We start from the raw sequence: 444,387 nt of genomic DNA, 5'->3' as shown, positions 1-444,387 counted from the left end.
TCTGGTTTCCTGCAATGAGAAGGATGGAAAGCTCACGTGGGTTCATGTATCACAGTTGAAATTGTTTCTTAAGTAATCTTTGATGATTTCCTTTTAGACGTACTTCAAGAAGTCTGGATCATTCGATCCCCCCCAAGCCATATGATGCCAGACGTTGCATGGTGGATGTTTGGACTAAGCTTTATTGTCATTTGTGGTAGGGGATGAGGTTTTGGTCGTTGCTCTTATAATTTGTGCAAGTGTTTTTTAGGACAACCCCATGGCACCAGCAGCAAAGAAGAAGATTCTTGGATCATTTATTAAGGCTTCTTAGTTGTAGTCATGATTTATATATTAATAATTTTAGGAATAGTTAGTATAGAAAGTTTTGAAAGAAATTTTGAACGACATTTTCCCCAACAGGCACAAACAGTCACTTGGAGAAATAGTAAAGATGTATTTAAATACAGTCAGATGGGTCGCAAATTGGCTGGAGGGCCGCACATAGAGCAGTGGTGGACAGGTGTTTTTCGACCTGGAGGGATGTGAGCAGTGGGGTCCCCAGGGCTCGGTCCTCGGGCCCGCGCTGTTCAACATCTTCATCAGCAATTTGGACGAGGGGGTGGAAAGCAGCTTGTTCAAGTTTGCAGATGACACTAAGATGTGGGGGGATGCGGGCATGCTAGAAGGGAGGGACAGGCTACAACTAGATCTGGACAGGTTACAGGGGTGGGCGGATGAGAACAGGATGGGTTCAACACTGACAAGTGCAAGGTGCTGCACCTGGGGAGGAGGAACCAGCAGCAGACCTACAGGCCGGGGAGCTCCCTTCTCGTCAGTGCAAAGGCAGAAAAGGATCTTGGGGTCATTATAGACTCCAAGATGAACATGGGCCGACAGTGTGGGGATGCAGTCAGGAAGGCCAACTGCACCTTGTCATGCATCCACAGATGCATCTCGAGCAGGTCTAAGGAGGTGATCCTCCCCCTCTACATGACACTGGTCAGGCCACAGTTGGAGTGCCATGTCCAGTTCTGGGTGTTGCACTTCAGGAGGGCTGTGGACAGCATGGAGCGGGTCCAGAGGAGGCCACCCGCATGATCCGGGGGCAGCAGGGCAGGCCCTACGAGGAGAGGCTACGGGACCTGAACCTGTTCAGCCTTCACAAGAGAAGGCTGAGAGGAGATCTGGTGGCCGCCAACAAACTGGCCAAGGGGGACCAGCAGGCAATGGGGGAATCCCTGTTCCCTCAAGCACTACCGGGAGTAATGAGAAATAACAGCCATAAGTTGACCGAGAGTAGGTTCAGGCTAGATATCAGGAGGCGCTACTTCACAGTCAGGGCGGCTAGGAGCTGGAACCAACTTCCAAGGGAAGTGGTGCTGGCTCCTACCCTGGGGATCTTCAAAAGGGCTGCACAGACACCTTGCCAGGGTCGTTTGACCCCAGCACTCTTTCCTGCCCAGGGCAGGGGGCAGGACTTGATGATCTGCTCAGGTCCCTTCCAAGCCTACGTACTATGAAACTATAAAGCACTGGAATACATTCATGTTCGAAATTTTACATGCTGTGTAAAACGGTGGGAAGACACGGAGCCTGCACTCTTTTTTGCTGATAATAAAGTTGATGCAATTGGGAAAGTCGTTGTGAGAGCGCATGCTGACGACTTGTATAAGCCGGGATGGGGTTGATGTAGGGTATAAAGGAGTGGCCACGCTTAACCCCAGAGTGGTGAATAGCACTAAGCTGCCGTGGTGGGGTTTTGTTCCAGACCCTACAAGAAATGAAGGAGAGGAGAAAATAGTGGACCCTGGGGACTTTCTAATTGTAGGATTGTATCAGCGTAATTGCTCTAACCTACCCTTTAATTTGTCCGATGAATCCAATTTGCCGTATAGAAATGCATATGATTGTTGTTGGCCTGTAAGAGAACAGAAGTTCGTCTTTCTGCAGAGCAACCCTACAGGTCCCAGTCCCACTTCTGGTACGGTTCCAACCTGTGCAGGTGTATGTAGCACCCTTGGGAACTACATTGAATATCTAGGCTAGCCGGCCTGAAAATGACTTGACCAAGATTAAGCCTGAACGTAAGCCGCACAGCGTTCCCTTATTCAATGCATGGCTCAGAGCTCTCCAACAGGAACCAGATCGCGTTCATCGTAGACGCGATCTGCCGGACACCATTTTGGGAGGTGCGGGAGCAGGTTCAGGAATTTTAAGCTCCGTTGATTTAGACGCGTTGATGAATAAAGCCAGCGCTGTTGCAACACTACACTCTAAAACCCCCCGGGGACGGGAACAGCACCTTGCTGAAAGCACACAAACCGGTTTGGATACTACTGAGTTGCAATGGCACACATGGAGACATTTAAATCGTACATTTTGGGCTCAGTATGCCACCATGAGGCAAAGAGTCAATAAAGCAGCCAGAGAGAGCCCTATGGTGTTCAGAATAGCAATTATTAGCAATCATGATGACTGAAAGAGAAATGGATTGGATACGTGCTAAAGAGATGGCTGTCATAGCTCCTTTATTGACAAAACATAATGTGTTCCTTCCGTATATACTGCAGTGGTATAAGCCTTTAACACTGCAGATATTTGTCACATCCCTAACCGGTCTTTTGTGCATACAAGCGATTCGAGCACTATCCCACTACGCCCTGGCGTGTTGTGGCCATTCACAGCCCTCCCAACCATTCAAGGGCAGCATATTTGGGTTCCAGGACTAATTGGCAAATACCTAAATGATCAAGGTAATATTGTAGACCATGGGATGTGTGAGAAATGGATTGCACAGCAGCGGATATGCCCTACGCTACCGTCTTTAGAAGAACCCTGCTCACTTCAAGGTGAAGGGCTATCCACGTGCTACTGGGATGGGTTAGAAAATAGTACCACTAAAGCATATTATGATGGAAACGACTGTGCATGTGTAATAGGGTTTGAAAAACTTATTTGGCAAGGGAAAAATATCTCACTTCCTCCTGTGCAACACTGTGTATGTAGTTCACACTCCTTCCCTCACCTACTATTTCACAAGGCACGTGATTGAGACCATGAATCTTGAGCACATCAATAATAGGTTAAATTTGAACTTTTCTTTGGGAATCAGTTGGCCAACACTTTATACTCTATTGTGCGGAAATGAAGAGATAACTCATTTCACAATTGCCACTTGCATGCACGGGCAAGCATGTAGTATAGCCACACTGTGCCAGGGGAGGGACATTTTTAAAATGTCTGAGTAAGCAAGGCAGCTGTTCGTGCATCATTGGTATGATATTTCTACGGGCTGGGTTCTGCCTGGAACAGCAATTATAAGTATCCTGTTGCACCCTGTGATTATATTGTTTGTATTGCTCGGGATAGCGTTCATTATAACGAGTTATATGCGCTGTTGGATGAAGTCTTTACATCCTAAACTCTTTGTTCGGGATTAAATATCTGGCCCTTAAACAGATATAAGTACAGCCCATTCTTCACTATGGTTTAAAGGGCCAAGCGGGGGATATGTCGTGTATAATTGAATAAAGTTTTCTTTTTTACTATGGTTAATCCTAGCAATATGTAACGCAAGGCCAGAACATGTTAGCTTAGAGAGCTTGGCATTGGAATAGGTTATGTTTAGATTATGGATTAATAGTATTATATTGATGGGACTATGTTTAGTAGAGATATATGTATTATGTGTAATCATTTACATATGTAAGCTCTTTATATAAGCTCTTTATATAAGTATATTAATGATAGTAGTATGATTGAGTTAAGGAATTAAAAGTTTGTGTGGGATGTCGATTGTGCCTGGGAAAGCGGGCTGAGTTACCAGACAGCGAGCTGGTTAACGGCTGGCTGAAGAACTAGCCTGTGGCCAGGTGCCCAGGAGATAAGAGACAGCAAGATGAAGGAGGAATTCTGCATATCCTGCAGTTTAGCCTAACCGACATTTCAAGACTGGAAGACTGACTTTTACAACAGGAGTGACCGCGAGCAGAGAGAACTTGGAAGATTGATGAGGAACAGCTGGCTGAGGACTGAGAATGGAAAGATACCTCGACTTCGAACAAAGACTTGAAATCCCTGTACAAGTGGGATCCAGCCGTGCTGAGATGGGAATCCGCGCTCTGCGATCTTCCCGGGTGCTCAGGCGTGGCTGTTCCCCCCGCTCCCATCACCCTCAATGCGCCCGGGCTGGCCACCCAGTGCTGACCTTGAGCAAGCAAGCTGGTAACTGTAACATCTGTACGGAGTGTGTGTGTCTGTGTGCGTGGCTGTGTGAATGGTGTGTTTAATGTACGTCTTATTATGTTTTTGCTTTATGTAATCCATCCACGCGGCATTTTGCCTTATCCCCCTTCATAAGGTCTGGCTCGTGATTTGAGCAATTGGCCGTTTGATAGCATTTCCTTGCAGGAGGACTCTACCGTTGGTGTGTCTGTCTTCACCCTGGATTCAGAGGCTCTTCGCTGGCAGCATTGACAGCACTCCTCCAGCAACTTGAGCTGTCCCCTGGACATGGGCTACGTCTCAGCTCTGTGCAGCGTGGTGGGGATCACGACTGCTCGATAAACCATGAGCTTGGTTTGGGATCTGATGTCGCAATCTTCGAAGACCTGGTTCTTCAAGCGTCCAAAGGCTGCATGTGCATGTTTGAGATGCTGTTGGATTTCTTGGTTGCTGTTGGGCTCTTGGTTGCGAGAGACGGCTTCCAAGGTACAGGGAACACTCAGCAGTCTCCAGAGTCCCACCGAGGATCTGGATTACCAGAGCTGGGGACGGTTCACTGTTGGTGGAGGACCTTAGTCTTTTGAACGTCCATTTTTTAGTTATCCTCAGTAAAGATGTGGATGATTGCCTGACGGTCTGAGCACACACTACGGCATCATCAGCATACTGGAGCTTGATGATGGAGGTAGGGTGGTCTTGGTTTTGGCTTGGAGTCGGGTGAGGTTAAACAGCTTACCATCCATTTGGTAGTTCAGCCCCCCTCTGGTTGGAAACTTGGTGGCGGTCAGCAGGGATCCAGGTTTTCTGTTTGCTGCGGAAAAATGCAGATTTTCTCATTTAAAGGTTGTGTCCCGTGAGCCAGTTTTCCACCCACTTGACTGCGAACAAATCCATGTCACAGCTACTCAGTTTGCTAGTAAGAACTGGGTGCGACACCGCGCCGAAAGCCTTTTTAAAGTCCAATTCAGTAACATCTACCTCTACTCCTGCATCTACGCACTTTGTGACCTGGGCATAAATAAAGACCAAGTTAGTCAGGCAGGATCTGCCTGCTATAAACCCATGCTGGTTGTCCCTTAACATTGCGATACCCGCTGGCCCCCCACAAATGTGATCCTTTATGATTTTTTCTAAGGTCTTGCCAAGAATAGAGGTGAGGCTAATTGGCCTATAATTCCCTGGGTCCTCCTTCCTCCCCTGTTTGAAAATAGGGACCACACTGGCCCTTTTCCAGTCCTCCAGGACCTGTCCTGAGCCCCACGAGTGCTCAAACAGCTGCGCCAGTGGTTTCACTATGACACCTGCCAATTCCTTTAGTACTCTTGGGTGAAGATCATTGGGGGCCACCAACTGGAATACGTCCAGCCCCTCCAAGCACCCCTTGACTAGGTCAGCGCTGACCATTGGTGGGTTAGTATCTCTCTCACGCCAGACTAAAGTCTCGTTGGCAAGCGTGTTTGTACCCGTGTCCAGGAACACAGAAAAGAAATCGTTTAAGAGCTCCTGCCTGTTACGAGCTGCCCTAGTCCATCCGTAGCGGCCCTAGGTTACCCTAGGGCACCTTCTTCCTGCTCCCTCTGTACTTTTTGTTACCCTTCATCTTAGCTGCCAACTTAGTTCTGTTTCTGCTTTGGCCTTCCTCTCTGCTTCCCTGCAAGCATGAGCCAACCCTTTTACTCGAACGGCTTGGACTCAGGTTCCATGGGGCAGACTCACACTCCCCGGGGGAGCAGCTTGGGGGGGTTTCCTCTGGAGCAGGGGGCACGGGGCTGGGAGATGCGCCCGGTGCTGTGGAGCCACGGGCAGGGCCAGGTCTGCAAGCGGCAGGTCAGAGCCGTGGCAGGGGCGAGAGGGGATGGGATCTGGCTTGGGGAGATGGAGGGGAAAGAGGATGGGGCGTAGGCGGAAAGGGGCCTGGTGGGCGTGGGTGTGGGTGTGTGTCTCGGACGCCTGGTTTCTCCATAGCTGCGGAAGAGGAGGGGGTGGGGGTTAGAGCAGTGGGGCTGGGAGCCCGGATGCCTGGGATCTGTGCCCTCGAGCCAGCCAGGATGCCCTTGGCCCTATCCACTCAGCTGATGTTTGTCCAGCCTCTCCCCAGGCTCCGGCCCCGCGTCACCAGGCACTGCCTGGCTCCCGCGACCCTGTGTGGGGCCCAAGGCCAAGGGCACCTGCCTGCTTCTGCCCACCCCCAGATCCAGCTGTGCCAGGGGCTCTCCAGATTCCCCAGGCCAAGTCTGGGGGTGGGGCCCATTGCTGGGGGGGCGGGGGGGGAGGACGGGCTGTTCCTGCTCCTATATAAGCAACTCCTAAACCCGCTGGGCTTTTCTTCCAGCCACGATGGCAACAGGTACCTGGAGCCTCCAGCTGCTGCTCGTGGGGCTGCTCCTGGCAGGGTCCCCAGCTCTGGGGGGTGTCCCCATGCCCGGGGGGCCCATGAACATCCCCGTGACTGACGCCGAGGTCCAGGAAGCCGCACGTGTGGCCGTGGGGGCTTTCAACCGGGACAGCGACAGCCCTTACATCTTCCAAGCAGAGAAGGTCATCAGTGCCCAGAGCCAGGTGAGGGGCGGCGGGGCAGGGCGAGGGGTCTGGCCAGCACCTGGAGCCCCCTGATTCCAGCCTGGGGGGTCTGTACAGTGTCCGGTATCCCCAGATCCCGGTCTGGGGGTCTGTCCAGCACCCAGCACCCCCCAATTCCAGCCTAGGGGTCTGTACAGTGTCCGGTGTCCCCAGATCCCGGTCTGGGGGTCTGTCCAGCACCCAGCACCCCCCAATCCCAGCCTGGGGGTCTGTACAGTGTCCGGTGTCCCCAGATCCCAGTCTGGGGGTCTGTCCAGCACCCAGCACCCCCCAATCCCACCCTGGGGGGACTATACAGCACCTGGTGCCACCAGATCCCAGCCTGAGGGGTTTGTACAGCGCCCGGCGCCCCCAATCCCACCCTGGGGGGTCCGTGCAGCGCCCGGTGGCCCAGTCCAGGCTGGGGGCTCTGACCCTCCCCCCCCCCCCCCCAAATATCCGGCAGGTGGTCTCCGGCATCAAGTACTACCTGACAGTGGAGCTGGAGAAGACCCAGTGCCTGAAAGGGGCAGGGGGACACTCCCAGACCTGTGCCCTGCCCCCCACCAGCCAGCAGCAGGTGAGGGGGGCAGATCCAGCCAGGGGGCAGGAGGATTTGGGGGGGCATGGCGTTTTCCAGGGAGGCCCCAGGTGTCCGGGTGGGGCGGGTAACTCTAGGGGTGACCCTGGCGGGGTGGGGGGCGGCAGTGGGGCAGGCTGTAATGCACCTAACAGCAGTGCAGGGGGAGGGGTGAAGTGGGGAGCCAGGCTGGGGGTGGGGGGGACTGTAATGCACCTAATAGCTGCCTGCCTCATATCCTGGAGCCTTTCCAGCTGGCAGGGCATGGAGGGTGGGTTCCCGGCTGTAATACACCTAATAGCAGCCCCTTCCCAATAGCCTGACAGGGGTCTCCAGTTGGCAGGGGGTGAGTCTAGGCTTGTGGGTGGGGACAGGAGGAGAGAGTAGAAGTGCACCTAGTGGCCATAATGCCTCTAATAGCAGCCCCCTTGTGTTCCCAGCCAGGGAGGGGGGTGGCCATAATGTACCTTGTAGCAGCACCCTTCACTTCTTGGTGGGGAAATCTGGCTACTGGGAATGAGGAAGGAGGGTGAAGGGAAGGTGCCCTGGCTGGGCAGGGGTGGGAGTTGTAAAGCACTTAATAGCAGCCCCCTTCACATCATGGGGGAACGCCAGTTGGCTGGATTGCAGGGAGAGGGAAGGGGTGGCCATAACGCACCTACTAGCAGCCCCTTTGCATCCTGGCGGGGTAGGGAAGGGGTCCTTCAGGCGGGGGTGGGGTACTCATTAGCCGCCACGGGCCCGATCCTGGGTGACACGATTCTCTCTCTGGCCTGCAGAAGCTGATGTGCAAGTTCCAGGTCTGGTCCCGCCCGTGGCTCCACGACACCCGCGTCCTGTCTCAGAGCTGCGTCCCAGCCCAGGCCTAAGCCCTGACCACCGGCCTCCCAGCTCCGAGCTGGCCTCAATAAAAGCCTCCTCGCAGCCTCTGCCTGGCTCTTTCCTCCCTTCCCAGTGTCCCCCAGTTGCTCCAGTCACCCCAGTGCCTGGGAGATGTGTGTGTGGGGGGGGAGGATGCCCGGGGGCCCAGAGGTGATCATCGGGGCAGGGGCCACTGCCTCTGAGTTGCAGATGGGGGGGTGTCCCCCAAGGGGGCAGGGCCATGCTGATTAAACAGGGAAGTCTGTGGCAGGGGGCAGTGGTGTGGGTGTCTAGGGTGAGGGGCCCGGCCATGTTCATTGGCAGGTATGATTCCCACCAGGAGGCGGGGCTCCCTGTGACCACACCCCCAGCTGCTCTGCTGATAGGTTGGCAACTTTATTTAAGCTCCCAGGAGGCTGGAGAGCTGGTTTTGTCCCTGGGTCCTGACCCCTGGCCCCCCAGATCCTCCTCCTGCTACTGGCAGCACAGCTGGCGCAGGGTCCTGGTGGTGGCAGCCACGAGTCTTGCTGTCCCGCTCCGCCGTCCCGTGCCAGGTCCCCTGTGCCCCTTGCTTTCCATGTGGCTTGAGGTACCCTATTTACCCAGCCCCACGCACCCCCTCTTGCCACCCTGCCCTGAGATACTGTATTTACCTGCCTCTCTCGTGCCCCTCACTTTCCATGTGCCTGATACTGTATTTACCCACACACTACATGCCCCTCACTTTCCACCCAGCTCTCAGGTATCTTATATCAAATCATACACTCATAGCAAATGCAGGTTGGAAGGGACCTCAGGAGGTCACATCTAGTCCAACCCCTTGCTCAGAGCAGGACCAGCCCCAAGGCTTTGTTTAGCCGGGTCTTAAAAACCTCCAAGGATGGAAATTGCACCACCATGGACGACTGCTGCTTCCTGAGTTGGGGGGGGGCACTTGCCCCCCAGCAGCCAGTCAGCAGCCAGGCGGGGGGCCCCCCCCAGCGGATCATGCCAGCCGAGGGCAGGGGGTGTTCCTGGTCTGTCCTCCTTCACCAGTGGAGCATGTTCCTCTCTCTCTGCTGCCAGGGCTGCACATTTGTTCTCCGGTCGAACCGGTGGAGGTGAAGGTCTCTGCTTGCTGCCAGAGAGCACAAACCTCCAGCTTCCGCCCTCCTGGGAGTCCCGTCCTCTCCCTTCTCTATGCTGCTCCCCAGTAATGCCAACGCTCATCATGACAAAATCATGAGACTCTGGATTTCCAAGTCAAATGAACTCTGACTCATGATCTCCTGATAGAGAGACCAGATCTCAGGAATTTTTCCGTGCCCCATCTGGGGTCACCGGGGCCACATGGTGCCTGGTGACATGGGGTCAGAGCCTGGGGAGAGGCCCAGACATACACCAGCTGAGCAGGAGGCAGGGACAGGGGTGACCCCAGGCACAGTCCCCGTCCCTCCCCCATGAGAGAGGAGACATCTTCATCCCTGCTGGGCTCCTACGAGAACCAATAGGGTCAAGGGCACCCTGACTGGCTCTAGGGGACAGATCCCAGGCATCTGGGGTCACTGATCTCCCTGCTCTAACCCCAACCCCCTCCCCTCCCCGAGCTATGGAGAACCCAGGCATCTGGGACACACACCAAACACCCAGGCGCCCTTTCCACCTATATCCCATCCTCCCTTCCCTCCATCGCCCTAAGCTTGACCTCGTCCCCTCTCTCTCCCCACCCCAACTCTGACCTTCCACTTACAGTTCTGGACCCTCCTGTGGCTCCATGACACCTGGTGCTGCCAGCCCCGTGACCCCTGACCCCTGGCCTAGAGGAACCATCCCCCCCATGGCTGCTCCCCCCGGGAATGTGGGTCCTACCCAGGGAACTGTAGACCAAGGGCACAAGCCAGCTCCCCCCATGCTCTGTCTCCAGTGGTGTCCCCCAGGGATCAGTGCTTGGGCCCGTGCTCCTTAACATCTTTATCCATGACCTGGATGAGGGAGTGGGAAACGCAATAATTAAGTTTGTGGATGACACCAAGCTGTGGGGAAATGTGGGCACATCACAGGTGTTACCAAATTTGCCCATTCCTTTGGGGTGTGCTCATTTATTAGGGATAGTTTCTAGGGTCTTGGTGATTCTGTCAATGTGCTGCTTGTGTTACTATACGGAGCTGTATCTCTCCCGTCTGCAAGCCCTCAGACCCAATGGAACTATCTTGCAGGACTCAATCTCAATGGGACTGGGTTCCTCCAGTCACCAAATCAGTCATACACACAAACACACACAAATTAACATGACACACCTGACCTGGCTGGGCTGATCAGCATGGACAGGCTGACACCCTCATATGCCAAGAATCAGTTCATAAGAGCAACAATAAGCTGCAGTCAGACACAAGCACACAGGTGACCAGAATCCCTCTGAATCCGGCTGGGTGTCCAGCTGACACCCTCATGGGCCAGCATTCAGTTCATAAGGCCACGTCTGAGTCAAACTGGGTCAATCAGCCTGTACAAGCTGATCCCCTTATGTGTTTCAAACTCAGCACGTCCCAATCTTTGGCCTCTTGATGAGCAGACCCCACAATAATTTGGGCTTCACAGGGATCTTTAGCATAGGTAAAAGAAGCGTTGCTGCAGAGCACAGGAGGAAAGAGAAGCAGAGAAGGAAAAATATACCCAATTACTACCAGTTTGACTATAAAAGTTATTTATTGCTCAGCATATGAAATATATGAGAGTACTAATAGTAATAGACATGGAAAAGAAAAACAAACACAAACAATGACAATACTACCCTGGTTTCACTAAGTATTTGGGGAAACTTATCTCAAGCTTAACTAATACAGTTCAGGTTCAGAAGTTTATGCCTAGAGAGAAGAGAAAGAGCAAGCGCTGGGATCTCACCAGTCCAAGGTACTCAGGCTGCAGAGCTGACGTCAACATCTTAAGGGATAGCCAGCACGGGTTTGTTGCGGGGAGGTCTTGCTTGACCAATCTCATTTCCTTCTACGACCAGGTGACCTAGGGCAGTTGGTTCACTCTTGTCACCCTTATCTTGAGGGTCTTAGGTGTGTCTCTCACTGCATCTTAATCACTTTTGTTTGGGGCGGGGGTGAGTCAGACAGACTGCATCCTGTGCCAGGGTTGCCTAAGAACACACAGCTGGGACGTAACACAGGGCAGGGCAAGTATCCAGGATGACCTTGACAGGCTGGTCCTACGGGCAGAATGCAGTTGGATGAAGTTCAATGGGGACAAGTGCTGGGTCCTTCATCTGGGTAGGATCAACCTTCACCATAACCATGCGATGGGTGGCGGGCACTGCATCTGAAAGGGCCCTGGGGGTGACAATCGACCAAAGGGCAAATATGAGCTGCGGTGTAACGAAGTCGTCAACAGGGCAAATAGATCTCTGGCGTGCATCAGCCAATGTGTTGCCAATACATCCAGGGATGTTCTCCTCCCTCTCTACTCGTCCTTGGTGAGGCCACAGCTGGAGTAGCATGTCCACTGTCCGGTTCTGGGCATCGCACTTCAGGAAGGATGTGGACAAGTTCAGAGAAGGGCCACCCGCATGATCAAGGGCCTGGGGGATAGGCCCTATGGGGAGAGACTCCGGGACCTGTCTCTGTTCAGTCTGAGTAAGAGAAGGCTGAGAGGGGACTTGATAGCCACCTACAAGTACATTGGGGCGAGCACCGAGATAGTTTCATAGTAGGTAGGGTCGGAAGGGATCTGAGCAGATCATCAAGTCCATGGGCAGGAAAGGATGCTGGAGGCAAATGACCCCGGGTAGGTGATTGTCTAGCCTCCTTTTGAAGACCCCCAGGGTAGGGGCGAGCACCACTCCCCTTGGAAGTTGGTTCCAGCGCCTAGCTGCCCTGACAGTGAAGTAGTGCCTCCTGATGTCTAGCCTGAACCTACTCTCAGTCAGCTTATGGCTGTTATTCCTTGTTACCTCCGGTAGTGCTCGGGGGAACAGGGATTCCCCCAGTGCCTGCTGGTCCCCTTGGCAAGTTTGTAGATGGCCACCAGGTCCCCTCTCAGCCTTCTCTTGTGGAGGCTGAACAGGTTGAGGTCCCGTAGCCTCTCCTCGTAGGGCCTGCCCTGCTGCCCCTGATCATGCATCTGTCCGCATTGAACCCCATCCTGTTCTCATCCGCCCACCCCTGTAACCCGTCCAGATCTAGTTGTAGGCTGTCCCTCCCTTCTAGCGCGCTCACCTCTCCTCACATCTTAGTGTCATCTGTGAATTTGCACAGGGTGCTTTTCACCCCCTCGTCCAAGTCGCTGATGAAGATGTTGAACAGTGTGGGCCTGAGGACCGAGCCCTGGGGGACCCCACTGCCCACATCCCTCCAGGTCGAAAAAGACCAGTCCACCACCACTCTCTGGGTGCAACTCTCCAGCCAATCTGCCACCCATCTGACTGTAGACATCGACACCACAGGTGCCTAATTTTTTAATGAGGATGGGGTGAGAGACAGTGTCGAAGGCCTTCCTGAAGTCCAGAAAGACTACGTCCACCGCGACACCTGCATCCAAGGATTTTGTGACCTGATCGTAGAAGGCCACTGGGGGGTCTGCTGCATACACCCAGTGGCAGGGAGGGGCCATCCCCAGGGAGGACTACACCTCGGGTGCTCGGGGCTGCAGGGGGGCGGTCAGGAAGGCCCAGGCGGAGATGGGACTGGGACTAGCGACCCAGATCAAGGACAACAAGAAGTCCTTTTTTAAATACATAGGGGGTAAAAAGGAGGTACCGGGTAACGTGGGGCCTCTGTGAGGCACGCTAGGAAATCTGGTCATGGCACCAGACAACAAAGCTAACCTATTTAATGATTTCTTTGCCTCCATTTTCCTGAGCAGGGACCAGCACCACCCTCCCCCCCCACTGGGACCCCCGTAGGCCCCAGGGGAGGTGCAGCCAGGCCCAGGGGCAGAGAGGACCTAGTCAGGGAACTCCTGGAGGGGCTGGACGTGTTCAAATCAGCAGGTCCCGGCAATCTCCACCCCAGGGTGCTGAGGGAATTAGCAGAGGTCATTGCGGGACCCCTGGCACGGCTCTACGAGCACTCGTGGTGCTCTGGCGAGGTGCCAGAGGACTGGAAAAGGGCCAACGTGGTTCCCATTTTCATAAAAGGGAGGAGGGAGGACCCAGGAGATTATAGACCTGTTAGTCTTACCTTGATCCTGGGTGAGGTTTTTGAGAGAATTATCCTAGCACATGTCTGTGAGGGGCAGCAGGGGAGGTCATGCTCAGGGGCAACCAACATAGGTTCATTAGGGGCAGGTCCTGCCAGACCGACCTGGTGGTCTATGACCAGGTCACAAAATCTTTGGATGCAGGTGTCACGGTGGACGTAGTCTTTCTGGACTTCAGGAAGGCCGTCGACACTGTCTCACCCCAGTCTCATTAGAAAACTAGGGGACTGAGGTGTCAACACCTACACAGTCAGATGGGTCGCTAACGGGCTGAAGGGCTGCACCCAGAGTGGCGGTGGACGGGTCCTATTTGACCTGGAGGGATGTGGGCAGTGGGGTCCCCAGGGCTCAGTCCCCGGCCCTGCACTGTTCAACATCTTCATCAGTGACTTGGACGAAGGGTAAAAAGCACCCTGTTCAAATTCGCAGACAACGCTAAGATGTGGGGGGAAGTGGGCATGCTAGAAGGGAGGAATAGGCTGCAATCAGACCTGGACAGGTTCCAGGGGTGGGCGGATGAGAACAGGATGGGTTTCAACACTGGTAAGTGCAGGGTGCTGCACCTGGGGAGGAAGAACCAGCAGCATCCCCACAGGCTGGGGATCTCCCTTCTCGCCAGTGCAGAGGCAGAACAGGATCCTGGAGTCATTATTGATGTCAAAATAAACATGAGCCGACAGTGTGGGGACGTGATCAGGAAGGCCAACCGCACCTTGTCGTGCATCCACAGATGCATCTCAAGCAGGTCCAAGGAGGTGATCTTCCCACTCTATGCGGCACTGGTCAGGCCGCAGCTGGAGTACTGCGTCCAGTTCTGGGCGCCGCACTTCAGGAGGGCTGTGGTCAGCATGGAGAGGATCCAGAGGAGGCTACCCACTTGATCCGGGGGCAGCAGGGCAGGCCCTACGAGGAGAGGCGACGGGACCTGAACCTGTTCAGCCTCCACAAGAGAAGGCTGAGGGGGGATCTGGTGGCCGTCTATAAACTGGCCAAGGGGGACCAGCAGGCATTGGGGGAGTCCCTGTTCCCCCGAGCACTCCCAGGAGCGACTAGAAATAACAGTCACAAGCTGGCAGAGGGGAGATTCAGACTAGACATCAGGAGACGCTACTTCACTGTCAGGGTGGCGAGCATCTGGAACCAACTTCCAAGAGAAGTGGTGCTGGCTCCTACCCTGGGGTCTTTAGGAGGAGGCTGGATGAACACCTCGCCGGGGTCGTTTGACCCCAGTACTCTTTCCTGCCATGGCAGGGGGGTCGGACTTGATCTGCTCAGGTCCCTTCCGACCCGACCAGCTATGAAACTATGAAACTATGACCTGCCTCTAATGAACCCGTGCTGGTTGCCCCTAAGCATACACTCCCGTGCTGGCCCCTTGCAGATGGGCTCCTGGATAATTTTCTCAAAGAGCTTCCCCAGGACCAAGGTAAGACTAACGGGCCTATAGTTTCCTTGGTCCTCTTTCCTCCAGTTTTTGAAAATGGGAACCACATTGGCCCTTTTCCAGTCCTCTGGCACCTCGCCAGAGCACCACGAGTGCTCGTAAAGCCGTGCCAGGGGTCCCGCAATGACCTCTGCTAATTCCCTCAGCACTCTGGGGTGGAGACTGTCAGGACCAGCTGATTTGAACACGTCCAGCCCCTCCAGAAGTTCCCTGACTAGGTCCTCTCTGCCCCTGGGCCTGGCTGTGCCTCCCCTGGGTCCATTCGGATTCCCAGTGGGGGGATGTCCCTGTCTCTGCTCAGAAAAATGGAAGAAAAGCTGTTAAAGGGATTAGCTTTGTCACCTGCTGCTACCACCAGATTACCAAGCGTGTGCTGCAGAGGCCCCACGTTACCCGGTACCTTCTTTTTGCCCCCTATGTATTTAAAAAAGGACTTCTTGTCCTTGATCCGGGTCGCTAGTCCCAGTCCCATCTCTGCCTTGGCTTTCCTGACAGCCCCACTACAATCTTGAGCAATGGAGATGTAGTCCTCCTTGGTGATGGCCCCTCCCTTGCATTGGGTGTGCGCCTCCTTTTTGGCTATGAGATGTTCCTGGATGCTTTGGTGAGCCATGGGGGCTTCTGAGCACTCTTGCCCCCTTTGATCCGCGTGGGGATTGTCACTCTTTGGGCTTGGAGGATTGTCTCCTTCAGGGGCGATCTAGGGGAGCGACTCTCCAGAAAGGCACCCCTCGGGAGGACGAGGTCCAATGAGCACAAACTGGTTGAGGAAAAATGTAGGTTGGACATAAGGAAAAACTTCTTTTCCGTCCAGGTAACTAGAATCTGGCGCGTGCTCCCAGCAGAGGTGGTGCGGTCGCCATCCCTGGAGGTGTTCAAGAGGAGGCTGGACAAGCACCTCGTGGAGCTGGTCTGAGCTCAATGATCTCCTGCCCACGGCAGGGGCCTGCCATGACCACCTTGCAGGTCTCTTCCGGTCCTGTTCCAGGATTCTGTGCCAAGATGAAGCTGTGCCAGGCACTGTCCAGCACTCCCATGCCAGGGAGGAGCTGTACAGACCCTCAGGCCCAGACTGGGCTGTGCTGGGCACCTGACACTGTCTGACGCCCAGGGTGGGGCCCATTGCCTGGGGTGGGGCTGTTCCTGCCCCTATATCAGCAGCTCCTAAACCTGCTGAGGCACTTTTCTCCCAGCCATGATGGCGACAGGTACCTGGAGCCTTTGGCTGCTGCTCCTGGGGTGTGCCGGGATCCTGATGGGGCTCCCAGCACTGGGGACCACCATACCCGGGGGACTCCAGCCCATTTCTGTGACCGATCCCGAGGTCCAGGCAGCCACACGTGTGGCTGTGAGGGCTTTCAACCAGAACAGCAACAAGCCCTACCTCTTCCAGGCAAGGAAGATCTTGAAAGTCGAGAGCCAGGTAAGGGGAAGTGGGGCAGGGTGAGGGATCTGGCTATTGCCCCCCGCACCACCAACCCTGGGGGTGCTGATCTCACCCGTGCCATTGCAGGTTGTGTCGGGCATGATGTACCACCTGACGGTGGAGCTGCAGAAGACCCAGTGCCAGAGGGGGTCAGGTCAAGACCCCCAGGCCTGTGCCCCGGCCCCCGCCAACCAGCAGGAGGTGAGAGGGGGAAGATGGGTTTGGGGATGTGGGCAACTGGGTGGGTTGGTCATAAGGGGTGACCCAAGCTGGGGCAGGACAGGAGCCCCCCACCCCATGTTACATCTAGTAGCAGCCTCACACTTGCATCCTGCCTGGTGTTTGGAGGCTGGGGGAAGGGCTGTATTGCACCTAATAGCAGCACCCCTCACATCCTGGGTAGGGTTGGGTGCAGAGGAAGGGCTTGAGAAGTTGACCCTAACGGCCCTTATAGCAGCCCTCTTCATGTTCCCAGCTGGGGAGGTTGGAGTGGGGTAGGGGAAGGGGTCCTCATTCTGGCAGAGGAGTTGACTATAATGGACCTAATAGCAGCCCCCCACCTTGCATCCTGGCCAGTGCTGGGGGAGCAGGGGTGTTGCGTGGCCGTAAAGCACTTATTAGCCACCTTCACTCCCTTCATATCCCAGGAGGACTGCAGCTGGCAGGGTTGGGGGGCAGAGGAAAGGGTCCAGGGTCCATAATGCCTGAACCAGCTGCCCCCCATCACAACCTAGGGGGACTCCAGCAGGCAGGGTTGGGGGAAGGGGTGGCTGTAATGCACCTGACAGCTGTCTTGTTCACATCTGGAGGGGGTGGGGGGCAGGAAAAGGCTCTTGTGGCAGAGGGGAAGGGGGAGATGGAGGCTTCATCAGCTCTCTGGAGTGAATCCAGCCTCTTTGGGGTGGGCCCCGATCCTGGGTGACATGATTCTCTCTCTCCTGCCTGTAGGGGCTGATCTGCAAGTTCCAGGTCTGGTCCCGCCCGTGGCTCAATGACACCCGGGTCACGTCTCAGAGCTGCGTCCCAGCCCAGGCCTGAGGCCCGGGCCGCAGGCCCACACCTCCAGCTCTGAGCTGGCCTCAATAAAAGCCTCCTTGCAACCTCTGCCTGGTTCCTTCCTCCCCTCCCAGTGCCCCCCAGTTGTTCCAGTGCCCCCAGTGCTGGGGAGATGCTGAGCATGGGGAGGATGCCTGGGGGCCCAGAGGTGGTGGGCGTGGCAGGATGATTTGCAGATGGGGGCCTTTTCCTTTAAGGGGCGGAGTTTTCCTCCTTGGTGGGTGGGGCTCTCAGTGGGAGAGGGATTCCTTAACTAGGCATGGAGGTGGGGCCTAGTGGGATGGGCGTGGCTATAGCATGTCAGGAGGGGCCATGGAGTAGGAGGCGGGGCTACTGGAGGAGTGGGTGGGACTCCTTGTCAGTGGGCGGGGCTCCCTGTGACCCCGCCCCCAGTGCTCTGATGGTAGGGTGGACTCTTTATTTCAGCTCCCATGGGGGCTGGGACTGGTTTTGCCCTTGGCCTTGATCTCCACCTCCCGCTTGTGACCTGCGACCCTGTGCTCTGGTCGGTGGGGTGGATCCTGGTTGGTGGGGAGGATCCTGGTCGGTGGGGAGGATCCTGTCTCTTCCCACCAAGCCTTCTTGTTGGTCGAAGAAGCCAAGCCCGGCTGGCGACACCACCTGCGCAGGCCGGTGTTGATGTGCTGGCTGCGCTTGCTCCTGCCGGGGCCCTTTCCCTGGACTGGGAGGATTGGTGAGAACGCGACCTGAGCCCCAGACCCCCTCGCCCTGGCACCCAGAGCCCTGGAGTCACTCTTGATGCCCGGGCTCAGGGTCTCCCTTGGTAGTATCGTGGGTGCCCACATGGGTGAGCAGTACAGGGTAGTGGTCAGAGGGCCGGATGAGCCTCGGTAATCCCTCCGTGACATCACAGATCTGGGCTCCAGGCAAGCAGCTGGCCTCCCGAGACAACAGGGCAAGTCGGCAGATGACGCCCTGTCCCCCGCAGAAGGGAGTCTGCAACCACCTTCTTGGTGCTGGTCTCGATCCTTTCCACCTTGGCGAGGCCTGGCCTGTCCTCCACGAGTGCAGCACCCTCCTCCCTCTCTGCTGCCAGGGCTGCACACTGTTCTCCGGGAGAACCGGTGGAGGTGAAGGTCTCGGCTTGCTGCCAAAGTTCACGAGGCTCCAGCTTCCGCCCTCCTGGGAGTCCCATCCTCTCCCTTCTCTACGCTGCTCCCCAGTAATGCCAGCGCTCATCATGACAAAATCATGAGACTCCTGATTTCCAAGTCAAATGAACTCTGACTCTCGATCTCCTGATACAGAGATCAAATCTCGGGATTTTTTCTTCTGGTGCATGCAGAGAGCACCTGGCTGGTAAGTCTGTGGAAGGGAAGGGGCAGGGGAGAGGTGGGGGGGCAGATCGAGGCCCCCACAGTGAGGAAGGTGAGCGTGGCAGGGGCTGGGGTGAATGGGGCTGGGGTGGGCGGCTGTCTGGCTGTGCATCGGTGTCTCTGTGTGTCTGCCCCTCACTGCCAAGCCAGAGCCCCCCCAGCCCTGCTGCTGCCCCTTACTCCTGCCCCACAGCACCCCGCATCCTGCCAGCGTGTGCAGGATGCCCCCCCAAGCTCCAAACCCCACACACCTCCACAGCCCCCCCCACATCTTCACAAATAGCATCTCATGACTTACATGCCAAATCTCCTGATATTTAAGAGTTTGTCTCAAGATGTTTGACACGGTGGGGTTGGCCATGCTGCCTCCCCCAGTTCTCTGGTCCCGGAGATCTCCTGCAGCATCGAATCGGTGAGCTCCCCATAGCAGAGGATGCATTGGCGCTCTCCCACCTCTTCCGAGGAGGCACCGCTCACCCGCAGGCGCCCCCGGCCTGGCTGTCACCGGAAGGAACCTGCAAGCCGTGGTCCCCAAGCACCAAACCCGGGCCTAGCTGGCAGCGTGGGTGGTGAGCTGTGCTGCCTGGACAGACGCTGCCCAGGTGCAAGCAGGTGCCCCCATGCACCTGTTTTCCATCCACTCAGATACCGTATTTACCAGCCAACCTTGCGCCCCTCGCTTTCCTCCCAGCCCTGAGATACCATATTACTGCCTCCTAGGTGCCCCAGGCTTTCCACCCAGCCCTCAGATACGGCATTTATCTGCCTGCCACACATCCCTTTTTCCACCCTGGCCTGAAATACCATATTTATCCACCTAACATGCCCCTCACTTTCCACCCAGCCCTGAGATACCATATATACCTGCTTAGCACTTGTCCCTTGCCTTCCTCTAAGCCCTGAGATCCCATATTTACTTGCCTCCCACTTGCCCCACTTTCAAACAAGCTGTGAGATAACACATGGACTAACCTACCTGCATCACTTGCTTTCCATCCAGCCCTAAAATGCCATATATATCCACCTACCACATGTCCCTCTCTTTCCACCCAGCCCCGAGATCCTGTATTTATCCACCTACCATTGACCCCTTGGTTTCCACCCAGGCCTGAGATGCAGTTTTAACCCATCTATCATTTGCCCCTTGCTTTCTAATCAGCCCTGAGATACCACCTTTATCTGCTTACCACGTGCCTCTCATTTTCCACCCAGGCCTGAGATACCATATTTATCCACCTACCACACGCACACCCCACATGAAATCTGCTCGGTGTTGGGAGTAGGGAGAATGAAGGCTGCGGGGTGGGGGCAGGGGGAGCGGGGGGAAGATGTTTCCCTTTTAACCAAACAGTTCCCTGGCTAGGACCACATTCCCGGGGGTGGGGAGCAGCCGTCAGGGGTCCCAGGGCTGGCAGCACCAGGTGCCATGGAGCCACAGGTGGGTCCGGGATTGCAAGAGGAAGCTCAGAGTTTGGGGCAGAGGGAATGGTGTCCAGCCTGGGGAGACGGAGGGAAGGGAGGACGGGGTGGAGGTGGAATGGGGGCCTGGTGGGTGTGTGTCCCGGATGCCTGGGTTCCCCATAGCTCTGGAAGGGGCGGGGATGGGGGTTTGAGAAGGGAGATCTGGGAGCCCGGACACCTGGGATCTGTCCCCTAGAGCCAGCCAGGGTGCCCTTGGCTCTATTGGATCCCGAAGGTGCCAGGCAGGGGTGGAGACGTCTCCTCCCTTACGGAGGGAGATCTGCCTGGGGTCACCTCTGTCCCTGCCTCCTGCTCAGCTGATGTTTGTTCGGGCCTCTCCCCAGGCTCTGGCCCTGCGTCACCAAGCACTGCCCAGCCCCAGCTACGCTGATGGGGCACGAGCCCAAGGACACCAGCCAGCTTCCCCCATGCCAAGATCAAGCCGTGCCAGGCACCGTCTAGAGCTCCCATGCCAGCATCAGGGGGTGCTAGGAGCTGTACAGACCCCCAGGCTGGGATTGGGCCATGCTGGGCACCTGACACTGGCTGATGCCCAGGGTGGGGCTGTTCTTGCCCCTATATCAGCACTCCTAAACCGCTGGGGCACTTTTTTCACAGCTACGATGGCGACAGGTACCCGGAGCCTTTGCCTGCTTCTCGTGGGGCTGATCTTGGCGGGGCTCCCAGCACCGGGGGTCACCGTGCCCGGGGGAATCCAGAACATCCCTGTGACCGATCCCGAGGTCCGGGCAGCCACAATCGTGGCCGTGGGGGCTTTCAACCAGGACAGTGACAGCCCCTTTGTCTTCCGGGCAGAGAAGGTCATCAGTGCCCAGAGCCAGGTGAGGGGCAGCGGGGCAGGGTGAGGGGTCTGGCCAGTGCCTGGATCCCAGCCTGGGGGGGCTGATCTCACTCGTGCCATTGCAGGTTGTTGAGGGCTTCATGTACTACCTGACGGTGGAGCTGGAGAAGACCCTGTGCCGGAAGGGGGAAGCTCAGGACCCCCAGGCCTGTCCCCTGGCCCCTGCCGACCAGCAGCAGGTGAGGGGGGCATGGGGGGTGTTTGGGGGACCCAGGCACCTGGGTGGGGGGTGGTAGCTGGGGGAGTGACCGAAGCGGGGCAGGGCGGGAGCCCCTGCCACACATACCATGATGCATCTAATAGCAGCCTCACACTGGGGTCTTGGCTGGCGTTTGGAGGCTGGGGGGAAAAGCTGTAATGCACCTAGCAGCAGCACCCCTCACATTCTGGGTAGGGTTGGGTGCAGAGGAAGGGCTTGAGGAGTTGGCCATAATGGCCCTTACAGCAGCCCCCTTCACGTTCCTAGCTGGTGGAGTTAGGGTGGGGTAGGGGAAGGGGTCCTGATTCCTGGAGGGCGAGTTGACCATAATACACCTAATAGCAGTCCCCCACCTTGAATCCTGGACGGTACTGGGGGAGCAGGAGAAGCGGGGTCAGGTGGCTGTAAAGCACCTATTAGCCACCCTCCCTTCCCTCATATCCTGGGGGACTTCAGCTGGCAGGGTTGGGGGCCCAAAGGAAGGGGTCTAGGGTGACCATAATGCATGTACTAGCTGCCCCCCTCACAACCTGGGGGGACTCCAGGTGGCAGGGTTGGGGGAAAGGGGTGTGGGGTGGCCATAATGTACCTAATAGCAGCCCCACTTACATCCTAAGGGGACTCCAGCTGGCAGGGTTGGTGGGATGGGTGACTGTAATTGCACCTAATAGCTGCCCCATTAACGTTTGGGGGGGGGCGCGGAAAAGGGTCCTGCAGCAGAGGGGGAGGGGGAGATGAAGGCTTCATCAGCTGTCTCAGGGGTGAATCCAGCCTCTTTGGGGTCCTCGGTGACACGATTCTCACTCTCCGTCTTGTAGGGGCTGATCTGCAAGTTCCAGGTCTGGTCCCGCCCGTGGCTCTCTGACACCCAGGTCATGTCTCAGAGCTGTGTCCCAGCCCAGGCCTGAGCCCCAGACCACACCTGCCCCTGCCCAGCTCTGAACAGGTCTCAATAAAAGCCTCCTTGGAGCCTCTGCCTGGTTCTTTCCTTCCTTCCCAGTGCCCCCCCATTGCTCCAGTATGCCCTATGCTGGGGAGATGGTGCGCAGGGGAAGATGCCTGGGGTCCAGAAGTGGTGGGTGGGCAGGGGCTGCTGCCTGTGATTTCCAGGGGGTGGGGGCTTTCCTCCATGGTGGGCGGAGCTCTCAGTGGGAGGGCGGGTCCCTTATCTAGGCATGGAGATTGGGCCTAGTGGGAAGGGCATGGCTATTGATTGACAGGAGGGACCATGGAGCAGGAGGCGGGGCTAGTGGAGGAGTGGGTGGGTCTCCTTGCCAGTGGGCAGGGCTCCCTGTGACCCCACCCCACAGTGCTCTGCTGATAGGCTAGACACTTTATCTAAGCTCCCAGGGGTGCTGGGAGCTGGTTTTGCCCCCCAGCCTTGATCTTGACCCCCAGCTTGTGACCTGTGACCCCAGCTCCATGCCTGCACTCTGGTTTGTGCCCCCTGACCCCCAGCTCCACCTTAGGATGCAGGTTCGGGACTCCTGACCTCCAGTGGAGCCCTTGGACCTCCCACCCCTGATCCTAGTTTGGAGCCTTGTGCCTGGGTCCCAACCTCGGACCTCAGCTTGACCCCTGGGTGTTGTCCTGCTCCCAAGGGAGGGGTCACTGGCCCTGCCCCCCCTTCTACTACAGACCTTAGAGCCTCCGCCCTGGTCTGAGCCCCCCGAGGTCGGTGCAAGCAGCATCAGGGGCTCCTGCCGCCACCAGCTGAGGGCCTAAGGATCAGCCATGCACCCTCTTCCTCCCTCCGGCTGCCCGCACCGGACTGGGGCCAGAGATTTCTCCCTCTCACCAGGCTATACTCAGGGCTGGATTAACTCATTAACAGGCCCTCGGGAAACAAACTTATGGGCCCCTACATAATACTGTATATTTGTATTCCTTTTTTTCACTCAATAATGTGTAAAATAAACACAACTGAGCCCTTTCTTCATTTAGGGCCCTAGGCATGTGCCTAGTGCGCCTATGCATTAATCTGGCCCTGGCTGTACTCTTTCAGGGCTCTCATCGAGGTCAGGGGAGTGGGGGTGGCCAGGCTGAGAAATGTGCCCGTTGCCTGGGAGGGAAGACTGGCTCCTGGCCTGTGGGTCAGAGGGGCTGGGGTCTGGCTGGGACGGGCAAGGCCGCGGGTACCTGCTTCCCTGCGCCCCTTGTTTTCCGCCTGGCCCTGAAATACCATATTTACCCACCTACTGCATGCCCTTCATTTCCCACCCAGCCCCCAGATACTGTATTTACCTGCCTACCTGAACCCCCGCTACCCCACCCACCCAGTGAATCGGCACCACGTCGAGAGAAGGGAGAATGAAGATTGTGGTGGGGGGAGATGTTTCTTTTTTAAGTGGTTAAACGGTTTGGACTCAGATTTCTGGGGTAGGACCCACAGTCCTGGGGGGAGACACTGGCGGCAGTTCCTCTGGGGCAGGGGTCGGGGTTATGGGGCTGGCAGTGCTGGGAGATGAGCCGGGTGTTGTGGAGCCATGGTCGAGTCCAGATCTGGAAGTCGCAGGTCAGGGTCTAGTGGGAGGCAAGAGAGACTGGGTTAGGCTTGGAGAGACAGAGCGAGGGAGAGAGGATGGGACGTGGGGGGAAAGGGGGCCTAGTAGGTATGTGTGTGTGTGTACAAGAGTGTGTGTGGGTGGGCACACACATCCCCAATGCCTGGAAGTGCACATGTGTCCTCCAGATGCCTGGGTTCTCTGTGGGTGGGTGTGTCCCGGACACCTGGGTTCCGTGTGAACACGTGTGCACATGTCGCAGAAGCCTAGTTTCTGTGTGCGTGTGTGTGTGCCCCAGATGCTCGGGCTCTGTGTGGGCGGATGGGTGTGTCCTGGACACCTGGGCTGTGTGTGTGTGTGGGTGTGCATGCGTGTCCACACAGGGGCAGCAGGATCTGGTCCAGTTCTCTCTAGATCCCAGTCAGTTCTCTCTGGATGGTGCTGGGATCTTCCTGGGGGGGTGCCTGTGTCCATCCCCACCCCAGCAGGGGTCTCTGCTCACCTGCCTCTCAGAGGGGGGGGCCAGGGGGCACTGGCTGAGCTCCACATCTCTGGTGCCCGCGTCATTCTTCAGGCACTGGGTTGGCACCAGCTCCATGGTCAGGTCGTACTTGTAGCCGGCCTCTGCCTGGGTGGTGGGAAGTAGTGGGGAGATCATAGCGGACAGCAGAGACTGCCTCCCCACCGCGAGCTGGGGGAGGGCGGTGGGGCTTCATGACCCCCAGACCCACCTCCTCCTGGCCCTGCGTCTCTGGCCTGGGCCCCCGGGTGCCTGGGTTCTTTTCCCCGTGGAAGTCCCTCACTCCAGCTCCATGCCTCAGTTCCCCCTTCGGAGTAGTGGGGAAAGGGCCTTCGGGCTAGGAACTGCATCCAGGTGGGGGAGGCTTTGGGGTGCCCCCCACAGCCCCTTTCTACCATCCCTGAGCCTGGGATGGGGAGGGGCTGGTCCTCCAGAGCAGACAAGATCCACGACTGGCCTGCGTAGATCCTCTCAGGGGAGGGGGCAATGCCCACCAGAGCTGTAGAAGGCTATAGTGGGGGGGCATTACCCAGGTGGGCTTAGGGCTGAGAACAGACACACTTGGGGCAGGGATGGCAGGGAAGGGGTTAAGGGGAGCCAGAGATTGCCACCATGAGCATCAATGGAGATTCCCCTCCACTTCAAGCCCCCCAGCATCCATGGGGCTACCCCCCAGCCAGCAGCCTGCGTGGCCCCCCAGGGGCAGGGTGAGGGGCGTGGCCACAGCCCAGGTGGGTGGGACTAGCTGGATATGAATGGAGGGTGTAATTCATACCCTGCCCCCCATACTGGGAGCAACTGGGGCCACTGGGGCCGGCTGCTGCCTTCTTCCAGGCCCCAGGTCCTGCGTCTGCTGGGCCCCCAGCCCCAGGGGGTGTCACTCCCGGGGGATTCACGGCTTGGGCACACCCCAGCCCCCGAGGCCGGCTGGGTGGAGGGTGGAGCCTGGCCGTGGGGACGCTGAGGCACGGGGGAGGCGGGACCCGAACCCCGCCGGGCTGCTCTGCTGGGTCAGGCCCCGGGAATGCGGCTGGGGCAGGCGGGGCAGTGCCGCCTCCACCCAGCCTCGGGGCCCTGCCTCAGTTTCCCTGCTCCTCCCTGTCCCTTCCTCCCCGCTCTCGGGCTCTCCGCCCTCCATCTCCCCTTCCTGCCCCGTCCTGGGGCTCCCCCTCCTCCCCCCTGACTCACGTGGCCCCTCTGCGGTCCCGGGTTTCCCCGCCCGGGGCTGGGTCTCACCTGCCGCCGAGCCCGCAGCACCCGCAGCGCCCGCCAGAGCCGCACGTCGTTGCTGGCGCGGTTGTAGGCGGCCACGGCGAAGTGGGCGGCCGCCGGCACCCCGGAGTCGGAGTCGGGCTCGGCCACGGCCACGGCCACGGCCAGCAGCAGCTGCAGCGCCGAGCACCTCATGGCCGGGACTGGCTGACAGCGTCTGGCTCCACCCCCAGCCCTGGCCACGCCCCCAGATGGATGACCACCGCCCCCGGAGGGGCATCCCTCTCGGGATTGGCCACGCCCCTTGTGAAGCCACGCCCACATGAGTTGACCGCGGCCCGCCCTGCATACCCGAGTAGAAGCCCGGGATTCCAGGCTTCTGGCTCCGCCCCCAAAGGGTTGGCCACTCCCACCCCGAGGATTCCAGGCTCCTGGCCCCACCTCTACCGGAGCCTTGCCCCCCGTGGCCACGCCCACCCTGGCGCAGGGCCCGAGGTGAGGGCAGCCCCGCCCACCCCCAGCTGGCTCCTCCTACATTGGGACGCTAACCCCCCAGGACCCTGGGCTCTCTAGAAGGGCACAGCCCTGACACGTCGCGCTGCTCCCGTCCCCTTGGCGCTGGGGGTTTGGACTCTGGACCCCTCCATGGCCACGTCAGCGCCCGGGGACTTTGCCCTCAGTCCCTGGCCCCCGAGGGATGGAGCCTTGCCGTGACCGGGAGACAGGGCTGGGGCGGGACGGGGGACCCAGCAGTCCGGGCATCCAAGCCCATCTTCTTACCTGGGCACAGCACCCAGGAGTCGGGGCCCGGCTAACTCCAACTGCTACTCCACACCCCTCGTCTGTGGGCCAGGGAACCCAGGAGTCCGGCCGCGGGTTCTCTTCAGCCCCAGCCCAGAGACGCCAGGCGCCAGGGCTGCCCCCAGCCTCCAGCACCCCCTCTAAGCAACAGCCTCTGCCCCCAGGTCCAGCCACAGAACCCAGGCGACCGGCCTCCTCCCGCCCGGGCCAGGCAAGACAACTCAGGCGGCGCTGGGGGGTCTCAGGCGTTTATTTACCGCCCCACAGCCGTCATGCCCCCATGCCCTGCAGGGCACCCACGGCTGGGCCCTCACTTCCCCCAGTGGGGCCGTGGGCCTGGGAGGTCATGGGGCCCAGACAGTGCCCCTACAGGGAGCAGAGCATCATGGGAAGAGTTGGGGTGGGCAGTGGGGGGGATGGAGGTCTGGGTGGGAAGATGGAGGGATGGGTGCGGTAGGGGATGGATGGAGGGATGCAGTTAGACATGGATGGATGGGGCAGGGACACGAGGGCTGAACCAGCGGATGGACGGATGGATACAAGGGGGAAAAGCTGGGAGGAAGAGTGCATGGCCCGAGGGGGGACGGAGGGAGCGACACAGAGGGTGCAGACAGACGGACGGACGGACGCAGCAACGAGAGATGGACGAGGGAGCGAGTGGGTGAAGGAGGCAGGTCGGTGCAGGAGGGAGGGCTGGCTGGGCGCAGCAAGGACAGAGGAGGGGACGGCAGGATGGACACACTGTGCCCATGGGGTGGGAAGATCTGTGTGCTTCTAGGATGGGGCGGACAGCAGATGGACGGACAGACGCGCCATGCCGAAGTGGGGGTCGAGCTCTGGGCGCTGACTGGGGCAGGCTGCCGGGGATGGGCAGGTGGTTGCAGGGCGCTCGGCAGGACGGGCGGGGGGGTCCGGTCTGTCTCCTCCACCCGGGCAGGGCAGGGTGGGGCCAGGGCTGTCCCGGCCTCCTGGGTCCCTCAGCAGGGCTCGGCGGGTGGGCGCAGTGTCACGCTGTGAAGGTTGGCCACCAGGCTCTCCCAGCCGCGGCGCAGGGACCGCCTCACCTGCTGGGGGATGAAGGGGGGGTCAATGCCTGCCGCCCCAATCCTGGGGCTGGGCAGGGCCTTTGCCCCCTCCAGGGGGTGCTGGCTTCAGCCCTTTCTCGATGAGGTGTTATACTTGGCCCGTCCCCACCCAGAGCTGGCTGCATTGAGGCTCCCAAGGGCATGAGGGCCTGAGCCCTTTAGAGGGTCCCAATCTGGCCCTGATCCTGGGGGGCAGTGGCTGGGGCAGGTACCTTTCTCCTCCTGTGTGGAAGGGGGGGCCAATCTCAGACCTCTCCTCTAGGCAGTGTTATACTTGGCCGTTCCCTACACCACAGCTGGCTGCATTGGTGGTGGGGGGGGAGGATAGGACGGGGGAGGGAGCCGAGCCCTCTAGAGGGTCCCAGTCCAGCCCTGATCTTGGAAAACTTGTGGGGGGGGCAGTCCTCCAGGGCGGGGGTGCGGGGTGCCAGTCTCAGGCCTTTCCTCTAGGCAGTGTTATACTGTTCTCCACCCCAGAGCTGCCTGCATCAGGGCTTCTGGTGTGTGGGGGGGAAGGGGTTTGGGGCTGGGGTCCTGAGCCCTCTAGGGGGTCCCAATCCAGCCCCAATCCTGGGAGGCACTGGCTAGGACAGGCATTTTTCCCCTTTGGGTGGGGAGGTGCCAGTCTTTAGCCTCTCCTCTAGGCAGTGTTACACTTGGCCGTTCCCCACCCCAGAGCTGGCCACTTCGCAGCTCTTATTAAACCCCATGGACTTTAGCTTGGATCTGGCCTGGTTTGGATTGCACTGACCCTGCCCTGAGCTGGGGGGATGCAACCAGCCCCTCTGTTGCATCCCCCCACCCTCATCCATCTGGGGAAACTGAGGCATGGTAGGAAACCTTGTAACCAGGCCAGGTGGGGCAGGGGGGATCTGCCTGGCAGCTGGTATGGGGGGGCAAGGGAATATGGGGGACCCCTAGACCCCCCTCCAATGCTCCTACCTTCTTGCACTGAGCCAGCCGGCTCTGGGCTCCCTCAAGCAGCATCTCCCCGTCGTCAGGGTCTTCCAGTCTCCCATACGTTGCGGGGCGGGGGGGGCCACGCAGAGAGCAGGCACGGCGGAAGCTGAGCTGGGAGGCCATGGCTGGGGGGACAGCCCCGATCCCGGGCCTGATCCTGAGCCTGCCCTGGGGCTGTGGGGTTTATAGCCACGGCTTCCCTTCTGCTAGCAGGCGATGGAGGGTGGGGCACCCATGGGTGCTGCCTCCCCACTGGGGATTGCCCAAGGAAAGTCCCTGCCCCCTCATCCAGTAGGTACAAGTCCTCCTCGTTTGTATGGAGGCTCCGCCCCCTGCAGCTTCCCAGTCCATGGGGTCAAAGGGCGCAGCTGGCATGTACACCCTTGTTCTCCCCAGCCTCCGTGGAGGTCAAAGGTCAGAGCTGGCCTGGACCAGAGGGTAAATGGGAGTGGAGGTTGCATCAGAACTCCCCTGTGCCTCAGTTTCCCCAAGGGGCAATTGTCAGAGACTCCTATGGGAGTTGGGGCAGCTGGCCTGCCCCCTCGGTGCCTCAGTTTCCCCAGAGGGCAGCTGTCAGGGACCCCTGTGGGAGGGGGTAAAGGGTGCGGGGGGCAGCCTGTCCCATCTCTCGGCTTTCAGCCCTCCCTGCCCCCTGCCTCAGTTTCCCCAATTGGTGAGTGCCAGGGACCCCTGTGAGAAGAGGCTAAGGGGGCTGGGGCGGGGGGTGAGCGTGCCCCTTCCCCCTGGTTTTCAACTCTCCCCCTCTGCGTGCCTCAGTTTCTCCAGAAAGCAGCTGTCAGGGACCCACATGGGAGAGATAGGGAGGCTGAGATGGGGGGGAATGGACCCGCCTCCCCTGCCCACCCATAACCCCTTATGTGCCAAGCTTGGGTTGGGTGGTGCATGCTGGGGGAGGGTGAAACAGGCCGGATGCTCTGAGTCACACGCATGTGGCGCAGCTGCGGGGTTCCAGGGTCCCGAGTGCCCGGCACCAGTTAGTCACAGGCCGGTTGGGAAACAGGCTGGTTCCTGCAGCAGCCAGGGGCAGGGCCCAGCCAGTGACCCCAGTGACTCAGGGTCCTGTGACTCCAGTGCCCCCAGTCCTGTGACCCTGCTGCAATCCCAGACCCCGCTGCAAGGGGGAGGTGCCACCCAGTCACCCCCAGGCCCATGTGGCCCACCGCCCAGTGGCTGGGGGCAGTGCAGGGGCCAAGGGAGCACAGCCCCCCCCCATACCCCTCAATGTCCCAGGACCCCTCATGGCATCTGCACCCCCCCCCCCCCCCGTGCCCCGCATCAACATTAGGAAGACATTTTTCACAGGAAGGGTGGCCAGGATGTGGACCGGCCTCCCGAGAGAGGTGGTGCTTTCACCTAGCTTGGAGGTCTTCAAGAGGAGGCTGGATAGTCACCTGGCTGGGGACATCTGACCTCGGTCCTCTTTCCTGCCAGGGGCAGGGGGTCGGACACGATGATCCATTTGGTCCCTTTCCACTCTGCAGTCTATGAATCTATGAAACTGCCCCCTGGACCCCCTCATCTGCCCCAGCCAGACCCTCCCATTTGCCCCTGGGCCCTTTACCTGCCCCCCCCCCTCACCTTCCCCACTTGCCCCGCCCCCTCCCACGTGCCCCCGTAGGGGGTGGGGCCGCTAGGCAACATTCTATTATGGTCATGTGGCCCACGCCGCTGTCTGAATGAATGAGTCACCCGGTCCCACCCACCACCCCCGCCGGCCAATGGCGGCAGGAGGTGTCTCCCCCGCCTCCTGGAGCCAGCCAATGGGCACCCTCCGCTGAAGGCCCCGCCCGGGGAGGTTACGCAACAGCTCTGGGCGGGGCAAGGAGAGGGAGGAGGCTGGTTGGGTTCTCATGGACAGCGGCGCCGGCCAATGGTAGAAGGCAGGCGGCGGGTAGCAGCCAATGGCAGGCGGCGGAGGGCGGGGCGGCGGGCGGAGGGGCTCCAGGCTTGAACTGGTGAGGGATGGGCGGCTGGCCAATGGGTGGGCGCGGGAGGCGGGGCTCCGAGGTGCCGGCCAATGGGGAGCGAGGGGGCGTGGCTACAGGGCAGGTGGGGCCCCGGGCTAGGAAGCGGCGCTGGAGCGCGGCGGAGCGGGCTGGTGAGTGCGGCCGGCGCCACAGGCTGGGGAAGGGGGCGTGGTCGGCCGGCAGGCTGGGTGCGTGATGTCACCCAGACCGGTTGCGTGACGTCATATGGCCCGGGGTTTGGTGGGGGCTGTTCCCCTCCCATCCCATCTGAGGGCTGGGCTCTACAGCCCTGTATGGAATGGGCGGGGAGGGGAGGGGAGGGGCCGGGCTATATGATGTAATATGGACCAGATGGGGGCTGCATGATGTCAGATGGACCGGGTGCAGGAGGGGCTGGGCTTCATGGAGTCATGTGGACCAAGGCTGGGGGCCTCCCCAATGGCCGGGCTCTACAGCCCTGTATGGACCGGGCAGGGGCTGTCCTGCTCCCCTTGCCCCCACCAGAGCTGGTCTGAGTGGACTGGGGAGGGGAGGGTGGGGCTACGTGACATCATATGGGCTGGGCTCTATAGGCCTGTATGGACTGGAGCAAGCGCCCTCCCCCTGGCGAGGGCCAGGCAGTGCTGGGCTGTACAGAGTGTGGCTGGGAGCTTCCTTCTTTGCCCAGGCCAGGCCATATAACTCTGTATGGACTTGGGCTGGGGTGTTCCCTCCCCAGAGGGCGGGGCTCTACAGCACAGTATAGACAGGGGCAGTTGGCTTCACCGCCCCCCCCCCCAAAGGGATATACAGGGCGTGTTGGGGAGAGGGCCAGACTGTATGGACGGGGGCTGGGGGTTCTCCCCACCATTGAGCTGGATAGGACTGTATGAGCTCAAACTGTGGGGCTTCCTGCTGGGCTATATAGGGTCTCATGGACCTGGCCTATAAGAGGCAGGTTCTATCGCACCATGTAGACCTCCCCATCCCTCCAGATTGGGTTGTGTGGGCCTGGGCAGGGCTGCACGATGTCATATGGACCAGGGCTGGGCGTTTGGTGCAGGGCTGTACAGACTGGGGCTTTCCCCTGGGTTGGGCTGTGTTGGGCCTTATGGACTGGGGTGGCATGTTTGGTATAGGGTTCTATGGATAGGGCTGTATTGGGTTGTATGGACTGGGGCAAGTGGCTCCCTCTGGACAGGCGGCTTCCCTTTTGGGCCATACAATGCTGTATGGACCAAGCCTGGGGGCTCCCCGCAAAGGAGACTGGTTTGTATCTTCTCCCTATTCCATTACAGACCAGTCAGTATTTCCCAGTACAGACTGCTCCCCCCCACTCATGTTAGTAATTAACCCTTCAGTGTTCCCCCTGCTGGAATACAAGGTGGTGTTACAGATCCTCTCCCCTGCCCCCGCAATAGGGACTGGTCTATAATGTTCTGATATGGACCAGACTGAGGTTCTCTTCCCCCTTCATAGGGACTGGTGTCGATGCGCTGGTCCAGAGCTGCTCTGACCCTCCAGTCCGTCAAGCCCCAGTGGTCCCAGTTGCCTGCAACAGGCCAGGCGCTATCCTTCAATATGGACCAGTGTCTACCTCTAGCTGTTCATGGGTCTGTGTCTTAGGAGTGTGGACTGGACTGCAATGGGAGGGTGCAGACTGGGACGTGTGGACATTAGGTGAGTATATGGGACTAGTCCATACTGAATGTGTAGCAAAAAGGGATCCAATTGGCTGCTGGGAAAGGGGGCATGGCTTGAATGTGGGGGTCTCCCTGCCATTGGCTGGGAGCCGCAGGGGCCTCTCAGCACAGGTCCGAGATAACGATCTCCTCACTTAACAACTTGTCCTCGCTGGTAATTATTCAGCTGGCTCCGGCCCAGCCGCGTGATGGGAACCAGGCCTGGCTCCTTTCAGGGCGCTGGCGCCAAGCCAGGCCTCCCAGTCTCCCCTTCCCTGCCTTCTTCCTCTGGCCAGGGAGAAACTGGGGCTTACTGGGTTGTGCCCTGGCATTGTACTGGGCCAGTTTGCTGCTTCTGGGCCTGCCGTGGGGCAGAGGCTGGTGACTGGTGAGGACTGGGAAGGGGGCTCTGGATTCTGCCTCTCATACTGGGGTGGACTGGGATTAGGGCTCTGATCTGTACTAGCATGGACTGGGAATAGGGCTCTGATTCCTGCACCTTGTACTGGTGCAGACTGGAAGTAGGGCTCTGGTTTCTGACCCTTGTACTGGGGCGGACTGGGACTGGGGCTCTGATCTGTACTCGGGTAGACTGGGGATAGAGCTGTGATTCCTGACCCTCATACTAGGGTGGACTGGGAACAGGGCTCTGATTTGTACTGGTGTGGACTGAGACTAGGGCTCTGATCCCTGACCCTTGTACTGGGGTAGACTGGTTCTGAGGCTTTGGTTTCTGACCCTCGTACTGGGGTGTACTGGGATTAGGGCTCTGATCTCTAGTGGTCTGGACTGGGAGCAGGGTTCTGATTCCTGCCCCATGGACTGAGACTAGGACTCTGGTTTCTGACCCTCAAACTGGCTTGAACTGGGAATAGGGCCCTGATTTTCCAGTGTTCAAACTGGGAAGGGATACTGGTATACCTCTGACTCACAGCCCCAGGCAACCCCCCACCCTGCCCCGTCTGTAACACCCCCAGCCCCCAAACACATCCACACAGGACCCAGGTATCCGGGACACACCACGTGCATCTGGGACACACGTGAGTATAACAGATGCGCCCACCTCCTGGAAAGGGCGTGTTGGCAGCTGAGTATAATGCCCCTGGAGGGGTTGCTTTGAAGCCCTGGTGCTTCCTGGGAAATATAGTCTTTCCCCCTTCAGCTCCCAAGTCCAAAATGACAGAATAGACTACACTCCCCATCATGCATCTGTGCCAGGGGCTTAACCCTCCCCAGACAAGAGGGCTGATCCCAGTGCATTGTAGGACCTGCTCTCTAGTGCACCTCCCACCCCCTTCGCCCCTGAGCTTCAGAGTCAGTGGCTGGACTCTATCTCCCATCCTGCACCTTGGTATGACACCATCCTAGATGGCTGACCCCAGTGCATTGTGGGAAAGGTAGTCCAGCCAGTGGCCAAAGCAAGGTGGGAGAGCCAGGGAGCCCTGGACTACAATTGCCAAGGGGGGGAGGGGGGCGCTGGGACCCCGGACACCTGGGTTCCCTCCAGCTCTGGGAGGAGAGCTGTGCTGGGCTGTGAGAGCAGGGGACCCGGGACACCTGGGTATGGCTTTTAGGAGGGGAGTAGGTGTGAGGGGTTAAAGCAGTGGGGCTGGGAGCCCACTCTTGGGTCCCCTCCCAGCCCTAGGAAGGGATTAGGTGCTGGTTGGGAGCCCGGACCCCTGGGTCCTCTCTAGGTGTGGGAGGCGAGCGGGGGTGAGGGGTTGGAGCAGGGGAGGGGCTGGGTGCTCGGACACCTGGGTTCGCGCTCCAGGTAGTGTTGCTACCTGGTAATTATTAATTAATTTTCAATTTAGGACTCATTACCCAAGTCAATTAAGCGGGGCGGGTTAATGATTGTGGGACTTAGCTTCCAAAGGCTGGGGTGAGCGCTTGCCGCAGGGATTCGATTTAGCTGCTATCTTTCAGGGCGCTGCGATAGGGGAAGGTGCCTTTGTGAGGGCTGGGTGCCCGGACGCCTGGGGTGCCGCCAGCTCTGGGAGGGGAGTGGAGGCTGGGAGTGTCCAGACAGCTGGTTCTATCCTGAACCTTCCTTTCCCCATGCCTCAGTTTCCCTCCCCACAGGGCAGGGGAGGTGACCCCAGCCTCCCCTCGAGGCTGCTTGCGTGGCTGTCAGGATCTCTTGTCCGCACGCATGTGCAGGTCCTGGACGCCAGGGTTCGTGGTGCGGCTGGGCTGTGGATGCTGTCACCACGATAACTGCTCATCATGCCACCCTGAGTGCTCTATGTGGGGGGGTGGGGAGGGACTCTGAGCTTTCCCCCCCCCCCCCAGTCATGCCCCCTCTTTCTCCTGCCCTGTATGGTGTGGGGGTCCTGGGGCCGGGGAGCTAGTTTTCCCCCTGGGAGCTGCACTGGAGGGTCACAGCCACCAACCTCCCCATGTTAAAACTCGCATGCATGTGCTGGCAACACGCGTCTCCCGGGTTCCCAGGTCCGCTTGCGAGGGGCGAAGCTCTGCTCCCTGCCCCCTGCGGAGGGGAGATAAGAGCTGGGAGCCCGGACGCCTGGGTACTGTGCAGCTCTGGGCGAGGGTGGGGTGGGGTGAGAGCAGAGGGGTTGGGAGCCGGGACGCCTGGGTTCTCCAGCACAGTGAAGCTGACACTGGCTTGCAAAGAAGAAACTCCCTGCCAGTCCCTCTTTCCTTCCCCGTCCTGATCTGGTGAGACCGTTCCTTGTATTCACGTTTCCTGAATGGTCAGGCTTCCTGTCTGTCCTGTTTTTCCTGCCCCCCACCCTCAGTATCAGTATTGCCCAGTCTCTGGCCCGCTCAGTCCTCTGGCTGCTTCATCATCCTATCATCTTACCCCCTGTAATTCAATTCGGATGGGGGGTGGAGCTCGTACTTGGGGAAATTGAGGCACACTGAGGTTGTGTGACTGACCCAGCCCTCTGCCCCCAGCCCCTTTCCCCGGCCTAATCGCTCTTGGGTCTCAGCCAGCCCAGGGATCCTGGCAAAGCTAAATATAGCACAGAGCATCTGCCTCCCAAATTAGCCGTCCTGACCCCTCCGTCACCTCCCGCTCCCCCCACCTGCTGGCCCTTGTGGGGCTCTGGGCTATTTCGGATTCTCGGGCCCTGCAATTTTGCTTGCAAAGGGCTCTGTGGAGCCAGCTGGGCAGGAGCAGCAAGAGATCCCTATGGCGGGGGAGGGGACAGTTGCTGGGACTGGGGATGTTACTGTATTGTCTGGCATACGGCTGCTTGAAACTGCAGGGGGCGTTTATATGCCAGAAATATGGTAAAGCTGTGCCCCTGCCCCATTGGCCGTGCTGATTTTGGCCCCCTGCCCTGTGCTGTCTTCCTCATCGGCTGCTCTGTTCTTTGTTCCCTTCCCTGTGGGTAAGATCTGAACCCGGAGCCAACACCTCCCCTCTCCTACCTCTGCTCCACGCTGCTGGCTTGGCCTCTACCACTCCTGACAGAACCTCAGCCCTCTGGGCTTGCAATCCAGTGCTGTGGGGGACTAGAAGAACTGGTGTGACTGGTTTGGGGTGCACTCAGGGTAGGGAAAACTGCTCTTAACCCCTCGAGGCCTTCACTGAAGGTTTCTCCCAGCTCGATGAGGAGATCCCACTACTACCACCAGTTTCCAGTGCTCCCAGTAAGACTTCTCTTAACCCCATTTTGCTAGGAGGAGTTGTACTGGATCCTCGCTGTTGCCTTGCAGTTCTGGATGTCTCTTTCAACACTTAGGGATGGTTTGCCTGCTACTGTATTCTCTGATGCACAATATGTACCCTCCTCCTTACCCACAAGAGTTGGATGCTTATTAAGTGGGGAAGCTGATTCTCTGCCTAGGATACAAGCTCCCTACTTTGATTCCAGCTTGCAGCAGCTGTGGCACTGGTATTCAGGCAGCTGAGGAAGTCTGCTCACTTTAACGGCTCATCGCTCTTTTCTCCGGAGGCAGTAACAACAGTCTCTTTGCTCAAGGGTCTGGATGTTCCGCTAATCAAGCTAATCTTTCTTAGGGCAGTTCTGCTGCCAGTTAACTGCCTGGTCTCTCTCCTCCTGAGTTTGTCTTGGAGACTTGTTAGTTCTCTTTCAAATCATGGATCCAGCCCTGGACACCTGTCTTCAGCAGCAGCTAGGGTTTCAGCTTTTGGCTGAGCCTTTGTGCAAAGCTTGAAATGGTAGCTTTTGCACAGGCAGGAAAAAGAGACTGAGTTGAGCTGAAGATTTGGCTTTTTGGCCTGTTCCATTTGGTTTCAAAAGGGGGAAAAATTGTTTGTTTGTTTTTTTTGAATGGCAGAGTGCAAAGCAGGGAAGTTATGGGGCACATAGTGCGAGAGATACAGTATTTCATTGGCTAGTTGTGGGGATTTAGAGGCCCCATGCCTCTTTGCTAAGGAGTCGTCCAGGCTAGGACGGCCTGTTTGGCTATATTGGTGTTTAGAGCTCCTACCCCAGTGCCAGGCAGCAGAGCATTGTGGGACATGTCGCTGGAGGGCATTAACAATTGAAAGTTGTTCCAACAAGCATGTGGGGAAAGAGAGACTTGAGGCAGCAACTGTTCCAAGATAGAGCTGGTTTAAGGTTTCCTTTCCTGCGTCTTCAATGCTGATGCCTGGCAAACAGCTGGAGAAAGGCGCTTGGTGAATGTTGCCCCCCATTCCTGCTCAGCCCTTCAGTTTAAACAAGGGAGAATCGTTAAAGTCTTGCCCTGTGTTGGCCTTGATTAGTTAAAAAGGAACTGCAGTTATAGCTGCTTCTTGTCCACCCCGAACTCAGTGCCATAATGGGGGGGGGAGCGGCAATCTTCCTGGCTCATCGGCTGCTCTGCTCTTGGCTCCCTCCCTGGCCCACTGGCCACTCTGGTTGTGGTGCCTGGGCCCGCGCTCCCTGGTCCCATCGGCTGCTCTGCTCTCAGCTCTCTCCCCTGGCCTATTGGTTGCCCTGCCCTGTGCCCCCTGCCCCATCGGTCACTCTTCTCTCTATTCCCTGCCCTGCTCCCCCCTTCCCCATTGGCTGCTCTGCTTTGACCCCCTGCCCCGTGCCCCCATACTAAACTCCCCCCACCCCATCTATTTAAACAAATCTCCTGATTTTCTGTGCCGCTCTTGGGATTCTTATTGAACCTCCAGGGAGAGATTTAGCTCCGATGGCTGAAATCCTTGTCTGGAAGCGTCACACTTTAATCTGTGCCCGGCAGGAAGGGACACGCGTGTCAGGACAGGCTCTCAATTAGTGGAAACATGTGAAGTGTGAGAGAGGAGGTATGGGCTGCACGGAGTTGGGAAACTTGGCCAGCGCAGGCTTTGCGTTCCATGAAGGCTAATGCTGTTGAGCCAGGACACCGCGGGGAAGCTCTGATTTCTCACTGGAGCAGGGGATAGCCCATTTCTCTAAGGGTGGGGGGTGGGATTTGAACCCGCGCTTTCCTGGCCTGGACAAGGTCCCCTGGCTGCACCCAGGGCCTATTCAAGGGGGTCCTGTGCTGGGCTGTGCAGCCAGCTCTGGGTTGAAGGTCTGGGCAACGGCTAAGTATAACACCCTGTGCTGTGAGTGGGAGTTGGAGCAGGTTGGGAAAAGCCTGGACTAGGGCAGACGGGCCTGATCCTGCCTGAGGCAGGGGGCTGGGCTGTTTTGCCCCCGCCCCCCAAGGCAGCTTGCCTAGCTGCTCTGATTTCTTCTGCAAAATTCCTTCACGGCCCTTTTTTTTTTTTTTTTTGTGGCTGGAATCAGTCATGCGTGAAGCTGGGAGCTCTGATTCAGAGGGAACGCGGTGGCTTTAGCCCGGCACCAGGGAGCAAAGGTCCCCACAGTCTTACTTTGCTTTCCGACGGAAGAAAGAAGGAGAATTCGGGGCAAGTTTCCAGCCAGTCTACCCTACTGGGAGCCAGAATCTGCTCCGTGAGTCTTTCCTCCTTGATGATCTAACGTGGCGTGGGCTGGAAATTAGCCCTGTGCTCCCCCTGAGTGCCACAGATCCCTGCTCCCTGCCCCATTGGCTGCTCTGCTCTCGGCTTGTAGCCCTGCGTTCCTTCACCCCATCGGCTGCTCTGCTTTCGGCCCCCTTCCCCATCCATTGCTCTGCTTTCAGTGTCCAGCCCTGTGCCCCCTGCCCCATTGGCTGCTTTGCTCTCTGCTCCCTGCCCCATCACCTGCTCTGCTTTCTGCTCTCCCTGCCCCATCTAGTGCTCTGCTTTTGGTGCCCATCCCTGTGCCCCCCGCCCCATCAGTTGCTTTGCTCTCTGCCCCTGGCCCTGCACCCCTCGTGCCCCATTGGGCACTCTGCTCTCAGCCTGCGGCCCTGCATATCCCCTGCCCCATCAGCTGCACTGCTTTCAGCGCCTGGCCCTGTGCCCCCAGCCCCATCAGCTGCCCTGCTTTCAGTTCCCAACCCTGCGCTCCCCCTGTCCCATCAGCCGTTCTGCCTTCAGCTTCCTTTCCTTCCCCTCCAGAACTGGCTCCAGGGGAGGCCTGGCCAGAGAATCCCTGCCACCGCGATTAATTCCCCCCAGTCCAGAAGCAGAAAATGCAGCTTCAGAAGAAATTCCAGCTGCAGAATAGACACTTGTCTCATCCTCTCTTCTATGCATGCCTTATTTGTTTTCTCCCCCTTGATTTTTGTTTTTTTGGTCTTCTCCCCCACTAAAATCCCCTGGATTCTTGGCATACCCAGCTCGCTGAACCAGCATTTGCAGATGCTGTGCATTCTTTGGATCAGCCCCGCCTGGCCTTGGTTACTCCCTGCTATCTCCTTTTTCCCCCATCTGGGCTTTGATAACAAGCAGCTCCAGTCCCAGGCAGCGAAAGCAAACACCTCTGCTTACATTTTTCTTTTTCCCCTTCCCTCTCTGCAAGGTTAAATGTGAGACCTGCTGATGAGGATTTGTCTCTGCTTCATATACCGTATTTCCTGGAAAACCACACGCTTCCCCTAAATAAGATCTGTGCTTTGCTTATTTTTCGCTTTTGGAAGGCAGACTGTTGATCAGGTCTTGGCAAAAGGGGGCCAGTAGCGTCTTTTACCATGGCATAAGGGACTGGCTTGTGGACGCATGTATCCTTTAACCCTCCTTAAAGAGGCTATTGCTGTTGGTTTGCACAGGGCTGAGTTAAATCACTGTTGCTTTTAGCTTTGAATGAAACAGGGGTAAAACTGTGGTGGGTTCAGCTGTGCTGGGATCACGGTGAGTGTCCATATACAATGGCTTCTCCCAGTATAACTCCGTCCCTATGCAGTTGATACAGCCGTCCCCTCCGAAGGCCACAGCTGCCCTGTTCCAGCTGTGTTGCATTCTTCTCTCCACCCCTGCTCCATCTCCCGCAGCTTCAGATGCGTCCCTTGCCGGCTGCTTTATGAACCTGGGATCCTTTGCTTTGCAAAGAAGGGTGGATGCTTTTGAACTGGAGAAGCCAGAGGGTGAAGATTACGATGGAGAGCAAATTAAGGAGCTGCCTGCAGCCACGCAGAGGGAGAGGGAAGGGAACTGAAGCGCTTTTGAGGGCTGGCGAGGCGGCAAAGGAGAAATCCAACTGAACAGTGCTGTCCTAGGGTCTCTGTGCAGGGCGGCGGGGTGCAGCGGGTGGCTCTGGAGAGCTCCGGATCGGCGAGCTTCAGGGCTCTGGTGCTCACGGAGGCCGAGAGCAGAGCTGGGCTTAATCCGTTGTCGGTGCCTGAGGGCAAGGGGGTCAGCTCTGGTGTGGACGGGACTGCGCCGCCAGAAGGCATCTCCCTGTGGCTGGCTGCCAGGAGCCATCTCGTGCCAGCAAAGCTGTATCCGCTGCTCTTCCCAGCTGGGGGGGGGCACGCTCTGGTGCTAGGCGCTGTATGTACCGGAGGGCAGGAGAACCGTCTGGGCTGGTGAATCCAGGTCGGGGTCCCCGTTCCCGGGGCACTGCCCGCAGCACTGGAGACCGTGGGGTGCCCTGGTCCAAGAGCCGCGCCTTGGAGCTGCCTCCAGCCCTCAGCCCCGAGCGCCCGCCGCCTGTTCCCCTTTGCCTACAACCCGCCCGATTGTAGATCGCTGCGGGCAGGAGGCTGGGTGTCACCGGGCCCGGGATGGGGGCTCCCTCATGGCAGACGCTGCCCTGGGCTCCCCCCTGCCCTGGATCCTAGGCTTAGATGGAGGCCCTGTGGATGGGATGGGGTTGTCTAGGCCAGGTTTCCGAAACGGCTTATCTGAGCGTGTAGGTTATGGCGGGGGGCGTCCCGGACCCCGGGGCTCAGTGTGTGGTCACCAACAATCGCGTGTCCCTACCCCGGGGGGGCCGGGGGGATCGTGCTGGTCCCATGGGGGAATGGCCTTTGCCCTCTGTGAAACCGTTCCCTGGTGTGACGTGGCAGGTGCCGCTCTGGCGTGTACGCACTCAAGTCTTTGCACGTGCGAGTCTTTGCTGCGGTGATGTAGGGGCCCGGGGACTTGGCCTGTCCCTGCCTGCGGCCCCCCAGACAAAATGGCAGCGAGGACAACGTGTTTAACTTAAATGAGGCCTGAGGGGGAGCAAGGGCGCCGTGGGGTCAGGCTTTCTGTCTACACAGCGGATGGCGGGGTCATAAACCCCTTAGGGAGGGCACATCGCCCTGGGAGTACTGCCCCGCAGGCCTGAGTGGGCTGGGTAGGCCTCGTCACCATGGCGACACCATGGGTCCCCCCCAGGGAAGGCAGGAGGCTCCATTGAAGCCTACAAGACCTCCAGGGGAATTAAACCCGGGGCAGCAAAGGGCACAGGGTGCCCCCCACCCCCCGCCGGGACGCGAGTTCAAGCCCTGTTCCCGACTGGGCCGCACCGGGGGGGTTGGTCACACTGGCGGCCACGTTGGCTCCAGAGTTGGCGTCTCTCAGCCATGCGAAGGCCCCGGTGGGAGTCTTTTGACTTCAGAGACCTCAAGACCCTCGCCGCCGCCCTGGATTCGCACCCCAGCTCCTTTCCCCGCAGCCGGGGGCTGCTCTGGGCTTGCCATGCCCAGCACGCGTCTCCGGCGCCCCTGCCGCTGGCCGTCTTCCCGTGGCATTGTCCCTCGCTCTATTTTCCCCCTTTCACTCGGCTTCTTTTTTTTCCCTTTTTCTAGGCAAGAAGCCATCCCCTGCTCGGGAGCCCAGGTCTTGCTCGGAGGCTGCCCCGTGTCTTTCCACCCAATGCAGTAGAAAAGGAGCCCTGCCGGCCTCAACGTAGGTGCCCTTGATTTTCCACTCTCTCCCAACCTGCGGGCCACGGCTGCCCGCGTCTCTGCTGTTACACTGCCGTGGGGAGCGGACGAGGGGTGCTTGTCGGGAGAGAGGGGGACCTAGATCCGTATATCTCTATGTAATGTGTATGCTTTTCTTGTGGGAAGAGATTTCTGCAGCATAACGCGCAGAGGGAACCCAGGCGCCCGGGATGCAGGCACGCGCAGAGCCCGGGTCTCCGGGGTACGCACCCCGTGCGGAGCCCAGCACCCGGGACACGTGCACACGCACAGCATGGCACCCCACCCATGGGACCCAGGTGTCCAGGGTACACACCCTACACACGCACCCCACACACAGAGCCCAGACGTCCGGGACACATGCATGCACAGAGCCCAGGCGTCTGGAGTACACACCTGACGCACACACCCCCACACACAGCCCAGGCGTCTGGGACACATGCATGCACAGAGCCCAGGCATCTGGGGTACGCACCCTACACACGCACCCCACACACAGAGCCCAGGCATCTGGGACACATGCACACACAGAGCCGAGGCGTCTGGGGTACACACCTGACACACGCACCCCCCACACACAGCCCAGGCGTCCAGGACACATGCACACACAGGGCCCAGGCATCTGGGGTACACACCTGACACACACACTCCCACACACAGCCCAGGCGTCTGGGACACATGCATGCACAGAGCCCAGGCATCTGGGGTACGCACCCTACACACGCACCCCACACACAGAGCCCAGGCATCTGGGACACGTGCACACAGAGCCCAGGTGTCTGGAACAAACACCCGACACACGCATCCCACACACAGAGCCCAGGCGTCTGGGACACATGCATGCACAGAGCCCAGGCGTCTGGGGTACACACCTGACACACACACCCCACATGCAGAGCCCAGGCATCCGGGACACATGCACACACAGAACTCAGGTGCCAGTGTGTAGATTGCTTGTGTCCCAGATGCCTGGGTTGTGTGTGGTGGGGTGTGTGCACACCTGACATCCATCCGTAGCATAGACTGGGAATTAACTCATTAGTGAGCTGTCTAGTTTCAGTTTCTGAACAAGCTTATACAAGTGTGTAGAGTGCGGGTGGGTGTGTGTGTCCCAGATGTCTGTGGTGTGTGTGTGTGAGATCCATCCTAGCATGGGCTTGGAACCAGCCATAAGCAAATTGTCTAGTTCAGGTTTCCCAAAAAGCTTATATGTGTGTCTGCCCCGGATGCCTAGGGTGTGTGTGTGTGCATGTCTGTCCATCCATCTGTCCCCTGGGGGCGGGTGTATGTCCATCCCCTAGATACCTGGGTGTGTGTGCGTGTGTCTGTCTGTCCCCCAGGTGTTTGGGCTGTATGTGTCTGAGATCCATCCTAGCATGGACTGGGGGCCAACCATTACTGAGTTGTTTAGTTTGGGTGTCCACAAAACTGTGTGTGTGTGTGTGCACTAACCATCACATGCCTCCACCCCTCTGTACAGCCCTGTCTTGAAGGGCTTCCTGCAGGGTTTGGGCATGGCACGAACCTTTGTCCATTGGCCCAGATGGTTTGGTGCCTAGAGCTGCAGAGTCCTGCTGTCCGGGCCTGTCCTTGTTGGTGCAGTCCCCATTCCACTGGCACTTCCTCTCCCAGCTGATCTGGGGGCCTGAGTTGTTTTGGGTTTTTTTTCTCCCCTGCCCCCATGTGCTCCAATCGCAACCTGTACCCAGACGGAGACATGATGGGGCGTTTGGAAGGTGGCAGGACACCTGGGTTCACCATCCCTGCCCTTGGGCAGAAGCAGGGAAGGGAAGGAGTCCCTTCTCTCACTCAGGAGCTGTCAGTTTTTAATGTTTCCAGGCCAAAAAAAACACCCTCCTCTCTGGCACACACAGAAATTTACCCACTGGCTGGGTGGGTACTGTGCTGTGTCTGGTACCACAATCCCTCTGGGTCTTGGTTAGGGAGTAGACCACATGTACAGACACAGGCAAGGGTGTGTGAGTGCTGTATGCTTATCAGTATTTGTGTGTGTTTGCATGCACATGTGTGGGACTCTCACATCCTGGTTTATGTCTTTGTGTGTGCACACGTGTATGATGCTAACATACCCAGGTGTGCGTCTGTGTGTACATGCACATAGGTGTGGTGCTCACATGCCCTGGTCTGGGTCTCTGTGTGCACACACACGAGGGTATGTGAGTGCCCCACACTTGTGCATGCACACACAGACCCAGACTAGGGCATGTTAGTGCCACACTTGTGGTGCTCCCTGTAACACCTGCTCCCCCCCACATCTGGCCAGGGTGTGTTAGCCCACCACAAGGGGGTGCGTGTGGCACTAACACACAAAGGGTCATAAGACAGCCTCAAAGCCGTCATGTATGTAATCTGGGTCGTGTGTGTGTGTGTGCATGCACGTGTGCATATGTGGCACTAACCTACCCTGGCACATGCCCAGCAGGGGGCACTGTGCTTACAGGCTTAGTGCTGCTCTGGGGGCGGGCACTAGAGGGTGCTGTGTTATGGGGGGCAGAACAGGGGGTATTTCTGCCCCCCAGTGGGTGAAGGGAGGGTGCCCCCCAGCACCCCCTGCCCCACTCCTTGCAGCACAGCACCCCCAAGTGGGGCCAGCACTGACTTCTCGCCAGGGCCAGATCCCCCATCCATGCACTGTCCCAGCTTGACCCTGTTTAGTTTTGGCGCTGACAAGAAGAGACTGTGCAAGACGACGGATTTAATTTTGCCTTGCAAATTAATGTGTGGATTTAATTAGCTTCCTCGCCCGGGGCCCTGGCAGCTGGAAGGTGCCAGGCTTGTTGCCACAAGCCTGATCCTGCATAGAGTCTTTGGGCAGAAGTCCAGGAGATGGAGGTGGGCCCAGCTCTCACCACCCACAGGGGGCTGGAGAGGTCCAGGGCAGTGACTGGTGCTGAGGGAGACAGCCGTTCGGGCTCCCAGCCCCACTCCCTCCCCAGAATAGGGAGAGAACCCAGGTGTCTGGGCTCCCAGTCCCTGTTCTGCCCTCGCCCCCTTTAGCCCCACTCCCCTCCCAGAGCTGGAGGGAACCCAGGCATCTGGACTTCTAGCCCTGCACCCCCAGATTTCCCTCCCTTCCCAGTGTGCCCCCCTTTCTCTCAGTCCCCACTCCCTTCCCAGAACTGGAGAGACCCCAGGCATCCAGGCTTCCAGCCTCCCCCTGATCTCACCACCCAGCTTTTCCTCCTCTCGCCGAGCAGGGAGTGAACCCAGGCATCCTGCTTCCACCCCCTTGGCCCCGCTCCCCTCCCAGAGCTGGCAGTGCAGTCCAATGGTTAGATCCCCCACATCTCACTCCAAGTCCATGTGGCCCCCTTAGGATGGGGTGGTGGGGACAGACCTGAGCTGTCTAGCACCTGACACCTTATGAGGGGCTTAACTCCTTCACCATGAAGACTCAATGTTGGGGTGGGGCTTTAAGGGGGACCCCTTTCATGGGGGCATGGGGGGGGGGGGGGCAGATCGGAGCCATGGGGGGCACATAGGCCCCGAGCCCTTGTGCTTATAGTCCAGTTCTCACTGCCTCCCAGCTAGGCTAAGCCACCCTCTCTCCACACCTCTGGCCACTGGAAGAACAGGGCCTTTGTTAGGGCTGAATGGGGCTCTGTTCCCTCTCTCTCTCCCCCTCCCAGAGCTGTCGGAGGAGCAAATGCCTGGGTTGTGGGTGGGCATCCGGGCCTGTCCCCAAGCTGGATACAGTCCCACCCCTGCTTCCAGCTGGATCAAGCCCCCCACCCCTCCTGGATGGATATAGGGGGGCCCCCATGCCCCTCCACTGCCAGACACAGGCCCCCCAATCCTTCCTCCAACCCCCCTGGTTGGATGTGGGCATTTTGCCTCTCATGCTGGATGCCTGGGCTCTCTCCAGGTTGGGGAGGAGAGTGGGGGCCAGGGGATTAGAGCAGGGGGGCTGGGAGCCCAGGCACCTGGGTTCTTTTCAACTCTGGGAGGGGATTGAGGGCTGGGGTGGGGGTTAGAGCCGGCGTGGCTGGGAACCTGGACACCTGGGTTGTCTCCAGCTCAGGGCATGGAGTGGGGACCAAGGCATGAGAGCAGGGGGTTCTGGGAGCTGCGCCCCCCCACCCCTAGGCTGGGGCTCTGGCAGTGCCCACCTTTGTCCAGCAGAGGGCAGCAGCAGAGCGGCTTGGAGGGAGCGTCTTTATTCAGAGCTCCCAAGCACTTCTTTTTTCAGTGAAAACCAGTCCCGAACCCTGTTGGCTCCTGGCTGAGGCCTTAGATGTACCTAATAAATGCCCCAGAGCTCAGCTGCCCTCCTGCCCCCCTCCTCACAAAGGGTGGAGGGGGAGGATATGTCAAGTGGGGAAACTGAGGCTCAATGGAAGTGGCTTTGCTGAGTCACATGAGGCGTCTGCAGGTGAAGGGGTTAGATGGGCACTAACTTTGTAGCTGGTTGACTCTCTTTATAGCTGGATGGCCATTTTTGTGGCATGGCAATTACTTTGCATGTGTGGCCGGTCTCCGTTTACTGCGCGGTTCACCAGTGAACTGTGGGATGTCTGTTATGTGTGGCGGGGGGGGCGCAGGGCTCCTTGGTAGTTGCCTGTAGATTTTATTTGCCCTATACAGACAGAGACCGCTTTTACCATGTTTCTTGCATATAATATGCACTCTTAATTGCCAGCAGCTGGGTTTGGTGAGGCAAATACATGTGGTATATGAGGCAGTACATGGTAGCTTTGTTGTTTGTCAGCTATTTGCAATAGAATAAGTTTATTTTGGGGGAGGAAAAAGATTTAGATTTTGGTTTGGCCAAAAAAATGGTGTTTTTGATCTTAAAGGAGACATTTAATTCATGCTCTTCAGGTGTGTGGGGTGGGGGGTGGCTTTGAAGATAGATGCCTGAGTACTTGGCCCTCTATTTCTCTACTTGAAGAGAGGGGAGTTTTGACTCGAAATGTCTCCGACGCTGAAAACAATCCTGTTAGCCTCCCTGATGCTGTTGACAGGACCCCTCTAAGATCCCCTGACATGCAGTGCACTGTTAGCTTCCCAATTTGGGCTGGACCCTGGGGGTTTTATGTTGTATTTACCAGGTCTGCTGAAAAAAAAAAAGAAAGAAACAGTGTTTTAACCACTGGCAGAGGTCTTAAGTCTTGTGCGTGATGATTTGTATGGGGATGACGGCATGGCTGGGATAGCTGTAGAGGAGCTGAATCATTTTTATTTTTTTTTTAATTAATATAATCAGTGCCTTGATGGAATATGGAACCCCCCGTCACCTGCCTCCTACACCGTTTCAGCCAAAAATACTGTTTTTTGGTTTGTTTTTTTTTAAATCTGCTGCCAAAGTTAATGTGATGATGGTTTGAATTTCCACAGCAGGAAGCAAGGTAGATCCACCTTGTAGATGAACCCAAATATCTGTGTATATGTATATGGTGGTGGGTGTAGCTATATATCTGTGTACCGATTTATATACATATATGTGTGCTTATTGTGTGTGTGTGTGTGTGTGTGTATACTCATACATGTATGCAGTGTGTGTACATACTTTACACGTGTATATATAGATATGTATACGCATGCTCTACAAATGTATAGTGTGTGCTTACACATCTACATACTTTATACAGATATGTATATACACACTGTGCACACATATACACACATACTGCGCATACATAGATATATTTAGATATGTATATACACACACATTTATATGTAAGCAGATATGTCTACATTCTCACACTATACACACATGCACATATCTATGTTTAAATATATGTGTATATAGTGTGTGTATATAGACATATCTAGCTATATAAATGTGTATGTATATATTTATATATAACTAGATATGTGTATACACTCACTATACACATTAGATATATATACACATGCTATACACACATTTATATACACACATCCATCTATATGTGTGTGTACATATAACATATATGTATATACACACTGCGTTTTTATATATAGATGCATACACACACACGGATGCATGTATATGTACACATGCGTGCACTATATGCATATAGATGTGTGTGTATCTGTACACAGACACTAAACACACATTTATATACAGGGGTATGTGTGTGTACACACATCCACACATAAGCATATTTGTGTGTGTGTGTGTATACACACATAACTAAATACATGCATGTATTTATATATATATATGTGTGTATGTATGTATAGATATATGCACAGTTTTTTGTGAGCTGAAGATTTGTTTCATTACACATGAAGGAGGAGGAACCTGAATTGTTTTCCCTTTATTGTAAAGATGTTTTGGGGGTTGGAATACCATTATGGAGGGAGGGGAGTATTTCTCCTGCTCGCTCTGGCCTTACTAACACAGAGGACAAGACATTTAACACAGGGAAATAAAAATACATAAATATGCAGAGAAGTGAATGCACACAAATGGATACAGAGAGACGGATGCCAAGAAATCGATATCAAGGAAGTACAGTAATGCAGAGAAATTGATGAACCGGCCGTGCTAAAAGGACCCCTTGTGTATTTCTATTATAGGACTGAAGATGGCTAGAGAAGGGCGAGGTGAGCGGGGTGTGACGAGTCTTCGCAGAGAGCAGTAGGAAAGAAGAGGCGAGAGAGAGAACCAAAGGCAGGTGATAGAGAGAGAGAGAGACAGAAAGCAGTGATCTAAATGCAGCCAGCCGCGCTAGGACAATGCCAGCCTTCAGCATTAGACGCAGGTAACTGTGAGCTCAGGGCTGAAGAGGAAGAAAGTCCCTCTGGGCTGAGTCCCTGATGGTGTTTGGAGGGGAATGTTTTAAGGGTTTAAGGATCTAATCCTGGTGTTGGGGAACTGGATTAGGTGTCAGCCCCCCTAAATTGAGCAGGGCTATTCTCTGATGGAGACCCCAGTGGGAAGGGCGAGGCCTTGTCAGGGTGGGATGTAACTTGCTGGGGGCCGAGCTTTGCAGCTGCAACTTAGCTCCGTGCCCTCCCTGAGTGCCACCCTGATCCCCTTCCTCTGCCCTATCGGCTGCTCTGCCACCAGCCTCCTGCCAGCAGATTTCTCCTCCATGAATTCATCGAGTCCTTGGTGACCCTGGCTCTGTTCTCTGCCCCCAACTCCTCCCGTGGCAGCAAATCCCACACATTGCATAAAAAAAACCTTTTTCTTGCTCGTTTTAAATTTGTCACCTGCTCATCTCTGCTGGTGCCCCCTGGTTCTAGTATCCTAGGACTGGGGGAATAGCAGTTCCCTGCTCATTTGGTCCACACCCTTGGTCAGGATGTTATAAACCTCTATCTTATGCCCCCCAGCCTTGTCTGTTCCAAACTAAGAGTCCCGGCCTTTTTTTTTCAGTCTCTCCTGGTCTGGCTACAGCTCCCTGAGATCACTTGGCTTGCCATTCTCTGGGCCTCTTCTATTGTACTACAGGGACCAGACCAGGGAATGTTGATCTCCACATCCCTGAATACTAGGAGCGGCACCGAGGCTGGAAACGGGCCAAGGGCTTTTCCCAGGATAAAGACTTGTATCCTGGGATCCTACAAGCTCATTGTCCCACTTGCAGTACCTAGGGAGTATCTGAATTAACGCCTTGTCCCTGATGGGGCAGTCGAGGCTTGTTGTAATGAGTTGTCAGTCAAGCTGCATGTGTAAAGGATTGTCCCTTGGATAGGAGTCAAAACCCAGGACACATCAGCCCTGGATTATAGATTCATAGATTCATAGATGTTAGGGTCGGAAGGGACCTCAATAGATCATCAAGTCTGACCCCCTGCATAAGCAGGAAAGAGTGCTGGGTCTAGATGACCCCAGCTAGATACTCGTCTAACCTCCTCTTGAAGACCCCCAGGGTAGGGGAGAGCACCACCTCCCTTGGGAGCCCGTTCCAGACCCTGGCCACTCGAACTGTGAAGAAGTTCTTCCTAATGTCCAGTCTAAATCTGCTCTCTGCTAGCTTGTGGCCATTGTTTCTTGTAACCCCCGGGGGCGCCTTGGTGAATAAATCCTCACCAATTTCCTTCTGTGCCCCCGTGATGAACTTATAGGCAGCTACAAGGCCGCCTCTCAACCTTCTCTTGCGGAGGCTGAAAAGCTCCAGTTTCTCTAGTCTCTCCTCGTAGGGCTTGGTCTGCAGGCCCTTGACCATACGAGTTGCCCTTCGCTGTACCCTCTCCAGGTTATCCGCATCCTTCTTGAAGTGTGGCACCCAGAATTGCACGCAGTACTCCAACTGCGGTCTGACCAACGCCCTATAGAGGGGAAGTATCGCCTCCCTGGACCTATTTGTCATGCATCTGCTGATGCACGATAAAGTGCCATTGGCTTTTCTGATGGCTTCGTCACACTGCCGGCTCATGTTCATCTTGGAGTCCACTAGGACTCCAAGATCCCTTTCCACCTCTGTGCCACCCAGCAGGTCATTCCCCAGGCTGTAGGTGTGCTGGACATTTTTCCTCCCTAGGTGCAGCACTTTGCATTTCTCCTTGTTGAACTGCATCCTGTTGTTTTCTGCCCACTTGTCCAACCTATCCAGGTCTGCCTGCAGCTGTTCCCTGCCCTCCGGCGTGTCCACTTCTCCCCATAGGTTTGTGTCATCTGCAAACTTGGACAGAGTACATTTCACTCCCTCGTCCAAGTCACTGATGAAGACATTAAAGAGTATCGGTCCAAGGACCGAGCCCTGCGGGACCCCACTGCCCACACCCTTCCAGGTCGAGACCGACCCAGCCACTACGACTCTCTGGGTGCGACCCTCTAGCCAATTCGCCACCCACCGGACTGTGCAGTCATCCACATCACAGCCTCTTAACTTGTTCACCAGTATGGGGTGGGATACCGTATCGAAGGCCTTCCTGAAGTCTAAGTATACGACATCCACCCCTCCTCCTGTGTCCAGGCGTTTCGTAACCTGGTCATAGAAAGAGACTAGATTGGTCAGACACGATCTACCTGCCACAAACCCGTGCTGGTTTCCCCTCAGCATAATTTGCCCTGCCGGGCTCTCACAAATGTGAGCCTTGATAATTTTTTCAAAGACTTTACCAAGGATGGAGGTGAGACTGACCGGCCTATAGTTGCCCGGGTCCTCCTTCCTCCCCTTTTTGAAAATGGGGACTACGTTAGCCCTTTTCCAGTCCTCCGGGACTCGGCCCGTGCGCCACGAGCATTCGAATATTCCCGCCAGTGGCTCTGCAATGATGTTGGCCAGTGCCTTCAGCACCCTCGGATGGAGCCCATCCGGGCCTGACAACTTAAAGGCATCCAGTTCTTCCAAGTGACTCTGCACCACCTCAGGGTCTACGCATGGAAGTCTGGCGCCTTGCTGCTGCCTCTCTACAACCCCAGTGAGAGACTTGTGCCCCTCGCTTAGGAACACTGAGGCAAAGAACTCGTTGAGGAGTTCAGCCTTGTCCCCCCTATCTGTCACCAATTGTTTCTGCCCATTTAGCAGGGGTCCTATTCCTCCCTGGGCCTTCCTTTTACTCCCAATATATCTAAAAAACAATTTCTTGTTGTCCTTTACTTGGGTTGCCATCCTCAGCTCCATGGTAGCTTTGGCCCGCCTAACTGCCTCCCTACAAGCACGAGCAGAGGAGGTATATTCATCTTTAGTGATCTCACCCTGTTTCCACTTTTTATGTGCTCCCCTTTTGGCCCTTAGGCTGCCCTGGATTTCTCTGGTCAGCCATGGAAGCCTCCTGGCCCCTTTCCCTCTTTTGCCTCGCTCGGGGATCGTCTTGCTTTGTGCCCGAAGGATCGTTTCCTTTAGGCACAGCCACCCTTCTTGGGCTCCCATCCCATCAAAACTCCTACTCTGCAGTGCTTCCTTGACTAATTGCCTGAGTGCATTGAGATCAGCTTTCCTAAAGTCTAGCACTTTCACCCTACTAGTTACCTTACCCACTCGCCGTCTTATGTTGAATTCTATTACAAGGTGATCACTGTCTCCCAGATAGCTACCGATCTGGAGGTCCCCTATCATGTCATCTCCCGTTGCCAATACCAGATCCAGTATGGCATTCCCCCTAGTGGGACCATGCACCTCCTGTGTCAGGTGGAGGTCCTGTACACAAGTTAGAAACCTGCGTGAGTGATGGGACCTTGCTGTCTGCGTCTCCCAGCAGATGTCCTGGTAGTTTAGGTCCCCCATGACTACCGCCTCTTTAGCTTAAACCCAGTCCTCCTTAGTCCCACTGGAACGAGCAGGAAATGGGTTTAAAAGGAACCAGAGACGTCCTGAGCGTGCATTCATTAGCACAGGAGGTGGGAGAGGCAGAGAGCGAGGGGGGTTCTAACGAGGTGGGGGTGGGGTTTGATTCCGCTGAGGTTGAGAACATCCTCTTGGAGATGCGGAGACATGAGCTGCACACAGTGCTTGGCAGCTGGCTACGTGCAGCTACAACTGGACTATTTCAGTTGGGAGCACAGGAGGGGGGAGAGCAGGGGTGTTTCAGCTGAGTCAGCTGCTAGGCTGCAGGCAATCGATCTCTTAGATCTCTCCTCCCCCTCTCCTAGATCTCGCCTCCCCCGGATGGGAATAAGTGCTGGCCCTCTGAATCCACCCCAGGCTTGACTGTGCTCTAAATGGAGTTCAGCCTCATAACATCCTCTGCCTCTCAGGTGCAGTGGCATGGATTCGGGGGCAGGGTGTGCATATGAAAAGCAAGCCCAGGCTAGGCTCATACCCAAGTGAGAATCATGGGGAATAAAGCTGGGAGGGGAGCTCAAAGGGTCTTATCCAGTCCAGCCCCCTGCCTGAGGCAGGATCCGCCCTGTCTAAACCATCCTAGGGAAATCCATTGTCCAAGCTCTTCCTGGAAGGAGCCTGGGCCCTGATACTGCACCAGCTGTCACACCCTGACCTGCCGCAGAGAAAGCCAGGGGATCCCAGCAGCTGCCAGTGCCCTGGTTCAAGAAAAGTTTTGTCTGCTCAGGCCTGATCCAGGGGGAAAAGTAGCTGAGGCCAGCCTAGGGGGTTTTGGCACTTGACATACTAAGGTGGGCTCTGAGAGGTGTGTCTAGGGGCAGCACTCAGCTCCTGTCTCAGTCCTTGAGGCTCTTACTGGGAGAGCAGAAGTAGCTGATGGCTGGGGGGAGGATGCCTGGGGTGGGTGTGGCTGTGGCTGTGGCTGTGTATCCCAGATTTCCCCCCTCCCTACATTTTGGACATGTGTTCTAGGTGCCTGGTACATGTTCCCAGATGCCCGAGTCCTCTGTGTGTGTGTGAGTGTGTGCACGCACATGTGTGTGTGTCCCAGACCCCTGAGTTCTGTGCATGTGTCCCAGATGCCTGGCTTCTGAGCATGTGTGTGTGTGTCCCTGTCCCCTAGATTCTTGGAGCTGTTTGTATATGTGTGTGCACACACATGCATGTATGTATATTTATTGAATCGGGACTCGTGGTAGAGGTGATATCTTTGATTAGAGCAACTAGATTATTGCAAAAAAAAAATCTTTAATTGGAAGCTTTCAGACGCAAACACCCTTCATTAAGCATAGGAGAAAAGATTGTACAAGTTCTCCTGGGTCGAAATGAAAGCTTGTATTTCATAGGAGAGTTGAAGGGGTGGTAAAATCTCCTGTTTGGAGCAGCTCGTTAGGCAGATTAGGCTCAGAGAAAAGTTGGAATAGTCTGTTTACCTCACAGTTGTTTGGTAGTAAGCAGGATGTAGTCATGTTTCCTTCTGGCTATGATGTTTCATATTTCACAGAGGAGTGAAAAGATGGGGTGCTCTTCTGGGCAGGCATTTCTTATGTGGTAAAGTGTCTCTGAGCTCTGTGATGAGGCTCTGTGATGATGGAAATTACCTCGAACAAAGGCAGGAGCAGGATTTCAGGTGGTCAGACTTGCTTCCTCCTTGTAAAATTATGAAGATTTCATTTTAAAAATTGGCTCAAATGTTATCTTCTGTGCATTCGGTATCCAGGTTGTAGCCATATTGGTCTAGAGGCAACATCAATCAAGACTCATGGTACAGGGGATTTCTTTTATTAGACCAACTAGATTAATAAAAGACTAATGAAAGAGATCCCCTCTACCACGAGTTCTGATTCCTTTTACCTCTAGACCAATATGGCTACAACCTGGATACCTGTGTGTTTATTGAGCCGTGTCGGTCTAAGGACACAGGCAGACACGGTTCTTTGGGTGAATCCGATATCTTTTATTAGACCAACTTAAATAGTTGGAAACATTTTTTAAGCAAGCTTTCTGGTTCATACCCTTGTATGCAGCCCAGCCCAGCCTCTGGCTTCTTTACTTTTCAGTCCATCCAGGTAGAGCACACACCAACTGCTGAAACTTCCTCAGCCTGACGAAGGGTTTTTGAACCCGAAAGCTTGCTTAAAATTTTTTTCCCCCAATTATTTAAGTTGGGCTAATAAAAGATATCAGATTCACTCAAATAACCTTGTCTGCCTGTATATTTATTGAACACCTGGGCTGTTTGTATGTGGAAGTCTGTGTGTGTGTGTGTGTCCCAGGCATCTGGGCTCTGTGCGTGTCTGCATCCTGGATGCCTGGCACTTCTGTGTGTGCGTGTGATTGGACATGTGGGCTGTGGTTGCGTGTGCGCCCGTGCCTTGGATGCCTGGGCTCTGTGTGTGTCCGTATCCTGGATGCCTGGCTTCTGTGCGCTCCTGCGCGTGTGTCCCGGTGACCTGGCTTCTCTGCATGTGTCCCAGATGCCTGGGTTCTGCGTGTGCGTCCCCGCTTGTAAGAAAACCTTTGTGGATTTTTTTCCCCCCCGCCCAAAGGGCCTTGCCATCAGCTTGCCTCCCTGCCCCCTTCCTCTCCTAGTGGGGATCTGCAAATCATTAGCCCTGGGGAAGTTTCTCGTGTTGTTCCTGGCTGCTTTGATCAGCCCTGATTACCTGGGGCGGGGGAGCAGGAGGCGGATCCTGCCCCGACCTACCAGCTCCGGTGCCTGTGAGCTGCCAGGCGTCTTTGGGGCTGGTGGCAGCGGGATCTCTGGGCAGAGGTAAGAGGCACCGGCCTGTGCTAGGCCCCCTCTAAGGCCTGCCAGCCGGACTTCCCATCATGGATGAGTCCCTGTGTGTGCTCTGAGTGTCTTGCATGTTCTTCTGCAGCCGTGGCGTGATTCTGGGGCAGGGGGGGACCCGTGTAGAGAAACTCCTGTGTCTGGCATCCTAGATCTGGATTCTCAAGGCTTTTGCTGGCTTCCCAACTGAAGCCAATATTCCCTTCCCCTCCAGGTTGGCTGGGATGTGTTTGCTGGGCAGAAACTGGCCCAGCGTGGGTCAGATTAGGCCTTTGGAGCTTCACTAAGGCTGGAAAGTAGCCGCGAGCATCACTACTAGTTACTGCTCTTCTGAATGAAGAATCAGTTCAAAGCCAGCTTGCTGTGTCTCAGTTTCCCTCAGCTGTTCAAAGCCCCCCCTTGATTCCCTGGGGAGATCTATTCATCTGAGCAGAGTCTGATTAGATTGGGGCAAGGCAAGGGGGTATTTATTTCTGTCCCGTGCCAGGTCCTTCTCTGTGCGGAGGTCTGTACTCTCACCTCTCCACCAGTTGGATACACGGCTGCCCATCACCGCTGGAAGAGGAAATAGGCAGCAGAGAAGCAGAGGCTGTAGCAAGGAGGTGGTGGGAGTAGCCCTGGGTATGGTTCCCCCACCTCTCCATCTGGGATCAGCCCCCACTCCTCTCCCACGTGCCCCCAATCAGGCCCTGCCTCAATTTCCCTATGTGCAGGGGCAGGGCTGATTGTGAAACACACTCCCTAGACTAGAGCCTGCTTGGCTCCCCTGGTGTTTGTCCTGCCCTGGTGAGTAACCTCCTCTTCACCCCAGCTGGGAGATAAGGGTGGATTTTCCTCTGCTTGATGGGCTGGGGTTGTTTCCAAGTAGGTGCAAAACATTTGCCTTTCCAGCTGATGACCCCATTCTCCCTTTCCTGGGGCAAAATCCAGCTGGGGGAGGGAGAGGGCTGGTTGCCTGGGATCCACAGGGGCTTTGTGGAGCTTGAAGTCTGAAAACATCAGAGATCTGGTCAAGCCAGCATACATAGCCGGTGAAAGCCTACATGTGTACACACATTGAGTGGAGTGCTAGAGAAACTGTGGCATATCTGACCTTGGAAACTTCTGAGGGCAGGTTGGATGGACACATGGCTAGGATGGTCTAGTCAGGGCCGACCCTGCCTTGAGCAGGGGGCAGGAGTAGATGACTGTGAGGTCCCTTCCAGCCCTGATTTCCTGTGCTCATATGCCGTCAACAGAAAGATGTGGGCATAAGTTGGCCGGCCCTTTTAAGAAATTGAAGTCCAGCTCCCCTGGGAAGGAGCAGGAGGCAGCAGCCAGCTGGGACATGGTGGCAGAAGCTATAGGACATGTATCGCATTTTCAGGCATGCCACCCCCCCCCCCCAACCCCAGCTGCTGAAAATTGCAGCGCGCATTATACACAAGAAATGCAGTAAGAGCCATTTCTGCTCCTTCCAGACTTGCTGGGAGCAGGCCGCTACTCAGGCTGGATGATGATGACGACTACCAGCTGCTTATTGCAAAGATCTTATTTCTTTGCCCCCCTCTGCCTTTTGCCTTTGAAAAACAAGGTGGTTCTTCTATCTGGGGTGCGTTTTATACAAGGAAATATGGTATGCACGTGTGTACGTATTTCCCCCCACACCAGCTTCACTACCTCGACCGTGGCCGTGACCATGCTAATTGCTGCAGCCCACTCGCAGAGGATGAGCTCATGTTCTACCTCCTTCCCTAGCTGCCCCTGTCACTGCAGCATCGTGACGGGCGCTGGCAGGAGTGACTAATCCCTGCGCTCTGGCCTGCCGAGCCAGCTCCCCTTCCACCCTTCCAGCATCAGGCGCAGACAGGAAGACTTGCCTGCCTCTGTTCATCGATCCAGAGCTAACTGTACCCGAGCCCTGGCCTGTTTCCGATGGACCCGTAGTGGGAAATTGCACCGTTTCGAGTCCATTTCCTCTTGGCGGGGAGGCTCTGAGTGGATCCAGGAGACTGTTGGGTCCAGCCTAGGCCAGAGACCAGGGCTGTAGTGAACTATTGCAGGCAGAAATAACAGCCTGTGGGGGTATTGCCTTTTCCCCTCTCTGTCCTGATTTGAGTGCAAAAGGGAAATGTCCAGGTCTGAGCCTTTCTAGATGCTCCCCCTGGCTGCAGCATTTCAGCAAGGCCCACGTGTTCCACACGGGGAAAAATAATAATAGTAGTAGTAGTAATAGTAGTAGCAACAAAAATAAGAACAAAACAACGACGATGATGATGATAACACAACAATCAAATAATAATGATTATCATAATCATCGCGATCACTATTATGTTGCTGTTGTCATCATCATCATGGTCATTATTATTTTATTATTGTTGCTGTTATCATGTTCATTGTTATTTTATCATCATCATCATTATTGGTACTATTTTATTGTTGTGTAGTTATCATCAGCATTGTCATTTTATTATTGTCATCATCATCATCAGAGTTATAGAGAATGAAGAGCTCATCTAGTCCAACCTAGGATCAAACCTGCAACGCTGGTATTATTAGAACCAGACTCTAACCAACTAGTAATGACCATTATCATAACAGTGAGGTTGAAAACAGCAATAATAAAATACAGATGATGATAGATAGTAAAATGATAATGATCGTAATGCTGATAACAACAATAATGAAATAATAATGCTGCTAAGAGCAACACAACAATAAATACCAATGGTAATAATGCTCATGACAACAACGGTATGAATGATTATGATGATAAAACATTGATAATGATGATAACATGATGATGATGGTGATAACACAACAACAATAAAATCATAATGATGCTGAGAATGATAATTATAATGATAAAATGATGATGATAACCATACTGATGATAAAAATCATGATGATAATAAAATAAGGCTGATAATGATGGCAACAATAATAAAATAATAATAATCATGATTATGATGATAACCACAACAGCAGCCTAATAATGACGACGATGATGATGATAATAATAACCCCTGAGATTTGGACTCTGGCGTCCTCGGGCATTACTGTAATTATTGGTGTACCACACGCCTCCCCACAATGCATGCACACGTAAGATGTGCACTTTGTTCTGGGAAGCCCTAGAGAAGGAGGGTGAAAGGGACCTCCAGAGGTCAGGGTGCTCTCCCTGCTGTGGGAATGGTGGGGGGAGTGGGTGGGGGTTGGAGCAGGGGGCCTGGGAGCCCAGATGCCGGCTCTGGGAAGGGAGTGGGGGCTGGGGGGGTTGGAGAAAGGGGGGCACACCGGTCTCCACTAGGTGGCGCCGGGCCTCGGCTACCGCAAAGCTGTGGCAGAGATGGAGAGATGATGAATTGTTTTGAAGGAAGCTTTATTCTTTTTTCCCCTCCTTCCCTTTCTCCTCTGCCCCCGCTGGCCCTGCGCGGTCGTGCCGGCTGCTGGTGGCGTTGGAGGAGAATCATGATTCCTGGCAGGGGGGAGGGAAGAAACCCAAGCTGGGCACAAAGCAGCTTAAAAATAGACTTTGCGGCCGCTGCGGCTTTTCCTTTGGGGTTTCTTTCCCTTTCTTAGAGCTTCTGTAGCTCCTGGTTCCGGCTGCTCCCTGCAGGGGCGAGGCCTGGTCTTGCCTCTCCTGTGCCCAGGCATCCCGGGCCCTGCTGGCTGCTGGGGTCAGGGAGGAATAATTCCCCCCCCTCCAGCTGCAGGTGTATGGGATGCTTTTTCTGCCTTCCTCATCAGCACGGGTGCTGGCCCCTGTATCCCCAGCCCTGATGCCCCCACAGAGCCAGCTGCATCTGTTCTGCTGAGCCGCTGACATGTCCCACCCCAGAGCCAGCTACATGGCAGCCCCATATCCCTAGTCTCCCACGCCCCACCCCAGAGGCAGCCGCATCTCTGTTCTACTTAGAGGTGGCTGCATCCCACAGCCCAGCCTTGTCCCCACCACCCCACGCCAGAGGTGGCTGCATCTGTTATACTTGGCTGCTGGCACAGCCCACTCCAGAGCCAACTACAGACCTGTATCCTCAGCCCTGATGTCCCACCCCAGAGCTGGCTGCATCTCAGTGAGGGGTCCCGTACCCCTGGCCTTGATGGCTCCCCCAGTGCCAGCTGCAGCTGACAGCTAGGACCCTCTATAACAGCCACCATGTCCCTCCCACCCCCCAGTGCTGGCTACATCCTAGCAAGCAGTCCTATATCCCAATCTGTGACCTGCTCCCAGAGGCAGCTGCATCTCAAACTGGAGGGAAGGGTGGGGGAGTTTCACCTGCCTCTGCATCAAGGGGACCCAGGCCTCTGTTTGGGGTATCGGGGGGGGGGGGGCTTTGACCCCATGTCTTGGGCATCAGGCCTGCAGGGGGTGGGGTTAGAAAGACCCTGGTCTGGGCTAGAGCAGGCAGCTGGCATGGATGAGATCCAGCCACCCAGCCAGGCTGTGATTTGTCATCCCCCTTCATTCCCCCCTGCTGAAGCCAAGGCAGGGGTCTCAGGGGAGAGGGGCGTGTTGTCTGTGAGCATATACAGTAGGAAGACTGTATGGGCTGTGACCTCTCACCCCCCTACAGCCTTTTGGAGGACATCTCCAACCTTTTTCCCCATCGGCCCCCTGGGTTGTAAGAAGGGAGAGCTCAAACCCCTCCCTTTCAGGGACCAGTTGGATCCTGGAGGAGACCGGAGATGGGCTCTTGAGTTGACTGTATCTCGCCTTCACCTCCCCTATCAACTCTACCGTATATTCTCACATACCACGTGCTGCTCTCCCATGGGACCCCTACCTTGGTTTTGGCAAGGGGGATTGAAGGGAAAAAGATCTCACCTTTAAGACTCTGGAGCCCAATTTCCAGTTGCTAGTTTCTCTTGGGGGGGGGGGGGGTGAGGGAAAGGCTCATCCGGTCGATGAATCAACACGTATTATATGTGGGTAAGTACGGTATTCCTGCCTTCGCCTAACCTCCACCAGAAACCAGTCTGATTAAACCCGGGGGTGGGGGGTGCCGAGTGGGGAAGGAGGCTAATTTATGTGAATGCTGTAAAACCAGGAGGTTTTATCACCAGGGTTACTGGCTGTGTCCACGCTGGGGCTCCCCAGGCAATTTGCCTGGGTAATTGGGGCAGAGACTGGGGGGGGGGTGCAGCTGGAGGGGGAGGTCCCCAGTTGTAGATTCACAGAGGCCAAGGACAGGGTCGAGCTGGCTCCTGTCCAGGAGCTGGTAGGCCCTAACTTTTTGCCCAGTTAACTCCATGCGGGGTCTGGGGCTTCCGGGCCCCCGAAGGCACTCAGAGCCGCGGGGCTGAGTCCATCCCCCATCGCCCGCGGCAGGTCTGGGGAGGGCGCCATGGAAGCAGGATCTTGCCTCCTGCCAGGTCTGGGGAATAGACCCCGGGGGTCCCAGCTCCCCCCCCACTCTAACTCATGCCACTTCCCCTCCCAGAGCCAGGGAAGGAACCCAAGCGTCCCGGCTTCCTGGCCCTACCCCATTAGGCCCTGCTCCCGTTCCCCAGCTGGAGGTCGATCCCAGGCGTCCGGCCTTCCAGGTCTGACCTCCCCGAAGCAGGGTAGAACACAGGAGTCCTGGCTTCTTGCCTGCTTCGCCGGCTCGCCGGAAACGGGGGAGAACCCAGGTGTCTGGACTCCCACCCCTCCGATCCTTCTCCCCTCCCAGACCTGGAAAGGACCCAGGCATCTGGGCCTCCAGCCCCTCTGCCAAACACCCCCCCCCGTGCCCCACTCCCTTCCCTGAGCTGGGGAGAGAACCCAGGTGTCGGGGCTCCCAGCCCTCCTTTCTCACCCATCATCCGCCCCAGCCCGAAACCCCCCTGTTGACACAGTGCCCGACCGGGAAACCACGGGCCTGTTTGCTCAGGGCAAATATGCGTCGGCTGTTTTGTTGTTGGGATCAAGTCTGTTCTCGTTATCAGGAGCAAGCCCAGCCTTGGGGCTGGGGGCAGAGGGGGAAGGGGTGGGGGGTCCTAGGGAGAGGATGGGTCTTCACTTGGGTCTTGGGTCAGAGCAGGAAGGCTGGGAGCCCAGACACCTGGGTTCCCTCCAGCTTTAGGAGAGGAGCGGGGCCTGGGGGTGAGAGCAGGGGTGCTCCGTCCGGACACCTGGGTCCTCTCCCCCACTCTAGGAGGGGAGCGGGGGCAGGCCAGTTAATATTCACAGTTATTAATAGGGTGGGAAAGATGAGGAAGATGATGATGATAGTATCATGAGTATGACCCCTGTCATTGCTACAGTGATTATTGGCAGGAGTTAGAATAATGCCTGTCTCCTGATGGTCATTATGATGATTATCATTAACACTAATAATACCCCTGTGGCAGTAATGACAGTGCATTTGTTCTTACTTAATGAATAATTTGGCCTGTGGCGATTAGTCATAGCATATTAATCATTATAGGAATGGAGTGTTTTAATGAACATATCATAGATGAACACAGCCTCAATAGTTGTGTTAATAAATAGAATACTACGTATTCCTAATTCTAGCAGAATAGCAGTAGCAATTATAATGATGAAATATGCATCTACTAATGAAATATTTAGTATATAATCATTATAACATGTTAATAGATGGATTAATATTAGTCTGGTAAAATATTCATTAGCCAGTAATGAATAATTTAGCATATTGTAGTTGTAACATGTTAATGAATAGAGTAATATGGAGACTATTTAGTAGTATATAATGAATCAGTGAGTATAGAATTGGTATTATATATTGATAAATATTTAAATATGCTGTGATGATATATTATTATATCATGAATTTAGTATGTGATAAACATGCTAATTCATATGAGCATATACTAATGATGAAATATTTATTGTTAGAAAATCATAAGCTATGGAATAAACTTGTTAACTGGTATATTAATAACTGATGGCAAAATATTATATAGGGAATCATTTAGTATATAATAAGCATGTTAATATATGAATATACTGATGATGTAACATTCATTATTATATAGAGAATAATTTAGAATGGAATAAACGTTAATTTATTAATAAACTGATGAGGACATATTCTTTATTATATAGGGTATCATTTAGTATGTAATGGTTATAACCTGTTAATAGATATTCTGATATAATTATGAATGTGAAATACTCAGTATTGTATAATGAATTACATAGTACATCATAAGCACTTATAACACATTATTATTATTATTATTATTATTATTATTATTATTATTATTATTATTATTACATGGATCTATGTGACCATTATAAAAATACAATTATAATATTATGATTGGAGGACATACAGCAACATAATCATGCTATTAATATCACAGCATCAATACGCAAATTCTGATCTAGCCTTGTTTTACTTATGGGACTATAATGTAATAAGAGCCATAGCAGCTGGTACTATCCTTGTTATCATAGAACAATGTAATTCTGTACTAACATCTACCACAGACTAATCCCATTACCACGACATAATTATAATATTAGGATTTAATAAATAAAGTGATGCCGTTGGTCATATTTGATGTTGATATGACTGTAAAATCACTTCCTCATATCGTATCATATCATTTAATTTCATATCATATCAATGCAAAACATTATTACTACTGTTATTGTTGTCACTATTATTGTTGCTGTTTGTTGTTTTGTTGTCATTGTTCTGATTTAATTATATTATTATCATATTATAATACGATCTCTGGAGGTGCCTTCCAGCCCTACTTCTCTATGATTTCTATGATAACGAAGCACTGTAATTAGAACATGGTAATGCCATAGCTGTGCACTGTAATCTCTGTGTCTGTATAGTTCACCACTATGAATACAGCATAGCCGTCTAATTATAGCAATAGATTAATACCATCATCATTACATTGTATGTCGTTATAATGTTATTGGATAGTTGTAATGAGCAGGGCAATCAGCTGTACGGTTAGGCTATGAAACCATGGTGAGAATCGAACCTCTGTGGCAGCCTGTTAAAATGCATTATAATGCTCTAATTAGACTATTATAATGTATTTGTATTAGCAGTAAGGGCTGGCCGGGGGGCTTGCAAAGTCCCAGCTTCCCCCCACCCCAATCTACCCCAACTTGTTTGCTTATTGAGCAATCACTGGCAAAGTACACGCGAGGTTATTTGTCCCCCCCTCACCTCCGCCTTCCTTGGGCAGGGAGGGGGGCACCAGGATGGAGGGGGCACTGGGAGCAGCCAGACACTGGATACAGACACCAGGGCTCAAGCACACTGGGTGTCTCCTTGCCTCAGGCATCTCATGGTAGGTGCCCCCCAGGGTGGGAGTGGCTGTCTGGGGGGCACCCTGGGTGGTCACAGGGGCACAGGGCCCTGGCAGCTGTGGGCACAGGAGACAGCTAGAAGTGGGGAACGTAGGTGAGGAAGATGGAGGAGCCCAGACCCCTGGTTTCTCTCTAGCTATGGGAAGGCAGTGGGGGCTGGGGGCTGAGAACAGAGGGATACTGGGAGTCCGGACGCCTCCAGCTCTGGGATGATGGTTGGGATTGGGGGGTTTAGAACAGGTTGGGATGGGGTGGCTGGGAGCCCGAACACCTGGGTTCTCTGGGAGGGGAGTGGGAGTCCCCATCCCAGTTACATACAGCTCCTGGTGTGCTGGGGAGACTACTGTTTAATCCACAAGCTGGCGAAAAGCTATGGGGCTCTGGCTCTGGCAGCCTCTGGAAAATTCACTCATTTTTCTCAGTAAAAGTCTCCTTGGGGTCCAATCCCCTCCTGCCATAGCATATAATGGTTAGAGCAGGGGGCGCTGGCCTTATGGATGTCTCTCTCTCCCCCCAGATGTTACAGCTGTGCTGGGTGCGGAGGGGCCGGGCCCTCCTGGGCCGCCGGCGCCTCTGGCTGCTCCGTGCTGCCCGGCACCGCTCTCAGCACGTTGACTACAAGCCCATCCGCAAGGTCATGGTGGCCAATAGAGGTAAGGCTCTGCTCCTTTATCCTAAGCCCTACTCCTTTCTGCTAAGCTGCACCCCTCCCAGCAAAGGGGTCAGGCTGGCAGCATACTTAGGCAGCATTGCCCCAGCTTCTCCAACCCCACTCCAAACCCTCCCCACCCTCCCTGTACATCCTCCTGGACAGACCCCAGCCCTCCCTTGGTTCAGCCTGTCTAGAACTCCTGGCTCCCCTGCTAAGCCTGGATTTACCCCTGCCCCTTCCTACAACCTCCCCAGCATGAAAGCAGCCCCTCTTCTCCAGCCCAGGCCCTCCCAAAACTCCCTGCAGCAGGGGAGATGCAAGGCTAGAACCCAGGCATCAGGCCTTCAATCCCACCTGCTGCTCTAACCCCACAGCCCCACTCCTCTCCCACAGCAGGCGAGAACCCAGGCATCCGGGATCGCTGCTCCCCTGCTCTAAGCCCTTAGCCCCCACTCCCCTCCCAGAGAGAACCCAGGTGTCTGGGCTCTCAGCCCCACTCGCTCTAACCCCAGCCTCCGCTACTCACTTCCTGTCCTCTCCCCTCTGAGCTCACAAAAGAACCCAGGTGTCCAGGCTCCCAGCCCCTCCTTGCTCTAACGACCCCCCAGCCTCCCCCAGAGCAGGAGAGAACCCAGGTATCTGGGCACCTGCGATACCAGCTGCCTCTCACAGGGGAGATCGCCATCCGCGTGTTCCGGGCATGCACAGAGCTGGGCATCCGCACGGTGGCCGTGTACTCGGAGCAGGATACGGGGCAAATGCACCGACAGAAGGCGGACGAGGCGTATCTCATCGGGCGGGGGCTGCCACCCGTGCAGGCCTATCTCCACATCCCTGACATCATCCAGGTGGCCAAGGTAGGGACCCAGGCGTCCGGGTTCCCAGCCCCCCCTGCTCTCATGCCCCAGAGCCCATGTCCCTGCCAGAACTGGAGAGAACCCAGGCATCTGGGCTCCCGTCCCCATTTCTCTAACACCCCCCCCCCCCCCCCCCCCCCCCAGCCTTTACTCCCTTCCCAGAGTGGAAAGAAAACCCAGACGTCTGGCTTCCAGCCTCTCTGGTGTCCATTTGCCTTCTGTAGCTGGGAGAGAATCCAGGTGTCCCAGCTTCCAGACCCCTCTGCTCTAATCCCCCAGCCCCCACTGTCCTCCCAGAGCTGTAGAGAACCCAGGCATCCCAGTTCCCAGCCCCCCTGCTCTAGCCCCTGAGCCCCCGCTCTAGCTGGGAGCCCTGATGCCTGGTTTCTCTCCAGTTCTGGGAGGAGAGAAGGGCTCATGTGTTAGAGCAGGGGTCAGCAACACCTGGCACATGTGCCAATCATGACACGCAAGGCCCTTTTGCTCTGCACACCACAGCCAGCCCGGGCTCTAAGCAGCTGCTGCCAGCCACGGAGACCAGGCTGCTCCCAGCAGGCGGCTGGGAGGCTGCAAGCCCTGCTGCAAGCAGACTGGGTTCCATGGGCCGGCTGCAGCCAGGAGGCTGCAAACAGCTGCTCTGGGCTCTGGCATGTTGGCACTCCAGCACCTTCCAAGGTAGACATTGTGGTTTTTTCAGCACTTCAGCCAAAAAACATTGCCTACCCGTGTGTTAGAGCAAGGACTGGGAGCCTGGACCACCTGGGTTCTCTCTCCAGCTCTGAACGGGGAGCGAGGGCTGGGTGATTGGAGCAGCAGAAGGCAGGATTCCTGGATTCTCTCCTTTTGTCTCCCATACAGCTGACTGCCTGAGTTTCCCTCCTCTGTGCCAGGAGCTTGGTGTAACACTTAAAGAGCCAGTATACTGTTTCGCTAACCCTTCCCTTGCCTCCCCCCATGGCAGGAGAATGAGGTGGATGCGGTGCATCCTGGCTATGGGTTCCTCTCAGAGCGCGCAGATTTTGCCCAGGCCTGTGCTGAGGCTGGAGTACGCTTCATTGGGCCGTCCCCTGAGGTTGTGCGCAAGATGGGCGACAAGGTGGAGGCGCGCACTATTGCTATTGCTGCAGGTAAGGCCCCTACCAGGATCAGGGGCACCGGGTTCTGTAAAGATCCCCCCAGGCCGAGACTGGGGGCACTGGGTGCTGTACATACCCACTGGGCTGGGATTGGGAGGGCACCAAACTCTGTACAGACCTCCTATTCTGAGACGGTGGGTGCCAGCTGCTGTACAGACCCCCCAGGATGAGAGTGGAGGTTGTGGGAGTGGTACAGACCCCCCAGGCTGGGATCGAGGGGGTGCTGGGCTCTGTACAGACCCCCCGGCTGAGATTGGGGTGTGCCAGGTGTTGTACAGACCCCCAGGCTGAAGCTGTACAGATCCCCCAGGCTGAGATTGGAGGGTTACGTGTGGTGTACAGGCCCCCCAGGCCGGAATCAGGGCTATCCCAGGTGCGGCACAGATCTATCAGGTGGAGATAGATGGGGTCAGAACCCTGACAAGAGTCAACTAAGTTATTGACCCCTCATTAAGACTCATCCACCCCTTGCTTTTGGAGTCTGCCCCAGTTCAGCTATCTTTCCCTCGTTAAAGATGGTTACCTGGTTAATTAATTCTTGCTTTCCACCCTGCTACTCACATGTCATTACGATTTGTTACCTTGCTTCACCTAATTATATTTCCTTATGGCTCATTATCCAGGTAACCTGGCTACACCTCATTACGGCTCATTATCTAGTTAATGTGGCTATACCTCATTAAGTCTTGCTATTTAGTTAACATGGTTATACCTCATTAAAGCTTGTTAATGGTTAACCTGGTTATACCTCATTGAGGCTTGTTAACCATCTTAACTTGTTATCTATCATTAAGGCTTGTTATGTGGCTAATCTGTTTATACCTTATTAAGGTTTGTTACCTGATTAAAATTTTTATACCTCATTAAGGCTTGTTATGTGGTTAACCTCATTATACCCCATAAAGGTTTGTTACCCAGTTAACCTGGTTATATGCCATTACTGTTTCTTATCAGTTTAACCTAATTACACCTCATTAAGGCACCCTTGAGCTGATTACACCTTATTAAAGCCGTCCCCTTGTTCTTTAAAGGCCTGTGGCAGACTGACAATTCACACCTCATTAAGGCTGGTCGCCCCTGAAGTCACTGGCCTTCTGGGGCCTAAAGGAAACTGAGGCATGGAGAGAAGCTGGGGGTGACATGTCGACATTTCTTCTCTCCCCACCAGGGGTTCCTGTGGTGCCAGGTACGGATGCGCCTATCACATCGCTGACTGAGGCCCATGAGTTCTCCAACAGCTATGGCTTCCCCATCATCTTCAAGGCAGCGTTCGGTGGTGGTGGCCGGGGCATGAGGGTCGTCCGGACCTATGAGGTACATGGGAGCCTGGACGCCTGGGTTCTCTCCAGCTCTGGGAGGAGATGGGAGCTAGGGGTTAGGGTTAGAGCCTGGGGATGAGAGCAGGGGGGGCTGGGAGCCCGGATGCCTGGGTTCTCTCTCCCCGTCACCTCCTACTCCGTCCCCAGGAGCTGGAGGAGAACTACACTCGTGCCTTCTCGGAGGCACTGGCTGCCTTTGGCAATGGGGCGCTCTTTGTGGAGAAGTTCATCGAGAAGCCACGGCACATTGAGGTCCAGATCCTGGGTGAGCCACTCCCACACGACTTGCCCCCCCTCATCTACCTGTAGGGGCAGAGGCTCTGATCTGGGTCTGATTCTTGCTCCTTATTAGGTTGGAGGAGGGGGATGCAGCCTGTCCCATCCATGGGTCCTGATCCGGGCCTGATTATGGGGGGGGGGAGTCCCTGGCTGAGGTGGGGGAGGGGTCTTGCACCCCCATGGGGCCCCAATCTAGGCCTGATTTTGGGGAAGATTCTTTGAGCCCTCCCCCTCACCCCTTGCAGGGGACAATTATGGCAATGTGGTACACCTCTATGAGCGCGACTGCTCCATCCAGCGGCGCCACCAGAAAGTTGTAGAGATCGCGCCAGCGGCTCACCTGGACCCCCAGCTTCGTGCCCGCCTCACCCATGATGCTGTGCGCCTGGCCAAGCAGGTGGGCAGGGGCAGGGGGCTGCGAGGTGGCAGTGAGAGGCACCAGCAGGGCAAGGGGTTGCAGGGCATCAAGGGGGCTGCAGGTTGGGAGCGAGGGGCACCATAGGCTTCAATAGGCTTCCCTGCTCTAGCCCCCCAACCTCAACTTCCCTCCCAGGAGTCCTTGGCTCAGCCCCTCTCGCCCACAGGTGGGATACGAGAACGCTGGCACAGTGGAATTCCTGGTGGACAAACACGGCAAACACTATTTCATCGAGGTCAACTCCCGTCTCCAGGTGGAGCACACAGTCACCGAGGAGATCACCAAGTGCGTACAGCTCCCAGCACCAAGCGAGGGGCTTTGGGGCTGTGGTGGGCAGTCCAGGGATCTGGGTGGGGCTGTGACGCCATCTTTCCACCCACCCCCTGAGACATTGGGATCAAGACTGGCTTGCTGATAGATCTCCCCACAGCTCTGGAGACCTGTAGAAATCACCCAAACAAGCCTGGTTTGAAATGAGCTGGGGTGGAGATCGTCCCAGCAAGGGGTCCCAACGCCCCTTAGAGCAAGCTGCGTCTGTTGTACTCGGCTGCTGACACCTCCCACCCCAGAGCTAGCCGCATTGCAGCCCTATATCCCTCGTCTCCCATGCCCCACCCCAGAGGCAGCCACAACTCTGTTCTACTCAGAGCTGGCTACAACTGTTATACTTGGCTGCCCAGTCCAGAGCCAGCTGCAGCACAGACCTGTATCCCCATATCCAATTCTACCCCCCCCCCCCAAGCCAGTCACATCCTGGCGAGGGGCCCTGTATCCCCAACCCTCACTGGCACCCCCTACTGGGCCTGTATCAGTGCTCTCCCCCACCGCATCAGTTATCTGTCTAGCTGGGGAAGGGATCATTCATCTCCGGCTGTGGTTTCTGAGCCCGGCAACATCAGGCTGTGGCTCCTTTGAAGTCTGAGCTGCAGCTGAATACAGACAGTCCAGCCAGCAGCAGCAAGGCGAGATCCCACCCCCACTCCACAGCCAGCCCCTGGGGAAACCAAGGCTTGGAGGAGTTATGAACCAGGAAGAGCTCAGGCATCCAGACTCCCAGTTCCTGCTGCTCTAATACTTCAGTCTCCACTGTTCTCCCAGAGCTGGAGAGAACCCAGGTGTCTGGGCTCCCAGGAATTCCCGCCCCCATGGGCTTTGAAGGGGAAAGTGACTGCTGGGATGTCCAATGGAGAGGACAGAGGTGCTGGGAACTGAGAGGGGACAGCAAGGCTGACCTGCAGCTGTTGCTTCGATTAACAGCATGCATACACACTAGATCTCATGCATATGCAATAGGCTGCGTGGAACATGCTCTATGCTGCATTGAATGTACATGCTTATGCATTGGATCTCACGTATATGCAATAGGCTTTCAGATTTGCATGCGTGTACAGGAGGTTGGAGGCAGGCGTGCATCGCTTTATGCATATGCAGTAGGTTGTGTGCCAGTGTCATTTGCTTCATGCATATGCATGAAGCTGTGTGGAGATATGCAGATGTGATCTCTCCATTTGCACAATAGTGCATGGGATGTACTCTGTGTGTGTGTGTGTGTGTGTGTGTGTGTGTGTGTGTGTGTGTGTGTATTGCAGCGGGCTGCAGGGAATACAGCTCCTGCATATGCAGTATGCAGATGCCATAGACTGCTTGTATATGCAATAAGCATTATGCAAATACAGGTCCAGCTTGCAGATCTAATAGATGCATGGGATACAAAGGTCCCTGCCTAGAGCTAGCGCGTGTGTATTGCAATGTGACAAGCAAGTATTCTAGGAGAAAGATGCATATGTGAATATTCTAGAGAAGATTTGGATGCAGTATGTTACCTATACAAGGGGCCTGGATAATTATGCTTATTATTGCTATACATGTATGTATGTATGTAGCACATGCTTGCTCTCTGTGTACTTATATATGCACACACTTCTGTAATATGTGTAGATATAGATTATAGATGCATAGATATCGATTGATAGATGTAGATGTGCAGATTACATATAGATTAGGTAGAAAGATTAGATAAAGATAGACATTGTTATATAGATTAGCTATAGCTCTATGCAGATATGTTTATCTAAACCCATCTATACATATTCAGATTAGTATAAATTTATGTAGCTGGATTAGAAAGACACGTGTATAGAGATTCGATATAGATCTATATCCATCTACATAGCTGTCTGTCTATGTAGATAAATTAGATGTATAGATAGATGTATAGATAGTCTATATATATATTATAGCTATATACATCTATATAGAAAGTGATATATAGCTAGATTATATACATATATATAGATAGACTCAATATACATCTGCAGATATATCTAGCTAGACTTAGCTATGTAGATATATAGGTTAGATAGATATGTGGATATATATAGATGGATTCAATATACATTTATAGATAGCTAGATAGATATACCTATGTAGAAATAGATCTAAATATAGATAGATTATACAGCTGTATCTAGATAGGCATAGCTAAGTAGATACATATAGATCATTATAGATATATATAGATATGTTAGATAGGTATGTCATCGGCAGCGGCAATCCCTCATGGTTAAGGATGATCACTCCCATGAGTCAAATAAAGGATTGTAAATGCATCCGTTGATGGCTAAGAAGGCTAATCCTAGGGCCGCAGACTCTCTGGCAAATGTCACAGGTGGTAGTGATAGATAGATAGATAGATAGATAGGTAGATAGATAGATATAGGTCTACAAAGATACATAGATAGATTATAGAAATATATATAGATAGATTCAATATAGATCTATAGATATATCTAGATAGACATAGCTATGTGGATAGACATAGATCTATATAGATAGCGGTAGACTAGATATCTAGCTATAGATACTTTTAAATAGATATAGGTAAATATATAGATATTGATAGATTATATATACATGAAGAGAGATTGGATATAGCTATATATGTCTGGATATAGCTATAGCTATATATAGACATAACTGTGTACCTAGGTATAGATCTATATAGATATATGGTTTATACACATGCACACAACTATGCTTGCATCTGTTGCTGCACTGTGTATTTAAATGCATCACATGAATAGGCAGATGCGGCACCTGCGAACGGGGCCTCCCCCCCTCCAGTTCTGCCTGTCCCAGTCTCCGCAAGTGGGCCAACGTGCTAGCTGGATAGCTCCTTGAATGCAAATGGACCACATGCATAGTGTATCAGCTGCCTCCATATATGGCATTGCATTGCCATATAGAAGTGTACCAGGGGAACTAGATGGGGTCTTTGCAGTACCTGGTGCCCCCTGAGGGGTCTGTACAACACTTGATCCCAGCCTGATGGGTCTGTACAGTGCCCAATTACCCCCAATTCCAGCCTGGGGGAGTGTGTACAGCTCCCAGCGCCTCCTGACCTCATCCTGGGGGGTCTGTACAGCACCCTTGTACCCCCTGATCCCAGCCTGGGGGGGTCTGTACAACTCCGAGTGCCTCCTGACTTCGACCTGGGGTGTCTGTACAGCACCTGGTGTTCCCCAATCCCAGCCTAGGGGGTCTGTATGGTGTCCAGTGCCCCCCAATCCCAGCCTGGGGGGTCTGTACAGCTCCCAAAGCCTCCTGACCTCAGCCTGGTGGGTCTGTGCAGCACCCAGTGCCCCCAGTCCCAGGCTGGGGGGTCTGTACAGGGCCGTGTACCCCCCCAATCCCAGCCTAGGGGGTCTGTGCAGCATTTGGTCCTCCCAGTCCCAGCCTGGGGGATCTGTACGGTGCCCAGCACCCACCGATCTCAGCCTGGGGGTAGGGACCTGGAGGCAGCAGTGAAGGGGGCTCTATGAGACACTGGGGGGGGGGGGGGGGGCTGTGGGGCTGGGAGAGAGCAAGAGGAAGGTGTGGGGGGAGGTTCTGGTGCTCCTGCTTACCCCGCCCCTTCTAGCCCCACCTCCTACTAACCCCACCCGTTTCCCCACAGTGTGGACCTGGTCCACGCCCAGATCCGTGTGGCTGAGGGGCGGAGCCTGCCTGACTTGGGCCTGCGCCAGGAGCTAATTCGCATCAATGGCTGCGCCATACAGTGCCGCGTCACCACCGAGGACCCTGCCCGTGGCTTCCAGCCTGACACCGGCCGTATTGAGGTAGGGGGGTCTGGTGCCCGGTCCTACGGAGCCTGCCTAGCCCTCCCTCTGCCCAGGTGCTGGGCCATATGGACACTGGAAGGGCCTCTTTGGCTGCAGTGGACCATATAGACCCTGTAGGGCCCCCCAGCTGCAACTGTCCATAGAAAACCTGTAGACCCCCCCCCATGGGGCGCTGGGCTATATAGACCCTCAAGGGCAACTGAGTTGTAAAGACCCTGTAGAATCCCCCTCCAGGCACTGGGCTATATAGACCCTTTAGGGTCCCCCTATGAGGTATGGAGCCATATAGAGCCTTTAGCACCCCCCCACTGATCCCATATAGATCCCCCCATGAGGTCATTGGCTGTATAGTCCCTGTAGGCCAAACCATGGAGTACTGGGCTTTATAGACTCTGTAGGGTACCTCTTGCTGCAGTGGTCCATAGAAAACCTGTAGGACTCCCCCATGGGTAACTGGGCTATATAGACCCCATGGCTACACTGGGCCATATAGACCTGTAGGCCCTGACCCGTGAGGCACTGGGCTGTATAGACCCTGTAGGCCCCCCTGCCATGGGGTTCTGGGCCATACGGAGCCTGAACTCCTGGGTTCTTCTCTTGCTATTTACAGGTAAGGGACTCCAGGAGGGTCTGTGCAGTCTGGCATGATGGGCCCTGATCCTGGCCAGACCCGGGCAGTGCCCACCAATTAGGATCCCTGTGCTCTCTAATGGGGAGCAAAGGGGGATTCTGGGGGGAGTGGTTGTCTCCCCTCCTTGCCCCCCCCCCCCTAAAATCTGGTGTTAGGAGGGGAGATGCCCAGGGGTCCATGAAATGAGCTGATGAGGGACCAGAGAGACCTTAGATGTCTGGGCTCCCCACCCTGCCTGCTCTCACACCTGCACCCCAACACCCCTCCCAGAGCTGGAGAGAACTCAGGTGTCTGGGCTCTCAGGAAGCAGTGCGATTCTGGGTGCATGTGCATGGGCAGTCACTGGCTGTGGGTACCTCAGTGTGTCTCCGTCTGTGTGTGCGTGCGCGTGTGCATGCACGTGCGGACACCTGGGTTCTTTGTGTGTGCGTGTGTGCATGTGTGTGTCCCAGACACCTGGGTTCAGAGTGTGTGTGTTTAGACATCTGTGTGTGTATATGTGTGTGTGCACACACACCTGGATGCCTAACTCTGTGTGTGTCTATGTCTATGTCCCGGACACCTGGGTTTGGTGTGTCTGTGTGCATGTCTAGACCTCTGGGTTCTGTATATGTGTGTCCTGGACACCTGGGTCTTGTGTGTGTGTGTGTGTGTGTCTGGGACACCTGGGGGGGGTGACATCTGGTGTGCGTGTGTTGGGGGTGTGGGGGGGGAGTCTAGGACTGCTGGGGGGTGTGTGTGTGTGTGGGGGGGGGGGGTGGTCTAGGACTCCTGGGGGGGTGTGGGACACCCGAGTTCTGCATGTGTGCGTGTCTAACCTGGATGCCTGGGTTCTGTGTGTGTGCATTCGCACGTGTCTGGAGCTTCTCGGGGCTTTTGTGTTTTTCCTTCCTCTCACATGGAGGTGGGGGGGGGGAGCCAGACACAGCCACATGCCCACACACGCCCACACGCTGCCACATGCAAATGTACAGACACACGCCTACACCCTGATTACCACACACACACCTCTCCCCCCTGCACACGCACAGTCTCATGCACCACGGACCCACGCAGCATCCAGACAGACGTGCATAATGACCCCCCCCCCCCATACACATGCATACAAACCCCAGGTGACTGGGACACCCCGCCCCCCCAGCCCCCCTGCTCCACCCCCAGCCCCCACTGCCCTCCCAGAGCAGGGAAGACCCAGGTGTCCAGGGCCTCTGGCAGGTTGGCGCTGACAGTAACTCCCTGTAGAACATGCCCCTCGTTAGGAGCCTACTTTGCCGTTAATTAATTTTGGACTCAATGAGCCATGTGAGGTTCCCTGGGGGAGACCTCCCAGAGCCCAGCCTGCTCCCCATCCCCCCTTCCCAGAGCTGGAGAGAACCCAGGCGTCTGGGCTCCCAGCCCCCCCCAATCTAATCCCCGCCACTGCATCCTCCGCAGCAGGTTGTTTTGACAGCTGGCAGATTGACAGGTGTCAATCATACTCACTGAGATTTCTCTCAGTCTTCTTAACCCCTCAGCAGCTGCCACTCTCTCCCCTGCTGGGAAAAGGTGTTTGGGGGAGCCTAGACACCTGGCTTCTCTCCAGTCATGGCGAAGAATCAGGGCTGGGGGATTAGAGCGGAGGAGTCTAGGAGCCCAGATCTCTAGGAGGGGAGTGGGGGCTGGGGTGTTAGAGCTGGGACACCTGGGTTCTCAGGCTAAGGGGTATTAATGGATGTCAGGCAGATGGGGAGGGGCTAGCCAGGGCCTTGTGTCATCTTGGGGGCCTTAATCAGGGTCTGGGGGGCAGGCCGGGAGGCCAGGGGAGGCTGGACACCTGGGCTCACTGTTCAGCAGCCTCTGGCCTGGGGGGCCCCCAAGGTGGGGGGGGGGCAGAGGGGATGTCAGGATCCCAACAGGACACCTAGGTTCCCCCCCATGTCTCAGCCTGGGGCTTGGGGGGACTTGGGACTGAGGTTGGACACATGGGTTCGGTGTTCCCAGGGGCAGGGGAAATCTGGAGGGAGCTGGCCCTTGGGCCCCAGCTGGACACCTGGGTTTGCTATGTCCCAGGCACCTGACCTGGCACACAGCCCCCTTCAATCCTGGTCTGGGGGGTCATTGATGGAAGGGGGGGGCCTGGCTGGCTCTGCCCCATAACCTCACACCCTCCCTCTTCCCTCACCACCCCCAGGTCTTCCGCAGTGGTGAAGGCATGGGGATCCGCTTGGACAGCGCCTCAGCCTTCCAGGGCGCCGTGATCTCGCCCCACTACGACTCTCTGCTGGTCAAGGTCATCGCCCACGGCAAGGACCACCCCACGGCTGCCTCCAAGCTCAGCCGGGCCTTGGCCGAGTTCCGCATCCGTGGTGTCAAGGTAGGGGGGTCACATCTTATGGGGGGGTCGATTTTGGGCACCCACCGAGCTCTGGTGGCTCCAGAAGGTACTGCAGGGGGTGTTGGGGGCTTTGCCCCCAGTGACGGGGGCTGGTACCTGGCTTCCCCTGGTATCAGGAGATCCTGTGAAGCCTGGGGCAGGCACCAGCTGGTCTGGTCAGGGCAGTGGGGGGGTGCTGGCACTTTTCCCTTGGGTGCCAGCTTGTAGCCCATGACAGACTGCTGGCTTTTCTGTCGGCCCCGATCCTGGTCTGGGGGGTCTGGATAGCGCCTGGTGCCCTCTGATCTTGGCTGGGGAGGTGGGGGGGCTGTACAGTGCCCAGCACCCCCCAATCTCAGCCTGGGGAATCTGTACAGTGCCACCCCTGCCCCCATCTCAGTGATCCCCTGCATGTCAGGCACCCTGTGCCAGTCCAGGTGCCTGGGGCCTGCAGGCTGGGACCCCCACAGCTGGCTGGTCTCTGCCTTGGCTAGAGGCGCCTCATGCATATTCAGGGTAAGGAAGGTGTTAGGGTCTGGTGTCCTTCAGGGAGAGGGCTGAGCGCCGTTTTGGTTCTGTTGCGGCTTATAGGAGGGAGAGAGCCCAGGTGTCCGGGCTCCCAACTCCCCACCTCTTGCTGTCACCCTTGTGCACTCACACCGCTGCCAAAGCTGGGGAGAGCCCAGGCATCCAGGATCCCAGCACCTTCTGCTCAAGCCTCCCTGATCCCAGGTGGCTGGGCTCCCAGCTGCCCCTCCTCTAATTCCTCCTGTCCCTTCTATCTGGGGAGACTGGTTCGTTCTGAGGCTGCTCACACCCTGGCAGGGCTGTTGCGGGGAAGCCAGCAAAGGACACTCTGCCTAGCCTGGCCTTGAGGCCCCTGGGAAGCTGAGCAAGGTCAGGGAGGGGTCAGCATGTGGATGGGAGACATGCACTGATGCCTCAGCGCTAAGGGCACCATGCTGCACAGCCCATGGGTTTGGCCACGTGCAGAGTTGCAGCCGAGAACCCAGGCGTCCAGGCAAAACTCCCCATTCCCAGCACAGTCCTTTGGAGATGTGGCCGGCTCTGGGGAGACGGGGCCCTTTTGCTGGGATGCAGCCACCTCTGGGGTGGGGCTTGGGGGACTGGGGGCTGCCGTGTGGCTGGCTATGGGGGGAACGTGTTGGCAGCTGAGTAGAACAGAGGCAGGGGCAATGGGGCCCCTGGCCAGGATGCGGCTGGCTCTGGGGAGGAGCAGAACAGAACTTCTCTCTGGCAGACGGGCTGGATTGTTTATTTTGGCAATTGATTTTTTTTTAAAAGAAAATCCACAAAAAGAAGAAAATTCCAGCCCAGACCTCGCCCACCCCATCGGGGTCCTGGGCTGCATCTAACTGGCTCCCAGGGCAAAATCCAAAGCCCCATCGAGGGCGCGACTGCATTGGGGATGGGGGGCAGGTCAGTACATCATCGTGGGGCTTGTGATGTCATCACCATGTCAAAGCGAGGGGCGGCTGCATGTCAGAATGGGCAGCGCCGTGCCAGGACAGATGCCCCCCCTTGGGGTGAAGCCAACAGCACTGTATTGGAGCCACTGGTGTCATGTGGGAGCAGAGATCATGGCATCGCATCCACAGGCACTGCACTGGAGTGGGCATCACTGCCTTGGCTCTATTGGCACCTCACTGCCTTGGCTCCGTTGGCACCTCACTGGAGTGGAGATCACTACATCGGATCCACGGACACTGCACTGGAGTGGGAATAACTGCATTGGTTCCACTGGCATCTCACTGGACTGGGGGTCACTGCATCAGATGTGTGCGCCGCACTGGATTGGCTTCACTGCATCAAATCCACTGGCACTACACTGGAAGAGGTATCACTGCATTGAAGCTGTGAACACTGCAATGGAGTCCCTGGCACTGCATCGGAGTGGGCATCACGGCATTGGATCCAATGGCACCACGTGGGCACTGCACTGGAGGGGATATCACGGCACTGGGTGCACTGGCACCACACTAGAGGGGGTATCAGGGCATGGGATCCACTGGATTGGACATCACTGCATTAGATTCACAGTCAGGCCAGGGATCATCACAGCAACTAGAGCGTCCTGGCACCATCGCCGTGGCAACAGAGGCAGCATCATGTCAGGCAACCAACCCAGCTTCTTGCTACCAGGGGCCTGGCACTGGAGGCAGGGAGGGGGTCCATTGTCCATGGCCCCCGCCAACTACACCACGCTCTCCTCCAGCTCCTCAGCACCAGCCAGTCGCAGTGCAGCTTCGCCAGCTCCACCTGCCAGCATCCCATGCACCGATTGGCTGCGGCGGGCCCAGAGGGCACCTAGCCGCTTGGCATAGCCCGAGCAGGCCCCCATGTCCAGTGAACAGCTCCGGCGGGCTGGGGCACGGCCCCCTGCTGCTCCCTTCGTTCCCTTTGCTCCTGGCCTCCCCTTGGCCCGCCTGGTGTGGGCACGGGACCCATGGGCAGCAGCTGGTGGTGGCGCTAGGGGGGCCCCATTGGTTTGGGAGTGGACGTCAGCCAGCTTGGGACTCTGGGCGCCCGCGCAGCCCCGGGCGCGGACTGTGACGGCCACAGCAAAGATGAGCAGCGTGGCCACCAGGACGCCGCCCACTGCCACGGTGAGCGTGCCCCCCAGGACATGGGCACGGAGGGCGTTGCATGGGGCTGCTGCCTCGCCTGTGGCGAAGTGGGTGCATCCCAGGCGATGGGTGGAGGCCAGCGCTGTGGCAGTGTCGGGGGCCACGGCCAGCACGCACAGGTCATAGGCGGCTCCTGGCACCAGGTGCTTGAGGAGGAAGTGACGGCTGCTGCCTGGTAGGATCCTGGGAGGAGAAGGAAGGAGACGAGGGGTGAAGACGGAGCCAGGGAGGGGTCCTGCCCCCCAGGATCGGGCCCGTATTGGGCCCTCCTGGTGAGGACAGGTCCGTGCCCCACCCCCAGCCCTATGTCAGCCAGTGCCCCCTGGATCGGGCCTGGATCCAGGCTCCCTGGCGAGTCTGGACCCCAAGGTGATCCCCGCACAGGAGCAGGGCCCCCACCGAGGCAGCTCTATCCACAATGCCTGTATGGCACCGTCATGCTTGCATGCCTTCTGGCCCCTTCCCCCATGCTCCAATGGTTACCCACAATGCACTGCCTGCCAGTCAGGTATACCCATAATTCCATGCCTTCTGCCCACAGGCTAGCACCCCATGCACTGTGGGTAACTTGTACGAGGGGCATGCCCATATTCCCCTGCCCTCTGGCCCTGTATACCAGTGGTTACCCACAAAGCACGGTGCCCCAGCTAACCTCGTGTTGGGGGCCAGCTGGCCCACATACAGATGTACCCAGAATTCCTTGGGTTTGGCCCACAGGAACCAGCAATTTCCCCACAATGCTGGTCTGCCCATATATTGGCATACCCATAATTCCCTGCCCAGCCTCCACTACAGAATACCCACAATCCCTTGTGCTCCAGCAGCCTCTATATATGGGTGTACTCATCATTGGGTGTGCATCCTCCACTGCAGACAGCCAGAGCACAAGGCATTGTGGGGAATGCCCATATACAAACATACCCATCACTCTATGTTCACCTTCCACCGTGGACTACCCACAATGCCTTGCACTCCTATCATCCCCATCCCCATCCTTCCATGACGTGTCCACCACAAACTACCCACAATGCCTTGGGCTCTGGCTGTGTCCATATACAGACATACCCATCCTTCCATGTCCACCCCACACTGCAGACTACCCACAATGCCTTGCACTGTCGCCGTACCCACCCTCTGTCGCAGATTACCCACAGTACCTTACGCTCCTGCTGTGTCCATATAGGGCCATACATGCCATTGCATGCCCAGGCTACCCACAATGCCTTGTGATCTGGCTGTGTCTATATACGGACATACCCATCATTCTGATCCCGCCCTCCACCCCAGATTACCCATAATGCCTTGCACTCCAGTGATGTCCAAATAGGGACATACACATCCTTCCATACCCAGACTACTCACAGTGTCTTGCTCCCACCACGTGGCGCCCCCTACCTGTAGACCAGGACCTCGTCATCGGTGCAGTTGTACTGCAGCTGGTAGACCCAAGCGGTGGGTGCCATCTTGTTGGCCTCCCACTGCACCAGGGCCGAGTGGGCCGTCACCTCTGCCACCTCCACGGCCTGGCCCGGCTCCTTCTCCTCCTCCTCCTCCTCCTCCCCGGTGGTGTTGCCAGTTGCTTTGGCCGCCATGTCGGAGGGCCCTGGCAGCCCCACGGCTGCCCCACCCCCATCGCCGTGGGGCAGCGGCAGCACACGGAGCTCCACACGGGCCGTGGCCTCGCCAGCCGCGTTGACTGCAATGCAGGTGTAGGCACCAGCGTCCCCCAGGGTGGCGGCTGCCAGCTCCAGCGTCCCGTTGGGGTAAGCCACGGCCCGCGAGGAGTTGGCCACCATGCGCTCACCCGGCGCCACCCAGTGCACCACCGGCTCAGGGTCCCCCAGTGCCCGGCACCGCAGGGCAGCGCGCTGCCCCTCCAGCACCCGCAGGTGCCGTGTGTGGCGAGCCACGAGGGGCGGCTCGCACACAAAGTCCTCCTCCGGCACGGCCCAGAAGTAGCGCCCGGCCACGGCCGGCGGTGCTGCGCACGTCTCCAGCTCGCCGGCATCCCGGCCCAGGCGTCGCAGCCACAGCAGCTCACAGTTGCAGCGCAGAGGGTTGCCCCCAAAGCTGAGCGCCAGGGCGGCGGGCGTCACAGCCAGTGCCGGCTCAGGGGCGAGTGTGGCCAGGCGGTTGGAGGTGAGGTCCAGGCGCGCCAGGCGGGCCAGCTCCGAGAAGACGCCTGGCTCCACGGTCCCGATGAGGTTGTGCTCCAGCTGCAGCGTGTGCAGGTTGGCCATGCCGCGGATGCCTGCCCACGGCGCCTCCCGCAGGTTGTTGTAGCTCAGATCCAAGTCCTCCAGGCTCAGCTGGAAGTCGGCAAAGGCTGCGGGCGCCACGGCCACCAGCTGGTTGTTGTTCACGCTGAGGTGCTGCAGGTTGAGGAGGCCACGCAGGGCGGCCGGGCCAATCTCGGCCAGCCGGTTGCCATCCAGGTGCAGTGCCCGCAGGCTCTCCAGGTCGCCAAAGGCCAGCGGGCGCAGGGTCTCCAGCCCGTTGCGAGCCAGCGTCAGGTCCACGAGGCCGGACATGTTGGCAAAGTCGGGCGGCCCCACGGCACGGATGAAGTTGTCAGCCAGGCGCAGCTCCACTGTGCGCCGGTCCACGTCCAGGGGCACGGCCAGGAGTCCGCGGCGGGCACACAGGGTGCTCAGCGACTCGGACAGGTTGTGGCAGACGCAGGGCACTGGACATGGGGCTGCTGCCCGCAGCAGCGCGCCTGCTGCCAGCGCCAGGCCCAGCACAGCCGCCACCGCGGCTCGCCGGCCTGCGGGGGCGAAAAGTGGGGGTCAGGGCTGGTGTCACAGGCTCCGCCCCATGCATTGTGGCCCCGCCTTGCTAGCCCAAGCCATACTTCCTGTGCTACAGGCTCCACCCCTCCTGTGTATCTGGCTCCGCCTCTTTGCAATGTGAATTGTAGCTCCACCTTGCTAATCTAAGCCCCGCCCCTGGCCACAGGCCCCGCCTCTGCTGTTTATCTAGCTCCACCTCTATGCTGTGTGCAACACCCCACGCCCTGCCCCATGCACTGTAGCCCCGCCTTTTCTTAGCTAATTCCTGTCACAGGCTCCACCCACTCGGTATCTAGCCCCGCCTCCCTGCAGTGTGCAAGCCACCCCCAGACCTCCTGGTCTAAGCCCCACCCCTGCCTTCCAGGCTCCGCCCAGACATTGTAGCCCCACCTTACTCAGCCACGCCCATTTCGGTGGCTGGCCCCGCCTTTTCTCACTTGGCACCTCTCACACACCTATGCGCCATAAGCCACACCCCTTCCTCGCTGGCCCCGCCTTAACGTTAAGGCCTCTTCTCCTGTCCAGTGTAGCCGCGCCCACGACCGCTAGCCACGCCTCCTCCTTTGCGGGCCCGGCCCGGTGTCCTTCCTTGCGTTCTAGCCACGCCCCTTCGCTGCAGGCCCCACCCTCTGCATGGCGGCTCCGCCCACAAGCCAAGCCACGCCCCCGCCCCTAGCCGCGCCCTCTCCTGGCAGTCGGGGGGGGGGGGACTGGGCTCTCTCCAGCTGGGGGGTCCCGGCTCCCCCCCCCCCGCATCTCCGCGATCCGATCAGGATCCTGAACGTTTCAGGCGCGGGCGGCGGGGGGGGAGCCCGGACGCCTGGCTCCCCTCCAGCCCAGGGGGCAGTGGGGGTCGGACCCCTCGCTTCCTTCTGTTTTGGGGGGTCTGGGGGCCCGGACGCCTGGGTTCACCCCCCCCCCGATGCAGTCCCGCCCGGCCCTTACCTGGCTCGGCGTCCAGGGGGGGCCGCATCCCCCCGGCCCGGCCCGGCCCGGCCCCCCCCCGGGGCTCAGGCCCGAGCCCCCCCCGCCGCCGCCCCCCCACCAGCCGCCGGGGGGCGGCGGCGCTGGGCCCGGCCCGGGGGGGGCATGGGGGGCGCCTCGGAGCCGGGTTGTCTCCGCAGCCGGCCGCACGCCCGCGGTCCTTCAATGCAGTGGCGGAGCGGGGGGGAGGAGATGAGCAGCCCCCTCCCCCCCGCGGGCTGCCCGGACGCCGGGGTCTCCCCCCGGGCGCCCCGGTTCCCCGCCCGGCTCCTCGGGCGCCGCGGTGCTATCCGCGGGCCGGGCCCATCCGGAGCCCCCCGACCTTCCCGGACGCCTGGGGTCTCCCCCCGGGCCGGGCCGGGCCGGCGCCGCCGGCGGGGAGGGGAGAGCGGACCCAGGCGTCCGAGTAGGAGGCCAGCAGCCGCCTCCCGCGATCCCGAGCCGGGGAGGGGACCCGGGCGTCCGAGGCTGGCTCCTCCCCCCACCCGGGCCCTGCCGGAGCGATGCGCCAGCGGGAGGATGGGAGGGGCCGGGCGGCTGCGCCCCGCCCCGCCCCGCCCCGCCGGGGGGGCTGCGGGTCGGGAGGAGGGGGGGGGCACCGGCAGTTCAAGAGTGATGGCTGCCCATGGGGCAGGGGGCTGCAGGGGAGGGAGTGGGGGGCACCGGCTGGGCTGGGAGGTCTCGCCCAGCTCCCCCCAATAACCCACCAACTCCTCCTAGCCAGATGTTGAGCTGCTGTTGGCGGGGTTTAGGAGCCCCTGTGGGCATGGGCACGCAGGCGCCCCCTGCTGCATCACTGCAGTTGCAGGCATGGGGCTAGAGCCGGTTGCCTGGGTCCTTGCAGTGCTGGGAGGAGCGTGGGGGGGGTGAGAGCAGGGGGCAGGGATCCTGGACACCTGCCTTCCCCCCCCCCCCACCTGCCCCGTGTAGGTGGGAGCGGTCACCTGGGTTTCTTGTTCCCTTGTGTCTGCATCTCAGATGGACCCTGTGGGGATGAGCATCAGGTGCCCAGCCAATGGGGAGAGGGCTGTGGATGGGACCCAGGTGTCCTGGCCCCCCCCCCCCCCCCCCCCCCCATCTGAGCCAGCCTCTGCCTGCCGGGGGCTTCCCAGCCTCTGATCTGTGCTGACACATCTGCCAGCGCCCAAGCCACGGCACGCAGGGGAGCGGGGCTCAGGCTCCCAGCCCCACTCTCGCCCCAGAGCTGGAGGGAACCCAGGGTGTCTGGGCACCCACTGACCAGCCTGCCATGACTCGGAGCGCTCATTTCATCTGTCATAGATTTGTTTCATGGATGGACACACACACACACACACACACACACACAGAGAGAGAGAGAGAGAGAGAGAGAGAGAGAGAGAGAGAGAGAGAGAATCTGGGGGTCTTTCTCCTACCCCCCTCCCCAGAGATCCAGTTGGTGCCTTTGCCTGGGTGAACTCTGACCCCTGGGGCAGCTGCCTGCTGACATCGCGGGGGGGTAGGGGTGGGCAGGGGCAATTTCCGAGGGGGAGGGGGTTGTGTGAGAGAGCTGGACTCCTGGGTTCTGTGCGTGTCAGATACCTGGGTAGTGTGTGCATACTTGTGTCCCAGGTGACTGGAGTCTGTGTGTGTGCGTGTGTCCTGGACAGCAGGGTTTGGTGTGTTCGTGTCCCGGACACTCGGGTTCCGTGTGCGAGTGTCCCAGGTGCCGGACACTGCCTGACGCTGTCTCTCCCCCACAGACCAACATCCCCTTCCTGCAGAATGTTCTGAGCAACGGGCAGTTTCTGCGGGGCACGGTGGACACGCAGTTCATCGACGAGCACCCCGAGCTCTTCAACCTGCGCCCGGGCCAGAACCGAGCCCAGAAGCTGCTGCACTACCTGGGTGTGGCCCACCGGGGGCACTAATACAAGGCTATATGGCCCAGGGGGATATGGCTGTTAGGGAGGTTGATATAGGGGTATAAGGCCCAATGGGGACTGATATAGATGTATGTGGCCTGGTGGGGGGAGCAACTTGCGCTGATATGGGGGGGATATGGCCTTCAGGGGGGCTGATATAGGCGCATAAGGCCCAATGGGGGCTGGTATAGATGTATATGGCCTGGTGTGGGGGGTGACCTGGGCTGAAATGTGGGGTATGGCCCTCAGGGGGGCTGATATAGGAATACAAGGTCTGACAGGGTATAGGGTCTTGAGCGGGATGATATAGGGTATATGGCCTGAGCGAAGGGGCAAGGGCTGGTGTAGGAGGGTCTAGCCCAGTGGGGTGCTGATACAGGGGGGTTGTGGCCCTGGGGGGGAAGTCCTGGGCTGATCCGGGAGCATACAGCATGGGAGGGCTGATATAGGGGGATATTGTCTGGGGGGGCACTGCTATAGGGATATATGGCTGGTGGGGTTGATATAGGGGGATATGGCCTGGGGAAGTAGCTGCACTGATACAGGGGATACGGCCTCAGGGACTGGGCTGATATGGGGGGATCCACTCTGGTGGGGGCTGGGTGTGGGAGGATATGGCCCAGTGTGGGAGGGCTGGTATAGGAGTATAGGGCCTGGGAGGGGAGCTAAAACACGAGGATACAGCCCTGGTGGGGACTGATATAGGGGTACAGGACTCAGATGCGGTGGTGGGGCTGATATAGGGGCCTACAGGCTGGGGGAGGGGAACTGGGCTGATATAGGAGGATATGGCCCGGGGGGCTGATCTAGGGGAATATAGCCATGGGGGGGGGTGATATAGGGGTATGTGTCCCAGGGGGGTACAGCCCTGGGGGGAGGTCTCATAAGGCCTGTGGGGGGGGGGTGCCAGTCCAATATGGGTCCCTAAGGCCCTGGGGGAGGGTCCCAGGCTCCTGACTCCATCCCCTCCGCAGGTCACGTGATGGTGAACGGCCCGACCACGCCCCTGCCCGTCAAAGCCCGGCCCTCGCCCGTGGACCCCATGGAGCCCACCGTGCCCATGGGTGAGTGAGTCCCTGCAGTTGCCCGGATGCTTGGGGTCTCTCTGGCTGTGGGAGGGGGCTGGGGGGTGAGAGTGGGAGGGCTGGGAGCCTGGACCCCTGGGTTCTCTGGGAGGGGAGTGGGGCTGAGGGGTTAGAGCAGGGGGGCTTGGGGCCTGGACCCCTGGGTTCTTCCCAGCACTGGGAGGGGAGTGAGTGGAGCTGGGCTGTTAGAGCACGGGTGGCTGCGAGCCTGGACTCCTGGGTTGTCTCTGGGTCCAGGAGTGGGGCAGGAGCCGGGAGGGTCCGAACGCCAGGTCCCCGGCTCCCGCTGACCTGTCCTTGCCTGCAGGGCCGCCCCCCTCGGGGCTGCGGGACGTGCTGCTGCGCGAGGGCCCTGAGGGCTTTGCACGGGCAGTGCGGGAGCATCGGGGGCTGCTGCTCATGGACACGACCTTCCGTGACGCGCACCAGTCACTGCTGGCCACACGCGTGCGCACCCGCGACCTTAAGCGTGTTGCCCCCTTCGTGGCCCACAGCTTCAGCCGCCTCTTCAGCATCGAGAATTGGGGTGGTGAGTGTGGCCTGCCTCATGCACGCTCTGCGCACAGAGGACCCTGGCATCTGGGGTGCACACACAGAGGTCACAGGCATCTATGTCCCACATGCACATGCACACACATGGGACCTGGGTGTCTGGGGGATGTGCACCTACCCACACACGTGGGACCAGGGTGTATGAGGCGCGCGCGCACGCACACACACACACACACACACACACACACGAGACCCAGGTGTCTGGGATGCACAAGCACGCACCCATACATAGGGCCCAGGCATTCAGGTCATGCACGTGTCCAGGGCATCCCACACACATGGGATCCAGGCATCTGGGGCACATGCATACGTCGTCACATGCATCCAGGCCACCCATACACGCGCACACATACAGATGAATACATGGGGCCCAGGAATCCAGGTCATGCACATGGGACCCAGGTGTCTGGGGCACCACCCACACCCCTGCATGCATGCACACCCACACACACATGTGCATACCAACCAGGACCCAGGCATCTGGGTATAGAGAGACACACACACATGTAAACACGCTCACAGCCCAGGCACTCATGACATGTGAGCACACGGAAGGTGAACACCCTTGCCGTCACCAGGGGGTGCCTGCCCGATCCAGGCCTGACCCAGGGACATAGATTGGGCCTGGACACCTGCATTCTTTCCCTGGTGCTGGGGGGCTCCATGGGTGTTGGTGCTGGGGGGTAGGAGGTGGAGGGGACAGGCAGGCAAGTGGAGGCAGGTGCTGGGAGCTAGGATGCCTGGGTTCCCTCCAGCCCTGGGAGGGCAAGGAGGGCTAGGCGGGGAAAGCAAGCAGCACCAGCCAATGGCATATGGGTGTGGCCAACCTGAGGGGGCGGAGCATGGTGGAGGGGGCAGGGCAGGGCAGGGCTTGGGGGTCCCACTCACCTGTCCATCTGCCCCAGGCGCCACCTTTGATGTGGCCATGCGCTTCCTGTACGAGTGCCCATGGCAGCGGCTGCAGGAGCTGCGGGAGCTGATCCCCAACATCCCCTTCCAGATGCTGCTGCGTGGTGCCAACGCCGTGGGCTACACCAACTACCCTGACAACGCTGTCTTCAGGTGTGGGGGCTGTGGGGCGAGAGCGAGGGGCATTGGCTGGGCTGGGGGAAGGTGCAGGGGGCTGCAGGTTGGGAGTGAGGGGCATTGGCTGGGCTGCGGGGGCAGGGGGGAGGTGCAGGGCCTGTGAGTCAGGAGTGAGGGGCACTGGGAGGCAGTGGGTAGGGACTGAGTTCCCGGTCCGCAGGTTCTGCGAGGCGGCCAAAGAGAATGGCATGGACATCTTCCGCGTCTTTGACTCCCTCAACTACCTGCCCAACATGGTGCTGGGCATGGAGGCGGCCGGGCGCGCAGGTGGTGTCGTGGAAGCCGCCATCTCCTACACGGGTGACGTGGCCGATCCCTCCCGCACCAAGTACACACTGAACTACTACCTGCAGCTGGCTGACCAGCTCGTCAAGGCCGGCACCCACATCCTCTGCATCAAGGTGCCCAGGGCAGGGGCTGTGGTTTCGGCGTGAGGGGCACCAGCTGGGTTGGGGGAGCTCCAGCAGGGCTAGGTGGGGCAGTTCAGGAATGAGGGGCAGTGCTGGGGGCTGTGGTTCAGGAGTGAGGGGAACCACTGGGGGGACTGGTGGGTTGGGAGTGAGGGGCACCACTGGGGCTGTGGGTCAGGAAAAAGGGGCACTGCTGGGGGTTGCGAGTCAGGAGAGCGGGGCACCGCTGGAGCTGCCTGCCAACTCCCCTTGTGCCCCACAGGACATGGCGGGGCTGCTGAAGCCACAGGCCTCGGAGCTGCTGGTAGGGGCACTGCGGGCACGGTTCCCGACGCTGCCGCTGCATGTGCACACCCATGACACATCAGGAGCGGGGGTGGCAGCGCTGCTGGCAGCTGCGAATGCTGGCGCCGACGTGGTGGACGTGGCTGTGGACGCCATGTCGGGGATGACATCGCAGCCCAGCATGGGTGCCATGGTGGCCTGCACCCGTGGCACTGCCCTTGACACAGGTCCGTGGCACAGCGGGGCCAGGGCCCAGACCCCTGGGTTCCCTCCAGCTCTGGCAGGGACAGGGGCTGGGGGGTGGGAGCAGCAGGGCTTGGGAGCCTGGAGCCCCTGACATCTAGGGATTCTGGGATGGGAGCCTGGACACCTGGGTTCTCCCTGAGAGGGGAGGGGGCTCTAGGGGTCCTGGTGCCTGTCACCTGGGTTCTCTCTGGGAAGCAGGGAGTCTGGGAGCTCAGCAGGGGGTTCGTAGCACCCAGACACTTGGGTTCCCAAGGCAGGGATGGAGTCTGGGTCACAGTAGGGGGGCCCAGACATCTGGGTCCTCCTGGGGCAGGAAGAGGCTCTGGAGTGCTCCATGCTGCTCCCCCACCCCCCATGCAGGGCTCCCGCTGGAGCGGGTGTTCGACTACAGCGAGTACTGGGAGGCGGCGCGCGGGCTGTACGCGCCCTTCGACTGCACGGCCACCATGAAGTCGGGCAACGCGGACGTGTACGAGAACGAGATCCCGGGCGGGCAGTACACCAACCTGCACTTCCAGGCCCACAGCATGGGGCTGGGCAACAAGTTCAAGCAGGTCAAGAAGGCCTACGTGGAAGCCAACCAGATCCTGGGCGACCTCATCAAGGTGGGTGGGGTCAGGGATGGGGGCGGGGCAAGATTGGGGGTGGGGACTGGGGGCAGGGCCCAGGGTTTGGAGTCTAGGAGGGGGCGGGGTCTGAGGGTGAGGGGCAGGGCCTGGAGTTTGAAGGGGGCAGGGCCTGAGGGTGGGGGAGGGGCTAGGAGCCTCAGAGGGGGCGAGGCTTGAGCTAGGGCTGGGTCCTCAGCTAGGGCTGTGGGGGGCAGCAGGTCCCGATCTGGGCCCAGGTAGAAGAGCAGGGGGGTGGGAGCCAGACACCTGGGTCCTCGCCCCTCGTCCCAGTGGTCCCCTGGCACCTGGATGCCTGGGTTTTTGGGGGGCCGGGGGTGGGCACAAGCTGGGGCCTGATCCAAGGCCAGGGACCCCTGGGGTGGGTGTGGCCTGCTCTACCCCTGCCCTTACCTGCCCCCGCCCCCGCAGGTGACGCCGTCGTCGAAGATCGTGGGGGACCTGGCGCAGTTCATGGTGCAGAACGGGCTGTCGCGGGCCGACGTGGAGGCGCAGGCCGAGGACCTGTCCTTCCCCCTCTCCGTGGTCGAGTTCCTGCAGGGCCACATTGGCATCCCCCATGGCGGCTTCCCCGAGCCCTTCCGCTCCAAGGTGCCGCCATGGGGGGCTGAGTGGGGGCCCTGGTGGTGGGGCAGAGCCATAGGAGGCCCCTGGCAAGGGGGTGGGGCTATAGGGAGTCCATAGCAACAGAGGTGGGACCTTATGGAGTCCTTGGCAATGGGGGCTCAGCTCCCCTAGCAACAGGGATGTAGGCATGGGGGTCTGTAGCATCAGGGTGGAGACATATGGGGTCCCTGGCAATAGGGGTGGGGCTATATGGGGCCCCTAGCAACAGGGGTGGACCTATTGGGGGTCCTGGCAATGGGGACAGGGTGATAGGAGGCCCTTAGCAACAGGGGGTGGAGCCACAGAATGTCCCTGGGAGAAGAGGTGGGCTATAGGCCTAGGCAATGGGGGTGGGGCCAAACAGCCCCTAGCAACAGGAGAAGGGCAAAAGGTGGTCCCTGGCAACGGGTGGAGCTAGATGGCTTGGTGATGGGGGAGGGGCTGGACAAGGTCCCTAGCAATGGGGCGGGGCGATGAGGGAGCTCTGGCAACAGGGGTAGGGCTTTATGTCATCCAGAGAGTCCCTGGCAACTATTGGGGGGGGGCTAGATGGGGTCCCTAGCAATGGGGGTGGGGCCATATGTAGTCTCTAGCAACAGGACTTTAGGGGTTTCCTGGCAACAGGCAAGCATGCAGAATCCCTCCCTAGCAACCAGGGGGCAGGGCTTGATGGGGAATCCCCCTCCCTAGCAACCAGGGGGCAGGATTTCCCCAGCCCCCCTGATCCCTGCTGTCCTGGCCTGCCCCCCCAGGTGCTGAAGGATCTGCCCCGGGTGGAGGGGCGCCCGGGGGCCTCGCTGGCCCCCCTGGACTTTGAGGCACTGGAGGCAGAGCTGCGGAGTCGCCATGGCGATGACATCACCCCCGAGGACGTGCTGTCTGCCGCCATGTACCCACAGGTCTTTGAGGAGTTCAAGGCCTTCACAGCCAACTTCGGCCCCGTTGAGTGCCTTGACACCCGCCTCTTCCTCGAGGGGCCCAAGATCGCTGAGGAGTTCGAGGTGGGGGCATGGCCGTGGGAGGGGGGGGCGGAGTCTCAAGGGGGTCAGCGCAGGGCCTCTGGGGTGGGGTCTCTTGCAGAGATCTGGTGCAGAGTCTTATGGGGGTGTCAGGGCGGGGTCTCATGGGGATCAGAGGCATGGCTGCAGGTGGAGGCGTAGTCTCGAGGAGATCAGGGCAGGGTCTCTAGCATTGGGGGCAGTGTCTTATGGGAGATTAGGGCAGGGCCTCAGGTGGAGGCGGAGTCTCAGAGGGATCTGGGGGTGGGGCTTCTGGCATTGGGGGTGGCATCTCAGAGGGGGTTGAAGGGCGTAACCTTTAGGATTGGGGTGTGGCCTATGCAATGGGGCGGAGTCTCAAGAGGATCCAGGTGGGTGGGGTGTCCTCCTGGCAGGGTCTCTGACCGGGAGGGACATGGAGAGGGGGCGGGGCCTGGGTCTAACAGACTCCGCCCCTTGCAGGTGGAGCTGGAGCGGGGCAAGACGCTGCACATCAAGGCGCTGGCGCTGGGTGACCTGGCGCGGGGCGGGCAGCGCGAGGTCTTCTTCGAGCTAAACGGGCAGCTGCGCTCCATCCTCGTCAAGGACACGCGGGCCATGAAGGTGCGGGGGCGGGGCCTGGGCTGGGGGTGGGGCTTGGAGACAGAGCCTAGGCCCTGGGGGCAGGGCCTGGGGTTGGAGGTGGAGCCAGGCCTCAGGGCTGCGGATCGTGGGTGAGTCCATTGTTCTGGGCTGAGCGGGGGGCCCAATGTGGGGAGGGAGGTGATTGGGTTGGTCCACTGGACCAAGGCTTAGTTGGGGGGTGACTGGGCTGGAAGGACCCATTGATCCAATGGGGGGGGGAGTCAGGGTGGGTTGGCTCAAGCTTTTGGGGAGCCCGGGGCAGGGGGTGGATACTGGGCTGGAAGAATCCATTGGTCCAATCTGTGGGGTGGTCCAGGCTTTAGTGGGGGAACCCTGAGCTGGAAGAAACCACTAGTTCATCCTGGAGGGGGACATTTGATTTGGTTGGTCAGTTAGTCCAGTCCTTTGGTGGGGGGGTGAGAATTGGGCACCAGGCTGGCAGGAACCATTCATCTAGTGTGGTGTGGGGGGAGTACCAGGGTGAAAGAGTCCATAGATGTAATTCAAGTTGGGGGGGTATAGAGGTGGAAGAAACCATTCTAAGGGGGGGGTGTTTAGGCTGGATGTGTCCATGTGGGGCTGGGCTGGGGGGGACCAGGGTAGATGTGTCCATTAACATAATGCAAGATGCCCGCATCAAGGGGGATGGGCTACTGGAGTGCAAGAAATGGTTGTAATGGGAGGGAGGGAGGGAGGGGGTGCCAGGCTGGATGGGTCCATGGGGGGCTATGGGGGAGAAGGAACAGGATCCTTTGCTTGAGAGAAACCATTTATCACATCTGGTGGGGGGGATCCAGGTAAATGAATCTTCATGGGGGGATGGAGTGTTGGGACACTGAGGTGGAAGAAACCATTTTGATGGGGGGGGTGCTGTAGAGTGGATGGGCTGTTGGCCCAATTCACAGATTCATAGATTCATAGATGTTAGGGTCGGAAGGGACCTCAATAGATCATCGAGTCCGACCCGCTGCATAGGCAGGAAAGAGTGCTGGGTTCAGATGACCCCAGCTAGATGCCCATCTAACCTCCTCTTGAAGACCCCCAGGGTAGAGGAGAGCACCACCTCCCTTGGGAGCCCGTTCCAGACCCTGGCCACTCGAACTGTGAAGAAGTTCTTCCTAATGTCCAGTCTAAATCTGCTCTCTGCTAGCTTGTGGCCATTATTTCTTGTAACCCCCGGGGGCGCCTTGGTGAATAAAACCTCACCAATTCCCTTCTGTGCCCCCATGATGAACTTATAGGCAGCCACAAGGTCGCCTCTCAACCTTCTCTTGCGGAGGCTGAAAAGGTCCAGTTTCTCTAGTCTCTCCTCGTAGGGCTTGGTCTGCAGGCCCTTAACCATACGAGTGGCCCTTCTCTGGACCCTCTCCAGGTTATCCGCATCCTTCTTGAAGTGTGGCGCCCAGAACTGCACGCAGTACTCCAACTGCGGTCTGACCAGCGCCCTATAGAGGGGAAGTATCACCTCCCTGGACCTATTTGTCATGCATCTGCTGATGCACGATAAAGTGCCATTGGCTTTTCTGATGGCTTCGTCACACTGCCGGCTCATGTTCATCTTGGAGTCCACTAGGACTCCAAGATCCCTTTCCACCTCTGTGCCACCCAGCAGGTCATTCCCTAGGCTGTAGGTGTGCTGGACATTTTTCCTCCCTAGGTGCAGCACTTTGCATTTCTCCTTGTTGAACTGCATCCTGTTGTTTTCTGCCCACTTGTCCAGCCTATCCAGGTCTGCCTGCAGCTGTTCCCTGCCCTCCGGCGTGTCCACTTCTCCCCATAGGTTTGTGTCATCTGCAAACTTGGACAGAGTACATTTCACTCCCTCGTCCAAGTCACTGATGAAGACATTAAAGAGTATCGGTCCAAGGACCGAGCCCTGCGGGACCCCACTGCCCACACCCTTCCAGGTCGAGACCGACCCATCTACCACGACTCTCTGGGTGCGACCCTCTAGCCAATTCGCCACCCACCGGACTGTGTAGTCATCCACATCACAGCCTCTTAACTTGTTCACCAGTATGGGGTGGGATACCGTATCGAAGGCCTTCCTGAAGTCTAAGTATACGACATCCACCCCTCCTCCTGTGTCCAGGCGTTTCGTAACCTGGTCATAGAAAGAGACTAGATTGGTCAGACACGATCTACCTGCCACAAACCCGTGCTGGTTTCCCCTCAGCATAATTTGCCCTGCCGGGCTCTCACAAATGTGAGCCTTGATAATTTTTTCAAAGACTTTACCAAGGATGGAGGTGAGACTGACTGGCCTATAGTTGCCCGGGTCCTCCTTCCTCCCCTTTTTGAAAATGGGGACCATGTTAGCCCTTTTCCAGTCCTCCGGGACTTGGCCCGTGCGCCATGAGCGTTGGAATATTCCCGCCAGTGGCTCTGCAATGACGTTGGCCAGTGCCTTCAGCACCCTCGGATGGAGCTCGTCCGGGCCTGCCGACTTAAAGGCATCCAGTTCTTCCAAGTGACTCTGCACCATCTCAGGATCTACGCGTGGCAGTCTGGCGCCTTGCTGCTGCCTCTCTACAACCCCAGTGAGAGACTTGTCGTGCCCCTCGCTTAGGAACACTGAGGCAAAAAACCCGTTGAGGAGTTCAGCCTTGTCCCCCCGTGTCTGTCACAAATTGTTTCTGCCCATTTAGCAGCGGTCCTATTCCTCCCTGGGCCTTCCTTTTACTCCCAATATATCTAAAAACAATTTCTTGTTGTCTTTTACTTGGGTTGCCATCCTCAGCTCCATGGTAGCTTTGGCCCGCCTAACTGCCTCCCTACAAGCACGAGCAGAGGAGGTATATTCATCTTTAGTGATCTCACCCTGTTTCCACTTTTTGTGTGCTCCCCTTTTGGCCCTTAGGCTGCCCTGGATTTCTCTGGTCAGCCATGGAAGCCTCCTGGCCCCTTTCCCTCCTTTGCCTCGCTCGGGGATCGTCTTGCTTTGTGCCTGAAGGATCGTTTCCTTTAGGCACAGCCACCCTTCTTGGGCACCCATCCCTTCAAAACTCCTACTCTGCAGTGCTTCCTTGACTAATCGCCTGAGTGCATTGAGATCAGCTTTCCTAAAGTCTAGCGCTTTCACCCTACTAGTTACCTTACCCACTCGCCGTCTTATGTTGAATTCTATTATTAGGTGATCACTGTCTCCCAAATGGCTACCGATCTGGAGGTCCCCTATCATGTCATCCCCTGTTGCCAGTACCAGATCCAGTATGGCATTCCCCCTAGTGGGACCATGCACCTCCTGTGTCAGGTGGAGGTCCTGTACACAGGTTAGAAACCTGTGTGAGCGATGGGACCTTACTGTCTGCGTCTCCCAGCAGATGTCCGGGTAGTTTAGGTCCCCCATGACTACCGCCTCTTTAGCTTTTATGGTCTCCGAGAGCTGCCTCAGGAGCCCCGCATCTATTTCTTCCCCTTGGTGTGGGGGTCTGTAGCAGACCCCTACCACCAAATCCCTTTCTCCTTGCCCCCCATGTAGCCTAACCCACAATCCTTCTACTTCCTCAACCTCGGATTCTGTCTTGAATTCAAGGTGGTGGAAGGAACCATTGGGACCAGATCCATTTAGCTCATGGGGGGATTTCTTGGGCTGACCCCTCCCCCCTTTGCCTCCCCTAGGAGATGCACTTCCACCCCAAGGCGCTGAAGGACGTGAAGGGGCAGGTCGGGGCACCAATGCCAGGCAAGGTGGTGGACATCAAGGTGGCGCCAGGGCAGGTGGTGGCCAAGGGGCAGCCCCTGTGCGTGCTCAGCGCCATGAAGATGGAGACAGTTGTCAACTGCCCGGTCGCTGGCACCGTCAAGGCTGTGCATGTTCAGCCTGACATGAGCCTCGAGGGCGATGACCTCATCCTGGAGATTGAGTAAGGGGGCGGGGCTTCACCCCCCAACCCCTGCTGACCCTGCCCCCATCCTGGACAGAGACCCCCCCCACCCCGCTCCCTTCATGCATTGCTGTCACTTTAAGGGCAGGCCCCGCCCACTCCTAACCCCTTTGCTGCTGGCTTCTCCCCTCACTCCTGCAACCGCAGAGTCTGTGTGTGTGTGGTGGTTGGGGGGGGGGGGTTCCCTTGCAAGAAATGGGGGCACATCAGAGGGCAGCCCGGCCCCTTGTCATCAAAGCCCCCCCTTTGTACCCCCGCCAGGGGCTGCTGTTACCCCCCACCCATGCCCTGGGGTGGAGACTGACCTGCCTCCACCTGGTGTCCTGGGCTCCCCAGTAACGACAGGCCTTGGTGGGGAGGGGGGGCAGCGGGGGACTCCACCCCACCCATTTCCATGCTGCCTTAGGTGGGGGTTGTCCCCAGCCTGGGAGGGAGGGGGCGGCCAGGCTGGACCTGGGCGGGGGGGGGGGGGCGGGCCCTCATCTATTCCATTGTCTTAATGATTTTAATTGCCAAACCCTAGAGCTTGGTGGGGGAGGTGGTACAGACAGCCCCCGGTGGGGGGCTTGCTGTCTGGGAGCTGCAAGGCCCATGGGTGCCACTGGGGGGGGGGGGGCAGTGGTTGTTGGGGGGGCAGGGGGGGCTGATGGGATGTGACCAAAGCAATCATGATCACTGAATTTTTTTTCTGGGTGGGAGGCAGAGTCTGAGTGTTTACAGGCTGCTTGCCCAGGGTGTGGCGGGGGGCAACAAGACCTCCCCCAGCCTCCCCAGGGCCGGGATCAAAGCTGGAGTCAATGCAGAGTGCTAGGACCCTGGGTCCCTCCCCACACCCCCTCCACAGTAGAGGGCAAGAGGGGGGTGCTGAGGGATCAACAATAAATGTGAACTAACATCTCATGGGGCTGCTGTGTCTGTGCTGCGGGATGGGGGGGTGACAGGCCTGGGCAGAGGGGCTGCCCCTGCCCCACCAGTGGGGGGACGCAATATACTTGGCTCCCACCAGGGGGTGCTAGCCCGTGGCCTGGGGGTGGGGGATGCAATTCCCCCAGCTGCCACCAGGTGATCAGCTGACAATTAGCCCTCCCCTGATTACCAGTGCAGCACCCCCTCCCCCACCAGAGGCTGCCAGCGCCTGGTGGGGGGTCTCCCCCAGCCCCCCGAAGTGCTGCCAGGCCCCTGGTACTCACCAGGGCCCACTACTGAGCTCAGACCCCCCCACAGCAAAGGAGGGGGTGCGCCTGGTCCTTCTGCTGCCACCAGGGGACTGCAAAGTGCTCCAGACCCGGCTGGGCTGGTGCCCCGTCCCACTGCTGTGCTGTGGCTGCGAACGTGGCCCCAGCCCCCAGCCCAGGGTCTGGAAGTCTCCGAGGTCCGGGGGGGGACTCCTGCTGCTGGGCACAGGCCAGTGGAGGCGCTGGGAGTCCATTCCCTTCTCCCACCTGAGCTCTGGGTGCAGCGGGCAGCCCGCAGCAGCAGCCACCTTGTCCCAAGCACAGGCCGGGGGAGGGGGAACAGGCCCCGGGGGCTGCACCTAACGGCAGGAGCCCCCATGTCGCGCACCCAGCTGGGCCAGGGCCAACCCCATGAGAGGGGCTCCAGGATCTACCTGTTGATTGGTGAGCACTGCTCCACTACACTGGACACGTGTGTGTGTGTGTGTGTATACTGGCAAATACATATATATGTCTGGTGTGTATAGGTATATACATGTATATCTGCACACACATATATATGGAAATATATGTATATCTAGATAAATGGTTACATAAATGTGTATTTGTACATGTATATAGTGCATACGTGTGTATTGCTATAGCTGCATATATTTGTATGTTTGTGATATACATGTATTTGTACATTTATGTGGCTGCAGTGTGTGTTTACACACACTATTTTTGTGGCCAGTGTATGAATGCATCTGAATATTTATGCGTATATATGCATATATACGTCTTTGTACATGTATATACACATGAACAGATATACAGACACACACATACGTGTGCATGTGTAGCTGCTTCTATATGAATAGGTGTATCTGTGCATACTTATGTGTTTTTTATATATGTGTGTAGACATATACGTCCACACACACACACACCTATGTACATGTATATGTGCATGTCTGTATATACACACACGGGCGTGTGCATGAGGACCCATGCAGCCAGGGCTCCCCCATGCAGCTGGGCCCCCCTCTGCCTCACGCCGTCCAGGCCAGCACTGCCTGCCCCCCAGCTCCCCCATCCAGGCCTAAGGGCAGCGCTGTTGGGCAGGGCCCCGATCCAGGCTGGATCCAGATGGGCCCAGCGGGGTTGGGGGCAAGATTGCACCTGCGTCAACTCTTCTTGGCTGCCCCAAGATCCATTGCTGGAGGCTCCCAGCCCCGGGACCCAGAGATGCGGCGGGTCTGGTGCCAGGGGGCGCTGCCAGCCCGGACTCCTGGGTTCCACCTTCCCAGTGCCGGCCTCGTGGCTTAGAGCACTGGAGTCCAGCCTCCCCGGATGCCTGGGTCCCTGGCCTGTCCCTGCCTCCCCCAGGCTGAGCTCATGGCCCCACTGTGGGCACAATTCATCGCAGGTAAAATCAAACCTTCCTTCCCACAGCCTGGGGCAAGGGCGGGGTGGGGGCTACTCCCAGAGCAGCTTTAGCCCCCAGCCAGCCCCCCACCACTTCAGCTGCCCCACTCCGTCCCTCCCTCCCTCCCAGAACGGGGAGTGAATGCAGGTGTCTGGGCTTCCCATGGCCGCATCCCCCAACCCCGAGGATGCTGGGAGCCTCGCTTACAGGATAGATGGTGGGGGGCAAGGGGGGGGGGCAGGACCATGCGACAGGAGAATGAGGCAGCGAGGCAGTGGGGTCCATGCTCTCTATTGCTCCGGGTCCCTTGGCCTTGCAGGATGTGGCTACTCGCGGCTCCACAGTGCCTCGAACTGGAAGAGTCCAAGGGTTATGGCCCTGCTCCTGCTGCCTCTTCCCCAGGGTAGGGAAGAGCCCGAGGCAGCCAGACCCCAGCAGCCCATGGGGGAGGGGGTCCACTCACCATATCCAGCAAAGCCCACGCAATGCCTTTCACCCTCTCCACCTGGAAGCCAAGAGGATCCCATGAGCCGGATGCAGCCTACCCCTGCGCTGGGACGATGGAGTCTCCTGGGCTGGTTTGGACAGGCCTGATTCTGCACCCGGAAGGGGTTGGACTGGACAGGACCTCAGGAGCCCCCTGGCAGCCTTCCGAGGGAGGCTTAAAAACCCCAACACATGGAGCAGAAATGGGGACAGGAGGGAGCAACCAGCCCAGCCCAGAGCCTGGGAGACCCCCCCCCCCACCCCAGTACAACACAGGCCTAGACTCCCCGCCCCTCCCCAAGCATCCCTCCCACCTCTCCTTGAGCCCCCATGGCAGAGCTCCCAGCTCCCTGGGCGTCTCCCCCTGCTCCGACAGCGACGTCCCTTCCAGATCTGTGCCACCAACCTGCGCGCTCCTGGCCACGTCATAGCGGACGCAGGTGGCGAAGTGCTGGCAGTTCTGCTCCACCAGGTCGTAGGGGAACGGCTGCCCCAGCTGCCGCCTGGCTCGGGCCATGATTTCCCGCTGGGGGAAGGCCTGCAGCTCCCCATTGTGGAGGTTCCTCACGCGGTACCGGGCTCCAGCCCCCACGACTTCCAGCGGCTCCTTCTGCACCTCCACACCCAGGGGGGTCTCTGCACATCGCCATGGGCAGAAGGAATTGGGCGAGGCCCCTTTAAACACCCCCACCAGCCGAGTCCCCCTGACACTGGAAACCTCCACCTCTCTCCCCTTGCTCTTCCAGGCTGCACCTCACCGTCACCTCCCAGGATCGAGGGTCCGGGCAGCCTCCCCTCCCTGGCTGCAGAAAAGGGGGGCTGGTTGGGGGGGGGGGGGGATTCACCCTCTCCTTCCCCCTGCAGCTTCTCCAGCACCCGGGTCTGCCTGGGAGTGGGGTCCAATCCCCCTACCCAGGACCCCAGCAGCCGCCCCAGCGCTCACTGGCCACGTGGACGACACACTTGGGTCGGGTGAAGCCGAGGAACCTCCAAAAGGGATCCAGGAGCCCGGGCTGGGGAGAGGGAGGAGAGCAGAGCAGGGCTGGAGCCTGGGCACGCACCCATGTGCAGAGAAGCCAGGTGCCCGAGGGACACGCACACACATACACAGAACCCAGGCCTCCGGGACCCCTGCCTTGCCCCCCAAATCCAGGCATCTGGCACCACACACACAGTCCAGTGCCACCCCACGCCCCCGCCCAGAACCCAGGTGTCTGGCTCATGGCGCCTTCGCATCCCCCCCCGAGGTCCCCAGGTCTAGCAGGTGCTACGCCAACCCCTTGCCTGTCCTGCTTCCCACGATGCCACCCGCTGGGCCCAGCCCCCCACCCCCCCACCCCCTCACCTCATCCTCTCCCACGTAGACCCCCCAGTGCTTGTAGCCAGCGCGGTCGAACTCGAGGAGGTCTCCAGGCTGCGGCTCCGGCTGCCCAGACAGAAGCTCAGGAGAGTTGGGGGTGCAAGGCTGGCTCCAGCCACACTGGGGGCTTGGGGCCATCGAATGGGGTCCTAGAGGGGCTTGGGGGGAGCTCAGGGGTCTCATCCAGGCCCACCTGCTGCCCCAGGCAGGATCAGGCCTGTCCAAGACATCAGGAGACCCCCCCCTACCCCCAACAGCGGCAGAACATCTCCAGCCGGAGAGGGCCTCTGGTGCCCCTGCCCACGGCTGGCGAGGGCAGACCCGAAGGAAGCCAGCGCGATCTCCAGGTACTCACCCCCTCCAGAGGCATGGTGCTAGGGGGTGGGGGCTGCTCCGGTGGGTCTCTCCCAGCCCCTGCAGACGCAAGAGCAGCAGATTTCAGTGCTGGTTTCCCGCCGAATCCTCTAACCTCTGTGTGAGGAGCCACTAAGGAGGCCTGGCCTGTCCGAGGTGCGGGGTGAGGAAGGCTTGATCCCAAGGGGTGACGGGACAGTCCACAGGGCTTGACAACCGACCTTCTCCAACCAGAACCAGGGGCCGGCCATGAAGGGAGGTCGTTAGTTTAAACGAGCACCAGGAAGCTCCTTCTCCCCCAGCGTCTAGCGAAAGCACGGGGCTCACGGCCACCAGACACGGAGGCAGCTGAGGGTGCGGCCAGATCCGCCACGGGACCGGACCCCTACTCGGGGGGGGGGGGGCCCTGGCCAGAGCGTCCAGGGCCACGGGTCCGTGGAGAAGCTGCCCACTGAGGTGCCTGGTGTCTGGGTGCCGTGGGACACAGGAGAGGGGGTCGGCGCCGGCGGCGGGGTGGGACTTGGCTGCGGTGTCTGGGGCTGCGGGGGGCAGGGGCAGGGCGCGTCGGGGCATCCAGCTGAATGTGTGCATGTGGACTGCCCCCCTCCCCGGGACAGACACGCAGAACCCAGGCATCCGCATCATGCACGCACGCCCTACACATTCAGGGGACGGACAGACCCCAGGAGTCTGGGGCAGACACACAGCCCCCTCACCCCCCCACAGGTGAGGCCAGGCCCTATGGATTGCCCCTGGAGGGGGTGGCCCTGGGGTCCCCCCCAATAGGTGTCATCTGCAGGGCTGGGGGGTCCATAGCTCCCCCTGTGGGAGCCGTCGTGCCCCGCACACCCACGTGCCGCCACCTGCCGGCTTCCGCGTCCCGCCGTGCATGCGCGGGGCTACCGCAAGCCCCTTAGCAACCGCGCATGCGCAAAACACCCGTCGCCTTTCCGGCTCGGCGCATGCGCAAAGACCACGCAGCCTCTTCAACTAGACGCAAGCGCCAGACCCACAGCGGGAGGAGTGGCGATGCTTTCCTGTAGCGGATGGAGCGTAAGCTGCGCTCCCATTGGCCGGCGCCGCAGCCAATGAGGTGGCAGTGGGCAACCCGGAAGTAGCCCACGTGCGGGGCAGGGGGGAAGCGGCCGCAGCTGCACCAGAGGGGCGGGCAGTAGGCGCCCCCCGAGAGGGGTCAGGCGGGCTGGAGGAGGCGACGGGGAGTAGGGGCAGCACGGGCGCGGACAGTGAGTGGCGCCAGCCGCTGGCTTCAAACCGGACCTTTATTGAGTCAATACAAAACCCCCCGCAGGGGCTGGAGGTCCCCGATCCGCCCCCAGGCTCCCCCCCCGCCCCCACAGCTGGAAGGGGGGTAAGCAGCGCCCCCAGCCCCGGGTCCCCCCCCCCCCCACTTGAGGGGCTGCCTGTCTGCTATGAGCCATGGATCCCAGGGGGTCCCTCCCTATGCCCTGCTCCCCTCCCCCCTCCCTGCCAGGGGGGCTGCGTCTATTCGGGATCCCCCCACCCTCCCCTCAGGGTGCCTCTGCTGTAGGGGATCCCCTATCCCTGATGCCCCTCCCCCCCACCCATAGGGGGCTCTTTCTACAAGGGGTCCTGCCTGGCCCCCACCCACAATGCACAGGGTGGAGAGCCTGAGGGGACCCACTCCATGCCCTCCCTGCCCTGCAAAAGGGGTCTCTGTCTACCACCCCACGGCCCGTTGTTGCCCCCCCACCCCCACTTCTGTCTAGGAGAGTGCCCCTCCTATTCTCACCCCCCCCTTCCCCAGGCCCTGGAGAGAAGCAGCTGCTTCCAGCCACCGTGACCTGTGGCGAGAAGGGGAGGGGGGGATCCCCAAGATGCAAGACTGGGGACACACTCTGGGCTGGGCTGGTGTGAAATGGGGGGAGGGGGGAAGAACAGGGCAACCCAGGCTCTGAGATCTGGGGGTTCAACCCCCCAGGGAACCCCTAAAATGATCAGCCATGGGGAGGGAAGGGGGAAATCCGACTCCATAATTACACGTAAGATCCACTTGCCCCCCTCCCCCCAATGCAGCATCTAAAAGGGACCCCGGGGGGCTACGAGTCGTAGTCTTCGTCTTCCTCGTCCTGGGTGGGGGCAGGGGGCAGGGGCGCTGGCGGCGTCATGGTGGGCAGGGCCGCAGGCACAGCCAGGCCCATGGTCATCCCAGGAGGCGCAGCGGGCGCGAAGGGCAGGTATGGTGCTGGTGAGCTGAGGGGATGGGGACAGAAAAAAGATGGGGGCAGATAGGCCAGTCCTAGGCCCACCCCCAGCCTCCCCCCACACAGAGAAGGGGAGAGAACCCAGGCATCTGGGCATCCAACACCCCAGCCCCCCCCCAGCTGAAGAGACCCCAGGTATCCTGGCTCCCAGCGCCCGCCCCCGCATGCCACGCCTGGAGAGAATCCAGGCTCCGGGTCAGTACCTGGGGAACGTGGCGGGGGGGCGGCTGGGGGGCAGCGTCTGCAACGTCTCCTCCTCAGCGTCGCTCTCGCTGTCCTCCGAGTCCTCCTAGAGGGAGATAGGCAGATCACGGGGAGCCTGCCCCCCACCCCCCGGGCACACATCTGGAGGGGTGGCGCTCCCCAGAGCTGGGTGCTGGGGGCACCGAGGGCCAAGGCAGGGGAGGGGCTCATCCCCAGGGACGCAGCACAGGTGTGAGAGAGGTGTGGGGAACCCAGGTGTCTGGGAGCCCATCCCCCCAGCTCTCACCCCCCTCTCACAGCTGGAGTGAACCCCGGTGTCTGGGCTCTCAGGCTTGCCCCCTGGCTCCCACTGCCCTCATCCCGGTGCCCAGGAGTTTCCCCTGCCTGGCCACCCTCGCCTCACCTCTTGCTCCGAGTCAGTGCCCGACTGCTTAGGGTCCTTGCCCTTGGCCCCTGTCCCGCCGTTCTTCCTCCCGCTGCCCGGCTTCCGGCCCCTGCATAGACCCACCAGGCATCAGAGTCCCTTGCCGAGCCCCCCCCACAGGTTGAATCCCAGTAGGTGCAGTCAAATTGCAGCCACCTCTGGGGTGCAGCATGGCAGGTCTCAGAATTTGGGGCAATGGAGCCCCTGGTAGCCCAGATGAACCCCCCACCCAGGGTATTGGGGCCTAAAAGGAGAGAGCCCCCCTGCAGCACCCCCTACTGCCAGGGCATTGGCACCCAGTCTCCCATCCACAAAGTGATCCCAGCTGATCCTGCTTAGCTTCCAAGGGGTGTCAGGTGCTAGATGGGGAAAGTGTCCCCGAGCAGGGGCAGTGGTGGTCTCCCATCCACACACAGACCCTCTTCAACCCTGCTTAGCTTTCCAGGGGCAACAAGGGCTGGTGGAGCTAAAGCACCCCCTCCTCATTGGCTCCACCCCCACTAGCTCCACCCCTTACACCCAGCACCCCCTTCTGGCCCTGCCCCTCCAGAGCTGGCTCCACCCCTGCAGCCCAGCCTCTCCCACTAGCCCTGCCCCCCCAGACCTGGCTCCACCCCCTCACTACCCAGCACTCCCTGCTGGCCCTGCCCTGCACTGACCCCCACCTGCGGGAGACCCGCTCGCCCTCCATGTGGTTGTCCTCAGCGTCCCCCTGCATGTCGGGCACGGAGGCCACCAGGTCCTTGAGGAAGTCAAACTGCTGCTCCAGCTCGATGCACTGCTTCCTGCAGGGGGAGGGGCAGGGGGTCAGAGGGGGCAGGGCCAAGCCACAACCCACCCCTCCCCCCAACCCATCACATCCCCAAGGTCTCCCACAGCCCCCAGCAGGATACTTCCCCCTGCCAGGGAGATTCACAGCCCCTGCCAGGCCCCTCCAGCCCATGTTGATTGAAAGTGGGGAAACTGAGGCACAGAAGCCAGGTTGGGACTGTCCAGAGGGGACACGGTGAGGCAGGGGGAGAGCTCCCAGACCCCTCCCGCCCCTTGCTCTAATCCCTCAGCACAGCCATTCTCAGCCTTTTTTGTACCAGGACCCATTTCTACACTTCAGCGGCCAGCCCCAACCCGCTCCCCCACGCCCCGGCCCCCAGTGCGTGGGGCAGAGGGCCCAAGTAGCCCCTTGCAGGCTGGAGCTCTGCCCGCCTGCAAGGGAAGAGCCGCGGTGCCCACATTTATCTCCATTAAAGGAGAATTCACTTTCAAGTTTGTTCTTTCGTATGTTCTTGCGACCCACTTCTGGGTCGTAACCCCCAGATTGAGAAACGTTGCCCTGGAACCCACCCCTCCCCGAGCTGGAGGAAACCCAGGGATGCGGGCTCCCAGCCCCCCCGCTTTCACCCCCAGCCCACTCCCCTTCCAGAGCAGGGAGAGAGCCCAGATCCCTCCCACGCCTTGTTCTAATCCCCTAGACCCCAGTCCCCTCCTGGAGCGGGCAGATCACCCAGGTGCCCAGGGGACGGGACCCGGGGCACTCACAGGTGGGACGTGGTCATGGTCTTGGCGTTCCTGGACTGCGTCACTTGACAGGCCTTCCTGAGCAGCGACTCCAGGAACAGCTCCAGTGCCCGGGCTGTGGCAAGGCAGGGGTTAAGGGAGAGACCCCAGGTGTCCGGGCTCCAGCCCCTACTGCCCTCCCCGAGTCCAAGAGAAGCCAGGCATCCGCCCGGTCCCTCAGCCCCCGCTCCCCTCCCAGACCCTGAGAGAACCCAGGCAGGCGTCCAGGCGTTGCCAAGGATACAGATGATGACGGGGACAGCAGCCGCCACCTTCCCGATCTCCTCGTCCGTCTGCATGATCTTCTTGATCCGCGCCTGGGGGTGGGAACAGGTCAAGAGCTGGGGGGGCAGCCTGAGCTAGAGCCCCCCAGGATCAGGCCCAGATCAGGGCTATTTCTCCCCTCCTCCCACTCCCCTCCCAGAGCCGACAGAGGTCCCAGACATCCACGTGCCCGGCATCCCAGCTCTCCACCTTTTCGCATGGCCGAGCTGGGGATCAAACCCAGGCAGCCGGGCTCCTAGACTCCCCTGCTCTGATCCACTGGGCCCCACGCCCCCCCAGCACCGGGGGGCTCCCAGATGCCTCTACGCTACGCCCCCCACGGACCTCCTCTCCCCGTGCCCCCACCCCAGACTCAGCTGCAATCCCCCATGCCTCCTCTGCCCCCTCCCACAGCCGGAGACAACCCAGGTGTCCCGGCTCCCACCCCTCTCCCCCCAGCCCCCCCCCAGAGCCCCAGACAACCCAGGCGTCGGGCGCTGGACCCGGCCCTAGGAAGGAGTCCAGGCTGCCGGGCCCGAGCCTCCACGAGGAACCGGGGTGTCCGGCTGCCAAACCCCCAGTGTCGGGAAGGGACCCGGGCGCCAGGCCCTGGCCCCAGAAAGGGCCCCAGGCAGCTGGGTGCCGGGAAGGGGCCCAGGCATGCGGGCCAGGCCCTCGTCTTCAAAGGAGCCCAGGGGGCCGCGTACCCGCCCGGCCCCACAGATACCCCGGGGCCAGCCCCGGAGGAGGGAAGGGCCCGGGGGAGGCTGCGAGGTCCGAGGTCACAGGCCCTGGGGCGAGGGGGGCGAGGGCGGAAGGTCGGGGTCACAGGGAAGGGGGCCAGAGGGGCGCAGGCTCCGGGGGATGGGCGGGGCGGGGCGGGGCCGGCTAGGGCGGGGTCAGGGGTCACAGGCGGTTGGGGTCAGGGTGGCCGGGGGGGGGGGACGACCCGGAAAGGAACCGAGGCGTCCGGGGGGGGGCCCAGGGAGGGGCCCAGGCGCGACCACCCGGCGCCCGAGGGGCCCCGCCGTCCGGGCTGCAGCCCCCACCCGCCAGGATGGGGAAGGGCCCCAGGCGCCGGGCCAGGCTCACCGGCGGGAACCGCGCGTTGTATTTCTTCTTCTTGCTCGGCATCGCGGCCCGCTGCGCCCCGCGCCCGCCCGGTCCTAGCGCCGCCCGCCGGCCTGGCCCCGCCCCCTACCCCGCGCCCGCCCGGTCCTAGCGCCGCCCGCCCAGCCTGGCCCCGCCCCCTGCCCCGCGCCCTAGCACCGCCCATCCCAGCCTGGCCCCGCCCCCTGCCCCGCGCCCGCCCTGTCCCAACACTGCCTTCCCGGCTCGCCCCGCACCCGGCCTGGGGACGCCCCGCCCCTACCCCCACACCGGGCTCCCCCAGCCGCCAGGGAGGGCCCCGCCCCTAGTCTCGCTGACTCCGCCCCGCGCTGTCCAGGTACCTCCCGCAACCTTCGAGCCGGGCCCCGCCCCCGGAGGCCCCGCCCTTTCATTGCAGCCCCTCCCCTCCCCCTCCTCTCCCGGAAGTCCTCCCCTCCCGAGCAGCTCCTTTCCGCCTCTGTCCAGACGTAACTTCCTGCTTCACCCTCCGTGCACCTCCGTGTCGGCTTCTGCCATTTCCGGTTTCCCCCGTCCGACCCCCCCCGTTGCCTCCCCCCGGGCTCGGCCCCGCCCCCTCCCTCAAGATGGCGGCGGCCGCGGGCCGCTGAGAGGGGCCAGGTGAGGGCGGGGGCTCGTATTAGGGGAGGGGCTGGGGGGGCCTGGCACGGGGGCGGGGCAGCGACTGGGGGAGGGGGCCTGGCACATGGGGCTGGGGGGGCTCCTATGGGGGGGGGGGCTGGGGGCGCGGGGCCGGCTGATCATGGGGCTGGGGGGCACGTCGGGGGCACCTGGTGCTGGGCAGGGCCCCGTACTGGGCGGCCTCAACCTGCCTCCTCTCTCCCCCAGGGCAGCACCAGGCAGCAGCCCCCTGCCCCGGCTCCCTTCTTCTGCCGCAGGTAAGGCGGCCCCCGTGGCAGGGGCAGAACGGGTCCCTCCACGGCTGAGTGCCCTGGGGTGGAGGCAGCTGGGGGGAGCGGGTTGATTGCCCCGGGTGGGGGGGCAGAATCAGAAGCCGTTGGGGGTGGGAGGGCTTCTCCGCAGGGCAGGGGGTAAAAGAGCCCTCACCTTCCCGCTCCCTGAGCCCCAGCCCAGCCCAGCTCTCTGGGGCTACTTGCCGGGCAGAGAGCTGCCGGGCAGAGATGACCCGAGCAGGGTGCGGGGCCCTGCCCCTGCTTCGCTCCCGTGGGCCCCGGACCCAAAGAGGCTGGTGGGGTGCAGCGAGCGGCTGGACGCAGAGCTGCTGCTCCATGGGGGCCCCGAAATCATGGGGCCCAGGGCAGTTGCCTCTGTTCACCTCCCCCTAGGGACAGCCCTGCTGCTAGCCAATTAATAGCTCGGTTAATTGGCTTGTGGATTCCCCCGACCAACGCTAAACGTACAACCGAGGAGCTAGCCCTGTGCTGTAAGTTAATTAACCAGCCCCCTTCCCAATCGCAACTGATTAGCTGCCTGCACCCTAAATTAATTAACCATCCCCCTCCAATTGGAGCTGTTTAGCCTGCCCGCTTGTACTATCCTCGGGCTAATTAAGCAGCCTTCCCCTAACGGTAGCTCCCAAAACAGTCAGGCTCTTCAGTCAGCTTAGCCCACCCGCCTGTGCTGATTAGCTGCTCCTGTGCAAAGTTGAAGAGCCCCTTGATGGAGTGAATTAGCCCCAAACCTAGGGCAATTACTGAAAATAAACCCCTTTGACCAGGTAATTAGCCTGCCTGTCCTATGTGAAGCTGATGAGCCTTTCAACCTGCCAGTTAGCCCACCTGCACCATACCTGAATTAGCTTGCCCTCCCTAATTGAAACTAATTGGCCTGCCTGCCCCCTGCTTAAGGTAATTAGTTTGGCCCCTGCCAAACAAGGGAGCCTCTTCCTCAGAATTAATTAGTCTGCCTGCCTCTTACCTAAGCTAATTAGCCTGACCAGTGCAAAGCTAGAGCCCCTTTCTCAGAGCTAATTACCTTGCCCGCTCCTCACCCTAACAAGCTTGTCACTCCAAACTAATTAGCCCACCTGCCTCCCAGCCTTCCCATAAGGCAGCTGTGACACCTGACCTTTTCCCATACCTCCCCCCTACCTTCCCCCGCATTGGCAGGTGCCTGCTCCAGGACCCAGCAGCTATGTCAGACCAGGATGAGGGCGACGGGGGCCGGGATGGCCCCTTCTCAGCTGAGCAGCTGGCGGCCGAGTCAATGGCAGCCGACATGGACCCGTGGGTGGTGTTTGATGCCCGGCGCACCCCTCGGGCCGAGTTTGAGGCATGGCTGGCCACCTACCCGCCCTCCCGTGTGGCCCGCTATGGCCCACGGCCCGTGGGCTGGATTGCCGTGTATGGTCCCGGCTACAGTCCTGAGGCGGGTGACGTGGTGGGCTTGCAGGAGGCGTGGGAGCGGCTGCAGCTGAGCGGCCGCTCCGTGACCCACACCACAGTGCGGGAGCTGGCCCTCAACCACGGCGTGCTCACGGGCAAGTGGCTCATCCACCTGGACACAGGCTTCAAGGTGGACCACGCCTGGGCTGGTGTGGCCCGGGCCGTGCTGGACGGGCGCTTCACTGTGGCCAAGGTGAGCCCCTGCCACCCTGATGGTGAACGGCGCCACGTGGTGTGTGTCTACACGGATGACTTCACAGATGAGGAGCATGTGCTAGCTGCCGACGCTGCCATCCGGGCTGCTGGCGTCAAGTGCCCGCTGGCCTACAAGCCCGATGTCTACACCTACCTGGGCATCTACCGCGACAACCGCTGGCGCCTCTGCCCTACCATCTACGAGAGCCGCTTCGACCTGGAGTGCGTGCCCCGGCGCTCCCGCGTCCTCAACAAGGTTACCAATGCCGAGGTCACTTAAGCATTGTGGGGGGGCCCGGCCCCCCCCTTTGACTGTTCACCCCCCTGTCCCTGGACTGGAGTAATGGGGTGAGGCTCTGTGTCCCAGCATGCACTGCTCCTGTGGAGGGGGTGGGGGTCTTGTCCCCTTCTGCCTATCTTGGACTATCTGCCTCCCTGGACTGGAGCTGTGGGGCTGAGGTTATTTATCCCAGCATGCACTGCTTCTGTGTGGGGTGTAGGGTCTTGCCCCTCCCTTAGATTGTCTGCCCCCCTCACCTGAAGTGGGAGTGAGGCTACATGTCACAGCATGCACTGCTTGGGGGGGGGGGGGGTTTCTGGCCCTGCCTGGACTGGAGCAGTGTGTCCCACCATGCATTGCTCCTGTGGGGTCTGATTCCCCTGAATTGGAGCTGTGCGGCTGAGGTCCTGTATCCCAGTATTACACTGCTTCCTTAGGTGAGGAGGGGCTAGTAGGCATGCCCCCATGCACAGGCTGGGCTGGGGCTGGGGTGGAGACTACAAGTCCCAGCATGCACTACTTCCCTGGCTCAGGGCCTGCTGGGAAGTGTGGTCCAGGAGCTCTGGCAGCTTAACTCTCTCATGGCCCTGTACTGGAGGGGCTCTGCCCCCCACTTCACCCCACCCACTGTTTTTAAAGTGCCACAGCTCTTTGCCCCCTAGCAGGGGCTCTTTCTCAAGGTGCTGCCCCTTTCATGCAGAGCCCTGCAGTGAGGCTGGTGCAGTGGCCCTTTAAAGCTCCAAGAGGTCACAAAGCTCAATAAAAATGACTCCTTTCCAGCCAATCAGCAGCTCTTGACTCCCTCTGGCTCCTCCTCTTCCCCCCCCCCACCCAAGGCTTTTGCAGACCCCTGGCTCTGGGGTACTAGAGGGGACATCCCAGACTAGGGCCCAAGGGATTTAGGCACCTACATGTCTCCAAGCCTGCCTCTGCCGGGTCATGGCAGCCCGAGGAGGAAGGGATCTGAGTCTCCCCTCCACCTCCTTCCAGACCCGTGTCCTGGCTCCCAGCCTCCCCTGCTCTTGCCCTACCCCAGCATCCACTCCCCTCCCAGGCCCGGGAGAGAACCCAGGCGTCCTGCCTCTACCCCCTCACCCCCGTCCCATCTCGGCCACAGGCCCTTGAAATCCCCTGCCCCAGACTGGTCCCACTAAGCAGAGACAGCCCCCTCCCCCCGGGGTCATCCCCAGTCTGGGCGCAGCAGGGAGACGCCAGCCCAGGATCCGCATTTGACTCGGGTTTATTAGCGGCATAAAAATAAGCTTTAAATCTGTCCCCCCCACCCCTGGTACGGTGGGTCAGGTGAGAATACAGGCCAGGCAGCTCGGCACCCCTGGGGTTAACTCCCCCCTCCCCCCAACTCAGCCATATACAAGTAATGGAAGTCAAAATGGGGGGGCCTAAAGCTAGCCCCCCCCAACAAGGCACAAAGCATTAAAATGCAAAGGGGAGGGGGAGTATTATGGCCCCAAAAACTGCCCCCCCCCAGGGCAAAGGAGACCAGTTGCCCTGCCATGTACAGTGTGGGGTACAATGGCAGGAAGGGGTTAATGCTTGTCTTCTAAGGCAGGTTCCCTCCCCCCATAACCAAAGCAAGCCTCCGATTGGCTGCTCTATGCCCTGCCTTCTAGGGAAGGGCAGCCAATTGCAGTATCATCTGCTCCCCCCCAGGAAGTGGGAGAGTCCACTGCCTCATTAAGGGCGGAGCCACATGGTTCCTCCCCCCTCCAAGAAGAATGAGTCCACCCACTCACCCCCTCTTCAAGCTAATGACCAATGGGCCTGCCCACTCCCTCCCCGCACCGATGAGCCAGTCCATGTTCCAAAACTAGCAGAGCCTCCTGCCATGCAGGGGAGCAAGTGGGCAGACCACTGCTCCCCCCCATCCAGAGAATAGGCCAGCCCACTCTCCTCCCCAGGGAGAGCAATGGGCCAATCCACTCTCCCCCCAAGAAAACAATGGTTCAGTCTGATCTCTCCCCCAGCAACTAGTTCAGTCCACTCTGACCCCCCCACCTGTAACCAGTAGTCCAGTCCACTATGGTTCTCCTCCCCCTGCACACAATAGTGCAGTCCACTTACCCCTTTCCAGCCTCCCCAGCCCCTGGGAGGGTGGGGTAGTTCATTACCCAGAGGTGGGAATTGGGGGGGGGGGGGGTGTGAGAGTCCAAGAGTTCCAGCCCCCAGCAGGGGCAATTGTGCTCTCATCACCCTGTTCTTACCCCATCTGGGGTGGGGGGCAATTCCAGAGTCCAAGGGGGGGCAATTCCAGAATCCAGCCCCCCCACTCAAGGCAACTGAGCTCTCACCCCCATCTGGAGTGGAGGGGGGCAATTCCAGAGTCCAGCCCCCCAGCAGGGGCAATGGAGGCCTCAAGCCCCCATCCTTCAGCTCCCTCTGGGGTGGGGCAGTTCAGCCCCCAGCTCCGCACGTGATGGGAAGTGGGGGCAACTTCAGAGTCCAGGGAAGGGGCAGTGCAGCTCCCAACCCCTCTCTGTTGCCCCCACGTGCGGGTGGGGGGGGCAACAGAGTCCCTCTGCCCCCCGGCCCAGCCTGGAGCCTAGGACGACCCGAGCTGGCTGAGCAGCGCTGACAGGTCCAGGTCGCCCATGGAGGGCAGCATCTCGTCGCCCAGCGCCCCGTTGACAAAGCTGCTGGTGCTTGGGTCCTCGCCGTCCGGCGCCCCCCGCTGGCTGTTCACCAGGCGCGTGATGGACTCGGGGTAGGAGAGCAGCATGGGGGGGCCGGGCTCTGTGGTGCCCCCCCCCGGCTGCCCCTGCAGCAGCTGCCGAAACTCGGCCGTGTTGATGGCCTCCAGGCTGGTGTAGGTCACGTCGTCCACCAGCGCGTCCAGGTCCAGGCCCCCCGGCCCGTCCGCATTGCCCTCGAACTGCAGCTGCAGCAGCGCGTCGGCCAGGTGGGTCTCCGCCTCGCCGGGGGGCCGCGGCGACAGCCCCAGGCTGGAGAACTCCTCCAGGTTCACTGTGCTGAAGGTGTTGACAGGGGGCGGGCCCATGGCTGCCATAGAGGCGGGGGGCAGGGCCTGCAGCGGCGGCGGGCCCCGGGGTACAGCGGCGGCGAAGGGGAAGGCACTGGGGGGCTTCAGTTGGGGCTGGGGCAGCGGGGCTGGGGCTCCGCCCATGCCTGGAAGAACTGGAGGGAGGGAGGGAGGGGGAAGAGGCAGAGTCAAAGCCTGGAGGCGGGGTCAGAGCAGCGCCCCCAGCCCAGGATCAGGCCTCCACCCTTGTGTCCCCCTGACCTCCCCAGCCAGTTTCACAGCTCAGGGCCAACCTCTGAACCAGCCATGGCAGGATCAGGCCCCCCTTTCCCACCCCCCTCAGGATCCGGGCCCCCTGCCGCAGCCCTGAGCTTCAGGGACCCCCCCCACCAAGGATTGGGCCCTCCTGCCCCCCTCCACACCCCAGCCACTGCCCCCAGATCAAGACCCTTCTGCCCCCTCCCCCTACTTTGCCAAGGATTGGGCAGGATCAAGGGCCCCCAAGTGTGCCCCCCACAACCCCCCTTACCACTCGGGCCAGGCTGTGCAGAGCTGGGCTTGGGGGCCCCCATGGCCGGGCGCGCGGGGACGGCGATGCGCCGCGGGTGCCGTGGCTCCTGGCTCACCGCGGCTGGGCGCAGAGAGAAGCAGGTCACTAATTACCCCCAGCCCCTCCCCCCATAGTTGCCAGTCCAGACACCCTCAGCCCCACCCCCACAACCCTGTAGGCCACTCCTCCAATGACCCCTCTCCCTAAGCTCCTCCCCTTCAGACCCCCAGCCCTGGCATTCAGCTACCCCCCCACCTAAGCCCCACCCCAGCCAAGTGCCCCACCCTCAGGGACTCCACCCCTTTCCTCAGCCCCACCCCCTCATCCAGGAGTCCCTCCCCTTTCCCTAAACCCAGCCCCTAGGGACTCCACCCCTTCCCCTAGACCCAGCCCCTGGCAAGGAGCCCCTTCCCTTTCCCCAAGCCCTGCCTCTAGCCAGGAGTTCCTCCCATTTCCCAAGCCCCACCCCCAGCCATGAGCACCTCCCCTTTCCCAAGCCCTGCCCCCAACCAAGTGCCACTCCCCTCCCCCCCCAGCCCCACCCCCAGGCAGAAGCCCCCCACCCGGACTCCTCCCCTTTCTACAGCCTGCTCCAGGGAGAAGCCCCTCCCCTTTCCCCAACCCCACCCACCTGCAAAGGGGGTCTTCTGCACAAAACTCTTGAAGGTGTCGCGGGTTCGCTTCCGCTTCTCCTCGATGCAGTGGAAGTCACCTGGGGCGGGGAGGGCGTTTAGGGGGCCACCCCAGAGCAGACACCCCAGGCCAGGATCGGGCCCGGAGCATAGGCCCCCCGGTGCAGCCAGCTCTGGGCTCTCCACGTAACGCCCCCTTGCCCCACGGTACCTTCCTCGGGCAGGTAGCGGAACTCCATGGGCTCGCTGACCTCGCGGTCGGACGGGCGCCGCAGCTGCATGTGCACCGTGACAGGCTCGCGCAGCGCCTGGTCGGCGTAGGGCGGTGTCTTGAACACGATGGCGACCTGGCGGTGCACGTCGGCCTGCGAGAAGGAGCCACGCGCCTCCCACGTATCCCGGAAGAACCGCACCTCGATGTCCTCTGGAGGGGGAAGGAGTGAGGGCGGGAACCCCCAGGCTCACAGAGCCCCTGCTTCATCCCCACTCCCCTCTCAGCCCCAGGCCTCCGTCCCCCTCCAGAGAACCCAGGGGACCCGGCGCACTGTGCCTGCTCAGCCCACTCCCCTCCCCACACCGGGGGGAGTCCAGGCGTCCGGGGTGACTCACCCTTCTGCACCTTGTCGCAGAGCAGGAAGATCTCCTCGCCCCCCCGGCAGCTCCCCGAGTTACGATTCACCCGGCAGATCTTCAACTCCGCCGTGTTGGGGGCCCCTGGGGGCGGGGCACAGGTCAGGACCCCCCAGCTCTAGCCCCACCCCCTGGTCCAGTAGCCCCACCCTCTGGCCCAATAGCCCCAGCCCAGGAAAGCCTACCCTCCTCCCCTGCCCCAACACCTACACCAGCCCACCCCCATCCTATTTAGCCCCACCCTAACCTTCTAGCCATGCCCACTCCTGCCCCAAGCCCCACCCCCTGGGTCTCAGACCACCCCATCCATCTCTGTCCCAACTAACTCTAGTTCCTCCCCCACCAGCTCCAGCCCCACCCCCAGGCCTCCTAGCCCCGCCCCCCAGGCTCACGGTTGTCGTAGATAGGCTGGGAGACAACGAGGGGCAAGAGCATGAGGTGCCCAGTGCCGGCTGGATCCTGCACCCACACCTGGAAGCAGAGGCGCACGGCGTTCAGGTCGTACTCGCCCTTCTCCTCCAGTGACACTGTGGGGGCAAGGACACATGGGTGAGGCCCTGCCCTCTGTGGATAGGCCCCGCCTCTCAGTTAGGCCCCCCCCACCATGGGCAGACTCATCAGCAGGGATCCTGGTTATCCCACTTTTGTGCGCAGGGTGGGGGCTCCCTGCCCTGCTGTGCCCCCCAGCACCTGGCAGCCAGGGCAGGGCAGAGTGGGGCGGGCGAGCTCGGTCTGCTGCTGCTGGGAGCCCCGCACCGCCATGGCAAGGCACCCCCTGCCCCCCAGCAGCAGCAGGGGGCAGAGCAGAGGGCACCTTGCCGCAGCAGCGCTGAGCTTCCCAGCCCCGCTCTGCCCTGCCGTGCCCAGGGGGGAGGGCAGCAGGCCGGGGAGCCTGAACGCGCAGCTGCCCCCATGCCTCCTCCGGCAGCGTGCGCTACGGTGGGGGGCCGGCCCCACCCCCTACAATAAAACCCTGCGTCCCACTGACACCTGCACACGCAGGGGACTTCCATTTTAATCACAGATTTGGGGGTGGGGGGTGTTAATCAGAGAATCTGCCATTTTTAAACAGAGAAAACCAGGATTCCTGCTCATTAGCGCTGTAGAGGGGCAAGGACACATGGATGAGACAGCCCCCCATGCACATCAACAGGCCACCAGGGACAGATCCCACCCCCGGGGAGCCCCCCCACTCTGCAGTAAAAGGGGTGGGGCCTGGGCTCTATCTCCACCCCCAAGTAAAGCTCAAAGCTTCCTTCCAGTTAAAGGGGTAGGTAGAACCTCTGTTCTAACCCGTTCAAATTAAAGGGGCAGTGCCCAGGCTCAAACCTTTGCTCCCACAAGTTCCAGGGTCAGGACACAGGCTCCGAAGCACCCCCATGCATGCCCAGTGCTCCCCCACTCACCATTGAAGGGGTTGTTGTTGGTGCGGATGCGCTGGGCCACAGCCTCTTCCAGTTCCCGTTTCTTCACGCACTGGATGCCCAGGTTCTGGAAGCTGCAGGGCAGGGAGGGGGTTACTGTGTCGCCGTCACCCTCCCCCCCGCCAGGGGGCCCTAGGGCAGGGCCAGATGCTGGGGTTTCACCTCCGAATTTTCCCAGGAGACCCAAGACCCTCACCTGCCTCAGTTTCCCCAAAGCCTCACCAAAAAATCAGCAGCCAGAAAAGAACCCAGGAGACGGAGCTGCCAACTCCCACTTGCTCAAGCACCATTACTGGACTTTCTTCCCAGAGAACCAGGCGTCCGGGCTGCCCCCCCAGCCCCCACTCCCCTCCCAGAGCTGGGCAGAGAACCCGGGCGTCCGGGCAGACCTGTGGATGTTGCGCTCAGGGGCCAGCTCAGCCTCATAGTAGCCGTCCTTGCAGTCCTTGCCCACCAGCTCGTGGGGGTGCGGCCGGTATGGGGCGTCCTTGGTCACCAGTGAGATGCGGATCTTCCCCGGGCCCGTGTAGTTATTGATCTGCAGGGGAGGGGCAGCCATTGGCAGGAGAGAACCCAGGGGTCTGGGCACTCAGTCCCACTCCCATCATCTCAGGCTGGGATAAGGGATGTGGACGGAGGGGGTTTCACTCGGGTCCGGCCATCAGTAGGTTCCAGAGTCAACGGCCCAAGCTGGACGAGCTCGTCTGGGACGATGAGGGCTCCCTAGTGTCTGTGGCGTGGGGGTACGGCTAAGGCCTGGGGCAGGGCCTACCTTGATGGGGGGTGGGCCTCGGTGATGCTGCAGGGGGTGGGGCTCAGGTTTGGGGGTGGAGCCAGGCCCTGCCCCATAGGGAGGTGGGCCTCGATGCTGCACTTGTGTTCCTGGGGGCGGGGCCATGGTGCGGGGTGGGGGCGGGGCCAGGGCCTACCTTGATGGTGGGGTGGGTCTTGGTGGCGTCGGTGCTGCGCTCCCCAGGGATGCTGCCGGCCGAACGCCCCTCACACTTGTAGCGGAAGCGCATCCCGCGCTGCTTGGGCTGCTCGATGATTTCTACGAAGGGCGTCGAGCTCGGCACCGGCTCTGTGGGACACACCCGGGCTGTCACGGGGGGGCCTGGCCTCACCCCCAGGCTGGGGACCCCATCCCAGCCCTGGCCACCCCGCAGCCCCAATACTGCAGCCTCTGTTCATCTTGGCTGCTGGCACGTCCCACCCCAGAGACAGCCGCATTTTAGCCTCATGTCTCCTGGGCCCACCCCAGAAGCAGCCATGTCCTTTTCTACTCAGCCGCTGACACCCTCCGCCCCAGAGCTGGCCGCACCCCAGTGCCCGGCTTCGTACCCCCAGCTTGTGACCCACCCCAGAGCTGGCTGCATCTGTTCTACTCAGCTGCCAACAGAGCCTGCCCCAGAGCCAGCTGCAGCACAGACTAACCAGGACGATGGCTCCTGCCTTGGGAATTCCTGGCTTCAGGGGCTGGCCCAAGGGTGATAGGAGCAGCCCCTGGCACCCCCAGCATAAGACCTAGGGTGCCCAGAGGGAAGAGACTGCCTAGCCCGAGTGCCCCTGGACCAGGCTAATCCCAGCAGCCTCTGAGCCAGACTCTGGGCTGCAAGTCACCTGGGGAAACCCTGGGAGAGCCACAGCCCTGGAGCAGTGGCAGCCAGGTCTGGGGGGGCATCGGGGCTGGGGATCCAGGTCTCTGCCGCGGCTGGCTCTGGAGGGGCCACCCCCCCTAGCTGAGTAGAATAGATGCAGCCAGCTCTGGGGTGGGGGGCGTTGGTGGCTGAGTAGAACAGATGGAGATGGCTCCAGGTGGGGGAGGTCCAAGTCCATTCCCCTCACGTGGCTCCACGGCCCATGTGGGGGGAGCGGGGATGGCTGGGAGCCCAGACGTCTGGGTTCTCTCCTGCTCTTTGCCCTCGGACTGCTCTCTGTCAATGGACTTACCCATGTGCCAGTCCGGCTGGAGGAGAAGAGGCAGCAGATCTGGAAGGAGACAAAGGCAAGAGGAGGTTAGTGACCTGGGGGTTGCTGGGGGGGTCCCCGCCCCACCTGTGTCCATGTAGGGAACCCACTCCCCTCCGTGTGCAGCCCCACACGGGTGAGACATGGCTGGCTCTGGGGTGCGGCCCCGTCTCCCCAGCACCACCACCCCCAGAGTGGGCCACTCGGCTGCTGACACACCCCACCCCAGAACCAGCCGCATGTCAACCCTGTATCTCCTAGGCCGCCCCCCAGAAGAGCCGCATCTATGTTCTACTCAGCCACTCACATGCCCCACCCCAGAGGCGGCTGCATCTCAGCCAGGGGCCCTCTCTCCCCAGCCCCTAGTGCCCCTTGCCTGGCGCTGAATGTGACTGGCTCTGGGGTGAGCCACTCACCCCACCGGGCTCTTTCGTGAGGGGCAGGGGAAGGCAGCTGCCTCAGACACCTGGTTCCCTTGCCAGGCTGTAGGCACCTCTGCCAGGAGGTGGGGGGGAGGGGGCAGCCAGCCTGAGGGGTGGAGCTGGGGCCTCGCCAGGGAGTCCAAAATCCCCTTCCAGGCAGGGAAAATCCCTCTCCCTTCCCTGCGGCTCCTTCCCGTAACTCACATGGGACAGCACCTGCACCGCAGGGCTGGGGGCCGCGGGTCAGGAGTGTGGGGCACCAAGAGGACCGAGGGGGAGGCAGGGGCTGCGGGGTGAGGAATGGGGGGGCCACTGGCAGGGCTGGAGGGGAGCAGGGGGCTGTGGGGTCGGGAGTGAGGGGCACCGGCAGAGCTGGGGGCTGCAGGTCGGGAGTGAGGGGCACCGACCAGGCTGGGGGTGGGCTGGGGGCTGCAGGTCGGGAGTGAGGGGCACCGACCAGGCTGGGGGTGGGCTGGGGGCTGCAGGTCGGGAGTGAGGGGCACCGACCAGGCTGGGGGTGGGCTGGGGGCTGCAGGTCAGGAGTGAGGAGCAGCGACCAGGCTGGGGGTGGGCTGGGGGCTGCAGGTTGGGAGTGAGGGGCACCGACCAGGCTGGGGGTGGGCTGGGGGCTGCAGGTCGGGAGTGAGGGGCAGCGACAGGGCTGGAGGGGGGCAGGGACAGCTCATTAAGCCTCCGCCCCCGCAGGATCCGGCCAGGACGGGGGGGCCCGAGGCTGGGATTCTTTCCCCCTGACGTCATTGTTTTTGGCTTGAATCGAGCAGCTCAGCCCGGGGGGTGGGGACGGACGGACACAGAGGGCCCACACTGAGCCAGGAGCTGAACAACCCCCCAGGCTCGTACAGGCAGACACACGCGTCCCCGTGTCACACAACACGCAGCAGGTGCCCCCCACCTCACCTGCACACAAACAGGCACAGGGCCTCTCACACACACATGTCCCTGCACAGGATCTGTGGCCCTATACACACATGGTGGGTGTCCCTGCAAACGCGGGTTGCTGTGGCACAAACACACACACGCAGCCCCGCACACGTGATGTGTGTCCCATCATGGACACGCACACACACAGCCCCAGATAGCACGTATGCCTGCACATTAGGGGTGTCCCTGAGCACACACGTGTGTGTGGATCTCATGCAGGGCCACACCTCCCTATATAGAGCATAGATGCTGGTACATGCAATGGGTGCCCTTGCACACCTGTCCCTATATAATGTACAGATACACACACAATGGCTGCCCATGCATGTGTTTCTCTGTATTACACACACACACACACACACACAAAATATGCAGCCATCTAGGACACTGCCTGCCCCCCACCCTCTAGTGTCTGAGACACAGCCCCTGCCAAGATGTCTCTCACACTCACACACACACACACACACACACACACACACACACACACACCCCCCCCCCCCAAGTATCCAGGTCATCCTCCTTCTCTCTGAGAAACCTGGTGTCTGGGACACACCCACACCCACCCTGCACCCTGTGTATAGGCAGACACATATCCCCGTATTGTGTGTACATGCGCAGAAATCAGTGTCCCTGTATTACACACGCACAGAACCCAGGCACCCCACACGCACCCCGCTATGACATACGTGAGTAGACAGGCAGTTGCCATGTTAGTCTCAACTCAGCCTCAAGTCAGGGCAGAGATGCACCTTTAGAGACTCACCACAGTGTGTACAGACACCCCCCCCCCAAAAGAGATACTTCTCCATCTTTATATCCATCTACATCTATTTTTACATCTCTCTCTATTTACTCTTCTCCCCGTCTGTTCCTCCATCTACCTGCAGCTCTCGTTATCCACCTTCATACTCACCCGCAGTTTTCTATCTCTATTTGTCTTTACACCTGTGCTCACCTTCATCTACCTACATGCACATCCATCTATCTTTACATCTGCAAATACCTGTACCTATACCTACCTCTCTATAGCTACCTCTATATATGTCAATACCTGTATCAAAATATACTGACCTCTATTTTTTTGTCTACACTTGTATCTGTCCACATCTGCCTATACCTATCTCTGTTTTTCTTCATATCCATACCTATATCTATCTGTATATCCGTCTATACCTGTACCTACCTACCTGTAGCTATCTTGATATAGCTAGCTTTATATCTGTCTACACCTGGATCTTTCTCTATACAGCTATTTCTATATAGCTATCTTTCTATGTCTATATCTACATATCTATACCCGTTCCTATTTATCTAGATCAGTACAGGTATAGATAGATATATCTCTATCGCTACTTATCTATCTTTATATCCAGGTATACCTGTATCTAGCTATATTTATCTCTTTTTAGCTATCATTATATTTCTCTATACCTATATCTAGCTATCTACACCTACTTTTATTTCTCTCTCTTTATATCCATCCATATTTAGGTATCTTTACACTGGTCTGTACCTGCATCTCTCTATCTACACCTATATTTATCTAGCTTTATACCTGTCTATACCTGATACCCAGATTTAGGTCTAGGTCTCAGTCTCTACTTCTCCCTGTCCCAGTGAGTTTATCAGGGGCCGACTCCCTGCCGCCTACCCAACTTCAGGCTCACGCGGCGAACAACGTCTCTAACCAGCCGGGCCCCGGGTCTCCAGCCAGCTCCTGGAGATCTCCAGGGATGGATCCCCCCCCGCCTCTCTGGCCAGCCTGCTCCAATGCCAGATCCCCTCAGAGCCAGAAGGGTCCTCCTTGTCTCCTGCCTCTGTTTCCCCTGCAGCAGCTGCCAGAGCCCATCCCGTGCTATCCCCGCCTTTGTCTGCTCTTCCCCAGACTCAATCCCCGCAGATCTCTCCCCCTCCGCCCGTCCTGCGTTGCTCTGCGCTGGCCTCTCTCCAATCCACTCCCCTCCTTCTTGAAGTGCGGGGCCCAAAACTGGACCCAGGACTCTGGGTTCATCGTATCACATGAGCATGCGTGCACACGCTGACACGCAACGTCCTGCACACATGTCCCTGCATCATGCACATTATCTACAATATCGTACATACACATGCGTGCCCCTATACTGCACATACCCACACATGCCTGTTTTACATCTACCTGTGCGCAAACATGTGTGTGTGTGTACGCATGATATAGGAACATGTATGGGTAGATATGATATAGGGACCCGTATGGGGGGGGTGTGTGTGCGCACAATATAGGAACACTGGTCCTTATATCACAGACATGCATACATATCATTTTATCGTACATACCCACGTGTCCCCCTGTATCGCATGTAACCATACACACGCGGGATCCTATACTATGCATACACACATGTATACACGTCCCTATATCGTATGCACGTGTGTCTTTATATTGTACGCACCCGCACACGTTCCTATTGTGCGCGCGCACACACGTCCCTATCCTGTATACACGTCTCTATATCGTATGTACACCTGCCCCACAGCGTACATACGTCCATATCTCATATGGACACATACACACGTGTCCCTATAATGTGCACACCCAGGAGTGTACCTGCCCTGAATGCATACACACGTACAGCCCTATGTCGTAGGCATGCACACTTCCGTACACACACAGCCTGGGAGCAGCGCATGACCTCAGCCTGGGAGCAAGGCTCCGACTGCCCGGGGCCAAATCGACCCCAGGGTCCCAGCTGGGCCGGGACGCCTGGGCGGGGAGCGGGGCTTGGGGGCCCCGACGCCTGGGCTCTCCCGCGTCCCCTCCCCGTGACACACGCACACGCCCCTCTCCAGCCACCAGCACAAGAGCGGCTGGTGGCACAACGCACGTCTCCAGGCCGGAAGAGACGGTCGGGCAGAACCGAGCCCGCTCCGCTTCCCGCGCGCGCGGGGGACTCCAGGCCTCCGGCTCTAGGCTCCCTGCCCTGCTCTCAGCCCCGGCCCCCCCAGAGCTGGAGGGAGCCCCGGCCGGCTCCGGCCCTTCCTGGCAGACAATTCCTCTCCCCCCACCCCGGCCCCTTCCTGGCTCCCAAGGGCCCCGCCGCATCCGCATCACCCCAGACTCAGCCGCAACCCAGCAAGCCTGGCCCCAGGGCGGGATCTGCTGGATGGGGGGGGTCACCCCGAGAGCTCCTGGGAATCCCGTCGCCCCCCAGCCCTGCACCCACCCGGCGCAGCCCCACCCCGACCCCCGGGGGCACTCACCGTCCATCGGGGCCGCGGGCGGGTCCTGGCAGGGTGTCACGGGGCCCCGCCGCCCTAGAGGGGGCAGGGACTAAGGGGAGAGGTCCCCAGGCTGGGGGCGGCGCTTAAGCCGAGGGGGCGGGGCTGAGTGTATGGGGGTCCGAACCCCAACTGGGGGCTGGAAGGGGCGGGGCTTCGGTGAGGGCGGGGCTCAAGGAGAGGTGGGTCCTGGCCCCCCGGGGGGGGCGGGGCCGGGCCGGGTGGGGGAGGGGGTCGCTCCCGCCGTGGGATCGGGGCCCGGGTCCGACTGCGTCGTCGCCGCACGCGGAAATGCCCCACCCCATGTGACCGGGCGCTGCTGGGAAAGCCCCGCCCCTCCGAGGCCGCGCCCCCGGGCATGCAAATCTAGCTGAGTGACGTCGCGGGGACCGACCCCCGCTTCCTTCCACGCCCCCTTCCATGCAAACGAGGGCGGTGTCGCCGCGTTCCATCCCCCTCCCTCCACGCCCCCTTTTATGCAAATGACCACAGAGCCGCAGCATTCCATCCTGCCTCCCTCCACGCCTCTTTATGCAAATGAGCTTGGCGTCATCGCGTTCCATCCCCCTCCGTTCCCCGCCAGCAGAGAAAATGTGGCCTCCGCGGCGCGACCGGAAGTGACCCTGCCGCGTCCCGGAAGTAGCCTACGGGGAACCCGGAAGTGGTGCCCGGCCGCTCCCGGAAGTGGAGGCGGGTGGCTCCCGCCGCTCTCCCCCTCCCCCCACAGCGAGAGGCCCAAGATGGCGGAGGTGGTGAGTGGGGGCCGGGGGGCGCGGGGCGGGATCCCGGGGGGGGGGGCAGGACCCCGCTAACGGCCTGTCCCGCCTGCAGGGGGAGGTGTCCGAGGGCTGCCGCCTGCCAGTGTTGCGCCGCAACCAGGAGAACGAGGATGAGTGGCGTGAGTGACGGGGTGGGGCCTGGGGGGACGGGGTGGGGCTAGGGGCACGTCGGGGGACGTCCTGGGGCGAGGGGCGGGGCTTAGAGAGGAGGGGGCGGAGCTACGGGCACCTGTCCCGGGAGAGGCGGGGCCTAGAGAGGAGGGGCGGAGCCAAGGGGGACACATGGGGGGTCCAGGGGGTTGTTGGGGCAGTGACCATAGCAACAGCACCCTCCCATGCAACCTGGGGCTCCCACGGCCCCCCCCCACTCCCGCGGGGCCGGGGGCCGAGGGGTCCAGCGCTGGCAGGGACCAGGGGTCCCTCGTCCCCGTGCCGCCACGTTGGCTCCGCTGTCCCGAGCCTGGCACTGGCCTGACCTGCGTGCGAGCGGCCGGAGCCTGGCAGGGCACGGGGGCCGCGGAGCCGGGGGCCATGTTTCGTCTCCCAGCACCTCATCCTGGGCCCAGCTGCAGCAGAGCGCGCAGGATAACAGTGCAGCTCCCACACCCGCGGGCGGGTCCCTGCCAACAGCCTCTTCCAGATGGAGAGGGGCCGGGGGGGAAGAAACACGCCTGCGGTCGCTGAGTAGGAAGAGCTGGGGCTGGAGCCACGGAGCTCTGCCTCCGCGACTGGTGGTTCTCAGCCTTTTTTGTACCAGGACCCATTTGGAAACATCAGTGGCCGGTCCCGACCCACTGGCCCCCCCTGCCCCTTGTATGAGGTGGGAGAAGTGTGGGGTGGGGGGGGGCCCAAGCGGCCCCTGGCAGGCTGGAAATGTGCCAGCCTGCGAGGGAAAAACCCCGGTTTCCCACGTTTTTCCATTTTTAAAGTTTGTTCACGTACAACCCGTCATCTGTTCTTGCAACCCGCTCTTGCGTCGTGACCCACGGGTTGAGGAACGCTGGCCTGCCGACCACATCTCAGCACTGGGTTTCAGGCCACTCGTCCCCTCCCCGAGCTGGAACGAGCACCCAGGAGTCCTCGGTGCTCTTATCAGGTCCAGGGGTACTGCTGTGCCAAGTAGCCCTTAAACGTCTGATGAAGTGAACTTGGATTCAAAAAAGTTTGTGATTATACACCCACACATCATATTATCACCATCTTCATCATCATTATTATATATTATATATCATCATTATTATATATTATATACACACGCACGTGTATGTATCATTTATATAGTGTATGTGTACACGTGTATTTATATTATATATAAATATATATATATACACACACCTATATTGTATCTACTATGCATGTGTAAGTATATATTTATATGGTATACACACACAGATTTAATGTATCATATGTATAGTTATACACAAATCATTGACATATACATATATAAGCACACCCATCATATAGATTCACACGTACATTCTATATATCGTGCGTGTGTATTTAGTTAGTCAGTCCATAAAGGTGCGTATCTACCCTGCCTGCTAACAGTCTTCACCTTCCTTCAGCTGGGACTAGAACCCAGGCATCCTGGGCTTCCAGCTCTAACCCACTGGAAACCCCCACTCCACTCCCAGGAGTCCTAGCCCCTAATCCCCCATTCACCCCACATCTTTTTCTAGAACTAGAGTTGAATGCAGGTAGCCAGGCTCCCAGCTCCTAACTGCTCCATCACACCAGACTCTACATCTGTCCCAGAGCTGGGCTAGAACCCTGGTATTTTAGCTCCCAGGCCCCCTACTTTAGGCTACTGAATGCCATGCCACTCTCAGCTGGGACGAAACCCAGGAGTCCTGGCTCCAAGTACCTTCATTTATAATAAACTCAACTGCACACACATTATTTAGTATACGACTGTAGGGAAGTCAGGCTGGAAGGGGCCTCACCAGTTATCTGGTCCAGCCCCCGGCTCCGGCTGGTTTAGTCGGGGACAATCCTAATCCAGCCAAGTGCATCCAACATTCTCTTGGTGATCTCTGGAGATGGAGACTCCCCCACCTCTCTGGGCAGCCTGGTCCAATGCTCAACTCCCCTTAGAATCAGAAGGTTCTTCCTCCTCCCCTACCCCAGTTTCCACTGCTGCAGCTTGAGGAAGTTGCTGCTAGTCCCCTTCCTTGTGACCACAGAGAGAGAGCCATCTTCATCCTCTTTCTCATCATCATTTGGGGGTTTGAAGCCTGTGATCAAATCCCCCCTCAGTCTTCTCTTCTGCAGCCTTGATCCCCTGAGTATTTCCAGCCTTTCCTCATCAGTCCCGCTTCCCAGGCTGCTCCTCATCTGTGTTGCTCTGTGCTGGGTTCCTTTCAATCTGTCCACCTTCTTGAAGTGCGGGGCCCAAAACTGGACATAGGACTTCCGGTGATGCCTCCCCAAGGCTGTACAAAGTGGAAGAATCACTGGAGTTGCAAGCAACCTTCTTGTTAATACAACCCGGGAGGCTAATGGCTTTGGCTGCAGCAAAAGCTCACTACTGGCTCCTGCACAGCTTATGATGCATTCAGCTTTGTTGTCCAACTTTAGTCAGTGTGATCTGTTGGAAGAACAGAACAACGGCTCCAGAGGACCGCTGGCTTGGCCTACAGAACTGGGATAAGCCCGAGTTCCTCTGGGAGGAAGGTTGTTTCCCAGTGACGGCTAAACAGAGCATTTTTCCTGTTGCCACAATAGTCCAGGGAACACACAAGAAGCAAGAGGGGTTGGAGGATGCTTCTGACCTGACCATTTGTGTGCCCCAAAGCTGTTTCTGACCCATCTCCTGACTCTCAGTGCAGTCCAGGAAAAATGTAATTGCCAGAACAGAGAAAGCACCTGTTTCTCCCTGGTCCCATCTTGAGCAGAGAAGAAATCAGGCTGGGCCAGATGCTCAGAAGATTGCATCCAGCCCAGCCCCCTGCCCCAGGCAACACCAGCCCTGGCTGAACCATCCTGGTTTGTCCAACACCGTGATTCTCACCCGAGCAGCAGCAGGGTGCTGCAAGACCCTTTCAAGGAAGCTGCACAGTATTAGTACTGGTCTGTGCCCAACAGCTGACACAATTCACCAGAGAAACCCAGAGATCTCCAAGAGGAGCCCAGAGCATCCAGTCCCTCCTGCCCTGCTGAGTTCTTTGCAGCACAACATTTGCACTGATATTTTTCCATAAGAGGTGAGCGAAAGCAAAGACTCAGCCTTGCCTGAGGAGGAGGGTGCGGAGGGGAGCCAGGGGTCTGATGAGGTTGAGACCCACCAGTCTGAACCACCCCTTCAAAAGTTCAAGACCAGATCCTCACACAGCGTTCCCAGCATGGAGCCAGTGATCCTCAAGCACCAGCTTTGCTGGACCGGGCACTGCGCAGACACCCGATGCTCAACTACCAGAATGAGTGCTCTACTCCTGGAACAGTAATGGCTTGAGATCTCGCGGTGGCCAGAGGAAACGCTACGAGATCATGTTGAAGGCAAACCTCCAGATAGTGGGCGCCAGCACCAAGAGCTGGGAGGACCTGGCTGCTGACGGTCTCCAGTGGCATCGCAACCTCCACCGGGGGCAGCCTCTTTTGAGGGAAATTTTCTTGCCTTCTAAGCAGAGGAGAGAGAGCGGAGGAAGGAAAAGGCGGGGAATGCCAGCCTGCAGCCTGCTCTCCCGCAGAAAGGTCTGCAACATCTGCGGACAGATCTGTGGCTCAAGGACTGCACTCTTAAGCCACGTCAAGACCCATCCATGAACCATGGTAGAGCTCATCCTTGAATCGAGGGATGGCCACCAATGACAGCTTGAATTTGCCCCAGGCAAAGCCTTAGAATCGTAAAACACGAGGGCTGGAAGGGGCCTCAGGAGGTCACATCTAGTCCAGCCCCTGCTCAGAGCAGGACCAGCCCCCAAGAGCTTTGCCAATGGTCCTGCCTCTAGAGAACCAGGAAGGCACAGGTTGAACTACTGCTTAGATCCATTTGGAGCGGCACGGTTGGGTCCCTCAGTGCAGGGTCCCTGCTGGCCACCTAGCAGCTGTTGGCTCACATTCCTCACAGCCTTCCCCAAAGACGAAGCAAGGAATGTTGGAACAACTGTTCCAGGCACGTTGATGAGTCTCCCATCAGCCAGACTCCCATCTCCGACAGCCCCCGCCACCAGTACAAGGAAACCCCACATCTGGCTGGGCTAGCCAACGCAGGGAACCTTCATCCTCAGAGTCAGAAACTCTGCAAACTCTGGACGGTGGGATCATTCCTCCTCTGGTCTTCTCCATCTCCATGTAAACCCTGTGGCCATGGCTGGATGAAGCCTCCATGGAACAGCTTCCAGCTTCCCCCTGCCAGGGAGACGCTCATGGCTGTCGGGCCTGAGCAGCAAGAAAGACACTGGAGACACTGAAAAGCTCTGAGCACTCCAGCCGAAGATGGGGGAGCTCTGGGGGGGTCCAGCGCCAGCTGCAGGAAACTGTGCTAGGAGAAGGGACCTCCATCTCCTCTGGGATCCCCTGGCTTTGTTTGTTGTTTGCTGCAATCCCTTTTGATCAAGCTGATTCCATCCACACCAAGTCCCTTCCTTGGGGCAGTGACCTGGGACCATGGTAGCAGTGAAACACTCTGAAAACTATCCAGTCTATGCTGCCAGAGGATGCAGGGGACTGGGCAAGATGGACACATAGGGCCTGGCCCGGTCTGTGGCAGCTCTTCTGACCCAGGCCAGGGCCGGTGTGAAGGTGTATGGCCCAGATGAAGCCACGCTGGCTATGGCTCAGACTGGGCCGATTTACCCAGTGCTGAGGTGTCAACCAGGTCTCAGCTGCCTCTCAGCTCCCTGGAAGCGGGGTGGGGGTTCTCCAGCTCCCAAACTGACCCCAGTCACAGCCACTAACTGGAGCATCTCTGGATCCAGCCCAGTAGTGATCCCATGTAACAGTGACTTGCAGAGACTAAGGGAACAGGGTTGGTGGATGCCTGGGTTCTCGCCGTGGGCTGGGAGGTTAGAGCAGGAGGGTGTGGGGAGCCCGGACACCTGGGTTCTCTCCCCACTCTGGACCTGTGGGACGAAGGGCAGTGGCGCGTCTCTACCCGTCCTGAAGGAGTCTTCATTCCTCCCGCAGCCCTGGCTGAGATCCTCAGCGTGAAGGACATCAGTGGGCGGAAGCTTTTCTACGTGCACTACATTGACTGTGAGTCCAGGGGTGGGGGCAGGGATGGAGACTGGGGCAAGAGCAGCCAAGGCTGGGGACTGCATGGGGGGCTGGGGCAGGGCTTGTCCCTCGGGGGCACTGGCACCAGCTGGGGAAGGGCAGGGGCCCTGATCTGGAAGCACTGATGGGCAGGGGCGGAGATAAGGTGGTGGGGGTTTAATCCAGGACTGATCCTGGGGGTGTTGGCTGCCACCAGAGGTACCCCCTTCCCATCACAGGCAACCCCTAACCCCAGCTTCCTTCCCCCCCCCAAACCCCTCCAGTCAACAAGCGTCTGGACGAATGGGTGACCCACGACCGCCTGGACCTCAAGAAGATCCAGTTCCCCAAGAAGGAGGCCAAGACCCCTACCAAGAATGGGCTCCCCGGCTCCCGGCCCAGCTCCCCGGAGCGCGACGTGGTAAGACCATCCCACGGGACCTGGCCAGCTGTGTGGGAGGGGACAGATCCACTGTGGGGGGTGTCTCCTCCACGCCTCCGCTGCTGTCTGCAGGGTTTCAGCATTTAGAGCCGCCGTTATCATAGGACCAGCCCCACCCCCCAAGGCTTAGCTGGGATAAGAGTCCCCTGTGTCACCTCCCCCCGCCCCGAGTGTTGGTAACCGCCCCCCACCATCTTCCTCCCCACCCAGAGGAAGAGCCTGGATCTGTCTCTACAGCCGGCCTCGGCCCCGGCCAGCGGCAAATCGCTGCCCATTCCGGTGCAGATAACCCTCCGCTTTAACGTGCCCCGGGAGCGGGAGGCCGTCCCAGAGGAGGCCAGCCAGCCGCTCGCATCCAGCTCCTGCGGCCAGCCGGCCCACCGCAACACGGTAACCTCCCCCCGCCCCCGCGGCATGATCCGGGCACCCCCCCGCACGGCTGGGCTGGGGCCCACGGCCACCAGGCTGTAGAGAGAGCCAGGGAGTTCCCTGGGTGAGGGCACATCCCCCTGCCCCCTTTCCACCCCTTCCCAGTTCAGGGCTGTCCTGCAGTGGCACCAGGGGGCAACACACTGGGGTTAGCTGGATTAGAAGGGGTTGCCGAGGTGGTGTGCTGCTGGGGGTGGACTCTCCCTGCACTACGGGATCCGTGAAACACTGGAGGTGCCTGGAAGGATCCCTGCTATCTCCCCCCAGGGGCTCTGAGTGGACTCAGGCATCCCAGCCACCTCCTGCAGCTTTAAGCTCTTCTCTCCTTGTTCTAAGCAGTCACCCTGCTCCTCCCCAGAGCTGGCCACATCATAGCAAGAGGCCCTGTATCCCCAGCCTGACACCCCCAGCAGAGCCAGGCTGCCTCTGTTCTACTCATCTGGTGACACAGCCCACCCCAGAGCCAGCCTCATTCAGTCCCATGTCCCCAGTCTCCCATGCCCCACCTTAGATCCAGCTGCATCCCAGTGAGGGGCCCTGTGTCCTGAGCCCCAGCGCCCCCCAAAGAGCTGGCTGCTTCTGTTCTACTCAGCTACCGACACATCCCACCCCAGGGCCAGTCGCACTGCAGCCCCATATCCCCAACGCCCCCTAGAGCTGGCTGATTCATCCCACCCCAGAGCCAGCCACATCCCAGCAAGGGGCCCTGTATCCCTAGCCCCAGTACACACGCCCCCCACCTCCGAATCAGCTGCAAGAAACCAAGGCATCGCTGCACTCGGATGACAGTGTCTGATATGGGAGTTGGGGGAGTGGCTGGGGGCACTAAAAGTGGGGGTACAGTGACCTTGCAGCCCCCCCACTGACCAATCCCCTTGGCTCTCTTTCAGAAGCGGAAGGTGGAGGTGGTCTCCCCAGCGACCCCTGTCCCTGTGACCACAGAGACCACACAAGCCTCCGTGTTCCCCCAAGTAAGAACAGCTGGGATTGGTCCATGACCGGGGGGGGGGGGGGGGAAGGGAAGGGGGAGAGGACTCGGGACGACTAGATGATCTTGGGGTGCTGCTGAAAGGTCCCGAAGGGGGGGCATGGCCTCAAGTGTGGAGCCCTGCCCGAGTGTGACAGGAGCCTGATCAGAGCTGTGTAATGGACGCAGGAGCAGCACCCCCTGCCCCAGCCCTGATGCCCTCCTTTTACCCCGCCCCCACAATCTCTTCCAGAACGGCTCGGCCAGGAGAGCTGTGGCTGCCCAGCCCGGCCGGAAGCGGAAGTCCAACTGCCTAGGCACGGATGAGGTAGGTGCCCTGGACACCTGGGTTCTCTCCCTGCTCTAGGTGAGAAGTGTGGGGCCAGGGCTTAGAGCAGGGAGGGCTGGAAGCCTGGATGCCGGAGTTCCCTCTACCTCGGAGAGGACTTGGGTCTGGAGGGTTAGAGCAGAGGGCACTGGATGCCTGGTTCTCTCCAGCTGGGGGAGGGGAGCAGGGGCTGGAGGGGTGGAGCAGGGAGCCCGGATGCCTGGGTTCACGCGCTGTCCCAGCCCCTCGCTCCACCTCACTGCAGCCTTCCATGCCTCAGCTTCCCCATTCAAAAAGCAGCATCGTGCCCTCCCTACCCCAAGTCAGTGGGAGTTTGGGGTCTGCCCTGACTCCCCGCTCTCCCCTCCACAACCCCAGGACTCCCAGGACAGCTCGGACGGGATCCCCTCAGCCCCGCGCATGACGGGCAGCCTGGTGTCGGACCGGAGCCACGACGACATCATCACCCGCATGAAGAACATTGAGTGCATCGAGCTGGGCCGGCACCGCCTCAAGCCCTGGTACTTCTCGCCCTACCCCCAGGAGCTGACAGCTCTGCCCGTGCTCTACCTCTGCGAGTTCTGCCTCAAGTATGGCAAGAGCCTCAAGTGCCTTCAGAGGCACCTGGTACGTATGTGCCCCAGCCCAGAGCCAGCCGCAGCTGCTATACCCAAACTGTGCCCACCCCAAAGGCAACTGCAGCCTGCTGTACCCAGCCCAGCACCCCCCAGGGCCAGCTGCATCTGTTACACCCAGTCCAGTGCCCTCCAGAGCTGGCTGCAGTCTGTTATACTCAGCCCTTGGTGTCCCCTGGAGCCAACTGCATCCGTTATACCCAGCCCAGTGCGCTGCTCAGAGCAAGCCGCATCCATTATACCTAGCCCAGTTTCACCCCCCAGAGCCAGCCGCAGTCTGTTATACCCAGCCCCAGACCCCCTCAAAGCAGGTCTTATACTCAGCCCCCAGAACCAGTCACAGCCCGTTATACTCAGGCCCCAGCACCTGCTAGAGCCAGCTGCATCTGTTACACTCAGTCACACTGCACCCAGAGCCAGCTCCATTTGTTACACCCAGCACCCCCAGAGCTGGCTGCAGCCTGTTATACTGAGCATAGACACTCCACAGAGCCAGCCACAGCCTGTTACACACAGCCTCTGATGCTGAGCCCCAAGAACCAGTTGAATCTATTATACACATCCCCGATACCCAGCCCCATCTCCATCCTACTCAGCCATGACACACCCCACCCCAGAGCCAGCTGCATGTTACACTTGGCTAACATGCCCCTTCCCAGAACCAGCTGCAGCTGTCATACTTAGCCCCCACTACTGCACCCCAGAGCCAGCTGCATCTTAGCACTGGCCAAGGGCATCCCATCCCAGAACCAGCCGTATCTCATCTCTTCGTCCTTCACAGACCAAGTGTGACCTGCGGCACCCACCCGGCAACGAGATCTACCGCAAGGGAACCATCTCCTTCTTTGAGATAGACGGGCGGAAAAACAAGGTAAGGGGCAGATCGGGACTGGTAGCCCGGATGCGTGGGTTCTTTCCAGCTCTGGAAGGGGAGTGGGAGTGTTGGGAGCCTGGGTCTTGCCCTCCAACCCCCAACTCCCTGCGTGTCCCTTTCCCAGAGCTACTCCCAGAACCTGTGCCTGCTGGCAAAGTGCTTCCTGGACCACAAGACCCTCTACTACGACACCGACCCCTTCCTCTTCTACGTCATGACCGAGTACGACTGCAAGGGCTTCCACATTGTCGGCTACTTCTCCAAGGTCAGCCCCATGTGCCATCCCACCCCAGAGCCGGCCGTATCCCAGCCCGGGGCCTCGTGTCTCCAGCCCCGACACACCCCTCAGAGTGGCCGCATCTGTTCTACTCAGCTGCTGACACATGCCCCCCAGAGGCAGCTGCACAGTAGCCTTGTATCCCCAGTCTTCGTAATGCCCCACCCCAGAGGCAGCCTCACCTCTGTTATACTTAGCTGCTCACCTGCTCCACTCCAGAGCCAGCCACCTCATATATCCTTGTATCCCCAGCCCTGACACCCCCCAAAGCCAGGTGCCTCCCAGGAGGCCGTGTATCCCCCAGCCCTCTCTGACGGAGCTGCCCCACCCCACAGGAGAAGGAGTCCACGGAGGACTACAACGTGGCCTGCATCCTCACGCTGCCCCCCTACCAGCGCCGTGGCTATGGGAAGCTTCTCATTGAGTTCAGTAAGTTGCCCTGCCCCCCCCTCCCCCCCGACTCTTTCTGCCCATCCCCCTCTCATCCCATTTCCACCCCCCTTCTCTTCCAACAGGTTATGAGCTGTCCAAGGTGGAAGGGAAAACGGGCACCCCTGAAAAGCCACTGTCGGACTTGGGGCTTCTCTCCTACCGCAGCTACTGGTCCCAGACCATCTTGGAGATCCTCATGAACCTGAAGTCCGAAAATGGGGAGAGACCCCAGATCACCATCAAGTGAGTGCTGCTTCCCTGATTGGTGGACTCGGGCCATGCCCCCACCCACAAGCAAGGAATGACACGGCTTTTGATCGGTAGGGGCGAGTTAATGCGTATGATGCACTCCATCATCAGTAGGCACCACTGTTAACACCCACCACACTGCCCTTGGCAGGGATCAGAGTGATTGTTGCGTCTGGTTACCACGGTTCATACTGGGTCATTAGGAGGGGTCAGAGTCAACAGCACAGCACCTTCAGCTTCTCGGCAGGGGTCGGAGTTCACAGCCCATTGCATCCGCTTGTCAGTAGGGGTCAGTATCAACGGCCCAGCACCCTCAGCTTATTGGTAGGGGTCAGTTAGTGGCCCATCACATCAGCTCATCAGGGGTCAGAGTTAACACCCACTGTGTCAGTTTATTGGTAGGAGTCAGAGCCGCTACTCCACCCTAGCCATCAGTAGGGACTGGAGTTAACGCTGTCTGGGGCCCACATTGCACCTGTGACCTGAAATGTGGGTGTCTGGCCCCAGAGCAGGCTGGGAAAATGCCTGTAGCCTGCTAGCACCCCCAGAGAACACCCCCCTCCTCACGGCTCCCCTTCCCCCTCCGCAGCGAGATCAGTGAGATCACCAGCATCAAGAAGGAGGACGTCATCTCCACTCTGCAGTACCTGAACCTCATCAACTACTACAAGGTCCCCAAGGGGTGGGGCTTACCAGGGGCGGGGCCTGCCCAGGGAGGGCAATAGGGGATTTGATGCTAGCTCCATGCTGGTGGGGTAAGGCGCTGAGACGCCTGGGTTCCTTCCCTGCACTGGGCAGGGAGGGGGGGCGGGTGGGAGGCTGGACCCCTGGGTCCTCCCCAGGGGCTGGTGGATCAGCGGGTGTGCGCGCTGGGTCTGGGGTGCAGTTGGGGAGCCGGATGGCTGGGTTTCAGCCTTACTTTCTGCCTTAAAGGGCCAGTACATCCTGACGCTCTCAGAGGACATCGTGGATGGGCACGAGCGTGCCATGCTCAAGCGCATCCTGCGCATCGACTCCAAGTGCTTGCACTTCACCCCCAAGGACTGGAGCAAGCGGGGCAAGTGGTGAGGCCCCGCCCCTCCTGGCAGGGGGAGGGGCTAGGAGACCGCACCTCCATCAGGGGCACAGCTCCCCCCATCACCCATTGTATATAGGACTCTGGCCTGGCCCCCCAGCAGGCCTGCCAACGCACAAGCCCCCTGACATGGGGACCCCACGGTCCAGGTGGCGCCCTGTGATGTTTCCCCCACCCCTTTAAATGTTTTGATAAAAGATCCTGGATTAAAGTCGGACAGAACCGGAAGCTGTGTACAAGGAAGGGGGGCACATAGCAGCAGGCCCCTGCAGCAGTCTGAGTCCCTCCCCCCACAGAAGCGCAGGATTGTGGGAAGGGAACCAGCACGGTGCTGCCCCCTGTTGAGAGAAGGGCCCTGGCCCCTGTGCTGGGAGCTGCAGGGTGCTAGGGGAATGGGAGATATGTGGGGGAAACTGAGGCACGGAAGGGGTGAGGATGAGGGCAGTCATGGGAAGGTGGAGGACCCAGGCATCCCAGCCCCTGCCAGTCAAGTCCTTCATGACTGGAGCGATCTCTCCATTTAGGACTCAGCTGAGTAGGAGGTTTAGGAGCTCTGACGCTTGGGTTCCCTCCAGCTCTGGGAGGGGAGTGACTGGGGAGTTAAGAGCAGGGAGGGACGTGGAGCCCGGCTGCCTGAGTTCTGTGTGGGCCAGTGGGACCGGGCAGGGGGTGGGGTGCTGGCAGGGGGACACCTGGCTTCCTTCCCAGTGGTGGGTCAGAGGGGGGAGGTTCTTAGCCCAGCAGGGGGAAGGAGGCAGGACTCTGCCATTCCAGCCAGGACACTTGGGCCCCTTCTCCCAGGCTCATCTAGGCCTGGAACTCTGGGCTGGGCTGCAGCCTCCCTGCCTCAGTTTCGCCTGCTGCTGGGTGGAAACTGCGACACCTGAGGGGGGAGTGCTGCCAGGCATCAGAAAAACAAAGCCCACCGCCCCAGTACTCACCCCCACACACGACACTGCCGAAACCCCCTCCCACCCCCCCAGTCCCCCTGCCCTTGCTCCAGCAATCACCACACGGACCACACTGGTGCCTCAGAGCTCTGTGTATTACCAGCAAAGACCTGGGGTCTCCAAGACCCCTGCCCCCCCCCCCAAAAAAAAAACCAACCCAGCCCTAAATGGTGCCTCTTCTCCGGGGCCTCTCAGGGCCCCTCCTCATCTGCTACCGGCGCATGGATCTGCAGCGAAAAAGCAGAGTAGTCAACAATCGTCCACCCCCCAGCTGGAAGAGGTGCTGCTATTAGGTGTATTATGGAAAGAAGAGTGCCAATATTAGGTATATTACAATAATACCAGGAAAGGTTGGGGGCGGGGTGGAGACAGCAGTGAAGTGTATTGCGATGTCAGGGGGGAAGGGTAAAACAAGACACAGCCATTAGGTACATTATGGTAACGTGGCTGGGTGGTGGTAAGTCTATTATGGTAACGGGAGCTATAAAGTGCTGCTATTTAGTGTATTATGGTAGTCCCAGTGGGTATGCTATTAATGGTGCTGCTAGTCAATGCATGAGGGTAAGTAAGGCCAGGGCAATGGGGCTGCTATTAGGTATATTATGATAGAGCCTATACTAGTAACAGTAGGCGGAGCCTATCTGCCTGGGGATGGGGTCCATCCCTGCCCAGTGTATTATGGGGATGGGAGCCCAGAGGTCTGGGTCCTTTCCCAGTGCTGGGAGGACCCCAGTGGGGACTGGGCTAGGGGTGTAAATGGGGTGATGGGAGGCAGGGCTTGGCAGCCCAGAGGGGTATTATGGCCCCCTGTACTCACAGCCTGGGCAATGTGGGGCCAGCCCAGTGCCCCCTGCAGGGCGTCGTCGGCGCTGGGCGCCTGCTCCCGGGTCCAGGCCGTCAGTGCCGTGAAGGTCGACTTGACACGCACCCGCCGCTCCTGGGGGCAGGGGGGTGTCATGTGGGGTCCCACATCTGCCCCTCGACCCTCCCGGGCCCTGCTTAGCTTCCAGAGAGGCAGAGTGCCCCGTTCGCGTAGCAGAGTCCGGGTTTGAGTCCTGCACCTAGCAGAGGGGGGGGGGGGGGGTGGTCTCTGCCTTGGGGGATCCTCACCTCATCCTCGGAGCAGGGCTTCTCATCCTCCTTCAGCACCAGCCCCACGTAGCCGGTGGGCACCGGCAGGTCCTGCCCTAGTAGTCTCCGGCCCCGGAAGGACACTGACTTCACTTTGCGGGGGAAGAAAACACTCAGTTTGGAGATGGGGGCCTCGCAACAGGATCAATTGGTACCCAGAGGTCTCCCATCCATGCGCTCACCCTCCCTGACCCTGCTTAGCTTTCAGGGGATCAGGGCCCCCCGAGCAGAGCCCCTCCTGCCAGCTGTCCTCAGTGCTCCATCATCCCCACCGTCTCCCATCCGCACCCTGACCCTCCCCGACCCTGCTTAGCTTCCGGGGCATCTGAGGGCCCCTAGCGCCTGCCCCCGTCCCCCATCCGCGGCCCGCCGGGGCCGCCCCTGCTTAGCTTGGCACGCACGCCGGGCGCCCTGCCGGACGGCGGGGGTGAAGTAGCGGCCCACGGGCGCGGGCCCGTCGTGGCGCAGGGCGCAGGGCAGCAGGTGCAGCGGTTCCCGGGGCGCCCCCTGCAGGGCCCGCAGCTCCAGCCGGATCGGGGCCGCCGCCATGGCGGGGCACGGGGGGCAGAGCCTGGCGGGGAGAGACAGTGAAGGGGGGAGGGGCTGGCACCTTAACCCCGCCTCCTCCCGGGGGCCTCTGCTCAGGCGGGTCCTCATGCCCGGGGGCGTAGGCGAGCACGGGTGCCCGAGCCCAGGGAGGGGCATGCCAGGGTCAGCCCCTACCTCCCACCGGCGCGCGCTCCGGGCCCGCTTCCCGCGCCGCAAAGCACCACGGAAAGCGACAGCAGGACCGCCCCCGCTGCGCGGGGCATGCTGGGAGCTTAGCCATTGGGGAAGAAAGGAGCGACGCCGCGGTGCACGGCGGGAGCTGTAGTTCGCTGGTGCGTACGGGGGGGCCTGCCGTGTGCTGTCCGGTGCATGCTGGGAAATGTAGTCCTTCCCCCTCCCCTGACGGGAGACCTGGCTGCAAGGGGCGCCCCCTCGCGGGGCTTGCCTAGAGGGGCGTGGCCTGCCTGGAGGGGGCGGGGTCTGCACGGAAGGGCGGGGCGCGCACTGCCGGCAGGGGGCGCTGCAGCACAGTCCGGCGCTCCCCAGGGGGCTAGAATCGTCGTAGGCCGTCTTGGCCAATGGGAGCCAGTCCTGGGGGCTGGTCTCAACCAATAGCACTGTGGGGGGACATACTGGGGGGCTTTGCAACGGGCCCATCCATTGAGACGCACGAGAGGGGGCGATCAGGACCCTGTCCCCGCCCCCCCCCCCGGGCCATTTAACCCTTTGCAGCCTGGAGCTCCAGGGCCCAGGCGAGGCCTTGCCCAGCCGGGGGCTCCGTCCAGCCAGGGGGCTGCATGGGGCTGGGGGGGGGGGGATACCCTCCTGCCCTCTGCCCCCACGCCCCTGGCCGGCAGGAATCTTGGGGTCACAGAGAAGGAGCAGACCAGATCTAGCTGCACAAACTAGATCTCACTTGTCAGCCTAGCTCTCCCAGATCCCGGGCTACAGAGCACCGGTTCCCCTGCTAGCGGAGGGTACGGGTCACTTGCTGCCTTGGGGCAGCAAAAGCACAAAGCAGGGCCGGCAGCGAGGGTCTTGGCAAGGGGGACCTGAGCAGAGCGCACCGGGCAGCGCCCGCCAGCCCTCCAACGGCTCCGAGGAGCCAGGGACACCGCCCGCCCGGAGAGGTGAACGGGCGAGGGACCGGAGAGCGGCCCCGTCAGATACATGCCGTGGCGATGGCTCCACGGCCGAGCTGCCAGCCGAGGGCGCCAGGGGCTTGTGGCATCAGGGTGGCCCCTCGTCCTTGCTGGGGGCATCCTGCCCCATGGCATCCGGGCAGGATGGGACGGCGGAGAGCACGGAAAGCTGGGGTCCCTGGCTGCTCGCATGCTGTGATGGTGCAGTGGGGCCTGCCAAGGGAGGGACCGAGGTCCAGGGGGTACCGGGGACTGCCCTTGTGCAGGACCCAGTGGACATAGGCCCGGGTGGCCTTGACCTCATTGCACCATGCACCGGGCCAGCCCCTGCCTGGCACAGAGGAGCTGAGCAGGAGCCAGGCAGATTACAATGATGCGCTCCCTGCCCTGCTGCTGGGGTAGAAATGCCCCTGCTGCTGCCAGGGCCCTGCGCTGCCCAGTGGGGGCAGGAACCCAGAGATCTCCCTGCCCTCACACCTGTGGGATGAATTGGGGGGGGTCTTGGCCCAGCCCCCCACTCCCAACCCTCCACATCTCTGTGATGAGTTGAAGGGTCTCTGCCTAGCCCCCCAGCTCCCTCTCACCTATGCAATGAGGTTGGGGGGGGTCAGCCCAGACCAACCCCCCATATCTCCAATGAATTGAAGGGGGTCTCAGCCCAGCGCCCCCCCAGCCCGCTCTCACCAATGTGCTGAGTGCTGGGGGGCAGCCCAGACCCACCCCACAGCTGTGATGAGTTGAAGGGGGTCTCAGCCCAGCCCCCAACCCCTCCCTCACACCAGTTCGGAGGGGGGACTCAGCCCACCCCTCTACTCCCAACCCCCCACATCTGTGATCAGTTGGGGGGGGGGGTCTCAGCCCAGCCCCCACACCCGTGCGATGAGTTGAAGGGGGTCTCAGCCCAGCCCCCCTTAAATAACGCTCACAGACACCACGTCCTTGCTCTGCACCTTTACTTCCAGCCTTGACACACACCGTCCTGGCTGACCCCCACCCTAGATCAGCCCCCCTCTCCCCCCACCTCCCGCAGGTACTTCCCCAGCAGAGGCAGCGCCCCCCAGTGGTCAGTGCGCAGAGCCACGCACGCTGCCCCTCCGCCGGTGGCCTCCCGCGCCCGGAGCAGCACCCGGTGCCGGGGCGGCAGAGCCAGCCCCACCTCGCAGGCGCCAGAGCCCGGCGCCACCAGGTACCTCGCGAAGACGCTCTCTACCAGGCTGGCCACGGGCTGCTGCAGCTGGGCCCAGCTCACCAGGCTCTCGGCCCCGGGGCCCAGGGCATCCCACAGGGCCTGGAAGAGGTGCCGGCGGGTCGGGAGGTCCCAATCCGGGGGCAACGCCAGCGGCTGGAAGAGGTCGGGGAAGGAGACCTCCAAGGGCGCCAGGCGGCAGCTGTAGGTGAGGCCGCCCGGGGTGCTGTAGAGAGCCGTGACCTCCACCCAGGTGGGGTAGGGGGCCCGGGGCTGGAGCTGCAGGGTGAGGGCAGGCGGCGGGTGCCCAGCGCGGAGACAGGGCACGTGGATGTCCGGCACGGGGCCGTAGCCGCTGCCGGCTTCGAACCGCAGCAGGAGGCACAAGAGTGGCTCCGGGGGGTCCCCAGCGTGCAGCACCCGGTAGCCCAGGCTCAAGGGCAGAGGAGCCGCCGGGGTCGAGATCTCTGCAGCCACCTCGGCCACCCCACGCACTCGGAGCGGCGCACCAGCCGCTGGCAGGGCCTGGCGCTCTAGGCGCAGCGGGACGTGGGGCGCCGGGTGCACCGTGAGGGCGGCGGTAAAGCTTTCGCTCTCGGCCACCAGCGAGGACGAGAGGGTGCGGGCCTGGAGGCGCCCAGCAGGGGCCAGCACGGCCCCCAGCTTCTCGGCCCCCAGCGAGGCCAGCAGGGCACGGTAGAAGCGCGCTCGGTGCTGCACGTCCACGTCCGGGTAGCCCCAGGCGAGCTCCTCCAGGAGTGCGGCCAGGGGCGGCCCGGCACCGCCCGGGCGCTGCAGCAGAGTCCGGCAGACGCCCAGCAGAGCCTGGCCGGGTCGCCAACCCCCCAGGCGGCCAGCCCTAGCCAAGCACGCCAGGCGCTGCACGTAGCTCGCCGCAGCTCCCACTGGCACCCCTGGCGCCCCGGCCACGTGGGACAGCACCCGGAGGTGCCAGGGGAGGTCACGGGGCCGTGGGGGCTGGCCCACGATGAGCTCCTGCAGGGCTCCGGCCAGCGCCGCCGGCCACGCGGGGTCGTCCAGGGCTGCCCGGGTCTCGGCCAGGAGGTTGAGGAAGTGAGGGGCCAGTGCGGGGCAGTGGCCATACAGCCGGGCCAGGGCGGCCGCCAGCTCTGGCCCGTGCCCCGCCTGCGAGCCAAAGTAGCGCACGAAGAGGTAGGCAGAGCGGAAGAACAGCACTGCTGCCTCCCGGGCCCCGCGGCCCCCCACAGACCCCCAGTCTTGGACCCCTGCAGACCCCCTATCCCAGCCCACCCCAGGCCCCCCATCCTGAACCCCTCTGGACCCCAAATCCCAGCCCCCCTCAGATGCTCCCCCTCTCGCTGCCGCCCCCCAGCCCGCCACGACCCCCGCCAGCGCCAGGAGCTGCTCGAACAAGACCCCTACACCCCTGTCGGCCTCGGGCCCTGGGTTCTCCAGGCAGACCAGGCTGAAGAGGTGGCAGCGGGCCAGCACGGTGCCCGGGTCCTGGAAGACGGAGGGCACAAGGCTGGCGGCCAGGCGGGGGGTGAGCAGCACAGGGACACCCTCAGAGCCCAGGGGCCGGTTCTCGGGGAAGCAGAGCAGGCAGTCAAGGTAGAAGAGGCGCAGGGGCGAGGGCAGGGCCGGGTGCCCAGCCAACGCCACCAGGCGCCGCAGGAGAAAGGCCTCGTCCTCGGCCGTGAAGAGGCTGTCGGTGAAAAGGGCTTTGAGCCGCAGGCTGGCGTGCAGCAGCGCCGCATGCGCCGTGCCGAAGAGCCGCACCAGCGGGGCCTTGAAGACGGCTGGGGACTGGGTGCGGATCACGCCCACTGCCTGCGCCAGCTGCCACAGCACGTGGGCCTGCGCCACCGGCGAGAGCAGGGCCGAAGCCTCCAGCAGCGGGGACAGCACCGACCGCAGCTCCTGAGGGGGGAGACAGGGGGAGAGTGGGCAGAAGGGGCTGGGCCAGACTGAGCAGATACTGGGGCCAGACTGGACTGATACTGGGCTATACTGGTGCCAGACTGGGAACATAGTGGGCAGACATTGATGCCAGATTAGTGCCAAACGAAGCAGATGCTGAGTTGTACTAGTGCCGGACTGGGCACGTGCTGGGCAGATATTGGAGCCAGATGGGGCAGATACTGCACTGGACTGGTGCCGGAGTGGGCCAATGCTGGAAACAGCCTCGGCCAATCTGACACTGATACTGGGCCTATGCTGGCGCCAGACTCAGCACAGACTGGGCTATACTGGTCACAGCCTGGGTAGATCCCAGTGCCAGTCTGGGTCGTACTGAGCCATATTAGAGCCAAGCCAAGCCACACTGGGCACAGACTGGATTCCACTAGGTCACCCCCTGCTCCCATCGCCCTCCGGCGCCCCCTCACCTTCGTCTCCCCCGGTGCTGCCAGCAGCTCCAGCCGGTCAGCCTCCCCGGGGCTCACGGCGCTGGCCGCGCTCGCAGCCTCCCATGCCAGCCCCTCGTTGCTGGCCAGCAGGTCGGCCAGGCCCCCGTGGTCGCGGCGGGCAAGGCCCAGCACGGCGTTGCGCAGCGCCAGGCTGTAGAGCAGGGCGTAGGATTGGTGCGCTGGGCTGGCCTCCTGCCGCTGCATGGAGCGCAGCGAGTCCAGGCGCCGCGCCAGCAGCCCCGGGCAGCAGGTCTCCAGCTCCCGCAGGCACTCGAGCGCCGTCAGCCGCAGCCCGTGGGCGCCGGGGCCCTGGCGCTGGTCGTTGAGGTCGGAGGCCAGGTGCAGGAGCAGGGAGGCGTAGTCCCGGGAGGCGCGGGAGCCTGGGCCGAAGGCGTCGGAGCAGAGCAGGACGGTGCCGGCCGCCAGCAGGAGGCGCTGGCGCAGCAGCGGGGGGCCGGCGGGCCGGGGCGGCAGGTGGGCGTAGGTGGCCAGGAGGGAGGCGCCCGCGGCCTCGCCTGAGCCTGGGTCTGGGTACAGCAGGGTGGGGAACTCCAGCAGCAGGGACAGGAGGGAGAGCTGGCGAGGGGGGAAACGATGGGGGGTGAGGGGACCTGGGACGCCTGGCCTCCCCCCACCCCCGGCCCCCACCCCCGCCCAGAGCTGCGGAGAGCCCGGGCGTGCGGGGCACCTTGGTCTGCTCGCTCAGCCGCTCGGCCCCCAGGTCCTGCAGCACCTCGGGCAAGAAGGGCTCGTCGGGGCCGCGGGTGGCCAGGAAAGCGCCGGGGCTGGCCCGGAAGGCGCCCACCAGCTGCGCCCACGTCTCCCCGCTGCGCGCCCCCATGGCGGCCTCGGGCTGCAGAGAGAGCGGCACGGCCCAGCCCAGAGCCGGGCGCGTCAGTTCGACCAGGCCCCCGAGCCAGCCGCAGCCTCTTATCCCCAGCCCACGCCCCGTGACCCCTGCCCCCCCACACTGCCAACCCATGGCCCCCGCCCTCCTTTCCCCCTGCGCCCTGCACTGCTGACCCGTGGCCCCCACCCCACTGCCCCCCGCACTGCCAACCCACGGCCCCCACCCTCCTGCCCCCTGCGCCCCGCACTGGGATTCGGGACCCCCCTCACCCAGTTCCTCCAAGGGGGGAAACTGAGGCAGCTAAAGGGGACGGGGATGGAGCAGGGCAGGGGGAGAGGCCCCAGAGGACTGTGGGTAACGGGGAATGGGGGCAGACAGGGCAAGAGCCGCTAAGGATTGTGGGTAATGGGGGAGAACACGGCCCCAGGGGATTGTGGGGGAATGGGAGACAGAGCAAGAGCCGCAGAGGATTGTGGGCACCAGGGAATGGGGGCGTTGCCGGGGCCGTGGGGATGCCGGGTAAGTGGGACTGGAGGGAGGAGGGGGGCTCAGCAGCGCTCACCGCCTCTTCAGCACTTCCTGCTTCCGCCAACGTCAGCAGGGGGTCCCCGTGACATCACTGCCACCCGCCCCTGCAACGGGGATTACTCCCCCGCGGAGAGGCCCCGCCCCGTGACGTCACTTTATTTTGTTCCCACCCCCCGGCCCCGCAAGCTATCGCCCCGCCCCCGGGGGTCCTTATGACGTCACCTCAAGCACCGGGGAGGGCTGGAGGGATTCTCCGTCAAACGGCCCCGCCCCCGGAGGGAATCCCCTGACGTCACTGCTCCCCATGCCCCTCCCCCCGCCCAGGACAGCCCCGCGGGTGCCCCTCACTCCCGCCCGCAGCCCCCAGGGTCCGTGTTCTCCGCGGCCCCGCGCGCCCCACCCCAGAGGCAGCTGCAGCCGCTCCGTGCCGGGTCCTCTGCACGAGCCGGGCCCCGCCCCGCCCCGCCCCCGCCGTTCCAGCCCTGGTTTCACCCCCGCCGGTGTCGGCCCGGCCGCGTCCCACCCCGCGGGCACCGGGTCTCGTGGCCGGATGAGGCCGACGCCGGAGAACCGGTCCGGGTCGGGGGCGGGGGCGTGGGGCGCGCCCTGGCCGGGCCTTGGGGCCCTTCCCGGCTCCGCCTGACTCACGGCGCCAGCGCGGCCCGGCCCGGCCCGGAGCGGAGGGGACCCGGGTCCTTGCCCCCGATCCCCAGGGACCCGGGCCGGGCCGGGCCGCTGCCCCCAGAGCAGGAGGGGAGGCCGCCACGGCCCGGCCGAGCAGGGAGGGGCGCGCTTGGGCCCCGCAGGGGGGCTGTCGCACTGATCCGAGGCACAAGCGTGTGCCCAGCAGGGAGGGACGTGTCCAGAGCCTGGAGGGGAGCCCCGAGTGCGCTGCCAAGCAGGGACCCCGTGTTCGGGCGTGGGGCGGGAGACCCCTAGCGCGATGCTGAGCAAGGGTCCGGACTCCCAGCTTCATAGACGTTAGGGTCGGAAGGGACCTCCCTAGATCATCGAGTCCGACCCGCTAGGATGCGAGACTCCGACTGCTGTCAAGCAGGGAGGGCCGCGGCCGGCCCGGATGGGAGGCCGCCCCGGGGCCCCCCGTCGCACGCCGCAGCGGGAAGCCCGGTGTCCTGGCTCAACCCCCCTCCCGGCCACGCGAGGCCCGCTCCGCCCGCGCTGCCGCACCCCAGGGCCGGGCGCCTCGCGGGGCGCGTCCCGCACGGGCCGGGGGCGGGGGAAGGAAGTTCGCGGGCCCCGCCCCCAATGAGGGTTCCCGGCCCGACGCTTCCCCCGGGGCAGCCCCACACGGGCCGGGGGGCTGCGGGCCGGGGGTGGGGGGCACCGGCGGGGTGCGGGCCGGGAGGGAGTGAGGGGCGGGCTGTTACCGGAGGGGGAGGCTCCTCGCGTGCGGCTCTGGCTGCAATTACCATTCCTGGGAGCGGGCCCGGCCCCGCCCGACGCGCCACGGGCAGGTGAATCACGCGAGCTCCGCTCCCCAGAAGCAGCTGCATCTCGGCGGCGGGGGAGACCCCAGGCGCCCGGGGTCCGAGCGCCCCTGCGCACCCCCCTCCCCTCCCCTCCCCTCCGCTCTCCTCCCCCCCCCCCCCCGAGATCCCAGGTGCCCCCCCCCGCCGCTCTCACCCCAGCCCCCCACCCAGGCGTCCGTCCCCCCCGCCCCCCCCAAACCGGTCGGGCAGGTCGGAGCCGCGCAACGGGCCACACCGTTATTTCCACAGCCCGGCGCCGCCTCCCGCCCGGGCCAACCGGCTCCCCGCGCCCTGCCCCGGCCTCAAAAGCCCGCGCCCCGCGGAGCCGGCCGGGAGCCCGCGCGCCCGGCAGAGACGGAGCAAACGCACCGGAGCGCAGGCAGCGGACCCGACCGGCTTCCCGCGGGATCCCAGAGAGCCACCGGATCCCCTCCCTGCTCTGCCTGACAAGGGGGCGAAACGGACCCGACCCCGCCAAGGCGCAGCCAGCCGAACTGGATCCCCCTTACCCATCAAGCCTGGAGCAAAAGGGGGCAAAACCCACCCGATCTCCGCTGCTGTCAGATCCCAGCTCTGGGACCCACTGGAAGGGACCAGATCCCAGCTTGGCGACCCAGGGAAGGGACAGTGAGCAGGACGCCCCCCCACCCCATTTGGACAACCGAGGGGGAAGGAACTGACTGGATCCCCGGGCACAGACCGGATCCCGAGCCAGGCTCCAGGCTGGAGCTGGAGTGAAACGAGTCGCGCTCACCTGCTGCCTTCCAGCAGCCCGGGATCCAGATCCCCCCATCCCCAAAGGGCTGTGGACTGGTCTGCGAGGGACTGAATCCCCACCACCAGCCTGAGGGAAAAGGATCAAAAGCAACCAGATCCCAGCTCTGAAACAGCAAATCTGACCCCCTAACCAGATCAACCCCAACTCAATCCCAGGCCAGAAACCCAGCAAATGTAACCAGATCCCCCCACCTGGGAGGAAAAGGGGGTGACAGAGACCAGATCCCAGGCCGGAAGCACAGAGGCACTGACCGGATCCCCCTAGCCTGGTCCAAAAGGGGATCCCCCTCCCACCAGATCAGACATGCCTCGGGCCTTTCTGGTGAAGAAATCCTGCATCTCCACCGGGAAGAGGAACTGGAGTGAGCTCCCGGATGAGGAAAGGGGGGAGATCTACGTGCCCAGTGAGTGGGGAGGTGGGATCCCACCGGCTGGGGGATCCACTGTGGGGGGAGGTGGGTTGGCAGCATCCTCGGGGCCTGCTTTGACCCCGTTACGCTCAGCCAATGGCCAGGCCTCCACCCCAGAGCTGGCTGCAAGGCACAGCAGGGTCCTGCTGGACCAGGCCAGGTTTGTCCAGGCTAGGAAGACATGGGTTCAAACCCTACCCCTGAGAGCTCCCCCTCCCCTGGTCTGGGATGCAGCTGGCTCTGCGGTGGGACGTGTCGGTGGCTGAGTAGAACGGAGGCAGCTGGCATTGCAGGGGACGTGGCCGGGGTGGATTAGAGCAGCAAAATGCCCTCGCCTGCCCAGAGAAGCTATTTTTGGGGGGGGGGGGGAGAGCCCGGACACCTGGGTTTTTTTCTAGCTCTGGGAGCAGAGAAGGGGCTGGGGTGGAGGCAGCAGGGGATATTGGGAGCTCCTCCAACCCCTAGCCCCCTCCCCTCCCCTCCCCTCCCCTCCCAGAGCTCCAGACAACCCAGGCATCCCGGCTCCCAGCCCCGCCCCCTCTAACTGGGCACCCAGCACCCCGTAACACACCGCTCCTGCTCTCGGGCCCCGCCTGGGAGGTGCCAGCCCCCAGAGTCTGTAATTAGTCAGTCGTTAATCACCGGAGTGTCATCAGAGGCGCCAGGCCGGATTCCAGCCTGCTGAGTCCAGGCAGAACTCAGGTGTCCGGGACGCTGGGTGGGCCAGCCCCGGCCTGCTCCCAGCTCTCCCCCCGCCCCCGCATCTTCTCCCCACCAAGCCTGGGGGTGACTGTTACCAGGAGGGGAAACTGAGGCACAAAGGGGAACCCGGCCCTAGGGGAAAGGGCTGGGATGGAAGCCAGGCGTCCTGGCCCCACCTTGTTCTAACCTAGTTTTCACTTCCCTCCCAGGGCGGGGAGAGGACCCAGGTCCTCTTACCCCAGGTCACTTCTTACCCCAGTTGACATCATTTCCATCCCTGAATGGGGACAGAACCCAGGTGTCCGGGCTCCCAACCCCCTGCTCTCACCCACCAGCATCACTCCTGTCCCGGGCATCCCGGGAGTGGGGCCTAGGGGGTGAGCGTGGGGGGCTGGGAGCCCAGACACCTCCATGCTCTGTCTGTGCCTAAACCCCGGGTCCAGGCAGAGGCTGGACCCACACCCAGCTGCTTTGTTTCCACCCCAGCCTGGACCCCGCAAGAGCTGCCACTTCTGTTCTACTTGGCTGCCCACATGGCCCACCCCAGAGCCAGCCACATTTCAGCCCCGTGTCCCAGAGGCACCCATGTCTCTGTTCTACTCAGCTGCTGACACCCCCACCCCAGAGCTGGCTGCATCCCAGTGCCTGGCCCTGTACCCCAGCCCCTGCCCTACCCCAGAGCTGGCTGCATCTGCTCTACTCGGCCACTGGCACAGCCCCCCACCCAAAGAGCCAGCTGCAACACAGACCTGAATCCCCGGCCCCCACGCCCCCAGAGCTACCTGCTTCCCAGCAAGAGGCCCCGTGTCCACAGCGCCCCCCCCATAACAGGCCCCAGGCCCAGATACTGGGGTGACGGACTGGTCAGACTGGTCCCCCCAGGTCTTGGCAGGGCCGGGAATCCTGGAGAACAAGTTCCCAGGGCTCTGTTGACAGCACAGGGCCTGATCTTGGCTTGATCCTGTTTGCTGGAGGGGGGGGGGGCATCTTTCACCCAGCCTTTCCATGGGCCGTGCTCTGCTCAGCCACGGCCTGCTGGCTCCACCCCAGAGTTCGCTGCATTGTGGCTCCTGGCAGGGGGTAGGGGACCCCGATCCTAGCCCTGATGCCCCCCTCTCCCCAATTCTTTCCCTGCAGTCTCACTGGGGGGCTATGCCCTGCATAGGGACCCGGAGCCCTCGGTGGCTGAAGCTCCCTCGTCCCCCCTGGACATGACACTACGGGACGGTGGCTTCGGGGTCCCTCAGCTGCCCGGAGAGATGGGGCCACCCCCCCCGCAGCCCCCCATCTTCCTGCGCCCCAAGATGAAGGTAAGGGCGGCCCTTCCCCCAGCCGTGCTGGTGCCCCTCACTCCACACCTGCAACCCCCTGACTCTGGACTGGCGCACACCTGACTCTGTCCCCCACCCCGGCGCAGGTGATGGGCGACCCCAGCCCGGTGCTCTCGTGCCCCGTCTGCCAGAAGAGCTTTGGGCACCAGCGGATGCTGACGCGCCATCTCAAGTGCCACAGCGAGGTGAAGCGGCACCGGTGCCCGTACTGCGCCAAGGGCTTCAACGACACCTTCGACCTCAAGCGCCACGTCCGCACCCACACCGGTGAGCCACTGCCCCTTTAAGGGAAGCCCCACCCCCTTGATGGAGCCACGCCCCTTTAAGCCAGGACCCCTACATTCATGTACAAGTAGGCCACGCCCCTTTGCCCAGAAGCCACGCCCCTCCGACACGGGGAGAGAACCCCTCAACACTCACCGCCACACTCACTCATACAAGTCGGCCCCCCACTTCGCTGAAAACCAGGCCCCTTGCTCAGAGGCCCCTCCCCTTACCAGAGGCCACGCCCCTCTCCAAGACGCCCCTATAAACTAGATTTCACACCGTGAAGGGAGACCTCCTCCCTGTGGCAGGCCACGCCCCTTCCCAAAGGCCGCGCCCACTCCTGGCCCCGCCCATAGCAGCAGGCTAAACCCCGCCCCCTTTGGTGCCACGTCAGGGGAGGGCTAACCCCCCCCACCCAGGCCTAGATGGGGCATTAACCCCTCCCATGCCGCATTAACCGGAGTTAACCCTGCGTGTGCCAAACGGGGGGTTAACCCTTGAGTGGCCGGGGCCCACTAACCAGCGCCCCCCGCAGGCGTGCGGCCCTACAAGTGCAGCCTGTGCGAGAAGGCCTTCACGCAGCGCTGCTCGCTGGAGTCGCACCTCAAGAAGATCCACGGGGTGCAGCAGCGCTACGCCTACAAGGAGCGCCGGGCCAAGCTGTACGTGTGCGAGGACTGCGGCGCCACGGCCGACAGCCACGAGGCCCACGTGCTGCACCTGCGCCAGCGCCACCCCGACAGCCCCCTGCTGCACAAGGCCACCCGCAAGAACCCAGCCCTCGGCCCCGGGCCTGCCCCCGGCCTGCCCCACGGCGCCCAGGGCCCCTGAGACGGACGCTGGGCCCTGTGGCTGGAGGAGACACGGCGTCCCCTGCTGGCCAGGCTACATTGTGCCCCCCAGCCCCTTATGGGGGGTGGGGTCCCAGGAGCTGGCGCCCCCAAATGGACCATCCAGATGGCGCCCCCTGCTGGACGGCACAGACAGCGCCCCCTGCTGGCTGTATGGGAGATGGTGCCCCCTGCTGGCTAGAGGAGACACGGTGCCCCCTGCTGGCCAGGGTAGATGGCGCCCCTCACCCCACACCCCTGCCACTATATGGGGGGGGTACCAGGAGCTGGTGCTCCCAATGGACTGTTCAGATGGCACCCCCTGCTGGATGCCACAGGTGCTGCCCCCTGCTGGCTGTATGGGAGACGGTGCCCCCTGCTGCTTGCCTGGGGGTCCAGGAGCTGGTACCCTCCGATGGACCCCCCCCCATGGTATCCTCTGCTAGCTAGAGGGCGCCCCCTGCTGGCAGTCTGGGGTCCAGGCGCTGGCGCCCCCTGCTGGGGTTCCCATGGTGCCCCCTGCTGGCAATCTGGGAGACGGCACCCCTTGCTGGGCTGCACAGACCCTGCCCCCCCTGCTGGCAGTCTGGCTGGGGCAGGAGCTGGTGCCCCCTGGTTGGCACCTCAGGTGTTACCCCGCCCCTGAGGACCTGCCCCCACAACTCAGGAAAATGGGGAGGGGGGGGCCCTGTCCGCCCCTCCACACTTCTCAGGGCAATAACACTGGGTGGGGGAGGCTTAGGGGGGTCCTTACCCCCCCCCCCCACCCAGCCCTGCTGGCACCGGTGAGACAGTGCTGGGGAGAGAAGGCCACGTCCTGCTGGGCACCGGGTGCCTGTGGGGGAGGCCCAGCATGGAGGGGGACCAGGACCCCCCTCCCCCCACCCTCGACCTTGTTTACACTGAGCCTGAAAGGTTGTCAGGGTCCTTGTTAATTAACTAATTCATTAATTTTATTATACTGAATTATTATTAGTATTATTATTGCTATTGTTCGAGGCCAGTGAGGCCATTAAAACCAGAGAGTGGAAAGCGAGGGGTGTTTGTCTGGGCCGGGGTGGGGGCGCACCCAGGCGTCCGGCCCTCCTCCGTCGCCCCCGACTCGCCAGCTGCTGCTGGAGGAATCCCATTTCAGGGCAGAGCTGGCTCTCCATGCGGCGAGAGTGGATCCCTCCTGTCTCAGGGTGGATCCCAGGATCCTGTTCCAGGATAGATCCGTCTGCTGCAGGGAGACTGGATCCCCCTTGCTGTGGGGTGGATCCCATTTTAGGGTGATTCCATCTCTCCGTGAGGTGGAAATGGATAGCAAAGTTGGGAGTGGATCCCAGGCCCACACTTCCTGATACCCAGGGATCCCAGTGCCTTCCAGCTCCACCAATAGATCCCCAGGAATCCAGAGGGATCCACAGATCCTGCTCTGGGGCGCTCAGGGCCCCGGGATCCCAGCATCCTTCAGTCCCATCAACAGATCCCAAGGGCTCCACGGCTCCTCCCCCGGGGCATCCAGGGATCCCAGCACCTGCCAACATACCCCAAAAGATCCAAAGGGATCCACTATTCTTGTTCTGGGGTGCTCAGAGTCCAAGGATCCCAGCCTCCTCTAGGAGCACCAGTAGATCCCACGGGATCTAGAGGGATCCCTCCAGTCCCCACTGAGGCTGAGACCTCTCAGCTTGCCCGGAGAAGCCCCTGGCCCCAGTTATGGTAACTCTACCCCGGGGGTGGGCACTTATTGCCCCCCGCATTGCCTGTTATTGTCCCGTGGGGGTCTGCCCCCCCACGCTCCGAATCGCCCCGTTCTCACCCCCAACCAAGGCTGGATCCCAGCATCCCCCTGCCCCGAGAGGGGGGGGGGCGCTGTATTCCCCAGCCCCAATGCCCCCCCAGAGCCCAGGGATGCAGCTGGCTTTGGGCTGGGCAGGCACATGGGGCCTACCCCTGCCGCCTCTGTGCCTCAGTTTCCCTCCCCCCCCCGCGCAGATGAGGGTGATGACGTCCTCCCCCCACGTCAGCCACCCGGATTAGGGCTCCGCTCATCCCGGCCCCGCCGCACCTGGGGTCACTCCCGGAGCCCGGAGCCAGGGGTCGGGCGGGAGAAGCTGGAAAGATTCATCCCGTTCAGCAGCTTCTGGGCCAGCAACGACGCAGGTGAGGGAAGGACCCGGGCGCCCAGCCCCCCACTCCCCTCCCACCACCAACCCCACTTCTAACCCTACAAACCCCACCAGACCTCTCCCAGAGCTTGGACAGACCCAGGTGTCCAGCCCCCCTGCTCTCACCCCCAGCCCCTACTGCCTTTCCTGAGCTGGGGAGAACCCAGGCTTCCAGCCTCCCCTCCAGACCCCACTCCCCTCCCAGGGAGCCCGGGCTCTCTCCAGCGCTGGGAGGGAAGTGGGGGCTGCAGGGTAAGAGCAGAGGGGCCCAGGACTGGGACGCCTGGGCTCTCTCCAGTGCTGGGAGGGGAGGGGAGGGGAGGGGAGAGGAAGGGGTTAGGACAGCCCCAGCCCCACCCCAGAAGCAGCCACATCCGAGACTGGGGGATGAGGTTGGCTTCTCCTGCCTCTCTCTCGGAGGTCTGCCAGGGTGGATTTGAACCCACATCTTCCTGGCCTGGGTAAACCCCCCTGGGGCTGGTTCCAAGGGGGCCCTGCTCTGCTGTGCTGTGCCGTGCCATGCAGCCAGCTCTGGGGTGAGCCCTGGGGAACAGCAGAGTATAACAGGGCTGGAACAGGTCAGACAAGACCTCCCCCCCCCTCAAAGGCCCTTCTAGCCCCACTTCTTTGTGGTCCCAGAGCCAGGATGATCCCAGGTCACCTTCAAGGGCTCAGGCTGTGGTGCAGGAAAGGGAGCCCAGAGCTGCTTAGAGCTAATGGGATTTTTGGGGGGGGGGTAAGGGAAAGCTCCCTAATTGGTTGATGAGATTAAAGGGTGCCCAGTGGGGGATGCTGGGTAAGAAGCTGCAGCTGGGTTCAGGGGTGGCTGCTCATGGGGATAGAAGTCAGGCATCGGGCTCCCAGGCCCCCCAGCCCCTCTCCCTTCCCAGAGCTGGGCAGAGGACCCAGGTGTCCCAGTTTCCCTCCCACCTTCCCGGCCCCATTCCCCTCCTGCAGCAAGAGGGAACGCAGGCATTTGGGCTCCCCTCCCCACCCATCTCACCCCTGCACATCCCGCCCCCAGCCATGTCCCGGGAGCAGATGGAGTCGGTGGTGAAGACAGTGGAGACCCTCCTGGCTGAGGCCGAGCAGCTGCGAGGCCGGTGCCGGCGGCAGAGCGAGGAGCTGGGCCTGGCCGTGGCCGAGCTGCAGCGGGAGAACCGAGAGCTGGCCCGCAAGTACGCCCAGGCCGAGGCCGAAATGGAGGAGATGCGCAAGGCGCTGGCCGAGCTCATAGACATCAAGATGGCCTTTGAGGCCCGGGAGCGCCAAGTCCGGAAGCTCAGCAAGCAGCTGTGAGACCTGCCGGGTGCGGGGCTAGAACCTGCAACCTGCCAGGCAGGGGACTAGAACCCCTGACTAGTGGGCCATGAGGCTGCCCAGAGGTGGGATTAGACACCCCCCCACCTGACCTGCCAGGTGTGGGATTAGAGCCCCTGACTAGGCGGGTGTTAGTCTGCACAGGGGTGAGATTTGAACCCTTGACCAGCTGGGTGCGGGAGTAGAACCCCTAACCTGCTGGGTGTGAGAGTAGACTCCTTGACCCACCGGATGTGGGATTAGAAACCCTGAAGAGCCAGGTGCGCAGCGGCCCAAGGCGGGATTTAAACCCCTCAACTCGCCAGTCATGGGATTAGAACCCCTGACCTGCCAGCTATGGGATCAGAGCTCCCGCCAGGCTAGGTGTGAGATTAGACCCCTTGATTTGATGGGTGTGGGATTAGACCCCCTCACTAGCCCTGTGTTAGGCTAGGCAAGGGTGGGATTTGAACCCTTGACCTGCTGGGTGTGAGATTAAACCCCTGCACGCACGAGATGTGGGATTAGACCCCAGGACTAGCAGGATGCAGTGGCCCAGGGTAGGATTTGAACCCCCAATGGGCTGGTTGCAGGATTAGAACCCCTGATTTGGCTGCTGCCATGCTGGGAGTGGGATTAGACTCCTCCCACCCCTGACTCCCAGGGTGTGAGGCTGTACCAGGGCTGGGTCTAGACCCTCTCCCCACCCCCCAACCAGCCAGAAGTGGGATTACAACCCCCACCCTGCTGGATGTGAGGCTGGCTGGGGCAGGACCTGAACCCCCACCCACCCAAGCTGAGAGCCAAAAATTAGGCTGCCTGGGGCGGGGTTTGAACCCCCAGTCAGCTGGGCTGCGTGGGCCCCATCAGCCTGGCAGGGCTGGAGGTGTGAAAGCCCAGATGCCTGGGTTCCCTCTAGTGCTGGGGAACAGCCACGGTCACTGCAATGGAAACCAGCCACAAAGACGCTCCCGTCCCGCTTGCACCTGATCAGCCAATAAAGAGCAGGAACCAGGGATGTGGCCACGCTCATGTGTGCGTGTGCGCACGTGTCCCAGATACCTGAGTGCTGCATGCGTGTGTGCATGGCCCAGCCCAGAGCTGGGCGTATCTGGGTGTGCGCGTGGCCGTTCCACCCTAGAGCTGAGCCCTGGCCTGAAGCCTGCACCGGGCGCATGTGGCTACGTGTCGCACCCCAGAGCAGAGCACACCTAGGAGCCGGGTGCATGATTCATCCCAGAGCTGGGTGTATCTGGCTACATGTGGCACCCCAGAGCTGGGCACACCTGGGGACATGCGTGTCTGTTCCACCCCACAGCTGGGTACATGGTTCACCCCACAGCTGGGAGCATCTGAGGTCATGTGCGTCTGTTCCACCCCAGAGCTGGGTGCAGCGGGGAGCTGGTGCGTCTGTCCCTTGCTGGCATGGTGGCGGGCACGGGCTCAGCAGAGGACGCGGTGCAGGCGCAGGTCGCCGGTGATGCCCAGCTGGGTGAGGCAGGGCCAGGCCAGGCCGGAGGCATGGAAGGGCCCCAGCGGGACCCCATTGAGCGCCAAGCAGAACTTGCCTGCCGCATCCACCACCAGCAGCAGCTGTGGGCAGAGGGACAGGTTGGGGTTGGGGGGGACGGCCCCCTTCCCCCACATACATGGAGCCCAGGGGTCCGGGACATGCACGGAGCCCCCCGCCCACACCCTGCAGCCAGTCGGTCCTGCCCTCACCTCACCTGGAAGAAGCGGCGGGCGTGGAAGGGGAAGCCGTCCAGCACCTCGTGGGCCTCCCCGGGGCCTTGGCACCACGTCAGGGCCCCAGTGCGGAAGCAGGCGGCCAGCACCAGGCCTGGCTCTGGGGGCGCTGCCCGCAGGCTGAGGCTGAAGCTGCAACCGGGGTGGGGGCAGGGTGAGAGGCAAAACCTCCTCCCGCCCTCACCACCACAACCCCGACCCCAGGTCCTCCAATAGCCTTCCCAGAATGCTCCACCCAGCCTACAAGGGAGCAGACAAGTTCTGCTAGGAAAGCCGGCCTGAGGCTGGAGGCTGTGCGACACCCACCCGATGCCCCCCCGCCCCAGTAGCCAGAGGGGGAGTGGATCACAGCCCCAGCAAGGTGCCCCCTGGGGGCTACACCGAGTATCACCCCCATTCAACACCCCCCCATAGCCATGGGCGGCATCCTAGCCCTTCCTCTCTACCCCCCCTGGCCGCAGGCAGGACTGCCCCACCTCACACCCCCTAGTGGCAGCAGATGGCACTGCAACACCCCCCTTCCCACCCCCTGGCAGCTCAGGGGAACCTGAGATGAAGCGGGGAGATCAGAGCCCCCCCAGAGCTGAGTGGCACCCTCTGGGGGCATGGGGGTAGGGGGCAAAGAGAGACTCACTGCTCTGGCTCCTCAGCCACCGTAGCCCAGACGATCACGGTGCTCCCGGGGGTCAGGCCGTGGGGCAGGGGGTGGGAGTAGGGCATGGCCTGCAGGGGGCAGATGGGATCCATGGCAGACCGGTGTAGCACCCAAGGGAGGGGGTAAGGGTGGGTGGGAGCCAGGGAGCAGGACACCTGGGTTTCCTCCCTGCCCTGGGAGGGGAAGGGTGATGAGGGGTTAAAGCAGAGGGAGTGGGGGCTGGAGCCAGGACTCCTGGGCTCTTTTTCTAGGTTTGGGAGGGGAGTGGGGGGCTGGGGAGTTAGAGGTGGGAGCCCGGACACCCTTCCCTCGCCCCCTCCCACCCACCCTGGGGCCCCCAGCCATTAGGAGAGCTGGGGGGGGGGTCACTCACCAGCTGGGTCTGGACTGGCAGCAGGGGCTGGAGGGAGAAGAGAGAGAACCGTGAGACCCGGGGGCTTTGGGGAGCCAGTGCCTGGACTCGCACGAGGGTCTCGCATGAATCCCTGTGGGGATTCGCACAAGGGTTTCATGAGGATTTGCACCAGCAAGGTGAGGCTCACTCCCGCACCCCAGCTGGTATCTGCTCTTCTTAATGGGGACACCTGGGTGCTCTCCAGCTCTGAGAGGGGAGTGGGGTCTAGTGGTTAAAGCAGGAGGACTGGGAGCCTGGACAGAGACAGGCCTGGACTCACCTGGGCAGTGGGGCAGGTGGCTTGACTGGCATCGAAGGGCTGCGAAGCGAGAGAGAGAAAGGGGGTAAGGGGCCAATTCACCAGCAGGTGCAAGGAGTAATGACTGATCGCTGCAGTGGAGCCTGGATGCCTGGGGTCTCTCCAGCTCTGGGCGCTGTGTGGGGCTGGGGGTTATGGACCCAAGGTTCCCCAGACAGCTGGGCTCTCCACCCTTGCTGGTGGCTGAGCATCATGGGATTGTGGAGGAGAAGGGGGGCAGCTCCTGGCCAGGTCTCACATTGGTGGGCAGGAAGGCGATGGCCTTGATCCACGCGTCCCCGAAGACCCCCAGAGTGTCGATCCGGGCCAGGGGCAGGCGGTAGCGGAAGCACAGCAGGGGCTGGGAGTTCAGGCTCACCTGGAGGGAGAGAGGGGAGCGGGAGCCGGGAGGCCAGGGTCCTCTCCAGCTCGGGGAGGGGAGCGGGGATGCCAGAGGGGTCCCTCACCTGCACATGGTCCTGCTGGAAGCGGAAGAGGAGCAGGACGGCGTCTCCGGGCCGCAGGGCAAGTCGAGGCAGCCGCACGGCTCCCCGCCAGCGCCCGGCCTCCCGCACCGCGCACACCAGCCGAGCTCGGGCCCCGAACCGGAGGCAGAGGCCGACGGCCACGTCCGGCCTGGGCCGCAGGCTGCAGCCGCACTGGAAGCTCACGTGGAACCTGCCGGGAGGCGCCCGGACACCTGGGTTTCCCTCCCCAAGCCCCCTCCGCTGGCCGCCAGCGTCCCACAGGCCTCCCTCCCCCTGCTCCAACCTGGGAACGTGGCTGCTGGAAAAGGTGGGGAATGGACGCCTGGACCCGCCACAGCTCTGGGAGGGGAGTGGGGGGACTGGGAGCCCCGATGCCTGGGGTCCCTCCAGCGTGGGCCTGGGGTGTCGGGGTCCGTGGTTCCCCAGACGGGCTCTCCACCCCTGGGGGTGGCTGAGCACCCTCTGCAGCTCTGCGACGGGAGCGGGGCCTGGGGGTCCTCCCCAGCTTTGCGGGGGGGCTGGGAGCTGGAGCAGCTGCCCAGACCAGCCCCAAGGCGCCAGGAACCGGGAGGGGGGACCCCGGAGCGCGGCGCAGGGCAGAGCGGCTCCCGGGATAACTCCTGCTTCCTGCCCCGGCCCCACCTGCCCCCGCCTTTAACCCCGTCCTTACCGCTTTGCTCCAGCGGCCACCGTGCCCTGCAGCAGCACCACGCGCCGGGCCAGGCCCCCGAAGATGGTCGTGAGGTAGGGCAGGACCTGGAGGGGCGGGGAGAGGCCTCATGGGGCTGGAGCCCCGGACGCCGGGGCTCTCTCCAGCTCGGGGACACCGCACCCGGCCTGCCTCCAGCGCTAGGAGGGACCGGGCGGGTGGGCGGGCGGACGGACTCACCGGGTACCAGACGGGCGGCTGCAGCACGAAGGCTTCGGAGCAGGGCGGCCCCATCCCGCCCCGCCGGGTCCCGGAGCAGCGCCGCGGCCGGGCGGAGCCTCCCGCCTCGGGGTCACGTGCGGGGCCGGGCGGGGAGGGGTGTGTCCCGGAGGCGTGTGTGTGTGTGGCTGACACACCTGGGGTGGGGGTGGGGGGGGTGAGACACCTGCGGCGTGTGCGTGCACCCCGGATGCCTGGGCTGCGCGTGTGTCCGGGACACCCGGGCTGTGCGCGCCGCGCGTGTCCGGGCTCTCGGGGGGTTCTCAGGTCGGGGAGGTGGGGGGCGCTCAGTTTCGGGCTCGGGGTCCTAAAGGCCTGGGAGTTGGCAGCCCTCGGGGCGGGGGCCTGGGGGCACTGGTCGGGACTGGGATCCAGGTCCCCGGCTTCCGCCTGGCTCGGGCTGTTGCAGGGCCGGGGCCGGGCCCGGTGCCCAGCGGAGAACGAGCCAAGTCCCCGGTCTCGGCTCCGCCACAAGCCCCCGCCCGCGCCCCGGGCGCTGAATGCCCCCCGCCCCCCCCCGGGCCAGGCCGGGGCGCCGCGCGCTGCACGGCCCCGCTCCGCACGGGACCTGGAGGAAACCCCGCGCCCAGGCCCCGCAGTCCCCGCACGAGGGCAGTGTTGGTCCACACACGTGCTGCGAGCGCCGCGCGCCTGGCCCGGTGCGGGGAAAGCGGTGGACTCGGGGTCCGGACAGCACCTGGCACCCTCCGAGCTGGGCCTGGGGGTCTGGACAGCGCCCAGCACCCCCTGATCCCAGCCTGGGGGGTTTAAACAGCGCCCAGCACCCCCTGATCCCAGCCTGGGGGGTTTAAACAGCACCCAGCACCCCCTGATCCCAGCCCTGCGGGGTCTGGACAGCGCCCAGCACCCCCTGATCCCAGCCTGGGGGTTTATACAGTACCCAGCACCCCCTGATCCCAGCCCTGCGGGGTCTGGACAGCGCCCAGCACCCCCTGATCCCAGCCTGGGGGTTCATACAGTACCCAGCACCCCCTGATCCCAGCCCTGAGGGGTCTGGACAGCGCCCAGCACCCCCTGATCCCAGCCTGGGGGTTCATACAGTACCCAGCACCCCCTGATCCCAGCCCTGAGGGGTCTGGACAGCGCCCAGCACCCCCTGATCCCAGCCCTGAGGGGTCTGGACAGCGCCCAGCACCCCCTGATCCCAGCTTGGGGGTTCATACAGTACCCAGCACCCCCTGATCCCAGCCCTGCGGGGTCTGGACAGCGCCCAGCACCCCCTGATCCCAGCCTGGGGGTTCATACAGCACCCAGAACTCCCTGATCCCAGCCTGGGGGTTCATACAGCACCCAGCACCCCCTGATCCCAGCCTGGGGGTCTAGACAGCACCCAGCACCCCCTGATCCTAGCCCTGTGGGGTCTGGACAGCGCCATCTGGCCTCTCTGAAAAGCCAGCTGCCCCGCTGACATCCGTCTGCCTTGCCCAGCCTCTGTGCCCCAGTGGGGCGGCCCTTGGCAGGTGGCTCGGATTCCGGAGCTCCTTAATTACCTGAGTAATGTTTCTCATTAAGTCCCGCGGGTCAGTTACAAGGGCTGAACCCTCCCCCCGCCCCCACCTGCCCTTGGACTCTGGTCCCAGGTCCTGCAGCCACGGAGGGGCCACGAGCCGTGAGAGCATCTGGGCCCTGGCACTCGGCTGGAGGAGTGGTCACAGTGCTGTACAAACTGCCCCCCCCCCCAAGATCAGGGGGCTCCAGGCACTGTGCGTACCCCCCAGGCCAACATCAGAGGGCTCTGGGCACTGTATGGACCCCCCCCCCCCAGGCTGAGCTCAGGGGGCCCCAGGCACTATAAAGACAGTTGGGGCCCCACTCTTATCACTAGGTGTCAGTCCTCCATCTCTTGCTCTCTAACCCTTTGCTTTATACCCAGGCTGACTGCATGTTTTCTCTGCTTCCCAGACCCCCAGCCTTCCTCCCCCGCCAGCCCAGACCAGCTCTGACCAGCCTCCAGGGTCCCTGTGATGGGGGCAAAGGTAGGGACATCTCCACCACCCTCCTTCACTCATCTGATCCAGGCTGATCCAATGCACTTTGCATCCAATGCACTCCCTTGCCCTTTCCTCTCCGTGCCTTCACATTCCTTCAGACCCCCCCCCCCTTCCTCTAACTTTCCTCCCCCAGTTAATCCCCGTCAAACAAGAGTAAAACTTTAACCCACCAAGCCGATTAAACCCTTATATAATCCCCCTCCTGGACCCCCATTCCACCCACAACAGGATTGGGGGGTGGGGAGACAGGGAAGCTGGAGAGACCAGGGCCAGCACTGGAGGCCTGGGACTAGCCAGGGGGACATGAGATTGGCCAGAACAGGGTGAAGTTGCCAAGACGGGCATTGAGCTCAGCAAGAGGGAAGGTTTGAAACCAGGGAGAAGAGAATGAAATTGGCCGGAAGGGGGTGAAATAGGGCAGGAGGGGGTGAAAGAGACCAGAAGAGGATTGAGATTAGGGCGGGGAGGGGGTTGAGATAGGGAACGAGTAAGTGGAATTGCCAAGGAGACTGAGACCAGCAAGGGGAGGGAGCTGACACTGGGGAGAAAGGGGTGATCTGGACCAGAGGTGGGTGAAATAGACCAGAAAGGGGTGAAATTAGCAAGCGGAGGCTTGAGATCAGGAAGGGGAGGGTTTGACATTGGCAGGAAGGGGGTGAAACAGACCAGGAGGAGGTCAATAGACCAGCAGAGAATTGAGGTAAGCCAGGTGAGGGTTTGCAACTGGCAAGAAGAGGGCGAAATTAGCAGCAGGGAAGTAGACCGGAGGACAAAAAACAACCCTGAAATTGCCGGCAGGGCTAAAAACAGCCAGGAAGGGGGTTGAAATTGCCAACGTCGGGGCATCTAAGGCTTGACCTCCCACTCAGCCACGGCTTTCCTCCACGGGGCATCCGGGAGCCAGCAGCCAGCCCTCTGTTTTCCAACCACAGGGGGACAAGGCCAAGATCCTCCTCTGTTCCCTGAAGCCGGAGCCCCCGCGGCAAAGCCAGAGAAGCCAGTTTGGAGCCGGGAGGGGGAAGGCTGGGCTCCTTTGGGGTTGTGTAACAAAATCCCAGTGGATCAGGAGTGAGATCTCTGGCGGGAAGAGGAATCTCTGCCGCTTGATCATGACGTTCGCTGAGTTTCTGCAGCAGGTTGGGGGCATGGGGCGCTTCCAGGTGATCCACACGGCTCTGCTCACCTTGCCCATCGTGCTCATGGCAAGTCACAACCTCCTCCAGAACTTCACGGCGGCCGTGCCCAGCCATCGCTGCCGGCTCTGGGCGGGCGGTAGTGACCTCAATGCCAGCCTGGACCTGGTGCCCCTGGACAGGAACGGGCAGCCAGAAAAATGCCGGCGGTATGTGGCTGCGCAGAGACATCTCCTGGACCCCAATGGCACAGAGGGCAATGGCACACGTGTGGACACAGAGACATGTGTGGATGGCTGGACCTATGACCAGAGCGTGTATGCTGCCACCATCGTCACTGAGGTGGGGCCGGGAGCGGGACGGGATGGATGGATGGATGGAGTGGGTAGCTGGACTTGGATGGAGGGATACATGGAAGGAGTGGTTGGGGATGGATGGATAGAGAGATAGGCAGCTAGAGGGGTAGTCGGGGATTCATGGATGGATGGATGAAAGGGACAGCTGGGGACGGGGTGGATGGTTGGAGTGGGTAGCTGGACATGGATGGATGGATGGAAGAGGTGGTTGGGGATAGATGGATGGATGGATAGAGAGAGACAGCTAGAGGGGTAGTTGGGGATGGCTGGCTGGCTGGCTGGGTAAAGGGAGCAGCTGGGGCTGGATGGATGGAGGGAAGGGATATTTGGGGGTGGACAGACAGAGGGGGCGGTTGGGGATACATAGAAAGAGGAATAAAGAGAGGGGATGGATGAATAGTCGGTGTCATAGGTGGTTAAATGGACATCTCTACCTGCACCCCCCCATGTGCCACCAGGCGTTTGTCTGTCCATCCATCCCCATGGTGCCCCGCTGTCCCTCCCCTCCCTCTGTCACATCCATGCCATCATCTCTTCACCAAACCATCTATCCAGGCAGCCTGTACACACCCCAATACCCCTCCATCCATCTAGTGATCCATCCCTCCACCCCATACAGGCTCCACCCATCCCCGTATACTCCCTGCTGCCCCTCTACCAATTTGTCTGTCCAGCCCCCCCAAAACATCCATCCATCCATTGACCACCCATCCAGCCAGCCCTGGAAGCCTCTCCCTCACCCCATCCCACCTCTACCTTGAAGCAGTACAGGGAGCCCCCAAACCAGGATCAGGCCCCGCAAGGGCCACAGTCACCCTAGGGGGCATGGCCCTCATGCAAGGGCAGGATCCTTGTGCAAGGGGCTGACATGTCAGGCTATGCCCCAGCCAATGTCCAGGCATCTTAGGGTCTCCCCTCCCCTGCCCCCTCTGCAGTGGGACCTGGTCTGCGACCTACGGAGTCTCCGGCAGATGGCCCAGTCGATCTACATGGCCGGGGTACTGGTGGGAGCCCTGGTGCTGGGGGGGCTCTCGGACAGGTAAGTCCCACCCCTCCTACCCCACCCATGGGCCACGATCTCAACCTGGGGGGCTGTCCAGCCCCCAGCAACCCCCAATCCCAGCCTGGGGGGTCTGTATACCCCCTGGTGCCCCCCCCAATTCCAGCTTGGGGGGTCTGTACAGTGCCTGGCACCCCCCGATCTTGGCCAGGGGGTGTGTGTCCATTGTCACAGGGCCCCGATCTCACCTCTGCCTGTAACTGATGCTGCCGCCCTGGCCCCAGGTTTGGGCGCAAGCCGCTGCTGGTGTGGTCCTTCCTGCAGATGGCCGTGATGGGCACCTGTGCCGCCTTCGCCCCCAACTTCATCTCCTACTGCGTCTTCCGCTTCCTCAGCGGCATGGCCCTGTCCGGCTTCGGGCTTGGCATTGCCTGCCTGGGTGAGTCTGGATAGCACCCAGTGCCCCCAGTTCCAGCCTGGGGGTCTTGTATAGTGCCCAGCACCCCTGATCCCAGCCTGGGGGGTCTGTGCAGTGCCCGGCACCCCTGATCTCCATCTGGGGGGTTTGTGCAGTACCTGGCACCTCCCAGTCCTAGCCTGGGGGGTCTGTACAGCACCCAGCACCCCTGGTCCCCACTCGGGGGATCTGTACAGAGCCTAGTGACCCCCACTCCCAGCCTGGAGGGTCTTGGCAGGACCCAGTGACCCCCAGTTCCAGCCTCTAGAGTCTGGACAGTGCCTGGTGCTCCCCGGTCTTGGTCTGGGGGCTCTGGACAGCGCCCAGTACCCCTGATCCCAGCCTGGGCATCTGTTCAGCACCCAGTGCCCCCCACAGTTCTGGCCTGGGGGCTCTGTACAGCACCTGGTGCTCCCTGGGACTGGGGCATTCTCCCAGTGGGACCCAAATCTGGAGCTGGTTTGAACTGGGATAGGAGCATTCTTTCAGTGGGGACCCAGATCTTGAACTCATTTGAATTGGGACTGGAGCAGATTCCAGGGGGGGGCCCAGACCCGACAGGCTGGACCTGGGGCCGGGAGAAGGGCACGGTGACACTGACAGGGGTCCTGTTGCCTCCCAGTCGTGGAGTGGATCCCTACCCAGTACCGCACCATCACCATAGCCATCACCGGCTTCGTCTACACCCTGGGACAGATCCTGCTGGCCGGGATTGCCTATGGGATAAGTGACTGGCGCTGGCTCCAGTTTGCCGTCTCCGCCCCCTTCTTCCTCTTCCTCTGCTACTCCTGGTAGGATGCCTGCTTCTCTCCCCTGTCCTGGGAGGGGAGCGGGGGCTGAGGGTTGGAGCAGGGGGCTGGGAGCCCGGATGCCTGGGTTCTTTGGGTGGGGGGGTGCGAGCAGTGGGGCTGGGAGCCCCGACACCAGGGTTCTCTCCCCAGCTGTGCCACTGCCCTCTCAGAGGTAGCCCTCTGCCCTGCCCTGCCTCCATTTCCTCACCTCCCATGACAGACCCCCAGGGTCTCCCCCAAGCCCAGCCCCTGGGGAGAGAACCCAGGCGACCCCGGTCTCTGCCCCCACCCAGGTGGTTTGCCGAGTCGGCCCGCTGGCTGTTGCTGACCAGCAAGGCCGAGAGGGCCATGGGGGTCCTGCGCCACGTGGCCAGAGTCAACGGGAAGCGGGAAGAAGGGGAGAAGATCACGGTGGAGGTACAGAGCCTGGCCCTGGGCTGCCGTAATGCTGCTAAGAATGGGCACTTCATAATAGGGTCCCCCGGGCTCTGATAGGGGGCTACTGTAATGTTGCTTGTAACCAGCATCTCATAAAAGGGCCCCTGGACTTTGCTTGAGCTTACCATAATGCTTCTAATAACAGGTATCTTATAATAGGCCCCTCTGGGCTGTAATGGGGGCTGCCATAATTCTGCTAATAGTGTGCATCTCATAATAGGGCCCCTTGGGTTCCAATAGGGGCTAATGTAATGCTGCAAATAGTGTGCCTCTGGTAACTGAGGCCCCCTGGTCTCAGCTGGGGCTACCATAGTATTACTAATAGCATGCATCTCATAACCAAGCCCCCCTGGTCTCAGCTAGACACTACCGCAATACTGCAAATAACTGGCATCTCATTATTGGTACAAGAAAAATAATTTAGATGCTACCTTAATGCTACTAATACTGTCTCCCTGAAATGGGGGGAGGTTGTGGGGAGGCTGTGGGCACTATTGTAATACAGCTAATAAAGCAAAACCGCCAATGGGGTCCTGATCTTGGCAGGAGGGCACAGCCACATACCTCTAGATATTACCATATTTCTACTAGTAAAGTTGCACTATATGTTGAAGCTCTGATTTTCCTGCTGGGGGGGAATCTGATCAGGTGCTACTGTAGTACTTCTAGTAGTGCTCAGCCCAAAAAGGGGCCTTTATGTTTTGCCTAGAGATGTCTCCCTTACCTGACATTCAAAGTATTTGGGATCATAGCACATCTGAGTCCTTCGGCCATCGCTGAGTCTTCACAACAGGGTGGGAGCGGAGGTGGGGAGGGCCAGATGCCTCTGGATTAACCCTTCTCTTCCCTTGGGGGTGCCAGATCCTGAAATCCAACATGGAGAAGGAGTTGTCCACAGTCAAGTCCTCCTACACCATCTCTGACCTGGTGCGGACACCAGCTGTGCGCCGCATCTTCTGCTGCCTCTCCATCGTGTGGTAAGACCTACTTAATGCCCAAAACCACCACCAAAACCAAGAGACCTCCCTCCCTGTCCAGGCTCTGACCCCTGGTCCATCTATAGAAGCCAACCCTGGGCCTTTTAGCCCAGCAGCAATGACGTAGAGCACCCAGTGCACTGTGGGAAGCAGATACCGTATCTTCTCACATATCACGCACCCCCACATAGAATCATAGATAAGTTGGGCTACAAGGGACTTCTGTGGGTCATCTAACACACCTAAGGCACTGGACTAGATCCCATGAGATTTCTTCCAGTCCAACTTTCCATTGTTCTTACATCCCTTGTTGGCATAAATCATAGGATCGTAGAGAAGTGGGGCTGGAAGGGCGCTCCAGAGGTCATTTCTAGTCCAAACCCCTGCCTGAAGCAGGATCAGCCTTGTCCAAATCATCCCAGACAATCCATTGTCCCACCTCTTAGTAAATGGGGTGTGCTGGACTCCCTAAGGCCCTGTCCAGCCCGCTACTCTTGGAGATTCCCCATCTTGGTCATCTCCTCCCTCTGCTTTAGGTTCTCTACTAGCTTCTCCTACTATGGGCTGGCCATGGACCTGCAGAACTTTGGGGTCAGCATCTACCTGATCCAGGTCATCTTTGGGGCCGTGGACTTCCCGGCCAAAGTGGTGGCGACCATCTCCATGAGCTACATCGGGCGCCGGGTGACGGTCTCGGCCTGCCTCATCCTGGCCGGGCTCGTCATCATCGCCAACATCTTTGTGTCCAGAGGTGGGTCCAGAGCACCTCCCATGACAGAGATGGGAGTGCTGGAGAATGGAGGGGATGTGGGGGCAGGACTAGGTAGAGTCCTAGAATAGGACTTACTCAGCCTCATGGACAATTCAGCACCCAGGCATTCATCCCTCTATACACCCGTCCATCACCACCCACCCACCCACCTACACAACCACCCATCCATGCCCACCAAATCCACACCACAACCTAGCCATCATCCCCACACTTACCTACCCAACAACCTACCTACCCAACCATTCATCTCCATACCCAACCACCTCTCTGTTCATCCACCCACCCAGACCCCTCATCCATCCATTGACCCACCCACTCTCCCCAGATCAGATCCTCCTAGCCATCCATCCATCGATCCATCCCTATACACATACATCCATCTGTCTCCATATACATCTGTCCATCCCTCTGTCTATTCATCCCTATAAACATCCATCCAGCCATCCATCTCCATACATATCCATCCATCCTGCAGGGCAAGTACGATAAAGGGGGTGAGGGATGGGGATCTTGGGAGCTCAGGAAGGATGGTGACAAGGGTTGGGGGGCCAAGGAGGGACCTCACAGCATCCAGGGCAGCCTTAGGCCCTTGGTTCTTCTCTGTTGCCATCCCCCAGACCTACAGACAGTGCGCACAGCATTGGCCGTCATTGGCAAGGGCTGCCTCTCAGCTGCTTTCAACTGCGTGTTCCTGTTCACCACCGAGCTCTACCCCACCCCGATCAGGTAAGAGCATGGCACCCCCCTGATGCTGATGGTGTACAGAGTCTCCCATCCAGACTCTGACCCATTCCCACCCTTCTTGGCTTCCAAGGGATGGCAATAACCCTCTCCTGTCCCTCTTGCTCACATCTCTGTGAACCTAGGCAGACCGGGCTGGGCTTCGGCAGCACCATGGCCCGAGTAGGTGGCATTGTGGCCCCACTTATGACTATGACAGATGAGTACTTCCCCTGGCTGCCCCCAGTGGCCTATGGGGCAGCCCCCGTGGCCTCTGGCCTCATCGCCATGTTCCTCCCAGAGACCCTCAATGTCCCGCTGCCAGACACCATTGAGGAGGTGGAGAACAGGTTGGTCTGGGGCTTGGGGATAGGGGTCACCAATGTGGTGCCCCAATACATTGGATGGATGGCTGGATGGATGGCTGGATGGATGGGGTGTATGGACAGACAGGCAGACCGAGAGAGAAAGAGGGAGGTGTATGGGGATGCAGAGTGGGGCAAACTCCTTTTTCATGTCCCCCTACTGCTGTGTCCCCCCCAAAAGGTCCAGAAAGAAGACAACAATGAAGGAAACCAAGGAGATGATCCCATTGCAGAACCAGGACAAAGTGCTATTCAAAGAGACTTGCTGAGGGCTCCGGCAACCCAGTGCCTTCCTGATCCACCAGCGGTGGGTGGGTTCAAGTGACCTCTTCCCTGAGGTGGCTGCACACCCATTTCACACTTGCCCCTCCAGCCCCTGAGCTAAGAACCTCCCCGGCTGGGGTTATTTTTTTTTTGGCATGCACCCAGTGGCCTTGTGATGATTGTAATGATGATTACGACTCTTCTGTTTCCCACGCAAGGCCTGGGGCAGGGGAAAGGGACCTCTTCAGCCAAGCTCTCAGGAGTGCGCAGACCCCAAAGACGCGTGCAACCCCCCAGCCTGACTATTTTTGCAGCCCTCCAGGGGTATCAGATAACCACACTGCTGTTCTTTAGCGGATGCTGTCCCATTCCTTGGGCGTTGTACCTCCTGCTGCCATGGGGGGTGGGGGGCAGTGAGGGGGGCAGCCTCCTATCAGTGCAGTACACCCCAATGGCCACCAGGGCAACCACTCATGAGCTGCAATATCCCTTGTCACCAACCCAGCCAAAAACACAGGAGGGATGAATTTGACTCTCACAGTTGCGGTCTGGCCTTACCCACCCCCAGATGCAGCCAGTTGGGTGTGGGGGGGGGCGCAGCTGGGACAGCAATAAACAGTCCTGGTTGCAAATGGAAGTGCGTTGGGGTGTTTTGTAACAGCTGCAGGGGTAGGGGGGAAAGCCGCTCTGCCCCACTCTCCATCCCCATACACCTCTCTCTCTCATACGCTCTCTCTCTCTTTTTCTCTCTCTCTCTATTGGTCTACCTCTCTGTCCTTACACCCCATCCATCCATCCCCAGACACCTTCTCTATTTAACTATTCATCCATCCCCAACCAACTTATCCATCCATCCATCCATCCATCCATCCATCCATCCATCCATCCATCCATCCATCCATCCAAGACAATGCAGTGTGTGTGTGTGTGATCTACAGCCTACAAGAGGCCAATACCCTATGCCTAGAGTTTTAGGATCAAAGGAAAGTTGGGCTGGAAGGGATCTTATGGTCACATCTAGTCCAGTCCCCTGCTCAAGGCAGGATGAAGGATCATCCCTGACTAAACCCTCCCAGCCAAATATCCGTCCAACCTGCTCTTGCAGATCTCCAGGGACCACATCTCTGGGCAGCCTGTTCCAATGCTTGACCACCCTCAGAGTCAGAAAGTTCCTCCTCCTCTCCAGCCTCCATTTCCCCTGCTGCAGATGAAGGCTTTTGCTCCTAGTCCTGCTTTTTACAGCCACAGATAAAAGCCTGTCTCTGCCCTCTCTGTCATCACCCTTCAGGGATCTGAAGGCTGTGAGCAAATCCCCCCTCAGTCTTCTCTTCTCCACACACAACCACAATACAGCAGTGGCATCCCCAGCTCCTGATTTATGACTGTCTTCTGCAAAGCAATTAAGTCATTAATGAATTAGTCCATAATGAGACTGATCAGCATCAAGCCTCCCTGGCTGCTTATTTGCCTTGGATATTACGTTTGGGCTTTGTCTGTCACTGAAATGCAGCCACCTCTGGGGTAGAACTCAGCAGCTACAGATGATACACGTGTGCCACTAAATTACAAACACAAATGACCATACAACATGCATCTCCCCACCCCTCCTCCCCCACAACAAAATCCACCTTTCCAAAATTGGGATACATATATTAAGCCAGTGTAGCACATTGGAGTTCCTGGGATGGCTGTGATGCTTCCTGGTGGCGCCCTGACTGTGTCTTGCTCTATGCCTAGGATGCCCTCCCTTCTCGCCTGCCACACCTTGATGGAATAATAATAATAGGGAGGCTGCCTACAGGCCTTCACGTGGCCCCAGTCCAATTGGACCCCCACTTGGGTTCCTTGGCACCCTACTGTTCTCTACTGCTCCCAGGCCCCTTGCCAGGACTCTTAGGTGGACTGTGCCCTGCAGGGTACCTAAAGCCTTAGGGGCTAATTGCATGGCTTCCTTACACCTTACAATCCTTCCTTACACCACGCCCCAAGCCTTGTGGGTGTTATTGTAATGTTGTTCTCTAGTTAGGGATTTGGCCTCCTCGGCCTCCACCCCTTTACTCTAGCTAGGCTTTCTAGCTGAGGCCCATTGTATCAGACCTGGGTTTGAGGCATCAGCTCTGGTTTGGTCCTTTCAGGTACCGGGCCCCCAGTTCCTGTCTGTTGGGTCCCTGGCCCCTGTCTGGTTGCGCCCCCCTTGGGCACTGGGCTCCTGGCCTCTGTCTGGTTGCGCTTCTCTTGAGCACCGAGCCCCTGGTCCCTGTCTGGTTGTGCCCCCCTCAAGCACCGGGCTCCCGGCCCCTGTCTGGTTGTGCCCCCCTGGAGCACCGGGCTCCTGGCCCCTGTCTGGTTGTGCCCCCCTGGAGCACCGGGCTCCTGGCCCCTGTCTGGTTGTGCCTCCCTCGAGCACCGGGCTCCTGGCCCCTGTCTGGTTGCGCTTCTCTTGAGCACTGAGCCCCTGGTCCCTGTCTGGTTGTGCCCCCCTCAAGCACCGGGCTCCTGGCCCCTGTCTGGTTGTGCCCCCCTCAAGCACCGGGCTCCTGGCCCCTGTCTGGTTGTGCCTCCCTCGAGCACCGGGCTCCTGGCCCCTGTCTGGTTGTGCCTCCCTCGAGCACCGGGCTCCTGGCCCCTGTCTGGTTGTGCCCCCCTGGAGCACCGGGCTCCTGGCCCCTGTCTGGTTGTGCCCCCCTGGAGCACCGGGCTCCTGGCCCCTGTCTGGTTGTGCCTCCCTCGAGCACCAGGCTCCTGGCCCCTGTCTGGTTGTGCCTCCCTCGAGCACCGGGCTCCTGGCCCCTGTCTGGTTGCGCTTCTCTTGAGCACCGAGCCCCTGGTCCCTGTCTGGTTGTGCCCCCCTCAAGCACCAGGCTCCTGGCCCCTGTCTGGTTGTCCCTCCCTCGAGCACCGGGCTCCTGGCCCCTGTCTAGCTCTGTGGCCTCACTCTGCCCACTTTGGGCTCAACAGTCATTCCAGCCTTGAGTCAGCCCTTGGCAGGGCTCAAGGTGATTGTGCGTCCCTTGGGCACTAATGGGACCTCCGTACCATATACCGTCCCTACAGTCCCAACCCAAACCACCAGCGTAACTACAACAGAAACATAAGCCCCCAAGCTATAACAGAAACAACAAGAGGGAAAGAAGTCCTCTGCCCCTTTAAGAAGGCAAGTCTTCCCTCACTGCTAGTGCTGGCAGACCTCGCAGCCCCGGGCTGTCCCTGCAAGCTCCCCAAGCTTCACTGGGGCTCCACAGACAAGACAGTCCCTTCAGGAGCCCTGCTACCAGGAGCTCTTCAACATGTGGCTGCCAGGGAGAGACTATCTCACTAGCCCAAGCCTCAGGTATATAGCCTCCCTGGGCCCTGCCCTTTTAGTCAGCAGACTGTCGGGGCTGCCTGCAGGTGCCTGCTACCTGGTCCAATTGCCCTGTGGTCATGGGGACCTGCAGCTGCTGAGCCCAGCCTGCCCTGCAGTGCTCCCCAGCTGGGCTGTTTCTACCTTAAAGGAACAGAGAGCCCCAGACTCTCTGCGACAGTGAGGAAGATGATTTTTCTGCCCAAGATAGAAGCAGCCTACTTGGATTCCAGATACTCCAATCCCATCCATCCATCCATCCATCCATCCATCCATCCATCCATCCATCCATCCATCCATCCATCCATCCATCCTTCTAACTTTCTTGGTATCTAGTCTCATCCTTCCATCCATGTATCTCCTCTTCTTTTCACCCATCCATATACTCAACCCTTTATCTAACTATCCAAATAACTTCCCCAATACATCTATCCATTCACCCATCTTCTCTCTTGCTTGATAAGTACCCTTGAATCCATTCAGCTACACATCTCTCTCTTTCCTGATATTTACTCCCATCTCTTTACACGCACATCTCCCAGTCTCAATCCATCCATGTACGCGGGCCTTTATTTCTCTATTCTAATAGCTACCTCCATCCATCCATCCTTCTTTCTTGATATCTATTTCTAGCCCTCCACCCACACATGTCCCTCCTCTGCTCATCCATCCATATACACAATACTTTATCTAAAGCAGTAATTCCCCCCTTGCACACCCAACTGCTTGCCCGCCTGCCCATCCATCCATCCATCCATCCATCCATCCATCCTGTATATCTCTACGCGGATGTCTCTCTCTCACTGGATATCTATCACTATCCAGGCAGCCTGTGCATTCTGTGGACTGGGTTTGATGATCCAGAAGAGCTCTTTCCATTATGCCCTAATGTTTATCAGCACTTGATGAAGTGAACCCAAATTCACAAAAGCTTGTACTCTATACATCTTATTTAGTTAGTCTATAAAGATGCGTATCTACCCTGCCTTCTGACCGACTTCATGCTAACATGGATAAATTTCCTCTCCCAACGTCCCTAACAGCCATTTCACCATCTTGTTCATTGCAGGTATCAGATCCTCATTCTAGGAAGGTCTTTCCTTGTGTGGCTGTTCTACACCTGGTATGGCAAGCCACCCCAATCTCAGCTGCTGCACCATGAGGCTAAGGAGACCTATAAAATATCATAGAGGGCAAGGCCCTTGGAGGTCACAGCTAGTCCATCCATCCAACTAACCAACCAACCAACCACGCATCCATCCATGATCACAAAGGGGTCATAGCTAATCTATCTGCCTGTCCAACCATCCATCCATCCAACCATCCAGGCAGAATCAGCATCCTTGACAAGGTTTTGCCCAATATACGCAACAACCCTCTTCTACAACCATCAGGCCCAATGAACAAGACACCTCAAACGTCCTTGGACTTGCTCCAGGCCAAGTAATGGGACTGACAGTCCCAACAATGTCCTCTTTCTGCAAGGACAGGAAGGAAGTGGTTCAAATCTGCCTCAGATCCCAGGCAGGGGGCCATGCCCCCACTGCAGAGAAAGGTGAAATGACACCAATCTATATTGATCGGAGCAGGGGGTCTGATTCCTCTCTGATCCCCAAAGTGGTGCTGGGCTGACCCTGATGAAGGAGCACGACCCTCTCACCAGGAGCTGTTGGATTGGGGTCCTAACAGGCTAAACCCAGACCAGTCCCAATCCCCAACTGCCAGGCTAAACATAGCTCCCCCCCCAATCTGGGTCTCTCTCCTGATCCAGTTAATTTTTAGCCTTGTGATGCACCGGAAAACATTCAAGTCTCATCAGAAATGCAGAAGAAACCTTGAACCTCAGCCCTAGGAGGAGCTTTGGACTCTGTCTCCAAGATCTCTCTCTTCAACAATTCTCTTCCTCAACTTAAGCCATCCAAGACGGGATAAAACTTTAACCACTCTTCAGCTTCAGGGCATCCATCACACCAGTGGCTCCACAGAAGCCAGCATTTCTTGGGGATGAGCGTGGAAATGGGTTTCAGCAAAAAAACAACCCTGTGAGGCAACACGAGCTCTTGGCAAAATTCGAACGGTGGTTTCACTTCAGGTGGAAGGTGCCGGTGTCTTTTGCAATCCCAGGGTAGAGCTGATTCCAAGCGGTGATTCGAGGAACCAGCAGCCAAGTGCCAGAAAAGCCCTTCTTAGGAAACCGGGGCCTCAAGGATTCCCCAACAGCTGATTTCTTCCACAAATTGCCCGACTGATGAGCTAATTGCCTTCTTCCAAGTCCGGTCACTGGAATTACGTTGGTTGGATGGCAGAGTTCTGGGCCTGGCTTCCATAACCCAGCGTTTGATCTCGGCACAACGGCTATCGACCTGGAATTGGTACTGATGAGTCGTTGACACAGACTCGCTCTGGCCAATTGTTTCCCAGCTCTCATCCATCTCAGAAAACACCAAAGCTCCCAGGCTTGGCATCATGAGTTTCCCAGAGCTTTTGAACCAGGTGGGAGGCATGGGACGTTTCCAAGTGCTCTACGTCATCTTCTTGAATGTCCCGGTGTTGATGCTGGCTTGTCACGCTGTACTGCAGAACTTCACTGGGGGGTCTACTGACCATCACTGCCAAATTCACAGCAATACCAGCAACGTTTCTCTTGTTAACATGGCCCAAAACCTCAGCAGCCAGGACCTGTTGAGGATTTCCATCCCCGTGGATGAGAACCAGAGACTGGAGAAGTGTCGCCGCTTTGTTACCCCACAGTGGTGGCTCTTACAACCCAACGCCAGCATGTCCAACACAACCGTGGTAGAAACAGAGCCCTGCATTGATGGGTGGGTCTACGACAAGAGTGTTTTCCCCAGCACCATCATCATGGAGGTACGTAAAACCAATTGTCAGCGCAGAGTGGGGAATAGGGTCATGTTGGCCCATGGCAGTGGGAAACGGAGGGGGGAGTTGAAAATAGGCATGTCGGAAGCATCTCTCTCTTTTATGGTGTCTCAAAGCAAGGTTTCTTTCTCCTCTAGGCAAGAATGGGTCTACATTTTCTCTTTCCATCTTCATACACTCTCCATCCATCCATCCATCCATCCATCCATCCATCCATCCATCCATCCATCCATCCATCCATCCATCCATCCATCCATCCACCTCTATCCCTCTTGCTACTCAACTCTATATCTGTCTATTCATCCTGTCACCTCCATAAACCACCCACCACCCATTTCTCTCTCCATCACCATGTGCTTCTCTGTCCGTCCACCCACCCATCTGCATTGACAAAGCTCATTGCCTATCCAGCCGCACAACCATCCCTGTAAGGAGTCTTTTATTCACCCATCCCCGTGCATTCCCCTTTTTCTTTCCATACACATATAAATGTCCTCTTGTCCTCCACAGCCACCCACCCACCTCCATCGCTGGTAGACTAAAAATATTATATCATCCCACATGAATGTTGAGCATACTATCTTATTCATCTTCCCTACCCCAAGCTTAGCCTTCAGTGATGACCCCATATTACCAGCACTCCTATTGCAAGGCACACAGGACAGGGTGCAAAACACACCTCCCTTCCAGCCAACCAGAGCAATCACGGCTGCTTCTGGCAGCATTTGGTGAGCTTCACCATAATACACCCCAGATGGAGCAGCCTGGCCAAGGAGAAAGGCGTTGAGATGAATGCACTGGATCAAGACAAGACTTCACGTGTCAGTTCTCAGCTCAGAGGAATCATAACTCGTGGTAGAGGTGGTCTCTTTTATATCATAAAAAAGATATAAGATTATATAAAATTACTTTAAATGATAAAGGAGTTTGTCTCTACCATGAGTTCTCATTACTTTTGCCTCTAGACCAATACAGCTACAACCTGGATACCTGACAGCTCTCAGCTCGGGCATCCACCACTTGTCAGAGCTGGAAATTTTGGATACACGGACCACAGGCTTGACCCAGTGCGGCCCTTCTGCTATGCGGGGCTTCTGGGCAGATCGCAGCCAGGCATTTGGTCACGCCAGCAGACCTGACCACTTTTCCTTTTGCTGCTGGCTTTGGCGAAGGACCCACTGCTCAGGGCCCTTTGCCTCTGCTGCAGCAGAGCCCGTAGATAACACCCCAAGGCCACCCAGGGCTTGTTAGAAATGCAAAATGAGCAAAGTTAAACAAGTAAACTGTCACTTAGCCCTTGGCTGTCCTCCTGCAGCTCTTCCCAGGCTTCAACTTCTGGGTGCATCTTATCTTTCAGAGGCTTTGAAGAGCCTGGGGGCTCGTGCAAACGAACAAGCAAGTGAACAGAGGAGCAGCCCTGCTCCGAGCCCCTCTTGGTGGCTGCTTAACCCTGGTAATCAATCCCAGGTCCAGGCAGCCTGCTCCCTGCTGCTGCAGCCCCTGGAGGCTGCTTTCAGCATCTTTTATTCTCTCCCCTGGTAGTCCACGTGGCTGGCTCTTCCTCATTCACCACACCTGTGTCAGCTCCCTTGCTGGGAGGCTCAGGTCTGGGGTGGGCATGGGGAAGCGCTCCCAGGGCTTGGGGCTGTTCAGGCTCCCCCACACCCACAGTATAACAGGCCCAGCCCTGTTACACACCTCCCAATTCAGGGTCCAATCCTCCTTTCCTCGAAGTCGATGAGTTCGCCTCCTCGCTCTTCCTCGAGAAAAAGTCGGTGTTGCAGTGCACTCTCCCTGGCTGATGTGCTATAGAAAAATTAAAAATTTGCAAGCTCAGCCTCCACTGCATTAACTTTGGGGTTTCCAACTTTATTTAACCATTGGGATGGTGCGTGATTGGTCACTGTTGTAGATTTGCGCCCAGCCAGATAGTAACAGAAACTTCCTACCCCTCGTTTCACTGCCAGGCATGCTCTCTCAGCTGCAGCGCGTGCCCACTCCCGGGGCTGTCGGTCCTGGCTAACGGAGGCCACCAGATATTCCCCCGTCTCCTCTGGCTGCGACAGCGCTGCCTCCGATGCCCCGTAGAGGGATCGTATATAATATCAATGGTCTGGTGAAGTCTGGCGCGTACCCCACCGCCTGGGTGCAGAGGGCTTTTGTAACTCTTAGAAATGCATGCTCCGTCTCAGGGGTCCAGCTGATCCTGCTTGGGGCCACATCCTGCGTTAGCTCCGACAACGGCGCGGGGATGTCTGAGAACCCGGGCGTCCGGCACCCACAGGAGGTGGCGAGTCCTAAAAAGGACTGCATCGGGTTTTTGTCTGTGGCCTCGGGTACTCCTGCAGGGCTTGAACCTTGCCTGTTAGTGGCTGGATTCGCCCTCCTCCTATGCAGGATCCCAAGTACTGGGTCTCTTTTTCACTTGGGGCGCATTTCCCTGGATTTGCCGCTAGCCCCGCAGACTGCAGCTCCTGGAGCGCAGCGTTAAGGTGCTTTCGACGTTCCTCCCACGACCGTGACTCAACCACCACATCACGGATGTAAGCCGCTGCAGTCCTGATGCAGGGCTAACACCTTGTCCGTGGGCCTCCGAAACACTGCAGCAGCCCCACGCAGCCCAGCGGGCACACGCATGGATTCGTACAACCCCCAAGGGTGGCAAATGCAGTTTTTCCCAGGAGCGCTCTTCACTGGTATTTGCCAGTTCCCTTTGGATAGATCAAGGGTGGATATGTAACACTGCTGCCCCCATTTTCTCTGGTAGGTCTTCCACGCAGGGCATAGGGAAGGCATCAAAGTGGACCACATGATTAACTTTCCGGAAATCAATGCAGCGGCGCACGGTCTGGTCCTTTTTGGGGCCCACGATGATAGGACTGTGCCATTCACTTCGCAATTCCCTAATGACCCCATCGGCCACCGTCTGCTCCGCCGCTGCCCGAACCTCCTGTCATTTTTGTGGGATTCTTCTCCAGCCTTCTTGGACCGCCTGCCCTGGCAGCGTTCGTGTCCCGTGCTCATTTAAGACGGTCTTCCCTGGGCAAGTTGTGAACACCTTTGCGAAGGACCGCACACCCTGCATTAGCTGTTGCTGCTGGAGCATAGTTAAGTGCTGTCCCAGCTTTATGGCCTCTGACCTGCTGTATCTGTCCCAATTTTTCCCCCTGTCCCCAGCTTTCTTAGCAAACCTGCCCTTAACAACCCACAGTGAAAACAAGGGGAACTTTCCCAGCGAGGGAACCAATTTGTAAGCTGTTATGGGTGGCTTCTGGGCAGACGTGTTTGGTGATGCCAACAGAGCTGACCACTTTTACTTGTGCTGCTGGCTTGGGCTAAGGACCATGTGGCCGGCTCTTCCTCATTCACCACACCTGTGTCAGCTCCCTCCCTGGGGGGGTCCCAGGACCTGGGTCCTCAGCTTTTGGCGAGTCCGTCCGGGTCTGGGGTGGGCGTGGGGAAGTGCTCCCAGGGTGTGGGGCTGTTCAGACTCCCCCACCCCCAAAGGAGCAGGGCCCGGCCCTGGTACACCTTTCACCTGGACTCTTGGGTTCCTGCCATCGCAGAACTAGAGCCGAGTTCACGAGAGCTCAGGGCGGCACTGAGCTGTCTACGATTCAAGTTAATATTTTCAAGCCCTGTGGCGCAAATGTTCATATGTTCACCCGCCTCGGTGACATTTCTCAGCCACGGTCCACATGCTTCTCACCTCTGGACTAGAACCATTTTTGTGCTGTTTCTGGCACATTTTCCCTTAAACTTGCATTTATTTTTTACTTCAGCCAACCCAGCCGCGGTCAAACTTTAACAAAGAAAGCAGCTTATATAACCCGCTGGGGAATAAAGACGACCGAAAGGGTCCGACATTGGAATCAAACCTGTTGAAAACTGTCTTTGGATGCATTGAGAGTTAGCAGAAAAGGCGTCCGGGGCTCTTGCTGGGATAAAACACGTGCATAGGAGGGATTTTTGCAAGCCAGGAGAAGCCAAACCAGCTTCCACCAGGCTATAACATGTTTGATGATATATGTAGACCTTAGCGTCAACTCAGCAACTCTTCTCGGGACACTCTAGAAGCCATTGGTGACTCTTTGCCGAGATCTCTGTCGTCCGATCTTTGCAGTCGGAGATCCAACGTGGGATAGAAATGAACAACCTCCACCGCTCTTATTTCCGATAACTCAATATTGATGGTCTACAAGCTGTTGGTTTTCTTGGGGATCAGGTTGGTTCTCTGATCCCATCCCTATCCCACCATCATGGGTTTTTCTGATCTCTTGGATCACGTCGGAGGCATGGGCCGCTTCCAAGTCTTCTACATGGTTTTGCTGGGCATCCCTGTATTCTTCATGCCCAGCCATAACCTTCTCCAGAATTTTACTGCCGGCACCGCGGATCACCACTGCCAAGTTCACATCAGTGCCAATGACAGCCATTTTGTCAACCTCCCCCAAAACCTCAGTGCCCGAGACCTCTTACAGGTCTCCGTCCCAATGGATGCGAACCAGAAGCCAGAGCAGTGCCGCCGCTTCGTGACCACCCAATGGCAGCTCCTGAACGCCAGCCTGACGGCTGCCAACATGACCAAGATAGAAACCGAGCCCTGTATGGATGGCTGGACCTATGACAGGAGCGTTTTCGCCAAAACCATTGTGATGGAGGTACGTGAGGCCAGGAAACGGTGTCATGCAGAAGCACGATGCCACGCTGTGAGAAACGGAGTGGAGGGATTGGACCCAGGCTTGTTGGAAGCACGGCCATTGCATGGATGATTCCAGCAATTCGGGAACTCCCTTACTATGAAGGAGCGAAGTTTTCTCTCTCCATCTTCACGCATGTGCATTGATCCATCCATATTTCAACTCCCATGGTGTCCATCTTTCTGCTTATTCCTCCATCCCCATGCGCTCCCCCTTACCAATCTGTCGGTCTATCCGTCAGCACCTTGGCTTGTCTCTCTCCCTCTGTCCATTTGTGTCTCTGTCTCTCTCTTCCTGCACCCATTCCCTCTATCTGTCCATCCCCGCATGCACCTTCTACCATACCTACCTATCCATCTCTATTCACACTGACACATCTACCTATTAGGTTATACACCCTCCATCCCTCCACACGTCCATCTGTACACTCACTACTCTATCCGCCTGTCCCAAATGCATGTCCCAGAAACAATGCAGCCTTTCTCCAACTATGAGTTTACTTATCCCTCCATCCATCCCTTGAACCCATCTAGATGGGTACCTATCCTGTCCCAAAAATATACAGCGCCCCCCCCACCTATTCATCCACCCGCACAGCTTTCTATACATCTGACCTTCTTCGTGGATTCTCTCCGCCCTGCAGTGGGACCTCGTATGTGACTTCTGGAAGCTAAAGCAGATGGCTCAGTCAATCTACATGGCAGGGGTCCTTGTCGGAGGCATTGTTTTTGGGGGACTCTCGGACAGGTGAGGCTGATGTGGTTATGATTCCCAGGTGGTTCCTGGGCTCTACTCCTCATTCGTCTTCATGTGCAGCCCCCAAAATAATTTAGGGGTGGAAATGTAGACGCTGATGGATATTGGGAGGCAGAGAGAGAATGCCCAGGGCATCTGTGAGGTTCCTAAATCTCCTACTCCCATAGGGACCTTGCCACCAGCTTGCACTGGGATGCGTCTACATGGAAACAGGGCAAAATGCTATCACACGGGCATTTTCTCCGTGACTCAAAGTGGGCATCATCCACCATGTTTTCTGATTCAAAACGGCCAATCCTGGCTATTCCTGCCCACCTGGGGATGGAGAAAGCCAAGATGGCTTTCCTCACATCAGTTCATTTCCACCCAGGTTTGGCCGCCGGTCGCTGCTGATTTGGTGTTACCTGCAGATGGCCTCCATGGGCGCCGCGTCCGCCTTCTCCCCCAGCTTCTCCGCCTACTGCGTCTTCCGTTTTCTGACCGGCATGGCCTTCTCGGGCATCGTGTTGAACTGTGTGTCGCTGTGTGAGTATGACTGACTGCCAGCTTCTCTCCTCCCTGAGACAAGAGGAGTTGGTTACTGGGAGAGGAAGGGAAGGGAAGGGAAGCGGGTCCTTTTCTATGGCTCCCAACTCTCCTAGGTTAAGGCAACGTTCAGCATTTTATCATGACATCCGCTAATTTAGCACAACTGAGCCAATCCTTTATCATGATGACTCTTGTGATACTTCAAAGACGCTCTCCTTTTGTAACAGGAGCGTTGGTGTTGGCTATAGCCAAGGCTGGGGATGGCGACTGAGCTGGGCCAATGCTCCTGCTGGAGGCTCCTGGCTAGAGGGTCTTGCCAATGCCACATTTGGGGTCTGGCATTGAATTTGGGGTCAGAAAAGAATGTTACCCATGGTCAGATTGGTCGGGACTGGGGGGCTGGGGGAGGGTTGCCTTCTTCTGTAGTGGGGGCACAGCCTCTGCCCATGATCTCTTGAGTGTATGTTAACAACTGTTTACAACAGCGGGACATGGGCCAACATCGTTCCTTTGCTTTACTTCTGGCAGGTTCAGGTGTTATGAGCTGTGTTGTGTTAGGCTTGGTGGTAGTTTTACCAGGAGCTAGATCAGGGGCAGGCAATTATTTCGGGCAGAGGGCCGCTTACTGCGTTTTGGCAAGCCATCGAGGGCCGCATGGCAGGCAGCCAGGGGCAGATTAATATTAATTTTCTAAATTTCTTAGGGGCCCTGCAGACCGGACAGAATGGCCTGGCGGGCTGCATCCGGCCCGCAGACCGCATTGTGCCCACCCCTGAGCTAGATGATGGATTTGTAGGGGATGGCTTGGATAGGGATAATCCTGTCTCAGGCAGGGGGGTGGGCTAGCTGTGACCTCTGGAGGTCCCTTCTAGCCCCACTTCTCTACGAGTCCATGGGGTCATCCACACTGTTTCCCCTTACTCAAAACGGCCACCATCTACCATTATTAGGGATGAAGCCAGCAAGACGGGTGCCATTTCCCCCACAGGGTATTGGCATGAAAAAGGGTGGGTTGCCCCTAATAAAGATGGTGGCTACCTCCTGCTCAGGCACTTGGGCACAGGGGAATAGGACCGTAATTAGACCCCTAAGAACCAGTTAGAAGCCTAACAAGTGGAACAGAATCCAGCCCTGAGATCTCCAGCAAAAACCCCCCAACCCTCATATGCAGAAAGATGGGCAGAGAATACCCCAAACAGGGCAACTTGTAAAGCACAGAGGTTTCCCTTGGAAGCCACCCGGAGTGGAGCAAACTCCAAGATGATCCAGACTTTCATGCATCAACTAGAAGACAGAGGGAGAGCAGCCATCTTGTTCCCCGAAGGACCCTTTTATTAGCCTCTCTAAGAAGGGGAGAGCTGCTGGATATTTGTAGCTCATGGGATTTCCACTCTACCGATAAACTCATATCTGTATGCTGTGGGGGAATGTATGGGATCCCACCGCTAACACCAAGCTCACCAGAAACCAGCAGTCCTCCTTCTCCAGATGTTGTCTCCATGGTCGCATGTCTCTCCCCAGGCCTGGAATGGACACCCACCCACATGCGAGCCATTGTGGGCACCTTGAACGGTTACTGCTACACCCTCGGGCAGTTCTTCCTTGCTGGCATGGCTTATGCCCTGCCAGATTGGCGCTGGCTTCAACTCACGGTGTCCTTGCCCTATTTTATCTTCTTCCTCTACTCCTGGTAAGTGGGCACCATCCCCATCCCTTCTGACTGTTGCCTGTGCCTTTGTAACCCCAAGGCTACACTTCTTCAATGCCCTCTGCACAGGGTAGGCCTTGAAAGGCATCTGGAAGCTGCAGCTGGTGCAGAAGGCGATAGCTCGCCTTCTGATAGGTGTAGGTCACCAGGGGCCCACAACTTGAGCCTTTCAGTGTCTGCACTGGCTCCCAGTAGCTTTGTGGATGCTACACGGGATGTTGGTGTCCATCATCTCTAAGGCTCTAAACAGACCTAGAGGGACTTTCACTCTTATGCCCGATCTCCACCCATAAGGTCAGCAGAAAGTAGTTACCATCGGTACGTCAAGTCTTGGCAAAAATGGGTGGGAAGTTGTCCACAGCAGTCACTCCTCATCTGTGGAGCTCTCTCTCTCAGGTCCTACACACTTTAAGATCATATAGGGGAAGGCATTTAGCAAACCAAGCTCAGCTGAGATGGTTAGTGGATTTCCATTGGATGTCCCTGCTCTGGTTCCCCCCTTTGAAGGTTTCTCTTCCCCTGCTGCTCATTTTCCTCTTGCTTTCTTTTATAAAGTTGCTCCATTATCTTACTACGAGCCATCCCAAACCTCTTTTGGGAAAGGTGGCACATAAATTGCACACGTGAATAAATGCAAATAAATCATCCCCCACTCCCTCCCCCCATCCTGTCTTTCTAAATGGGTTGAGGAATGAGGGCCAAGATGACAGAGAACAAACAACATCACATCTTTCCACGTCCTCACATCCCAGCTTCTAGAGCAGTGCCTTCGCTCTGCTTGGATCCATTCACAATAGGAAATAAGGATGAATGGACGGATGGATGGATGAATATGTAGGTACCTGGCTGGACGGATTGATGGATGGATGGATGGATGGATATGTAGGTACCTGGCTGGCTGGATGGATGGATGGATGGATGGATATGTAGGTACCTGGCTGGATGGATATGTAGGTACCTGGCTGGACGGATGGATGGATGGATGGATATGTAGGTACCTGGCTGGACGGATGGATGGATGGATATGTAGGTACCTGGCTGGACAGATGGATGGATGGATGGATGGATGGATGGATATGTAGGTACCTGGATGGATGGATGGATGGATGGATGGATATGTAGGTACCTGGATGGATGGATGGATGGATGGATGGATATGTAGGTACCTGGCTGGATGGACGGATGGATGGATGGATGGATGGATATGTAGGTACCTGGCTGGATGGACGGATGGATGGATGGATATGTAGGTACCTGGCTGGACGGACGGATGGATGGATGGATATGTAGGTACCTGGATGGATGGATGGATGGATGGATATGTAGGTACCTGGCTGGACGGATATGTAGGTACCTGGCTGGACGGATGGATGGATATGTAGGTACCTGGATGGATGGATGGATGGATGGACGATGAGGTAGGTGAAGAACAGGACTTTTCATAGATTCCCCCAGGATGTTACCATGATTCTTTGCACTTTCCAATCCCAGCATTGATTTTGGTCACCACCCCAAATACAAATCATCATGCCAGGAACCAGCAAGGCTGGTGCACATGTGCTCCATGGACGTGTCGATTTACGCTCTCCTAGGTGGTTCACGGAGTCTGCCCGCTGGCTGGTCATAACTGGCAAGCCCAACCGGGCCGTGAAGGAGCTCAAACGAGTGGCCAGGATAAACGGCAAGAAGGAAGAAGGAGATAAACTGAACGTAGAGGTAAAGGGCCTAGATCTCAGAGATGCTGGGCTGCTGGATGGGTGCATGACATAAGCGTAGGGGATTGTGAGGATCTGGTTATGAATTAGTTACTTCTGGAAAGATGTAGTCTCTTTTGGGCTGGTGACTTCTTGCTCTCACCATGGGATTCCCATATATATGCTTTTCACCCACCCACCCTTTTGCCTACCCCTCAGTTACTCTTGGTCCAGTCATATAACCCCTTTTCCATCTCCCTGCTGCATCTCCGGACCTTGGCTACTGTGAACGACCACAGAATTCCCTTCTCTCCTCAGATCTTGAAATCCAATATGCAGAAAGAAATGTCCTCCGTAAAAAACACCCACACCATCGCTGACTTGGCGCGGACACCTGTGGTTCGCCGGATCTCTCTCTGTCTCTGCTTTGTGTGGTGAGTTGGCTCAAGCGGTCCCATGAGACGGGCACTAAAGGACAGAAAGCACATTTGCACTGCTTTAGCTTCCTTTTGGACACGGATGTGACTTTCCCCTGGAGCTGGAGCAGACAGATGGATGTCTGCAGACGGTTATCCCAGGATAGCCGCACACAGCAGGTATCTATTCCAGTATGCTGCTACAAAGAGGCAAGGGAACGGGTGGTAGCCCGTCATCTTGTGCTATCCTAGCATAACCCCAGACACGTGATTCCTGGACCGGTATAACTCACACTGGTAAAGTTTTAGGCTGGATTTTTCCTAGGCTAATTCTACCCCAGATCTGAGTTATACTGCTATGCGCTGTATGCTGCGTGTCCACTTCTTTCCTAGCCTGGAGGAAAATCCTATTGCTCATGAAGTGACAAGGGCTGTAATTTGATGTCGCGCCTCACCCCGGGGCCTGTTAGTGATGCTGGAGCTTTCTAGACAGCACCGCTTTTCCCCTAGGAGAAATATCCCCTGAGCTAGTAGTCGCTGGACCCCACGCCTACCTCAGATCACAGAACAGGACCCAGTAGCCCTGGCTCCTAGCCCTCCCCTTCTTCCACCCAGTAATTCCCACTCCCCTCCCAGAGCTGGGGCTTGAACCCAGGTGTCCCGGCTCTCACCACATCCTACTATAACCCGCTATCTGCCTTTCTCCCCCAGACCTGGGATAGACCCCAGGTGCCCTGGGTCCCTGCTTCTACCTCCCAGATCCCAAGTCTGCTCCCGGAGGGGGGCAGCCCAGGAAGTGAGCAGAGCAAGGGTGCTCAGTCCCCCTCAATTTTCCATCCTTAATTTCACCATGGATGACACAAAATGAGTCTATACCTACCTGTACGCCTGTGCACCTTCCACACCAGGTTCTCCACCAGCTTTGCCTACTACGGCCTGGCCATGGATCTCCAGAACTTCAACGTTGACATCTATGTGATCCAGCTCATCTTCGGAGCTGTGGACATCCCAGCCAAGCTTGTTTCTGTCCTCACCATCACTTTTATTGGGCGCCGGTTCACCCAGGCTGCTGCCCTCATCCTCGCCGGGCTCTCCATCCTGGCCAACATCTTCGTGCCACAAGGTAAGGAGGCAAGCGGCTTGGAGCGTCGGAGGTGGGTCCCGACAGGGATAACTGTGCTCTAGGGCACCAGGGCATCACAGGGTACTATACCACCCGCTGCCAGCGGGGCCTTGGTAGTGGCTGGTGTGTGTCCACCCACCCCCATTGATGCATTGGTGTGAAGCCTGGAGCTGCCCTAGGTAGGAATAGTAATCCCATCCTGCAGTGTTGAGTGGATGGACGAGTATGGGGATGGATGGATGGATGGATGGATGGATGGATGGATGGATGGATATGGGGATCAATGGATGGAGGGAGGGATGAATATGGGGATTGATGGACGGAAGGGGGGAATGGGAGGACGCCAGTGGAAATATATTAGTTTACACCAGCTGGCAACTTTTGTGTTGGAAGACAGGAGAGATTTGCACCTTATAAACTAACTATACCATAGACTTCTCTTCTGGCCACCTACGGATTTATTTCTGCTGGGGATATGGACCGTCCACACCTGACGAGTCCATCACCCTTGTCCATTCTTGAGTCTCAAATACTGTTGATGGAAAAAAGGGGGCAAAACCCATCAAGTCTAACCCAAAACAATGTTTTTCAAAGAACTTCCCTTTCCCTCAAAGGAAAAAAAAGGAGCACTTTTTTCTCTGTCAAACGAAACATTTATTTTGCCCAATTTGGGGCAATTTTAAAGGTTCCATTTTTCAAACGCACACAATTCATTTCTCAATGAAACAGCCCTATGAATGCAAAACTAAAAGGGTTTTCCAGCACATTTAAGGGTTTTTTCCACCCTCTAAATAAATGTTCAGAATTTGGCAAAAAAAACCCCTAAAACAAGTGCTGGCTCATCTAGACCCAGCACTCTTTCCTGCCTATGCAGGGGGTCGGACTCGATGATCTATTGAGGTCCCTTCTGACCCTAACATCTATGAATCTATGAAACAACCCTAATGTGAATTGGCAAAAATGGCACCAAATCTGCACTTTTCAGACCCAAAATGTTCCAACATCTCTGAATAACAAAACCTAGTTAGCTTGAGATAGTCTTCAGGGTGGTTTTTTGCTCTATAGTTTATCTTCATACTCTATTAGCTTGTATTAGAAGTGACCTTATTTACTCACATACCATTCTCATACTTTGTCCTGAAAATTAGCGATTGAAATCTGGAGGGGTGGAGCAGGAGGGAGGTGTCTTAAACAAGAAAAGTGATTCTCAATGGTTTGGTTGAAGGGAGAAATCTCTTTTTTTTTCCTTCTGCCACCCCAGAAATATTGCAGGTCTTATTTGAGTGTGTGTCATATATGAATAAATACAGTAATGGTTTCACAAGTTGTTTCGCTCTCTTCCGTAAGTCACCCTTTTGGGAAGGGTGGCATATATATCTAATAAATAAAGGAAATACATTGTTTCTTGCTGTTTAACGGTTCCCAAACCATCTTCCCCTGCATCCTGCTGCCCAGATCTCCAGACTCTACGCACCATCATGGCCGTCTTTGGCAAGGGCTGTCTTGCCGCCTCCTTCAACTGTGTCTATATCTTCACAGGAGAATTGTACCCCACAGTGATCAGGTAGGTGAGGGGGAGAGATGCTTCAGGTGAGGCTAGGACAGGGGTGGGCGAAATGTGGCCCACGGGCCGAATGCGGCTCGCCAAGCCATTCTATCCAGCCCGCAGGGTCCCTAAAAACTTGAGAAAATGAATATTTATCTGCCCGTGGCTGCCTGCCATGTGGCCCTCAATGGCTTGCCAAAACTCAGTCAGCGACCTCTGCCCAAAATAATTGCCCGCCCCTGGGCTAGGACCTGCAAAGAACCAGAGTCAAGTAGTCTACGAAGTGGATCTATGAGGTCAATACTGGGAAGATCCCAAGATTTCAGGCACCCTAAGTGGCCCTGGTTGATGCATTGTGTTAGGTGCAGCACTGAGACTGGGGCTCCCATTGCATCGGGCACTGCCCAGATCCCAACCAAGATCAAACCAGGGGCTGGACCCCAGCTGAGATCCAGATCCCTAGACACATGACGAAACACAGCCCCTCTTCTCACAGTGTGGACTGAGGGCACCAAGGAAACAAGAGTAGCCAGAGGAGAAGGGAGGTGACCAAGGCCATAGGGTTGATCAGTGACAGAGGAAGGACCCTGGGTTGCCACCTCAGAGCCTAAACCCCCATTAGTCTGCTCCAAGGTTTGGGAGTGTCCCGGGTCCATCTCATCACTGTGGCTTCTGTTAACACCTCCCGACTAGTCCCTTCCCGTCCTACTTCTCTATGATTGTGTGGCCCACAGGCAGACGGGGATGGGCCTTAGTAACACCATGGCACGTATCGGGAGCATCACAGCACCCATGGTGAAGATGCTGAGCGAGTACTTCCCCTCCTTGCCTCTCATCATCTATGGAGCAGCCCCCATCATCTCTGGCATCGCTGCCACTTTCCTGCCGGAGACCCGCAACGTGCCGCTGCCCGAGACGGTCGAGGAAGTGGAAACCAGGTGGGTAGGGCCCATGGCATGTCCAGACAGGATGCGCTTCTCCCCAGAGACAGGTGGGGGGAGAATGAGATGGGTGCATATGGGGTAGATGAAGCCATGGAGGGATGGGTATCGGGGAAGGGTGGATGGATAGTCATATTTGAGAGTGGGTGGGTGGATGGATGGGCAAGCGTAGAGATAAATAGCGGGATGAATGAGTGATAATGTGGAGGGCTACGTGGGCACATATGAGGATGGAAGGAGGAGTGGAAGGAGAGACAGATGGGTGGATGTTGTGGGGATGGAGGGATGTGTGTAGGGATGGACGGACAAACAGAAAGACAGATGAAGTGGTGGGTAGAGCAGAGAGGAGGGTAGGAGGCAAGATGGGGGTTATGGGGGTAGACAGATCATTTCTACGTCCTGTCATCTCTCTCGAGGAAGGAAGAGCTACTACTCCAAGTGCTCTCCAGGCAGATGGGTGGACAGGGAGGTGGCGGCTGGGCTCACACCAGCTCCTCACCTGGTTCCTTCGACTCTAATCTCTATCCACACAAGGTGGGGAGATGTAACCCACCAACTCCTGGCCTCTGTCTCTTTCTCCGTTCCCTTCTTCTTCAAGGGCAAAGCAACTGAGAGAGGAAGAACAGCAGATGAAAACCCTCCTGGCCCCTGCCAAGCCAGACCCAGCCTCAGAAGCTGGCGAGAAGCAGCTGTAGCCACCATAGGGTAAAGGATTTTCCACGAAGTGCCAAGTGACTTAGGATCCTACGTGCTATTTTAATACGCCACAGACAAAAAACCCAGGACCCGCCAATGGAAGATTTGCCCTGGGCTCACCGTGAACACAGGAAGTTCTCTGCAGACACGACCGTGCCACCTCTGAGCCATCCCCCATCATACAGTGTCTTGGTTGGCTGACTTTAAGAGTAGGGATAAAACCCAGGCATCCTGGCTCCCAGCGCCTCAATGCTCAAACCACAAGATCCCAAGTTCCTCCCAGAGCCAGGGGTTGAACCCCGACGTCCTGGCTCCCTGGCCATATTGCTATAGGCACCAAACATCCTTCTTCAGCCAGAGCTGAGGCTAGACCCCAGGAGGCCTGGCTCCCAGCCCCTCTGCTCTAACTCACTGGCCACCACTCTTCTCTGATAGCTGGAGGGAGAACCCAGGAGTCCAGGCCCAGACCATACTGCCCCACTTACTAAACCCCAGGCCCCAGTCTGAACTGGGGATAAAATCCAGGGCTCCTGGCTCCCAGCCCACCACTGCTCTAGCCACTCCACTCCACACCTCTACAGAACCGCAGACCTATCGCCCTGCATCCCTGGTTCGCAACACCAGACCCCATTCCCCTCCCAGCTTGGGGAATGGCACCCAGGTGTCCTGGCTCCAGGCTCCCCATTGCTCCAACCCACCAGCCCCCAATTCCCCTCCCAGAGCTGGAGATAGAGCCCAGGTGTCCTGCTTTAACCCACTGGACCCTGCTTCCTCCCGAAGTGGGGAGAAAACCTAGGCATCCCAAGTCCCGGTCTCCAGTGCTCCAACCCACCAGCCCCAACCCCTTTCCAGAGCTGGGGAGAGAACCCAGGCATCCGGGCTGCCAGATCTGCTCCCCTAAATCCAGTCCAATGCCAAATGACTTCCACAGATGGGTTACCTCTTGGCCCTTTATCTACACTCAATGTTAAGTCCTAGAACCATGGAAGAGACAGGTTAGAAGGGCTCTGGGGAGGTCACCTCTAGTCGAACCCCTGCTGAGGCAGGATCAGCCCTTTCTGAACCACTTTAAATCCATCGTAAGGGAAGACAGTGGATCTTTCCTCTTTCCAGAGAGAGTTAATGGGCTGAGAAGATGCTTTGTGTGTAGGGGGGGACAAATAATTCCTAAGCCCTACCTGGCTTTGGCACCTGGTAGTTGGGTAACAGCATCTATTTATTGTACAAAGGAAATGCTCCAGTGAATAAAGCTGTTTATATGGCCCCTGGGTGTGTTATCTTTGGAGGGACAGAGTCAGAACCATTCCCCGTTGGTTTGAAGCAAAACACAGGCCCCGCATTGGATTACTGACTGAGCCTGCGGGGTGCTGACAATCCACACGACGGACTCGATTGCAAATAGCCCTTTGCCCTGCCCACTGGGTTTCTCATGTATTAATTAACGAGGGATTGACCCTTCCTGGCAAGAGGCAGGAAAAGATGGTTGGAGCTGTGTTACAGAATAACAAAGGCACGAGTTGGGGGGCGGGGGGGGCAATAAAGTGGTGTCAGTTGGGAAGGAAGCCAGGCATCCAGCCTCACCCCCTCTCTGTAGCCCGCCAGCCCCCGCTCCCTTCCCAGAGTGGAAAGAGAGCCCAGGCATCCGGGCCCCCAGCCTGCCCTGCTTGTTTCACTAGACAACCCCTCCCCACCCCCACATTATCTCCTTTCCAGAGCCTTGAATCTGATTCAGTGTTTTGTTACCCACCTGCCTCCACTCCCGTCCTGCAGCTGGGATGGAGCCCAGGAGTCCTGCATCCCAGCCCCCTCCTCGAACCATTAGAGCCCACTTTCCAGAGCCAGGAATGTAACCCAGGCAGCCCGGCACCCAGTTCTAACCCACCGGACCCTGCTCTGCTCCCAGAGCCGTGATACAGCACAACAGCCCCGGTTGCTTGCCTTTCTATTCATACCACTAGACCGCACTCCCCTCCCAGAGCTGGGAGAGCACCCAGGCATCCAGGCCCCCCCCCCTGAACCAAAGACCATAACGCCATGCTGATCCACACCAATGCATGGCTGCTCTTCCGATAAGGCTTTCAGACCTCTACTGGGAACAGATGGGGCCGGGGGGTGTCAGGGGAATGTAGGGGGCAGCGCTTGATGTTCCTATTACCCTTCGCTGGTGGGAGCCAACCAAACCCTGTGACCAGAGACCTCACAGATCTGGTGCTGAGTGACAGACCTTTGGACCCACCAATCAGCAAATCATCAACTACCATAGGCCTCCTGGAGCATGTCTTGACCTCCCCAGCTGGGATCCGGGTGGCTTCAAAGCCATCCCTGGGCCCCACTACTCCACCCCCCCCCACAAAAAAAAAGGGGGCTAGGGACCATTTGAACAGGGTCCCTAGGAATTATAGAGCAGTGGGGCTAGAAATCCAGTCAGATTACCCCCAGCCCAGCCCAGCTCAGCTCAGCCAAGGACTATCCAGCCCACTCTGACCCCATCACATAGTGACCCATGGCCCATGCCCCAGACAGCCACTGCTCTCTGCAGCCTGCCCTGGGTCAAGGCAGCAGGAGGGCATCCTATTCACTTGGTCCACAGCCTTCACGATTTCACAGAACTTCACCCCATAAACTGAATGGGAGCCAGCAGTGAGCTCTTGCTGCAACAAAAGCCAACAGCCTCCTGGATTGTAGTAGCAGGAGCATCATTTGCAAATCCAGGGCAGCGATTCTCCTGCTCCTTTCAGCACTAGGAGGCCTCCCCGGGAGTCCTGTGTCCAGTTTGGAGCCCAGCACTTCAAGAAGGGGGTGGGCAGGTTGGAAAGAGCCCAGCACAGAGCAGCGCAAATGATCGGGCCTGGGAGACAGGGCTGCTGAGGAAAGGCTAAAAGAGCTGAGGTTACTGAGTCTGGAGAAGAGAAGACAGAGAGGGGATCTGATCAGTCTTAAAACTTCTGAAGGGCAAGGACAGAGAGGCTCGAGATGGGCTTTTCTCTGTGGCCGTAAGGGACAGGACTGGGAGCAACGGCCTCAAGCTGCAGTAGGGAAACTGAGGCTGGAGAGGAGGTGCAATGGTCAAGCATTGGAACAGGAGGCATGATGGAGTCTCCATCCCTGGAGATGTTCAAGAGCAGGTTGGACGGACACTTGGCTGGGGTGGTCTGGTCAGGGGCAATCCTGCCTTGACTAGCTAACCTCTTCCAGCCCTGCTTTCCTGTGATCCAACGGATGGATGGACGGACGGGACGGGGTGGATGTGAAGCTTTCAGCCCTACTTTCTTATGATCCTATGATCCACTCCCCCCCTCCCCCTCCCTCTTCACAAACAGAAGACTTGGCCTTTTCGTCCTCGCCTAATCCAGAAGACGATCTAGACTCTTTGATCATCTCAGTTGCTCTTCTCTGGACCATTGCTAACCCCCTACAGCCTTTCTGAGACGCAGCTGTCCACCAGTTGCCTCACTGGTTTCAATTCAAGCCAGAGAGCAGCACTGGAACAGCACCCGCTACCCAGAGAGGTGGTGGGATCTCCATCCTTGGATGCGTTTAAGAGGAGGCTTGATGAAGACTTGTTCAGCAGGGCCGTGAGCAGGGGGTTGGTTCGGATGTGACCTCCAGAAAGCCCTGCCTTTGCTAGGACCCCATGACGAGGATGACTTCAGCAGCCTTGGGGGTGAACCGTGGAGTTGGCAGTCTGGCTCCTCCATATCTCAGATGGCTCCGAACAGTGAGTGATGGACTCAGAGAGGGATCTAATCACACAGACCTTTCAGCTAAGGTAAAATTAGCTGAGGGAGGAACCTGAGAACTTCCCAACTGCCTCTTGGAGCTCTTGGGACAGGGAAACCACAGCAAAACCACCCTCTCTTTAGGTGCCCACCAGGTTCAAAGCCAGCTCAGACCTTCCAATGCTGTTCTCCCGCTCCCCACACTCTTGTTTCCTGTGACCCATTGCCGTGTCCCGTTGCAACACTGCCTCTTACACCAGAAGATCTGGTCCATTGGACCTCATCCATGGAAGATGTCAAGTCAATCTTTAACCAGACAAGCCCATTCAGCCTTCATATAACCCAGGAAGGCTTTGCTGGAGAGGGGAAAAGATACTGAGAATCAGCAGAGAAAGCAACACACCTGCAGTTCATGGAACAGGTCTATCTGGGACCGGGCATATCATAGCAACCAATTGGGATAGGAAGAGGACTGGAATATACTGGTGGCAATGTGCTAAGGCCCCAGTTGACTGCCCATTGGTTTGTCCACGTGAACTGGTAGGAAGTCAGGGGATATCTCCTCAGAAAGTCCACCCCAAGAAGGAAGGTCCCCACGCCTGTGGGCTGCACAGGGAGTGCTGTTGCCATATTTTGGGGGTTGCTGCCATTTGATCCAAGAAGGATGGCTTTTGCTGAGCTTCTTGACCGCCTTGGAGGCATGGGACGCTTCCAAGTCCTGTACGTGGCATCCCTGGCAGTCCCACTGCTCATGCTGGCCAGCCACAACCTTCTCCAGAACTTCACAGCTGGTATCCCCGACCATCGATGCCAGGTCCACTTCCCAGCCAACGAGACCCGGCTGGTCAATGGGAGCCAGGAGGAGGTTTTGCAGGCGTTCATCCCCATGGATGGGCAGCAGAAACTGGACAAGTGCCGGCGGTTTGTGACAGTCCAGTGGCAGCTCTTGGAGGCCAACAGGACTTCTGCCAATGAGACCGAAGTGGCCACTGAGCCCTGCCTGGATGGGTGGAGCTACAGCAAAGAGCTTTTCTCCCATACCATTGTCACTGAGGTGAGTGGGGCCACTGAGGAGCTGGAGCCCAGGGAGGGTTTCCATAGACACCTGGGGCAGTGAGATCTGAGTTCGAGTCCTGGCTCCATTGAAAAGCTATAGGAGCACGTTGCTTCCCCACCACATCCGTTGCCTGTAGAGATTAAGCAGCTTGGACTTCAGGTTGGGGGTGGTCTCTGAAGCAATGGGGGAGGAAGCTGTGCCCTGCCAGACACAGGGGGACTGTGATCTCAGTCCTGGCACTGATTTAGGTCAAGATCTGGGCAGCACCTGGTGCAAGGGGTCCAATTTCAGCCACGTGTCCTCCAATCTCAGCCACAGGGGCCCGTACAGTGCCTGGCACTCCCTGATCCTGGCTTGGGGGTGCGTACAGTGCCCAACATTTCAGGACCCCAATCTCCATTGCTGTCTATCTATGCTGGGGAGGGCAGGGGGCTATCTCCACCCAGCCCCCCGGGTTCTACCTTCTCTCACGAGATCTCTCCTCTCCCGGCAGTGGGACCTGGTGTGCGAGTCCAAGACGCTGAAGCAGATGGCTCAGTCCATTTACATGGCTGGGATCCTGGTGGGCTCGGCCCTGTTCGGGAGCCTGTCAGACAAGTGAGGCCACAATCTGGCAGGGCTGGGAGGGGGGCAGGGGACTGCAGGGCAGGAGTGAGGAGCACCAACAGGGTTGGGGGAGGCAGGGGCTGTGCATCAGGAGGGAGGAGCACCGGCAGGGCTGGGGGGCACAAAGGGTGAGGGGCACTGGCAGGGCTGGGACGGGCAGGGGGCTTCATGGTTAGAGCAACAGAGCTCCGCTCTTATCCTGGGAGAGGCTGGGTAGCAACTGCCAAGATGGGGTCAAGTTACCCCTTAAATAGAAGGGGGAATTTTACCCTGGGGTAAGTTGTCTGACATCTCAGGCACACGTGTCCGCTCCTTATCCCTAGATAACTTCCCGCCCAGTGCCAGATGCCTGCAGTATCACCCAGTGGCCAGGAGCTGTCACAGCACCTGCTGAAGACAGCTCCGCCTGGCAGGGCTGAGATGATCTTGTTCTTGGAGCAGCCATTTTTACTCTGGGAGAAAAAGGCTGAACATCGGTGCAGGTTTCTCCTGGGAAAGCAGCAACTTTCCCGGGAGAACCTGAATGTCTGTAAACAGCCTGGGTGTCCCGCTTAACCCAGGAGAACAGCACCCTGGGATAATGGGTCTGTGTGTCCATGCCCCACCCCATTTGCCCTCTTCCGGCAGGTTTGGGCGCAAGGCGCTGCTCGTCTGGTGCTACCTGCAGATGGCCACGACAGGGACCTGTGCTGCCTTTGCGCCTGGCTTCACTGCTTACTGCACGTTTCGCTTTCTGGCTGGCCTGGCTATGTCTGGCATCACACTCAACTCCGTATCCCTGTGTGAGTTGGAGCCCCCAGCCCCCCCATCTAAGCTCCTAGCCCCAGCTCCCCTCCAAGAGTGGGGAGGGACCCAGGCACCCAGGCTCCCAGCTCCCCTCTCCCTTTCCAGAAGACCCAGGCCTCCTGGTTTCCCCCACCCTTTCTGAACGATCAGACCTGCCCTGCCCTTCCCCCACAGTGGAGAAGGAACCCAAGCGTCCAAGCTCCCAGCCCCCTCGCTCTAACCTGCTAATCCCCTGAGCCAGGAGAAACCCCAGGCACCTGGGCTCCCAGCTCCCCACTGCCCTGCCCCACCAGCTCCCACTCTCCTCCCAGAGTGAGGAGGGGACCCAGGAATCCAGGTTTCCACCCCGTCCCCAGCTTCTGAACCCTCAAACACCACTCCCCTCCCAGGCATCTGGGCTCCCAGCATCCCCTGCTCTATCCCACCAGAACCTGCTCCCCTTCAAAGCCAAGAAAGAACCCAGGCACCCAGGCTGGCAGACACCCCACCCCACCTCACCCCCAGCCCCTGTGCTTTGCCTGCAGGCATGGAGTGGATCCCGACCCACATCCGGGCGGTGGTGGGCACCTTCAATGGATACTGCTACACCACGGGGCAGTTCATCTTGGCCGGCATTGCCTTTGCTATCCCGGACTGGCGCTGGCTCCAGCTCACTGTCTCCCTGCCCTTCTTCATCTTCTTCCTCTACTCCTGGTATGGGCAGTTCTGCTTGGAGACAACCCAGGCACCCGGGGATCCCAGGCCCCACTCTCCTCCCTGGGAACCCACAAGTCCAGACTCCCAACACGCCTTGCTCTCAGACCCTACTTCCCTCCCAGAAAATCCAGGCATCCGGGCGCCCAGCCTCCCCTGCTCTAACCCTCAGCCCCGACTCCCCTCCCACAGCTGGAGAGAACCCAGGTGTCCGGGCTCCCACTGCCTCTGCTCTAACTCCCTAGTTCCCACCTCCCTTCCGGAGCAGGGAGCGAACCCAGGTGTCCAGGTCCCCTTCCTTTAACCCCCTTGGCCCCCAAACACTTCCCAGAATTGTGGATTGGATCCAGGTGGCCTGGTTCCCCAGGCCCAGCAAGGGGGCTGGAAGTCGGGACCCTGGGGTCCCTCCCTGAATTTTCGCCTTGCCAGGCTCTTTGTGGAGTCTGCCCGGTGGCTGGCGACCGCAGGGAAGCCAGAGCGTGCTGTGGACGAGCTCAAGAAGGTGGCAAAGATCAACAGGAGGAAGGAGGAAGGCGACAAACTCAATACCGAGGTGAGGGACCCGCCAGGGCCCAGGGGGGCGGGGAGGGAATGGAAAGGGAAAGGGTTAAAAGGGAAAGCACCAGATCCTGCCAAATAGACCCCGCCCCCCAGATAGGCCCTGCCCCCAAAGGCTTCCACCTATTGGTTCAGGCTCTGGCTTTCCTTGTTGAGGTTCCACCCCACAAAATAGGCCCCGCCTCACAAAGCAGGCTCCACCCACAGCCAGGCCCCACCCACAATGAGGGCCTGCCTCACAAAACAGGCCCCGCCCACACAGGCTTCCACCTATTGGTTCAGACTCTCAGCAAACTCATGCCTTTGGTGTTGAGGCCCCACCCCCCCAAGGTTTCTGCCTATTGGTTCAAGCTCTCAGCATACCCAGGCACTGGCTTTTGATGTTGAGGCCCCACCCCCAAACAGGCTCTGTGGAACAAATAGGCCCCACCCACAAGTAGCCCCTGCCTACAAAACAGGCCTTGGCCACTAGGCTTTCTACAAACATAATGGGTCCCAACACAACCTGCAAGGCCACACCCCCAACACTTCAGGCCCCGCCTCCAACACATCAGGCCCCCACCCCCCAAAGGACACAGAGCAATGAGCCCAGGCTCTCTGCAAATTCTGGCACTGTTGTAGCCCTGCCTGCAAAATTAGCCACACCCCATGTAAAAAACCACACCCACATGCTCAGACCCCACCCCCAAGGGTGTAAAGCTCTCTGCAAAGCCTGGTGCTCACTTTTGCTGTTGTAGCCTTGCTCATGCCATAAGCCCCACCCATGCACCAGGCCACACCCACACTCCCAGTGGCATAGAGAAATGGCTCCAGGCTCTCTGCAAACTCTGATGCTTGCCTTTGCTCTTGAGGCTCCACCCACAACATAGGTGCCACCCCATGCACCAGGCCACAGTCACACCCACCAGGCCCCGCCTCCAGGGAGGTTCAAGCTCTCTGCAAATCCCAGTGGTCACCTCTACTGCCCTCCCTGCTCCCATCCAGGTCCTGAGCTCCCTGCTGCAGAAGGACCTGTCGTCAATCCGCTCCCGTCACACCATGGCTGACCTCATCCGGACACCGGCCATGAGGAAGATCTCCTCGGGGGTCTCCTTTGTCTGGCAAGTCTTCTAGCCGGGAGTTGGGGGTGTTTGAGCTCCCAGCTGGCCCTACTCTAACGCAACAACCCCCCCCTCCACAACCCCCCATCCAAATAACCAAAGACTTCCCATGATGCATCCACAACAGTTTCCTGTGGTGCATTATGGGAAGTTCTGACCAAAGGAGAACGGGTCTGGTGGTGATCACTGGCTTCAAACCCCTGGAGGGCAATGATAGGATGGAGATGGACTTTTTCTGTAGCCACAGGGGATGGGACTGGGAGCAACAGCCGCAAGCCACAGCAGGGGAAACTGAGGCAGGACATGAGAAGGAATGCTCTGACTCTGAGTGGAGTCATGCATTTGAATGGGTGGCCCAGAGACATGGGGGAGTCTCTGTCCCTGGAGGTCTCCAAGAGCAGGTAGGATGGACACGTGCCTGGGATGGTATAGCCAGAGACAATCTTATGTGGGGCAAGGGGCTTGATGTGACCTTGTGAGGTCCTTTCCAGTCCAACTTTCCCAGGATCCTATGAAATGTGGACAATTTCTTGCTACTTCCCATGTAGGTGAAAAGGAGAATTATCACCTCCATGGTCATGGTCCGACCCACTCTAAATGCCATGGTCCCTCCATCCCTAGGTTCTCCACCAGCTTTGCCTACTATGGCTTGGCCATGGATCTCCAGGACTTTGGGGTCAACATCTACCTGACGCAGCTCATCTTCGGAGCCGTTGATTTCCCAGCCAAATTGATCTCTGTGCTCACCATCACCTTCGTTGGCCGGCGTTTCTCCCAGGCCTTTGCCCTCATCCTGGCCGGGCTGTGTATTCTCACCAACATCTTCATCCCTCAAGGTGATCTTGTTGGGGGAGTGAAGAACAAGAGAGTAGATCACACTGACCAGACTCTTGGGAGGTCAGATCTGGCTCAGCCCTCTGCCCCAGCCCCATCTGAGCCAAGCTAGACAGGGGTTGGTCCAATCAACCACCTCCCAAATGAGGACGTTCTTCTGAACCTCCCACCCCCTAACTCGGCCCGTTCCTTCTTCCACCACTTGCAAGTCAAAGGTAGCAATTCTCCTGCCCTGTTTGGAGCTAGAGAGGCCTTGTCTGGAGGCCTGGGTCCAGTTTTGGGCTCTATACATCCACAAAGATGTGAGCAGGTTAGAAAGAGACCAATAGAGACTCACCAGCTTGCCCAGAGGGGAACAGGAGTGAGGAGGCCAGGCTGGGAGGTTCTTCCACCTTTCCATGGGCACCAGGGCCCTTCTAGACACGTCCTTCCTGACCCCTCTGTTTCCCAGCAGAGCTCTCGACCATGCGCATGGTCTTTGCCGTCATTGGAAAGGGGTCACTGGCTGCCTCCTTCAACTGTGCCTACATCTTTTCTGGAGAGCTCTTTCCCACTGTGATCAGGTAGGTCGGAGCCAGTGCCGGGTCTGATGACAAAAGGGCACCTATGGCGGGTTGGTGAGTATGATACTGCCTTGGGGCAGGGGCGGGGCCAGTTGTATGTCAGCTATGTCCTAAAGGAGAAGGATGCAGCTCCCCACCCACCCACTGCTCTGTTCCTCGATCCCCGTAAACACTGCTCCATCCATCCGTCCATCCATCCATCCTGCCTTCACCATTTTATCTATCCAACTGCTCCGTCTATCCATCCAGCCCCCTGCACACCATCCCCATCCAACCAACTCATCCACTCACCCACCACCCCACTCCATCCATCCATCTCCCCACCCAACCATCCCTATACACACCTGTCTCTCAATGGCCTCTGCAGGGTCTGTGTGACCAGCTCCCAGCTGGTGGAAACCTCCCACGGTCTCTGGGACCACATTCCCAGGAGTAGAAACCAGCCATGCTCTCCTGGGGCCACGAGTTGGTGTCAATACCATCAATGGTCATGAAGGGGCCACCGTTGATGCTGTTCCCTTCCCCCCACCCGTAGGCAGACCGGCATGGGGCTGGGTGGCACCATGGCCCGAGTTGGGGGCATTGTGGCCCCGCTGGTCCGGATCACAGGTGAATACTTGCCCTCCCTGCCCTTGGTCATCTACGGTGCCGCCCCCATCGTTTCCGGCATCGCCGCCTGCTTCCTGCCAGAGACGCGCAACATGCCGCTGCCTGAGACGGCGGAGCAGGTGGAGAGACGGTGAGTGATGGCTGTAGCCCTGTGACCCCAAGCCCCCAGGGGACCATTAGAGCTGGGCCCAGAGGTCATCCAAGTCCAAGGTGGCCTTCTCTAACCCACTAGACACCACTACCCTCCCAAGGCTGCGGATAGGCCCCAGGTGTCCAGGTCCCAGCCCCCGCTGATTGAACCCCCAGGCCCCACTCCCCTCCCAGAGCCCCTTCCCCAACCCCTACTCTCTTCCCAGAGCACCCAGGTGCCCGGGCCCGACTGCGCTAACCCCCAGACCACCCCCCTTGAAAACATATTAAAAATGAATATTATTAACAATTAATAAAATTAGATATCAGACTCACCCAAAGAACCTTGTCTGCCTCTGTCCTTAGACCAACATGGCTACAACCTACATTCCTATTAAAAATTAAGACTTTTATCATTCAAAACTGATAACAAATAAGAAATAAAAGTGCTGTAAAATATTTTACAAAGTATAAAAATAGTATAAAGTGGTGTAAAAGCGGTGTAAAATGGCATACAATGGTACTGGGGTTTAGGTTGTAGCCGTGTTGGTCTAAGGACATAGGCAGACAAGGGTCCTTGGGTGAATTTGATATTTTTTATTAGACCAACCCAAACAGTTGGAGAAAAGTACAATGGTACTAAAACTCCTAGTTTACAATTTATAAAAATAAGCCTTTTATCATTCAAAACTGATTTATAATTGAAGATTTCTGAAACATTATAAGAGGATCCTTTTTTAAAGACATCATCCTTTGGGTTTTCTCAAGAAAAATCAACCCCTTCTTCAAATATTTGGGGGAACAGCTTGTGTTGTGTCCAGGGTAACGGTTGTTTGATGAAGAGGTTGGATGACGATGGGTTTGTCTGGGACGGCTTGGACAGGGCCGACCCTGCCTCAGGCAGGGGTTGGACTGGATTGACCTCTGGAGCTCCCTCCCAGCCCAGCTTCCCTAGGATGTCTGTGATTTCAGGCAGCCAAGGATGTAGGGTCATAGGAAAGTCAGGCTGGAAGGGATCTCACGAAGTCTAGTAGACGGGTAGATGACCCATGGAGGTCCCTTCCAGCCCAACTTCTCAGTGACCCTATGATTTATCCCAGCTAAGGATGAGCATCATAGGAAAGTCAGGCTGGAAGAGATCTCATGATGTCTAGTCCAGCCCCCTAGATGGGCTACATGATCCATAGAGATCCCTTCCCGCCCATCTCTTCTACGATCCTATGATATAGGCCAGCCAGGCATGAAGCATCATAGGAAGGTTTGGCTGGAAGGGATCTCACAAGGTCTAGTCCAGGCCCCCAGATGGGCTACATGACTCATGGAGGTCCCATCCAGCCCGACTTCTCTATGATCCTATGATTTCTGCCAACCAGAGATGTAGGGTCATAGGAAAGTCAGGCTGGAGGGGATCTCCCGAGGTCTAGTCCAGCCCCCTAGATGGACTAGATGACCCACAGAGGTCCCTTCCAGCCTGACTTCTCTACGAGACTCTGACAAGAGAGAGACGCTTGCTTTGGGGGGGGGCGGGGGGAGAACATGAGAAGGACCCATGCTGCGGCTTTGATTTTGGGGCATCTGGTTTAAATCAGCCTCTTCTGCTGACAGTGCTGAGGCCTGTTTGTTTTCCTTCAATTAATTAATTAAGATCAAGGAAGGCGACGGAAGAAGAACAGCAAATGAAGGTGCTATTGAATTCCAGCAAGCTGGACCCGGACAGAGAAGCCAGCTAAGGAGAGGAAAGGAAGAGCGATTGTTTTCCATGCAGGGGTTTTATTTCGGCTGGAAATATTTATGGAGCGCGGCCCTGGGAAGACGCAGCAGAGAGTGGCGGGATTGAGTTTCACAGGCTGCCCAGCACGCGGCATTGCTGGGAGCAACGTGAGGAACCAGGTGTCCGCCTCCCAGCCCCCCCTGCTCGAACCCCCCAGCCCCACCCCCTCCCAGTCCTGGGGATACGACCCAGGTGCCCGGGCTCCCAGCGCCAACCCACAGCCTAGGGTGGGGGGACAGGCTGGCGGGAAAGGGGTCTATTTATGATAATGAGGGCCGGTAATAAGGCCGAATAAAGGTGTTTTCTTGGCATGCGGGGGTCTTATTTGTGCCAAGACGGGGGTCGGGGGGAATCGGCTCCCACTATCACCCAAGCATGGTGGGGGGGTGCTGATGGGACCAGAATGTCTCTGCTTAATGGGCCCAGTTCCCGCAGCGCATACAGCTCCTGGCACGAGTCCTGGGCACCTTGCTATGGGGCAGGAAAATGGACAGCCCTGTCAGGGGAACCATCCCCATTGCACCGGGACTCTGAATGACCCAAGGGTCTGGGGAGGTCTGTACAGCTCCTGGTGCCCCCCCAGTCTAGGTCTGAGGGGTCTGTACAGCACCCGGTGCCCCGTGAGCTCAGCCTGGGGGGTCTGTACAGTGCCCGGTGCCCCCCAATCTTGGCCTGAGGGTCTGTACAGAGCCCGAAGCATCCCCTGGCCCCTTCCCCCCGCACCATGTACCTGTCCTGCCTGGAAAGCAAGGCACTGAATTTCCCCCTCCTCTTGGTTGAGCTTCATTCCTAGAACAATACCGTATTTCCTCACAAACAACGCACCCCCCAAAACCCCACCTTTGTTTTGGAAGGAAATATATAGAAAACGAATCTTTCCCCAGCCCCGGCTGCCTGTGGCAGAGTACCGTATCTCCTCACATACCATATGCCTCCCCCTGGAAGCCCCACACTTTGTTTTGAGAATACAGAATGAAGGAAATAAAAATTGCCCCAGATTTACGGCCGCACGCAGCAGGGGCAGAGCCATTAGCAAACTCACCCTCCCTTTTCCTTCCCAGGCCAAAGCTATGGGTTTAACCTTTACACTGCTGCAGCTCTCAGGTGCTCAGGCAAAAGCTGAAACCCTAGCCCCTGCTGAAGGTCTCAGCCCCCCACAGGAGGCTCAAGGACTTTGAACAGAGCTAGGAACAAGTCCGCAGGGCTGTGAAATAGGAGGGGAGGGATGAAGAGCAGCAAACAGACAGCAAAATCACCCAAAGAAAGGATGATGAACAAGAACATCAAGCCCATGAAAAAGGAGAGAGGGCCATTAACAGTCATTAGCAGGAATCAGGGGGATTCTAAGAGCCAAGAAGTGATCAACTGCCTGCGTCTGGATACAATGTTGCTGCTGCTATCCTGAGCAGAATAAAATCAGCCTAAATGTTAAAGACCAATTAGGGAAGGGGGAGGGGTGCATGGTATGCAGGTCACGATGGTAGTTGTTCAGCTCCTACTGGGAAGCAGTGGACAGGCCAAGGCGTTGCTCGGTTCTGGGAGCCAGTGAAGCTGGGAGGGAGTGGGGCATCTGGGCTGGGCCAGAGAGGTTCTCAATATGGATCCCTCCCCTGCTCCCAGTAAAGTCCAGCCCCAGTTTCTCTGGCTCCAGGACTCACTGGGCTGGAGCTGGGAGATGTTTTCCATGGCGCTGGGGGGCAGGAGGGCCTGAGCTGGCCAGGGCTACATCAGGCTTGCAGGCGAGACCGCTCTGTAGGCACAGCTAGCGGGCTGGTGGGGTCTCCATCCCTGGAGAGTGGGTGGGTCAGTCTTGCCCCAGAGCGGCTGGGGCTGGGACCCCGGATGGCTGGGTTCTCTCCAGGAGGTTGGTGGGGTTCGAGGTGGGGGCCTGGGAGCCCGCACACCTGGGTCGTCTCCAGCACTGGGAGGGGAGAGGCTGGGGGGGAGCAGGGGGAGCTGGGAGCTCGGACACCTGGGGTCTCCCCTACTCTACGAGAGAGGTGGGGGCTGGGGAGCTAGCGGTGGGGCAACTAGCAGTGTTACTCTGCATCTTTGACTGACAGCTTGGTGGGTGGGGGAAAGGAGGGATTCCAATTAGATGCAACCGTGACAGGTGTCAATCTACATCACCCGGGCCCTTTGATTGACAGCTCCATTCAGGTCCCTCCCAGCTCTTCTGCTGGCCAGATACCTGGCGAGTCCCAGCAGGGGAGACCAAATCCAAAACAGCCCCGTACCCAGTAAGAATTCAGCTCCTGGCCCCTGGCCGGAAACCTCGCAGCGCCCGGCTGCGCCTTGCTACCCTTTCTCCACCCAAAATTCCTCTGCAGTCAGTTCCCTGCTAATCCCTCCAGCAACCAGGGGGGAACTGGGCTTCATTAAGACCCATTAAGCTTAATTAAAAGCATGGCACAGAAGGCAGCAGCTGGCTAGTGGACTGTAAGTATAAGCAGTGCCAGACCTGGGATATCCGGTAAGGGGGAAGCTGTAGGTAAGGGGATCTGGACTGTGCCTGGTGCTCTCTGATCCTGGCCGGGGGGGTCTGTACAGCACCAGGTGCCCCCAGTCACAGCCTAGGAGGTCTGTACAGTGTCCAGTGCCCCCGATCCCAGGCTTGGTGGGGTGGGGGATTGTACAGCTCCTGGCCCTTCCCTGATCTCAGCCTGGAGGGTCTGTACAGCTCCTGGCTGTCCCCAATCTCACCCTGGGGGGGAGGGGTCTGTGCAGCACCTGGCACCCACAGTCAAAGCCTAGGGGGTCTGTACAGCACCTGGCACCCCCTGATCTCAGCCTGGGGGGTCTATATGTGCTAAATGCCTTATATCGCCTTTGCAGATGCAGATGCTGCCTTGAGCCCCAGCTCTGGTCAGGTGCACCAGGACCAGCCGCGGGTGTCCCAGAGCCGGCCGTGTCCCAGCCATGGCCTTCGCTGACCTGCTGGCCGACACCGGGAGCATGGGGCGCTTTCAGGTCCTCAACGTGGCCCTGCTGGTGCTGCCCATCCTGATCCTGTCCTGCCACAACCTCTTGCAGAACTTCACGGCTGCCACCCCGGGCCACCGTTGCCGATTGCCCTGCGACACCAATGCCACTGGCTGCCTGGGACGCCTGGCTTCCTTTGTGCCCCTGGACAGGGAGGGGCAGGCAGAGACCTGCGTGCAATTCTTGGGTGCTCAAGGGGAGCTGCTGAACCCAGAGGGTCCGGGAGGCAATGGGACTCATGGAGCGACAGAGCCATGTGGGGACGGCTGGACGTATGACCGCAGTGTCTTTGCCTCCACCATTGTCACCGAGGTGAGTGAGTACTCCCTGCTGCTACAAAGGGACTGAGCAAGGCCTGCCTTTATTTACTTTTTTTTTTTTTACTAACAAGCGTTCTTTGCTGTGTTTTTTACTGACTAAATATAACAACAGTTGGCAACCTGTACAGACCCACAGGCCAAGGCTGGGGGGCACTGGGCACTGTACGGACCCTGCAGGCCAGGATTGGGGGGTGCCACATGCTGTACAGACCCCAAAGTTGAGATCAGGGAGTGCTAGGTGCTGTGCAACCCCCTCTGAGGTCAAGACTGGGGGTTTTGGGCACTCTACAAACCCTAAGACCACAACCAGAGGGTGCCAGGTGCTGTGTAGTCCCTTGAGGCTGAGATCAGGGCAGTGCCAGGTGCTGTACAGACCCTCCAGGCTGAGACTGGGGGGGAGGCGGGGTGTGCCAGGCACATACAGATCCCTCAGGCTGAGATCAGGGCACACCAGGCATAGTATAGACCCCTGCCCCACCCCTTGGCTGAGATCAGGGCCCCAGTTCTGATTATTTCTCACTGACGGTATCCTTCCCTGGCAGTGGGACCTCGTATGCAGCTCCCGGAGCTTGAAGCAGATGGCTCAGTCAATCTACATGGCAGGGGTCCTGGTGGGCGCCGTGGTGTTCGGGAGCCTCTCTGACAAGTAAGAGCAGGCAGACATCCTGAAAGGGAGAACAGCCATGGACAGATACCCAAGCAGTCCCCAGAGACCTAGATTCAAGGCCCACCCCTTCCATAAACCCCCTCCAAGGCCTTGGGCTTATTTCCACCCTGCCTTAGTTTTCCCACCTGTGGAATGGGGATGGGAGCATCACTCAGCCTCACTGGGAGGAGGGGGTGGAGGGTGGGAAGAGAAATCCTGGAGGGGTCTGATGCTGAGGTGTTGGAGGGACAGGGAAATCGAGAGAATGGGGTGGGAAAATGTTGAGGTTGGCATGCTGAGGGGATGGTTGGGGGCTTTATGTGAGCCAGGTACTGTACTGACCCCCAAGGCTGAGATTCAAGAGCACCAGGCACCGTACAGGCCTCCCAAGCTGAGACTGGCCGGTGTTGGGTGCTGTACAGACCTCCCAGGCCAAGATCAGGAGTTGCTAGGTGCCGTACAGCCGCCAGGCTGAGATCAGGGGGCACCGGGAGCTGTTCAAACCCCCCAGGCTGAGATCCAGGAGCACCGGGCACTGTACAGACCCCCAGGCTGAGATCAGGGGGCACTGGGCGTTGTACAAACCCCACCAGCTAGGATCCAGGAGCACCAGACACTGGCCAGACCCCCGCCCCCCAGACGAGATTGCAGGGTGTTGGGCACTGGCCAGACCCGCCCCAAGCTGAGATCAGGGGGGCCAGGGTGGAGGGCAGGGCTGGCAAATCACCTCCCTGGTTTTCCCCCGCAACAGGTTTGGCCGGAAGTCGCTCCTCATTTGGTCCTGCCTGCAGATGGCCGTCACGGGGTCCTGCGCCGCCTTCGCCCCCAGCTTCACCACCTACTGCCTCTTCCGCTTCCTCACGGGCATGGCTCTGTCGGGCATCAGCCTCAACTGCATGTCCTTGGGTGAGTGGTGGCCTCACGGGCCAGAGAGGAGGTGGCCGGGGTCTTGGCTGTGCCAGGTGCTGTACAAAACAACCCCTCTCCCGCAAACACGCATATTATTCCCTTCACCAAAGAGCTTGAAAGGGCTGGATCTACCACTGCCTAGTGGTATTCACCTGCTAGCACTACCCACGCTGCATCTGGAAGCTACCCAAAGCTTTAGGGCCCCAAGCTGAGCTGCCACATTCAGGACCTATCTAGGACAGGGGTCCTGAGCATTGGAGGCCCCAAGCATGTTCCTCTTGCCCTAGTGTACCCCACTTCATGCCTCCCTGCTCCACAGGCAACTCCAGGAGGAGAGACAAGATTTTTTTTTTTAAGGAAATATGGTAATATGGAAATATGGTATTTAGGAACCCGCCTACAGATGCAGGACTGATTAAACTGAACTACTGCGTCCTTAGTGAAAAAAATGGGATACTTATGACCAGGGACGGAGCCAGATCTTCAGCTCATTCCCCCTCCTAGACAAGCTCCAGGTTTAACCCTTTCACAGCTGAATTGTCAGCTGCTCAGCCAAAACCTGAAGCCCTAGCTGCTGCTGAAAGCAGGACTGCCTGGGATGATCTAAGATTTTGAAGAGCTAAAAACAGTCCGCCAGGCTGCAGATTAGGAGGAAAGAGAGCAGGAGCAGCCACCAGACAGCAAAATGGCTGCGGGAAGGCTAGTCTGATGAGCAGAACATCAAGACCATAGAAGGAGGAGAGAGGGTCATTGCCATCTGTGGAGGAACAATTTGTGGGTATCAAGTAGATGCTAACGAGCCACGAAGTCAATCAACTACCTCAGTGCTGCCTGAGTAGAAAATAAGCTCCCCCGCTTAGGACACCCCCCCGCAATTTTGGCAACCTAATTTATTGGGGGGGTTCCCCAATCTCAGCCTGGGCTCTATACAGCACCCAGTACTCCCAGTTTCAGCCTGAGGGGTCTGAACAGTGCCCAGTGCCCCCCCACCTCAACTTTGGAGGTCTGTACAGCACCTGGCACCCCCTGATCTCAGCTTGGGGGGTCTGTACAGCACCCGGCACTCCCCAATCCTGGCTTGGGGGTCTGTGCAGCACCCGGTGCCCCCTGATCTCAGCCTGGGGGGTCTGTACAGTACCCAGCACCACCTAATCCTAGCCTGGGGGCTCCGTACAGAGCCCTGCGCCCCCTGATCTTGGCCTTGGGAGGTACATGAGTAAATGCAGCGTTTAGTGGCTTAGCTACAGGCCGAGGAGCCCAGCTGGCTTTGAGCTCCTAGATCACAGCCTGCAGCAACTGGTGACTCCTTTTCTCTCCCCAACCACAGCTGTCGAGTGGACACCTACCAATGTCCGGGCGGTGGTTGGCATGGTAACGGGCTACAGCTACAGCGTGGGGCAGTTTCTCCTGGCAGGGGTGGCTTACGTCATCCCGGACTGGCGCTGGCTGCAGCTGGCCGTGTCGCTGCCCTACTTTGTCTTCTTCCTCTACAGTTGGTAAGTAACCCTCCCGGCCGGGCCCCCTTGCCGGCAGAAAAATCCACCTAGGAATCAGGCTGACTTCGTGGGGGCAGAAGAGGGCAGAACCCAGGTGTCTGGGGTCTTTGACAGTAGGCGTAATGGTCCTCAGCATGGGACAGATCCCAGATACCATATTGTCACACACAAAACATGCCTCTAAAATATAAGGCACTCGGTTTTTAGAAGGCCCCTTTCTGAACCCCTGGTGCATCTACACCTTGAAGGCTGTGCCCAGCTCTGGTCCCTAGAAGGTCCAGAGAAGGGCGACAAGGATGGGTTGCAGTACGGAGGGGCCTCCATATGAGGAGAGTAATGAGGCCAGGTCAGTTTAGAAACGAGATGCTTGAGAGAGGACAGGACACTGAGATGGGGGGATTTTCTACTCAGTGGAGAAGAGAAAGTCCATAGGGATTTATTACTGATTGTCTCTCACCAGACGAGAACTAGGGGTCACGACGTGAATGTAGCAGGTAGCTGGTTTAAGACAAATACTGGGAATTTATCTATTTTTTACCCAGCGTGGAAGTAAAGGATAGAGCTCGTTGCCCCCAGATGTGGTGGAAGCTGAGAGCATAGCCAGGTCCCCAAAGGGACTGGACAAATCCTTGAAGCAAAGGGGCATCAGTAGCTACTGAGCATAGGATTTAGGGGTACAGCCCTTGAATCAGAACTCCCTAGACCCTAAATGCTGGAGGTTGCAAGTGAGAGAGGAATAGGGGAATAAAACTTTGGTCAGACCCACTGACTCTCCCGCCCAGCCTCCTCTCTCTGCTGCTGTGGGGCAGAGGAGATTGGGCCAGATGGACCCATGGCCTGAGCCATCCATGGCAATTCTTATGTTCTTATGTAAGGCATGAAAAGGGAAGGTGCGGGGCAAGGCTGGACACAAGCATGGGTGAACTGGGTGGCCACCCAGGGCCCAGACAGAAGGGGGCCCCGAAAATGCTAATTTTTTAATTATCATCATCATTATCTCTGGCAAAGGGGGGCCCGATACTAAAAGTATCCTGAGGAGATACTGGGGTCCTGCCTGGAGTCCCAGAGGTCACCACCAGTGGGCCGGGTCAGGGAGGGCAGGCTCTGCTGGCTATCCACACAGGCCTTGTACAGACATTCACTTTCTCCTGGGAGAGACACTGCTCTCCCAAGAGAAACTGCAGGTGTCCAGATGTTCAGGCTCCTTCTCCCAGAGTAAAAATGGCCACTCCAGGAGAAAAAGGACCTGGGTACAACCAGGGTTAAATTACTTCCAAGAGAGTCTCTCCTGGGAGAACTAAAGTCTAGGCTGCCCTATGCACTCTGTTATCTGTTGCCAGGCAGACTAAGGGAGCCTGCAGAGCATACTGACATGTGTGCACAACCCCCCTCCCCACCCCCTCTCCTCCAGTACATAGCATCAGCACTGTAAGCTCTCCACTCTCCAGGGCCGCAGCATTTGAATGTCTGCACATGTGGCTCTGAGCAAGTTTTTCTGCCATGAGAGCAAACGTGGGAGAATTCTCCCAGGTTATTTGAATGTGTGTACCCAGCCATTGGTTTCCAACAGGTGGTTCACGGAGTCGGCACGGTGGCTGGCGACTGCCGGCCGGCTGGACCAGGCACTGAAGGCGCTGAAGAAGGTGGCACACATGAACGGGAGGACAGAAGAAGCAGACAAACTTAGCATTGAGGTGTAGTATTGGCTGGGTCACATGGGCACCTTTTGACAAATAACAGTTCACAAAAGCAAAAGAAATCACCTCTTCCCTGCCACTAAGGGCTCACAGACCCAACCTCTGGCATTGGCAGCTAACCTACATCTTCCCTGGAAGAGTAATTGCCGTATTTCCTCACATACCATGCATTCCCAGATAAGACGCTGCCCTGCCCCAGGTTTGGGAAGGGAGAATGAATGTTGGGGGGGGGGGGGTGAACAGAGAGATTGTCTTCTAACCAAACTGGTCAGAACCAGGTTCCTCTTTCAAGATGCGCACCCCCATTTTCAACTGCTAGTTGTCAGGAAAAAGGCAAGTGCAGTATGTGAATAAGTAAGGTATTTCTGTTAATTACCATACTTTCCCACATATAACACACCCTGAAATGTACCCTATTGTCTAGCATAAAACATGCCCCTAAAATGTAACACACACTCTATATTTGGAAGGCCCCCAAGACAGAAAAAATGTTCTTACCTTAGAGTTACAGGTAAATAGCTGAAGTCTGGGGTCTCTGGGGCTGGGGCCACAGGCCAAGTCTGACCCCAAATCCCGTCTTGATCCAGTGTGCTGTAGTCATGGGTTGGGAGCCAATCTGGCATGTTGGTGCTGGGACCAGCCAGTGGGGCTGTCCCAAGGATCATCCCAGGTTTTACTTCTGGTTTCAGCTGGTCAGTGGCGGAAACAGCTCTTACCACATTTCTTGTATATAATGCACTCTCCAATTTCCAGCAGTTGGTTTTGTGGGGAAAGGCATGAGAAAAATGTATGTGAGGAAATATGATGATACGACAAAACTCCAGAGCATTAGGAGTTTCTTAAAAAGAGCATGAAGCCTGGCTCCTGCTCAGTTGTTCCCTGATAACTGCCCATGTCCCCACTCCTATCCAGGAGTAAGGGAACAGATAGGTGGGCCCACATGGGGAGAGAATTGCAAGATCAGCTGACATTTATCCTGGGATAAGAGCAGACACACAAGCAGTTAGCACAAAGTAACTGATGCACTGAGAAACCCCGCCCCCTTTCTCTCCCTGGCAAAATTTCTCCCATCAACCCTTTTTCTCCCCCTCAATGAAAACAGGGCGGAAATGTTTGCCAAAAACTGTGTGTGTGTTTTTCTTTTGCCCAAAAACACAGCTTCTTGTTCAAAAAAATATTTGGACCAAACTTGGCATTTAATGGAAAGTTGAGAATTTTTGTATGATTTTTTTTTTTAATGAAAAGGAGAGGAAAGGAAGCAAAAACTCTCTTTGACATTTCTGCTGGGATAAAGCACCAGTTTCAGCTCTGATCTCTGGTCGCCATGAGAACCGGCCAGTGATGAATGGCATGCCATGCTGTGTGTGGGACTGCTGGCCAAGAAGGAATTTGTGTAGACACTGCCAAAGATCAACCCAGCGTTTCCTCCTACCAAATGCCTTCCCACGGTGCACCAGGGCAGGCTGAGGCTGGTTGCCACGGTGATAATCAATAGAGTAACTCCCAAGCATGGAAATCAAGTCTATGTTGCAAGGGGTATTGTGGGGATCCAGGGGGGTGGCAGGTCTGGGATTAACAGTGGGTCTAGCAGAGGTCCAGCGTCCCCAAATTTTGTGGCTGGCCACTCACCCACCCTCCCTGGCCACGCCCCCTACTTCTAGGAATCTGCCTCCAGCCTGGCGGCCCGGTCTGGATATAGCCCACGGGCTGTATCTTTGACACCGCTGCCCTTCTCAATTCATCTGTGCAAGCGGTTATCACAAAAGCAAACCTCCACTCCTCTAGGGAGCACTCTTCCAACAGAGGTTGTCTTCCAAATGTAGGCCCCGCCTACTGCTCCCAGTTGTGCCCCCAGTGGCCACAGGTGGTACTGCACCCCACCGGAGGCAGCAAGGGGCACTGTATGTTGCAGTGCAGCTCACCCACTACAGGTAACATAGGGGGCACAGGGCAGGGAGCAGAACGCAGGGTAACAATGCAGGGAGCAGAAAGCAGAGCAGCAGATCAGGCAGAGTCAGCCCCCACCTGTATAAACCCTCCAGATCCTTTGTGTGACACCAACAGGTCTTGAGATCAAACCTGCGGAAGGAAATCTTGGCCCGATCCACCCACACGGCTGCTGACCTGGTGCGCACACCCGCTGTCCGACGGATCTCTTGTTGCCTGTGTTTTGTCTGGTAGGTGATTGGACTGTGGCTTTAAAAGAGGGTGGGGCTTTGCTGCTGCTCAGCTGTTCCTGGATAAATTGCCCATATGTCTACTCTTATCCCAGGAGCAGATAGCTGGGCCCACAATGAGAGAACCGCAGATCAGGTGACACTTATCCTGGGATAAGGGCAGACACATGAGTAGTTATCATAGAGGAACTGATACACTGGAAAGCCCCGCCCCCTTTCCCTCCATATGGCATGGTGTTCATATAGCCATCCTCAGAGAGGTATGGATCCTGGGGCATCAGCTTGGATTGGCTTCGTGCTGTGCCAGGTGCTGTACATTAGGAAGACCTAGACTGTCTCATCAAGGGCTCCCAGGCTAACCAGTCAGGAGGCAGCACAATCACCTCCAAATGTGGGAAACTGGGGCAGAGAAGGGCTTGAAAGGCCATACAAAGGCTTTGGTAGCAGCGAAGGAATGGACACCCAGAGCTGCTGTGTGTGTTGTACCTCCCCAGGAGCAGCAGACAGTAGTGTACCATATTATCTGAACTACAACACACCCCTGAATATAATAGGCCCCCTGGTTTTGAGAGGTACAACAAAGAATTGAAAAAAGATTTTTCTAGAGTTATGGCTATATAGAGCAGGGACAGTCTCATCTTCACCTCACTCACCTTCCATTTCCTGCTTAACTAAAGCTGAAACTCTAGCTGTGCCTGATGGGTGGATGGATCTAGGAATGGGTGGATGTAGAAATCTGAAAAGAGCTAAAGAGTCCCCAGGACTGTGAAATAGGAGGAGAGAGACCAGAAGGAGCTAGCAGGCAGCAACAATGCCCCAAGAAAGGATTGCTTGATTAGTGGAACATCAAGACCGTTAAAAAGGAGAGCTAAATTGTTGACACTGGTGAGGTGAAGAGAAGCAAACTATGATATCCAGCTGCCTCAGTAGAAATGCAACAGCTACTGCACTGTACAGCTAGAATCGAAGCAGGTGGCTTCCATCTGGGAAAGAAAATCAGCTGCCCTAGTTAATATACACTACCCATTTTGGACAGGGGGACTGATTTTGGGGCGGGGGGGGGGGGAAGGTGTGTATTGTATGTCAGAAATTATGGTAGCTTTCCCACCCTGCCACAGCAGCGAGTGGTACGGCATGCTGTTGGCTGCTTTTCCCTTATAACCTGGATTTTCTTTGGTGCTGTAGGTTCTCCACCAGCTTTGCGTACTATGGGCTGGCCATGGACCTGCAGAAATTTGGGGTCAGCATCTACCTGATCCAGGTCATCTTTGGGGCTGTCGACATCCCAGCAAAGCTGATTGGCTTCTGCGTGATCAACTTCATCGGCCGACGAGTCACCCAGGCCACGGCTCTCCTTCTAGCAGGACTGGCCATCCTGGCTAACATATTCGTGCCACAGGGTGAGGTCCTGATGCTGCAGCAGTTAGCATAGTATTATTTAAATTAGAAATGTGTGATATATGCATGCATTGGCCTATATCTTTAGCATAGCAACTTGTTATTTGAATGTTATATACACACGCACAACCATGCACATATTATTATACTGAAGTGTGTGTCTACACACACACACACCACAATTCAAGTGGTGTATATATTCACACAAATATATACATACACCCCACAATTGAATAGCATGTGTCAGACCCCAGTTGTGCATGTGTGTGTGCACGCACACACACACACACACACACACACACACAGAGTTCAACTGTATGTGTATATACATAATTGTATACACACACAAAAGTCAATCAATTGCTATGCTAATATATATGTATTTAAGTAACCAAATTAGATTCATAGATTCATAGATGTTAGGGTCGGAAGGGACCTCAATAGATCATCGAGTCCGACCCCCTGCATAGGCAGGAAAGAGTGCTGGGTTCAGATGACCCCAGCTAGATACTCGTCTAACCTCCTCTTGAAGACCCCCAGGGTAGGGGAGAGCACCACCTCCCTTGGGAGCCCGTTCCAGACCTTGGCCACTCGAACTGAGAAGTTAATTGGCTAACATAACATTTGTAATAGTTATTCACCATAAATAATAATATATTAGTAGCAATGATAATAACAACAAAACCTGAAATAAAATAAATAATAAACATAGAAATAATTAAATGCAATTATTACATAATGTAACATATCCTAGCTAATATAATTAAAATAACATGTTAAATATTTGAATAGCTGCATATGAGTCTATATAGCATATAGAAGCACTATAATTATTATTTAGTAAAAATAATAATAGCAATGCTAATTAAGAATAGAATCCAATGAAAGCCAATACATAATATAGTGATAATTAAATGCAATGACTACATAATATAAAATATACTAGCTAATACAACTAAAACAACAGGTTATATATAACGATGGCTGTGTGGAATGATTCCACATAAGAGAATATATTAGCTAATGTCCTATCATGTATAATTAATAAGAATAATGAAATTATCCAATGCAATTAAATGTGATGAGCATATATGAAATCTTAGATTATATTATATATACTTGATAATAACTTATTTACAATAAATCAATAAAGGAACCATTTAATGCAATATGTAATAGCTAATGTAACATAACAGCTAATGATTAATGAATGAGTCACAATTCATTACAATGATAATGATAATATAATATAATATAGCTAGTTTGGAGCTGTCCAAATTCTGAGTGCCTGGGGGTGCTGGTCACACCTGTACTCTTGCTCCCCACCACCCCTACCCCAGCCCATGCCACCCCCAGGGCTGGGGGCAGGAAGTGGAAGCTGGAGGAGGTGGGAGGGGGAGCAGCGACCACCATGGACCCATGGGCTACACATTAACCCCGTGTGGGCTGCATGTATCCATTGGGCCACATGTTGGCCAACCCTACTTTGTGGAGGGGCTGTGAACAGGGCATGTGTAGCATGATCCATGCCCTGTCCAACCTTCATTGGCTCCCACCCTCATGTCTCAGCAGACCTGCAAACCATGCGCACTGTTCTGGCTGTGTTTGGCAAGGGATGCCTCGCCGCCTCCTTCAACTGCGTCTTCCTCTACACCGGAGAGCTCTACCCCACCGTCATCAGGTAGGGAGAAGCCGCGACCAACTCTTGTCTCCTCGGGGGATCCCTGCAGGGGCTCTGGGTTGCCATCAGTGCTGGGTTTTGTCCACCTCAAGAAGGCCTGTGAGAGCATGGTAGCAAGCTCAGCCACCAGCGTCCCTCACATCATGGAGAGATGTGAAGCCAAGTGAACGCGCTAGCTAATGCCAGATCTAATGATATGGCAGACCACATGCTACTGCTTCCTGCCAATTCCCAGTACCACCATAGGGTGGGTGGGTGGGTGGGTGGGTGGATGGATAGACAAGGAGTTGGATACGTGGGATGGATAGAAACACAGATGTTTTCCAGTGGAGGCTGGTAGACAGATATGCAAGGGGACGGACAGACAGATGGAAGAAGGTACATGTAAATGGAAAGATGGATAGATTGATAGATGGAGAAACAGATTTTCAAAAGCTTGGATAGATGGGTGGATGGAAATCCAGACATTTCCCGAGAGAGGTTGATAGATAGATATGGAAGGATGGAAGGACAGACAGAGTAGGATGGATGGATGGATGGAGAGTACATGTAGATGGGTAGCTGGATGGACAGAGGGATGGACAGACAGTGAGTACACATGGGACGGATGGAAGGAGAGTCTATGGAGATGGATAGACAGACAGATAGGTGGATGAATATGGAGGACTAGCCAGATATGCAAAATACACCCAATCAAGAGAACCCAACCCCAGCCCTGAAAACCCATTCCCAGCCCTGACCGTGCTCCCCTCCTCCTGGCAGGCAGACGGGGATGGGTTTGGGGAACACCCTGGCTCGGGTGGGAGGCATCGTGGCTCCCCTGGTGCGTATGACCAGCGACTACTCCCCGTCTCTGCCACTGATCATCTACGGAGCTGCCCCCGTCATCTCCGGCATCGCCACCTGCTTCCTGCCCGAGACCCTCAACATGCCACTACCGGACACCATCGAAGACGTGGAGAGGCAGTGAGTTGTTCCTTGGGTTCCCCCTCCGACCCTTTGTCCATCTCTTGGTTGGATTCTCCACCCGTGGCAACACGAAGCCAGATGGGCCGGGTTTCTTCTCCATGGAGCAGCACTGGTTCAAAAGGGGATTACGTGAGGGAAGTCCCATGGCTTGGGTACTGGGGCATGGTGGCAAATCCGGAGGCATTGCTCTCCCATGAGCCCCACAGACACAGGATCAAGTCTTGCCCCAAACTTATGTTGAAGGCTGATTCCATTTGGCCACCAATGGTTGCTCCGTAATTCGGGTTGAGGAGCCAGAAATGGCTGGTGACATCACTTCCTTGTGGATCTTTGATTCCAGGAAGCTGCAGGCCATCGCCATCCAGGGGGCAGGTAGAGCTTTGACCTCCACTTTGGGGGCTGCCCTGGTGGCATTATTGTCAGTGGCAAAGGGAAGCTTGGAGATGTAGGGGTGGGCGTCATCCCTCTCCCAACCCTTTCTTCTCTTTCTTCCCGGTCCAAGAAGATGCAGTGAGATGAGGTGGAAAGACACCATCCAGCAGCCGTCCCACCCAGATCCTCACAAGGAAGTCCTGTGAGAAGAAAAGCCAAGACTCTTCTGGCATTGAAAACCAATGAGCTGGGCCAGTCAACGAGAAGAACGCCCTCACGATGTGCCCGCTTGGGGAAGAGGAAATTCCTGGGAAATCCCAGAAAAGCCAATAAAAATAGCTCCTTATTTTGCCTTCCAGATATCTAAGCCACTGAGAAACCTTAGAGGGCCAGCCGGGCCCCAAAGAACAGTGCCTATTTAATAAAAACGCAGCCGATCACAGCCTCCCGATGGATTGTCCCACTGGCTTTTCAACCACGGAGCACAGTGAGCACCACTAAGGGGCTCACAATGAGTGTAAAGGGGCAACCGAAGGGCAAGCCAGTTGTGCCGGTTTCCCCTCCCATGCCTGGTCTATCTAGACCGGTGGTGGTCAAGCTTGGGGGCAGGAGCTGCTGCCAAGAGGCAGCTCCAGCCTCTATCTATCCATCTAGATGTAAACTCCTCCATCCATCCATCCACCCACTCCCCCATCCATCTACAGACACCTCTCTAACTTCCTTGATATCTAGTTCCATCCATCCACCCATCCAAACATCTCCCCTGCTCTCCACCCAACCATAGATTCAACCCTTTATCTATTCCAAAAACTGCCCACCCCCACTCACCCACCCACCCACCCACCCATCATTTCTCCAATGTCTTTACACAGCCTTGGGTAGCAGAATAATGGCCCGTTACCACTACAGGACCATGAACATTATTATAGTTCATTCCTGCCCCATGGCATTCTCCTTTCCATCATATGCCCATCCCGAAGGGGCCCCAGTCTTGGCCAGGGGGTTCTGTACAGCACCCAGCGCCCCCGATCCTAGTCTGGGGAGTATGCACAGCATGCCCAGCACCCTCCGATCTCAACCTGGGGGTCTGTAGCACCCAGTACCCTCCAATCCAGGGGGGTCTGTACAACACCCAGCACCCCCTGATTCCAGCCTGGGGGGGTCTGTACAGCACCTGGCACCCCCCTGTACGGATGTACAGTGCCCAGTACCCCGTAATCCCAGCCTGGGGGTCTGTACAGAACCTGGTGCCTCCTGATCCTGGCCGGGGGGGTCTGTATGGTGCCTGGCACCCCCCAATCCCACCTGGGGGGTCCAATGGATGAGATCTGATGATGAAGTGTCTGATGGGCTTAGCCCCGCCCACACACAGCAAGCCCCACCCCCTCAAGGCAGCAATGCCCAATCAGGTTACACCAAGAGGCACATCTGGAGTGGACTAGACCTCCCAGGCCCAGCATGTCGGGCACTGTACACGCACATCCCACCCCCTCGGCAGAGCCCGTAGTCCCACAAAGAAAAAGGGGCAATGGAAAGGGAAGCGATTTCCCGGGACGGCAGGGCTGGGAGCAGGGGTCCTGGCTCATCACTGGCTGCCCAATCTACTAGGCCAAAGCATGCTCTTAAAATACCGTATTCTCTCATATACGACGCACCTAGGAAGAAGATGCCCCTTGCTTTCAAAAGATGGGGGAAGGGGGGAAAAACTCTGTCTTTAGAAACTGCAGTTACTGTGTTTCCTCATCCACATTTCTATTTCCAGAAGCTGCGTTTCGGGGGAAAGGACTCACGTTGCATGCTTGAAAATATTGTACGCCTAGATACACTTGCACGTTCGGGTGTTGGGATTAGGCTGAGGTCGAAATTTCAGCTGCACGGAGCTGATCCAGGGCCTGAAATCAGAGCGCCTCAAGGCCACGATCTCCTACCACCGACCCCCAGCCCAGGTCACCTATTACATCACTATCGCGATCGCACCCCGAGACCCACCAAGCCCCAGGGCCCCAGAACCTGTACCCCAAGGGAAGAGGAGACATTCCCACGTCCCTATGATCATCCTGCCATGGCCAAAGCACGGTAGTATGCCTCAGTTTCCCCATCCCCACGTCTGCCTTGTCTGTTGAATTGGATCCTTTTCCAAGGAAGAATTTTCCCTTCCCTTCATAAACTTGGCACGATGGGTGTCCTGATCTTGCCTGGGGGGTCTATGCAGTGCCAGGGCATCTCCGACCTGAACCTGGGGAGTAGACACAGCACCCGGCGCCCCCTGATCTTGCCTGCAGGTCTGTCCAGTGCCCGACACCCCCCAGTCATGGCCTAGGGGGTCTGTACAGCACCTGGTACCCCATGATACTGGCCGGGGGGGGTCTGTACAGCACCCAGGGCCCCCAGTCCCCATCGGGGGGGCTTTCCAGCACCCAGTGCCCCCCCCCCAAGCCTAGGGAACTGTACAGTGCCTGGCACGGCCCCGGTCTCCAGGCAGGCCCTGGCATGAGGCTGGGGCTCTGTGCCCAGGTCCTGCCTGTCTCCTGCTTTCCTCCCACTGCCCTTTGCTCCACTTTTCCTGCCTCTGTTACATTCTTTTTTCCCCCCCAGTGTTCCTTGCCCCCCACCCTCCGGCCAAATCCTGCCAGGCCTGGCAAGAGCTCAAACTGCCCTAAGACGATTAGGCCTTTACATAATTGCACACACAGCCCACATTGACCCTGCCAACTCCCCGAGGCTAAGCCAAATATCATACGGGTGGCCCCCTGCCCGGCTCCCAGCCCTCCCCCCTTTCCTCTCCCAAACCCAAACCACTCCTATTCCGGTGACCCCGGTTCACACCACCGGGTGCTCAGATCTTCTTCCAAGCTCCCCCACAGAGGCAGCGGAGCTCCGGGGCCCGACGGGCAGGGGAAGATGCGGACGGTGCAGTAGCCGGGAAAGCCGGGCTATGAGCAGGGCTGTTCACCGGAGCATGGGCCGGGAAAGGTAGCGATCGGGGAGGGGACAGGAGCCGCACCGACGTCCACCATGAGCTTCGCGGAGCTCTTGGACCGCATCGGGGGCATGGGCCGCTTCCAGCTGCTCCACATCGCCTTGCTGGTGGTGCCCGTGCTCATGACAGCCTGCCACAACCTGCTGCAGAACTTCTCGGCTGCCGTGCCGGGCCACCATTGCCGGCTGCGCCTGGCGCCCAACGAGACGCGGCACCTCAGCCCCGGGGACCTGCTGAGGGTCTCCGTGCCCCTGGATGCCGAGCGGCAGCCGGAGAAGTGCCGCCGCTTCATCAGCCCCCAGTGGCATCTCCTCCGAGCCAACGGCACCGGGGCCAACGGTACCGAGGGGGCAACCGAGGCATGTGTGGACGGCTGGACGTATGACCGGAGCACCTTTACCAACACCATCATCATCGAGGTAAGGAGGGGGCACCTGCTGGGAGGCCTGCAGTGCCTGGAGGTCCATCGGATCGCCAACCGGAGCTTCATGGACTCATCGTATTGCCCAGAGCCCATTGTATCACCTGGAGGTTACGCATCCATTGCATCTGCCCAGTCCTCACGCCTTCACTGTATTGTCTGGGCATTATGTCCCTACAGCATTGCCTGGAGCATTACATACCCCTTGTATGGCCTAGGGGTTATGCCCCCTGCCCAGCAGTTAGGCACCCTCTGTATGGCCCAGAGCTTGTGCATCCATTGTATGGCCCAGGCGCTACAACTCAAACTTGCGGACCTCCAGGCTGCAGGAGGTGGCAGTGGCAGAGAGCACAATCGGGTTCAGACACAGATGGGCCCAGTTCATGGTTGTTCCCCAAGTCATTAAGGACCAGGCTGGACCAGAGAAGGGGGGGAGCGGGCATCTCAGCTCCGTTAGGCCCCAGGCCCTGCCTCACTGGAACTGGGAAGGAGCCAGGTCTTGGCTGTGACTTGTTTCTGAGCCGCAGGAGAGCAAGTCTTGTGTTGCCAAACCCGCAAGGGACTCCCAGACCCCCCCGGGATTTCACTTGGAGATCTCTGGGGTGCCCTTGGGAAGCGCCCGTAGGGCTCTACGCACCCGACAGGGCTCGTGTCGGACAGCCGCGCGGGGGCACCCTGCAGGAGAGCTCCCGAGCCCCCGGCTGAGAATCGCTGGCTTAGGGAAAACGCGAGGTTTCTCAGCCCCTGCCCCAGGCCTCGCTCCCTTCCCAGAGCTGGGGATGAAACCAGGCCTCTGGGCTCCCAAACCCCCTGCTCCCGCAGCTAGGGAAAGAGCCCAGGTGCCTGGGCCCCCAGCCCCTCTTCTCTAACCCCCCAGCTCCCGTGGAGCTGGAAAGGACTGAGTCAGGCTCCAACTCCCCAGACCCCCCCAGAGCTCAAGCGAACCCAGGCATCTCGGCTCCCAAACCCCACCTCCTCCCACTCGCTTCCCAGGGCTGGAGAGAAGCCAGGCGTCCAGGCTCCCAAACCCACCTGCTCCAACCCCGCAGACCCCCTCCCCTCCCAGAGCCAGGACAAAACCCAGGAGTCCTGTCCCTCCCTGCAACTTAGACCACCCCCCACCCCTTAGTGCTGAAATCACAGATCCCCAGTGCCCGAGAGGGATTCAGATCTAGTCAAATGCACCCCGGGAGTTATGTCACCCGCCCACGTGACCTCAGCGGGGCGCTCACCCCACCTCTCTCCCCATCTGCTGACAAAGCCAAGCCGTGCTTGCTGGGGCCCACGGGACTCCAAGCTCCGAGCAGCTTGTCTGACCTTGAAAACTCCCTAGTTGTTGCTTATTTCAATATTTACTCATGCAGATGTTTAGCGGTCGTGTTTGCATCAATATTATCTTGGCAAGGGCTGGGCATCAGAGGCCTGAAATCAATGTAAATAGGGAAGCCGCCGTGCCAAAAACAGCAGCGCCAGTAGTGTTAGGGTCGTAGCAGCTAGAGGCTCTGGTCAGTATGGGGGTCCCTGCGGTGTCAGGTGCTGTACAGACCCCCAAGATGAGACTGGGGGGTGCTGGGCACTATACAAACCTGCCAGGCCGGGACTGGGGAGTGCAGGGTGCTGTACAGACCCCTCTGGCCTAGATCAGAGTGTGAGGGGTCTGTACAGCACCCAGCGCCCCCCCAATCCCAGCCTGAGGGGTCTGTACAGTGCCCAGCACCCCCCCAATCCCAGCCTGGGGGGTCTGTACAGCACCCAGCACCCCCCCAATCCCAGCCTGGGGGTCTGTGCAGTGCCCAGCGCCCCCCCCCAATCCCAGCCTGAGGGGTCTGTACAGTGCCCAGCACCCCCCCAATCCCAGCCTGGGGGGTCTGTACAGCACCCAGCACCCCTCCAATCCCAGCCTGGGGGTCTGTGCAGTGCCCAGCGCCCCCCCCAATGCCAGCCTGAGGGGTCTGTACAGTGCCCAGCGCCCCCCCAATCCCAGCCTGGGGGGTTTGTACAGTGCCTGGCACCCCCCCAATCCCAGCCTGGGGGGTCTGTACAGTGCCCAGCGCCCCCCCAATCCCAGCCTGGGGGGTCTGTACAGCACCCAGCGCCCCCCCAATCCCAGCCTGGGGGTCTGTACAGCACCCAGCACCCCCCCAATCCCAGCCTAGGGGGTCTGTACAGCACCCAGCACCCCCCCAATCCCAGCCTGGGGGTCTGTACAGTGCCCAGCGCCCCCCCCAATGCCAGCCTGAGGGGTCTGTACAGTGCCCAGCACCCCCCCAATCCCAGCCTGGGGGGTCTGTACAGCACCCAGCACCCCCCCAATCCCAGCCTGGGGGTCTGTACAGCGCCCAGCACCCCCCCAATCCCAGCCTGGGGGTCTGTACAGTGCCCAGCGCCCCCCCCCAATGCCAGCCTGAGGGGTCTGTACAGCACCCAGCACCCCCCCAATCCCAGCCTGGGGGTCTGTACAGTGCCCAGCGCCCCCCCCCAATGCCAGCCTGAGGGGTCTGTACAGTGCCCAGCACCCCCCCAATCCCAGCCTGGGGGGTTTGTACAGTGCCCAGCACCCCCCCAATCCTAGCCTGGGGGGTCTGTACAGTGCCCAGCACCCCCCCAATCCTAGCCTGGGGGGTCTGTACAGTGCCCAGCACCCCCCCCAATCCCAGCCTGGAGGGTCTGTACAGTGCCTGACACCCCCACAATCCCAGCCTGGGGGGTCTGTACAGTGCCCAGTGCCCCCCCCAATCCCAGCCTGGGGGGTCTGTACAGCACCCAGCGCCCCTCCAATCCCAGCCTGAGGGTCTGTGCAGTGCCTGGCGCCCCCACAATCCCAGCCTGCAGGGTCTGTACAGTGCCCAGCGCCCCCCCAATCCCAGCCTGGGGGGTCTATACAGTGCCTGGCACCCCCCAATTCCAGCCTGGATGGTCTGTACAGCACCCAGTGCCCCCCAAATTTGGCCTGGGGGGGCCCAGTGCCCCCCAAATTCAGCCTTTAGGTCTGTCCAGTACCTGGGACAATGGGCGTCAATCTGTCAGATACAAGAGTCACCCCAGGGCAGATGCCTGGGAGGCTTTGGGAGGTCACAGTTCCCCTGTACTTCCTCTGATGCCCCCCTCCCCCTCTGTGCTGTTCAGGGCCGGGCTCTGGGCAGGATGAGCCCCCGGCTGCTCTAATGACCCCTCTGTGTCCCCCTCCTCTTTGCAGTGGGACCTGGTGTGTGATCTCCGGAGTCTCCGGCAGCTGGCCCAGTCCATCTACATGGCCGGGGTGCTGGTGGGAGCCCTGGTCTTTGGCAGCTTGGCTGACAGGTGGGTCGTAGCCTCTCAAAGCTTCCCCTCTCCCCATCCCTCCCCCTCCAGCACAGGGAGCTCCGGGGGCCAAGGCCCCCTGGGGTGGCATAATTCAGCAGGACGATGGGTGGATGGGCAGATCAGGGTAGGGGCAGCCAGATGCCTGGACGAATGGACACACAGCCCCACTCGAGCTTTGTTACCCCATCCAAACCCAACCCCCTTTCAGGTTCGGGCGCAAGGCGCTGCTGAGCTGGTCCTACCTGCAGATGGCTGTCTCGGGGACCTGCACCGCCTTTGCCCCAAGCTTCCCTGCCTACTGTGTCTTCCGCTTCCTGGTGGGCATGGCCCTCTCAGGGGTTGTCCTCAACTGCATGTCGCTGGGTAAGGGACCCTCGCGGTCAAGGAAGGGGGAAAACCCAGTGCTTGAAAGAACTGGGTGCACGTTTTTTACAAGACTTACAGTAGCAGCTAGAGGACCCCACCCCGATCGTCTAGTGCTTGTTATACCAGCGGCTGCTGCACTGAGTGCAGGACTACTAGCAGTGTTTGTAGTGGCTGGCGCTGCCAAATGTCTTGCCCGGTTATTAGCAGTATTACGGCAGTACCCTAACCTACACATATGCTCTTTATTAACAGTATTGCGGCAGTATGCCAACCTACACAGTTATTAGGTGTATTATGGTAGTTCTCCACACACCATGCATGCCTATTATTAGCAGTAATATGGTAATAGCTAGATGCAACCCTATTGCATGCACAATTATTAGCAGCATTATGGTAATGCCCCAACCTCCACCTAGGCCCATTATTAGCAGTATAGTGGGGACCCATGGGGGGTACCCTACTTTCTCATATACAACACACCTTCCCCCTGAAAAAATCCAATAGACCAGTCATCCCAGTAATCAAACACTGATAATTGGGTGCTTCACAGGCCCCACCCCCTCTCCTGTGAGTGATGGCCTGGGGTCTAGGCCCCGCCCTCTAGCATGAGGTAGACCGAAGGACAGGCGAGGAGAATGCTAGATGCCCACGTCCTCCCCAGGCCACCCCACCGGTGGGTCCCTCTGGGCTGGGACCACGTCTTTGGGGCCCATACAGCCCCTAGCACCAGGGGCTCCGGAGTCAGAGACCACCAATCATGGGAGGGGGCAAAGGGACTTGACCGAGGCTATGAAGTAGCTGGGTGGTCGAGTCCACAGAGCGCCCCCTGGGGCTTGAAATAGACCCCTACCATTGCCCGATCCCCCTGTGGGGTTGCTAATGCCCCGGCGGGCGCCTCTGCAGTGGTCGAGTGGGTGCCCACCCACTTCCGCACGGTGGCCGGGACAGCAGTGGGGTACTGCGCCACCCTGGGACAGATCGTCCTCCCCGGCCTGGCCTACGCGCTCCCGGACTGGCGCTGGCTGCAGTTCACCGCCTCCATGCCTTTCTTCGTCTTCTTCCTCTACTCCTGGTAAGGGCCCGTTGTGGGGCGGGGCGGGGGCGGGCCGACTGCCGGAGGCTACGGCAGCTTTGGGGGGTTGTACTGAATTTTCTCACAGACAGTGTGCACCATTCCCCCCTCCCCAATAATCATCCCAATAACAATTAATAATCCCAATTACTCAAACTCCAGGATTAAATACATCCTGAGGGCTCAATAATCCCAATAACTCAACAGTTTAGCAATCCGAGTAATTTAGCAATTAATAATCCCAATATCTCAAACTCCATGTTTAAATAATCCCAACAGCTCAACAACGCTAATACTCGATAATCCCAATAAGAAATAAATCTAATAATTCAATAGTCAAAAAACCCAGTTACTCAATAATCGATCGTCCTGGTAACTCCATAATCAGACTAAAACCCATAATTAATAATCCCTAAATCCAACCATCCCAATAACCAAAAGTCCCATAGCCCCATAAACACAATAAAACCAACAGTTAATAATCCAAATGTAGTAATTACTCAATAATCCCAGTAACACAGTAATCAATAATCCAGTACACAAGCCTCCAAAAATCAATAATCCCAATAACTCAAACTCAATAATCCATATCATCCCAATAACTCAACAGTCAGCAATCCCAGTGTCTCAAATTCAATAATTTGGTAATCCAGATAACTCGGTAATTTGCTAATCAATAATCAACAGCTCACTAATCAATCAACTCAATAACTCATTAATTATTAATCCAGATCATCCCAGTAGACCTACAAATCCCAGTAATCTGAATTATTCAAATTCAATAATCCAAATCACCCCAATATCTTGATAATCAATCACCCCAATGGCTCAATAACCATCCCAATAGCTCAGTAATCCAACTCACCCCAATACCTCAATAACCAATGAGCACAATAACTCAATAATCCATCATCCAAATCATCCCAATAGCTCCATTATCAATAATCCCAATAGCTCAATAATTCAAATCAGCCCAAGATTTTAATAATCAATAATCCAGATCACCCCAGTCATCCCAACAGCTCAATAATCCCAATCAACCCAAGGGCTCGGTCCGGCCCGTTATTCCAGCCTCTCCTCCTGATCCTGCTCCCCAGCCACAGGGAAGCCCCCGTCTGGCTGCTCTGACGCGGACGCTCGCTCCCGCAGGTGGTTCGCTGAGTCGGCGCGCTGGCTGGTGCTCTCGGGCCGGCCCGACCGCGCCGTGACGGTGCTCAAGAAGGTCGCCCGCATCAACGGGAAGAAGGAGGAAGGCGACAAGCTGGATACTGAGGTGAGAGGGCGAATGGCACCCACGCGTCCTCAAAGGAAAGCACGAGCGATCAGGAGAGGAAGGGACTCTGCTCATGGCAGCCGGGATCCTGGCCCCCACCCCTGCTCTGGAAGACAAGTAGGGTCCAACCATTGGGAGCCGGGACAGCGTTCCCTGTGCTGGAAGAGGAGTAGGGTCTGGTCAATGGGAGGAGGTAGGAGCCCGGACGCCTGGGCTGCGTCCCTGCTCTAGAGCGGGAATGGGTTAAGGAGACTGGAGAAAGCCGGGAGCTGGGATGCCTGGGTCCTATCTGCAACTCCAAAAGATGAATCAGGTCCAACCATTGGAGAGAGCGGGGATCCAGGTCACCGGGGCCCCACCCCCCAGGCTAGAAGAAGAAGAACACTGGCTCCTTTCTCGACTCTACAAGGGGAGCAGGGTCTAACCCTGACCCTAGTGCTCCTCGTGGTGGGGCCCCAGGGGATCTTCCCCCTTGGACGTCCAGCGAGTAGGGACCTCCGTGACAGCAACCCCAGGGTGGGAACAAATCCCCCGCGCCCCGTCTCTCTCCCCACTCTGTAGGTGCTGAAGTCCAACATGCAGAAAGAAATGGCTCTGGCCCAGTCCTCCTATACCCTGTACAGCCTGGTCCAGACACCGGCCGTACGGAAGATATCCTGCTGCATCGCCAGCGTCTGGTAGGCACGAGGGGACGCTGCGCTCTGCCAGACAGCCAGCAGGTGGCGCTCTGCCCAGGCAGACCCTGCTGTCCCCTGGGAAGCTAAGCAGGACTGGGGAGGGTCGATGTGCGGGTGGGAGACCACGTACACCTTTGTCCTGGCATCTGTGCTGTGTTAAAGGAGAGCCCCAGGAGCAGGTGCTAGGTCTGGGCAGGCCCCAGCACCCCTGGGAAGCGAAGCAGGGTTGAGGAGGGGCGGCTCTTGGATGGCAGAGCGGATGAACTGATGCCCCTCGCGTCCTTCCACAGGTTTGCCACCAGCTTTGCCTTCTACGGCCTGGCCATGGACCTGCAGCATTTTGGCTTCAACATTTACCTCATCCAAGTGGCATTCGGCTCCATCGACATCCCGGCCAAGCTAGGCTCAGCTATCGGCATGAGTTTCATTGGCCGGCGAGCCACGCAGGCCGCCTCCGTCATCCTGGCAGGGCTGGCGATCCTGGCTAACATCTTTGTGCCACGAGGTGGGGGGCTGGGGAGCTGGGTGGTCTTAACCGGCTAAGCCCCACTACCTGGCGAGGTCTTGGTGCTCCACTAATCAAGCCAACCATCCTTCAGGCAATTTAGCGCTCTGCTAGCTGCGCCTGGGCTCTCTCCTCCTGCTGCACAGCCTTGAAGACTCGGTCGTTCTTTTGAAATCATGGAGCCCCCCCCGTGCAGAGCGGTCACAATCGTATATCACAGAATCAGAGAGGCAAGGAAGGCAAAACCCCCAAGTCCATACCAGTCTGACCAGTAACCTTCAGCTTCAAGTCCCAGCAGAAGCACTGGCACAGCCCAGTCATCACCCCCAGCCTGGGCTGTAACCAGCACCCAGTGCCCCTGGGTGCCAGTGGGAAACCGTGTGCACTGCTGCTGTTTGCCCCAGGGGAAGACATAAAAACCACCTGACACGTAGCAGGAAGTGGGGGAGGGAGCAACCAAAGTCCTCAGCAGCATCTAGGGTTTCAGCTTTAGTTCAGCAAGAAAGCGAGGGTGAGCCAGCTAAAGATCACCCGCTATCCAGCCAAAACTCTGGAAAAAAAACTTTCTTTCTTCACTGTCCCTCTCAAAAACAAGGTGCATATTATATCCAGGGGTGTATTCATTCATAGATCCATAGATGTTAGGGTTGGAAGGGACCTCAATAGATCATCGAGTCCGACCCCCGAATTTGTATAATATTGAATGCAGATAATATGGTACAGTACTGACTGCTGCCGCTGGGGGGCACAACACACGCGGCAGCCTGGGGTATCCATTCTTATTTGCTACCAAAACCCTTGTACGGCCTAAGGCAAGCCCTTCTCTGCCTCAGTTTCCCAAATTGGGAGCTGATTGGGCTGCCTCTTGACTATTTAAACTGGGAGCTTTTCATGGGGATGGCTAATTCCTGTGCAGCAAGATCCTGATCAGAGCTCACGGCCCCATGGCCTTCCAGGGTTTGTTCCTGCCCCTCTGGTTTTGAAAGGCAGAATGAGGGGGGAAAGGTGCATCGTGTATTCTGAGGCGTGTTGTATGCGAGAAGGTACGGTAGCATCCTTCTGCGTCTTTCCCACCAGAGCTTAAAGCCCTCCGTACATCCCTGGCTGTCCTGGGGAAGGGATGCCTGGCCTCTTCCTTCAACTGCCTGTATCTCTACACGGGAGAGCTGTATCCCACCGTCATCAGGTAGGTGGCAACGCAAGCCGTCGACGCCTACACATTGTCAGAGAAGGATAGAAGAGCGGGGCTGGGAGAGCCCTTGGGAGGTTACACTAAGTCCAACCCCAGGCTTAAGGTAGGATCAGGCCACCCCCAACCGACACCAGAGCTAAGTGAGACCCACAGCAGAAAAAACAGTTGGGGGGGGAGGGGGTGCACCCTAATTTGCACTGGAGGGGGGGCATGGTATGCAAAGAAATACGGTAATTCTCCCAAGCTGGCTGGACTGAATGAAGTGCTATGACCAGATACTGCCAGCAGGGGGTGGGCGCCGTCTTGCACGGAGCAGGTGGCTACCCCAGACTGCAGTGGATGAAGATACTGGACACACAACATATAATCTGGATTAATTTCTCCAGGGTGGATTTATTTCCACCCCCCGGGGCCGAACGGTACCGTGCGTCCACGTGGTCACACTCATGCGCAGGCTCATGCACCTTTCTACCATGTCTTCTCCCGTGACAGGCAGACCGGCATGGGGCTGGGCAGCACCATGGCCCGTGTTGGAGGCATCGTGGCCCCTGCGATACGGGTGACGGGAGAATATATTCCCTACCTCCCGCCAATTATATACGGCACCGCGCCCATCGTCTCGGGCATCGCTGCTATATTCCTGCCGGAGACCCTCAACCTCCCGCTGCCGGACACCATAGAAGAAGTGGAAAGCAGGTGAGTCTGGGAGCGTGGGTCGAGTTGCTAGCCCCAGTCATCCCTCCTGGGGTACAGGTGCGCGGAGGTAAGATACCCCCATTTCAGGCGTGCACAGACACACAATTGCCCCCGGGGTAGCTGTACAGCAGGTGCTCTTGCACCACCTCGCCACTAGGGGGCAGCAGAGCTGGTGAGCACCTCTCCCTCACCCCAGGTGTTTGGGAAGGGGAGAGGGATGTATGTGCACAGTATGTGCAAGGAGTGTACCGTACTTCTCACACGCATGCCTTAATGTATCAGGATGTACCGTAATTTCTCACATGTAATGCGCACACGCCCCCCCAAACAGCCGGGGCAGGGGAAACGTTAAGTGAGAAGCACAGATCCTCTGGGCCTTGCAGCAATTAGGGCTGCCACTCCCCCCGCTGACAACTTTCCAGACCCCTGAGGAGCTCCCTCGGTCGGGTGACGGCCTGGTCCCAAGAGCAGGTTGGCATGCTGGGTCGGTCTGCAGCCGGACCCGAGGCCTGGCCCCAGACCGGGCACGTGGCATTAGAGCCAGCCCGTGGCCTCCAGCCCCAAAGCTGATGGTACCGTATCTTCGTACGTACAACACGCCTCTGAACACACGACACCTTTCCCCCTTCGTTCTGCCTTTCAAAAACAGAGAGGTAGGAATCAACCCTGGAGGATCATGGGGCCATCAGCTTTGATCCGTACAACGAGGTAAGGTCTCTGCTGAGACTCGGCCCCAGAGGCTCCTGGCGAGAGGTCTTGCCCCTCCGTTCCGGGCCCGGCTGGTGGCCTATTTGGGGTTGGGAAGAAATTTTACCCCCTGGTCAGCTTGGTCTGGGCTGGGGGGCGGTTGCTTTCCTCTGTAGCGCGGACACGGCCCCTACCTGGGATCTCTCACACCTGTGTTAACAACCTGTTACACGAGTAGGACGCTGGCTGCTGCGGTGCCCCGGCTTTCCCTGGGGCCAGTTGGGTGCAAAGCCGGGTGCTGCGTCCGGGCTGCTGGCCACTTTACAAAGAGGCTGGACCATGAGTTTCTCTGGCCTGGTTTGGACAGGGCTGATGCTGCCTCGGGCAGGGGTTGGATTGGATGCGACTTCTGGAGGTCCCTGCCGGCCTCTTCCCTAGGATGTCTGTGATTTCTGCCAGCCACAGATATAGGATGATAGGAAAGTCAGGCTGGAAGGGCTCCATGAGATCTAGTCCAGCCCCCTAGATGGGCTAGATGAGCCATGGAGCCCCCTTCCCGCCCCGCTTCTCTGTGATTCAAGCCAGCATCAGCCCTGACTAAACCACCCCAGCCCAGTCTCTGTCCCCCAGATCTTGAAAATCTCGAAGAGATGGAGAATCCGTGACTTCTCTGGGCAGCCTGGCCCAATGCTTGTCACCCCCCTCGCGCCCCAAGTCAGGAAGTTCCTCATCATCTCTAGCCTCAGTTTCCCCTGCTGCAGCTTGAATCTGATGCCCCTAGTCCTGTCCCCTGTGGCCTCAGAGAAAGCCCATTTCCATCCTCCCTGTCATCGCCCTTCAGGGGGTTGATTTGATTTTGATCCAATTCCCTCCCCCCACTCCCAAATCTGCTCTTCTCCAGATGTAATCACCCCCAGATTTTCAGCCTTTCCTCCTCAGCCCTGTCTCCTTTGGATGCCCCGTGCCAGACTCTTTCCAACTCGTCCACCTCCTTCTTGAAGTGCAGGGCCCAGAACCGGACACGGGACTCCAGGAGGCCTGGTCCTGATTTCTCTCTCTCTCTCTCCTTCCAAAGGAAAAGGGCTGGAGACCTCAGGACCACGGAGCAGAAGGAGAAGATTGGGCTGCAGACAGTGGAACCCACAGCTCTGCAGGAAGTCTGCTAGCGAGCGGGGAGCCAGGGCCCCTGCCTGCCCTGTCTGGACTGGTGCACCCCTTCCTCGAGCCAGGGGCATGGGGCTGGGGCAGGGGAAGAGCAGAGGGGATATGCACCACGTGGAAGGGATGGGAGAGGTCGTCAGCAATAAACAGCGGAGCTCTCAGCCAGTGGTGAAGCCTGGGACCCTGTTTGGCATGTGAGTTATTTAGTAGAATTACAGCAAGAACTCAGCCCAATTCAGCATGCACATTATCACTGCCATTATGGTAGCACCCAGATTCTGTGACTGAGATCAGGGCCTCATGATGGCAGTCACATTATTGAAAGCATTACGGAAAGCCCTCCCGCCCCCTGCCCACACCCCCAAAAAAATGAGATCAAGGTCCCATGATGGCATGAGCATTATTAGGAGCATTATGATAGCAACCCCCAAACCCGAGATCAGGTACCTATTATCATATGCACATTATTAGCAGCATTAATATTTTAAAATTAATTACCCACATCTTCCCAACCCTGAAATTGGGGTCCTATTATGGGGTGTTTGTTCTTAGCAGCATTGCTGCAACACCCAGAAACCTGAGATCAGGGCCCCCAAGACACAGACACTATTAGTAGCATTATGGTAGCACCTCCCCCCATCTGAGACTGGGGTCCCGTTCTTGGGTGTGCATTATTAGAAGCATTATGGTAGCACCCAAAACACCCTGAAAGCAAGGTTCCCACCATGACAAGGCATTATTAACCATCTTCTAGTAGCCTTTAAAACCTAAGATCAGGGCCCAGTTATGGGGTGTGCATTATTAACAAAATGATGGTAGCACCCAAAAACCTGACATCAATACCCCTGTGAGGGCACATGCACTAGTAGCATTATGGTAACACCCTCACATCTGAGATCAGGGCCCCATTATGGGCTGCGCATTATTAGAATCATTATGGCAACATCCCCAAACCCAAAATCAAGGGCCTATTCTAGGGTGTGCATCATCAGAAACATTACGGCAGCACCCCAAAACCTGAAACCAGTGCCCCATAAGGATATGCACGCTATTAGCAGCATTATGGTACCACCCACAAACACCCCCCACTCTCTGAGCATACAATCCCTTAATGGCATATGCCCTATTAGTAGCATTACAGTACCCCCACCCCACCTCCACTCCTAATAAGCCTCCCCCGAGCTCAGGGTCCCAGGACATTATGCACACTATTAGTAGCATTATGGTAACCCTCACCTCATGCCCCCAGAAAATAAAGTACTCTGAGTTCAGGGTCTCAGGACATCATGTGCACGGTCAGCAGCATTATGGTAAGCCCCACCCCGGCCAATAAACCATGCCTGAGCTCAGGGTCTCAGGACACCATGCATGCTATCAGGAGCATTACGGTAGGCCCCGAGGCTCTGGGAGCAGCGCCCCAATGAGAGCATGCCCATTATTAGTTGCCTTACGGTTGCACCCCTCAAATCGGAGGCTGGAGCTGGCAGAAGGGACGGAGTGGGGGGGCATTTTAGGGTGCGTGTTATTAGCAGCATTACGGTGCTGCTTTACCCACCCCCCAAGCAGCAGGTGTTGCAGATGGCAGCCGGGATCTGGGATCCGAGGGGGGAGGGCTGGGGGGGCCGGGAGGCGTGGGCTACCCGGGAGCCGCCCCCCCAGCCCACGCCCCAGCAGCCTCATCCAGCAGAGGGAGCGGCCAGGACGCCTGGAGATCCATTCCTCAGAGCTTTGGGGGGTAAGTGCAGGGGGGTCAAAAATCAGGGGGTGGTGGGGAGAAGCAGCTTCTGGAGGGGTAGGAGGTGGGGCAGGTGGATAAGAGAGGCACCACTGGCTTCCCTGGAGGGGCAGAACCTGGGGAGCGGGGCTCACGGACCCCGGCCAGCTGCCCCCCGCATGCCTGGGTTGTTGCCCCTCAGCTCCGGGCAGGGGCAGAGGCAGGACGCCTGGGTTTCATCCAGGCTGGATGGTGCGGACTCCGTGCGAGTGGTAGAAGCAACAGGCTGGGGCCGCGGGCACCTGCACGGAGCGGGCAGCCGGCTGGGGCCCAATGCCCGGCTTCTCTCCAGCTCTGGGTGGGAAGCGGGGCTCCCGGGTTAGAGCAGGACAGGATGAGAGCCCCCACACCTGGGCCCTCCCCAGCTGGGAGAGGGGAGTGGAGGAGTCCAGTGGGTCGCAGCTGCCAGGACGCCTGGGATCTGGCACCAGATCTGGGAGGCGAGGTGCCACGGGCTGGGGCGGGATCTAGCAGCTCGGGACAGTACCCAGGACACCGGGGCTCTACATCCGAGCACCCGGCCTCCAGAATCATCCCCCGGCCCCCCAACACCATCCCAGCACCCACCTGCCGCCGCCCACAGATCCTTTCCTGGCTGCTTTATTTAAAGATCCCTCTGGGTAGGGAGGGGTTAACCCCCCAGTGGATTCCCCATTGCCGTGGCACGGGGAACTGGGAGGCCCCCATAAATCACAGGCGGAGTGACCCCGAGCCAATGGAGTGACCCCTCCAGCCTGCCTCAATGTTTCCTGGGGTCTGGGAGGTGCCCGGAGGACTGGGGGATCTGGGGTGGGATCCTGGCTGGGATCTGGGCATCAAGCCAATTCCCAGGGATCCACTTGAGATAGGAGCTGGGATCTGGGCAGCCGGACTGCCCTCCCTCTCTTTGCCAGCCACAAAGTCCCTTGCGTTTCTGCTGGACCCAGCCCAGTTCCTTTACCAGACTGAGCTGGTTCTTGTTACTGGGGACCAGTATGGGATCCAGGGATAGAGATCTCACGTAAGAGCCCTTGTACCATATTTACATGCATACCACACACCCTCAGCTGGTTTCTGGGAGGCAGAAGGAAAAGAAAGGGGTGTTTCCTTCTAACCCAACCAGAATTAGGTCCCTCTTTCCAGAGCAATTGCCCAGTTTTGCAGCCCCTGCTATTGGGGGTGGGAGGGGGAAGGCAAGTACGGGGTGCAAGTCAGTGGAGCAGATAGCAAAGGCAGCAGCGTCTGTATAATGACTTCTCTAGCCCCCCTGGGTACCTAAAACCATCCAGCCAGGGCCCCAAAATGCATAGGCATCAGGGTGAGACAGCATGCCCCCAGCACTGGCCTGCCTCAGTACCCCCATGCTGCCTTCTTTACGGCGTGGCTGATCTGAAAGAGCCAGAGTGGGGGTGTGTACAGCACCTGGCACCCCCCGATCCCGGTCTGGGGGTCCATATGGAGCCTGGCACCCCCAAATCCTAGCCGGGGGATCGTACAGCACCCAGTGCTCCCCAGTCCCAGCCCGAGGGCTCCATACAGCAGCCCCTGATCCCACCCCAGGGGGTCCATATAGCACCTGGCACCCCCTGATCTCAGCCCATAGAGCACCCAGCACCCCCCACCCCCAATGCCAGCCTGGGGGGGTCCATACAACACCGAGCATTTCACAGACCCACACTGAGAGGCACTTCATTTCCGGGGGCTTCAAGGCAGCACTGAACAAAGGTAAAGGGTTTAAGTGACAGGGGCAAGGCCATACAGGGGGCCAGTGGCAGAGGACAGGGATCCCATCCCAGTCGCCTGCAGCAGAGCAGCATCCAGCCACCCACTGCATCATCCAAGCTCTTCTTTTCCCTTCGCTCCCCAGCCACCCAGGCCTATATTCTCTGCCCGTCTCTCTCTGTGTCTCCCCTCCCTCAGTCTCATTTGATTTGGGCCTTAATTACCGCGGCAGATGGCTATTCTTGGTCTGGCCGCGGAGCGGGGGAGAAACCAGCGGCTCTTCTTGATGGCTGCAAGATCAGGATGCGGCCTCCAGGCTCCAGGCTCCGGTCGATAACAGGAGGGGGTGGGAGTGGAGTGGCAGCGAGAGAGCGTGTGTGTGTGTGTGGGGGGGGGGCACTTTCTAAGCAGCAAAGCTCTTGCAGAGAGAAAAAGATCCATCTTCAGCTGCCGCCTACTCCCTTTGCAAAGCTGAGCCCGTCACTAGGGCCCCAGACAAGCGCATGACGCATTACCAGCTCTGTTTCACAGGCTGGGGAAACCGAGGCACGGAGGCACAGGGTGCGGATACACAGGGCAATGGTAGAGGGATTTGGTTACCCCACATTTTGTCGGCTAGGGGGCAGTGAAGCACTGCCCGGGGCTGAAACGGAGGAGATGGTGCAGAACAGACAGACCCCTGTGCGAATTACCGTACTGTCATGCATACAACACACCCCTTTCCCCTCCAACATGGGAGCAATCATGAGAAGCATCACAGTAGCAATTAGAGATCTCCCCAGACAGCCAGAGCCCCATTCTGGGGTGTGCATTCCTAGGAGAATTATGGTAGCAACTAGAGACTTCTCCCTAACCCAAACCAGGGCCCCATTCTGGGGTGCACATTACAAGGAGCATTACAGTAGCAACTAGAGAACCCTGCTCCAACCAAAGCCGGGGCCCCATTCTGGGGTGTGCATTACTAGGAGCATTATGGTACCAAGTAGAGAGCCCCCTCCCCACCTCCCCACACCCAGTCAGAGCCAGGGTCATTCTGGGGTGCACGTTATTGGGGCAGGGAGCTGAAAGCAGAGCAATGGATGGGGCGGGGGGGGCACAGGGTAGGGAGCTGATGGGCCCAGGGGAGCAGGGCAAGGAGCCAAAATCAGAGCAATGGATGGGGCAGGAGGCACGGGGTGGGGATGTGAGAGCAGAGCAGCCGACAGGGCTGGGGGCTGAAAACAGCAATGGATGGGGCCGAGGGTGGCAAACTCAGCGCCAGGCAGGATCCAGCCATCCCCCCAGGTCGCCTTGCTTCTCGCTGGCATCTCCTCCCCCAGCGAGCCCAGGGCCCCACTGATGGTGGCCAGACCTCAGCGCACGCATCCATCATTGCCGGGCGTAAATATTTCCTGCCAGGAGACAGTGCCCTTATTAGGAGCTGGGAGATGTCCCGAGTCAGTTAGCTGGAAAAATGAGCAGCCAAGGGATTCGGAGCCCCGGGGTCCCGTTCCCCGCGGCCGGGCTCCGGCATGCCATTCCAAGGAGGCACGAGCCGTGCAGCCAGGAGGTCTCGGCTGCAACCTGAACGGACCCCCCCGGGCCGAGATCCGGCCGCGCTGGGCAGAGCCCCCAGGCCAAGGTCAGGCCACACCAGGCTCTGGGCACACCCCTCGGGCTGGGATCAGGGGGCACCTGGTAGAGCACCCCCTCCCTTGTGCATTGTCTTCGTATTACTCACCCTGCCTCAGTTTCCCCCTGGGGGTCAGCTCCCATCTGCTGGCTTGGTTGTGTCGAAGAGCTCATCGTGACCCAGGGAACTGCCAGCCCTCAGCTCGGTTCGACACCTGTAGCTCGGCTAAGGACCCCCCAGAGGCCGCTTCCAGCCCAGCCCAGCCCAGCATGAGCCCCACCCCAGTGCCACAGAGCCCTGCCTCAGTTTCCCCTCCATTTCCCAAGCACTGTGTAACCTGCCACCCCCGCCGCAACCCCCCACCTGCCTAGACCTGGGGACAACCCAGGCGTCCGAGCTCCCAGCCCCCCTGTTTTAACCCCCCAAGGTCCTACTGCCTGCCCAGAGCTGGAGGGAGCCCAGGTGACCGGGCTCCCAAGCCCACCCCCTCCTAATCTTCCTAAGCTCCTGCCTGTTCTTCCCCAGACTCAGCTGCCCACAGCACCCCTACACCACTCCCTCTGGCCATGAGACCCCTGGGAGAGTGGAAGCCCCTTGAGGTCTCTCCCCCTGTGGGGTTTCTCCAAGGGCTTTGCCATAGAAGAATTATCCAAGGGGGGGTTTTCCCCTGGAGTCAAGGTAAGAGCTGGGACTTTCCGAGAGGGGGCTGAGAGCGCAGGAGCTGGAGAACCTGCATCCTAACCCATCCGTTCTCCTCCAGACCGTCCCCAGGTCTCCACCAAGCCATGAAGCAAAGATCCATGTTGACCCAGCCAGCAGTGGGAACAAGGATCCCCCCAGTCTCCGGCCCTATCTTGAGCTCTGCCCTAACCCCATCTGAGCCCCCAGATCCCCCCACCATCTCCTCTGTGGCTCCCGGGACACTGTGCTGGTGTTTCTCCATCTCCAGGGACCTCCTGTGGCCCCCTGCAAAGCTGCCCTGTCTTCCCAGAGCTGGAAGGAACCTGGCTTGACTGGTCTCCAAGCAGAGGCCAGGAGATGGAAAGCAGCTGGGGGTGATCATGGCCCAGCTGAGCTCCAAAAACATGTCTTAAAGCACCAGGGATTGAGGCAGAGATGAAAGCAGGCTGGGGGGAGACAACTCAGGTGTCCTGGTAGAGAGCAAGGTGTCCCCTCCCTAAGCCCCTGCCTGAGATGGGGGCTGCCCGCCCGCCTGCCCGGTGCCAGGAGCTGTACGAGTAGGGGAAGAAAGTCCTATAGATGGTGATACAGGGAGGGGTTTGCAGCTGGCTTGAGAGATGGGGGAAACTGAGGCAGGCACTTGCGGGGGCATCTTCCCTACAGACTCCTGGAAAGCTGGAGAGTGTGGAGCACCCAGGAGTCCTCGGCTGCACCCCCACCAGCTCCGTCCTGTTGTAACCAATAAACCCCATGCCTTTTGGAGCTGGGGGAGAACGCGGGCATCCAGGCTCCAGCCCCCCAGACTCCCCTCCCTTCCCAGAGCAGGGGAGGACCCAGGCGTGCGGGCTCCCAGACCTCGCCCAGTACACCCTACTCCCTTCCCAGAGCTGGAGTGAACCCGGGTGTCCGGCTTCGAGCTTTCCTTGCTCTCACCCCGCTCCCTGGAGGTGGGAAAAGAACCAAGGTGTCCCTGCTCCCGGCTCCCCTGCCTGAACCCTCCCCAGGATGGAGGGAACTCAGGTGTCCGGGCTCCTGGTCACCCCAACGCTAACCCACCAGACCCCCGGGCCTGGCTGGAACTGGGGCTCCCAGCCCCACCTGCTTCAACCCCCCAACTCCACTCCCCTCCCCTCCCAGGGCAGGGGGGGACCCCAGGCATCCGGACCCCTTCTCTTCTCGCCCTCGGCCGTCGGACAACCGCCAGCCTCGACTCTTGCTCTCGATGGTTAAATGAAACGTGCGCTGGGGTTGGTGTAAACACCGCGGCTCCGCTTCCTGCCTCCATCGCTCCTGCTTCACTTTGGCCTGAAAAGCACCTTTCGCTGTGTCAACTGTGAGCAAAAGAGCAAAGGAGGTAGCAACCCCCCCACCCCCACCCCTGCTGAGATTGGGGGGTGCCGGGTGCTGTACTGACCCCCCAGGCTGAGATCAGGGGACACTGGGTGCTGCACAGACCCACCAGGCCAAGATCAGGAGGTGCTGAGCACTGTTCAGACCCCCCCAGACTGAGGTTGGGGGGTGCTAGATGCTGTACAGACCCCCCAAGCCTGAGATGGGGGGCCACCAGGCACTATACAGATCACCAGGCTGAGATCGGGGGGCACTGGGCACTGCACAGACCTCCTCCACCCCCCAAGACCAGGAACACCATCATACCAGGTGCAGTACAAGCCTCGTCTTTACCAGCTGGGGAAACTGAGGCACAGAAGCATGCCATGGGGCCTGCTGGGGCAAGGGAGGAGGCAGAGACTGGGCTGGTCTGGCATTATGATCCTTGGGGGATCATAACGCCCAGCTCTCTCCACTTCCCACCTCCCTCTGCTTTCCGTGCCTCAGTTTCCCCATCCATAAAGTTGCAGGTTGATGGGGCAGGGCCTGGTGCCTCCCCCACCTTCTGCCTGGAGGAAGTTTTATTTAACGTGTGACGCTGTGTACACAAAGCTCCTGGCCGGCGGGAGAGAGCAGAGCGGCTGTGGTCCACGGCCCCCAGTGCTTCGTCTTGCAAGCCTGGACCCACCCCCAGGCCCCTGGGATCTGCCCCAGCTGGAGGCAGGGGCATAGTGACCCCCTGCCCCCATAAAAAAGCCAGGGGAGCAGCAGGAAGACTTCAAGGTCCAGCCCAGCCAGGCGAGATTGTTTCCATGTGGAGTAAGGCAGGTGCCGTGGCCTCGGCGGGCAGCTTGAGGGTCTTTGCAAAGCCAGGGGGGAAAGGCGGGGGGCCGCTGGAGAGGTGGGGCGAGAGGGAGCTGGCTGCGAGGCTTTGCCTGGCTGGGTGTGATCTGTGGCTGGCAGGGTTTGCAGCGGGGAAGGGAATCTTACCTTGAGGGGCCCGGACGCCGGGGTCCTGCCGCCAGCACCAGATGGGTTGGCATGTAGTGTGTGTACAGCACCTGGCACAGTCTTGGCCTTGGGGGTCTAGGCAGTGCCCAAAGCCCCCTGATCTCAGCCTGGGGGGGTCTGTGCAGCACCTCCCACCCCACAGTCTTGCCTTGGGGGGGTTGTTACAGTGCCCAGTGCCCCCAGATCTCAGCCTGGGTGGCCTCTACAGTACCCTGCACCCTCCCACAATCCCAGTCTGCAGGATCTGTACAGTGCCCAGTGCCTGTACTCAGCCTGGGGAGTCTGCACAGCACCTGGTGCCCCCAGATCTCAGCCTGGGGCAGTCTCTACAGTGCCCAACACCCCCCAGTGCCAGTCTGTGGGGTCTGTACAACACCTGGTGCCCCCCAGTCTCAGTCTGCAGGGTCTGTACAGCACTCAGGACCCCCCTATCCCAGCCTGCGGGGTCTATACAGCGCCTGGAGTGACCATTGGAACTGAAACCTGCCCGAGGAGCTGTGCCAACAGCCCTCGTTATAGCAGGGCCAATTAAGCAGCCCTTAAATGAGATCACAGGGGAGCCTGTGTACACAGCTGATGCTCCCCAGATGCCTGGGCTCCGGACTCCACCTGTCTGATGCCAGTTGGCTGTGGCCGCAGAGGAATGAGGATGTGAAAGGCAGAGCTGAGCCCGGATCCCTGGGTGCTCTCCCCAGCTCTGGGAGGGAAGTGGGGTCGGGGGGGGTAAAGCAGGGGGACTGGGGAGTGGGGTCGGGGGGGCTGGGAGCCCGGACGCCTGGGTTCTACCCCGGGGAAGGGAATGGCACGGTAGCCCCCCACTTTCGGTTGGCATGGTGACGCCCACGCCGCCGCTTGCCTTCCCCACATCCCTCCTACGTCGCTAATTCCTGTCGGCCTGGTACCACCTACACAACACGGCGCTACCACCTGCTGTTGCCATGGTCACAGCTACGCCGCGAACGCCTACTGGAATGGCTATGCTGCCTCTGGGTGGGAAGCCGGAGGGGATGGCGGTCCAATGGGCTAGCAAAACTGGCCCAACTCCCTCCTCCCAGTTTGATAGGCCAGTGAGACTGGGTAGAATTTGGAGTCTAAAATCCTATTAGCCTTGTTCAGTTGGCTCTGGGCACAACCGCATCCAAGGAGAGTAGAGTTAGCAGGGGGGAGCACCTTGGAGACTGACTGGTTGAGAGGGGCAGGAGCGTGCGTAGGCAGCAGTCTATTGCATCCAACACTGGACGGGTGTAGAAATGCCAGGAATGCCTTTGCAAGGCTACCTGGGCTCTTATCCCCATTTTACAGACAGGGAGAGCGGAGGGGAAAGGTCTTTCCTTTCAGCCCAACTGCTCGTATCCAGTTCCTCATTGAAGACGTGTTCCCCAATGTCTGACCACTAATTTTCAGGGGGGAAGCGGAGTGTTGTATGTGAGTAAATACGGTACTAGCAGCTGCCAAGTATCAGCTAGCCTGTTCCCCCTTGTAAAGCCAAGACTCTTCCGCCTGCCGCCTCCTTCCTGGTTCTCCAGCTGCCAGCATTTATCCAGGGTCGTAAAACAGGTTTTGCTCTTTCCCAAGAAGCCTGGGTTACTCGACCAACCAAGAATGTCACCCGGCCTACCCTGGGTTCAGTGTCCTGCCTCGTGACAGGTGCCCTGGGCAATATTTGCCTCTGTCACAGGCTCCAAAGCTTCCAGCTCTGGATAGGGAGGCATAGATCCCAGTTGGGTTACACAACACAAACAGACAGGGTAATTTTCCTCCAAAGCAGTTGGTGGATCGCAGAGACAGCGTGACTGCAGGGCTGGGTGGATGCACGGGTGAAGACCAGCTGGTTTGACCTCTTCCCTTCAGGATGGGGTGTCTAGAAACCAGAGATCCTCCATAGCTGGATTTGCAGCTACCAGGAAATGCCTGCTAACGATCTTTGGGGTCAGGGTAGATTCATCTCTGGTGTCCCGCAAGAACTGGGGTGTGGGTTGGGTTGTGCTCTTCCAAAGGTCTTCAGCATGGAGCTACAGGGAGCATCGTGGAAACTGTGGGCCAGCAAGAGATTTGGGGTAGAGCCCTGCAGCTGCCCATCGAGAGCTATTTGGGAACCTCTCTTGGTCCCTCCATGCCACAGACAGAGCCGTGTGGCCCCATAGAGCCAAGGTGGGTGGGAGTTTTGAGGGTGGCTCGAGTGACTGCCTGGAGGAGAGCGATGCCAGGGTTGGTTTAGCGAAGGCTCGGGAGAGCTGGAAGAACTAAATGCCTCTGGTTGGTGTAGGTGGGCTCCAGAAGATGATGTCTTGGAGCTGCCTGGAGCTGATGGCTGCATCAGGGGACGGGAGAAAAAGGGTCCCTGAGAGCGCGGTGAGTCGTTGCGAGATGTCCTTTGTGATGCTTTGAAAGGGACTCCCTAATCCCACTGGCCCCCGGTGAGAGGTAAGACAAGCAGTGTACTTACAAGTCCCAGCTGAGATCAGGAACCCCTCCAACTAATATCAGGGCTCCCCCATTGACCAGGTGCTACCTGGGCCCCCCAACCAAGATTGCCTTCCTCATTTTTTCAGGGCCCAAGTGAGATCAGAGCCCCTTGTCCCCGCCCTGATGGTCACAGCCTCAAGCAGACCAAGGCTGAGCAGAGAAACTGAGGCACAGAGAAGTGAGGTCACGCTGCCAGTCAATGGCAGAGCTGGGAATGGATCCCAGAGGTCCCGCAGGAAGTAGATAAAACTACAGCGTGGTAGGACCTTACAGACCCTTGAGAACAACACTTCCACCTAGGCTGTGGCTGTGGCTGTGGCTGTAGCTGTAGCTGGGGGGGTCATACTGGTGTCACTGTGTTCAGCAGGTACCCTGAGACCCATCACGACCTTTCTCCATCTCTCTCTGCTCTCCAGATCCAGGAGATGTCCTCAGCCTGAAGAGCCACCATCCATCTCCCACTGGGCTCCAGGCTGGGGTGCTGGAAGAACCCAATGTTGCTCTCTTCCCAGTACACCCTTCCAGGAGCCCCCAGAGCCAGCCCCAGCACCATGAATCTCTCTGACTTCCATCAAGCCCTCAACAGCACCTCAGGGCCTGCCCCGGAGGGAAGATATTCATTATGGGAGGTGGTCTTGATTGTCCTGATGACCGGTGTGCTCTCTCTGGTCACCGTGGTGGGCAACCTGCTGGTGTTGGTGTCCTTCAAAGTCAACAGCGAGCTGAAGACGGTCAACAACTACTTCCTGCTGAGTTTGGCCTGTGCAGACCTCATCATCGGAGCCATCTCTATGAACCTCTACACAACCTACATCATCATGGGGCGTTGGGCCCTTGGGAACGTGGCCTGCGACCTCTGGCTGGCCTTGGATTATGTGGCCAGCAATGCCTCCGTCATGAACCTGCTCCTGATCAGCTTCGATCGCTATTTCTCCGTCACACGGCCCCTGACTTACCGAGCCAAGAGGACGCCCAAGAGGGCAGCCATTATGATTGGCTTGGCTTGGGCCATCTCCTTCATCCTCTGGGCGCCTGCCATCTTGTTCTGGCAGTACTTTGTGGGGGCGAGGACTGTCCCCCCAGGCAACTGCTCCATCCAGTTCTTTTCCGAGCCCATCATTACCTTTGGCACGGCCATCGCGGCCTTCTACTTGCCAGTCACCATTATGATCACTCTCTACTGGAGGATTTACCGCGAGACGGAGAATCGGACCAAGGAACTGGCTGGGCTTCAGGGCTCAGAGACCAAGAGCTCAGCCACCAAAGCCAGGCCGAAGGGCATTGGGGATGGGAGTACCAGCAGCTCAGAGCGGTCCCAGGCACTGCCACCTCTGTCTGGTGAGACCAAAGCCCCCAAGAAGACCTGTTGTTTCTCTGGTTGGTGGGCAGAGCCGGCGTTGGCAAAGCAAGGCAGCAATGGGAGCTGGAACATCACAGAGGAGGAGGACGAGGACGAAGAGGAAGGATCACCTGACTCCCTGACCTCCTCCGAGGGTGAGGAGCAGCGTTTTGAGGTCCAGAGCCTCTGTTCAATGGTCCTCCGGCTGCCCATGGTCGGCACTGTGGTCCACCCACCACCGATGGCAGAGAAGGCAAGCCGGGAGCGGGCCAAGCCAGCCAGCAAGGCATGGGCAGGAGGGGGTTTTCTCTGCCGGATCCTATCCCAGGCTTCCTCTGGCTCCAAGACCTCAGCGAGGCGGCCAAAGACACCGGCGCTGTCGGGGAGGACGACCATGGCCGAGAGCCACCTCCTAAAGAAGAGCAAGGAGCTGTCCAAGCGCAAGACGCTCTCGTTGGTCAAAGAGAAGAAAGCTGCCCGGACCTTGAGCGCCATCTTGTTGGCTTTCCTCCTCACCTGGATGCCCTACAACATCATAGTGCTGGTGTCCACCTTCTGCAGGGACTGCGTTCCCAAGAGCCTCTGGGAGCTGGGCTACTGGCTATGCTACGTCAACAGCACCGTCAACCCCATGTGTTATGCCCTCTGCAACCGGTCTTTCCGCAACACCTTCCGCATGCTGCTCGCATGCCACTGGGACAAGCGGAGGTGGAAGAAGATATCCAAGCACGTCGCCGCCTTTCACCGGGCCCCGGCGCAGTGAACAGGTGTGGCTGGCTAGGGAGGGAGGTGGGGCTTTCCAAGACTGGCCACCCTGTTGAGTGCCCAAGGCAAGATGGGTATGGTTTGCAGTGCCCTTGAGTGGTGACCCCCCCGTTGAGTCTTGTGTGGGCATCAGCTGGAGGTTGCCCAGCTCTGGGTGGAGATGGATGGGGGCTGTCCAGGGGGTGGGAAATGGAGTCAAACATGGCCCTAGCCATATCCCATGGGAAGAGTTACTATGGAGAACCAAACCAACAGTGGCTGGCCTAATAGGATTAGGATCTAGGGGTTTGAGCTAGTGGGCATTGGGAATTCAGGGAACCTGGGTTCAAGCCCAGACCTAGGAGGGCAGTGGGATCTGGGGGGATTAGAGCGGGGGGGCTGGGAGCTCAGATACCTGGGCTCTCTTCCAGCTCTGGGAAGGGAATGGCGTCTAGGGGGATAGATCAGGGGAGTGGGGTCTGGGGAGGTTACAGTGGGGGGACTGGGAACCTGGATGCCTGGGTCCTCTCCAATTCTGGGAGGGGAGTGGGGTCTGGGGAGGTAAGAGCAGGGCGAGCCGAGAGCCCAGATACCAGTCTCACCACCTTCTCTTCCCTTCCCCTCCAGATTCAGCCCCTGGCTTGAATGTCGCATCTCAGGGACCTCATGCTGCAGCAGCAGAAGGTGGAAGGCGTCTCCATCTGTCACCGCCAGGACCCCAGACCCGAGGGCTGGGAGAGGAGGAATTTTACCTGTCCCCGACCCCTGTTATCCTGAGGCTGAATTCAGTGCCCATGTGAGACCCTGACTGGACGTGGCCAAAGCAGGAGAGGAGCGGACTCAACTCCACCGTGGACCCTGGACCCCATGGAGGAGACGTCCCCCCACCCCACCGCGCCCCCAGGAACCTTGCATCTCGCGGCGTCCAGCCTGGAGGCCACACGGGGCTTGTACCCGCATCGTCACGGGCAGGAGCAGCCCTGGACACTGGGAGCCCAGACATCAGCTCCTGCCTCTGCTTATTCATGCTTGGACTGGGCACCAGAGTAGGGGCCAGGGGGTGAGAGCAGGGGCTCTGGGAGCCCGGGCGCCTGGCTTCATTCCCACTCACCTGGAGGGCTCCCGCCTTCCCCCCCGGGGGATGTCAGACCTCAGGGGCTGCCCGGACTCTCCCAAAGGACAGAGCTCGACCTGTTACTCCAGAGAACATGGTGGGAGCAGGAAGCGGTGTCCCCATCGCCCCCCCAGAAGACCATCTCCACACCAGTCCATCTCAGCTGGGGCAGGTGACTGTTGGGGGCTGTGTCTATAGTCCCCAGGCATCTCTCTCCTGGGGAAACTGAGGCACAGAGCAAGGCAGGACTTTATGGCCAGATCCCCCCGACCCCCATGCTAATGGCAGGCAGCACCCAGGCTTGCAAACCTCCGCCGTTTCATGCCTTGCAAGGATTCATTCAAGTTGAGCCGCCCGGCCGCTTCCATGCCAGCACCAAGGGCCCTGCGGGAACATCCTCCCATCGATGCCCTTGAGACAAGACTGGCACAAGGCCTAGCCCCAGAAGCAGAGGCAAACGCTTGATGCACCCCCATTTTGGGCGCTGGTGCCCACTTTGCTGGGGACAGACTTGAACGGCCTCCAACCAACCAGGTACCATATTTCCTCACCTACAACACGCCCACCGCGTAAGCCCTGCATGTTGTTTTGGAAAGGCAGAAGGAAGGGGAGAAAGAAAAGCTGTTTCCTTTGAATTGAACCATCAGAACATTGTATTCCCATGTCAATTTATCTCTCGCTGGTATTTATGTCGCCCATTCTACGTATTTATTTGAGTTTAAGACCATAATAATAATAAAAGAAACCACTGCGGGAAAGCGGCTCGGTGATTAATCCTGAACAATAATAACAAACATCGCGGCTCAGGCCTGGCTGGTCGACGGCGCTTTGGGGTAGTAGTCCAGCTGCAGTGGTGACACTTAAAGCCACTGCTGATATATCTCCCTTCTCCTTGGAAAGTTTTCAGTTTGGGGCCCTGCACTTCAAGGAGGAGGTGGAGAGGTTGGAAAGAGGCCAGAGCTGAAGGGATACAAATGATCCTAGAGGATCCTAGAGAAGGCAGGCAGGAAGGGACCTTCACAGGTCATCTAGTCCAGCATTTCTCAATGAGAAATTTGGGTCGTGACCCAAAAGCGGGTGCAAGAGTATGTGAAAGGGTCACGGACAAACTTGAAAAATGGATTCTCCTTTGAAGGAGAACAGCGTGGGAACCTGGCTTTTCCCCTCGCAGGCAGGCAGAGCTGCAGCCTGCAAGGGGCTTCTTGGAGCCCCCCGAGCCCCACACGCTCGCCCCCTGGCCCCACACGCTGGAGGCTGGGGCTCGAGCGGGGGCCGCAGGTCGGGAGTGAGGGGCACTCGGTCAAGACTGGCCACCGATCTTTACAAATGGGTCCTGGTACAAAAAAGGTTGAGAACCGCTGATCTATCCATCTAAGGGGTGCACTAGACTTTGTGCCATCCCCTCTGGCCTGGCTTTCCTATGATCCTACATGTGTGGCTGGCAGAAATCACAGACATCCTAGGGAAGCTGGGCTGGGAGGGAGCTCCAGAGGTCACATCTAGTCCAACCCCTGCCCGAGGTAGGGTCGGCCCTGTCCAAACCAGCCCGGACAAATCCAGCATCCAGCCTCTCCATCAAACAGCCCTGCCACAGCACAAGGCATCACACCCTCGCGGCACAGGGACCCGGGGGGCAGGTCTGAGGAGGAAAGGCTGCCAGAGCTAGAGGGCCGAGCGCGGAGAAGAGACGGGCACCAGTCGGCACAGGAGCCGGGTCCTTCGAGTCCTGGCTCGGGCTTCAACTCGGCACCAAAAACATAAAGCAGAAATGCCAGAGGTCCAAGCTAGGAGACTTCACGTGTTATATGTGATGTGTAGTGCGTGTACACACACACACACACACAGATAGGAAATGTACACACACGTGTGTATGTCTGCTTACACGTCTCTGTGTATTTGTGGCTGTGTGCGTGCGCACAGGGGTACCTGTGTGTATATGGATATAAATGGTGTGTGAATATGCATGTGTATGCATCTGTGTTGGTGTATGTGTGCACGTACATCGGTATATATGTGTATCTATAAACATGTATGTGTACACACATGGGTATACATGTGTATATGTATGTTCAAATGTGTATATGTACATATGTAATGTGTGCATGCATGTGTGTATATAGGTGTGTATACGTATAAATGTAGGTGCATGTGTGTGTGTACGCATGGTATACATGTGTGTGTATATGTAAGTGCGCGTGTATGTATTTACTTTGGACAGTCTGCAAGGCCCACATCTACCCCGCTGGCTGCTCGAGCTCAGCAAACTCCATGTTGCTAAACTTCCTTGGGGACCAGGGCTGGGCTGCCTGCGTTTGCACAGCCCCAAGCGCGCGGAGGGCAGCGAGCTGCGAGCAGCCGGCGGGGCACAGGAGCTCTCCGGTACAGCCTGCCAGCTTCAAGACAAAACCAGCCCACAAGGCACGGGGCTGGGGGGAGAGAGCGGCCATCACAAACCCGAGTCGCTTCCAGCAAGGAGGTTTATGAGCTGCCGTCACGATGTCACATACGTGAGCATTTGCCCTTGGGGAGTAGTCATAAACCTCCCCCGGATCCATGCTGGGCTTGAAATCATCCCCCAAGGGCCGGCCCTGAGAAAAGCCTCTGCAGCATCTTCTGCCGGCACCTTTTTCCAGAGGCATTTGGTGCCCAGGCCAGGGACCTTCCACCCCTGAATCTAAATCGGTGATGGGAGAGTTTGAATAGAAACCAGCAGTGGCCACAGACGGCAAGCAGCAGGACGGTCTAGGCCTGGCGGTTGCATCGGGGCTGTTGGTGGAGTCTGGCTGGCTGGGTTTGTCCGGGATGGTTTGGAGAGCGATGAGCTTGCCTCGGGCTGGGCGGCACGCGCTAGACGCGGCCTCGGGAGATGCTTTCCAGCTCAGGATCTCTAAGAGAAGGGCTTGAACCAAGTCACAGCAATGTTGATCCAACGGTGCTGGTTTCAAGGGGAGAGAGGGCAGGATAGACCGACCCCTCGGAAAATCCCAGCTCTTTGCATGCCCTCCTTTCTTGCCTCCAGAAACATCCTAGAGCAATTTTTTGCTGCTGCCAAGATCTCTGAGAACCCCTATTAGCACTGCAGGGCCTCTCCAGGTGCCCATAAATCTCTGAATTCACCTTGTGAACCACGTCCATGCCAACGGCAGCCTGTGAGCGAGGGTCTTGTGGCACATCCGCGGGGCGGTGGCCTCCAGCGCTCGAGAAGCACGGCCTTCCAGGCTGCTCTCGAATACTGGGCCTAGCTCTGGTCCCCACACCTCTGAAAGGACGCAGCGCTCGAGAAGGTCCAGAGAAGGGCAACAAGGACGAGGAGTGGTACGGAGGGGGTTCCTAGGAGGAGAAACTGAAGAGGCTGACGAGAGAGACAGCATGGGGGGTAGGTGGTTGGACAGATGGATGGACGGAGCGGGTGGGTGGATGGACGGAGATGGCGTGGGATGGACGGATAGACAGACAGGCCTATTCCATTCGAAGACGCGTGAGGGGGAGCAAGAGAAGGGCCTGCAAAATACTAAATGGGGAAGAGAAAGTCCATAGGAATTTACGGCCCGTCTCCCACCGGCCAAGAACAAGGGCTCGCAGTTTCAAACGAACACCAAGCCCACAGCGTGGGGCTCGCTGCCACCAGACGTGGTGGGAACGGAGAGTTCAGCCAGATTCACCGAGGGACTGGACGTGTTTTTGGAGGAAAGGGGCATCGGTAGCTACCGAGCACGGGAGCGAGGGGCACGGCCGCTGCACCGGAGCTTCCTCGACTCTCGCTGCTGGTGGAACGGGGCAAAATCCCCCCCCAGCCCCTGCTCTCTGCTGCCGCGGGACGGAGACCGGGCAAGACGGACCTAGGGTTTGCCCCAGACCACGGCACCTCTTCTGTTGTGCAGAAGGAAGCCGACACAAGAGGAACGGGGCTGGTAAAACAAAGCACCGAGACGGTCTGGATAGATCCCAGGCATCCTGAGCTGGGCGCTGGGGCTCTACGTCAGCCGCGAGCAGCTGGGCTGGGAGTTAATCGAATCCCACGGGCAGACACGGGGATGATCTAATCATCAGTGCCCAGCTCCCCCCCACCCCGAGCAGACCAGCCTCCAGGGCCGAATGATGCACCCGTGGCTGGGCCGCGGCTGTGGCGTGAAGCAGGGGGCACGGAAGTAGTTGGTGGTCAGGAAAAGTCATGCCGTGTTGACGTAAGTGGCTGTAGAACAGGACACCTCCAGATGCAGCCACCTCTGGGGTGGGAGACACACGTGCACATGCAGCCACCTCTGGGGTGAGCAACTCACACCCACATGTAGACGAGGCCACCTCTAGGGTAGGGGACGCCCCCCACCCCCGGGTGCAGTCATGGCTCTACCTGGAGAAATTCAGAGCAGTTTTCCACAGCTGGCTGGAAACACAGGACACACCCAGGCACCGGGGAAGACAAAACAGGACATCAAGGCATCCGTGTAAAAATGTTTACTAATTTTTCTTTTCTTTTTTTTAATTTTTAATACAGTACCTTTAAAAAAAAAATGACACACCTCGGCTCTAAATTGATGCGACGCCCAATTAAAAAACAAAACGAAAAATTATGAAGGAATCTACGGAGTAGGCCCAAAATTCCCATTGCTTTATTACTCTGTCCATTAACCCCCCCCCTCCCCACCCCGAAAATTAGCCTTTTGAAAAATCTTTGCGATTTCAACGGAGGAAGGGAAGGAAGAGCAAAAGGCAAAGAAATGCCAACTTAAATAGAAGCAGGGGGCTGTCTCAATCAGCTGCGAGCGCCTGTTGGGTGAGCAGGGGGGTGAGAGACAGCATGTGGAGGAGGAAGAGGAGTGGAAAAATTAGGCTGAAGCTAGGGGGAAACAGGAAATTAAAAAAACCAAAACAAAAAAACCCCGAATTTTCAACTCAGCAGCAGGTGGCTTCTTCCTGCTACGAATTTGTTTGTCCTTCGCCTTCCAAAAGGGAAGCAATAAAGAGATAGTGTTTTTTTATTGGCAAGAAGCAGCCGGAGGAAAGGAAAGGATAAAAATATAAAAGAAGGAAAAAAAAGAGGGCAGAGGATGTTTTAACGGCAACTGAAAAAAAAAAAAGATAAAACCTAAATGGAATCCATCCTCTCCCATCCCGACAACACATCACAATGGCGGACAGCAAAAAGGCCCATCCCCAAAGCCTGATGAGCTAATAATTATCTATCTGGGGACGACGTGTGACCTGAGAATCGCATTCCCACTGGAACGAGAACAACGCACAAGACCGAAAGAACCGCCCCCCCGCCCACCCAACCCCCACCCACCCACAAAAGTGACAATATAAGAGGTTTTCCATAGTCGAAGGAGCTGTTTTGGTGTTCTCTAAAGGGGGGCAGGCGGGGATAAGACACGCGTGTGAAGGTTAGCACGGGGGGGTCCTGAGATGATGGCATGGGGCCCCGCAGTTAAGAGGGAGGGGATGCGGTGGCTGCCTAGTCAAGCAAGGAGAGGGGGAGGATCTGGATGGGGGGGTGGAGGCCAAGGAGGTCTGGGCGCCTCGGTCGTGAGCAAGACCCACCAGGCCTTGCCCAAGGGGGACACCCGCAGAGAGGACACCCCCACCAGAGCGGTGATGGGACAGGGCTCGAGGCTGACAGAAGAGGGGAAAAGGGGGCTTGAAATTCCGGGCACATCAAGAGGTGTCAGAGCTGTGCAAGAAAGTGTGCATGTGTGTGTGTGTGTGTGCGTGGGGGGGGGGGTCCCAGATGCCTGGGTTCTGCATGTGTGCGTGTCTGTGTGCACATCCTAGGTACCTAGGTTCTGCATGTGTCCCAGACTACAAGGGGTGTGTGTGGATGTGTGTGCGTGTGTCCCAGGTGCTGGGGGGGGTACCTGCATCTGTGTCCTGGATGCCTGGGTTCTGTGTCCTGGACACCTGGGTGGCACGTGTGTGTGTGCATCTCTCAGATGCCTGGGGGAGAGGAAGGTGTCCCAAATGCCTGGGTTCTCCACGTGTCCTGCGTCCCAAACACCTGGGTTCTGAGTGCACATGGGTATGTTCCAGACAGGTGTGTGTGGGTGTGTTTGCACATGTCCCAGACACCTGGGTTGTGTGCGCGCGTGTCCATGCGTGTGCACACGCACGTGTGCCCCAGACACAGAGGGTAGGGCATCTGTACCCCCATGGAGGGGTGTGTGGGGAGTATGTGTGTGTGCATGCACACGCATGTGTATGTTAGGGTCTTGTTCCATCTCAATCTAATGCTCAGAAAAGAGCTGGACTGGCCAGCCCTGGCCCCCTCCCCACTACCCCAAACACAGGCCGGCCAGCCGCCCATCGGTTCAAACAACGCTGCCGCCTCTGCCTCCTCCCGCCACCCTGCAGAGGCCATCTCCTACTCCCAGCTGGCCCCGGGGAAGCAGCAAACAAAAGGTGAGAGCCCCACAGCCGACCTCCCCCCTCCCCCCAGCCCCACACCCCTGCCCTATGGCAAGGGGAAGGAGTTTTAATGCATTTCTAGTGAGGAAGAACGTAAAGAGGGGTTTTCAGAGGTAGGTCTGGAGTCAATTTAGAAAAAACAGGCACATTATTTCCAACAGAACCATATCGCCTTCTACCCAGCATGCGGCGGCTCCTCCCAGGCTCCCGACAACCCCCCAACCCCGGCCAGGCGAAGCGATGGGCAGAGGAGAGGTTTCAAAGGTCCCTGACAGGTTGGAGTCACGTGATTCAGAGAGATTCCCTCGGAAGCGGGGAACGAAGCGAGGGAAAGGGAGGAGATAAGGGGAGCGAGATCCCCTGCTTCCCAAGAGGGTGGAAGCTGCCGGCAGCAGAGAGGACAATCCACTGGTTTTCCACCAGGTTTTTTCTCCCTCTGTTGCTTGGAGCAGGGCAGAGCTGGGTCTCTGCTTGGCCAGCAAAAGACCGGGGGCAGGACCCCCTCCACAAAAGGGACCATAGCCAGGCCAGCCTGTCTGCTAATGCTACAAAAGCTCCTGGCCTCGAACCACACACGCCCATCAGTGAAAAGATGCTGGGATTGTGGCCTGGCTGATGGAGCTCCTGGCGATGAAGGAGTCCTCTGGGCACCTTTTAAAACCCTGTGTCACTGCGGGATCCCAGCCGGCGAGCGTAGCTGAGTGGGGAAAGGGGCTGACGCCCCACAGAGCTGAGGTACCGCCGAGTTTCAGACTCTGGTTTGACACATTGGGGAATTTCTAAGGCTTTGTACACAGCTCGGGAAGCAAGCAAGGATCCCCCCTGGCTGGCCAGGACCGGATCGGGTGTCTCTGGCGTCGAATACCGCTTGGTCCTGTCCAGCCCACAAGCCATTCCCAACTGGCAGGGGGGAAGTGGGGGCAGCGATCAGTTCCCTGCTTTCAGCCTCTCTTGAGGGGAGACAAGTGCACAGACAAACAGAAGGCGGAGGGTCAGGAAGGGTGGGAGGTGGTGACATCTATGCAAAAGTCATTTCCCTTTATCCAGACAGGTGGGTTTCACTCGGAGACTCGGGAAGGGTGGATGATGGAGCCTGGAAAACACTCTGAAGGGAGATCAGCGGGCCCACGAGGTGCCAGCTGGCAGAGGTACCAGAAAGGAGGCGCCCAAGTCTCTTCGGCACACCAGGGACGGATTGTCCGTCCATCGGGGGGGGGTTCAAGAGAGCAATCCTGGCGTGCACGGTGCTGTATGAGAAGCAGGAGCATCGAGACGGCTACAGGAAGGGCTCCCGGCCCAGCCAAGAGGAGGAAAAGGACAAGCAGACAGTGCCAGGAACGATTTTCCGGCGCCAGGTGGCGTCCAAGCTGCTTCGGGAAGGAGAGAAGCTTAACAAGAACTAGTGCCCCCCCTGAAAAGAGATTAAAAAAAGGAAAAAGGAAGAAAACCCACAAGAAAGGTTTAAACCAAACCAAAGGAGTCACAGAGCCCTGCCAGGATTGAAGAGCTAGAGGTCGCCAGCCTGAGAGGCGAGATCAAGAGGAATTCTGGTTCTGGTAGATCGAGGCTTTCTCCTTCAGCAAATCCAGACACAGGTGACAGCTCCAACTCCCTGCCAGGAGGACAAAGCAGTTATTAAGCAAGTCAATTAGAGTACCGTATTTTCTGATGCACAACGCACACCTTTCCCCCCCCCCTCCTCTCCCCACAAAAAAACAAAACTGGGGTGCCTTTCAAGCAGGGGAAGCTGTTTTCTTTGCCCGAATGGAAGCATGGAGACACTGCGTGCGCAGCTGTCAAGTGGCCAAGTCCTGCCCTAACCTTCTCACAGCCACAGCTATTAGCCAAGCACAGTAGCTTGTGTTGGAAGCAGGCAACGAGAGCATTTGGTCCCATCTTGATGAGGCTTGGGATGTGGGAACAACACTTAATTAACAGGAAGGTCTGTAGAAAAGAACTAAGAGTCTTGCAGTCTGGGGCCTAAATCTGTATGACCGAGCAAGTCTTCCTGGGAACAGTGTGTCCAGGAAGTGTGCCATTGCAGGAGACAGTATGGGTGAAGCAGCAGGAACATCCTGCACCATACTTCCCAGACACTATGATCCCAGGAGGACTTGCACTCTGTCACAGTCAGCTGTAACTTGGGAAAAATCTTTTTTCTACCTTTCACCTTCCAAAAACCAAGGTGCGGGTTTTATGAGAGGCGGGGTGGTAGGCCAGACACGATGGTAATCACATGCTGTTAACAAGCATGCAGCCAGCTCTGGGGTGGAACGCTGCAGCGGTCAAGCAGGACCCTGGCCTCAGCGGCAGTTTTTCTACTGCCTTATGATCCAGGCCCCATTTTCCAGCTGGCACAGGCAGGGCATGGACTCTCGATGCCAGTGTGGCATACCTTATTTCCCCACATACAACACAGACTTCCGCTCCCCCAAGAAAAACAGCTGCTGAAAACTGCAATGCGCATTATATGGGCAAAAGGAAGGTAAAATTTGAATTCGACTGGGAGCAGAAGAACAAGCAGGCTCCACCCCATGTCTGCTGCTGCTACTCGGTGAATTACAACAAGGAAAGATCTTTTCCTCTTTGTTCAGCCTTTCAAAAACCAGTGTGTATTATATTCCAGGTCGTGTTGTATGCTAGAAAATAAGATATTCCCTAGATCTTGACTGGGGCCTCCAAGTATCACTGTTACTCATGCTCATTGTCCCCTCTTTACCACTCAGGGGAGAAGCGCATCAGTGGTTTCACCCCATCACAGGATGGGAGGCCCTGGATGTCTCTGCCTAGCAATCATGCCATAATGAGCACCAGCTACCTGCATAATCGCTCACACGTGATAACGAACATCAAATAGCTGCAGCATTGCTTATGGTCAGCCCCCGCAACGCCCCCGAAACGGGGCAAGAAGCATCAAAGGGCAGTACATTAGAAGCCTCAAAAATGCTTCTAATTTTTGAGGTGGGGGCTAGGCTAATGGGTACATAACAAGCCCGGCTTAACGAGCTCTACCATATTTGGGCAAGTGTACGGGCTCCATCCTCAGAGATGCATTTAAATGGAATCTGCTGTAATCCACCTGCTAGAAGGACATCCTGATTTTCCCATGCTTCCCTGCCACTACCATAATGCTCCTAATGCTGGACATGCCATAATGGGGCCAGGCCCTCGCTGGAGTCACCATATTCCTTCTATGACAATGGGTGCTACTGTAATGCTATTAATAATGGTGCTCTCAATAAATAGGTGCCTGATCCTGGCAGACCCCTGACACTTTCCCATGCTGCTATGCTAATAAGTGCCACCCTAATAATACACAGGAAAAAATGGAGATCCCAAGGTGCTACCATTATCCTGCTACTAAAGGGGCATTCAATAATTACCACTCCTCCCACTAGACTAACATAATCTTATTACTTAAAGGGACGTTCAATAAAAAAAACAATCCCCCTCTAGACCTCAGCACAATACTGTTACTAAAAGATCACTTGCTGATTCCCTCTAGACTTTACTGTAATCCTCCTACTAAGAGGCATCCAACCAACCCCCCTCTGGACATTGCCATAATACTGTTAATAAAAGGAGACATTCAATTACCAATCCCTCTCTAGACATTACCGTAATCCTCCTAAACGGGGGCATCCTGAATGATTGATTCTGCTCTAGACATTACTGTAATACTGCTACCAAAGTAAATGTAATTACAGGGCTCCTCATTCTCAACCAAGTCCTACAGGCACAGCCTTAATATACTACTCAAGCTGTGCCAAGGCCCAGATACTTGGTGGACTCGCATGGATAGTGCAGCAAGGGCGAAATAACTGAGGACATAAAGCAAATGGGCTGGACCAGGGCAGAGACATGTTTCCTTCCCTACGAAGCTACAGGGGAGCACAATCTCTGGAAACTCACATGGCTTGGGACATAACCATGCACGACAAGTGAGCCAAGCCCTCGGCCCCCCTGGTTAACATGAAGCAAGAGGAGATGGAAGATTAACTCAGGGTGTGGGAGCAGGGGGGTGAACCCCAGGCCCAGGATCACTCTGGATCTTGAAGCTGCCCAAGGGTGACAAGTTGGCTTGGGAACCGTGAATCAGCATATTCTGACAGTAGTGGACTGAGAAGGGCACAGGGGCAACCCAAAGTGTCCTGCTGGCCTAGGGATTTTGCTGCCAATGCAGAAATGATTCCAGGCTTGGCTGGGCACTGAAAAAGTGTTTCTTTCCTCAGAATACCTGAAATACCCCCACTCCCACCCCCCCATCACTTCCCACTTTGCCTAGAGACAGCTAGGAATAAGAGAAACAAGTCAGGCTGAAAGAGACCTCCAGAGGTCTTCACATCTAGTCCAACCCCCCTGCTTGAGGACTGGCAGGGATAGGGGGTAGGCAGGGGCTGTGGGTCAGGAGTGAAGGGCACCAGCAAGGCTGGGGAGTCTATGGACGGTGAATCAGGAATGAGACACCTTGGCAGGGCTGGGAGGGTGCAGGGACTGTGGGTCAGGAGTGAGAGGCACCAGCAGGGCCAGGTTGTAGAGGACACCAGCAAAACTCTCTATGTAAAAGACCCCATCACCTGTTCCTGCCATGCCCTTGTTCAGCCCCCTGATTCAGGCCTGCTCTCCAAGACAGATGTGGACACTTACCCTCGGGCGGCTCCGACATGGGCGGGGTGAGGCAGTACATGTGATAGCCACGATCACAATCGTCACAGAAGAGCAGCTGGTCCTAAGCAGAGGTGGGGAAATGGGGGGGGGAAAACTCATATGATTCAACACGGCTTTGCTTAGAGGACAGATCCCACCCCCAACACACACCGTTAACAGAGCACCTGCCCCCCAACCATCCCCAAGAGACACTGTACTGATCCTACCCTTGGCCACAGCTCAGTATGGACCTGTCACCTCCACAGCTCAAAGCAGAAGCCGAAAAGAAACCATCTCTGATTTCTATTTAATAACTAGTCCCAGTCCTATCCTTTGTGAACTAGCCTACCTCAGTGGTTCTCCATCATTGTAGACTCCAGGGGTGTAAGCTGTAGCCATGCTGGTCTAAGGACATAGGCAGACAAGGTTCTTTGGGTAAATAAAAGATATTGGATTTACCCAAAGAACCTTATAGATTCCAGACACCCCTGTTAGACTCCAGGTCCCCCTTGGAAATGGCCAGCTCTTAGCTGCCACCCAGTTTTTTGGGGGCGCAGACAACCTAGAGCAATTCTTCAGTGGCCAGAAACTTGGGAAGACACAGGAGGGTGGGACAGTTTCAATGTTCAGCCTTTGTATTGTCTGTGTACCTAGGGGCAATAATATCATGGCACCCCTTGAAAGATGTGCATCTCGGAAGCCTTGGTTCTGTGGGGGTCTGTCCTGGTTATCTAGGTTCCCAGCGTGTCCGCCTGTCCTGGATGCTTGGGCTCCATGTCCACCTGTCCCAAATGCCTGGGTTCCATGCGTGTCTGCTGTTCTGGATACCTGGGCTGTCCCAGATACCTGGGTTCCACGTGTGGTCCAAATGTCCCAGGTGCTTGGGTTGTGCACATCTGACCAGGAAATCTGGGCTTTGTGTGCATGTGTCCCAGATGCCTGGGTTCTATCTGCATCCACCTGTCCTGGACACGTGGGTTCAGTGTAAGCCTGTACTGGGCACCTGGGTTCGGTGTGTCCATCTCTTCTAGGTGCCTGGGTTTCATGTGGGTCTGTCTGTCCCAGATGCCTGGGTCCTGTGTGTGTGTCTGTCCTGGAACCTGGGGTTTGGTGTCCATCTATCCTAAGCACCTATGTTCTGTGTGCATCTGTCCCGTATACGTGTTCCTCTGCCCTGGACACCTGGGTTCCATGTGTGTGCGTGTGCCCTAGACACTTGCATTCAGGCTCAGGTGAAATGAGGCTTTTGTTTTCAGCCTTACAGACCTCAATCCTAACCCCCACTCAGGCTTCTTCTCCCCTGACACCCATGTCTTCCCATGGCACCACACCATCCGCTCCGAAGGGTACTCACATCATTCTCCGAGGTCCCGCAGATGTTGCAGCACTTGCACTCGATGCACTGCCAGCGGTATGTCTTCACAGCTGCCATCATGACTGGTGTGAACTGCAGGCAGGAAGGGTGCCCTGTGGTGGGGAGCAGGCGTGAGACACAGGGAAGCAAAGGTGGCCCCAAGATACAAGGCAGCAGGGGCTCTTGGCCCCACAGGAGGGGAATATGGAGAAGAGAGGGCAGGGCAGATTTGGGTGGGATCCAGGGAAGTTGAGTCAGGGAGATGTCTACCATGCCAGCCCCTACTTCCCTCCCAGAGCAGAGAGAAAACCCAGGCATCTGGGCTCCGAACTCCCCCCTGCTCTAACTCCCCAGACCTTGGATAAAACCCAGGTGTCTGGGCCCTTGGCGCCCCCTGCTCTAACCCACCAGACCTCACTCCCCTCCCAAAACTGGGATAAAACCCAGGTGGTTCTGAAGTCTAAGCCCCCTAGTTCCTTCCAGCATGCTGAGGCAAGACAAAGAAAAACGGGCCCCCCCATAAGACCACACTAACTATCAGCTGATGGCTCTGGGAGAGAAGGAGACTGCTTTCCCAGAATGCCCCACTGCCACCATCCCCTGCACCCTGCCCCAAGAAACATGTGCACACAGAACCCAGGTGTTTGGGACAGACATGGACACAACCCAGGTGATTGGGACACACAAACATGCATGTGTGCACTCTTGTGCACGTGTGCACACACACACACGCAACTTGGATGTCTCACACGTGCATACACACACGACACACAGAGAAGCCAGACATTTTGGGGGGACAGAGTCCAGGCGTCCAGGACACACACACACACACGCTACCTGAACGCCCACAGTCTGAGCAGGACACTAGCTCCTCGGGCTGCCCCGTCTTCTTGTTGATCTTGGAGTCGCCCAGGCAGAAGTCACAGTAGTTGTTGGGCAGGGCCAAGCCATCAGGGCCTTTCTTGGCTATCCAAAGAAACCCCAAACAAAGGTCACCAGAGAGACCCCCGGCCCACAGCAGGGAGGGTGCCAGGTGGTACAAGCCCCCTCTCCTGCCCTGCTGCCCCCTCTGGGTTTCACCCGCTCCTGGACCCCATCACTGAAGAGTCAACTGAAGCACAGAGAATTGAGGGAGCCTGCGTGGGACAGCACCAGGTCCCAATGCCAATGTTCGGGCCCTCCTGGCCCCATCATTCTAGTCCAAATCGCTAGAACACAGGCATTGCTACACCCAGCTTTGCTACCATATTTTCTTGCACAGAACAAACATATCTTCACCCCAACCAGAGCCAGAGCTCCCAGCCTGCCCTGCCCTAAGCCACTAGCTCCCACTCCATGCTCAGAAAAGGATGAGAACCCAGATGTGTGGGGCACTCACCAGGAACTAACACTACTTTTAGAGGCCAGGGAGAAAAAAACCTTTGTGTCCTGATTCTTAGCCTTCTCTCCTACCCCTTCCAATATGTTTCTCCCAGCTCAGAAAAGAACCCAGGAGGCCTGGATCTGCCATGCCTGCCCCCCCACAGCTTTCTCCAGCTTCCCTGAGGAGAGATCACAGGAGTCTCCAGTCCCTCAACCCCATTCATCCTTCTACATTTCTAACAAGGCCTCTTAAAGCAACTGGGATGACTTGAGATGGTGGGAAACAGGGCTGACCAGGGCAAACTAAAGCACCTGGGGTTACTGGGTCTGGAGAAGAAGGGGGGGGGGGGTGTTGACCCGAATCTTGGAAGGGAAGGCAGATGGAGACTGGAGAAGGACAATTCTCACTGGCTGCCAGGGAACAGGACAAGGGGCGAGATGCTGAGGGGTGGCAAAGAGAAACAGACTGGAGATGGGGATAGGCTTTCTGGCTCCCAACGGGGCTTGGACGAGCTGCCTAGAGAGGAGACTCTCCATCATGGAAGGACCCTTGGTTAGGCTAGGTCAGACAGGGCTGAAGCAGGGTCCTGGGCTGAATGGGACCTCCTGCCCTGACTGTCCATAGAATCAGAGAAGTCAGGCTGGAAAAGACCTCCATGGGTCATCTACTCCATCTGGACCAGATGATCTAATGAGATCCCTTCTAGCCTGATTTTCTTATGATCCTACATCCCTCCAGTGTCTCTGAGGAAGGCTTAAACACCCTCTTGACACATGGAGCAGAAACAGGAGGGTAAGAAGGAGGCAACCAGCCAAGCTCAGAAGCCTGGAAACCCTGTCTAGTAAAACACAGACATCTCTGTGCCCAGCTTTGCTATTGTATTTTTTTGTATACAACACACATTTCCCCCCCAAACCCAGCCCACCACGGGCCTTACATTTCTGCTCTTCAGATCGCTGCGAGACGGGAGTTGGGGGCTGCGAGTCTTCCTTGTCCTCGCCCTCCTCCTCGGCCAGGTGGGAGTGAGCGTAGTGGTAGCTCAGCCCCGGGCGGTTCTTGTAGCGCTTCCCGCAGACTGCAAGAGACAGAAGGCACAGGTCTTAGCTTAGCTCCAGGGTTGCATCCCCCAGAAACACCCCCAGCCCCTTCCAAGTCCTTTCTGAAGAAAAGATACAGTGCCATGCACCCCACCCAGGGGAGTCTTCTCTGGACGCTGAGGGTTACACGCTGGCAACGGGGCTTAGCTGGACACAGAGAAGCCGTGGCCTCACCAGTCCCTCCCAGCCTGCCAGGTGGATCTCAGAGGGGTGGGGAAAGTTTCCCTCAAAAGTCCTAGAAACCCAGACAGAGCAACCTGCCTTCCCTTAGGTATAGTCTGTCCCCCCTGTGAAATCCAGGCTCATAATCCAGACCACAGAGGTTCTAGGATCGGGCCCTGCTGGCCACACGAGCTGGGCTGGGGGAGATCAAAGGTCTATCAAAGGACAAGCCAGATTCCCTTTCCATGACTGGCAAGGGTATGATGCCCCTCCACTGAATCAAACACCGACTTCCCTCAGGCCAGCCTATTAAACCTCTTTCTGATTCAATGAGTGGTCACAATCCGAGGTAAAACTGCCCTGGGGTAAGTTACCCCAATTTAGGAGTCATCTGTTCACATCTACACTAGATCAAGTGACCCAAGCAGTCGCCTCGGAGAGTGAAGTCCAACAGACCAAGCAGTTCATCAGCAGTGGTGTTAGTTTCTGCCCCCGCTGCTTGGAAGATCAGTCCCCACAGCCCCCTGGCCTCTCTCTTAAAGGCTTCTGCAGGGGAAGAGCTTAGGAGGAAGTGGACTGAGACCTGCCAAACTTATGGCACATGCTGGCTGCAGCTGGATGCAACCCACCTGGGCTTGATCCCTTTTCCAGAGCGACCACTAAAGGAAGAGAAGGTGGGGAGAATAGGGAACAAGACGGATCTTCCACAACCTTTGAACTACTGGAGCAGAAGCCGTCCAGACAATCATTTATGCCTCTTAACTGATGCTGGATATAACTTACACCGGGACCAGAAGCAGACAGACACAGAGTCATCCCAGGACAGCTGCATGCAGTAGGTGACTGTTACCGTATTCTCACATATAACATGCACCTTTCCCCTCCGCCCCCAAAAGTCAGGTGCTGGAAACTCGAGTGTGCGTTATATGCGAGAACTGCAGTAAGAGCAGTTTCTGCTGCTGCCGCCAGTGAAGCTGGAAGTAAGCAGGGAGCAGGACAACAAGCAGGCTCCACTCCCTGGCTGTTGCTATGCGGTGACATACAATGAGGAAAGAACTCTTTTTAACTACGTAAGAACCATTTACTAGGTCAAACACTAGGTCCATCTTGCCCAGTCTCCTGTGTCACAGTGGATTTTGGACAGGAGAGTGAACTGGGTCTGACCAGGGTTTTTCCCCCCACTGTTCCTCTCTTGCTTGTAACCTCCAGCATTTAAGGTCTAGGAAGCTTCGATTCAGGGGTCATGCCCCTCACTCCTGTGCTCAATAGTTACGGATGTCCCTTTCCTCCAAGAATGTGTCCAATCCCTTGGCGAATCTGGCTACACCCTCAGCTTGCACCACATCTGGGGGTAACAAGTTCCACCCTTTAATTCCACCCTGGAGGAAAAAGAATTTCCTGATGTTAGGATTAAACCCACGACCTACTAGATTCATTGGGTGACCCCTAGTTCTTGTGTAGAGAGAGACAGGAAATAGTAAATCCCTATTTTTTCTTTGCTGTTTAGTATTTTCATAGAATCATAGCACATGAGGGTTGGGAAGAACCTCAGGAGGTCACATCTAGTCCAGCCCCCTGCTCAAACCAGGACCAGCCCCAACTACATCATCCCAGCCAAGACTTCATCTACCTGGGTCTTCAAAACCTCCAAGGAGGAGAGTCCACCACCTCTCAGGGTAACCTGTTCCAGGGCTTTACTACCCTCCGAGTGAGAAAGTTCTTCCTAATATCTAACCTCAATTTCCCTTGCTGAAATTTGAGCCCATTGCTCCTTGTTCTGTCATCTGCCACCACGGAGAACAGTCCAGCTCCAGCCTCTTTGGAGCCACCCTGCAGGGAGCTGAAGGCTGCTATTAAATCCACCTCCCTCCCCAGTCTTCTCTTCTGCAGACTAAATAAGACCAGCTCCCTCAGCCTCTCCTCACAAGTCATGTCCCCCAGGCCCTGAAACATTTTCATTGCCCTCCACTGGACTCTCTCCAGTCTGCCCACATCCTTTCTGTAGTGGGGGCCCAAAACTGGACCCAGGACTCCAGATGTGGCCTCTCCAGTGCTGAATTGAGGGGAAGAACCACTTTGCTTGATCTGCTGGCAACGCTCAAAATAAAGATTTTGTAAACCTTTAACATGTCCCTCAAGTGTCTCTCTTCCAAGCCAAACAGGCCTGGCCTTGTTAGTCTTTCCTTATGTGGAACCCCCTCCATACTGCTAATTATCCTCGTTGCCCTTCTCTGGTCCTTCTATAACACGGATGGGCAAAATGCAGCCCGCCAGGCCATTCTATCTGGCCCGCGGGGCCCCTAAAAAAATGTAGAAAATTAATATTTATCTGCCCCTGGTGGCTTGTCATGAGGCCCTCGATGGCTTGCCAAAACTCAGCAAGTGGCCCTCCGCCCGAAATAATTGCCCGCCCCATTCTATAAGTAGTTTTTTCATTCGGCCTTTGCAGAACAAGGGGCATCTACGATTCCAAAGCACGTTGTATATGAGAAGATACGGTACTCTGCCTCACCACTAGTTGGCGGGGCAGCGTGAAAGGATGTATTTGCCTTGAGCAAATGGTTGTCTGGTGATGGACATGGATGGGTACAACCTCTGGAGAACAGATGCAAACTCAGACAGCTTCGGAGCTCAAATCCCTTAGGGTTTAAATGAGATTTGGCCTCCAAAACGGTTTTTGAGAGGGGGCTCAGTGCAAAATTTCTACACCAGAAACAGAATCCCAGGCAAAGGAGGGAGAGAGATCGCTCCGTCATCATGGAGGGAGGTGAAATTGTCACACTGGGTTTTGCCTGCAGGAACAGGAAGCGATAGAAAAAGCAAAGCTGAGGCCGAGAGCTATCACGAGCTTCCTGGTATTTTCACCAAGGGTCATAAATCCCTTGACAAACCCTTCGAGCAGCAGCCAAGTCACACAGTCCTCTTAGCACTGTGTAAACACCCGGGGATAAGCACAAGCCAAGCCCTGCCAGCATAGCTTTCCCAAGGCTGCCAGGTGCCCGGCTGTCACTCCAGAGAGCCTGGAAGGGGACTCGGGTTCCTGCCTGAGACCCCACAGCCTGTTTTGGGGGATTTGGGGCAGAATCAGGGCCTGATACTTGCTGTACGATTGCTCCATGCTTCGGAGGCCCCCAGCCTGGCTGGTGCAGGGACACTAACGCATGGTAAGAAGGGACAGACAAGCCTTTCGAGCATCTTTTGCTTCTGAGAACAGCCTCAGGGTGGCGGGTGGCTACTGAACCCAGATGAGAAAGGAAAACATCTTGCCCAAGATTGCACAGAAGCAAAGTTTGGAGGAGACTCCAGGTGTCCTACCTCCTTGTTCTTAGCCCGGTCTAGGGCTAACCCCCCTGCTCTGTTGGGCTAACCCCCGGGGCCCCACTCCCGATCTGGGACTGGAAAAGGAACCCAGGAGCTCCGATTCCTGGACTCACCCCTCGGCTACACACCCCTACTGGGAGGCAGGCTGGTACCCAGGAGTCCTGGCTCTTGGGTTGGAGAACCAGGTGGCATTGTTTTTAACAGGCCCAGCAGGGAGTTAGAGAGGAAACGGCCAGGGGCTGGATTTCTCTCCACCATGGCTGCCGCATGACAAGGAATGGGGCAATCGGGCTCCAGGTGGGGCCAACACAAGTGCGAGGCAAGGTGGAAAACTGCAGACACAAATCTCTCCCGGCAAATGTTTAACAGAGCTCATGGGCCCCAGACGTCTTGACCCTGCATGGTGTTAATGCTTAAGCTCCACCTAAGGCAGGGTTCAGGGGAGAGTGGAAATGCTTGGTTGAGTCCCACAGGGAGCTGTGGAGCAGAACGGCAGCAGGAGGGAAGTGTGGGGGACAGAAAGCAATTACAGGCCAATTACAGCATTGTTTACCAGCAGGGCACGTGTCACCCAACCTCCCTGCCACGCGTGACTGGGACAAGGGCCCTGAGAACCTATCCCCCAGTGCCCTGTAACCAATGCTCAACACCCTCCCTCCCCACAGCCTACCAGAGAATCACTCGAGGTCTGACAGGCCTCTGAGAAGGCCTGGCAGGGACCAAAGAGGGAGAGGAATCGCCACCCAGATGCTGGGTTTAAACATAGTGTATTTACAAGCATGCCACGCACACCCTTTCTCCAAATTCCGCCCTCCAACACTGGGCTGCATTTCTTAAATGGGGAAGCTGATTTTCTTCACTGGAACAGAAATATGGAGACACTGCGCTGTAATGGCTGCCACTTCTCTCCAAACCAGCAAACAGCGGGAGCAGAGTCTAGCATTAGCCCTTTCACAGCCGCTTCTAAATCGGCAGGTGATTTTGACTGGGCCACAGCTATGAAAGATTTAACACCGTATGTTTTGCCTGATGCAGTCAGCGAGCTGGCTGCTGTATGCGGTCAGCTCTTGGCCACAACTTTGGAAATCTCTCTTATTTCTATATGCCATCTTTTAAAAACAAAACACGTGTCCTATTTGGGGCTGCATGGTATATGCAGCAAGATGGTATCTTGGAGCTGCAGCAGCAGTTGGCAACCTTTGACTCTTGATTGCCAGAAGGATGAGGTAAGCCAGGCTTGCAGAGAGAGTATACATGCTGTGCCTGTTCCTGTACTGATCCCCTGGGTGTTTCTTATAATCAAATCGCACCCCAATGGGGCTAGAGCACAACTAAGATGTTCCACTTGAGTTTTAAGCTGGTGAAGGAAGGACCAGGACTGACATGCCCAGAACATAGAAGGCCTCCCTTTAGTATTCACAATACAGGCCCTGGCTGGGGGAGATGTCCACCCATACAGGAAAAAAGAGAGGAAAGCCTTTTCTCCAGCGGGCAGTGATATTAGGGGCTATATCTGAGATGACTTAGAGCGGAAGATAAACCAAGGCCCCTTGCACAAAGCATCTCAGTTCAGGCAAACCCTGATCATGGTGAAACGGGAGTTTTCCGTAGCCTGCTCACCTCCTGGCCTCGCTACCCAGAAGACGACAGATTAGAGCCAATCACAGTGGCAGTCCATTAAATTCAGGAGGTTCTATTTTTTTTTTTGGTGCTCTGGTTAGCGACCCCTCTCTCCCCCAACCTCCCTTTTCCCACCCCCCCAAGAGTTTTTAAAACTAACATTTCAGGAAACAAAAGTCAGGAAGGAAAAAATAAAAGAAAATCAAAAAAGCAGACAGAGAATGGACTACCTCGGTCGGGAGGTTTCAAGGTATGCTTTTGTTTGTAACTATCTGAAATACAGAAAGAGAATTGTGAGAAAAAAAGGTGAGACACACAACAAAGTCACAGACATGCCAAGATACAGAAAGCAGAGTGATTTCAAAAAGGGGAGGAAAAGGAGGGGGGGGATTATATATATCTACCACTTGGACAAAGAACTCGTGCCAAATTCTCACAGGACAGGAGAAAGGAGAGAGAAAAGTAATTTCAAAAACTCAGAGGAGTTCTAAGCCCACTTGGTTAATTTCTTTTGCCAATTTCCAAAGTCGGGAAACGGAGGATGGGGCCATTTACAGTTTTCTAGTGAGGGTTCCCATGAGGAGGCAGGAAGAGGAGAGGAAATTCTAAGAGAGGAAGCATGGACAGTCTCAGGGGAGAATCAGAGAAGGACAGTAACATATAACAGGGCCCTCGTGGAGAAACCCCCTCTGGTTGTTCTAGGCACACACGCAACGGGACTTGTTTCATAGGCACCTGTTAGCTGAGGTGGAGGTAACGGGATGAGGTCTGAGCGGAGGTTAGCCGCAAGGACAAAAGGGATCACCATATTCTGTGGCCAGGGCATGGACTGAAAGCCCTCAGGGAGACCATAAGCAAAAACCAACGATGCTATAAGGCTACAAACAGATGTCACATTGGTGCCGGGATAAACTGTTTTACCTCAGGACAACGTGCAATCATTTGGATGCCTGCATCCTCTGTCCCGGGTTAAATCCTCAAAAGGCTCGAGGAATAAGGAATACCCACAGTTTATCCCAGGACACTGCAAAAAGCATCTGAACAGTTATCCCAGGATTGCATCGATCAATCCACGGCAGAAAAGCAACAGTGCCTTCAGCCACTCGCTAAGCCCTGATCAGAAGGGAGACGTGGGTACACACCAATCCCAGGATCTTTCTGTTCCAGGACAGACATGGGCACAATTTGTCCAGGGACAAATGCAACATCTATTCCTCAAAGACAGGACAGAATCGATCCCTACAAGGGCCTGAGAAAGCGGGTGGGGAACAGATTCCACAAAGCCTGCTTCAGAGTGGGAGCTGAGTCACGCTCCAAATACCAGGGGAAGGAGGGCTGGAGCTTTCCCCAGCTGATCTCCAGGCCCAGAAGTGGGGATAGTGGGAGCATGATCCCAAGTTTGCTCTGCGACGCAGTCAGAAAGCTGCTGTCACCCTTCCATTTCAGCTACCAGCTTCTTGTAGGAACATGGCAAAGCGCCACAGGCTTGCAAGACAGACCAGATCACAGGGAGGGCATCCCCTGAATGTTCGCTATGGCCTTGGGCTCCTTGCTTAGCAAAGGATCTGTTTGAAATGAAGACCCCTGCCCCCAGGGCCAGATTTTGCTTACCTCCTCCCAGATGGTGGGAGGAAAAATGAGCCATGGAGTCACTGCCCAAAGCAGATGAGATCAATCTGCCTAGGGCTGGGACTCTGGGAGCAACCAGGACATGGAAACAAGCTTAAAAACACCTCGGTCTCAGATTCACACCTTTCTTTATGGATGGCTGTCAGATCCCTACAAAAACAAAATCCCCATCTCACCCCCATCCTTCCCAGAACACGGCCCCTAGCCCCCATCTGGCTCCAACAGCAAACACAAATCAAGACAACGCAGGGTCTAAGGCATCACAGGGCACCACACAGCAGCTTTGGTACTCACTGTCACATGCATAAGGCTTATCTCGGTCTTCCAAGATGGCGGCATCCAGCTTTTTCCGAGCACCCCCAACGCCTTTGCCCTGGAACGAGAAAACATCTCCGTTAAGTCAAGCCTCTGACTCCGAGGCAGGAGCTCAGGGCTTCAGCAAAGGAATTCATCCTGCGTGGGAACAGTGTGAGCCACCCAGAAGAGGCCAACTCTACTGAGTAGACTAAGTAGATCAGGGAGTTACAGCAGACCACAAGCTGAATAGGAGCCAACAGGGTTCTCTTGTTGCAAACAAAAGGCCAACCACATCCTGGGTTGCTTTAACAGGAGTGTCACTGGCAAATCAAAGGAAGTGATTCTTCCTCTCCTTTCAACACTGGAGAGACTGATGTCCAACTCTGGGCCCTGCACTTCAAAGAGGACGCAGACAGACTGGAAAAAGTCCAATGCAAAGGAACAAAAATCAGAGGCCTGGGAGGCAGGGGAAAGGCTGGAAGAGCTTGGAGGACTGAGCCTGAACAAGAGGCAATGGGGGGAAGCAGGATTGATAAGGAAAGGCTGAAACAACTAGGGTTAGTCTGGAGACGAGAAGACTGAGGGATTTGATGACAGGCTTCAAATCCCCGGAAGGCAGTGACAGAGTGCGGGCTTTCCTCTGTGGCCAGAGGGGACAGGACTAGGAGCAGCAGGTCTCAGGCTGCAGCAGGGGAAACAGACTGGAGAGGAGGAGGAACTTTCTGACTCCGAGGGTGGTCAAGCATTGGAATAGGCTGCCCAGAGATGCTGCGGACTCTCCATCCTTGGGAATTTTCAAGAGGTTGGACAGAAACTTGGCCTGGGAGGTTTAGTTAGGGCTGATCCTGCCTCAAGCAGGCAGCTGGGCTAGATGTGACCTTGAGAAATCACTTCCAGCCGACTTTCCTATGACCCTAGAAATCAATTGAATGGCGCTCCCTTGTGGTCAGTGTTTCCAATAACCTACTGAAGCTGGGTATCGTAGAATCATAGAAAACGAGGGCTGGAAGGGAGCTCAGGAGGTCACATCTAGGCCAAACCCCTGCTCCAAGCGGGACCGGCCCCAACTACATCATCCCAGCCAGGACTCTGTCTACCCAAGTCTTCAAAACCTCCAAGCACAGAAACCACACCACCTCTCTAGGTAACCTGTTCCAGTGCTTCACCACCCCCCTAGTGAGAAGTTTTTCCTAATGTGTAACCTCAACTTCCCTTGCTGCAACTTGAGCCCGCTGCTCCTTGTTCTGTCATCTGCCACCACTCAAAACAGTCCAGCTCCAACCTCTTTGGATCCACCCTACAGGGAGCTGAAGGCTGCTATTCAATCCCCGCTGAGTCTTCTCTTCTCCAGACTAAATAAGCCGTTCCCTCAGCCTCTCCTCACCAGTCCTGTGCCCCAGCTCCCTAACCAGCTTCACTGCCCTCTGATGGACCCTCTGCAATCTGCCCACATCCTTTCTGTAGTGTGGGGCCCCAAACTGGACCCAGGACTCCAGATGTGACCTCCCCAGTGCCCAACAGAGGGGAAGAATCACTTTCCTCCATCTGATGTCAAGGCTCCTACTCATGCAGCCTAGTATGCCATTAGCCCTCTTCACAACAAGGGCACACTGCTGGCTCATCTTCAGCTTATTGCCCACTGCAACTCCCAGGTCCTTTTCTGCAGAGCTGCCGCTTAGCCAGTCAGTCCCATGCACATGTACAGACTGGGGATTGTCCCACCCTAAACGCAGGATTTTGTACTTGTCCTTATTGAACTTCATGAGATTTCTCCTGCCAGAAGCTAACAGCAGGGTCTACAATGTCTCCTAGCACTATTTTCTTCCCTGAAGACGCCACATGCTTATAGGAAGACAGCAGGTGCTGGAGAATTAGCTACACCCCTCAACCACTTGCTCTGAGTCTTGATCGCAAGATATACAGGCTCCTTATTTCGAGCTCGTCAGAGGCCAGGTTTTTGGGGGGGTGATGTCTCCCCCACCCATGCATCGGGACAGACGAAGGACAGGTTGCAAATAAAGTGCGCTGTTCTTCAGGTCTAGCTTGCTTCCTAGCCAGGGTGGGCCAGCGGCAATGGGCGCTGGCATACGGAAGAAACTGGTAAACTGCGTTCAGCCCAATTGCTGGGCTGAGGCCACAATAATGTTACAGAAACCTTGGGAAAGCTCAGCGGGTTCCCACAAAGAACCATACACCTCAGAGGATGCAAAGGCTCATGGGAAATGGATTTCAACTAGGGTAAAAGATCAGGGTGACACTAGCCTTCCACATGACACTTCCCAGAAGGCAGAGCTCCTCTGAGGGGCAACACGATTGGTTATTGCTAGGGACCTACTTAAATTGCCATTTCACAATTTTCACAGAAATTGTGAAAAACAGCAATCTCCACAAAAAATGGCACTGGCTACAATTTCCCACAGAATTAACCCAAAAACAATTCTTACCAGAATACGAAGATTTACATTTAAATTTAATACTTAGATTTATAATAATGCATAAATGTATATGATATTTCTGTGGAATTGGCTATTTAATTATGAGGTTTTTGCCTTTTGGCCAATCAGCAACAAGGATTGGACCAGCAGGGCCCCTCTGCCAATCAGCGGCAAGAGGCAAGGCTACGAAATCAGCTCTGTGCGCTGCAAGCAAGCCACAAAAAACCCTTCGTCTTGCCATGATTTAAGTAGGTCCCTAGTTATTGCTTTGCTGTCTTTGGCGAATGCTTTTTCCCCCTCTCACCTCAGCTGCCAGGTGTTACCTTAGCTTTGCCCTTGCCCCGTCGCTTTGGTGTATCCTCCTCATAGTCCTCGTCATCCAGATCATCCAGGAAGTCGTCCGGCTCAAGGATCCGCTGGAAAAAGAACAGAGGATTAGAGTCGCTGGCTGCACCAAAAGGGATAATCCAGCTAAGGAGCAAGACTGCGATGCAGGATATCGTGACTGAGCTCTGCTACAAATCCTGGGTGTGTCTTTCAGTGCATATCCTGGTTTAACAGGGACTTAACATGTCTAACTTGAAGTAAGCAAGCAGAGTTTTATTCTTAATCACTCCAGACCCTCGAACGCCACCACAGCTGGGAAACGGCAAGGTGGAACAGGATGCCAGAGCTTCTGGGCCATAATGAGGGAAGATTTTTACAAGACAGGAGAAAAATATCATATTTTCAAATATATACATGCACCCAAATAAGACATGCACCTTTTTGGGAAGGGAAATCTTTTAACATACTGTATTTATAAGCATACCACAGACATGTTTTCCCCAAAAATCCACCCTTCAAAATTGGGGCGCACGTCGTATGTGGGGAAAGATTTTCTTCACTGGCATAGAAGCATGAAGACACTGTGCTGTAATGTAAAGATTTTCCTTGTTCCCTTTTCCTGCTCCGTTCCCTTACCCCACTTTTCTCAGTTTTAACCCTTTCATAACTGAACTGTCAGCAGCTCTCGGCAGCCCTAACCTTCCATGCAGCTGCTAATCAGCAATTGTGTTCCACACCAGAAGTGGCCACATTTGGGGGCAAAAGGTTGCCACTTCAAACAGGTGCAGCCCTGTAGGAAAAGAAAAAGTTGTATCAACTTGGCTGGGTGCAAAACATTATCACAGATAAAGCCTCGGAGCTGGGAGCCCCCCAAAATATTTCACGTTAAGCTACACAAATAATGTAGCAGAAACGTAAACCTGTTTCCCCATAAAATATGGCTGATGGAGATAACCTGTTAACATCTGGGGTGAACTCTGTTACCCTACCCACAAGCCTCAGGGACTGATCAACCACTGTGTCAAACCACTGTGAACTGAACCAGTGCTCACAGGTGACAAATAAAAGCAGTAACCCAAGTGACAGGGTTGGAGGCGAGAGGTAAGAAAGAGGAATTCAAAATTCATCGCCCACCTGGGTGGGAGAAGGAATAGAAAGAGTGAACGGCAGTAGAATAGAAAGCGATTCCCCATTACCTCAACCCGGACAAAGCACGATGAAAATCCCTAATTGCTTCTTCCAAAGGCCCCTTTATTCACTGGTATCAAAGGCATGTCAGCAGCAAAGCATAATGAAGCGGCTGAGTGATTTGTATCCAATTGTAAGCGGCTGTTCCCTTGGTTATTAAAAAGGCTGGATAATTTGCCTGCATTCGAGACACATCAAAGGGAGTTGTGCACCTAAATACCTCAGAAACCAGTGCTGCTCATCTCCTTGGAGCACAGACTGGCTTTCCAGTCTATTCCCCAATGTCACTTACTGTGCATTCTTGCACTCAACACAGCCCAGAATATAACACACACATTGCTTTTAAAAGACAAAATGACAAGAGAAAGATCTTTCTTAACAATAAGTAACGGAGTAGTAGCAGCAGCAGGTAGGAAGCAGAGACTGCTCAGTGTTCAGCTCTTATCTTATTTCTCACACATCACAGAATCATAGAAGTTAGGCTGGAAGGGATTTTTATAGACATCTTCTAGTCCATCTAGCGGCTGGACTAGATGGCCTTGTGAGATCTTTTCCAGCCTGATTTTCCTGATCCTACATCCCTGGCTGGCATAAATCACAGAGAAATGGGGCTGGAAAGAAACTCCAGAGAACGCATCTAGTACAACCCCCTGTCTGAAGCAGGATCATCCTTATTCAAACCATCCTCTACAAATCCATAATCTAATCTCTTCATAAAATTACTGTCAACCCTGACACAATACAAGACATCACACCTAAACCTGTCACAGGTAAAGCAAAGGGACTACGGCGGCCAACATTTTGCTTCTGTAAATGTAATATAAGTTCAAGAGATCCAAATTAGAGGAAAACACCCACTCCTCCAGGGGATAAAATTCCTTCCTGACCCCAAATACAGCATCAGTCTGACCCTGAGTGGACAGGCAAGACCCTCTAGCCAGAAACCAGTAATGTGCACCAGATTTTGGGGGGGGAAAGTATATGTTGTATGCATGATAATACAGTATTTAAATGACACCCCCGATTAACAGAGGGAGGGGCTTTATCCTGCTTCAATGCCCCGCTGTACCTTCCGCGCACGGCTGTTGGTAACAGGGAACTCAGTGAGACTGTCGTCATCAAGGCGAGCATCCGGCAGGGTGCGTTTCTCCAGGGGGTCAGTCCTCAGGAGAGCCTCCAGGCTGCTGCCATCTTGAGAGATAAGCCCTTCTTTCTTTAAGGTCTGATCTGTGTCTGCAGAGATGGGGTAAAGAGTAAGTGCTGCCCCAATCCCCCTTCCCATGTCTGACCTGCTGCTCTGCTTTCTGCTCCCTGCCCTACTGGCTGCTTTGTTCCTTACTCGCTTCCCAGAAACTTGTCCTTTTCACTCACTGAGAGCTAAGCTACTGCCGTTTCATTTCCACTTGCCACAGGGTAAAAGCAAGCAAACGGGAAGTTACTGCAAGTAGCTGAGGCTGAGTAAAGCCCCATCCCTTTTTACCTTGTTCACAAGTCCACACTTTAAGCCCATGCATTCAGCTGGGGGGCTTAGATCCAGCCTCCCAGCTGGTTATGGGATCACAGCATCATAAGAAAGTAGGGCTGGATGGAACCTCACACATTTCTCTCGTCAAGACAGGTTCAGCCATGACTAAGCCATTGCAGCCAAGTGCGTCTAACCTGCTCTTGAAAACTTCCAAGGATAGAGACTCCACAACTTCTCTCGGCAGCCTGTTTCAATGCTTTGCCACACAGTCAGAAAGTTCCACCTAATCTCCAGCCTAAATTTCCTCTGCTGCAGCTTGAGGCCGTTGCTTCTAGTCCTGTTCCTTACAGCCACAGCAAAAAGCCCACCTACATCCTCTCTATAATCATCCTTCAGGGATTTGAGGACTATGATCCAATCCTCTTCTCCAGGTTAACCCTAGTTCCTTCAGCCTTTCCTCATAAGTCTTGCCTCCCAAGTCTCTGATCATTTTTATTGCCCTGAGCTGGACTCTGGGCAAGAAAACTGATCTGTCTTTGCTCAGATTCTGGAATTTTCACAGACACCAACCAAGGAGTCACGGGGGACAAGGAAGAGTGAGGGGAAGCTGCAGAACCCCATTTTATTCCTGCTTTCCCCTAAAAACAGGCTTGTGTGGCATAAGGGCAGCTCCCTCCAAGCTCCCTCCCATCCCCATGCTCCTGTCAGGGTCCCAAGCATCTCCCTGCTGGGACAGCCCAGATGCACTGAATTACAGGCTCAACCAGCCAAGCTCTGACTGTATAGGGCTCAGTCACAAGTTATGATACCCAGAACTGATATTTCCCAGTCCCACTAGTAACTGGGACATCTGCAGGAAGGCCAGAGAGACTAGATTTGACCACACAGTGCCTATGGAAGCAACATGGGTGAGGCTACATCCCTGAGAGCAGAGGCAGGATGGTCTGGGTGTGACGGCGTGATGACATGCCGCGTGGGCGGACAGAGTGTTACCTGGTTTGATGGAAGGGAAGGAGAGCCTGGGGTCCTCGGGAGGGTGAGAGCGGCGCTTTTTCCGCCAGCGACGTGCCGGGTATGAGTACAGCTGGCCAGCAGCTAAGCCTGTCAAAAGGGAAAGGAAGAGGGGTGGATACAGGCTCATAGACAGGCCCAGCATAAAATAAACACTCACTGAGAACCCTGGGGGAATCTAGTCGCGGGATCAGGTCCGTCCCCCCCAACAGCAAGATTCCACGGGAGGAGGCAGAAAGAGAGAAAGAGAAAGAACTACAGATAGGCCCTGCCTTGACAGTCTGAGCCCACGGAGCAGGAGGGGCAAACTGAGGCACAGACCAACTATTTGACTTGCAATACACAAGTCAGAGCTGAGAACAGAACCCAGGTGTCCTAGCACCCAAACCACTTCTGCAAAACAGAAGCACCAACTGCTGAGAATGGAGATAGGCGTTCCCGGATGTGGGAGAGAGAGAGAGGCACAGCAAACCCCTGGACAAGAAGGGGCAGCTGAGTGCCCACACCCTAACTTCTGCTCTGAGGAGCTGTGATCAAGAGAGTCTGATGCCATGGTCAACCAACAAACCCAGGAGGCCTGGAAAAAACACCCAGTACCCTGGCATCCATCAGGCAAGCGATGAACAAAGACTTTTGCAAAACTTTGCTCTTGTGGATGCTGGCATTGAAAGAACATGCAGGCCATGCAATGGACACGCTGCACTCAGTACTGTGCAATCACAGAGCAAGACGGTCCCAGCCTCACTTTACCCAGCTCTTTCAACTAGCTCACACCCAAGTCTGGCTTTGCGTTGCCCGTGGCAATCTGGCGTGATGACTGATGTGGTCTCGTGGCTCCCTCACGCTCTCCCATCCATCATCTCAGGCTTCGTATTTATGTAGAGAGTTTGGAAACCGGAGTCAAGTGACCTGTTGTAGCGCATGTGGACTCCCCTAGCTCATTTAACCCAGGGGTAGCAGCTGGTCTGATGCAAAGCACTCGCTGCCACCTAGTGGCCAGGTACTATAATAGCACCTACTGCAGCTCTGCTCTTTGCTGTGAGCTAATTTGACCCCAGATTAAAATCTGGGATAAATTACCATATTCACACGTACCACACGCATACCACACATACCCCCCCACCCCCCCCCCCAAAAAACAGCCTTCCAAAAATCAGTATTCAAAAATCAGTAAAACGGGTAAGCTGATTTTTCTTCACCAGAACAAAAGCAGGGAAGAATAGAAGCATGAAGGCACCGTGCTTCAAGATGGCCATGAGCTTCTCTCTCCCTGCCAGCAAGGAGGAGGGGTGCAGTGTGGTGTTAACCCTTTGGTAGCAGCTCTCAAATTGGAGGCAGTAAGCCAAAACCAACTTAAGAACAGCTGGGAAAGCAAGAGGGGAATGGTGCGACCTCTTGCTGGCAGCAATAGAGAGAAGCTGGCAGCCATGATGAAGCACAGTGTCTTCATAATAAAGCCAGCTCCAGGTCACAACTCTGGAAAAACTGAAGCAGGGGGCAATACCAGGGACTCCAGGAGGCCTCGCTGCAAGATAGCACCAGGAAAGAGCACTCACCTGGGCCTCGATGACGCTTCTCCATCCAGATGTAGCAGTTACTCTGCGCCACCCCTGTCTGCGAGTCCAGGAAGGGGAGTCGGACACTCCTCTCTGCACACAGCCTAGCATTGTAGTTGTGGCACTGCTCCATCGCATCCTTGTAGTACTGCTCTCCCAGGCTGCAGACAGAAAGAGCAGAGGAAACCCAGCATTAGCTACAGCCACAGACTTACCCCTCAAGAGTTTGGAGCTACACCATAAGGTCAGACCAATGGCCTTTCTAGCCCAGTGTCCCATCTCTGACAGTGGCTGGAATGGATGCTTTAGAGCAGGGGCACTCCCCATAGGTCCTGAAATTTGGTGGCTGAGAAGCAGTGGCAGCATTAATGATTGCTTTCCTACTGCCAAGTGTCCAGACCTGCAGGCCAAATAATATAGCCTGGTGCACTAAATCAACCCGGCGCATGGCTGGATCAGGGGGCATGGTGTAGGGCCCAATCACACCTGTGGACCAACTCCACACAGGATCCGAGCTGTGGACCTACTCGTGCCATTTATGTGGCTAGAAAATCGAACACCATCACTTTGGGAGGGATAGCATATGAACAAGGCATGTTTAGAGTGATCCAGCCCTCCATTGATGCTGACTTCGTGAAGGAACATCTTGAGAAGCAGGATACCTTCAAGTCAGCCGGCCCTGACAATCTTCACCCCAGGGTACTCAAGGAGCTGGCGAGCATCATAGCCCAGCCTCTAGCACGGATCTTTGAAAACTCTTGGCGCTCTGGTGTAGTGCCCGAAGACTGGAAGAAGGCCAATGTGGTGCTTGTCTTCAAGAAAGGGAGGAAAGTGGATCCGGCTAACTATAGGCCCATTAGCCTGACTTCTATCCCGGAGAAGATCTTAGAAAAGTTTATTAAAGAGGCCATCCTTAATGGACTGGCCGACACCAACATCTTAAGGGATAGCCAGCACGGGTTTGTTGCGGGTAGGTCTTGCTTGACCAATCTCATTTCTTTCTACGACCAGGTGACCTATCACCTGGACAAGGGAGAAGAGATTGATGTCATATATCTTGACTTCAGAAAAGCCTTCGATCTGGTTTCCCATGATCACCTCTTGGAAAAACTGGCCAATTGTTGCCTTGGGTCCTCCACGATCCACTGGCTGGAAAACTGGCTCCAGGGTCGGACCCAGAGGGTGGTGGTCGATGGAAGTCACTCATCGTGGTGTCCTGTGACCAGTGGGGTCCCCCAAGGCCCTGTCCTTGGACCCATACTGTTCAACATCTTCATGAATGATGTGGACACTGGAGTCAGAAGCGGACTGGCCAAGTTCGCCGATGACACCAAACTTTGGGGCAAAGCATCCACACCAGAAGACAGGCGGATGATCCAGGCTGACCTGGACAGGCTCAGCAAGTGGGCGGACGAGAATCTGATGGTGTTCAACGCCGATAAATGCAAGGTTCTCCACCTTGGGAAGAAAACCCCGCAGCATCCTTATAGGCTCGGCAGTGCTATGTTGGTTAGCACTATGGAAGAAAGAGACTTGGGGGTCATCATTGACCACAAGATGAACATGAGCCTGCAGTGCGATGCTGTGGCTACTAAAGCGACCAAAACGCTGGCTTGCATCCATAGATGCTTCTCAAGCAAATCCTGGGACGTCATTCTCCCCTTGTACTCGGCCTTAGTGAGGCCGCAGCTGGAGTACTGCATCCAGTTTTGGGCTCCACAATTCAAAAAGGATGTGGAGAAGCTTGAGAGAGTCCAGAGAAGAGCCACGCACATGATCAGAGGTCAGGGAAGCAGACCCTACCATGACAGGCTGAGAGCCCTGGGGCTCTTTAGCCTGGAAAAGCGCAGGCTCAGGGGTGATCTGATGGCCACCTATAAGTTTATCAGGGGTGACCACCAGTATCTGGGGGAACGTTTGTTCACCAGAGTGCCCCAAGGGATGACGACTAGGTCGAATGGTCATAAACTACTACAAGATCGTTTCAGGCTGGACATAAGGAAGAATTTCTTTACTGTCCGAGCCCCCAAGGTCTGGAACAGCCTGCCATTGGAGGTGGTTCAAGTGCCTACACCGAACACCTTCAAGAGCAAACTGGATGCTTATCTTGCTGGGATCCTATGACCCCAGCTGACTTCCTGCCCTTTGGGCAGGAGGCTGGACTCGATGATCTTCCGAGGTCCCTTCCAGCTCTAATGTCTATGAAATCTCCTGCAACACCCTTCTCTAGCATCGACCCATCATCAGTTTAGAGATGCCAGAGGATGTATCCCTTCCTGTTCTAACAGCCATTAATAACCTGTCCTCCATGGATCTGCCTATCCCCTTTCTGAATCTGACCAGACTACCCTGCCTCTACTGGTAAAGAGTTCCACGTATTAACGGTGTGCTACCTATAAAACGTCCTTTCATAGAATCACAGACAAGGAGTGGTGAAGGAAGCTCAGGAGGTCACATCTAGTCCAGCCCCCTGCTCCAAGCAGGACCAGCCCCAACTACATCATCCCAGCCAAGGCTTTGTCTAGCTGAGCGTTAAAACCTCCAAGGACGGAGATTCCACCTTTCTCTTGTTAAGCCTCCTGTTTATTTCAGTAGGGCTCCCTAGTTCTAATAGTCTGGGATTTGGGGAATAGCAGGTCCCTATTCACTTGCTCCACGTGCTTCATGACTGTATAGACCTCTGTCCTATGCTCCCTCAGCCTTCTCCTTCCCAAACTGAAGTCCCGACCCTTTTAATCTCTCCTACTAGGGCAGACCTGATATTCTTGGTTGCCTTCCTTTGCACCAGTTTAAATGCACTTTTGCAAAAGAGCAGACAAAAGCATCACTGGTTCCACTGGGGGGGGGGTAACTAAGTCACCCCCACTTTTAAAATAGGATATCATTACGTCAGTCCAGTTGATACCATTCAGAAAGCATCACCAACTGATGCACCACGTAGGAACCGCGCATGGCAGTTTTCTGAGCAACAGTTGAAACAGATATTAATGCAAGATGGTAGCTCTGAAAACAACCTTATTTGACGCACATACCATGCTCTGCTTCTCCCCTGAAAATTTAGCAACTGAAAAATCAGGCTGTGGATCTTAAAAAAAAGAAACTGATTCTGAACCGCTTGGTTCACAGGAAAACTGTTTTCTTCACTCTACCTTTCCAAAACAAGGTGCGTATCTTATTTGAGAGATGCGAGGCATCCCAGAGCATTACCTTGGTTTATATATGAACTGTCAGCAAATTTCTAGACTAAGATTTTGATGTCTAAATAGCCACAAAAAAAAGGAACTATCCCTAAGAAAATGAAGCAGACACACACGTTCGACCCAGTTTTGATTTCTGTGACTATTTGCTAGTCCTGTTTCACCTCAATGCAAAATACTCTGTCTGAGACGGCAAGAAATCAAAGTAGGCATTATCGAATCATGCCCCTGATGATAAGGTCAAACGTACGGAAGAGAAGAACGTGTTAAGAGCGGCGGAGAATATCATCCTTGAAAGATTTCATCCAACAAGTGAAAAAACCACAGCATGCATAAACAACTTCATAGATCTCACATCAAAACAGAGCGAGACTGTCTCCCATCCCTCCCCTTTCTGCTGGCAGTAATGAGCCATTTCTACCATCTGGAACATCAATACAGGTAATTAAATCCACTAGCGGATAAAAAACAGTCAGTCACTTGCAGTCATCACAGATCCCCTGGTACTTTTTGCACCTTCAGCAAATTCTACCCCGGTGACATTTCAGAGATAAAGGATTCCTCTCCTATTTTTGCCCTAAATAGCAGTGCTATATAAGATAACACCAGCAGACAACTGAGAAGCAAATGGATTTGGCAGGTGGAGGGATCACTATGTTGGGGGCCACTCAAGGAGGAAGAAACTGCTAAGACAAGTGTGAATGACTATAAGCTGTCTCCAAAATGTTCACATCAACGTCACTGTGCGCAAATATGCTTACCCAATGGTTCTCCTGGGCATGGTGTGAAAGATGCCCCATCCCCCTCACTTCCACACCAGTCCCCCCCCAAATTGAGGCCAGATAGCAGCTTTGAAATGGTGCCGAGTGCCTAGAGCACATGTGCTGGACAACATACCCTCAGCATTATTCCAAAGCCTTCTTTCTGGGGTTTAGCAGTACAAAGCAGGGGTGCGGGGTTTGCTACGCAGATATGGAGATCCTCAGAGGCCAAGCAGTGGAGGACTGCAGCTTGAGAAGAGGGCACTGAGCTTCCCCTGCAGCCACGAAGACAGAATGGCCTCAAACGCACCGCAAAGATACTGATGGGTCACCAGTCTGCAGCACGTAGATATGGAGCATCCCCCTAAGAATGGCACCACCTCCAGACTCAAGCAGAACGGACATCCTACACACACCAGAGGTTCACTCAGCTGGCATCCTCGAGTCCACATCCCCTGCTTTACCTGTGAAAGGTTAGGTGGTCTTGGCGCAATGCGTCTTGTAGTCGTATGGCTGGAAGTTGCCTAGTTTTTAGGAACAGCTTAGATGAGCGCTTGCATGGGATGGTTTGAACAGGGACAAACCTGCCCCGTGCAGGGGGTTAGACTAGATGACCTCCAACAGTCCCTTCCAGCCGGACATTTCTACGATCCCATTGTAATGCCATGCTGAAACCACACTTCAATATATAGATCGGGACAGAGAAAAGAAATCAGCTAGCAAAAAATCACCAAGGAGAAACCAGGGACCAACAGGAAAAAAATGTGCTGCTTGGGTTAAATGCAATTTTCCCCCTCCCCCCCTTTCAGGTTCCCTTCTTTTTGCTACGGCAGCACTAAAACTCTCACTTAATTGAATGAGCTGTAATTACTGTAATTTGGACGTTAAAATCTCGCCACAAAGTATGGTGGGGAAGGGAAGCAGAAAATCTGACTGCCGTCAGCTGCTGTAGGAGAAAGCGCAGGAGAGAGGAGTTTTATATTCCCTGATGCTGGGACAGGAGAGGAAAGAAAATTGGATAAATATGTTAGCGTAACTCCCCTTTGTTTACACTGATGTATATTGATCCTGACACTTTAATACCGGCCGAAATGACTACATCAAACCAGAGAGCGCAAGGCAGACGGTGGCGGGGGGAGGAAAGCGTTCGATCCGGCTTGGGAACGCAGCTCTGTAATTACAAACGGGTGAGGAGGCTGAGTAACGAGTTAAAAGGCACACAGGAGAAGGGCTTTCAGGCTCTGCATGAGAATTCACAAGTGAGGGGCACAACGCGAGGGAAGGGGGAGTTTTAAACCCCTCCATCCCAAATTAGATCTGAAACCACGGAGGACAGGGTGTGACAGCCTAGGATCTCGTAGAGCTATTGAGGCTGAATATAAGTGACAGGCCTCAGCCTTTTTACAAGCGCAAAAAAATAACCGCCTGGAAATAACAGCGGTCAACATGCATTTTAGGCAGAACCTACCCCTGGCCACGCACCTGACCCACAGACTTTCAGACCGGCCTAAGGACCCCTCGCACTAACTGAAGCAGAGGAAGATCTGGTAGCCAAGCGAAGATACGGAGCTAATGACGTCATCCCTGGACTGACCACAAGTTTTGCCGACTGCTAGATTAGGGATAAAATCTGCTCTCACAGTGAACAACACAGGCAGACCCAGGTATAGTCACCAATGCAGCTAGACCGTGGCTCTGAGACGTAATATAGGCTGAATGTGGACATAGGTTAGCTGTCTCCAGCTATGCCGTGGACTCAAGATCGGCAGTTCCCTGCCTTGTTAGGCTCCAGGCCCCCCTCGGAAAATGCCAGTTCATCACAGGCGAAATGCTGAGCAATTCTTCTGCTGCAAAGAACTCTGAAAGATCCTAACAGGTCAGAAGGGTTTGGACACTCTGGATTCCTACTGGATTTTCTGGGCTTCTCCAGCAAATCATATTTTCATATCGAACAGAGCTAACGTTGCATGCCACCCCAGACATTTCAAGGCCGAGCTGCGACTTTCCCGCAGCACCCTGGTTGACAACTACTGACGCAGATGCAGGTCCGCATTTACGTATGCCACAGCCAAACCTCTGTATGCGTTTGCTGCACACCTCCTCAGATGGGTGCAGACTGGATGGGGCCACCTTTGGTACCCACAACTGGGCTACAAACGACACCCTCTCCAACCCACTATAGAGGAGTGGAAAGAGCACTGAATGGTGGGTGGCTAGAACTGGCCTCCATTCCCAACACTCGCACCTTGTGTGCCTGGATTTACTAGCAGTGCGAGTCAATTCTCCCGGTGTAAAACAGGGTTAAATTCCACCCCCCGTAAAATAAATTTTAGGCCCCAAGATGCGAAGGGCAGTGCTCTCCCACTACATTATTTTAGTGCTGTTTTCCGAGCAGAAAATGTTTCTACAGCTGTGAGAAACAGGGCAAGAATCCCCCTGGAAAAGACTGATGCAGCTTTGACTGTCTAGGCAGCTAGAGAATGGGTCAGGGAAGAATTAAAAGCAGGAAAAGCCACAGGAAAGAGGCAACTCGGTGGAAGACAGGAAATCTTCCCTGCACAGATGGCTCAATTCTCTGCTTCAAACAGAGGTGGAAGCTTTTTTTTTTATTGGAATTGGATCTGTATTTTCATGTGGCTCCATCTAATACCGTGCAATCAGCCTGGATTTCTCGTTCTTGTGTTTTATCATAACGCCACTCCTCTGCGTTCGCTGAAGAGAGCTTAATTAGCCTCAAAACATCAAATAAAAGTACAACTCTCCCTTGAACAACCTCCCCCATGCTGTTATTTTTGGTTTAAGTCCCGCAAATACAAAAATATCCAAAGGAAGGAAGGAAAGAAAAAAAGAGTTCTTTGATACCTCAAACGCCGACGGGAATTCATTCTGGAATCTAGATGTCCTGCGGAATAACTGCATGCACAAACACAGACTGGGGCATGACTGCCTGGGCTGCAAGACTGCAGAGAAAGACTTGGGGGTTACTGTAGAGCATAACCTGAATATGAGCCAACAGGGTGCTTTTGCTGCACACAAAGCCAACACCAGACTGGGCTGTATTAACAGAAGTGTCTCTTGCAAGTCAAAGGCAGTGTCTCTCTCGCTCCGTTCAGCACAAGCGAGGCCTCACCTGGACTCCCACGTCCAGTTTTGGGCCCCACACTTCAAGAAGGTGGACAATAATGATTAGAAGCCTGGGAAGCATGCCTTATGATACAAGGACAAACTAAAACAACTAGGAGTATTTAGTCTAGAGAAGACTAAGCAGGAGATTTGATCACAGTCTCAAAACCCTGAAGAGCAATGATATGGGATGGGGAGATAGGCTTCTCTCTGTGACCACAGGGGACAGGACTAGGAGCAACAGCCTCAAGTTGCAGCAGGGGAAATTGAGGTGGGAGATAAGGAAGAACTTCCCGACTCTGAGGGTGGCCATGCATCGGAAGAGGCTGGCGGAGTCTCCATCCCTGGAAATGCTCAGCAGGTTGGACAGACACTTGGCTGGGGTCCTTCCTACCTTGACCAGGAGGCTGGACTAGATGTGACCTCCTGAGGTCCCTTCCCAGCCCAACTTCCCTATGAACCTACGAACTCAACTTCTTTACAAGGGTTCAGGCCACAGTGAAGGACAAAATAAATACCTTATTTATGCACATACCACACTCACCTTTTCCCCTAAGACTAGTTATTGAAACTTAGGGGGTTTGTCTTAAATGGTTCTGAACACTCTAGCTAAATGGAACGAATCTCTCTTTTCTTTCATCTACTTTGCCCTCAGACAAGGTGCCAGTTTTATCTGAAGGCATGTGGTATACAACTAAGTATAGTATCTCTTTCCAGCACCCCCTTTTAAAAATTATCTTATCTTGTAATATTTCCCTTGCCAAACACTTTGAGAAAGCATACAGAGGAACATATTCTGCCTTCAATTATACACAGTGCGGCTCCACAGATTTTAACAGAATCACCCACTGGTCGGCTTGAGGGCAAGATCTGACTCCTGCTCCACAAAAAATGTTTCCTTAAAAGGTTTTACAAATACTGCTTGAGACACAGCAGGGGTCATGAATTAAGAACCACAGTGAGACAAGACAGGAGGTCTGGTTTCCAGTGTCATAATTTCCCCATCCTCCCCCCTGCCCCCTAAAAATACTCTCCCATCTTCCTTTGTCCATTTGGATATGAAGATTTTCAAAGCTGGGACTGCATTGCATCTGAGGACAATTTTACATAGCGGCCTGTTTCCAATCTTAGCTAACACCACAAGCAGAAGTTATCTAGCTGGCACTAACCAGAGAAATTACGCTCAAAACCCCATTTTATGGATGGCTTCAGCTAATACAATTACTTCCACCCCCATTGGCAAGAATCTCAGAAAAGAGTTTTGTGCTGGAAGTTATTACAATTAATTGTGGGGAAAGGAAATGGACAGGATACTTGGGTGGTGGTGGTGAGGGGGGACAAGGAATGGAAAGAGCGCCCCGTGAAACCCCTTTATAAAATTCCTGCCTGTTTTTCAATGACAGCAAGAGAGTCGCAATTTTTCCAGCGATGGAAACAAAGCGAGGCAAACTCGTGCCTTGACATAAAGGCTTCCTGAAAGGTTTGCACAGAGATAACGTGCCTTGGGACCGTTAAAACACACTAAGCCACAATCAGGAGACCAATGCTGTCTTTTTAAGACTGGGCGGCAGCTCCTCAGCATTTCAGCTATCCTCACCGCAAAGAGACATTCACAACTTTCTGCTCCAAAAAGCAAACAGCCACCCTTTTCATGAAAAATAAATACATTCCACCCTCATGTGACCAAGTGGATAATGCAATACTTTCTATTTCACTGGCTTTTTGAGCATCCTGACAACCCAGCAATGTACAAAAGGTTAGTCACTGATTGGGGGGGGTAGATATACTCTTGCTGGGGGATGCTGCAGTATAGATTTGGGGCCAGAGCGCATACTGTAGGGCAGCGACTGCCCACTGCAGAACCCAAGGACCCTTAGGATCTTTAATGCATTTTATCTTCACAAACCTCCTGTGAAGGAAGAGAGAGGTTTGAGATAACCGAGTCCAAGCTCCAGTCTCTATCCAGGCTGGGACTGCAGAATGGTTTTTCCCCCCTGTGGACTACAAGTTCCATGAGCCCAGTTTGCAGACTGGGACTGTGCTACAAACCCTCAGGCTGAGACTGGGGCCTGTCATGACAGGCACTGTTTAACCCTGCGAGGCACTGCCCAGTCCCCCAGTGAAAACCAGCCGCTGCCCGGAGTAACTCACTGTATAGACAAGACAGGTAAGTATCATTAGCCCCGTACCACAGCTGGGCATCTCGGCCTTAGGGGAGCACATACAGCGCCTAGCGCAGCCTTGTCCCAAGGCATTTTTTTTTTTTTTTTTAAGAATTCCTGCTGTTTGGTGCACTGTAAGGGGAAGAAACTCTCTTTTCACAAGAGAAAGCAGAAGCTTGGCTGAAAAGGATGAATTCTAGCAGAAGCACGGCCATCGATTAACCTCCAGGAGTTACCCCCGTGTCCCAAGTACTGCTCCCAGTGCGGATTCAGCCAGACTTTCCATGTTACAGGCATCCTTAGGACGCACTGGAGAAAGGACAAAGCTGGAGACGTTATGAAGGGAGGGGACTGAGCTTGGGTCCCATGCATCCCTGCCCCTCCCCATCCAATCCCACACCCCTATGCCATCCTAACCCACCCCGTCCCCAAACACTCATCAGTTCCAACCTGCGCATCTTCAGGGCAGATTCTGGCTGATTCACCATGATTTTGCAAGCCCAGATTGTGAGAACAGCACTGGAGCTCCCCCCCACCCCTTCACAGCAGGGTGATCTCTTCCTCCCTCGTCCCCCATGCCGCGGGGCCCCTTTCCCCCCCTTGGGGTCCTTGTCTTTCCTTCCACCCCAAGGATCCCTGCGGAGCTGCCCCCAGGGACCAGGGATGTTCTTCCCTATCCACCCAAAGGAACTTGATGGGAGGGGGCTTCACCCCTCTCCCTCCATAAGGCCCCCTATGCAGGGGGCTCAAAACCTTCCCCTCTCAGCTTCCTGCCCCCACTCAGGGACCTTGGGGAGAGGATCTGACACCCCCCCACCAACTCCAAGGGCCCAGCAGGAGAGAAGCTTCCCCCCTCTCCACCCCTAAGACCCCCACAAAGACCCTCTGGGGGGCTCCCCTTCCCCCTGCTCCCCCACAGAGTCCCTCCTGCCTCCCCGCCACCCAAGACCCCCTATGGGGGGGCCTCTTCCCCTCTAGAGACCCCCTCCCCCACGTCCCCTCCTAACCTCCACCCAAAACACCCCCTCCCCCACGTCCCCTCCTACCCCCCCACACCCCGTCCTAACCCCCCACCCCAAAAACCCCCTAAGAAGTGCCCCCCAGCCCCATCCCCACCTCCCCCAGAGGCCCCCCTTCCCTACAGGGCCCCTACTGCCCCCCACAACTCCACGGGGGTCCCATCCCCCCTCCACGGGCGCTACCAAGTAAGCCTGGGGGGGAAAGAGCCCCCCGTTCCCACGCATTGCCGGGCTGGGGGGGGGCAGGTCCTCCCCCCAAACTAGAACCCGGGCTGCGAAACTTTGCGCCGAACAATGAAAGCCCCGGAGAGGGAGCGCGGCTCCGTCCCTCCCCTTTCCGGCGACTTGGTCTCGCCCGGGGGTCCCCCCGTTCCATTTGCGCGGCTGAGGCCCGGGCTGCACCACTGCCCCCACCGGGGGGGGTGAAAGGAGGTGGGGGGCGAAACCACTCACAGCTTCACGACGTTCTGTACCACCGCCGCCATCTTGCCTCTGCCGCCTGGGCCGTGGGCCGCCCCGCGCGCATGCGCCGAGAGCAGCAAGGCAGCGAGGAACGGGGAGAAACCATCCTCCTATTGCGCACGCGCAGAGGCCTCCTCCCGTCCCACTCTTGATTAATAAGTACGCGTGCGCCAACTGAGAATCAGGCGCCCCCTCTACTCTAGTGCTGGGTCATCATGGCGCATGCGCCGAGGCTCACCCGCCTCTGCCTGGCCCTCGGCAATGCACATGCCCAGAGCGCGCGCGCTCGCCCTCGATGGTGTGGTACTGCGCATGCGCAACCCGTTGGGCGGGGTTGGGGCTGTTCTGGGGCGCATGCGCGAGAGGGAATGGGGTTAAAAAGGCGGGAAAAAGGGTGTGAGGGAGGGAAGGATAGAGACGTGATTGAGGGGAAGGGGGAAAATGGGGGGAATGACAAGAGCATTTAAAAAGAATGGAGGGAATGAGAGAAAATGGAGGGATGAGGGGGAAGACTGGAAAGATGGAGGGAGGAGGATAGACTGGAAGGAGAAGCACCGAGACTAGGTGGGAAGGATGATGCGTGATGGGGGGGGGGGTAGGCAGATAGTTGAAAGGAGGGACTGATCCCAACGGGACTCCCAACAGCCCAGTCCCTTTTGCCATGCAGGTCACTGGTGTGAGACAGGCCGATTGCTGCTGCCACGGGACCAGCAGTCCTCCATAAAGGGACAGAGCGGGCTGAGGGCATGAAGGGTCCAGAAAGCTGCCCTTGCGACACCTGCCCTGGACGTGCAGAGGATTGGTGCCGGGGTCTCTACTGGAAGGCAGGTGGTTACATGTTGCTTCATGCAAGGCAAACAAGGTAAGAATGCTGAAATGAATGGCGTTTTGGATGGCATGTGCACGCCAAGGGATAACTAATAGGAAAAAGCTTGTTGGGCTTTGACTCGAGGAGCAGCAGTAAAGGGAGTCTTGGGCAAACAGAAGAGACGGCGCGTTAACACTGGTATAATTCGTCTACACCGACAAAAAATCATACAGCGATCCACAGTGGACAGACAAGCAGTTGCCTTGGGCTTCCTGCAACAATAGGCAACTATTATGCTGCCTTTCCACCGGGTAGTAAGAGAACATGCAGTAGTCATGAACAAATGGGTAATCCAGGAAAAGCATGGACACGCACCAAGCTACACTGGTGTCTCTTTCCTGCTGCTTTTCCCCAAACCCCGGTAAGCACGCTGGCACAAAGGCTTACACTGCGTCTCTTCCTTGTTCACCCCAGCATAAAAGCAGTTTACGCTGATGTAAGTGTGTTGGATCCAGACCCAGAGGTAAGTTGTGTCCTCAAGAAATGAGACTCTTGTTCTCCTCAACAGCGCGTGCATAGATTGAGTGCTCTGCCCTCCAGTCCATTGCATGGGTTACGAATGCAGGACTGCTGTCCCCCCGGGAGGCCGGAGGGACAGCCCACACCCTAACAGAGTCATGGAAAAATATATTCGGAGCTGTTGACTCGCCTGCGTTTGGACAGTGATAAATTATTCAGGTTTGACGCTGGGAAAGTTTTGCTCCTGTATTTGGAAGGTAAGCAGCCGCAGGCTGGTCCTCAAAGCAGCAGAACAGAAAAAGAAGGTAGTGGGGAAGGGAAATAAATGGGAAAATACTAAAATGTGAGTATTTAAGGACAAAACACATGGTTAAGTAGATGAGGTTCTGGCCTAGACTTTAATGGCATGGTTCAATTTCTAGCTTAGTGATACATTCCTTGGGTGAGCTGCTTAGGGCTGCTCTACTTGGAGTGTGAACTTAAACCACGCCGTCTGCCATGTTTGCTCACATACAACCCAGCCTAGAATAAAATTCACATCTTGTTTTTTGAAAGGCAGGCTAAAGAACAAAACCAAACGTTTCTTGTAGTAAGTAACTCGGTAGCAGCAGCAAAAGAGCTGAACCTGCTCTCTCTTCTGTTGCCTGTAAGTAGTATGCACATCTGACTTTCACTTTTGCCTGGTAAGGCAGAAACTCTTCTTACCTTATTTCTTGTATATAAATTGCACTGAAATTTCCAACATCTCTTTTGGAGGCATGGTGCATGTTGTATGTGAGGAAAATATGGTATTCCTCATTAACTCTTGCAGACTAAGACTGAGGAGGTATAATCTATTTTCAAAGTGAAGTAAGCAGCCCCTGCAGAGTCTCACTGAATGCACATTAAGAGCATCTACATGTGGGGCTAGTGCGGAGTAGCTAGTGCACCATACATTCACACCCATCTTACTGCATAGTAACGTCCCAGGCTTGTAATACCCATCTCTAAACATGTTGGGTAAATCATTCCCAATCTCCAAGGGGTGGGTGTTGGAAGGATAACAACCTATGAATGCTTCTGATGTGCTCAACTGCTGTGGGCCCAAGGGTCATAATTGGATCTTGAACAGAGTAAGTAACTACACGGGCAGCTTTGGGCCAAAGTTCTCACTCTCTATGGGGTAACATTTCTGTGAGTGAAAGTATATTGCCTTATTGCGAGCATGTTTTCTGCAGCACAGCTGCACCCGGCCTCATTGTGACACTTCCTTGGCTTGCTCACTAGGAAAGATGAGAACAACCACATATTTGCCCTGCCTTTTTTTTTTTTTTTCCCTTAAATTCCATTACTGATCGTAGGTTCCTTCCCTCACCCCTGCCCTTCCAATACACAATTTAGCTCTTTGTTTCAACTTTCCCCTTCCCAGCTCCCCAGTAATTAATTTTGCAGTTGGAGTCTAATGGAAGGGTCTCTGCAATGCCATTTCAGCTTGCGATCGGAAGGGGGTGCCATGGCCAACCCCTGTGCTGTTCCTGTGTCGGAGGTGCGAGTTTGGCGGGACAGCCTTTCTCTGCTTTCTCATTGCCAGCCAGGATGGCTAAAGTGAAGTTGTTGAATTTGCTTTATTTTCCCGAAACGGATTGGCTGCTCTTTCATTTTTCCACAGTGGGGTTAAGAAGGCATATGAAAGCACCAGGCTCAGGAAGTGCAGAAACTATTTGGCCTTGAGCTATTTGGCTAAGTCATCCCTTTTCCCCAGGCAGCCACACTGCAAGTAGTTCCTTGTTCCCAGGCAGCTCTGCTTCACACCCACTAGATTGCCACATGGTACAAATGGCTTTGGGAACTTCAGCCAATGGTGATAAGCAGTGGGGTAGTTGTTCTAGCGCAAACCTCCAGGCTAAGTACAGACAATCAAAAAGCCCAAGGCTGAATCAATTCAATCTCCACGGATTAGTCTAAACTGTGTAAATTGAACCGATTAACAAGTGAACAGACATTCACTTTTGATTCCAGAAATGCAGCCATGTGCCTGCAGTGGCCCAAGCCAGAAGCTGGGTGGGGGTGAGGGGCGCCAGAGCACGCCTCCCTGGTCTGCTGGAGCAGATGGCTTGAATCTGGAGGGGATCTGGGACAGAAGTTCAATAAACCGAATTAAATTAGTTAAGTCTGATACTATATCCATCCAGGTTTATCTTATACTGGTTTCAGCCATTTTGAAAGTGGTTTATGGGCACTGAACTTCTGTTGTGTTACAGATTTGAACCGGTTTCCAATTGCTTATACCAGTTTGTGTAATTTCTGTCCCTAGCCCCAGGGTAGACAGACTAAATCACTGTAAGCACAGTGTGCACCTCTGCACTTTCCACAGCTGGATTTAACAACACTGGTGTATATATAGTAGCTTGCCTGCCAAAAGTAATGTTTTGCAGTAGGAGCAGGGGCAAATATCCAGCGCAGAAGAGGCCTGTGACTTCCACGCTGCAGAAACCTGGGCAGGGATGTCTGCACCCCTCATTGTCCTGCCTGAATGGAACGCTGTTTCCTTTACGAACAAAGTCAGAAGCACAATACTTGCATTCAGTGCCACACTTCATCTGCTTTGAATGCCCAGCTGACAAAATGCATTTCCCCATTTCTTTCTTTCCTCCATCTGCATGCTCCCTGCAATTTTTTTTTTCTTTTTTTTTCTACGTGGCCTCTTGGCATCTCTGTTTTTACTCCCCCTCGCTAAGAATTTGTCTTCCAGCCAGCTAGCTTGCCTCCTACGTATGAAGTTACATGGTGAGTCAATACCACAGTCATGATTGGAACCCTGGAGGTCCCTCCATGTTGCAACCATTATAACACCCTTCATCCAAGAGTCGGGAAGATACATTTGTCAGCTTCGCTAACCAAGGCATCCTCATTAGAAGTGGAATTGAAAAGAATCTGCAGTCCCCCCCTCATTGAGTCCAGGAGCCCCAGATCTGGCTCTCGCTGTAGCCTATGGCTCAGGCTTCTAGAGCTGGGAATATACCCTTGACAAAAATCCTCACATTCAGTTGCTTTGCTCTAAAACTCTTTAAAAAAATATATGGGAAAGATGAAATCATCTTTCCCATCACAGACTGAGTCATGATATGAATGCAACTCAATTAATACCTTTCCTGGCTGAATGACTCATGCTTCTTAAAACTAATGTAAAAAAGCAACGTGTGCAGGTTTGGAACAATCATTTGCATAGCTTTCTGCTTTGAGAAGCGAGGAAACAAAGCTAGTTAAAAACAAAACAGAACAATAAAGAACTGAACTGGTCAAAATGATCGATTCAGAGAGCAGAAGGAATTTGTCATTCTGCAGAAAGCAAGGGGCTAGGAAATTCCAGAAGCGGAGCAGATGTATTTAGTGGTTTTTGCTGGCTTTGTCAGGGAGGAATAAAGCAATACTTATTGCGACATTTTGAACGGGCAGGGAGCCAAGAAGAAAAATCAGGATAAGACTGAGCACTTAAAGAAAAAAAAAATTAAACGATAGCTTGGTTAAGTTTACTCTGAGTACAGCTTCCATCTGAGACCCTGTCAGCTTGACAAGAAGAGGAATTGCTAAGCAATCAGAGGGAAGAGCAGGCCAAAACTCAAGAGGCAGGAGTTTAGTGAACGTGACTCGTGTTGTGCTATTCTACATTGCTTTGTGATTGTGCAGGTTTTTGATCTGTAGACAGTTACGGATCTTGTTAAAGCTGATGAGTGACTGCCCTTCTTTCAGGCTAAAGCCTCGTTATGACAGGTGAAAATAATAGAAGTCACTGTTCAAAACACTGGGCCCTGTAGCGAGGCTGGATCAGATGGGTAGGACCTGAGGAGGTTAGAAGGGTTAAGACTGGAAATACAAGGGTCTAGATTAGGAATTGGCTTGGCAGGGCCAGCAGAGAGCAAGCAGAAGTCAGAAGAGTGATCCAATGAGGGATGCATCCCTCATTGGAAAGACAGGCTTGGGACTCTGTGGACCTTGTTTTCAACAGGGACAGGACTTCATTGTACTCCATCCATCACCCAAATGCAAATGCCCCTGAAAGGCAACAAATCTTGGCTAAGCTTATGGGTCAACAGTAGGTTCTTACATCAACTTCAGTACCAAAAGATCTCAGCACCTTCTTGAAAGGTCTCAAACAACATGACTAACATCTGACCGGTAATATATATCACTCCTTGGAAGTGCAGGACAGGGATAAAGCTATCCGTTGACTTCACCAAGGATTAATTTGGCTTCTTGGATTTGTATGTAGGTCCTACATAAATCCTAGTGAATATTTCTTGTTTTAAATTGTAGTGGTTGCATGGTGATGAGTAAAATGATCTGTTTTATGATGGTGCATAGCAACTGAGAAAGGAACATTGTTCAGGGCACTGGCAATCCATGTAGCACAAAATTGTTCCTGCTTTGAAGAGTTTCTCATTTGAACAGACACAGCAGAGATGAAGAAAAGAAAGGTTGCCTCACTGCCCTCAATTTACAGGTTGGGAACCAAGGCACAAAGAGATGACGGATACAATAGTCAAAAGCCCCTAAATCACTTTGGCCCTTTTGAAAAATCTTACTTTATATATAATGCATCCATGGACAGCTGGTGAGCATTGAAACCAGATCTCATGATTCCCCTGTACAGTATACAGTAAACCATGAGGCCAAATTCAAGCGACTTACCCCACCAGTGAGGCAAGTCATGCCTGGCCTTTCTTGTTTCTAATTATGTAGTTAAAAAAAAAAATTAACACTTAGAGGCACAGCACATTCCCTACCAGATTATAAAGAGCCTTTTTTTCTTTTTACCTCGGTTATTAGCGATGCTTTTAAGCTGGTTATTATTTTTACAGTTGGCTAACCTCAAAATAGTTAATGTTTTGTTTTGTTTTGTTTTGGGTTTTGTTTTTTGGTGGGGATTTTTTTGGTTTAATAGCCAGGTCATAAATCCCAGAGAATATGGAAGCTTATCGCAAAACCAGAGTAGGCATCATAAGAAGATAGATGCCTTTCATCCCTTCAGCCAGCACTTACCATATCGTTATTCAAGCAGATGATTGGGTGTCTTTACTTTGCAAGTATCAGTTAGTGGGATGTCCTGGCAGTAGGATAGGAAACAGTATAGCAGGAAGGGAGAGAGACAAAAATGAGCCCGCTGGTCTGGTGTGATGTGGCAGAGAGGTGGGGAAAGATGGGCCCACTGTGTTGATCAGCGAGGACAGTAAGCTCTCCCGCTCACTGATTTGATGAAGTGCAACAGGAGACTGGATGGCAGATTTGAGAGATTAATGCTGTGAATCCCTCATTAATGAGTTAGGAGCACAGGAAGAAGCAACCGTTGACAGCAAAGCAACTTTTGAGACTAAGGTCACAAAGAGGAGCATGCAATTTGGGCTTTTACGCACGTCATCTCCACAATAGAGTTTTAAAATGGGATCGACGCCTCTGACAGCTGGGAAGATTGATTCCCGCAGTACTGCCGCGCAGATCTAATCCTGCATGCAAGCAGTTCTCGGCGAGGGTTATTTTGTCCTGCTCAGCACACATTTCTGATATTGTAATGCTGATAAGGACAGGGTGCGAGAGAGCGAGAGTCTGTGCGTGTCTGTCAGGGGCAGTCTCCAAACACCTTAATCTTGGACTCAAATCTGTTTGTGCATTTCAGTTTGATGTGCCAGCTTAGGTGAAATCCATGGAAACAAATGCCGCTGTGTTGTCGCCATGGACACAAAGCTCCCATGAGGATTATAAACTGTGATAGAAAAAAAGCAGAGCCGCCCGTTAGCAGCTCTGCCATGCTCTCAAAGCACAGTCCGTTCCAGATTTTTCTCGGAATTGTGCAGCTGAACAGCAGCTTTGGTATGTTAGAAAACAAAAAGTTAACTGTGAAACAGAAAGAGGAGACAGACTCGCAGATGGAGATGAAGCCTAGATAAAGCATGGCACTGCGGGCCCTGCCGCATGTTCACATTAAAGCTGGATAGAAACCAGCTATAAAATTGTTACAAATTCCCAAGCACTAACTTAGCAGGTGACTGGCTCTTTTTATAGTTTGGATGGACATTTTTATGGGGTGATGATTACTTCAGACATGTGGCCAGTCTAAATTTATTGCGTGCTGTTGACCAGTTAATTGCATGATAATTATTTTGCGGGCATGGCCAGCCTTACTTTGCACAGGTGGCTGGTCTAAATTTATTGCACAATTAACCAGTTAATTGCACAATATATGTAACATGTGGCAGGTGCCTGCAAGGGTGAAATGATAACAGTCTCCTACTTCCTCCCAAACCTCAATAGCATTTATAAGCATCCTCTTTTTTTAAGGTGCCTGGAAGTCCCTGCAGTGGTGTCTGGCTGAGAATGAGAAGTAAAATCCAAGTCCCGATACCACAGTAGGAAGCATATTATACCCATCAAATGAAGCTTTCCACTGCTGGCAAGTCTTGTAGCCACTTGAACCCATACTAAGCCACTGTCAAATACCACTAGACCAGAGCAGTTTGCACTCACTTTACACCAATAGAGACAACCAGGGTCACCTCGATCAGTGATTCTCAACCTTTCTTGTACCAGGACCCATTTGTTAACCTCAGTGGCCAGTCTTGACCCAGTGACCCTTACTCCCAAGCCACTGCCCCTCAGCCCCAGCCCCACAGTGTGGGGCAGAGGGTGGGTGTGTGTGTGGGGGGGGCATGGGGAGCCCCAAACTGCCCCTTGCAGGCTGGAGCTCTACCAGCCTGCAAGGGAAAAGCCACGGTTTCCCATGTTGTTCTCCTTTAAAGAAGAATCCATTTTTAAAGTTTGTTTGCAACCCTTTCATATAGTCTCGTGACCCACTTTTGGGTCGCAACTCATGGGTTGAGAAACGCTGACCTAGATCATAAGTCAGGAGCCACTTTTCTGAAAGAACCTCTGCTACTGTTACTCAGCATAGCTCCATGGAGATCAAGGAAGCTACACCACCTTGCGTCAGATAAGAATTTAGCCCAGTGGAATTAAAACTAGACTAATTAAAATGAACCTAAATTCAGATTAGAATTAAATCCACAGGCTGCCACTGACTCCAGACTGGGTTCAATTTATCTGCTTTGCAGCCCAAGAGCTAGGAAGTTGGTAAAATACTTATTAATCCAAAATTTCTGCCTCTCTCATGCAGCACTGCCTTATAAGGCACCTTAATTGCATGCACGTTGCTTCTTTTGCAAAGCCTCCCAACAGAAACAGATGGGTAGCATAAACAAGAGCTGCGAGACAATTGTGCAGTGACAAGATGAGTGCTTGTTAACTTAATGAGTCATTATTTATTCCCCTATAGAAAGATTAAACAGTCAAGGCTCAGGGAAATAAAGCAGAAAGTCATTGCACTTTAGGATGCATAAGGAAATAAGAAATTTCCATAGTGCTAAAAACCAAGGCTGCCAAAAATTTCACAACTGATTCTTCAACAATTAGTTATTGCCTTTACGAATAGGAGTTCCACATACTACAAGCTTCAGATCCTTGGCACAGCACACAAAAGGCATGTCTATCTCTGTTCTGCAGACACGGAAACTGAGGCACAGAGAACTTGCTGAAAGCCATATGTCAGTGGTTGAGCTGGGAACAGCTTCCAGTTCCAACTTACAGGCCCTTGCACCCCCTCACTGGTTTTGAACAGTGGACCATAACACCCTCTAGACCTGGGAAGGAAACCCAGGAGTCCCACTCCAAGCATGAGATGATTTTCCTTCCCAGAGAAGGAACCAGATACCAGAGGTTAGAGACATTTAGCATTTGGCTGCAAAAAAGGTTCTCTGCTTTCCAGGGAGATTACAGGGATAAAATGCATCAAACGATTATGAGGTACTCAGATATTTACAGCAACACAAGTCCACAGCATGCAAATACTCTGCACTCACTCTGGAACCAGACAGCAGTTTAGCCACATTAATGCTGACCTGCAGAGGGGCTAATCAATTCTATTTCTCACTGCTACTAACAGAATTGCTGCTTGCATTTCTGAAGTCACCCTGCATAAAGCTATGGTTGAACATTTTTGCACAGCACAGAGAGATCCATAAATATTAAGATAGATAGACTGGATTCCCTAGGTGTTCACACATTAAAAATAAGCCATACACCCCCAAAAGATTTTGAAGGGCGTTGGGCGTCCAAATGCGTTGGGTCCAAAGGAACCAAATGCTGTCTCTGTTATTTCTGCCGTTCCAATGGCAGCAGAATTTGGATTTCCATAGGTTTCAAGGCAGCATGGATCCATGTCAGCTAGTCTAACATCCTGCATGACACGGGAAGAAAGTTTCACTCACTGGCTCACTGCAGAAATTAAACGGTGTGAATTGTGGTACAAGCACCTACTCTGGACACGTCCAAGAAGTGTTTGGATGATTATCTTGTTAGGATCATCTGACCCCAGCTGACTTCCTGCTCTTTGGGCAGGGGTCTGGACCCGATGATCTCCCTATGTCCCTTCCAGCTCTAAGGGCTATGAAATCTATGAAAGCACATCTTTTTTAGTCAGCCTGCCTGGATTTAAAGACACCAAGGGATGAAGACTTTACCACATTCATTGGTCATCTGTTCCAGTGATCAGTTGCCCTCACTGCTAAAATATTTTGGGCTTATATAGTTGAACCTGTCAACCTTCAGCCATTGCATGTAGTGATGTCTTTGTTAAAACACAGAGCCCGCCAGCTTTTTACTCTTATCTTCTTTAGAAAGAAGGAACAACATCAAAGGCCAATGGATTTTTTTTCCCAGTAGTTTTACTAGTAAGTTGGCAGTTTAAAAAAAATCCAATTAAAAGGCAAAAATAAAATAAAGTTGCTAACAGTCTATTTGACAATTGAAGTTACCTGCAAAACACCAAGTGGTCACGTCTTCAAATAGTAAGTACAGATGGAAAATAGTCTGCTTTAGAACAGTACGGATCAACCTGATTTTTGTTACACTACATCTGTAGGCGAGTTATCCAGCTAGAATGTGAACAGTGAATCTTGATTACAATGCTAATGAGAAATCCTCTTAAGTATATGCAGTTATATTCCAACCTACAGCCTTTTCTGCTTTGACAATAGGCGTCAGCCATATGGCATACTTTGCAGCTTTTACTTCAGAAAGTTCTCTATAAAAATAGTCTCTCGCTCACCATCTGAACCAAGGTCTTTTGGGATTAAACCATTGATATTTCACAACACCACCAGTCACACCACACCCTGTACAAACCCTTTAAAATGACACTTTTTTTTTTTTTAAAGCACATCTTTTAACATTTTAATCATGTCAGTCAAGTTAAAGTCCTTATTGGTAACTTGCAATTTATAGTTGCATCTGAATTTACATTGACTCCATAGTTGTTTTCAGGATTGAGAGGCATTGGAGGGCCTGCAGAAAGTACCTTTCCCCCCCCCCCCCCCCCCCCCAAAAAAAAAATCTCATTCTGTCGGTATGAAGATCTCTGGGAAGACTAAGTAACACATCCCTATAAGCTGAACAATATCCTATTAGTGAAGATATGCTTTCAGGATCCCAGACTGGATAAAAATCACTTGTTTAGACTGGCCGAATTATCCATGTTCCACTTGGGGAAAAAAAATATTTTTATTTACAAAACTTCATTTTAGAGCCCTCCCCTGGGGAAGTCCTCTCAGTTTTCACGTCAGGATTTCTTGTCTGCTGGAATCCGATATTGATGCACCAGCTTGGTGTTTCTCCATCACCTGAAGGACGTCCTCTAAGATAGATGGCCCCAGATCCACGTGGAGAGACAGCAAAGAGCCGGCGTGGGACATAAAGGGCTTATCCTCATTTTTCTCTTCAACAAACCCATTTTGAGCAATAGTGAACGACTCAGTGGTGGGGCAGAAATGGGGGTTGGGCTCTGCAGTCCTGCCGTTCTTGGATGAGACCAGTTCTTCCCCAGCTTCTTTGCCTGGCTGAGCCAGTTGAACTTTGTCATCAAGGTGCAGCCGTGGTGGTTTGGGTGGAGCCTGGGTCGAAGGCAGCATAAGAGCCTGCGGGCCTCCAATCACAGGCAGCGAGATGGCATTCTTTAAGAGGGGCGAAGGGGTTTCAGACAATGGTTGCTCATGCCCAGAGATGGTAGCAGTCCTTGAGAACTCAAATGACACTCCATAGGAGCCATCTTTGTCGGCATCTAGGTTGCTTTCGGTCCTCGGCAGAAGGTGGAATTTCCCTTGCAAGAAAGAAATATCTCCAAACATATCATGCTCTCCCCCGCTCCCTATGTGAATCGTGTGCCTGAAGTCCCCCAGTGGAGGGCTGATCATATCAGAAGAGAGGATATCTCGGAGTTTCTCTTTCTTCCCCTTCCTGCTGCCCCTTTTCAGGTAGATTGGGACTTTAGTAGACATCTTGACTATTATTAAAGCCTTTGGTATTCAGAGGCAGCCAAGCCAGGCAGAGTTCAACAAAGTAATTCCTCAGCTGAAGATGGCTTTTTAGTTCTTAATGAAACACACTTAAAAAAATAATCTGTAGAAGATGGCACAGAACATTTAAAAATAAAGAGGTTTGGAAAAGGAACAGGAACATTTAGGAAGAAAAGCTCTGTATCAAAATATCTCAAGGAATTGATTCCAGACACTCGAAAATTACTTGGATACGTTACCAACAACAAAACAATTCAGGTAATTCATTCCAGGCAGTTGCGATGTTTTCCTAAAAAAAAGATTTGCCGATAAACTCTTGAAAGACAAGTGTAAGCTCCTCACAAAAAGTCTGGAACGACATAAAAGTTTCAAATCCAAGATGATTTGTATGTGATAAGGCCTAACAAAGAGCAAGCAACATGTTCTCATCAGTCAGAGGTCAGTCAAGACTGGGAAAACACACAAGTCAAACTTAATTCTGTTCTGAATTTTCTTGAAAGTGAAATGTGTCAATTCAGCAGATGAATCTCTCTCTTCATCCAAAGCCCGGGCTTCAAAATACTTCCAGAGAAACAGCCTGTGAAACAAATTAATAACAAATGGGAAGTTAGAAATGTGTTGATCTAAGTCAGTCATACTTTTAATTGTGCTACAGGATTTGAAAGTCCATTTCCAGAAGCACTGGTAAGCTGTAAAATCATCACTGTACTTGGAATGAATTCTGCTTTCCAGTGACTGATCTATGGAACTCACTGCCAAAGTGCACAATTGAGGCAAAGAAATTAGGAGAGTGTGCATAATGTAACATAACCCATAGTTATGCTGGTGAGGATAAATATTTTTTTTAAGCAAGACCAACCTTTCATGCCTCAATCCAACCACTGAGAGTAATTAGCTTAAGCTCCCACATGAATTAACTCAAGTGCACTAACTTGAGCAAGATTTTGCCATAAAGACAAGCCCTAAGTGTGATGGAGGAAGGCCAAGATACCTTACCAGATAAGACCATTAGCCTGGTACACAACAAAGTGAAGGAATATGCGGTGTACTGAATTCATCAGTCTGACTCAATATAGCGGTTCTTAATGATAAAAGTCTAAGACTTCTTCCTGTCTGAAAGATGGATACGGCATTATTCATCCCTTACTGGTACATTTGGGGGTAAGGGAAGAAGAAAGCACAATACAGCCACAAGACAGGAATGAATGACTTTTTGGCTCCTCTACTGACTCCCTGGTATGACCACCAAACCTCTCTTCACCTTGTGCATCGCTATCAAAAATAGAAACATTGGCACTGACATGCTGGCCTTGGAGGAGTTAAGAGACTTACATATGCACAGCTCTTTGACTACAAAGATGGTAAGCTATTTGGAAAAGGGAACCACATCTCACTACGTGTTTAACATGTTGCACAATGGGTCCCTGTTCTCAGGCGAGGCTTGTAGTTGCTACCGTAGTGCAAACAACAACCTAAAATGCTATTGGCCACAGACCTGTAGTCAAATACGTAACTACTGGGGGCAAAAAGAACCTTGCTCAATCCGTATAGCACTTTTTGGAAAGGCACAAATATATACAGAGTGTCTTCCAAGCAGCTGAGATACTGTAAGCCAAGTCTTCCTCTTTGAGACAAGCCTGAGCTATGATGAATTTTGCAAGAGGGTCACTTATCATTCCAAAGCAAACCGCGTTCACAATGTTCCATTAGTGACCACTTAAAAACAAAAGGCAAGATAGCCAGCTAAGAGCCCTGTTGTGCTCTGGGAGTCTGCCTTCGCCTGCCTTTTCGAAGCCAAGAAAACCATTGCTACAAAACCACATTTTTAAATAACTCTTTGCTTGTGCCAGACGCACAGGGAAAGGCATATGATACACAAACCTCTGCTAGCAGAGAAGAGGGAGGCTCAGATTTTGTTAAAAACTCACGAGGCAGCAGGAGATGGGATTGGTTTTAAACGCCTCTCTGAATTAAGCAGTATTCCCCCCGGGACAGCTTCTCCGACAGTAAAGTTTCGATCGTTAATGTTTTTGGCAGTTGCTGGGAGCAGCCTGTTTGGCTGTACCAAGGCTCAGATCTATGGACTGGTTTTTTTGCACCTCAGCTTAAAGTTATCTGCTTCAAAAAGCACGGAGACAGACCCCCAGTCAGCATAGCCACACGAAATGTCAAAGGAACCACAGTGATTGACGCTGGCTGCAGACTTAGCCTGACTTTTTGGAAGAGCTCTTTTTCTGCCTGTGATAACAGCACCATCCAAGCAGAGCCTTGGGAGCCAGGCACAACCCAGTTCTCTTGCTTGTTGGGAAGAATTATCTCCTCCCATAGAAGGAGTCACTCTCTCATCTCCAAAACAAGACCCATTACAACTGTGGGCTAGCTTAGCTTACATGGTCATAAATGAGGATGGACGCCATGAAAGGCAAACGGGTCTGATTCTGAGCTCATGCTGCTTTGATCCCAGTAGTGTCCCTCCCGATTTACCTTGGGCATAAGCAAAAGAAGAGCCAGGCCTAGCAAGTCCTCATACTGTTCGGAGTCTTGGCAGCTAATCAAGCTAGTGAAACTACGGCTACAAGGACTGAGGTATCCATATACTTACCTGGCAGGGGAAATACCACGACCACTAAGGTGGTTTTCTTACTGGCAGGGGACAACCACTTTCCTGACCTAGGTAATGCATACCCCCACTTTCACTTCCATTGGGAAGATCTCAGCTATGTGCCAACTTTATGGAAATGGGAGACTCCTCCCTAGCTCCTGCAGCCGTATGGCTGAGGGCAAGTGAAACTCGGGGGCATCCGAACCCCAAGCCGCCGAGCTTGGGCCTGCATGTAGGACGCCCGCCAAAGAATTTGGAAGCATTTGAAGCCCCAGGAGGGGTGGAGGATGCTTGCTGGTAGCATGGCCACATATGGTTCTTGAATGACTCATGGATTTGGAATTAATTTGGCTGATTTGGCTTTGGACATGAAACATTTTCCTTAAAAAAAATAAATAAATAAAGATTGATGCGTCTATAAGGCATGGAAGAGAGTGATGTCGCATCACATCTAGCCATCTTCAACTCCCCAGCCTGAAGGCTAGTCATCTCAGGATCCACAGCTAAACCACCCTATCACACCACTTACTAAGGCAGAAGATAGGGCAGAGGGACACCTTAGAGACTAACTAGCTCTCATAGGCAACAACCTACTTGTCAGTCACCAGGATTTATTCAGCTGAAAGAGGCAAAGTACTAATATTAGGTTAGACTGATCTTTTGAATGGTTACCTTTAGAGTGTCCGACTGACTTCTAGGTTTCTTTTGAAACTCTCCTTCTCAAAAAAGTAATTAGAAATATTCTCCATCAATCAAGTGACCAGAACATACCCACGACACGTGCACCTGCCGGAACTCGGTAACTAACCACATTTCCACGATACCCCTGGCCATGCACAGTGCTGCCCGCTGACCAGTCTAGCAACAGTAGCTGGGGAAGAAACCACCACAGAAACAAACAGACTTGAAGGGAACTTGGTTGGTTACACAGAAGCATTGCTCTCTCAATGAGTCCTGACCCCAGGGAGAAAGGGGAAGAGAAACTGGACTGGACAACGCAAAACTATCCTGATCTGCGACTACTACAGTTTTCATTGGCAGGACTCTGTGGTTAGCAGCTGCGTTAACAAGGAAATGGTGGAGATACTTGGCTGGGCTGATCTAGTTGGGGCTGGTCCTGCTTGGAGCAGGGGGTCAGACTTGATGTGACCTCCTGAGGTCCCTTCAACCCTCATTGTCTGTGATTTCCATACGACACTGAAGTGGGACTCGAGAGGGGGGGAGGAGGGGATTGATTCCACCTCTATTACCGCTTTGCCAGGTGACCTTGGCCTAGTCGCATTACCTCTCGGGACCTCAGGTTCCCCAGCTGTAAAAAACAGGGAGAATGATACTGGTTCCCTTTTTAAAGCACTTGTGGGGAGATATACTAATAACAAGTGTTAGGCAAGAATTGCAGGGTGAATCTTTTACCAGTGAGAGAAAAACAAAACAGTAGGAAAAGTAAATAGCAAAATTATGAAATTCATAATATCCCAATACTAGATAGGAAGCCCTCCAATGAGCCCAGAGTTCCTTGTCACTGTTTGACAATTGTTTCAGCTGGGATTTCAAAAGGAAAATTGAGGAGTTAGACACCTAATTCCCCCAGCTCCTTCAAAACACCACTCTCTAAGATTAACATTTCCAGATTAGGACTCCGTAATGGTTGTGACAGGAGAGGGCATATTATGTGCAAGATTACAAACAACGGCGTATTCCTCTGCAATGCCCGCCACACCCATTTCTCTGTAAAAATAGCTGCTTGTCCTGCTCGTGCTTGTTGCTGATGGGGTGGCAGCTTCCCTTCTATATCCTTCCTTCTTGGCACAGTCCCAGAGGTTCAGTTTAACGGCTCCCTTCAGCACCTGCTCTGGCCGACCAGCAGCAACCCCTCCCATCAGACTCCTAAACAAAAGGCAGCCCCTGATTGCCTCGGACACACCGCTCTTCAGCTGTTTGAGGGACAGGAATGCTGAGTGTGTCAAAAATCATTGCTGAAGCTCTCAGCAATTTTCTTTGTGCAAGACCAAGCTGGTTCTCAATTGCACTAGGGCTCTGGCAGTAGGGGAAAGAAAAGTCTTCAGAACAGGTTGTTTCTAATCACCTCTTCCAAAAAGAGTTGATGGTTTAATTAGACAAGGCAGGCCATGCATGGGAGGGGAAAACGCATAGCATAAGGGAATTTGCCTAAGATCACAGGGCCGGACAGCAGCAGAGGTAGGAACAGAACTCAGGCATTCCTGACCATGCTCCAGTTCCTTCCCAGAGCTGCCAGGTTATACTCACATGCATCTGCAAGGAAAGAGAGAGCTGGAAAAAAACAAGGGGAAAAAGTAGGAGCTTCATTCATGCATCATAGATCAGCAAGAGGTTGAGATGGACCATCTGGAACTGGGTGGGGAGCAGGGCCTGGAGGGAATTCCAGCTCTCCAGAAGGTTGGTGCCGCTGAGGGTGAGGAAAATGGAAAGAGAGAAGCGGGGGGCGTAATACAGGACTTCTGTGGCTACCGTGGAAGAGGAATGATCCTGTGGTCAGAAAACCGCTGTGTGAGGCACTGTCCAAGTGTGGAAGCAAAATATTTCCACATCCTCAAGTGGAAGGCACTGCACGAAGCACCACAGAAATCCTCCCCACCGTGTGCCTTTGTCGACATCACTCAATAGTACTACAATGAAAAGAAATGTCATCCCATGGACTTTTCACTAGAGGTGTGCTGGATCTACTCTCCTCACAACAGAACCAGTTTGGTTTCATATCTGTCCGTGTGTGAACCCTAGTCCTGCCTTAGCAGATCCCTGGATCCCCACAGAGCTCACAGGAGCTGAAGAATGTCCAGGTTGGAGCATATCTAGGCCTATCTAGTCTGGTATCAAAGAAGCATACAGAATAAGCTAGACAGGACCTGTAAGGCAGGATCCACTACAACTAAACCATTCCTGAGAGATATTTATCTCATCTGGTCTTGAAAACCTCCAAGAGCTGTGATTGTACCACTGCTCTAGGTCAATCTATTCCAATAATTAACTACTCTATGATTAGTTTAAGAACAAATCAGAAGAAGTGATAAAAACCTATCCCCCATCTCCACCTCAGTTTGGGCCTTTCTTAATCTCTGATAGCTGGAGATGGGTTTAAACCCTCAAAGTTTAAGGTTCTAAATTTTCTGAATGTCCCAAAATGTTTTGACTGAAACAGTTATGATTCCAAGTATTCTCATGATTTTCCTGAATCTTGCTACACTGCTAGCTTCACCAACTTCCCGTGGCACAAGTAGTTCTACGCTCTACAGCAAAAAAAAGTTTTTCGAAAGATCTGTTCAGAGCTCATCATCTTTTATTACATCGAATATCCCCTCTTTCTTGCGTTACGAGATGTGGAGAACTAGAGATCCCCCTCTATCTCCTCCAGACCCTTCAGTATTTCATAGATGTTTAGTATATCCTTTCTTACTGGCCTCCTTCCCATGGTAAACAAGCCCAGTCTTCAAACTCTCTCTTTTTTTCAGGGCTTTTCCAGTGCCCTTAATCATTCTAGTCCGTGTCCTTCAAGCCCACTACGCACCTGTAATATCCTTCCTTAAAATGGGGCCACTAGTATAGCACAGGGTATATGAGGCTGTACCCAATTATGCCACGGTGGTTGCATCTAGGAGACTTAGTTATGGGCAAGGATCCCATCGTGCCAGGCGCTGTACAAATACAAAAATGAAAGCTAGTCTTTGCCCTCAAAGTGCTTACAGTACATGTCATAATATTCTCCATCATATCCCAGGATCTTGACCTTTGTTACCATGATGACGGGTGCACTATGGAGAGATCGATTCAGCAGTACATACTGCAGTGCTTGCACTGCAGAGGCGGGAAGGGAATACTCATTTATGAATGCAGGAATTCAAACAAGCATTCTGGATTTGTCTCTTAAGTGGCTCCATTTTGCAAAAGCTAAGCTTCCCCAAGCTTTTGCAGTGCACTTTTCAACAGCAAAACTCACAGGGCTTTACATAGGTCAGTATTATGATGCCCATTTTACAGATGGGGAAAATAAAGCACAGAGCAGGGAAAGTGATCTAGCCATGGTTGCCTGCTGGACCAGCAGCAAAGAACTCTGGTCTTCCGCATCCCATTTCATTGCTTTTTAGGCCTAGACCCATTTGACCTCCTTTCCTATTTCATGTTTGAATTTATACCTGTGCATAGTTGGTAAATACTTCCACCCACTCACAGAGACACAGATGTACCATGACATTTCTCCACTTCTACACCAGCCAGGCTTCAGTGGAATTGCCAAGGCAGAGAAGAGTAACGTAGAAGTGATCCACAGCACATGGTAGCAACAATTTACTCTCTTCGTGGGGTTACGTTTCTCCAGGTGATACAAAACCATGAAGGATGAGGCCCCCATCCTTTAGCTGCTAAGATTTAGGCCTTAGGATCTTGCTTATGTTAGAAAAACTTGATGAAAAACACAGCCATGGATAAGCAAAAGCAATGGAGGTACGATAGAACCAGGACTGGGATTTTAGCCACCCGTCCAAATTCATAGGCCAGGATTCTCCATTAAATGCCCCCTTCTTGAATCCTCATTTACAGTAGTGAAAGCAGCAAAGTAAATGAAAACAACATCACCACTAAAGAGCACTTACAGTTTGTGTCCATAGCATGACACAATGAAGACCCTCTCCCCTCGCACAGACACTCTACACAAGAACGTGACTTATGTTGGGGAAAGGGTGAAAGAGCAAAGGTTTGGAGAAGAGAAGACTGAAGGAGGATTTGATCACAGTCTTCAAATACCTGAAGGATGATAATAGAGGGGATGGAGATGGCCTTTCCTCTGTGGCTGTAGGGGACAGGACTAGGAGCAATGGCCTCAAGCAGCAGCAAAGCAAATTAAGGTTGGAGATGAGGAGCAACTGCGTCTGAAGGTGGTCAAGCATCAGACCAGATTGCCTAGAGAAGCTGTGAAGTCTCCATCCATGGAGATTTTCAAGAGCAGGTTGGACAGACGCTTGACCAGGATGGCTCAGGAAGGATCCTGCCCTGAGCAGGGGGCTGAATTAAATGTGACCTTGTGAGGCCCCTTTCAGCCCAACTTTCCTAGAATCCAATGAACTGCACTGGTACAATTTGTGCTACACATCAATACACTACAGGTTTGTACCCATGACTAAATTCTTCATGTGGTCAAGGCCTTATAATAAAAAGCAACCCCCAACCACCACCCCACCCTGCCCTTTCTTTTTTGTTTTTAAAGGAATAGGATGCCATGTGCTGACTTTTTTTCTGGCCTTGTCCACACTGTGGGGCTGCTACCATCGCTGATAGCTACAGCTGTTCTGGGGCATGATATCTCCAGGCCCCTGGTTGACATAGCTCTGCTAGCAAACTTTTGTAAGATGGACAAGGCCTTGGATACTTTGACCCAAAGAGTCTGGGAGCCAGAGAAGGGGTCTTTCTTCGTCTGGGATCCCTCTGGTTCTCCCGTTGTCCACTAGGTGGCTGTATCTGTCACTGATTCTCTGAAAAAGGAGCTTCACCTTTTCAGTCCTCTGAATATTCACATAAGAGGAGGGAGAAACATAACTCTCCCTCGCTGTGTATGAACTAGGAACCTGTTCGGTGTTCAGAGTAGCATGTAAGAAATACACCCTCAGATTTAACTATAGGCAGAGTAATGCCAATCCCCTGACCCATCAAGCACCACGCCCTGTTCACAATGTGCCAATCCAGTGGCTGAACCCTCCCCTCCCAAAAGCATTCTTCTCGCCACACAAAACAGAGCAAAGCTCTTCGGCAAAACAGTTCCAAAAGCAATCTCTCTTCAAAGGGCCCAAGACTTCAACCTCCCAGCTGGCCACTGCCCATCTCATAGTCCACTAAGTCTCTTCCTAAGTGTCCTCAGCTCCCTAGCGTGTCGCCTCACAGTTGATACTGAGCTGGTCAAGACCACAGACGAACCAGGCAATGAAAAGCACATGGACGTTCCAGAAGGAAACTACAGTACACACAGCAACGCAGGTTCCTCGTTGGAAAGATACCACAAAACACCACCTTAACCCACCAATGAAGCCAGGCCAGGCCAACCCTCAGCATCGGGTTTAATCCAGACCCCAACTATGAAGCTTGCAAGGCTCAGTGCTTGAGATTTTGCTTGGTAAGCAGAGTGAAACTTTGACGAAATTAAAAAAAAAAATAAAATGTGCCCAGGTGTAGAAGGAAAACCAAGCCCACTGTGATCTCCTGTGGGGAAAGCTAGATCTACTGAGACAAGGATTCAGAAGTGAAGAAAAAACCTTCCATGAATCAGGATTGCTAGAACTAGACATGGCAAAGAATTAGGATAGCGCAGAAGGACTGACTGCCATGCCATAAGGCCCGCAGAAGCTCTTGGCAGGTCATGCAAGCTTTGGACGCCAACAGGCCCCACTGCCGGCACCTCCTGCTGGCCAAATTACAGCACACCGCTGCCGCTGGAGCGCACTGGAGCCTGCTTTCTCAGTCCGCTGGATGATGAGGATGTTGAGGTCATCCACAGTGGGGAGGAAAGAGACATTCAAGAGTAGAAAGGGGAACTCTGAAAAGGACGTAGGGAGATAACCAGACTCCAATTCGGGGAAACCCATTAACATGTATATGAACTAAAAAACATGCTAATAAGTAGTAGTGTGTCCCATAGTGGTTGGGGCAGCGAACTGGGCATTTGGACACCTGGGTTCTGTGCCTGCTCCTAAACAGCAAGGTGATCGTGGATAACACTTTACCTTTCTGTGCCTCAATCCCCCCCTTTGCCTTTTGCCCATCCCATCTATTTAGATAGAAAGCTGTTCAGGGCAGGGACCCTTACTCACTTCCTGTCTGGCTCTAGTGTTCACAACAGGGGGCTCAATTTGACCAGAGCTCTTTTGATGCTACTAGCATCCAACTAATGGTCATACTACACTTAGCATCAGCATCCTGCTGATATCCATTAAGAAGATATGAGCAAACCTCTTAACCCCTGGGAATTTCTCCCCTGGAGCAAGCTATTCCGTATCTACTCTGGGGTTTCTTACGTCTTCCAATGAAACTGCTGGAACCAAGCAGCACTGATGGCAGGACTGGGCACTGACCACTTCTCTGTTCCTACGCTGAGATAAAAACTTTTAAGAGGAGTATCTGCCTGACTTCCCAGGGGCATCCAGACTACATCACTTCTTTCAGATCCATCAAGCTTAGTTCTCATTTGCCCCAAAGCCCTTTTGTGCTCTCTCAAGAGGCCTCAAACACCAGCATTAATGAGAATCCAACCCTTTAGCATGCGGTATCAATTTCAAGGATCTCAATTTACTCAATCTAATCTAAAGATAGATAGAAACTTCACAGCTGCTACTTTTAATGCTGATCATTGACATGTAACATAGGTGTTAAAAATGACATACATAGAAAGCCAATCAGAGCTTTTTATAGAAGAGCAACTGATACCCTGACACAACTCTAAATTTACAAAGGCAGAGTTTGGTCTTTAAAGAATCAGAACCCGATTTCAAATGGATGAGATTTAGTGTCTTTTTCCTCGCCCCTCTCATGCCAAGCAGTAAAAGTGATGAGCTTACTTCACTAAACTCTACTGATTTGGGATTTTATTCCCCCAAAACAAACACTGTGGTAATCCAGCCTTGGCTGCAAATACACAGGATGAGACAAAGTTGGGTAGAACTGCATTTCAATACCAAGCCCATAGGCCTAGAGAAGGGGAAAGCTACCAGTTACCACTGCAGAAAAATAGGCTTCTTTTCTGGCTGGGAGAGAGAAAGAGAAAGAGAGAATACTTTGCTTTTTATCTAGGCTCAGAAAGCAGCTCGCAAGCATTCTGCAGTTATGCCTTATGCTCACATGGCTGGGAAAGGAATTACCCCCATTTTGCAAATAGGGAAATTGAGGCAGGCAGACAGTCAACCCCCCCCACAAGATAAGAGAGTGAATCACTGCAGAGCCTGGAAGAGAAGTCCGGGTCCCCAGTCTGCTGTTCCCACCTGCAGACCCCCACCCTTCCCCAGAGCTGAGGAGTCCTGACTGCCAGAGTCCAAGCGCTGACTCACCAGACGTTTGTCCCCACCCAGACCTGGGGATAGCACCCGGGAGTCCTGGCTCCCAGCCCCCTGCTCTCATCATAACCCTCCATTCCCCTCCAAGAGCAGGGGGGAAAATTCAGCAGTGTTAGTTCTCTACTCCCAGTCCCCTGCCCTTCACTCCCAGAGCCAGCATTCAAACCCAGGAGTCCTAATTCCCAGCGCTCCCCCTCCCCTGTAACCCATTAGACCCCACTCCGGGAGCTGGGGGAGAACCCAGGAGTCCCGGCTCTAACTTCTTGGGCTCTTCCCCAACTCTGGGCTCCTGTCTCATGCACTGTCATGCGCTAGCTGGCACTGCCAGGCACAGGTTCGCACGCACGCCACTTCCCAAAGTTTCAGGAGCTGCCGCAGGAACATGACAGCCCCCCGCAGCACTCACCTGAAGCCCAGCGCAGCCGTGTCCGACTGCCAGCCCGGGAGAGCAGCCTCTTCTCTTCCCCCCTCGCCCCCCTGCTTTCCGAGCTGATACGCTGTGGGCTGCAGTGCATTCAGCCGGAGCTGCTCCCTCCCCGTGCTGAAGTGAGCCAATGCTTGAGCTATAATGCTGCCAGCCAGAGTCAGAGCAGGCAAGCCCCTCCCCGGGGCCAAGTGCACAAGCCAGCCCCAGCCCAGCCCAGCCCAGCGCTTTTTTCATGCTCTCCTTAGCTGCAGAGCAGAGCAGAGCAGTGCAGCATCCCGCAGGAGGCCTGGGGCCTTTTCTTCAGAAGAGGCTACAAAGCAGAGGCTGTTAAACTTGCCACTTTCTCCCCCAAAATTTTCCGAGGGAGGTGATTTCCGAATGAGTGAATAGATCCACCCTCCAGGGCATTGATAGTGCCTAAAATGCATGACGGCTCTCTATGAGGAAAGGCAAATGTTTTCTTTCAAACGCCTGGCTTCTCTCAGCCTGGAAGAAAAATCTTCTGGGCTTGACAGGCAGGTATTGCCTGCAAAAGAGCTGCCAGCATTGCCTAGCTAATTTAGGAGGGCATGCCCCAGTGCTGCTCACCAGCTCTGGGCTCACTTAGGTGCTTGGGGAAACCCATCTCTAATCAAATCAGCCTCAGATGCACAAAAAGAGGCATGATTCTGGAGGCCGAGGAGTTGGTAGTCATGAAATTAAATGGGGGAGAGAAGAGTAAGGTAATGCAAGGGTGATAGTGTAGTGTGACAGCCCAGAAGGAGCGAGAGCAACATTGCACTTTTTATTGGCCTTCTTTCTGGCTCTCCAAGGGTGCACTTGCCTGACGTCGCCGCACCTTTTCTTTGCCACGATCCCGGCTTGGACCTTGCTTTTACTTTTAAATAGCAGCTGAGATTCTTGTGACCTCTCTCTCAATTCCGGTAATGGGAACTTTAAGAAAGCAACCAGAAATCACAAGACTTGCGATAAGGGCACAAGGGGTAGCCACCGGGCAGCTCAGCGCCGTGTGACGTATGTCGAATCTGGGAGAACGCAGCGCCTGGGTTATGCAAACGGGGCTTTTTCATTGACTTCAGCAGGGCTTGGATGTGACCCAGAAGGGCAGAGATTCCTCGGGGAGCAAAGTGCACAGATGCAAGCAAATTAGTCATCCATCTGCAATAAAAATATGAAGCTGTTTGCCCGTGGCATGACATCTCCTGCAGCTTCCTTGGCCAGCTTTCCCCAGACGTGTCGCTCAGAAAGTTGGTTTTCATTGGAACCTCCGCATCTCCCTGCTGGAAATAGCCCGTGTATTTATTTCTCTTGAAACTCCAAACGTAGCTGCTGCTTCATCAAAACTTATAAATCACCCCACTGGTGGGTGATAGCTAAGGATCTGGACCCACATACATGGTTTTAAAACCCTACATGTTATGGCGTTCACAATATCTGTGGCTGTTAACGAGCCGCAATCGTGCAGATGGTATGAATGGAATGACGATGAAGACACTGCGTCGTAAGAGGCCTGGCCCACACTACAAGTCTCATAGTTTCCCAGAGTTTAAGGGCAGAGGGGATCCTCAGACCTTCTTGTTTGGCGCATGGGACATCACATTTCACCCACTTATGCCAGTAACTGTTTGGCTGAGGCCTCCAGTCTTGATCTGAAAACACCAAGAGATGGGAAGTCCATGTCTTTCCCAGGGGAGCATAGTCCACTGGTTTTCCCCTTTGTCGTTAAAAGTTTATGCTGAATTTCTCATTCAAGGGGGCCTGCTTTCAGTTTGCTTGTTCTAGATAAAGGGCTTTTTGGTACCTGGTATTTTCTCCTCGGGAAGGTCCTCTCACCCTGTAATCAAATCACCTTTCAATCTTCTTTCTCCTCAGCAGGCAGAGCTCCTCTTGTCTCTCCCCCATGTCACTCTTCTACAGCCCTCCAACTAGGGCTCTTTGTATCCCTTCTCCAAAATTCAACCTCCTTTTGAAGAAGGCAGTCGCCAGGACTGGCCCGACAGTTTTCATCACTTTATTGCAAATCTGGCAATATTGATATTTGCTTCAAGGCGCAGCTCCTGAAGTCATGAAATTACATGAGAAACTCAGAGGTCATTATAAAAAATAGTTTCCAACCCTCCTCGTTTCATCCTGGAAAACATGACCTCTAAGGATTGGAAGTGGGGCAGGCAGGGGAGAGGGGAACGTAAAGAGGACACATTTATTTATGTGAGACCATAAATCATTTCAGGGAGAAGATGCTGGTTGTTTCCCCCAAGGCAAACACATGACACTTCCAGAGAGAGAGAAATATAGGAGAAGGGATAAAGGCAGCTGGAAGTTAGTGCACAGATATGCACCATCTGAAAGTACCAGGCTTTACTGGCTCGTTTGCAGATTTGTAGAGTGCAAAGATTTCTGCAAGGACTGTCATGGGCCTCTCCCTTTGGTTAAACACGCGTTGAAAATGTCACCTCTTTCCCACGCTGTCTTGCCATCAATCCAAGGCCTGGCTTCTATTATTTTAATTAATCCATAACCAAGTGTTGCTTTGTGAAGACTGACGTGCCTTTATTTGCGATTCTCCCCAAAGGTGCCATTGCGCCCTGGGGTGCCTTGAGATCCTTTCAAGGGTGTGGCAGGGTTAGGTGTGCAAGCAGCCTTCACAAGATATACCCAGAGACTACAGATAGGAATCCAGCGTGTTAAAAACACTCTGAGCTGCTGTGATCTTTCCGAGTTCTTTCCAACAGAATCGCTCGATTTTTTTGTTATAGTGAAGAAATAAATGCAAACTAAAAGTTGACACTTCTGGGGGGAGTCTAATGAGGGCTATCTAACCCGATTGAGAACCAGTGCGCTGTCCGAACCACTACTGAGAGCGAGCCCTCGCCCAGCCTACTGAAAAGCTGTCGTTACAAAACAGTGACTGGCAGGACCGTGAGGTGCCAAGAGGCTGCCTAATGGAGCCGATAGGACACCAAGCACGGCAGCTGTCAGAGAAGAACCTGGGGCCGGACAATGCTCCTTTGTCTGCCTCCAGCATCCTTTGTGCAAGGCCCTCAAGGCGTTTTCACGACTGTCCCAAATTGGGAAAAAACAATCGAGCTGCTCTCACATAACTGCTCAACCCTACTGCTCTCCCACAGCCGACTTCCAGCCCTCTTCACGCCAACACGCAAGACCCCGGTTCCTTTCTCTGAGCCAAGGAGTCCTGGCTCCCAATGCCCTGCTAAAACAATGGCACAGCTGCCACCTCAGTGCCTCTCGCATGTCTTTCAGGCATTAACCTGATGGCAGAGGCACAGAGCCATGACACAATTCAGAGTCAGTCGCAGAGCCCAGCAGAAGACCCAGGAGTCCTGGCTGGGATGGGCACACAGAGGTTATCCTACCTCAGGCAGGGGGTTGGACTGTGACCTCTGAAGGTCCCTTCCCGCCCGCCTGCTCCATGATCCTGCGGTGGGTGCTATGGCACTACACCATACTCCATAGCCCGTTTCTTACAGCACTATAGATCCAACATGCATTTCCAATACTGCACGTTGACAGGGATACGTTTGAAAGGCAATTTCAAAATGACTAGAAGCAGCAGGCGGAGAAAGCACGTTGCAGCCTCAGAGTCCTGACAGTCCCCTCCGTCGTGGGCTCTGCGAGCAGGTGGGCGCAGTAACCTGCCACTTTGACCTCTAGCGCCGAGAGGAAATTCGCTCCCAAAACCCAGCACTGGATCCCACCACAAAATCAACTGTTGCAGGATGGAGTCGTTCAGTGAAGCTTGAGGCTTCAGGACAAGCCAGGCCTAATCTGCCCCAGATGTGTGGATGGGTGGGTCTGATTTTATCAGGCTGGAAAGCGTGGAATAACTGGCAAATTTGAGTCCTTTACTTAGGGAAAGCCATGCTTGTGATGTAGGAGAGAAAACTTGTGTGGAGAACAGTGAGGATTACCAAGTAACGAGTGCCAACAGGGGGAGAGAAATACGCACCCTGCTGTGCAAATGCAGCCACCTCTGGGACCGAGAGCATTAAGAGGCCCACATCCAATGGCATAAAACAGGATGTAGTGGAAATCAAGGCATCTGATATAGGCTGGGGAGGGAAATTAAAAGAAGAGGCCGGTAGAAATGGCTTTAGCTGGAATGTGGATGGGTCTCCTGAGCTATCGAGCGCTGGGAGTTTTTTGGCTGGCACATCAAAAAGTAAGACTCCTCTCCGTTTCAGGGTGACTCCAGGAACCAGCATCGCACAGTGGTACTAGGATCCCTAACAACTCCAGCAACCCCTGCTGACTCACCCCCCTCTTCCCAGCAGCCCAGCCCCTTCTGGCAACAAAGCCGAACACCCCTTTGAGTCACCACCGTTCCCTGCAGAGCAATCACCACTGATTCATGGGGTTAGCTCCAACACAGAGAGCGGAAAGCACCCCCTGGGCCGAGTAAAACCCTGTCCTATCCCCCGCACCTGGCTTTGCTTGCTGGCTATTATACAAATGTCGTCATGCCCTGCTGTTTCCGCTTGGAACTAGTGTTTTGTTTGTAGCACGTGCAGCCTTCTTTTAAGAAGGCATCAGCGCCATTATAATGCTTATTTATTTGTATTTTAATAATGCCTAGCAGTCCTCAGTGGGGCGTCTCGTGCTATACACACGCTGAACAGACAGCCCGAGCCTCAAAAGAATTTACAATCCAAGTCCCAGGTATTAAAACCTAGCAAAGCAAGAGCAAGAGTCTTTACTTCGGTGCAAGGGAACAGGCAATTAGGAACGATGACAAGCCAAGAAGATGCACAAAAATAGGACTAAGCTAGGAGAGAGGGCAGCAGATCCTTTCTGTTGAGTACCATCCAAATCCCAGATTGAAGGACCACCTGACCTACCCGACCAACAGCCGGATTAGACGCAGGCTGCAGGGAAGGTGCATTACCCTGCTAGACAAGAATAATCCCAGCCCAGGCAGGGCTGAGTTAGTACTGGAGGAGAGAGGAGCCCAGCACAGATCAACGGCACAGCAGGCTGGTTGTGGGGTACCGGGCTTGGTACTAAAGCTTTGTCCGATGTTCGCAGTATGTCGGTTCCCCTGCAGCTCCCACGTGCTCCGGCATTCTCGTCCTGCTGCCACGGGAAGGGCAGCGCAGCTGCTAGACCACGCTCCGCTCACCCCGAGCAAAACCCAGCAGCCGAGATGCCAAGTTCCCTGCTCCAACAAACTGAGGCACATTCCCCCCTTCCAAAACCCAGGAGTCCGGCGGCTTCCCGGTACCCAAGCCTCGACTGCAGCGCCCACGCCACGCTCTCTATCCCAACATATGCATTTTCTAGCTGCTTGGATCAGCACTGCCACCTGGCTCGGGGCCAGCCCCTGACTGTTCCAGTTGTGAAATGCATTCCAGCTGCAATCTAAACAACACGAGAGCAACAAAGAACAGCCTGCCCCAGATTGTAAGGGGGGACGGGGAGAAGGGAGGGAGGGAAATCAAATAAACCATCCACACCGGAAACCTCAAACATTTCCTCCCATCTCAGACCTCTGACCTCCCACCAGCAGTGGGTGGGGCAGGGTTTTTATTTTGGGCTTCAGCTGGGAAATGTCAAAAACAAAGAAAGAATGACCTGACCTGCAAGCCAAAACGAAAGGCATAGGACCCGATTGCCTGGCCCTTCCTACCTCCCTGTGGCAGACAGGAGGACATCTGGATTCAGTCCCTGGTTGCTCCCGTAGGGTCCTTACTGCTGTCCTAGGGGCTTCAAGCAGCTGCAACCATGGTACAAAAAGGCTAAAAACGTGGTACCCGAAGGCCTCACCTGGAATATAGTTCTGGACCCGTAATGCATATGGGAACTGTAAAGCAGCAAAATGTCTACCTTGTGTTTAGGTAGGAACCTTCAAGTTATCTTGTCTGCATCCCGGTCACGCTGGGAGCACCTTGGTCCAAAACAACAGCACCCGGCAGGAGTTTTGTAGTAAAAAAGCCTAGCAGAATGGAGCATTGGTTCACCGTTAAGGTCGCCATGTGCTAGGCCAGCTTTCTGCATCGCTATAGTACATGTCATGAGACACGGCCCATAAAAAACATACACCACCACACACCATGCAGCAAGCCGCCGATGGAGCGTGGCTGTCACGGGACGCAGGAGATGTAGGAGAAGCTCCCAGCTGTCATAACCCTGAGCAAATTCCTTTATCTCCTACCTGAGGCTTGCCTGTCCAAAAAGAAGTTGAGCTTTGTTGGTCTTGGTGGTTTATCCCGCCTCAAGAAGGGGTGTTGGACTAGGTGACCTCCAGAGGTCCCTTCCAGCCTGACTTCTCTACGATGTCTATGATGAAACAATTAACTGGTTAATCACACAATACATTTAGACTGGCCACACGCACAAATGACCAGGCCATGAAAATGTCCATCTGGCTATAAAAAAAGACAACCAGCTAAAGTCAGTGTTTGAAAACGTGTCCGAACTTTACAGCTGGTTTCTATCCAGCTTCCATCTGAATGTGTGCAGGGCCCTTCGAAATCTAAAATGCCTTGAAGAGCTGGGCCCGAGTGTCTGTGCAGTGCCTTGCACAACGGGATTTCGACGGAGCCCCCTCCAGCTCAGCCAGGTTCCTGAGCAGGAAGAACCCCTCCTCCCCTGGAGCCAGCTTAACATGACACCAGCAGAGAGGAGTCAGAGATTATTTTAACCTGAAGTGCTCCAAAAATTGCAGCTGCACCATCGCTGGGAGATTTCTAGGCCCAGGCCCAGCCAGGGACCCTGACATCCTCCAGAGAGCAAGGAAATGAAGTAATCATGTGCTGACACCAAGCAAGTTTAAAAGGGAGGGATGACTGCCTCCGAAAGGAATTTGGAGCTGTCCTTTTCAGACAGGACAGAGAGGAAAATCCCCAGAAGCGAGGGAGCGGAATTCGAGTCCTCATCAGAGCCGCGGCAATGGGAGCGTGCCCTTGGAGCAGAAGGACACGCGAATCGCCACGTACTGGGACAGATCATAGGTCCGTCTTGCCCAGTCTCCTGCGTGTTACACAGCGGCAGAGAGCAGATGCCGAACAGGAGAGTGAACTGGGTCTGACCGGGGTTTTTTCCACTGTTCCTCTCTCACTCACAGCCACCAGCTTTTAAGGTCTAGGAAGCTCTGATTCAGAGGCCGTGCCCTTCACGCCCACGCTCAATAGCGACTGGTGCCCCTTCCCTCGAAGAATGTGTCCGATCCAGTTGCGACCCTGGCCGCGCTCTCGGCTTCCGCGCTGGGTGAAAAGGAACGTCCTTGTGTTCGTTTTAAACCGATGACCTGCTAGGTTCATTTTGTGACCCCTAGTTCTCGTCTTGGGAGAGACTGTGAATAATAAATCCCTGTTTACTTTCTCTTCGCCGTTTAGTATTTGTAACCCCTTCTCACGTTCCTCACAAGCATTTCTTTTCTAAAATGAACAGACCCAATCGCTCCTCATAGGGATGCCCCCCTCCCTCCCACAAACCATCCTCATTGCCCTTCTCTGGACCGTCTCTCGTTCTTCTACCTCCTTTTGAGGGTGCAGGGAGGGATGACTGCCTCTGAAAGTCATCCTAAACCCAGACAAAGATGAAGGATCAGCAGGACAGAGCAGGAGCGCAGGAGTCTCCTGTGCAGGGTTTGTGCCAGGGAGGAAGAGAGAGGTTGGGTTGGGTTCCCAGGTCCAGCAGCCCAGTTTCACAGAGTCTCTCTGGACAGGACACAGCTCCAACTACTTGGCAGAGGCTAGAAGCTGCCGGTAGGATGTGACAGCTTAGACACGAACCCACTCAGATGCCAGCCATGCTTCCTGTTCAGCAGCTGCCTAATGCTGGAGGCACACGAACCCCCCAAAACTCTGCTCCTTCCTAGACCCAGAGCTGCCTCACGCTTGATCCAAAGCCCCGCCATGCTCCATCAGCGAGGTGTTTGTTCACCACCCGTCTCCCCTTCCAGATCCAGCAGGCATTCAGAGCCCAGGCTTTGCACAAAAAGCAGCTGCAGGATTGCTGCTGGTACCGCCTTGAATACAAGAACTCAGCTCGGAGGGTCATCACCACCCATTGCGTGGGAGATGGGATTCATGGCCTTCCCCTTCTAGCTGAGGGGATCCGTGCTTACCCCAGCTTCACCATAAGACACCACACATGCAGAAGGCAAATAAACTGACTTTTGTTTAATGTGGATTTTGCAAGATGGTCTCATGCTTGAAACCTGAACGTTCAGGGATGGCAAGACAGGCAGCATCTACCACAACGTCAGCAGAGTCCTCCTCACGACTGCAGCATGGGAAGAGGAAGGAGCGCAGCTCTCAGCGTGGAGGCAGAAACCAAGGAGCTTGCTTGAGATGCCTGTGGCAAAGCCAGGAATTCAGGCAGTGATTCACCAGGGTGCTGTGGTGCTCAGGGGTGTCTCGAGATCCTTTCGAGGGTACCAAACAATGTTAGCACTGTTAGGCGCGCAGACATGATTCACAAGAAAAACCCAGAGATTTCAAAGAGGAAGCCGCTGAGTTAAAACCATCCTGGCCTGTTATGGGGTCACCAAGTTCTTTCCACCAGAAGAAATGCTCTAGTGTGTTTCCATCGTCAGAAGACGAAGGAAAACGGAGAGCTGGCATTTTGGGTGCGGGGGACGGACACGGGGCTGGAGTCTAACAAGGTTGAGAATCGCCGAATTAAACCTTTAAGAGTCTCAGCCCAGCCTCTCAGCTGCTAACCTCCAGCTTAACTGAGCCATCCTCCCACGAGCGCAGGGTGCTTTGAGATCCGTAGTGCTCTGCCACACCGGAAAACACGGCGCGTGATTAGGCCCAGCGCTCGTCCCCAGCTTTCACGTTACTTTGGCTAGCCAGGCAGGAAGCAGCGGTGCCTTAAATCTGCTCCCAGCATCCACAGGAAGGAGCTGGCACTGTCCGAGCTGCCACGGCTGCTCCGGGAAAGCCAGCGCACACATCTGGAGCCATTTCCCTGACCAGAATAAGAAGTCCAACTCCAGCTGCCATCAGGCAACGGGCTCAAAAGGACAGCCTCTCTCAAGGGGTGGAAGAGCTGCGCTTGAGGTCAAGGAAGGCAGCCAAACCTTCCCCACGCTGGCCTTTCTTGGGACACTTAGTTACTGATCCCGGCCGACAAATTGCAGACCAGGCCCTGCCACTCCTTGGTGTCTCGTTTGAACAGAGACTTGTGAGCCACTCACTCAATCTCTAGCCTTTACTTAAACCTCCCGCCGGGCCCCTAAGAGGCTGTTCACAGGGGATAACTATCGATGTAAAGTTTTCTACGCCAGAAGAACTGGAGTCCCCCAAACCCACAGCCCCTCGCTCTTCGCGTGAGCCATTGCAGGACAAACCCTCCTTGCTTGTTTTGCCTGGAGTCAGATGCATGCAGCCCATTCCTTTCCTATACACCGACCGCCACCTGACCCCCTCCCCCTCCGCCAGCGCGTCCCGATCGTGCAGGAATCCCAGCCCTCGCCGGGACTGGAGCCATCGGGATTCTCCCCACGTCGGAGCTAACGGCCGAAGGCTGCGCCAGAGGGAACAAAAGCAGTGCTCAGTTCAAAGCGTGTGGGAACTGGCCCCGGCCTCCCCACACGGCATCTGAACCTTCCTTGAATGGCTGAACGATTGGGAGGCGGCTGGGGGCAGGGCAGAGAGGGCTGCGAGGGTGACCCCTTCTCTCTCTCTCTCTCCAGCTGTTCTCCCTCCCATTCAAGAAGTCCTGATGGGGCTGTAGAGGAACCGATTGTTGGGGGGGTTGTTGTTGCTGCTGGGGTCACTCGAGCTGCACTCGGCTTTGCGTGCCAGCCTGCATCAAGCTGTTGGGTTGAACCATAGCGTTTTCTATTACAATGGTATCAATGTGCCTCGAATGGCATGGGTTCAAGGCACTCGGGACGTTTTTTCACTGTAACAGGGTCAAGGGAGATCGGGGCTGTAGAGACGTTAAGGCACGCCAGAGCCATTTGTATCAGCTGGCCGGAGCATTCAGAATTTAACCCAGTTACTCCCATAGCAAGTATTTAGTTGTGCTTGGCTGCTACACCTCTCCGAAAGGCATTTATGTACTAGTCTCAACACTTCCAAAGCTGGGGCATCTGCACCCCCTTGCTGAAATCTGGCTCGGGAGTTGATCAGAATTACTTAAAAATAAAAATCTTGCCTTTTTTTTGTTCCCAGGAACTGCCCACTCATGCATGCACGTGCACACGCACATGAACGTGCACGTGCACACAGACACACAGGTACAGGCCCCCGCCCCAACAGGTTGCAGAATCACAGGAGTCACGGAGCAGAATCAGCCCTACCCTGATCCTGAAGCAGGATCAGCCCTATCCAAACCGGGGCAGACAAATCCATCGTCTAAACTCATTGTAAAACTAGTGTCAACTCTGCCATAACACACCATCGCACCCGCACCTGCTGCAGGGGAAGAAGAGGGACCACGGCAGCCAGTGTCCTGCTTCTATAAAAAGTGGTTAGTGTATGCGCAGGAGACCCCAGGTAGAGGCCGTGGCCCTGCTACAGAGGAAAGCAAACCTCCCCCCCACCCAGTCTGTACCAATCTGACCACGGGGTAACATCCCTTCCCAACCCCAGTGCAGCATCTGTCTGGCCCTGAGCAGAGGGGCAAGACCCTCTTCAGCCGTGAGTCCCAGCAGGAGCATTGACACAGCCTGGTCACCACCCCCAGCCTGGGCTGCAGCCAACACCCAGCGCTTCTGAGGAAGGCTTCAATAAAAATCCTGACACGCAGCTGAAAAAGGGTGGGGGAGGGCAGGCTTCCCTCCACACCCCCTACAGCAACCAGCAAAGCCCAGAAGCTTGGGAAATCCCCAAAGCAGAGCACCGGCCGCGCTGCACCTAGATCATCCCCAACCCAACCTCTTTGTGAACGCCTCCAGTGATCGGGAGCCCACAGCTCTGTGCAGCAAAGGATGCTGGGGTCAAACGACCCCGGCAAGGTGTCTATCCAGCCTCCTTCTGAAGCCCCCCGGGGGAGGAGCCAGCACCACTGCCCTTGGAAGTTGGTTCCAGCTCCTAGCCGCCCTGACAGCGAGGTAGCGCCTCCTCATGTCTAGTCTGAACCTACTCTGTCAGCTTATGGCTGTTATTCCTTGTTACTCCCGGTAGTGCTCGGGGGAACAGGGACTCCCCCAATGCCTGCTGGTCCCCTTGGCCAGTTTATAGACGGCCACCAGATCCCCTCTCAGCCTTCTCTTGTGGAGGCTGAACAGGTTCAGGTCCCGTCGCCTCTCCTCGTAGGGCCTGCCCTGCTGCCCCTGACCATGCGGGTGGCCTCCTCTGGCCCCTCTCCATGCTGGCCACAGCCCTCCTGAAGTGCGGCGCCCAGACCTGGACGCAGTACTCCACCTGTGGCCTGACCAGTGTCGCGTAGAGGGGGAGGATCACCTCCTTGGTCCTGCTCGAGATGCATCTGTGGATGCACAACAAGGTTGGCCTTCCTGACTGTGTCCCTGCACTGTCAGCCCATGTTCATCTTGGAGTCTATAATGACTCCAAGATCCTTTTCTGCCTCTGTCCTGACGAGAAGGGAGATCCCCAGCCTGTAGGTGTGCTGCTGGTTCCTCCTCCCCAGGTGCAGCACCTTGCACTTGTCAGTGTTGAACCCATCCTGTTCTCATCCGCCCACCCCTGTGACCTGTCTAGGTCCCATTGCAGCCTGTCCCTCTCCTCCAGCGTGCCCACTTCCCCCACATTTTAGTGTCATCTGCAAATTTGAACAGGGTGCTTTCCACCCCCTCGTCCAAGTCGCTGATGAAGATGTTGAACAGTGCGGGCCCGAGGACCGAGCCCTGGGGGACCCCACTGCCCACATCCCTCCAGGTCGAACATTACCCGTCCACCGCCACTCTGGGTGTGGCCCTCCAGCCAACTGGCGACCCATCTGACTGTAGGTGTCAATGCCACAGTCCCCTAGTTTCTTAACAAGAATGGGGTGAGAGACAGTGCCGACGGCCTTCCTAAAGTCCAGAAAGACTACATCCACCGCGACACCTGCGTCCAGGGCTTCTGTGACCTGGTCGTAGAAGGCCACCAGGTTGGTCTGGCAGGACCTGCCTCGAATGAACCCGTGCTGGTTGCCCCTAAGCATACACTCCCGTGCTGCCCCTCGCAGATGTGCTCCTGGATAATTTTCTCAAAGAGTTTCCCCAGGACCGAGGTAAGATTAGCAGGCCTATAATCTCCTGGGTCCTCCTTCCTCCCTTTTTGGAAAATGGAGACCACGTTGGCCCTTTTCCAGTCCTCTGGCACCTCGCCAGAGCACCACGAGTGCTCGTAGAGCCGTGCCAGGGGTCCCGCAACGACCTCTGCCAGTTCCCTCAGCACCCTGGGGTGGAGACCATCAGGACCTGCTGATTTGAACACGTCCAGCCTCTCCAGAAGTTCCCTGACTAGGTCCTCTCTGCCCCTGGGCCTGGCTGCACCTCCCCTGGGGCCTACGGGGGTCCCGGTGGGGGGATGACCTGGTCCCAGCTCAGGAAATTGGAGGCAAAGAAATCATTAAATAGGTTAGCTTTGTTGTCTGGTGCCACGACCAGATTGCCTAGCGTGCCTCGCAGAGGCCCCACGTTACCCGGTACCTCCTTTTTACCCCCTATGTATTTAAAAAAAGGACTTCTTGTTGTCCTTGATCTGGGTCGCTAGTCCCAGTCCCATCTCCGCCTGGGCCTTCCTGACCGCCCCCCTGCAGCCCCGAGCACCCGAGGTGTAGTCCTCCCTGGGGATGGCCCCTCCCTGCCACTGGGTGTATCATCATCATCATCCGGTGTGGACCCACAGCAGAGTTACTCCAGAGTAATCTGCCCCAGATTGAACTCCATAAGGAGTGGACAGCTCTCCCCAAGCTGGCTGTCCACAGTAGGCGCCTGGTCAGTGGATGGTGAGGGGGTGGCTTGAGTAAATGGCTACTCTCAGCCAAATGTGACTATGGGAGCAGACACGTGCCTAGGGTACCAGGGTAGCCGGCGAGTAGCTACTCTTCAGAGTGGAGCGATCCACCCTGGCCTAAGGCTTTGACCCGTGCGCCTGCTCTACTTTCACTGTGGAGCGCAGGCAGTTTATTCTGGAGCGAGTGAGTCACGCGCCTGCACCCTGGGCAGAAATGCAGGGCTGAACCAATCTCATCGGCTCTAGTCCTGCAGCGATCAGCCTTTTAACTCTCTGGGCCAAATGAGTGGTGCGAGGCTGGATTGGGTGCCAGGACCCAGGATTGAGCCCGCACACCCGGACTCAGACCACGTAGCCCCAGCCCTGAGACCCCACGCCAGATCTAGCTCCCAGGGTCAGGACCCGCAGGTGGGGGCTAAGCACCCCGATCTCGCCCAGCGAGTCTGAGGCAGGGTGCTGCGCCACGCCGCGCCGCGGTGCCGCGAGAACCTCTGGAGGGAGCTGCGGGTGCAGACGCCGCCACGTGCCTCACGAGACCAACCTGAAGATTTCAAATAGGAATCCAGAGCGGCAAAAGCATCCTGCCCGGCTGCGGGCTTCCCCAGCTCCTCGCCACAGAAGAATTGCTCTGTTATTTTTCTGTAGTCTAGAAACAAGCAAGGGCGAAGAGCTGGCCATTGCCGAGGTGCCTGGAGCCCAACGCACCAATCACTGATCTAGTCCCACCCTCTGCGCGGAGGCAAGACCCGACATCCCTTGGCCCCAATCCTGCCCAGCCCCACTTCGCTAGGATCTCTGAGGAGGAGCACGTGGACGTTTCCCAGCTCGGGCTCAGTTGGCTTCCTAAGACTTGGGTCCGCTCCTCCTGTTTGGACTTGAAAAGTCTCCCCCCAATCCCTGTTCTCCCTCCCCATCTCCACCAATTGGATTTGAACGGTATCCAGGCAACAAGACTTCTCCGTGCAAGGACTTTCAAGACTTCCCAAGCGAAAGAAGAAAAGGGATCAGGACAAAACTTTATGCCCCGCTAGCAAAACCACCAGCAGGCCACGCGAGGCAGCAGTGGCATTCAAGCCGGCAGGGAGCGCAGGCCCCGCTTTCCGAGGACAGGAACTCTTCTTGCTTCACATGCCCACAAGCACCCAATTAACGGCTGTATCGCCACGCCTGGCCACCTGCAAAGCCTGGCAAGCGAGCAAGACGTGCCAAGGAACATAGTCAGCAGAGAGGTAAAGCCACCAACAGCGTCCAGACAGCGTTTGGGTTCGGCGTGGAACGTGTGGGCCGGGTACGAGCAGAGCCTGGCTTGCCTTCTCCCCAAGCCGGTGGAAGCGGCCCGTTGCCTGGGTTAGCAGGAGCCAAGGGCTTCGGCGTCCCTCGTTTGAAGGCTCCTCAGAGCCACCAGACCAAGCTGCCAGGAAGGGACCGAAACAAAGATTACAGCCAGGGGACCCGCGGGGGTAACGTCCTGGGATGGATCACGCGACTGGTCCCTACCGTGCTACGAAGGCCCACCATGACCGTGGCCGATTGACAATGCTCTATACCTGTTTCCCCACAGATACCACGATCATGGCCAGCCCCCAGTGCTCTGTGCCTGCTTCGCCCTGGCTACTGTGACTGGCCAGTCCCCAGTGCTCCCTGCCTCAGTTTCCCCATGAATACATTGAAAACAGACGAGACAAGGGAAGGATGACGATAAAGGCTGTAAAAACTCTGAGTCAGGGATTACACATCTCCTGGTGGGCTTGAAAACCCCGACGAGGCTCCGATGACAGCCAGGGCTCGCAGCTGAGCTGCTGCATTAATAGTAAAAACCAGAGGTTGGACAGAAGCGTTGCAGATCCTGCTTTTGCCACCAGCGCCTAGGACACCTAGTGAAACCCTAGCAGCCCCAGCCCAGGGAGAGCGAGCTGAACGCCCTGCTGAAAGGCACTCAGGAATACAGATCACATGGCACTTTACTGCTGGTTACTAACCTCATGCCCTCTCCTGACCTCCCCTTTACAGCCATCCGACTCCAGACACCAACTGACCGCTGCAAAGATCAGAGCTGCAGCCCCTCTAGTCCATAATTGCACGGAGGGAGCAAGAAAAAAACAAAAAGAAAAAAGGCTTCAAGTCTGCTGCAAGCCAGAGACTTTTGAAAACAGGTTTGAACGTGCATCTCAGGCCTTTCCAAGCCTAACGCGGCTGCATTAAAGAGGAAGGACCCCACAGGGGTCATAAAAAACCCCCAAACAACAGGGCTGGGAAAAGGGTCACCTAGTCGGATCCCCGGTTCAGACATGGGCTTATAGGCAGGACTGGCCCTGCCTTCAGTACAAAAAGCAGTTTCCCTTCTCGGCTCAGCCGGGAGCAGTTTCATATGTCGCAATTTATAATCCTGGAAAGAGATCACCTGGTTACTTTGTAGGGGGAGGGCGGGTGGGGATCAGCACACAGCCGTCACCAGCGTGATGAGAAGGGAACTGCCCAATGCATAAGACAACTTGGTTTCAGGTGGGGCTCTGCCACTGATGTGTGGCGTGACCTTGGGCATGTTGCTTCACCTCTCCCTTGCATCTCTATTCTCTCGCAGTAGGGAGAAGAACAGGGGGACAGGGTGGGGGACATAACACTGCACACTTGGTTGTGAAGAAGGACACATGATTCGGTATTGCAGAGCCGGGACTGGAAATAGATTCCCCAGGAATTGCAAAGACTCTATTGACTCAAATCTAAGATGAGGTCTGTTCCCCCGCTGCGCCAGGCCCTCATCTTAGATTTGTGTGCAAAGTGTGTGTGTGAGCAGGGAGAGCAGGTGGCTGACACGGCTCTGACTGGCCCCGCTCTACCCTACTTGTCCTCCGCAGCCTCTGCTCCCGCCGCCCCTTATGGGCAGGCCCAGCTTGTCCCCAGCTCAGGCGCAATTCCCTCCCAGGCACAGAGAACACGAAACACTGTCCCCTGCGTGGCCAGCCAGCAGTGCTGACACTGCTGCATGGCTGCCTGGGGCAGCGCTTCCACGTGCTGTGCTTTGAGGATCGGAGTCTGGGCAGCATCTGACGGTGACGGGGGCGCGTAGAGGGGGCAGAGACTGGGGAGATGGAGAGAAGAGGTGCAGGAAAGCTGCAAGGGGAAGAGGGGGGCACCGAGGGCAAGGGGCCACTTGACTCCTCCAGCCCCTGCTGTCAGACAGGACAAATTTAAAGACAACTCTCCAATAATTAGATGGTATACCTGGAAAATTAATACCAATGTATAAATTTTTCATAGAATCTAATTACTGGGGAGGTCATCTTGAATTCAGGTGAATAGAGGAGATAGCCCAGCTCCCTCCGAGCAGAGCTTCCAGGGCATACTGACAACAACCAAGCAACAGGCTGGGGAAAAAAAACCAAGTTAGAGACAAATTTTTGTTGTTGGTGGTTTTTTTTGGTTTTTTGTTGTTTTTTTTAAACAACCCCCCCCCCCCCCCCCAGTGTATTTCAAGAGCAGCCCATGCGGAAGGCCTGAGGGCTCCCCGCTCGGTCAGTGTCAACAGGCAAAAAGCTGATGTGATCCACAGGCTCGCGGCACGCTTCCCAGCCTTCAGAGACTCCATCGCGACATCCGATATGCTGTCAAAAGCAGAAATCTAAGCTCAAGGCTCCTGGAAGCAGCAGTGCTGGGGGGAGGCTTGAACCCCTGATGGGAACCAACAGCGCTGAAGAGACACCCCCATCCTGAATCCACAGGCAGGGCCAGTTTTAAGGGCAGGGAAGCAGAGACTGCTTAGATTTTGACAACTTGGGCTGCAAAGCAGGGGCTCCTCCGCTCTTCCCCCGCATCCTGCCTCCGTACGTACAGACGGCCGTAGGTCCCCCCCACCTGGCCTTTTGTGAGCCGGCCTGGGTTCATACAGACGCAGCCGAGGACGTCCTGTGGAGAGAAAGCACGCGTTACACTGACCCCCGTGGGGAGGGGATACACAGCGCTGAGTGGGCGCTGGGGAAATGGTTTCCACTTTTTGAAGGTGCTAGTTCCAAGTCTGTGGTACTGCGAGTGAGTGACAGAAGTGGTCCTAGCAGGGAACAGCTCCCCGTCCTATCGTCTTAGATTCCTCCTCCTGCCCGAGGCCAGTACATACTCCGAGACAACAAGCTGTCCAAGGTCACCTTCTGCCCCCGCCCCCCCAAATTTCAGCGCCGTATCAATGTCCGGTTCTCTTTGGCACCTTTCAGCATCCCAGCACCACGTACCTTAACAAAGTATCTCAGCTCAGACGGGGCAACGAGGACATCCGGGGTAACGGGCAAAGGCACATAGTTATAGAAGTTCTCGTAATCAATATTCATCTCGTCCGAGGGAGGGTAGAGGGGGTAATAACTGCATGGGTTGAGACAGAGCACAGGTTACTTTTCAGCACGGCAGCCTTTGCTCCCCATATCCCCGCACGGTAAGCCCAGGGAACAAGCATCCATCGCCCTCTTCCAGCAGACTTCTGCCTTAATCCTTCAGCAGGATCGGTTTACATCGGCCAAAAGCCATCCCCAAAAACCACGAGCTAAGGCCCAATCCTTCATTACCCTGCGTCAGACAACAAGCCCCAGAGGCCTGACATTGAAGCTAGATCAGATCACAACAGAAACAAGGCACGAGTTCCCAGCGGCAAGGGTAACAAATAATTGGACCGATTTACCTAGAGGAGACGTTCTCAGCATCTGAAGCCTGCCTTTCCAGAAGCTATGCCTCTGCTCTACAAGACAAGTTACTGGGCAAGATTCATCCGTCTGCATTAAGCCCAGACTAGACTATTGTAATGGTCCTGTCTAACCTAAACACCTAGAGCTCTCACGTGGGTGCTTCCCTAAGGAACGGCAAAAGCGAAACACTGATCGAGTTCAAAGGGTGGTGGTTTTCCAACCCATAATTTGAGTGACCGCGCCAAAGTGCAACATGACAGGATCAAAGATGCAGCATCTCCCTGGCACGGATTCACACAAGGAGATTGTGCACGCGAGGTAAACGCTATCCCGAAGTCTGGTCTCACCTCCTCTGCGTCAGGACATGCTTAAGGATTCGTGTGAACCTGTCCAAGGCGCCAGAAGAACTGTGAAGAAAGAAAGAAAGAGAAACGGCCGATAATTAAGCTACAAAGACCAGGAGGGAAGGGAAAACCCCCCCAACAAAACATGCATCGCACCCCTTTCAGAATGACTTGACTTTCTAGGTAGTGTGATGGCATTAAAACACTAAGCCCAGACTAATCTCAGTCCTCAGCGAGTTCCTCACCTCCACCCTGAGCAAAGACCACTTCCTAAGAGTTCGTACAGCACCCAGTGCACGGGGGCTCTGGTCTCTGCTGGGGCCTCCAGGCGCGACTGTGACGCATGCTAACAAGCACAAGTCTGACCTTTACTCACCCCCGCTCGGATGGGACAGGACTGTAGGGGTTTTGCCTTCCTCCGCAACAGGCGGGCAGAGCTTCTACCTGGGATCTCGAGTGTATATTAACAACCTTTTACAGAAGCAGGATGTTGGCAGCCGTGATCCCCCTGACTTCCCCTGCGGCAGGTTTGGGTGTGATGTCCAGTGTTGTGTCAGGGCTACTGGCACTTTTACGAGAAGGTTAGATAATGAGAATCAGAGAAATTAAGGGCTGGAAGGGACCTCGAAAGATCATCGAGTCCAACCCCCCTGCTCCTACTCTGGGCAGCAATGCTGCAGGGATCAAATGATCCCAGCCAGGCGTCTGTCCAGTCTCCTCAGAGACTTCCAAGGTTGGGGACTCACCCCCTCCCTGGGAAGTCTGGTCCAGATTCTGGTCACCCTTACCGTAAAGAAGTTCTTCCTTACATCCAACCTGGAACCATCCTCTAACGGTGTATGGCCATTGCTCCTTGTCCTCCCCTGGGGTTTTTCTCCCAGCTCCCGATAGTCACGCCTTACATACTTGAAGATGGCCAAGTCCCCTCTCAGTCCTCTCCTCCCCAGGCTGAACAGTCCCAGCTCCCTCAGTCTTTCCCCGTAAGGTCTGTCCTCCAGGCCCTTCCCTGGACCCTTTCAAGATTCTCCACATCCGTTTTAAAGTGCGGCGCCCAGAACTGGACACAGTACTCTAGCTGGGCTCTCACCAGTGCCGAGTAGAGAGGAAGTATCACTTCCTTAGCCCTGCTTGTGATGCATCAGCTAATGCATCCCAGCGTGCTATTAGCTCTGTTGACTACAGCGTCGCACTGGTGGCTCGTGTTCATCCTGTGATCAGCCATAACCCCGAGGTCCCTTTCAGCGCTTGTGCTGGCCAGGACATCTCCTAACCTCTATTCGTGTCGCTGGTTACTTCTCCCCAGATGAAGCGCTCTGCATTTATCCTTATTGAACTGCGCCAGTCCTGCTCCACTCATCTTTCCAGCTTGTCCAGGGCCTCTTGGATCAACATCCTATCTCCTAGCATGACCACTTTTCCCCATAACTCGGATATGTATGGGATAGCTGGGATAGGGCTGATCTTCTCTCAGGCAAGGGGTTGGACTAAATGGTCTATGAAGGTCCCTTCCAGCCCAACTTCTCTGTGATTCTGTGACTCCGAGTCTCTTAGCTGCTTTGGAGGGTCTTGCCAAACGAGAAGTCCCTGCTTTACGCACTGCAAAGGTGTACGGCTCCAGAGCAGATCCTAACATGCTGTGATGCAAAGAGGAGAGGCGGGGGGGAAATCCCTGGAGAGAAAATACTGGCAGAAATGTATCTGAAAGGCAGGAGGCTGATGAAGCAAAGGCTACAGGGGAATGCAGAGTATGCACTTCACTAAAACAAAACCAGCCCAAGCAAACATGGGGTGCTTCCAGTTGCTCCCCAAAACCCAGGCACCTGCGGGATTTCTACTATAGTATTACCAAGAGCAGTTACTCTGCTGTTACTCCCAGCTGAGAGTAGAGACTCAACGTGCTTATCCTGCGAGCGTGAAGACGGCTCCTGCCCCAAAACAAACAGCTTCCAAACGAAGACCGGAGGGTGGAGAACAGGATAAACCCAGAGGTACAAACAAGGGACACCAGTGAGAGAGTCTCCCCAGTATCAGCAACGCGAGCTAATGACCTACAGGATTAACACAAAACCCTGACGGGAGTCTCCACTGCAGCGAGGACCGCAGCAGATAAGATGAGGGTGGGAGCCGATTTGTTCAAGGCTCGATCAGATCTGCTTTGGCATTTTCTCGGAGCTGCAAGTACCGCAACGACTGCGGACTCGCTTCAGGTGGCCAGAGAACAGGGGAGGGTGTACGTAAAGGAGCAATCAGAAGGAAAGGACGAGGTGGACGGGGAAACAGCACGTAAGGAGACCCCAAGACAGGAGCTTGTACGGCACCGATAAGCCAACGCCTTTCAGCACCTTTGCACTCGGTGTCTGCGCAAAGTCTTGGCAGAGTCTCAGACTCCGGGAATCATCTTTCAGCCCCTCCAGTCAGAGCGGTGCCCCAGGCGGGGTGTGCACTCTTATCTGGAGCACGTGCCAAGTGTAACGAGGTTCAGCTTCAGTTCATTAGGAACAGGTTAAGCTCGGGTCGCAGGAGATGAAGGGGCCAGGCGCAGGGGCTCTCAACTGCCGAGCCGCAGAGGTGGTGGAAGTGATGTGCGAGGATGGAAGGAGAAGGCATGGGGGGAGCTCTCTAGCGTGCCTGGCAAGAGGCCCACGAGGAAGGTGGGCTGTGGAGCTTGTATGGGTTATTAGGCAAGTCGCAGGTGGAAGCCACTGAGAGTCAAGAGGCACAGATTCTCTCTGGCCCTGTTACTTGATCCCAGGCACATCAAGTCCCTGCTCTATGCCTCAGTTTCCCCACCTGGGAGCCCAGGACACCTTGCAGTGTGCTTGGAGAACTTCAGAAGGAAGGAACATTTGGCAATTTCTACAGCAAAAAAAAGCAAGTTATGGGATTCCCACCAGTTCAAAGCGGTGGAGTCTAAAGCCACCAAGGAAGCGGACGAAGTTCTGATGCACGAAGGGCTACCGAGTCCGGTGCCGAGATGGCACCAGAGCCCAGCTTCTGCTCACCTCTCGGGGGACGTGAACTTTTGCTGCTGTGCTCCCATTTCTTCTCAGGCGACATGTCCTATCATGCACACCCACCCACCCACCATCCCCAAGCAGCATCGCGGGAGGCTACGAGGGGAGATAAAGAACCACTGGATTGTGCAAGAGAACAGGAATCCCACGTAGCACAAGGGCTCAGGCACCTCATTCCCGCGAGTCCAGCTCGTTCATAAACCCCAGCTGATGAGGCTACGTGCCCTCCCCACCATCCAGCTTGGAAGCAAAGGGCTTCAAAACATTCCTTCCCCGAGTCTGTGGAATGTAGGAGTTCAGTCACCGAGTCCCAGGAGAAAGGTCTCGCTGTGGCTGACCATCCCTCCCCTCCCCAGAGCCGATTGTATCGCAGTGAAATATCACCAACAGCCTGGGATCCTGCTGTAAGGGCCGGCAATACGCACGCAAGCAACACTGGGGGCATGTGCTTAAAAGGACTTGGAGGTTTCAATACTGGGTGCACAACTGTTTACAGTGCACTGAAGTCATGGCTGTGCGGCGCCAGGCACTGGATAAAGTGATCCATCCTTGCACCCAGAGGTGTCCTGGGAGGAGAAAACCCCACAGAAGCCTGGGTGTGGACAGGCAACCAGCGCTAGCAAGGGAGAGAACTACCACTTGTGAGCGCATGGCAGCAGATCTGCGACATGTCTCGCGCGTCTGCTCCCACCCTGCAGTGCGGAAGTTAAACTCTGACAACGACTGAGGCAGTCCCAGCAACTGCTCCAAACCCAGGACGTGGCCACAGCCGTGCCCTTTCCAAAGGGCTGCGCCGCACAGGCAATTAGCTCCCTTGCGAGACTGGCATTATTTCATTTCCTAGGGTGGATAAGGAGGGGTCTGGTCCCCAAAACAACAGGCCTCAGCTCCCCCATAGGCAATTCCAGCTACACACGCTCATAGCAACAGCAAGAGCTACAGTGGTGTCAAGGCCTGCAAAAAGACTCAGCAGCCAAACGCAGCCCTAATTGAATCGTCTGCTGAGGAAAGAGATTAAGCGGGAGCACAACGGTAGTTATGTTAATTGGCAGTCGAGATAAACAGTCGTTAATTTAATTCACCTTTAAGTAGAGCCGTTTTTCTTCCTTAATTTAAACGGCTGCTTTCAGCTCAGGGCCACCCACAAAGCAGTAGATTCAGCGTCCTGCGGGTGATCCCGACTTTGCCCTGGACTCGTGCCCAAGCTGCCCGCAGCCAAGCCAGGCATACAAGGGCTCCCTGATCGCTCTATCTGGGGGACTCAAAGGCAGTCGGAGGCGAGTCTCGTCAGGCCATTCTTGTGTGCTGCTGCCTACACGAACGCACGCGTCTTAGCTATGCGACCCTATGGGCTGTTTGGCTTCTTTTGACCCACATTTCTACCAGCTGGGCATCTTACCCATGGTTTCTCTCCTTCTCAATATCCCTGTAAGCTACAGTCCACCTTCCTTGCAAGCTTCCATTAAAATTACAGCCTAGTAAAAAGTGACTGGCTGTTGGTTTCCCCTAAGAACTGCCATTTACCGGGTCAGACCCTAGGTCCGTCTTGCCCAGTTCTGTGTGTGGCAGAGAGTGGATGCTGGTAGGGAGAGTGACTGGGTCTGACCAGTTTCCCCTCCTCCATTCCTCTCATTTGCAGCCTCCAGCATTTAAGGTCTAGAAAGTCCCGACTCAGAGGCGGTGCCCCTCACTCCCTGCTCAATACCTACCCATGCCCCTTTCCTTCAAGGATTTGTCCAATCCCTTGGTGAATTTGGCTACACTCTCAGCTTGCACCACATCTGGTGGCAGCAAGTTCCACCCTCCATTTCCACACTGGGGGAAAAAACTTCCTGGTGTTAGTTTTAAACCGATGACCTGCTAGTTTGATTGTGTGACCTCTAGTTCTTGTCTGGTGGGAGACAGTCGATAGTAAATCCCTATCGACTTTCTCTTCGCATTGACTTCCAGCATTTAGTATTTTAGAATCACAGAAAATCGGGGTTGGAAGGGACCTGAGGAGGTCATCTTGTCCAACCCTTGCCATGTCGCTCCTCAACAGTCTCTATTCTAAACTGAACAGGCCTGGCCTCTTTAGTCTCTCCTCATAGGGAAGCCCCTCCATACCGCTAATCATCCTTGCTGCCCTTTCTATCCCTGTGGAGGTGTGGGGACCACAACTGAGCAAGGGTTCAAGGTGAGGACAGTCCATGGATTTATAAAGGAGCATCATGTTACTTCTGGTTTGGTTTACGATTCCCTTCTTAATCATCCCTAACATTTTGTCTGCCTTTTTGATGGCTGCTGAGCTGATGTTTCTAGTGAACTGTCCACAGCGACTCCAAGATCTCTTTCCTAACAGCGAATGTAGAGCCCATCACAGCACAGGTATACTTTGGGATGTTTCTGCCCAGGTGCATCACTTGACACTGAGCTACAATGAATTTCTTCCACCAGTATCTACACTGAATTTCACCATTCCCATCCAGCGATGAGTGCTGGGCCCTACGGCTGGTCTCCACAAGCTGGGAAGGACTTTCCAAAGATCTGTTCGCCCTCAAGCTTCCCAGGACGTGGCAACTGCACCTACCTGCTGATCTCCTCGGCGCCCATGTGGAAGAGGAAGTCCGTGGACGTCAGGCCAAAAACGACTCCGTTGATATCCAGGGTGCAGGGATCAGACACAAAATGCACGCGCTGAAAGCAGAAAAAGAGAAAGGAAGATGCAGTTTGGACGCATTTGTTCCATAAGGTCTCGGAGCTACCAGGCACAACGCCCTAAACACCAAATGCATCCCAACACGCATGCCACAGGATGATGGTGCTGGCAACGGTAGCAATAATCTCTTCTGCTTTGCTAAAGCTTTGGCCGTAACCAAGGGTCTGGACCCTGAAGTAGCACGGCCTGTGGGCACAGCACAACGGCTTGCTACCCTTTGCAAAAGGAGACATCCAAGCCAATACAATAAAAACCAAACGTACAGCCCGCCCATCCTTTACGGTCTGCCGTCCTGCTGCATCACAATAGGATTTCCTGGCAGGCACTGGGGTGCTTTTCTTGTATTTTAAATTTCTTCATTAGGTAGCTCAGGTTCTTAAACCCTCCCCGCCACCTTTTACACAGAGCTCAGGAGATCAGACCCCAACAGCAGAGGCCAGGATTTCCTGAGATCCGTTCCAGACGTGGTTGCTAACTTGATAGAACATTTTGGCTCTGCTTTTCCAAGAAGAGCCATCACCCAATACAAAACCCCCCACTTTTCCTTCTTCGAGCTGTGTGCATTTTTGTCCTGGGCTGGCACTGTTCCAGACACCTCTCATCAAGCCAAAGCACATCCAAAAAGCTCAACGTCAGCGGACACAGAGCATCCAACGAGAAACTCAGAGTCCAGTCATTTTCTTCAAGTGCCTAGAGAGATTTGGGGTGGCTCCAGTATTAAGGTAGACACCTCTACTGCCTTAAGCAGCAGTAGTTGTGATGGGCCAGGAAATATGTAACGCAGCTGTGGTTTTTTCATGGAATCATAGAAAATTTGGGTTGGAAGGGGCCTCAGGAGGTCACAGCTAGTGCAACCCCTGCTCCAAGCAGGACCAGCCCCATCTAGATCATCCCAGCCAAGGCTTGTCTACCTGGGGCCTCAAAACCTCCAAGGATGGAAATTCCACCCCGTCTCTGGGTAACCTCTTCCAGTGCTTCACCACCCTCCTAGCGAGGAAGTCTTTCCTAGTATCTAACCTCAACTTCCCTTGCTGCAGCCTGAGCCCATTGCTCCTTGTTCTGTCATCTGCCCCCACTGAGAACAGTCCAGCTCCAGCCTCTTTGGAAATAGCCTTCAGGTAGTCTGCCATTAAATTCCCACCCCCGCACTATTCCTCTCTTTTCCAGACTCAATAAACACAGTTCCCTCAACTTCTTCCCAGCCCCCAAAACATTGTTTTGCCCTCAGCTGGACTCCCTCCAATCTGCCCACACCCCTTCTGTAGCGGGGGACCCAAAAATCGGACACAGGACTCCAGATGCGGCCTCCCCCGTGCTGAACAGAGGGAAGAATCACTGCCCTCCATCTGCTGACAACGCTCCTACCAGTGCAGCCCAGGATGCTGGTAGCCTTCTCTGCAACAAGGGCGCACTGCTGGCTCCTGTCCATCTTATTGCCCGCTGTCACCCCCAGGTCCTTTTCTGCAGAGCTGCTGCTTAGCCAGTCGGTCCCCAGGCTGTACCAGTGTTATTTTTATGGCACTATCTTTTACTGAACCAACTGTTGGGAGGGATGGTCAACAAACACCTTGTGCTTGAAAGCTTGCTCAATATCTCTTTCAACTATACAGCTGGTCCAACAAGAAACACCACCATAAAAACCCTCGCTTCTCCACTGCCTTAAGGAAGCTCGACGTGCAGAAGCATTGAGTACTAGGTCAGGGTTTTGCATGTAGCGGAGCAGCTACCTCACTGGGATCTACTGAACTGCCTCCGAGGCCCTGGGTGGTGGCTACAGCCCAGGCTGGGGGTGGTGACTGCCTGTGCCAGTGCTTCTGCTGGGACTCAAGCCCAGAAGTTCCTGGCTAGAGGATCTTGCCCCTCTGCTCAGGGCCACCGATTGCCATCTCTGGGGTTAGGAAGGGATTTTACCCGCTGGTCAAATGGGTAAGGACTGGGCAGGTGAGGGTGCAAGGTTGTCAACTCCACTTCCAGCCCTACTTCTCTATGATTTCTAGGATAAGAGTCCAGGTGCCACTATTAAGACAGACTGCTAAGGGGTTTTTTATTATTATTTTTAAATACACTGGGGTGGCTGCTCTCTTTTGCAGCAATCTATGGCTACCTGAGGACTGCAGGAAGGTATCCCATCTAGGTATTTAACTCTCTAAGTTATGGACATTGATTTCATCCCGTTGGGGGATGTCTGGACTTTCTAGGCCAGCCCTCCTGTCAGGTCCGTAAAGTACAAATAAGTTTCAGTTCTTGGGAAGAAACACAGGGGAGTTTCCAGAGTTGGATGGTGCAAGGTTTTTTGTAGAGAGCTTGCAAACAGCCTAAGGCTCTAATTGGAGTCTGTTACTTGCTCCTTGGAAACCAGGGACTTATTGCCCTCCCCAGCTCCCCCTGCAACGTCTGGGGAGAAGGGATTTCTCTGCGTGCTGTTTGTGCCCTACGCTGGGATGGGTGAAAGAGAGCAAGGTACAGTGCGAGTGCAGGCAGACCCCACACTGCCAACTTCTCTTTCAGTACTCTGGAAATCTGCTTCTGCTCGACTAAGACGCCAGCAACAGGAGTGAGGGAAAGAGACCAAGTCCCCTGTAAAGTCTGTCATCTGGCAAGAGACAGATTGAAAGAAAAAGGCTCCTAGATCTAAACCCAAATCAAACAGGGATCACATCTGCTTTTGTTCTGTTTGCCCCCAGACTCTTATCTCCTCGCTCAGGCTCCTGACCTGAGGATTCAGCTAACAACCTGTCTAGCACCGTCTCCCTCTGCTGAAGATGAGGTCAGGACCCTCTGATTGTTTAGCTATCCAAAAAGTTACCCGTTTGTCCTCTTTAGCCAGCTCTGGGAAGGCGAATGGGGGTTGTGGGTAAATGTAGTCGTGGTGGACGTCTCGCAAGGACGGGAGGAACACAAGCTGGGAGCCAGCGCTGTTGAGAGAGAAGAAAAGTCAGAGAGAGCCAGGAACCAGGGGCTTGCCCAGCCAAGGTGACGATGCAGCGAGTCACAGCTCACCCCCTCTAATCAAGCTTGTAACGTGGAAAACCTCTGGATTGCCATCAAGGCAGGAAATTGCACTACCAGACCGGATCATCAGGAGGGTGGGGCTGGGACCAAATAGCAAGGTCTCCTGGCTGCAGCTGGCTCCAGCAACCGCGCATCACGGAAAGGCCGTAACCCTGACCTCAGAGCCCGAGGGACAGTTAGAACATTTTCAACCTTCCCATGATGGATGCTCTGAGGTTTCAGCACGCAAAGCCATCTGCATCTCAAGTGGCACAGTGGGCTGGATGCATCAAAGGGGAAGTGGGTGGGATGGCCACGATTCTTGGCCTTGCTCTGACCACTGCCATGAAAGCCACGGACTAATCAGAGCTCATCCTCTTGATACCAACAAGCACGAGAGATGGGAGATAGGTGGCGGTACATCATGAGAAGCTTGGAAAGCAAAAACGAGCTGCCTTGCCTAGGTAACAGAAAGTGCCTATATTTAAAAGGGCCACATCACCCACGTGCAACCCGGGCAGATCCCCTTTCACCCAGCTCAACCGAAAAAACCCAGCTCAGATACTCTGACGACAAGGGCCGCAGAGAAGAGAATTCAATCCTAGCTGCCCAGGCCTAGCTGGCCCCGAGGGAGGTGAACAACACAGGAGAACACGCACTTGGGGAAAAGTCTTCAAAAAGAAACCACCCCAGAGCTGCAGCCTGAAGCACCTCCTTGCTGCTGTAACCCCACCGCCCCCTACAAAGTCCAGCTCCCTTTGTGACAGGCAGTGCTGGAAAGCCTGGAGATGCAGAACAAGCCCTTCCTAAACTCAGAGAAAACACAGGGCGGGAATGGACCTCCCAAGACCATCTAGTCCATGCCGACAGCCCAGGCAGGACCCTGAACCGCTCCTGACAGATGTTTATCCACGCCGATCCCCAGCAGACGAGTGGGGGAATCCTCCTCACCCTGCGATACAAGTAGGTGCTTTCCAGGAATACAAGACCATAAGAACCACCACTGACTGGGTCAGACCATAGGTCCGTCTTGCCCGGCCTCCTGTCACATAGCGGCAGAGGACGGACGCTGCGAGGGAGAGTGAACTGGGTCTGACCAGGGTTTATTCCCCCCCCGTTCCTCTCTCGCTTGCAGCCTCCAGCATTCAAAGGCCTAGGAAGTCCAGAACAGCACGGCGCCCCGAGACGTTCCCCCTCCACAGCGGCTACTTGGAGGATAGCAGATGACACACGCCTTCCAGCAGCTCCCAGCGGACCAGTCTTACGCTGGCCTAGGAGCAGCAAAAAAAAGGACATGAGCAGGTTTTTGCTTGAATGCCCTTCCACGGAGATGCCTCCATGGCAAAGTGCTGATGCTGAGACAAATTCAGGTCAGCGGCAGCTTAACTATTCCTTTCTCTCCCCCTCAAACAAAAAAATAAAATCTACACTTGCATAAACTAGATGGTGAGGCTCTTAAGTGATGGACGGGGGATGGGGTGTTGACCCAATACCAGTGTCTGACAGACTCTGGCCACAGATGAAAGGGCCTGGCAGTGCGTTGCACTCACCCCAAGGAAAAGAATGTCTTGTTTGTTCTTTGTTTCCCGGCCACCCCCCCTTCCTGGTACCGCAGGGGAGGGAGAGCGGAGAGGATGAAAGGCAACACAACAGATGCTGGGAGGCCCAACCTCTCCCAGTTCGGAGCCGAGGGGAGGGCAGGGGGAAGAAAGCTGTAAATTAAGGGGTGGGAAAAATCAATACGCATCGCCAGAGCTGGATCTGCCAGACAATGGCTTAGCTCAGCAAACAGCTTCTGTGCAGAAGGAAGTGCTGAACCAGGCCTGGACTGAGCTTTTTTGCCTTTGCTCAGACCACAATTAGGGATTTGTATTGCCAGGGAAAAGATGAAAGGAAAGATGGCACAGGTGGAGGTGCGAGGTAGGGGCTGGCGGAGGTGATGGAATCAGCTAGGCAAGCAAGACGCATCGCTTCAGGGGTTGTAAGAACAGAAAGAACTGCCACGGACCAGGTTTCACGGATTCACCGACGTTAGGGGCTGGAAGGGACCTCTCGAGATCATCAGGACCAGCCCCCCTGGTTGTACCGTAGGTCCGTCTTGCCCAATCTCCTGTATCACACAGTGGCAGAGCTGATGCCCCTTACCCCCCCGTACCTCTCTCACTTGCAGCCTCCAGCATTTAAGGCAGGGGTGGGCAAAATGCAGCCCGCGAGCCGGATGTGGCCTGCCAGGCCATTCTATCTGGCCCGCGGGGCCCCTAAAAATTTTAAATAATTAATATTAATCTGCCCTGGGCTGCCTGTCATGTGGCCCTCAATGGCTTGCCAAAACTCAGTAAGCAGCCCTCTGCCCAAAATAACTGCCTGCCCCTGATTTAAGGTCTAGGAAGTCCCATCTCGGGGGCTGTATCCCCAGCTCCCATGTTCAATAGCTACTTATGCCCCTTCCCTTCATGACTGTGTCCAATCCCTTGGTGAATCTGGCTACTCTCAGCTTCCACCACATCCTGGGGTAACAAGTCTAACACTTTCATTACACGGGGCGAGAACTGCAAACTGTGCGTCAGAGGTGAACAGCATCCTAGAGAAGGGGCTGGCAGGGACCCCCAGAGGTCAGTCCAGTCCAACCCCCTGCCCGAGAAAGGATCAGCCCTGTCCAAACCGTCCCAGACAAACCCATCATTTAACCCCTCAGCAAAACGACTGTCAGCCCTGACACAACACGAGACATCACATCCAACCCTGCCACAGGGACGGCGAGGGGATCACGGTGGTCAACGTCCTCCTTCCATCAAGTGACCCCAGGCAGAGGGCCGCAACCCCTGCTACAGAGGAAGGCAACACCCCCCAGTCTGTAACAGTCTGACCCGGGGGGCATCCTTCCTGACCCCCAATCTGGTGATCGGTCTGACCCCAAGTGGAGGGGCAAGACCCTTTAGCCAGGAACCTCCGGGCCGAGCTCCTGCAGGAGCATCGGCACAGCCGTCACCATCCCCAGCCTCGGCTACAGCCAACACCCAACAGCTCAGAGGAAGGCTTAAAAACACCCCAACACATGGGAACGTGACTAGGGGAAGTCTTTTCTAGCGCAGGCAAGATCTCGTGTTCCTGGCTTGCGGCTCAGCTTTGGCTGTATAAATTTGTGGAGAGCCCGACCCAGGCACACACGAGGCTAACCCATTCCTTAGACCTGGCCCTGAAAGTAAGCCTACCTCGCTCCACGTTGCCTGTTTTTTCACGTAAACGTGAAGAGACATGAACAAAGCAAGCCGTTCCCCACCCCCAGCCCTCAAACAGATAACAGAAGGTCCACAGTGAAGTCTCTTGCCGTAGACGACCCCACACTTGATTAGCAGGCAAGCTGCTGGCAGGAGACGGCCCTCCTCAGGGGAGTGATCAAAGGGACAGGCTGCTTGTGCTGATTCACTCATAAACCAGCCTCCCTTCCAGCTAACTGACTGCTAATTAAGCATCTGATAGAGCTGTAGGAGACAATTCCCCATCCATCTCCTCCTTTCCAACTGGGGAAGGCAGATGCCTCCACAGTTAGCCCAAGGTCGGGAGCATGGAAATGCACCTTCCTCTGAGCAGTTTGTTCCCCAAAAGAAGACCACCGCAGAACCTCAGTCCCCAAAGCCTTTGTCGCAGCTTTGCCTGCGGGCAACAGGGGACTGGACGCTGGCAGCTGCCTACGACTAAGCAAGGCATGTCCTCCGTCTCCGAGTATCTGGGGACAGGCAGATGGAGAGGGGCCCTCTAAAGCATGCCTCTTGCATGCGGGCTCCGTCAGGAACGGCTGTGCAAAAGGCCGACCTGTTTGTGGCTCCTTCTGTGAAAAGACGCCTCTCCTTTCTCCCCAGGACATGCCCCTCCACGCTGCACTCACAGCCCTGTTCATCTAGCAAGAGGGCAGAGATTTCCACCCATCCCCGTCACCATCTCTGCCCTTTAAACTTGTGTGCTGGGCTCCGCACATAACAAGGGCAGGCAGCATGGAGGAGGAGGAGGAATAACGGAGAGAAGGGAGAGAGAAATGGCGTAGAGCTGAGCGAGGAACACGAGGGGAAGCTGAAGGTCCCCAAGGAGGCAGCTAGCACATCGCTGAATTTCTGAGCACGCAAATTGAGATCATCTGGCCTCGGCCTCCATCGAGCTGGCAGCTGGTTATTCAAAGGCAAGGTTTCCCCTCGCAGGGCATCAGGGTAACAATGCCCTCCCATGGCTTCCACCGCTGCTGGCCATGCCAACTTCTGAAGGCAGGGGCTGCCCTGAAGCTCCCCCACAGGGAAAAAGGAACGATGATCTTTGCTTTGGCTGCTAATTAAGTTCCAATGCCTCACAGGACCTCCCCCTCATCCCTGACCTTTCATGACAACAGCGCCCTGCACGGAGAAACCCAGAAGGGGCTGGTCACCCTGGCAGCGCCTGTTCATCAGAGGTCTGGTGCCAAGCGATGGAGCTATCCAGGCTCGCCACAGACAGAGCAAGCAGTCAGAACAGCCGTATGGTAACAGCCTTTTGCATCGTCCTATGGTTCATCGTATTCACTGTGTCCTGCTATATTAGGACAGCAAAAAGACCTGTGACTGAAACCTCATTTCCAGAACCAATTCTGCTACTGTTCCACTGGCAAGTCTCTTCCCTTCTCTGAGCCTCCATTTCCCCACCTCTAAAATGGGGATAACTGTCTTGGACTGGATACAGCACTTTCCCTCAAATGCAAATTAAGAATTAAGGCCCAGGTCTATATCGAAATCCCTGGGAATGAGGCACCTATATATTTTTGTGTGGGTATTAAACAGATGGAGAACAGAGTGATCATAGGACCATAGGAAAGTTGAGCCGTGGCTGGAAAGGACCTCATGGGTGCGTCCAGACATGGGCGGATGTTTGGCTCCCTAGGGACAAGCAGCAGCAGCACACGGCAAGTTGCCCCAGGTGGGGTAGGGAGGCTGGCCCCAGCAGTCTTACCTGGGGTCCTCCCAGGGCCACAGCCGTGGCGATTCTGCTGTGCAAAGCCTGGCCGGCAGCCGCAGCACAGCTCTGGGCGGCCCGACTCCGCTTTCCAGCAGTGCGTGCTTCCTGAGCGTGTGCTGTGCTGCGCTGGGTTCCCCCCCCCGTTTTTTAGACCCCTAGATATCCAGGGGTCAAAAAAACCCGTGAAAAAAAAGCCAAGGCAGCGCACGCTCAGGCAGCATGCCCTCGCAGCACAGAGAACACTAGACTGCCGTCTGCAGCACCACAAACCGCACAACCATGCTCATCTGGATGCATCCCACGAGGTCATGTTTAGTCCAGTCCCTGGCTCAAGCCAGGATCATCCCCGAGCTGTCCCAGCCAAGCATCTGTCCGATCTGGTCTTGCAAATCTCCAGGGAAGGAGATGCCATGGTTTCTCTAGGCAGCCTGTTCCAATGCTTGACCTCCCTCACGGCCAGAAAGTTCTTCCTAATCTCCAGCCTCAGTTGCCTCTACTACAGCTCGAGGCCATTGCTCCCCTACAACCATGGAGAAAAGCCCAGCTCCACCCTCTTTACAATCACCTTTCTGACGCGACTCGGCCACGGTCGTTCCATAGAATCACGTCTCAGTTCTAGTCACCAAGGCTGTTCTTTCTAAAAACCCAGCCTAGCACCTTGCTCGCTCACGAACCATCCTTCCTTTGAAGCACAGGTTAGACAGTCCAAGAGACTTACGCTCCGTATAGACACAGAAAGCTCTTTTCTAGTGAGCACAGGAAAGGACTGGGACTACTAAGAACTGCTACGTATTGGGTTGGAAAATAGGTCCATCTTGCCCAGTCTCCCTCCAGAACCTCTTGCCGAGGTTCTGGCTGCACGTCTCCTCTCACCCGTTCATTTATGCACCCATCCATGGCCCCACCAAGTCCCAGGGCCTCCTGGTCAACCTCCTCCTGCCCTGGCTAAGCTAGTGGTATGTCCCACCAGGAAGGCGGCTCTGGCTGGGAGGTCCCCTGGGGATTACAGGGCTGCCTTCCTATCCCTTGTGCGATCCCATCTCTGGGTAGTGTCCGCTGACTCCTTAGGCCCATTTGAGGGCCAGCGGGCACTGCCCGGCATGCTCTGCTCAGTGTCCCCTGCCTTGGCACACTAGTTTTAAACCTCTGACCTCACTCCTGGTCCCTGTTGTCTTCACCTGTCCCCAACAATCAGTTGTGGCCTACCTTGTGGCCTCCCTTTCTAAGGGAGGCTTATAGTGTTTCCTTGTGAGCCTTGGCCCACAGTCCCTAGGCAATAAATAGGCCTGGTAGAGAGCACATACTGAAAGGGAGTCAACTGGATCCAACCAAGATTTTTTCCACTGTTCCTCTCCCCCTTGCAGCCTCCAGCACTTCAGGTCTGGGACATTCTGGCTCAGAGGCCGTGTACCACAACCCAGAAACCCTGTTATGGCTCCCGCAGGTCACTTCACCCCTCAGTGCCAAGCTGAGCTACTGTACTGGGGTGGGACGGCTTAATCATGTTTCCAAAGTGCTTTGAAAGGAAATCCCAGGTGCAGGAAGCAGCTCATGAATCCATACCTCCTCGTCCCTTCAATAAGCATCTTCAGACACTGCTTAAAGACATCTGCAAACAATCCCGTGAGCTGACAGTTCTGCAAGCAAAAGAAAGAACACACCAGATTGGCGCCTGCTTCTCTCCAAGAGACAGTCTCTTCCAGCTGCGTTCAACCTGGGACATCCAGGCGTGCCAACACCGTGGAGGCATTGCTGAGCCAAGTTTGAAGGTCAGCCTTTAGAGGGCTGCCACTAAAATGAATAGCCCCTGATGTCAGCAGTGGCCTCCTAGCAAGAACAGGGTTCTTCCAAAGAAGGAAGCCATGGATACTTGAGTTGCTGAGCAACCCAAAAGGACTAATAGGCAGTAAATACTTCTGAGAGTGCTCATGTGTATCCAGAAGCCTTCCCTCCGCTTCTGTCTCCATCTGCTTTTGCTGTGAAGGGTAGGCAGCAAGGCATGAAATAAATCTTGTTAAGCTGGCAGGAGCTAAGCCAAGACCCAGCTCCACTGCAGGCATGTGGGATTTACTGGGTGGTTAGACTGCAGAGAGAGGGAAAGGTCATGGATTCTCAACAGCCATGGGGACAACTTACCTCGACTTGCTGGTGTTTTGCATCCAGGAAAGGGCCAAACTGCAACAAGGAAGGAAAAAGGGGAGGGTAAGGAGGGGAAAAGACCTCATGCATCACATGTGCCCATTGCCAGATGACCTGGTTTCACAGAGCAGGTCTGGCTGCACCGAGGATCAGCAAAGAAAGATGCCTTTGCTAATAGGTGCAATAGAGGGCTGGGGCCCTTGCTGCGAACTACGTTATTATGCAATTAACTGGCTAATCGCACAATAAAGTTTAGACCGGCCACGCATGCAAAGAAATTATCGCGCCATAAAAATGGCCGTCCAGCTACAAAGTTAGTACTTGAACACGTGTAACAACTGAATAGCTGGTTCCTATCAAGCTTTCATCTGAATGTGTGGGAGGGCTCTGGGGACTGGGACTCCTGGCTTCCTTGTGCCAGCTCAGGGAGGGAGCACGGCTCGTAGTGTGGAACGGCCAAGGAAAGGGAATGGAAGAAGTTCCTAACCCCAGTAGTCAGCTGCTGGCTTCAATCCTATTCTCAAAACTGACCCCCACTTGTGATAACTCACCTGAAGCTAGCTACTAGTGTGCCTGGTCCCCAGGTGCTTGCATCAAATCTGATGTTATCCTTTAATCCCCACCAAAGGCAAAAACCTGTCTCCATCTCAGTAAGTGTTGTCACCCTCCCCCCAACCTGATACTGAAGGTCCTGCAAAAGCTCTCACTTGGACGCACAGGGGTATTAGACCGGCTTAGCCTGCGCACTGCCTCGTTTCAAGGTGCCTTTCTCCCTTTCCGAATAGACAGGTGAATCGGCTCTGGACTCAGGAGGGAATTTAAGAGCTGAACGCGTCAGTCTCTGTCACAGGGCCACAATCGTATCAAGAAACAGGGCTGTGTGTCAGCCTGCACGTGTACCTCTCTGAATAAATGGGGTTAGCCAACAGCAGCCCGTCTTACAGCCGGCCCTAGCTTGGCTCTGAAGTGATGTTAGGCCCTCTAGCAAGGCAGCTGCTTCGCTCTCCCCACACCCAGCAGAGCCAGTGGCCTCCCAGCTAGCATGGCATGGGATGCCTTTGCTCAAAGTGCCTTCTACACCAGTCTCATTCCAGCTGTGACACTCAGAGGCAACAGGAGTCCAGTGGATCACCAGCACTCGCCCCCTTTGTGCTGATTTCAAACAATCAAGCGGAGATGGCAGCTGTGAAGCAATTCACACCCATTCCTTGGCTGCACGTGAGGGCTGGTCCTAAGCTCAGGCAACCAACCGCCTCTCTCGACCTCAGAGAAGACATCAGCGTGATTCTACAGCACAAGTGAAGCAAAGCCGCTCCCTGCTTCACTCAGGGTCAAAGCTAAGGTGATTTAGCTGGCTGTATCACTACAGAAGTCTGCAGCGAAAGCTAGACGAGTGGTTTTCAATGTCGATAGAGTCGAGGCCCCCTTGGAAGATACCAGTTCTCCACTTGCACTCATTTTTTGACTATGGAAAAGTACCAGGGCAATTCTGTTGCAAAGAAGTTAGAACGGCTGACAATAGGGCAGAATAGTCTGGACACTCTGGACTCCTGTTTGAAATTACTGGGCTGATCTTGCAAATCGTACGTAGACAGCACCCTTCAAAGGATCTCTGGTTGAGCTACGTTGTAACAGCTGACACTTGCTTCCAAGTGACAGACCACCCTCCCCTTTGAAAGCAGCTAAGAAGTATGTGGCTTTAAACATTACACTTCTGGGTACACGCTCCAAATCAGGATGTTCCAGACTTGTAAATGCTGGAAGCTCTGAGGGAAGAGGGGAAGGGAACAGATCAGTCTGTTAACTGCTCGCCCTTTCAGCAACTGCTCAGAGCCACTGCGAGTTACAAGATACTGGGCGAGAGGGATGATCCTGTCTGGCATCTCTTATGTTTGTCTGTGTCCCTAGAAACAGAGACCCATGTTCAATTCCCTGGCTAAGTCGCTTCCTCAAGCTAGCATTTTTAAGTCATAGCATCATACACAAGTCAGGCTGGAAGGGACCTCTGGAGGTCACATCTAGTTCACCCCCTGCCCGAGGCAGGATCAGCCCTGTCCAGACCATCCTGGGCAAATCCATAATCTAAACTCTTCATAAAACTACTGTCACCCCTGATGCGGCACAAGACATCACACCTTAACCCGCCACAGCACAGGAAAAGCAGAGGGACCACGGCAGCCACCGTCCTGCTTCTGTGAAAGGTTGTTTCTATAAGCTCAAGAGGCGCCAGGAAAAGGCTGTATCCCCACTGCAGAGGAAGGCAACCCCCCCCTCGAGTCTGTCCCAATCTGACGGGGGGTAAACCTCCTTCCTGACCCCAAATGCAGCGTCAGTCTGACCCGGACTCTCTAGCCAGGAACCTCTGGCTTTACATCCTAGCAGGAACACTGGCACAGCCCGGTCACCGTCCCCAGCCCGGGCTCGCATCCAAGTCACCTTTGCTCCTGCTGCCTTTGGAGATGCAAGCACTCGAGGACTGGAAGCGCCTCGCTAGAACTACACGTGAAGCCTGCAACTCCATCAAGGCACTGCTGCTCTGCGAACACAAGGGAACAAAAATCCTTGCAAGAACTTCAGCAGCTTGCTGACAGAAACAGAGGCAGGTGCATGCTCCCAACCCCGGCAACAACTCCTGCTGTCCAGTCTCATGCTCAAAACTGCTCAACAATCCTCCTTTAACTTGCTGGGTCTTGTGCATTTCCCCCTCCACGTTTGACCCACAGAGGCTGTCGGGGCATTACATCCTCTTGCCTAAAGAGCTTTGGTCTTGGGATAGGATCCAGGAGCACAGATCCTCGAAGAATTGCCACAGCTCTTCAGCTGTGTACATGCTTGCAAAGAGCTGTAAGCAAGACAGAGAGGCACAGAAAGGCATGAAATGCATGGTACCCATACGTTGCATTATTTCCAGGGCCAGTGGGGATGGGCACATTTCAGCATGATGGGCATCTGCACATAGGAATTCAAATTTAAGCCCTTGAGATTTTATCTCTATAGGGCCTGGGGATACAGCTTACACAAACCAGCTTCAGTCGAAGAGCTGCTATGCTCCTGTTTAGACAGTGCCCCAAACTGATCGTGACTGGGCAGACTCATTTCAAACCTGGTATTTTTGAATGGAAACCACTTCCAAATTTGCATCGTAACATTTAGTTACAGAACAACTGCACAAGGGAAGTAATGAACCCAAGCCCCTGATGGCTCACGCTTGTTATAGATCCCGTGGTGCTCTTAGCCAGAGCAGTAATCCCATCGTCCTGGCCAGGCTCCAGCATGGAGTCATTCAGCTCTGCCTCCCTCAGCTTCATGCTCCCCGCCCATCCCCCGCCGTTTTAATTAGATATGAGACTCTTCCTCGTCTCTTCACAGGCATGTTACACGGTTGTGCGGCTCAACAGCTGCGACAATTCCTGAAGGAGCCACGTTCCTGGATCCTAGCATCATCATCTCCCAAGACCGTGATCAGAATCGGGACTCGGTTGCCTTCAAGGCTGGGCAAATGCAACTGCTGAGCTACAGCATCGTCTTTCATTCACTCAGTGAGCCACAGATGGGAATCCTAAACCAACAGAAAATATCATGATGCCCCTTTACCAATCCACGATGAGTCCACACCTTGAGTGCCATGCCCAGGTCTGGTCCTCACACCTCAAAAAGGGTATGGAAGAACTAGAGAAGGTCCAGAGAAGGGCAACAAGGATGATTTGTGGTACGGAGGAGATTCCCTATGAACAGAAACTAATGAGGCCAGGCCTGTTCAGTTTAGAAGAGAGACGCTGGGGATAGGGGGCATGAGTAGGGTTTACAAAATACTAAATGGATGAAGAGAAATTCAACAGGGATTTACTGTTGACTGTCTCTCACCAGGTAAGAACGAGGGGTCACCACACAAAACTAGCAGGTTTAAAATGCACACACAGAAGTTCGCTCTCACCCAGTGTGGAATTAAAGGGTGGAGCTTGTTGCCCCCAGACATGGTGGAAGCTGAGAGTTTAGCCAGATTCAAAAGGGGAGTGGACATATTCTCGGAGGAAAAGGACATAAGCAGCTATTAAGCACGGGACTTAGGGAGTCAGCCTCCAAATGAGAACTTCCTAGACCTTAAATGCTGGAGGCTGCCAGTGGGAGAGGAACAGGGGAAAAACCCTGGCTAGACCCAGTCACTCTCCCTCCCAGCATCCATTCTCTGCCACTGCACAACACAGGAGACTGGGCAAGACGGACCTAGGGTCTCACCCAGTCGGCAGCAGTTTTTACAATCTTGATGCTCAGCCCCACGGACGCTCCTCTTGTCCTCTGTGATGCTACTCCCATACCTAGAGCTAAGCATCTACTTCACTTATGACCCGGTGGACATCCCATCTTGACCGTATTCTAACTAATGCCTTCCTGGCCTTGCAGAAGCAGGACATCAGCAGAGTCCTCGTCCCTCTGCTTTACCTGGGGCAAGTTCAAGGGGGCTCTTGAGGTTTCGGGCATCATGCCTGGTAGTTGCATGTCAGGGTTCTTTCCTGCAGTTTTAAGAAGAAAGTTGACAAAACTTTGTCTAGGATCTTTTAGACAGGGCTGATTCTGGGTGAAGCAGGAGGGGTTTGGAATAGCTGTGACCCCCCTCAAAGCTCCTCCCTGCCAGCCCAACTTTACTATGAATTTAAGTAGGTTTAGAAATGTGAAGAAGAAAGGACAGAAGAGAAATCTGCACAGCTGGGAGTTAAATGGCATCAGTAATCCCTCTACCTGCCCATCACTAACTGAGCAGAGGCTCCTGGCTAGAGTCTCGTCCCTCTGCTTAGAGTCAGACCGAAGCCACATTGGGGGTCAGGAAGGAGTTTTATGGTCAGACTGACATGGAGTGCGTGTGCATGTGTGTGTCTTACTCAGTAGCAGGGAGCATGGCCTCTATATGGGATCCCTTGAGTATATATTAATAAACTTTTACAGCAGCAGGACACTGGTTGCCACAGTCCCCGCCTTCCCTCTGGCAGGTTCAGATGTGATGTCTAGTGCTGCGTCAGGGGTGATAGGAGTTTTACAAAAAGGGGATTTGTCTGGGATGGTTTGGACGGAGCTGATCCTGCTTCAGGCAGGGGGTTGGACTGGATGTGACCTCTGCAGACCCCTTCCAGCCCCACTTCTCTGGGATTCTAGGACCAGTGTCTTGGAGGTGTCACAGCTGAGGCATGCAGGGAGGAGGAGGGAGATGTGACAGCTGGATTTTCATAAGCACTAAGGCTGTGGTTCTCAACCTTTCTGGACTCAAAGCACCTGTTAGACCCAAGGCTCCTGTTGGGAAATACCAGCTCTTAGCTTTCATTTGTATTTTTCTGTAAGCAAAATACAAGGGCAATTATTTTCATAAAATCATAGAATCATAGAAGTCGGGTCGGAAGGGACCTTGTAGCTCTTCAAGTCTGACCCCCTGCCTGGGCAGGAGGAAACCTGGGCTCAAGTGACCCCAGCCAGGTAGGAATCAAGCCACTTCTTAAAGACTCCCAGGGTAGGAGCCAGCACCACTTCCCTTGGAAGCTGGTTCCAGATCCTAGCCACCCTGACTGTGAAGTAGTTCCTACGGATGTCTAATCTGAACCTACTCTCCAACAACTTGTGGCCGTTATTCCTTGTTATCCTGGGGGGTGCTAGGGGAAACAAGGTCTCCCCCAAACCCTTCTGGTCCCCCCTAGTGAGTTTATAGACAGTCACAAGGTCCCCCCTCAGCCTTCTCTGGTGGAGGCTGAACAGGTTCAGGTCCCATAGCCTCTCATTGTAGGGGCTGTCCTGCTGTCCCCGGATCAGCTGGTGGCCCTCTTCTAGACCCTCTCAATGTTGTCCACATCCCTCCTGAAGTGCGGTGCCCAGAACTGGACACAGTACTCCAGCTGTGGCCTGACCAGTGCCGCATAGAGGGGGAGGATCACCTCCTTGGCCCTACTTGAGATGCACCTGAGGATGCACGATAGGGTCCAGTTAGCCCTGCCAACCGTGACCTCACATTGTCGACCCATGTTCTTCTTGGAGTCAATAATGACTCCCAGATCCCTTTCTGCCTCCGTGCTCTCAAGAAGGGAGTTTCCCATCTTATAAGTTGCTGCAAAGAATCGAGAAAGACCCCAGCCGTTCCCAATGTGAACATTATGGATTCCTATTTGAAATCTGGGTGCAGCTCATGAATCACGTTCAAACCCAACAGCAGGAACATTGTGCGATACCCTTGAAAGGATTTCATGGCACCCTGACTGAGAATCGCCGACCTATGGTATTCAGGAATACAAGCCCCCTTGGCTTTCAGCATGCACCTTGCTCCTTGTTGACAACCTCACTCCAGAGTACAAAGCACAGATTGCTTTTGTATGAAGGTCCTGTATAAAATCAAAAGAATTCAGATTTTCTCAAGTATCAGGCATTTCTCAGAAGAGTTCACAGCCCTGCATGTCTCTGCAGTGAGGTTCCTTGAAGTCAGTGGAGCTCCGTGCCAGGGTTAGGGTCTCTGCATAGGATGCCCTGCAGGATCTGGGCACATGTACACGAGTGTAATGCACATATGCACTGGGGTGTGTATGTGTGTGTGCCAGGGCCTGGATAAGCCCAGGGAAGAGGAAGCTCCTCTCTTACCAGGATACAGATGTCTGGCTTTTCTTTGTTGATGACATCAACGAGGTCCAACATGGGATCATAGGTGATGCTATCCGAGGTGGTGTAGGGTCCACAGGCCACCAACACCATCTGCTGCTCTGAATCTGAAAGAAAAACACATTGCAACAGTTTTGGCAAAAGTTGCTAAGCTCCTCCCCCAGCCTCCCACCACCTGAGTCAAGGATTCCTCAAGATACCTTTTATACTCTCTCTCAATTATTGTGGCACCTGAGCATCCACTGTATGGAAGACAGGCTCTGCCATATACTATGAAAGACTGATCCACATGCCCACAGAGGCAGAAGAGATGACTGATGAGGCCACATCTGGAGCCCTGTGTCCAGTTGTGGGCCCCCCACTACAGAAAGGATGTGGACACATTGGAGAGAGTCCAGTGGAGGACAAGGAAAGTGGTTGGGGGACATGACTGGTGAGGAGAGGCTGAGGGAACTGGGCTTATTTAAGTCTAGAGAAGACCGAGGGGGATTGGATAGCAGCCTCCAACTCCCTGCAGGGGGGAGCTGGACTCTTCTCAGTGGGGGCAGATGACAGAACAAGGAGCAATGGGCTCAAGCTGCGGCAAGGGAAGTTGAGGCTGGATATTAGGAAAAACTCTCAGAAGTCGGGCAGTAAAGCACTGGAACAGGTTACCCAGAGAGGCTGTGGGATCTCCATCCTTGGAGGTTTTGAAAACCCAGCTAGACAAGCCTTGGCTGGGATGATGTAGTTGGGGCTGGCCGCTTTGAGCAGGGCCTTGGACTAGATGTGACCTCCTGAGGCCCCTTCCAGCCCTCACTGCCTATCATTCTATGACACACATACACTGAATAATCAGCATTTCTCCACTGCAAAGTAGAATCGGAGAGGCTCCACTGCCATTGGTGCTTAGAAAACCCAGCTGCCACGTTCTCCTCCTCCCTGCCCACTTCAGCTGTGAGACCTCCAAAAAATTGGTCATAGAATCAGAGAGAAGTGGGTCTGGAAGGGATTTGCACAGGTCACGTGTAGTCCAACCCCTGCTGGAAGCAGGATCGGCCCTGTCCAAACCATCCCAAACAAATCCATCATCTAACCTCTTCATAAAATGACCAGCCACCCCGATACAACACATCATACCTGGACTTGCCATAGAGAAAGCACAGGTTTCATAGTGGCCAGGCCACATAAGCCCTCAAACTAGGGGACCATGACCCACCCAGTGTAGCATGGACCCTGGAATCATCAAGAGAGAAGTCCCCAGTGCCTCAGGCTATGCTGGCTTAGGCTTCATCTGTCCACATCCATCTACAGATAAAGCCCAACAGGCAATTACCTAGCAGCAAAGCACAGTAACTGTGACAGGCTGACCCTCCCACCACTCCCCAGTTGCTTATCTGTCTATTGGTCATCCTGCTGTGATGTACATCACCATACAAAATGAGTAAGTTACACTAGGACGCGTATTCATCTGTCCACGGCAGAGACACCTATGGCAGTTTCACCGCTGAGAAATTTTTCTAGAGGGGGCTTGCAATAAAATTGCATGAAAAAAAAATGTAGGGTGCTATGGTTCAACCTAGAGTGACACCAAGTGTCCTTAGACGACTTCTCTTCCACTCGATCCGGTGCTCTGATGAGCAAAGCTAGCTCAGTAATTGTTCAAATGTCACATCACTGACTGTGGGGGGAAGCAGGAAGGAAGAAAAAAAAAAAAAAATCAAGGCAAAAAATTTGCAAGGGTAAAATATGAAGTGTGAGGAATGCCAGGCCAATGAAGTCAGGCAGGCTGGTCCTTGGGCAGCGAACACTGCAGGTGCGACAGTCTGTCTCGGCTGGAAATCACCAAGTCGCCAATCTGCTGCCTTTTCCCCCAATCCTTTCTAAAATAGCTGGGAAGCTGCTTAAAAAAAAAGTCTGTATCTAGGCCTTACTTAAAAATCCATACAAAAGGCCTTTGTTTGGGCAGAAGCCAACCCCCGAAATTCATTCCGTTTCTCATGGCGTTCTCCATAAACAGAACACAGGAGATTATGCGAACAATGGACTGCTGGGATCTGATCCAGGAACAACCCCACAATAGGCCTATTAAAAAAAGATAGCAAGCTCTGCCGAACAGGGCAGGAAACAATGCCATTAAACAGCTAGCTACACTTTGCTCTGGCCAAGACCCCAACACAGCCGGGCTGCAGGCATACCTTTGATTTTCTGAATTGGCAGAAACCTTTAAGAAAGCACTCACCTTCAGCCGGCTCTGGGGGCTTGTGGAAAGGCAGAGGCACACCCTGGAGAGAAACAAAAGTTTGAAATGTAATTGCCCAGGGGTCACAAACAGCACAGACCCGAATTTTATGCATTGCAAAATCCAAGTGACCTCTGTGTTGGAGAACAATCCAGTCCACAGCCCTGTGCCCACAGCAGAAAGCAAGAGCCAAGACAAAATCCATCTTAATCAGCTCACCCAGACTAGCATATTTCTGGGCCATCTCCAGACAAAACCAAGGGGCATGTCATTTTAGCATCCTTCTCAAGTTCTGTGAGGCCAGAGAGTCTCAGCTTGATTAAAAGAAAGAGAAATAAAAATAAAATAGGCTGCCTGCTATGTAACGAAGACCAATACGACTTCATCAGAACAGCCGTTCAAAAGCCAGCCATCCCCAGAGAGGTGCTTGGAGAACCTCCGACGTGCTCCGTCACGTCGTAACGAGAAGCATTCATTGGCAAGGGCTCCACAAGAAGCTGAAGTCATGGCAGAAAGATGCGGCGTAGCCTCTGCAGCTGCACGTATGCAACAGGTGGAGGGAGGCTTGCCAAGGAAGTAAGGCTGGATTACAGGAAAGAGGAGACGTGCACACGCAGAGAGCAAAAGACAGGGGCCACGGGGAATCAGAATGGCCGGCTGGGGGAAAGGAAAGCTGCGTGCATACTAAAATTGGCATTAAAATCATGCACAGCTCTGGACTCCTATGGGAAATCTCTGGGTTTCTCTTGTGAATCACATGTAGGTTTCTGCACACCTAGCGGTGCTAATGCTGCGTGGCACCCTTAAAAGGATCTCAAGGCACCCTGGTTGAGAATTGCTGGAGTAGAAGAAACTACCCCTTATCCCACCTCCTTCAGAAGATGGATTTTTCAACATCTTAATTGCCAGGTGTCTTTAAAGGAACCATTTCTAACTTCCTGGGCATGTTGCTATCACCTCAGTGCCATAGCAAGGAGACCCCTTAAAGCCCGTACTGCCCACTCTCTCCCAGGAACTGGAGTCTCAGCTGGGAGACATCAGGAACCACTGGCTTAGGAAGACAGGTCAAGCATTGCGCTTCGCTGGGTATAGTCACCTCGTACAGCTTCGACACAACCAGCCTTCCACCTGTGCTGTTGGTGCCCTCCATCACCACAACCTGGAACAGAAATGGAAGAACCCATGATGTCAAACCATCCAACTCCACGTCGGAAGAGGCCGAGTCAAGTCTCCCACTTGCCCATAGCACCCTCCATCAGTAAACCTGGGCGTGCACTACACAGGACACTAGCGGCGATAGCCCCATTCTACTGAGAAGAGAAGGGGTTTGCCAACAGCAGGCTGGAGATCAAAGCCCAAGTTTCAGGAGTGGCCAGGCCACGGTTGTCTTTACAGCTCCTCCCCAGGTACAGCAACATTTCCAATAAAACTTTTGCTTGTAGTTTTCAGATCCAGGCTACCAAATGCTTTACATCCATGCCTGGATCTGAGAAATCGTGCCCCACACAACCAGCAACATTCAGCCCGACTCCAACAGCCTCTCTGGCTCTTCCGGCAATACTAGCCATGCTTCTGTAGCCGTGCGCCAAAGACCCCACACTTGGGCACTGCAGGCATAGAGGCCTCTTGTACGCTTCAGGTTCCTTTACAGAACCGACTGCTACCTCCCACCACCCGCTTGGAGAGGACTCCTCACCTGTCCAGGGAAGAAGGAATATTCTTTCAGCTCCGAGAGATCCACAGGGACCTGCCCCCCGGAAGAATGCTCCCTGTCGCCTTCCAGGATGACTGACATGGCATTCAGCTTCCCATTGCCGTCACAGGCAATCTGGCCCAGCACTGTGATGGGTTCCTACGGAACAAGAGGCAGAAAGGGGAACCTTACTCAGAGGATTAAATACAATGTGGGACAGCAGGCTCCGTGACTCTGCAATATTCCAGCACATGCATCAAGTTTTGAAGACTAAGTTGTACATGAGGACGAGGAAAAGACTTAGCCCTGGGACCTCGAATCCTAGAGGAGTCAGGCTGAAAGGGTCCCATCCAATTCAACCCCCTGCCTGAGGCAGGATCAGCCCTGGCCAAACCATCCCATACAAATCCCTCATCTAAACTGTACACAGACTACCATCCACCCTGATGCAACACACGACATCACACCTGACCCTGCCACAGGTGAAGCAGGGAAACACATCAACCAATTCCCTGCTTCTGTGAAAGGTTGTTAACATACACTCAAGAGATCCCAGGTAGAGGCCATGCTCCCTGCTACAGAGAAAAGCAAACCCCCACCCAGGCTGTACCAATCTGACCAGGGAGTAAAATTCCTTCCTGACCCCAAACATGGTGATTGGTCTGACTCTGGGCGGAGGGGCAAGACCCTCTAGGCCAGGACCCTCGGGGGTTGAGTCCCAGCAAAAGCACTGGAACAGCTCAGTCACTACCCCTGGGTTGGGCTAGAGCCAACACACAATGCCTCCGAGGAAGACTTCAAAACACACAGACACGTGTAGCACAAAGGGGGAAGGGGGCAACCGGCAAAGCCCAGAAGCCTGGGAAATCTCCATACCAGAACACAGGTGTAGGCCTGGAGAACACCAGACCCCTTTTCCACCAGCAGTGGACCTCTAGTAGAAGCAGGGTGGGGGTGGAAGTTCAGCTCACTGCACACACCAACGCTTTAATTTAGTTTGCAAATCCAGCCTCCTTCTATGTTTTGCCCTCTGGGCTGGAGGAGGAACAGAGTCAAGCCCAGCAAGCACGGGCATTCCTGTTTCAGGTGCCAGGGTCTGAGCACCATGCATCTGGGTGCGTATGCCCTCACAACCTCCCCCCAACCCAAGATTAAGAAACTACTGTTGCCCCTGGCACAGAAGGGAAGCCAGCCTGCCTTTGTGCAGGGGGTTTGGCTACACTGGTGGGTCTCCAACTCCTTGATTTCACAGTTCCCCACTATAGCCTCTGAAGCCCCACAGCCGCTCTCTCCCCACCGCCCGGCTCGTGTCAGAAGTGTCTGCCACACTGCGAAGTTTGCCTAACGCACCCCAAACATAGTTGCGGTCACGTGCCATTGCACCCGAGCTAATGAGCTTGGCCCCTCAAAGTTCCCCCTGCCACACGGCGCCTGGTCTGATGCAGTCCACAGGCTTCCTTGTGAAACAGGAACAGAAATTAGCTACAGAACCAAGCCTTCCAAAGGCAAAAATTCTACGTGTCCCACAAGACTCAACAGCAAGACTTCTCCAGATGCGAGCTGTGTGATGGACACCAGCAGCTTTAAGACACAACAACAGGAGAGACTTGCACACGCACGCACCCAGGAGCTTATACAGAAACTGGGGAGAAGCCAATACCTGTGCAGGGCTGATCACAGACGTAAACTCGTCTATCTTGTAGTGTCTCTTCAGGTCCTCCCCGAGTTCTTCAATCCTATAGGTCAGCACTAAAGATGAAGTCAACAGGCACAAAATTAAAGTCACTGCAGAGACAAAGAGGAAGCGAAGGGTAAAGCTCTCCCATCAAGAGCTAGTTTAAAGTCATTGTGAGTGTCTACTGGGCTTCCACCACTACAGCATCTGGGTGCCTGGGAATCCATAAGGGATTCATCCTTCCCACACAACCTACGAGACAGATCTATTACGCCCATTGAAGAGATGGGGAAACTGAGGCACAAAGCCTCTACACATCTATCCCAGGGTCCCACCGGAAGTCCACCAAAGGGACACTGAACCTACCAGGCCTGTCATTTTAGAGCTTATTCCAACACCGTACGCCCAAGCTCCTTCCAACAATAGCTAAAGATCAGAGTAAATGTCACAGACCATCAGGAACAGGTCTCGCTTCAAGGTCAAAACCGGCTAGGGCAAATTCCTGCCTTGGGGTTTGGACATGATGTTTTCGGTTTGCTGAGGCCAGTCGGGAGCTGACTGAGAACCAGTACTGGGACTGGAGGGCCGAGGGCCAGCCTGATATTTTCCCATTGGCCAGAACATAGAAGCTTTTACTAGGACGAGGTTCCTGGCTTTGCTGTGTTGCGAAGTTCTTGAGACACCATCAGTTCTTACAGGCTCTTATATTAAGAAGAATAAAGTTTTGCCATATTTTCTTGAATACAATGCACCTACCCGCCCCCCCCAACCCCTAAGCAGCTGTTAAAAATCAGAGTGCGCGTAATATGCGAGAACACACGGTAAGAAAAAAAATACCATACTTTCTTGAATACAACATGCCTTTTCTTCTCCCAGAAAACAGCTGCTGGAAATTAGTGCACATTATATGCAAGAACACATGGTAAGAGCAGTGCCTACTGCTTACGGGGCAAAAGCAAAAGTAAAGTCTACACATGAGTCACAGGGAGCAGGACAATGAACAGGCTCAGCTTCCTGGCTGCTGCTACTCAGTGACTTATGACAAGGAAAGGTCTTTTTTCTCTTTCATTCTCCCTTCTCAAAACAAGGGTATACGTTATTCTGGGCACGCTGGAGATCAGCAAATACGGTATTACCTTCCCGGATGTCAACGGCCTTCTGGAACATGAACTTGTAGCTCTTTGTGAGCGACTCCTCGGCAGAAGTAAAGAGCTTCACACTGCAGCTGCTGCCTCCTTTCCCACTCCAAGCTGTGCCCTGCACAGCACCGAAGGAAGTGACCACCTCACCACGGTTGCTCCGGGATCCGTATTTCTGGGAGGGGGTGGCGCTGTTGGGGGAGGAACCATTACAAATGTTACCTGATCTCCCAATGCCCAACCACAAAAGTAACAATGAAAGAACGTCAGCAGGGCCAGGCTGGGTCCAACCAATGGTCCATCTAGCCCAGCATCCCATCTCTGACAGTGGCAGGAGAAGATGCTTTCGAGGGAGACTGGATACATCTATAGCAGGGCTCAGATCCAGCTGATGGAGTCATGTCATCTGGCCCACCAGGCTCCCCAAGGGTTTGGAGACTGGCAGTGGGGGATCAGTGGCAGTGTCAATTATCACATTTCTGGACCCACGGAGAGAGTCTCATGGGCCAGATCACGCTAGCACATAGTCAGAGGGGTTGGGCCCAAGGACTGACCCCATGCCACTCATCCAGCCCACTGAGTCAGACACTGGGTGCCACTGATCTAGAGTGATCTATTCCCCGTCACACAGTCCGTGGCATCCACCATCATCGGTTTATAGATGCCAGAGGTTTAAATAGCGATTAATAGATCTATCATGCATGAATGCATCTAGCCTCTTTTTGAACCTGGCCGAGCTCTCTGCCCCTGCACCTCCTGTGGTGGTTACTGTGACAAATACAGTAAAAGCCAGAGAAAGAGTCCTATTGCATCCAAATCAACCGCAGTCTCATCTTAGGGACAAGGACTGTTCCTGTGACTGAAAAGCAGCCACCTGCAGCATGGGAACTGGCAGTTTGTCACTCCTGATTTGTGCTAGAGGCAGGCGCACATGCACCTCCAGGGGGAGGTTGAAGGAACCAAGGTGGCAACAACAGAAGGGAATTTAACCCATGAAGAAGAGTCAGGTCAATGCTAGAGCAGCCCCCCGGGAGGCCAGAGGTACGATACCTTGGCGAGAAGCTGTTGGGCGAGAAAAGCAGGTGGGGACTACGGGTTGTTACCGTCCTCTTAGAGCGTGGATTCTCTGGGGTGGTGATGTTGCGCTTCTGAGAACCCTATACAGCACACAGAGAAGCCAGCATTATTCTTTCCCCAACCACTTCAAGGTAAAGCACTTCAATTAAGCACATACATCACAGCTTCCCGGCAATGAGTACTGCAGAGATGCTCCGGTGGCCTAATTCTCCGCTACTCTGCAGCTCAGGGAGTCACTTCTATCAGCACCAAAGTGGACATACAGTGCTAACCACTCAAAACCAGCAACTTCAACTGGTGTGAACCATAAGATGCAGGACAAGAGAACTAGCTCCCAACCACCTCCATTGTGGTGCTAGGCCCCGATCTTCCCACGATGTTTGGATCTGCCCAGACCCACGCCAAATTCAAAGCAGTTCCTTGGTATTGTCGAACCGAGACACCTCCTGCCACAAGCTGACCAGTTCAGCTACAAGCTCTCTCCTACTGCCCTTACATAGTTTCATAGTAGCTAGGGTGAGGAAGGACTTGATCAGATCATCTAGCCTGACCCCCTGCCACAGGCAGGAATGAATGCTGGGTTCACAAGACCCCAGACAGGTGATCGTCCAACCTCCTCTTGAATTTGCCCAAGGTAGGGGCGAGGAACACTTCCCTGGGAAGTTGGTTCCAGATTCTGGCCACCCTAACTGTAAAATATTGCCTTCTGATCTCCAACCTAAACCTATTCCCCATCAGCTTATGACCATTGTTCCTCGTCACCCCAGGTGGTGCTGGGGAGAAAAGGGCTCTGCCTATTAGCTGTTGATCTCCCCTGATGAGCTTGTAGGCAGCCACCAGGTCCCCCCTCAGCCTCCTCTTGCTGAGGCTGAACAGGTTCAGGTCCCTCAGTCTCTCCTCGTAGGGCCTGTCCTGCTGCCCTCTCACCAAATGGGTGGCTCTCCTCTGAACCCTCTCCAGGCTGGCCACACCCTTTTTAAAGTGCGGCGCCCAGACCTGGACGCAGCACTCCAACTGCGGCCTGACCAATGTCACAGAGGGGGAGGATCACCTCTCTGGACCGGCTTGAGATGCACCTTTGGATGCATGACAAGGTCGGGCTGGCTGTGCTGGCTGCAGTCTGGCATTGGCAGCTCATGTTCATCTTGGAGTCAATAATGACTCCAAGACCCCTTTCCGCCTCTGTGCTTTCAAGAAGGGAACTCCCCAGCCTGTGTGTACGCTGTGGATTCCTTCTCCCAAGGTGCAGCACCCTGCATTTGTCTACGTTGAACCCCATCCTATTCTCATCTGCCCACTTTTGTAGTCTGTCTAAATCTAGTTGCAACCTCTCTCTCCCTTCAAGTGTGTCCACCTCACCCCACATCTTAGTGTCGTCAGCAGACTTGGACAGCATGCTTTGCACTCCCTCGTCCAAGTCGCTGATGAAGATGTTAAACAGTGCAGGCCAGAGGACCGAGCCCTGGGAGACCCCACTGCTCACATCTCACCAGGTTGAGTACAACCCATCCACCACTACTTTCTGGGTGCGCCCCATCAGCCAGTTTTTTACCCATCCAACTGTGCAGGCAACAATGCAGATGAAGGGCAAATGTTTATCCCTGCCCTAAAAGGTAAAGAAAAAGGCATTCGGCACAGATAAGCAGGGGAGCAAATCTATCTGCAGACTATCAGATGAAGAAAGCCTCTAAGTGCTGAGATTCTGCTGGCATCTCAGGGGGATCGAAGCAATGCATTTCTGCTCACTTACTTTTGATGGGGTCGTGTAGGCGTCCAAGAGGTTTTCTTCATCCTCCTCGTCATCGATACTGACAACGTTAGTCATGGAAAAAGTAAAGCGTATGGCAGCTCCTGGAGCCGAGGGCTGGATAACCCATTGCCTCGTGGTCTTTGCTCTTCTACGGCAGGGCAAAAACATGGCTGTGCCAATTCAGGTGCATTCTGCACTGAACACAAAGCAGGACTACAGTTGAAGTCCTGTAGCTAGAAGAGGTTGGACAGGCACTGGTTGGGGATGATCTAGGTGTAGCGATGCCTATATTCCATCATGCATATTTCTCAGGCTTCTCGGCTTGACTGGTTGCTCCCACTCCCCTCTCCCCCTTTCTGCTACTGGCCTCAGGGTGTTTTTACGCCTGCCTCAGAGGAACTGGATGTTGGCTACAGCCCAGGCTGGGGATTGTGACTGGGCTGTGCCAGTGCTCCTGCTGGGTCCAAAGCCAGAGGTTCCTGGCTAGAAGGTCTTGCCCATACGCTTAGGGTCAGGCCGACTGCCATATCTGAGGTTCCTTCCAGCCCTGCTTTGCCACGATTCTCTGAATCAGCCTGAATTCCAGACAGTAGAGCTGCCTAGACAGCCTTATACAAAGAGAACAACCACTAAATAACTACCGCTAGATTTTTTCTGAAGCACTAAGAATTCCCTCTCTTTCAATTCCCCTTTGAAGTATCGGAGGGCACCAGGGTGAGGAACCCTGAGACATGCAGCATATAAAGAAGGATACAGCTCCTGAATGGTGTTGACGTCCTTGATCCCGGAGTACCTGTTGTCCTTCTTCCAAAGTGCCTTAAATTTTTTGCTAAGTACCTGAAGAAGAATGAAATCCCATGAATATTCAAGGCTGGACACAACCACCCATGGATACAGCACTCAGCACCTCTGAGGAACCCACAGACACTTCCCCTATCCCACGCACTCAGTCACCCCCAGCTCACGGGTGGAGAAGCAGAATGGTCATTCCCCCAAGATGTCACACCAGAGACCAGAGCAGAACGCGGGAGTTTCCAGGTTCCGGCCCCGTGAGCTGGTGTAGTTAATGTGCAGCACCAGTTCCTCCTCCAATAAGAGCAGGCCAATAATGGGTCCAACATCACATCGTTACCTGCCTTTAACACCTCAACCGGGGACTCATTTATAACTGGGAAAGGGTGTCTGAACACTGAAAGCCATGGAGGGCTCACACAAACACTGTGCTTTTTGAGCTTTTTAGAGGCAAAGTGTCCCTCCTGAGACTCAAGGCACCCTGGGAACATGCCAGCTCTTAATTTTCACTTGTTCTTTGATTACTGAAGAAAACCAAGAGAGCAAGTTTTCTGCTACATAGAACTCAGAAAGACCACAGCAGATCAGAATGACTGAACACTTTGCATTCCTATCGGAGGTCTCTGGGTTCATCCTGCAAATCATGTTTGCACACCTAATGAAGCTAACGTTGCACAGCACCCCGCAGCACCCTTGAAAGGCTCTCAAGGCACCCTGCTGCATTCACTTTTTCTCCTCACAAGCCCAGCCTTTTTGAGCCTTGGCTAAAAGCTTTCAAACTTTCTGGGCCTCAAAATTCTCCAGTGGGCACCACGCACCCTTCCCATCAGCCTTGTCAAAGAGCTGTGGGGAGAGCATGCTGTGTAAGCTGTGCATCAGTCTCTTGGACCACAGTTTGGGAAAGACACAGTCCTTGCCAACACAACCCAAAAGGCACCTTCCATTAGGTGCTTAGCTTAGGATCATAGGAAAGTCAGGCTGAATGAGACCTCACCCAGCCTCTAGTCCAGTCCCCTGCCCGAGGAAGGATCATCCCCAATTACACCATCCCGGACAAGTGTTCATCCAGCCTGCTCCTGGAGATCTCCAAGGATGGAGCCTCCACCACTTTAGGTGCCTGTACCAATGTTTCACCACCCTCAGTCATAGAATCACAGAAAGTGAGGGTGGGAAGGGACCTCAGGTCACATCTAGTTCAACCCCCTGCTCCAAGCAGGACCAGCCCCAACTAGAGCATCCCAGACAAGACTGTCTACCCGAGTCATAAAAACCTCCAAACATCCCACAACCACTCTGGGGAGCCTGTTTCAGTGTTTTGCTACCCTCTTAGTGAGTAAGTTCTTCCTAATATCTAACCTAAACTTCCCTTCCTGCAGCTTGAGCCCATTGCTCCTTGTTCTGTCATCTGCCACTGCTGAGAACAGTCCAGCTCCAGCCTCTTTGGACACCCCTGAAGGGAGCTGAAGGCTTCTATTAAATCCCCCTCAGTCTTCTCTTCTCCAGACTAAATAAGCCCAGTTCCCTCAGCCTCTCCTCACCAGTCATGTCCCCCAGTCCCTAAACCATTTCACTGTCCTCCACTGGACTCTCTCCAATTTGTCCACATCCTTGCTGTGGTGGGGGCCCACAGCTGGACACAGGACTCCAGATGTGGCCTCCCCAGTGCTGAACAGAGGGGAAGAATCACTGCCCTTGCCATGCTGGCAACGCTCCTACCAATGCAGCCCAGGATGCCGTTAGCCTTCATGGCAACAAGGGCACACTGCTGGCTCCTGTTCAGCTTCTTGTCCCCTGTCACCCCCAGGTCCTTTTCTGCAGAGCTGCTGCCTAGTCAGTCACCCCCAGCCTGTCTTGGTGCATGGGATTGCTCTAACAGAAGTGCAGGACTTTGCACTTGTTCTTGTTGAACCTCTGGAGATTCCTTTTGGTCCAATCCTCCAATTTGTCAAGGTCACTGAATCCTAGCTCTACCCTGCAAGTGCATCTACTTTCCCCTCCCCCACCGCTTGGTTTCATCTGCAAACCTGCTGAGGAAGCACTGCATCCCATCTTCCAGGTTGTTGAAGAAGACACTCAACAAAACCAGCCCCAGGACCAACCCCTGGGGCACTCGATACTGGCTGCCAACTAGACATCGAGCCATTGATTACTACTCTCCGAGATCAATGGTCCTGCCAGTTTTCTAACCACCTTACAGTCCATTCATCCAGCCCACACTTCCTTAGCTTGCCTGTGCGTATGTTGTGGGAGACCAGATTAAGAGCCTTACTAAAATCAGGGTACACCACATCCACTGGTCTCCGCACATCCACAGAGCAGTCACCTCGTCAGAGAAGGCAATCAGGTTGGTCAGGCAGGACTTCCCCCTGGTGAATCCATGCTGACTGCTCCTAAACACCTTCTTCTCCTCCAAGTGCTTAGGAATGGATTCCTTGAGGATCTGCTCCATGATTTTTCCAGGGACTGAGGTGAGGCTCACAGGTCTGTAGTTCCCTGGATCCTCCTTTTTCCCTTTCTTAAATATGGGCACTATGTTTGCCCTTTTCCAATCACCCGGGACCTCTCCTGAGCCGCGAGTTTTGAATGACAGCCACTGGCTCTGCAGTCACATCAGCCAACTCCCTCAGCACCCTCGGGTGCATCCCATCTGGCCCCTGGACTTGCATACATCCAGATTTTCTAAATAGTCCCTAACCTGTTCAGGAAGCCCCTCCTAATCTCCAGCCTCAATGTCTCCTGCTGCAGCTTGAGGCCATTACTCCTAGTCCTGTCCCCTGTGGCCACGGAGAAAAGCCCGTCTCCATCTTCTCCGTCATGGCCCTCCAGGTTCTGACAGACTGCGATTAGACCCTGCCCGTCCTCACCAGTCCTGTCTCCCGGCCTCTCATCATTTCGGTCACCCGGGTCTGGACTCTTTCCATTCTGCCCCCTCCCCTCCGTTTTAAAGGGCAGGACCCCGAACTGGACGCGGGACTCCAGGAGAGCCTTCCCCGTTGCTGAACAGAGTAGAAGAATCAGCCTTCAGGGATGAGAAGCCTGCGAGCCAGCCTCCCCTCGCCCTCACCCTCACCTCGTGTTCAAAGATGGTCAGGAAATCCAAAGTGAGAAGTGCGCGGTGCTCTTTGCTTGTAGAGAAGGCGATTAGCTCGTTAGCCAAGTCCCCCGCGGTCAGCCTGTGCGTGGCGCACAGCTCCACCACTGCAAGGAGAGAGGTGTTAAAGGCCCTGGGCACGGAGGAGCTCGCACAGGACTAGCGGGCAGACGCCACACCGCGGCCAAGGGGGTTGGGACAGAGACGAAGAAGATCCAGTGACTCTTCCATGCCCTTCGTTGCAGATCCCGGCCCGCTCTGGCCCCCACGCTCTCCAACGCCTGGCACTTCCAGGCACCTCTGCCCCCCACGCCCCACCCTGAGCCCCCCAGCCCACTTCCGGTACCCCAACCCTCCGGGGTCCGGCCCCCCGCACTCACGCTTCCCAGGCACCTCGTCCCCCTCGCAGCGCAGCTCGAAGACACTCAGCTCGTCCAGCACCTCCTCGGCCGACACCGGCCCCATGGCGGCGCCGCGCCGCGCCGCGCCGGCCCGTCCGCGGGCGAAACACCCGCCACAGCACGTCACTTCCGCGCCGGGGGGCGGGGCTTCTCCCCCGGGACCGCCGACGGGGCTGTTTTGCGGAGCCAATCGGGGAAAAGAGGGCGCGGGGCGCGGCTTCCTCCGGGGAGCCAATGTAGGGGGTGTCGGGGTATTCGGAGGGGGCGTGGCTAGCGCGCGGTGGGCGGGGTCGCGCGGCGCCAACGGCTGCGGGCGCTCGGAGGGGCGGGGCGTTGCGAAAAGGCGGGAAGGCGTAGGGGAGGGGCAGTTGTGAGGGACCCCCTGAGGGGGCAGTTGGGCGAGGGTGTGTCCGGGGGAGGGGACAGTTGTATGAAGGGAAACGTGAGGAAAAGCGCGGGCTGGGGGCAGTTGTGAGGGGGGTGGGGCAGTTAGGGGGACGAGCCCCTGGCGGAGCTGGAGGGAAGCTGCGGGGTAGGGGCAGGTGTAGTGATGGCACCTGCTGGGAGGTGGCATTGCAGTGGGGCAGTCGGGGTCCAGCCCCTTGGTGGGGGGCAGTTACAACTGTTAACTCGCCTGTCGGGGCAGGTTCTTGTCTGCCGCCACCCGGTACCGGGACCAGAGGGCAGCTTGAAGAGAGGGGTGGATTTTCTGCAGTGGCTCTCTCCTCCCCCAGCAGGCTGCTCCCCTACCAGGAAGATTACTTGATGAATCCATTGACGAGCCACTGGTTTAAACATCCATGTCTTTCTACTATAAAGATCTGTTTTGGAGGCGAACACCGTCCGCGGCCTGTATTCCATCTGCGGACATGTCTTAATCCAGGTGCTCGAGGAGGCGAGGATTAAACCCACTTAAAAACAGCTTTTTGCTGCTTGAGCATGAAGAAATCTGTATAGTTTCAAGCGCGTGTTTGTGTCTCAAAATCCCACTTCTGAGGAACAGACGCGTGTGTATGTAGGGTGTCTAGAAAGTATTCGCATACAGGGCTGGACGCAGGCATAGGTGAACTGAGCGGCTGCCCAGATCCTGGACAGAAAATGATCTTTTAAAAATTATTGTTATCATTATCTCTGGCAAAGGGGGCCCTGACACTAAAAGCTCGCCCAGGGCCACCAGGACCCCAGGTACGGTGCTGTTTACATATAAGGAGCAATGTTTGATCTGGTCAGGCTCCAATAAAATTCAGATTCTCCTCTTAAATACTGAGCTGGAGTTCAGAAGAGGACAGCTGGGAAAGGGGGACAGCAAGTGCATCAGGAGAGACTAATGAAGCCGTGCACCTGCTTAACGCTGACAGCACAGACTGCAAAATACTGGATGTCTGTTCTGAGAAGGAAGTGCTGTCCAAGGGAGCCCTCTGGTGCAATGTAATGAGATGTGACAGGAGCAGAAGGACAGCAACAGACGTGGAACCACCATGAACAAGCAGAATTCAGTCACGGTGGATGGTGGAACAGATCCTGGTGGATCAAACAGGATGACAACAGCCTAATAAGCACAAGAGTCAGGGGGCATAAATTAAGCAGGAGACTCTCCCGAGACCTACCTCAGAGCTATGACCTGAAACGAAAACCAGATTGAAATTTCTCAGGTGGCCGATTGTCAGCAAGGCAAGGCGACAGGGGCGTTTCAGTAATAAACCTGTCTATCTGCCAAAAAAGGAGGACGTGCTGTCTGGTGGCAATATGAAATTACTTTCCTGACATACAGTCTCTTTTAGGCTGTTTCTTATCCCAGGCCAAGACTGGGTCACAACCTCAGTATTAAATAAAGGCCTTTCAAAGACTGGCAATGCTGCTTACCTGATCTGGGTATGATAATTTCTCAGAAAACACCACTAAAGGAGCTGGCAAGGCCCCCTTTGCCCAGGAGAACAGGGTGGTATGCAACATCCTGGTGCCTTACAAAGGCAATCCTGTCAAGACAAGACATAACATCAGCAGCAGACAAATATCAGTGCCTTCCTGCTGAATCAGCATTTATTTCAAAGGTTGTGGGGTTGCTTTTTTAGTGCAGGGTCTGGAAATATCACTCATCCAACCAAGGTGATTGGTCACTGAGATTACTATGCTTATAAGAGCACGGGACAGCAGCTTCTGGAGTTCCAAAAATTCATCCAGAAGAAATAAAAGAATGATGTCAAGCCTTGCTGTCTTCAGAAGGAAAGGTAAGACCCAGTTTTTTGTCACTGTTGCACCGCTGTAAACATTTCCTGTTGGTGTTTTGTGGATGCTCTCTGTTTTTGGAATGGGCTATGGGGAAAGACCATGAGTGCTCTAGACTAAATGAAAGGCTGGTTTTAGGTCTACTATGCTCTCCATTTTCATTCTGAACCCCTGCTTCCAAGCCTTGTCATCTCTGGGACAATTAATGACCTGAAAACTAAAGTTTCACTTAACCATACTGGCTAATTATTTGGCAATTAAGGTCAGGCTCACAAAAGCTTACATCTCTCTTAATTTAGTTACTTTACCAGGTGCCTCCCTATCCTGGTATCATCCACTTGTTAGGACTGAAAAGTCCTCGTTAGAGCAAGCAGGAGGTACTTTCAGCAGAAAAATGCTGGTTATACAACTGGCATGTGCTGGGAATCCATATCTTACCTACCTGTTAAAAAGTTTTGTAAAGTAGAAATTCTGCATGGAGATTAAAAGTACAAAGGAGCAGCTTTGTGTTTCAGCTGATACCAAGAATTTGAAGGAAGTGCAACGCAGGGCAGGGAGCTGGGGTTTCTGGAGTTGACTCTTGTCTACTGCTGAATGCAAAGTATGGGTGACCTCACTTACATTACACTCCCTGGAAACACAGAGGAAATACAACTCACATAAAGATTAAATGCTGTTTATAAAAGGCCGCGGTGATCCTGAAATGAAGGGTAGCAGAGAGCACAAGGTAATACAAGATTAAAAAAATATTGCACAAAGCTGTATTATTAAATGGTACAGGTTTCCCTTGTTTTGTGTTCCTGGAAAATGGTGCATAACTCGAATTCGCATGAAGGGAACCCACTTTACAATGTAACAAATAGTGATATGTTCCAAGACCTTGACTGTACTGACCCCTAGGCCCACTCCTACCACTTTTACAGGACAATTTTGGTACTCGCCAACAGCAGGGGCTTGCCTAACCCAGTCCCTGAGCAAGGGGGCGGAGGCAGCTCTGATTTTTCTATGATAAAAAACCAGGAGCAAATGCCAAACTGTTTAGATCTTTAGAATTTGTTTTATTATGATGATAAAGGCACTGGTAGGCTTCCAAATTGCCTTAAAACTGTGAATATATCAGTAAAACATTGCCTAAGTGATCTCTCTAGATATAGTGGCGTTTTATTTTAATTGTGAAAGAACACAGATTTTGAGTACTTTAATGAGAGAATTTGGGTGTTTTTATCAGAGAATTTGCGATTTTTAAACAGGGAAACCCAGGATTTCTGCTGGTGAGGCAAGTGGCGGGACCTGGGCAGAGGAGCCTGCCCAGGGCCAGCACAGGGACCCAACTGGAGGCCAGACAAGGTGGCTGTCCTCTTGGCCAATTGGGGCCGGAAGAACACGTGTTGATAGTTCAAAGTGGGCCACCGCAAGGAGCACATCTTCTGGGCAACAGTTGCCTAGATGGTAGAGTGGGGATACCACAAGACATGACAGTAGTGCCACCTGAAGGGCAGCTGTGTAGCCACAGCCCGCTGGCATCTGGCCCAGAGGTGCAGGTGGCTCTTCTACAGTGCCCATAGCACAGCCCAGGCAGCCGCACGGTCCCTGTCTGGGTCTGGCAGGCATGCAGCCATGGAGCCGCAGGTCCAAGGGGGCGGATGCTATCATAGGAGGCAGCAGGTCACAGCTGGGCAGCAGCCCCCACTGCCAGACTGCTGCAGTAGGTAGAGGGGTCAGGGGCCCATCTAGGTTAGGGCTGCTTCACCAGCCCAGCTGGCACAAGGGACTAGTGTCCCCAGATACCAACTGGCCAGGCCTCAGAAACTCCTGAGGACAAGTAGCCCTGAGTCGCTAGGGCAGCTTTTTATACTGCTGGGGCCAGCATGGGTGAGCCTCTAGTTCCCCTCTAGATGAAGATCCAGGAGGAGCTGGGCAGTTTGTCCTAAGTGGCATAATTTGCCCCACACCAAAGTGCATGTTCAGGCACGTGTGCTGAGGCACAAAAATCTCTGGCACAAATTTGCCCCGTTGCTATTTGAGCTGCTGCAGCTGCACGTACCTGCATATATGGACATGCTCTCTGGGTTTATCTGTTGAATTATGCCTGCACACTTAGCGTTAACATTGCATAGCATCCCACAGCACCCTTGAAATGAATGTTCAGGGCCCCCAGGGTGCCATGTCACCCAGGTTGAGAATCGCTGTTCTTGTCAAAGAGCCAGTTGGGTTGCATGACTGTTCGATCAGTCTGTCACCTTGGCACTGGCATCTACAAAATGTTCAGCTGTTGAAACTTATTTAACATTCTTACTTGGCAACAATATCCCAAATCCCCAGCCTCTGAAACTCAGATTTGTTTATGATTAATCTCTTTCTGAAGCTTCAATAAAATAAAACGTGCACAAAATGTTCGTTCTGTCACAAAAACGGCTTGTTCCAAATTAGCCCATTTTCTGTCTCCCAAGTTATTCACTGTGGGGGAGGAACTTCATCTGGTACCCGCTGTCACAGCTCAGCTGTAACTGTCTCAGCGTCTCATGATCTCAGGGAAGCTAGCACCATTCATACCGGCTGGTATAAACCCTGCTTCCTTGTGGCATAATCAGAAGGTAAGATTGGATTTATTGTATTTATAAATACTATATTTTCAGCGTGAGTGGTAAGCCCCCACTCTCAAGTTTTTTTCAAAAAGTCTAGTTAAATTACTGTTATTGCTGATCCAGATGTTGGCCCATAAATACATCTAGATTGAATCGAGGAAACTTTGCTATACAGGGCAGATGTTTTGCCTCATACTGGGCTTTGGGAATGCACCCAGAGGAAACTATCCAAAATGAAAAAATGCAAAATTTTGCGAAGGAGCAGGAAGAAAAAAGAGGAAAGAAAGCCCACAGACAACCAATAGTTTTGTTTTAGTAGCACTGATTTATTTTTGGCATTAAAACAGTCATTTTATACAATACAAAAATGAAACAGTACCCACTATATGCGTGTGTCTCATAATCCCTGATACCGACACACCTGGCTACATGGCAAGAAGCAAGCAAACCACCTGGTAATCCCCATCCATCATATATAAAGTAATATGGCAAAAAAACCCCCAACTTAGCAAAAGACAAGAAGAGTTTGAGCTCCTGGTAAGAGAGGGCTCTGGGGAGTTTTCATGCCATGGGAGTGCAATCGAAGGGTAGAGGGTGCAGTAGAAAGGACTGTTTGGCTATTGCAGGCTTGAGGTACAAGAAGTCCAAGGCAGATTGCAAGATGTGGGTGTTTTACCATAGCACTCTTGTGATGTGTGAGGTCTTCCCAGGCTCGATCTCTCCTTCTTTTAGGAGTATTCTCAGGTATAAAAGGAGCTGGGAAAGCTGTAAATGCAGCTCCTGCACTGCTGGGATCTATCATGAGGAATTTACAGACTACGAGGCAGCGGCTGGGGTTACAGACAGTGAAGCGGGTGCATGGTAACTGCCTGTTCTTACCCTGGAAAGTAAAGGCCAAACAAGGAACTGTGTAGCCTTGTTCCATCTGGGGTAAGCTATACCAGTTTAGCTATCATTTACCATAAGGTAAAACCCAGCAGACAGACAATCTCCTCGCATCAGCTACTCTGCACTAAAGATCTGCTACCTAACTCATTACAGTTTGATCAACTGCCCATGTCTTGAAGAGGAAGTTCTTAGGCAGATGGGGAGCAAGGTACAGAAACTCCAGGACAGGAAGGGAGAAACAGGCCTCCTCAGCAAATCATAATATTTAGCACTTTCATTAAACCCTTGGCAACGAGGGGGGGAAAAAATCCAAAAAGCAGAGAAGGAGCCAAGAAAACTTGACCTCTTGGGAGACTCTACAGCTGAGGCCAGTATGAGAGACTCGGCGTCCTCGGCAGTCACCCTGTTTCATTTAAAAAGGACAGGGGCACATAACCAAGTAGGAAGGCCCATTCATGGCTTTGGCACTACATCTGGCAGTCTTTTCCTTGCTTAAAACTTGTGCTAAAAAATGAAAAACCAGCTGTTTGAGCTGCCTGAGGGCAGGTTCCCAGGACAAGGCAATGGGGTAAAAGGGGAGGAGCTGAAAAGAGTCAATCTTCAATGCAGCTGTGCGGGGCATGGGGTGAGGTCTCCCAATCCCCAGCAAGGCTTCTGAAGGCAGCAGGGAGAGGCGGTGAGGAGAAGACGACCCCCTTTATCCCAACACAAAGGCACTTGCAGCTGAGGTTACGTGATGAAGAAAGGCTGAATGGAGGAGTGGAAGGGCTCCCTTTCCTTCTTCAAGCAAACATGGTCAGTTGTAACCACTGCCAGGGAGAGACAGAAAGAGAGAAAAAAAGAACCTAGGTCATCTCCAAGAAACTCCACAAGCAGAAGAGCCCCTGTTAACTACCCTGGTTTCTGGATCATTCCCCAAATATGGAGATTGCTGATGGCACAGCTCTGCTGACATAAAAATAAATCAAAGGAACCTGTTAAGCCTCCTGGTGTGTATTAAAAATAGAGATAGTTTGTGGAAGTGTGTAGGGGACAAACTGGTGTTTGAGACAAAGATTTATTAACAACGGAGTTTTTTTGTTCATCTGCACAAAACACACCAGCTTTAAATGCAATAGGCCTTGAATGCCCCCTGTGAGGAAAGCACCCATTATTTTTAGGGATGACCAAGTGGAGCGTGGCTCTTTGGGCACTATTGAGTGACAGCTGGGACAGAAGTCAAGAGTCCTAACTCTCCAGCCAGTGGGTTTAAACCCTCCCTCCCTCTTTGTGGTGAAATGTGTCCAAAGTCAACCTGGGCCTTACAACTCATCAGGCTAATGTGACTGAGGCCGTGCCAATGGCACAAAAGGGAGTGATGTGGCCAAGATCACACTCAGTGACATTAGAGTCCCCACCCTGAGCGAGTGACTGAACTGACTGGGGAAGGCTGTACCAAAAGTCCAGAGCAAGGCTTGAACTCATGTTAGTGAGCTGTAGTAACATGCCTTAAGCACTGTCTCTGTGGCTGCTGAACCCACAGAGAATTGAAATTACAGTTCTTATGGTTCAGACAATGAATGAGAGTGAGGCTACCCTCTATCCCAGAAGGTAGCTATGAGGAGTACAGGAAACAGAGACCAATGGGGATTGGCAAAATGTACCTTAAGTAAGTCAAAAGTAACAATTCCATCTTTATCCGTGTCCAGAGCTTGGAAAAACCCTGTGTTGACAGAGCAGGAAACGAAAACGTGTTGTAAATATTTAGTTAATTGAAATACAACATGCTAGCAGCACATCCCGCAAAGCAGTAATAATGAAAGCCCAACTGTGATGCAAGGATCCTCAGGATGATGCATGAACACCCCATGGCTTTTGTGTAAGAACTGCAGCAAGAGAAGAGGAAACCTCATTGCCAAGAAAGTTCTTCAAGGACATTGTAAAGCTGCGCTTGATTGAATGCAACCAACCGGCAAACTCATTTGGGCTCTTAGTCGCATGTAGGCAGCAGTGGAGCTCCCAGCAGTGGGAAGCTCTAAGCCCGTAATGGTATACTGCTGAGCGGGAAAAGACAGGCTTTTAAACAAAGCGCAGACCAGCATCAGACTGACTTGAACCCCCCTGGCAACCCTGCCACCCTCAACTCTGAAGGATTCACAACAGCAATGACCCATTGAACTTTGGGGAAGGATTGTGCTCCCCTAAAGAGCCCAAATAGAAAGTGCGACAATCAGAAAGTCTTCCACACAAGCAGATTAGATTACGGGAAAGCTTAAGAAGCCCGTTGTACTCACGGAACATGGTTTCAAGTCGCACCAAGCAGCAGACAAAGTTGTCAAAGTCAATAGCCAAGTCAGGCTCTGAATAGCGGGTGATGATGAGTTCATGCAATTTCTTGTTCAGTTTAAAGCCTGTCGAGGCATGGAAGTATTTTGGTAAAACTAACCAAGCAAGTTAAAAAAGGTAAACCACTGACTTCTTTTAAGAACAGAGGTAAGAAGCAAAGCATATAGAGCTCTTTTGGAAGGTTCTGTATGTACATGGAGATCTAGGCCTTATCTACACTTACCCCTTTCTACTGCCAGATGTTTTGGGAGCCAACAGCTGTATTAGTAAACAACTACAGGGTCTCTGAAGCAGCTTAGATGGGATAGTGCTGCAGACAGGGTAGACCATAGGATAGAGCTCTGTTCTCAAGTAGGACAGCTCCCAGGATGAGCATCTACTTTTGTTTTCAATATGGCCACGAGAGGGAGCCTCAGACCTTGCACAGAACATCCTACCACTTCCATCAACCTTATCAAAAAACAAAGTTGAATCATCCTGGATCTTACTGGAACTCTCTTCCATGACTTTGCTCAGAACTGGAACCTCTGCCAAACTACACAATCATTTTCTAAAGATGGCTGGCTGGAGAAACCAGTCAGCAGCTCTCAAATGCTTTTGGAATAAAGGGTAAAAGTGGTCTTTGGTGTCAAGTGTCACAACAAGATTGAGGTAACTGGTGACTGAATCAAACAGAAGGCGGTAGATTCATATCAGCATAAAGTGTTCTGAATTACCTGCAGACTCTAGTGCCATTCGCATCTCGTAGGCGCTCATGCTCCCAGACTTGTCTAAATCAAATTTCCTGAAGACAACCTTAAAGGGGAAACAAAAGAAGAAAGGCCAATGAAAGGACAAATGGTTCTCTTGGAATGTGGTCACTGGTCTCTCAGAGTGTAAAGAGAGAGTTACAAGTGCCACTGAAAATGTGCAAAGGTGATACATTGTGGTTGACATGACTAACAAAAGTCTAGATAAAGCAAGCAGTGTCAGATCATCAGTGCTGGTACCAAAGTATTTCTAGACCATGCTGGAAATTCTGCCAATGATATAGATAAGCTGGAGGAAGCAGGAGGAGAGGACTGAAAGCAACTTCACCTACCAGGTAATTCCTAATTTTGTTCCAGAGGATGTTGAATTCCACCAGACCTAGTTTTCCATTTCCATCTCGCTATTCGGGGGGAAATGGTTAAGGAGAAGGATGTGCAAGACATTACTCTTTCCCTCCCATCCCACCTAAGAACTAAGAAGACATCCTCGCTAGATACTGGCACTTTAATAACCATGTCACCTTTACTCATTGCGGTTTGGCATCTTACATGCATTGGGACTCTGTCCCAAACTGAACCCAGGGAGCATTGGAGGCACTTCTACACAACAAAGAAACAGAAAGAGGATACATCCATGAGGTTCACCATACTCCGGCATGACTCAATACTGAACCCTTTGGTCCGGAGATCTTTATCTGCAGTTGAGAGCAAAGAGGTGGCAAATGTGAGATCAGAGTTCCCATGTTACAAACATATGATGCTACAAAAACCCACTGTACCAGATTCTTCTACTAAATGTCCTTTAAGACTATAAACCTTATATTGGACAGAGGCAATCATTTGAATTTCCGTCCTCTGCCAGCAGGTAGAAGGGCAAAGCACTGATTCGGTCATGAATTTATGTAGTGGTAGAATGGTGACACTCAGAAACAGGTATCTTGGTTGCCTCAGCAGCAGCCAGCACAATGAGAGCATCAGATTGCTGCTATTGTTTCAACAAAGCATGGCTCCAGGCAGTACCCCAGGGCACCTATACGTGTGCAGCAAGGCTGCTCCAACGCGTTTTAATTACAGTGCATCAGAGCAGACTCAAGCAATCGAGTCTGCTGGAGCATGGCAATTACTGCGCTTCAGCAGCACGTGTATCAGAGGCCCCCTGCTGAAAAATGGCTGCTGGTATGCTCTATGCTTATTTGATGAGTTTTAGTTAAAGTGCCCCTGCCACCATTTTTCAGCACAGGGACACTGATACATGTGATGCTCTGGGTGCTTTAATTAGAGCGGCTCTTGGACCTGCTCTAATTAAAGCACCCCTTCCCCCCACACTTCTGAAGCATGTGTATAAACACCCCTAGATTGTAGAGGGCTGGGCATGAAACATCAAATTCAGCCTGTGAGGACAACAGGTCCAACCAAGTTACATGGTGCTCACTTTTCAATACTTACGCTTGCTTATAATTCTGTTAAGGATGGTCTGCAGCTCTTGGACGCTGATCTCCATATCCTGGAAGAAAGGAAGAAATAAAATCTTTCATTGCTGTAGTATCTCCTGATTCCTGGGATGCTTAACATGATACACAAATTACACGGAGGACTACCTGTGGCTGATATGCAGCCATGCTAATCAGTTGACGTGGTAGGTGAGGAGAACGAGTGAACAATACTCTGTCCAGCTGAACTTTCAGAAGGAGCTTTATGGCAGCAAAATGCAATCAGTTACATTTCAATTTGGCTAGAACATCCTGGGCCAAATTCTATTTCTGTTAGAAATAATTCCCATAAGATCTTAATTTATAAAGCCAGAAGGGACCTAGTCCAGCTATATAACGTAGGGTACAGAATCCCTCAGTAATTTCTGCACTGAGGCCACAACTCCTGTTTGAGCTCTAGCAAATCTTGTAAAAGAGATCCAGTCTTGACTAAAGACCTCGCATGCCAGATAATCCATCATATTTGCAGCTAGGTGTTCCACTCAGTTCTGGCTTTTACCCTTTCATGAATGGAAGAGAATACGTACTGCTCCAGCAAGCTGCTTGAAAAGTTGCTTGAAGCTTGCATCGATCTCGCTTTCAGAAAGCACTTTCTGAGGAAACAGAACAGAGTTACAAAGGCAGAGCTGACATTTGGATCAGCTGTTTCTCAAGAGAACTAAATAGATAGCACAGGGCAGGCTTGTGGCAGGGAAGTGTATACATCACGGACATTTGTTGGTGGTTGATGACAGAGTAGGAGGATATAGAAACAGTAAGGATTTCATGGTGAGTAATATGGATCCTAGTGGCTGACTACTGTCAAGCAGCAGATTCATATTTGAATCCTACACTCGCCCTCATATTCCTTATACTAGTTGGGGTAGCTGTGCAGTGGAAATTATCCATGTGGCCTCTGAAGGAGTTTCATAGATTCATAAAAGTTAGGGGCTGGAAGGGACCTCAGAGATCATCAGGTCCAGCCCCCCTGCTCAAGGCAGGAAAGACTGCTGAGGTCAGATGAGGTTTGGTCACTCTAGCAAAACCCTGTCACCATTAAATTAGATCACTTAGACAAGTCCAGTTCTCCCAGAGAAGAGAGACAGCACAGGAGTTGAAGACAGTAAAACTTTAAGGCCTTTTGCTAAATCAGTGTTCAACCCGAGCCTTTTGCTTTTTCAGGCCTCAGGTTACTTGACCCAACCTCAGCAAATGAGAGGAGTCGTAATATATGGATAGAGTGAAGGTACTGAACGAGATGAATCTTTACCCGTGTGTAGACAGACACGCCACTATTAGCTACTGAGATCTGGCTATTTTACTGACAAGGGCAAGCACTGGCATGCACCTTGTTGCTGTGGGAAAGTAAAAATAATGAAACTCCTGGTGAGAAGAATGCATGTATGAGGAAGGAACCTATTACGATTAAATAGATGAATGGAGCTACTTCAATGCAGCCACAGGCTGCGAAGAAAAACAAGTGACTGCACACGAACTCTGTGGTCTGAAGCATTTAAGGGGATTCCGAAGCCTGTGTTCTTGCAGACATCTGTGGACAACCAGGGATTCTTACCTCATCTGGAAGGTTGGCTTGGATTTTATCATCCAGTTCCCTGCAGAAAGGCAGATAGAAATTCCATGAAGGAAACATTGGGTTGGAAGGGTCATCAACGCCCAAAGGAAGAAAATGTGGCAAGAGAGATACTGTATGTTAAAGACATGCGGACATGCATCATTGCTGTCCACCAGCCCTCAAGGGGGCAAGAGACACTTCAGACATGTCATGGAAATCCCAAACCCTTATGAACCCTGAGAGACAGACCAAAAGATCTTTGGATTTGGAGGCTGCAGTGATCCACTGTATCGACTCTTTCATGTCTCTCTTGCATACTAGCTTCCACAGCCATACTGGCTGAAATTATAGTCTGTCTAGGACAGATGGGTATGTGTCACATTCCTCTTTAAGAAACAGAAATACATTCTCTGGGGACACATAGCGACTGCAAAAACTGATATTTTAAGTACATGACTAAATAAAACCCAGACTCCCATTGGAACAGCAGCCCTATGAAAGAGCCTTGATATTACAGAAAGCCAGCATCCCTTAGGAAAAGCAAATATGGGTGTCTCCTGAGTGTGCCTTATCTTACTGGCTTCTGGGATCCATTTCTGGAAATTAACTACTGGTTCAGACAAGCCATGAGACTTACTCAGTTCCAGCTGTTTTCTCAGAGAAGAACCTGATGACAAAATCTCCCTCCTTGTTGGGTTCAAAGGTAGAAGGCACAACGACATATTCTCCTGGAGGCAACGTGAAGCGTGTGCTGACTTCCCGAAGGTTTATGAACTGCTCTGAGCGAGCTCGCGAAGCATTTGCCAGGAAGAAGTCTCGTTTCAGGTGGACCCCTGGCTGGCCCACGTGCTACCAGAGAAAGACACACACACACACACACACAGACGGAGTCATCCCATCAGATAGCAGTTGAAGCCCAACGTGGTTTGGAGGAGAGCAGATGTCTTCTGTAGGCACAGTGGTCAAGCCACTTGCATTTTCCCTCTATACACTTGATTTAGGAACTGTTATGCAACATTATCCTTGCCAGAAGGCATAATTTAAATGCACATTACCCATGGTGAGCATCTGTTGAATGAACTGTCATACATACCTCAGGAGGAACCTGCAGAGACAGAAATAAAAGTCAGTGAGTTGCAAAGAATCTCATGTTCTATCAGCCAACAAGAGAAAGACAGCTCAGCCATCATCCTCTGCATTCCCATAATTGCAGTTTCAGATATTCCTGGATCAGGGAACCCTGGAGAAAAGCGATTGTGGCAATGCCTTTTTATTTACCTCGTAGACAGCAAAGCCAATGGTCTCCATGTCCTTCCCAAGTCGCCGTTCCTTGCGACGATGCTTCTGCATGAGCGCCAGGAGGAAGCTGCAGCCCTGCTCTTTCCTGTAGTTATTGTCATCGTCATCCACCTCTTCTAGCCGGATTTTAAACTGAGGGTTGATCCAGAATGTGGCTGAAAAGTGGGAACAGGAGTGGAAAGGAGTAAATAAAGAATATGGTGGTCAGTAATGGACTGGCAGCCTTCGTGACCAAAGTGTTGACAGTTATTCATAGCTTCATATCAACCATAAAAGTAAGTATCCATTAAAAAATAAGGAAACTCTCCAGTTTTTTTGCAGGCCTGGGTCTGTAGAGTAGCTGTGTCAAACATACAACCTGGAGGCCAGATCTGGCCCACAGACTCTCTGTCCAGCCCTCTGGGCTATTGGTAGGCACTGAAAATTGGGGAGGCCATGCTCTTTTGTAGAATCCAGAACCCTTTGCCCCACTAAGCATAGCCATTAGCAGCAAGCTTGGCTCACTTCTGTTGCCCCAGACCCACTGTCCTGGCCACCACTTTTACTGCTGGCAGATCCTCCAGGCCTGCAGTGGTCACTGCAGCTGCCGTCACGCTGGATCAGACCTCACACCCACAAGAAGCCCAACAGTTCGGATCCAGGCCAGGGTCCCAGGTGAGTTGGACACCTCTGGTGTAGAGCATGTTGCCAGTGAATTAACAACATGGCCCCCAAGGGGTGGAAAAATTGCCACATCTCAGTATAAACTGCTCTAACAACCAATGGCAGACTAATTTGATACAATTATGGCATCCAGCTGGGCAAGGGCTACAACTTTAGAGCAACATGAAACATTGCCTGGTCTGACCTGGGAAGTTCCTGCAGCCCCCAGCTGTGCTCCCACGCCGCCAAGTGCCGTCATAAAGCACCGTGTTCCACTTGCGATATCGCTGCGATGTCAGCGCATCTGGGGTTAGGTTACAGATCTCCAGGCGGGTGAACTCTCTCAGGAAATCCTGGAAAGACATCCTGTGAAGAAAGAAGTCCAGCAAGATAACCCAGGTGTCGGTAACAATATATATGCACACAGGACAAAAATCTCTCCCTAGACCCATGGTGCTTTCAATGATTGGGCTTTCTGGAGGCTCCCGAAGTCTCACAAAGAATGGAAATCATTGTTTCATTATACCACTTTGCCAATTCATGTCTTTGTTCCTTGTTTGTAGGTTATAGGCAAATTAAGACCTTACTGTTTTGGATTTATTGCTTCTTCCAAATCCCACAACACTTCCAACTGTTTCAAAAGCTTTCATAATTGTTGATAGTCTATAGTAGCACTGTTCGTTATCTTATAGGACCCATTTTTATAGGGCCAAATCCTCAGATGGTATAAATCAGCCTGGCTCCATCGCTTTCATCGCTACCCTGATTTACACCAGTTGGTACAGCAGGTCAGCAAAGTTCTGGGGCATGAGGGATACAGTCTTCAGTGGTACAAACCAAGGGTGCTAACAAACATGCAGCTCCCTGGTCTAATTTATGGTGCTTCACAGAAAGTGCCATGAGTCAGACTGACCCTCCCAGCCCAACAAATGTCCACTGTTGGGGAGGGAGGGCGGAGAATCAAGCTCCTCTTTGGAGCTGATTGAGAGAAGCTGTGTATCTGCAGCCTCTTCCCTAGCCCCACCCCCTCTCCCAGCTCTGGTGTTGGCTCGGGATGGGAGGGGGAGAAAGCAAGGGAGGGGAAGTCTATTCTGGGGTTTGGCCAGCCTGTGCTAGAGTGGTGTGGGGGGGGAGGCAGGTGGTTTGGAGACCCATGGGGGTGAGGGGGCTCCAATTCACCTGCCCCGCCCTCCAGTGCAGGCTGGGTAAACCCCAGACAGAACTCCCTCCCGTCCCATCCTGAAGACAGCACCGTGGACAGGGCTGGGCTGAAGCAGCAGCTCAGCCCTGGGCAGGCACTAACAGAATTTAATGAAGGCGCTCTGCTCTGGAGTGCCTTCATCTGAACCCTCATGTATTGGGCATTTTTTAAAACACTCTGCAGCCATGCTTTCCCATCAGTGCACGGCTGTAGAGCACTTTCAGTGGCTGATCATGCAACAAAACATCACTTCTGTCAGTGCCCCAAGTTATTCTGGTGATTTTTCCCTATATCAGATGACTATGGGCAGCCACATGCCAGTCCTAAGAAATGTGAGAGGGAAGGATTTCTTGAGGTGATCTCTTTTATTGGACCGACAACGTAGTTGGGATAAAGTTAGACAAGCTTTCAAATGCAAAGACATTTTTGTCCGGTCTCACAGAAATACAGAACTGATCCCAGACAACATGGAGATCCAGGGGTGCGTGTGTGTGTGTGTAAAACCCGTTTTAAGCTTCCTCTTATGAATCCCAATTGACTTGGAGAGCGCATCACACTTTCTACTTACCAGAACTCTCCATCTTCCATTCTAACCATTAGCTGCTGTCTCATAGATGGCTCCACTGAGTTCCACTCCGAAGAACTGCAGGGCAAAACAAATCAAACATGCAATGAATCTGAAAGCTTGAACAACTCTTCAAATTTGGGGGAGTGCAAGTGCAATTCAGTTGGCTTAATAGAGTGACACCAATTACAGACAGAGCTAATCAGCTCACATCGCTTATTAGTACGAAAAATATTACTGTTACTGGCTTCTGATACATGATCTTGACTCCCAGCATTGGTCATGCTATCATTCAACAGAGTTTGTTTTTAGTTTCACAACGGATTTTGGCTGTAGGATCTTACATGTACTACTGCTTTGGCAAAAAGAAACTGTTTTGATTTAATAGATTTCATAGACATTTGGGCTGGAAGGGACCCCGGAGGGCCATCGAGTCCAGCCCCCTGCCCCAGGGGGAGGAAGTCAGCAGGGATCATAGGATCCCAGCAAGATAAGCATCCAAATGTGTCTTGAAGGTGTTCAAAGTGGGTGTTTGAACCGCCTCTGGCGGCAGTCTACTCCAGACCTTGGGGGCTTGTACAGTGAAGAAGTTCTTTCTTACGTCCAGCCTGAATTGGTCGCAGAGGAGTTTGTGACTGTTCAACCTTGTCATCCCTTGGGGCGCTCTGGTGAACAGACGTTCCCCCAGATCCTGGTGAGCACCCCTGATAAACTTATAGGTGGCCACCAAATCACCCCTGAGCCTGCGCTTTTCCAGGCTGAAGAGCCCCATGGCTCTCAGCCTCTTATCATATGGTCTGTTTTCCTGCCCTCTGATCATGCGCGTGGCTCTTCTCTGTACCCTCTCAAGCTTTTCCACGTCCTTTTTGAATTGTGGAGTCCAAAACTGGACGCAGTACTCCAGCTGTGGCCTCACCAAGGCCAAATACAGTGGGAGAATGACGTCCCGGAATTTGCTTGAGAAGCATCTATGGATGCAAACCAGCGTTTTGTTCGCTTTACTAGCTGCAGCATCGCACTGAAGACTCATGTTCATCTTGTGGTCAATTTTTTTGTAATTTTTTTCATAATGCTTTACAATACGCATTGCACATGGGTGGGTCACTGGGGACCCAGAACTAAATCATAAATAGGTCACTATAAACACTACACCACTTAAATACACAGATCAAAGAAGAAGCTTATACAGTAGAGAGAGAGGACGGTAACCAAGGCCCAGGGGCAGCTTCAGGGAAGTCCCCACAGATTCTATCCTACCTGAAAGGCAACTCCTCCATGTTCTTTCACAGAGGAGGCCTTTCAGAGGGCAGCATAGCTCCATTAAAGGTTAGTTGGGGAAAACAGATCCCAGTGACAAAGGCACAGACAGTAGCGTTTATTCTGAGATCACGGATTTGGCTTGCTGGATGAGATCTGCTTTGATCTGTAGAAATCTTTAATGGTGGCTTAATGATTTTCAGATGGAGCTTGATTGGTTCAAAGTGTTATAGGATGTGGTTGCCTGTGGTAACCTGTATTGTCACAACCTGTGTTCTCATTCCTGTGTTCTCACAGCTTTCTCAAGCAAACACCATGAGAACATTTTATGTAGATGGCATCAGGGAGTATTTTTCTCTTCCTGCTCTTAAAGTCAATCCTTACTTGTCACTCCAGGGTCCAGTCCACTCCACTTCTCCCCATGGGTTCCTCATTCGAATTAAATTAACAGTCTGCCCCCGGTAGTTAACCTGCAATCACCATAGATGCCCTGTGAGACCACAGCACATGCTTCCTGGAGTATTTTTAAAAGCGTAACAAGCAGCGTGAGGAAGGGGGAAGAACAGGTGAGAAACTGAATGCAAAACAGCCTTTGCATTCTGCAGTGTGTCATGCAAAATACAGATGTTGTTGCAAGGGATGCTACAGAAAACAAAGCTAAAAATGGTTCACACAGCAAAACAGCTCTTGTCCTCAAGGTCTGCGCGTAGACACACTGTCGCATGCTGTTGTGTAAGGGCTTAGTTACAGTGGTTATCAGGACATTACTGGCTGCAATCAGGTCTAAACAATTCAAGCTAGGAAGGTTCTGACCTTACTGGAGACATTGTTTTCGAGAGGCATTGTCAGGCAAACCAGACCAGCATTTAAGGGTTTGTTTTGAAGGAGTTTTATGAATATTATAAAGGCTGAATATTATACAAACATATTTCCGAGAAGCTGTTTAGAAAGGAAACGTGTGGAACAGCACTGTGTTTTAGAACAGACGAGCCTCGCTTCATGACCTTAGGATCATACGAAAGTAGGGCTGGAAGGGACCTCGTGAGGTCATCTAGTCTGGCCCCCAGCTCAAGGCAGGATCATCCTGATAAAACCATCCCAGCCAAGTGACTGTCTAGCCTGCCCTTGAAAGTTTCCAGGGATCTGGGTGGTGGGGAATGCATGTACAGGCAACCCCCACTTAACGCTGTTTAGTGTTATTTCACTATAACGCTCATTTTACATTGATACCTGATTCTACTTAGCACTCTGAGAGTTTAATTATAATGTTCACAGTTGCCATCTTAATTCGTCAAAAACTTTCAGTTTCGCTTAATGCTATTTCCACTTAATGCTTGTTTTTTTGGGACCCAATTAAGAGTGCTAAGCGGGGTTGCCTGTAGTCATTCTGAAGTGAATGGAACTCTAAAAATAACATCAACTTTGATCTTCCTAAAATGTTACCGAGTAGCACCCAAACGTGGATTTATGCAGCGTATGTGATCATACAAATAACTATCCAGGGTAAAATCTGATTTAAGTGATCACCCAGAATTACTTAAAAAAAAAAGAAGTCAGTGGCTGTATCTAGCTCTGATTTGTGCAGTGTTAACTTAAACCAGTTAGCTGCTGGCTGAAACAAAGATCCTTCTTGCAGAGTTGTGATATTTTTATCCCGACACACATCTGTAAAACCATGCTGGTGGGCATGTGGCTAAAACAGCGTGTGGGAGAAAGGCGGCTACCGTTTCTCATGCACAGTAGCACATGTTGGGTGGGATTAGGCCGTTAGCTGATGGTCCCCTGTTACATCAGACAGAGAAACAGGAAGTTCTCCGGTTGTTTCCTACAAAGCAGCCATCTTGCGACAAACTGCACGTGTGCCACTAGGATCGGCTGGAACAGCTCAGGTTAGGCACCGAAGCAGAAATACGCCCCTCTGCTGTTTGACTTCATCCAAGCCCGATGACTTCATGATAAACAGAGCAATTAGGATTCCTTCCAAGGGGCCTGCAAAACCTTCCTGGCTGCCACATAAAGCATTATCTTTTAGGAGTGTTTTCCCCAGCATACTCTCAGACAGTCATTGTTCCAACCCACAGCCTGCTGCTCTGAGAATGGGACATATCATTATTCTCATCGCACGGGAAAGTCATTGCGAGGTCACCTGGAGACAGAGTTGAGAGCAAAACCCAGGGTGATGCTGTTTGCCTTCAAACTAACGGACAACAACTGCCCGCCTTGCTGCTCCTCAGAGTGTTTGAGACAGGAAGACTTTACCTGTTTGGCACCCGTGACCGAGTAGGCATGCCCCTTCACCAGTTTTTTGAATGTAACAGACTCCATGTCGAGAACACTTGAAATCTAAATGAAAAAAGCCAACAAGAATGAGCATTCAAGGCAGCAGTGGTTTTTGCCGCCCTACCTAAGAGGAAAGCAGATGGAAACTCAAGCTTGGCCTCTACGCAGAGTGTCAAACCCAGCTCATAACAGCGGGATGAGCTCATAACAGCGAGATCATTCAGCCTCGTACACAGAGTCAGGGCTCATCCCCTTAGGAGTCCTGACTCTCAACTGCAGTTGGATGACTCATGCCCAGCTACTCGTGGCCTGTTGGCTACCCTCTCCTTGATTCTGGTTTCTTCACACCGCTGAGAGAGCTCCTTGGCCTCCTACGGGACTTGCAGGGAAGCAGCAGCTGTCTGCTCAACACTTCCTACCCTGGAGCCAGGCTAGAACTGATACGACACCTTGAATCAGTGCCTTGGACTGCTGATCCCGCCTCTCATCTGACACTCAGTCTGGAGAGCCTGAAACATGTCTAGATTAAGGGCAGCGTCCTATTGCATGTCAGCACCTTTCACCAGAGCGCACATATGTCCAGGCTGGCCCAGAATGCCGGAAGTCTCCCTCTGCATGCAGTTAAGTGCCTTTGCCAAATATGCTGAGTAAGTGAAAAACTAGATGCAGCTATTTTCCAAAAATCTAGAGACAGAGGCAGGGAGACCCCAGGAGTCAGGCGTCAAAGCAAAATCCCAGCCTGAAGGAAGGATGGTTTGTTTTTCAGAGCACTCTATGCACGTGCTATAGCAGCAGTCCTCAACCTTTTTCAGACTCAAGGTACCTTTTGTTAGGCTTGGAAATTGCCAGCTCTTAGGTTTTCTCTTGTTTTTTGATGACAGAAAAAAGCTAGACCACAACAGGTCAGGATGTTTGCAACACTGTGAATTCTTATTTGAAATCCCTGCGTTTATCTTGCGAATCGCGTTTGCACATCTAACAGCGCTAACATTGTGTGGCACCCTTGAAAGGATCTGAAGGTATCCGAGAGTGCCACAGCACCATGTCTGAGAATCATTACACTATAGCCTAGTGGCTCCAACCTCTAGATGGGCAGTGAATGATCAGATGTGGGATTGTATTTATCATTCTTTTGAAAAGCAGCGCTTCTGAAATGCGACTTGAGGCCTTGGGAATCTTGGTATGGCGCCGATGTGACTCAGCACAAGATGAATGCTGCCTTTGTCTCCAAAGGTTCGAAGTCGTTCTGGAACAGAGCTCCCTTTTTTTAATGTATTTGGATTTGAGAGCCTACTGGGGATCCTGCCAACAGCATGATACCCAGAAGTAATATGGCAAGGCCTGGTGGAGCTGGAGGGCCAAGATGCCCTTAGGAGCTGGTTTTGGTGGTGGTCTTCTGGGTATTGGTCTTTTTCCTTTGGTGCATCACTTTGTTCCTGAGGGCCCTGCCACACATTCAAATTGAAGCTGGATAGAAACCAGCTATCATGTTACACCTTTTCAGGCACTAATTTTCCAGCTGCTTGGCTCTTTTTTCAGTCTGGATGGGCATTTTTCTGGCTTGACAATTACTTTGCACGTGTGACTGGTCTTACTTTGTATGTGTAACCAGTCTAATTTATTGCATGATTAACCAGTTCATTGCATAATACATGTAACATGTGGCAGGGGCCTGAGGAATGCAGTGCACCCTGCCAAAAGGCTGGCAGCCAAAAGACTGCTAGATCAGGGAAGCCCTTGGGGAATCTGAGCAGCCCCCAAGCACATTCAGATAGCCTGAGACTTACTTCCTTCTCCTCCCCCCTCCCTAGCATCTCGCAAAAAGGATTGTGCTGAACCTACAAAACAAGAACTCACATCAATGGAGCAGCCAAGTAAGGACCCCTTCTCCAAGGCTTTCAGAATGATCTGGTAGAGGTCGCTGGGGGGTTTCCGAAGCTCGTACCATTCAGTGACACCCCCAGTGAAATCTTCAAATCCCTCTGAGGTGCTTCCCCCGGAGAGAGCTTCATAGCAGCCATTCACCCTGAACACAAAAGAAGGCGGAGCGTTAAAGTTTTCCCATTCCCAAAATGCACCTGGGTTACATAAGAAACACTGACCAGCCAAGAGAAGCTATTACACAGCAGCGGTGGACATGCCCCAGTCTACTTACTTGGCATAAGCTTTCTCCAACAGGGCGCTCCAGAACTCATTACCCTCTGCTGAGTGCACAAAAAGCAGCTTGCCGTCCTTTGTCGGGAGGTAGTCGTCCACCACGACGTCCACCCATTCCCCAAACTGCCAGATCTGCAACGAGGAGAAAGAGGGAGATGGATGCAAAATGATCGTGAGAAACGAGCTGGGTGTTTTTATATCAGCCTCATCACTGTAGCATTGTTCTTAATGTACTTCTGAAAGGCAACTCATTAACAGCTGGCCTGCATGGTTCATTGCATGGGTGACTGGTGCCACCTTAGTCAGGGGGGGCACATGCCCCCCCAACAACCAGTCAGCGATTGGGGGGGGGACAGGGGGGTTCCCCCTGGCCAATATTGCTGACCGGGAAGCGGCCACAGCACTCCCGCAAGTGGCCACAGCGCTATATCTGGCACTCCCACACCCCGGCCAGCACCGGTTCTCCTGCCTGCCCATTGCCTAAGCGGGAAGCGCAACTGGTCAGGGGTGCAACAGCACTCTCAGGGGGGAACGTGCACCCCCATGCACCCCCTACGCATTGCCACTGGTTCATTCTCTGGCTCTCAGCTTCTCCCCAGGGGAAGAACCGCATGCACATTATCTATACCATCATGGAAAATACCACTTAAAGGTTCTTGCAAGATAAAACCTTTGTGAAAGGATAACCGTCATACCACTGTGTAAGCACATGGACCCTGATCAGATAAAAACACTGCCAACTAAGCGGTAGGCAGAGCTATTCACCCTAGAGGGTCAAGAGTGCAGATGCTAAAGCAATGAGGATCACAGTTTTTGTCCAACTTCCTGAGCACTCCCAGGCACAGAGATTTGGGGAAGTGCCCAGGCTCACCTGCTACTGTTGATGCGCAAAAGCAGTTGTCATTACCCCCATCCAGGTTTGCAAAACAAAAGTATGATCAGCGGCGCATAAGAGGCTGGCCTTCTAGTTAATGGGCTAAAGGGACAGGGAATCTCACGCCAACAGCAGGGTAGAGATGTACCTTATAGACTAAGTCCAGCCCATGGGGCCATGGGCAGATCTACGATTTTAAAAAGGGGGGGTGCAAGCGGTGAGGTGCATCATCACATTTAACACAACATATTGGGGGTTGGCCTAGATGTGACCTCCTGAGTTCCCTTCCAACCCTCATTTTCTATGATTCTATGATATTTTTGTCTAGGTAAAAAGAAAATAGAGGCTTCACTAATATGTTAGGGGCCTAAGACTATATTAGGCAATTTAAGATCAAAGCAAAAAACAAATAACTTTATTAGGACATCCATTAATTTGCCGTATCATATATTATGTATAGAAACACAACAAACTAGGCAAATATAATGAGATGTTTCTTTAGTCCTGTAGTCATCAGAATTAAATGGAGCTCTTTTTCAGATTGAGAGGATCTTGCTAATTTGAGCTTCACTGAAAGTTTATTTTCTCACCTGAGTTAAGGTTTTTAGCTGGAGTTAAAAACAGTCTGAAGGCTTGTGAAACAGGAGCTAGGTTACCAGAAGCTACTAACAGACAGTGGCATTGCAAAAGGAAGAATAGCTTCATTAGTGGAACCATTTTAAAAAAAGGAGAGGGAGTCATTAGCACCTGTGGAAGGAGGAGTATGGAAGGAATCGGGTAAATTATACTGAGCTATGAAGTCAAGTGACTCCCTCATGGCTGCCTGAATAGAAATGCTGCTGTCACTGCCAGGCAGCTAGTTTTAAACCTGGGGTGGTCCAGTAATCCAAGGGGGGTGCAGCTGCAACCCCCTGGGTCTGCCCCTGCATGGGGCTGCATCATCTGGCCCTTGGAGCTCCTCATTCATATAGAAATTTGATGTTTTGGGGGGTGGCAGGCAGGTTTCCTGGAGAAGTTATGATGTTTCCTTCCTTGGAGGTTTTTAAGCAGAGACTGGACAGGCATCTGCCTGGGATGGGTGAGGAGCAGCGACCCTCCTGTATCTGTGCAAGAGGTTGGACTAGATGACCCTGGAGAGCTCTCCCAACCCTACGGTTTTGATAGTAAGTTAGCTTTTCTCCCTTTCCTCCTTTTCCCTGACCTCATGAATTCCCCACCCTTCTCCATGTCCTCTTTGCTTCTTTTCCCATTTAGCTAATTCGTTTTAGACTCAGGTTGCCCCTCATTAGATTTGAGGCACCCTTTGGAAAATGCCAGCTCTTAGTTTTCACTGGGTTTATTTGTGACTACAAGAAAATAGAGCAATATTTTCCTTGGCAAAGAACACAGAAAGAGCACAACAGGTCAGAATGATTTTAACACTTCGGACTACTCTTTGAAATCTCTGGGTTTATCTTGGGAATTATGTTTGCACACCTAACAGTGCTAACATTGCATGGTGCCCTGCGACACCCTTGAAAGGATCATATAGATCAAAGGATCATAGTAGGAGTGTTGCCAGCTAGTCAAGGGAATTGATTCTTCCCCTCTATTCAGCACTGGGGAGGCCACATCTGGAGTCCTAGGTCCAGTTTTGGGTCCCCCACTACAGAAAGGATGTGGACACATTGGAGACAGTCCAGCAGAGGGTGACAAAAATGGTGATGGCGTAGGGGGACATGACGTGTGAGGAGAAACTGAAGGAACTGGGCTTCTTTAGTCTGGAGAAGAGAAGACTGAGGGGGGATTGAATAGCAGCTGTCAACTACCTGAAGTGTGGGTCCAAAGAGACAGGAGCTGGACTGTTCTCAGCGGTGGCAGATGACAGAGCAAGGAGTAATGGGCTCCAGTTGCAGCGAGGAAGTTTAGGTGACTTATTAGGGAAAACTTTCTCACTAAGAGAGTAGTAAAGCACTGGAAGAGGTTACCCAGAGAGGTGGTGGAAGCTTCATCCTTAGAGGTATTGAAGACCCGGCTAGACAAAGCCCTCGCTGGGATGATGGAGTTGGGGCTGGTCCTGCTTGGAGCAGGGGGCTGGACTAGATGTGACCTCCTGAGGTCCTTTCAACCCTCGTTGTCTATGATTCTGAGGTACCCCAGGGTGCTGTGGCACCCTGGTTGAGAATCACCAAGCTAATCACTTTGTAACTAAACCCAGCAGAAAGAAATGGCTGCCATCGCATTGTCTGCCATGCATGTGCTCATCCCTTCCCCCTACTCTGCATCTACCACATTCTCCCATACAACGTGCCACTTTTCCCCCCAAAAAACTAGGTGGTGGAAATTGGAGCGTGCATCATATCTGAGGAAATACTGTAAGGGCAATTTCTTCTGCTTACCAGGGAAAGCAGAAGTAAAGTCTGGACCAACCCACAGGGAGCAGAACAATGAGCAGGCTAGCTCCCTGACTGATGCTACTCAGTGACAGACTACAGGGAAAGCACTTTTTTTTCCACTCTGCCTTTCATACACAAAGTGCATATTATAACCCAGGGTGCACTGTATGTGAGAAAATACAGCATTTACATAATAAGCAGGAACTGTCTGCTACCCTGTGTTTGTTCAATACCAGTAAAACAGGTCCCACAATGGCTGGTCATTAGCTACTACCACCATCACCACGATTATTAAAAACACTAAGCATACATTGCTTTTGTTAGCACACGAGGCTCTCTCTTTTTGAAGAACCTACTCTCCCAAAGAGTTGATTGGCAAAAATTAAATGTGTAGTTTCTCTTTCTCTCTCTCTCTTGCCCAGCAAGAATCCTAATCAATCCTACTTCACTTTTCAGCGTGTCTGTGCGGCTCAGTCCTCACAACAACCCAACACAGCCCATAGAAACTGGCTGCGCTCCAGATCAGTTTTAATGGTCAGCACAAAAAGCCCCACAACAGTTCAGTTCCAGGCTGCCCAGACACCAGGCCTGTCACTGAAGTCAGCCTGGCTTTGTTCCATACGGGCAGAAAGTCAGCATAGGAGGAGGCACTTACAAAAAGTACCACAGCATTTCAGCAGTTTCTCTGACGTGAGGCAAGGCAGCAGGCCTGGTGTCGTGCTTTTTATTTTATTCAAGGACCCCGATGCTCCATGATCTTAGACAAAAATCAATCAACCCATTTTAGGTATTCCTCAGACATCTAATTTGCAGCCAGTGAAGCAGGCACACACCATTCAGATAATTTAAAGACATGGAGGAACCGTTATCCCCACACAATTAGAGAAGAATTATTCTGTTACCAGTGCATGTAAACAGGCTAGTAAGAGGTTTACATCCCCGTTTAACAAGTGCAAATTTCAAGACGGGACGTAATTATTGTGGCGGATGCTGCTGTGACATTTTCTAAGGTGATCTTGTTATATCAGTATCATCATATTGAATTTCTTTTTATATTAAATATAGGGATTTGTTTCAACACGCCTTGGCTGGACGATCTGGCATTAAGACAGAAACTGAGTCAATACACATAGCATTTTAAACTTGCAAAATGCTTTGCATACAGAGGTCTGCTGTATAATACAGGCCCCACCTTCTCCCTGTTACTCCACATCGAACATAATCATTTGCCTAGGACTAAAGCATCTGTTCATGAGGTTTTCAAAATGAAAAGCAAGCGACTTTCCGGGAGGAGAAGAATTCACTGCTTCCCCTGGGAGTGGTCTGATGATTGCTCAACCTGGCTGCTACGGACTGGTGCTTTATTTGCGATTTTGTTTGCCTGGCTTTTGCTCTTGATCTGCCTTTGTCTGCCAGAACAAACATCTCTCCCTTACTCAAGCAAAGGAACTTATACACCAAGTCACCTCTCCATTTCTGTTTGGATCAGTTCAGTGGACCAAGTTCTTGAAATCTCTCTCTGTGAGTTACTTCTTCGAACCCTAGTCATTGTGAGAGCTGGGATCCAAACCCGATCCTGGCTCCTAGCGCTGTATGGTTACAGCAGCACACAGCTGTTCCAGCCAGGACCAGAGCTCCATTGTGCTAGGTCAGTGGTTCACATCCTTTTTAGACTCAAGGCACCCCTGGACAGACCTGAACCATCCCTCGGAAAATCCCAGCTTTTAATTGTCACTCTTTAAACTGCAGAAAAATAATGGGGCTGTTTTTCTATAACAAAGAACTCAGACCGCAACTATGGATTTCTGTGTGAAATCTCTGGGCTCACTTTGTGAATCATGTTTGTAAACCCAACAGTGCCAACGTGGTGTGGCAGCCCCTGGCACCCTTGAAAGAATCTCAAAGCACCCCAAGGGGTCCCTGGACTGAAGAGCCCAAAGGCTCAACAGATGAAGAGCAAGAAGAATGAGAGAGAAAAGGAAAGGATTGCCTACAGTCTGAAGCAGGTTAACACACGGTCCATGAGGTCAGGGCCCAGAGACCCTTGCCAGTCAGGGCCCCCCTGGGAAAAATCTCCCACTCCAGCTCGGGGTTCACATGTGGACAGGTTGGGGCGGTACCTATGACGGCACTGCGGGAAGAGCTGGCCGGGGCCAGGGGCTCCATTTGGTGGAGGCCCTAGGGAGCTCTTGGCAGGAGCAATGGACACTGTCAGCCACTGCCACCCTGCCGAGCCAGGATTGCCATGCCCACATCCCCTGGAACACGGGGTTGCAACCGCACCAGTCTTCCCATGCATCGCCAAGGGCAGGCAGGGCACAGCACAGACCCCCACAGTGGGGGCTCCACCTGTACTCTGGTCAGTAGCAGCAGGTCATGTGCCCCCCAACCAGGCTGGACCCGTGCTGCAAAAGGCCCCAGCAACTTGGCAGCTACCACTTCTGCTGCATTTCTGCAGGCACAGCTGAGTCAGGGCAGGCAATGCCAACTGCACACTGTTGGCTACTGGAGGGCCTGTGTTATCTTTGCTATAGAGAGAGAGGTACAGTGCCAGCGCATTCCTGCAAGGGGCACACGTGGAGGGTGCTTGATATTGACAATTTTCGATTATGAATGGTTGTTAGCATGATCTTTATTTGGGCCCAAGACTCCTTGGGCCCAGGGCCCCCAACAATTCTTAATCTGCCCCTGCCTCCAGTGCAGAGCCTCACCCTATCTAATGGTCACAGCTCTCCTTATCAGGTCCCTCTCACTTCCTTAGAGACTGGCTTTCGTCCAGTCTCACCCTCTCCTCCCTCATTTCCCAGACTGGCTCCACCCTGAGCAAAATAGCGTAGAAAAGACCACAAGAGATCTTCTAGTCCAGGGGTCGGCCATGTTTTTGGCCAGAGTGCCAAAAACACCCCAACCTCCACCCACTCCTCAACTTAGCATGCCAGAGGCAGACAGTGGGGGACCAACGAGGGGCCTGGTCCTTGTTGCTGGCAGCGAGTGCATGTGCACCTCTGAGTAGATGTCCGGGAAGGGGCTGGGGTTATGGTGCCCCAGGCCCTTTCCCAGCCGTGTTCCCCAAGGCGCATGTGCAGCCACTGCTATGAAGCTGGTGCTAAAAGCTCCCGACCCCAGTGCAGCTGTTTGCAGCCTAACAGCTGCCTGCTGCAGCAGCCTAGAGCCCAGGCTGGCTGTGGCAAGCCGAGCAAAACAGCCTGGCATGCCATGCATGCCAGGGGTTGGCAACCCCTGTTCTAGTCCAACCCTCTGCATTGAGGCAAGGTGTTTGGACCATCCTGACACGTGTTTGACTGTTCCAAGTTATGAGTCAGCTCTGCTTACCCCAGGAATGCGCTGTGCCTCGGGCGTTTCCCCGCGGGCGTGCACCAACACTGAGTGAGCCAAGGGGTTATCATAAACAAGTAGGCCGTCACCTACAGAAGCTTATGCTTCTCTGACCCAGTTAGTCTCCAGGGTGCTGCTGTGCCCTGCCTTGTGCTTGGCTTGAATAGATTTTCTTCCCACTAACCATTCATGCATACTGCCAACACCCCTGAGAGTCACTGCAACCAATAAAGCAAGATAATAAGGAAAGATAATAACACCAAGGTTGAATTCTTCATGAAGGGGGAGATTCAGAGCTGCAGCTCAAAGGCGACTGCTAAGAATTCATCACTGAAGACTCGAGCACCGCACCAGCAGGGTAGAGCAGTGACAAGCAGTCGTGACATATTTAGTGTAAAAATCATACCTAAGCTAAACAGTGTCTTCTTGCTGGGCTTGTTATGGGGTCCTGACAGGGCTGGAAAATAGGGCAAGGCATATGGACATAACTTATTTCCATAAATGCGTGGGATTTCAGCCTGGCATCTTTGCCCCCCACATACTTGCAGGCAAACTAAGAATTGCATCGTTTCAGTTATACCAGTTTCACACCAGAGCGCTCGAAACAACTGGTCTGGAACAGTCCTAGTGTGAAGAGCACCCTGGCCAGGTTGAGCCACTTCCTCTGTGTAACAACAACAATGTAATTTCCTTCCTCCCACAACCAGTCAGCTTCGAGATGTGGATTTCTCAGCAGCAATTGAGCTCGTGGTGTATGGCAGTTAAGGTGTATGCTGCAGCTCCACAGGCAGTCGTTCGGCTTGCTCTGGATTTGTGCCAACCGATGTGCTCAGCTAACCCCATAGGTGCTCAATAGTTTGGCCTGAGGACTCAAAGGCCACCACTCCATATAGAGATTAACGTGCCTTAAACCCTCAGTAGATATCCTCTCTGTTAGGTCTCTCTCCATTCTTCTTCCATCAGTCCCTGCTCTCTCTCAGCTCCCTGGATCTTTTCTGACAGCCTGGCACTCTTTCCTTGCCCACATCGTCCATTCTTCTGTGAAACCAGGTTCACATCACATGACTTCTGATCCCAACCCAACCACCAATGCACACTCAAACCCATCGGACAACAAAGTATGAGCAGGGTCTAACCCACCTTGCCTTAAAGGTCCAGTCCACCCTGTAACACCTGACAACTGGTACTCAAAGGTGACTGGGTGAAGAATGTGTGCCTGAGAATAATGTATAGGCCAAAAGGGGAGTTTCTGTCAGGTTTCACAACTGCATTGCATTAATTAGCATATTTAACAGCTACTGGATCAGAAGTAGCCCCAGGGTTCTGCAGGCAGGGATGAAATATTAAGCTTTGATAGGAAAGCAAGAAGCATGCTGGCCTTAACTTCAGAAATTGTGGAGAAAAAAAGATGTGGTTATGACAGGGGGGGTTTCCTGGGGAGAAGGAAAAGCCCTGAGATAGGGCTGGGATGTGAGGCTAGACCAGGCTGCAGTCCCTGGACACCTTACCTGGAAGTGGAAGATGCCAGCATATCCATTTTGGAAGCTCTGCCCGTGAGGGACCACGCGGTGGAGGATGTTCTCATTCAAGGTGAGGGATGCAATGGCAGCTAAGAGCCAGCAGTCACCTGAAGGAGGGCAGAAGGGAGAGCACGTGAGACATGGCTAGAACTTTCAGTGAGTCCTACTTGCTAAATTCTGTATTTAGAGAACAAACAACTTATTAAACAACAAGGTTCAGACAATTCACAGCTGGGATGGGGTCATTTCTGGAGCCAATGTTAGTTGCATTGGATCACATCGGTTAATTCCCCATCTCCCAACACAATATTCAGTTAAATTACAAGGTGGAAAAACTTAGCACCAATAAAAGGAAACACCTTGTCAGGTAGCAAGTGATTAGACTGAGGAATTCCTTGTGACAGGAAGCCACTAAGGCCAAGCTCTTCACAGGGCTCCAAAAGAGATGGCCAGATACCTAGATGGCCATCCAACATCTTGACAATGCAAGGAGATGCAACAAAGTCAGTCAGTCAATGGTGCTTGGCAGCGGTGTGCAAGAAGAACCCAACGCGTGAGCAGCAAGCCTTCCCACAGTGGCTACAGGTCTACTCGTCAGATGGAGGTCGAAGCACACACTGCTTCCTGGCTCGCCTGCAAGCCTCAGCCTAGTCTCTCTGATGGCTCTCCATGGTGACTGCACCAGCCTTGACCCGGCTTCTCCAAACTGAGCGGTGGTGGACAGGGTTCTCCCAGTTGTCAGCAGGAATGCTGACTTTGAGACCTTCCTTGACCTTGTTGCTGTATCGGAGCTTTAGCCTTCCTCTGCTTCACGGGCACTTCTTGAATTGGCCATCGAGCACAGCCTTCGGCATAGATCCCTACAGTGGTACTAATTAACACCAATATGTTATGGCCTCAGTCTTTAGGACAGAAGCTATCCACTTCACTCCTTCAGATTAGGAGGAGACCTACTTGTGTGTTAGACTGTCCCGCATCTGCCCCTGGCTCTAGATCTTCAGCCTTCTTCTAAAACACCTTGCTCTGGCTGCTGATAGACACAGGGCTGTTGGTCTGGCACTTCTGCATCTAATCTTGTATTTCCAGAGTTTTATGTAACAGCACAGCATTGCGGAAGCTTCCAGTTCCCAAAAGCAAGGAAACAATTAGACCATTTTATTTTTTAAGGCAGTACGTTTACCATTGTACAGCCACTGAACTGTTGTAACTGTTTTGTCCATCTTCTCCTGTCCCATGATAAATGGACACAGCTGTAGTAACTTCCCCCTGCTTCATTCAGGGGTGAGATGCCCCATTTAACTTCCCCTGTCTTCAGAACAGGAGTGGACGTAAGGGAAAACACCAGCAGAACTGTAGTAGTTCCCTCCTCTTTGAAAATGGTTGAATAGCTCGTCCATGCCTGAAGAAGGTGCCTTGCTTGTAACACAATGGAACGCAGACTTCCAGGTTTTGCAACTTACAGCCTCCATTTGGCAAAAAGCAGGCACCCCCTGGGAAGACCATTCTTGCACAAACCACCCTCCACATCTCGTAACTCAAACAAAACCAGCTGCCAAATCCCACACGTGAGTCAGAGCAGCCTGGGGCTCCCTCGCTGACATTCCCCTGCAAGTCGACACACATCCTTGGCACTCTTTACCACGGCTGATCACGGAGTTTTGCTGCTGATACGTCTGCCTCCCCACACTTCAATAGCATCTAGTACCAGGCAGTTCAAATGAGGGGAGGCCTACCGCCTGATAAGGGTTTGCAAAATACTACATGGGGAAGAAGAAGTTAATAGGGATTTATTATCAACTATCTCATTTCTCCCAATACAAGGAGTATGAGACTAGTAGAAAAAGAAACTAGTAGAGAGTGATTTGAAAACTAACAGAAGGCAGTTTTCTCACCCAGGTGTGGACAATGTACACCCCTGAATTGAAGCATGGGACTCATTGCCACACAGATGTGGTGGAAGCTGAGAGTTTAGCCAGATTCAGAAAAGGGACTGGACAAATTCTTGGAGGAAAGGGGCACCAGTAGCTGTTGAACGTGGGAGTTAGGGGTACAGCTTCTGAATCAGAACTTCCTAGACCTTAAATGCTGGAGGCTGCAAGTGGGAGAGGAACAGGGGGGGAAAAACCCTTGTCAGACCCAGTTCACTGTCCCTTTCAGCATCCACGCTCTGCTGCTGTGGGACACAGGATACAGGGCAAGATGGACCTATGTGCTGACTCAGTAAATGCCAATTCTTCTCTTCTTATGTACCTGCCAGACATCTGCTCTGGTTCACAGCCACCATGATAATACACCTTCCCAATGCCAGTCCCTTTGGGGGCATCCACGCTGATGGAGCTCTGCAGACATCCCCACCACAGGTGGAGGACGATAGCAAAACGTGCAACCCTTTTGGCTCTCAACTTTGCCCATCATCAAAAACAAGAGGCCAACTGTCCAGGGAGCAAAATCCTGGGCAGATTCTTGGTTCCTAACAGAGGTACTGCAGACAAGCTGGCTGGCTCCATCAAGAGGTCAGGCCAAGATAAATTAATCCAAGCATCGCACACACATCTCTGCAGCTTTCGGTTCCTGCCAGCTTTCGCGTAATGTGGAATCTGCATTGCCTCATTTACCCTAGGCGCTTTGTTGAAACTCCAGGCTGTTCCCTGCTGCCTATGGGAAGGATTTTGTGCCTGCCTGCTCACCCTAATGACCAGGTGCCTTGTCATCCTCACTCCCCAAGCAAGTTCATCCAGTTCTCCACACACTCTGCACAGTGTTTGGACAAGAGGAGGAGGGTGAGAATCCATGCTGAACTTCTGGCAGCAACAGTGGCTTTGAGCCCGCCCAGCTGTGGGTGCTCTAGGGGCTGGAGCAGCCCCTGGTATAATCCAGGCAGCCGTGAGCACCTAATTACACCAAGCTCCTTATGGGTTGCAATACTGCTGTGGCTCCATGGAGCAGTATCTACATACCTCCTGGCCAGGGACCTCTTTGCCTGGTAGCCTTCTGGCAGGGTTCCTCCTATAGTTTTAATGGCTGCTTTTACTCAATATCCTAGGTCACCCCGTCCTAGCAGGGTGTCTTGCATCTTTTCTTTGCAACTGGTTCCAGTCACTGTCAGAAACTGGGCGAGATGGATCACCAGTCTGATCCCGGCCGGCAATTCACCCTCACAGCCTAGCTGGTGCCAGGTCACCACAGCAATATAACTAACATGTTTAACAACTGTTAGCGTGGAGATGAGGATGGTGGCGTAAGGCAGATGCTAACACGGGGACAGGAAAGAATGCATGGGGCAGTGTCAGCATGGAGCTGGAGAGGGGCGTGGGGCAAGCCTAGCCCCTTTGCTGTTTGTCTTGAACACAGAGGAGCAACCAGGCACCGCGGCAGAAACAGCCGACACTGCCCAGCTTGCTTGGGGAACTCCTAAGAGCCCCTCTCTGTGGCCCCTACAGGCTGCTTCTCCCTGCGGTTATATTCAGAGCTGGTGCAGCAGCAAGGGAGTCCGGGGGGGAAGCCTGGCAGAAGGCAGGACAGGCAAACCAATGGGGTGTTTTAACTCTGAGGAATACTATGGTGGCAATTAATTCACTTTCAACAGCTGTGACAGCTGGTAGCCAGCCAGCGGCTGCCCAGCCCCATCTCCTCCCCCAGCACGTCCCTGCAGTATTTAAAGCTGCATAATCCAGATTCCCCCCTTGCTCAGACTACTGGCGACCACCCGTTCCCTTCAGGGAAGGGCATAGGGCCAGAACATGCCTATCCAGGCGGAGGAGCCAGCCAACAGCTGTCAGGGGCTTTCCTCATCAGGAGCTCAGCTGTCCTGCTTATCTGCAGCCTCAGCCTGGTATAAACCAAGCTGGGATGAGGCAGAGTTCAGCGTCGCTTCAGTGCAGCTGCCACGACACCTTGTTCTTCTGCCTGCTGAGACCCAGGCAGCGCCCTGTGCCCGGCAGGGTTCTGCCAAGTCAGTCACTTGCTTTTTGTTTTCAATTTGGTCTTGATGCGGCTGTTATTTCACAGGGCTCAGCCTCCAACTTGGCCTCCAAAAGGACCCAAGAGCAGCCTCACCAACAGTTAAAGAAGTCTTAAACTACTTATTATGTTATTTAAACTACCTGCAAACACAGCTGCTTTAGCAACGACCCAAGTTAATTAACAAAAGTCCTCTCTGCATCTCCACCTCTGTGTATTCCTTTCACAGCGTCTGATGAAGTGAGCTCAGGCTCACGAACATTTATGCACCTCTGATTTAGTCAGTCGAGAAGATGCACCCCTACCCTTCCTTCCATCTCGAGCAGAGACATAGCTTTCCAATCTACGTTTTGGGTCAGCATTCCCAGATTTTGGGAACTTCATCCCTTGCTCATATTTCACACTTACTTCTGCTTCCCCCAGCACTGCCTAAATAATGCATTTCCTTTGAGGTCTGCTTCTGTTTCCAGGACTGGTCTAATTTAATCTGGCCTAAGTCTGTGGTTTCACAAAAGCACATATCAGTAGTAGCCCCAAGGGCCACCTTTGGGACTATAAGGGCAAATATAGCTGCTGCCACAGCTGACTGTTGTTATCTGAAATGACACTGGTAGAGTTAGGATGGCATGGGCTTGGATTTAAACCTGTCCAAGTGTCTCCAAGAGCCATTCCATCCAGTTTGGAGTTAGGCACAGCCTTAGACTTGGTCTGGTGCTCAGGACAGTCTATCCAAAGATAACGTTGCAGTTTTATAGAAACCCTATGGTTTCTATGGGTTGCCCTTTCATAGAATCATAGAAACCGAGGGTTGGAACCTCATGAGATCTTTTTTGGCCCAATCCTCCAATTTGTTGAGGTCACTCTGAATCCTAGCCCTACTCTCCCCAGCATATCTGCTACTCTCCCCAGCTTGGTGTCATCTGCAGACTTGCTGAGGGTACATCCATGCCATCTTTCAGGTTGTTGATGAAGACACTGAACAAAACCGGCCCCAGGACCGACCTGTGGGGCACTCCACTCAATACCAGCTGCCAACTAAACATCGAGCCATTGATTGCTACTCTCTGAGCCTGATACTCCACAGTTTTCTATCCACCTTACAGTCCATTCATCCAGCCCACGCTTCCTTAGCTTGCCTGTGAGAATGCTGTGGGAAACCATATCAAAAGCCTTGCTAAAATCAAGGTACACCACATCCACTGGTCTCCCCACACCCACAGACCAGTCACCTCACCATAGGAGGCAATCAGGTTGGTCAGGCATGATTTGTCCCTGGTGAATCCAAACTGACTGTTCCCAATCACCCTTTTCTCTTCCAAGTGCTTAAGAATGGATTTCTTGAGGGTCTGCTCCATGATTTTTCCAGGGACTGAGGTAAGGCCAAGTGGGCTGTAGTTCCCTGGATCCTTCTTTTTCCCTTTCTTAAATATGGGCACTATGTTTGCCCTTTCAAACATCCGGGACCTCTCCTGGTTGCCACGAGTTTTCAAAGATGATGGCCAGGAACTCTGCAGTCAAATCAGCCAACTCCTTCAGCACCCTTGGGTGCACTCCATCTGGCCCCATGGACTTGTACACATCCAGCTTTTTCAAGTTGCCCCTAACCTGTTCTTTTACCACTGAGGGCTGCTCACCTCCTCCTCGAACTGTGCTTCCCAGTGCAGTATCTGGGAGCTGACCTTGTCTGTGAAGACTGAGGCAAAAAAGGCATTGAGCACTGCAGCCCTTTCTGCATCCTCTGTCACCAGGCTGCCTCCCTCATTCAGTAAGGGACCCACGCTTTTCCTGGTCTCCTCTTGGTACTAACATACTTGTAGAAACCCTTCTCGTTACCCTTCACATCCTTTGCTAGCTGCAACTCCAATTGTGCTTTGGCCTTCCTGACTTCAACCCTGCATGCCCGAGCAATGCTCTTATTCTTCCCTAGTTATCTGTCCAAGTTTCCACTTATAAGCTTCCTTTTTGCGATTTAGTTTACTGAAGAGTTCCCTGCTAAGCCAAGCTGGTCTTCTGCCACACTTGCTAGTCTTCCTGCACACTGGGATGGTTTGTTCCTGCATACTCAGTAAGACTTCTCTGAAGTGCAGCCAGCTCTCCTGGACTCCTCTCCCCCTCAGACTGGCCTCCCAGGGAATCCTGCCCATGAGTTCCCTGAGCAAGTCAAAGTCTGTTTTTCTGAAGTTCAGGGTCCTTACTCTGCTACTCTCCATCCTTCCTTTCCTCAAGGTCCTGAACTCGATCATTTCACAGTCACTGCTACCCAAGTTGCCATCCACTACTACATTCCCCGCCAATTCTTCCCTGTTTGTGAGCAGCAAGTCAAGAAGAGCATGGCCCCTCGATGGCCACTCCAGCACTTGCACCAGGAAGTTCCTGGATTGCCTGTGCACTGCTGTATTGCCCTCCCAGCAGATGTCAGGGGGATTGAAGTCCCCCACGAGAACCAGGGCCTGTGATCGGGAAACCCCTGCTGGGTGTTTGCAGAAAGCCTCATCCACGACTGCCTCCTGGTCTGGTGGTCTATAGCAGACCCCCACCACGACATCACCCTTGTTGCTCTCTTCTCTAACCCTAACCCAGAAACTCTCAACAGGGCTGTCTCCAGGTTCATACTGGAGCTCTAAGCAATGATATGGCTCTTTTACATACAGTGCAACTCCTCCTCCTCTTCCCCTGCCTGTCCTTCCTGAAACCTTTCACCCTTGCTCAGAAATCCGCTAAGATAATTGTATCTTGTACTTTGAGGTTATAATGAAGAGTGTGATCTCACCCATCACACACCCACGCTGCGGCCTAAGATGAAGATGATCTTCAACAAAAACTCTAAGCAGGAGCAACTGCAAAGGAAACCAGACACCAGGAGTCACCGCCTGATCTCTGCAGAAAGCAGGGTCTACTCCTGTTTGAAGCCTCACTGTGGGACTCTATTTGTGCCTCGAGTTAGAAGACAGGAGACTTACTGAAGCAGACATGCACTTGCTTGCAGACTTCGGATAGGAGAGAAAACCAACTTTGTCTTCAGTGACTTGGCTCAGGCCACAAAGGAAGCAGGGAATTGAACCCAAGTCTTTCAAACAAGAGGCTGGCCCCAAAACTGCTGGACCATCCTTCCTCAAGTGCAGAAGCCTCCTATCCCTGACAGACCTCAAAATCCTCGAAGGGAAAGATTTCAGCATGAAAGAAACAAGCAGGAGCTGCCCATCTGCACGTAGTAGACCCTTTCAGAGAGACACTCGTACATTCATTATGAAACCACTATGCACAAACAAGCAAGCACTTAGGCACAGTATTTCTCCAGCAGCGAGAGCCCAGCTGTTGACCCCGATCTCCTCCCCCTCACTCAAGGGCAGCTTGAAACAGTGAGCAAGAGGTGCGAGGAGAAGCCAGCAGCCTGCCTACCGAGCGCTCCCTGACAGATGTCCGTGCGGGTGGCCCCGTCGATAATGAACTGGGGGTTGGAGCTCATCTCCTGAAAGACAAAAGAGGATTGTTTGGCGTTTAAGAGTGCAGCAGCATTAGAGAGATGGTTTCTTACTATGCTATGTGCCCCAGGAGAGCCATCCCATTGCCTTTATTATCCCTTAAGATCATCCAAGCTGCCAGAGGGAAATGGGGGTCTCAGGGTTTAGGAGTTGGTTGCTAAATATTGTTGGCATACAGATACTCTGAGGAGGACTATGTAAAGACCTCCTTTGGGTGTTGTTGGGTCATAAAGAAAGCTGGGAGGCTTTAAAGCTGAATAGCCCCCCTCCCCCCCCCAAAGATAAGCACAGCCACAGTTCACCAAGGGCACATCTATGTCCCTGGCTACTCCGTGTATGCTACCCACAAGCCAGAAGTAGTGCGGTCACATTTGTGAGATGCTGTGCTCTAGGAAGTAGCTCTGCTGAGACCTTCCCACCAGGCTGCATTAAAGCAGCTATATATAGCTTCTGGTTTAGGAGGCAGCGTGCGTGAAACACGGACTGCCTGGCACAGGAAGTAAGTACATTTCTTTAGAGCATTAAGTGTTGGCTGTGGCTGCCTACAACAGTCCAGATTTGCCATCCAGAAGGTGCAATCTCAGGTGCATTTCAACAACTCTTGCAGCAGCAGGACAGTGAGAGCTCTCCCCTGGCTTTATCTGAGGAAGGTTAAGGTGTTTTTGGTGTCCTCGGGCTGCGGGTCTTGTAGAGGTGAGACAGGGCGGTTTTAGCATGGGTTAGACATGGACTTGCATGGGATGGTTTAGATAGGGATGATCCTGCTTCAAGCAGGGGCTCAGATTCAGTGATCTCTGGATCCGCCAGTCCTCCTTTTCTGTGATCTAGCAGCAGCAAGAAGCTGGATGCCAAACCATTATTGCTCTGAACATGGCAGTTAGCGCCAGTAGTGCCCAATGATTGCTGGGATCAGGGTAGACTCCCACTGCAAGCAAAAAAAATGAGCCATTGGCAGCAAAGAGGAAGAGACACCAGTTCTTCAGCTTAAACCACCAGGACGTACTGGCTATGTGGTTTGAAAATCCTCTCTACTAACATCTAGTAAACCCCATGCACAATGTGGACTCTTGCCTTTGCTTGCTTTGCTAGGTAGATGAAGAGGACTAAGTCCTATAGGTTGGTTGGACAGAGAACAATACACCTCCTGACTGGTACAACAGAACCATAGAAAACAGGGCTGGAAGGGATCTTGAGAGGACATCTAGTCTTTCTTCTTCCAACCCAGGATATACTGTACCCAAAAAGCACCACTGCTCACCGTGGGTCTCTTCCACTTGACTCCATAGGTTTTGGAAGAGTTTGGTCCCAACTCTTTGAAGCCCAAGGAGGCTCCCGATGGAGGGAAGGTATCGTCACGGAAGAGGGTCCTGTTCTGCATGCATTCATGCCGAAGCCTGTCATAGTCCTGGCCCAGGTGCTTCACAGCATTCTCGTGCTTCCCCAGGCCCAGGTCCTTCGCCCTCTGCTTCTGGACCTGTGCTGAGACACCCGTGCAGTACACTGGGGTGATGACCTCTTCTGCCATCGTTGGTGACTACCGGACTGGGCAAGGCCCCTGAAACGGACAAGACAAAGAAGGGGCATTGGCAGCGAGTCTTGGCAGAAACATTCCCAGTCACTCCCCACCCATCCATTCCCAGTCACACTGGCTGTTCTTGAGAGCAACCATGGGGTGTCCCTGGAGCGATCTCGCTACAGAGATCTGAACCTCCTGCAATCCCCCTTCCACATCTGAGCCCAGAAACTTTACAGCAAAGCTTACGCAGAGTCATCTGCTCAACCTACCCTCAATGCATTAAGTCCTCCTGCCATCACCTTCTTAGGCACTTCCTTGCAACCCTTTTTATTTCAAGGGTTTTCCCTCCTCTCACCTGCTGAGTGAAGTACCCATACGAAAACAGGAGCCCTAATCTCACACACTTAACAGCGGGGTGGAGATAGGGACTTAGCACGCATCTGTCCGTGGTACGTGCCTGGTATTCTTACCTCGCAGTAAGCTAAAGGCTAAACTGAGGCAGCTTGGACCCCCATGAAATGGGATAAGTGACTGATTTGGATTCCACTGACACCAGGGTAAAAGTGGGCACCTGGATAGTTGTCACAGAAGAGCAGATGTGTGGTAAATCCCTACCCTTTAACTCACTGTCATTTGTTTGTCCATTTTCTCCAGCCCGGTTTACACTAGTTTATTGAACCTGCAAGAGTTACATCACAGACAAAACTCTCTCAACAGCTTGTGTCTGCAACCATCCTGCAGTAAGGTGGGGAATTACTTCCAGGTACACTGGAAGGCCTCCATGTTTCTCAGGGAATTGTGTCCAATTTGGGGTCAAGGCAGGAGTGCTTAGGGTTGATGCATCCCTTCAAAAAAGCCAGCCTTTAATCCGGGGGAGTCAAATGTGCTGAAAACAAAGCCAGCAACTCTCCAGACTTTCAGTTACGAATCTGAGAAGACTTAATAGCTGAGTAACAAACCAAGCCAGCCTGAGAATGCTGTGTGAAGGGAGGTGAAACACATGTGGGTTATATAAAAGAGCCCAGGCATGGCACTGGCAGAATCTCATGAGCTGATTTATAAATCACATGAGTGTTTGGTTCCCAGCTTGCTGACCAATTCCAACATTTCCCAAGAGAAGACCAAAATAAAACCAGCTTCATGCAGCAAGAGCCTTAAAGGCAGGGGCAAATGGAGAACTCTGCTTAGCCAGGGGGACTTTGGGCACCTTCAAAGTCATTCACACACAGAATAAATCCATCCAGGCAAAGATTAGGATGATTCAGACTAATACAGTAGGTTTGTTCTACAGCTAACGTGCAAAAAACACCCTCGCCAGAGGGTAAAAGAAAACAATCTCTGCCACCACGTACCACTGCAGCCACCCAACTAATTGCATTATAAAATGCTGTACCTCCAACATTGGCAAATGACCCAGAACTCTGGCTGGTTAAACAAGGATGATTCCCACGCCCAAATCTAGCTCCTTTCCTGTGCATCGGTGGTGAAGACACAATGCAGGGGGATTGCTCTTCAACCTCTGGTTAGACCATCAGCTCTTCAGGGCAGCAGCAGTCTCTTACAGGGCTCAGCGGGGCTTTATTTGGGCCTGTCTGCACCACCACAATAGAAGTAGGGTGCCAGCCACCCGCTAGCTCTTTCATTCTCAGTGCCTGAGAGAACGAACTAACTCTGTTCTGTGCTTCACAGCTGCCAGCTGGACTCAGGGCCTTTCTTAGAACTTATCGCTCATCCTCTGATAGCACGCGGGAATGGCCGCCTGAGGTGTGGACTCCATTAGTCTGACTGCGTGGAAACACCTTGCTGGGCCAAGATAACATTGGAAACAGGCTCTGCCCCTCACCAGATTACATCCTCTTGAAGGCAAAATAGCCCTAAGTGCTGGCCACTTTTAAGTGCAAAGCACTTTGGGACAGTAGGTCACAGCTACGGGGGACTGCAGGCATCTCCAGCGTCACCAGATTCCCAGTTTCAATGCACCTCCTGATTCCTGCCCGGTTGGACCTTCCAATTAAGCTTCTCTTTGCAGAAGTGTTACCTCCTATGCTCCCTATTAGCTCCTCCCCATTGGTACCTGCTCCGACCAGATTAAAGCTGCTAACTTGAGAACTCTTGTCTTCTCACTCTCTTATAGTAAATGTTCAATTGTCATTTCTAATGCACGCGCAGCCTTAGGTGTGTGAGGCTGTCTGAGGTACCAGCTGGCAGCTGCTACAGAACTGTCAAATTGCAGTGAGCTCTGGTCGGCCTGGGAATCTCTTTGCTCCCAACAGATCCTTGCAATGTAACTGGGAAGGACAAACAAAGGGCAGGAGGGGAGCAATTGTTCAGCCTCACATATGTAGTGAAGTAACTTGGCATCTGCTAGGTAGGGCTGTGTGAAACGGCACTGTTTCATTTCGAAGGGATAGTTTTGCGTTTTGCGTTTCGTTTCGTTTTGAAAGCACTGTTCTGTTTTGTTTCGTTGAAACTGTTTCGCTGTTTCGACACTGTTTTGATGTTTTGCCCATAGGCTATAATGGGATAGCACAAAACTGCCTATAATTTTGTAATTTTGGGGCAGATTTGTATGAAAACAGCAGGGATGGTAGCCCCTTCTGAGGGCATGAAGCCTGCCAAGTTTCAAGGAGATAGGTGCAGAGGTTTCTGAGAAACTGCACCTCAAGCTGCTGACAAGCAAAACTCATATGACATGTGTGACTGTGTGTGTGCGTTAAGGCATGCCCTCACTGGCACTGGGGCCTCTACACGACACAGTAGCGTGCCCCAATGAGGTCTCCTCCTCCCCTATGGCCTCAGTCCAGTCCACTATTTTAAATGGCAACAGGTAATAACTTAGCAAGCAGCACAGTAGCACCAGCAACATCTCAGGCGGCCAAAGTCATAGTCAATATGAGAGCAGTCCTTCCCCGCTCTTCCCCTCCCGCTCCTTATTTTCTGTTTCCCTGCAGGCAAGCCCAGCTTCAGCTTCGAAACTCAAAATGTTTTGAAATGTTTTGACTGTCCTCGTTTTGTTTCGAGGCTGTTTTGAAGCCCTTAGTTTTGTTTCGATCTTGCTGTTTCAAGCTCGAAACAAGTCGAAACAGTGCTGAAATGAAACAGCCAGTGAAATTTCGCACCGCCCTACTGCCAGGCAGCTGCTGATATGGAGGGGTCACTGCCCTTTCTGCTGACCAGCTGCTCTGTCTATGAGCTCCCCCATTTCTCTGTCCGCCTCTACCCGTGGTCTCGTCTCACAATTCTTTGGGGCAAGGACTGTATTTTTGCCCTGTTTGTAGAGCGCCTTGCACAACGGGGTCTGGATTCAAGATCAAGGCTCTGACGTGCTGCCACCAAATCAAGCAATAATCAGTGGTGTCTGAGTCAGGAAGTAGAACCATAGGGTTGCAAGGGTTATGTAATCCTGCAACTAGCTCGATCCCTCATTTCCAGGCCATGCTGATTCTCTCCATCCAGGTACTTCTCCATGGATTTTACCAACTTCCTCTCTAGCATTTGCATTAATTCAGCCAAAGCCTGCTGGGTCCTGTAGCCCAGAGCCTGAAACCAATGGCAGGTCTTTCAGGCAATACTTTTCCAGAAGGAACAAAACTAACCCATGAGTCATCAAGGACTTCCCCACCTCACCAGGCTCTGTGAGAGGACGGGAAGCCTCGCCTTGGCCTGGGGCCTCAGTGTTATGATCAGCAGACATTTATCAAGACAAAGCAATCTAGGGGCTGAGAGCAGGAAGGAGAATGAAGGCAGCTGCACCTAAGCAGCAGTTCTACAGATCCGCCCGAGATATCTTCATGTCCAGCGTACTCATATTAGGAAGCAACTTGATTTAAAGGCCCAGTTTCTTCTTGGCTACCTGGGAGAAAACACCTGTGCGCTCAGAAGCTCATCAGGAAGTTAGCAGTGTGCCCGATAAGCATCTTGTGAAGGTGTGTCACTTGCTCCCTGTTGTTTTGCTCACAGCAGTGGCGCCCATTCACCAGGTTGCTGTATAGACCCAGCGCCAGAGACCGCTGTCTCTTCCTGTGGCAGACCATGTACAAAGAGAGGCAATGCATCAATTCAACAGCAAATATTATTTGCCTATTTCTGGTGGTGTTTAGAGACTGGGGGAGCTGCACAGACCCTGGACTGAGACTGAGGGCCCCAGAAAGTCAGAGACAGATCCCTTGCTCTCCCCTGAAGAGTTTATTGTATAAACAGGCCACGGAAGGGACAAGACTCACCCAAGGTCATATAAGTGGTCAGTGGCAGAGCCAGGTCTCCCCACTCCTAGTTCAATGCCCTAGCCTGGAGCACAGGGATATAGATGTAGGATGGAGGCAAAAGAGTGGCCAAAGGGGCCACCTAAGTGCCCCTATGACGTCTCCCCCTTATAGGGCACCCTAAGGTTTTGCTCTGTATGTATAAAAGCAAGCACCCTTGCAAGAACTTGTATGGTCTCTCCTCTCTTTTCCCCCTCCCTTACGAGAACCCTCCAAGCCCAATGCTCCAGCCAGTTTTCTATCCACGTTCACGTCCAGTGTATTTATATTAGAAAGTGACTAGAATTAAAGGGCCAATTTCTTCTGGGCTACCTATTCGGCACTGGAGAGGCCACATCTGGAGTCCTGTGTCCAGTTGTGGGCCCCCATACAGAAAGGATGTGGACAAGCTGGAGAGAGTCCAGCGGAGGGCAAGGAAAATGGTTGTGGGGCTGGGGGACAGGACTGGTGAGGAGAGACTGAGGGAAATGGGCTGATTTAGTCTGGAGAAGAGAAGACTATGGGGGGATTTAATAGCAGCCTTCAACTCCTTGCAGGGGGGTTCAAAAGAGGCTGGAGGGACTGTTCTCTGTGATGGCAGATGACAGAACAAGGAGCAATGGGCTCAGGCTGCAGCAAGGGAAGTTGAGGCTGGATAGTAGGAAGAATTGTCTCACTAGGAGGGTAGTAAAACACTGGAACAGGCTACCTAGAGAGGTGGTGGAAGCTCCATCCTTGGAGGTGTTTAAGACCCAACTAGACAAATCTCTGGCTGAGATGATGGAGTTGGGGCTGGTCCTGCTCTGAGCAGGGGCTTGGACTAGATGCGACCTCCTGAGGTCCCTTCAACCCTCATTTTCTGTGATTGTATGATTCTCTCTTCTCCTGTCCAGGCATCTTTCCCACCACTGTCCTTCAGTTCTTTATCCTTCACCATTGGGGTTTTTTTTCTTTTTCATTTTCTTATTTTAGTTCAAACTTCAAAGCAAAATTATTTAATTTCAGCAGAGGAAGAAAGGCAGGCAGAGAAACCAGGAAGGGCCACCAGGAAACAGAGGCACTATCCACAGGGGAAGCAAGTGGTGAGTTCACATTTCAGATCATGGCGTTCCTTCTGTGCACGCACACACATCTCCTAGGTGCTTAGGCCAAGATGGGCCATTTACAAGCTCCTAAATTCAGGATTTCTCTCGGTCCAGGGGTCATGCCCCCCAAAACACTTTGCGAGACCCTTGCAAGCAGCACCCACCGACACTGCGTCTACTTCTGATAATCATGGGGCAGTGGTTCTCAATGTTTTTAAATTCCAGGCACCCCTTGATGGACTCCAAGTCCTGTCCCCCACCCTCAGAAAATACCAGCTCTTAGTTTTCAATCATTTCTTAGACTACAGAGAAATACTAGAGTCATTCTTCTGTTGCAGAGGACACCGGAAGGCCACAAAAGGTCAGGGTGGTTTTGACACTGAATTCCTTTTTGAAATCTGGGTGTATCTTGTGAATCATGTTTGCACACCTAACGGTCCTAATATTGTGTGGCACCCTCGAAAGGATCTTGTGGCACCCAAGTTGAGAATCGCTGTCATAGGGGCTCAGTGTTTAGTGCGTAACCTGCCGTTGGAAGAATGATGTTTGAGAACCACCGATAGCGCCTGAAGCTCTGCAGAACCTTTCCTGGAGATTTCACCCCTGGACTCTGGCACAGACACCCACAAACTGAGTGAACTCAAGCATATTTTCTTGATTTCAAAGATCCAAGTGAGGCATCCTCAGGAATACTTTCTAACCCTTGCAATTAAAAAATTGTGCCTAAATGCCAGTTGAAACTCCGCAAGCTTTGCCTTCCATGAAAAACCTGTGACAGACCCATGAAAAACCCATAGCCAGAAGGGATGCAAGATGCAGTGCCTGATAGCATAGTTGGCTCCCCAAGTGAACCAGCAATTAAATCAGAAGACAAATCACCACTGGCTAAAAAACAAACAAACCAACAGATGATGAGGCATTTTGGCCTTGTTCCTGCCATAGCATTGGCGGGTTCTTCTATAACCCCACAGGCTCTACTGCATCAGATTGGCAAGTGGATGAAGGGCTTTTAGCCATCCTACTACCAGCCACCCCAGCTGCTCAACGACTCTTGGGTTTGCATTTCTTACCCGCAATCCACCAAAATACTCCAGAGGCCTGGGCTACATCTGAAGAGATGAACTGACACAGGAAGGAAGCTCCCATCCATGTCCTCAGGTTGGGAGAGAAAGGAACAGGAGCTGGGGGTTGTCACTGCAGACATTAGGCTCCCAAAGTCTCACCAATCAGGGCACCTAAATCTCTTAAGCACCTTTTAAAAACTCACTCAGGGTGCACTGCCACTGGACACCAAACGCACTTGAGCTCCCTTATGGTCTCAACATACACCGCACTGCAAAGGACACACAAGATTGACGGACCAGACACGGGACTTGACAGCCTTCCGTGATAAAGGAGTGGATGAAAATCCCTGGGATCAGCCCCGGGAAGAGACGGCACCCCCGAGTCTAGCATTAAACCAGTCACTTACCCCCTCTCCTTTTTTATTCCCCTCTTTAGAGGTAGGAGACAAGTAGACGCCTCTTTCCACAGATGCCGTCTAGGTTGATATATTAATCCTAAACCAGAAAATGATTGTTCCTTTAACAATTTACTCCCCTCTCTTCCCATTTTGCTTTAATGGGGCAGGCCTGTTAGGACTAGTAGAAACTCACACTCCACCGAGACACGAGGGGAGAAAAACACTGGCCAAGGAAACCCAGATCTGTCTTCCTGGAACATTCTCCCATGGATCAAAGGTGCCCGTTTTCTATGGCCAGATCAGTAGGGGAGCAAGTTCCCTCCTTTCCACTGCTCAGAGGAAAATGCTACAGAGCAGCAGAATGACATAAGAGAGGTTTAGGATCTGCACAGCCTCCATTGCAGGGAGGCCAGCATGTTGTGTAAGACAGTGCCTAAGTTGGCAAGAGAAGCCCAGGCTGGGCTGTTTATAACCCCCTTGGAAAGTCAGCTCTCCCTTCCCTTTCCAAGCGGATTCCTCCCAGCGGCGGATAGCCTTGAGAGAGCAGGCACGTACCTCTCTGTGAGCCGGGGATAATATCCAGTCTCTCTCTCGCACTTGGCTAAAACCAAAAATGCCCGAACCAGAAAGATTGAAGCCTGAGAGTTTACAACCCCTCCTCCTGCCTCTGCACAGCCGCTCCTCCCTGCTAGACTCCTCCCTTCGCAGATGGCTCCTGGCAAACAGGGGAGAAGAGGGGAGAGAAAGAAACTGGGGGAAAAGATGTGTGAGCCCCTTTATCCAAGGACTGCACCTAGGGAGTGGTGGGTGCCTGCCAGTGGCTTGGGCTGAGTTTGTATTTATAACTCCAGGATCTCAGAGCTCCGGTTACAAATCTCCTCCCTGCAGTTTCTCCTCTGCATTGCAACAGCAGCTCTGAGGAGAAAGAGAAAGAGAAAGGCTGGGCACTTTGCCACACCAACAGCAAAGGCAAACCAACCCCAAGGTCAGAGGAAGGGATGCAGCTGCCATCCAGCCATGCCCCAACCCCTGACCTCCCCCTCAACACCCATTAGGGACCCCTCTCCCTTTCCATCCCTGTCTGCCCACCGCAGCCCCAGACCTAGACCTATCCCTTTTCTTTGTCCACAGAAAGGAGACATGTATGGTTATCTTTGACATAACCCCTCCACATCCCCTGCAGCTCTGGAGATGCTCCTTTAGATTATCCCCTAGAGAAGAGTTTCTTCCCCTCCCAGCTTCACAGAAGGGAGTTCAGGACTCACTTTTGAGTCCGCACCCGCTAGCAAAGAGAAACACTGCCCCATTAGCTCCCCAAAATCCGTCCTCCAAACTCCTCAAAAGGTAGTGCTGCTCCCATGCTGTGCCCAGCCCCTGGCACTAGGGGATGCTTGGACATTAAAGTCAAGTTTGGGGAATCACTGGACAAGAATAATTACAGTAATTTAGTAAAAAAAATGCATCCAGAGGTTTCTTGGGGCTTTGGGGGCATGGCAGAGCAGCAGGAGCCCAGAAAAGCAGCACCCTCTGGTTTCTGCTTCTCAGACTGGCCTAGGCACACACTGCGGGGAAGTGGCAAATGGGTCTCCTTTGGGCTATCACAGACATCCCTCCAGGGGTGCACAAGCACGCTTCACAAGACAACCTTAGAGATTTCCAGTAGAAACTCAAAGCATTAAAAAAAATCATCTGACCTAATGCACTGAGTTCTCTGCTAGAGAGAGGAAAAATGCTTTTTTTATTATAGAAAAACAAAATTAGAAGCTATCAGGACTCGTAGTAGAGGCGATATCTTTTATTAGGCCAACAAGATTTTTGCAATAAAAGTTCTTTAATTGCAAGTTTTCAGGCACAAACACCCTTCATCAGGCAGTGGAGAAAAGATTGTACAAGTTCTCCTGGGGAGAAATGGAAGTTCATATTTCATAGGATTTCACAGAGGAGTCAGTAGATGGAAACTCCTCTGGGCAGCCAGTTCAGAGCTGGTGAGGAGTCTCACCTCTGGTGAGGTTCTGTGATGATGCAAGTTACCTTGAACTTTTACAGTCTTTTCTCTGATGCCTGATGAAGGGTGTTTGTGCCCAAAAGCTTGCAATTAAAGACATTTTGTTTTTGCAAAAAATCTTGTTGGTCTAATAAAAGATATCATCTCTACTACGAGTCCTGATTGCTTTTTCCTCTAGACCAATACAGCTACACCTGACAAAATTAAAAGCTGGCATTTTTTCCAGAGGGGTGCCTCGAGTCTAAGAAAGCACTGTTGTGGGAGAGTCAGGGGAGGGTGGGAGAAATAAAGGAAAAGGCAAATATAAAAAGAATCCCAAAAAATGAGGGTGGGAAGGGACCTCAGAAGGTCATCTAGGCCAACCCCCTGCTCAGAGCAGGACCATCCTCCACCACCTAAGAAGGGAGGCTGGGGGAAGAAGTCTGTACTACGGCACAGTCCCGAGGTTGCTGGAGTGGTTGCACAGAGGCTGTCTTGACAACATTATTCTGTTATAATCAGAGAGAAGTGGGGCTGAGAGGAACCTCCAGAGGTCATCTAATCCAACCCTCTGCCTGAGGCAAGATCATTCCTGTCCAAACCATCCCGTAAACTATCATCTAAACTACCTAAAAGACTATCCTCAACCCTGGCACGAGATAGACCTAACACCCCAACCTGGTACAAGGAAAGCAGGAGAACCACAGCAGCCAACGTCCTGCTTCTGGTAGAGGATGTCAGTAGACACCCAAGAGTCCCCAGGCAGAGGCCCACGACCCCTTCTACAGAGGAAGGCGAACCCGCCCCCCCAGTCCACACCAGTCTGACCAGGGTGGAAATCCCCTCCCGAACGCAGTCTGACCCTGAGTGGAGGGGCAAGACCTTCTCCCCAGCCTGGAGAAGGTCCAGCCAACACCCAATGCCTCCTCTTCTTTTGTGTGACAAAAAATGGTCCCGTATCTTGAACTTTATGCATGTTGTTTTTGTTGATTCAGGAGCTCTTGGCCGTCAGAGACATAACCAGGGATCACTACATGGAAGTGGCTCTCATCGATCCCCACCCAAAGCCTCTGAGGGAAGCTTAAAAACATCCTTACGTGGAGTAGAAAGCAGGGGAAGGGGCAACAAGCAAAGCCTAGAAACCTGGGATATCCCCACAGAACCCAGAGACGACCACAGACGTGTTCACCAAGTTCATGAAACGGTTGAGACTGCGTGGAAAGGAGCCCGGTTAGAGTTTAGCACAGAGGGGATGTCATCTGGACTTCACCTGTGGCTTTCTGCTTTCAGCACCACTCGCTCCAGAGCTTCGAACTAGCCACCCCCTGGCAACAAGCTTCCTGCCATGCAGGCCATTAGATGGACAGAGATTAAGCTTTGCCCCATCACTGTTGTCCACCTACTGTCATAACCAGAGAAACACGCATTTATAGAAAAACACATATCCTGTGTCCTGTCATATCCTGGATCCTATCACATCCTGGACACTTGACAGCTCTGCTGCCTGCTACGAGCCAGTTCTCATGTTCAGTTCGGCGTAAGCTGCTTTTTGCAACGGAACGTAGAGTGGAATGTTTTGTACCCTGCCCTCAGGAGTTGCAATAGGAAAAAAATACCTAACAAGCTCTGGAGAAGATGCTGTGAAAAGCAGCGACTGAATGAGCACGAGCCTGGGGAAGAGACGGCAGATCTCGCTGAGAACAGCATCACAGAGACCAGGAGGTTAGAGCCCAGTCTTGAGTCTTACGCTTGCTTTGCCCATCATGCTCCAGGTAGCAGGTATTCGAAGCAGAGGCTCTTCCCCCTAGGAAAGAAGTTATGCTGCCAGTGCGTTATAAGGATACAGTGCAGGATGGATCATTTACCTACCCCCAAACGGCTGCATCGTGACCCAGAACCCCTCACCAGGAAGCTTTAAAGACTTGGTTCTCACTCCAAAAGCTCTGAAGCTATAGGAACTCAAGGCTCCAAAGTCAGGACAGCCATTCTCTACACGTCCAGATGGTTAGAAACAGAATCGTATTCTTGGTGAAGGGAGGACGTACAGGGTTACAGAGGGACAGCAGTGGCCTTGTGTAGGAGAGCTCCCCACTCTAGGGCACAGGGAAGGAAGACCCTCCTGCACAAGGAGTCAAAGGGCCCAGTGGTAGTACAGTAGCCAGGCCCCTGCCTCCTCGTCAGCAGCTGTAATTTGCATTTTTAAATGAGGACAAAAATATTAGACACCACCCAACCACCCTTCTTCTGTCAAGCAGCGATAGTAGCATCATAGCCTGGGACAGCACCATGCACTCTAGCCTAGGCAAGGATGCTGCTTTTATCTAGTGCTCTTTGAGGGGAATTGAGGGAACGTGCTGCCAGGTTAAGGAGGAGACCAAAAAAAAAAAGCCTTTGATTCCACATGATTTTTTTGGTTTTGTTTTACTTGCATCAGATACGGATCAAAGATGAACAGCGGCAGAGAGCATTCACCTAGTCCCAACAGACATGGCAAGTTCCCCTTAACCCTTGCGGTTCTCCCCAAATCCATCAGAAGTGCCTGGAACAGCCCCATTACACTGTGCATCGACCCCGGGACTAGAGAAAAGTGTGCTGGCATGGGTGCGAGCAGCCTGTAGTTGTGGTTCTTACTAAAGTCCCAAATGTATCCTCCCCCGCCCCATCAAGTCTTTTTGCATGTGGACAGGTGCTACTGTGCCCAAAGAGATCAGCTCAACTCCCTTTGCATCCTAGAAAGTTCTCAACTCAAAGAAACCTGCTAGCAACCTTTAAAAGAAACCCACATCCCTAAACCTTCTCTTTGCACCCCACTGTCACATCAAAAAGTGAGAACAAATCCACCCTGGACACCGTCAGCCACCACTACGCTCCACCAGCTCTGATCCGCTTGATACTCATTAACCAGAATTCTTCAGGAACAGAAGCTAAACTAGCAGCTTATTTCTTCCCTGGACACCTTTATTATGAGCCTGTCCAGCGATTACATTGACAATTACACAATCACACATAAGGCACGTTTCAACAGCTGCATCAACAATTCTTTTTTTTTTTTTTAAATACTTAAGTATCACCCATTTTTTTTTCTTTTTCTTTTCTTTCTGTTCACAGCCAGAACGAGTCTATAAAGTGCTTTGGGAAAGGAGTTGGCTCCATGAACAGCAGAACGGAAAAACAAAGTTCAATGCCACGTGCGGTTCCTCAGGAGGAAGAGGAGGGTGGGTCTGGAGGAAGCAGTCACCCCACCGCTCGCCAATCCATGATGCTGCCGTCAGGTTCCACGATGACGTCCGGCTCCTGCAGGACTGCACACCAAGAAACCCAACAGGTTTAGCACGTGGCACGTACCCCGACTCGAAGCCCTCGTCTCATGAGACGGTGCAGACACATGAGCACCACTACCCACCATTCATCCAAGAGCCAGAGCACTCTGGCATCTTACACAACTAGCAGGATTTCAGAAGTACAGACTCAGGGCATTTCTGCTCAAGATCCCCAGCCCCTTGCTGCTTCGCTGCACTCGTCAGGACTGAATGCAGCCCCGACTCTGGAGGCAGTGCCATCTGCGCTACTCCTTCCATTTGTAGGCCATGAGGAGCTGAGGGCAGTAGCAGGACGCTAGCAAGGACCCAGAACGACTCTTTACATGGCTGGTTTAAGGAGACTGCTCAGGTTCTTGTAGGAAAGCCAGTTATTCACAGCCAAGAGCCGGGGATGCTCAGCTCCTGGCCTGTGGGCCCATGTCATCTAGCCTGCAGGGCTCCCCAAAGGCCTGGGAATTTGGCAGCAGGAAAGCAGTGGCACAGCTCCCCTATTAAGTTTCTGGACCCATGGGGAGCCCCACTCTCCCATGTACTGGATTTGGTATCCAATCCCAGTGCACAGGGATGGGCAAGGATGGTACTGGGCCCAATTCCAGGGGAAGGGGGTAGTTCCATGACCTTATGGACCCACTGTGGTAGGAGGTGGTGGCACCAGCATCCCAGGGACCAATCCCAGTGCACAAGGTAGTGCTGCGCCCCTAGGACCCAAACCCCGTGTGCAGGAGCAGGAGGGGGTAGTGCCAGGCGATAAGGCCCATTCCTGATACTCAGGACAGAGGGGGCAGTGTCAAGGCGCAATCCTGGTATGTGGGGCTCAAGCATCCAAGAAGCAGCCCTGCTCCACCCATCTGACCCATGGGGCCGAAAGGTTGAGCACTACCAACTTGAGGATTAGTTCAAGACTAAGTCTAGCTCTCTGACACTGTAATTTGTCTCAACTAGTTGGATGTGCTTAATGGGGCATGATGCTCCTGCAATGGCTCTGCCACTGGCAAGGAACACACAAACACTACTGCTGGGGACAGCAAGCTTTGCTCTCTCAGTCAGAGCACTCCCAGATCAGCAGCTTCTCCATATACTTACTCCGCAGGCTATAAGGATCCAGCACCACTTTCTGAGAGAGGATCAAGTCCTGAGACCACTCGCTAGCAAAGGGGAGCAGGCTGCTCTCTGACAGGGTCACGGCGGCAGCAGGTGGTGTGCTTTTGGGGCTGCTTTGCTCTTCATTCAGCTCACAAGTGCAGAGGGGGCAGCTTGGAGGGGTGACACCTGGTCCCCGGGGAAACAAGTCCTTTTCGTTCCTCAGGTAACTCCTCATTGCCCCGCTATGGTGGAAGGGTCGTTCACGCAACCAGGCCCAGTGGGAAGGCTCTTTGGACATTATCTAGCCGAGAGAGCAGGACAGGGTACATCTAGGTAAGCCCACTTTGTTGTTACCAAGTCTCTCTGCTTGAAATTCTACTACAGGAAGTTTATACACTAGACCAGATACAATAGGGCCCCGCAGTGTTTTAATGTATGGGGGTTCAAAGACCATGAGGACAACACTAACAATGTTAACCCATCCACAGAGATGTAGATGGAAATGATTGGATGGGAACATAAAAAAGGCTAAAGCAGCACCTGCTAATAAATATCACCAGGGAAGACATTTATGGAGGATGAAGGTCAAGCCTGTTTGAAAGACAGTCATTATCTTCAATGTTCTAGTGTTGGGGAGTCCTGAACACCCCATACCCCTTTTTGCTGTGCTGGGTGGATGTCACAGCATTCCTCCTCCCAGATACTTTGATCACAGAAGTCAGTCTGAATCGCAACAGTTCAAACTGGGTTAGCTGGGTGATGGAGACCAAAGCCCTGAGGGAAGTGGGCAATCTGGAGGAAGCACAAGCAGGGGAGGCTCTCATTCTTCCAGACAATGAAGGGTGATCAGCTACTTACCTCGAGTATCTGTACACAAATGCACAGAGGCTGGGAAACAAGCAGGAGGAATTAGTTCTGGGGCTGTGCAAGGACTTCCATGACGTGATTGGAATAACAGACTTGGTGGGAGCTCACACGACTGGAGCAGTGTCATGGATGGGGACAAACTGTTCAGGAAGGACAGGCAGGGGAGAAGAGGAGGAGGAGTTGCACTTTTGTACAGCTCTCTTATGTATTGCTCAGAGCTCCAGTATGAACCTGGAGACAGGCCTGTTGAAAGTCTCTGGATTAGGGTGAGAGGGGAGAGCAACAAGGGTGATGTCGTGGTAGGGGTCTGCTATAGACCACCAGACCAGGAGGAGGAGGTTCATAGATTCATAGATGTTAGGGTCAGAAGGGACCTCAACAGATCATCGAGTCCGACCCCCTGCATAGGCAGGAAAGAGTGCTGGGTCTAGATGACCCCAGCTAGATACTCATCTAACCTCCTCTTGAAGACCCCCAGGGTAGGGGAGAGCACCACCTCCCTTGGGAGCCCGTTCCAGACCTTGGCCACTCGAACTGTGAAGAAGTTCTTCCTTATGTCCAGTCTAAATCTGCTCTCTGCTAGCTTGTGGCCATTGTTTCTTGTAACCCCCGGGGGCGCCTTGGTGAATAAATACTCACCAATTCCCTTCTGTGCCCCCGTGATGAACTTATAGGCAGCCACAAGGTCGCCTCTCAACCTTCTCTTGCAGAGGCTGAAAAGGTCCAGGTTCTCTAGTCTCTCCTCGTAGGGCTTGGTCTGCAGGCCCTTGACCATACGAGTGGCCCTTCTCTGGACCCTCTCCAGGTTATCCGCATCCCTCTTGAAGTGCGGCGCCCAGAATTGCACGCAGTACTCCAACTGCGGTCTGACCAGCGCCCAATAGAGGGGAAGTATCACCTCCTTGGACCTATTCATCATGCATCTGCCGATGCACGATAAAGTGCCATTGGCTTTTTTGATGGCTTTGTCACACTGCCGGCTCATGTTCATCTTGGAGTCCACTAGGACTCCAAGATCCCTTTCCACCTCTGTGCCACCCAGCAGGTCATTCCCTAGGCTGTAGGTGTGCTGGACATTTTTCCTCCCTAGGTGCAGCACTTTGCATTTCTCCTTGTTGAGGTGGATGAGGCTTTCTTCAAACAGCTAGCAGGAGTTTCCTAGTCATAGGCCCTGGTTCTCGTGGGGGATTTCAGTCCCCCGAACCTCTGCTGGGAGGGCAATACAGCAGTGCACGGGCAATCCAGGAACTTCCTGGTGCAAGTGCTAGAGCAGCCAACTAGGGGCCATGCTGGTGGGGAATGTAGTAGTAGACGGCAGCGACCATGAGATTATTGAGTTCAGGATCCTGAGGAAAGGAAGGATGGAGAGCAGCAGAGTCAGGACCCTGAACTTCAGAAAAAAGCAGATTTTGACAAGCTCAGGGAACTAATGGGCAGGATCCCCTGGGAGGCCAGTCTGAAAGGGACAGGAGGAGTCCAGGAGAGCTGGCTGGACTTCAAAGAAGTCTTACTGAGTGTGCAGGAACAAACCATCCCAGTGTGCAGGAAGACTAGCAAGTGTGGCAGAAGACCAGCTTGGCTTAGCAGGGAACTTTGTCATTTAGTTTACTGAAGAAAAGGAAACTTATTAGAAATGGAAGCTTGGACAAACAACTAGGGAGGAGTATAAAAGCATCACTCGGGTATGCGGGGATGAAGACAGGAAGGCTGAAGCACAGCTGGAGTTGCAGCTAGCAAGGGATGAGCATGGTAACAAGAAGGGTTTCTACAAGTGGGTCAGCAACAAGAGGAAGATCAGGGAAAGCGTGGGTCCCTTACAGAATGGAGGAGGCAACCTAGTGATAAATGAGGAAAAGGTTGACGTGCTCCATGCCTTTTTCACCTCAGTCTTCACAGGAAGGTCAGCTCCCAAACTACTGCACTGGGCGGCAGTGAGCAGCCAACAGGCTGTGTATAGGTCCATGGGGCCAGACAGGATGCACCCAAGGGTGCTGAAGGAGTTGGTTAATGTGATTGCAGAACTACTGGCCATCATATTTGAAAATTCATGGCGATTGGGAGAGGTCCCGCATGATTGAAGGAAGGCAAATCTAATGCCCAAACTTTAAGAAAGGGAAGAAGGAGGCTTCAGGGAACTACAGACTGGTCAGCCTCAACTCAGTGCTTGGAAAAATCATGGATCAGGTCCTTTTCTAAGCACTTGGAGAAGGTGATCAGGAAATCAGGATGGATTCACCAGGGGCAAATCATGCCTGACCAACCCGAGTGCCTTTAATGATGAGATGACTGGCTCTGTAGATGTCGGGAGAGCAGTGGACATGATATATCTTGACTTTGGAAAGGCTTCCAATACCATCTCCTGCAACATTCTTGCAAGCAAGCTAGGGAAGTATGGGCTGAATGAATGGTTTAAGGTGGATAGAAAACTGGCTGGACCATCAGGCTCAGAGGAGAGTGATCAATGGCTTAATGTCTAGTTGGCAGCCGGGATCAAGTGGGGTGAACCAGGGGGTCGGTCCTGGGGCTGTTCTCCCCCCACACCTCAGTATTTTCATCAATGGCCTGGATGATGGAATAGAGTGCACCCTCAGCAAGTTTGCAGATGACACCATGCTGGAACCAAGGGCTAGGATTCAGAGAGGCATTGACAAATTGGAGGATTGGACCAAAAGAAATCTCATGAAGTTCAATAAGGACCAGTGCAAAGTCCTGCACTTAGGACAGAAGAACCCCATGCACTGGTGCAGGCTGGAGGCTGACTGGCTAAGCAGCAGCTCCGCAGAAAAGGACCTGGGGTTAGAGTGGACAAGCAGCTGAATACAAGCCAGTGTGTCCTTGCTGTGTAGAAGGTTAAGGGCATCCTGGGCTGCATCAGTAGGAGCATTGCCAGCAGATCCAGGGAAGCGATTAGTCTCCTCTATTTGGCACTGGGGAGGCCACATCTGGAGTATGGTGTCCAGTTCTGGGCCCCCCACCACAGAAAGAACGTGGACAATTTGGAGAAAGTCCAGTGGAGGGCAACAAAAGCAGTTGGGCAGCTGGGGGACATGGCTTGTGAGGAGAGGCTGAGGGAACTGGGCTTGTTTAGTATGCAGAAGAGAAGACTGAGGGGGATTGAACAGCGGCCTTCAACTCCCTGCAGGGTGGCTCCAAAGAGGTTGGAGCTGAACTGTTCTTAGCGGTGGCAGATGACAGAACAAGGAGCAATGGGCTCAAGCTGCAGCAAGGGAAGTTGATATTAGGAAAAAAAAAAAAAACTCACAAGGAGGGCAGTAAAGCACTAGAACAGACTACCCAGAGAGACTATGGAAATCTCCATCCTTGGAGGTTTTTAACACCCAGCTAGATGGCGTTGGCTGGGATGATGTAGTTGGGGCTGGTCCTGCTTTCAGCAGGGGGCTGGATTAGATGTGACCTCCTGAGGTCTCTTCCAACCCTCATTCTCTTTGACTAGAGAGAGGGTGGATGGTGAGGGACAGTTTCAAGGGATTTGAGATGTACAGGCCAGTGATCACACCCTGTGCTAACAGGGCAACCCTAGAAAAGAACAATGGTCGCAGGCCTTGACTGAATTCCCTGCTCCCTACTGAAATAAGGATCTCTTGGCCAGCTCAGAGGAATGGGTGGAAGTACAGAAATCTGAACCTGAACTGTATAAAACTCCCCCGCACAAAGGCAGAAGCATGGGAGTCTGGATCTTGCCTCAAACCCTGAGGTCTGATTCTGAGGGCCCAGAGATCTCTCCACCTGGTAATAAGTATGCCTGTGTATTCTCTGCTGTATGTAGCTGCTCTTGTTAATACTGCCTGACGGATAACATGCCAGTGAACCAGTGTATAGTTTACAGCAACTTGCTTTGGCTTCTCTTGTACTTCTATAGATAAAATAAAAGCCTCCCCACCCCATCCTGGGTACAAGAACTCCTGCCATGGGCACTCTAGTCCTTGGACCTCTTTAGGGATTGCTTCACATAAATCATTGATTCTAGCAATTATTTAGATGCAAGACCTGGTCCCAGTGTCCCCAAGAGCCCACAAATCACCAAGGCCAACCTCATCGCAGCAGCGCCGACTGACCACGGCTCTGTAGTTCATCTTCGCCCAGAAGTTGTCCCTCAGTTTCAGGAACTGTGGGAACAGCTGCCTCCAGTTGTCACCCAGAGCCCAGGGAAAGATCTCATACTTGTAATCCTCTTCGTCTTCCTCCATGTCATTAGCTAGGTACCTGCATCAAGCAATATCCCCCAATAAACTCGCCATTCCTTCACAAAAACAGCCAGTACCTGGAACAGTTTGGTACCTTCCAGCACAGCATCAATATTGTGTCACTTTTGTTTAAGTCTCAAGTGCTGAGAGCCTTCATCATAGGTGCTTTTTGTAACTAAAGTCAGTTGTGTTTAAGTGCCCATCATGACATGGACTTTTTTTTGCAGGGGCAGAGACTGCAAGTGCAAGAACCAGCCTGCAATGTTAAGTTTATGGCAAAGCTAGCATTTTGAACACTGGCAGTCACCTACACTCCTAGTCGCTATTCCTCCTAGTTGCCCAGCCAGTTGATGGCAGAGTTGATGTGAACCAATAGGTCTTCTCTTCGGCCATCTTCTAAACTAGTTACAGAAGGAACTTCACAGACCAGATCACCAGAAAAGTACTTACAGAGCTGTGAAAAGGTTCATCCGGGTGTATTCAGTAGTGCACAGGCCAGCACGCTTGAAGTATGTCAGTGCCATGGCTAGAAGATACTAAAAAACGAGGTAAGTACGGTTAACAGACAGTTTTGGATTACAACAGTTTAAAAACCCATTAAAAAGAAGCCGAGTCAGGAGAAGTTTTGTAGAGGTTGATTTATCAGGCTGCAGTAACTCAGGACTGCGGTTCACCTTAAGCAGGACATCCGAAGGCATCTGTGACTACCACCAGCCTTGTTGCAGTCTTTCTTCTAAGCTCATTCCCAACATGTGCAGTCCCCCCACCCCATCCTCCCTCCCATGCTTTGTCTCAGCTTAAAAAGCAGCAGTTATGGCAAGTGCCTACAGAAGTGGAATCAATACAACAACTACAGTCTTCAGTGTCAGGACCTGGCCCTCATCACCACTCATGATTAGTTAAAGAATTGGAGTTTTGTATATACAAGGAGCAGAAAAGAATTGGAGAAATCTCAAAACCACTGGGCATCACTGCTCAAAGCTCACTGGAGGGAAGTGGGAGCACGTGGGACATACCTTATCTGAAATCTTGTAGCATATGTCCATTGACAAGAACTCTTGTACCAAGTCATCCTCTGGAAAGAAAGAGCAGGGCAGTTGCAGTGCATCTCATTCAGCCCCCTACCCCCAGGACACTGCTTTCAGAGTTCTTGCTCCACTTCCCCCAAACACCCCACTGCCTCTAGAGAAACATCCTCGGGGGAGCACTTTCTGCTCTTTTTAGAACAGAGTCCCACTTCTCAAACCAGAGATGTTCACCAAGGCCACTTGCTAGACCTCTCCCAGCCTTAATTAGGAAAGCAGCTAGCAGTGCCGGACTCTCGTTGTAGAGGTGCAAGTTTCTCTCACTCCCTTCCAGTTTTTGGAGCCAAACTGTAAACACTTGCTCCTCCCAATACTTTGGGCAAAGCTCTCAGGACACTGCAGCAACGGTAGCCTTCCAATGTGACTAATTTGGCTGGAGGGAAGTCTGGAGAAAGACGAGGCTTAAAAGTGGCCTCTAATTCAATATATTTTAAGAACATTCAGCACTTTGCAGAGTCAAGCAACAGGTATTTATACTCGACCAAGTTAGAGGCTGTTCTTTTAAGTATTTGAGTTTAAGCCATGACACACATGGTGAAAGGCAGATACAGGAGCTATGCCTCGCAGCACCCCATTGTCTCCCTCCCTCCATTCTCCTCCTCAATTAAGAAGATTAAAAGGAAGCAGCAGTTTAGCAACAAAGCGCGTCATTTCTTCCCTGAAGCTCCACCCCAGTTGTCCTGCCAACTTTATCACCACAGTTGCATCCAACACAGGAAGCCCCTTCCCCAGACAAGATGAGGTTCAGTGCCATCCTTTTTCCAGGCTGTACAACCTGGGTGACTGCTCTTGCCTCCTACCCAGAAGGTTGAAGAAAGCCTCCTGTTCTTCTTGGTGGAGATGGAACGGAGGTCGCTGCATGCTTTTTGGCACCACTACAGAGTGCCCTCTCTCAGGGATTCGTGTTCTGCTACGCGCTCCGATGCCCTTGGTGGCGGCGTGATACGGTCTCGTGTTCCCTGGCTTCACCCCAGTGGTGACCACAGGAGAGACACGGGAGATGCTTCGATTATGCCTCATGTTTGTGCTGATGTTGATAGATGCTCAGAGGGGCTTTTCTGCAAAGAGAGGACCCCACGTTTATTCTTCTTTACTTTTTAAGCCATTATCTTGACTAACTCTGTGCATGGGAAGAGAAAGATCACTCAAGAACAGCTGTTGCCAAGCTCAAGGTTGCAAGTGCGCATAACCCCCAATTCCTCCCAGGCTGCAGTTAGCTTAATTAGAGAAGGGAACTAATCAGAACTCAGCTGTTCCCGCAATTAGGGACAATAAGACCCTGTTTTATTCAGTAGGGCAAGAGTGGATGCAGCAACAATTACCACAGAGCAGCTAGGGTATCTCAAGTCCATGGCCCCTGTTAGTTGTGAGCATGCCAACAGCCAAGAAAAAGGATGCTCCCCCTGCTGATCCCTCCAAGTTACTGCACATTATGTACTCTTCCCCCCTACTCCAATGCTAGAGCCCAGTACGGCATTAACTGGCACTCTTTAAATCGGTCCCCAACTCTCTCAGTGTCCTCGTTTAACCATGCCAGCTTTGCCCACAGTGCCATGCTGCGTTCCATCTCACCATGATCTAAAACTAGTTTCATAGTAGCTAGAGTCAGGAGAGACCTGATCAGATCATCTAGCCTGACCCCCTCCCGCAGGCGGGAATGAATGCTGGGTTCACAAGACCCCAGACAGGTGATCGTCCAACCTCCTCTTGAATTTGCCCAAGGTAGGGGCGAGTACCACTTCCCTGGGAAGTTGGTTCCAGATTCTGGCCTCCCTAACTGTAAAATATTGCCTTCTGATCTCCAACCTAAACCTATTCCCCATCAGCTTATGATATGACCATTGTTCCTCGTCACCCCAGGTGGTGCTGGGGAGAAAAGGGCTCTGCCTATTTGCTGTTGATCTCCGCTGATGAGTTGGTAGGCAGCCACCAGGCCCCCCCTCAGCCTCTTGCTGAGGCTGAACAGGTTCAGGTCCCTCAGTCTCTGCCCTCTCACCAAGCAGGTGGCCTCCTCTGAACCCTCTCCAGGCTGGCCACATCCCTTTTGAAGCGTGGCGCCCAGTACGGATGCAGTACTCCAACTGCGGCCTGACCAAAGTCACATAGAGGGGGAAGATCACTAGAGCTTGGGGATTTAAAAAAAGAAAGAAAGAAAACTCCTGCTACTCTATAGTAGGTCTTCAGTCTTTCCTGAAATGTTCAGGTGCTTAACATTGATCTGTTAGTTAAATGAGCACACAACAGTTTTGGTCATTCAGATATGTACAAAGAATACAACAAAAGGGATCCACACATCTGCTAAATAAGTCCAAGGTTAATTACATGCATTCAATATTAAATTGATGGCAAGACTAGCATTTGTTGACCTACAGCCTTCCTATACCCCATGTTGGAACTCTCTTCCCAGGAGATTTCTGTACCATTACTTGTAAGCCAGTAATAATGAGGGGAGAAGTAATTAAGACACCATGAGGATTGTAACACATGCACACAGAATCTGATTTCCAATCCTTTCAACATAATTCATTGGGGAAGAAAAGGTCCCCGTTGACTCAAAGCAGTCTTCAGATGCCCATCTTGCAAATCAAGAGCTAACGTACCGACTAAAAAGAAGAGTGCCCGTTAATGAAGATGCAGGTGTCAACAATACCATGTAAGCAAACAATAAATAAAAATGAAGTTATCATTAAAGAGATACTGGAAAGCAGATGTCCTTTTGCAAGGGCTCAGCCTCCTGCTACTACAGAAATGCATTCGTAGGATACTGTCAGGTATTTAGGTTGTAGCCGTATTGGTCTAAAGGAAAAAGCAATCAGGACTCGTAGTAGAGATGATCTCTTTTATTAGATCAACAAGATTTCTGTAAAAAAAAAAAAAAAATCTTTAATTGGAAACTTTCGGGCACAAACACCCTTCATCAGGCATCAGAGGAAAGACTGTAGAAGTTCTGGGTAGGAATGAAAGTTCATATTTCATAGGATACTCGCACATGAACACTTCGAGTGGAAGGAGTTATATTTTGGAAGAGGAGTTTGGATTTGACTAGACATACCAGGAGGAAACGGCCTCAGACTGCTTCACACGAGAGCCACACCTGCAACTATGAAGGAACCCCACAGCCTTACAGGAGATGCTGTAAAATCTACCCGGTTAAGATGGATTTTATAGAGTTTTACTCTTTTTCCTCCAACAAAATAAAAAACCCCAAACAAACCACCCAAAAACCAAGAGACAAGCCCTTCAACTGCTTTCTTCCCCCCCAGAAAACACCCTTCTGACTGCTTTTGCCAAGAGAAAAAGCATCACATGGTTCCTTTTCCCAGCAAAAAGTAAAGCCCAAAGTTAAATCCAAAACCAGAATTCAGAGCACGGTCCAGCATCCAAACACTTAACTGGAGGCTGTTTTTGTTGGGGGGGAGGGGGGATGAGGATGTTAACAGCTCAGAGGATCTTTTAAACCAATTGCATCAGAGATTAGAAGGGACAAAGCTCACCTCTTCATTATAGTTCCCGTCCCAAAAAAGGGAAGGACAAAAGCAATAGTTATTTCAAGAGCAAAACTTGGTTAGCTCACAATAGGACAGACCTTCCAGAGTCAACCACGCAGTGTACATGAGCTTCTTCGGGGAAGGATGCGTAGTTAATAAAATCACCACCTGCTTATCTAATTAAGGCAGCAAGAAGGATCTGTGCTGCCTCTCTGGAAGCACAGGGAAGCTCATCTTCAGGTGGACATTAAGGTCTCTATATGAGGAGGGCTTTCCTTCTTAAAGGATTAGCCCAGCTCACGAATTTAAAGAGATCCATTGCCAGGGTCTGATGCGCGCCCCAAGCTCTACAAGCCGCAGACCCAGGCTGCGAGGAACTCGGGTCGACACCCCACAAGACCGGGGCAGCTTTGACCCACAGCTCAAGTCTGGGAGTTGGAGCAAGTTGATACCTGGTAGCATCTGACCACACAGAAGACTTTATCCACTCAACTCCACCTCCCAAAAAGGGTCAGCACCAATGCAACTCGGCTAGTTCGGGGCAAGAGGTTTGCCCTCAGCTCAACTACCGTGTCGTGGGCTGCTCCGTGGTCACGCAAGAGCAGAACTCAAGCGAGACAAAGCCCCATGTAGTTGCGGGTGGTCATGAACCGGGCAGACGTAAGCTTATTTAAAACTTAATTTAAGATTTATTGCCGGAAGCGAGCAGCCCCCCCAGAACGGGGCGTTTCAAACTCTCGGGCCCTGGGATGTCAGGACAATTTTTTGTGGCGTGCCCAAGGAAGAAAAACCCAACCCAACCCACCCAGGGTTTCTTCTTCTTCCCTTGCCGGAGGCACCGTCGCGTCCACGTCAAGACAAGGAGAGCCACACAGAGGGGCGAGGAGAGCCGCAAGGGTTGTCCGCACAAGGGGGAGGCAAGGAAATAACATACAAGGGGATTTTGCTGTTTTCTCCTCCTCATCGGACACCCGCCGTCACTACAGGAGTCCCTTGACGCCCCAGGTTTTGACAAGCAATTCCTCCTCATGGCAGGCAGAAGAAAGCCACAGGGGGGGGGGATTTTTTCCCCGTTTTAGAACGAGAGCAGCATCCACGCCCCATCTTTTTGGGGGGGAACCACTGGGCTCCCGTTTCCCCCTCCCGGGCATTGTTTCCCCGCCAAGGACAGGGGGGCATTTTGCATCTGAGCCCAAGGAGGGGCAGGAGGGGGGCCCACCTGCCATGGCCTTTGACATCAGCTCATTTACCCCTTCAGAACAACGGGGGAAAGTGTGAGGAAAATTAAAAAAACCCCAACACCTTTCTACTAAGGCTGTCAGCCCTTCGGGGGGGGGGGGGGGGCGCATCTGAGGGCACCACTACCCCTCACTAAGGGGAGCCATGCTGCTTGAGGGCATCCTCCCTCCCTCACACACATCCTTTGGGGTGGGCATCATGGCGTGAAGGGCCGCTGTGGGAAACGGGGCGCCTCACACCCGCAGGAGCATCCCTACCGCCCCTCAGCCCGCCCGGCCACCACCGCGCGCGCGAGGGAGGGAGACGAGACGAGACACCTCGGCTGAGGTACAGGGCCAGGCCGCTCCTCGCCCCACCCCCGCCAACCGCTTTTCCCGCCTTTTCCCCCTCCCCCCTCACCTGAGCAGAGCACCCGAGCGGCTCGCGCGCACCGCCGGTCACGAGGGGGTGGGGGAAGGTACCGAGCTTACCCCGCCCCTTTCCCCAGCGAAGCCTTCTATAGGCTCAGCCCCGCCGGCTCCCAACCAATCAGCGGCGGGGACGCCGCTCCCTTCACGCCCACCGCGGAGAGGAGCATGTCCATCTAGCCACGGGGGGCGGGGCTTCTGGCTGATGAGCCAATGAGAAGAGATTTATTTCTTCCCCCTCCCCCTCGAGGGTGGGGCTGGCGGGCACCTCGTGGCCGCTGGCTGCAGGGGCGGCTGTCAACAGACGTCCCCACGTGGCCCCCCCCAAATCCGGAGGGGTTTTGCTGTCAGGGACTGGAAGGGGCCATCCTGCCTCGCGGAGGCTCCTCGTGCCCGCTGGGGAAGGGCGAGGCAGGTTGCCTGTGGCGCCTGACCGGGCTGAGGACGCACGCAACTCATGATGCGCCGGGAGAGCTGCCTAATCTGCCCCCACAGGACCTAGCAACGGCGGCTCCCTCCTCATTGGCTAGCCCAGGGGATCTTTTTCTGATTGGAGGAGGCGGGCCAGGCATAGCCAATGAGCGAGAGCCACGGGATCCTGCCGAACCTTCGGCGGCGGAGGGTGGGCGCTACCAAGTGGGTGCTCGGGCTGAACCATCCGGAGTAGGGTGGGGGGGAATGGTTCGGCCCTCGAACGGAGGGAAGGGGGGAAGGAGAGTTGGTGGAGTCCGAACTGTGCCACGCGCCGCTCGAATGGAGGGGACGGAGGGGCGCTTGGGCCAGACCACTGGGCGGGACGAGGAGGGGGGAGGCAAAGTTCCTCTCACCCCCCTCCCGGTGGGGCGAATTGGGCGGCCAGGGACGGGCGAGGATGGTAGCGTCCAAGCGGAAGTGAGGTGTCGCAGAGCTTCGGCACTTCCGGCGGGGGAGGAGCGGTGGGTGGTGGTGGCTGCAGGAGTGTCGGGGGCTCTCGGAGCCGGGGTGAGTCCTGGGGGGGCGGGGGGCACTGGGAAGGGTAGGACTGGGAGGGGGAAGGGCTGTGACATGGGGGAGGGACTGGGGGAATTGGGAAGGGGAGGGCTAGAGACTGGGGGTCGATGAGAGGGGCAGGAGCTGGGGACTGGGAGCACTGGAAGGGGGAGGGGTTGGGGACTGGGGGGAATTGGGAAGGGGAGGGCTGGGGACTGAGGGGGCAGGGAGCCGTGACAAGGCAAGGCAAGGGGCTGTGGCGTCCTTGTACTACCAGGTTGGGTTACGGGCGGTCTGGACAGGGCTGATCCTGCCGCAGGCAGGGGCTGGACTAGCTGTGACCTCTGGAGCTCCCTTCCAGCCCCACTTCTCTAGGACCCGGGGACCTGGGAGAGGCAGGGACTGTGACGGGAGCTCGGCGAAAGGGCTGGATGATGGAGTTGCCTGGAACGATTGGGATGGGGCCGATTCTGCCTCTGGCCCCTGCCTGCTTGGACTGGACGTGACCCGGAGCTCCCTTCCCGCCGCGGCTCCGGGGTTCCGTCATTCTGTGACATGGGGCGGGGTGGGGCAGGGGCAGGGGCTGCGACATGGGGGGCTGGGAGCGGACGGGCCAGGGGCGGTGACAGGGGCACTGGGAGCAAGAGGGCAGCTGTGCTGTGCAGGGTGCCTGGGGGAAAGCAGGGGAAACTCGTAGGGAAGAACAGGGGGAGTCCGGGGGACTGGTGCTGAGAGGGGTTGAAGTCTGGGGAAGGAGCATCAGGTCTCAGCTCCAGGGGGATGTGTGGGGGCTGTAGACTTTTGCAGCCTGTTGGAGCAAGAGCCTTGGGAAGCCAAGGCCTGGGAAGGAGAGAGGAGAGACGGGGATGTCGAGGTAGGGGCAGCCTGGCGGCTGGAAGGGGAGAAATCAAGGAGGGGCTGAGTCCTGTGCTATAAAGAGGGTAGGCATGATGGGGGCACATAATTGTGGGGCATCACGGGAGGAGAGAGTCTGCATTTAGCTGGCTGGCAGGGCCTGGGCTGCTCTGGGTAGGGAGAGGGGGGCCAAGTAGCTGAGTTTGGTGGGGGTCTCGTATCCTGTCTTCCCCAAAACATGAGGTGGGGGCGAGTGTCCCAGGGTCTGTATGTGGAGCCATCTGGGCCCTGGAGAAAACTCCCTTAATGCGTTCAAAAGAGGACATCCTTCTTGGAGCACCCCTGGCAGGTATAGAAAAACTCCTGCCACCCCCACTAGTGAATGTCTTTCCTTTATCTCAGACTGGAATGAAGGACAGAGGGGGGCGGGGGCATCCTAAAGTGGAGGGAGGAAAGGTGCTGTGTGCCTGTGGAGGGGGAAGAGGGCAGCCTCCACTGTCCTGTGTCTTCATTGCTTCTCCCCAGCATGCAGGAAGGAAGCCGCTGCCCTTTGCTGTAGCTTGCTAATAGCCAGGGGTTGGGGGGAGTTCCCATCTGCCCTGGGATCTACACGGTTTGAAAGATCCTCCCTGACACAGTTCTCTTCCCTGTCCCCTGCGGTCTCTAGATCAGACCCTATCCAGGCAGGCACGATCCTCTGCTGCTCTGCACAGCGTGGCTCCCTTCCATGAGGCGAGCCCTGGAGTCTATGTCTGGCTGCATGGGTCTACGCTTCAGGGACAGAAGCCAGTTGGCTCAGGGCAGGGGAGAAACTTAGTTATCGGACTGGCCCGCCACTGATCCCTGAATGGGTCTGGCGTCAGCATTTCTCCCCTAAGCTCCTTGCAAGGAGGGGCGTGCTTCGGCTATTAAAGTCGCCTTCAGCTAATTGGGGCAGGCTGGGAAAGCAGGGTCAAAGCACTTTGGCAGCACTTCAGGCTCACTCTTTTTTTTGACTATGGAAAAATCCTAGGGCAGTTCTTTTGGTGCAAAGGCCTGGGAGCACACCAGGGCAGGAGGGGTGGGTGCTCTGGATTCCTAGCAGAAGTCTCTGGGTCTCTCTGGTGAGTCCCCTGTAGGTGTTTGCACTCCTAACGTTGCAGGGGCCTCCCTGAAAAAGGTCTTGTGGCTCCCTGGCTTGAGAACCACTGGCTGAAACCAGAGACCAGCTGAAGGCTGCCTTGTCTTCGAGAACTGGTTTAACTTTAACTGAAGGATGCCTTCCTTGCCTTGGAAAACTGGTCTAACTTTATTCCAGCTGTGCAGGGGGTCCCATAAAAGGCTGCCTGCAGATAGTCTCTGTGAGGTTTATCCTTATAGCAGCTAATACAAGGCACAGTTACCTGAAGGTAAAATGTTGGAAGCAGAGATGTGGATAATAGTAATAATAGTAGTAGTAATAATACAGCAGCAGCAGCACCAATTATTATTACATTGTTTTGTTATGATTATCTTTATCGCTATTATTATTGTAGTAATTATTGGTATTATAGTTATCATTATCAAGATTATCATTACCATGATCGTGATTATTATTACCACTTACTGTTATCATCACCATTATTGCTATTATCATCCTAGTTATTGCTATTATAGTTATCAGTCATCATTATCACAATTATCATTTTATCATCATCATAAGTATTGCTGTTAACATTATTATTATTGCTATTACTCTAGTTATTAGGATCATCATCATGATTATCGTCATCGCTATTCTCATCATCATCATTGCTTTTATCGTTACCATTGTTGTCAGGTGTTATTAGTGTTGTCGTTGCTGTTGTCCTCGTAAGGTGTTATTGATGTGTTATTAGTGTTGAAGTCACAGGAACTGCAGTGCCAGCAAAGGTGGCAGCCAGGAGAGCCTAACACAAATCTTATTTTAAAGAACGACTTGACCACAGGCTCGGTTCGGTGGCAAAGATTCAGCCGAGTTTATTATTGTTTACAGGCACGGCCCTAACACTTTTTGGCCTGACAGGTCCATCAGACCAGGAGTTAAGGCATTTGTACCTGTGTCAAGGTAGTTGGCACAACACCATGCCCATTTGCTCGCATGGGCATACTCATGTAAGGAGTTTGTGCATTAGTCAGGTTTGCTGGTGAAGCCTACTCTGGTCAGTGCTTTAGTGAAGCCTTTGTGCACGCGGTAAATGTATATTGATTGCTGTTCTAGTGAGGCCTACAATCATCGTCGTCATTATTCCTATTATCAGTTATCATCGTTATTGTGATTATCATCATCTTTATTGCTCTTATCATTACTGTTATCGTTATTGCTATTATTATTAGAATATTATATCATCTTATAAGAAACCTGATTTATTTCAATAATAAATCTCTCAGTCCAATGTAAACAAAACTCATTGAGCTGCCTGGATTTGCAACGGTGTAATATCAGTTAGACCAGACCCAGGTGTTATGTCATCAAGATACTTAAAAAGCGAGTGGGCAAGAATAGAAAATAAGTCTTGCAAGACACTATAAGGAAGCGGTGCCCGTTTGAGAGCACTGAGGTGTTGGTGCATGTCCACTGGGTGGACTGTTGTTGCCTATCAGGGAGTTTGTTTGTCGCTCGTCAGAGTCTTTCTGGAGACGGTGGGATATAAATCTAAATCCTAGTACTTCTGGGGAAAAAGGGAGGGTGGCATGATAATAAATACGGTTCTGCCCAGTTCTGGTCCCCACCCCTCCAAAAGGATAGAAAAGAACTAGAGAATGTCCAAAAAAAGGCAACAAGGCTGATCAGTGGCTTCCGTTGGAGGAGAGACGAAAGAGGCTAATGAGAGGGAGAGATGGATGGAGTGTGGGACAGATATATGGATAGGGACAGGCCATCTCACTTCAGAGGCACTTGAGGGGAGATATAAGAAGGGCTTACAAAATACTAAATATAGAACAGAAAGTCAATCGTTTTTTATTATTGACTGCCTCTCACCAGACAAGAACTAGGGATCACCACGTGAAAGTAGTAGGGAGTGGGTTTAAAACTAACATAAAGAAGTTCTTTCTCACCCAACGTGGAATTAAAGCATGGAACTCGTTGCCACCAGATGTGGTGGAAGCTGAGCGTTGAGCCAGATTCACAAAGGAATTGGACATGTTTGGAGGAAAGGGGCATTGGTAGCTATTGAGCACGGGAGTTGGGGATGCAGCCTCTGAATCAGAACTTCCCAGACCTTAAATGCTGGAGGCTGGAAGTGAGAGAGGAACAGGGGGAAAAACTGTGGTCAGACCCAGTTCACTCTCCCTTTCAGCATCTGCTCTCTGCCACCATCTGACACAGGAGACTCGGCAAGACGGAACATCAGGCTGTTGGCTGCATCCCTGTCCCATCCCAGAGGTGGTCGTGGGATCACTGGGGGAATCCCTCGGGGCTTGGCTCCCTCTGGGAGCCTGCTGGCTGCTTTGCTGTGAGTTGGACTAGGCCTGCTGGGAAACAAAGGCATGGGGAGGAGGGGAAGTGGCACAACGGCTGGAGGATGTATCGGCCCCTTGCAATGCAAATTTGGTGACTCCTTTGTCTCTGCTCCGTGTCACTTCTCGGTGTGTCCCCCGGCCCCGCATTTACGGCTGTCGTCTTTCCCGTAGGGCGCCGTGGGCAGCGGAGGCGATGTTCCGGACGGTGATCATGATGGCTTCCAGCCTGGCCCTCACCACGGCTGTGGTAGCTCACGCTTATTACCTGAAGCACCAGTTCTATCCTACCGTCGTCTACCTGACCAAGTCTAGCCCCAGCATGGCAGTGAGTATCGGGCCCTGGCCCCACAGCCGAGGAGTGGGTGGAGAAGGGGATACAATAGCTTCTGGCTACCTCTTTCTTGAGCATTGGTATCTGTCTGCTTGGACACAACCCTGCTCCATAGGACTGGGAGAAGGTCCCTCTTTGACCTCCCCGTTCAGCAACGGCTCGGCTGTCTCTGGCTGCAAATTCATTTGGCCTCTGCCTCCTTTATAGGACATTATGGCCTCATTTCATTGCTTCCCCTTACTGCAGAGAGACCCAGGGGGTTGGGGTTTCCTCCTCTGATAGGAGGTTGCTTGCCCTGATAGAGGAGTGGGAGCCCAGACTCTCCCATCACCAGCCCATTCCACCCCAGCACTGAGCTTGCATGAATCCTGTCAGCTATTCCTAAATACAGTTAACACAGCTGAGCGGGCTGGACCTGCGGTGTGCCTGGCACTGAGGAGAGCCCAAATTTAATAGACAGAGGGTCCCCAAAGCCCCTAGGACTGACTGAGGCAGGTGATGGGCTGGCTGCTGCTTAGTTGCTCTTTGACATGAGCAGAGCAGAGGTAGCATGTTGAGGAGACATTGCATTGATGGCCAGCAAGGATTTGGAGTGGTTGGTCAGGCCAACCCAGCTCAGCACACACAAGCCTCCCTCCAGGACCCAGCCACAGCCTAGGCAAAGCCCCCCTCACTCTCCAAGCCAGAACGAATGGCTCCGTGGGCCAAATCCAGCCCACAAGCCATATGTAGCTGACTCTGCACTAGATCATTAGCCCTGGAGGCTCCGAGAATCATAGAGAAGGGCCAAAAGGGATCTCTAAAGTCATCCAGTCCAACCCCCTGCCTCCCCTCATCCCCATCCAAATCACCCCAGACAAGTCCTCCTTTAACCTCTTCCTACGCAGTCAGCCCTGTCACACGCCTGAACTGGCCCCAGGTAAAGCAGTGGAGCAGCAGTAGCCAGTGTCCTGCTGCTGTGAAGGCTGTTAAAATGTGCTCGGATCCCAGGCAAATCTCTCCCCCACTCCAGTCTATACCAGTCTGACTGCGGGATGAAATTGCTCCTTGCCCCCAAATGTGGCTTATGTGTGTAACTGAGATACTGTTGGGGAAACTGAGTCACCACAGCCACATAAATGTGTCCCCTCCAGAGACGGGTTACACACACGCTGTAGGTTCGGTGCTCCCAGCAGTAGGGGAAGCAGCCTGTGTTGCCCTGCTCCTGGCCTCTGGCCCTGGGTTGGACTAGATTCTTTCTCCATAACCAGTCTCTGAGGCTTCCAGCTAAAAGGCCGGTTACTGCAAGCCGTTGGGGGGTTGACTTCTTGGAGAGGTCAGTCTTCACCCTAAGCTCCTACTCTCCCATTCAAGCCACTTGTTCTTCTTTGCAAATATAACTGGGTAGCTTTTTTGGGCCGGGGGCTTCACTTCTGCTTTCCATTCCCTGGGCGAGCGCGGGGACCGAAACAAATGCTTCCGTGCTGCAGCGGCCACTGCAACCACTGCGACGGCTTGCGGGGGCAGGGGGAAGTGTTTGCGTCAGCCTCCCTGCCACCACCCCGAGTCCACATCTGGCTTGCAAAGTGCCGGCTAAATTGGGAAAGCTGGCGGAAGCTGAATGCGCCTGGCCCTGAGCCGTCTAGAAAGCCTTGCATCTCACAGATGCCTCCTTGCGACCTAAGGCTTTGCATCTATGAGGCCAGAGAACCTTCGGCCTGTGCAGATCTCCTGGGAGGGTAAAGGAAGGCGGCATGGTTCCTTGAAGGGTGGAGGTCAGCCAGGAAAGAGTTCCCGGCAGTTCTGGGCACGGAGGAGTCAGCATAGGGTGGGAGTGGATGCAGAGGTGGGGGTCCTTCTTGTGTTGGAGGGCTCCTGGGCTCTTGTCTAGTCCCAGCCAGCCTGCCTGGATCACCCCCCCACCGCTGGCTCATGTCGTCCAGTCTGGGTCGTGCCTGCCTGACTGTGTTTTTCCCTTCTGCTTCCCCTTCCTTGAAGGTCCTCTATATCCAGGCATTCGTCCTGGTTTTCCTCCTGGGCAAATTCATGGGTAAAGTGTTTTTCGGGCAGCTGCGAGCCGCAGAGATGGAGGTGAGTGGGGCGCCAGTGCCGGGTCTGAGGGCTGGGTCATATCCATTGGTAGCTGCTGCGGGAGGCTGAAATCATACCTGTGTATCAATGATCCCTGTGCTACCATTCTGTCTGCAGGGCATGAAGGGCATCCCTTGGCTTCAGGGCTTTGATTCCTGGCGCTGTGTGGGGAAACTGAGGCACAGAGCAGTCAAGTGACATACACAATGTCCAAGACAGAGACTAGGGCAGAGTGGGGGATGGAACCCAGGTGTCCGGAGCCCCATATATGCAGCAGGGAGTTGGGAACACTGGGGTCTGATCCTTTGCTTTCCCTTCGCTGTTACACCCCAAGGCTCTGGGCCTGTTTTAGCTTGTGCCTCAGTTTCCCTTTGGGAAACTCCCTTTACCCCCTGCAGTACAAAGTGCTACCATATTTCCTTGCATATACATGTTCCAGAATATGCGATGCACTTGTTGCTGAAAGGCAGTATGAAAGATATGATCTTTCAGCAAGGGCATCCAGCCTGTGCATTGTTCTGTTCCCTGTGGATCTTGCAGATTTTACTTCCGGTTTTCCCTGGCAAGTGGTTGAATCCACTCTTACCATATTTCTCACATAATATGCACATTCCAATTCCAAACAGCTGGTTTGAGGAGGGAAAGTGTGTTGTGTATGAGAGAATATAGTAATACTGAGCTGTGGGTGTGGGACAGACGAGTAGTCAGCCTTGATGACTCCTCTCCCTCCCCTTCAGCATCTCCTGGAGCGGTCATGGTACGCCGTCACAGAGACCTGCCTGGCCTTCACCGTCTTCAGAGACGACTTCAGCCCCCGCTTCGTGGCCCTCTTCACCCTCCTCCTCTTCCTCAAGTGCTTCCACTGGCTGGCTGAGGACCGGGTGGACTTTGTAAGTGCATGGCCCCCCAGGGCTGAGCCGTGTCCAGGGAGCCTGCCAGCTGTGTGGGTGGGACTCTTGGAGGTTTTTCTACAGCCCTCCAGGGTGCAGGAGATGCTTGCCATGGTGCTTTGCGGTCTCCGTGTCAGCCGTGCATCTGAAGTTTGTGCCTGTGGGTGGCAGGATTTTTTGCTCTCATCTACTCTGGGAATTGTTCTCCTGGCCAAGCCAGCTGGGCTCCAGGACACCTGACTCTGCTGGCCAATGCCCAGCTGTGAATATGCAAGGAGTGGGTTTGGGAGGGGAGCTGAGGGATTTGGAACCCTTGATGGAGTAGAAACCTGGGAGGAACAGCCAGATATTGGGCTGGTGGGACTGGTGTGGAGGCTTAGAGGGGAGAGAAGAGGGCTGGACTAGATGACCTTATGAGGTCCTTTCCAGCCTGACTTTCCTGTGATCCCGTGATGGTGACCTATTGAATCACCGCCAAGCCGGGCTGGTAGGGCCTTCAGGGGTCATACCAGCCCTGTCTGATCCAGCCCAGCACTTATCCCAGCACCGAGGCCTTTCTGAGCTGCTCATCTCCAGCCTCGGTTTCCCCTGCTCCCTGAGCCCCTTGTTCTTTGTCCTGCCCCTGGCAACCACCAAAAAAAATCTGTCTCCATCCTCCATAGACACCACACCCCCCTGCAGGGGACAGAAAGACCACACAGCCGCCCCCGGCCTGCTTTTCTCCAGACTCACTTTTCCCTGTGCTCTTGTGCGGAACAATCTGGGGTTCCTGGCTGTCTCAAAGGGGATGAAGTAGAGCCTGGGAGATGGCAGCAAAGGTCTTATAACTGCTTGTCGATCCCTCTTTCCAGATGGAGCGGAGCCCCAACATCTCCTGGCTCTTTCATTTCCGTATTGCCTGTAAGTGTCTTTATTCTCTCCCCTTCCCTGGCCTATGCATCCATAACTGTGGCATGGCTAGGCAGCGTTGGGGCTGGGGCCTGTCTCCAGTGGCGGAGGCTGGGAGCTGGGGGTGTGGGACGGGAAGAGCAGGTTTCAGTGGCACAGATGGAGGTGTGTGTGTGTAGAAGGGATATGCAGAGCCAGGAGAGCAGGACTCCATGGGTCAGGATGGAGGGGTCTCAGCAGAGCAGCAGTTGGAGGTGTCTGGAGCCTGAGGCTAGAATAGCAGCTGGGCTGTGGAGTAGGACTGAAGAACACTGGCAGTGCAGGAAAACCCAGGATGAAAATAAGCTCTGTGGGTCATGGTAGAATGGCATCAGGGGACTGCAAGGCTGAGGTAGCTGGCGTGGGGCTGGAATCGGGACAGAAAGGCATCAGTAGAACTGGGGGTCGATGTACATAGCTCAAGGGCAGAATAACAGAGGTGGGGTCTGTGCAGCAGATGCTGGCTGCTTTAGGGGAGAGTCCGGGAGTAGGCCACGGGCAGGAGGGGTTGTGGGTTCCTTTAAGGCTGTGATTTGCACCCCCCACCAGCTCTGTCAGACGCCTGCTGGCCTAGTTAATATAGAAAGTGAACTCTGGAGCAAGTGCTAGGTGGGGCTGGGACGTGAAAGTCTCCCCCAGTCCCATGTGTCGGGGGGGCCATGCTGGCTCTGCACACAGCACTGTAGGACTGGGGTGAGGGGTGTAAACCTCCCCCTCCCCCCTTGCTAGACAGTTGTACCCCCTTCCTCTCTCTGGCAGCTGCACAGGAAGGATAATTTGGGCAGCTGGTTTGCATACGCCAGGCCAAGCGTGCTGAGATGTAACCCGCTGCAGCTCTGCCCCGAGGTCTGATCTCTCTCTTCCCTTCCTCACCCCTGCAGCTCTCATGCTCTTGCTGGGCGTTCTAGATTTTCTTTTTGTCAGCCACGCCTACCACAGCATCCTCACCCGAGGGGCCTCGGTGCAGCTGGTCTTTGGGTTCGAGGTAAGTGGGTCACAAGGGGCCCTGGCCAGAGCCGTGTTAATGCCCGTCGGGATCCATTTCCCTCCAAGTGGCAGTTCTCAGCCTGTTCAGAGCTGCAATGCCTCCACTTTGAATGCAGTGGCCTTCCTGGTTGAGAACCGCTCTTGGTGCTTCCTCCTCATACCCTGGTGCTTCTCAACTGGATGTTGCCTTCAGGTAAAAGTATGCCACATGCTCCCCTACAGAGCTCTCTGGTGACCTAAAGAAGTGGAGCTCAACCTTTTGGCTCTGTGGCCCAGGTGGATGGAGTAGGGTGTGGCGGATCTGTAGGCTGGATCAAGCCCTATATGCTGGTATCTGACCCTGGTTATGTGTGTCCATCAGTCCCTCCTCCTTCCCTCCTTCCACCCCAGGGTGTTAGGATTGGGCCCTGCAGCCTGACTGGATCACATGGCACCCAGACTGGATCTGACCCATGGCTGTAGCCTAAGTTAAGACACAACAAAAACTTTGCATGCGTCTTACGTGGTCCCAAGGACAGTATCTGCAGCCAGGCGTTCAGAAGTTTTTCTGGGGATCTGAAGGTCTTAGCTGCTGAGCACTCCCACAGGTCTAATCTTTTGTGAGTGATTCGCACCCCCTTCTCCCCCTTGGGTTGCCTTGACAGCAGCTGGTCCCTTGCCCCTTGCATCTTCCCGGACTTTCCACATCCTTTGCCCCTTTCAGGATGTTTGTCTGCTGGTTCTTGGCTTTCACAGGTCTCACTTTGCAGTGTAACTGTAGGCCGCCCCCCCCACCATCAGCTACAGAATGAATTAAAGGGCCAGGAACTGCATCTGTTGCATAGCTTCAGAATTAGTTAAAAGGCCAGAGACTTTTGTGACTGTGCCATGGTTTGGCCAACATATTGTAGTCCTTCCCGGTCTGGTTCCTTCTGGAAGCACGGGGCAGTTTAACCTGGTCACTGCCGCCTGCATCGTGGTACACCTTGAGGGGGGTCTTGCAGTTTCCCCAGTTGAGAATCACTGTTTTAAAGGATGCTTTTACATCCCAGTCCCTTGGGCTCTCTCTCTCCAGATCTACCATATTTATTTGGCTACTACATGTCCCCCATTTAACACCCGCACCTCGGAAGGCGGAATAGAGAGATAAAGATTGTTTTCATTTTAACCAAACTGGTCTGAATCAGTTTCCACATTGAATTTTCAGTCACTAATTTCTGGAGGGGGGAGAGTGGGATGTGAATCAGCACGATGAATTCTGTTGCCTGCCACCTGGGTTCTCCAGGCCCTCTGCCTCGAGGTAGAGGTGAGTCTGTTTGCTCCCAGTATCTCTGAGGTTGACTTCAGGCCCCCACTCCCTCCCCCTGAATAACTGCTGCTCTTTGAAGCAGCTGGGAAGCTACAGAGAGACTCTTGCCCTCACTCCATGACTCAGCCCCTTCCCCAGAGGGAGAAGAGCTGGCCCCGACCCCCTCAGAGCCAGCTCACCCCTTGATGCCTCCTCTCTCCCTGTCCCCCCACAGTATGCCATCCTCATGACCATGGTACTCACCATTTTCATCAAGTATGTCCTGCACTCAATCGACCTCCAGAGTGAGAACCCCTGGGACAACAAGGCTGTCTACATGCTCTACACGGAGCTCTTCACGGGTAACCTGCCTTCCCTTAGCCCCATGGGAGTTGGGAGAGCTGTTGGAGGAGGCCAGGTTGGTGCCTCAGCCTGGGGCTTTTTGGAAGCGGGTATTTCTGCAAGATTGTTTGAGAGGCCTTGAAACAGCCCAGCGTGGAAACGAGAGACTCAGCTGCAGTTCCCCAAATCCCATGTAGCTCCTGGGCTCTTCAAACGCATCTAATAACACCAAGCGATTGCTGTGAGCTGGGGCAGTGTGCACAGAGCAAGGCCTCTGGGACTCACAGATCTCTGGGCTTCTCTGGCCCTCAATTTGGCCTGTGGTTAGAAGGATTAGAAGACTTGGTCACCCTGAATCTAACTTATCACCTAGGCTCCAAGGCAAAGGTTTTGAGATGGGCCCCAGCAAACTGGGGGGTTTGGGCAGGTTCCTGGAAGCCATGGTGCTTTAGCTTGTGGGGGGTGACAATGAGTTAGAACCCAGTCTGGGTGGAAGAGAATGGGGAGCAAGTTGGAGCAGGACACCTGGGTTCCCTTGCCCATCTGGGAGAGGGGAACGTAACTCATTGTTGGAGCTTCCTGGGTTCTGTGCTGCGGGGGAGAGACGGGTGTGGGGACAGTCCACCCTTGCTTATTGTCCCCCTAGTACAGCCCCGTAGTCCTCTCTGGTGGATGTGAAGGACCAGGACTGATCACAGAAGCCTGCCTCCCTGATCTGGCTGTGGGGGCTGATAGGTGTTTAAGGGCTGGGTGAGCTCTGCTGGAGAAGGGCTGATGGTTCAAATCTCCCCTCCTCACCAGGCTTCATCAAGGTGCTTCTCTACATGGCCTTCATGACCATCATGATCAAGGTGCACACCTTCCCTCTCTTCGCCATCCGGCCCATGTACCTGGCCATGAGGTGAGCAGACCCGGCCAGCCTGGCACACGCTGTGTTTCCCATCCTGGCGCCCGGGTGCGTGACTCAAGCTGCTAACTTCTCATTCCAGGCAGTTCAAGAAGGCCGTGACGGACGCCATCATGTCCCGCCGTGCCATCCGCAACATGAACACCCTGTGAGTATACAGGGGAGGGACAGACCACTCCCATAGGCTGAAACTACCATACTTTCTCACATGCAAGGTGCATCTTCCTCCCCCAAAAACCAGCTGCTGGGAATTGTGGCGCACAGTATAAGAAATACAGTAAGAGCAGTTTCTGCCACTTTCCAGGTGAAAGTAAAATCCACTCAAGGAGCAGAAAAATGAGCAGCCTCAGTTCTGTAGTTGCCACTACTCAGTTTATACAAGGAAAGACCTCTATTCCTTCCCTCCACATTTCAAAACCAAGGCACCTGCTTAATTCTAGGCTGTATTGTATGCAAGTAAATATGGTATTGGGTTGGGGAGGGGCATCGCACTGAACGCTGTATACACCCCTTGACTGAGATCAGGGGTGCTTGAAGGAGAGTGGGTAGAAGGTGGCCTGTTGTACTGGAGGCTGTGGTCACCCAGTGAGAGCCGGCATTCCTCTCTCCAAAGAGCTTATTGTAACAGCAGATAGGAGGGCAGGGCAGTGGCAGGGTCAGGGGCTTGGCCCAGTTGGGGAAAGAACGTAGCAGTCCTGGCCGTGAGACCACAGTGGCCCTGACTTCTCCCTCAAGCCTCAAGGCCTCGATACAGAGCAAGATGGTTTTGGCTTAAGATATGCCAGCCAGCCTGTGGCTCAGCAGAAACCTGATGGTCTCCTTTGGGTCTGCTCTGAAATGCCCCGGGCCAAGGTGACTCTGTGGGGGTGGCGAGTCTTATTGTCACAGCTTTCCTCACCTTCCCTGCCTGAGATTCTATCCCCCCTATCTCTGCTTCCCCCCCAGGTACCCGGATGCCACCCCAGAAGAGCTACAAGCCATGGACAATGTGTGTATCATCTGCCGGGAGGAGATGGTGACAGGCGCCAAGCGCTTGCCTTGCAATCACATTTTCCATACCAGGTGGGGAAAATCTTGGTGGCATGTTTCTGCCTCTGCCTAGAATCTTAGAGCCCCAGAGAAGCCTCAGAAGAAGAGGCAGAGGGTGGGATTTGATCTCAGTCTTCAGATCCCCAAAGGACAATGACAGGATGGGGATGGGCTTTTCTCTGTGACTGTAGAGGATGGGCTTTGGGGCAATGGCCTCAAGCTGCAGCAGGGCAAACTGAGGTGGCACATGAGGAGGAACGTTTTGACTCTGAGGGGGATCAAGCTTTGGAACAGGCTGCCTAGAGACGTGGTAGACTCTCTGTCCCTGGAGATGTCCAAGAGCAGCTTGGAGACACTTGGTTGGGGATGATTTAGCCAGGGATGGTCCTGCCTTGAGCAGGGGGCTGGATGTGACCTCACGAGGTCCTGTCCAGCCTGACTTACCTACGATGCCATGCCTTGTGTCTGGGCTAGTGCAGATGGGGCTGATCCTGACTCTAGAAGGGGCTGGACTGGACAGGAGTCAGACGAGTGGGTCTCCAGACTCTGGCAGAAGCCCCAACATAAGCCCACGATATCTTCCACCCCCTGCAGCTGCCTGCGGTCATGGTTCCAGCGCCAGCAGACCTGTCCCACATGCCGTATGGATGTCCTGCGTGCCTCACTGCCTGCCCAGTCCCAGCCTCCGCCCGAGCCGCCAGAGCCAGGCCAGCAGCAGCAGCAGCACACGCCGCTGGTGCCCCAGCCCCCCAACTGTGAGTGCCCTGCCTCAGTTGACCTCTCTAAGATGGGTGTAAGTCTGTTTTGTGCCACAGCTGAGGGGTACCAGGGAAACGCAGCTGGGAACTCTGCTTCATGCGCCCCCTTCTCTGCTTGCCTCCACAGTCCCCCAGGGCGTCCTGCCCCCATTTCCTCCAGGGATGTTCCCCTTCTGGCCTCCTATGGCTCCATTCCCACCAGTCCCCGGCGTCCAGCCAGCCAACAACGCCGAGAACCCTGCAGCCGCCTCCAGCTCGCCCTCCACCTCTGGGGCTCAGGCAACAGGTAAGAAACCTCACCCTTCACATCACTGCCCACACTATTACAGAGCAACTCGTTCTAAATCCTGGGATAAAGTTACCCTGCAAGAAACTCCCTTTAGTAACCCTGGGGTAACATCATGGGTGTGTGTTTGCTGTCCTACTCGAGCTAACAACGGCCAACCTGTTTGTCCTTTAATACTGGAATCTGACAGGCATAAAAGCTCACCATCATCCCACCTTGAGTACCTGTGAAGTATCTGAATTAACACTGCCTTGGCTGGTGTGTCTCTGCCTGTTTCTGTCCATGTGTTGCCTGTGTGTGAAGAAACACAGTAATCTCATCGGCCATGCACAGATCACATGGGCCCGTGACCACTTCACCAGGACTCTGTCTTCTTTCTCTCTGCAGCCGGTACCTCACGCCCCAGTGGAGACTCGGCAGCAGGATCAGACACTGCTGCTCCTGCAGGAACCGTGCCAGGCTTACCCTTCCCTCCCCCCTGGATAGGGATGCCATGGCCCCCTCTGTTTGGTAAGCTCTGGGGGGCTGGGGAGGGGGAAGAGAAGGGCTCCTTGATTTCCCTCAACAGAGGGAGATTCCCCAAGGGCTACATTTATCGAGGCCCAAGATCCATAGAATCATAGAAGTAGGGTTGGAAGGGACCTTGTAGATCTTCAAGTCCGACCCCGTGCCTGGGCAGGAGGGAAACTGGGCTCAAGTGACCCCAGCCAGGTAGGCATCGAGCCGCTTCTTAAAGACCCCCAGGGTAGGAGCCAGCACCACTTCCCTTGGAAGTCAGTTCCAGATCCTAGCCGCCCTATCTGTAAAGTAGTTCCTACGGATGTCTGATCTGAACCTACTCTCCAACAACTTGTGGCTGTTATTCCTTGTTATCTCGGGGGGCGCTAGGGGAAACAAGGTCTCCCCCAAACCCTTCTGGTCCCCCCTAGTGAGTTTATAGACGGTCACAAGGTCCCCCCTCAGCCTTCTCTTGTGAAGGCTGAACAGGTTCAGGTCCTGTAGCCTCTCATTGTAGGGTCTGCCCTGCTGTCCCCAGATCATGCGAGTGGCCCTCCTCTGGACCCTCTCAATGTTCTCCACATCCCTCTTGAAGTGGGGTGCCCAGAACTGGACACAGTACTCCAGCTGCGGCCTGACCAGTGTCGCGTAGAGGGGGAGGATCACCTCCTTGGACCTACTTGAGATGCATCTGTGGATGCACGATAGGGTCCAGTTAGCCCTGCCAACCGTGACCTCGCATTGTCGACCCATATTCATCTTGGAGTCAATGTTGACTCCAAGATCCCTTTCTGCCTCCGTGCTCTCAAGAAGGAAGTTTCCCATCTTATAAGTGTGTTGCCGGTTACCACTGCCCAAGTGCAGCTCCCTGCACTTGTCTGTATTGAAACGCATCCTGTTTTTGTTAGCCCACCCTTGCAACCTATCCAGGTCTTTCTGCAGTCTTTCCCTCCCTACTACCGTGCCCACCTCACCCCAAATTTTGGTATCATCAGCAAATTTGAACAGGTTGCTTTTCACCCCGTCGTCCAAATTGCTGATCCAGTGGACGATCCAGTGCCACCAGCTTGATACTTTTGGCCTGGAGCACAGGAAACAGCCTAGTGGTAGACAACAACTAGCAAGGATGCTGTCATCTTCCTGAAGGGAAGCCAAGAAACCCACCTCTCTCCCTCCTACAAACAGGTTTCCCTCCCATGCCGGTGCCACCTGCCGGGTTTGCAGGGCTCACGGATGAAGAGCTCCGGGCCATGGAGGGCCACGACCGACAGAACCTGGAAGCCCGGCTGCAGTGCCTACAGAACATCCACACGCTCCTGGATGCGGCCATGCTCCAGATCAACCAGTATCTCACTGTCCTAGCAACCATTGGGTATGTCTCTGGGGAAGGGACTGTAATGGGGGTTTGCTTCCATGTTACTGGGAAGAGACTGAGGGGTAGAGCCCGAGTAACTTTAGATTGGCTCTCAGGAAAAATGCCTTCCCTGTTTTAGAGCAGGGAAGCAGTAGAATAGACACCCAGGGGAGTTGTGGACTCCATCACTGGAGGTGTTCAAGAAGAGACTGGACAGCCATTGATCGGGGTGATCTAGGCATAGCAGTGTCTCAGTGTCTATGTTGTAGTAAGGGGATGTTCTAGGCTTCTGGGCTTTGCTGGTTGCTCCCTTCCCCCTTTCTGATGCATGTGTCTGTTTTTAAGCCTCCCTCAAAGGCACTAGATGCTGGCTGCAGCCCAGGATGGGGATGGGGACTCGGCTCTGCCAGTGCCCCTGCTGGGTTCGAACCAGAGGGTCCTGGCTACAAGGTCTTGCCTCTCTGCTAAGGGCAGACCAGCACTGTCTTTGAGGTCAGGAAGGAATTTTATCCTCTGGTTGGATTGGAGGCCACACTCCTCCTCCTTCCTCTAGCGGGGGAGTTGTGGCCTCCACCTGGGATCATTTTGAGTGTATATTGACAACATTTCACAAAAGCAGGATGTTGGCTGCCATGGTTCCCCTGTTTTCCCTGTGGCAGGTTTGGGTGTGGCGTCTGTGTTGTGTCAGGGTTGATGGTAGTCTTATGTCGAGTTTAAATAATGGATTTGTACGGGGTGGTTTGGACAAGGCTGATCCTGCTTCAGGCAGGTTATTGGAGTAGATGTGACCTCTGCAGGTCCCTTCCAGCCCTGCTTCTCCATGATTCTATGAAGAGTGAGGACCCTTTCAGACTAGGACCTTCTGAGCTAGGAGTAAAAAATCAGGGGAGGAAGGTGAGGTGAGACAGCTGGCATCAAGCTATGGACCTACCCCTGTTAGAGACCATAAGCATCTGATGAGAGACTCCTGTTAATGCTCTGAGTCTCTCAGGCAGCCTGGTGGTGTGGGTCAGCCTTTGGTGAGGCCTGCATTGATTGTGCTGTTAGCAAAGCCTCTGTGTGCATTGCGTATGTGTTCATTAGTGTTTCTGTCAGTTAATATTCAGAGGCTTACATGGTGGGGCCCATAGGAAGTAGATGGGCTGCTCTTTGTCCTTACTTTACAACCCTCTCCTTTGGACAGGTCACCCCGTCCTGCCCAGCCCCCCAGCACATCCACCTCGACCCAGGTCCCCCACACTGATGAATCCACCACCTTGCCTTCGCCAGACAGCACTACGCCTCCGGTGGCATCTCCAGAGGGGGCCACATCTGGTGAACCGGATTCAACAGGTCAAACAGGTAGAGGAAACAGAACCTATGATGCATTGTGCTGCCTATCAGCCCCAGGGGCCTGAAAACACCGCTGCCAACTTCCTCCATAGCACTGGAGATTGCCAGGGGCTGTGTCAGACAGCTTTCTCACGGCCAGCCTATGCAGTCCTGTGTCATCCCTACCTCTAGGGTAGGCGGCATCTCTTGGGATGAACCACCCCATTCAGACGTCTGCCACTGAATGAGACAGGCCAGAGGGCTTGTCCAGTTAGCTGGCGATTCTTGATTGGGGTCACACTGTTACCCAGAACCCTTGGATTGGGCAGTGGGGGGAGTTTCCCCTCCGCTTGTAGGGCAGCCATATAATTTTGAAGAAAATCCAGGATGGGTAAGGGGGACCACACGCACACACCCGCCCACATCCACACCTGGCTGCAGCCCACCCCCTGCTTCCAGCTGCTGCACAGGAGGAGCTGGGCCAGGTACGTGCAGGTGGGGTGGTGCCACCAATCTGGGACTTTTGCTTCCATTTTCACCCACCATCTGAGGCGGCCTATGAAATCTGGGACCGTCCCAGCCAATCGGGGATATATGGTCACCCTAACTAATGCAGATAGCACACACTCTTATTCTAATCAACGCATTAGTTGCCTTGCAAGCTAGCATTGCTCCTTGTCCTGTTGATCAGACAGTTCAGGGACATTCAAGGGCACAGTCCAGCAGTCCATTGACCCTTTGTTCCCAGACTGTGTTTATACCATTTGTTTCCTCCATATCCATTATTTTTCCTGCTACTCTTACTATTGTTATTACTACTACTGCTGGCTACTTAAGCCCCTGCCACACGTAACATGTATTACACAGTTCACTGGTGCAGTACATTTAGACCAGCCATACATGCAAAGTGATTATCACTAAGGACCTACTTAAATTGTAGAGAGAGTAAACAATTTTGGGGTTGGTCACAGCATAAAGAGCAAATTCCATGGATATTTCCCAGATGTGCTTCACTGGCTCTGCGCCTTGGCACTGATTGGTGGAGAGGCCCCAAGAGGTTGGGGGGGGACAAGGGAGAGGCCACCATTTTGTCTGCTGCCTCACCAGCCAAAGCCTTCCTCAGCGCCCCTGCAGGCGGGTTGCCACGCTGGGCTGCAGCAGCAGTGAGGATAGCCATCTCTCGCTGGGACTCAGCATTTTATTTTTCAGGTGTTTTATTTAAGCTGATTTCACAGACAATCCCAGATTTCACAAATTGAGTAGACCCCTAGTTATCTCACAGTTAACTGGCTTATTGTGCAGTGAACTTAGATCGGCCACATACATGTGCAAGGTGATTATCATGCCATAAAAATGGCCATCCAGCTACAAAGTCAGTGCCTGGAAATGTAGAATAACTTTGTAGCTGGTTCCTATCCAGTTTTAATTGGAGCATGTGGCAGCGCCCTTCCAGCCTATTTATACTGTAAACACTCCTACCTGCTTACCTTTCTTATCACATACCTGTTTTATCACGCATCCTCTTCTCCCTGCTGTCCATTGACAGTGCTGATGCCTTGACAAAATTCCTAGCTGTTTGCTCAGCTGTAACCAGATAGCGGCCTCCTCACTAGCGTGGTTGCTATGTAACCCCGCGCAGGAATGGACACTGGTATTTTTATGTTTACACCAGGATCCCTCCCCGTGCTATGATTGCCTCAGTTGAGGGTGCTGCACAAGAGCAGCGCTGCTAGATGTAGGTACACGCAATCAACACAGAGATTTCCAATGGGAATCCAGTGTCTGGACCTTCCCATCTACCTGTGTCTTTCCAAGCTCTTTGTACCAGAAGAATTGTTCTAGGACAAGGGTATTCAGGCCTCAACCAACTGGCCAAATCCAGCCTGTGGCCCTGTATTGTCTGGCCTACAGGGCTTCTCGTGGGTCTGGAAGTAGGAGAACGTTGGCACTGCTCCTCTACCACCAAATATGTGGACTCATGGGGAACCCCAGGCCCTGTGCTCTGAATCTGCCTTCTGATCCCAGTACACAGGGCTGAGGAGTGGTGGTTCTGGGTCCCAGGGTCCAATTCTGGCACATCAGGGGCAGCACTAGGTGCCAGAGCCCAATTCCAGCACACGGGGGGGGGCGGGCGGGGGGGGGAACCTGATCCTGGCATGTGGGGTTCCATCTAGCCCACAGATCAACCTGGCTTTATGCACTAGCATCTTTTGAGGGGAAAACCTTGATTCTAAACAGGTTGCGAGCCATGGTCTTAGCTGCTTGTGGCCAAGTCTTGCTGCTCTCCATCATGAGGTGCCGGCAGGGAGAAACTCTGCCCCCATCAATTACTGTCCCCCATTCCCTGACTGATTCCTTTGCAGATCTGTCTGGCCTGGGGGGTGCTGAGGGCTACACGCCACCAGGTCCTGCCCTCGAGGAAGAGGAGGAGCTGTCTTCATCTGGGGAGCCCGACACGGCCGAGCTTCGCCGGCGCCGGCTTCAGAAACTGGAATCACCCCCTGCCCCCTCACACTGACACCCCTCGGAGCCCATCTTGCCCAGTGACTGGTATTTTTGGCTCGTGACTTTGTTTTCTCTTCTCCGCCCTCCCTAATTTGTTTAAAAAGAAAGTTTAAAAAGAAAAAAAAAACATTAAAAAATAAGACAGACACGCAACGTCAGGGGCCACGGGGCCAGGGACCTCGACGGGCTGAGACTAACCCACCCCAGCCAGCGGAAGGAGGAGGCCACAGCCATGATGCTACGGGTTTGGGGGGGTTGGAATGGACTCTGCCTTTTTGTTTCTAACTTAAAACCCCACCCTCGAATGCAAACCGCTCTGTAGCTGTTCTCTCGTCTGCGATTTCACACTTCCCATTCCAGAGCCTTCTTCCACACAGCTCCCTGCAAATTCCCTTGGGAGTTCACGGTACACAGGGCTGCTGCGACAAGACCCTGGGGGTTTCTGCAGCATGCCACTCATCTTCAGAGGGGGGCATCTCCACAGTCTGGCGAGCTGCTCACAGCTGGGGTTTCTCCTCCGATGCAAGGTCTTTTCCTGCCTCGGCCCAGTTGTTTCTACCTCTCTGGTGCCACATCAGTGGAGTCTCGCTGGAAGAGGCCCACGAGGAGCCGGCTTCTACAGGGAAGGAAGTGTATGTCCTTCCGCATCTCCAGGTTGAGGGGAAACAGTCTCACCTTCACATGCAGAAAAGAGCATTTGGGAGCTGGCAAAGCAAGGGTTGGGGAGTCAGAAATATGCATACCTTCTGAGAACACCCTTCCAGCGGGCGTTGCTCTGGGTGCCATTGGGTTAGGCTGGCGTGCAATGAGATCAGCACGAGGTTTCATGCTCTTATTTGCTGTGATTCAGGAATCTGTTGGCGCAGGGAGCGTGGGTCGGAGCAGATGCAGGGCTGTGGGAAGCCAGGACCGAGTCGTGGCCTGGCTTAGACATCCCTTTGATGTCCTTTCCTTTTCCAGCAGGGGAGGGGTCCCTAGAATTCAGCTCTGTGGTTGCAAGTGGCTTCAGTATTGATCACGTCTTTGCCAACACCCAAAGAGTTTGGCCACGCGGCCTTGGTGATGTGATAGGCCTCTTGGTGAGGATGATAAACCATACAACCATCCACCCTCCTCCAGTGTTTGGCTGTCCGTATCATGTTACAGAACCCTTGAGACCCGAGTGCTGGCAGGGAAACTGGTTCTAGCACAGATAGCGATGCCCGTACTGGTTACTCTGGTGTTGGCAATATACCCCCTTCCCTTCCCTCCTACCTTCTGCTTCTCCTGTTCCCAGCATCTGAAAGCATGGAGAGTTGGTAGGAGTCCTGAGTCCTGGGGTAGGACAGAAAGAGAGGGTGCTGGGCGTCATCTCTATTCCTGGATTCTCCAGGGTCAGTTGTTTTGGATCCTTTCTTGTAGGGACACCCTACGGACTTGGGAGACAGAACCCTTTTCCCTTCTCACCCTGAGCCTCACTGGGATCAGACCAGACCCCACTTGGGGTTCTTCTCCCATCAGGACTTATATTGCAGCCGCCTTTCTCTCTCCAGTGACCTCACAGCAGTGATCTCACAGCTGTCTTCTCCAGTTTGGTTCCCAGGGGTCTCATGCAGCTCCTGACAGTAGGTCTGCTCCCAGGACCTGAAACAGTCACCTCTGTGTTCATTGGGTTTTGTTAGTAGCAATCGCTCCAAATGTTAGGGTGGGCTTGGGGCAAGTTCTGTCTTGCTGATGGACAGTATTAGCAATGGGGGCACTTCCGGGGACAACCACTTCTCCTGGAATAAGCCAGGAGGAACTTTTCCAGGAGCCATTTCAGCCCAGCTCCCCCAGTCTGCTTCCCCGACAAGGCTGTGTAGACCAAGGAAGGGGCGTGTTAAGGATGTTTGACTTCTGGTGGGTTGTCAGCAGCTTTGATGTCTGTGTTGGAGGTGGGGTTTTGCTCAATTTCGTCTAACCTGATTCTCTCACCAGATTTCCACAGACAAATCCATGCAACTCTCAAACTCCTCTGTACTGGCACTTTAACTGCAGCATTGCTTCTGGGCACTGAGTTACTTTCTAGTGGTAAACCATCCCTTTCCACTAGCCTTTGAAAACTGGATTGATGAATCGTGAAGACTTGTTGGCTCTTATTAAGACCTTGATATAAAGCATGTTTCATCGGGAGGACCAATCTGGAGGCACTGAGGAGTCAGGTGGCTAGCCTCAGCCAGTGGTGGACTTAGAAGCATCTATGTCACTGACTGCCCATGACCTTGGGCTCCTATGCTTGCTGCAGTTAGAGGCAAGAGGCACGCCACATGTGAACATAATAATGGGTGCCAGAGACCTCCAAAAGGCTCCGTTGGGAAGCCGTGTATGGGCTGGACAGAGCTTAATGTGGTATGGGGAAGCTGTAACAGGTTAGAGCCAGCACAGGATGTATCACTCAATTCTTTCCTCTTCAGCTATTTAACAAAAAAAAAGGCTCCCCCACTCCTACCCCCTTTCCAGGAACGGTATAACTCTTCAGTGCCTCTCTTCAACCCAAGTGGTTTCTAATAGTACACTTATCTCAGGGAAAACGCATTCAGAGACAGTACTTAAGGGTGGGTGAAAATTTCATAGCCCTTCTGGGGAAGGGCAAAAGTAGTCAAGACCTTTTCAAGCCTAGACCTTTCACGATGAGGCATGTGGGGGTTAGCACAGGCTTGATTCAGAATCGCATCGTTTGAGGGCTTTGAGAAGAGGAAGACCATTGCCAAGGGATTGTGGGTTTGGGACTCGGGAGACAGCATCCTGTGACAGCTCTGTGCTATGCATCACTGTAGACGGGCAGCCACTAAGCATGCATCGGGTGTTGTGATAAACTATGCAGTCTCTCCCTTCTGTGCATCCAGCTCTTGCAAAAGGAAAGCTTTGCTTTTCAGGAAGAGCGCAAAGGAGGGGGAAGGGGGATTAAAAAGCTTGAAGAGAATCTCTAGCAGAGTTGGCTTCCTGTCTAGGAGCACGGGCTGGTGCTGTCCTCTTCTCCAGCTGTGGAACATGAAAGCATTACACGGGACTTTGGTAAAAGAAAACTTAGAGTAGCACCTGCTGGGGCAACATCTTGGTGTTTCTCAGAATGATGGAACCAAAGAGCAGTGTCAAGCCCTGTCGGCTCTTCGCTGAATGCTATGAACCTTCTTAAGGAGACGCCATGTTCGTGGGGGCTGGAGAAACATGTTGTTCTTGCAGTGGTCCGCAGCTTGACACTGAAGAGCCCCCAAGCTTGTGTGCGTTCATGGAAACAAGCAGGGTCTCAGCACTAGAACACGTGTCACCTCTGAGGAGAGAGGACTTCTCTTCCCTCGCTAAAGGGATGCTTAAGGTTGGCCAACCCATTCGACGTCTTCCTTGCCTGTCCTCTGATTTCCAAATCTGTCATGGTAAGAATCTTGACAAGCAAATCCCCCCGCCCATGGAAGTTTTTTTGGCTTGTTACCAAAAAAATGATTTTGATCTGAGCAACTCTGCAATAATACATCTGCGTTCCTAGACAACGCTACTCGTTCAGTGTTGGGCGCGTGGAAGGAGAGCAAGCTTGATTTCATGCTTCCAGGGCTTAGTTAGAAGCATCTCAAAAGCAAAAATACCACCTGTTGTTTTAAAGGAATCAATCTCTGGTTGAGTTGAAACATGAGAAGATTATATATATATTTTTGGAAAAGAGCCCATGTTTTTTATGTTGCAATTTTGATAATGCAACCACTTAGCCAGGGATGTGCTAATCTGTGCCACAGGTCCTGTGAGATTTGCCTCCTTTCCTGGAGTTTTATTAAAAGCTGGGGAAGAAAATGTGAGACTGCAGGAGTGGAAACGTTTCTGGCCTGTCACTATCTCTCTGGCTTCCTTTTAACTTCTCTCTTTTACTTTATCTTTGCGTGTTGCAGAGGTGGGTGTTTTTTTGTTTTTGTTTTTTGGAGGAGGAGGAGATGGTTCAGATAATTTAATTTGTAAATACTGTATAAAATTTTAATAGCTTAAATTGTATATACAGCAAAATAAAAATTGCATTAAAGATTGGGCTGTGCTGCTTTGAGGAGTGGGGGTTACACACTTTTCATTCCAACTGACTCCAGAAGCTCTTCTCCACCTTTTATCAGCATACACAGATGTAAGCAGTTCTTGCTCATGACTGCGCTGCAGGCAGATATGAAGACGGTGGAGTCCTGGCTTTCCTGTCTGGTCCTGGCCCTGCTGTGGGGGTAGATGAGAGGAGGAAGAGAATGTTTTCTGTCTCATCCCTGTGCCTCTGCTTGGTTTGCACATCCGTGAAAGGAAGATTAGCGTTCCCTATCACTGGGGGCTTAGCCTAAGGCTTAATGGTGTCATGTTGTAAACCCTTAGGCTCCTTTCTTCTCCAGGTCACGGGTGCTGCACCTAGCTTCTCTTCCAAATGCCTGTAGCTATTGTGACTCCAGGTAGCAGCAGGAAAGCCTATCTGCCACTTCACTTCACTTCCTAGACCAGTGATTCTCAGCTGGGGCGGTGAGGCACCCTGGAGTACCTTGAGATCATTTCAGGGGTGCCAAGGGATGCCAATGCTAGGTGTGTAGATACGATTCACAGGATGAACCTACGGATCCTGACCTGGGTCTTTCGGAGTTCTTTGCAACAGAAGAACTGCTCTGTTATTTTTCTGCACTCACAAAAGGGGGAGGGGGTGAAAACTAAGAGCTGACGTGTTCCCCCGGGGGGAGTCGAACGAGGGTCCTTTGATTCTACGAAGGTCGAGAACCACGGCCCTAGCCCGTTCTTAGCCAGGTCTCTTTACCAGCAAGTCTAGTAACAACGTATGAGTGAAGTGCTAGAGAACGGGCTCGTCCCTCCTTGCCTAAAGCCACCAGCCGAGCTTCCTCCTAACGAGCTTTCCTTTTCGTCAGCGTTGCAGCCTGGCACCCATGCAGTTGAATGCCCTTAGTCCTCCCCCCTCGTGTTCCTGAGCCCTCCTGGGCACGCAGAGGTGAGGATGCTTATCGACCACTCTGGCCTCTCAGTGGAGTGTTTATGATGGCTCCTGGCTGCCTTGGTCTGAGACACACCAGGGAAATGATAGCGCCGCTCACGGCCACTCTGGCCTGTCTTCATCCGAGTCTTCGCTGATTCCTCCTGGCTGCCTCTGTCTAAAAACAGCAGGAAAAGATTGGCCGTTTTGACCCTTCTTCCTGTAGGCCCTTATTGGTCCTCCAGAGCACAAAGACCCTAGGAAAAGAAGAGACACCTCTCTGGCTTCTCATTATCCTGCTCTCTATGATTCCTCCAGAGCCAAGAGAACCTAGAAAATGAAGAGACTCCTTTTGGCCTCTCTGCCTTGTCCATCCCAC

General features: G+C 54.9%; 27 protein-coding genes and 3 long non-coding RNA genes across 54 annotated transcripts; 16 read left to right on the top strand and 14 right to left on the bottom strand.

Annotated features, from left to right (window-relative positions):
- The first annotated feature begins 668 nt into the window (after nucleotides 1-668).
- On the top strand, nucleotides 669-5,269 carry LOC132245718 (uncharacterized). The gene is made up of 2 exons (XR_009457446.1): nucleotides 669-4,692; nucleotides 4,806-5,269. It is a non-coding gene; the product is annotated as an uncharacterized LOC132245718 (long non-coding RNA).
- Nucleotides 5,270-6,514: 1,245 nt separating this feature from the next.
- LOC102573884 (cystatin) lies at nucleotides 6,515-8,274 on the top strand. The gene is made up of 3 exons (XM_006268087.4): nucleotides 6,515-6,765; nucleotides 7,232-7,345; nucleotides 8,125-8,274. The coding sequence occupies exons 1-3, from the start codon at nucleotides 6,544-6,546 to the stop codon at nucleotides 8,212-8,214; spliced, it is 426 nt and encodes a 141-aa protein (XP_006268149.4). The 5' UTR covers nucleotides 6,515-6,543; the 3' UTR covers nucleotides 8,215-8,274.
- A 7,740-nt stretch (nucleotides 8,275-16,014) lies between these two features.
- LOC102573653 (cystatin) lies at nucleotides 16,015-17,357 on the top strand. Its single transcript, XM_006268086.3, has 3 exons — nucleotides 16,015-16,254; nucleotides 16,345-16,458; nucleotides 17,206-17,357. Exons 1-3 carry the CDS (start codon nucleotides 16,027-16,029, stop codon nucleotides 17,293-17,295), a joined length of 432 nt encoding a protein of 143 aa, XP_006268148.1. The 5' UTR covers nucleotides 16,015-16,026; the 3' UTR covers nucleotides 17,296-17,357.
- Nucleotides 17,358-20,515: 3,158 nt separating this feature from the next.
- On the top strand, nucleotides 20,516-22,162 carry LOC102573416 (cystatin). Its single transcript, XM_019499674.2, has 3 exons — nucleotides 20,516-20,953; nucleotides 21,039-21,152; nucleotides 21,991-22,162. Exons 1-3 carry the CDS (start codon nucleotides 20,540-20,542, stop codon nucleotides 22,078-22,080), a joined length of 618 nt encoding a protein of 205 aa, XP_019355219.2. The 5' UTR covers nucleotides 20,516-20,539; the 3' UTR covers nucleotides 22,081-22,162.
- A 1,333-nt stretch (nucleotides 22,163-23,495) lies between these two features.
- On the bottom strand, nucleotides 23,496-25,746 carry LOC102576306 (cystatin). 2 transcript variants are annotated; one of them, XM_019499689.2, is made up of 3 exons: nucleotides 25,433-25,746; nucleotides 24,183-24,304; nucleotides 23,496-23,695 (listed from the first exon to the last, which is right to left on the bottom strand). In XM_019499689.2, the coding sequence occupies exons 1-3, from the start codon at nucleotides 25,730-25,732 to the stop codon at nucleotides 23,689-23,691; spliced, it is 429 nt and encodes a 142-aa protein (XP_019355234.1). In that variant the 5' UTR covers nucleotides 25,733-25,746; the 3' UTR covers nucleotides 23,496-23,688. The 2 variants fall into 2 exon arrangements, with proteins under 2 accessions (XP_019355234.1, XP_019355230.2); XM_019499685.2 differs by having other exon boundaries at nucleotides 24,179-24,304; nucleotides 25,433-25,729.
- Nucleotides 25,747-26,441: 695 nt separating this feature from the next.
- Nucleotides 26,442-29,793, bottom strand: LOC109286214 (uncharacterized). The gene is made up of 3 exons (XR_002094183.2): nucleotides 29,629-29,793; nucleotides 28,237-28,680; nucleotides 26,442-27,276 (listed from the first exon to the last, which is right to left on the bottom strand). It is a non-coding gene; the product is annotated as an uncharacterized LOC109286214 (long non-coding RNA).
- A 516-nt stretch (nucleotides 29,794-30,309) lies between these two features.
- On the top strand, nucleotides 30,310-93,233 carry PC (pyruvate carboxylase). 5 transcript variants are annotated; one of them, XM_059718397.1, is made up of 23 exons: nucleotides 37,575-37,776; nucleotides 40,943-41,042; nucleotides 47,588-47,681; nucleotides 62,830-62,965; nucleotides 63,637-63,821; nucleotides 64,783-64,948; nucleotides 66,126-66,271; nucleotides 66,424-66,541; nucleotides 66,801-66,952; nucleotides 67,140-67,258; nucleotides 70,929-71,091; nucleotides 73,896-74,078; nucleotides 82,224-82,368; nucleotides 83,360-83,449; nucleotides 83,778-83,999; nucleotides 84,928-85,084; nucleotides 85,269-85,509; nucleotides 85,781-86,030; nucleotides 86,410-86,654; nucleotides 87,087-87,266; nucleotides 88,034-88,282; nucleotides 88,742-88,882; nucleotides 92,525-93,233. In XM_059718397.1, the coding sequence occupies exons 4-23, from the start codon at nucleotides 62,830-62,832 to the stop codon at nucleotides 92,771-92,773; spliced, it is 3,537 nt and encodes a 1,178-aa protein (XP_059574380.1). In that variant the 5' UTR covers nucleotides 37,575-37,776; nucleotides 40,943-41,042; nucleotides 47,588-47,681; the 3' UTR covers nucleotides 92,774-93,233. The 5 variants fall into 5 exon arrangements, with proteins under 5 accessions (XP_059574382.1, XP_059574381.1, XP_059574380.1 ...); XM_059718396.1 differs by having other exon boundaries at nucleotides 47,588-47,772; XM_059718399.1 differs by lacking the exons at nucleotides 37,575-37,776; nucleotides 47,588-47,681 and adding an exon at nucleotides 30,310-30,373.
- On the bottom strand, nucleotides 75,339-81,029 carry LRFN4 (leucine rich repeat and fibronectin type III domain containing 4). The gene is made up of 3 exons (XM_014596923.3): nucleotides 80,464-81,029; nucleotides 78,122-79,493; nucleotides 75,339-76,909 (listed from the first exon to the last, which is right to left on the bottom strand). The coding sequence occupies exons 1-3, from the start codon at nucleotides 80,489-80,491 to the stop codon at nucleotides 76,294-76,296; spliced, it is 2,016 nt and encodes a 671-aa protein (XP_014452409.1). The 5' UTR covers nucleotides 80,492-81,029; the 3' UTR covers nucleotides 75,339-76,293.
- Nucleotides 93,234-94,988: 1,755 nt separating the features above from the next.
- LOC106737601 (phospholipase A and acyltransferase 2) lies at nucleotides 94,989-98,755 on the bottom strand. Of its 3 annotated transcripts, none has more exons than XM_059718550.1 (5): nucleotides 97,205-98,755; nucleotides 96,803-96,872; nucleotides 96,266-96,495; nucleotides 95,837-95,878; nucleotides 94,989-95,726 (listed from the first exon to the last, which is right to left on the bottom strand). In XM_059718550.1, the coding sequence occupies exons 1-5, from the start codon at nucleotides 97,400-97,402 to the stop codon at nucleotides 95,700-95,702; spliced, it is 567 nt and encodes a 188-aa protein (XP_059574533.1). In that variant the 5' UTR covers nucleotides 97,403-98,755; the 3' UTR covers nucleotides 94,989-95,699. The 3 variants fall into 3 exon arrangements, with proteins under 3 accessions (XP_059574533.1, XP_059574534.1, XP_059574532.1); XM_059718551.1 differs by having other exon boundaries at nucleotides 94,989-95,878; nucleotides 97,205-97,285; nucleotides 97,575-98,755; XM_059718549.1 differs by having other exon boundaries at nucleotides 94,989-95,878.
- An 80-nt stretch (nucleotides 98,756-98,835) lies between these two features.
- DRAP1 (DR1 associated protein 1) lies at nucleotides 98,836-103,464 on the bottom strand. Of its 2 annotated transcripts, none has more exons than XM_019480735.2 (7): nucleotides 103,355-103,464; nucleotides 102,243-102,315; nucleotides 101,981-102,074; nucleotides 101,104-101,229; nucleotides 100,424-100,514; nucleotides 100,020-100,105; nucleotides 98,836-99,805 (listed from the first exon to the last, which is right to left on the bottom strand). In XM_019480735.2, the coding sequence occupies exons 1-7, from the start codon at nucleotides 103,394-103,396 to the stop codon at nucleotides 99,652-99,654; spliced, it is 666 nt and encodes a 221-aa protein (XP_019336280.1). In that variant the 5' UTR covers nucleotides 103,397-103,464; the 3' UTR covers nucleotides 98,836-99,651. The 2 variants fall into 2 exon arrangements, with proteins under 2 accessions (XP_019336280.1, XP_014459542.1); XM_014604056.3 differs by having other exon boundaries at nucleotides 101,110-101,229.
- Nucleotides 103,465-103,818: 354 nt separating this feature from the next.
- Nucleotides 103,819-106,994, top strand: C15H11orf68 (chromosome 15 C11orf68 homolog). 2 transcript variants are annotated; one of them, XM_059718544.1, is made up of 4 exons: nucleotides 103,819-103,990; nucleotides 104,219-104,268; nucleotides 104,677-104,774; nucleotides 105,460-106,994. In XM_059718544.1, exon 4 carries the CDS (start codon nucleotides 105,485-105,487, stop codon nucleotides 106,208-106,210), a length of 726 nt encoding a protein of 241 aa, XP_059574527.1. In that variant the 5' UTR covers nucleotides 103,819-103,990; nucleotides 104,219-104,268; nucleotides 104,677-104,774; nucleotides 105,460-105,484; the 3' UTR covers nucleotides 106,211-106,994. The 2 variants fall into 2 exon arrangements, with proteins under 2 accessions (XP_059574527.1, XP_059574526.1); XM_059718543.1 differs by lacking the exon at nucleotides 104,677-104,774 and having other exon boundaries at nucleotides 103,820-103,990.
- A 440-nt stretch (nucleotides 106,995-107,434) lies between these two features.
- RELA (RELA proto-oncogene, NF-kB subunit) lies at nucleotides 107,435-119,448 on the bottom strand. Its single transcript, XM_019495185.2, has 11 exons — nucleotides 119,014-119,448; nucleotides 114,395-114,433; nucleotides 113,374-113,525; nucleotides 112,834-112,982; nucleotides 112,427-112,518; nucleotides 111,413-111,547; nucleotides 111,000-111,104; nucleotides 110,602-110,814; nucleotides 110,390-110,470; nucleotides 109,738-109,839; nucleotides 107,435-109,363 (listed from the first exon to the last, which is right to left on the bottom strand). Exons 1-11 carry the CDS (start codon nucleotides 119,018-119,020, stop codon nucleotides 108,771-108,773), a joined length of 1,668 nt encoding a protein of 555 aa, XP_019350730.1. The 5' UTR covers nucleotides 119,021-119,448; the 3' UTR covers nucleotides 107,435-108,770.
- On the top strand, nucleotides 114,376-130,939 carry KAT5 (lysine acetyltransferase 5). Of its 3 annotated transcripts, none has more exons than XM_059718467.1 (15): nucleotides 114,376-114,459; nucleotides 119,615-119,783; nucleotides 119,863-119,929; nucleotides 124,935-125,003; nucleotides 125,288-125,424; nucleotides 125,683-125,835; nucleotides 126,765-126,845; nucleotides 127,095-127,169; nucleotides 127,548-127,796; nucleotides 128,586-128,675; nucleotides 128,803-128,943; nucleotides 129,291-129,384; nucleotides 129,471-129,630; nucleotides 130,226-130,307; nucleotides 130,570-130,939. In XM_059718467.1, the coding sequence occupies exons 2-15, from the start codon at nucleotides 119,772-119,774 to the stop codon at nucleotides 130,702-130,704; spliced, it is 1,545 nt and encodes a 514-aa protein (XP_059574450.1). In that variant the 5' UTR covers nucleotides 114,376-114,459; nucleotides 119,615-119,771; the 3' UTR covers nucleotides 130,705-130,939. The 3 variants fall into 3 exon arrangements, with proteins under 3 accessions (XP_059574450.1, XP_059574449.1, XP_059574451.1); XM_059718466.1 differs by having other exon boundaries at nucleotides 125,656-125,835; XM_059718468.1 differs by lacking the exon at nucleotides 125,683-125,835 and having other exon boundaries at nucleotides 114,378-114,459.
- Nucleotides 130,940-131,738: 799 nt separating this feature from the next.
- RNASEH2C (ribonuclease H2 subunit C) lies at nucleotides 131,739-133,619 on the bottom strand. The gene is made up of 5 exons (XM_059718560.1): nucleotides 133,516-133,619; nucleotides 133,194-133,363; nucleotides 132,772-132,884; nucleotides 132,479-132,598; nucleotides 131,739-131,888 (listed from the first exon to the last, which is right to left on the bottom strand). The coding sequence occupies exons 1-5, from the start codon at nucleotides 133,602-133,604 to the stop codon at nucleotides 131,853-131,855; spliced, it is 528 nt and encodes a 175-aa protein (XP_059574543.1). The 5' UTR covers nucleotides 133,605-133,619; the 3' UTR covers nucleotides 131,739-131,852.
- A 1,849-nt stretch (nucleotides 133,620-135,468) lies between these two features.
- AP5B1 (adaptor related protein complex 5 subunit beta 1) lies at nucleotides 135,469-139,741 on the bottom strand. Its single transcript, XM_059719034.1, has 4 exons — nucleotides 139,472-139,741; nucleotides 138,748-138,912; nucleotides 138,039-138,635; nucleotides 135,469-137,571 (listed from the first exon to the last, which is right to left on the bottom strand). Exons 2-4 carry the CDS (start codon nucleotides 138,898-138,900, stop codon nucleotides 135,484-135,486), a joined length of 2,838 nt encoding a protein of 945 aa, XP_059575017.1. The 5' UTR covers nucleotides 138,901-138,912; nucleotides 139,472-139,741; the 3' UTR covers nucleotides 135,469-135,483.
- A 425-nt stretch (nucleotides 139,742-140,166) lies between these two features.
- Nucleotides 140,167-146,276, top strand: OVOL1 (ovo like transcriptional repressor 1). Its single transcript, XM_059718542.1, has 4 exons — nucleotides 140,167-142,108; nucleotides 143,954-144,126; nucleotides 144,234-144,414; nucleotides 144,950-146,276. Exons 1-4 carry the CDS (start codon nucleotides 142,009-142,011, stop codon nucleotides 145,243-145,245), a joined length of 750 nt encoding a protein of 249 aa, XP_059574525.1. The 5' UTR covers nucleotides 140,167-142,008; the 3' UTR covers nucleotides 145,246-146,276.
- Nucleotides 146,277-149,921: 3,645 nt separating this feature from the next.
- Nucleotides 149,922-153,693, bottom strand: LGALS12 (galectin 12). Of its 3 annotated transcripts, none has more exons than XM_059718509.1 (9): nucleotides 153,167-153,686; nucleotides 152,948-153,033; nucleotides 152,257-152,467; nucleotides 152,049-152,168; nucleotides 151,772-151,810; nucleotides 151,471-151,497; nucleotides 151,077-151,165; nucleotides 150,419-150,574; nucleotides 149,922-150,289 (listed from the first exon to the last, which is right to left on the bottom strand). In XM_059718509.1, the coding sequence occupies exons 1-9, from the start codon at nucleotides 153,218-153,220 to the stop codon at nucleotides 150,055-150,057; spliced, it is 1,017 nt and encodes a 338-aa protein (XP_059574492.1). In that variant the 5' UTR covers nucleotides 153,221-153,686; the 3' UTR covers nucleotides 149,922-150,054. The 3 variants fall into 3 exon arrangements, with proteins under 3 accessions (XP_059574492.1, XP_059574494.1, XP_059574493.1); XM_059718510.1 differs by having other exon boundaries at nucleotides 150,058-150,289; nucleotides 150,424-150,574; nucleotides 153,167-153,685; XM_059718511.1 differs by lacking the exon at nucleotides 152,049-152,168 and having other exon boundaries at nucleotides 153,167-153,693.
- A 1,727-nt stretch (nucleotides 153,694-155,420) lies between these two features.
- LOC102572890 (solute carrier family 22 member 6-A) lies at nucleotides 155,421-163,932 on the top strand. The gene is made up of 10 exons (XM_019496988.2): nucleotides 155,421-156,692; nucleotides 157,642-157,745; nucleotides 157,991-158,145; nucleotides 158,786-158,954; nucleotides 159,248-159,371; nucleotides 160,254-160,369; nucleotides 160,906-161,120; nucleotides 161,759-161,867; nucleotides 162,008-162,211; nucleotides 162,408-163,932. The coding sequence occupies exons 1-10, from the start codon at nucleotides 156,327-156,329 to the stop codon at nucleotides 162,493-162,495; spliced, it is 1,650 nt and encodes a 549-aa protein (XP_019352533.1). The 5' UTR covers nucleotides 155,421-156,326; the 3' UTR covers nucleotides 162,496-163,932.
- A 3,753-nt stretch (nucleotides 163,933-167,685) lies between these two features.
- LOC102573570 (solute carrier family 22 member 6-A) lies at nucleotides 167,686-184,085 on the top strand. 2 transcript variants are annotated; one of them, XM_019496985.2, is made up of 10 exons: nucleotides 167,686-168,701; nucleotides 174,057-174,160; nucleotides 174,540-174,694; nucleotides 176,219-176,387; nucleotides 177,998-178,121; nucleotides 178,418-178,533; nucleotides 179,424-179,638; nucleotides 181,094-181,202; nucleotides 181,919-182,122; nucleotides 182,724-184,085. In XM_019496985.2, exons 1-10 carry the CDS (start codon nucleotides 168,300-168,302, stop codon nucleotides 182,818-182,820), a joined length of 1,695 nt encoding a protein of 564 aa, XP_019352530.1. In that variant the 5' UTR covers nucleotides 167,686-168,299; the 3' UTR covers nucleotides 182,821-184,085. The 2 variants fall into 2 exon arrangements, with proteins under 2 accessions (XP_019352530.1, XP_019352531.1); XM_019496986.2 differs by lacking the exon at nucleotides 167,686-168,701 and adding an exon at nucleotides 172,362-173,374.
- Nucleotides 184,086-186,896: 2,811 nt separating this feature from the next.
- On the top strand, nucleotides 186,897-195,557 carry LOC102573333 (solute carrier family 22 member 6-A). The gene is made up of 10 exons (XM_006265014.4): nucleotides 186,897-187,594; nucleotides 188,091-188,194; nucleotides 188,831-188,985; nucleotides 189,514-189,682; nucleotides 190,112-190,235; nucleotides 191,225-191,340; nucleotides 191,962-192,176; nucleotides 192,629-192,737; nucleotides 193,273-193,476; nucleotides 195,121-195,557. The coding sequence occupies exons 1-10, from the start codon at nucleotides 187,205-187,207 to the stop codon at nucleotides 195,203-195,205; spliced, it is 1,671 nt and encodes a 556-aa protein (XP_006265076.4). The 5' UTR covers nucleotides 186,897-187,204; the 3' UTR covers nucleotides 195,206-195,557.
- A 2,087-nt stretch (nucleotides 195,558-197,644) lies between these two features.
- LOC102573098 (solute carrier family 22 member 6) lies at nucleotides 197,645-210,338 on the top strand. 3 transcript variants are annotated; one of them, XM_014596509.3, is made up of 10 exons: nucleotides 197,645-198,540; nucleotides 199,091-199,194; nucleotides 199,946-200,100; nucleotides 201,431-201,599; nucleotides 203,170-203,293; nucleotides 205,361-205,473; nucleotides 206,659-206,873; nucleotides 208,444-208,552; nucleotides 209,315-209,518; nucleotides 210,024-210,338. In XM_014596509.3, exons 1-10 carry the CDS (start codon nucleotides 198,166-198,168, stop codon nucleotides 210,097-210,099), a joined length of 1,644 nt encoding a protein of 547 aa, XP_014451995.1. In that variant the 5' UTR covers nucleotides 197,645-198,165; the 3' UTR covers nucleotides 210,100-210,338. The 3 variants fall into 3 exon arrangements, with proteins under 3 accessions (XP_014451995.1, XP_059574469.1, XP_059574468.1); XM_059718486.1 differs by having other exon boundaries at nucleotides 208,441-208,552; nucleotides 210,027-210,338; XM_059718485.1 differs by having other exon boundaries at nucleotides 208,441-208,552.
- A 2,340-nt stretch (nucleotides 210,339-212,678) lies between these two features.
- Nucleotides 212,679-224,496, top strand: LOC102572853 (solute carrier family 22 member 6-A). Its single transcript, XM_014596498.3, has 10 exons — nucleotides 212,679-213,292; nucleotides 216,491-216,594; nucleotides 216,806-216,960; nucleotides 217,867-218,035; nucleotides 219,185-219,308; nucleotides 219,870-219,985; nucleotides 220,276-220,490; nucleotides 221,568-221,676; nucleotides 222,175-222,378; nucleotides 224,141-224,496. Exons 1-10 carry the CDS (start codon nucleotides 212,909-212,911, stop codon nucleotides 224,229-224,231), a joined length of 1,671 nt encoding a protein of 556 aa, XP_014451984.1. The 5' UTR covers nucleotides 212,679-212,908; the 3' UTR covers nucleotides 224,232-224,496.
- A 1,359-nt stretch (nucleotides 224,497-225,855) lies between these two features.
- CHRM1 (cholinergic receptor muscarinic 1) lies at nucleotides 225,856-238,755 on the top strand. Its single transcript, XM_019496993.2, has 4 exons — nucleotides 225,856-225,961; nucleotides 234,601-234,686; nucleotides 235,217-236,906; nucleotides 237,511-238,755. Exon 3 carries the CDS (start codon nucleotides 235,295-235,297, stop codon nucleotides 236,900-236,902), a length of 1,608 nt encoding a protein of 535 aa, XP_019352538.2. The 5' UTR covers nucleotides 225,856-225,961; nucleotides 234,601-234,686; nucleotides 235,217-235,294; the 3' UTR covers nucleotides 236,903-236,906; nucleotides 237,511-238,755.
- Nucleotides 238,756-242,437: 3,682 nt separating this feature from the next.
- DPF2 (double PHD fingers 2) lies at nucleotides 242,438-278,722 on the bottom strand. Its single transcript, XM_014596593.3, has 11 exons — nucleotides 278,584-278,722; nucleotides 267,869-268,029; nucleotides 266,295-266,402; nucleotides 264,906-265,069; nucleotides 262,645-262,737; nucleotides 259,884-259,962; nucleotides 252,698-252,835; nucleotides 251,235-251,363; nucleotides 250,398-250,510; nucleotides 249,044-249,125; nucleotides 242,438-246,008 (listed from the first exon to the last, which is right to left on the bottom strand). The coding sequence occupies exons 1-11, from the start codon at nucleotides 278,613-278,615 to the stop codon at nucleotides 245,932-245,934; spliced, it is 1,176 nt and encodes a 391-aa protein (XP_014452079.1). The 5' UTR covers nucleotides 278,616-278,722; the 3' UTR covers nucleotides 242,438-245,931.
- Nucleotides 278,723-287,193: 8,471 nt separating this feature from the next.
- Nucleotides 287,194-301,527, bottom strand: CDC42EP2 (CDC42 effector protein 2). The gene is made up of 2 exons (XM_006264970.4): nucleotides 301,370-301,527; nucleotides 287,194-290,872 (listed from the first exon to the last, which is right to left on the bottom strand). Exon 2 carries the CDS (start codon nucleotides 290,275-290,277, stop codon nucleotides 289,558-289,560), a length of 720 nt encoding a protein of 239 aa, XP_006265032.1. The 5' UTR covers nucleotides 290,278-290,872; nucleotides 301,370-301,527; the 3' UTR covers nucleotides 287,194-289,557.
- A 16,180-nt stretch (nucleotides 301,528-317,707) lies between these two features.
- Nucleotides 317,708-355,699, bottom strand: POLA2 (DNA polymerase alpha 2, accessory subunit). Its single transcript, XM_006264969.4, has 18 exons — nucleotides 355,544-355,699; nucleotides 355,143-355,270; nucleotides 352,035-352,117; nucleotides 351,281-351,338; nucleotides 349,504-349,610; nucleotides 348,451-348,644; nucleotides 347,300-347,388; nucleotides 345,643-345,798; nucleotides 345,043-345,105; nucleotides 343,947-343,989; nucleotides 341,708-341,832; nucleotides 335,096-335,134; nucleotides 334,523-334,596; nucleotides 327,798-327,906; nucleotides 324,863-324,969; nucleotides 319,283-319,342; nucleotides 318,492-318,618; nucleotides 317,708-318,171 (listed from the first exon to the last, which is right to left on the bottom strand). Exons 1-18 carry the CDS (start codon nucleotides 355,626-355,628, stop codon nucleotides 318,025-318,027), a joined length of 1,794 nt encoding a protein of 597 aa, XP_006265031.2. The 5' UTR covers nucleotides 355,629-355,699; the 3' UTR covers nucleotides 317,708-318,024.
- Nucleotides 355,700-355,718: 19 nt separating this feature from the next.
- Nucleotides 355,719-368,019, top strand: LOC109285571 (uncharacterized). The gene is made up of 4 exons (XR_002093351.2): nucleotides 355,719-355,800; nucleotides 356,302-357,792; nucleotides 360,241-360,384; nucleotides 366,989-368,019. It is a non-coding gene; the product is annotated as an uncharacterized LOC109285571 (long non-coding RNA).
- Nucleotides 360,681-401,432, bottom strand: CAPN1 (calpain 1). Its single transcript, XM_006264968.4, has 22 exons — nucleotides 401,187-401,432; nucleotides 393,586-393,882; nucleotides 392,245-392,314; nucleotides 384,874-384,992; nucleotides 376,779-376,912; nucleotides 376,481-376,649; nucleotides 374,603-374,686; nucleotides 372,728-372,813; nucleotides 371,090-371,164; nucleotides 369,526-369,686; nucleotides 368,658-368,833; nucleotides 368,473-368,484; nucleotides 368,017-368,228; nucleotides 367,380-367,419; nucleotides 366,355-366,420; nucleotides 365,784-365,841; nucleotides 364,968-365,032; nucleotides 364,670-364,738; nucleotides 364,305-364,383; nucleotides 363,537-363,653; nucleotides 362,907-362,965; nucleotides 360,681-362,072 (listed from the first exon to the last, which is right to left on the bottom strand). Exons 2-22 carry the CDS (start codon nucleotides 393,850-393,852, stop codon nucleotides 362,046-362,048), a joined length of 2,145 nt encoding a protein of 714 aa, XP_006265030.1. The 5' UTR covers nucleotides 393,853-393,882; nucleotides 401,187-401,432; the 3' UTR covers nucleotides 360,681-362,045.
- A 4,120-nt stretch (nucleotides 401,433-405,552) lies between these two features.
- SPDYC (speedy/RINGO cell cycle regulator family member C) lies at nucleotides 405,553-418,664 on the bottom strand. 3 transcript variants are annotated; one of them, XM_019496984.2, is made up of 7 exons: nucleotides 418,578-418,664; nucleotides 413,976-414,233; nucleotides 413,107-413,165; nucleotides 412,541-412,626; nucleotides 411,938-412,109; nucleotides 407,019-407,319; nucleotides 405,553-405,917 (listed from the first exon to the last, which is right to left on the bottom strand). In XM_019496984.2, exons 2-7 carry the CDS (start codon nucleotides 414,193-414,195, stop codon nucleotides 405,850-405,852), a joined length of 906 nt encoding a protein of 301 aa, XP_019352529.1. In that variant the 5' UTR covers nucleotides 414,196-414,233; nucleotides 418,578-418,664; the 3' UTR covers nucleotides 405,553-405,849. The 3 variants fall into 3 exon arrangements, with proteins under 3 accessions (XP_019352529.1, XP_006265028.1, XP_006265029.1); XM_006264966.4 differs by lacking the exon at nucleotides 418,578-418,664 and adding an exon at nucleotides 418,302-418,404; XM_006264967.4 differs by lacking the exon at nucleotides 418,578-418,664 and adding an exon at nucleotides 418,302-418,404 and having other exon boundaries at nucleotides 411,962-412,109.
- Nucleotides 418,665-418,800: 136 nt separating this feature from the next.
- On the top strand, nucleotides 418,801-443,081 carry SYVN1 (synoviolin 1). Of its 7 annotated transcripts, none has more exons than XM_059718445.1 (17): nucleotides 418,801-418,945; nucleotides 423,433-423,588; nucleotides 423,767-423,920; nucleotides 425,904-425,996; nucleotides 426,734-426,886; nucleotides 427,738-427,786; nucleotides 428,695-428,798; nucleotides 430,303-430,429; nucleotides 431,211-431,310; nucleotides 431,399-431,464; nucleotides 432,262-432,378; nucleotides 432,940-433,100; nucleotides 433,231-433,389; nucleotides 433,777-433,899; nucleotides 435,073-435,259; nucleotides 436,425-436,582; nucleotides 438,916-443,081. In XM_059718445.1, exons 1-17 carry the CDS (start codon nucleotides 418,887-418,889, stop codon nucleotides 439,068-439,070), a joined length of 2,121 nt encoding a protein of 706 aa, XP_059574428.1. In that variant the 5' UTR covers nucleotides 418,801-418,886; the 3' UTR covers nucleotides 439,071-443,081. The 7 variants fall into 7 exon arrangements, with proteins under 7 accessions (XP_059574428.1, XP_059574432.1, XP_059574430.1 ...); XM_059718449.1 differs by having other exon boundaries at nucleotides 418,931-418,945; nucleotides 423,462-423,588; XM_059718447.1 differs by lacking the exon at nucleotides 418,801-418,945 and adding an exon at nucleotides 419,204-419,290.
- The last annotated feature ends 1,306 nt before the right edge of the window (nucleotides 443,082-444,387 follow it).

The sequence above is a fragment of the Alligator mississippiensis genome, chromosome 15, assembly GCF_030867095.1.
Source record: "Alligator mississippiensis isolate rAllMis1 chromosome 15, rAllMis1, whole genome shotgun sequence".
In the NCBI taxonomy this organism is placed as follows: Eukaryota; Metazoa; Chordata; order Crocodylia; family Alligatoridae; genus Alligator; species Alligator mississippiensis.
This window is presented reverse-complemented; position numbering and strand designations above follow the sequence as displayed.

Excerpts from the sequence above, each read along its gene's own strand:
- LOC102572890 (XM_019496988.2), top strand. The coding sequence starts at position 156,327 with ATGACGTTCGCTGAGTTTCTGCAGCAGGTTGGGGGCATGGGGCGCTTC. Across the intron at positions 158,955-159,247 it reads CTCTTCCTCTGCTACTCCTG|GTGGTTTGCCGAGTCGGCCC; the intron begins GTAGGATGCCTG and ends GCCCCCACCCAG. Across the intron at positions 160,370-160,905 it reads TGCTGCCTCTCCATCGTGTG|GTTCTCTACTAGCTTCTCCT; the intron begins GTAAGACCTACT and ends CCTCTGCTTTAG.
- AP5B1 (XM_059719034.1), bottom strand. The coding sequence starts at position 138,900 with ATGGGGGCGCGCAGCGGGGAGACGTGGGCGCAGCTGGTGGGCGCCTTC. Across the intron at positions 138,636-138,747 it reads GGCTGAGCGAGCAGACCAAG|CTCTCCCTCCTGTCCCTGCT; the intron begins GTGCCCCGCACG and ends CCCCCTCGCCAG. Across the intron at positions 137,572-138,038 it reads CAGCACCGGGGGAGACGAAG|GAGCTGCGGTCGGTGCTGTC; the intron begins GTGAGGGGGCGC and ends CTCCCCCCTCAG.
- LOC102572853 (XM_014596498.3), top strand. The coding sequence starts at position 212,909 with ATGAGCTTCGCGGAGCTCTTGGACCGCATCGGGGGCATGGGCCGCTTC. Across the intron at positions 216,961-217,866 it reads CCTCAACTGCATGTCGCTGG|TGGTCGAGTGGGTGCCCACC; the intron begins GTAAGGGACCCT and ends GCGCCTCTGCAG. Across the intron at positions 220,491-221,567 it reads TAACATCTTTGTGCCACGAG|AGCTTAAAGCCCTCCGTACA; the intron begins GTGGGGGGCTGG and ends CTTTCCCACCAG.
- OVOL1 (XM_059718542.1), top strand. The coding sequence starts at position 142,009 with ATGCCTCGGGCCTTTCTGGTGAAGAAATCCTGCATCTCCACCGGGAAG. Across the intron at positions 142,109-143,953 it reads GGGGGAGATCTACGTGCCCA|TCTCACTGGGGGGCTATGCC; the intron begins GTGAGTGGGGAG and ends CTTTCCCTGCAG. Across the intron at positions 144,415-144,949 it reads CCACGTCCGCACCCACACCG|GCGTGCGGCCCTACAAGTGC; the intron begins GTGAGCCACTGC and ends CGCCCCCCGCAG.
- LOC102573098 (XM_059718485.1), top strand. The coding sequence starts at position 198,166 with ATGGCCTTCGCTGACCTGCTGGCCGACACCGGGAGCATGGGGCGCTTT. Across the intron at positions 205,474-206,658 it reads TGTTGCCTGTGTTTTGTCTG|GTTCTCCACCAGCTTTGCGT; the intron begins GTAGGTGATTGG and ends TTGGTGCTGTAG. Across the intron at positions 206,874-208,440 it reads TAACATATTCGTGCCACAGG|CAGACCTGCAAACCATGCGC; the intron begins GTGAGGTCCTGA and ends CTCATGTCTCAG.
- LOC102576306 (XM_019499685.2), bottom strand. The coding sequence starts at position 25,603 with ATGAGGTGCTCGGCGCTGCAGCTGCTGCTGGCCGTGGCCGTGGCCGTG. Across the intron at positions 24,305-25,432 it reads TGCTGCGGGCTCGGCGGCAG|GCAGAGGCCGGCTACAAGTA; the intron begins GTGAGACCCAGC and ends CCCACCACCCAG. Across the intron at positions 23,696-24,178 it reads CCCCCCCCTCTGAGAGGCAG|ACCCTGACCTGCGACTTCCA; the intron begins GTGAGCAGAGAC and ends GCCTCCCACTAG.
- POLA2 (XM_006264969.4), bottom strand. The coding sequence starts at position 355,628 with ATGGGGCCGGTGTCGGCCGAGGAGGTGCTGGACGAGCTGAGTGTCTTC. Across the intron at positions 349,611-351,280 it reads CCTACACGACCCCATCAAAA|GGTTCTCAGAAGCGCAACAT; the intron begins GTAAGTGAGCAG and ends TGTGCTGTATAG. Across the intron at positions 324,970-327,797 it reads TGGCTAAAGAGGACAAACGG|CGCGTGCATTTTGTGTCTGA; the intron begins GTAACTTTTTGG and ends TTCTGCTTTCAG.
- LRFN4 (XM_014596923.3), bottom strand. The coding sequence starts at position 80,491 with ATGCGGCCCCCCCTGGACGCCGAGCCAG. Across the intron at positions 79,494-80,463 it reads CCCCCTGGACGCCGAGCCAG|GCCGGCGAGCCGCGGTGGCG; the intron begins GTAAGGGCCGGG and ends TCGCCCCCGCAG. Across the intron at positions 76,910-78,121 it reads GACGAGGTCCTGGTCTACAG|GATCCTACCAGGCAGCAGCC; the intron begins GTAGGGGGCGCC and ends TTCTCCTCCCAG.
- SYVN1 (XM_019496976.2), top strand. The coding sequence starts at position 420,403 with ATGTGGAGCCATCTGGGCCCTGGAGAAAACTCCCTTAATGCGTTCAAA. Across the intron at positions 430,430-431,210 it reads CTACACGGAGCTCTTCACGG|GCTTCATCAAGGTGCTTCTC; the intron begins GTAACCTGCCTT and ends CCTCCTCACCAG. Across the intron at positions 436,583-438,915 it reads GGATTCAACAGGTCAAACAG|ATCTGTCTGGCCTGGGGGGT; the intron begins GTAGAGGAAACA and ends ATTCCTTTGCAG.
- DRAP1 (XM_019480735.2), bottom strand. The coding sequence starts at position 103,396 with ATGCCGAGCAAGAAGAAGAAATACAACGCGCGGTTCCCGCCG. Across the intron at positions 102,075-102,242 it reads TGCTGTCCCCGTCATCATCT|CCCGGGCACTGGAGCTGTTC; the intron begins GTATCCTTGGCA and ends GCCTTGCCACAG. Across the intron at positions 99,806-100,019 it reads CCCCCCGCCACGTTCCCCAG|CTCACCAGCACCATACCTGC; the intron begins GTACTGACCCGG and ends CCATCCCCTCAG.
- DPF2 (XM_014596593.3), bottom strand. The coding sequence starts at position 278,615 with ATGGCGGCGGTGGTACAGAACGTCGTGAAGCT. Across the intron at positions 249,126-250,397 it reads GCGGGACCTCGGAGAATGAT|GACCAGCTGCTCTTCTGTGA; the intron begins GTGAGTACCCTT and ends ACCTCTGCTTAG. Across the intron at positions 246,009-249,043 it reads CATGTCGGAGCCGCCCGAGG|GGAGTTGGAGCTGTCACCTG; the intron begins GTAAGTGTCCAC and ends TCCTCCTGGCAG.
- PC (XM_059718399.1), top strand. The coding sequence starts at position 62,830 with ATGTTACAGCTGTGCTGGGTGCGGAGGGGCCGGGCCCTCCTGGGCCGC. Across the intron at positions 66,272-66,423 it reads GGGTCGTCCGGACCTATGAG|GAGCTGGAGGAGAACTACAC; the intron begins GTACATGGGAGC and ends CTCCGTCCCCAG. Across the intron at positions 82,369-83,359 it reads GAAGCTGCTGCACTACCTGG|GTCACGTGATGGTGAACGGC; the intron begins GTGTGGCCCACC and ends TCCCCTCCGCAG.
- LOC106737601 (XM_059718549.1), bottom strand. The coding sequence starts at position 97,402 with ATGAGACCCCTGAGCTCCCCCCAAGCCCCTCTAGGACCCCATTCGATG. Across the intron at positions 96,873-97,204 it reads TCTACGTGGGAGAGGATGAG|CCCGGGCTCCTGGATCCCTT; the intron begins GTGAGGGGGTGG and ends CCCTCTCCCCAG. Across the intron at positions 96,496-96,802 it reads GTGTGTCGTCCACGTGGCCA|AGACCCCCCTGGGTGTGGAG; the intron begins GTGAGCGCTGGG and ends GGCGATGTGCAG.
- SPDYC (XM_019496984.2), bottom strand. The coding sequence starts at position 414,195 with ATGAGGCATAATCGAAGCATCTCCCGTGTCTCTCCTGTGGTCACCACT. Across the intron at positions 407,320-411,937 it reads GTCGGCGCTGCTGCGATGAG|ATAATGTCCAAAGAGCCTTC; the intron begins GTTGGCCTTGGT and ends TCTCTCGGCTAG. Across the intron at positions 405,918-407,018 it reads GGATCCTTATAGCCTGCGGA|TCCTGCAGGAGCCGGACGTC; the intron begins GTAAGTATATGG and ends CTTGGTGTGCAG.
- C15H11orf68 (XM_059718544.1), top strand. The coding sequence starts at position 105,485 with ATGTCAGACCAGGATGAGGGCGACGGGGGCCGGGATGGCCCCTTCTCA.
- CAPN1 (XM_006264968.4), bottom strand. The coding sequence starts at position 393,852 with ATGGCAGAAGAGGTCATCACCCCAGTGTACTGCACGGGTGTCTCAGCA. Across the intron at positions 364,384-364,669 it reads ACAAAATTAGGAATTACCTG|GTTGTCTTCAGGAAATTTGA; the intron begins GTAGGTGAAGTT and ends TTCCCCTTTAAG. Across the intron at positions 363,654-364,304 it reads AATGGCACTAGAGTCTGCAG|GCTTTAAACTGAACAAGAAA; the intron begins GTAATTCAGAAC and ends ATGCCTCGACAG.
- RNASEH2C (XM_059718560.1), bottom strand. The coding sequence starts at position 133,604 with ATGCCCCGCGCAGCGGGGGCGGTCCTGCTGTCGCTTTCCGTGGTGCTT. Across the intron at positions 133,364-133,515 it reads GGAGCGCGCGCCGGTGGGAG|GCTCTGCCCCCCGTGCCCCG; the intron begins GTAGGGGCTGAC and ends TCTCCCCGCCAG. Across the intron at positions 132,885-133,193 it reads CGTCCGGCAGGGCGCCCGGC|TGAAGTCAGTGTCCTTCCGG; the intron begins GTGCGTGCCAAG and ends TCCCCCGCAAAG.
- RELA (XM_019495185.2), bottom strand. Across the intron at positions 112,983-113,373 it reads AGACCCACCCCACCATCAAG|ATCAATAACTACACGGGCCC; the intron begins GTAGGCCCTGGC and ends CCTCCCCTGCAG. Across the intron at positions 111,548-112,426 it reads CAACAACAACCCCTTCAATG|TGTCACTGGAGGAGAAGGGC; the intron begins GTGAGTGGGGGA and ends TTGCCCCCACAG.
- LOC102573884 (XM_006268087.4), top strand. The coding sequence starts at position 6,544 with ATGGCAACAGGTACCTGGAGCCTCCAGCTGCTGCTCGTGGGGCTGCTC. Across the intron at positions 6,766-7,231 it reads TCATCAGTGCCCAGAGCCAG|GTGGTCTCCGGCATCAAGTA; the intron begins GTGAGGGGCGGC and ends AATATCCGGCAG. Across the intron at positions 7,346-8,124 it reads CCCCCACCAGCCAGCAGCAG|AAGCTGATGTGCAAGTTCCA; the intron begins GTGAGGGGGGCA and ends TCTGGCCTGCAG.
- LOC102573333 (XM_006265014.4), top strand. The coding sequence starts at position 187,205 with ATGGCTTTTGCTGAGCTTCTTGACCGCCTTGGAGGCATGGGACGCTTC. Across the intron at positions 187,595-188,090 it reads CCCATACCATTGTCACTGAG|TGGGACCTGGTGTGCGAGTC; the intron begins GTGAGTGGGGCC and ends CTCTCCCGGCAG. Across the intron at positions 189,683-190,111 it reads ATCTTCTTCCTCTACTCCTG|GCTCTTTGTGGAGTCTGCCC; the intron begins GTATGGGCAGTT and ends TCGCCTTGCCAG.
- CDC42EP2 (XM_006264970.4), bottom strand. The coding sequence starts at position 290,277 with ATGTCTACTAAAGTCCCAATCTACCTGAAAAGGGGCAGCAGGAAGGGG.
- LGALS12 (XM_059718509.1), bottom strand. The coding sequence starts at position 153,220 with ATGGGGCCGCCCTGCTCCGAAGCCTTCGTGCTGCAGCCGCCCGTCTGG. Across the intron at positions 151,498-151,771 it reads CCACCTGCCCCACTGCCCAG|CCCCTGCTGCCAGTCCAGAC; the intron begins GTGAGTCCAGGC and ends TTCTCCCTCCAG. Across the intron at positions 150,290-150,418 it reads CGCCGCTTCTTCCAGGTGAG|CTGCTGCTGGTGGTGGATGC; the intron begins GTGAGGGCAGGA and ends CTCTGCCCACAG.
- LOC102573570 (XM_019496985.2), top strand. The coding sequence starts at position 168,300 with ATGAGTTTCCCAGAGCTTTTGAACCAGGTGGGAGGCATGGGACGTTTC. Across the intron at positions 174,161-174,539 it reads TTTGGGGGACTCTCGGACAG|GTTTGGCCGCCGGTCGCTGC; the intron begins GTGAGGCTGATG and ends ATTTCCACCCAG. Across the intron at positions 181,203-181,918 it reads TTGTACCCCACAGTGATCAG|GCAGACGGGGATGGGCCTTA; the intron begins GTAGGTGAGGGG and ends TGTGGCCCACAG.
- LOC102573416 (XM_019499674.2), top strand. The coding sequence starts at position 20,540 with ATGCCAAGATCAAGCCGTGCCAGGCACCGTCTAGAGCTCCCATGCCAG. Across the intron at positions 20,954-21,038 it reads TCATCAGTGCCCAGAGCCAG|GTTGTTGAGGGCTTCATGTA; the intron begins GTGAGGGGCAGC and ends GTGCCATTGCAG. Across the intron at positions 21,153-21,990 it reads CCCCTGCCGACCAGCAGCAG|GGGCTGATCTGCAAGTTCCA; the intron begins GTGAGGGGGGCA and ends TCCGTCTTGTAG.
- KAT5 (XM_059718466.1), top strand. Across the intron at positions 125,425-125,655 it reads GCTCCCCGGAGCGCGACGTG|AGGAAGAGCCTGGATCTGTC; the intron begins GTAAGACCATCC and ends CTCCCCACCCAG. Across the intron at positions 128,944-129,290 it reads TTGTCGGCTACTTCTCCAAG|GAGAAGGAGTCCACGGAGGA; the intron begins GTCAGCCCCATG and ends CCCACCCCACAG.
- LOC102573653 (XM_006268086.3), top strand. The coding sequence starts at position 16,027 with ATGATGGCGACAGGTACCTGGAGCCTTTGGCTGCTGCTCCTGGGGTGT. Across the intron at positions 16,255-16,344 it reads TCTTGAAAGTCGAGAGCCAG|GTTGTGTCGGGCATGATGTA; the intron begins GTAAGGGGAAGT and ends GTGCCATTGCAG. Across the intron at positions 16,459-17,205 it reads CCCCCGCCAACCAGCAGGAG|GGGCTGATCTGCAAGTTCCA; the intron begins GTGAGAGGGGGA and ends TCCTGCCTGTAG.
- CHRM1 (XM_019496993.2), top strand. The coding sequence starts at position 235,295 with ATGTTGCTCTCTTCCCAGTACACCCTTCCAGGAGCCCCCAGAGCCAGC.